The sequence below is a fragment of the Oryctolagus cuniculus genome, chromosome 14, assembly GCF_051225735.1.
Source record: "Oryctolagus cuniculus isolate XC-2025 breed Fujian yellow rabbit chromosome 14, ASM5122573v1, whole genome shotgun sequence".
Taxonomy (NCBI): Eukaryota; Metazoa; Chordata; class Mammalia; order Lagomorpha; family Leporidae; genus Oryctolagus; species Oryctolagus cuniculus.
In genome coordinates this window covers 42,435,375-42,922,225 of record NC_142880.1, presented here as the reverse complement: position 1 = coordinate 42,922,225, position 486,851 = coordinate 42,435,375, and the positions used below count along the sequence as shown (strand labels likewise).

Sequence of the window (486,851 nt, the reverse complement as noted above, 5' to 3'; positions counted from 1 at the left end):
GGATACAGCAAAACCAGTGTTAAGAGGAAAGTTTATATCAATAGGTGCCTATATCAAGAAATTGGAAAGACACCAAATAGATGAGCTTTCGATTCACCTAAAGGATCTAGAAAATCTACAGCAAACCAGACCCAAATCTAGTAGGAGAAGAGAAATAATTAAAATCAGAGAAGAAATCAACAGGATTGAATAAAAAAAATTACAAAAATCAGCCAAACGAGGAGCTGGTTTTTTGAAAAAATAAACAAAATTGACACCCCATTGGCCCAACTAACTTAAAAAAGAAGAGACCCAAATCAATAAAATCAGAGATGAAAAAGAAACATAACAACAAACACCACAGAAATAAAAAGAATTATCAGAAACTACTACTAGGACTTGTATTCCAGCAAACAGGGAAATCTATCAGAAATGGATAGATTCCTGGACACATGCAACCTACCTAAATTGAACCATGAAGACATAGAAAACCTAAACAGACCCATAACTGAGACAGAAATTGAAACAGTAATAAAGGCCCTCCCAACAAAGAAAAGCCTAGGACCAGATGGATTCACTGCTGAATTCTACCAGACATTTAAGAAGAACTAATTCCATTTCTTCTCAAACTATTCAGAACAGTCAAAAAAGAGGGAAACCTCCCAAATTCTTTCTATGAAGCCAGCATCAGATTAATCCCTAAGCTGGAAAAAGAAGCCGCATTGAAAGAGAATTACAGACCAATATCCCTGATAAACATAGATGCAAAAATTCTCAATAAATTCTCACCAATAGAATGCAACAACACATCAGAAAAATCATCCATCCAGACCAAATGGGATTTATCCCTGGTTTGCAGGGATGGTTCAATATTCGCAAAACAATCAATGTGATACACCACATTAACAGACTGCAGAAGAAAAACCATATGATTATCTCAATAGACACAGAGAAAGCATTTGATAAAATACAACACCCTTTCATGATGAAAACTCTAAACAAACTGGGTATATAAGGAACATTCCTCAATACAATCAAAGCAATTTATGAAAAACTCACAGCCAGCATCCTATTGAATGGGGAAAAGTTGGAAGCATTTCCACTGAGATCTGGTACCAGACAGGGATGTCCACTCTCACCACTGCTATTTAACATAGTTCTGGAAGTTTTAGCCAGAGCCATCAGACAAGAAAAAGAAATTAAAGAAATACAAATTGAGAAGGAAAAATCAAACTATCCCTCTTTGCAGATGATATGATTCTTTACTTAGGGGATCCAAAGAACTCTACTAAGAGACTATTGGAACTCATAGAGGAGTTTGGCAAAGTGGCAGGATATGAAATCAATGCACAAAAATCAACAGCCTTTGTATACACAGGGAATGCTGTGGCTGAGAAATAACTTCTAAGCTCAATCCCATTCACAATAGCTACAAAAGCAATCAAATACCTTGGAATAAACTTAACCAAGGATGTTAAAGATCTCTACGATGAGAATTACAAAACCTTAAAGAAAGAAATAGAAGAGGATACCAAAAAATGGAAAAATCTTCCATGCTCATGGATTGGAAAAATCAACATCATCAAAATGTCCATTCTCTCAAAAGCAAATTACAGATTCAATGCAATACCAATCAAAATACCAAAGACATTATTCTCAGATCTGGACAAAATGATGCTGAAATTCATATGGAGAAACAGGAGACCTCGAATAGCTACAGCAATCTTGTACAACAAAAACAAAGCTGGAGGCATCACAATACCAGATTTCAAGACATACTACAGGGCAGTTGTAATCAAAACAGCATGGTACTGGTACAGAAACAGATGGATAGACCAATGGAACAGAAAAGAAACACCAGAAGTCAACCCAAACATCTACGGCCAACTTATATTTGATCAAGGATCCAAAACCAATCCCTGGAGTGAGGACAGTCTATTCAACAAATGGTGCTGGAAAAATTGGATTTCCACGTGCAGAATCATGAAGCAAGACCCCTACCTTTCACCTTACACAAAAATTCACTCAACATAGATTAAAGACTTAAATCTACGACCCGACAACATCAAATTATTAGAGAACATTGGAGAAACCCTGCAAGATACAGACTTCTTGGAAAAGACCCCAGAAGCACAGGCAGTCAAAGCCAAAATCAACTATTGGGATTGCATCAAATTGAGAAGTTTCTGTACTGCAAAAGAAACAGTCAGGAAAGTGAAGAGGCAACTTACAGAATGGGAAAAAATATTCGCAAACTATGCAGAAGATAAAGGGTTGATAACCAGAATCTACAAAGAAATCAAGAAACTCCACAAAAACCAAACAAACAGCCCACTTAAGAGATGGGCCAAGGACCTCAATAGACATTTTTCAAAAGAGGAAATCCAATGGACCAACAGACACATGAAAAAATGTTCAAGGTCGCTAGCAATCAGGGAAATGCAAATCAAAACCACAATGAGGTTTCACCTCACCCCGGTTAGAATGGCTCACATTCAGAAATCTACCAACAATAGATGCTGGAGAGGATGTGGGGAAAAAGGGACACTAACCCACTGTTGGTGGGAATGCAAATTGGTTAAGCCACTATGGAAGTCAGTCTGGAGATTCCTCAGAAACCTGAATATAACCCTACCATACAACGCAGACATCCCACTCCTTGGAATTTACCCAAAGGAAATTAAATTGGCAAACAAAAAAGCTGTCTGCACCTTAATGTTTATTGCAACTCAGTTCACAAAAGCTAAGACTTGGAACCAACCCAAATGCCCATCAACAGTAGACTGGATAAAGAAATTATGGGACATGTACTCTATACAATACTATACAGCAGTCAAAAACAATGAAATCCGGTCATTTGCAATAAAATGGAGGAATCTGGAAAAGATCATGCTGAGTGAATTAAGCCAGTTCCAAAGGGACAAATATCATTTTCTCCCTGATCAGCAACATCTAACCAAGCACCAAAATAGAAACCTGTTGAAGTGAAATGGACACTATGAGAAACAGTGACTTAGTCAACCCTTGTCCTGACTGTTGATGTACAATGTAATACTTTTTCCCTTTTAGTATTTTTTTTGTTCCAGTACTATTGATCGAACTATATAATTAACACACCATTATTCCCAGGTGTTTAAATTTTAACTGAAAAGTGATCCCTGTTAAATATAAGAGTGGGAATAAGAGAGGGAGGAGATGTACAATTTGGGACATGCTCAAGCTGACTTGCCCCAAATGGTAGAGTTAGAATTATTCCAGGGGATTCCAATTCAATCCCATCAAGGTGGCATGTACCAATGCCATCTCACGAGTCCAAGTGATCAATTTCAATTCACAATTGATCACACTGATAGGTCTAAGAGTCAAAGGGATCACACAAACAAGATTAGTGTCTGCTAATACTAACTGACAGAATCAAAAAGGGAGAGAACGATCCAACATGGGAATCAGGATAGACAGCAGACTCATAGAATGGCAGATGTCCTAAATAGCACTCTGGCCTCAGAATCAGCCCTTAAGGCATTTGGATATGGCTGAAGAGCCCATGAGAGTATTTTAGGCATGGAAAGCCATGACACCCTGGAAAAAAAAAAAGAAGACCTAAATAAAAGATCTCTGTGAGTGAGATCCCAGTAGAAAGAACGGGGCCATCAAAGAAGGAGGTACCTTTCTCTGAAGGGAGGAGAGAACTTCTACTTTGACTGTGACCCTGTTGGAATAAGATCAAAGTTGGTGAACTCAAAAGGCTTCCATAGCCTTGGCAACTCATGACTAGAGCCTAGGGAGATTACTGACGTCATAAACAATTGTGTCAAATTGGTAAGTCAACAACAGGAGTCACTGTGCACTTACTCCTCATGTAGGATCTTTGTCCTTAATGTGTTGTCCAATGTGAATTAATGCTATAACTAGTACTCAAACAGTATTTTACACTTTGTGTTTCTGTGTGGGTGCAAACTGATGAAATCTTTACTTAATATATTCTAAATCGATCTTCTGAATATAAAGAGAATTGAAAATGAATCTTGATGTGAATGGAATGCGAGAGGGAGCGGAAGATGTGAGGGGTGTGAGTGGGAGGGAAATTAAGGGGGGAGGATAGCCATTGTAATCCATAAGCTGTAATGTGGAAATTTATATTTACTAAATAAAAGTTTAAAAAAATATATTGGTAACAAGACCTCACCACAGTGCAATTAAATTAAAATATCTTGGAAGAAATGCCAGGGCATCCTGCAATCAGGTTTGGTGTTAGTAAATGCACAATCAATAAAACAATTGAATGACAAGTTTATGGTTCAAAAACACCCAAGAACAGTTACATAACTAAAGAGAACTGAGGTGATAGAAAGTACTTTTTAGGAAAGGATATTTGAATGCTTCTCATATAAACAGTCTCTTATGTATTCCCAGATTTTCAAATCTTTATTATGCAGTGTTGCTGCTGAATCCTGTTGCTGTATGAAACCATGAGACAGACAGATTTCTTTTAAACACATGCCACCCATGTGCATATTCTTCATTAGAAATGTGGCAGAATGTACTTTATTCTTATATTTTAGTATGCATTTCAGTCTTGTGTGTATTTTGTTGCAAATGTAGATTCTTTAAGTTTTATGGATGTATTTATTTGAATGGGGGTGGGAGGAGAAGGAGATCTTCCATCCACTGGATTAACTAGTCATCTCCTCCTACTCCTCCTCCCTGAGGCCAGTTTTCCTAGAGAATTTGCTTTAGAAAAGTTACAATTGTAAATTGCTTTTCTACCCCTTTAAGATATCAATTATTTGAAAGTGCTTGGAAGCCATCTCCTTGAAAATCAGGAAAGATAGTATCCCTATCTCCCAGTCTCTGTGGGAGGGTAGGAAGCTGACTTTGAAAACAGATGGCCTCCTCTGGGACCCACCTCCTGCAGTGTCCTCTAGGGTTTCTCCATGAGCTCACCCCAATGTTTAACAATCCTCCTGCCTGTTGTTTCAGGGCAGTTAAGTCTGAGCACTGGCTCATTGCAGTAGTGTTGAATGAATTCTCCCTTGCCATTTTAAATAACTCTTTGGTGGAACTTTCCCTTTGTCCAAGGATACAATGTTCATCTTTTCACGTCTATTGGCCTTCCAGTCATGTCGCTTGTAAAGCTGCCACAAAACACACCAAACACTGGAGTAAGGGAAAGGGTTTATTGTTGGGGAAATCCCACAGACCTGAGGGAAGGGGTGAAGAAGGAAAAAGGGGAGGGAGGGAGAGAGATAGAGAGAGAGAGAGATAGAGAGAGAGAGAGATAAAGAGAGAGAGAGAGAGAAATGAGAAACACAGAGAGAAAGAGATCCAGAGAGCCACGAGTTCAGGAACAGGTTCTCTTAAAACTTTGCCAGGTGGGTGGGTAAGGAAGTAGAAGCAGCGAATCCCATTAGGGTGAGGGTAGAGCTGACACCAATGGTTGGGCCATGTGGTCACTTGGCTTCCAGCAATGGTGGTCCAGCTAGAGCCTAGGATGGTTTCCGGGACATAGATCATGCCATAGGTAAGACTGTGGCATTTTACTAACATCACTAACAGTTCCTCCCTCTCATTCTTCTACTGTTTTCCTACATTTCACTTTCTCATGTGTCATAAACCCTAGGTTACAGTATAACTTTTTTTTAAAAAATATTTATCTATTTATTTGAAAGGCAGAGTTTGAGAGAGAGAGAGAGAGAGATCTTCCTTCTACTGATTCACTTCCTAAATGGCTGCAAAGGCCCAGGGCTGGGCTATGCTGAAGCCAGGAACCCAGATTTCACTGTGGTCTGTCCTGTGAGTGCAGGGACCCAACAACTTGAGTCTATTCCTGCTGCTTTCTTAGGTGCATTAGCAGGAAGCTGGATCAGAAGTGGAGCAGCTAGGAATAGGAACTCATAAAGGATGGTATGGGTATGTGGTGGCTTAACTTACTGAGGCACAACACCGGCCCCCATTATAACTACTTTTGTAAGTTATCTGTTACAGTGATTAAGAACAAGAAATGTCTTTTATATTTACCTTACTTTTTACATTTTCTTCACTCTCATTTTTCTTTGTGGAGATCGACATTTGCATTTGCTATCATTCTGCTTTTGCTTTAAGAATTTCTTTGAATATTTCTTGAAGATTATTTCTGCTGGCATTTGTCAGCCTTTGTAGTCTGGAATAGTCTTCATTCCACCTTAATTTTTGGAGGGTATATTTGATGGAGATAAGACTGATTTTCCAGGTTTTCTCTTTACAACTCCTTTTTTAAAGATTTATTTATTTATTTGAAAGGCAGAGCTGCAGAGAGGCAGAGAGAGAGAGAGAGAGGTCTTCTATCCACTGGTTCACTCCCCAAATGGCCACAATGGCCACAGCTGAGCCAATCTGAAACCAGGAGCCAGGAGTTTCTACCAGGTCTCCCATGTGGGTGCAGGGGTGCAAGGATTTAGGCCATCTTATACTGCTTTCCCAGACCACAGCTGAGAGCTGGATCAGAAGTTGAGTAGCCGGGTCTCAAACTGGTGCCGTTATGGGATGCTGGCACTGCACGTGGCAGCTTTACCTGCTATGCCACAGTGCTGGCCCCTACAACTTTTTGGCATGGAGTACCATTTGAAGGACAAATTGTGAAAACTCAGTAATTCATTTCCCCCTAGTTCTTCCAGAGACAGCTGGCAAAGGTGCTGGTGATGAATCCAGGTACCTTCAAAGAGGCTGGAGATGGTGGAATTCTGGCCTGAACCTGGGCCTGGAATCCCCAACATTATAAAGTTGCTTTGGTGAGAATTCTAGGAGTGCTTCCTGAAGCGGGAATGAATAGTATAGGTCAATGAATCCTAGAAAACTCCTCATTAGTTCCAGATCTCTATTTAGCTATAGTTTATCTGGCTTTTTCTCACTGCTAATACAGGGGCTTTTATTTTTTTTTTTTTGGAAACTTTATACATTTTACATGGAAGCATAATGTGTAATTTTCCTAATTTCCTAAAGTAAAATCTTGTTTTTAATATACTCTCTGTTTATGGTTTCATGAAAATCAGAACCTTTAAGCAAAGAGAAAATAATTTACTCTGTAAAATGCTTAACTTCTAGGATAATATCTAGGACATATTAGTTTGTGTACATGCAAGCATTTTAATTGATCTGGTTGTATTCCTTTCCCATGAGTGCTGTATCAAGTTATCACCAGTTTGGTGGCTTAAAGTGATAGAAGTCTGCTCTCTCATAGTTCCAGAGGCTGGAGTTTCCAAATCAAGGTGTCAGCAGAGCTAGGCTCCTTTGGGAAGGTCTTGGGGGATCCTCCCTTGCTCTTCCAGCTTCTGACAGCTGCTGGCATTCCTTGGCTTGTGTTGCCCAACTCCAGTCTCCTTCTCCTTCTTTGTCATCTTGTCTTTTGTATGTTCTTGCAGTCTTCGTCTTTCTCTTATAAGGATACTTATGATGGCATTTAGGGCCCATTCTGCTACACCAGTTAATCTAATCTCAGAAGTCTAAACCTCAGCATATCTGCAAAGACCCCTTTTCCTTATAAGGTGGTATTTACAGGTTCCAGAGATTAGGACTTGATGCCTTTGGGTGGTCATTATTTGGTTACCCAATGTTATTATATTCTTACTGTATACAAATATTCTCAGCACAGCTCCTGTGGGCTAATAGAGATATTGAAGCATTCCAGAGCTAAAGGGAAGGCTTGCAGATAGAGTTATTTGATTCTAAGTCTTTAGTCAGCCAACATCTTTGTCATCATCATCAAGCTGATATTTGCTAACTATGTACAATGTAGCAGGACAGAAGTGACTTCTTGAAGGTTTTGTTATTAGAAAGGTGGTTTGAGGAACAACAGCACTAAAGCTTTCTGGAGCTTCCAGAAATGCATAACCTTGTGCCCACGCTGCACCTGCTCAGTCAGAATGCGTTGCAGCAGGACTCGTATTGCCTTCTCTGAACAGTGCAGTTTGGAGAAGCTCTTCTGCAATATTAAATAACAACGCTCACATATATTCCGTAATTGTAGGTATCACTGTTTTTTCCTATTTTATAGATGAGTACCATGAGGTTTAGAGAATGGGCAGCGAGCTGAAAACCACTTAATTAGCAGAGGCTGGATCTCTAATACAGTATAGATTCACCATTTTCCAGAACGTGCTATTAACCATGCATGACATTCTGCCTCTTCTTGGAGCACACATTGGGTGTTCACTCATTGGGAAGCACAGGAAGTCAGCTTCCTAACAGCTATTGTACGTCCTAGGAATATCTAGCTTAAGTTTCTCTCAGCTACTCAGTGGTTCCATGTCAGCCCTCAGGGGCTGCCTAAAAACAGCATTTCTATATAATATCCATCCTAGGTAAATTCTGTGGGCTTAGTAAAAGGGTCAGGTAGTCAATTGCTTTAAGTATGGGTTAATGAAATGACTTTTATTTGCAGGAAATGAAAACAAAGTGCCAATTGGAACCAAAACACAAGTGTAACCCTGGCCATTTGCCTCCTGTTCTGCATAGATGAAAAGCTGACAAGCAGGCACTGTATTGCAAGAGGGTAGAGGGCTACTTACTGCTTATACAAGGGACTGCAAGGGCTCTGTGAATTTTCTGTCACTTAATAAACTGTGTTTACCCATTTAAATTAATACTTTCTCAGGCAGTAATGTTAGGTGTGAATTCTGTATGTGAAGTGAGCGTCTGATCACTCTCTTTTATCTGTACATCGACATTGTTTTCCACTCCGACCCTCTTCCAGTCTAAATTGTTGTCATGAATTCTCCACACTGTTATTTATAAAGGAAAACACCGTTCTTTTTAAAATGTTCATTAAAAGTTCTCAACTCTTTATTTGTAAAGATTTTATTTTTGACCTATTATATAACTTGGGGATGATAGTAGGAAGAGAAGCCACTATTCACCAAATTAGGTAATATACCTTTATTTATGCTCAGAAACAACCTTATGTGGTAAAAATTAACTTCATTTTACATATGAGAGAACAAAGTTTAAAAAGTTAACTCGGTCAGAGGCCAAGGCTACAGAGCTAGTAAGTGGTGCAGTGTCCCTGGCTGCAGTGTTTCTGCCCCATAAGCACGGAGATCCAGTTCAGTATCCCCTCCATCTATCTTAACCAGCCTTCACCAGCTGTCCCCTAGGACTCAGCTTAGAGACACCTTCTCTATGATACCTTTTGACCTTCACATTAACTCAAGGCCAGGGAGCCTGTGCTGCTTGTTCCTCAACTGTGCTTTGACTTTGCTGAGTCCGAGGCACAGGTTATTCCAAGGACAGGATGATATTGTAGTTAGTGTTTCTCTTTCCAGAAAAGGCTGCTCTTGCAGCATGCTAGAGGACAGCAGGCAGCTGCATTCCCCTCAATCAAAGGCAGGCAGACTTTTCCATTGTCCATGAACTCTTCCCTTGATTTGCATGCATTTATTTATTGCTCACAGGTGCCTCAGATGGAAGAATTGCAGAATCTTTATTAAAGATTTCTTTTACCAAAGAAAGAGAGTTCCTATCGAACAAAATGGATGTACTGTTTTTGCAGAGCTTTCCAGTGGTAAGAATGGAAGTCCCTTTAGGAATGGCTCAGTGCCTGGGTATCTCTGAGGTTTTGATGTATTGCAAATTCAGCCCTCAAGCAGGCAGGTGGGAATTCTTTCTCACTAGTCAGGAGGTGATCTAACAGCTGAAGTCAGAGTTGTAAGTTTGACTTACTCCTGTTTCCCTAGGTATGCCAAAATGTGATGTGAGTTAAATAACCTGTAAAGAGAAAACAACACACACATTTATCTGAGGCAAGAAAGAAACAATATGAATTAATGTGCTCTGCAACTCATTGTTTAAACACATTTTTGAAGTTATGTATGTGTTAATTTTTGTTTTTGTTTTTGTTTTTTTTGGAACTTTTATTTAATAAATATAAATTTCCAAAGTACAGCTTTTGGATTACAGTGGCTTTTCCCCCCCCCATAACTTCCCACCCACCCGCAACCCTCCCATCTCCCACTCCCTCTCCCATTCCATTCACATCAAGATTCATTTTCAATTATCTTTATATACAGAAGATCAATTTAATATATATTAAGTAAAGATTTCAACAGTTTGCACCCACACAGAAACACAAAGTGTAAAGTACTGTTTGAGTACTAGTTATAGCATTACTTCACATTGTACAACACAGTAAGGAGAGATCCTACATGAGGAGTAAGTGCACAGTGACTCCTGTTGTTGACTTATGTGTTAATTTTTTTTTTAAAAAAGCTTTTTTTCCCCATAAAACTGTAGTACCATTTGGATCATTAGTGTTTTTTCCATTTTTAAACTTACCAAATTTTCAGACAGGTTGGTTTTTCTTTGTCCCTGAAAATCCAGTTAAAACTGACTCAGATCTGATCTGTGAAGCCCAACATTTCTTGAACTTATCAGAAGACTCCTGGCTGCATTGAACTTAATCAGCTTTGGCTTTGGTTTAGGAACCTCCTATTTTACTATGTGCACCCATTGCTTTCCTCTCTGTTCCAGTTGTTTCTTTCCTCGGTTTTCCCCAATGCTCATCACATGTGGTTGGGCATTTTTAGACTTTTGTTGGAGCATTGGGTAATATGATGATGATATAACAAAGCACAGCATATAGCCAAAATTAAAATTGATGAGCTATTGTTATTATAAAACCTTTGAAAGCCATTTTACAACCCATCTATTTTTCCTCCTCCATTTTCTTATGAATCCTCCCACTTTCCCATTCTACTTAGGTTTTAGCTATTATATTTCTGAAGATATTTTCTCTTTTTGGTCCTCTGATATTTGTACTATGCATATGTTGGTGCGCTTCCTTATGTTCAACATTTTTCTGAGGCTGTGTTCATTTTTCTTACTGCTTTTCTCTCTCTATTCTTTAGATTTCATTATCTCTTCTGATTTAACTCCAACTTTATCCTTTTTCTTCTTGATATATCCTCTATAATGATCTACCTTGTATTGCATTTATTGCTTCAGATTTAATTTCTGTCAACTCAGATCTGTTTTGTGCTCTTTTATAGGTTGAATTGTGTTTCTCCAAAATTTGTGTCTTGAAGTTTTACAGAATGTGACCTTATTTGGAAACAGGGTTGCTAAAGGTGTCATTAGTTGAGATGAGGTCATAATGCAGTAGGGTTGGACTTCAGGCTAACATCACTGGTGTCCTTATAAAACATACATACACAAGCACAAGGAGAATACCACATGAAGATTAAGACAGACAAGGAGATAAGTCAAGGAACACCAAGGAGAATCTAGGTGAGAGACATGAAACATTCATGTTTTGTGTTCCTCAAGAAGAACCAACCCTGCCAACACCCTCATCTAGGACTTCCAGCATCCAGAACTGTGAGACAAAAAGTCCTGCTGTTTATGCTGCCCAGGTTGTGGTATCATTATAGAAGTCCTTGGAAACTCCTATTCACTTTTTTAGTGATTTTTATAACTTTCAGTACATCTTATCAATACCAGAACTTTTATCTGATTTTATTTATAATTACTATTTATTTGTTAATATTCTCTATTTGGTGGGTCATTATTTCCATAATTTCTTTTAATTCTTTTTTTTTTTTTTGACAGGTAGAGTTAGTGAGAGAGACAGAGAGAAAGGTCTTCCTTTTTCGTTGGTTCACCCCCCAAATGGGCGCTATGGCCAGTGCGCTGCACCGATCTGAAGCCAGGAGCCAAGTGCTTCCTCCTGGTCTCCCACATGAGTGCAGGGCCCAAGCACTTGGGCCATCCTCCACTGCCTTTCTGGGCCACAGCAGAGAGCTGGACTGGAAGAGGAGTAACCGGCACAGAATCTGGTGCCCCAACCGAAACTAGAACCCAGGGTGCTTGCGCCGCAGATGGAGGATTAGCCAAGTGCGCCGTGGTGCCGGCCCTTTTAATTCTTTAAATGGGATTTCCTTTAGTTATTTGAATGCATTTATAATGACTATTTTGAAGTCTTTGCTTGTTAAGTCCAGTATCTGAATCCCCTCAAAAGCATTTTTTTCTCTTTTGTTTTCTACTTTTTATTTATTATGCACATGCACACACAGATTGGCAGAGAGAGAAAGCTTCCATCCTCTGGTTCACAGCTGAAATCAGGAGCTGGAACTAGGAATCAAACCCAGGGCCTTCAATGCTGGACACAGGTGTCTTGTGTGGTGGCCTAACCACGAGGCCAAATGTCCACTCCAAGGCAGTTTCTTTTACTTGCTTTTTTTTTCACTCCTGGGTATAGGTCACATATAGGCCTGATAAATTTCTGTTGAAAAGTATATAAACTGTATAATTTTAGTCAATATTTTGTAGCAAATATGGATGCTGATGCTACTTCTCCCTCAGGGGGTTTGTTTTGTTGTTTGCTTGTTTTATTTGTTTGTTTAGAGACTTGAGTGAATTAGTTTCATGAAATCTACTTTCCTGATAGGTGTTGACTACCACAGTCCATTCTTCTTGCTTTTGTCTCCAAGGCTAGGGGAAGGGGTAGTTCCTGGGTCAGCATAAGCCAGTATTGGTCAAAGGTTGTGCTTTAGCTCCTTAGTCAGAATTCCATGCATTGTGATTGGACATCTGTGTGGCTTAGAGGTTACTTTCATAGTTAATGATCTCCTGATTTTGCCCAACATTCAGTTGATACAAGTAGCTTGAAGCTTCTGTCTAGTCATGATGAGATGGTGCAGTTTTGAACCTGTGCACAGTCTTCCATATCGCTGTAGAGGACCATGATTTTATTTTTAAGCCTGACTTTTTAGGAGGCACTGTTGGTTCCACTATCTTATATTTCACTCAGTGTTTAATTCTATTTGCCTACTAAGTCTCTTGAACCAAGAAGGCTTGTGTCAGTTGTTGTGCCTGTGTAGAGCTTGGGTCATGCCTTCAAGTTCTCCCTACATCCTGCTCTGGTTGCTGCTCAGTGGGTGCAGTCTGCTGCTTGCACGCAGGCTTCCCAACCCCCAGGGTTGGCTGAGACCTCTGGAAAGTTTGTCCCGCCTGTTTCTTTCCCTGCCTTTCTCTGTGACACTTCATTTGCTGCTGCTAGTGTGGGGCTGCTAGCCCCAGAATTGGTCACTCCCACAGCTCCTTTGTGTTTGGCAGTTAGGTGTGGAATTCTTGAAGCTTTGTCTCTAATGAAGTCAGTTCTTTCAGGCAGAGCTGCAGAGTTCTTCCTCCTTAAGGTCAACCTCTCTGACCTGCCTCTGTCTGGCCAGAACTGACGTGACAGTTCCCGTTCTGCAAGAGAGCAGAGGGAGATTTTGATAATCTCTGGTCTTCTTGTCTTACTTCTCCAAGCATAGACTGTCCTGTGAATCTGGGGCTGGGTGTTTGGGGCCTCAGTATCCTTAACCTGCTTTTCCTGAGATAGACTCTGTGTCCAAAAGTAGGGCTGGGTGAGGGAAGAAGACCTCAGTCCTCTCTGCCTTTAATACTGTTGGGGGTTGAGATACTAGCAGCCTGATTCTTCCAGCATGAAAGGGTGGCCCTAGACTGGGGGCAGGGGGTGAGGATGAGAGAACCCCATCTTGTTGCTGTACATGTCAGATGTAGAGATTCGAATACATACACCTGGGAGCTTGAGTAGGAGTAGTTCATGGTTCAAATGCCACAGATTCTCTATGTAAAGATTTCATAGATTTTCTTGAACTTGATTTTCTCCATTTTGCTGTATATCCTTATGACATTTCTGAAGACTTTACATGACTTTTTAGAAATAATTGTTGCCAGTTGAATGGTGGTTGTGCTGAGAACACTAGTAGATCATAAAGCCATTCCAGAAATCCTGCCTGCCCATTTAATTTTTGCTGGTTGGCTCCAGCTATTCATCCTTTTTTGCCTTTTTTGTCTGATATCTTCTTTTCTTCTTCCTTGTTGTTTACCCCATCCCAAATAACTTGAATGTGGAGTAATTTAGTTAATCCTCTCCAAACAAACATGGCCTATTGAGATATTTACTAAGCAAAATTGGTTCTTCTCTCCCAGGACTAATTCTGAAATAATGATGTCAATTTAACAACATTTCCTCCCATGATATATTCTTTTGTACAGCTTATCGACTCTAACCCTACATGTGAGTGCAGAGCCAGGCATTGTGCTGGGACCCTGCTGGGGGCAGGATTCCTGCCTCAGAGAGGCTCTCAGTCTTCTACAGGAATCAGATGTGGAAGAGCCTGATGAAGCCTGTGTGTATAGGGTAAAATGGAGTGCATGAAAGGGTTGGGGCTGTTTGCTCCCAAGATTTCACATACGATTCCAGCAAAGGAAACAAAGGACATTTCATAGAGGGGAATAGCAGGGACACATAGATATGTGAATAGTGAACTTTAAGCAATTACAAGTACTTCAGTTTGGAAAGAGGGAATGAGTTTGGTGATGCTGTTAAGAAAGTCTAAAAAAGTGGACAGAGACTTGCTATCTGTGTTTATTAAGTGTTTCAGATCCTGCTTCTATAATTACACATGATTCACCATAGATGACTCATATTAGTTGAGGCCTCCTGTTATCTGATCACTGTGCTGGACTCTGTGGGACACAGGGAAGGCTTCCCATTAAGAACTGCTTAACCCTTGACTGGAATGTTAACCATGTGCCTCAGTATCTCACATCGTAAAGGGAGTACCCAGACATCCCCATCCTAGGACTTGTCAAGAGGTAGTTAAGCTTGTCCTCTGAAGCTTACACTATTTTCCTCCTAGCTTGTATAAGTGGAAGAGAAGATCCTCAGGGGGGAATTCATGGGAAAGCTGCCGATACAGGGGAGATGGTAGTAACGATCTTCTGATCTCAGGAGAGTGAGGGGCACCAAGAGAACCACTCAGAAATACTGGGAGTACCTACAAAAGGGGGACTTTGGTGTCTTAATCCTTGTTCAATGTACAACACATACATGTACAAAGACAATATAGTAAATAGATTATACACATATTCACCCACTTATTCCTCATGGATATCATATAATATCAATATTTGAAATCTTCCCTTTTATATATGGGGCACTGGGAATTGGTCAGTGTCATGTGTGTGGTAAAATAATCAGGTTAAATAATGTGAGCCTGGCTACCCTATTGCCTCTCTTGGTGGGTGGAGGGCTCCTGCCATTTTGTAGGAATCAGCCAAAGGGTATGTGTGGCTTGTTGGAATGAGGAAATCCTAGGCTGAGAGGAAGGAAGCTGAGCAGAGTCATCAGGACAGTTTAGGAAGCAGGGGTCATTACCCAGTGAACAGGGGAGAGAAGAGTGGAGGAGTGAAAGAATGGACCACACTTCTTACCTATGTGTGGAATGCCCCAAGGCAGAAGAATAGTTTTGCATTAAATATAGCACTAAACCACAATTTTAATGATTGAAAGTGCATCCCAGTTATTGGAATTTAAGGAATCAACACTTATGTCCTGTTCCTTCACTGATTTTTGTCTGAGTCAACAGATACAGAAGTTTGAGGGGGCTGTAAAATCCAACATTGTTTCAACTTTTCACAGATAGAACTGGTTGAGGAATAAGGTTTCTGTTGTACTGCACATGGCTTTCCTAAAATCTTATCTCAGAACTCACATTCTTATCCACTAACAGGCAGTGCTGAAATTGAAAAAGTGCTGTTCACAAAGTGAGGGAGGAGGAAGAAATAAGAGGCAAGGGATTCCTCCAAAGTATACTCTTCCCTGTTGAAATACGAGGAGTGGAGAATTAGTGACTTGACAGTGGCAAAAGCTGCAATAACTAGAATCTGAAAGTGACTGAAAAAATGGGCTCTTTCACAAAACTGGCATGAGGCAGGAAGAGTGTGGACAGAGCATGTTTGAAGGCAGTGGTTGGTTGGTGTAAAATAAAATTGTCCCCTGAGACACAGAAGTTCCACCCATTCCACAATTCAGTGATATGTGCACATGAAATCATTTGTACTCATCTTCCATTGGGTGAGAGAACATGCAGCCATAACTTGTTTCTAAATGTGAACTATGGTCCCTCTTCATTTATTTATTTCACTTCATTACTTATTTATACTATTTATGCTTCCCCCATCACAGTTCTCCCACTGATTGCAATGTTATTCAAGTTAATTTTCATAAATAAATTATTCCAACAATGGATTAAGTATAAATTAGTTGACATAATTGTGCATCCATTTTGGTAAATACAGTATGTGATGTTAAGTATTTTATGCTAATATAAGCTCTTGGTTTCTCTGATCGTTAAAATTTTCTGAATAATAATAAATCACATCCTCCTTATTCTTTAGGTTTCTTTAAACCCCATGGATTTCAATAGGAATAGGAATGAAGGAAAATAAAAAGTGTTCTTAGCTAGAATCCTTTATAAAGTACAGCAAAATAGAAAACACATACACTCTTAATGAAAGTATTTTTCATTCCCATCAGTAGATCATTTTTTCTGCCTTAATTTTGAGGGACTTCCCCAAACAGCAAGATTGAGTATAGTCATTTAAAGAAATTCAACCCTTGAAAATTGGTAACTCCTGTTCCATAATTCAAAGTAATTTTGGGGCTCAAAGACCATCCTAAGGCTAAAACAATTTATTTTGAAGATGTGTTGCACGGAGAGTTCTTCATCATTGTCTTCTTTTCCTTGTATCCCTCATCTTTCACTTCCTTTCTCTTTGTCCCTGTCCCCCTTCCCCTCTGCAACTCAGCCTTCCCTCTCCTCCTCCTTCCACTCTTCAGCAGATTCAGACTTGATTTTCAGGATCATTGGTTCCCTGAAGACCCTGAAGAGAGAATGTCTTTCTCCTGAGAATTCCAGCAAAGCCTTTGGAAGGCTGGGTCTGGCCTGGCTCAGGCCACATCCCCATGTATGTGAAGTGGCCTGAAGGATATGACTCTGGTGGACATGGACTTGGTTATATTCTAGGGCAAGATGGGAATGTGGGATGGTGAGTCACCAAGATGCAATGATAGGAATGGGTGACTGTGGGGAGCAACTCGGACTAGACTAAGTTACTTGAATTAAGACTTATTCTATGCATCTGCTCTCCCACAATATGGCGCTGAGAAGGGAGAAACAGCTTCTACACAGCTGCCTCCAGTTCAACCAATAAACTGTAGGACCTGCTCCTGATTGGAGGAGAGCAGCGTACTCGGCGTGTGGGTAGCAGAGTTGGGATTGGTGGAAGAGGACTATAAAGGAGGAGAGAGACAACATGCACCGGGAACATCTAAGGGGAACATCTAAGAAGAACACCTGTGCAGCCCCCGAGAGAGCCGGCCGGCGGTGTGCCGCTCCCCCGCGGAAGTGGGGAAGGTGGCAGGGGGAACCGCCCTTCCACGGAGGTGGAAGGGACGGTAGCCAACCCGGGAAGAACCAGCAGCAAACCCAGGAAGGGCCGAGCAGACGAAAGAACAGCGCAGGGTCCTGTGTCGTTCCTCCACCAAGAGGGGGAGCGACATAATGGTGCCGTGACTCGGATATGAAGCCTAGGCAGGGTTTAGTGTCGTTCCTCCATGAAGAGGGGGAGCGACAGGTGACTCCTGAGAGCATTAGAAATACTCCCTTGCCAAAAAGTGAGGAAAGCATCCACAATGAGGCCACTCACAGCTGATCTGCAGGGATTCCAATAGCCGTGAGTCAAGAAATCTGAGGCCCCGGTAAGCATGAGCTCAGCTTGAGTTCTTCCTTCTCTGCAGACCACTGTCATGGCAACATTAGGATTATCACAGACATTTTGATTTTTATCCATCAATTTCTTTAACCACTTCAAATAAACTTAGGGTAAACATACAAACAGTCTTTACAGGCTGACGCCACGGCTCACTTGGTTAATCCTCTGCCTGTGGCACTGGCACAATGGGTTCTAGTCCCGGTTGGGGTGCCGGATTCTGTCCTGGTTGCTCCTCTTCCAGTCCAGCTCTCTGCTGTGGCCTAGGAGGGCAGTGGAGGATGGCCCAAGTGCTTGGGCCCTGCACACGCATGGGAGACCAGGAGGAAGCACCTGGCTCCTGGTTTCCGATTGGTGTAGCGTGCTGGCCATGGAGGCCATTTGTGGGGTGGACCAACGGAAGGAAGACCTTTCTCCCTGTCTCTCTCTCACTGACTAACTCTGCCTGTCAAAAAAAAAAAAAAAGTCTTTAGAAACATTTATGGAAAAATGCACATGATGAAAAAACTATGAATATATTTCAAAACTTTTTTGAATTTCATTTTCCCATAAACTTCTTGAAATATCATTATAAGTATGTTTTTTTTTTTTGCTAACCCTATCAAATAATATAAATTGGGAAAAAAGACTTCTTAAAGGTACTTTTTAGACATTAGAAATTAAAGGAATTTAAAATAAAAACATTGTGTGTTTACTCCACAATGGAAATAGCACTATACAGGAAGTCAGAATACTCCCATTTAGTATCGCTTGATTTGGGACTAGTTGCGTCACTTCTATGCATTGGTTTTCTCATCTGTAAAGTCAGGGTAATCCTATGACTTGCAAGGTTATTTTGAAGATTAAATGAAAGTTATTGCGTATCAATTATCAATCTGGCAAAATGCTAACATTGATGAATAAGTGTTCAGTTAGTTCTAACTCATCTTTAAATCTACAAAATTACCTTGAAATATCACTGTAGTCAAACTCTTTAAAGATAGGAAACTATCCAGGAAACTATTTAGGATTACTCAAATCCATGTCCATGACTTTCAAGAATTAATGAAATTGACAATACTGTAATTGCCTATTTCATTTTAGAAACTTATCAGATGGATTCTATTTTATTTTTTTATGGTTTATTTTTATTTTTTGTTTGAGAGGGAGAGGGGGAGGGGGAGGGGGAGGGAGAAAGATTGATTGATTCCCAAGTGTTCCTGAAATACCTGCAATGACCAGAGCTGGGCCAGGTCTAGAGCCGTGAACTGGGAACTCAATAAAGGTCTAATTGGTGGGTGGCAGGGACCCAATTACTTGAGCCATCATCTATGTCCTTATGGGGTCTTTATTTTATTTTATTTTTTTATTTTTTGACAGGCAGAGTGGACAGTGAGAGAGAGACAGAGACAGAGAGAAAGGTCTTCCTTTGCCGTTGGTTCACCTTCCAATGGCCACTGCAGCCGGCACATCGTGCTGATCCGAAGCCAGGAGCCAGGTGCTTCTCCTGGTCTCCCATGGGGTGCAGGGCCCAAGCACTTGGGCCATCCTCCACTGCACTCCCTGGCCATAGCAGAGAGCTGGCCTGGAAGAGGGGCAACCGGGACAGAATCCGGCGCCCCGACTGGGACTAGAACCCAGTGTGCTGGCGCCACAGGTGGAGGATTAGCCTATTGAGCCGCGGCGCCGGCCTATGGGGCCTTCATTGGTAGGAAACTAGACTCACAGTGGCTTAAAAGTTTCACAAAGGAGGCTGAAATGACAGATTTCAAAGAGGCAGCCCCAGTCCAAATAGAGAGCACTCTAGAGGGTTGCTATTGCAAGCCTGAAGAACCTGGAGTCTGATGACCACGTACATCAGCAACATAAATTGTGCCCACTTTGGAAGGAAGAGCCAGATGCAGAGAGCATGAGCACCCCCCTTCTGCTTTTTTTGTTCCATCTGTGTCTCCAGTCTTTTTGGTGACACCCACCGCAATGAAGGTGTTTCTTTTCTACTCAGTTTGCTATCCCACCTGCCCAAATTGTGTGAAAACACCCTTACAGACACACAGAAAAATAAGATTACTTTTCCAATTCTTAAGGCATTCCTCTATCTGGTAAAGTTGACAACCAAAATTAACCACCATAGTCTGTAAGGCTCATACAAATTGGATTATTTCATTCTTCTTGTCTATTTTGCAGCTGTCTTTAAACTAGATTTTCTCTATCACGTCTATCTCCTCTCCCTGAAGGGCATGAATATTTGATGGTGACTAGTTGAAGGTTGCCTCAGTTACAAGCATTTCACTAGAACTGCTTCATTTGTTGAAGAACAATGATAGCACTATTAAGTTCATATTAAATTAGGTTGTCATAAATCAAATATACACAAAGCATTTTTAAGGCAAAATTAGATATGTATTCACTTTTATTTTGGAAGTGGAAGTCAGATATGAATGTATTTTGTATTTTTGGGTCTATTTTGTGGAGAACAGACACCAGGTTGAACCCCAAGATCTCTGACACCTGGTGTTCAAATTCTTGTGTGACCGCTTTCCCTTGTGATCTGTACCTAGCTTTTAGCCAGATGACCATGGCAAAGGTGATAGGATCCTTATGATCACATGGATGTGATTCTGAGGTCATGTTACATGAAACTGTAGCACTTTCTGGCTGGAGCCTCTCCCTTCCTTGCTAGCTTTGAAGCAGCAACCTGACAAAAAATGGAGCCATTGTGTTGGGAGAAGCCACATGGCAGGAACTCCAGGCAGTCATTGAGAGCTGAGGATGGGCTCTGTACTATAATGAGCAAAAAATGAGGCTGTCATTTCTGTGCAGCAATAAAACAACCTGAGAGAGCTTCAAAGCAGATCCTTCTGCAGCTGAGTCTCTGATGAGACCAAAGCTTCACTCAACAGGACTTTGTTTTTTAACCTTGTGAGACCCTGAGGTAGAGGACTCAGTTAAGCCACACTTGCACTGCTGACCCACAGGAACCACAGACAAAAGCTATAGATACAGGCTGGCACTGTGGCATTGTAATTTAAGCCTCTGCCTGTGGTGCTGGCATCCCGTAAAGGCACTGGTTTGAGTCCCGGCTGCTCCACTTTTGATCCAACTCCTTACTAATGGCCTGGGAAGGCAATGGAAGATGCCCCCAGTGCTGGGGTCTCTGCGCCCACATGGGAGACCCAGAAGAAGCTCCTGGCTTTGGATGGGCCCAGCTCCAGCCATTGTAGTCATTTGGTGAGTGATCCAGTGGATGGAAGACCTCTCCCTCTCTCCCTCTGTAACTCTATCTTTCAAATAAATAAATCTTCTCCTTTTTTTTTGACAGGCAGAGTGGATACTGAGAGAGAGAGACAGAGAGAAAGGTCTTCCTTTGCCGTTGGTTCACCCTCCAATGGCCTCCGCGGCCGGCGCACCGCGCTGATCTGATGGCAGGAGCCAGGTACTTATTCTGGTCTCCCATGGGGTGCAGGGCCCAAGCACCTGGGCCATCCTCCACTGCCTTCCCTGGCCACAGCAGAGAGCTGGCCTGGAAGAGGGGCAACTGGGACAGAATCTGGCGCCCCAATTGGGACTAGAACCCGGTGTGCTGGCGCCGCAAGGCGGAGGATTAGCCTAGTGAGCCGCGGCACCGGCCTCAAATAAATAAATCTTAAAATAAAAAGCTATAGATGATTAAGAGTTATTTTTTTAAAAAAAGTACTACTTTTATGGTTATTGGTTATTCATCAATACATAACTAATATGTGTTTTTCCAAAATTTGTCACCAGACCATATGCCCCATCATTAGCATCTGATAAACTGATGAATAGAAACAAGGAATGATTTTGGAGTGAGTATTTAGCCTAGTAGTCAAAATGCCCGCATCTCACTTCAGAGGACCTGGGTTTTATTTCTGACTCCAGCTTGCTGCCAATGCAGACTCTGGGAGATAGCAGTGCTGGCTCAGGTGATTAGATTCCTGCCACCCATGTTAGAGACCCGGGTTGCATTCCTGGCTCATAGGATTGATTTAGAAATGAACCAGAGGATGGGTGCTCTTTGATCTCTCACTCCTTCCCTTTTGGTATGTTAAATAAGTAATTAAGAAATGATTTGTATCCATAGCATGACACAGATAATTATTATCAATGTATATTGGTCTATTTGGCATGCTGCTTTATAAAGAGAAAAGGTTTACTTTGGCTCATGGGTCTGGAGGTGCAAGGTCCAGGGGCATTGTCTGGTGATGGTCTTTCTGCTGGCAGAATCCTGTGAGGTGGTTAAGAGCTTCACATGTCAAGAGACAGGGAGTACACCTGTTTCTATCTGCCTGTCTGCTCTCTCTCTCTTTTCTCATAAAGCCACCAGGGTTAAACTATGGGGGCTCTACCCTAACAGCTTTATCTAAACTTAATCATTTTCCAAAGGGCCTATCTCTAAACTCTGTAGTCAGATTAAGTTCCCACCCTCTCACCCTCTTCATACTTCAAAATGGGGATAAAACTTCAACACCTGGAGTCTTGGGAGGGATTCAAACCATATCCACATCATAGCACAAGGAGTAGATGATATATCTACAGTTAAGTAGGAACTGGTCAAAGCACTAGCCTGGCTAGCATTCAGATTCTGGATTCCAGGCCCAGTTCCAGGCCCAGTTTTAACATTTCCTTTCTTTCTTTTTTTTTTTTTTTTTTTTTTTTTTGATAGGCAGAGTGGACAGTGAGAGAGAGAGACAGAGAGAAAGGTCTTCCTTTGCCGTTGGTTCACCCTCCAATGGCCACCTTGGGCCACAGCAGAGAGCTGGCCTGGAATAGGGGCAACCGGGACAGAATCCGGCGCCCCGACTGGGACTAGAACCAGGTGTGCCGGCGCCGCTAGGTGGAGGATTAGCCTAGTGAGCCTCGGTGCCAGCTCTAACATTTTTTATCACTATTATTCTTGACTCTTTCCCTGTTCATATTACAAGTGAAGGCCGGCGCCGCGGCTCACTAGGCTAATCCTCCGCCTAGCGGTGCCGGCACACAGGGTTCTAGTCCCGGTCGGGGCGCCGGATTCTTTCCCGGTTGCCCCCTTCCAGGCCAGCTCTCTGCTGTGGCCAGGGAGTGCAGTGGAGGATGGCCCAGGTGCTTGGGCCCTGCACCCCATGGGAGACCAGGAGAAGCACCTGGCTCCTGCCATCGGATCAGCGCGGTGCACCGGCAGCAGCGCACCAGCCGCGGTGGCCATTGGAGGGTGAACCAACGGCAAAAGGAAGACCTTTCTCTCTTTTCTCTCTGTCTCTCTCTCTCAGTATCCACTCTGCCTGTCAAAAAAAAAAAAAAAGAAAAAAAAAGTGAAGTCTCATGTTTTATTAAACTAGGAGATCTATCAGCATGCATATTAAAATTTAGACAAAGACTGTTAAATGTAGATTATTTCATTTGTTACTATAGTAAAGAGAAATGATACTTTTCATTTCCAAGTAAAAAAAAATTGAAATGTTTGAATGTTTGGACTTTCTACATCCCCTGCCCACAAAAAAAAAGGAGGTAAAGAAAAAAATGAAGATTAATATTTTTGGATCACAAAAGGAAATTAAAAATAAACCTAGTTAACACTACCCATTTTATTCTTTAAAAATTTTAGGGTACGAAATATATTAATTTTCTTTTGTTACATATTTTTAAAAAAATCCTATCCAGTAGGGGTCAGCAAAGTAATCTTCAAAATAATCACAGGTGCTTTCTCTCAGTTTCACAGAAACACAGCTAGGTAAATTATAAGAATTTTTTTCTTACATTTTTCTACAGAGCGATATGTTACCTCAGTGTATTTACAATTAAGAAATAATTTACAATTAAGAAAAAATAACTTCCTGACCAGAAAAAAGTGTTTTCTCCTTTTTTCTCCACCCATATAATAAAAAAAGTTAATTCTAAAATAGGAAAACAATACAACCTCTTGGTTTTGGTTCATATTACAGTAAAATAGGGATCTCGTGTGCTTGGATGGTTCAAAGAAGATATCATGATGTTGTGGGTAGGTTTTCAGGAATGTGTGGCCTATTGTAGTCTATCATTGTCTAAGAAGACCAAATAGATTCTTAGCAGGAAAGTTTCTAGAATAAAAAGCACAGACACATAACAACATTGTTCTGAAATATAAGTATTTAAGAGGAGAATAGAATCAATATATATTTAGAAAAGTATTCTAAGGTGAAACTTGTGTTCCTTTTCTCCCACCCCAGGAGACCATGGTAAGAGTTTGTGGGAAATCCCAGTACAACAGTAGGAGGATGGGAGGGCAGGCCTTGGAGAGGAAAGGGAGCTGGTTTTCCAGGGAAGGTGTGGCGTCTCAAAGGCAGCCACATTCTGAAGGAGGGCTTGTGAGAAGACTGGATAACCAGCCAGCTCACAGCACTAGACAAGGGAAGCAGCATAGAGGGGAGCGTGGCCAGGCAACAGGGAAGATGAGGAGAGAAGCAGAGTAGAAATGAGAAGATTCCATTCGTTTTGGTTATGTTGACCTTTTCTTCAAATATAATATAGGTCAAGAATGTGCATGTACTATAAGAATAAAACTCAATAAAATATATAAATATTAATACATAGTATGGAAATAAGTAGTTACAAAGATATAATGTGCTCCACTGGCAGCTAGACTATGAAGGGAGAATAGAAAATTGAAAAAGAAAAATCAACATTGCAAAGAATTACACTAAAATTTGTAAAAATATATCAAAGAGCCAACCCAACCAAACCATGAGGTCCACTCTAGACTAAATTCCAACTCCTTTAACTTAACTTGTTCAAGCTCATGAGTTCCAAAACAATACTGCTGGATAAACTCATCCAACCAATAACTCTTTAGGGACCACAGAGATCTATAGATGAGATGCCTGACTGGTCCAGAAACTCCCCAGTTAACTAAATTTTGACCATTCCCTGGCTGCTCCATTTTATGACTGATTTCACCCTCCAAGTTCTTATAAACACCTCCTGCATGATTCCTACCTTTTGAGACATCTTACGATTTCCCTTCCTATTTGATCTTTCTTGCTGCATCAGGTAAAATGAGTCAAAGCCACTGCTCAGTACACGTGTGTTCCTGGTGGACTTTGACTTACGAGCGACAACTCATGAACACTGCAGTTTAACATAGTACTCAGATCAAGAAATGTCACTTCCAGCATCCCCGAAGTTTCCTTACCCCTCCCCTCCCATTTGTGACCATTCTATGAAAACTGCTAATTGGATTTCTATTATCAAGTATGGCTTTTACTTGTTTTAAACTTTTTATGAAATCAAAACCAAACACACTTTCTTGTGTCTCTTGTTCAGTATTGTTTTTTGTAATTCCTTCATTTGTGTGCATATCAGTAGTCTGTGCATGACTTTGTTTTGACATTTACTGTTAGCCATTTGAGTTGTTTCCACTGTTGTGTAGTTACAAATAATGCTGCTCTGAATGGTCTTAAACATGTTTTTTATTATTATTATTTTTTTTACTTGAGAGTCAGAGTTACACAGAGAGAGGAGAGGCAGATAGAGAAAGAGAGAGGTCTTCCATCCGATGGTTCACTCCCCAATTGGCCGCAATGGCTGGAACTGCGCCAATCCGAAGCCAGGAGCCAGGAACTTCTTCCGGGTCTCCCACATGGGTGCAGGGGCCCAAGGATTTGGGCCATCTTCCACTGCTATCCCAGGCCATAGCAGAGAGCTGGATGGGAAGTGGAGTAGCCGGGATTAGAACTAGTGTCCATATGGGATGCCGGCGCTTCAGGCCAGGGAGTTAACCCACTGCACCAGAGCGCCAGCCCCTTTTACATGTTTTCTTGCATGTGCTACTTTAGTTAGCTGCCTAGGAGTGAAATCATAGTATCTGCATTTGTTCAGCTTTAGTGGCCACTGGAAAGTGGTTTTCCAAGGTATTTATGCTGTACTTCCATGAGCACTGTATGATGCAGTAGTTCTGATTTTTATTTGCACATTAACTTAAAATTCTGGAAGTTTCAGACCCCCCAGAACAATTAAATTAGAGCCTCTGTGAGTGGGGCTAGGGATTCCCAGTTCTTGAGCGCTTCCTAGATGGTTGTAATGGATAGATAGGTTTGAAGCCATTAATCCATAGAGCTTCCAGGACCAGCAGCATTGGACAACAATGGAACACTGCGTGTTATGGAGAAGAGGAATTTAGATACTTGGAAGGGCCACAACTCAGAGCTTCTTAATGAATCAGAAATACCCAACATGCACCGAGTTGAGTAGATTTATGTGCTCATTTTGGGGCCACACTTTAAAAACCACTTATCTCCTTTATGGGTTCCATAAATTTAGCATATTAACTCCAAATGGAAATATTTTTCACTTAGTGAAATCTTATGAAATTAAATAGTGTTTCAGAACTAGAAATTTTGAATCAGGAATAAAGATTGGCAACTATATTCATAAATTAAGAATTCATTTGAATAAAGAGATGGCATACTATAGATTAAATTAAAATATAAATCTACAAAATATTCTTTTAGACATACTTTACAATTTCAATGAATTCCTATATTCTTCAAATCTTTCAGTTATTTTAGTCACTCTGTCATGATGTGCTGGCATCTCCTATAGATTCACTTTGCCCATCTCTGATGATCAATGATATTGATCATCATTTCATGTGCTTATTGTATATTGAATATCTTTTTTTGTGAAGTGTTTCCTCTGTCTCTTGCCCTAAGGTGTGGGGAGCAACTCGGACTAGACTAAGTTACTTGAATTAAGACTTATTCTATGCATCTGCTCTCCCACAATATGGCGCTGAGAAGGGAGAAACAGCTTCTACACAGCTGCCTCCAGTTCAACCAATAAACTGTAGGACCTGCTCCTGATTGGAGGAGAGCAGCGTACTCAGCGTGTGGGTAGCAGAGTTGGGACTGGTGGAAGAGGACTATAAAGGAGGAGAAAGACAACATGCACCAGGAACATCTAAGGGGAACATCTATCTGAAGGAACACCTGTGCAGCCCCCGAGAGAGCCGGCCGGCGGTGTGCCACTCTCCTGCGGAAGTGGGGAAAGTGGCTAGGGAGAACCGCCCTTCCACGGAGGTGGAAGGGATGGTAGCCAACCCGGGAAGAACCAGCAGCAAACCCGGGGAGGGCCGAGCAGACGAAAGAACAGCGCAGGGTCCTGTGTCGTTCCTCCACCAAGAGGGGGAGCGACACTAAGGGTTATCTTTCTTTTCCTAATTAATTCATAAGAAAACATTGAATTTTTTTTTTTTTGGAAGGCAGAGTTAGTGAGAGAGAGAGACAAAAGTCTTGAGAAAGGTCTTCCTTCCGTTGGTTCACCCCCCAAATGGCCGCTACGGCCAGTGCCCTGCAGCCGGCACGCTGCGCTGATCCGAAACCAGGAGCCAGGTGCTTCCTCCTGGTCTCCCATGCAGGTGCAGGGCCCAAGCACTTGGGCCATCCTCCACTGCACTCCCAGGCCACAGCAGAGAGCTGGACTGGAAGAGGAGCAACCAGGACAGAACCGGTGCCCCAACTGGGACTAGAACCTGGAGTGCCGGCGCCGCAGGCACCCAGGCGGAGGATTAGCTTAGTGAGCTGCGGCGCTGGCCGAAAGCATTTAAATTTAACTTTTATATTCTTTCTGGATTTAAACCAAAGTTTTGTTACTTATTAGTTCAATAAGTTTAGGTTGGGCAGGGAGAGGTGTTTGAAGGACAAATGTTGTACAACAGTTTTAGGTACAATTTCAATGTAAATAAAAATAATTCTTAGTTACAAGTAAGAAGCTCCTAGAGCTCTCTATTTTTCATGGCTCTGTTAGATTTTTTTTTCTGAATCCTGAAGATCTTTGAGTACTGATATACAGCCCTTGGTTTTTTATTTTTGTTTCCTGAAATCCCCGGAGGATTCTTTCATTCCATGAGGCTGTCCTGTGGGGAGCAAGCCGGACTGGACTGGGTTACTGGAATTAGGACTTATTCTATGCGTCTGCTCTCCCACAGTATGGCGCTGGGAGAGAGGAGGGCAGCTTCTGCGCAGCTGCCTCCAGTTCAGCCAGTGGACTGTGGGACTTGCTCCTGATTGGGGGAGAGCAGCGTACTCGGCGTGTGGGTAGCAGAGTTGGGATTGGTGGAAGAGGACTATAAAGGAGGAGAGAGACGGCATGCACCAGGAACATCTAAGGGGAACATCTAAGGGGAACACCTGTGCAGCCCCCGAGAGAGCCGGCCGGCGGTGTGCCGCTCCCCTGCGGAAGTGGGGAGGGTGGCCAGGGGGAGCCGCCCTTCCACGGGGGTGGGGGGGGCAGTGGCCGGCCCGGGAAGAACCAGCAGCAAACCCGGGGAGGGCCGAGCAGACAAAAGAACAGCGCAGGGTCCTGTGTCGTTCCTCCACGAAGACGGGGAGCGACATAATGGTGCTGTGACTCGGATATGAAGCCTAGGCAGGGTTTAGTGTCGTTCCTCCACGAAGAGCGGGAGCGACACTGTCCCTTTTATATTCTGATCAGAAAATTGAGGGTTAGAGACACTGAACGATCTGAGAGATAAAGCATGGGATTAAACACAAGCCTGCTGGATTCAAGGGCAGCAGAGTGAGCATGCACTAAACCCTGCTGATTCTTGATAGAGTCCCAACATTTGAGTTAGAGAAGGACATTATTGAGCTATTGCTAGATTTTAGGCATATTTAGGCCTTGGAATTCCAAGCCGCAACCTCTAATCCTTATACCAACTTCTTCCTGTGACTGGCTACAAAAACAGTTAAAAATCATCTGCTGTATCTAACTACATGTTTGTTGAGGATGTGATCAGTGTGATGAATAAGATAGACACAGTTCCTGTGCACATGGTGGTCGCTAGAGACAAGCCTTACAAAAAAGGTTTAAAAGGTCTCTGTCTCTCTCACTGCCCACTCTGCCTGTCTAAAAAAAAAAAGGTCTTTTAGAAAGGATATACACCTGTGATTTTTTTGTCTTGACTACAAAATCAAGGGCAATGGAGCTCAGGGTCCTACACCTTTTTCAGGGCCCTTACTTGATTTACAGTTTCTTTTTTTTTCTATCAACAGACTATTTCTCAACATACTTAAGCATCTAAATCTCTCCCCTCTTTAAATCACAACACAAGAAAACAAAACCAAAGAGATATTGACCTTGCTGCCTCCCACTGCTTCCCATTACTCCAATGCCCACTCTCACCGGGTGGGTGTAGAGTCATGGAAGGAGATTTTCTCTTGGCTACTGTTTTGATTGAAACAGAGAGGATACATGGATGCTTAGACAATTCACAGCCATATATTTGGGGAGTGCATCATGGTCCTGTAACAGCGCCTGCCCTCAGTCTTCAGGGCAATCCAGCTGCCTACTGTTGGCAATGGCTTACGGGATCCATGGGTGTGTTGCTGCTTTTCAAGTGTACTCAGGTGTAGCCTTTCTCATGCCTTAGCATCACGTGATGTGATTGATCGTGCTTTTAATTCTTGCTGCTTTTCCCTCTCCAGTTCTTCCCCTGCTGTTTCCATGCCCTGTGGGCTCTCTGTGTTTGCCTTATCCTTCAGGGCACTGCCCTAGAACTTCTGTGCCCTGTACACCCTCTCCTTGGGCATCACAGCACTCCCTGATGACATTCCCCTCTCACTCCATCCAGTCTACAGCGTGGCTGACCCAAACCGAGACTGGGATCCCAGCGTCCAGCTGCCCATCTGCTGCATATCTCCATGAAGATGTCCGGCATACAATCTGACTCCACACATTCCAGGCAAGGTCATTGTCTTCGTCCTGTATTCTGCTTTCTATGCCATGTCTCAGTGAATGGCGCCCATGTAAGAAGTTGGAAGCTGTCCTTTAACTCTTCTTTCCCTTGATCCTCCTCATCAAGTCAATCACAGATTTTATTTCCTGAGTTTCTTACCTACACTTCCGACATCATCTCTCGCCTCCTTTACTGACACAGCCTCCTAAATGGTCTTCTGGTCACCAATATTTTTCCCAATCAAAATGAATTTTCTTGCTGAAGCTGGAGTTGCCTTTCCAAAGGGCAAATTGATGGCATCCCTCTCTGTTAGAACACTTCAACAGCTCCCCATAGTCCCCAGGAAAAGCTGAAGTCCTTTGTCCTGCCCTGGCTTCCCCTCCATCTCGCCTCTGCTCATCTTGCTCCTTAGCACTCTGCACTGCAATCATGATAAACCTGTTTCTAATTGTCAGACCTGCTGTTGCTCTTGCTCTTGGGCTTGGCTAATTTATAACCTTAGCCTCTTCCTTGCAGACTCTTGCTCATTCCAATTCACTCCTCAGTTCTTTGTTTAGCTCCCACACAGGATTCGTCTCTTTTCTTGCCCAGCCAGCCTGAGTTAAGCAGCGCATCCATGTGTTCTCGCAGCTGCTAATCTATTCTGCTCAGCACTGTGAGTAGAAATTCACGGAGTAATCAGGTGTGGGGCTGTTTTTTATCAGGCTCACCATTTTCCTCCTAGTATCTGTCATTGTAGGAGAACTATTTAAGACTTTACATTAAAACATAAAAAGTATATATAAACTTTTAAAAAAGAAAGCCAGATGGAAAAGTCTTAGCTCAGAGATAGTGATTCTATACAATGAGGCCTACCAGACACTACTACTCTGTGGCTAGTGTTCCTTCATTCTTCCAGGACACGTCTTTACCATGTCTTTCTTTCATGACTCTTCTGTAATTAGAGAGGCATGTGTTAAGTTGTAGGCCAAACAATCACACCAATATATTTTTGTATTTTCCACAAGGAACAAAATTGGAGACAAAATTCTGTACCTTCGTGATTCCATGGAAGCAGCTCAGCATTACCTGCGGGCTGCAGAATTCCTGCTGGGTTTTATGTCTTGTTCATTGTGGGAATTGGGAGATCTTGGGATTCTCTAAGAAATGTTATTCCACCAAAGGATAAGACACCACAAAGATCACAGGTTCTGATCTCTAATGGTGCTAATGGTGGCACTTGCTCTGTGGATCAGTGTTCTCTCTCTCCCCCATTCTCTCTCTTTCTCTCCCTCTGTGGTATCACACAGTTGTATATTGCAATCTCACATTAATTTCCAAGAATTCAGTCTTAAACATTTAGAACATAGATAATATCCTGAATTTTAACTCTAACCTAATTTCTAATTGTGATTGTTTACAACTTTTACCCATATCAGGGCTTCCCAAAAGATCATCCAGGGGAAGATACTCATCCCAAAGAAGTTACATAAGCTCAGAAGTCACATGTTTCATCTCGGTGAGTCAAATTGCACTGAACCTGATACAGGCTCTTTAATGTGTACTGTCATCTGTTTAACTTAGCATTTCTCAAACTAATAAAGACCTTTCTTTATTAGTTTGTTGCAGAATACAGTTTGAACAATATTGATTAGACATCATTGGGCTTTTTCTTAATGATTTACAGCCCTCCTTGTGCTAAGTAGATCCTCACATTTATTAACAGTGACATGAAGTAATGATGGTGATAGTAGCCCACACTTATTGAGTGTTACTCTGTTGATTATTTTAAGTACTCCATAGGTATTATCTTCCCACCAATACTGTGAAATAGATATCATTATTATCCACATTGTATAGACAAGAAAACTGAAGCACTGAGATGAATCCCATCCAAGGTCACAGAGTTGGTGAGTAGTGGATTGGGATTTGAACCCATGCAGTTACGTTTAAGAGTCTGCGCTCATGACCATTCTTGGTGGGTTCCTTATTTTATATTCTTTTCCTACATCTTCTGAACCTGGGCCATGTGCATTGCCTGGAAAGTGGTAGGAAGGTATGAATGTTTGATGCTACATAAATCATCTGTAAATCAACCTTCATCCCATCTGTATGATCACTAACAGTGTGGTTGTCTAGAATGGGCTAAAACAATGATTTTCCCCTTTGCTTATCTTCTCCCAAGGCCAACTGTGCTGGCTAGTGAGGGAAACAGCAGGGATGATATTTCAGTACAAAGTCTGCACATGGTGGGCATCTTCAAATAATCTGCCAGAACACAGCTTGAAAAACATGCTATAGTCATGGGTCACAAAACAAACACAGACATCACAAAACAGACTGCCGGAGGATGACAAACATTTGAATATAAATTGAAAGAAGCTTTGCAGACACAGCATAACAAAAAGCCCAATTAACAAAACTAACCATATGCTACCACCAGAATGGTTGGACATGGTGTAAAATAGACACACATGCACACACACACACACACTCAACACACACACATTAAATACAAAGATCTCAGATGAAAACAGCTTTACCAGAGAAACTGGAACCAGTTTCAAACCTCAATGCTGTGGTGATAAAAGAGCCTCTCCAGAGAGTCACTTAAACTGACCCCCAATAAAAAAGCTGTTAAATGTATACACACCCTGCAGCACTGAACAAATAGCTGCAGAAACTGAAGCAAAACAATAAGATTTTGGGTCTGTTTTATTATTTTCCTCCACATTGAATTACCACAGAGCCTGATTTATTTAGTAACATTCTTAAAGGTATTATGGACAGGAGGGAAAGAACATGAACTTTAGAATCAGACAAGTTTAGGTTTAAACCCTAGCTGTAGAATGTACTATGGTATGTGTTTTTTTTTTTTTTTCCAGGATACCACCTACAGAAGTGAGATTAACACTACTCACTTCTTCACCCTTTTATTAGGATTATAGCTGATGATGATGTACTTAAAGGGCCCAATAGTGTTTGACACAGAGTGAACAGTTATTTCATGAATAATAGCCTTCTGAATTTTTTCAAAGTTGCACTTATTATAGGATATAAATTGGATTTACATTTTGAGCTATTGACTGGTTTAGCTGAATAGAAGAGAATTACATCTTGAAAAAATCTGTCCCTGCTTAGTATTTTTGTATTAGTGACAGATATGGATCATAAAACATTCATCCATTTACCTGTTTGTTCATTTGTTTATCCACCTATCCACACATCCATAAATCCATAAATCCATCCATCCATCCATCCATCCATCAGTTCTTGAGCATCCTTTGTGTGCAAAGGGCACTGTCCTAAATGCTGAATATACAAAGCTGATTGAGATATTAAGTCTACCCTCAGAATGCTCTTAGCTCAATGAAGGAGAGGTCCAGAAAGCAAAATGGTTGTAATAATTGTGACTAGCTTATTTCACTAAGCAAAATGGTCTCCAGTTGCATCCATTTTGTTGTAAAAGATAGGATATCATTCTATTTTATGACTGAGTAGTAGTCTATCATGTATATGTGCCAGATTTTATTTATTCAGTCACCAGTTGATGGGAATCTGTGTTGATTCCATATCATAGTCATGGTGAATTTTTTTAAAAAAGATTTAATTATTTGAGAGGCAGAGTTACAGAGGGAGGAACAGAGAGAGAGGTCTTCCATCTGGTTCACACCCCAAATGGCTGCAATGGTCAGAGTGGGGTTAATCTGAAGCCAGGAGCCAGAAGCCAGGAACATCTTCTTGGGCCTCCCATGTGGGTTTAGGGGGCCAAGAACTTGAGCTATCTTCCTTGCTTTCCCAGGCCATCAGCAGGGAGCTGAATTGGAAGTAGAGCAGCTGAGACTTGAACTGGTGCCCATAGCAGGTGCTGGCACCACAGACAGAGGCTTAACTTACTATGCCACAGCACCAGCAGCCCCCAACTATTGTGAGTTGAGCTGCAATAAATGTGAGGGTACAGACAACTGTTAAATACGATGATTCCAATTCCCTTGGGCAGATTTCCACTAGTGAGATGAGTGGGTCATATTGTAGATATTCCCACAGTCAATGAGCATACCTTTTTCTCTAAATCCTCACCAATATTTATTATGTTTTGATTTTTGGGTTATAGCCATTCTAACAGGGGTAAGGTGAAACCCCATTGTCATTTTGATTTGCATTTCCCTAATGGCTAGTGATCCTGGGCATTTTTTTACATGTCTATTGGCTATTTGAATTTCCTCTTTCGAAATATCCTTCTTTAAATCCATTGCCCATTTCTGACTGAATTGTTTGTTTTGTTGTTGAGTTTCTTGAGCTCTCTATAGATTCTGGATGTTAATCCTTTATCAGTTGCATAGTTTGCAAATATTTTCTCCTATTCTGTTGGTTGTCTCTTCACTTTATTGAGTGTTTCTTTTGCAGTGTGGAAACTTCTCAATTTGATATATCCCATTTGTAAATTTGGGTTTTTATTGCCATGCTCCCAGGGTCTTTTCCAAGAATTCTTTGCATATGCCAATGTTTTGCAGAGTTTACCCAATTTTCTCAAGGAATTTGATGGTATCAGTTCATAGATTTAGGTGTTTGATCCATTTTGAGTGGATTTTAGTGTAAGGTATAAGGTAGGGGGTTAGCTTCATACTTCTGCATGTGGAGATCCAGTTTTCCCTGCACCATTTGCTTTTCACACAGAGACACAGTTTTCCCAGGACCATTTGTTGAAGAGACTATCTTTTCTCCTCTCCAGGGACTGATCTTAGCTCCCTTGTCTAAGATTAGTTGATTGTAGCTGCGTGGATTAGTTTCTGAGTTTCTATTCTGCTCCATTGGTCCATATGTCTATTTTTGTGCCAGTACCATGCTGTTTTGATTATAACTGCCCTGCAGTGTGTCTTGAAATCTGGTATTGTGATGTCTACAGCTTTGTTTTTGTTGGTTAAGATTGCCTTAGCTATTTAGGGTCTTTTGTGTTTCCATATTAATTTTAGCATGATTTTTTCTAGATCTGAGAAGAATGTCCTTGGTATTTTGATTGGAATTAAATTGAATCTATAAATGTCTTTGGGTAGTATGGACATTTTGATTATGTTAATTCTTCCAACCCATGAACATAGAAGATTTTCCCATTATTTGTGTGTCTTATTTCTTAACATTTTGTAGTTTTTATTGTAGAGCTCTTTCACATCATTTGTTAAGCTTATTCCAAGTTATTTAATTATTTTTGTAGTTATTGTGAATGGATCTGGTCTGACAAATTCTTTCTAAGCCATAGTATTGTTTGCATATATAAATGCTATTGATTTTTGTGTGTTGGTTTTATAACCTAAAATGTTGCCAAACTTTCTTGTAAGATCCAGTAATTTCCAAGTAGAGTATTTTGGTTCCCTTATATATGGGAATCATGTCATCTTCAAATTAATAAAAGAATGTACTGAATGGAAATTAAATACAATTAATGGAAAATATTGTGATTACTAAAATAGATGCATTTTTTAGAAATGAAAGAGCCATTTTCTGTACCTGGAGTGACCAGTTAAGAATTACTTCTAGTAGACATTTCCAAGAATCATAGTAATTTCAAGAAGAAATATGATTTTGAAGATGTATCATTCTGCTTACTCTACCTGCTGAATCTTGTATTGTTAAAATGATAGAACAGTGTTCTCTGAGACTATTCCAGTAACTACTACATGTGGAAAGGAAGAATTTTCCAAGTTTCTTTAACTCATTCTTCCCTCTCATCCCCAATGTCTTCAAAGAGCTCCACACATCACAGTTCTTAAAATTTCGATATTTACAGAAGAATGTGGACTTTGGGGTTTTCTAACCTTGGGCATTAACTTACCTGATTCTTTCTAGATGTGAGATTTGGAGTCATTTAATTTTGTTGCACTTCAATTTTCGGCTGTAAACTGAGAAGTAAGGTATGGGGAGTTTGATTTTAATAAGAGTAAGTCTCAAGAAATTGGGAAATAGGGCAATAAAATTATTCTGAGAGTTATGAAATTAATATAATATTTTAGAGGAGCATTTTATTAAAGATATAAAGCAATGATTCTCAAGAGGGAGTATTTCTACTTGGGATATATTTCAGAGTTATATAGTGGTAGTGGTAAAGCCTTTTCAAGCTTTCCATAATTTTCATATTTCTGCTAGAAAAACTTCCATTTCTTTTAAAAATTATTTCTAAAATGAGTCACTATTTCTGATGGCATTGTGCTATGTCTCAAGTCTTAGGGCAGAAACAACAAGAGGGTAAAAATTCTGATTTCCGGAAAGAACATATCCTTTAATTGATGATGTGGTCAATCATAGAGTCATCGAGAAATGAGAGTCTTTAGGGAATGGTCTGTGTTGCCCACCCTAACCTCAACCAAAGGAATTGCTTAACATATTTATACAAATATACATTCTGTATTTAAGTGACATTTAGCACTTTTATCTCTTTTGAGTCAGCCACCTTGGGGCTGACCAACAGTGGAATATTAACCCAATAACATTTCAGGACTGTTAAGATGGGAGGCAAGGAATTTGTAATTGGTTAATTCACTCAGACAGGTGCTACATGCCGGTTTCTGATTGCATAGGTATGCAGCTTTCCCAAAGAACTGGGGATTTTCATGTTCTACTGTGACCTCTCTACTGGACTGTTAAATAGACATCTCTGATAGAACATGTCTGACATAAAAATCTTGATTCTTCATTGCTCTGCCAAACTTTCTACCAGTAGTCTCTGTTTGAGTAAATGGAAGCTCAATTCTTCCAGTTGCTTGGGCAAAAATTCTGGATAAGCTAGTCTTCCTTTTTTTTTTTTCTCTTACAATTTCTAGAGGCACATCTTAGGGCTTGGAATGATTCAAATAATCCCTAGTGCCAGCCCTCATGATACCTGTCCTCTAGTACCCATACCTTTATGTAATCCACCACCTTGACAGTGAGTGGGACATATGACCTGCTTTTCAGCTACAGCATGTGGCGTAGTAGGTGGGCCAACATTCTTGTGACTATATTATATGGTAAAAGCAAGGGATAAGATCCATAATTATGACTTTGAGTTAGTTACAGAGGAACCTGAGTGGACCTTTCCTAGTCAACTCATTATTAGAAGACCTCACACTCCCTGAATTCAGTTATCATACTGACCTATTTATTACTCTTCCCTTATTCTCGGTGATGCCACACTGCCCCCTGGTTTACTTATTTAAGATTTATTTTTATTTATTTGAAAAGTAGAGTTACAGAGAGAGAGAAACAGAGATAAAGAGATCTTACATCCACTGGTTCACTCCCTAAATGGCTGCAACAGCCAGAGCTGGTCATGCTGAAACCAGGAGCCAGGATATTAATCTGGGTCATGTGGGTTCAGTGGCCCAAGTACTTAAGCGATCTGCTGCTTTTCCAGGCACATTAGCTGAGAGCTGGATTGGAGGTGGAGCATCCAGGACTTTTACTGGTGCCTGTGAGGGATGCCAGAATTATAGATGGCAACTTACACCATTATGCTACAACACCAAGCCCTGTGGTAAACTATACTAAGTTTATCCATATTGGATGCAAACTTGATTCTTCATGAACCTGCAACAGTCAATAATCTCTTTTTGTTGAATCCAGCTTCCAAAGGGATTTTTGGAATATATTCCACATAAGAAAATGTTGCATTTTGAGGTGATGAGTATATCAATTATCCTGATCTCATCTTCACACATTGTATACATATAATGGAATATCACATTTCACTCGTGGAATTAAAAGATACATTCATTTTGGTGCAACGGTTTTCTGAAATACCTAATTTTACATTACACACATTTTCCACAAACTTTTTGATTACCCCTAATATGCAAATCTTTCAGTTGTTCTCACCAAAATTTATTTTTTTAATTCCATTTTCTTAAGAACTTCGAAGTACTCTCATACAATGTGTTCTATAAATATGCCAAGTTCCAGTATAATGGTAAAATTCATGTGTTCACTTGACTGGGCTGAGGGATGTCCAGGTAGCTGGTGAAATGTTATCTCTTGGTTTTTCTATGAGGATGTTTATGGAAAAGATTAGTATTTGAATTGGTAGAGTGGGTGTGCATCTATACTCAAGTCTGTTGAGGGCTCAAATGGATCAGAAAGGCAGAGGAAGGGCAAGCTTGCCCTCTTCATCAGCTGGGATGTGCTCAGTTATCAAAGATTCTGGTTCCTGGGGCCTTAGAATGGACATCATTGGCTCAACTGTTTCTCAGCCTCTGGGCTTGGATTGAAGCTGTATTCTAACTTTCCTGGCCCTCCAGCTTGCAAATAGCAGATTATAGAACTTCTCAGCCTCCATTATCATGTAAGTCATTAATAATAAATCTTTATGTATCATGTGTCTTTCCATCATCTATCATCAGCCTATCCGTCATCTGTCTGTCTATCTATGTATGCATGTATCTGTCTATTTGTGTATCTATTCATCCATCCATCAGTTCATTATACTAGTTCTGTGTCTCTGGAGTACCCTGGCTAATACAATCAGGTACAGAACACTTTACATTTATTGTTATATTTTTAAAATATTTTTTGAGAGGTAGAACTACAGATAGAGAGAGGGAGAGACAAAGAGAGAGATCTTCCATCTGCTGGTTCACTCCCCAGTATGGCCACAATGGCTGGAACTGGGCCAATCTGAAGCCAAGAGTTCTTCTGGGTCTCTCCTGTGAGTGTAGGGGCCCAAGCACTTGGACCATCTTCCACTGTTTTCCCAAGCCATTAATAGAGAGCTGCATTGGAAGAGGAGCAGCCGAAACATGAACTGGCACCCACGTGGGATGCTGGCATCACAGGTGGAGGCTTAGCCAACTACACCACAGTGCTGGCCCTATGTTTATTATTTAGTGTGATACTCAAAATAATTTTGTATAGTCTGTTAAAATATTCAACTTCCTTCTTGGGAGAATTGGGGCTTGTGGAGAATAAACAGCTTATACAGGAACATATGCCTGGAACATGATAGAGCTTGGATTTGAAGGCTAGCAATCAGCCTGCACAGTGTACTTTGATACTCTGAACATGCTTATTAGATCCATAATTTTAATTGTCTTTAAAATCTGATGTTATCCTGTATTTGAGATGATTATGTTGTGTTAGAGTAACTGAAAACAGATAAGGAAAATTATACCAACTGATTGACTAGTGCAAATAAAGCATTTGCAGCTATTAATAAATCATTCTAGCATGCAATCCATGGACTCAGATAGATGCACTACAGTTGAACTACAACCCTTCCCTTCTGTCCTACTTAAGTATCTTCAATTATTATTCTGAATTTTGTTTAAAAGTTTAATAAAAATTTAACAAGACCCTCAGAAATCACTTGCTTTAATTAAAAATATCTGAATTCTCTTTCTTGAAATAACTATCATACTGTCAATTTGAAAATACTGAATTGAAATATTTGCCGGTTCGAATGCAAATCCCAGTATCTACCTTCAGAGTGCAGCACAGCAACTTTGATAGGTGCTGGGAGGTGCTGGAGGTTTAATGATGGTCAATAATACTGTGCTAGTTAACATATATATAAACCCCATTTTTTCCTTTTCCTAAAACATAAATGCTGCTTTGATTTTCTTCTGTAGCCCACAGTCTTCCAGGCTGTCACTTGTCGTTCACACCTTGATTTATCCTGATGATTGATTGTTTAAAAATCATTTTAAAAGATCTAAATGTTAGAAAAGACCTTTTATTGCTGCCTGTATGTATTTATCATTCAATAAGTAGTCACCCTTCTAGACAAAACGCTAGAAATGGGAGTTATGATTTGTCTGGGCATCTCATACTTCCAACCATTAGTATTCACCCAACCGTATCTACAAGAATAATTAACACTCAACACTATATTTTGAGTCAGTTCTGAACAGATAGTAAAGTGTTGTTCATTCATCATCAATTAATATTTACTTAAAACCCACAGAGAATGACATTGGGTTACTGCTTTCTGAAGATTGAGACACTATTGCTTTGGAAGGCTGTATGGTCTTGTTATGTAAAATCCCACTTAACAGGTTTGGAGATGGACTTTGTAGAATAAATATCTCTGCAAATGGGATACCAAGGGCCTCAATGGATTATCTGGCCTCAACAGAAGCTTCCAGGAATGCAGTACCTAGAATCAATGAGTTTTCTGGTTGAAGAACAATTTGAAGTCACGGATCTATTACTCTCCTTTCCAACATGCCAGCAGAGATTTAATAATTTTCCCTTTTTTAAAATTTTTAAATTTAGTTTAATTTAATTTTTTTGACAGGCAGAGTGGATAGTGAGAGAGAGATAGAAAGGTCTTCCTTTACCATTGGTTCACCCTCCAATGGCCGCTGCGGCCAACGCACTGCAGCTGGCGCACAGTGCTGATCCGAAGCCAGGAGCCAGGTGTCTCTCCTGGTCTCCCATGAGGGTGCAGGGCCCAAGGACTTGGGCCATCCTCCACTGTACTTCTGGACCATAGCAGAGAGCTGGCCTGGAAGAGGGGCAACCCGGACAGAATCTGGCGCCCTGACCAGGACTAGAACCTGGGGTGCTGGCGCTGGAGGTGGAGGATTAGTCTATTGAGCCGCACTGCCAGCCCATAATTTTCCCTTTTTAAGATAAGGGTTTTATATTTTTATATTGTGAATACTTAGTTTATATTTTGTGTCTGTTTTCCTGGTTGAACTCTGCAGAATTCTACTTTTAAAATAATCTACATTCCTCATTTTCTGGCTAAAAGTTATCAAGTTTTTAAGCACCAATGGCAGCTAGTTTCCCATCCAATCCTTGCCCTCCCCACTTTCCATCTGAGCTTCCCATTTGGGAGAATGTCAATGTAGTAATCTAAAATTTAAGAAGAGGAATGGCCAATGATATGTAAGAACACCTAATTGACAGGTAGCTCTATGAGTACCCCTTGAAAGGGGGCACTTGGTTGACTGTTGCCTGGAATGTGTGCATATAGGTGAAGTTCCACCATTCATTTGTGACCATGAAGTAATCTTGAGGGTGGAAGCTGCAAGCTAACAAAAGCAGAACAGAAACACAAATGGAGTTTGGTGCATCAAGAGCATACCAGTCCTAGATTATTTATACTGTACTGCATGCTATATGTGACAAAAGGATGCCCTGTTTTGCTGAAGGCATTCTTACCTTGGGTCAATTTTTATCCTAACTTAAACGTACTTTCATAGCAGAAATGTGTCCATCTAGTAACCCACAGAGGCCCTTTCAGATGCAGTTCTCTAATGTTATTCTGTCGTCACCTCCTACCAGTCTCTTTTGCATTGTCTATTACATCCATGTAGCCTCTCTCATCATCATCATATACCCAGGTCTCCCCAGTTCTGTGCTTGCCATTCACTCTGCCTGCAGAACTACTGCACAAATGCTTGCCTGGCAACTTCTTTCATGTCTCCCAGGGACTTACATGTGAATCCTCACAGTATTTTGATCTCTGATCATCCTCTCTAACACTTAAGTTTTCTATCTCCTACAACTTTGTATTTTCCTTTCTCAATTTAATTTTTGCCTTTGCATGATCTAACATATAGTATATTTTACCTTTTAATTCATTTTATTGCCTGTTTCCCTCCTAGACAGTAAGCTCCCAAAGATGGATATTTTTGTTATATTTTATTCACTATAATTCAGCCAGATAATAGGTACGAACTTTTGTATTTGTTGAATGAATACTTGTGATAAGGAAGTGGATGACCAAGAATGTTTGGGAGGAAGCTATTAGGGTCAGGTTTGGAAAGCTGGTATTTGTTATTCAGCTTAAATAGCAGGAAATCATGTCCAAATTTAAAAGCATAAATGAAGAGGAACATAACTTGAAAAGTTAGTGGAAACTATGTATTTGAAGAAAACCATACATGGGCTTCAAATGTTTTACATGAAAATATGCATCTTCTCATACCATTTTACCATGAACTTTTTGCATATTTCTAATCATGAAAGGAAAAAAGAATGAAATGAGGAAATTTAGAAAAATGAATGGCAAAGAGCTTAATCCATGAGAATTTTTTTAGTTAAGGGGAGAACTATGTTTCCTAAAGGGCAGGAATGAAAATACCTGAAGGTAGAAGAGCACAGAAATTCTGTGTGGTGAGGGTAGGGGTGAAGGAAAAGCAAATCTACTACCTCAGTCGTCTAAGAAGAGGATGAGCTGATCTGCTGAGTGTGAGGGAGGGCACAGTGATAGAAAATGGAGGGGGAAAATGTTGTGCTCTCAGCCTCTGTGGGAAACAAAAATAATGCAGAACTGCATGAAAATTTGTGCATAGCAACATGATAGCTGGAATTGAAGTAGATAATGAGAATTGATGGTCAAACTAACTGCCACAGCTTTTATTTCTTTTCTTATAATTCTTAGCAGCCCAGAGGTGGGAGTGGGAATAAACAAGAACAGATGGTCAGCTGCTCCTAGGGTTGGTGAACAGTAAGATGGGCTGGCAGGATGACAAGGTGGGCATGGTCCAGTAGGTTGTAGAAATGATTGAAAATAGCATCCCTGTGAGAGAAAGAGGAAAGAACTTGGCTATGCAGTAGCGGGTACCCTAAAAATCCAAGGGAGTCCTCTTACCATGGACTCCACCTCCAACTTCATTTGTACTTTTCATTCCATTTCCTCCTAACCCACATGTAAAGTTGATGTTCAAGAATTCATAGCATTCTTTAGTGCATGTGCTATTTGGCCTGTTGTGTGAACAAGACCCAGCAGAAACTTTCCAGGAAGGTTTATGGTACACACTCGTAGGCACTCATGAATCAAAAGACACAAGAAGGACTGGTGTTGTGGCGGGCGTAGTAGCAGGTTAAGCCACCCCCTGCTGGGCCGGCATTCCATATGAGCACTGCACAAGTCCCAGGTTCTTCACTTCCAATCCAGCTTCCTGCTAATGCTCTTGGGAAAACAGCAGCAGATGGTCCAAGTCCTTGGGCCCCTGCACCCATATGGGAAACTTGGATGAAGCTCCTGGCTCCTGACTTTAGGCTGGCCCTGCCCTGGCTGTTTCATCCATTTGGGGAATGAAGTATCATATGGAAGATATCTCTCTTTCTGTCTCTCTCCCTTCCTCCTCCCATCTCTCTCTCTCTGTAACTCTGCCTTTCAAATAAATAAAATCTAAAACAAAAGACATAGGAGCTTAGCTCATTAGTATGCTGTTCATTTCTATTGGCTCTGGGTACCTGCATTTCACATTAGCTCTCACTGTTCCCAGTTCTTTTTTACCTGTGTCCATCAGAGAGGCAGACAGAGAGAATGGGGGTTGGGAAATTTGGCTCTAGAGTCTGTTATTTGGGAGTAATCACTGATTACAGAATTTTCTAGCTATGTGATCAGGAAGATCTAAGTTCTTAACTTCTCTCCAATTCAATTTTCTTGTTTTTGCAATAGGGTTGATGCTTGTGTCTACCACATAAGGTTGTTATAAGGATTGGTAAAATGTGTAAAATACTTACAGTGGAGTCCAGCACATAAGCATGCTTATTACCTGTGATGAAGTTGATGGTGGTAATTCATGCAATAACTACAACAGTTTGATGGAACCTGAATAAGGAACCTGCTTATCATTTCCTTACAGTGGAGCAGGGGGACTAGTGGTCTATAAATATAAGCAGGGGATGATGATAACAGTTTTTTCATGAGTGTTGTACTAATTGAATGTCTGTCTCAGGGATTTCCATATAGTATAGTCAGAAAAGGCGGAAAAACTCCCAAGATACATTGAAATAGTTCATATCATTTAAAATAAAAATTTGGATAAAAGTGTTGATTCTCAGTGCAAATCAGTAAAATATTATTGTAGAAAAATTAAGAAATAATCAAAAAAGAAAAACATACTTAAAAAACCCCACCATCTACATACAATTATGAATAGCTGCAAAGAAGCTTTATATTTTGAATAGTGCGATTTTTAATTTGACTGTGTCTCATGCATTTCTCTTCTCATGAATACTGTCCTATGGAGTTTTGTGTGAGAATGGCTGGTATTCTGTGGTGTCCATTCCTTTGTTGTGTTCTGGCTTGCCTAGATAGAATCAGCGAGACTCTCCGAAATGCAAAGAACAAAGGGACTTCTTTTGTAGGTCCAGCATGCTGGGCCCTGGCCTCCCGTGCAACGCAGTGGTGGGAGACCAAGACCCCCTTCTCTTTGTTTTCAGGGTTTTTATAGTCCCTGGGCAAACAAGTATTACATCCGCATTCCTTCTTTCCCCTGGCCCTGCAGGACCAAGGATGCCCTACCTTATTGGTTGCCCCCACCTGTCCTGCAGGACCAAGGACTGCCCAGTGTCAGCCTTCATCTTCTCCTCCCAGGTGCATCCTGGGCCTAGCCAGTTCCTTTGTCTTGTGAGAAGCCTGTCATGGTGTGGCTCTGGCCTCTCACACCTTCTCTCCCACCTATGCTTCTCTGCACCCATCATTATAGCAATCCAAAAACTGAGGGGGAAGTTGAAACTCTGTTAGCCTTCTAGAATGAGCTGTGGGCTCCTGTTCAGCTTCACTAGGAATTGTCTTTTGGGAGTGTGTTAAGCAGTGGTCCACTCCTAATGAAGCGCCTTTCATTTACATCCTATTAGTCATCATTAGCCTAGGGGGGAAAAGCCAAATAGGAGCATTCTTAGCTTTCTAGAATAAAATATCATGAAATATTGTAAAATTTAACTCAGGTTCCTAATAGCCCATCTAATCCCCTGGCTCCACATAACAGCTTAGCTAAATACATTCCCTTTCCTTCTAACTATAATGCACATAAAAGCCTTAGTATAGTACCTGACACATTGTTTTTACTTAATTGTAATCATTTTTACTTCATCTTTAGACATAGCAAATATTAGACTATCATTTAGGTCATGACACAATTATATGCCATATCCTTTTAAACAGTGTTTTAGAAATGTGGGCTATTCAGTTTCTTTTTAAAATTTATTTTCGCTTTTGATTGATGTTAATTACATACCTATGAAGTAGCATTTAATGTTTTGATACATGTATACATTGCATAATATTAGAATCCAGGTAGTCCATATATGCATGACTTAAAACTTTTATCTTTTCCTTTTGGTAAAAACATTCAAGATCTTCTCCTAGCTATTTGGGAGTATAAGATGCATTATCAGTCCCTGTAGCCACCCTACTGTGCGAGAGAACACCTGACTCATTCTACTTAACTGTAACTGAGTACTCACCAATTTCTCCACCGCCCCCACCCTACCCATTTTTTCCCTGCTTCTGGTAACCAATATTTTACCATTGATGTCTATGAGACCAATGCTTTTTTCTATGCATGAATGAGGTTTATCTTTCTGTGTCTGCCTAATGTTACTTAACAGAATGTTCCCCAGGTTCATCCATGTTGCAAATGATAGAATTTCATCTTTTCAGATGCTATACAATGGTATTCCATGTTCTTTACCCTTCATTTGGGATGTTTCTGATTACCAAAGCATCACCTGCTGATGGAGAGAAAGCACCTGGCAAGAGCCTCCCTGGAAGGGACTTGGGGTTATGTACCTTCACAGTTCTTTTTATTGCCACATTGCGTGGGGTGGCCTTTTGATTGTATTTCAGTTAGCATTGCACAAAGTTCTTGCTTTATAACTACTGTTTAACAAAGCTCAAGGTACTTTGGTGAATGTAATTAAGTTTCAGCAAGGAAACCAAAATACTTCTTTCAAACATCCTACTAGGGAAAAGAAATAAAGTTCTAAAGTTCATGAATAACTGTTTCATAGATATCAAACTGTACAAGTTTGACAGTAATTAGAACAAAAATTATGCTATTTTATGTTGATACAGAGCGATTTCTAACATTTATTTTATGTGATTTGCATAATCTTGATTTATAAGTTAATGAGAAAAAATAATGGGAAATTCATTTCCAGGTATTGGAATTAAAAGTAATAGGAATAAAGGTATGTATTTCAGGTGACTGTTTCTCATCTGATGAAATAAACCTAGATTGAAGATTAAACAAAGTTTCCATCCTTACAATGCTAATTTTTCAAATGAAATAGTAAATTCAGAATTTTTAAGGAAATAGCAGATAATGCACTAAATACAACTTGCACCTAAACTAAAGTATAAAATGAGTTTAAATATTTTGTATCCTGAGCTTACATGATAACACGATGGAGTCATGGTTTTCATGTATAATTTAATCAAAGGACCAAAGCTATGAAGTGTAACATATTATTAAGACTATTTAACTCATGGTGAGACATAATATCAGCAATAATATTTCATGGAACTGGAAAACATGCAAAACCCTTGATTTTCTTCCCATCCAGTTATATGACATGCCAAATCAGGCAGCTCTTTTAGCAAAGGTCTTGAGATAATAAGTCATCAGTAATATTAGCTTAGGATGTTTCATTTCATCCTGGGACCCGCAAATAGCATTTTAACTTACTTTGGCCTATCTCCTTATAATATATTAAATGCTCCATATAATTTGTATTGTCTGTATGTAGAATAATCTTAGGTGGTGGTCTTGGCATGTTTATATGGTACTGTGAAATGTGGTTAATGGCATATGTTCTGCTACCCAAGTGTCTGAATTTGAACCTTTGCTTTCTCCTCACGAGCTGAGTGATTGTGTGTTGGTAGATTGCTATGTCAACCTCCCTCTCTTCACCTGCAAGAGGAGGTAGGCCATCTCATGGTGGTGAGAGTGGAGTGCTTTGCTCCATGTGAGATGGTTGAAGCCCGCCCAGCCTCGGCAGGTGCTGTTCCAGGCCAGTGGCCCTTGTTCAGCAGCAAGAAGTCATGCTCAGTCATGCTGATTGGTCAAAGTGTTTCTTTTTAGAAGGTTGTCTTCATAGTGAAACCAAGGGAAAGGGACTGATAGATACAACAAAGAACAGAGGAAAATTAAGGAATTGTGTTTAAATTTATGTCTATTTTTTAAGACTTATTTATTTGAAAGACAGAGTTATAGAGAGGCAGAGGGAGAGAGACGTCTTCCATCCGCTGGTTCACTCCCCAGATGGCAACGACAGTCAGAGCTGCACCGACCTGAAGCCAGGAGCCAGGAGCTTCTTCCAGGTCTCCCACACAGGTGCAGGGGCCCAAGGAATTGGGCCATCTTCCACTGCTTTCCCAGACCATACAGAGAGCTGGATAGGAAGTGCAGCAGCTGGGACTTGAACATGCACCCAAATGGAATGCTGACACTGCAGGCGGCAGCTTTACCCGCTACACTACTGCGCCGGCCCCCATAAGTCTATTTTCAAGAATCATTTGTTTAAGAAACACTATCTACCTTGTTTACTTTTGTAAAAATTTAGCCTTGAGGCAGAAGTACAACAAAAGAGCTAATATTTAAATATACTGACAAAGAAGCAAGTGCACTTTCACTTTCTACCTATGATGTCAAAAAGACCTCCCAAGGATGGGTTATTTCTATGAAGATGGGTGCTTTTAATATGAATGGATATATATCTTTTAACATTTTCATTCTTTATTTGATGGATTCTAAGTAATGCTGATCATATAAACTACTCATGCACAATTCTTTTTCATCATTTCAATTCAGATATATACAGAATAATAGGATTCTGACTTATTAGGGTTAATTTAAAATTAAAACTCAGATATTATTAGGAAATTTTAACTACTAGCCAACTTTCTTCTGTAAGCTGTTGAGCTGACTTGGGTAACAGGCTGGGCACAGTTTATGATAATACACATGATTTACTTCTTTACAAATATAATAAATAACATGTTGGGGAAGAAGGCAGAGAGCATCATGACAGAGAGAGGAGTATCTGTTTGGGAGTTGAATTATCCTGTTTTATTTAAATTCTCAATTTCTATACTCCCAAACTCTACTTTTTACCTGCTCTCAACCTATAATCCTGCCTTGATTAAGACTTTGAGTATTTTTGTCTTATATACTAATTAACAAACAATATGTACACACACATAGACACACACATATATCCTTATGTCCATATACCTAGATGCCTATATACATACACAAACCATGTCGTCTGATCCTGGCTCCAATCAGTATCTCCACCAGCTCTCTAACCTGAATAACTTAGATGCTATATACATAAGTACCCCTCTACATGCCAGGATCTTTCTTCTTTCTATTCTGTTATTACTTTGATATAGTTTTTCCCTCATGGGAAATGTTTATCTCTTCCCTTTCTCCCTTCTCCTTTCCTAACCATATTCAGGAAGCTCTTGATCTTCTTTAGATTTCTACATCAGTCCTTGCCTCAGTTCTGATTTTGACTTTGAATTATATGGGGCTTTTTATTTACCCATTCCAAGCTTACCCATGTTGTTTCTTCAATTAGACTAACTCCCACGTCAGCAGAGCCCATATGCATACCTACCATACTGTAACATGCTTAGTGATTATTACTTAAAAATCATCCAGGCCCTCTCAGGTCATTGGACAAAGGAAAGAACTGTCATAATAATGATTTTAGGCTGTAATCAGTTAACCACAAAATACGTACAACCCGTGTATTTTTAAAATTAGTTATTTAAGTTGACAAATAAAAATCATAATGACTTACTGTTATTGCATGATAACATATTGTATGATATCATATTTTGAAATATGTATACATTGTGGGATAGCTAAATAAAGCAAATTAGCATATCATTACATCACATACTTATGTTATTGTACTGAGAACACTTAAAATTTACTGTCAGTGATTTTTTTTTAAGATTTTTAAAAACTTTTCTTTACTTGTGAATTAGAGTTACAGACAGAGAGAGGGAGAGACAGAGAAAGGTCTTTCACCCACTGGTTCACTCCCTAAATGGCTACAATGGCTGGAGCTGGGCTGATCTGAAGCCAGGAACCAGGAGCTTCTTCCAGGTCTCCCATGTGGATGCAGGGGCCCAGGCTAATGGGCCATCTTCCACTGCTTTCCCAGGCCATAGCAGAGAGCTGGATCAGAAGAGGAGCAGCCAGGACAAGAACCAGTGCCCATATGGGATGCCAGTGCTGCAGGTGGAGGCTTAGCCCACTACACCGCAGCACTGGCCCCAACTGTCAGTGATTTTCAAGATTATAATGCATCATTATGAGTATTAACCACACCATTTTCACCGTGTTGTACCATAGATCTTTTGAACATACCTCTCCTCACTGAAATTTTGCATCCTTTGACCAGCATTACCCCAATATCCTGTCCCTCTCAAGCTATAACCACTTTTCTGCTCTCTTGTGACTTCTAGCTTTTTAGATTACGCATGTAAGTGTGATTATGCAGTAGTTGTCTTTCTGTTTTCAGCTTATTTCATGTAGCATAATGTCCTCCAGATTCATTGGTGTTATTGCAAATGAGAGGATTTCCTTTGTTTTTATGGATGAATAGTTTCCACTGTGTATTCTATACCACATTCTCTATTCATTGTTGATGGACACCTAGGTTGGTTGTATATCTTCTCTATTGTGAATGGTGCTTCAATGAACACAGGAGTGTAGGTATCTCTTTGACATCCTGACTTCTTTCCTTTGAGTATATACCATGTAATGGGATTGTTGGATCTTATGGTAGTTCTATTTTTAAGATTTTGAGGAAATTCCCTACTGTAAGTACCAATATATATGCCCATTAACAGTGTGTGAACAACCCATCTTTTGAATATAAACCAACCACTTACCTAATCTCTCTCTTGGAGTGTTTGTACAGGCTTTGAAATCTGTCACTTGACACCTGATGTCAGATACCTTGTTTGATATTCTCATGTTTTTATTTTTATAATTTTATAATTATTTATGTAATTATTTGCTTAGTATCTGATTGTATCAATGGCCTGCACCTTCATGAGAGAGAGACTATTACTGCTGTGCTTAAGTGTGTTCTGCATATATTTTGGAAGACAGGAAGGAAGGAGAAAGGGATGGATGAACAAAAGGGATGAAGAAAGAGAGGCAAGTAAGCAAAAAGAGAAAGAAATCTTCCTCGTACTTTGCTTAAGCTTCAAAGCCTGTTACCCCCTCGGCTGTTTGATTTGATGTTTCTTTGCAGATTGCACTAATATTTCCAAACAAAATTGCTTTTAAAATTTAACACCAAGAGCAATTTCCATTTCAAAATTGTGCCAGTTATTGAAAATGTCTTCAGTGGTGTTACAAATGGTCTTGAGGCTTCCTCCTCAAATATGCTAGGCATTTAGTAATGGGTGTCTGTGACTGTCTCCTAAAAATTGCTTATCTAGTTATCGCTAAACAAAAAAGAAAAAAGCCTGGAGAAGTAATCATCATGCTGTGTGTAAAATAAGTGCAGCAAATAGCTCTATAAAATAATATTTTTAAAAGAGAGTTGTTTTGTTTTGTTTAATGTCCCAGAACCTTCCAACTGAGAATTAAAAGAAACTGCTGTAGTGAGTGAAGCTGGTTAAAATTACTTCAGGACAAAACTCACAAATGCAGAAAAAAGGAAATAGGTGATGTGGTGGTGGTGGGGGGGCATCCTGATACACATTTCCATCCTGAACACTAAGGCATGCACAGAAATAAAAATCTCATTCTGCTCTGGGATGAAATAGGATCTTTCCAACAAGGTCTTCAGAGGTCTTGCTCAGGTCTGCTGAAGCAGCCTTCCACTGTCATCTTCCAGAGTATTCAAATTCATCAGTGGTGAAATGTTTCTTCTAAATCCTGGCAATTTTGACATGAGGCAAAATTTCCCATTTTCTTACTAGTGGGCGAGTCTCAGGAAGTCATTCAGCTATTCTAGTAATTGTCCTATCTATGAGGTCTTGCACATACCTCCTTCGGTTGAGGTTCCTGAACTCTGAGTGGGGAAATCCTTAAAAGTCACATTTGAGGGGCTGGTGTTGTGTTGAGGTGGGTTAAGACACTGCTTGTTATGCCAGAATCCCATATGGGAACACCAGTTCAAGTCCTGGATGCTCTGATTCCAATTCAACTCCCTGCTAGTGCAGTTGAAAAAGAAACGAAATATGGCCCAAGTGCTTGGACTCCTGCCAGCCATGTGGGAGATCAGGAAGGAGTTCCAGGGATCTAGCTTCATTGGGACCATGTGGGGCGTTCTCTGGCACTTTGCCTCTCAAACAAACCAACAAATCTTAATAAAAAAAAATCACACTTTAAGCCTCATCCACTGAAGAGTCTGTTTCAATACATCTATAGTTGTGGAGGGCCCAGCAATTGCAGATGAACCATAAACAGAAGACACAGCACTGTTGTTGTCAGTTCTTGAGAGAAGTCATATACATATAAGCTTTATTTGCGCAATTATGTCAGCAGAAAATGAAAATGTTTAGATTTCTCATTTCTCTTTAAACAGAATTTTCTTCTCCTTGAAACCCATTTTCTGGTAAAGTTCTTTATATCTCTGTCTTTCCTGGAGTCCTACCTCCCCTTACCTAACAGAGCTCAGAAACTTACCAAATTCAACCACCCCAGTTCTTCTGATTTTCACAGCGTATTTTTCAGTGTGAATGAATACACATGAGGTGGCTTCAAAAAATTTTTGAAATTGATTCATCTGAGGGTCTTCCAAAAGTTCATGGAAATATGTATTTTGAAAAGCTATGAATAGATTTCAAAATGTTTTGCACCAAAATGAATACTTCTTTTTAAAAAGATTTATTTATTTACTTGAAAGGCAGGGTTACAGAAGCAGAGAGAGAGAGAGACAGACAGACAGACAGACAGAGAGACATATCTTCCATCTTTGGGTTTACTCCTCAAATAGCTGCAATGGTCTGAGCTGGGCTGATCCGAAGCCAGGAGCCAGGAACTTCTTCCAGGTCTCCCACATGGATGTAGGGGCCCAAGGACTTAGGCCATCTTCTGCTGCTTTCCCAGGCCATAGCAGAGAGCTGCATCAGAAGTGGAACAGCCTGGACTTGAACCAGTGCCCATATAGGATGTCAACACTACAGGCAATGGCTTTACCTGCTATGCCACAGCACTGGCTTCCAAAATAAATACCTTTTAATTCCATTTTTTCATGAACTTTGTAATTAACCACATATGTGTGTTTATATTTCCATGTCTTTTATAATAATTCTAACACTGTACTTCTAGATCTGATTATGATGGTTTCTCTGTTATGTTCCACTCAGAAGATAGAAATCAGTCTAAGTTTTTCACTAGAAGGAATTCACTCGTTTGGTTCAGGGCCTCTTTTCTTGGAGAATGGAAGATATTAGCAGCCAAATAGGTGCATCTTGTTGATGTATCCAAGGAATTAACAACAGTGGGAAAAGCTGGGCTCACCCACAAGATTGGAGAGGCAATAGGAAGCAGTGATATTGGTGGTGTTATCGTAACACAGGGGTCATTCTCAGGGAGTGACAGTCATGGCACGGAAACGGTGGCATTGCAGCTCCAGGGCAGATGCAGCCAGTGTTGGTTTTATTGTGTGAAGTAGAGCAAGAGAACTAGCCCGACCACTCCCTGTCCCCCAGCTTCTTCCCACGTGCCTCCATTTTCTTTGCCAGGGCCTCCCTCAGGGTGAAACCATATTTAATCCAGGTGACAAAGGAGCCTTGAAGATGTTCCTTAGAGGGATAATGGAAAATGGATTTGAAAGAAAGACACCCGTGACTGGCTCAGTTCCTGTACAAGGAACAGCTCATCCATGGTGTGACGTCTTTCTGTTCTATCCATGCAATGGTTACTTTCCATATAAGGTGCCTGACTACATGCCAATATATGGGAAGTGAGAGACTAGAGAATAATAAAACTGAGATGAAGCCAAAGAGTAAACATCTGCATTTGCGTCCCTACACCCTCCTTTGTTCTGCTCAGCCAGCTCTCCATCCTTCCCCTCTCCCAGGAGCTACTAGTTCTTTTCTGTGAGACTCTCAGCATCCTGCAATAAGATTCAAGGTGGGGACCAATCAGGGAGCGTGATGGTGGTGAGAGCTCCTAATTTCTGGAGGGGAATTGGAGGGAAAGTGGGAAATAGCAGACGACTCTTGGGAAACTGGAGGAAGAAGGTGACTCCCTTGCCATATTCAGCTCCATTTCTCTGAGCTTAGGCAAAGGCAGCTACTTAAGTATGTAAAATCCCAGCCAGCCACAGAACCCATTATGGTTCTCTGAAGATACTGCAGCTGGAGCCAACAAACAGCACCAAAGATTTCAAACTGCAGATGGGACCAGATGTATTAGGATGGCACAGATCCCAGAAAGATTTGCAACAGGCTGTCCCCAGCAATCGGGTTTCAGGCAATTTACATTTTTTGACCTAACGGAAGGATACAATGTCAGTTTTGCACCCGGTGTCTCTTCCCCCTTTGCACTTCCCTGCCAGCCATTCTGTCAGCCTGTTTTAGTTTGGCATCGGTCAGTCCTTCCTCTGAAAATATCCTCTCTACACGACCTGCTCTGTGATTGCAGTTGGCTGCTTAGCAGCACTGAAAACTGGTGAGCAGCTTCTTCCCTTTTCAGTTTTTCCAGCCATCATTTTTTGTTGTTTATCCTCTTACATTTTTATTGTTCTTTCTTGGTTTCTTTTTCTAGTTCCCCTTCATCCTAAATGTTTATACTATCCAGAATCCCCAAATTGAGCTTCTTGACTCCTCTCAACCCAACCTCTTGTTTTATGGACATGTGCTCCCTGGACTTCTCATGCATGAACTTAATTATAACGTGTATCTGCCCAAGTCTCAAGACTGGTTTAGACTGAGAGCGTCTAAACTTCAGGTCTAAATTTCCAGTTGTCTGCAGACCATCTGCAGCTGGATGTTTTACCTCAAACTGAGCATGTCCCAAACTAAAGCTATTATTTTGCTCCTTAAACTGATTGATTTCTCAGTTAACAGTAGTATTTTAACTAAAAATCTGCTGGTATCTCTTACCTTCTCCAAGGTGAAATCTCAAATATCATCTGTACTTCCATGGCATGGAAGATATTGTTCTCTGCTAAAGCCTGAATGTTTGTGTCCCCTCATAATTCGTAGGTTAAATCCAGCCACAAATGTGACAAAAGTAACATCACATTGTATGATGAAGGTGGGGGATTTGGGAGGTGATTAGGTCATGAGGGTAGATCCCTAAGGAATGGGATTAGTGCCCTTTTGAAAGAGGCACCAGAGAACTCCTTGCCTCTTCTTACCTGTGAGGTGAGAACAACAAGGTACCACCCAGTGAACCAGGAAACAGAACTTATTCAGACACCAATCTGCTTTTGCCTTGATCTTGGATGTGGCTGTCTCCAGAATTGTGAGAAGTAAATTTCTGAGTTTATAAGGTATCCGGTTATGGAATTTTATTATAGGAGCCCGAAAAGACTAAGACTTTCTCAAAATATGTATATATATTTTACACTTAATTACTGTGTGTCTGTTGTTGGATCACACTGTGATTTCATCAAGGGCAGGGACTAAATCTAATTCCTCACTGAATTTCTGGGGCCCAGTTCTACGAGCACCTTACTCTCATCACCAGTTCCTTCTCAAATGTGCTGCTCTCTCATTACACACATAAAAGGATACAACGCATACATGGATTTACACATTTGGAGAATTCATTACATCTTTCATTTTCTTAACTATGTTTAGAGCAGATGTTTATATTTTCTAATTCATTTTAGACAGTTTAGACATAGCTATTTCATTTCCAGCTGCCTTGGGACATGAATTCTAGCCATTTGAGTAATGTACGAGTCTTCAGCTTCAGGAAATCAATTTGTCTAGACCACTATGTTCATGATAAAGGAATTTTATCTGTCTCCTATTCCATATTTATTTTTCTAATGTTGACAGAGGATGAATCAGAATCTTCAGCAACTTTTTTAGGGTTGTTCACCTCAGAGTTTCATCAGTCTTTGATTGTGACCCTATGTGTTTTTTTAGTGTAACTTTTTTTTTAAAGATTTTATTTATTTGAGAGGTAGAGTTACAGAGAGAGGGTAAGACAGAAAGGTTTTCCTTCTGTTGGTTCACTCGCTTAATGGTTGCAACAGCTGGAGCTGTGCCAATCCAAAGGCAGGAGCCAGGAGCTTTTCCCAGGTCTCCCATGTGGGTGCAGCAGCCCGAGGACTTGGGGCATCTTCCATTGCTTTCCCAGGCCATAACAGAGAGCTGAATTAAAAGAGGAGCAGTTGGGGCCTGAACCAGTGCTTACATGGAATGCCAGCATCGCAGGCATAATTTTAGCCCACTACGCCATTGCAATTGCCCTTAGCATAACATATTGTTTTAAAAGATATATTTTATTTATGTGAGAGAGTTTCAGAGAGAGGTCTACTGAGACAGAGAGAAAGATCCGCCATCTGCTGGTTCACTCCCCACATGGCTGCAATGGCTGTTGCTGAGTTGATCTGAAGCCAGGAGCCAGGAGCTTCTTCTGAGTCTCCCACGTGGGCGCAGAGGCACAAAGATTTGGGCCATCTTCTGCTGCTTTCCAAGTTGCATTAGCAGAGAGCTGAATTGGAAGTGGAGCAGCCAAGACTTGATGTTCCTATATAGGATGCCAATACTGCAGGCCAGGGCTTTAACCTGCTGTGCCACAGTGCTGACACCTAGAGTAACATTTTTATTAACATTATTTGGAGTACTTTTAGGAGGATACTTTTTTATAAAATTTATCATTTATTTCCTTGTATTAAATAGATGAGTTTGCGTATATCTCATTATTTTCCTAAGGATATAGTACATTCAACTTGAACTTACTCTGAAGTCTAGCATTTGGATGAATGAAATAACTCGGTGATCAAGTTTAGGGAAACCTCATTAAATTCAGTCTTAGCCTTGGTTTCTTAGAAATTGGAATCTGAGGCACAGATTTAAAGGATTGCTGCTGTATTTGAGAAATGCAGGTGCAGGACAGGGGAGAAGGCTGAGGAAAAGGGTGAGCAAGAAAGGGAAGAGCTGAAGAGATCATCAACAATCCAGCCACTGTGTCACAATGAGCAGTACAAAGACATATCTGGGCCCCAGGTGCATCTTAGTGAGAAAGAAACTTACATGAAAAACCTGTGTCTCAGAGCAGTCTGCTGTGGTGCTGGGGCTTGCCTCCTTCCTGTTTTCTGATGGTCACTGAAGTTCACTCTGCACAGTGAGTTAAGTGCCCTGCTCTTTAGGGTTGCATGCTGCAGCTCAGTGTGTGGCCATTGAAGATGCCAGATTCCATCCTGTGGAGGGGTGGTCGTTTTATCTCCCTGTTTCATGCCAGTTAAAGACTTAACAGTACAGGCTTAAGCCATGATGGCTGAATTCTGAAAGCAGAGGCAGGGTCTATACACTTCAAGCACATGGCTGATGGACTATGTTGCTTGTTGGTAATGAAGATCAAGGGATTTGTCAGTCCCAAGCAGGATTCAGGAGACAACAGAGTCACATATAACCCAAATAAGTGCAGAAAATTAGTGTCTAATGGCCACTTTTCTGACTGGTTTACAAAGGTGGGAGGCAGAAGATGCTTTGGCCTAGAACTTTCATCAGTTAGAGCCAAGTTTCTGTAAGTAAGTCATCACAGGTGATTTTGACATGGCAAGGAAAAGCACTGAGAGTTAATACGCTCCCTCAATTCTACTCTGAGTCTGAGTATCACATTCTCAGTCTGGCTGTCCTTGTCTGGTTCCTGGAAACGCCCTTTCTGACTCTCCTGAAGAAGCTGTGTGCTCTGCTTTCCTGTTTCTGAAGTATTATAAAAGATTCTAGCTGTTACCCCAACCCCAGATTCCATTACAATAAATATAGAAATCTGAAAATGCTGGAGACATATTTTCCAGTGATAAGAGGCACCATTGGAGCAGCGTTATTCTGACGGCTTCTGACTCAGCTCCTTTGCAGAAATTGATGTCTTATTTTCAGAGAAATGTATGTCCTGGCCCCAACTGCATTTCAGTTTTGCTCATTTTTGTTTCTTGGGAAACAGAGCTGAAGGGTGCTTTTATCTTCACCAAATTTTGAAGGACCAACCATACCATGTATGGCTTTTCTTATGACCACACCGTCAGCACCAGAGTCAGCTAGTTAATGCTATGCCTTAAGAACTGAGCATTCAAAGGTTTGGAGGTGTTGAGATTTGGAAAAAGCAGGCTAGAAAAATCCAGAGTATGGGGCTTTGACTTGCTAATGACTTTGAACTAGAGAATTGAAAGGCCATAGAAGCAGCCTCAGAAGCAAGGGCTTTCAGACCTTCTCAGGTTTCTCCCAAGAGCAGGTGAAATCTTGTCTTTGAAGTACTATTACTGGAAGCTCCTCTGAAGGGGACACAATTGCCCTCAAATTCATTCCAGAAATTTCATTTACCATGGGGCCCGACTATTGTGGAATATTGGATTCCCCTGCCGCCTGCAGTGCTGGCATTTCATATGAACACCAGTTCCTGTCCCATCAGCTCCACTTTTGATCCAGCTCCCTGCTAATGTGCCTGGGAATGCAGTAGAAAATGGCCAAAGTACTTGGGCCTCTGACACCCATGTGGGAGAACTGGATGGAATTCAAGGCTCCTGGCTTCAGCCTGTCCTAGCCCTGGATATTGTAGCTATTTGTGGAGTGAACCAGTAGACAGAATCTCTCTCTCTGTGTCTGTCCCGCTCTTTTTGTGACTGCTTTTCAAATATAAAAAATAATAAAAATAAATCTTACCAGAAAAAGAAAGTTCATTCACCAGAAAAATTAAACTCATATCTAAGGAAGAAAGACCAAGGGGTATCACCTCCTAAGCAGACTTTGTCATAGCTCTTGTCTGGTTTTGATCCCATTCAGTTTCCAGAGAGATTAATTGACACACTGTTGGGTTCTTTTGGATTATTAAGCTTTCTTAAAAATCATTTACTACCCCTCAAAATTGCCCACTTTCCTCTATGAACACGGGTATGGATGTGTAAGTTTGTATATCAGTGAGTGAATGGGTAACAACTCTCCCATGATTCTCCTGTGCATGTAGTAAATATGTATGCCTTTTTTTCCTATTCATATTTCATCAGTTTATGTCAACAGTCTCAGAACTTCAAAGGGGGAGGGAACACATGTCTTCACCCTTACACATGGACACATGTCCAGGTCAGTTCTCCATGCATGGGTTTAGGGCTTATTCCAACCCTTACTGAATTCAATCAGGGCTCTGCACTGCTCCTAACACTATTCTTCTGATGTCAGTTGTAGATGACCTGAATAATTTATGAGAATTTTTACATGATACCTAGGAGGGATATCTCCTTGAACTTCACTTGTTCAGTCCCCAAAGCATGCTAATAGTGATGTTTAGGGAGAGTGTTAGCTGTGTGTTGTCCTCTGAATTGTGCTTTTTCATTCTTTGAAGGGGGTGGGACAGTGGGCACCAAGTCTTTCACTGGAGTCTGTATAATCGGGCTGGGTAACTTATGTCCTTCAGTTATCTCTCCGTGTCATTACCTGTCCTGCTGCTGTTCTGCAGTGATGGCTGTTGGGTATCTCCCACCTGAATGCCAGTGATCAGCTCTGAACCTGAATGCTCCCCTGGGGGTGGTAAATGGATGGCTGATGGCATTCCAGACCTCTAGCAGCCTAAACAACCAGGAAGTTTCCAATAAATGAGAATTCTTTTCATTTAACTGCTTTGTTTAAGCTATGTTGCAAGTATCTTGGGCCATGTGGTTTGAATTCTTAGGGGTACATCTTATCATTTTTAGAAGTCAATGCAGAGTAGTTTTTCTCCAGTATCTTGCTGACAAAAGGGAAGGTTTGATATAGCAGCTTTCTTCCTTTTCTTTCTGAAAGGGAAAGACTAACTCTACAAATTATTGTCCAGCTTGACAGAAATCAATGAAATCTACCACTAGAAATTCACATTTCAACCAACAATGTGCAAAGGCAAATAAATAAAACTCTATTCAATTCTGCAGGTGACTTGCAAGCTCTGTCTTAGAAGAAAAGTAAAAATAGAATGGCGTTGCTGATTTAAAATTCATTAGGGAGTTTCAATCCAGGCTAGTTCACAGATATTTTAGTCACCTCTGCAGTGAATAGCTAGAAATTGTGCCACACTCTTAACTTTTGTAACAGAACAAGGAGTTAGTTTTACTGGGCATTGCTCTTGTGTTAGTTCACTTTTTGACAGTTACTTTGTTAAAGATTGTGTGGGATACAAAGACTTGTTATCTGCCCTAAAATTAGATTCCACTGTGGGAGACAAATTGTGTGTAATCTAAAGACAATCTTTACTGTTAGAGCTGAGCAGGCTTGTACACTATCACAATTACTAATGAACATTGCCTTGTCCTGATTTAATGCTGGAGGATTCCCCACTGACTTTGGTTGATGCTGCCAACGTCAAACCGTAAAAGGATAAACCACTGTCCTTAGTGAAAGATAAATACTGTTAGAGTTTTAACACAGGATATAAATATACTTGAAAACTATATAGAAATTGTATTGAATGAATAAGTCTAAAAAGTAAAGAATTCATATTTGTCTATTAAAATCAAGAGTGCTAAAGCTTATCAAGATTCTTGGATGTTAGAGATTCAGTTTCTTTTGCTTAGACCTGCAAAATACACCAGTGTTCTTACAAGTGATGTTGAGTGATAATTTTTTGCTGATCATCCAATTTTCATTTTTTTTCTCTTATGGGGAATTTAGGGTATGTGGGGGATGATTTAGGGTCTTTCCTCAGCATATGCTTTTGAAATTACAATTAGGCATTCATTGGGAGCTTTCTAGTTTAACTTTCCTATTTTTACACTAATTCTAGATACATGCTAGAATGCTTTCTGTTTATCTCATACACACACAAAACAAAACCACAAAAGGCTAAGAGATATTTTGTTCCTCAGAGTCATTGCTACTAGAATCCACATTGAAATATAAAAAGGGCAAAAATAACCAATTAATGAAAGTTTAAACTTTCCCAGAGGTAAAGTGGAAAGAACCTAGAGCTATGGTCTCTGAGCTGGCACACCTTGCCCACAGCTGGGTAATTCAACTGCTGGTTGCACATACTAGGAAACCAGGCTCTTTGGAGAGCACACATAGTCACAGGGTGCTTCCAGAAATAACATGAATTTGTGAATTGGAGAAGGAATCCAGGAGATAATTTAACAGCTCAGTTGACCAAATTGTGGCCAAACTTTGTTAAAAATAAATGCCTAGGGCTTCAGGTGATCTGGTAAATGTATTTTGTAGAAACAATTGTTGGTAAATTGGGACACTATTGGGTACTAATAGTGGATGCCTCTGGGATTGTGGGTATTCTTCATTTTGTCTTTGTTAATGTTTATATTCTCTAATGAGCATGCACTGTTATAATGAGAAATACTTTAAAATATATAATAAAAGCAACTGGGATGTTTAATTAAAATAATATATTGTCAATTATGCCTGCTATATTTGGCAAACTTAGTAAAATTCTTTTACTTATACAAATTGGAGGAAAATTAAATGTTAGCAATTGCTAGTTTCATTTTATTTTCTAAAACTTTGTTTATACTGGATGTTCCTATTGTGGCTTTTAATTTTTTAAAATTAACTTGTCTATAAAACAAATATCACAGAAAAATAATAAAATAGTGATTAGATGTTAAAACAAATAAGTTTCAAAAGAAATGGGAAGTAATGTTCTTAAATGTCAGAGAGAATTGCAGAATTTCCCCATGACACACCCCCAATTTATCAATGTATGAAAAACAAATTGTTAGAGAGCATGTGTTCTATAAAGCCATGATTTTCAATGTAATCTTGATTTATTTAATTATACTCAACCTCTTTTTGCCAAATAAAATACTACCAGTCAAGCTAGTTCTAGTTTCTGTTTACTCTATGTCCTGCCAATTCAAAATGTTTAATTCTTATATTAAGAGAAAAACCAAGCCTTTTAATCCTTGTGCATCTCTTTTGTTGGAGGGTCTAGTGCCTTTGTGTTCTTTATTTTGTGAGGAAATCTCCATTCCAGGTTCCACTTCCCCTCCCTCCTTCCCTTCTTCCTTTTGGCTTTCCAGGCTTTCTTGCCATCTCCCCCTCATTTTCTTTAATTTTTTTGAAAGATTCATATATTTGAAAGGCAGAGCTGGGTGGAGGTGAGGTCAAGAATGAATATGAATCTGTTGACTCATTCCCCAAATGGCCACAACAGCCAGAACTGGGTCAGGCTGAAATCAAGAACCAGGAACTCCATTCTATCTCCCACATGGGTGTCAGGGGCCTAACCTAAGCACTTGGGCCATCTTGTTTTGCCTTCCCAAGCACATTAACTGGAAACTGGATCAAAAGCAGAGGAGCTGTGGCTGAAACTGATACTCCAACATGAGATGTAGGTATCCTGTACCACAACACGGCCCCCTCCTCTCTCTTTCACTTTCTGCCTCTTTTTCTTCTCTCCTCTCTTCCTTTCTTCTTCCCTTTCTCTGCCTTCCACTCTTCCTTTGTTTTTAATTCATAGAACTAAAATTTAAGGAAAACAAAGCAAATGCAAAGAAGCACAGTTGCTAATTACATAGGTATCTTTTAGTCTCTAGGAATTAGAGGATTCAGTTACATCTTCGTAGGCAGCCTAACCATTTAATTGAATTCTGAATTCAGCTGTCAAAGGAGACCAAGTCTTCCCCAATAGGCTCATTGTCATGTTTTACTTTATTTGACCAGGTCATAAGTTAATTGAATATTATGTTTAAAAGCTGATATATGGATTTAATTATCCTTAATTGTGTATTAATGATGAATGAACTTTTATATCATAAGTTAAACTCCATAGCTTCCATAGTTTATAGTTCACATAACATAATGAGATAAATAGTACAGTGATAAGGTTAATATTAGTTAATTAATATAGGTCAGACTTGTTCTGGCTTGTTTTGTTTAATCCAGAAATAACCCTGAAACAATTTAATTGGTGTTATAGAACCTATTTATTATATCAGAGTGATTTCAACAAAACAAAACATTGCTAATGCAGTTAAAGGCTTCTTGTTACCTTTCTGCCATCTCATTCTCCTCTCTATCCTCAAAAGGAGCAGCTCCCTTAAGTTGTGTTTTTCCTTTCTATTCTTTGAATTTCTATTATATACACTTTCATGAACAATGTTTGTGATTATTTTGTGTGGTTTTCAGTTTAATATAAATGTCTTCACATTGTCCACTACTGACGTTTTTATACTGTATTTTTGAAATGTTTCCCTCTTCTGACATAGGTGCAATGTTTTGAATGGTTGTGTGCCTCCAAAGTATATGCTGAAACTTAATCCCCAGTGCAATAGTGTTAAGAGGTGGGTTTTAGGGAGTGATTAGGTCATGGGAACTCTACTGTTAGTCATAGAATTACTCACTTATCAAAGGGCTCAGGGAGTCTCCTAGTGCCTTTTGCCCTTCTGGACTTCAGCTATGTGAGGGCATCATGGGTGCCATCTTGAAATGGGAAACCTCACCAGATACTGACCTTCCCAGCCTTATTCTGGGACTTGCTTGCCTCCAGGACGGTGAGCCAATAAATTTCTGTTGTTTATGAGTCACCTAGTAAAAGATGTTTTGTTATAGCGGCCAAACAGACTAAGACAATTGGGATCTACTTCTTTCATTGTAAATGATCTACTTTGGGATTTAATGAGTGATTTAAAAGATTTACATTTACTTTGGTTATTAATATATTTAGATTTTTCTAAATTTCTCAGTTGATCCTTTTGTTCTGATTTCGTTACCCTGTCTTGTCATACATTGATGATTGAAAAAGTTCTTTTTTCTATTTTCTTTTTTTTAACTTTTATTTAATGAATATAAATTTCCAAAGTACAGCTTATGGATTACAATGGCTTCCCCCCCATAACTTCCCTCCCACCCACAACCCTCCCCTACCCTCTCCCTCCCCCCTTCCATTCACATCAAGATTCATTTTCAATTATCTTTATATACAGAAGATCAATTTAGCATATATTAAGTAAAGATTTCCACAGTTTGCACCCACATGGAAACACAAAGTGAAAAATACTGTTTGAGTACTTGTTATAGCATTAAATCTCAATGTACAGCACATTAAGGACAGAGATCCTACATGAGGAGTAAGTGCACAGTGACTCCTGTTGTTGACTTAACAAATTGACACTCTTGTTTATGGCATCAGTAATCACCCTAGGCTCTTGTCATGAGTTGCCAAGGTTATGGAAGCCTTTTGAGTTCACCAACTCTGATCATATTTAGACAAGGTCGTAGTCAAAGTGGAATTTCTCTCCTCCCTTCAGAGAAAGGCACCTCCTTCTTTGATGACCCATTCTTTCTTTCTTTCTTTTGTTTTTTTTTTTTTTTTTTTTTTTTGACAGGTAGAGTGGACAGTGAGAGAGAGAGAGACAGAGAGAAAGGTCTTCCTTTTGCCGTTGGTTCACCCTCCAATGGCTGCCGCGGCCGGCGCGCTGCGGCTGGCACACCGCGCTGATCCGATGGCAGGAGCCAGGAGTCAGGTGCTTTTCCTGGTCTCCCATGGGGTACAGGGCCCAAGCACCTGGGCCATCCTCCACTGCACTCCCTGGCCACAGCAGAGGGCTGGCCTGGAAGAGGGGCAACCGGGACAGATTCCGGCGCCCCAACCGGGACTAGAACCTGGTGTGCCGGCGCCGCTAGGTGGAGGATTAGCCTAGTGAGCCACAGCGCCGGCGATGACCCATTCTTTCCACTAGGAACTCACTCGCAGAGATCTTTCATTTAGGTTTTTTTTTTTTTTTTGCTAGAGTGTTTTGGCTATCCATGCCTGTAATACTCTCATGGGCTTTTCAGCCAGATCCGCGTGCCTTAAGGGCTGATTCTGAGGCCAGAGTGCCATTCAGGACATCTGCCATGCTATGGGTCTGCTGTGTATCTCACTTCCCATGTTGGATCATTCTCTCCCTTTTTGATTCTATCAGCTAGTATTTGCAGACACCAGTCTTGTTTATGTGCTCCCTTTGGTTCTTAGTCCTATCATTATGATCAATTGTGAACAGAAACTGATTACTGGGACTAGTGAGATGGTATTGGTACATGCCACCTTGATGGGATTAAATTGGAATCCCCTGGTATGTTTCTAACTGTACCGTTTGAGGTAAGTCAGCTTGAGCATGTCCCGAATTGCACATCTCTCCCCTCTCTTATTCCCACTCTTATATTTAACAGCAATCACTTTTCAGTTAAGTTTCAACACTTGAGAATAACTGTGTATTGATTACAGTATTCAACCAAAAATATTAAGTAGAACAAATAAAAAAATACTAAGAGGGATAACGTGTTAAGTTGTTCATCAACAGTCAGGGCAAGGGCTGATCAAGTCACCGTTTCTCATAGTGTTCATTTCACTTTAACAGGTTTCCTTTTTGGTGCTCAGTTAGTTGTCACCAATCAGGGAGAACATATGGTATTTGTCTCTTTGGGACTGGCTTATTTCACTCAGCATAATGCTTTCCAGATTCCTAACAGGGATCACTTTTCAGTTAAAAGTTAAACACCTAAGAATAATTGTGTTCTTCCCTAGAGAGTTATAAACTCCTAAATTAAAAAAGTAGATAGATTTTATTTCATAAACAATTTTAGGCTATTAGAAAAATTACAGATAATACAGAGAATTTCTATATATTCTATACTTCATTTCCTCTATCAGTGTTTAACATTAATATGCTGCATTTGTTATAATTAATAACCACATATTGATATATGAGTATTAATTAATATCAGCCTTTATTCATAATGTTCCAGGATTCTATTCAGGATCTCACATTACGTTTAGACATCAGGTCTTTTCAGTCTCCTCTTAGTTGTGGCAGTTTCTCAGCCTTTACTTATTTTTGATGACCTTGACCCTTTTGAGACATATTGGTCAGACTTGTAGAATATCCCATTATGTGGATTTTTCTGATGTCTTTATCATGGTTAAACTGGAGTTCTATATTTTTGGGAGGAGGACTAGAGTTAAAGTGCCACTCATCATGTCAAAGGTGTGTACTGTCAATTGACCTGTTGCTATTGATATGGACCTTGATGCCTGGAGCTGAGGTTGTGTTTGTTATGTGTTTCCACAGTAAAGTTTCTCTTTTTTCTTTCTCTTTCTAACTATACTCTTGGAAGAATGTCCTATACTAAGCCTATACTTCAGCAGTGAGGAGTTAGGGTTTTCTGGAGTGTGTGTGTGTGTGTGTGTATGTGTGTGTATACTTGGAATTCTTCTAGGCAGATTTGTTTCTTTTCCCATTTTTTTATATATTTGATAATTTATTTGTATTAGTGTGTCCTCTTGGATAGGTAATTTAGTGTTATAATCCAGTACTCATCTTGTTCCAGTTTTGGCCATTGGAAATTTAAATTTAAATAGACATGCAAACTTTTCTAATGATTCTGAAGTTAACAACAGATTTCCTAGCCTGCTTTAATTCTACTGTAATTATTTTTCCAGTTACTATTGACTAGAATTTTGCTTCACCCTTGAAAATGCAAATTTTATTAAAACAATTGATATTAAATATTTAGCAATTATTATGAACTCTTGTGATGGTTAGTTCTATATGTCAACAATGGCCCAATAGGCCCCTAGTTGCCTTGATAACTAAACAACATTTCTGGGTGTGTCTGTTAGGATGTTTCTGGAAAAGAATAGTATTTGAATTAGTGGACTGAACAAATCAGAGGGCTGTCTCCAGTGTGAATGAGCATTGTGCAATACATTGAGACCCAGACTCCCTGTGGAAGGAAGGTTGGATTAATTCTGCCTCACTGGTTGAGCTAGACATGGGTCTTCTCTTGCCCTTGGCACTCCTGGTTCAGATTGGAATCTTGAAGGTTCAGATTGGAATCTGCACCACAGGCTGACTCTCAAGTCTTTGAACAATGCTACTAGCTTTCCTGGGTCTCCAGTTTACAGATGGTACCTTGTGGGACTTCAGAGCCTCCATACTTCTGTAAGCAACTAACTTATAATGAATATCTAGTGACCAATAGATATAGCTATTTACATCTCTTACTGGTCCCATTTTCTGGAAACCTTTTCTAATACAACTTTCTAAGTTTGCTCTTATTTTTTGAGAAGTAAATAATCTTGAAATTTTTGTGGAAGTCTGTGAGTATTAGGTTTTTATACTCATATTGCTAGAGGACCCAAGATGTGTGTCAGGCTTCCTGTTTTCATGAAATAGTTAATTAGTTTAGGTTTTTCTCATCCTTTGAGCAGTGACTTCCCAGTACAAACTCTGTAAGTGGAAATTAAAGTAATTGGGTTAAATGCTCCTTAGAAACAACAGAAAAATAAAGGGTAATATTCCCAATGAGAGCTTGGTACTTACCTATTATAAATGATATAAACCGTGCCTTGAACCAAATTATGTGTTTTTGTATCACAGATGAATTTCTGTCTCACTTTTCTTTCAGTTTGCTATTGCAGTGTCCCTCTGATTATTTCAATTTCATTCTATCTGCCTGTTTCAATCTGTTCCATCTCCTTGCTATGTCATGTTTTTTCAAGGTGGAAATATTGTCATACAACCTGCTTGATCTTTAGATGTGGATTCTAAGAAATCTCAGGATAGACTCAGTGTCTTGGTTCCATTATTATCTGGTTGCTGGATACCTTTTATATCTAACATCTTCTACATTTATCCATTGCCCTGTCTATGCCAACCACACCATGAGATAAACCAGACTTCTATCTTTCAGATTTCCTATCATTTTTCACACTCACATCTTTCTAATTGCTCCCGGTGACTCTGCTTAGAAAATACTTCCTTTCATTTTTCTTTTGGAAAACTGACCCCAAAGCTGATCAGATACCATCATCTGAGGGTAGTTGGCTTTGATGCTCAGCTACTGCTCTCTATGGGCATTTACCTGCAAGGCATTATCTTTGTTTATGTTTTACCTCTCCTCCATCCTGAAAATATTTTTAAGTCAGTTCTGGACTTTGTATTTTAGATAGCTAACAGCATGAATAATGAATGACAGGGACAACTGATGAATAAACACACCTCCAAGTGCTTATTGAATAGAGAAACATTCTGCTAATAGAAATCAATATTCCTATTAGATTATAAAACACCACATGTAGTCCGGTTGATAGTCTAAAATGATCCTTTACTTTGTTCCTTGAGTACCTATTGGTTCATGTTTGGGAATCCCTACTCCATATTCCTTTTTCATGCCTCTTTCTTCCTCCCACCCCTCCTGCCCCTTGATCTCCAGAGCTTTATCAGTCCTATTTCATTATTTACACTTTTTTTTAAACTCCTTGTTTTTACATTTTTCTTAGGCTCTGCCTCTCCGTATATCAATTTCTATCTGATCTTAGCTTCTGGAGAGTAGTGAAGAAGCTTTGGTGTTCTCAGTTCCTGTGCACAGGGAGAGAAGATGAAGAAATTGACATCATTTCACCTAGCCTTAGGTAGATTGTCTACGAACACTTCCTTTACATATTTTACCAATGCTTAGTGCAGAAACTAGAGGGTAATTGCACCAAAGAACAGCTATCTGAGATCATTTATCTCCCTCGACAGGACCACCTTCAGTTATGATAGCCTAAAGTAGCTCAGGTCCTCAGGAGAAGGGAACTAAGTGTGCCAGGAAGTAGATGGGCATATGGAAAACTCTATCACGCCTCCATTAATTTGCATGGAGCTATACTGAGTGTCTACAAATTGCTAAGGAAGGAAAGATTTCATATTTTGCACATCATACCTCAAATCCCTAGGCAGTTTAGTCTCCCCTGCAATTTTACCTCTTCCACACTATCCATTATTCCAAGAATATTGTTCCCTAACTACTCTGCAAACCACTTAATCTGCCCCTAGACATATGCAACCCGAATTTGCCCAACTCATCCATAGTGCTGTCTTGCGCAACTTCATACTGAAGGTTTTCTTAATCAATTTTCCTCCTAGCTGAAAGCTGACTCCTCTACAAGAGCCTTTGCTGTCTTTATTATAGGTTCTTCATGACTTGGTGGTAAGATTCCTGTCCTTTGCTCCTTGTTGTGTCTTCCAAACTATTTTTCTTTCTGTTCTTTAGAAAGCCTCAATTCCAGTAGAGTGTCACTTAAAGGACTTTCCCACTCTATGCATTTTTACTTGTGTCTTCTATTGGCCTCATCCATAGATGACTTCAGAGTTTGTGTTTTTGTTTTCTGGGAACCAGTCTGTCATCTTTCCTTAGGACTTCAACAGCCATGTCAATGACCCATCGCAGTTTCATCAGTTCCACAAGGCTCGTATCCATCCCTCTCTCACCATCAAAAGTGGTACTTGTGGTGGCTCATGCACCTGAGGGCTGAACAATATTCAGGATAATCTCATAACTACACATTCCAACTTCACTGTCACTGAGATGATTGTCTCATATCTTCTTTCTTTTCAATTCCAATATTCCTCCCCCTACATTTAGCAGGTCCATTCCCCTCATTTTTCATAGAGGAAAGAGATTTGGTCAGATAAGAATAAGATTAGCAGCCAGTGCAGTGGCTTACTGAGTTAAGCCCCTGCCTGCAGCACCAGTATCCTCTATGGGTGCCAGTTTGAGTCCTGGATGCTCCACTTCCAATCCAGCTCCCTAGCAATGCACCTGAGAAAGCAGTAGAAGATGGCCCATGTTCTTGGGCACCTGCATCGATGTGGGAGATCTGGATAAAGCTCCTGGCTCCTGGCTTCGGTTTGGCCCAGCCTTGGCCATTGCGGCCATATTGGAAGTAATCAGCAGATGAAAGACTTCTTTCTCTGCCTCTCCCTCTCAGTAACTCTACCTTTCAAATAAATAAATAAATATTTTAAAAAATGAAGAAAAATAACAAGATTAACTCTTCATCCTTGATGCACTGACACACCTGATTTGTCATGATCAGATTTTCTTCTCTTTCTTTTGTAATGATGAGATATCCTGTAGATTTCCCAAGATCAAACTTGCCTTCTCAAGAACTTTGTCTCCTTCCTACTCCAGCTCTCTCCAGTCCAACCTATTTTCTTGCCATATGATTTTTCCCTTCTCAATTTCTGCCTTTCTACTGACTTACTGATATTGATTTACAAAGATGTCCATCTTCATTAAAATCTATCCTGACACATCACATTTTCTTCTACTTTTTTAATATTTATGTTTTCTTCACAATGAGAGATCTTTCTCTGTATGTTCTAATCTCTTATTTTTCTTCAACTCACCCTAGTCGGGCTTTCAATCTTGGCATTCCACTGAAATCATTCCTACAAGATACTCTTCATCTTCCCAAATTCCCAGTTCTTTGCATCTGACAAGGTTGGCCACTTTGTCTAGAAAATTCTTTCTTACATAAACAACCATACCAAAATGCTATTGGTTCATCCTAGACTCTTATATTCCCCTTTTATCTCACAATCTATCAAGAAGCTTGGTTATCTCTAAAAATATGTATCCCTTCTTATCCTGTTCTATCCTATCCCATTCTGTCCTATTGATTCTATCCTAGACTATCTTCGCCTAGCCCATCTCCCACACCATATTGCTTCTTACCAGTTCTTCTTGTACTTCTCTAGCACAATTCTTGTGCATTTCACAGAAGATGAAGCCTCTATTGAGTTTTTCTCCTTAGATTCCATTTCCTACATAACAACCAAGACCATCTATTAAAATGCAGATCATGTCACATCATACCCCAGCTGAACTCCCCACCCAAGTTCTCCATGGTTTCTTCTCTCCATGCAAAGGGTGGTAGTGATATAAGCAATAGGTGGGATTTGAAAAGTGAGTCTAAACCCTTGTTCCCAGCAAAAGCCGGGGACTTGGCAAGATCTCAGAATCTTAGGAATCTCCTGAGTGCTAGAACAGTAGCCTAGAAATGGTTTTATGGCACTGGGACAGAAGGATCTTAGAAACTTGAATCAAGCATCCCTCAGACTTGAAAGGTACAGGCTTGGAAAAAGGTACAGGACCCCTCAGTGACAAGTATTCATGGTGGGCATCATGTAAGCAGTCCTGGGACACAGGTGCAACTTGAGAGATGTAGTAAAATGGGAAAAACCCTGAATTGTCTAGAAGTTGGTTTCTACCAGTGGAAGAGTAGGGGCTTAAAATAGAGATTTAATTCAGTCATAGAATTAAAAAGTATATTCTATGGGCACATGGATTTGTGGGCTAGTAGCTGTACTTGGTATTTTATAAGGTTGAGTGATAATATGTATGAGTGCAGGTGGAAGGAAAAGATTCTAGTTTTGGCTATAGCTGTGTGGGCTTGGGCCAGTTCCCTTAACATCTTTGAGTCGTGTTACTTATCTATTAAATAAAGGGATTGTATTAAATAAATGTATCCCTAGTCTAATCTATCTAATGAATTATCATAAGTATTTTATCTTAATCTCAGGTATACCAAAAAGAGTGCATGTGTCTAGAACTTGTTCATTTTATTTTTAATGCAAAGTAACTCTCCCCTAATTATAAAGTTTTGTTTCTCACTTTATTATTGATATGTATGTGTTATTATATATAATTATTGCTGTAATCCACTTTTTATGTGTGGCCTTTTTAACCTTAAAGGAAATGAGGCAATCAAATGAGTCTAGAGTAGTTTGGTAACAGGTAGTAAAGATTTTAGCATATGCAGTATTAATGATATCTATATCTAAATAATCTTTTGAAAACATATTTCAACTCATCTGAATGTTTGAGTAAAGCATCAGAATAAGTTGTCTAGTCAGAAAATGTCAATATTAACTAGATAAATATTTCAAGTAAATACAAAAACAAGGGCCCCAAACTAAAACCTACAATATTGAGTTATTACCTAACTAAACTACAATATTGATGTTTATGATGGGCATAAATGAGACTTTGATTTTTCAGCTCTATTTTTCAGTACCACTAGGGAAATTACCTTTACAGTAAAATGCATATTTGGGATGCTTTTGAATAAAAATGCAGTGATGACATATATATGAAATCTAACAGATATTGCTTCAGGTCTTCATTTATTTTTATTTTTTGGTATTCTGGTATTAAGAAAGCAGCAGAAAATTAATAATGCAAAAACTCAGTGGAAATATAGATAATATTATATGATTTATTTTTTATTTATATAAAGGGAACAGATTTCATGTATTACACATATACAGTTTTGAGAACATTATGATACTTCCTACCCTCCCTCCCTCCCTTGCTCTCGCCCTCCCTCCTATTCCTTTCTTATTTTTATTTTAATTTTTGTGATGCTTTACTTTCCATTTATGTTAAAATCACAAGGTTAATCTTCTGGGGACTTATCCAAGAAGTCTTTGACTAGGCCAGTTTGTTGTAGTGTTTTTCCTATATTTTCCTCCAGTAATTTGATATTTTCAGGCCTTAGGTTTAGATCCTTGACCCACTGTGAGTTGATCCTGTATATGGTGTAAGTAAGGTAGGGTCTTGTTTCATACTTCTTGTCTGGGGATGCAATTTTGCCAACATTATTTGTTGGAGAGACTATTCTTTCTCCAAGGAGTGATTTTAGCTTGTTTATCAAAGGTTAGTTGGTTGTAGATGTGTAGATTTATTTCTGTGGTTTTAATTTGTTCCATTGGTCCACATATCTGTTCTTGTGCCAGTACCAAGCTGTTTTGATTATAACTGCCCTGTAATATGTCTTGAAATCTGACATTGTGGTCCTTATGGCTTTGTTTTTATTGTTTAAGATTGTGTTAGCTATTTGGAATCTCTGTGTTTCCCTGTGAATTTTACTGTCATTTTTTTTCTAGATCTCAGAAGGATGTCCTTGGTATTTTGATTGGGATTGTATTGAATTTGTTAATTGCTCTGGGTAGTATGGACATCTTGATGAGATGAATTCTTTCAATCCACCAACATGGAAGATATTTCCATTTTTGGTTTCTTCTACTTTTTTCCTTAATATTGTATAATTTTCATGGTAGCAGTCTTTCAGATTTTTGGTTATATTTATCCCAAGTTATTTAAGTTTTTTTGGAGTTATTTTGAATGGGACTTCCCAATTTCTTGATATAAGCACTAATTGTTGTAAACTCTCCTGTTAATGCTTTTGTTGCATCCCATAAGTTTTGATGTGTTGTCATCATCATTAATTTATAGGTATTATTTTTTAAACTTTTATTTAATGAATATAAATTTCCAAAGTACAGCTTATGGATTACAATGGCTCCCCCCTCCCATAACTTCCCTCCCACCCGCAACCCTCCCCTTTCCCTCTCCCTCCCCCCTTCCATTCACATCAAGATTCATTTTCAATTCTCTTTATATACAGAAGATCAGTTTAGCATATATTAAGTAAAGATTCAACAGTTTGTATCCACATAGAAACACAAAGTGAAAAATACTGTTTGAGTACTAGTTATAGCATTAAATCACAATGTACAGCACACTAAGGACAGAGATCCTACATGAGGAGTAAGTGCACAGTGACTCCTGTTGTTGACTTAACAAATTGACACTCTTGTTTATGGCATCAGTAATCACCCTAGGTATTATTTGATTTATCGTATGACCTACTGTTCATTAAAGAACATGTTGTTCAGTCTCCATATGTTCCCACATTTCTACAGTTTCTTTTGTTGTTAATTTCCAGCTTCATTGCATTGTTATTAGAAAAGATACATGGTATGATTTCTTTTTTTTTTAGCTTGTTGAGACTATTCTTGTTGTGCATATGGACTATTCTAGGATACATTCCTTGCACTGATGTAAAGAATGTGTGGGATGAAATGTTCGATAGATATCAGTTTGATCCATTTGATCAATAGTATAGATTAGCTCCTTTGTTTCTTGTCAATTTTTTTGTCTAGTTGATTTGTCCACTGATGAAAGTGGGGTGTTGAAGTCCCCCATTATTATTGTACTGGAGCGTATGTGTCCCTTAGATCCATTAACATTTACCTGAAATAGCTAGGTGTCCTAGCATTGGGTTCACGTACAATTACTATAGCCACATCTTCCTGTTGAATTGATCCCTTAATCGTTATATAATGCTCTTCTTTTTCTTTTTTTAAACAGTTTTTCTCTTAAAGTCTATTTGTGTGATATTAGAATGGCTACTCCTGCTTGCTTCTTATTTCTGTTTGCATGGAATATCTTTTTCCATACTTTCACTTTTAGTCTGTATATATCTTTGTTTGTGAGGTGTGTTTCTTATAGGCAACATATAGATGGATTTTTTTTTTAAATCTATTCAGGGAATCTGAATCTTCTAATTGGAGAATTTAGTTACATTCAAAATTATTATTAAGTAATGACTCGGTATTGCCATTTCTCTGTAACTATTCCTATTGTTTGATTTTTATTTCCTTTGTGCTTTTCCTAGGAGGTTTTCTCCCTTTACATTCTTTCATAATGCTGATTATCTTTGTTCTGTGTATAGCACATCTTTAAATATCATTTGTAAAGCTAGCTGGCTGGTGACAAGTTCCAACAATTTGTTTGTTTTGGAAGGTCTTTATTTCATCTTCATTTATAAATGAGAGCTTTCCTGGTCTTTTAGGACTTGGACTATATCTCTCTATTCTTTCCTAGCCTATAGGGATTCTTATGAGAGATCTGCTGTCAATCTAATTGGAGTTCCGTTAAAGATAATCTGGTATTTCTCTTTGACATTTTAGAACTTTTTCTTTATGTTTATTTTTTTAACTTTTATTTAGTAAATATAAATTTCCAAAGTACAGTTTATGGATTAAAATGGCTTCCTCCCCGCCATAACTTCCCTCCCACCCACAACCTTCCCCTCTCCCACTCCCTCTCCCATTCCATTCACATCAAGGTTCATTTTCAATTTTATATACAGAAGATCAATTTAGTATATATTAAGTAAAGCTTTCAACAGTTTGCACCCACACAGAACACAAAGTGCAAAATACTGTTTGAGCACTAGTCATATCATTAATTCACATTGAAGCCAGCTCCGTGGCTCAATAGGCTAATCCTCCACCTAGCGGTGCCGACACACAGGGTTCTAGTCCCGGTAGGGGCGCTGGATTCTTTCCCGGTTGTCCCTCTTCGAGGCCAGCTCTCTGCTGTGGCCAGGGAAGGCAGTGGAGGATGGCCCAAGTGCTTGGGCCCTGTACCCATGGGAGACCAGGAGAGGCACCTGGCTCCTGCCTTCGGATCAGCGCGGTGTGCCGGCCACAGCACACTAGCCGTGGTGGCCATTGGAGGGTGAACCAACGGCAAAAGGAAGACCTTTCTCTCTGTCTCTTTCTCTCACTGTCCACTCTGCCTGTCAAAAAAAAAAAAATTCACCTTGAACTACACATTAAGGACAGAGATCCTACGCGAGGAGTAAGTGCACAGTGACTCCTGTTGTTGACTTAACAAATGGACACTCTTGTTTAAGGCATCGGCAATCCCCCAGACTCTAGTCATGAGTGGCCAAGGCCATGGAAGCCCCCTGAGCGCGCCGACTTTGATCTTATTTCGGAAAGGCCACAGTCAAAGTGGAAGTTCTCTCCTCCCTTCAGAGAAAGGAACCTCCTCCTTTGATGGCTCGTTCTTTCCCCTGGGATCTCACTCGCAGAGATCTTTCATTTAGGTCCTTTTTTTTTGCCAGAGTGTCTTGGCTTTCGATGCCTAAAATACTCTCATGGGCTCTTCAGCCAGATCTGAATGCCTTAAGGGCTGATTCTGAGGCCAGAGTGCTGTTTAGGACATCTGCCATTCTATGAGTCTGCTGTGTATCCCACTTCCCATGTTGTATCGTTTTCTCCCTTTTTGATTCCATCAGTTAGTATTCACAGACACTAGTCTTGTTTATGTGATCCCTTTGACTCTTAGACCTATCAATGTGATCAGTTGTGAACAGAAATTGATCACTTGGACTAGTGAGATGGCATTGGTTCATGCAATCTTGATGGGATTGAATTGGAGTCCCCTGTTGTGTTTCTAACTCTACCATTTGGGACAAGTCAGCTTGAGCATGTCCCAAATTGTACATCTCCTCCCTCTCTTATTCCCACTCTTATATTTAACAGAGATCATTTTTCAGTTAAATTTCAACACCTAAGAATAACTTTGTGTTAATTATAGAGTTCAACTAATAGTATTAAGTAGAACAAAAAACTACTAAAAGGGATAAAATATTAAATTGTACATCAACAGTCAGGACAAGGGCTGATCAAGTCATTGTTTCTCATATGTTTAGTTTTTGAAAGTTTTTCTATAATGTGTCTCAGTATTCCCACAGTCACAAGGTCTAGGTTTTTCACAGTCACAGTGTGCAAGGGATTGACTCACTGCCCCATGAGCCTCTCTACCTATGGAGAGAGCTGATCCCTCCCTGGAGGCATCTGCCTTGGTGACAGAGGTTGATTGAGTGATAGGAGGGGAGAAATATGCCCTCCCTTAGTGGAGTTAGGTGGGCACCCTTACCCCCACCAGCTCTTCAGACTAGACTCAGTTGGTGGGAACCACAAAGTTCTCCCTCACACGGGATCACCAGTGGAGTGCTACAGATTCCTTTGACCTCAGTGTGAGAAGATAGCATCCCTGCTTGTCTTGGAAGTCACTGATGGAAGCCTGCTAGCTACTGCATGATTCTACTGTCTTCACTCCTCTACAGAGTCTCTCAGCCATCTGTAGACTTTCCACTGTAAACTTCTGTTCAACTGTTCCTTGGGAATGCAGTCCCTCTCCTGCTCTGGCATATTCTTGTGGTTAAAATTAGCTCTTCTCTTCCCTTTTCAGCCATTTTGGATCCTTGAATACCATTTTAGAACTCATCTGAGCATCATTACTGAGAATATAACTTCAAATATATATCTACAACCTCTTGATTTTTGTCCCCTCTTCCTTTTACTTTCTGGGAAATCACTCTAAATGTTTAGTGAAAGAGACATAGATATGTTGGAAGCATCCTGAGTCCTGAATTCTAGTTCTGGTTCTAGCTTTAGCTTATTTCATCATCATTCCTTTGGGCTTTGGATACACAGTTTTAGATGGATCTAATTCATATTCTGATAATTCATGAAGTGTCATGATCAGAATTGCAAAAACCCTATTTGTAAATGGATCGTCACACTGGACATTATGGTGTTTTGTTTATTCACTACCCATAAGGTTTGGTATCTTGATGTTTTACAGTCATTAAATGTCTCCCAGCAGATTGTTAACCTTCTTTGTCTATAAACAACTCACATTTCTTAAAATTTCAACCTCATTTTGGTCTTTTTATTTAAAATACTTTGAATATTTGTCCCCATCTATATAGACTGTGCTGACAAATCTTACACCAGGTACAAAGTACTTCTGGTCCCATCTGTGACAGCAGTGTTTGTGGAATCAGTATGGTACTGAAGGAAAGAAGGTGCATTCAAAGACACCAAGCCCAGATTTGAATTCTGGCTTCAATTTTTTACCTGCACAACAGTCGATTCATTGTAGCCATTGAATGAGGCATGAATATACAAGGGAATTTCCAGGTGGAAATGCAGAATTTTTAAGGAACTAGGTGGGAATCCTGATCACAAATTCACAATCTGTTTCAAAAGAATGGAGAGATTTGAGAAATGGGTGTCTTATGAGAGGGCACACAGAGTTACATGAGTCTCATTCTTCTTCCCCATGCTATTAGTTAGATCACTTGGGACTTTGACAAAAAGACTACTGGGATAGCATAGAATTCTGAGATTAGGGCACAATAGCCTTGAGAAATCTCTTGTGAATGACAGAGTGCTTTGAGGGCTGCAGTGCTGGAGAAAGGTTGCCCTGGGCCCTGCACAGGTCTGTCTTATGAATCAAATGTGCAAGAACTGATCTGGAGTTATTTGAGGTTACAGTGGAAAGAGTGTTCTATGCAGTGGACCACCAGGCAGACGGGGAGGAGGGCCAAGGGCCACCCAGAGCAAACCTGTGTCTCTCCTGAGTCTTGGGAGTTATTTTTAGGGATTCCTGATAGCCACTCCTAGAGATGGAGTTGCCTTTCACCTCCACCAGGTTCTTAGCAGGCAATCATTTGTGTCTGTCCCGCCTTTTCATCAGAAGGTGTCCTAGAGATGGCCATGATGTGGGCAGTGAAAGAGTAGCCAGGAAAGGAGATGGCTGTACTTCCACTTCTGTGCTTCTTGCTAAGGGAAGCAACCAGATGTTATTTCCAAATTCTGGCTAAAATCTGACCATGAGCCTTTGATTTCCTGTGAGTGACCAAAAAGATCTTGAGATTGCCTGCTTTTTCATCCAATGAACACATTTGAAAGGTTGAGAGGGAGGCAAAAATAAAGTTTCATTTTGAACATGTCATAGGTAAGATTGTCTTATGCTCCAGTGACCCTTGGAGGGTGCCATCTAGGGCAATTAAGTTGCCCACATGATCCTCTGTTTCCTTATCTCTGAATTGTTATAATGACACAGTCTTTGCGCAGGAAAAGAGCAGTAATGATGGTACAGTGTTTCTTTCTTGATAAGGGTTTGATCAGTGAGATCTTTCAAACTGTCTTACTTAATTTTAAATTATTTCATAAAATAATAGTTTTGATTTGATTACAGCCTTCTGGAAAGAGAAAGATATTTAGAGAATAAAGCACGTTAAAATGCCTCAATTTTATTCTGATGAAGGGTTTCTTTCCTATCTCCACAGTGCCTTTTCAACCTTCCACAATGCTGGCAGGTAGTTAGCCACTTGTGCCTTTTGTTCTGAAAGCCAGAAATAGAAGCAGTGGGATTTCCATCTCCTCCTCAAAAGAGATGGAAAGGCAGGACAAAGCTTATCTCCTCTGAGAACACCTGACAAATCCTTGCCTAGTTTTTACTATCCATGGAAGCTGTGTTTTCTGAGTATTTTAGGAGCAAGGGAAAGAGAACATGGGCTCCAACAGAGCCTTAGAAATTGTCGCCTCTTCCTTTGCTGACTATTGGGGTGACAGTAAACAGATGATAGGACTTCAACAAAAGCCATAACTGAGTTTCAAAGAGACTCCAGTACCCCAACACTTCTCCCCTTACTCCCTTGCTTGGTACAGAACCAGAGACTCAAGCGTTCAGCTTGAATTAGAGCTCCTGTTGCCTTTTCACCACTTGTTAACTAATGTGCACTATTTGAGAGCAAGGGGTATGTAGTTCTTTATTGAGATACTGTTGGGTGTAGAAATAGGAGTAGCCTCCACGTTGGAGTTTTCACAGGGGCTATGAAACTCTGGTGGAATTCAATGGGTAAAAGAGGACTCTACTGAGAACTCAGGAGGTGTAAGTGGAAGTGCAGCTGAGCATGATTTCAGAAATTATAGTTGGTATGTCTGCTGTTGTCATGCTGGATTGGGAGAGTGCGTCACTAATAAGATGACACAGAGGCTCATCAATATCAACATCTGGAATGACTGCCTGGGGGGACGGGCATTGAAAGTGTCAGGAAAGGTCCTGTTTTAACTCTCAGCAGAGATTAATTTCTGTAGTACGAATACTCAGGAACTCTGAAAGAGCAGGTAATGTTCTGTGTGGGAAGTGTTTGTGGATGAATTTGGTTTAATTTCAAAAAGTTTCGTTAGCAATTCGGGTGAATTTGCATTGTTGAAAAAGGACATTTTTGGTGTAACAAATATAGCAAATTTGTCTGTATTTCTCTCTTTTTTATTAAAATGATTGTTGATGTAAGATGAGCAGTCAAGCAGAGGTCCTTTAATGATAAATAGCCATCTTCTACCCCAGTGTTTCTCACCCATGGGTTACACTCCAAAGAGCCAACTCTTTTAAAATCAATAGTGTTTATTCTCCCTGGTGTTTATTTCTGGTTTCTAAAGAATTGGTATGTCTGTTATACCTTTATCTATCTATTTTAGATCACCTATTGTCTCCCTAAATAGAAGACAAAAATATAGAAATTTGAAACTATATAATTTTAAACAATATTTTTACTTCTTAATTTAGAAATTTTCTATATATGAAATTTTGTGTTGGAAATTTTTCATCTTTTGTTCCAGGGTTCCAATTTCCTCTAGTTTTTATTCTGGTTCTTAACAGATAAGGAATTGATGTGGTCTTTTTTATTGGGGGGCACATGCCATGCTATTTAGTTGGGAAGTTCTATGGTTTATTCTATTACACATTTCATAATTTCTTCACTCCTATTTCCTCTTTTCTCTCAAACAGGCATTATAACACTGGTAAATAACTCAGTCAGATGTTGATTCTGTGATTCAATTTTCTAAATTTCTTTTTTTTAAAACTTTTATTTAATGAATATAAATTTCCAAAGTACAGCTTATAGATTACAATGGCTTTTCCCCCCATAACTTCCCTCCCACACACAACCCTCCCCTACCCTCTCCCACCCCCTTCCATTCACATCAAGATTCATTTTCAATTATCTTTATATACAGAAGATCAATTTAGCATATATTAAGTAAAGATTTCCACAGTTTGCACCCACATGGAAACACAAAGTGAAAAATATTGTTTGAGTGCTAGTTATAGCATTAAATCACATTAAGGACAGAGATCCTACATGAGGAGTAAGTGCACAGTGACTCCTGTTGTTGACTTAACAAATTGACACTCTTGTTTATGGCATCAGTAATCACCCTAGGCTCTTGTCATGAGCTGCCAAGGCTATGGAAGCCTTTTGAGTTCGCCGAATCTGATCATATTTAGACAAGGTCATAGTCAAAGTGGAAGTTCTCTCCTCCCTTCAGAGAAAGATACCTCCTTCTTTGATGACCTGTTCTTTCCACTGGGATCTTACTCACAGAGATTTTTCATTTAGGTCATTTCCTTTTTTTTTCCCCACAGTGTCTTGGCTTTCCATGCCTGAAATACTCTCATGGGCTTTTCAGCCAGATCTGAATGCCTTAAGGGCTGATTCTGAGGCCAGAGTGCTATTTAGGACATCTGCCATTCTATAAGTCTGCTGTGTATCCCTCTTCCCAAGTTGGATAGTTCTCTCCCTTTTTTACTCTATCAGTTAGTATTCACAGACACTAGTCTTGTTTATGTGATCCCTTTGACTCTTAGTCCTATCATTATGATCAATTGTGAACAGAAATTGATCACTGAGACTCGTGAGATGGCGTTGGTACATGCCACCTTGATGGGATTGAATTGGAACCCCTGGAACGTTTCTAACTCTACCATTTGGGGCAAGTCTGATTGAGCATGTCCCAAATTGTACCTCACTTCCCTCTCTTATTCCCACTCTTATATTTAACAGGGATCACTTTTTGGTTAAATATAAAAGTACTTAAGAAAAATTGTGTATTGATTACAGAGTTCAACCTATAGTATTTAGTAGAACAAACAAAAACTACTAAAAGCGATAAAGTATTAAGTTCTTCATCAACAGTGAGGGCAAGGGTTGATCAAGTCACTGTTTCTCATAGTGTCCATTTCACTTCAACAGGTTTCTATTTCGGTGCTTGGTTAGTTGTCACCGATCATGGAGAACATATGATATTTGTCCCTTTGGGACTGGTTTATTTCACTCAGCATGATCTTTTCCAGATTCTTCCATTTTGTTGTAAATGACCAGATTTCATTATTTTTGACTGCTGTATAGTATTCTATAGAGTACATGTCCCATAATTTCTTTTTCCAGTCTACTGTTGATGGAAATTTGGATTGGTTCCAGGTCTTAGCTTTTGTGAATTGAGCTGCAATAAACATTAAGGTGCAGAGAGCATTTTTGTTTGCCAATTTTATTTGCTTGTGGGATGTCTGGGTTGTATGGTAGGGTTATATTCAGGTTTCTGAGGAATCTCCAGATTGACTTCCATAGTGGCTTAACCAGTTTGCATTCCCACCAACAGTGGCTTAGTGTCCCATTTTCCCCACATCCTCGCCAGCATCTGTTGTTGGTAGATTTCCAACAGTTGTCTCAGCACCATTTATTTTTATTTTTTTTAACTTTTATATAATGAATATAAATTTCCAAAAGTACAGCTTATGGATTACAATGGCTTCCCCCCCATAACGTCCCTCCCACCCGCAACCCTCCCCTTTCCTACTCCCTCTCCCCTTCCATTCACATCAAGATTCATTTTCCATTTTCTTTATGTACAGAAGATCAGTTTAGCATACATTAAGTAAAGATTTCAACAGTTTGCTCCCACACAGAAGCATAAAGTGAAAAATAATAGATGATTTTTTAAATGATGATGATCAGATCAGACCTATTGTCATGTTTAATCCCAGTGAGAGTCAAGTTGGGATATTAATTTCCTTTTTTTTTTTTTTTTACAGAAGATCAGTTTAGTATACATTAAGTAAAGCTTTCAACAGTTTGCACCCGTATAGAAACACAAAGTGAAATATACTGTTTGAGTACTCGTTATAGCATTAAATCTCAATGAACAGCACATTAAGGACAGAGATCCTACATGAGGAGTAGTGCACAGTGACTCTTGTTGTTGACTTTACAAATTGACACTCCTGTTTATGGCATCAGTAATCTCCCTATGCTCCAGTCATGAGTTTTCAAGGCTATGGAAGCCTTTTAAGTTCTCCAACTCTTATCTTGTTTAGACAAGGTCATAGTCAAAGTGGAGGTTCTCTCCTCCCTTCAGAGAAAGGTACCTCCTTCTTTGAAGACCTGTTCTTTCCACTGGGATCTCACTCACAGTAATCTTTCATTTAGGTCTTTTTTTTTCCCCCGAGTGTCTTGGCTTTCCATGCTTGAAATACTCTCATGGGCTTTTCAGCCAGCTCGGAATGCCTTTAGGGCTGATTCTGAGGCCAGAGTGCTGTTTAGGACATCTGCCATTCTATGAGTCTGCTGAGTATCTCGCTTCCCATGTTGAATCACTCTCCCCTTTATTTATTCTATCGGTTAGTATTAGCAGGCACTAGACTTGTTTATGTGTTCCCTTTGACTCTTAGTCCTTTCATTATGATCAATTGTGAACTGAAATTGATCACTTGGACTGGTGAGATGGCATTGGTACATGCCACCATGATGGGATTGAATTGGAGTCCCCTGTTGTGTTTCTAACTCTACCATTTGGGGCAAGTCCGATTGAGCATGTCCCAAATTGTACATCTCTTCCCTCTCTTATTCCCACTGTTATGTTTACCAGGGATCACATTTCAGTTAAATTTCAACACTTAAGAATAACTGTGTATTAACTACACAATTAAACCAGTTATATTAAGTAGAACAGACAAAAAAAACTAAGAGGGATAATGTATTAAGTTTTTCATTAACAGTCAGGGCTATGCTGATCAAGTCACCATTTCTCATAGTGTCCATTTCACTTCAACAGGTTTCCTTTTTGGTGTTCAGTCAGTTGTCACCGATCAGGGAGAACATATGGTATTTGTCCCTTTGGGACTGGCTTACTTCACTCAGCATGATGTGTTCCAGATTCCTCCATTTTGTTGCAAATGACTGGATTTCGTTGTTTCTTACTGCAGTATAGTATTCTAAAGAGTACATATCCCATAATTTCTTTATCCAGTCTACCGTTGATGGGCATTTAGGTTGGTTCCAGGTCTTGGCTATTGTGAATTGTGCTGCAATAAACATTAGGGTGCAGACAGCTTTTTTGTTTGCCAATTTAAATTCCTTTGGGTAAATTCCAAGGAGTGGGATGGCTGGGTCGAACGGTAGGGTTATCTTCAGGTTTCTGAGGAATCTCCAGACTGACTTCCATAGTGGCTTGACTAGTTTGCATTCCCACCAACAGTGGGTTAGTGTCCCTTTTTCCCCACATCCTCACCAGCATTTGATGTTGGTAGATTTCTGTATGTGAGCCATTCTAACCGGGGTGAGGTGAAACCTCATTGTGGTTTTAATTTGCATTTCCCTGATTGCTAATGATCTTGAACATTTTTTCATGTGCCTGTTGGCCATTTGGATTTCCTCTTTTGAAAAATGTCTATTGAGGTCCTTGGCCCATCTCTTAAGTGGGTTGTTTGTTTTGTTTTTGTGGAGTTTCTTGATCTCTTTGTAGATTCTGGTTATTAACCCTTTATCTGTTGCATAGTTTGCAAATATTTTTCCCATTCTGTCGGTTGTCTCTTCACTCTCCTGACTGTTTCTTTTGCAGTACAGAAACTTCTCAATTTGATTCAATCCCAATAGTTGATTTTGGCTTTGACTGCCTGTGCCTCCGGGGTCTTTTCCAGAAATTCTTTGCCTGTGCCAATATCTTGAAGGGTTTCTCCAATGTTCTCTAATAACTTGATGGTGTCAGGTCATAGATTTAGGTCTTTAATCCATGTTGAGTGGATTTTTGTGTAAGGTGTAAGGTAGGGGTCTTGCTTCATGCTTCTGCACGTGGAAATCCAGTTTTCCCAGCACCATTTATTGAATAGACTGTTCTTGCTCCAGGAATTGGTTTTAGATCCTTGATCAAATATAAGTTGGCTGTAGATGTTTGGGTTGATTTCTGGTGTTACTATTTTGTTCCATTGGTGTATCCATCTCTTTCTGTACCAGTACCATGCTGTTTCTGTACCAGTACCATGCCATTTTGATTACAACTGCCCTGTAGTATGTCATGAAATTTGGTATTGTGCTGCCTCTGGCTTTCTTTTTGTTACACAATATTGCTTTATCTATTCGAGGTCTCCTGTGTCTCCATATGAATTTCAGCATCATTTTGTCCTGATCTGGGAATAATGTCTTTGGTATTTTGATTGGTTCGCATTAATCTATAAAGTGCTTTTGGGAGAATGGACATTTTGATGATGTTGATTCTTCCAATCCATGAGCATGGAAGATTTTTCCATTTTTTGGTATCCTCTTCTATTTCTTTCTTTAAGATTTTGTAATTCTCATCGTAGAGATCTTGAACGTCCTTGGTTAAGTTTATTCCAAGGTATTTGATTGTTTTTGTAGCTATTGTGAATGGGATTGATCTTAGAAGTTCTTTATCAACTGTGGCATTGCCTGTGTATACAAAGGGTGTTGATTTTTGTGCATTGATTTTATATCCTGCTACTTTGCCAAACTCTTCTATGAATTCCAATAGTCTCTTAGTAGAGTTCTTTGGATCCCCTAAGTAAAGAATCATATCATCTGCAAAGAGGGATAGTTTGAGTTCTTCCTTCCCAATTTGTATCACTTTAATTTCTTTTTCTTGCCTAATAGCTCTGGCTAAATATTCCAGAACTATATTGAATAGCAGTGGTGAGAGTGGACATCCCTGTCTGGTACCAGATCTCAGTGGAAATGCTTCCAACTTTTCTCCATTCAATAGGATGCTGGCCGTGAGTTTTTCATAAATTGCTTTGATTGTATTGAGGAATGTTCCTTCTATACCTAATTTGCTTAGAGTTTTCATCATGAAACAGTGTTGAATTTTATCGAATGCTTTCTCTGCATCTATTGAGATAATCATATGGTTTTTCTTTTGGAGTTTGTTAATGTGGTGTATCACATTGATTGATTTGCAAACATTGAACCATCCCTGCATACCAGGGATAAATCCCACTTGGTCTGGGTGGATGATCTTTCTGATGTGTTGTTGTATTCTATTGGCGAGAATTTTATTGAGAAATTTTTGTGTGTATATTCATAGAGACATTGGTCTCTATTTTTCTTTCAATGCTGCATCCTTCTCCAGCTTAGGGATTAAGGTGATGCTGGCTTCATAGAAAGAATTTTGGAGGATTCCATCTTTTTCGACCGTTCTGAATAGTTTGAGAAGAAATGGAGTTAGTTGTTCTTTAAATGTCTGGTAGAATTCAGCAGTGAATCCATCTGGTCCTGGGCTTTTCTTTGTTAGGAGGGCCTCTATTACTGTTTCAATTTCTGTCTCAGTTATGGGTCTGTTTAGGTTTTCGATGTCTTCCTGGTTCAATTTAGGTAGGTTGCATGTGTCCAGGAATCTATCCATTTCTGATAGGTTTCCCTTTTTGCTGGCATACAAGTCCTTGTAGTAATTTCTGATGATTCTTTTTATTTCTGTGGTGTCTGTTGTTACATTTCCTTTTTCATCTCTGATTTTATTGATTTGGGTCTTTTCTTTTCTTTTTTTAGTTAGTTGGGCCAATGGGGTGTCAATTTTGTTTATTTTTTCAAAAAACCAGCTCTTCGTTTGGCTGATTTTTTGTAATGTTTTCTGGATTCAATCCTGTTGATTTCTTCTCTGATTTTAATTATTTCTCTTCTCCTACTAGATTTGGGTCTGGTTTGCTGCAGTTTTTCTAGATCCTTGAGATGCATTGAAAGTTCATTTATTTGGTGCCTTTCCAATTTCTTGATGTAGCACCTATTGCTATAAACTTTCCTCTAAACACTGCTATTGCTGTATCCCATAAGTTTTGATATATTGTGTTGTTATCCTCATTTACTTCCAGAAAGTTTTTGATTTCTCTTTTGATTTCTTGAATGACCCAGTGTTCATTCAGGAGCATGTTGTTCAGTCTCCATGTGTTTGCATACGCTCTAGGGATTCCTGAGTTGCTAATTTCCACCTTCATTCCATTGTGGTCTGAGAAGCTGCATGGTATGATTCTAATTCTTTTGAATTTTCTGAGACTTGCTTTATGGCCTAGTATGTGGTCCATCCTAGAGAAGGTTCCATGCACTGCTGAGAAAAATGTAAAATCTTTAAATGTAAGATTGAAAGTTCTGTAGATATCTGTTAGATCCATTTGGGCTATAGTGTCAATTAAGTCTGCTGTCTCCTTGTTGATCTTCTGTCCTATTGATCTGTCTATTTCTGAGAGTGGAGTATTGAAGTCCCCCAGTACTGTTGTATTGGGATCTAAGTCTCCTTTAAGTCCCTGAACATATCTTTTAAATAAACCAGTGCCCTGTAATTAGGGCATATACATTTATAATAGTTACATCTTCCTGTTGAATTGAACCCTTAATCATATAGTGTCCCTCTTTGTCCCTCTTATCAGTTTTTGTGTTAAAGTTTATTTGGTCTGATATTAATAGGGCTACACCTGCTTTTTTTTTTTTTTGGTTTCTGTTGGTATGGAATATCTTTTTCCAACCTTTCACTTTCAGTCTGCATGCATCTTTGTTAGAGAGATGTGTTTCTTGTAGGCAGCAAATAGATGGGTTTTGTTCCTTATCCCATTCAGTCAGTCTGTGCCTTTTAACTGGAGAGTTGAGGCCATTAACGTTCAATGTGACTATTGATAAGTAGTGACTTTGCCCTGCCATTTTCCCAAAGATATTTTATAGTATATGCTTTGAGCTTCCTGTGATCTTTTGCTGGTATGTTTTCTTCCTTTACCTTTTTTCATATTGATGCCCTTTTTCTGTGTTTCTGTGTGTAGCACATCTTTCTTTAAGCATTTTTTGCAGGGCTGGACGAGTTGCAACAAATTCTTTCAATTTATGTTTGCTATGAAAGGTCTTTATTTCACCTTCATTCACAAATGAGAGCTTTGCAGGATATAATATTCTGGGCTGGCAGTTTTTCTCTCTTAGTACCTGGGCTATATCTCGCCATTCCCTCCTAGCCTGTATGGTTTTCTAGATTTCTTTTATTTTCAATTTATTTTTTTCTTCTCCATCTAGTGTTATTTTCCTCTCCCCTTTACAGGATGTCTTTTAGTTGTATTATCATCAACTTCTAAGACTATTTTAAAATATATTTTTTACAGATGACGTTTTTCATATTTCAGGGGTGAGATGTCTCATCTTTCTGCATATATTCACTACAGATTTAAAAAAATATTTCTTCAGTATCTCATCATTTCAATTTTGTTTTACTGTTGCTCTGTTTTGGTCTGCATTTCGTGTTGTCAGAATTCCTCACTTGTCTTGTGGCCCAAGCTGTTTATTTATCTGTGAGACTGAGGTACTTAAAGCCTGATCTGAAGCCCTATGGATACAGCTGAGTTCTGTGGATGAGTGGCTTCTCTGACAGTTTTTTAGTATCTGAAGAGATTTTCACTGGAAAATCCTCAATTAGCTGCTGTCTCTGGAAACCAGTGAGAAATGGCATAGGCACCTCCCTTTTTAGTACTCCCTAGAATTGAATCAGATCTGGGTTCTTTCCCCACATCTCAGCTGTTATTAATAGTATTTCCAAGAATATAGGAGAGCTAATGGCTCTGAGATCTTGACTTCAACTGTTGGGAAAAATGCCCAGAAGTGGGATTTCTAGATAGATGTTCTATTTTAATTTTTTTCATGAGCCTCCATGCTGTTTGCCCTAGTGATGACACCATTTTACATTGCTTCACACAGTGAGCAAACATTTCAGTTTCTTCACATCCTTGCTGACTCTTATTTTCTTAATTTTTAAAAACCATTTTAATACTTACTATCAGTTGCCTTGATTACTATAATAGTAATGCTTGTCTCTCCCCAAGACCTTTGTTGTCTTTCTACACTGCATTTTCCACATAACATCAGAATAACCTTTTACAATTTAGTTCAGATTATTTCCTTTCTTATTCTGCTGTCTATACTGGACTGCAAGGCCACACAGGGACCTGGCTAGAGTGTGCCATGTTTCTCTGCACACTGGGCTCCTTATCATCTTGGGCCTTTGCATCCCTTCTCCACTCTGCTTGCTGTGCTTTCCCTCAACATTTTCCCACCTGGGCTTCTCTGTGTTGTTCAGATCTCAGCTTGGAAGTACCTCGGCCTCACTGGCTATACTTTCACCCATGGGGCCCTTCCCTGAATGAGTTGTGCTTAGAGGGATTTGGACATGTAGATTACAGCCTTTTCTGTGAGTATTAGATGTTCCTCATTGTCCTGGGATGGGAGAGTTTGCAGCAGGGAGTTTCCACACCATTGGTTCTGTTATTTGTTCTTGGTTTGTCTGGCTTCAGGCTTCTGAATCTGTGCACTATGTCACATTTTGGGACAATAGTTCTTTGTGGAGAGGTGTTCTTGTGAGCATTGTAAGATGCCGAGGGCATTCCTGGGTTTAACTCACCAGATGGAATTAGCATTTTTTAGCTCCACCTATGAAGACACCCAAACTCGAATGTCTGCACTCATTGTAAAATATGTGATGGGGGCCAAAATTCTACCTCCTTCCCGGTTGAGAACCACCTGCCTAATCGATGAACAGAGTAAATACACAGTAAAAGCCATTCTTTCCCAAGTTCCTGGGCAAGGTCCTAGGGGCCCTACAGTGTTTTTCCAGGGTCTTTGTGTTTATCTGTTTGTGGTGTGTGTGTGTGTGTGTAATATTTTCAAAAGTAAATACTGTTAACTCTAATTTTCACTTCATTGTATTTCCTTCAAAATCCTGGTTTGTGTGTTGTGTTGGAGTGGCCATGGGCATGTTTGAGACTCAACTAAGTTTGTTCAAATTGTGTTTAGAGGGAGTTGAACATGTAGATTGCAGTGTTTTCTGTGAGTATTAGATGTTCCTCATTGTCCTGGGATGGGAGTTTGCAGCAAGGAGTTTCCACACCTTGTGCTTGCTCACTTGGTGCAGGAACATGAAGATTCAGGGCCATAGGTAATACACTGATTTGAACATGTCTTATAGCACCTAGTGTGTGGGTAAGAGATGTACAGAGACATAGGCTGGTTTGTGGAAAATGTGGTTATTGAAAAGTCAAGATTGTGAAAGGAAGATTTCCTTCTCCTCACCCAACAGAATGAAAATTATCTCCTGTCAAAAATACTAAGTTGTGTACCATATACTGTATTTGTTCTCCTTTTTGTGAGGGTCATGCAAAGTGGAATTTTTCAGATTATTTTTGTGATCAAAAACATTTATATAAAAAACATCTCACTTTAACAGGTTTTATGAGAAACGGTGACTTGATCAGCCCTTGCCATCACTGTTGATGAAGAACTTAATACTTTATCCCTATTAGTATTATTTTTGTTTGTTCTACTTAATACTTTTGGTTGAATACTGTAATCAATACACAGTTATTCTCAAGTGTTGAAACTTAACTGAAAAGTGATTGCTGTTAAATATAAGAGTGGGAATAAGAGAGGGAAGAGATGTGCAATTTGGGACATGCTCAAGCTGACTTACCTCAAACGGCAGAGTTAGAAACATACCAGGGGATTCCAATTCAATCCCATCAAGGTGGCATGTACCAATGCCATCTCACTAGTCCCAGTGATCAATTTCTGTTCACAATTGATCATAATGATAGGACTAAGAGCCAAAGGGAGCACATAAACAAGACTGGTGTCTGCAAATACTAGCTGATAGAATAAAAAAAGGGAGGAGAGAACTTCCATTTTGACCATGGCCTTGTCTAAATATGATCAGAGTCGGTGAACTCAGGGGGCTTCCATAGCCTTGGCAACTCATGACAGGAGCCTAGGGTGATTACTGATGCCATAAACAAAAGTGTCAATTTGTTAAGTCAACAACAGGAGTCACTGTGGACTTACTCCTCATGTAGGATCTCTGTCCTTAGTGTGCTGTACATTGTGATTTAATGCTATAACTAGTACTCAAACAGCATTTTTCACTTTATGTTTCTGTGTGGGAGCAAACTGTTGAAATCTTTACTTAACGTATGCTAAACTGATCTTCTGTATATAAAGAGAATCGAAAATGAATCTTGATGTGAATGGCAGGGGAGAGGGAGTGGATAAGGGGAGGGTTGTGGGTGGGAGGGACGTTATGGGGGGGAAGCCATTGTGATCCATAAGCTGTACTTTGGAAATTTATATTCATTAAATAAAAGTAAAAAAAAAAAATCTCTAGTAGTTCATGTATGTAAGAAATTTGGTGAAAATCTTCCCCAAACTGACAAAAATGCTAAAAGTGTCACTCCTAATGTCAAATTGTAAAGTTGAAATATACCCTGATTGAAGTACCAAAATATATAGTCAAAATGCATGAAAAATGCTCTGGGTATGTATTAAACAGGTGATCAGTTAATATGCTGTTTTTTTTTTCTGTTGTAGTATTTAGTTGTACTGTAGTTTTAAAATTATTTCTAACACATTTTTATTCTAAATTTATATTCATTTCTGTATCTGATTTTAAATTAACATTTTCTATGTCATTTCTTTCTTAGTGAAGCCCCCTCCCATCCCCCTACACTCTAACTTATTAAGCTAGAGGACACACAACTTGGACCAATTCTGGCTTAACACTTCTAGGGGCAGGAGAATTGAGAGTAGAGAAATTTCTTTTATGTTCCCTACTTATAGCTTACTAGAGTGCATTTCTCATAGTGGATTCTCCATAAACAAATTCACAATTGTTTGGCTTGTCTTGCAGACAACATTGAGCCTCTTCTAGGCTATCTTGCCTGCTGGCTGTGTACACTTTCAGCTTTCAGGAGTGGGTTAGAGAAAAACCCAGGAAGACCAATTATGCATTTGTTTTATTTTGTTTCTTGATTATTACTTTCTCAAATATGTAGCTTTTTAAAATGTAAGATTTCCTAGTTTATATTTTTACCTTATTTTCCTCATTAGTAAGGCATGTATTTTGTATCACTAAAATATCCATACTATCTGAAGCAATTTACAGATTCAATGTAATCCCTATCAAAATAAAAATAGCAATGCCATTCTTTATAGAAATAGAATAAACAATACTAAAATTTGTATGGATCTGCAAAACACCCAGAATGGCCAAAGAAATGCTGGGGAAAATTATTTAAGCTGGAGGCATCAAAATTCCTGATTTCAAAGTACTACAAAACTATAGTAATTAAAACAGCATGCTGCTGGCATAACAACCAGCATAGATCAGTGGAACAAAATAGAGATCCCAGAAATTAATTGACGTATACACAGCCAACTGATTGACAAAGTTGCTAAGAACACATACTGGAGAAAGTATAATCCTTTCAATAAATTATGCTGACAAAACTAGACATATATATGAAATTAGATTCCTCCCTCTTACCAAATACAAAAATCAACCCACAATGAATCAAAGACCTACATGTGAAATTGCTAGAAGAAAGCATAGGGGAAACACTTTAAGGCATTGGTGTAGGCAATTATTTCTCAGATCAGACCTCAAAAGTGCAGGAAATTAGCAAAATCAGACAAATAGAATTTTAAAAAACTCAGAAGCTGTTGCACAGCAGATGAAAAAATCAATAGAGTGAAAAGATCAAACAGAGTGGGAGAAAATATTTGAAAGCTACTTATCTGACAAAGGATTATCCAGAATATATCAAGAACTCAAAAAACTCAACAACAAAAAACACAACCAACGCCATTAAGAAATGGGCAAAGGACCTAAATAGATGGTTCTTAAAAGAAGACAAATGGGCTGATGCCACGGCTCACTTGACTAATCCTCTGCCTATAGCACCGGCACCCCAGGTTCTAGTCCCGGTTGGGGCGCCGGTTCTGTCCTGGTTGCTCCTCTTCCAGTCCAGCTCTCTGCTGTGGCCCCGGAAGGCAGTGGAGGATGGCCCAAGTGCTTGGGCCCTGCACCCGCATGGGAGACCAGGAGGAAGCACCTGGCTTCAGATAACAACAACAACAACAAAAAAAAAACAAGAAATGACCAGCACATATATATAATATATATATGAAAAATCGTTACTAGCTCTAGTCCACAGGAAAATGCAAATGACAATGACAATGAGATATCACCTGACTCCTGTTACAATGGCTGTTATCAAAAAGACAAAGTAATAAATGCTGGCAAAGATATGGAGAAAGGGTAATTCGTACAATATTGATGGGGGAATGTAAGTTAGTACAGTGACTATGGAAAATAGTACAGATTTCTCTTTAAAAACTAGAAGTAAAACTGCCTTATGATTCAGCAATCAAGCTACTACCTATATATGCAAAAGACATGAAATCATTGTATCAAAGAGATATCTGTAGCACTATTCACAATAGCCAAGATATGGAATCAAGCAAGGTGTCTGTGCATTCTGAAATAAAAATCTAACAATAATAGGATTTTTGAGGGGATTAGATGAAATTAAGTACATGAAGCCTTCAGTGCAGTAGCTGGTACACAGTAAGTGGTGACTGAATATTAGCTACTACTTCTCTGATCTTATTCCTAGAGCACTTGTCTCATTTGTCTCCATGAAATCATAGCTATTGATAGCACCATTGCAAAGTAGGTTTTGTATTTCCTCAAGCTCATCAGAGCCCTGGGATGAGGCTGGTCACGGGTGGGAAAAGATTGAAGAGCATCACAACTTCACACTTTCCCACAAGCTTTCCAGCTGTGGCAGAACCTCTCGGGGTCATGACCCTGTGGAAGCGAGCATACCAGTATGGGACTCAGTAGTGTCTTCCAAAGCAATGCTTACAACTTCCAGAGGTGGCTAAAATTTTCTGATAATGTATTGAAATGATTCACAGTACTTGAACAATAGATTTAATATATCATCCAGATTTCTTTTTGCTTGGACATCATTTTTGTTAGAATATATTATATAGAGGCAATTACAGGCTACAATAACAATTATTTATATAGTGCAAGATCACAGGACTAAATCTAGCCCAAATCCCTACCCTAAATATGACAGAACCAAAAATGGGCTAGAAATACTCACTAACATCAAACCCTGGACTTTCCAGATTCTTTTTAGGTTGAAGTAGTTGAGGATTGACCTTTAAAACCACAGTATACAAATTATGTTAGATCAACACTGCCATAAGGACAAGGTAGTAGAAGCATGGTTATTTGCTAGGAATTAAGGCATATAAAGTTTACTGTAGCTCTGATACCCCCACCCCCAGAAGGATTTTAAATATTAAACAGTGTCATTCTAGAATGTCATGTTTGCACTTTTTATTTTTTTGTGTGTGTGTGCAAATTTATGTCTTCTGACTCCAACTTGTAAAGGTTATATTGAAGAAATTTGGTCTTTCTGAAGTTTGCTCTTAAGTCAATTAAGTAAAATTTAATTCTGTATTGCTGGTGACCTTCTGAAGCATCCAGATATTTTGCAAATTTAATGTGAAACTCATTAATTAACTCCACAAAATTTGCTGTATGTGTAGCTAATGCCAGCTGCTGTGATAGGTAATGGGATCCAATTTCAGAAACCAATGCAGTGTTCATGGAGCTGTGGCCAGAAAGGCTGCTGTGCAGGAGAGGTGCTGGGTGTGGTGTCAGTTTGTGTAACAGTACCGCATGTTCCAAACAGAGGGTAGTTGAGAAAGGTGCACAAAGGAGATGTTTAAGATGAGGCTTGGTGGGGGGATTTGTGGTTTTCAGTGTCTGGGGTATTAGTTGGGGAAAAGGAGGGATCTGCTGAAGAAGTGTGAAGAGGGGAAGCAAACAACGAAGTTGTCTGTCTGCTCTGCATCACAGTTTCATGAGCAACACTGAGCTACTGCAAGGTTTCTAAGTATCAGACATACCTCGTGATGTTTGTACTGAAGAAAGATATTTTGACCCTAAGGTGAAAGCAAGAAAGTGTAGTGAGCACAAACCAAGTTGGAATGTGTTAGCTTCGACTATCTATTAAGGAATCAGTATACAGGCTAGTGTTTATCATCCATGGAAAGAAAACAAACACTAATGTTTGGAAAATAAACACCAATAAGTTAAAATTGTGTCATTATTTGCAAAATTCAAAGATCTCATATTCTTGGTTTATTTAAATGAGTAGTGGATTTCAGGTAATTACAGGAGAATTTCATCATTTTACTCCCCGTTTTAGAAAATTCTTTCTTTCTTTCTTGCTCTCCCCCTATACATCTAGGTTAATAAACTGTAAGAAAGCATTTTTTCAAAGAACCCTGAGGGAAAATCTAAGAAAGTTTTTGCTGTGGTGACCACACCTAAATTATTTCCATTATTCTACTTCAAAAATAAATAACCTTTAGGGCAGTCACTTCTTTTTCCCTTTATTATGCTAACACTCTGGAGGGAACATGTCTAGCTGAGAAACCCCATGAGTCACCTGGCTCTAGTAATACACTGCATTTTGCTCTGGTTTTACTCAAGTTTTCCATTTCCCTTGCCCATTGGCTTTCATAGCACACTCTTAACAAGGCAAAGGTGGAGCAGGCCTTTAGCCAATGATTAAGATGCTTACTCCCACATCAGCGTGTCATGGTTTGATTCCCTGCTCCAGCTCTTGACTCCAGCTCCCTGCTAATGCAGAGCCTGGCAGGCTGTGGTGATGGCCTCAGTACGTGGGTTCCTGCCACCCATGTGTGAGAGCTAGGTTGCATTCCCAGCTCTGAGATTTGGTTTCAGTCTAGCCCTAGATGTTGCAGAAATCTGAAGGGTGAACCAGTAGGTGGGAGCACTCTATATCACTCTTGAACAAATAAATAAAAACAAAAAATAGACCCTGTTCTTTAAAAGAAAAATACAGAAGCAAGAGACAGATAAACCAAAAGCCACCAGATATGTTATTCATCTGCATCATGGGCATGGCCTCCAGCTGGTTCATTTCTCTAGGGAGTTACAGCAAGGACAGGAGATTCAGGCTTATGAGCAGTACAGATCTGAAAGGCAAGCGAAACAAATCTCTCTGCACAGTGACTATGCTCCCTGAGGGGCCCATCCATAAAAATAGAGTTTGTTAGGGAGGTGAAGGCCACTAAGCAATTTTCCTGGGAGACAGAATTATGAGTCTGGGGAGAGAGCCTTGGAATACAATAGAAGGGAATGTACCGGCTTGGTATGAGATGACAAAGACATTTATTCAGTGTGGCTTGTTCTGTGCATCACTGGCTTGCTTCATCGAGATGTGTGCAGAGACTGTCACCTTGTATGGCTTCACGCCTTCTCTGCTGTTGATGCCATTTTGTGCTGTGTGGCTCTTCTCAGAGATCCTTGTGTGCTGCCTCAGGAGAGTGAGGGAGGCAGCATTTTCTCCTTTGCTGCTCTTCTGGAGCACCATCCAGGGTCTCCTCTCTCAAGGATCTTGAGAGCTCCTTAACTGAGACCAGCCACCAAACCTTGCTGTGGCCATGCCTCTCCATTCTCCTTCCTTCGAAACTTAACCCTGTCTCTGAAAGCAGAGCTGGGGATTAATACTCATGCAAGGTATTCAGGGAAGGAACTCTGGAGAAGGGGAGTGACATGGAATGTTCTGGAGCATGACCTGCACTCCAGGGTCAGCTCACCTGGAGATAGGGAGCCAGCTGTTTGTACCACATGTCAGCTGGGGATTGGCTGCCCTAAGTGAAGGTGAATGCTGTTTAACCTCACAGGCTAGACTGATACTTAGGCTGAGAACAATCATCTGTAGATGGAGCAGATTTGAGCCATCCACAACCAATGCTCAAAGCAGCTGGGAGGTCAGTCACCTTGATAACAAGTCAGTCTGGGTGCCCTGACTACAAACTACAGGGATTTACAATAATCTTTAAAGGATAATTTGGGATGCCTTGCTATCTTTCCTAAGAGTGTTTGCACTGTGTCCTAGACTAAAAGACAGAATCTGCATTCAGGAAGCTACAGGTATTGTGTTTGACTGATGTGGAGAATACTTGCAGGCATGAGTGGTGTCATTCTAGCATCTTCTTGTTGCTCATATTCACGAAAACCAGAGTTCAGGAGGCAAGTCTGGTGTGTCTGCCAGCTACAAATGTTTCCTGGTAAGCATCAGGGCTGTGTGACTTGATTTGTGCTTTGTATACATCCTCTAAGGCGCTGTGATCGCAGCCTTCCAGCACACACACATCCATCTCAGACATGCAGCCCTGGGAAGCTGAGTTAGAACAGACATGGGTTCCCTGCAGCTAGGCGCTGTGATCCTGCAGCAGAGTTGCCTGCCAGACTCATGCAACTCCTTCCTCAGTTCCAGTTCCTGAGCTGCTGATAATTCCATTTGCATTCAGGTCTCAGTCAGCTCTCACCAATGGAGTGAGGGCAGACACGTTTGTCACTTTGAGGCCTGTTCTTCCCTTCCCTGGGAGGATGGCAGTGCCCAGCTGGTAGACAGAGTGGAGGAGCTGAGGCACCGAGTGCATATGTGGAATTCCACCTGCAAACACTTGCACTGAATGGTTATGGGAACAGCAAATGTATTTCTGTTTTATTAATATTAGAACCCCGAAGCCACTCAGAATAGCTGATGTTAACTTAATTAACACAGATCTGGAACACTTGGTTGTTTGCAGTGAATACTGATTCACAGTAAACACTGGGAGTACGTATAGGGCAAGTGCACACTTAGCGAAGTGAAAATTTTCCAGTAACAAATCAAATGAATGTGTTTACATAATATAAAGGCCATACCAGAAGCACTGATGTGAGTTTATACTCCCATCATTGGAGCAAACACTAACAAGACCAAGAAAGACTTAGATTCAGTGAGGTCTTTCACCAAGTTTTTTGAAGTTCAAAAGTGTTGGTGTTGTACAAGTTGACACATGAACAGGACAAGGTCATTTTTGTTAATGAAGTGCTAAGATAATCTGGTCCTACAAAGTGACTTGGAAAATACATAAAAGTTATTGATGGGCTGAAAAACAAATGCTGTAGTATTTGACAAGTCATTTGTATAGATATGATGCCTCAAGTTGCATATTTGTTGTCCTCTTGTATTTTTGAGCATTTGAAGTTCTCTTTAGAATTCTTAAGTGATTACATTGTATGATGCAATTTCCATTTATTATGTCTCCATGGAGAGACACCGAATGAAGTCTTAGAATACTAACATTAGTTTTCTACAAACGTAGATCAGAATTTCTGATCACTTGGATTGAGTTGTTTGGCTTGGCTTTATACCAAGGTAAAAGGGGAATTCTTCAACTACATATTTGAGAAAATACATCATAATTGCCTATTATACCTAGAACAATTATGTGGCCCCACTCTGCCTTATGAAACCAAACAAGTAGGGAGAAAATGAGTTTCCTGTATTAAAATCTATCTAAACTCACTGCTGAAGGTAACTATGAGAAATGATATGCAGAAAGAAAGTGGTGCTAAAAATCTTCTGCAGCAGCAGGAACATGTATAATGGGCCAGGAAAGCAATTAATGTCATTTTTGTTTCTTCAGGCAGATGAATCAAAGTCAAGAGGAAAGCTCTATGCTCCTAAAATTCTTTCATAATTTCTTTGTCTTGGATTGTGGAAGAGTTCACTTGCAGAGTCCTTTCTTTAGCCACATAAACAGACTAACTATTCAAAGTATTTTAGAAAAATTCAGAAACTAAAAGTGATTTCTCCTGTATTTATTTATTTATTTTGCTTAAAAACTATAAAAGAAGAGGCTATTTGTTTACTGGAAAATTTGAATTAAAGCAGAGAAAATATAGCAAATAGTGGAAGCTTCCTCTAAACTACTCTTCCCATTAACCATGATAATCACTAATACCAATTCTGTGTATAATAGGATACTTAAAAATTTGTGGAAAAGTGAAATTAAAAAATAAATTTATTCATGTGCAAAGAAACCTGTGCATGTTTTTCCATAATACAGATTTTCATGAAATTTTTAGAGACCTTATATATGCATGGATTTCAAAATTTATTGCAGCAACATAAGCTTATGTTTTATTTACATTTAAAAATTTTGTGTATTTTTCTAAATTTTTTTAAATTTATATAAGCTGAAAAAATTTTATGTATTTCATATAGACAGATTTAAGATCATAATGCTACTTCCTACTCTTCCTCATCCTTCCCTTCTTATTTCTTCTTTTAATTTTTATAATTGCATACTGCATTTGAAAGGCAAAGATATTGAGAGAGAGAGAGAGAGAGAAAGAGAGAGAGAGAGATTGTCCATTAGCTGATTCACTTTACAAATGCTCACAATAGCCAGGATTAGGCCAGGCTGAAACCAGGAGCCCAGAACTTCCATACTGCTCACATGGGTGGCTGGGACCCAAGTACGCAACTATCACCTTCTGCCTCCCAGGGTACACATAAGCTTGAAGCTGGATTGGAAGTATAGCAGCCACGACTTGAACCTGCAACTCTGATGTGTGATATGAGTATTCCAAGTGGTAACTATCTACTGCTCTAAATGCCCATCCCAAGCTTACAGTTTAATTCCATTTTCTATGAAATTTTTGAAGTCCCTTCATATATGTGTATTTTTTATTTTGCTTTTCTATGTTTTGAACCTTTTTTTTTTTTTGGAGTAGAATACAAGTACACTATTTCCACGAGGGTAGTAGTAGTAGCTAGTTAAATGAAAAATCTAACCCCAGCCTGATCTATGGATCTCAGATTGAATGTAAATTGCACCACAGCTGTCTTCACTTGAGGCAAGAAGCAGGACTTTTGGTTCCTACATTAGTCAGCCACTGGAGCCCATGTACTAGGCCATGACTGCCAGGTACCTCGAGGTGAGTCACTGTATCTTCCAAGTGCTGGTACCTGGTGTTAGCTACTAGCACCAGCTCACCTCTCAGTCCCTGGGATCTGAGCAGAGATTCTGTGGAATCTGCTACAGTGTATTTGATGCATGTAAGTCTTTCTTTGTTATTTGAAAACAAAAGAGAGAGAAAAAGAGAAGGAGGGACAGGGAGGGGAAGAGATAGATAGACACCTCCCGTGCTGGTATGCTCCCCAGATGCTCACAACAGTAAGGGCTGGGGAACTCAGTCCAGCCCTCCCAAGCAAGTGAGGGAGACTCAAGTATTTGAGCCTTTACTTGTTGCCTCTCAGGGTCTGCAATAGCAGGAAGCTGGATTGGAGAGAGGAACTGGAACTAGAAACCCAGTACCAGATGCACGCATCCTAAGTGGTAGCTTAATCTTTGATCCAAATGCTTGCCCTGGTTTTTGCTCTTGAGTAATAAAGGCATTTAAAAACAATGACGTTTTTATTTTTAGCTGCCTCCCTTGGGTTTTGATATTTTGCATTCTCATCTTTACTGATGTTGAAATGCCTAAGCATATCCTATGTGCCAGACATTCTTCTAAGCACTTTTAAACCATTTTCTCATGTTATCCTCACAATAGTTTGTGAGATCAGTACTGTTATAATTCTCATTCTCCTGATGAAGATACCAAGGCAAGCCAGAGGTGGTGGAAGCTGACTTTGAATTCTGAGGTTCTAACTCTGGGGTCCTTTTATGCTCCTAGCCCTGACCATGGATTTTCCCTCTGGTTTTCTGTGGAAATGTCTTTTGCCTTAGTCCAATTTAAAGCTTGTATTTTGGGTTCCCTTTGTTGGACTTTATCACCAACTTGATTCTTTCAGCTTTATATTCTTGAGAAATCTTTCCTTGGTTTGATTTTCTGGTAAATCTTTTCTTATTCTTTTTAATTTGTCTTTTGTTGTATTTTGCTTAAATCACATCAATAAGACTTTGGTTTTGAAGAGAGATGAAAGCATGTGGTGCCTCACCTGTGTTGAATTAAAGCTCCTCTCTTTTACCCTCAACATATCTGAATCAAATACTTCCTTTAGTTTTTTTTTTTTTTTTTTTTTTTTTTTTTTTTTTTTTTTTTTGACAGGCAGAGTTAGACAGTGAGAGAGAGAGAGAAAGGTCTTCCTTTTTCCATTGGTTCACCCCCCAAGTGGCCGCTATGGCCGGCGCTCTGCACCAATCCAAAGCCAGGAGCCAGGTGCTTCCTCCTGGTCTCCCATGCGGGTGCAGGGCCCAAGCACTTGGGCCATTCTCCACTGCACTCTGGGCCACAGCAGAGAGCTGGACTGGAAGAGAAGCAACTGGGACAGAATCCGGCACTCTGACCAGGACTAGAACCTGGGGTGCCGGCGCTGCAAGCAGAGGATTAGCCTAGTGAGCTGCGGCGCTGGCCTTCCTTTAGTTTTAATCTAGTGGCACCAAACATCATATAGAAGATTTTTCCTATTTTCATGAATATTTTAATTAAATTCCAAAAAGGCTTACATTTGTTTCTAATTCCTTGTTATTGGTTGTAACTCTCAAAAGGCTGCTTTTCAGTTTCCTTTTTGTCAACATTCACCTTGAGACAAAAACTCATCTTCCAGTTGCTGATGATGAAGAAAGTGTTTTTGTGTCCTAGTAGGATGTATATGGAGAGCAACAGATCATGGAATTAGAAAACTCCTTCTGTGGCATAGAGAGCACATCATTAATGTAATCTTTATACATTTTTATCAATCTAGATTATCATTTTTTAGAATATGCTTCTGTTAAACAAAAAAACTTGTTTGATGCTGAGATAATATCTCCTATTCACAAGATACAAACTAGACAACATGGAAAATAATTTTCTACTTGCTCTATCTCTATATTTTCCAATGTTGATAAATTTACCTAATGATTATCTAGCTGCTTATGTCCTTTAAAATCCAATATCATTAAATTTTTAATAACCCTGTTTTCTATTTTTTTAATGAGACAGATTTCATAGAGAAGATGAAGGCCTTAGACTTCTTCCTTTCTTTTTTAGTGGGACTACTTGAGTTTATAAAATGCTCTATTACATTAAGATTTTTGTTAAAAATATTTTGGTGAATAAAAAGAATCTCTCTTGAATTTGTAAACTCTTAAATAATTTAGGGATTTTTTTTGCCTTCTTCCCTATATAAATACTTATCTTTGGTATAAGAACCTGGTGACTAGATTTAAATCTAGATTATGTCCCCAAGGTACTAGCACAGTCTGGGTATTCCATTCTAGAGAAAGAATTCTTAACTTTTTTGTTCTGACTGCAGGGTGTTTGACTCTGCTGATTTCTTCTACTGTAGGTTTTCCTCTGTGCTATTAATGGCTTCAACAGATTGCTGTCTTCCCACAGCAGGGACTTTGGCACCAAAAAGAGCTGTGATGGCAGATGTACTCTCACCTCTCCCACATGTAGAATCGTTCCACAAATTCCATGAGAAAAGTTCTACGATTTAAAATTAAAGAAGCAATGGGTTTTGAAGAATCAACCTCACACAGTTGCTTAGCAACAGCTAAGCATCATTCTGTATAATATGAATGAAAAAGGATTGATACCCATTTAATACTGCACTAATAAATGAAACCATTGCTCTCAATGTGGACAGCACATTTGTAGAATGCTGGCAAGGGAAGAATGTCAGTCTCACATCAGTCTTCGGTGTTTCAGTCTTCTGTTTAAGATTGTTGTCATTGACTGCGTATAAACTAAGTATATCAGATGAAGTTCTGTGAGAAAATAGAATTCTACTCAAACTGATCAACTAAAGAGGCTTGAATGAGAAGCTGTAGAGTTGTGGCAAGGTTGAGGGCATCACAAAAGGTGCTGAGGCAACCAGGACTAGCAGAGTGGGAAATCTAGAGAGTAAAAGGAGAGAATATTCTCGGAGCACCAGCACTGTGGATAAGCTTTGCATTACAGGATGCAGCAACCAGAATCACAGGACTAAAGTAGGGAGCATGAAGGGAGCAAATTTCCCAGCCCCTGTCTCTTTCTGCCCTTCCGTCTCCTGCCGGGGCCTGCCACTGGTGAAGAGGCTGAGAGAAAGGAGTCAGAAAAATCCAGTCTTTAAGGATCAGACTTCTAGGGAAAGACAGAGCTGTCAGAAAAAGGTAGAAATAGTTGATAGGTGGGATAGGAGAGGTCAACACATGAGTAACTTACACATAGGTTAGTATATTAGATATTTTGAATAGATTTTCTGTCATCTGTTCTCACAACCACCTGGCAGGCTTTATTGCTACCGATAAATGGAAAAGGTAGACCATAAAAGACTTAAGGCTGTATGCATGCCTCAGAGAACATTTCCATACTCTTTTTTTTTTTTTTTTTTTTTTTTGACAGGCAGAGTAGACAGTGAGAGAGAGGGAGAAAGGTCTTCCTTTACAGTTGGTTCACCCTCCAATGGCTGCTGCGGCCAGCACACTGCGGCCGGCGCACCGTGCTGATCCGATGGCAGGAGCCAGGTGCTTCTCCTGGTCTCCCATGTGGGTGCAGGGCCCAAGCACTTGGGCCATCCTCCACTGCACTCCTGGGCCACAGCAGAGAGTTGGCCTGGAAGAGGGGCAACCAGGACAGAATCCAGCACCCCGACTGGGACTAGAACCCGGTGTGCTGGCGCTGCTAGGCGGAGGATTAGCCTGTTGAGCTGCGGCGCCGGCTTCAAACTCTTAACACAGTCCGATGTGAAGGGATTGTAAGCCAGAAACATTCCTTCTTTTCTGTCTGCTCATCCCATTTTGCCCTTGAAGGTGCCCTCGAAGCTCTTCTTCCTTCTTAGCAATGCACACCCATGCTGATGCTCTAGAACTTCTACAGATACGAATGGTTCTAGCTTCCCAAGTGGCTCCTTCTAATCTAGAACCCGGGGTGCCGGTGCCACAGGCGGAGGATTAGCCTAGTGAGCCACGGCGCTGGCCTCCATACTCTTTATAATATCAACCTTAATACAATTTTTGCAGGGTTAGCTCATGCTGTTTTAGTGGTGTGAAATATTTTGTAATTCCTTGTTGTCCTCAAGATAAAACCTTAACTTTGTACAGATGGCCCATTGTTATCTGGCTTGTTTCTCTTTTCTCAGCTTCATCTTTTTCCTGTCTTAACGCATGCACCCAATAATACCATTATCCGAACTTCTTTCCCTATAACTTACCCACTCATTGTTCACATTTAGGGATGTTTGTAAATGTCACACATTTATCTGGTGCATCTTCTTTCAAATTATATTTTTGCATCTGGTCATCCCATTTTGATCTTTCAAACTTAGGCCAGCCTCATTATCACTTCTATCTGGAAATGTCCCAGGACCGCCTCTGTTCATTCTAGGTTAGGTGATTTTTTTCTGAATCCTTATGACATAATTTGAAAGTCACAATCACAGCCTCACCCACAAGATGCTGGGTGTGTCCTGTGCATGCTGTGTGTTCATGTTATTCCCTATGTCCATTTCCACAGCTGACACATGGAAAGATCCATACATGAGTTTAATTCTGAACAAGGGTTGTGAATTATTGAGTCTTTGCATACAATAATTACATTTGGATTTGGATGGGTAAGGGGCATCAGATTCTTCTCAATGCTCTTGATGTGGTTGATATGTACAAATTCCTGTCTGGTAATAGTTTAGAGGTTGAGCACATGCTGCAAGGTCAAAGAATTTCAGGTCATTCAATTTCCCAAAATAAAATAACTCCCTTGATACAGAATAAAGGCAAGGGGTAAACTATATTTAAGGTAAAGTGTACTTAAAGTTGATGGATGGCTAACTATCTTCTGAAACACATCAGATTTGCCAGAGTAGATTAATCAACTAGACAAAGAATAAGAGTGACACTTAGGTGATGGGAAGAGATAAGATAGGTTTTAGTTATGTGGATAACAGGGGTGGGCAATAAATCTGGAGATATTTGAGGAATCATAAATAATAAAATGTGTGTTTGCGAAGTCAGTGAAACTTAAGGACACAAGGCAGGTATTTGGTTTTTCTCCCCTTTAGCTCTTTTTTTAAGGTTTTATTTGAAAGTCAGAGTTACACACAGAGAGAAGGAGAGGCAGAGAGAGAGAGAGAGAGAGAGAGAGAGAGAGAGAGAGGTCAGTCTTCCATCCACTGGTTCACTCCCCAGTTGGCTATAATGGCTGGAGCTATGCCAATCTGAAGCCAGGATCCAGGAGCTTCCCCTGGGTCTTCCAGATGGGTGCAGGGGCCCAAAGACTTGGGCCATCCTCCACTGCTTTCCCAGGCCTTAGCAGAGAGCTGTATCAGAAGTGGAGCAGCGGGACTTGAACTAGCGCCCATATGGGATGCCAGCACTGCAGGCGGTGGCTTTACCTGCTACTCCACAGTGCTGGCTCCTCCTTTTTAGCTTTTGCCTTTTTTCCCCCCTTTTAGTTTCATTTCAAAAGAGAAAATATATGCCAGTGTTGTGGTGTAGTGGATAAAGCTGCCACCTTTAATACCGGCATCCCATATGGGTGCTGGTTTGTGTCATGGCTGCTCCACTTCTAATCTGGCTCTCTGCTAATGGTTTGGAAAAAGCCACAGAGATGCCCAAGTATTTGGACCCCTGCCATCCATGTGGGAGCCTAGACCCAGCTATTGCAGCCATTTGGGGAGTAAACCAGCTGATGGAAGCTCTCTCTCTCTCTCTCCCTCCCTCTCTCTCTCTCCCCCTCTCTCTGTAACTCTGACTTTCAAATAAATAAACCTTTAAAAAAGAGAAAAGAAAAAAAGAGGGTATTTGAAGCAAATAAGTGAGTGATGAAATAGGACACTGAGTTAGGAAAGAGAAATGGAAAAAAAGATTGAGATCCAGAAAGAAGCAATGTTTTTACAGAAGGTCATTCAAAAAATGTGAAGAAGAATGGTAACGCTGGTGGCACAGTAGGAAACTGAAGAGAAGGAACAAGAGGGCATTCAAATTTGGTTCTGATTTCTCTGTCTTAGCTTAGCCATGATTCCTCTAAGGCTTCAATTGAATATTAGAGGTTAAACAGATTGGAATAAAAGCTATTGAATGGGCTGGCTGTCAATAAGCCCCAATGAGAAGAAGGCAAAAACATTCTTTGGAATAAAAGTTGAATCTAGTGGTGAGCCATAATATAAAGCAGCCAATCTGAGCTATCATTCAAACACCTAATATATATTATGAAACTTTGCTACTTAAATCTCCTCTGGGTTTCATGGTTTTCTAAGGAAATTAAAAATTAATCTTGTGAGGCTCAGGGTGAAACAGAATTTAAAGAATATGAAATTTGGCATATCTCTTCTAGTGTTGGGAACATTTTGTTCTGTAGAATTAGTGAGAAACTATTTGATAATATGAGAATCATCACAGCATATTTAGCATATGTGGGTTTAAAAATATTACTTAAAGGTAGCATATGTCATAGGAGACTTTAGAATATGAGATAAAGAAACAGATTTTAGAAACTGTTGTAGAATTAGAGGGAATTAAGAATCAAATTTAAACATGGAAATACCCTCCCTCCCCCAGTTACACCATAAGGAGATTTGGTTTAATTATTGTCTGCTGCTGTTGTGGTAGAAAAGAAAAATTAAACAGACCATTTTTTCATATGAAATGAGGGAAACATCTAGATGATTTTGAGCTATTTTATGTGCCAGTGAATAATAACATGTAAGTTTAAATAAAGTATTGAAAACAACTCTTGCCCTCTGGTGATAAAGAGTTCTGCTAAGCATTTTAACAGGTAAGGTGTTTACCTTACCTGTTTGTGATGTGTATGTATGTTTTGAGTTTATTTTACAAACATGCATCCTCTTTAATAGGCCATGAACGTTTGGAAGTCAGAACTTCTAGCATTCATTTGTACATCTGCAGTTCTTAGTATAATCCCTGGCACATGTGTATACTTAGGACAATTATTATGTGAAACTCATGCCTAACTCCCAGAAAGGAGAAGCATAGAGACAGAACTGATTTATAAAATGTTCTTACCATACATAAGATTTCAGCCCCAGAAATGATAATGTCATCCATACCCCACCCTGGAGCGGTATGACAGTCTCCCCAGTTAGTCTCAGGAATGAGCCCATGCTTTCCAGAGACTCAGGACCACCTAGGGCAGTTCTGGAAGGAGACGCTGCCATAGAGGAGGATGACAGAGACTTTGGTCATGCTAACTGAGTGGACTTACACACATTTACATGTGTGAGACACAAAATTTCAGAAGCTCTTGAATTCTTACCTGGTTGATGTTTTATAAAAGACAATAATATGGGACATTGCTCTATAATTATTAACATAATTCTTTTCTACTTGTGGCTTGTGAGGTCTAGGGAACCTTCGGATTCTTCATAATAGATTTATTATTTTAACTTCTTAGGTGCTAGACATCCTTATGGTATCAATTCAGAAAAACTTTCAAAGATCATGTAGAATTTTTCTTTGAAACAACAGGGTAACCCTGGGTTATAAAGAGATTACTATTGCTACCACATATTGATTTTGACTGGATTATCTGCTCCTAATTATAGAAACTTGGGTTCTGATTTACTTGGTCACATTGACCTAGGACATACAGCCTTATTTACGAGGGTTATTCTAGTCATTAAATCCTTGATGCTAAGTTTTCCTCTTAGCATCCTTAAAAAGTTCTTGTTTGCTAACACACTAATACCAGTAGTTTCAATATCAAAGGTTAATAACACCCAAATGAGTCAATCGATTTACCAAATTTATTTGTGTGCAAACCATTGGTAGAAACCAGTATCAGGAGAGTAGAGAATTTTATACAAGAAAATCTGATCTATGCATATCCATTTCATAAAACAGATGATTTCAAGATAATTGCTTAATTATAAGAAAATTCATGGTATTTTAAGTATTGATGAACAAATATATTAAAAATTTATCCAAACAGTTCTTTTATAGATTTATATATAATAAAATAACCTCTAAGACTAGTCAGAGATAAATATAGTTTACAGACATACATTAAAAATCTACTTACATTTATAAGTTACTTTATTTATTTATTTATTATTTTTGACAGGCAGAGTGGACAATGAGAGAGAGAGAGAGAGAGAAAGGTCTTCCTTTTGCCGTTGGTTCACCCTCCAATGGCCGCTGCGGCCGGCACACCGCGCTGATCCGATGGCAGGAGCCAGGTACTTCTCCTGGTCTCCCATGGGGTGCAGGGCCCAAGCACTTGGGCCATCCTCCACTGCACTCCCTGGCCACAGCAGAGAGCTGGCCTGGAAGAGGGGCAACCGGGACAGAATCCGGCGCCCCTACTGGGACTAGAACCCAGAGTGCCGGTGCCGCAAGGTGGAGGATTAGCCTAGTGAGCCGCGGCGCCGGCCACATTTATGTTACTTTAAGAAGTGCTATTTTTCCTGTTATGAAAACATTTTATTGACTAAATACTGTCTATAGGGACACATTGTCAATTTAATCATGGCATTGTAAATAGGAGGAAATAGTATCAAACATATACATTGTGGGCCAGCGCCGAGGCTCAATAGGCTAATCCTCTGCCTTGCGGCGCTGGCACACCGGGATCTAGTTCCGGTCGGGGTGCCGGATTCTGTCCCAGTTGCTCCTCTTCCAGTCCAGCTCTCTGCTGTGGCCCGGGAGTGCAGTGGAGGATGGCCCAAGTGCTTGGGCCCTGCACCCGCATGGGAGACCAGGAGAAGCATGTGGCTCCTGGCTTCGGATCAGCAGGGTGCGCTGGCCGCAGCGCACTGGCCGAGCGCGGCCATTGAGGGTGAACCAACTGTAAAGGAAGACCTTTCTCTCTGTCTCTCTCACTGTCTAACTCTGCCTGTCAATAAATAAAAAAATAAATAAACAAACATATACATTGTGGTAGATATTTGGCAAGTACCCTGAATTGACCATTATCCCATATATAAATGAATGAAAATATCACATTATGCCCATAAATATGTATAATTATGTTTTCATCAAAAATAAAGCAGTGTACATTAGAAATAAAGCATTGAAATATGTGCTCATTAAAACCCAGTACTTATAAATTAGTTGCAGAAATTGTAGAAAACCTAGATAAATGGAGATATATACTATCTCTTGGAAGGAAAAGAAGCAGGCATCATACTAGACGTAATGACCACTAGGCTAAACCCTTTTTGTGGTTGCAGGTGATGGGTTAGTAGTCAGGTTCCTGCCTTCCTCATGGGAGACCAGCATTGAGTTTCTGGCTCCTGGCTTCAGCCCTGGCCCCTCCACCCCATCCCCAGTATTTGAGGGCACAGAAGGAGTGAATCAGTGGTTGGGCATTTTCTCTCTGTCAGTCTCTCTCTTTCTCTTTGTCTCTCTAAGTCTCTATAAATAAATAAAAATAAAAATAATGTATATCTTTACTGAAGTTTTTGGGGGAAATTAAACAAAGCTGGTGAAGAATAAGGTGATGTGGAAAGTGGAATCCAGTCACAGCATTCAGTAAGCAACACAGCAAAACAGAAAAGAAAGCAAATACTCGAAATATAAAAATAGATTTGGGTAGCTGAACTTCAAAGGGTTTGAGGAAATCCTAAAAGGATAGAAAAAAGAAAAACAATATAATGTCACTTGAATGTCAGGAAAAAAGTGGAATTCATAAAAGATCAGAGGGATTTACTTCTCTTCCTATATAAAAGCTTCTCTGACATTTCTATCATTGGTGACTCTTACCATCCATACATAACTGCCATGAATTTTTAGTATTTTTTATATAAACATTTTAAATGCACTTAACAGACTAAATACATATTTGTAAGTTTGGCATCTGTTTTACATTTTGCTCTTTTTTGAGTTAATATTCTAACTAGTCTTTCCCTAAAACATTAAATAATCTGCCATGCATGCAAATGTTGTAGTATTATCTTATCGTAATCCTATTACAATCATAATCAGATAAGACTTTAGACAGGTAGAAAATAAGTAACTTGACCGAAGTCAAGAAGTCACTCAGTGGAGGATCAATGGCAGGCTGACTCCAAGCAGTCTGGTTCCAGGGCAAGCTTGGAGCCCTGTGTTCTGCTCTTCCCTGGGGGCAAGTAACTCTTGAGAAAATACCTCCATTGGTGTTTTGGAATAAGTTTAGGAAATTTTAGAGATTTCAGTGAGATGTTTCTATCACCTCAAGGAAATCCTCTGTTAAAATTGTACCCCTGGCAACGGCCTCCGATTGACACCATTCTTTGGCCAACCTGCTTTGGCTGTTATAGCCTAGCATTCCATTTCATGGAAGACTCTGGAGTTGGTATACGGGCAGTTCTTCTTGAACTGTATGCAAGAAGTCTAAATTTAAGTTGCCAGTGTAACGTGTGAGTAGTCATTCCACATATGTGCCCTTCTAAGGGAGAATTTGATTTTGTTGTTGTTGTTGTGTTGTTTCTCTTTTTATACATGACTAATGGTCTTGCCTTTATTTTGCCTGACTCACTAGCAGCAGGTCATTACATTGAAAACATAATATGTTATAAAATGATTCTTTTCCCAATTTGGTATGTATTTGAGTTACACTCTTAGAGAATGGCGATTATACATACACATTTAGGAGGACCAAAGAAGCTCTTTTAAAGACTGATTATTTGCATATGTAGTTAGGCTTTGTGCCTCAAGTTAACAGAAAAATGCATGTGTAGTTTTTTCATTCCTTTTCTTATAATTGTTTATTCTACATAGTACAGTTATAGCTAACACTTCATAAAATTCTCCATTACAGCATTGTTTTTCTAAGTGTATAACTCAAATTGTCAAGTTTCCTCCAAGGCTGAAATGTAACTTATTGCACAAGTTGTTAAACCCAGGAGCAATTTTTTGGTGAAAAAATTAGCTTGAAATATTTTTTTAAATTCCAAGAGAGAAAAATAAATAAGAAGGACTTTTTTCTTATGGCTATTCTTTTGCACCATTAAAGAATGGGTTTGTTATATTGTATGATTTATATACCCTTGTAGAAAACAAAAACAGGAAGCTCTTTTAACAAACAACTTTGTGTTTTCTGAAATAAAATACTAAAGAAGAAATTCATCCACAATTGATTGCTAAAATCCTTCATTTGTGTGTAGTGTGTTGATTTAATCATAGGATAAACAATTAGAGTAAATCTCAGTTTGAGGGGTAGCTAATAATTATTTATAACCTGCTATGAATAACCATGTTAAACACCAACAGGGAGATCTTTAATATCTAGAATTGAATGCAGCTAGAAAATTACTACATTCCAATAAACTGTATTAACTTTACCAACATGTGTTTTATTCCTATTATTTTCTAGCTGAAATTGCTTAGGTAAAATGGACTCAAAGCAATATTCCATTCTTTTCTCTATTTAATTTAAACATGAGGATCACAGTACAGCTGTTTTGTGTAGTAGTTAAAACTGCTTGGGACATCCACATTCTATATAGGAAGGCCTGATTTTGAGTCCTGGCTCTGCTTCCAATTCCAATTCCTGTTAATGTGCACTCAGGCAGGCAGCAGATGACTGCCCATGTACTTGGGTCCCTGTCACCCATGTGGGGCATCTGGATTGAGTTCCAGGCTCTTGGTTTCTGCCTGACACAGCATCAGCTTGGTGTGGGCATTTGGTGAGCGAACCAGTGGAGGGAGAATCTTGGTCTCTCTCTTTCTCTCTCTCTGCCTTTCAAATAAATGAAAATTGAAAAAAACAACATTGGGATCACACAGGGTCTTCTTTTTTTTTTTTTTTGACAGGCAGAGTGGACAGTGAGAGAGACAGAGAGAAAGGTCTTCCTTTGCCGTTGGTTCACCCTCCAATGGCCACCGCGGCTGGCGCACCGCGCTGATCCGATGGCAGGAGCCAGGAGCCAGGTGCTTTTCCTGGTCTCCCATGGGGTGCAGGGCCCAAGCACCTGGGCCATCCTCCACTGCACTCCCTGGCCACAGCAGAGGGCTGGCCTGGAAGAGGGGCAACCGGGACAGAATCCTGCACCCCAACTGGGACTAGAACCTGGTGTGCTGGCGCCGCTAGGCGGAGGATTAGCCTAGTGAGCCGCGGCGCCGGCCACACAGGGTCTTCTTAATACCTGATGGGTTGTATTTAATTCATCCATCAAACAGTGCCTTTAAACAGAACTAATAAGTTGCCAAGGCTATGGAAGCCTTTTGAGTTCGCCGACTTCGATCTTATTCAGACAAGGTCATAGTCAAAGTGGAAGTTCTCTCCTCCCTTCAGAGAAAGGAACCTCCTCCTTTGATGGCCCTGTTCTTTCTACTGGGATCTCACTCGCAGAGATCTTTCATTTAGGTGTTTTTTTTTTTTTTTTTTCCAGAGTGTCTTGGCTTTCCATGCCTAAAATACTCTCATGGGCTCTTCAGCCAGAACTGAATGCCTTAAGGGCTGATTCTGAGGCCAGAGTGCTATTTAGGACATCTGCCATTCTGTGAGTCTGCTGTGTATCCCGCTTCCCATGTTGGATCATTCTCTCCCTTTTTGATTCTATCAGTTAGTATTCGCAGACACTAGTCTTGTTTGTGTGATCCCTTTGACTCTTAGACCTATCAGTGTGATCAACTGTGAACAGAAATTGATCACTTGGACTAGTGAGATGGCATTGGTACATGCCACCTTGATGGGATTGTATTGGAATCCCCTGGAACATTTCTAACTCCACCACTTGTGGCAAGTCCGATTGAGCATGTCCCAAATTGTACATCTCCTCCCTCTCTATTCCCACTCTTATATTTAACAGAGATCATTTTTCAGTTAAATTTAAACACCTAAGAATAAATGTGTGTTAATTATAGAGTTCAACCAATAGTATTAACTAGAACAAAAACTACTAAAAGGGATAAAGTATTAAATTGTACATCAAAAGTCAGGACAAGGGTTGATCAAGTCACTGTTTCTCATAGTGTCCATTTCACTTCAACAGGTTTCTTTTTTGTGCTTGGTTAGTTGTCACCGATCAGGGAGAATATATGATATTTGTCCCTTTGGGACTGGCCTAATTCACTCAGCATGATGTTTTCCAGATTCCTCCATTTTGTTGCAAATGACCGGATTTCCTTGTTTTTGACTGCTGTATAGTATTCTATAGAGTACATGTCCCATAATTTTTTTATCCAGTCTACTGTTGATGGGCATTTGTGTTGATTCCAGGTCTTAGCATTTGTGAATTGAGCTGCAATAAACATTAATGTGCAGACAGCTTTTTTGTTTGCCAATTTAATTTCCTTTGGGTAAATTTCCTTTGGCAACTCATGACTAGAGCCTAGGGAGATTACTGACACCATAAACTGGAGTATCAAATTGTTAAGTCAACAACAGGAGTCACTGTGTACTTACTCCTCATGTGGGATCTCTGTCCTTAATGTGTTGTCCAAAGTGAATTAATGCTGTAACTAGTACTGAAACAGTATTTTACACTTTATGTTCTGTGTCGGTGCAAACTGTTGAAATCTTTACTTAATATATACTAAATCGATCTTCTGTATATAAAGATAATTGAAAATGAATCTTGATGTGAATGGAATGGGAGAGGGATCAGAGGATGGGAGGTGTGCGAGTGGGAGGGAAGTTATGGGGAGGGAAGCCATTGTAATCCCTAAACTGTACTTTGGAAATTTATATTTACTAAATAAAAGTTTAAAAAAAACAGAACTAATGAAAAACATTTTTTCCAGAATGGAACTCATAAAAATCTAAGCTTGAATATTTGTTTTCCTAGCTTAACCAGCTCTACAAATAGGTAGTTCTGAACTCATGATTGTTTCAGTCTAAAGCTGGCTAGTTTTCTTTCTCATTATATCCAATTTGGACAAAGAAATATTATTCAGAAAGCAAAGAAATACAAGTCCATTCCATTCTAAATACCTTACATTCAAGATTTCCATTTAGGGAATGAGCCAGTGGATGGGCGCTCTCTCGCTCTCGCTCCCCCCCCATACATAAACAATAAAAAGATTTATAATTTGTTTCTCATTTACACTTGACCTGGTTGTCAGAGTCCATGGGGAAACAAAGTGAGACAGTCTGGGAGGAGAAGGGGAAGGGGACGGGGGCCATATTCCTGCCTTCAGTGCCAATTTGCTGATCTCTGTCCTATGCAACCAAACTCTCTGAGAGGAGAGAGGTGAAGCAGAAAGATGAGTGGTGAGTGCCTTGCAATGAGATAAACATGGACTGTGCACAGCGGCGGGACTCAGGATCCTCCCGCTCTTCCTTCCTCTTTCTCTTCTCCTCCTCCTTTCCCTCTATACTTTTTTCTTTTGTTTTCCAAAAATAGCCTTCTTATTAGAGGAAAAAAACAGAAGACCCATTCTGATGTAACTTATACGAATGGAGTAGATTACATTACTGTGGGCCTAATTTTTTTTCTGTTTATATCTCTGCCTATCTAAAAATATTAAATTGATTTCTTCATGTTTCTCTATCTTGTGATATACTTTATTATTAGAACTGGTAATATAAAATGATATTTCTATGATTTTAAGTTTCATATTTTTAGAGATAGAGTTGAGAAAAGAGAGAGGGAGGAACACTGTCAATAATGAATCATTCCACTGGAATTCATTATTTCTTTCATCCAGTTGTTAACTTAGGAAACAAACATGTCCCTAGTGCTTGTTATGTCCAAAGCACTGCCTCAGGTTCCAGAGAAAGAACAGTTATATTCTGTGTGGAATATTCTCATCACCTCATTGTTTTTCAGGGGAAATGATTGACGTAGTCGGGTGTATTTATGTTATGCCTTCTTTGTACCAATGGATGATCTTAGTTTTTCCTGATCAAGTTATTGGCAAGGACAAGGCATTGTGTGCTGTGAGGACACCTGAGGCAATGAGGGAAGCTGGCATGTTCCTGAAACCCAAGTACAGAAATTGTGTCTTAGCCTCACAGAAGCTGGAAGTGCCTCCAAGGCAGCTCTAAGAAGCTTGACTTCATGCACTTCTGTATCTCTGTTCTGCCATTAAGGTGCTCTTCTGGTCTTTGCTGCTTTTGTACATTCATCTTCCTACTGATGCTCTGTGGCATCAGCGTCTTCTCTAACTTTCCCCTCTAGTACTGTAGATTTGCAATCTCTGTAATTTTGTGTTTGTCCAAATATGTTCAACCGGAGTCCCAGCTGCTATTTAATTCTTTCTTTATCTGCCAGTTTAAATTTCCAAGAGAAAATCTAACTGGCACAATCAATGACAATTCACTTCTGCTTTCAAAGGGCTAAATGAAGAAGATGCCCTTAAAAAGTTGACTGATCAACTACCACCTTTGTGTTTCTCCAACCTGTGGTCCAGTCATTTTTCTGTGGTGCAAAAGTGAGGGACCACTCTCTGATACAGAATATAAGTGTGTTGAGGTCATTCTTCTTTAAGTCTCCCTTGGGATCCTATGACTGTGGAGCACAAAGTGTAAAAAAGATTTTTTTTTCTAAATTTGAGTGGGTAGGAAAGGTTTAACATTGTAATTGCAACATCAGTCCCTTCAGTGAAAAAACTGTCAAATTAACTTGGACATTAGTGTAGAGATCATTGAGATTTGTAGTTTTGTTTTCCATGGTAAACCATAGTCTATTGAGGCATCTAGTCTCCTGTATGCATTCATAAGCAGATGACTAAAATAAGTTTGTGAATCTGACTTGAGGTGTCATTTGAATGATGCCTGGAAGGTAACAGAATATTGAAGCAGAGGACAGTCCAACTCTTGAAATTCTGTCATTAGAGATGGTGTGGGGAAATCATCCTGATTTCCTTTATTTTTATTTTTTTTAAGATTTATATTTGAAAGGCAGCATTACAGAGAAAAGGAGAGAGAGAGAAAGAGAGAATGAATCTTTCATCTGTTGGTTTTCTTCCCCATATGGGCACAACAGCCATGGCTGGGCCAGGCCAAAGCCAAGAGCCAGTAATGTGAGTGCAGGGGCTCAAGCATTTGGGTCATCTTCTACTTCTTACCCAGGCAACAAAGCGTGTGGCAACAAAGCTTTTGTGGGGAGTGTGTATATAATTGAATGCATATGTCTGTGCACACAACATACATGCACACACACATACTTTTGCCTATATGAATATTTTGACAATAATACAATTAGAAAAAAATAGCGAATAATTTGTATAAAGAATTTAAAGTGTTTAATGTCTTTGAAGTTTTTAACCACAAAATATCTTTTGATATTTTCATTTATATGCCCTATAAAAACGATCTGTTTTCCTTGGTAATTCCCTGACCTATTTGCTTATCAGCTTGACATGAAATAGATGGATTTCTTTATAATAACAAACAAATTTGAAACCCTGTATAAACAATGATAAGTTATCAACAATCACTGCTGTTCATTCTTCCTTCTCAAGATGGAATTAAATCAATAAATTCTACACTATTGATTTAAGTGGGATGGTATTTTGAAGCTGCATGTGTGATGATGTGCATGACCAAGTGTATATATTTGCCATCAGGTTATTGAACAACTAAAGTGAAAGTTTAATGTTTCTGCTTGAAAAGCAGAGGTATAAAATATTGTAGTAATTCATAAAGAATAACTGTTTTGTTACTGAGTCTATAAAAGAGCATATGCTATAAAAAGAACTTTTTAAAATGACTAAACATTTTGTTGACTAAGTAAATTAAATTAAATCATTTAAAAGAATTTACATCTAGTATTGCCATATAAAATAATACTTAAACACTGGATTGTTTGTAAGTTGACTATTAACTAACTGGATAACAGTGTCTGGCATTTAATTTGCTTCAATGACCAATCTGAATCCATCATTTGGTGCAATTTGATCAAATTCATTGCTAAAAAATATGATCAGAAAATATCTAGTCTGTCATGAGACCTATTTTATGTAATACCCAGTTTCTTTTCATGTGTATCTCTTTATAAATTTGAGTGGCTTTCTTACTTGCAACTCTTTAGTTATTTTGTAAATCATTTGAATATTGGTTAGTAAAACTGGATGTGGTCTACCCATGACACATTCAATTTGTAAAGAAAATACATCTGTCAAATTGCTGCTTTAATGACAAATATGGGTGATTTTATGAATTCTATTCACTATTCCAAATTTAGCCAAACTAATTTGTATCTGGATGAAGTCTAAATCTAAATTCACTGTGTCATTTCTGATTTTCGTTTTTTGGAATGTTGAGGCTCTCTGGCTAGAACAGAATCCATGCATTTTTACATAAAGATGGAAGTTTTATTTGCCTTTGCTGATGCTAATAGGTAAAGATGTTCTGATTTTTTCACATGTCAGAAATTAATCAAACATGTTTTTGAAAAAGCATTTAAAATATGGATGTGGAAAGAAATTTTAGGAATTGATTTCCTTTTAGTAACACTATAGTGTTAATACCATCAAATGACATAGTCAATTATTAATAATGAAGATACTATATTTCTATGAATAATTTTCAGGTGATGGTGGGGGCACTAAGAGACTTGTTTTATGCTGATTGATGAATTAACCTTGGCATGAATCAGGTTGTGCATCATTTCTTCATACCTGCAGCTCTTTCCCTTTGAACCTGCCATGATTTGTGAAAGTCCAACTTGACATGAGAGAGGATGCACTCACCATCACTTTAGTTGATAACTCTAGTTTTAAGCATGGGATCAGTCATCATCTGACACTTAGTTAAGCTTTTCCATTTAAAAATTAGTGCTCTGGCCAGTGTGGTTCTTTGCCTCAGAATATCTTCCCTTTGTCAGAGTGGGTATTTCAAGACCTCTACTGGTACTTCTAGCATACTTATTCCCAACCCTTGCTATAACAATCTTGGCAAAAATCTTATGATTAGTCATAGGTGATTTTCAGGACTCTGTGTCAGTGGCTTAGATGGCTCTGCTACACTTTTCCATAGTGTTTTCATTTTATTTGAGTGCCTCTCTTGTTTCTATGACCATATCCACTCATTGGACCAGCCTGTTCCAGTTGTGAGGTCTTATCACCGTTCATGAAGTTCTACTTTAGAAAGATCCATGACTGTCCCTACCATTCACTTGTCAGCACATAGCTCTCCAGATAATCAGTGTCTAGACCATGTACTCTTCACCTCTTACTATTTTCTAGAACATTCCTGAGCATCAGTTGTTCACCCAATGAGTCACTTATTACTCTCAACATTCTCTGCTAGAGCAAGCCTAGATTAGACGGCAGCAACAAATCAGTTTCAGTATCTCAGTGGCAATGCGTGCAAACTTTTTCCTGCTTATACTGCATCCACATCATGTTGGTGGTGGTCAGAGACCTAGGCTCACAGAAGTATTAGCCTTTCATGACACTAGGAACTCAAAAATGCATCACTGTAGCAGGGAGAAAAATAATTGACAACACACACCCACTGTTACTTGCCTCAGACTAGAAGAGGAACAATTCATCCCGATACATAGCTATTTGTCCAGAATGATGTCATAGCTCCTGCTAACAACAAAGAGATTAGCCATCTTCAGAACCACATGGATGTTTGTGACCTGTACATGTCTTTCTCCATATGTCCTGGAGACCATGTTCTACATGGGTGGGTGATCTCCTTTTATCAAGAAGCCATCCTCACTTAAGAATAACTGTGTGATAATTACAGAATTAAACCAGTCATATTAAGTAGAACAGACAAAAAAAAATACTATGAGGGATAATGTATTAAGTTGTCCATTAGCAGTCAGGTCTATGCTGATCAAGTCACCATTTCTCATAGTGTCCATTTCACTTCAGGAGGTTTCCTTTTTGGTGTTCAGTCAGTTGTCACCGATCAGGGAGAACATATGGTATTTGTCCCTTTGGGACTGGCTTACTTCACTCAGCATGATGTGTTCCAGATTCCTCCATTTTGTTGCAAATGACTGGATTTCGTTGTTTCTTATTGCGGTATAGTACTCTAAAGAATACATATCCCATAATTTCTTTATCCAGTCTACCATTGATGGGCATTTAGGTTGGTTCCAGGTCTTGGCTACTGTGAATTGTGCTGCAATAAACATTAGGGTGCAGACCGCTTTTTTGTTTATCAATTTAAACTCCTTTGGGTAAATTCCAAGGAGTGGGATGGCTGGGTCGAACGGTAGGGTTATATTCAGGTTTCTGAGGAATCTCCAGACTGATTTCCATAGTGGCTTGACCAGTTTGCATTCCCACCAACAGTGGGTTAGTGTCCCTTTTTCCCCACATCCTCGCCAGCATCTGTTGTTGGTAGATCCCTGTTAAACATAAGAGTGGGAATAAGAGAGGGAAGAGATGTATAATTTGGGGCATGCTCGGGCTGACTTGCCCCAATTGGTAGAGTTGGAAACATACCAGGGGATTCCAATTCAATCCCATCAAGGTGGCATGTGCCAATGCCATCTCACTATTCCAAGTGATCAATTTCAGTTCATAATTGATCATAATGAAAGGACTAAGAGTCAAAGGGAGCACATAAACAAGTCTAGTATCTGCTAACACCAACCGATAGAATAAATAAAGGGGAGAGTGATCCAACATGGGAAGTGAGATACTCAGCAGACTCATAGAATGGTGGATGTCCTAAATAGCACTCTGGCCTCAGAATCAGCCCTAAAGGCACTCGGATCTGGCTGAAAAGCCCATGAGAGTATTTCAGGCATGGAAAGCCAAGACACTCTGGCAAAAAGATCTCTGTGAGTGAGATCCCAGTGGAAAGAACAGGTCTTCAAAGAGGGAGGTGCCTTTCTCTGAAGGGAGGAGAGAACCTCCACTTTGACTATGACCTTGTCTAAACAAGATAAGAGTCGGAGAACTCAAGGGGCTTCCATAGCCTTGGAAACTCATAACTGGTGCATAGGGAGATTACTGATGCCATAAACAGGAGTGTCAATTTGTAAAGTGAACAACAGGAGTCACTGTGCACTTACTCCTCATGTAGGATCTCTGTCCTTAACGTGCTGTACACTGAGGCTTAATGCTATAACGAGCACTCAAACAGTATATTTCACTTTGTGTTTCTATGGGGGTGCAAACGATTGAAATCTTTACTTAATGTACACTAAACTGATCTTCTGTAAAAAAAAAAAAAAAAAGAAAAAAAAAGAAATTATCAATTCCCAACTTGACTCTCACTGGGATTAAACATGACAATAGGTCTGATCTGATTTCATCATCATTTAAAAAAAATCATCTATTATTTTTCACTTTATGTTTCTGTGTGGGAGCAAACTGTTGAAATACTTACTTAAGGTATACTAAGCTGATCTTCTGTGTATTAAGATAATCGAAAATGAATCTTGATGTGAATGGAAGGGGAGAGGGAGTGGGAAAGGGGAGGGTTGTGGGTGGGAGGGACGGTATGGGGGGGGAAGCCATTGTAACACATGAGTCGTACTTTGGAAATTTATATTCATTAAATAAAAGATAAAAAAAAAAGAATTTACCTATAAAAAAAAATCACATTTAAAAGTAAGACAATAGTAAGCAATTAAAATGATTATCTCCCAGGAAGCAAAAGCAATTATAGAATTCAAGAAATGAAATCAAAAGATCAAAGAGTAAATTACTCTGATAAATATTTATCACAACCTCTAATGTGCCAAGCTTTGTCCTAGGTGTATGGGTGACACAAGAAGTATAGGGCACACTGACTGCCCATCTACCCAGCATGCATTCTGTCACTGATTCTATTCAAGTAAGCACCTCTCCACCAACACACACACACACACACACACACAAAAAAAAAAAAAAAAAAAAAAAAAAAAAAAAAAAAGAAGCCATCCTCAGTGATCATTTCTACTGTAAAGGGCTGACTTTGTTTTAGGTTGCAGAATATTCTGGATCAGTCAGTGCTAAGTATGAATACACCTGCATTCGTTTCTATAAACACTGAAAGTCACACAAAAATTCTGCATTTATAGTATTGTATTATTTTTTCTGTACCCCATATTTAGATCCTGGTAGCCATAAAACACAATTTTGATAATATTTTTACTTGTAAAAGTGCAGAAAAGTTGACATTTAATACTTTAATTTGCAAGATCCTTATTTATGAGACAGATGTATTCCTTGGTTTTGTGGCTTAGTTAAGCAAGTTTTCATTATTACACACTTCTGAGCTGGCAGCTCTTCAACCCACACATCATGCAGACTTACAGGTTAAATAATTTCTAATGGGGGGTGCCAAGTATTGATGTTTATCAATCTGGCAGTGATGGATTCAAGACCAAGGAGACTCATTAAAATGGAGCCATGCTATTCAATCAGCTGTCAGTTCTCCAGCATGCATGGAAAAACCCAAAATGTCTTCTGGGCTTGGCTGGATTTCTGATGGATTGGGTTGCCCCAAAGTAGAGCCAAGGTACATGGTTTTCACAGAGAACTGGAAACCATAGATCATTCCAAATGATTGTTGTATATGGCAGTCAACAACACTTGGGGATAGAATCATCCCTAGGAGAACAGTGGCCAGTTGTGATCAGTTAGGTACATAATTTGATAATGACAGCATTGATCATGCAGTCTAATGTGTTTATCATTATCAACCACGAACAACTGCTTCTCAGTCTTTTGGATACGATGAGCTTTATAACTATACACATTTTAAATCAAACACTCAATTCAGTGCACTTCCCTCTGGCTAATAGGCACATGCAGGAAAGAAGTAGTAATATTTATGCACTCTAGATTTTAAGTACAGTTCTTGCAAAAAATAGAGAGTAACTACTTAAATTTTTCCAAAGACTGCTCAAGCATTACTGTCGCAGCAGCTGCTGTAGGAACATATGTGTATCATCCATCTGTTTAGTGTCTAAATCTCATTTATCTTTGTGTTATATTATTTTGTCATTGCTTCAGAGTCTGAAGTTACCTATAATATTTGGTTTAAAGGACTCTGTCTCTTATTCTAGAGTTGTTAATAAAAAAGGGCAGTTTTCACACCCTTCCATATGCAATTTTCCATTTTTGTTTATTTTACATTGTTTATATGTCTGCTATGAGCTCCAAAGTAGTGATTACTAGAAAGTATATATAGCTTTCTTTCACGTATTTCAAAGTTGGTAGCTTACAGAATATATAATGCATAATTCTTGTAGTATTTATTCAAGATGTTACTTCTAAATGTCAAAAAAGAACACCAGATAGAGAAGAGTGAAGAGATCAGATGAAGGGCTTAGTGTTGAACTTCAGAAAGACTTCATATTTTTATTAAAACTTGGGATTAGTGCCCAATTTATTTGTTTATTGTAGTCTATTAGAGGGATGCATTCAGTTAAACAAAATCTAAATTCTGTTTCCCTCTCTTGTTTTGTAACATCAGTCAGTCAACTTTAAAAATATAAAATTTATTAAGAGGGAATTTATTCATAAATTTGCTTTTACCTCTCATACCTTTTTGATTGAACATAACAAAGGAAAATAAATTGGTTTAATAGACTTGATTAAGTAAATATTTGATCAAAACTTTTTTACATCAAAAATAGCAAAAAAAAATCAACTACAAAGGAATCAATTTATGGATGTTCACTGGTATATGCTAAATGTAATTGTGTTCGTGGTCCAGGACTTTTGGTTCCTTGAAATTTAGAACTGAAATTGAATTTAATATAATGTTAGTAGCTAAACATAATTCTGTGTGTTTCCCTTATACATAAGGTAAAAACTATTATTATTGAATTAGTTACCTTACGGAACAAGACCATTGAAAAAGTGCATATAATACAATCTTCTGCTTCATTTTTGTTACTTACTGAGTTCTTCATGATATCTGCCAAGGGGGAGCAGGTATCTTAATGTGAGAGGCAAATAGACTGACCCCCAGAACTAGTTTACAGTTTACTTGCTTGTCACAGAGAATGCTTGTCCGCAGCCATCCCTGTCCATAGAATAGCAACAGAGATAAGCTGTTTCCTGTAGGGAGTCAGAATCTGAGTGGAAAGGGGTAGATGCTGATCTGAGCATGCTCAGTTCCTTCCTCCTAGTTCGGGAATCAGGAAAGTCACTCCAATTCAGTGGGGCGGGGGAGGGGTGCAGAGTGAATGAATACATGGAGAGACCATCTGGAGGGATCTAAAAGAGCTGTGTTCAACAGCAGCTACACATGTCTCCTCTGACCTCTGTGATGGCTGGATAACTCTGCATGCTCCACAGCTTGCAATCCTTCCTTCACTTCCACCACTTCCTGGTTCTTAACTCTCACGCTTCCAGCTCCACCTGACATCCCTGAGGACTGAGCTGGTCCCTCACCCCATACTGCTTGTGGAGGGCTTGCAACACCAGTGTTTGGACAGGCACTTAGAGGTTGGTCTGTCTTTTCCCTGAACTCTCTCCCTAACCTGACCTTCACCTGTGAAGATGTTGTCAAGTGCCTGCCCAGGGTTATGCTCTGTCTGGATTCTCTGCTCTTCTTTTGAAGTTGTCAGCACTTCTGGAGAAAGCCACCATCTACTGCTGGTTGGTTAACCCAGAAACAGAAATCGACATTAATAAAGGAATTTGCGGTGAGGATGGAGGTTAGTTTCTATTGAGCCTTCAGTATTTTTTTTAAAGATTTATGCAGGTGTAGGGGCCCAAGGACTTGGGCCATCTTCCACTGCTTTCCCAGGCCATAGCAGAGAGCTGGACAGAAGAGGGGCAGTTGGAACTATAACCAGCACCCATATGGGATGCTGGCTCTTCAGGCCAGAGCTTTAACCCGCTGCACCACAGGGCCAGCCCTGAGCCTTCAGTATTTATCAGAAATCCTTTATTAGTATTTGATTGATTCAAAAACTTTCACTCTTTATAAGATTCTCATTCTCCCAAATGACTTCATCACTCTCTTTATAGAGTTTTAAACTCTCTAATTTGAATTTTCTCAAATTTGCTCTCTGCCTCTCAAGCTCCCCTCCTGCCATTATTTTTTTTTCTGCCTTTATTTTGGCAGATATGCCCATCAGTTTCAGGCCTGGCCATTTACTGGACTTGTCTTTCTGTCTTGCTGCATCTCTTTGGAGGCTCTGTACTCTGGATAACTCCCTCCTCCTTTCTCCTTTCTCTGAATTAAATTGCATTCACTGACTTTCCTCTCTCTGCCTGCAAACATGTTCAACTATATTTATTTTGAAATGTCCTCCCAGATCTTCTTGCCTTCTTAAGACATCTATCCTACTTCACTGGAAAATTCTCTTTACTTATCTCTACTTTTTAAGAGTTCTCTCAAAATCCTACCCTTGGAAATTGGACTTGCTTTTAGCAACTCCAGGTAGCATTTCTGGGGATGATGTCCTCCTAAGGGCTTTTTCTTCCATAGTTCCCTTTTTAACCCATCTCAGTCTTTATCCTCTTGACTAACCCCATCATTAAAGCCTTGCCTTTTCCTGGACTTCTAATTTTCTGAGTGCTCTTTCCACTTCTCAGAGCAAATTTCTTTTCCCCAAGTCATTTTCTACACAAGTTAATCTCTGACTACTGTGGGTTCAATAACCAAATCTATGCAGGTGATGCTGATGCTTCCTTTCTGAATTCAGAGTTCTGTTTCAAATTCCCTGATGCTTATCTATTGTAACTGTTTCTAAAGACCCATAGACTTGATCATACCATTTTCCCTTCACATGCATTCCTTATGATTCCCCATTTCTATTATTGACAAGACTTTTCTTCTCATTATAAAGTTCCTATTTCTAGTCACATTTATTCAGTTCCTATTGATCTACCTCTACTAAAGAATCTGAGACAATCCTGCTGTATTTATTTCCACTACTCTTTTGATAGTTCAGATCTCACTTGTCCATAGCTTAGCTTAGTCGATAACTGCTTATTATATCTCGCCCCTTCACTGCCTGCAAACTTCAATATCGCCTATACACACTAGATGAATCCCCCTAAAGCAAAAACTCTGCTTGTGCTATAACTTGATGTTAAAACTGAGGTTTCAGCAAGATGCTACTCCATAAATAGATTTTTGAAAGAAATATTATTTAATCCATTTCACAACTCTTAAACTCCCCATGCAGAAGAAAGGTTTTGATGAGTTGAGAGATCAAGTTTGGGGTTGATTTTGATGATGAAATTGTTGGAGCTGTGTTGTGCGTCTACTTTCCTGCAAAGAGTACACTAGTAGAATCTTCAAGACTAAGGAGTACTGCTTCAATATGGGCCACTCATAGCCTTAGTACACTGCTGATGGTCCCTGGCACCTACAGGAAGAGGCAGCCTGTCTCAGCAGAAAGGAGCTCTGCAGTCAGGATACTAACACATGATGCTCTTGGTGGGAATAGCAGTATGCCATGATTGGGCAGGGGATTCTGCTACAAAGAGCAGATGTCAAAATGAGACAGCCATGTAAAATGGTGTGATGAATATTGGCAAGAATAGAGCTGACATGTGGTGAGAAGAGTCTAGTTGATGGCAAGGTCTAGCTCCTGTCAAAGTTGATGTAGGCCCATAGGACATTCTGGAGAAAGTTCCGTGAGTAAAAAGTCAACTATAAGAAGTTGCTAGTTTCTAGAAACTACAAAGCCATATCACAACAGGGTTAAGGTGGATTCAACTAGCCACCAAGTACTGAATTCTTTCAATGACCAAGTTCTTTTTTTTCCTTCAACTCTGGCAGGATCAGAAATATGTCAGCAAGTAGGGCAGAAGTCCGTGACATGGGAAGACATATCAGTCCCATACAGGCTGCAGCCCCCAGGTAGTCCCCTGCATCTGGAGGGGCTAGTGAGACATAAATAACCTGAGGATGAAAGTTGAAGGACTGATCAAAATATTAAGTTGAATACTTTAAATTGATGATTTAAGATGACAGGGACAACAAACCATGTCTATTGTCAAAGTGTGACCAATAAGCTTATGAGACTTGGCAGAGTTTTCTTTGCAGGACATAAGATTAGCCCCATGGAGCAGATTTAAAGAGAAAGGGAGAGACCCCTTCAAATAATAAATACATTGCTTTTATGCTGACATTGCATGACTTCTGCATGTGTGGTGACCAGCCCAAGTCACTGAAGTTTTCCCACAGTTCGCTGAAACAGATTAGATCTTGAGTGGTAGCTTCCAAAGGAATCTCTTTAGCCTGAGCTTTAGTTCATGCTTTTTCCTGCTGTGTAATGACCAAAAAGCCAGAGATTCAGATGTCAATCTTGCTGATCACTAACTGCATTTTTTGAGCAACTGCATAATCTCTTGTCTTTTTCTGTCAGTAGAGTTGATTAAAATGTGTACTTTATATGTATATTGGGAGGATTAAATGAGAAAATGCTTTAGAAACATGACATATTGGTTATCTATTGCTAAGAAACAAATTAGTTTAAAATGAAGCCACTTAAAACAACATACATATATCCTCTCATAGTTTCTGTGAGTCTGAAATCTAGCTATAACTTAGCTGGGTTTCTTTGGCTTGAGTCACTCAGAAGGCTGGACTCCAGTATCAGCCACAGCTGGACTCAGGGAAGAACCACTTCCAAGCTTTCTCCTGTGCCTGTTTTGAGGCCTCCTTCCTTGCTGTGTGTTGGCTGGAGACATGGATAATTTGATATGAGGCTTTTCCATAGGGTAACTCATGATTTATTAACTGGCTACTCTCAGAGTGATAAATATGATAGAAACCACAGGGTTTTTGTCACCCAATCTTGGAAGAGACCTCTCATCACTTTTGTACTGTTTTATTCACTACACTTGAGCCATTATGTCCAGGCAACAAGAACAAGGAGGTGACTACAGAGGGCACAAATATCCAGGGCTGAGGATCGTGGAGGCCATGCTAGGGGCTGCCTACTATGCACAGGGTGTGGAACAAATGTTTCTACCTCTTCTATACACCCCACATCAAGATACACTCCTAGAAACCTTTCTCTCATCCCTCCAGCTGAATTCGCTTTCTACATCCTCTGAATTCACACAGCATTTCCTTGACTTACATGTGCTTTTATCATTGCTTTTCCTTAAATTTATTTTTCCTATGTTCATTAAATAACGGCACTCTGGTGTGTGTGAAGAGACAGAAATTGGGTATATCTGCTGTTGCCAAGAAAGGCTGCCATGTTGCTCACCACAAAGAGAACTGGCCACATTGTGTGGACAGTGTACCTTAAGTTGGGTGATGGAGGTGGCCCTATCCCAAATGGCCCCTTGTTTATAACGGTAGATTTGAAAATTAACAGTCACAGTAGAACACTGCAAAAAAGAGACAAATAATTATATGTGAAGAGGCTGATAATGACTTCATGAAAGAAAGGTCCTATGAACGGATGTGGAAAAGAAAGAAGAGGTTTTCCAAGCACAGCAAAGAACAGAACATTCTAGTCCTCAAAAAAAATGAACAATTTTAGACATCTCAATTCTGTCTAACTCTCCCTGTGCTGTAATAGCAGTTGGCAAACTATAACTTACGGGCTGATATCTCTTTTTGTAAATAAAGATTTATTGGAACACAACCTCATCTATTTGTTTTATACTTCCTCCTATTTGCTTCCAAGATACAAAAACAGAATTTTGTAATTATGACAGATTCTTTATGGCTCACAGAATCTAAAATATTTGTTCTCTAGCCTTTTATCCAAGAAGTTTTCTGACCCCTGCTCTTGGACATAAATCATGCATATGATACAGTAGGAAGTACTCAAGTGTTTGCCAAAGTAAATTGCTGAATAATCACCAGTAGGAGGGATGCCTTTGTGTACTGCTACACAAAGTAGATGTGCATTCAGTCAATGTCTTACATGATTCCTTATCAGTGATTCTTGACAAATGTTTCAAGTGACACACGACTATGCATAATAATGACATATTTTTGCAGCAAGAAATAAAGTGCAAGTGTGCTATTCTCTAGATCTGAGTAAAAAGGAAGTAGTTTTCTACTTCAGAATATGTCATGTAAATCTGTTTTTAATGAATTTTCTTTTCTCCAAAAAGTTGGCCAAACAAATCAAAGAAAGTTTGTAACAGATATAACAATACAACTCTTGTAATGAAAGAATGTTTTAAATCTAATATCATAAAAATATCCAAGAGAATTTTTCAGTACTTTTTTCTCCACTGAAGTTGAGTAATATTTTTATTGACAATTTAAAAAATCCCAAATCATCAACCACAAGTTCAGCACCAAGTGATTTATATAACCTTTGAAGCTGAATGTTATTATTATTCATAAATATGTAGTACCATAGACCTATCAACTTAGGCTTTAATAAAGTGCAAGATATTTCAGATTTTGAAATGAACTAGATAATAGAAATGTGTTGAAACATTATTCTTTGAAACCTGGAATAGCCGTTAAATAAGTCACAGAATCATAAATATTTGTATCAAACCTAGTGATTAAAATTTTAGATTATTTCCAGTCCTTTAAAATGAAGTACTGGTTTTAAAAAAAGGAACACCAAATTTCTGTATTCTCTATAAATTTTGTGGATTTCAGTTTAATTTATAGCATTTGTTGATCAGAAGCTATTGATACACAGCTCATGGTCCAACTGATTAAGAAAGCAATGGGGTTGTATATTCCACCATTAAAACATGGTTACTTTCTTGAGTTCTAGCAAACATCACTAAAATCAAAGTACCTCAGAAACTCATACTAAGAAACTGTAATCTCTTGTCAATCATGAGGTGCTGAAGGCAAAAGTAGACTCCACTGTAGATGTGACTGTTGGGGTTTGGTTTGTGGAGTGCTAGGTAAAATACTTGGGTTTGAGCCAGTTGAAAATAATTATAATAATATTGAGGACAAAAATATTTTTATGAATTTGCTTTTTAAATATAAACTTCAAATCTTAGACTAATTTTGATTTTACACATAATTCAAAGAGCATACAGAAAATTCCCCCATGTCCTATAGTCAGTTTCTTCTATAATTAACATCTATATTAAAATGGTAAATTTCTTTTAATTAGTTAACCAATATTGATAAGTTGTTAACTATTAAAGTCCTTATTTCTTTCAGATTTCTTTAGCTTTTACTGTATTAATTTTCCATTCCAGAATCCCATGCAAGATAAATTGCATTTAGTTGTTATGTCTCCTTCAGATTTCTTTGGCTGTGATAGTTTCTTAGACTTTAACTGGTTTTGATGATCTTTGCAGTTTTGGGAAGCATGGACAAGGTATTTTGTAAAATGTTCTATTCTACATTAATAAGAATATAATTAAAAATCCTGTTATTAATTATTGGGATTTGCCTGATGATTTCCTTATAAATAGTCCTGGACCATATGATTTCTGGAGGAAGATGATGGAGGCAAAGTGCTGTTTTCTTCAAATCACTTACTGCTGTTGATGTTCAGGTTTCTTCACTCTAAAGTGACATTCTCCCCCCCCCCCCCTTAGTGTTTTCTTTAGAATGATGTCACCATGTGCAATGACATTTAAGGAGGAGGAATTATGCTATACTTCTTTGAAGGTGGCTAACTACATAAATTACTTAAAACTTTTCTGTGGGGAGGATTTGTTTATTCTCCCAGTTTTATTTGTTCATATAAGAATTTATTTAAATCAGTATTTGTGGTATTTATTTTATTCCTTTGTAAATAAATGTATGCTATTTTATTTCTTCTGTTGCTCAAGTTGTTCCAGCACTGGCCATTGTGTGTTTGTGTGTGTGTGCGTGTGTGTATGAGCACCTGGATTTAGCACTACCCTACTGTATGGCACTGTGATTTGCTTCAGGTTCATCTGTGATGTCATTGTTTCTAGGTTCTCTCAGAGAACAGAACAAGGATGTCCCTTTGTATACATTAACTCATGCATACATGTATCTCTACAAATCTCTAAGTGTAAAAATACATATATCATTATTAAATTAAACATGAGATTTGTATTAATGTCTCTGATTACCATTCATTGCCACATAGATCCCTGTAACCTCTTTTCTTTGTCTTCTCACTCAAATGTGAAAAGCCTGGTTCCCATCATCTGCCATCTGCATACTCAATTTTTCAGTTCAAGTATTATACATGGATAACCTTATCAGAATTATTTATTGGTGTCCTTTGTGGGAAAACAGCTTAATCAGTTAGAGTGTTTATATGCAGTTTCTTTTGGGTTTAGTTTTACAAATGTAATTATTTTTTGACCTTGCTTATGTTTCACATTGTTCCTTCCTTAATCAGCAAGGCCATTTTGAATACTTCTAATACAGTTATATTGCTTTGTTCTGATTCTGGAAACACTGGGGCAGGGCTGTTCGATGCTGGATGACCAAGATGAGAATTGATGCAAACAAACAGGTTTGTTCAGGAGGCTAGCAATCCTGGAGAAATACAGCCATCTTGAGTCTCAAAAATGCTTTTTCCAGTCTTGGTAGTAAATAAGAGCACTTTTAAAGGATGAGTTGAGGTTGGGGGAAGATAGGTAAGATAATGGGCTCAGTTGATTGTCAAACAGATTTTCAAGGTAGGTTTGAAACTAGTTTGGTTGTGGCCTCTTTGAGCCGAGACTTGAATGTTGCAGTGGGCAGTTGTGTTCCTGTCAGGTCGGGATTTCAGTCATTTCCCTGGGGTCAGTCCCTGGAATTTTTAATCAAGTATTATTTGTCTGTTGCAATACAATTCTGATTGGTCAAAAGACCAGCAGTGAGCTTTTGTTAATCAAAAAGTAAAAAGAGGAAGAATAATGTATTCATTACACTTACAGTGCCATACATCCATCATGACAATATCATACCAATAATTCTTAAAAAAATCATCAGTACTTACCCCATTCATCTCACCTCACCTCATCTCTCTGACTCCCTGGAAACCCTATAGTTTCGTCATTTTCAGAATGTCATGTAATTGGAATAATACAGTAGTATATACACTTTCTATACTGAATTATTTCACTTAACAATATACATTTAAATTCATCTGTGTTTCTTTAATGCCTTCATAGCTCATTTCTTTTTATCATTGAATAATACACAGAGGCACCAGAGTTTATCTTTTCACCTATTAAAGGACATTTTGTTTGGTTTTACTTTTTGTTGATTATGAGTAAGACTGCTGTAAACATTCATATGCAGGTTTTTGTGTGGAAATATGTTTTTGACTCATTTGGGTAAAATCCTAGGAGTGTGATGACATGGTCATGTGGTAAAGATTGTTTAGCTTTATAAGAACTTATCGAATTTTTTCCCACAGTGGCTGCATTATTTTGCGTTCTCAGAAGTAATGAATATTTCTAATATCCTACATTCTTGTGAGCAATTGATATTGTTATTTAAAAATTAGCCATAATGATAAGTGGTTAATGGTATCATATTTTAGTTTCAATTTTCTCATTATAAATAAAGTTGATTGTCTTTTAAAATTTTTATTAATATAAACAGAAATTTCCATGCATTTCTTTTTTTGTTAATATAAAGAAAGCAGACTTCTTGTATTCATAAGTACAATTCTGATAACCATACTTCCTTCCCTCCCCCACCCCCTTTTTTCTTCCCTTATTTTCATTAATTTTTACAAAGATATAATTTTAATTTACTCTATAATCACAGGCTTAATTCACAACTAACCATAACATTCAACAAGTAAAATGTAGGAAGACCACAGGTCCAAAGGAATATAAAAAAGGGCTAAAAATGACAATCATATCACAGGATTTCCATTTCATTCCTTATTTTTGTATTCAATATTAACTGCCAGAAATAAGAGAAAACATGCTATTTGTCTTTTTGAGACTGGCTTATTTCACTAGGCGTATTGATTTCACGTTGCATCCATTTTGTTGTAGCAGACAGGATTTCATTCTTTTTTAAATTGGTTGTGTAGGATTCCATAGTGTATATATACCATATTTTCTTTATCTAGTTATGGGTTGATGAACATCTGGGTTGATTCCATATCCTAGCTGTTGTGAATTGAGCTGCAATAGACATGAGGATAGAGATAACTCTTTCATATGCTGATTTAATTTGTTTGGGTAAATTCCCAAGAGTGGGGTGATTGAGTTGCATGGTAGATCTATTTTCAAATTTCTGAGGAATCTCCATATTGTCTTCCAGATTATACTAGTTTACATTCCAATCAGCAATTTTAAGGTACCTTTTTCCCTGCATCCTCATCGGCATTTATTTTTTGATTTTTGGATAATAGCCATTCTAACTAGGGTGAGTTGAAACCTCATTGTCGTTTTTATTTGCATTTCCTTGATGACTACTTGATGACTAGTGATTCTGAGCATCTTTTCATGTTTCTGTTGCCCATTTGTATTTCATCCTTTGAAAAATGCCTATTCATGTCCTTTGCCCTTTTCTTAAATGGATTGTTTGTTTTGTTGTTGAATTTCTTGAGCTCTTTATAGACCTGGATAGTAATTTTTTTTTTTTTTTTTTTTTAAACAGGCGGAGTTAGACAGTTAGATAGAGAGCAGAGAGAAAGGTCTTCTTTCCATTGGTTCACCCCACAAATGGCTGCTGTGGCTGGCGCGCTATGCCAATCCAAAGCCAGGGACCAGCTGTTTCCTCCTGGTCTCCCATGCAGGTGCAGGGCCCAAGGACTTGGGCCATCCTCCACTGCACGCCCGGGACACAGCAGAGAGCTGGCCTGGAAGAGGGGCAACCGGGACAGAATCCAGTGCCCCGACCAGGACTAGAACCCAGTATGCCGGCACCGCAGGTGGAGGATTAGCCTGTTGAGCCGTGGTGCCCGCCTAGTTACTTAGGTTTTAAGAATTCTTTTTATATTTTGGCTAAAAGTCCTACTACAGTTATGTTTGCAAATACTGTTTCCAAGTTGATAGCTTTTCTTTTCAATCATTTAGAACTGTCTTCTGCATGGTAGGTTTTTGAAATTTTTTTGTTCTTTTTTTAACTTTTATTTAATAAATATAAATTTCCAAAGTACAACTTTTGGATCATAGCAGCCTTTTCCCCCCATAACCTCCCTCCCACCCACAACCATCCCATCTCCCACTCCCCCTCCCATCCCATTCACATCAAGATTTTGAAATTTTAACACATTCAGTGTTCTTTCTTTCATGGGTGTATGTTTTTGCATCTATAAACTCATCATCAAACCTATATCACATATTTTCTCCAAAAAATTTATACTTTTCATTTTACAACTAGATCTATGATGGATTTTAAGGTATTTTAACTGACACACTGTGGGGAGCAATTCGGACTAGACTAAGTTACTGGAATTAAGACTTATTCTATGCATCTGCTCTCCCACAATATGGCGCTGGGAGAGGAGAAAACAGCTTCTACGCAGCTGCCTCCAGTTCAGCCAATAAACTGTAGGACTTGCTCCTGATTGGAGAGCAGCATACTTGGCGTGTGGGCAGCCGAGTTAGGATTGGCGGAGGAGGACTATAAAGGAGGAGAGAGACGGCATGCATCAGGAACATCTATGGGGAACATCTAAGGGGAACATCTAGCTGAAGGAACACCTGTGCAGCCCCCCAGAGAGAACCAGCCGGCGGTGTGCCGCTCCCCTGCGGAAGTGGGGAATGCGGCCAGGGGGAACTGCCCTTCCACGGAGGTGGAAGGGATAGTAGCCAACCCGGGAAGAACCAGCAGCAAACCCGGGGAGGGCCGAGCAGACGAAAGAACAGCGCAGGGTCCTGTGTCGTTCCTCCACGAAGAGGGGGAGCGACAACACACAAAATTATACATATTTGTGGGGATATTATATGATGTTTCAGTACATGTATATGTTTTATAATGTTCAATAAGGGTAACAAATCTATTTCCTCAAACACTGAACATTTCTTTACTATCAAAGCATTTTCAAAATCTTTTATTCTCAGTTTTTAAGAGAAGTGTCATTTACATTATTATTTTCAGCGATTCATTTTGAATTATTTTTTGTGAAAGTTAGTATTTGCAGAAGGATTTCCACTTAATACAAAACATTTGCTGAAAAGACTATCATTTCTCCATTGAATTGCCTTTGCTCATTCGTCAGTTAATTATATTAGTGCAGATTTTTTATTTGAGTTCTTTGTTATTTTGCATTGATATATGTGTCTATTCTTTAGCCAATACCATGCTGCCTTGATTACTGAAGCTTTATAATTGGTTTGGCAATTGAGTAATATGAGTCTAAATTTTGTTCTTCAGTACTATATTGGCTATTCTAGCTGTTTTGCCTGTCCACATATACTTAGGATTGGTTTATCAACAATAATTAAATAGCTTTTTGATGAAGATTATGTCAAACTTATACCTCGACTTTGAGGTAATTGATTTCTTAACTATATTGGATTTTCCATTTCATGTACATTGGTTCTCTTTACCTTTGTTTAAATGCCTGATTCACTTTATCAGAGTTCTGTATTTTTCTATACTATGGACTCTGGATATATTTTGTTAAATTTGTATCTAGGTGGTTTTTTTTTTTAAGATTTTATTTATTTTTTTCGAGAGGTAGAGTTATAGACAGTGAGAGGAAGAGACAGAGAGAAAGGTCTTCCATCTGCTGGTTCACTCTCAAATGGCTGCAATGGCTGGAACTGTGCCCATCTGAAGCCAGGAGCCAAGAGCTTCTTCTGGGTCTCCCAGGCAGTGCGGGGGCCCAAGCACTTGGGCCATCTTCCACTGCCTTTCTAAGCCATAGCAGAGAGCTGAATTGGAAGAGGGGCAGCTGAGACTAGAACTGGCACCCATAGGGCATGCTGGCACTGCAGGCGGTGGCTTTACTCTCTATGCCATAGCGCTGGCCCCAAGTGAATTTTAATGTGGGATGAAGGCATCTTAACAATTATACTAATGCCCACCCTGATTATTTTGGTAGATACTATTTGGTCTTCAGAAGTTAAATCAGCCTTGTATGCCCAGAATAAATTCAACATTATGGAGACTAAGGAAAGTTTTCAAACTTTATATGCTAAATAATTAAAAACTAAACACTTCTACATTTTTTTTTTAGTAATACCAATGACCCTCCAAATGAAATCAAACCAACCAACTAAAAAACTCAAACAAAATCAATACGTCTCAGTGATAATCTAACTTGGTATTCATGGATAAGAAAACCACAATCCTATGAGTGTTTCTCTTTTTTTCAGGTGACTGAAATTGCCAGGATCTCAAACTGTCTTCTCTACAAGCACCAGATATTTTCAAAGTGAGGAAATGTCATATGACAGGTAAGCAATGAACAGTCAGTGATCTTTTTTTGTTTGTTTGTTTTTTGACAGGCAGAGTGGACAGTGAGAGAGACAGAGACAGAGAGAAAGGTGTTCCTTTACTGTTGTTTCACCCTCCTATGGCCGCTGTGGCCGGCGCGCTGTAGCCGGTGCACAGCACTGATCTGAAGGCAGGAGCCAGGTGCTTCTCCTGGTTTCCCATGCGGGTGCAGGGCCCAAGCACTTGGGCCATCCTCCTCTGCACTCCTGGGCCACAGCAGAGAGCTGGCCTGGAAGAGGGGCAACTGGTATAGAATCTGGCACTCCAACCAGGACTAGAACCGGTGTGCCGGCGCCGCAAGACAGAGGAGGATTAGCCTATTGAGCCGCGGTGCTGGCCCAGTCAGTGATCTTAAAGAGAAAAATTTAGAGGGGGCTAGTATTACTTGAAACTGTGTGGTGTGGTTTTATACTGAATACTATTTATATATACTAAATAATTTATAAAATGATAGCTTTTTCAGGAGAATCCTTTTTTTTTTTTTTTTACTCTGTTGAATCAAAGTTGGGGGTTTAAAAAGACTATCTATGGTTCAGAACTCTAATAAAAAAGTTTTTGCTTTATTGTCAAGAAACTGAAACCAGAGCATTACATAAAACACTCTCCCATCACTATATATATATATATATATATATATACACACACACACACCTGATTCATATGATGAGTGGATAAAATTAAGCTAGACCAGGACATCTACTACTTGTTTAATATGAAGCAGACATCAAGCAGCATAAAGAAATAGTTGGCTGGCGCCGCGGCTCACTAGGCTAATCCTCTGCCTGCGGCGCTGGCACCCCGGGTTCTAGTCCTTGGTGGGGTGCCGGATTCTGTCCCGGTTGCTCCTCTTCCAGTCCAGCTCTCTGCTGTGGCTCAGGAAGGCAGTGGAGGATGGCCCAAGTGCTTGGGCCCTGCACCCGCATGGGAGACCAGGAGGAAGCACCTGGTTCCTGGCTTTGGATTGGTGCAGCATGCTGGCCTCAGCGGCAATTTTGGGAGTGAACCACCAACGGAAGGAAGACCTTTCTCTCTGTCTCTCTCTCTCACTGTCTAACTCTGCCTGTCCAAAAAAAAAAAAAAAAAAAGGCGCTGACAACCATATGTCATGGCCCGTATTCACTTTGTAACCAAGAGTTTCAGGTGCTTGCTTATTTTGACAATGAGAAAGTCCAAGAAGGTTTATCAGAAAACATTTATTTATCTACATCTGGACCAGTTCATTTTTGTGGACTCTAGATCTTAGCGACAGTGAGAAATTTGTTCAGCATCATCATCACAGTTAGACAGAGTTAAGGCTTTCACAGTAGTGAAACATATTGTTTCCACTGAAATAGATGGCCATCTATGCAACTTTGTTTTCTATTTTATTTATTTGAAAGAGTGATGGGAAGAGAGGGAGGGAGGGAGGGAGGGAGGGAGGAAGATTTTTTATTTATGCCTGAATTTTTATAAATTATCTTAGCAAATCTCTCGCCAACAACCTCTCCATTACTTAAGACCACCTGTGAATAATTCCTCTGGGTCATTTTTCCTATTATTTGACAATCAATTCAATAAGTTTAAGGTATTATTCTGTGAATTATGAACATGGTTCACATCATGAAATTGATTGCACCAGAGCTGCTAATGAAAGGTGTATGCTTATAGGCTAATGAAACATGTGTGTTAATACAGGTGTGCTTAGAGAGTTGAGTAGCCATTCTGTAATACAGAAAATCAGGGCTCTAAGGCTGGATGAAGAGTATGCATTTAGGTAAAAGTGGCAGAGTATTGATGTTAAGTCACCTCCTTGTCAGTGCCTGTATTCTTGATTAGGATTGGCTGTGCATTTTCCACAGTTTCTTTAATCATTTTTTTCCTAGAACTTATGTACCAGGAAGCACTTGAAACTTTGCCATAATGGTTGAAGCCAATAAGTAACTTACAGATTTTTTTAAGAATTCCGTATTTCTGTTTGTTAGTTGACCAGGAGCCGTGAAACATCATTACATAAAATACTAAAATTCAGAGATATAATTGGTCCATTAGGAACAGAAAAATATAATTAAATTTGGCTAGATTTCATTCAAATGCAAGATACTTTCATTGTGAATTACCCTGCCCACGTTAAAATTAGGCTGGTATTCAAGGATCAGTTAAAAGAATGTGCCTTTAGGATGGTCAGAGGAGTCAACAGTTATAATACATTTATTTATTTTCTTGTTTGTACTAGGCAGAGAACAGTGTGTTATCACCAATAAATGAATAAATTAAAGTTGCGTTGCCTTGAGAAATTACAGATCACAATGTGCCACAGATTGGGTGTTGAGTAGTAGAGGGAAGAAATACAGAGTGTGATAAGCAAGCAAGAGCAGAGAGAGCACTCAGAATAGACAGGAGCCCAGGACACATTTGTAAAAGCAGTTCACACTGAGGCTGGGTCTTGAAGGGTATTTGGATGTGGTGGGAGAAATAACATCCACTCAAAAATGTCCTATATTAATCCCTGAAACCTATGAATATGTTGTCTTATATGGCTAAAGGTTTTTGTAGAAATGATTGAGTTAAAGGCAATGACATTGGGAAATTATCTGAGTTGGTCCAATTCAGTAGTAAGTGAAAGAGGGAGATATCAAGTCACAAAGGAGAGGTGATGATGAAAGCAAAGGCAGAGTGAAGTTTACAGATGAAAACAGCTGGTAAGAAGGAATGCTGGTAAACTCCAGAAGCAGTAAAGGCAAGAATTGGAGTCTGCCCTGGAGCATTCAGAAAGAATGCAGCTCTACAGACATTTTTCTTTCACCCCTCCTAATGCCCACAACAGCCAGGGCTGGGTCAAGCTAAAATCAGGAGCCAACAACTGAAAAAGAGTCTTCCACGTAGGTGACAGAGACCCGAGTACTTTATCCATCATCTGCTGACTCCCCAGGTATGTATTAGCAGGAAGCTGGAAGTGGGAGCTGAGCTGCAGTTTAAGCCCACGTACTCCAATATGTGTTGCAAGTATCCCAAGTGGTTTCTTAACCGCTGTGCCAAACACCCACTCTAACATCTTGACTTTAGCCCTGTAAGCATCATTTGAAACCTCCTTTCTCCAAAATTGTTACTTTTTACCACAAAATTTGTGGTATGTTGTTTTCTTTACAAGAGTCTTGGCAAGTGAATAACATTAGCTAGTCTCAGTTGGTGGTTAGAAATGAAGGAGGTAAGAGAAATGCCTTAGGAGAGGAAATGGAAACTGGGGTGGACTGAGGTATGTAAGAACATGTCTTGTTTCAAGAACTCAAGGTTTGTAAATGTGTGTACAGTCTCTCTGTGGGAGTATGTTAAAAGCAGTGTTGCATAGCTAGACAAGGTCGCAGCCAGAGAGATGTGCTGAGGTGCTGCACTTGTCCACAAGGCACTGGGAGCCTTTAAGTGGTGAAGTGGCAGAATCATTATATATCTTAGGTGCTTCAATCTGGTGACTGAGGGAGACATAAGACTAGCAGTGGAAGAATCATTTGTGAGCATCTATGAAAGCCAGTTGTGAGTCCGTAGTGATGCATTTTAAAGAATGACTTTAAATGATGTGTAGAAATAGAAGAGCAAGTGTTGGTGGCCACTTGGCTACCGTGAGGACAGAGGTATGATTTTAAATTTTAGAATTTGATGAATGAGCACCATTAGCTAAAGAAGTTGTGAAGTGTTACTGCCCAACATCCACTTACTTGATTTCTGTCTGAAATTTTCTCCCACTCTCAGCTCATGAGGATAACCCTAGGAAGAGTGAGGCCAGGCTACAGCAGAGTAACCCTTGGTTTTCTCTGGTGAATGTGAGTGTTCTGGTTATGGATATGTAGCCTAAACCAGTGTGACTGAGTGTGCCACAGGATTTTGGTAGGGCTTCTCCATCTTTTTTCTGCTTAGATTAGGGCCTGAACTCAAGGGGTATGAGGTATGAGGTACTCAAGGTGTCAGCCAGATGCAGCATAGTGCCTACTATCTGAAGACAAAGTTTTTAAAAAATACAAAGGCACTATCAAAACTGTGACAAAGAGCAAGATCATTCAGACTTGGTATCAGAACTGAAGTTTCTGAGTCCAACAAATCCAATCCTGGACCAATGAATTGCCTTTATTTATTTAAATTTGATTGTAATAGTCTTTCTTACAACCAAAAATAAAAATGTTAGGAAAGTGCATAATTTGCATGAGACATGTGAATTTGTGACTGTATCAAGTTTGTCCTGGGTGCATTCGAGTTGTTTAAAGACAAATTAACCTAAAATGTACATTTCATGAGGTATTCTTTCATAGACAAGAGAGAACTGAAGACTTTTCGAAATGACTGGGAGAAGGGGCATGGGTGTAGAACTGAGAACAGGACACATTCTGAAAAACTTGAACTGTGACACTGTGGAGAAACAATAAAGGAAAGTTTCTCTAATGCTTTAAGTTACTTCATAATCAACTTTGGTGTTATATTTTCATTTGTTAACAGCTGATTTTAAACACACATGCAATAAAACGTTATGTACAATTCTAGTATTTAAATACAGTAGCCTCCCTGTGTGAGTTTCTCAGGCAGTTCAAGCAGTCATTATTTGGTGAAAAATGTTTACTCTTTGGGGAATTCCTAGGCTTTTCTATAGAGCATCACTTTAAAAACTGCCGACCTGTTTCAAATAATTTTAATCTTTTAAAAATTCCATTGCACTTCATAACTATATATAGTACTTCTACGTATTGTAAAGGGAATTCTATGAAAATATTTTGCACAAGAGAACAAAGAGGCAATGATATACAGAAATCAAAAGGGGCCTGTATCTTGTAATATATTTTAGAATGAACTGCTTTCTTGAACTGATAGAACTTGACTTTAATGTATCTCAGGAGATCAACTCTTCCATCCTTCTGCCTCTAGACGGTTGTATTTGCTGTCATTTTTGAAAACTTTAGACAGAGTGACTAAGTTCTTTTCCATTAAAAGGATCAGTAATTAGCATGTTGAAGTCTCCAGCCCCTGAGCCGTTTGGTAATGATGTTCTTTAGCACTGCACTAATTGAAACACCTGGGAAGGAACTCAGGAAGAAGTTGGAATTGTCTGTTCTGTAGTAGAGGATTCATGATTAATTTTCTGGAGTTTTTCGCATAGGTGGGGTTGGTACACTTTGCACTGAATTAAATTAATACAATGATATCCCAAGAATGTTCATTAGCGTATGTCTGGGCCTTGGGATTGTCAATGCAGACTTTATCTTTGTAGGATCCAGGGAAAATGACAACATGACCAGCATGTGGGCAAGGTTCTGGCTCTGCCAACCAGAACACACTTAGTGTATTGTCCAGGAGCTGTTCATAGCACTGGCCCTGGTGTTGGCCATAGCATTGGTATGGGTGTTGGCTCAGATGTTGGCCTGAAGTTTGCTGGGTTCTGGCCATGGTACTTGCACTGGAGCTGATGTTGCTGGCCCTAGTGCTGATCCTGGTGCTGGTTCTGGAGCTGGTCTCAGTACTGGTCACAGAGTTGTCTGCCAAGTAGGGCAGTAACTGAGAGAGAAAAAGGTCAGCACATACATACCCTAATGGAGAGTGTGGTGTTTGCTGTACTTCTGGAAAGAATTAGGACCTTTGAATGCCTTGACAATCTTGTGGATCCCACCCAGAACACTCTAGGTTTCTAGGGTCAATGAGCTAGAGTTCCTAGGATGTTGTATTACCAACATTTACCAAAATGTAAAAGTCAAATATCTTGTTCTTAGTTACACAGCTATAGGAATTCCTGTGAAGAGAGTAACTCAAATCTGGACCTGAAGCCTGTGTCAAAGTCTATTTCTGTCAGATGAGATCTGATATTCCAATAGCAGGGACAGGTTCTTTCTTGGGAGGATAGGCAGCAAGATACTAAAGTTCTATGTGTTGTTTTGAAAAATATGGTTGTGGGAACCTTTGAACCACCTATATTTTTATAAAATGACAATATACCTGAAAAGGGAGACAATCAAATATCATTTTTTTAGAAAACTTTTATTTCATAAATATAAATTTCCTAAGTACAACTTTTGAATTTTAACAGTTTTTTCCCCCATAACCACCCTCCCATCCACAAACCATCCCTTCTCCTTCTTCTTCCATCCCATTCTTCATCTAGATTTATTTTTTTTTACTGACAGAGTGGACAGTAAGAGAGAGAGAGACAGGGAAAGGTCTTCCTTTACCATTGGTTCACCCTCCAATGGCCACTGCTGCCAGCGCGCTGCGGCCGGCACACCACGCTGATCTGAAGGCAGGAGCCAGGTGCTTCTCCTGGTCTCCCATGTGGGTGCAGGGCCCAAGGACTTGGGCCATCCTCCTCTGCACTCCCAGGCCACAGCAGAGAGCTGGCCCGGAAGAGGGGCAACCGGGACAGAATCCGGCGCCCTGACCAGGACTAGAACCCGGTGTGCCAGCGCCACAGGTGGAGGATTAGCCTATTGAGCCACGGTGGCGGCCAAGATTCATTTTCAATTATCTTTATATAGAGAAGATCTACTTAGTATATACTAAGTAAAGATTTCAACAGTTTGCACCCACATAGACACACAAAGTATAAAGTACTGTTTGAAGACTAGTTTTACCATTAATTCTCATAGAACAAACATTAAGGACAAAGATCCTACATGGGGAGTAAGTGCACAGTGACTCCTGTTGTTGATGTAACAATTGACACTCATAATTATAATGTCAGTAATCACCCAAGGCTTCTGTCATGAGCAGCCAAGGCTATGGAAGCCTCTCAAGTTCACAAACTCTGGCCTTGTTTAGAAAAGGCCATAATCAAAGTGGAAGTTCTCTCCTCCCTTCAGAGAAAGGTACCTCTTTCTTCGATGGTCAATTTTTTCCACCCAGATCTCACTCACAGAGATCTTTCATGTAGGACATTTTTTGCCATAGTGTCTGGTTTTCCATGCCTGAAATGCTCTTATGGGCTTTTTAGCCAGATTCAAATGCTTTAAGGGCTGATTCTGAGGCCAGAGTGCTGTTTAGGGCATTTGTCATTCTATGATTCTGCTGTGTGTTCTAGTAGTTTCCCAGATTATACTGGTAGCACTGTTATTATAGTTGCTACAGGCCTGAACACTCTAATCTGAGAATCATTACAACCATTTCTCTACCAAGTGAGTGATCTATTTAAATGGAGGCCTGGAAACTGTGTCTAACAAACCTTCGAAGAAATGCTGATAGAGATAAAGATTGAGGAACGCTGTCTTAGAATGACTAGCTCAGCCTCTGGGACTGAGGACATATCCAACTTTCCCACAAGAGCGGAGTGGTAAGAAACAAACATCTCAGAGGCATTGATACTTAGTTTGAAATTTGGAATGCAACACAGTATGTGTTTATAGAAAGGCGCTTATAATTTTTATACCTTTTTACTTTCTCCAGTCTAATAAAAATCAACTGTTTATTAAATTGTGATCAAAATGACACGTCATTTATTAGAGAATGCTGTAGAACTTCCTGAAACCTTTAGATGTGGTCAAGATTTATTATCGTTACTTAAAATAAGTCTCCTAATAAAAGTGATCATGGAAGCAATTGACTAAGGCCAAATAACTGAATGCCTTTTACTTGTTGCTGTACTGATAGTTAACTAAAGAGAATTAACAACTTTTCTTGGGTGTTTAACTTTAACATAGTTAAATGAAGAATCATGTCAGTGATTGCAGTGAGTTTTTGTATTATGGACAGTTCTGTTTCTCCTATGGGAGGATTTGGTTTTTATATATGTAAAAAATTATTTCACCTATGTTGCAGTTTGTGTTGGCAAGTTTTCAGGTGTCAGGTGGAGAAATAGTAACAGATTTTCACAGCCAGTGACTGGGGCTCTCACTGAAGCTAAGCGTTGCTCACTGTATGCATTATTTGACTTCTTCAATTAATTAGAGAAAATCACTTTGAATTCTAAGATCTTGCCACAGCAACATTCACCTTTTTTTTTTTTTAAAGAATGCCATGGGGATAAAGAGGTGAGGTGCAAACACATTTGCAGACACCCAGATCTGCTCCTCCCACCTTAGGCTGTATTAAGGTTGATACATAATGGGGAATGTTAGAGCAGAGTGAGGACAAGGTGAATCTCCTCTGTTGATTGCATCTTCCCCTATTTCTGCTCTAGGATCTTTCCTGGGTGTTACTTCTTTTATGTGTTGTCTCTTCCTAGATAGCAGATACCATAAACTGAGGGGATGAAAATGACATATATTTATTATTTCAGCTTCAAGGAGAGAGGGGGCCATTGCCACTAATTATCTGGATTCCAGCTCAAGATTTATCTGATTGGAATTAAGGTGTTGGCATAGGGTTCACTGTGAGCCAAGGCTTCATTCCTTCTCCTAGCTCTAAGGTTGTTAAAAAATTGATCTACTTGCAGCTATAGTACTGATGCCACCCACTTTCTTTCTGGGAGTCATTTTCAGTTCCTAAGTTTGCTCCACATTTCCTGACACATAGTCCTCTCAGAGGAACAGTAGGGCAGTTGCAACTTCAAGGTCTGCAGGAAACTGTCTCCCATGCCTCAAAGAGCTGACCTAGGAAGGGCCTCTTGTCTTGTCTTATCTTTCTCTTTTATTTTCTACCTAGAAACCATTTATTTAAGGAACACAAACTTCATGCATTTCATATATACAAATTCAAGAATGTAGTGATGCTTCCCACCCTACCCTCCCTCACATTCACACTCCCACTCTTTTTCCTCTTCCCTCTCCTATTCCCATTCTTATTTTTTACTAATATCTATTTTGAGTTAACTTTATAGACATAAAATTAACCCTATACTAAGTAAAGAGTTCAACAAGTACCAATGCCATCTCACTAGTCCAAGCGATCAGTTTCTGTTCATAATTAATCATAATGATAGGACTAAGAGTCAAAGGGATCACATAAACAAGACTAGTGCCTGCAAATACTAACTGATAGAATAAAAAAGGGAGAGAATGATCCAACATGGGAAGCGGGATACACAGCAGACTCATAGAATGGCAGATGTCCTAAACAGCACTCTGGCCTCAGAATAAGCCCTTAAGGCATTTGGATCCGGCTGAAAAGCCCGTGAGAGTATTTCAGGCATGGAAAGCCAAGACACTCTGGCAAAAAAAAAAAAAAAAAAAAAAAAAAAAAACCAGAAAACAACAACAACAACAAAAAAACCAAAAAACAAAAAACCTGTTTTTCAACAGTCGAGACAAGAGCTGTTCAAAATTATCACATCTCAAAGTGTCAATTTCAATTCTATAGTTTACTTTCCTTCTTTTGACAGGCAGAGTTAGACCCCCCAAGTGGCCATTACAGCCAGGGCACCGCTCCGATCTGAAGCCAGGAGCCAGGTGCTTCCTCCTGGTCTTTCATGCGGGTGCAGGGCTCAAGCACTTGGGCCATCCTCCACTGCACTCCCGGGCCACAGCAGAGAGCTGGACTGGAAGAGGAGCAACTGGGAAAGAATCCAGCACCCTGATTGGGACTAGAACCTGGTGTGCCAGTGTTGCAGGCAGAGGATTAGCCTAGTGAGCCGTGGCACCAGCCTATAGATTACCTTTTAAGTAGTCTATTAGTTAACAAAGATCAGGGAGAACATATGGTATTTGTCTCTTTGGGATTGGTTTATTTCACTAAGTATAATGTTTTCCAGTTGCATCCATATTGTTGCAAATGACAAGATTTCATTTTTGAAATGCTGTGTAGTATTTCATGGTGTACGTATGCCATAATTTCTTTATCCAGTCTTTAGTTGATGGACATCTGAGTTGATTTGATTTCTTAGCTATTGTGAATTGGGCTGCAATAAACATAGGGGTGCAGGATCACTGTTTCATATACTGATTTCATTTCCTTTGGGTAAATTTCCAGGAGTAGGATGGCTGCATCATATAGTATATCTATATTCAGATATTGGAGGTATCTCCATATTGTCTTCCACAGTGGCTGGATCAGTTTACATTTCCACCAACAGTGGATTAGGGTACATTTTTTCCCACATCCTCAATATCATTTGTTATTTGTTGATTTCTGTATGAAAGCCATTCTAATGGGGTGAGGTGAAACCTCATTGTGATTTTGATTTGCATTGCCCTGATGGATAGTGATCCTAAGCATTTTTTCATGTGTCTGTTGGCTATTTGGATTTCTTCTTGAAAAATGTATGTTTATGTCTGTTGTCCACTTCTTAACTGAACTTTTTTGTTGCTGTTGAATTTATTGAGCTCTTTATAGGTTCTTGATATTAATCCTTTATCTGTTGCATAGTTTGCAAATAATTTCTCCCATTCTCTTGGTTGCCTCTTCACTTTGCTAAGTGTTTCTTTTAGAGTGAAGAAGCTTCTCAATTTGATATAATGCTATTTATCAATTTTGGCTTTGATTACCTCTGCTTCTGGGGTCTTTTTCAAGTCTTGGCCTATGTCCATGTCTTTCCCCAACATTTTCTAATAATCTGATGGTATTGGGTCATAGATTTAGGTCTTTAAGATACAAGATAAGGGTCTAGTTTTATACTCTTGCACATGGAGATCCAGTTTCCTCAGCCCCATTTGTTGAAAAGACTGCCCTTGCTCCATGGATTGATTTTAGCTCCTTTTTCAAAGATAACTTGTTTTTAGCCACTTGGATTGATTTCTGGTGTTTCTATTCTGTCCCATTGGTCTATTCATCTGTTTTTATACCAGTACCAGGCTGTTTTGAAAATAACTTCCCTGTAGTATGTATTGAAATTTGGTATTCTGATGCCTCCAACTTTGTTTTTATTTAGTATTTGCATTTTTAGGTCATGGCACCAGAAAAATCTTCCCTGTGATTAGCTGAAGTCAACTAAGTATGGGCTTTAATTTTACCTGAAAAACACCTATAAGCTTTTTCTTTTAATGTAATTTATTGACAGAAGTGATTTTTTTTTTTTTTTTGTAGTCATGGCACCTACTCATAATCAGACAGGGTGTTATAAAGGGTGTGTATAAGTCCGGGCATCTTGAATGCCTTCTCAGAATTTTGCTTTCCATACATCTCCTCCCTTTCCCATTATTTTTACTTCTTCCTTGGTGTGTATATGCACACAGGTATACATGCACACATGTGTGAGATACCTATATAATAATAGTAATAGCATACCCTCAAAAAGCAATAGCAAAACATACCAAGATGTAATGATGTGTGATTTTTCTCTGACAGTTTACAGCTTTTGAAAATGTTGAAATTACTAGTTTTGAAGGATGAAAATTCAGTCTGGTTGTTTAAAGAAAATAAAAACTTTGCAATAGCAGATCATATAGTACTGATTTGTCTTGGGTTTGATGGGCTACTCCAACACAAACTAAGAAAGCTGTATTAAGTTCTAGATTTTAGGCAAAATATGCAATATAAACAAACTGTAGTCCATTGCTGCCAATATGTTTCATGGAAAGAATGAGTTCACAGTAGCCAAGCCTATAGTCCTTTTAGGAAACTTAGGCTACAGTGGGATTCACAGATTTTCTCTGAGGTCTCTCGAGGACTAATGAAGCTTACCATTTCATTCTAATATGGTGTGTTCCAAACCAAAATAAAAACACCTTTTTTTTGTGCTTAATATTCAAGAGTAGAGTTAAAATTGCTTGGAACTTCACCTATTTGTGTTAGCAGCAGAATTGCTAAGATAAAGACAACAAAAGATCTTGAATTTAAAAAAATTATATACAGGAATGGTAACTAATTTTGTCCATGAAAACAATTCAGAATAATTAAAAGATGCCGGCGCTGTGGCTCACTAGGCTAATCCTCCACCTTGCGGCGCCGGCACACCGGGTTCTAGTCCCGGTCGGGGCATGGGATTCTGTCCTGGTTGCTCCTCTTCCAGGCCAGCTCTCTGCTGTGGCCAGGGAGTGCAGTGGAGGATGGCCCAACTGCTTGGGCCCTGCACCCGTATGGGAGACCAGGAGAAGCACCTGGTTCCTGCCATCGGATCAGCGCAGTGCAACGGCCGCGATGGCCATTGGAGGGTGACCCAACGGCAAAGGAAGACTTTTCTCTCTGTCTGTCTCTCTCACTGTCCACTCTGCCTGTCAAAAAAAAAAAAAAAATTAAAAGTACATTTTTCTAAGTAAAAGACAAATAAGACTTTTGTGATAGATCATCCATATTCTTTTTTTTATTTTCTTTAAATTTATTTTTTTTAACTTTTATTTAATGAATATACGTTTCCAAAGTACGAATAATGGATTACTATGGCTTCCCCCCCATACCGTCCCTCCCACCCACAACCCTCCCCTTTCCCACTCCCTCTCCCCTTCCATTCACATCAAGATTCATTTTCGATTATCTTAATATACAGAAGATCAGCTTAGTATACATTAAGTAAGGATTTCAACAGTTTGCTCCCACACAGAAACATAAAGTGAAAAATAATAGATGATTTTTTTTAATGATGATGAAATCAGATCAGACCTATTGTCATGTTTAATCCCAGTGAGAGTCAAGTTGGGAGTTGATAGTTTCTTTTCTTTTCTTTTCTTTTCTTTTCTTTTTTTTTTTTTTACAGAGGATCAGTTTAGTATGCATTAAGTAAAGATTTCAACAGTTTGCACCCCCATAGAAACACAAAGTGAAATATATTATTTGAGTACTCGTTATAGCATTAAATCTCAATGCACAACACATTAAGGACAGAGATCCTACATGAGGAGTAAGTGCACAGTGACTCCTGTTGTTGACTTTACCAATTGACACTCCTGTCTATGGCATCAGTAATCTCCCTATGCTCCAGTCATGAGTTTCCAAGGCTATGGAAGCCCCTTGAGTTCTCCGACTCTTATCTTGTTTAGACAAGGTCATAGTCAAAGTGGAGGTTCTCTCCTCCCTTCAGAGAAAGGTACCTCCTTCTTTGAAGACCTGTTCTTTCCACTGAGATCTCACTCACAGAGATCTTTTGCCAGAGTGTCTTGGCTTTCCATGCCTGAAATACTCTCATGGGCTTTTCAGCCAGATCTGAATGCCTTTAGGGCTGATTCTGAGGCCAGAGTGCTATTTAGGGCATCTGCCATTCTATGAGTCTGCTGAGTATCTCACTTCCCATGTTGGATCACTCTCCCCTTTATTTATTCTATCGGTTAGTGTTAGCAGGTACTAGACTTGCTTATGTGCTCCCTTTGACTCTTAGTCCTTTCATTATGATCAATTGCGAACTGAAATTGATCACTTGGACTAGTGAGATGGCTTTGGTACATGCCACCTTGATGGGATTAAATTGGAGTCCCCTGGTATGCTTCTAACTCTACCATTTGGGGCAAGTCAGCTTGAGCATGTCCCAAATTATATATCTCTTCCCTCTCTTATTCCTACTCTTATGTTTAACAGGGATCACATTTCAGTTAAATTTCAACACTTAAGAATAACTGTGTATTAATTACAGAATTAAATCAGTCATATTAAGTAGAACAGACAAAAAAACTACTAAGAGGGATAATGTATTAAGTTGTTCATTAACAGTCAGGGCTATGCTGATCAAGTCACCGTTTCCCATAGTGTCCCTTTCACTTCAACAAGTTTCCTTTTTGGTGTTCAGTCAGTTGTCACCGATCAGGGAGAACATATGGTATTTGTCCCTTTGGGACTGGCTTATTTCACTCAGCATGATGTGTTCCAGATTCCTCCATTTTGTTGCAAATGACTGGATTTCGTTGTTTCTTACTGCAGTATAGTATTCTAAAGAGTACATATCCCATAATTTCTTTATCCAGTCTACCGTTGATGGGCATTTAGGTTGGTTCCAGGTCTTAGCTATTGTGAATTGTGCTGCAATAAACATTAGGCTGCAGACCGCTTTTTTGTTTGCCAATTTAAATTCCTTTGGGTAAATTCCAAGGAGTGGGATGGCTGGGTCGAACGGTAGGGTTATATTCAGGTTTCTGAGGAATCTCCAGACTGATTTCCATAGTGGCTTGACCAGTTTGCATTCCCACCAACAGTGGGTTAGTGTCCCTTTTTCCCCACATCCTCGCCAGCATCTGTTGTTGGTAGATTTCTGTATGTGAGCCATTCTAACCGGGGTGAGGTGGAACCTCATTGTGGTTTTGATTTGCATTTCTCTGATTGCTAATGACCTTGAACATTTTTTCATGTGCCTGTTGGCCATTTGGATTTCCTCTTTTGAAAAATGTCTATTGAGGTCCTTGGCCCATCTCTTAATTGGGTTGTTGGTTTTGTTTTTGTGGAGTTTCTTGATCTCTTTGTAGATTCTGGTTATTAACCCTTTATCTGTTGCATAGTTTGCAAATATTTTTTCCCATTCTGACGGTTGTCTCTTCACTCTCCTGACTGTTTCTTTTGCAGTACAGAAACTTCTCAATTTGATGCAATCCCAATAGTTAATTTTGGCTTTGACTGCCTGTGCCTCCCGGGTCTTTTCCAGAAACTCTTTGCCTGTGCCAATATCTTGAAGGGTTTCTCCAATGTTCTCTAGTAACTTGATGGTGTCAGGTCGTAGACTTAGGTCTTTAATCCATGTTGAGTGGATTTTTGTGTAAGGTGTAAGGTAGGGGTCTTGCTTCATGATTCTGCACGTGGAAATCCAATTTTCCCAGCACCATTTATTGAATAGACTGTCCTTGCTCAAGGAATTAGTTTTAGATCCTTGATCAAATATAAGTTGGCTGTAGATGTTTGGGTTGATTTCTGGTATTTCAATTCTGTTCCATTGGTCTATCCTTCTGTTTCTGTACCAGTACCATGCTGTTTTGATTACAACTGCCCTGTAGTATGTCCTGAAATCTGGTATTGTGATGCCTCCAGCTTTGTTTTTGTTGTACAAGATTGCTTTATCTATTCGAGGTCTCTTGTGCCTCCATATAAATTTCAGCACCAATTTTTCCAGATCTGAGAAGAAGGTCTTCGGTATCTTGATTGGTATTGCATTGAATCTATAAATTGCTTTTGGGAGAATGGACATTTTGATGATATTGATTCTTCCAATCCATGAGCATGGAAGATTTTTCCATTTCTTGGTATCCTCTTCTATTTCTTTCTTTAAGGTTTTGTAATTTTCATCGTAGAGATCTTTAACGTCCTTGGTTAAGTTTATTCCAAGGTATTTGATTGTTTTTGTAGCTATTGTGAATGGGATTGATCTTAGAAGTTCTTCCTCAGCCATGGCATTGCCTGTGTATACAAAGGCTGTTGATTTTTGTGCATTGATTTTATACCCTGCTACTTTGCCAAACTCTTCTATGAGTTCCAATAGTCTCTTGGTAGAGTTCTTTGGGTCCCCTAAATAAAGAATCATGTCATCTGCAAAGAGGGATAGTTTGAGTTCTTCCTTCCCAATTTGTATCCCTTTAATTTCTTTTTCTTGCCTAATAGCTCTGGCTAGAACCTCCAGAACTATATTGAATAGCAGTGGTGAGAGTGGACATCCCTGTCTGGTCCCAGATCTCAGTGGAAATGCTTCCAACTTTTCCCCATTCAATAGGATGTTGGCTGTGGGTTTTTCATAGATTGCTTTGATTGTATTGAGGAATGTTCCTTCCAAACCCAGTTTGCTTAGAGTTTTCATCATGAACGGGTGTTGTATTTTATCAAATGCTTTCTCGGCATCTATTGAGAGAATCATATGGTTTTTCTTCTGCAGTCTGTTAATGTGGTGTATCACATTGATTGTCTTGCGCACATTAAACCATCCCTGCATACCAGGGATAAATCCCACTTGGTCTGGGTGGATGATCTTTCTGATGTGTTGTTGAATTCTATTGGCGAGAATTTTATTGAGGATTTTTGCATCTATGTTCATCAGGGATATTGGTCTGTAATTCTCTTTCAGTGCTGCATCTTTTCCCGGCTTAGGAATTAAGGTGATGCTGGCTTCATAGAAAGAATTTGGGAGGATTCCCTCTTCTTCAATTGTTCTGAATAGTTTGAGAAGAATTGGAGTTAGTTCTTCTTTAAATGTCTGGTAGAATTCAGCAGTGAATCCATCTGGTCCTGGGCTTTTCTTTGTTGGGAGGGCCTTTATTACTGTTTCAATTTCTGTCTCAGTTATGGGTCTGTTTAGGTTTTCGATGTCTTCCTGGTTCAATTTAGGTAGGTTGCATGTGTCCAGGAATCTATCCATTTCTGATAGGTTTCCCTGTTTGCTGGCATACAAGTCCTTGTAGTAATTTCTGATGATTCTTTTTATTTCTGTGGTGTCTGTTGTTACATTTCCTTTTTCATCTCTGATGTTATTGATTTGGGTCTTTTCTCTTCTTTTTTTAGTTAGTTGGGCCAATGGGGTGTCAATTTTGTTTATTTTTTCAAAAAACCAGCTCCTTGTTTGGCTGATTTTTTGGAATGTTTGTCTTGATTCAATCCTGTTGATTTCTTCTCTGATTTTAATTATTTCTCTTCTCCTACTAGATTTGGGTCTGGTTTGCTGTAGGTTTTCTAGATCCTTGAGGTGAATAGAAAGCTCATCTATTTGGTGCCTTTCCAATTTCTTGATGTAGGCACCTATTGATATAAACTTTCCTCTTAACACTGCTTTTGCTGCGTCCCATAAGTTTTGGTATGTTGTGCTGTTATCCTCATTTACTTCCAGAAAGTTTTTGATTTCTCTTTTGATTTCTTCTATGACCCATTGTTCATTCAGGAGCATGTTGTTCAATCTCCATGTGTTTGCGTATGCTCTAGGGATTCCTGAGTTGTTCATTTCCAACTTCATTCCTTTATGGTCTGAGAAGCTGCATGGTATGATTCTAATTCTTTTGAATTTGCTGAGACTTGCTTTATGGCCTAGTATGTGGTCAATCCTAGAGAAGGTTCCATGTACTGCTGAGAAGAATGTATAATCTTTAGCTGTAGGATTGAAAGTTCTGTATATATCTGTTAGATCCATTTGGGCTATAGTGTCATTTAAATCTACTGTATCCTTGTTGATCTTCTGTCCTATTGATCTGTCTATTTCTGAGAGTGGAGTATTGAAGTCCCCCAGTACTATTGTATTGGGGTCTAAGTCTCCCTTTAAGTCCGTTAACAAATCTTTTAGATAAACCGGTGCCCTGTAGTTAGGTGCATATACATTGATAATTGTTATATCTTCCTGTTGAATTGATCCCTTAATCATTATGTAGTGTCCCTCTTTGTCTCTCTTAATGGTTTTTGTGGTAAAGTTATGGTGTCTGATATTAAGATGGCTACGCCTGCTCTTTTTTCATTTCTGTTGGCATGGTATATCTTTTTCCAGCCTTTCACTTTCAGTCTGTATGGATCTTTGTTGGAAAGATGTGTTTCTTGTAAGCAGCAAATAGATGGGTTTTGTTTTTTAACCCAATCAGCCAAACGGTGTCTTTTAACTGGACAGTTCAGGCCATTCACGTTCAATGTGACTAATGATAAGTGGTAACTTTGCCCTGCCATTTGCCAAAGATAAGTTCTAATATATGCTTTGAATTCCCTGTGATCTTTTGCTGTGAGCTTTCCTTCCTTGGTTTCCTTCCTTTACCTTCTTTCATATTGATGACCGTGTTTCTTTGTTTCTGTGTGTAACACATCTTTAAGCATCTTTTGCAGGGCTGGACGAGTGGCAACAAATTCTTTCAATTTCTGTTTGTTATGAAAAGTCTTTATTTCACCTTCATTCACAAATGATAGCTTTGCAGGATATAATATTCTGGGCTGGCAGTTGTTCTCTCTTAGTATCTGGGCTATATCTTGCCATTCCCTCCTAGCTTGTAGAGTTTCTGATGAGAAGTCAGCTGTGAGTCTGATTGGAGATCCTCTGAGAGTAATCTGACGTTTCTCTCTTGCACATTTGAGGATCTTTTCTTTATGTTTCACTGTGGAGAGTTTAATTACAACGTGCCGTGGTGAGGGTCTCTTTTGGTCGTGTTTATTAGGGGTTCTGTGAGCTTCCTGTACTAGGATTTCTCTGTCCTTCTCCAAACCTGGGAAATTTTCTGCTAATATCTCACTAAAAAGGCCTTCTAATCCTTTCTCCCTCTCCATGCCTTCAGGAACTCCTAGAACCCGAATGTTGGGTTTTTTAATAGTATCCTGAAGATTCCCGACAATATGTTTTAGATTCCTAATTTCCTCTTCTTTTCTTTGGTCTGACTGTATCCTTTCCTGTTCTCTGTCTTCTAAGTCCGATATTCTCTCTTCTGCTTCTCCCATTCTGTTTGTAAGGCTCTCTATTGTGTTTTTCATTTGATCTATTGAATTCTTCACTTCAGTCACTATCCCAGTTTCCTGTTGTACTAGTTGTTTCGTTTCATTTTGATTCCTCCTTAATATTTCATTTTCACGAGAGAGATTTTCTATCTTGTCCATTAAGGATTTCTGTAGTTCAAGAATTTGTTTTTGAGAACTTCTTAATGTTCTTATCAATTTTTTGAGATCTGCTTCTTGCATTTCTTCTATGTCATCATCCTCATAATCTTGAATTGGGGTGTCTTTTTCATTTGAGGGCTTCATGGTGACTTCCTTGATTTTATTACCTTGGTTTTTGCGTTTGTTATTTGTCATATTGGAGATATTTGGTTTCTTCACTGTGGTGCTTTTTCTTGTTATACTATGACTCTAGATTAAGTGGACTATCTGTTTTTGATGGAGCCTTAGGGCTTGAGATGGGTGTGGCCTGAGAGCTCTGTTTGGTGTGCCAAAGGTGACACTCCCAGGTTAGGCGTGGTAAACCTCTCTCTCTCTCTCTCTCTCTCTCTCTCTTTTTTTTTTTTGATTCAACAGGGAAGTTATTCTGCACAGCTGAACAAAGTTGGAGGTAGTTAGCAGGCAAATGATATACCCACAGGAGCCAGAGATCAGAAGCTCTTTCCCAAGGACCACACAGGGAATCTGTTCGGCCCTTAGAGTGGGCTCAAATTCTCCTTCAGTCTCCCACTGGGTTGCCAAAGTTACGGAATTGTAGCATCTCTGGAGAGTGCTCACGTGAATTCCGTGAGTTCTCTCCCCCACCGTCTCTTTTTTCACAGTCTCAGTTCAGTAGCACCATAAATTTACTAAGTCCTAATCTCCTGTTAATTCGCCCCACCCAGAGTCAGGTTTTACTGCTAGGCTCAGGGCCGGTGCAGACCTGAGGTCGCTCTGCTTATGACGTATGTCCAAGATGGTGCCTGCTCTTTGTCTTGCTCGCCCTTGAGAGGTGAGCGGAGAGAGAGAAACCCGTGTCCGTACCAGTCACCTTTTTTTTTTTCCCTCTCTCTCTCTTCCAGTTAGCTTGGTGAAGTCCCCCCCGCCCCGGGGGTCGTTCCCTCTAGTCTTCTCTCTCCGCTTGCCTGCCGGTGTCTCGGGCTATTGAGGTTCGGCTCACCTCGCGTTCCAGCGCTGGTGTGTTGAGTCTGCCGCTGATGTCCCGAACTGTGGGCTCCCACGCTCTCCACGCAGGTCTGCTCCCCTTCCAGCACCGATGTGTGGACTCGGAGCCCTGGACTTCCCAAGTCTCCCCGCTGTTGCACTCCCCTTAGAGCACTTGCGCGCAGACCCTGCAGCTTGCGCAGCTCAGTCCTGCGGCTCGGCTTCCGCGGCTCCGTCCCGCGGCTCGGTCCTGCGGTTCGGCTTTCGCGCGTGGTGGGCGACCTTGTTCTCCCAGTAGGTCCTCCGATTCACGCCCACTGGATCCAGAAGAGTTTTGTCTGCAATATTTTCCTGGTTCTTTTTTCTGAGGCTACCGTAACTCCCCTTTTATTAAACTAAATTTTCCCGGACTATCGGTGCGCGCCCTCACTATTCCGCCATCTTGGCTCCGCCCCCGATCATCCATATTCTTTTTTGAATTAATAACTGTCAAAAAACATGTCCTGTATTTGTTACAACTAATAATTCCAAAAATCTGGATATGCTTAGATTATTTTCCTCAAGACTCCTTTGTGGGCTTTATGTTGGTTATTATTGTGATATAATCCCTTATTATGTATTATAAACCCTGTGGAGTGGGATTTTAGCTTAGTGGGTGTTATATGTGGATCCCATAATAGAGTGCCTGGATTTGACCCCTAACTCCAGTTTCCTGCCAGTACAGACCTTGCAGACAGCAGGTGATGATTCAGGAAGTTCTTGGCTTCCTTTCAACCCATGTGGGAGACCTGAATTGAGTTTCTTTTTAAAAACCATTATTTAAGGTATATAAGTTTCAAGTATTTCATGTATACAGATTTAGGAACATAGTGATATTCCTAACCTATCCTCCCTCCTGCCCACACTCTCACCCTTCCTCCTCCTTCCTTCTTCTATTCTCTCTCTTAATTTTTACACTGATCTAATTGCAGTTTACTTTATGCTCAAAATATTAGCCCTATACTAGGTGAAGAGTTCAACAAATTAGTATGAAGAAAAAAAAATACTGTTCCTCAACAGTAGAGAAAAAGTCTATAAACAGACATCAAGACTCAAAATGTCAATTTTACCCCAATACATCACATTTTTGGTCCTTAGTTACCACTGATCAGGGGAAACATGATATTTGTCTTTTAGGGACAGGCTTATTTCACTCAGTATAATGGTTTCCAGTTGCATTCATTTTGTTCCAAAACATAGCATGTCCTTCTTTTTTATGGCTGAGTTGTATTCCATGGTGTATATATACCATAATTTCTTTTTAGCTCCTAGCTTCAGCCCTGTTCCTACCTAGGCCATTGAGGGCATTTTGAGAGTGAACCAGCAGATAAGAGGAGGCTTCCCCTCTCTCTTTCCCCTGCCCTTTGAGTTTCTTTGCCTCTCAAATGAACAAATAAAATTTTAAGAAATTCTATAGGTATATACTTCATTCTACACTTTACTGGTTTTCAAGGGATAAAAATGCTCCTAATTCCCCGTATCCATGAATATAACCCTGTTTAGAAAGGGTCCTTGGAGAACATGATATTAAGATAAAGTCATTAGAATGAGCCCTAGTACAATATGACTACCTCTTTATAAAAATAGGGGGATCTAAATACAGAGGCAGACACTCAAAAAGGATGAGTACAAGAAACAGGGACAATGTCACCAACAATCTCAGAAATGCTAGAAGTTTTCAGAAGTTAGGAGGGGCATAAAACAGATTTTTTTTCTCATAACTCTCAGAAGGAGCCAACCTGCTAGCATGTTAACTTTAGACTCCAAGCTTTCTGAACTGTTAGGTGAAAATTCTGTTGTTTAATCCACTCAGGTGTGATACTTGGTTAAGTCACCCTCATGGAGCTAATATATGGACATGTTAAAATTTTCAAAATTCTATGTGCTTAAATGATGCCCCACACTATTTCATTAACCTTTTGCAATGAAATTGCTTAAAATTTGATTATAACATCATTTGCTTTAGAAGATTTTCAGTGGTTTTCAGTCAGTCCTCCTAGGCTTACTATGTGATCCAGAATGTGCTGAAGTTCCTACTCCTGAGAATTATTTTTAGATACGGCCTCCCAGTTTGACACTTCTGAACAGAGAGGATTTTCTCATTCTTTGGGCATTTGTTGTTGTTAGAAGGCATCATTTTCTTCTGTTTGTCAGTGAAGAACCTGAAAACAGACTTGTGCTGGAAAGCTTTCTTTCAGCTACAATTATTTTGAAGATGTCTGGGGTAAGAATATAAGCACGTATTTTTAGGTGAAACCATAGGGGATGGTATCTGTTAGTTTTCCATGGGGAGAAAGGTCTGAGAAATTGACCTCACACAACATGACATCACCCTGAAGATATAACATTTTTGTTGCAAGGTTTTTCAAGAAAAGGAAAACCTTCACCCACACAGCATGAGCTGTAGAATACTCATTCTGCTGGTGACACACAGGGAGTCTCTGGAAAGTAAATTTTTTCAGTTTTAAAATAATTGGAAGCCATCTGCTGATGATTTCTTGAGACCACTTAGTTTTGTCTTTAAAGTATATGTCACAGTGTAAAAAGCTGCATATCTGCTACAATTACAAATATGAATACACATGCTCAGTGAGTATATTAGTCAGCTTTCTGTTGCTACAGTGAAATATCGAAGATAATCTATTTATAAAGGAAGTAGGTTCAGTTTTGCTCATGTTTTGAAGGTTCACAGCCTAAGATCAGACATTCCTACTGGTTCAGCTAACTAGAGAGGAGAAGAATGGCAATGGTGAGGAGTGTGCAGATTAACAATCAGATGGTGGGTAAGGAAGCAGAGGAGAGAGACAATGTGTGGCTGGGTCTGACTCAGATTTTATAACCAAACTTTTTATTAGAAGTACCTCTGAGTGCATGCCTCCAGTGTCATAAAGACCTCACATTATAACACTTTTAATTTAAGAGTATCAGTGTTTTTTTGTAGATTTATTTGAAAGTTAGAGAGGGAGAGGGAGAGAGAGAGAATCTTCCATCTACTGGTTCACTCCCCAAATTGATTCAATGGCCAGGGCTGTGCCAGGCTGAAGCCAGGAGTTAGGAGCTTCTTCTGGGTCTCCCATGAGGGTGCAGGAGTCCAAGTACTTGGTCCATCTTCCACTGATTTCCTCAGTGCATTAGGAGGGAGCTGGATTGGAACTGGAGCAGTTGGGACTCCAGTCAGCATCCATATGGGATACAGGCACTGCAATTGGCAGCTTTACCCGCTATGCCAAAGCACCGGCCCCCAGAGTATCACTTTTTAGAAATTTTTGTTTTTAAATTTGTATTTATTTGAAAGGCAACAAGGAAAAGTCACACCAAAGCCAGGAGTCTAGAATTTCATTCAATGCCACTTTCTAAACATCATAATTAAGTTTCCATCCTCTTAGTTCAACGAAATCATGACTTTCAGGATTAAATATCTTCATGAGTTTAGGAGCCATATCTCATTGAACCCATAGCAATTAGGAAAAATTTCAAAGTACTAAGAGTAGTGATGCACACAATACCAGATTTCAGGACATACTACAGGGCAGTTGTAATCAAAACAGCATGGTACTGGTACAGAAACAGATGGATAGACCAATGGAACAGAATTGAAACACCAGAAATCAACCCAAACATCTACAGCCAACTTATATTTGATCAAGGATCTAAAACCAATTCCTGGAGCAAGGACAGTCTATTCAACAAATGGTGCTGGGAAAACTGGATTTCCACGTGCAGAAGCATGAAGCAAGACCCCTACCTTACACCTTACACAAAAATCCACTCAACACGGATTAAAGACCTAAATCTACGACCTGACAACATCAAGTTATTAGAGAACATTGGAGAAACCCTTCAAGATATTGGCACAGGCAAAGAGTTTCTGGAAAAGACCCGGGAGGAACAGGCAGTCAAGGCCAAAATCAACTATTGGGATTGCATCAAATTGAGAAGTTTCTGTACTGCAAAAGAAACAGTCAGGAGAGTGAAGAGACAACCGACAGAATGGGAAAAATATTTGCAAACTATGCAACAGATAAAGGGTTAATAACCAGAATCTACAAAGAGATCAAGAAACTCCACAACAACAATACAAACAACCCATTTAAGAGATGGGCCAAGGACCTCAATAGACATTTTTCAAAAGAGGAAATCCAAATGGCCAACAGGCACATGAAAAAATGTTCAAGGTCGCTAGCAATCAGGGAAATGCAAATCAAAACCACAATGAGGTTTCACCTCACCCCGGTTAGAATGGCTCACATACAGAAATCTACCAACAACAGATGCTAGCAAGGATGTGGGGAAAAAGGGACACTAACCCACTGTTGGTGGGAATGCAAACTGGTTAAGCCACTATGGAAGTCAGTCTGGAGATCCCTCAGAAACCTGAATATAACCCTACCGTTAGACCCAGCCATCCCACTCCTTGGAATTTACCCAAAGGAATTTAAATTGGCAAACAAAAAAGCAGTCTGCACCCTAATGTTTATCGCAGCACAATTCACAATAGCCAAGACCTGGAACCAACCTAAATGCCCATCAACGGTAGACTGGATAAAGAAATTATGGGATATGTACTCTTTAGAATACTATACCGCAGTAAAAAAACAATGAAATCCAGTCATTTGCAACAAAATGGAGGAATCTGGAACACATCATGCTGAGTGAAGTAAGCCAGTCCCAAAGTGACAAATATCATATGTTCTCCCTGATCGGTGACAACTAACTGAGCACCAAAAAGGAAACCTGTTGAAGTGAAATGGACACTATGAGAAATGGTGACTTGATCAGCATAGACCTGACTGTTTTTTTTTTTTTTTTTTTTTTTTAATCTTTTATTTAATGAATATAAATTTCCAAAGTACGACTCATGGGTTACAATGGCTTTCCCCCCCATACCGTCCCTCCCACCCACAACCCTCCCCTTTCCCACTCCCTCTCCCCTTCCATTCACATCAAGATTCATTTTCGATTATCTTAATATACAGAAGATCAGCTTAGTATACCTTAAGTAAGGATTTCAACAGTTTTCTCCCACACAGAAACATAAAGTGAAAAATAATAGATGATTTTTTTTAAATGATGATGAAATCAGATCAGACCTATTGTCATGTTTAATCCCAGTGAGAGTCAAGTTGGGAATTGATAATTTCTTTTTTTTTTTTTTTTTACAGAAGATCAGTTTAGTGTACATTAAGTAAAGATTTCAATCGTTTGCACCCCCATAGAAACACAAAGTGAAATATACTGTTTGAGTACTCGTTATAGCATTAAGCCTCAGTGTACAACACATTAAGGACAGAGATCCTACATGAGGAGTAAGTGCACAGTGACTCCTGTTGTTGACTTTACAAATTGACACTCCTGTTTATGGCATCAATAATCTCCCTATGCACCAGTCATGAGTTTCCAAGGCTATGGAAGCCCCTTGAGTTCTCCGACTCTTATCTTGTTTAGACAAGGTCATAGTCAAAGTGGAGGTTCTCTCCTCCCTTCAGAGAAAGGCACCTCCCTCTTTGAAGACCTGTTCTTTCCACTGGGATCTCACTCACAGAGATCTTTTTGCCAGAGTGCCTTGGCTTTCCATGCCTGAAATACTCTCATGGGCTTTTCAGCCAGATCCGAGTGCCTTTAGGGCTGATTCTGAGGCCAGAGTGCTATTTAGGACATCCGCCATTCTATGAGTTTGCTGAGTATCTCACTTCCCATGTTGGATCACTCTCCCCTTTATTTATTCTATCGGTTAGTGTTAGCAGATACTAGACTTGTTTATGTGCTCCCTTTGACTCTTAGTCCTTTCATTATGATCAATTGTGAACTGAAATTGATCACTTGGAATAGTGAGATGGCATTGGCACATGCCACCTTGATGGGATTGAATTGGAATCCCCTGGTATGTTTCCAACTCTACCAATTGGGGCAAGTCAGCTTGAGCATGCCCCAAATTATACATCTCTTCCCTCTCTTATTCCCACTTCAGCATAGCCCTGACTGTTAATGAACAACCTAATACATTATCCCTCTTAGTATTTTTTTGTCTGTTCTACTTAATACTACGGGTTTAATTCAGTAATTAATACACAGTTATTCTTAAGTGTTAAAATTTAACTGAAATGTGATCCATGTTAAATATAAGAGTGGGAATAAGAGAGGGAAGAGATGTACAATTTGGAACATGCTCAAGCTGACTTGCCCCAAATGGTAGAGTTAGAAACATACCAGGGGATTCCAATTCAATCCCATCAAGGTGGCATGTACCAATGCCATCTCACTAGTCCAAGTGATCAATTTCAGTTCACAACTGATCATAATGAAAGGACTAAGAGTCAAAGGGATCACATAAACAAGTCTAGTGCCTGCTAATACTAACCGATAGAATAAATAAAGGGGAGAGCGATCCAACATGCGAAGCAAGATACACAACAGACTCATAAAATGCCAGATGTCCTAAACAGCACTTTGGCCTCAGAATCAGCCCTAAAGGCATTTGGATCCAGCTGAAAAGCCCATTAGAGTATCTCAGGCATGGAAAGCCAAGACACTCTGGGAAAAAAAAAAAAAAACCTAAATGAAAGATCTCTGTGAGTGAGATCCCAGTGGAAAGAACAGGTCTTCAAAGAGGTACCTTTCTCTGAAGGGAGGAGAGAACTATGATCTTGTCTAAATGAGATAAGAGTCAGCGAACTCAAAAGGCTTCCATAGCCTTGGAAACTCATGACTGGAGCATAGGGAGATTACTGATGCCATAAACAGGAGTGTCAATTTGTAAAGTCAACAACAGGAGTCGCTGTGCACTTACTCCTCATGTAGGATCTCTGTCCTTAATGTGCTGTACATTGAGATTTAATGCTATAACGAGTACTCAAACAGTATTTTTCATTTTGTGTTTCTATGTGGTTGCAAACTGTTGAAATCTTTACTTAATGTATACTAAACTGATCTTCTGTTTATATAGAAAATTGAAAATGAATCTTGATATGAATAGAAGGGGAGAGAGAGCAGGAAAGGGGAGGGTTGCGGGTGGGAGGGACGTCATGGGGCGGGGGGGGAGCCAATGTAGTCCATAAGCTGTACTTTGGAAATCTATGTTCATTAAATAAAAGCTAAAAAAAAAAGCAAGAGTAGTGATGTTGAGGTGAGAAATTCAAATATTTTATAATCATCAGCACTGGTCACAATTTATAGACTGTATTCCCTTTTCAGCTTTATTGAATAGCTATATTTTTGCCTTGATCTATCACACATCTGTTATTACTATGAAGATGACGAGCATTTCAAGAGCAATTGTTGTGCAATTGTGGTAGAAACTGAGGGAAGAATGGGCAAGGCAATGCCCAGCCTTGCTACCAGTCCCTGAGGATGCCTTCTCTGGATTCAAAATGTTCTTCCTAAAAATGATTAAAATTGAATTCAGTATATCCTAATGCTCATTTGTTGCAAGAGAATCTCATGATTAGCAAAAGTTTTAAAATTCATAACTACTCTTTTTGGGCATCAATTTCCTCAAAATAACTTAAGAATTTATATTTTACCAACTTTCTCCCAGAATCAGTTATCTTGATTGAAGTTGCTGAGACAGATGCATGCAGTTATGGTAATCAAGACCAAGGGGAAAGAAACAATCTTTAGTGGTGATGGTGTTGTGCGATGTTTTTTTTCATGTGTGTGTTTCTTTTGTGTGTGTCTTTGTGTGTGCTTTAGTATTAAGCCCTAGACACAAATATCTTGGAGTGGCAACAATGAAAGGAAAGTTAATGATAAGAGGGGCATTAGGATTGAGTATTGCATTATTTGCTTTTCCAACCTTTCCACTCTTGCTTTCAAACCAGATCTATGGCAATTATAAATACCACTGATGCGAAAAGGCAGGATTTGTGCATCTGTGTGTGTATGTGTGGGGGGGATGAGTGGATGATTGTCTGCTATATTAACATTTTCTTTTAATGTCCAGTGAGAGATTGATTACAGCAATAAAACACTATTACTAATTTACAAATTGAATTGCATTCAATTTGAAGGATTACTGTTAAAACTAGATGAGAGGAATAGTGGAAAGTTCAGGACACAGGTGGCATTGTAATTGCTCTTTACCAAATACCTATTCTCTGCCAGAAACTGGCTGCCTGCTTAGTTATGTTATTTCCTTACCTCTCACAGCAAAGCTCTGGGGTGGATTTCATTGTCTTTACATCACTGGTGAGGAAATTGAGACTAGGCAATTCTGTTCATTTTAAAATCTATTAGTTGGGGTAACACCAGCTGCTGTAACAGATAAACCATAGGACTTCAGGGACCAAGCGTGATGGAAGTTAATTTCTCACTGTGGATCAGATCCATGCAGGTGTTCCTGGTGGGCTGTTCTACTCGCCATTATTCAGCGATTGTGGGGATTCTTAGAGTCCTGTGTTTGCATTTGTCCAGACGGCAAAGAAGCCAAACCTGCTTCTTAAAAACTCTGACCCAAAAGTAATGCTCAGCACTTGAGCTCATGTTGCATAGATGAGAGCAACTCACTTGGACACCTGGGTGCATGGGAGATTGGGAAATTAGCTCCCACTGGGCATACGAATTCACAATATTTGAAGGGAAGCCATACATTTTGATAGAAAATTGGCTCTGCCTTTCTTATTCATTGATATTTCATACACAATCAGTATGCATCTGTGATTCTGAACAGTATAATTTTATTTGAAAAATCATATAGGAAATTCTTATGAGAAAAACAGATCGGATATTGATATCATGATTCTGGATCATGATAACCGAATGCCTTCAAAGGATTATAATATTCTCTAACACTGATGTTGAGGTGAAAGCATAGTGAAAGATCAATGGTAAGCAAAGAACTATTTCACAGGGGAGGCTTGAAAAATCAGGGCAAAATATGTTTGCCTGGAATAACTTTTTTTGCTGGCTGGTTAGATTATTTCTTTTAGGAATTCTTAAGGTGTTGGCAAAATTACAAAAGTAGGAGTTTCAAGACAATCAGAAATTTAGCCCCAACCCCAGTGGACGTTGATATCTACTTCTCTAAAGAGGGGGCCGGTGGGTTTACTGTGTGTGTGTTGGGGCTTGAGATGAGGTGACACAGTGCTCCTGGTAGTAATTCCTGCCCCAAGCCTATGAGATTAGGCTTTCTAACATTTTGTGAAATCTGAGTGCTTGGAGTGAGAATTATTAACAATGCTTTGGTTTTACTTAAGTCTTTTAAAAAATATTTATTTTTGAAAGAGTTACAAGTGGAAGGAACAGGAGAAGCGGAGGGAGGGAGAGAGGGAGGGAGGGAGGGGGGGAGGGAGGGAGGAAGAGAGGGAAAGAGAGGGAGAGAGGGAGAGAGAGCAGAACGGAAGAGAACAGAAGAGAAGAGACAATGAAATAATGAAAGAGAATGAAAATCTTCCTGCTGATCTACCACTCCCCAGAGGACTGCACTGGTCGAGGCTGAAGCCAGGAGGCAGGAGCTTCATCTGGGTCTCCCACATGAGTTGTAGGGGCCTAAACACTTGGGTCATCTTCTGCTCCTTTTCCCAGGTTATTAATATGGAGCTGACTCAGAAATGAAGCATCCAGGCCATGGATGAGCAACCCTGGGATGCTGTCATTGCAGAGTCTTTTCCTGCGACATCAGAATGCAGGCCCCTTTATTCAAGTTTTAACCAAACTTCCAGCATATAACAATCACAGAGTCAGATGAATTAAAACTGAAAGAGATTAGGAAGTCTGGCTCCAAGTTTATGATTTTATAGAGAAACACAGAAATCCTCAAAATCTTCAGCAACATTCTAGTTTGAAGTCGGGTCTCCTGTGTCCCTGAGCCCTACACCTTTAATTAATTTCTTTCCTTTCAAAATCCAACCAATTCAAATGTTTGAGCACCATTAGATACCATGCACTGTGCTATATTCTAGGGATGTGGTAGGATCTGAGGTAGGCAGTGCCCCACACAGCTTTCTGAGGAAGACACTTTAGACTGATGGCCAGGGTGCACTTGTGTCTGATTATGAATGGAATTGTGAATGCCTCTTGCTTGGATCCTTGCTCTGAAGTTATCACATTTCCTGTGATCTTTGAGGAACTCAAGATAATTTAATTTTTTTAAATGTTAAATTATCAACTTTTTTTTTTTAACTTTTATTTAATGAATATAAATTTCCAAAGTACGGCTTACGGATTACAATGGCTTCCCCCCCATAACGTCCCTCCCACCCGCAACCCTCCCCTCTCCCACTCCCTCTCCCCTTCCATTCACATCAAGATTCATTTTCGATTCTCTTTATATACAGAAGATCAGTTTAGCATACATTAAGTAAAGATTTCGACAGTTTTCTCCCACACAGAAGCATAAAGTGAAAAATAATAGATGATTTTTTAAATGATGATGAAATCAGATCAGACCTATTGTCATGTTTAATCCCAGTGAGAGTCAAGTTGAGAATTGATAATTTCTTTTTTTTTTTTTTTTTTTACAGAAGATCAGTTTAGTATACATTAAGTAAAGCTTTCAACAGTTTGCACCCCCATAGAAACACAAAGTGAAATATACTGTTTGAGTACTCGTTATAGCATTAAGTCTCAATGCACAGCACATTAAGGACAGAGATCCTACATGAGGAATAAGTGCACAGTGACTCCTGTTGTTGACTTTACAAATTGACACTCTTGTTTATGGCCTCAGTAATCGCCCCATGCTCCAGTCATGAGTTTCCCAGGCTATGGAAGCCCCTTGAGTTCTCCGACTCTTATCTTGTTTAGACAAGGTCATAGTCAAAGTGGAGGTTCTCTCCTCCCTTCAGAGAAGATAATTTAATTTTTTCAATCTGGCACCATATAGCATTCCTGTCTATGATTACAAGGGCAATAGAACACAGTAATGGATTTATTTAATATAAATGTACCATCTCCCACCACCACCTCTTTCCTAGGGACTCAAATTTCAACATAGAATTGTGATTTCTACCTGGTATTTAAGACTGTAAAGAGAGATACCAGCAGCTGGACTGCTTTCGTTAGATGCAGTGAAGAACATTCCTTTGGTCAGTAGCTGTGTGGAGTGTCATGGGTATCAGGACAGTTCTTTCTCTCAAAATGCATACATGCTCACCAACTTGCCTGTAAGTAGCAACAGAGCCAGGAGCTGGGAGGTAATTACTGGAGAATAAAAACTCTCCTTCTCTGGATTAGGTTCCCAGGAATGCTTCATGGGGATTTTCCTTTTGGCTGGTGAGCAAGCAACCTGCTGTTTGTTTCAAGAGAAAAATGCAAATTTTACTTGATTTCTGATCTTGCTGCAAATATGGCTGGGATTGGGCAGTGGGATATGTTTGATACATCCGAAGCTTTATATCACAATGCATTTATTTGAAGACTCATTTTGTGAGTACATTCCCAATTCAGTATACCAACTTAGCCCCTAACTTTCCTAAGGGAAAAATATAAACAAAACATGATGTTTATTACATGGTAGAAATACAATACCATACAACTGGCTAAATGGAAGCTACCTTTGCTACTACTATTTCTGTTTGTGAGCCCATTTCAAAATATAGCTTAGATTTACTAGCTTTCCATATGTACTGTTATATAACAATAGCAGTAGCAATGAAAACACAAGAAAATAGGGATAAAAGATCTGTTTAATTTATTTTACTTAAATGCTAGGTTGACAGAGCTAGAGCAAGAGTGAGAGTACGAGAAAGAGAGAGAGAGAGAGAGAAAATCTTCCATCCAGTCTTTTACTTCCCAGATGGCTGCAACAGATAGGACTTGGTTAGTCCAAATTTAGGAGTCAGGAGTTCCATCCTGGTCTCCCACATGGATGGAAAGGACCCAAGTCCTTGGGCCATCCTCTACTGCCCTCCTAGGTGTATTAACAGGAAGGTGGATCTGAAGTACAGCACTCAGGATTTGAACTGCTGCTCTGATATAGGATGCCTGCATGGCAAGTGATGGCTTGTGCCATAGGCTGGCTCTGAAAAGAGACCAAACCAAACCAAACCAAACCTTTAATAAAACCATTGCTTATATTACTGCTGAACTAGGGTCTTTTTACTTGTCTGTCGCTTTATTTAACTGAGCATTAAGCCCTTGACTGAAGTGCTAATTAAAATATGTTATCTTAAATTAAGAAAGAGGGAAAAAAGATAGCAAATGGGAAAGGAGGGAAGGTGTGAGGAGGGGAAAGATGGAAAGGAAGAAGGGAATATCATTATGTTCTTAAAATTGTTCCTATAAACTACACTAAATCTGTGCTCTTTCAACTAATATTACATTAACATGAAAAAATAATGTATCGGGAAAAAATCTTTCTGTATTAGAAGGGAATTCATAAGTTATTTAGGTCAGCTGCTTTATTTCACAGGCAAACAATGGAAGTCCATACAGATAACTCACATGGCCATGGTTACTAGGAAATAGAAGGTGAGGATCTATATCTGAGGATAAATCTACTCTACTTATTGGGTCCATGGCCATGCAAATGATTTAGAAATATAGAGCTTGAAAGCTGAAGGCAAGGAGAATTTGTGGTTTCTGATACAGGGTCACCGTGGAAAAAATGTAATTGAGACAATATTGACTTACAAATCCTCTGTCAATAAATTCTTATCAAATGGCTATTGCTTTATCTCCCTTCCTTCCTTCCTTCCTTCCTTCCTTCCTTCCTTCCTTCCTTCCTTCCTTCCTTCGCTTAGTAGCTGCCTTTAATCCTACTCACTATATGCTAGCACAATTTCATCTGTTACACATACTGACAGGATTATTATTATGATGTTAGTTTAAAAAAATAGTATAATTAAATGTTTTCAACTAATGTGATCACTTAGGCAAAGCAATCAAGTGAATCATGTGGATTCAGGATCTACTTAGGAACCTGGCAACTTCCAAACAGTATTTATGTTTGCTGTACTATTAATAAATAGAGAGCTCTGTTAGTTTTGGGTACTAATTTTTACAATGGCAATGGAAAATTAATTGTGAAATGATAGTGATGGACAGTGTGTTGATTTTATAATGTAACAAAAATTTGACATTCCTCCCACTGAAAGATGGGGGGTTTATGCTTTGGATTATGGTGATCTTGCCAGTACTTTAACTGGTAAAATATAGAGGACATGATGCTGTTTCTGAAGTGAGGTCCTAGAAGATTATGCAGCTTTTCCTTGTTTGAGGTAGTACCCTCTTCAAATCAGAGCTGCCCCATCAGAAAACAGCAACTCTGAGGGTGCCCCACCATGAGGAACACTAAGCCACATAGTGAGGCTGCATGTCCCAGATGACCTCAGCCTGTAAGTCATCCCAGCTCTGACGCCAACTTTGTGAGTGTGGAAACTTCCAGGTGATTCCTTCACTCAGGGCTATGATTCAGCCCCTGTTGCTTGAGTATCTTCAGTTGAGTCCCTAGATACAATGGAGCTGAATTTCTGATGCACAGTATACATGAGAAAATAAAATGGTTAATTTCTCATGTGACTAAATTTCAGGATGGCTTTTTATGCAGAAGAGAACTGAAGCCAATTGGTAGCTGGAGAGCTGGCAGCCAGTTGATGGAGACAGATTTTATTCCTGGAGAAGAAGAAAAATCACCCCAGTTGATTTAGAGACATCTAAAAATGTTTTTTTCTCATTGCAGAAAAGTTAATTTTTTAGGCTTTTGTTATATTAGCAGAGAACATGCTAATCAGAAGAACAAAATATTGCAAACGAATGTGAGCATGGAAAAGCAGACTTTCCATGGCAACGGAGATGAAGTCTTGTTTTTAAAGTTCACACTGAAAGCAAAACAAACTCACAGCCAGTCCTCATCATCTTGAGTTGATTTATATATAGTTCCCTTGCTTTTAATAATCTTTCATGCTATAAATATACTATTTCTGAATTTAGTGTTCATATATGCTGATTCCTTGATTGTACTGAAGAGAATTTGAGTATCCATAGTAGATATTCCATAAAGTGTTTGAAATACAGAAGCATTTTCATAAATTTTGTTACTAAAGCAGTATGTATATATATATGTATACACACACACACACACACACACACACATAAGGACATTATATTTCCCATTATAATATCTTAAGTTTTCTTACTGGTCTTATAACAGGTTGCCATTTTTTTTTTTTTTTTTGAAAAGGCAGAGTTAGACAGTGAAAGAGAGAGACAGAGAGAAAGGTCTTCCCTTTCCATGGGTTCACCCACAAAGTGGCCACTGCAGCTGGCGCATTGTGGCCTGCGCACTGTGCAGATCCGAAGCCGGGAGCCAGGTGCTGCCTCCTGGTCTCCCATGCAGGTGCAGGGAGGGCCCAAGGACCTGCGCCATCCTCCACTGCACTCCTGGGCCACAGCAGAGAGCTGGACTGGAAGAGGAGCCACCGGGACAGAATCCGGCGCCCCAGCCCCAGCCGGGACTAGAACCCCGGGGTGCCGGCGCTGCAGGCAGAGAATTAGTCTAGTGAGCCGCGGCGCCGGCCAACAGGTTGCCATTTAAAAAGAACAAAACACTGTACACTCTTCAATTCAGATGTAAGACTATCTTAAAAACATTTCAAGTATGAAGAAGGTAAATCTTGAAATAGCAAAATAATAAGTTATGTTTGATACCAGACCAAACATATGTTAGATTATAACTCAAAAAACTGCATTTTCTATAATTAACGGACATATATATTTTGGGAGAGAAATGCAAGGGTTTTAGTGGTACTGGGTTAAGAAGATCCTTAATATGTCAGCTGACCATTGAATTTTTTAGAAAACTTTTATTTAATAAATATAAATCTCCAAAGTACAACTTTTGGATTATAGTGGCTTTTTCTCCCATAACCTACCTCCCACCCACAACCATCCCATCTCCCACTCCCTCTCCCATCGCATTCTTCATCATGATTCATTTTCAATTATCTTTATATACAGAAGATCAACTTAATATATACTAAGTAAAGATTTCAACAGTTTGTACCCACACAAACACACAAAGTATAAAGTACTGCTTGAAGACTAGTTTTACTGTTAATTCTCATAGTACAACACATTAAGGACAGAGATCCTACAAGGGGTGGAAGTGCACAGTGACTCATGTTGTTGATTTAACAATCGACACTTTTATTTATGATGTCAGTAATCACCTGAGGCTCTTGTCATGAGCTTCCAAGGCTATGGAAACCTTATTTAGATAAGGCCATAATCAAAGTGGAAGTTCTCTCCTCCCTTCAGAGAAAGGTACCTCCTTCTTTGATGGCCAACAATTAATTTCTATCAAAATTTGCCAATAACACCTGTAATTTTAAAAACACTCAACTGTCCTCTCTGTTAAAAGTTTGTATTTTTATAGGAATTAATGGGATCTCTTAACAAAAGACATAGCATAATAGAACTCTTTTAACAACTCCAAAAATATTTATGTTTCTGGAAATAAAGATTAGATTTCTGTTTGTGAATATTTGAATATTCTTATTCACAAATATTCACTCCTGCATATATCTAGCTGAGTATTTGTAAGCATCATAATACTTGTAAGGAAACTGTTCAGGTAGGAAGGAAATTTTTGCTTGAAAGAAGAGTGATGTTAGCCTCAGAAATGAAATTATTATTTGAGACCCCATGTCCATGAAACTTATCAGCCACCTGATATTTTATCATTTTTATTTATGGAATCATTATCGTACTCAGCTACAAATCTTCTGCTACAAAACTGTTTCTAGTTTGAAGATTACTTTTTGAGATTCGGAAAGGAAATATTAAAAAGTCAAAAGGGAATAGGAATCACATCCTGATGCATGTGTCCATACATGATATATGTATGTGTACACATGTTTGTCTATACAGACATACATGGTTGTCTGAACTTGTATTTTTTATTGGAGATTCAGGAAATGTTGTGGTAGGCAGAAATCAAAGATGACCCTTTGTGGGGAGCAACTGGGAGCAACTCGGACTAGACTAAGTTACTGGAATTAAGACTTACTCTATGCATCTGCTCTCCCACAATATGGTGCTGGGAGAGGAGGAAACAGCTTCTACACAGCTGCCTCCAGTTCAACCAATAAACTGTAGGACCTGCTCCTGATTGGAGGAGAGCAGCGTACTCAGCGTGTGGGTAGCAGAGCATGGATTGGTGGAGAGGACTATATAGGAGGAGAGAGACGGCATGGTGGTGTGGGTTGGTTGGAGAGTGCGTTGGAGAGTTCGCGGGGAAGTTCGTTGCTTCGTTCTTTCTCATTTCTCTCTACTCATTCTTGCTTTGGGAGTTCACTGTTTACATATTCTTACTTTACTATAGAAAGGACTTGTAAAAAAGGGGAACAACAAGCGTCCGGTCCGGTGCGGCTCCTGCGCGTGCGGAGGAGCAGCAACCCTTCAAATCCCTTTCCCTATGGGAATCTGATGGATTTTTCTCCCTTGTTTGGGGTGTTGTTTGGCACAGCTGACTCTGAGAAAGGGAGACTTAATGTATGGGCTTGACTGCAGGGAGTGACACTCCAAGGAATGAAGCATCCTCTAGACTCTACAGCCTCCAGGCTAACAGTTGGCCAGGAAAAGGGGAACTCTGTCCCTCAACCCAGAGAGCTTGGATTCTGCAAATGAATGAGCTTGCAAGCAGATTTTCCCTGAGGTTCCTGATAAACATTCAATCCTGAGAATTTTTAGCCCTGGGCAGAGAACCCAGCCCAAACTATGTTGGGCTTTCTTCAGAACTCTGAGCTAGTAAATGGGTGTTGGTTAAATCTCTAAATTTATAGCAATTTGTTGTGCAGTGCTAGAAAATTAAAACAAATGTGCATTTACCAAGGGTCACTTTTGAAAGTCAGCATTCAGGTTGGAAATCTATTGACCAAAGTGGTTTCATTTCTCTGCTCTTTTGCCTGCCTTGGAAGGGATCAGAATGTGGAACAAAGAGAAGCAGAATCACAGTAAACCCTTCTCTTCTGACATGTTAGTGTGTGTGATGTCTTCTCAGTAAAGACTGAAAACAATCTTTAAATTTCCTTCTTCATTATGGTCCTTTGGATTGAATTCTGTGAAGTTGTCACAATGAACACTCTTTGCTGTCTTTGTTGCCATCAAGGGCTTTAGGATAATTTGGTGGCACTCCTCTGAGATTCCTGAAATAAAATAGAATTTTGAATAAAAGAAAATCTTGTTTAAGAACATACCTGTAGTGAGAGATATTGTGAGAAGAGCTAGGAAAGAAATGAACCTAGGAAGTTACTATATTTTTTCTTCAGATATTCTCATAGTTGAATTGTTTGTCCTATGTGTTTACTGTTCAGTTTATCTGAAGGATTGATTTATATTTAAAAAAAAGTAACCCAAACAGAAATTATATATATATATGTTTATATATATATAATTTTTGCTGCTTAAATTGTATTATGGAAAATTGAAACTCTGATTTTTGTTAAATGAATTAGGCAAACTTTTTAAAAATAGACAGAATCATATATCATTTAACACAACAAACTTCTACTTAATTATGGCCTAAAAGTCTGCTTAGGTTTTTTACCCCTATAGAACTTTAGAAGAAATATTGTTCAGAATCATATAGTAAAACAATCTTTCCACAGACTCCATTTGTAATTCTCTCAGTACTTCTTAGACATCAACTGAAGTGTAAAGGGAGTTTTCATAATTCAAAATCTACTTAACTGTGCAAAGGAAGAACTCCCACCTTTTATTTAGAATTGATTAATCTGAAGCATAATGACATCCTAAAATGAAAATATTATGAAAAAGCATAATAGAACTCTGTAAATGCCTGGTTCAAGTAATGGACACACTCAAGTAAAAATCATGTGTTCATGGATTTTTAACAGTATTTAGTGGTGTCTATTTGTGAAAAAAATACTTTGATGTTGAATTATATAAAATCTAATGGATTTGGTTATAGGAAATAACAAATTTTATTTATTTGAACAACAGAGCTTAAAGATAGAAGTCTAGAGAGAGAGAGGTCTTCTGTCCTCTGGTTAACTCCCCTAACAGCCACATTGGCCAGAGCTGAGCTGATCTGAAGTCAGGAGCTTCCTCTAGGTCTTCAACATGGGTGCAGGGGCCCAAGCACTTGGGCCATCCTCCCCTGCTTTCCCAGGAACACTAGTAGGGAGCTGGATCAGAGCTGGAGCAGCCTGGACTCCAACTGGAGCTCATATGAGATGCCAGCACTGCAGGCTTGGGCCTTAACCCACTGTGCCACAGTGCCAGCCCCAGAAATAACAACTCTGAAGCCACTAATAACAAATGTTATTCCCCCAACACCCAAAGAATTGCAATCTTCTCATTAGTAAAACTGTACTACAAAATCATACTCAATTATTACACCTTAATTTGTGTCAGTTAAAATTTATTAATTTGTTTTTTTTTTTCAATATATAAGTATTTGTATAATATCCGTGATTTTGCCACATGGTCCACAGTACCTAATTTACTATATGACCAATTACAGAATAAGTGTTCCAACTCCATGTACAGGATTGTCTTTGATCTGGCCCCTGCATCCCTCTTCAGTCTTCTCTGACATCACTTCCTCCTCACTCATTCATCCCCAGCCACACTTGTGCTTCTTCCATTTGCCATGGCAGATGCTTTGTCTTCACTCTGCTAAAATCTGTGCCTTCTAGTAGTCTTTGTTTAAATGCTATTTCCACAAAGAAGTCATTTGTGGCCTACTCTTGACCCTTTGTTGATGGACACCAAGGTGGATTCCATATCTTAGCTACTGTGAATTGAGCTGCAATAAAGATGGGGTACAGATAACTCTTTCATAATCTGTTTTCATTTCGTTTGGGTAAACTTCAAGGATTGGGATGGCTGGGTTATATGTAGACCTATTTTCATATTTCTGAGGAATCTCCATACTGTCCTCCACAATGGTTGTACTAGCTTACATTCCCACCAACAGTGTATTATCTTTTTTCCCCACATCCTCATCAGCATTAATTTTTTATGATACCCATTCTAACTGGGGTGAGATAAAATCTCATTCTGAGTTTTTATTTGCATTTCCTTGATGGATAGTGATCATCAACATTTTTTCATGTGTCTGTTGGCCATTTGAATTTCATCCTTTGAAAAATGCCTGTTCATATAATTTGCCCATTTCTTAACTGGATTGTTTCTTTTGTTATTGTACATCACCTGAGATATTTTTTAAAAATGTGTTCTTTCCTCTGACCTTGACAAATACACCCTTGTAACAATCAAGAGGACTAGTTTCACATTCAGAATTTTTGCACTCTGTGGATTTTCCCCCTGGAACATGGGAACACATAACAACCATATTTATTTCCCAATGGGGTAATTTATGCCTTGTGTGTAGACACCAGTTTTCCTGTCCAAGTGTGATGTGCACCACTACAAATAACCAGTCCTTGACTACACTTCCCAAGGATGATGCACCTGTACATACCTGAGACACAATTTGTCCCTGAGACTATAATTTGAAGAATCTCATGGAACCCCTAACAGCTGTTGGAACACAGGATTTCAGGACCCCAGAAAGTCTAGAGTGAACATTTTCTGTGAAGGAGGAATAAAAATTTTCTGTAAAATTCAAGATAATAAATAGTTTAGGCTTTGCAGGCCATTCAGTCTCTGTCACAAGTACTTAGCTCTGCTGTTAAAGTGTGAAAGTGGTCACAGATAATATATAAATTAATGGACATGGCTATATTCCAGTATAACTTTATTTATGACCACATATGGCTTAGAAACACAACAAGCTCCAGCTTATAGAATTAACATCCCATAAACTCTTGGGATCCTTGACACTGAGTGAAGCATAGCAGATAAAATCCATGCAGACCTGGGAATTCCTCTGGAAAATATCAGTTGTCACTTCGGGGTGGTATGAGGCCCAGCCCATATGCACTGGTTTGCTAACACTTGGTTGAGAAGAATGAAATGCCAGTGCCAATGACAGGAAAACATCTTTAGTTATTTGTAACAAGTAAGGAAGAAAATGAAGGGCGGGCGTGGGGGGGGGAGGAGAACATGACATCTATCAGTGTCAACCAGAGATTCCCCAAGGAATAATGATACTTTTTTGGGAATAGTAGAGCCCTGTCATGGGAGTAAATGTGACATAGTAAACTAGAAGCTTATTTAAAGAGGTTGAAGTAAAGGGAAGTTTAAAAAAAAAATGAGGAGGCCGGCGCTGCAGCTCAATAGGCTAATCCTCCGCCTATGGCGCTGGCACACCAGGTTCTGGTCCCGGTCGGGGCACCGAATTCTGTCCCAGTTGCTCCTCTTCCAGTCCAGCTCTCCGCTGTGGCCCGGGAGTGCAGTGGAGGATGGCCCATGTCCTTGGGCCTTGCACCCACATGGGAGAGCAGGAGAAGCACCTGGCTCCTGGCTTCGGATCAGCACGGTGTGCCGACTGCAGCGCACTGCTGGAGTAGCCATTGCGGGGTGAACCAACAGAAGGGGAAGACCTTTCTCTCTGTCTCTCTCTCACTGTCCACTCTGCCTGTCAAAAAAAAATTTTTAAAAAATGAGGAGAATTAGGAAACAGTAATCTGTGACCATAAGGGTTAATAACAAGGCTGATATGTGAGGTTGAAACTGCAGTTTCTGAGCAGATGTCCTTGCAGGAGTATTTTTTGTGTAAGGTTGTGGTGACCTTTGTTCAAGTCTGTGGTCTGGGCAGAGTCTTTTATGATAATTACTTTCATGTATGAGATAATGATAATTTCATGTATGAAATGTATGAGAATCTTTCCTTCATAGTTTCCTGGCTTTATGCATTTATTCTTTTGTTAGAGTTGACACAAGTGACTGTTACGATTCTGACAAATTTTATATTAGCAATAGACAATGCTATAGTTCAGAATTTACAAAAAATGTATTATTGTATGTAGAGATGATTGATGGTGGCTTGGACCAGGTAACTAGAGTGGGAGTTAGTGAAAATGGTCAGACTTGATATAATTTGCAGGTAAATGGTATTTATCTTTATTTTTTAAAGATTTATTTTTATTTATTTGAAAGGCAGAATTACAAAAAGCTAGCGAGATCTTCCATCTGTTGGTTCACTTCCCAAATGGCCACAATAGCCAGGGCTGGGCTGGGCCTTGCTGAAGCCAGGAGCCTGGAGTTTCTTCTGGGTCTCCCACACGGATATAGGGCCCCAAAGACTTGGGCCATCTTCTACTGCTTTCCCAGTCACATTAGCAGGGGACTGGATTGGAAGCAGAACAGCCGGATCTTGAACCGGTCCCTTATGGGATGACAGTGTTGCAAGCACAGGCATAACCTACTACACCATAATGTAGGCCCCCAATTCTGGGAGACCTTACAGTCACTTTATGATTTCTTGCCATGGAGTTTGTATTAGCTTCTGGACTACATAATAAAGTAGCACACACTGTCTGGCTTAAAACCAAAGAAACATCATATACAATGCTGGAGGCTAGAAATATCATAAAAGTATTGCCCAGGTCATGCTTTCTTGGTAGTTTTCAGAAGGTCTTTCCTTGACTATTTTTCCATCTGGTAGTGTCTAGTAGTATTAGGCATTTCTTGACTTGTAGGTGTCAATCAGTCCAGTCTCTGCCTCCATCATCACATGGTGTTCTACCTGTGTCTGTGTTATGTATTCTCTTCTTAAATGGACACTGTCATATTGAATTTAGGATGTTCTTCCACTCCACTTTTTGTATGATTTTAACTTGGTTCCATCTACAAAGATCCTATTTTCAAATAAGGTTATAATTCTTGGTACTCAGGGTTAGGACTTGAATGTATTTTGGGGGGGACATAATCCAGTTAATAATAGGATCCATATCTGGACTGTGACTTATGAAGCTTTTGAAATCTGTTTCCATACACGACTTCCTGTTTCAGAGGTGGAGCCCAACACTTTAATTAGACTTGAATGTGTCTGGACTACAGCAAATCAAATAGGTAATTTAATTGCCCCCTTTCAGAATGTCTGAGCTTGAAAGAGGTCAAGTGACTTGAAGATGCTCTTGACTGTGTTGTGGTAGACCTAGGGACAAGTATCACCTGACTCTTTTCCAGAGTCATCCCGTAAGTCTTTTGCTTGGTGGTCACATGAAATGACTAATAATACAAAGAGATGCTCTATTATCTCACAGCAAAACAGGCATGAATTTCATGTGTCTGGCCTGCCTTTTAGTGTCCTGGATGTGACTTTTTTCATGGGTGGGGTTTTACATAATCCATGGTAACAAACAGTGGAATTGTAAAGAGCTTCGCATCAAGCCTGGCACATCTTAGAATGACTGATATACTTTGTCATGCTGGTGTAGAAAGAATCTTGAAACGTTCATGGCAAATGTGTATTATGAAAAAAACCTGTGTATAGATTTCAAATTATTTTGTACCAAAGTAGATTTATCCTTCACTTCATTTTTCCATGAACTTTCGACGGTCTCCCTGTATACAGTTTGGAAATGCACATGGAGCTCTTCTGAATCTTATTCGGTTCATGGGGCGATAGGAGAAGACATAGCTGTGCTCTAAGGTGATATGAACATTAGAATATTATGGGAGAGAGACAAGATCCAGGAAACAAGAGATAGTTTAATGAGGTTGATTGTTTAAAAAAATCCTTTTTGTCCCTTTTTAGTTAAAGGACCTTCTACTTCCATTGCAACCACATTATTGCTTCATTCAGTTCTCTCCCTGGCTTACTGACAGCATGTGCTGCTGTGATGGTGACGGCCCCTTCCTGCTTCATGGTCTCCACACTCCTGCATGCTGGTGTGTCTCTCACACACTTGCACAAAAGGCTGTGTCTTGGGCTCCTCAGAATAAAGTTGCCTTCTCTTCTCGTGGCCAAAAAGCCACACCTGCACTTGATTTGTAACAAATAAAGAAGAAAATGAAAAGAAGAGCAAAAGCAGGAACATGACATTTATTGCAAGTAAGCAATGTTGCAGGCTAGCACTGATTGAGGTAGAAAAATGTTATTATTCAGTGGTTTTGCTTTTCTGATTTTGTAGTTGAAAATACAGCCTTTTTCTTCTTCTTTTTTTGTTTTTCTCTTCCCAGGTAAATTGTATAAATTGGCTGAAAATACCTAGTAGATGGCAGAACTATAATTCACTTTTTAAAACTTCTAGCAAAGAATTGTAATTTTACTAATGTCTTTCTTTTTTACAAAGAAAGAGAAGAAATGATTTTTCAAAATAATAAGAGTGCTCCATAGAAACAACTCTTTAAGACCTTGTTATTTCAATTTATTATAATTACTGATCAAAGAATCACTCCTTAGTTATATTTGTCCAATGTAACTGTCTTAGACCACCCTAAAATCACTTCAATTTCTTTTTCTTTACTATTAGAAAATTACGGGGCCTTTAACCTACTGAGAAAATCCCAAAACCATCACAGGAGCACTCTCTTGATTAGACTCCCTGCCACTAAAACAGACTTCTGTGCTCAGCCTTCCTCCCGTCTTTGTGATCTTGTCTTCAGAGAAGCCTTTACCCAGCAAATCTAATCCCTGGTAATTGGCATCCCCTGGTCTCCTGGAGAACTGCTACAATCAGTCCTTCCTTCCCTGAAGCCTCATTTCCTTTGCTCTGAGGACTCTTTCCCTTCATTGTATAAACATACTTAAGTCTTTTTTCTTCTTATTTAATATAAATTCTTCTGTTTACTTCTTGCTGTCTTAATATGTGTGTATTTCATAGGTACATTTCATAAAAAAAGACGATAAATCACTTTGTGCTCTTTATTTACATTTGTGTAGCATTCATTATCCACATCATGTACTACACTCTATCCATCCACTACAAATCACTTTCTGTATAGTCATTAGCAGTCTCCAAATAACACAGCCCATGCTTTTTATTTCTGTACTTTTTTTTAATTTTCATTTTAATTGAAAGGGAGAGAGAGAGAGAGAGAATGATTGAATGTTTGTTCATTGCTTGTTCACTATCCATCTCTCCTTATGGTGGGGTGAGATTAGGAGTCCCGGCTCCCATGTGGCCCCTGTAAAACCACGTGGGCCTCCTCTTTGCTGTGTGGTGGTAAAGCCTGACTCCTCACTGGGTCACCTCTGACATAACCCTTTTCATGCCTCTGATTCTCCATGTGGCCTCCGTCAATGGCAGATTGGGTCTTTTGACATCTCCTTAGCTTCCCCTTCTGCTTCATTTCTCAGAGGTTTGCTTTTTTTTTTTTTTTTGCCTTCTGCTGCTTCTTGTGTGACTGTATTGGGCAAGCCTGGACTGGCCAGGATCATTTCTCCATGTTATGGTCAGCAGATTCAGAACCTCAATTATCAACCCCTATAGCTAAGACAGATATGAAATACACATGTATTTGAAGAATAAAATTTGTTGTAGTATCCAGCTGGAGGCAGGGTGATGAATGATCTTTGTTAGTTCCAGACTCATAGAGCAAACCTGCTAGGAGTTCCGGTTGTACTAATTAACATTTAGCCCAAGTTTAGGGATAAGGGCAAGACATGAGTGCTTTATACTCTAGAAGCCATCTGAGAAATATGGCTAATATGTATACAGGAAATATAGATTCTTCCAGAACTAGGGAACCCTTCTTCCATCAGTGTGTGTCATCATACTGAGATGGACAGATACAGAGGTTAATGATGTTTTCTGTGCAGGGATTTAGAGACTTACATATCGAAGTAACTTCCTTATTTCTGTCATGAAACAAACTCTATAAAAAGTAAGGGAGGAAATCCTGTTAAGGTGGGTGGTAAAAATACCATTTGAAATGCTAAAGTGATCAGGTCAAGTGTTAAAGTGATCATATAGATAGGATTAAGTGTTAAAGTGATCATATAAATAGGATCACGTTTCTGGTAATAATAGAATTAAAAAGCGAGAATGTTCCAACATGGGAAGCAGCCCACACAGCAGACTTGGTAGAATGACAGTTGCTTTAAGTAGCACTCTGATCTCAGAATCAGCTGTTAAGGCATTCTGGACTGGCTGAAAAGTACATGAGAGCATTTCAGGCATGGAAAACCAAGATATCATGGCAAAAAAGTTCTACATAAAGGATCTCTGTGGGTGAGACCCTAGTGGAAAGAAGTGGCCATCAAAGAAGGATGTACTTTTCTTTGAAGGGAGGAGAGAACTTTCACTTTGCTTATGGCCTTTCTAAATAATGACAGAGATTGTGGATTCAGAAGGCTTTCATAGCCTAGGCAACTTATGTCAAGAGTCTTGGGTGGTCCCTGAAATCATATATAAGTGTTAATTGTTAAATTAACAACAGGATTTGCTGTACATTAACTTCTCATGCAGGACCTCTGTCTCAATGAGTTATATTAGAGTTAACTGTAAAACTTGTTCTCAATTTTTGTGTGTGTGTGTGTGCAAATTATTGAAATATTTATTCAATAAAGAGTTGGTCTTCTGTGTATAAAGTAATTGAAAATGAATCTTAGTAAAGAATGGGGCTGGGAACGGGAAAGAGAGAAGAAGAGGCAGGATGGGAGTGTTGGTGGGAGGGTGGGTATGGTGGAAAGAATCCCTATGTTCCTGGAGTTGTACTTATGAAATGCATGCAGTTTATAATACTTAAATGGTTTCTTTTGGAATAAAAATGAAATAAAATAAAAATAAATTAATAAATTAATAAGTGAGGGTGGAACTATACCTGATGGGGCTAAGGACTTGTGGTCTTTCCCCAGTATATACAACTCCTCTCACTCAAAATGTGGTACCCTTGGGGCCAGTGCTATGGCTCAGCAGGTTAAAGAGCCAGTCTGCAGTGCCAGCATTCCATATGGGCACCGGTTGAAGTCCCAGCTGGTCCTCTTCTGATCCAACTCTCTGTTGTTGCCTGGGAAAGCAGTAGAAGATGGCCCAAGTGTTAGGCCCCTGCCCCCATGTTGGGGACCCAGAAGAAGCTCCTTGCTCCTGGCTTCAGATCAGCTCAGCTCTGGCTGTTGCGGTCATTTAGGGAGTGAACCAGTGGAATGGAAGGCCTCTCTCTCTCTCTCTCTCTGGTTCTACCTATCTCTGTAATTCTGTCTTTTAAGTAAATAAAAATAATTCTTTAAAAAAAATATGGTACCCAGATCAGCAGCAGCAACATCACCTAGGAGCTTATCATAAATGCTGAATATCAGGATATATATATTAGGTGATTCAGATTACAATTTGCAATGCAATAAGTTTCCCTGGTTGTCGCTCCCCGTCTTCGTGGAGGAACGACACAGGACCCTGCGCTGTTCTTTCGTCTGCTCGGCCCTCCCCGGGTTTGCTGCTGGTTCTTCCCGGGTTGGCTACTATCCCTTCCACCTCCGTGGAAGGGCGGTTCCCCCTGGCCACATTCCCCACTTCCGCAGGGGAGCGGCACACCGCCGGCCGGCTCTTCTCGGGGGCTGCACAGGTGTTCCTTCAGCTAGATGTTCCCCCTAGATGTTCCTGGTGCATGCCGTCTCTCTCCTCCTTTATAGTCCTCCTCCGCCAATCCTAACTCGGCTGCCCACACGCCGAGTACACTGCTCTCCAATCAGGAGCAAGTCCTACAGTTTATTAGTTGAACTGGAGGCAGCTGTGTAGAAGCTGTTTTCTTCTCTCCCAGCGCCATATTGTGGGGGAGCAGATGCATAGAATAAGTCTTAATTCCAGTAACTTAGTCCAGTCCGGATTGCTCCCCACACCTGGTGATAGAATTACATGGGAAGTATGAGAATTCAATAGAGGTACATGTGCACACACATATACATGAGTTTTGGAAGTCTGATTCCTGAGCAATGCCCTCTACAGTTTACAGTTTACAGCTAAGAGACCTACGTGTTCCTTATCTTGCAAATATAATCTGCCACCCATGTTCGATGCCAAAATGTTGAGGAGCTCCTCATGCTAGCACTGAGTGTTGCCTGCAGGTCACCCATACCTCTGGGGAATAAAAAGCAGAGTGGCCAGAGGAAGAGTTTCTGAGAACTGTAGGCTCAGTGCTCAGGCTGAGGGTGTGCTAGAGGTTGCAGACACTCTCGGTCTCATTGCTTTCTCTTTGCTTTTCTCTGGATAAACAGAGTATTTTGGTCTGCGATGTCAATCCAACTTCTTCAACAGGCACCAAATTAAAAAAAAAAAATAGAAAGGAGAGGGAAGGAATGAAGTGGATAATGGTCAAAAGTAAATATCAGACAAAGCAAACTCAGTGGTATAAATACTGAAATAAAAGGAAAGAACATTGAAGGGGGAATGGGTTTTGCAGGCCTAAAACGTGGAGTGGAGTCACTGAACTAGCAAGTCCAGTGACCTCGACTCTCAAAAGAAGAAAAAAAATTCAGCCTGTGATTTCTAATAATTAACCCTTCAGATGATTCTTTTATTTTGAATTTTATGTTACTATAGATCAGATACAATTTTTTTCTTACATGTTAATGTTAAGTTTTATGAACCAGTTTATGTCAAGTTGAATAGTGGGTTTTTAAAATTTGTGCACCAAATGAATTATGGCTGCTTCAGTACATAAAATAATATAAATCTTTTGTCATGGATACAAGTAGCAATAGATTGCATCCAAGAACTCAGTAATTGATTTCACATCCTGTACTCCCACCAGCTACTTCATCATCACTTCTCTTGTCTTCACCTATGCATTCAACTCTTTTATTTCATTTATTTGAAGGGGGAGGGAGAGAGCTCTCCTATCTGTCTGCAGATTCATTCTTCAAATGTCCACAATATCAAGGCCAGGCCAAAGCCTAGAACTGGAAATTAATCCAGGTCTCCTATGTGGGTAGCAGAGACCCAACTATTTGAGCCATCAGCTGCTGCATTAGCAGGAATCTGGTATCAGGAGTGGAGGCAGGACTCGGACCCAAGCATTCTGCTATGGGATGCAGGTGTCTCAAGTGGTGAAATGCCTGCCCCTGTCAATGATTTACATGATATTGCCTTGGTTAGTCCTCTCAACAGGTGGAAGAATTAGTATAATATTACATCTCACTGTTCACATAGTACTTTTCTCAAGAAAATCCAGTTATTGGATCCTTATAATCACAAACCAGAATTTTCTTTCAGAAGACTCTTGGATTATATGAGGATAGTTCACAAAGTTCATAGAAAATGTGTATCGTTCAAAAACTATACATGATTCTCAAAATAACATCTTCTAAGTCCATGTTTCCATTAATTTTTTGAAGTCTCCTCATAAATTATCATTGGAAAATTGCTATGTAAACATTTTTCAACATTAAAATTCTGTAATTGCATGATTTTTAATTTGCTTATTCTGTTGAACTCCCCACAGGTAAAATGGAGCAAATCCATTTTTATTTTAAACTTTTCTATTAAGACTTTTTCCCTGGAGCAAATGGGAGTTACTGGGTTTCTGTCCAGTAGGGACCAGTGGTGTGTTGTCTATGAGATTGGCCGATTTTATGTTTCAGAGGAAACCCTCCTCTCTGTTTCTGAGGTGAGGATTACTTCCCTCTACTGTCACCTTTATCCCTCTGCTCCTCTTCCAAATAGTCCTGGCTCATGATATTGCAGAAATTTATGACCCAAGGGACCAGTGTTTCAAGGTTAATGCAGTCAATTCTGACATTCTTGAAGAATTACCCATCTCTACACCAGAACAGTTGGTGCTGGTCAAACGTCAAACGTTCCTATGGCCATAAGCCTGCTTATTTTTTATTTCTTCTCTGCCTTTCGCACAAGAATAGGATTCTTTCTAGAGGCTGTTCATCATTGCTGTCTCAGAAATACAATAAGGAATATAAATAATATAAGAATGTTGCAGGAAGCCGGCGCCGTGGCTCAATAGGCTAATCCTCCACCTTGCGGCGCCGGCACACCGGGTTCTAGTCCCGGTCGGGGCGCCGGATTCTGTCCCGGTTGCCCCTCTTCCAGGCCAGCTCTCTGCTATGGCCAGGGAGTGCAGTGGAGGATGGCCCAGGTGCTTGGGCCCTGCACCCCATGGGAGACCAGGAAAAAGCACCTGGCTCCTGGCTCCTGCCAGGATCAGCGCGGTGCGCCGGCTGCAGCGGCGGCCATTGGAGGGTGAACCAACGGCAAAGGAAGACCTTTCTCTCTCTGTCTCTCTCTCTCACTGTCCACTCTGCCTGTCAAAAAAAAAAAAAAAAAAAAAAAAAAAAAAAAAAAAAAAAAAAAAAAAAAAAAGAATGTTGCAGGAAATACGTGTTTACTTTCTTTTTTACTTAATACATACAGAAACTGCCCAAATATAGAGGCTCAGTACTACTGAGGAAGGATACACAAGGACAAAGAAATAAGAGCTCACAGTTCTGTGGATGATGAAAGAGATTAGAAATTCATAAAGCCATGCTTCTCAGGTTTTATTACTCCTCCAATTATTCATGGATCATGTCAAAATACAGGCCTTGATTTAGAAGTTCTATGGTGAGACTGGAGATTCTGCGCTTCTACAAAGCCTGGCTTAGATGGTGTCAATGTCACTGGTGACCACACATTGAGCAGTCACACTTCAGATGCAGCTGAGAGGGAGGAAAAAGATGAGAAGAAAGCTGTATACTCAGATGGGCAAGGCAGCCTTGCTGCTCCCTGTGTGATCTGAAGACCAGCAGCAGTGCCCTGCAAGCTACGCTGGAGCCTGAGACCAAAGGAACAATGTGCCCTGTGTATACTTATTACCCTCCATGAGGGTCCTCCAAAAAGTTCATGGACAATGCAGTTCATAGGTGCTTAGTTTGGTGCAATTTTTTTGATATCCATGCTCAATTCTTTCATGGTGCACATTTTTCACGAACTATTTGCAGACCATCCATATTTTAAACTAAGCAGAAAGTGGAAAATAAATCTTTACAATTGAAAAGCATTATGATAAAAAATAGGCGAGAATGTATGCTGTGGATTAATTGTGACAAATATATCATACTAATAATAGGGGAAGTTGAGGATACATAGGAACTCTTTGTACTATACAATTTTTGTTTTGTAAATTTAAAGCTGTTTCTAAACAAAAAGTAAAACAAAAATGCACTGTGGCATATAAAGGCTTGGCATGCTGGCTCTGTTCCCATGGCAATGGGGTCTTCAGAGTAGCACCTTCTGGAATCACCAATAAATAGGGATGATGATTCCTGTTACCAATTAATGCAGAATGTTAATAAACAAATTAAATTTTTTGATATTTTAAAATTCTGTCTTTTAAGGAATCACTTTTGTTTTTAAAAATATTGCATTAAATTTTATGTTTTTGGTTACTAAGTTATTTTTATTTTATTTGAAAGGAAGACAGACAAAGAGAGGGACAAAGATCAACCATATATTGGTTCACTCTAAATGCTCACAACAGCCAGGGCTGGGCCAGGCTGCAGCCAAGAACTCAATCTGGTTCTCTCATGTGGGTGGCAGAGACCAATACCCATGCACCATATTCTGCTTTCTCCCAATGCATTATCAGGAAGCTGGATCAGAAACAGAGAAGCCAGGACTTGAACCAGGCAGTCACATATAGGGTGCTGGCATCCCAAATGGGGATTTAACCCCTGTGCCAAACACACAGAGTTGATTACTGAGATTTTTATTGTCTCTTCAAATCTTTTGTTTGAGGAAAGAGCCTCTTACCAGATAGGAATATAAGCATCACCGGGGACCTTGTTAGAACCTCGGAATCTCAAACCCCATCCAGATTTATGGAGTCAGAATCTATATATCAACAAGATCTCAGAGTGATTTTTGAGCATGTTCAAAGTGGAGATGTATCTTTCAAAGTTCAGGCTTTCCATCTATAGTTCTCTCAATCTTTGTGTCTCACCTTATCTTGGAAGAAGACTTTGGTTTAACATTGAATTACCATGCCTGAGTTTCTCTGTTTCTCAAATGCAGATGGTCCTAAATTTCCTCTAAATTTACAATGTTTGTAGGAAGTATGTTTATGTAACAACTGTCTTTTACAAATAGATATGGGTTTTGCCTCCAATGCCGTGATGCCTTCCACCTCTGCTCTCAATCCAATTTTTAGTGTATGTGTTGCCAAAGCGAGCGCACACCTCTGCTCTCAATGTTGTGATGGACCTGTCACCTTCTGCCCTCCGTGCTGTGATTCTGCTTCTGCTGACTGTGTCTTTGAGGCGGTCTCCTAAAGGCATCAAATTAATCCAATTCCAGTGCAATCTGGGAATGTAATGATAATGGAAAATGACACAAGTATCTTTTCTCATGTCAATGATTTTGAGAATAGTTTGTAAAGGTGCTAAATTAAGTCTGTCTTTTGGGGAGTTTAAAAACCCCACCAACTGTGCTTCTAGGCTGTGAGTTTCAAAAGAATTCATAAGAGTTTATAGGGCATTTTGATCAGCAAAAATGATGGATACATGTTTGTGGCTGTTTTATGAATTGAAATTTCTTTGACTCTACTATCTTTTATGTTTCACTTACATGAAAAAATCTTTTGTTTGTTATGAAAAAGCAGTACACATTTTAGGTTGATTTTTTTTAATGGTCTCCCTCACTGTTAAGCTTTGCTTAACATAACGTACAGCTGGGTGGTGTGGTGTTTGGGAAATAAGATGATGAGGATCTTTTTTTTCTGGTTAGTTATCGATCACTTTCTCGGCACTAAAAGCAGAAATTTTGTGATGAATTTAATAACTGGAGGCTGCAGTAGTTCTCAGTCAGAAGCAATACTGCCAGGTAACATACACCTGGGAATGTGTGGGAACCATATTTTTTTGTCACAGTAGGAAGCACTCTGGCATTTAGTGTGCAGGGGTCAGGGCTGCGAAACATCCTGTGTGTAGGGGACAGTGACCCTCAAGATAGAATTACCCCACCCAGTTGCAGACAGAGTCTAAGGTAGCCCCTGTTCCTTAGTGTTCATGCTCCAAAGTAATCCTGGCCTTGTGGGTGTGGGCGGGATATGTGCAGTGCCTCTTACCAGTAGAATACAGCAAGGTGGATAGGATGCATGCAGTTGCGTATTTGTGATTGTTATTAAACCTTGTAAAATTGGTTTTGCTTTGAACTCTCTTCCTGGCTGGCTTTGATGAAACCTGTGACCTTTTTGTTGGCTGCCTATCGAGAGGACCATGTGCATAGTAAATGAAAACAGCCAGTGAGAAACTGAGACTCTCAGTCTGAAAACCCACAAGGAACTGCCTGCTGCTAACAACTTCATCAGCCTGAAAGGTCCTCCTTCCCTAGGTCAGCCTTAGAATGGAACACAGTCCTGGCTGGCACCATGGTTATTGTAGCTTTTGAGAGAAACAAGCTAAGTTATGCTGAAGCTCTTGACCCCACAATATTATGACAAGTAAATGTTTTGCTGTATTTTATTGGGTTGGTAGTAAATTTGTTACTAGGAAATACATAACTCACTCTCAGTTTTTCTATCCCTGGCTCTCTTTGCCTCTCAAATAAATAAATAAAAATTTATAAGAAATAGATGAGAAGTACACATCAAGTATCCCCAAACCCTTTAACTTATGTTGACTAAATTGATGAACTTTTTACTGACCTTTCTTGGCCCTGGCAGATTTGATGAATTTAAGCTCACTGGATCACTGCATACTTAACCATCATCTGACATCATGCGTGCCTGATTGATGGTCTTCTCTTCATCACTGTGGCCTGGTGTATAGAGAAGAGTCCATCATGTAAGAGGTGCTAGAAAACTTTGCTAACTGAGTGGTAGGTAAGCTCAAGCTGTAAGTGAGACTGGAACCCTGCAGGAGCACCCACTTGGCAGCCTGTGTTGAAGAGAAGCCTGAAAGGGAGAAAAAGGGAAGAGCCCCTAAACTGGGAAACGTTCAGATTGTAAATTCATGTGGCAAACAGTTTTGCAGCAGTATTTGTTTGCACTTTTTGTAGTTCTCAGCTGCTTATTTTTCATTATAGAATTAGTCAACTTTCCCCCATTCGATGACTTTCAGGAAAGTTCCCTGCGTTTAAATGGGTGTTTGGTAGAGGGACTTGATGCTTCTGCCTCTTTTGTCTCATCTGGGCCTGACTCCAGAGGTGTAGAAGTGTAGCCAGTGTGGTGCCTCTGATCACGTGGTAGATACTCACACAGAATTTTATTTACTATAGGAAAGGGATAGTGTGGGGAGGAACTGACTATTTTGGGGTGTATAGGGTTAAAGTCAAAGAGACCCATATATATCCTCTTTTTCTTCAGGGCTCAACTGTGCACACACAGCAGCTCTCCCTTGGAAAGACTACTCTTCTAAGCCTTTTCTTTAGCTCAGTCTGGCTATGTGGTCCTGTTTGGCAGGTGGGATATGAACACATGTTGGACATCAGCATTTTTTAAAAATATTTATTTGAAAGGCAGAGTTACAGAGAGGCAGAGGCAGAGAGAGAGAGAGAAAGTCTTCCATCTGCTGGTTCATTCCCCAGTTGGCTGCAATGGCTGCAGCTGCATCGATCTGAAGCCAGGATCCAGGAGCCTCTTCCAGGTCTCCCATGAGAGTGCAGGGGCCCAGACACCTGGGCCATCTTCTACTGTTTTCCCAAGCCATGGCAGAGAGCTGGATTGGAAGTGGAGCAGCTGGGACTTGAACTGGCACCCATATGGGATGCTGGTACCGCAGGTAGTGGCTTTACCAGCTATACCACAGCACGGGCCCTGGTCATCAGTATCATGAGGAAGACGCTGCTGTGTTCTGAATGCTTGTGCACCTCCAAATTCCTACACCATCACCTACAATGTGATGGAGTTATGTGGAGCTCTGAGGAGGTAGTCAGTCATGAAAGTGGAGTCCATATAAATAGGATTAGTGTATTTATAATGGAGACTCAAGGCGGCTTGTTTGACCTGCCACATAGGGAAACAGTGAGAAGAGGTCATCTATTAACTGGAAGATGACATCTTCTAGCTCCTTACTCTTAAATTCCCAGCCTCCGAAACTGTCAGAAAAAAATTTATTTTGTTTACTGGCAATTTGGTAGATGGTATAGCAGCTCAAACATACTAAGACACTCCCTTGCTGCTTTTTCACTCAGTAAACAATGGAGCAGCTGCCTCAATGCAGAGATGGAGGCAGGAGTGCAGGAGAGCTGATCATGCGTATCTCTTCCTTGCTTTGCATTCATTCTGTGGCATCTTCCTGGTACCATGGATTCAGCCATACTGGCAATATTTATATCATAGAAAATGGTAAATCTACAAATAAAGAGTTTTGGTTTGCTTGTTTTAAACTTTTTTTTTTAACTTTTATTTAATAAATATAAATTTCCAAATGATAACTTTTGGATTATAGCAGCTTTTCCGCCCATAACCTCCCTCCCACTTGCAACCATCCCATTTCCCACTCCTTCTCCCATTCCATTCACATCAAGGTTCATTTTCAATTATCTTTATATACAGAAGATTTACTTAGTATTTACTACGTGAAGATTTCAACAGTTTGCACCCACATAGACACACAAAGTACAGAGTATTATTTTAGTAGTAGTTTTACCATTAATTCACATAGTACAACACATTAAGGACAGAGATCCTACATGGGGAGTGAGTAAGTGCACAGTGACTCCTATTGTTGATTTAACAATTTACATTCTTATTTATGACATCAGTAATCACCCTAGGCTCTTGTCATGAGCTGCCAAGGCTATGGAAGCCTCTTGAGTTCGCCAACTCCAATCTTATTTAGACATAGCCATAGTCAAAGTGGAAGTTCTCTCCTCCCTTCAGAGAAAAGTACCTCCTTCTTTGATGGCCTGTTCTTTCCACTGGGATCTCACTCATAGAGATCTTTCATTTAGGTCATTTTTTTTTTTTTTTTTTTTTTTTTTTTTTTTTTTTTTTTTTTTTTACCACAGTGTCTTGGCTTTCTATGCCTGCGAAACTCTCATGGACTTTTTAGCCGGATCCAAATGCCTAAAGGGCTAATTCTGAGGCCAGAGTGCTGTTTAGGACATCTACCATTCTATGAGTCTCCTGTGTATCCTGCTTCCCATGTTGGATAGTTCTCTGCTTTTTAATTCTATCAGTTAGTATTAGCAGACACTAGTCTTGTTTATGTGATCCCTTTGACACTTAATCCTATCTTTATGATCAATTGTGATCAAACTGATCACTTTGATTAGTGAGATGGCTTTGGTACATGTCACCTTGATGGGATTGAATTGAAATCCCCTGGCATGTTTCTAACTCTTTCATTAGGGGTAAGTCCGAGTGAGCATGTGCCAAATTGTACATCTCCTTCTCTTATACCCACTCTTCTATTTAACAGGGATAATTTTTCAGTTAAATTTAAACACCTAAAAATAATTGTGTGTTAATTACAGAGTTCAACCAATAGGATTAACTAGAACAAAAAAAAATATACTAAAAGGGATAAAGTATTAAATTGTACATCAAAAGTCAGGACAAGAGCTGATCAAGTCACTGTTTCTCATAGTGTCCATTTCACTTCAACAGATTTCCTTTTAGGTGCTCAATTAGTTGTCACCAATCAGGGAGAACCTATATTTGTCCCTTTGGGACTGACTTATTTCACTCAGCCTGGTGTTTTCCAGCTTCCTCCATTTTGTTGCAAATGACCGGATTTCATTTTTTTTTAACTGCTGTTCCCACCACTCAATGAAGGTGATGTGTTAGAGATCCACTTTCTAGTCCAGAGTATCTCCCTGATTTGGACTGTTTGCCTCTGAACTATCACATGGATAAGGAATACCTTCTGTTTAGCCAGTGGGTGCTGGGTTCTATTTATTATAACTATTCAGCTTATACATTAGAGCAGGCCACATAATTCTGAGTGGAGGGCGTAATTGTCGGAGTTCCACCTTACTCACTCTGTCTCCATGTGAGCTTCTCACTCCTGTGAAAGGTGCTGCTCTGGTATTTTTGGGCATCTTACCTTTTTCCTCTTTCCTTTATAAAAGGGAACCATTTGACAAGTCCTGTAGAGTCAGCAGCCTGGTCTTCAGAGACAGGCAGGTCTTTCATGTGAAGGGCTGTGCCGGATCCTCTGGAAGCTGCTCCCGTTCCAGCCCACGGAGCTGACATGCCCTGATTCTAAGGGGGCTAAAAAGTAAAGGGAGAGCCTTTCCTGAAAATTCTTTTCTCTGCTGTTTTCTTAGTGTGTTAATAAATTTCCCACTTAGCAGACTTCTCTCATTTGTTATCCCTCACTGTTCAGCATAAATAGCAAAGCTTTCACCTCTACAGGGCTTTAAACTTTTCCAAGCAGTTTCCTAGATGCTGTTTTGTTGAACTTCTGAGGCAGCAGGGTGTGCGTTAGTCTGTCTCCTTTCAGGTGAATATATTGAAAACCTGATATAGCTCTCAAGTTCACACTGAGCAGGAGAGAAACTCACATCTCTAAATCTCAGTACTGTACAACAGAGATAACTGTATGCACTTTGAAACCACGAGGTTTGAGAGTAGACTTTTCATTGTCACTAATTGTGAGACTCAGAGCAAGTTGCTTACAGGGTCTAAGTTTCATTTTTCTCATTTGTAAAATGGGGTTAATAACAGTTATGTCTTCAGGCTTATTGTGACAATCGAGTGACATCTGGCATAGTATATTTATTTCATTGAGGTAGCACTCAGTGGATGTTTTTCATTGTTCTACCATGGACCTAGCGCTGAACAGGGATAGGCCACCTACATATTCTTCTTTTTCCAAATTTTGAGTCTCCATTGTATCCTAGTGTTACCTCTGGATTCATATTGTAGTTCCTGTATCTGCCTACACTTTTGAAATGAGTTTCCACCCACCCAACAATACTTCCAAAAAGTATACTCCCACCTTCCCAGAAAAGGAGGCTAGAGAAGGGGCAAGGTCAAGGAGAAGGTTCTTTGAGATGCTTAGAAGTGATCAAACAGAATTAAAATACTGCAGGATTTTACTCAATACCCAATTCGCCTCCTCACATGTGATTTTAGCTTATTGTAGCATGCTTTTGATTCACTGCTCTGATTAATTTCCCCTCAGCCATTTTTCTGTCATCAGCTCAGAAGAGAGGCTGCACATGCACCCCCTAACTCTTGGTAATGGCTCAAGGCTGATGCCTTCTCTGGAAAATTTCCCTCAGGTGACAGGAGTTACCTTGATCCCAGTGAAGCAATGATTGAGGTGGGGAATACAAAAGACAGGTCACTTTCCTTCAAGGTGGAATCATGAGTATGTGTGTTCCAGATCCTTTTTGTGGAATCAAACATATCTCTAGCCAAGACCACTTTCCACCTCTTCTCCCTTTTCTTTGCCTCACTCTCCTTCTGTAGCATCCTGTGCGTAAGTACTCCTGTACATGTGAGTCTGCCTTAGGCCTCTACCCAGCGACAGCTTTGTTCACTTTTGATACAAAGGTGTAGGAATTCATCTCTATAATTTTCTTTGTAGGCATTGGAAACTTGATTTTCACTCTTGGTTTGGTCTTTTGTTTAATATTCCTGCTGAGAATGTGTTCTTTTAGCCTCCCGTCCTGAAGAACCCTATTCCTCCCAGTCCAGTGCCTTTATTAGGGCACTGTACTGTGGATATTCAGAGAGTTCATGGAAAATGTATACTAGATCCAATTATGCATGAAAACATGTGCATGGATTTCAAAACTATTTTGTACCAAAATAAACTCATATTAACTAGCCAATACATGTATGAACAGGATCTAGTTTGAGGCAGTAAGAAATATAAAACATCAGTTTGGAAAGGTACCTCTATCAAAACAACCTGGATTTTTCTAAAATTGAAGTAATAGTAAAGCATCTAATATATAGTTTGGGTGAAAGAATGGTGAAATTATTGATGCTTTATGAAAAGTTTATGGAGGCAGTGCCCCCAGAGCAATCCATAGCTTATAAATGGATAATTCAAATAATCAAACTCATGAAGCATTTTGACAAAGATTGTATCAGCTGATGAAATGGCTTTGCCAGGACTGGCTTTCGAAGATGAAGAATATCATTTTAAGAAAGGATGAGACGATGTTGAAGATGAAGCTAAGGCACAATGGCAGACCATCCACACCAATTTGCAAAGAAAAATTAATCTTGTTCTTTTCCTAATTGAAGAAGATTATGATTAATAGAAGAAACAATAGGCAATACCTAAACATCTTAATTGTTTCAGCTTACACAATTCTGATAGAAAAATTAAAGTGGTTTCATCTTGGTGGGTACCCAGAACAGCTGCAGACAAGAGCAGCGCTTTTTACTAGGGATTTTATAAAAGATCAAACTCATGAAGCATTTTGACAAAGATTGTATAAGTGGATGAAATGGCTTTGCCAGGACTAGCTTTTGAAGATGAAGAATATCAGAGCCATGACTACCGAGAGGTAGAAGTGGTCCAGTCCAAGCAAAAGCAGACTGGTCAAGAGCAGAGGTCAAGACAACAGTTTTGTGGGAATGTTCAAGACAATTTAGTTGTTGAGTTTCTAGGGTGCCAAAGAATAATAGTGTTTGCAATATTAGAGAGTAACTTGAGAATGGTAGCCACAGCTTCTGCAGAAAAATACCTAGGAGTTTCACCTGACAATCTTCCTTTACCATGACAATGCTTTTGCTCCTTCTGGACATAAAACAAGGGCAGTCTTGTGACATTTTTGGTGGGAAATCTTTAGACACTCACCTTGAAGTCTTGATTTGGTGCTTTTTGATTTTTTTGTTTTCTAATTTTAAAATATCTTCAAAGAGCACTCATATTTCTTTCCTTAAAAAACTGCTTTGTGGGTAAAATATCAGGAATTAATTTTTTATAGATGGACAAAATGACTGGTATGTGAAAAAAGTGTCTTGAACTTAATGTTGTATTGAAGTATGCAATTTATATTTTCAAGGTAAATATTGACTAAACTCTTAAAGGAGGACTTGAGAGCATTGTTTGTCACCCATAATTTGTCCTAAATTCATGTTGTAAGTGGAGCAACTATCTTTGTGGGTTAATCGCCTATATCCACAGGAGAGATGAAAGTTTTATAAGTTTATGTAAGGGAGAGTTTTCTAAAGTGATTCCTCTAAGTAAAGAAAATTGACCAGATTTTTTTTTTAATTTTCAGTGGAAGAATGAAACACTATTTTAAAAATATACACATTTTATTTATTGCAAGGCAGACAGATAAAGATACACATGCATAAAGTGAAAAAGGAAGAGAGAGAGAGAGAAGAGGGGAGGAGGATGTGGGGAGCAACTCGGACTAGACTAAGTTACTGGAATTAAGACTTATTCTATGCATCTGCTCTCCTACAATATGGCGCTGGGAGAGGAGTAAACAGCTTCTACACAGCTGCCTCCAGTTCGACCAATAAACCGCAGGACCTGCTCCTGATTGGAGGAGAGCAGCGTGCTCGGCGTGTGGGTAGCAGAGTTGGGATTGGTGGAAGAGGACTATAAAGGAGGAGAGAGACAACATGCACCAGGAACATCCGGATAACATCTGAGCAGCCCCCGAGAGAGCCGGCCGGCGGTGTGCCACTCCCCCGCGGAAGTGGGGAAAGTGGCAGGGGGAACCACCCTTTCACAGAGGTGGAGGGGTTGCCAGCCAACCCGGGAAGGACCAGCAGCAAACGCGGGAAGGGCCGAGCAGATGAAAGAACAGCGCAGGGTCCTGTGTCGTTCCTCCACGAATGGGGGAGTGACAGGAGGAGGAAAAAGGAAAGGGGGAGGGGGATATGGGGAAAGATATTTTCATCTTCTGGTTCACTTCTCATTTGCCCATAACAGCAAGGACTGGATCAGGCTGAAGTCAGGATTTGGGAACTCAATCCTATGCACTTATATCCTAGTGTCCCGTGTGGATGGCAGGTATGCAGCTATTTGAGCCATCACTTGTTGCCACCCAGAATCTGCATTAATAGGAAGCTTGAATCAATAGCAGAGCTAGGACTCAAAACTGGGCACTCTGCTATGGGATATAAACATTCCAAGCATTGTTGTGTTTGCTGTATCAACCGCCAGTCCCAAGTCTCTTAGTTTTAATTTGTATAAGTGCTTATATCTGTCATATTCCATAGGGCAGCAACCATCCTAATCCTCATAGAAAACTTCAATTAATGCTGACAGATCAGCCTTCTAGCCCTGGTTGAACCAGCCTGGTCCCTTACTAAAAAACACTCATGGAGGGTAAGAGAACAAAGAGATGGATAAGTGATGGGCATAAGTAGTGGGAACATGTGAGAAAGGGGCTAAGATAGAGTGAAGAATTCAGAGAGATGCCAGAAAAAAATAGAAAGACATTTGAAAGGGAGTCTTGTATATTTTGGTCTAAATATATTTTGTAATGTTTGACACACAAGTGAATGATAAGTTAATAATACTGTTACTGCAATCTGATGGCAACTTCTGCATGGCTACACAAGGTTTCTCTACTGTGATATTGGCCTTCCCAAGAGAATATGCCTCCAACCTAGATAAGAAGAATTTTTTCCTTGAGTTTATTATATTAGTAACACCATATATTTTGCAAAATCATAAAGACATAGTTAACTGCATTATCTAATGTATTTCTGACAGAATGTCTTATATAGATGGAAACACTGAGGCTCAGAAAGTTGAGATGCTTCTTCAAGATTGTGCAGGTAGTGCAGTTAGCACATAATTAAGCACAACTAAGCAGACTCATAGGATGTAGCTTAGGGCTCTGACAATAAGCAGCATTTAAAAAATCTGGATTTTATCAAGCATCATCCAACCACAGCATTTTTAGACCATGAGTTGTTACTTGTTTGGATAACAAATAATATGGAGGTACCAAACTACCTGCATAAAAACAGAATGATTTGGACTAAAACATATTACCTTATCAAAATGAAAATAATAAGTATGTGAGGTAATGAAGGCATTGATTAACCTAATTTAATATTATGCAAAATCCATATCTATATCAGAAAGCCATGATGTATACCCTAGGGATGTACAGTTTTTATTTATCAGTTAAATAATTACATTAAAAGGCCTAAAAATGAAATATCAGAGCAAACACATGTAGAAATGTTAAGTATTGGTTCATAAACTTCTATTCCAATGATGTGTGTATAAACGGAAGTTGTGCCTGTGAAGAAATTCATTTTTGAAGCTTGGAAGGGCTTGATCTCTACTACTTTTGGGCCTCACAAGCAGAGACTGAGGCCCAAAGGAGTGAGAGAGTGGCCTACAGTAGGAGTTAATTGTGGGTGAAACCCTGACCGAGCCTGAGGCATTTTTTCTTCTACCCAATGTGTGTGTGTTCCTCCTTTACCATCCTCTTTTTTCAGTCTTGCATAAGCAGTGCAGGAAGCTCAAAATCTCATCTCCTGTCAGTGTTGGATAATGGCTTAGCGGGGCTTAACTTTTCAAAACAGAAATGAATCCTGTCTGTTATCAAAGGAAGGAGAAAAATAACAGGCAGCTGGATGTTGAAGAAAGGTCTTGTAGACTTAGGGCAAAAGCAAGGACCTAGAGCTTCTTGGGGGAAGCTGGGAGTTCAGACTGCAGGTGGTCCAGAGAAGCAGCTGAAACTTTCTCTTCTGCTAGGCTGCAAATGCAGGAGGAGGTACAGTAGTCCTGACAAAATGCAAACCACTAGCTCTCCTTTGCTGGAGAACTTGGAATTTGCCAAGAACGCCATACTGCTGCTTTGACCACAAGGCCCACTATAATCACAGAATGGAAAGCAGTGGTGACCGAAGCTCAGCAGAAGGGCTGGGCATGATGGACCACAGGATTGATTTCCCCAGTGGGGCAGGCACAGCCATGGACTATGTCATTTAGTGGTTCTGTGTTTTAGTTTCTCATCTGCAAAATAGAGATAAAATTCCTTTATCATATTGCCAACCTTGATACGGGGATTAATTTGGTATGATATGAAGATGTGTAAGGGAAATATATTTTTACAGCTGTTAAAATAAATAAGGGAGAAACATAAAAAGGAACAGAAAGCTAAATGTTATTGTTCATTAAATATGGTTCAAGACTCTAAATTATATTGCATATGTTATTTTCTCAAATTGCAAAAGCCAATGTTGTATCTATAAATTATATTTTTATAGTTCTCACTAAAAGACTCCTTCTAACTGAAAGAGTTCCCAGTGGCCAAAGCTGTAATAGTTTGAACAATAAAATAAATAAGTATTAGACTATAACCAAAGGTGTAAAATAAGTATTCATGAGTCTGTATTAACTTAAATAAATGATTGAATAAATGATTGGATAAACAAATGAGAGGAAAGAGAAAAAATATTCTGTGCAGAATTCCAAGTCATTTATGTATTATCCTTAGCCTGCAAGGAGGTATAACATACTCCTCATGCTTTCAAAAAATGTATCTATCTATCTATCTATCATTTATTTTTGGTTTATCAAAAAGGGAGAGAGAGAGAGAGACAGACAAACAGACAGATAGAAAGTGATCTTCCATCTGCTAATTTACTTCTCAAATGCCTACAACAGCTAGAGCTGGGCCAAGCAAAAATCAGTAGCTTGCAGTTTAGTCTGGGTCTCCCATGGGAGTGGTAGGGACCTAAGTACTTGAACTACCATCTGTTAACTCTGAGAGTATGCACTGTCAGGAAGCTGGATTGGATTACGGCCTAAAAAGATAGGACATTAGAGTACCTGTGCCAGTACTCAGCTCTAGCTCCTCACTCCTCCTTCTTGTTACTGCGGACCCTGGGAAATGGAGATGGGCTCCTACCACACAATTTTGAGACTGAGATGAGGTTCCCAGCTTCCCACTGTGATGTAGTCCAATTTGGGCCATTGTGAGGATCTAGGGAGTGAATCTGTTGAATGGAAGCACACTTGCTCTTTCTCTCTCTTTTCAATGAATGAATAAATAAATGACAAATGGGGCCAATGCTGTGGCGTAGTAGGTAAATCTGCTGCCTACAGCGCTGGCATCCTATATCGCCAGTTTGAGTCCCAGCTGCTGTGCTTCTGTTCCAGCTCCCTGCTAATATGCCTGGGAAAGTAGTGGAAGAAGGCCCACGTGCTTGGGCCCCTGTAGCCATGTGGGAGACCTGGAAGAAGCTCTAGGCACCTGGCTTCAGATTGGCCCAGCTCTGGCTGTTGCAGCTATTTGGGAGAGTGAACCAGCAGATGGAAGATATCTCTCTCTCTCTCTCTCTCTGCCTCTCTCTAACTCTGCCTTTCAAATAAATAAATAAAAATTAAAAAGTACAAATTTATGAAATATGAAATATTAGAAAATGATATTAAATGAAAATTAAAATGAAGTATGGACTTTAATAATCAATGTTTATTAATTGTGAGAAGTATATCATAATAATGTAACACATGAATAATAGGGGAAATTGTGTATGATATACTGGGGCCTTCTTTATTCCTTGTTCTTTTTATGTATATCTAAACTATTCTGGAATTTCAGATCAATTTCTGCAAACATATACCAAACTGTTAAGTGACAGATACATAGTCCCTGCCCTTCACAACTTTAAAATACTGAGGAGATACAGTGTGCAAACACATCCTAGGGTGTAAGGAGATACAGAATGGCACAGATTTTACAATTTGTAAACGGCGAGACTGTAGAGAAAGGCTAATGGGATAGATGATGGTGTTTGGTGATGTCGGAAAGTTTCCTCCAGCAATTCTATTGAAATGTGTTTCTTCATTAACAAGATGGTACCAGGACAGGTAATCTGATAGGACTGTGTTTGATTCTGAGGATACTGAACTCCAAGTGCTTGTGGGATATCTTCTATGGTTTTGATGTGGTTTATCCCCAGATTGTTTGTGTGTTGGGAGCTGGGCCCCTACTGTAGCAGGGCTAGGATGTATTGGGATCCTTAAGAGATGGTCCCTGAGTGTGTAAAGGAGGTATAGGTCACTGTGAGTGCTGCTCTGAGAAGGGATTAAGGTACCTCTCCTGGAACTACTGAGTTCTTGGGAGAGCCAATTGTTACAAGTTGACTCCAACTCCTGAATTGCTCTCTGGCTTCTTGTCTGAAGAGAGGATCTCTTCTTCCCACATACTCCTGCTGTTGTGATTCCAGGCATTTTTAGGACATTTACCTGACACTGAATCAATGGGACCCCTGATCTTGGAATTTTAGCTACAAGACTGTTAGCAAAATAAAACTCTTCATAATGTTAGCTTGCCTAGGCAGTTTTTTTAAACAGTAATTTAAAATATCCTAATATAATAACTGAATCTATGAAATCTCATCTGTAGGTCTGTGTAACTTGAACATCATCAGATTTAATATAACTGAAGTGCCTATGATGAGGATCCACAGTTCTTTCACAAACAGAACGATTTTACTCAGTGAGTAGTAATGTAGCCCACACCTAGAACCAGAGTCCCAGTGTGGCAATTACTAACTGAAATGAAAGCAAATTGTGTTCATTTTCTGAGCCTAGTTTTCTAATCAATACATCGGGGATTGCAATGCCCCTGATTCTTTCTACCTTTCAGGTTGGATGGGGGATCAGATGCTATCCTAATGTGTCCTTTGTACTCTGTACAGTGGGAGATGGAAGAAAGTCATTGCTTGGTGTGGCTGTAGAAAGTGACTTCAAAACAGGCACTCTAGGAGTTTAGTTCTCTGAAGCCTTTGGTTTATTTGGATGTCAGTGTTCTTTTGGAGATTCAAGGGCTAAATATCATGGTGGTTTGCACACTGTTTTGGGAAATCATTCAAAGTCATGGTTGTTGGCTCAAGATCAACTTTCCATTATAAGATGTTGACAAATTTGCATTTCCCATCATCTAACTCATTAGTACCATTTCAAGGGAAACCTGTAATGCATTTATATTGTTTTTTCTTTTTAAAAAATTTTTCTATTTATAAAAGGTGAACAAATTTCATGTATTTCATATGTACAGATTTAGAATTATAGTGACATACTGTCCTTGAACAGTGGACAAAGGGCTATAAACAAATAATCAGATCTCAAAATGTCCATGTTTCTCATATGCATTACATGTTTTACTCTATTAGTTACCACAGATCAGGGAGAACATATGATATTTGACTTTCTGGGACTGGCTTATTCCACTAAGTATAATAGTTTCCAGTTGCATTAATTTTGTTGCAAAAGAAAATATTTTCTTCTTTTTTATGACTGAGTAGTTTTCCATAGTGTGTGTGTGTGTGTGTGTGTGTGTGTATATATATATATATATATATATATATATATATATAACATTTTCTTTATCCAGTCATTGGTTGATGGACATTTGGGTTGAATCTCTATTTTAGCTATTGTGAATTAAGTTTCAATAAAGAGGGGGAATACAGATAACTCTATCATATGCTGATTTCATTTGTTTGGATAAATTCCCAGGAGTGGGAGGACTGGGTCATATGGTAGATCTATTTTCAGATTTCTGAAGAATCTCCATACTGTCTTCCACAATGGCTGTACTGGCTTACATTCACACCAACAGTGGGTTAGGGTAACTTTTTCCCCACATCCTCACCAGAATTTATTGTTTGTTGATTTCTGTATTAGAGCAATTCTAACTGTGGCAAGGTGAAACTTTGTTATGGCTTTTATTTGCATTTTCCTGATGGCTAGTGATCCTGAGCATTTTTTCACTTGTCTGTTGGCCATTTGAATTTCCCTATTGAAAACTGCCTATTCAAGTCCTTTGCCCATTTCTTAAAGGGGTTGTTTGTTTTATTGCTGTTAAGTTTCTTGAGCTCTTTATAGATCTTAGGAATTAATCCTTTATCAGTTGCATAATTTGTAAATATTTTTCTCCCATTCTGTTGGTTGCCTCTTAACTTTGTTGAGTGCTTCCTTTACAGTGAAGAAGCTTCTTAGCGTAATGTAATTTTATTTATCAATTTTTGTTTTGATTGCCTCTGCTTCTGGGCAGAAGTCTTTGCCTATGCTAATGTCATGCAGTGTTTCCCAAGTGTCCTGCTCTAGAAATTTGATGGTATCAGGTTGTAGATTTAGAACCTTGATTTATTTTTATTTAATTATTATATAAGGTATAAGGTAGGGGCCTTGTTTCATACTTCTGTATGTGGAGATCCAATTTTTCCAGCACAATTTGTTGACGAGACTGTCCTTTCTCCAAGGATTGATTTTAATTTCTTTGTCAAAGATGTTTTAGATGTATGGATTAATTTCAGGCATTTCTATTCTGTTCCATGGGTCTACATGTCTATTTTTGTGCCAGTAGCAGGCTGCTTTGATTATAACTGCCTTGTAGTATGACTCAAAATCTGGTAGTGTGATGCTTCCAGCTTTGTTTTTGTTGTTTAAGATTGCTTTAGCTATTTGGGGTCTTTTGTGTTTCCTTATGAGTTTTAGGATCATTTTTTCTAGATCTGAGAAGAATATCATTGAGTTTCCTTATGAGTTTTAGGATCATTTTTTTCTAGATCTGAGAAGAATATCATTGATTTTTTTTTTTATTGGAATTGCATTGAACCTATAAATGGATTGGGGTAGTATGGACATTTTGATGATATTAATCTTCCAATCCAGGGACATTGAGGTTTTTCCCATTTTTGTGTCTTAAATTTCTTAATGTTTTATAATTTTCATTCTAGAGATATTTCACCTCCTTCATTAAATTTATTCCAAGTTATTTAAGTTTTGTAGCTATTGTGAATGGAATTGACATTAGAAGTTCTTTCTCTGGCGCCGCGGCTCAATAGGCTAATCCTCCACCTGCAGCGCCGGCACACCGGGTTCTAGTCCTGGTTGGGGCACCGGATTCTGTCCGCATTGCCCCTCTTCCAGGCCAGCTCTCTGCTATGGCCTGGGAGTGCAGTGGAGGATGGCCCAAGTCCTTGGGCCCTGCACCCACATGGGAGACCAGGAGAAGCACCTGGCTCCTGGCTCCGGCGATGCGCCGGCTGCAGTGTGCCGGCCACGGTGGCTATTGGAGGGTGAACCAACGGCAGACCTTTCTCTCTGTCTCTCTCTCTCACTGTCCACTCTGCCTGTCAAAAAAAAAAATTAGAAGTTCTTTCTCAGTCATGGCATTGATTTTTGTTTGTTGCTTTTCCATTTTTGAAAATTTTCTAGTGGAGTTTTGTTTCACATGACAAGTAGACTTACTGTTGTTAAAACCTTCTAAGAAGCCTGTTGTGAGAAGTTCTTATCTTTTTTATTAGTGTGTGATATGGCAGGACATGGGAAAAAGTGATGGAGAAAACCATGTAATTCTCACTGCAGAAGTTATGTAATTTCATAAAAATGAGAGCTCAGAAACCAACTAATCCCAAAAATATTTCCAACTTTGATGATAATAAAGGAAATAAAGATGCATAGGTCAGGCCAGGGATTTAATTCCTCACTTTCCCACTGTGGCTCCATCGACAGAGCTTTCTTCTAGGTTAACATAAGCAAATGTGCTATTCAGGTGTGAACTTGTCAGGTTCCTGGCCGTGAATTTCTCCCTGTTAGTAACCTTTTCAAAGCTCCCAGTAATGGAATTTAAGTGCAGTGCTGCTCTCTGAGATTTTGTTATGAGGCAGTGTAGTCTGTGACCCATTCATGTGAAGTAGTCTCTTCTTTTTTTCCTGAAGTCCCTGGACTGCCCTCTCACCTTGCCAGTTCTGAAAAAGGTCAAAGGAAAACCAGAGTGTGGAGCTGTAATAAAATGTGAGGTTTTTCCTACTCCATTAGAACACATTGATGATGTCTGTTCTCAATGAATAGCCACACATGGACTAGTTATTCTTTTGGTTAACTGGCCACATCAAGCTCTTTGTGAAGCATATTTTTAGCAGTTCCCATGTGACAATCATCATTTGCTGTTTGAAAACTCCTTTTGATATGCATTTTAAAAATCTGAGTAAGAAGAATGAAAATGAACAAAGTAGAATTAAGTTTGAAACTAGATGATTTGTGATAAAACATGGTTGTTTCCTGTAGAAAAACATTGAAAATGACTTCTCTTTCTGACATAGGAAAGACATATCAGCTGAGATTCTGAAGAGACTATTTCTAAATAACCTAAAGGGAATGTGATGCATAGGATGGGATACTTTGGGTGAAATGTTATGTAGGGTGTAGTGGGATCACATTCTATTATCTTTTTACTCTTCATCATTATTATCTTTTACTCGAACAGTACTCTATATCTTGTGTGGCTGTATGGGTGTAGTCTGTTGAAATCTTTATTTAGTATATACTAAGTTGATCTTCTGTATATAAAGATAATTGAAAATGAATCTTGATGAAGAATGGGATGGGAGAGGGAGTGGGAAATGGGATGGTTGTGGGTGGGAGGGAGGTTATGGGGGAAAGAGCTGCAACAAAGCAAAAGTTGTACTTTGGAAATTTATATTTATTAAATAAAAAAAGACAGCTGATCTCAATCCATGATCATAAGCAAACCAGTACCAAATTTGTGTTTGAGTCTCAGATCTACTATTAAGGAGCATTGTGATCTCAGGGATAAGTGGCAATGGCTTTCAGTCTATGGCCTTCATTAAATGAGGATATGAGTTCACATCTGATAGAATTGTCAAGAAGATGAAATGTGAAATGTCCACACAGAAGCTCCCTGTGTAGCAGAACACAAATGCATTCATTGTTACTAAGTTGCCCTCTCACTTTTGGACATGGTCAGACAGTATTTTTTTAAATGCCTGATGAAGACTTCATTTAAGTCAGGTTTAGATAAGTTGTGATCTGAGTGACCTGTGGGCATGGCTGATATTTGGTTTAAATGTTATTACATAGTTCCTGGGTGATGGTGAAGACAAGGGGATAGTAAGCATTGCTCAAAGTCCTAGGAGGAGAGATTTTAAATACTTGACAGAGCTTAACATCAGAGAGAGCATGAATAAGTGAAAGAATAACCTCTGAAAAAGAATTGGAGCTTCTATTTAGCCATAGCTCTCTAAGCATCATGCCGGGAAGGGCTGGCAGGAGAAACCTGAAAGGACTCCACTGGTACCCCCCTATGTCCAGGTGGGTAGATTTCAAAGCCTTCCTGCCTACTGGTGTGAAATTTACTGTGTTCCCTCCTCTGCAGGGGTGTTGAAGTCCTAATCCCCAGTTCTTATGAATGTGACTGTATTTTGAGACAGGATCTTTGCAGATGACCAAAGAAAGATTAGGTCATCAAAGTGGGCCCTAATGCAGTGATTGGTGTCTTTGTGGAAAGGGGGAATTCTGAAACACAGACAGACAGGTGCAGGGGAAGACCATGTGAAGATATAATGAGAATGCCATCTACAGACTAAGGAACAGAAGATGTAAATCTAGCCAAAAACTTGATTTCAAACTTCTAGTTTCCAGAACTGTGAGACAGTAACCAACTAGTTTGTGGAGCTTTGTTACAGCAATCCCGGGGAGTAACCACCCTCTGCCTGGCACATAAATGTTATTTAGTGATTCTTTTATTTGCTATGTACTTCAACTGGGTCATAGTATTCATGGTAGTAGAGTATGTCTCCATCATGAAGCCTAGACCATTGTCTGGAAGGTAATGGGTACAACACAATTGTTAGGCAGCTAAACATGAACAGAACTTATATGTTCTGAAGAGCCTCAAGAAGTTTCTGTATCACAATAACAGAAAAACTACAGGGATGGCACAATGTCCTAAAAAAGACAGTCATGTGTCCGTCATATCATTATGTCAGTTGACCCTGGGCTGATTAGGATGTCATTAACATTGTGGTTGTAGTTATGACTACTTCCAGAATCACCATTACAGATCCAAAAGGACTCATTATCAAAGAAAATAGACGGTACCCCTGTTGCAGGAGAACCCTGCCTTGATCTGAGGACTCTCCTTCCCATCTCATGGACAATCCCACTCCATCATTACAAGAAAACATGAAGAATTCTCCTCAGACTCTGCGCAGAAGCTCTCTTCCCAGAGCCTGTTCCCTCTCCATATCTGGAGAGTGCATTTTCACTCACTGTAAATGCTATTTCCTTGCTCAATTCTACCCTGATGTACCCTAAGACTCTTTCTTGCAATGGCATCATTAATCTGGGTACACTTTCTGTTAACATAATTGGTATTTGTTGAATAAATTTTTATTGATGGGCCCAGCATGTTGAGCCAAGGGTACAAGAGTAATTGAGCCCTACTTTAACTGAATCAAATGAAGCACACATCATTGATGTGTGATCTGTCAGTTTATTCTTTCTCTTTTCTTTTCTCTCCTTTTCTTTTCTTTTCTTTTCTTTTCTTTTTATTTTATTTATATATTTGACAGATAGAGTTAGACAGTGAGGGAGAGAGACAGAGAGAAAGGTCCTCTTTTTGTTGGTTCACCCCCGAAATGGCCACTACGGCCGGAGCTATGCCGATCTGAAGCCAGGAGCCAGGTATCTCTTCCCGGTCTCCCACATGGGTGCTGGCGCCCAAGCACTTGGGCCATCCTCCACTGCCTTCCTGGGCCACAGCAGAAGCTGGACTGGAAGAGGAGCAACCGAGACCAGGACCCAGTGCCCACATGTCAGTTTATTCTTGATTACAGATTGGCTCTGGAAAATTACCTCCAATTAGCAAACACAGACCTTTGAAGTAATAGAAATACTATACTCTGAAAAGAAAAGTATAGCTGATAATTAGAATGGCCAATCAAAATTAGATTATAAATATTTAAAATGTAGCTAACAGGAAAAATTGCTAAGAATTTAGATTTGGCTTTTATGCTACTTCTCTAGCAAGCATGTACCTCATCCTTCAAAATCAACTATTGTAAGACTCATCTAAATGATCGTGGTTAGTTCTATATTGATTTTTGATGCCTCTGTAACAAATTAAAAAAAAAAAAACTTAGTATAACAGGAATTGATTGTCTCACAGTTCTGGATGTCAGAAGTTGGAAGTATTCTCTTAGGGCTAACACAAAGTGTTGGAAAGGCTGTATTCCTTCTGGAAGCTAGAGGGAGAAACTACCTTTCTCCCTTTCCTAGCTTATGGAGGTGATCTGTGCTTCAATGACAGTTAAATCTTCACAGCCAGCAGTGGTCAGTACCGCAGTGTGACTGATTCTGTTATCGAAGGAAGAGAATGAGCTTGTGTTACAATCCAGAGTTCCAGGGCCTGGACTGGGTCCCTGAAAATGCTTTTTTGGATGATCCTCAAATGGCCATATCTGTAGTCATGATGGCATCTCCGAAAATTCTAGCCCAAATGTAGAAAGATGACCCCTCACATTAAGCTCTTATATAGTTCTTGTTTAATGCCCTACATAATACTTGAGAAGGTTCTTTTTTTTTTTTCTAGTTTGCTGATAAGCAAGACACAAAGGTAGATGCATGCATAAAATACATTTAGTACCTCAGGATTTTGTAATGCCTACGCCGGCATTGGAGCCTGGGAAAACACATACTTCCAAGATCCTTCTTCTACTGGCTTCTGACCTAATTCTCCAGTAGAAATCTTGCTCTGATCTCTACCTCTCTAGACAGTGACCTCTGAGTCCTGCTCAAGTGTGAAGTGCTGACATCCTTTTCCTGCTCCTCACAACTCTGTTGGCCTGCCTCTCTTCACATGGCTGAGACTGGGAGTAATCTCTCCTTTCAGGCAATCCACTCATTCCTTCCTGGGCATGTCATTTGTGATTGCACAAGCTCCAGTGCTAAGGAAATTTCTCTCATTGGGCTGTTGTCATTTCATTCACTGTCAGAGTTGATTTGATAGATGTATTAGTCTTCTATTTCTGCTATCACAGGTTACCACAAACTTAGTCACTTAAAATAATACAATTCTTTATTATTGTTCTGGAGGTCAGAATTCTAAGAAGGTTTTGCAGATCTATCAGTGTTCCTGCTGAGGGATCAGGGGGGAGAATCTAATCCTTGCCTTTTCCAGTATTAAGAGGCTGCCATCATTCCTTGATTTGTGGCCCGTCCTCCAACTTTGAAGTCAGTTAGCAGAGCATCTTCTAATCTCTCTCTGGCTTAGCATCTTGTAAATCTCTTTCTGCATCTGTTGGTACAGTAAATTTTCTCCTCTCTGCTCTCAAGAGTTCTTACAAGGATTCTTATGATGACATCGGACCCACCCAGATAATTTAAGATCATCTCCCTGTCTCAGCTTCTTCATTTAATTAAAGCTGCATTCACTGATGGAGACCGAGACATGTGCAGGATTCCATTAATTTGTCTACCAGAGTGAGCATGGACAGACAGGTATGAAGGTGGTCTCATTTATCTTTAGCTCTTGGCTAAGAACTTCAAAGAAGATGACTTTCCAGAAAAGTGAACAGTTACTATCATTTTTAAATGAATGTAGTTGAGTATCAACAAGAGTCTGAAATAGAAATCTGTTAGCTGGCACCACGGCTCACTAGGCTAATCCTCCGCCTTGCGGCGCTGGCACACCAGGTTCTAGTCCCGGTCGGGGTGCTGGATTCTGTCCCAGTTGCCCCTCTTCCAGGCCAGCTCTCTGCTGTGGCCAGGGAGTGCAGTGGAGGATGGCCCAAGTGCTTGGGCCCTGCACCCCATGGGAGACCAGGAGAAGTACCTGGCTCCTGCCATCAGATCAGCATGGTGTGCCGGCTGCAGCACGCCAGCCGCGGCGGCCATTGGAGAGTGAACCAACGGCAAAAGGAAGACCTTTCTCTCTGTCTCTCTCTCTCACTGTCCACTCTGCCTGTCAAAAAAAAAAAAAAAAGAAATCTGTTGTTATGTCTGCATATATACATGTGTATATGTGTACATGTGTATGAGTATATTAATATTTATACATCATGCATACATATATATAAGAAATGCATATTTTTATTCATCTAACCATCTATACCTGTACAACTCATACATCCTGGTAAAGTCTTTGAAAGTTATAATGAATTTAACGGCAGTCCAGGGGAATATAAAAGGGAAGATTCCATATTCTATTTCTTTTAAATGCTATTGACAGGAAAGTAATGGGCAAATGAGGAATAAAGAAGAAAATCTATTGTGTTAAAGGACAGATCTACCAAATGGTGTTTTTTCTGGGGCTTAGGAGCAAGTGGGTAACTTGGAATAGTTTCAGTGTTCGAAGTACACAAGAAGATAGTTTTTCCTACCTTTTTAAGGGAACATATTTACGTTAGGGAACATTATTTGTAAGCTCTCACAGCTTCACTCTGAATTGCAAGATAAAGAAAACAGTAAGAACAGAAGTTAAATGATGATTAAAAACAGCATGGCAGGATTTAAACCTTCAGATTAAAGATGAAAAGTTTTGCCAAAAACTATCAAGTGAGACATCTGCTACCATAGATGAAAGATGTTGCACAGTACAATTTTTTTTAACTGCTTGTTCTGGATAAAATATTTGATATTCGCTTAGTAAACAGAATAATTAGTAAAGATTAAGGAAATGAATCCTAAAGTTTCTTGATTGATAAAATTTACTTGGTATGAAGTTTAGTAGAAATAAAAGCTTATCAATGTAACCATGCATGATTTTTAAATTAGGCACTGGAATTTGATCTAATCAAGTCCAACTGAATTAACAGCTTGTCTGGGTTTCCAAAACTACCTAAAATGTTTACAGTAAAGTTTACTGAGAGAAGATCTTGTAGCTTAGTGGTGGCTTTATCTTTACCCAAGCACATGAAGAGAAATGGATCCATGCTTTCAGTGAATACTGAAATGGTTTAGGTTGGTCTGTACCTTGTCTGTGTTATTTTTAATCCATTTATAGTTTAGTGGTATGCCTTGCAGAAGCCAAAGGTGATATGAAAAAAAAAAAATACAAAACTCCAGTATCACAAAAATTTGTGTTAAAAGTCTGACTCTTCACATTACCAGTTGTGTAAAAATGAGAAAGTTTACCATCCCAATCCAATTTCCCAATACCTTCTTTATAGGAAAAAAAATAATCCTTGCAAAGGCTGTTGTGAGAATTTCCTAATACAATTCATCAAGATGAATTTTCAGTGTAGGCTGGTAATAGTTGCTATTGACAGTGGATGTATTTCCTTACTGTCTCAGAGGAAGTTTGGTGTTTCTGGATAGGATACTGTATATGTTGTCTACGGCCATACCACCCTGAACGGGTTTATCTGATCTCGGAAGGATACTGTATATAACGGTATCATACAAAATGTTGAAGAATTCCATTTTATATTCATCATCTCCATCATAAAGAAACGCATGCAGGGAAAGGGGTTAACCACCTACACAGACTGTTTGCCTGTAAGCCTGGTCCTGGAAAGTAGAGTGTGGAACCTTGCTGGGCAGCAGGTTTTTTTCTTAGATTCCCAAAAGCAGCTGAAAGATGTGAGAAATGCTAGTCTAGCTAAAAAAAAATTTAAAAAAGGAAAAATAACAACAAAAAACTAGGAAAATAAGAGGGCTCAAGGATATTACTTATTTCCATTGGGTAGCTGGGCTAAATTGCACTACACAAATTGACTTTTGAGTTCCCTATTTCCCAGTGATAGCACGTGAAGAGCGTTGCATCTGAAACCCTTTCATTTTGGTCAATCTCTCCTCTGTTTTGGATCCTACAATAAAAATATGCAGAACCTATTTTTAGGATCAAGATAGAAGTCTAGGGGATCAAAAGTTGAGTCTGGAGCTTGCTGTTTTCATTTTGTGCACATATGAGTTTAAAAGTATTATTTTTTCCCACTTACCCTAAAACCGTTTTTGTGGCTTCAGAATCTTTTGTCACGGAAAAATATTGACATGCTGGCAGACTGGAATTCAAAATGTTTTCAGCTGTTTTAATGAGTAGTATTACTTCATTAATTTATTTGACATTCCAGCGATATCCATTAAGCATCTTCCCCATGCGGGCTTTTTCCTAGGTGAGAGGGACAGAGAGTGAAAAAAAATTATTTTCATCTTCTCTCATTACTCTCCTTCTGTATCACTTTTTCTGTGTCTTCCTACACTCCCTGACTTCTTAGATGTTGGAAGATTTCACTCTACAGACCTCTCTTAAACTCTATTCCTCTCTAGTTTAGGAGATGTCACCTTTTATTATTTTTGCCAATCAGAAAATATGTTAGGCTTATGTGGGCCACACAGTTTCTACAGCAGTACCTCAATTATGCCATCGTAGCATAAAAGTGTGCATACCCAATAAGTAAATAAATGATGTGACTGGGTTCTAATAAAGTAGTTTTATAAAATTATTATTTGAGAACTATGGTTTGTGGCTGCTGATCTAGGTAATCTAAATCTTGAGACTTTCAATGCCTTCTAAATTCTAGTGATCTACAAGTGTATATCCCTTGCTCCTGGTATATAGGCTGAATTGTCTGCTTGATACTTCTGCTTGGATATTAACAGGACTCTTAAACCTAACGTGTCCAACTTTGACACCCTCATCGCAATTGAAAACGGATCCCTTCCCAGTGTTCCTCACCTCACTAAATAGCATCTTTGTCCCATTCTGTTGATCAAGCCAGACACCTAGAAAGCATCTTCAATTCTTGCTTCTGCTAATGGTCATTCATGAATCTGTCAGTAATTCCACTGGCTATTCTTTTCAAACAGATTCCCAACCTGACTGCTTCTCACAGTCAGTGACCCTACCACACTACTCTAGGACATAATCTCCTCTTATCTCAACCTCTCCAGTAGCTCCCAAAGGAATCTCCTTTCTTTCATTCCTAGCCTAATTTCCAGTCAGTAAAAATCTTAAAAGCATTTCTCATCACCCCTGGAGTAAACCCCAATATCTTAATGATCTTCAGAACCCAACATGGTCTGTTTCCTGAACTCCTCCTCCTCTTATTTTCCACTATTTGTCTTGCTTCTTGCCTTTGATCACATGGTCTTCCTTAATTTGTCTTCAACCCATGGATCCTAGTCCTATGTTAGCACTATCAAACTTGGTTTTCCCTCTCTTTGGAAAAACCCTTCCTTATCACATGTATATCACACTTCCTCAACAGTCTTCCCTGACAAGCTGTGCTGGGTACAATAACACCCTCTTCATTCTCTCTCTTTCACCTTACTCTAATGTAGATTTCTAAGAACCAGCATGTCAGTACCTGACATTGGATTGTGCACATATTTATGAGTTTTTATTATTTGCCTGCCCTACTGGAATGCAAACTGCAAGTCAAAGACAGTGCTGTCTTGTCACCATTATGTCCCCTTCCTGGAATAGGATGTGGCACAGAGTAGACAATCAATATCTGTTGATGGTCTGGAAGAGGATAGAGACATATTCTTTTTCCTTGTAAGGCTATAGTCCAGTAGGGTGATTCAGCAAAGTAAATATTCAAATAGCATGGGGAGAACTTTGGTAAGAATGGGGAAGAGGAATTTGAAGTTCCATTCTTGCTCTAGATTTTGGTTGCTGGACCTATCTTCTCAGAGCAAGTTAAAATCTTGAGTCTCTAATGGTGTAGTATAGTTAAGAATCTTACGCTAAGTGTAGATTTCTGAAGGTGTTAAGCCTGGGAGAAACCAGGGAGGCTGAACTTCTTAAAAGATTAAAGATGCATTTTAAAATTTGATAGAGAGGACATTTTAATAATTTTAGCATTCCACATTAACTGTCACCTGAATTCATATTTAGTATACACAGTTTTATTGTTTTTAAGCTAAGTACACTGTTTGATGCATAATGTTGCAAGTTTAATCATAGAAATGTAATTGTCTCCGCCAAGACAGTAGCAATGGAAGCAGTGACCTTTCTAGTGGTCAGAACCTCCTGCTGGCAGCATAGTAGGCTGTCTCCAAATGCTCTGAGCTGTGATTCAAATGTGAACACTAGCTGCACTTTTTGCCCTCACTTTAATGAGTCATTTTGTCCTGGGGAGATTCTATTGTCTTGGATTGTCATGGCAACATTTCAATGATGGGGGAAAAAAGCCTAAACTTTAAGAGAAACAAATTAGTAATATTATGCCATTATTCTCTCCTCTGCTTTTCCAGATGCAATTTCATCACACTTTTTACTTGCAAAATGTACACCCCAAAATTTTCCTTCAATTTCAGTGTGCCAATGCTTTTAGTGTGTCCACATTTTCATTTCAAGTTTTGTGAAACCAGCAGGGACAGAATTATTCCTATTTACATATGATAAATTGTTTTTTTTTTTTTTCTCCTGCTATTGGTATCCCTTGGCACCTGTTTGAAAACTTAAAAGGAATTAATTAATGAGATACCTCATGTTGGCAAAATACCACATAATGGCACCTGAAGTAGGATTGTAATAACAAAAATGTGTTTCCCACAATAGACAGTGGTACTTTTCTGTAATTTCAGGAACTGTTATGAACAGGGATTTACAGCTGGAGTAGGTTAGCCTATGAGATTCGCTTCGAGCACAGGGTATGAAGATTGTAAATTACTTCTGACCTGTTGGAAGGCTGTGGAAAACACTTCATATATACCATCTTTGGAAACTGTGTCATTTTCCAGACATCAATGTCAGCTCATTTGTCAGTGATCTGTAAACAAAAGAACTTCTCTGTTAATGGAATTGCAGGGGTGGGATTATAGGTCTAATATGCTGAAACTAATAAAAATAATATTTTAACAATAGGATTTTTTTCAAAGAATTTCATACACACACACACACATACTGAAATACTATTAAACCTCAAAAAATAAGGGAATTTAGGGAGGGCATTGTGACACAGTAGGCTAAGCCATTGCTTGGTTGATATCAGAGTGCCTGGAATCCATTCCTACTCCTTCCTTCCAATCCAGCTTCCTACCCATGTGTCTTGGAGGCAGCAGATGATGGCCTGAGTGCTTGAGTTCTTGCTACCCATGTGGCAGACCTGTGTTGAATGCCAGGCTGCTGACTTCAGTCTGTTCTAGTCCCAGTCACATGGGCTTTTGGAGAGTGAAGCAGAGGATGAATGATTCTCATTCTCTCTCTCTCTCTCTCTCTCTCTCTCTCTCTCTCTCTCTCTCTCTCTCTCTCTCTCTCCCCTCCACTGCCTTTTAAATAAATAAAAATCAATAAATAAGCATTCAAAAATAAGAAAATCATTGTCATTTGTGACAACATGGATGGACCTGGAGAGCATTATATTAAGTGACCTATCCAAGCACAGAAAGCGAATACCACAAGACTCACTTCTATGTGAAATGTAGAAATGTAACCCACAGAAATGGAGAATAAGATGGCAGTTACCAGAGTCTGGGGGAAGGGAGATTATTCAGGAGATTTTAGTCAAAGTACACAAAATTTCAGTGAGAAAGAATAAGTTCAAGAAATCTATTGTGCCTCATGGTAACAATGCATTGTATAGTCTCATGCTGCATGTTTCAGTCAGTGATGGAGGGCTCATGTGATGGTGGCCCTATAGACGTGTGTCACTTAGTAGAGTCAGAACCATCTTCGGTTGTATAAGCATACTTCATGATGTTTGCACACTGGCAAAATCACCTAACAGATTATTTCTCAAAATGTATCCCTATTGGTAAGCAATGTATCATAGTATTTAAAAATTGCTGTGTTTGAAAATTCAAGTGTTCTCACTGAAAAAAGCCTACTAGGTGAGGTGATGTATATGTTAAATAATTTGACTTTCTATTCTACAGTGTACACATGTATCAAAATATGCTCTTAGCATATATATATATGCACACACGACATATACATATATATGTATAAAACATATACATTTAACTATGTGAATTAATGGTATAACTAGTACTCAAACAGTACTTTACACTTTGTGTTTCTGGTAGGTGCAAACTGTTGAAATCTTTACTTAGTACGCACTAAATTGATCTTCTGTATATAAAGATAATTGAAAATGAATCTTGATGTGAATGGGATGGGAGAGGTTGCAGGTGGGAGGGAGGTTATGGGGGGAAAAAGCCACAGTAATCCAAAAGCTGTACTTTGGAAATTTATATTTATTAAATAAAATTTAAAAAACATACACATTTAAGATAAAAATTAGGATGATGGCTAAACTAAATAAGAATTTATAAATGTGAAATATTTGAATTAACAACTGTGTCCCACTACTGAATAAAGATATCCGTTTTGATTGACAGATGCCACTTTAGTCCATGTTACATTGATTTCTGTGGTAATATCTTTGTTTGTCTTTATTTGCTCTCTCTTCTTCTCTCAAATATACCTGATAGTTTAATAAAAGGAAGAAATTATATGAGGGTATTCAAATGTTCATGGAAAATGGAATCAAAAGATTATTTTGGTGCAATATGCATAGTTTTTTCATAATACATTTTCCATGAATTTTAGAAGACCCTCATGTGTATGGATCTCATACATATTCCACTTGTGTTTTTATTACTCCTTTCTGGGCCATCAGAATCATCTTTTGTCTTTCTGTAACAAAGGATCTTAGACTGAATGACTTATAAAGAAGATATGTTTGTTTCTCACAGGCCTGGGGGCTGGACACATGTGAGTAGAATGCCAGCACTGTCAAATCCTGGCAAGGGCTCCCTCTGGGTCGCAGATGACTTCTAACTGTATCCTCACATGACAGAAACAGAGCAAACCAGCTCTCTGGTCTCTTCTCTTAAGAATACTTATTCCCAAGGCCTCTACCCAAGGACCTCCCAAATACTCCTCCTCCTAAAACCACTACATTGTGGGCTTGATTTCCATGTCTGAATCTTGAGGGGACCCAGACATTCAGTCCTTGAAAATGTTCTTCCGTATTTGCCTCCTTGAGTTAGCTGGGCAGGGACAGTGTCCCTGCGGCTCAAGCCTGCACTGCCCAGGAGTCCTGCAATGGCTCCAGATACTAAGCCAGTCCAATATGAGGACACAGCATCAGAAAATAGCTTCCCTTGATGTATACTGTGTTATCCCCATCCTCTTTACTAGAAATATTGGTAATAGTTTGATTCTCTATCTGATTCACTGTTTTGTTGTAGTTTTAAATTGGTTTATTGCTTGCTGAAAAAGAAAGGCAGAATTTATCAAATACCTTGAATAAGAATTGTACTAAGAGTTCATGAACTTTTGTTTCCAGTCTTTAAGATTATTTTCCATAAACTTATACCAGAGATATTAAAAAGACAAAAATGATGATATCTTCTTTGTCTTTCCTGAGCAATCTCTGTAGTTCTTTTTTTAGGGTTTTGTCTTTATTTTATTTTTTTTTGAATAGCATCATGTACATCATGTAATATCCTCAAAGGGACTTGTTTATTGTTCGCTTATTCAGTTGCCCATGGCTACAGGAAAGATTTTTGCAAAATTCAATACAAATTGTGTTAAATTTAGGGAATTTCTATAGTTTTTAAAATCTCTGCCTACCCTCCATATTTTTACCTTTTTGTTTGATATTTGAAATTCTTTATGTGCATGTGTAGGAACTAGTTCATAACCCAGTTTTAATACTGTATTGTTCCTAGAAAACAAAATTGTTCAAATTATTATTTAACTGAGTCTTAGATCTATAAAGCTTTCCAGACAAATAACCATTTTTGTTTTTTTTTTTTTTCAGTGAATACATTTAATGTTTAGCAACAATTTAAAGGGCCTATGATCCAGAGTAGATCAGGTAAAGTTAGATTTATTTATTCAGTTTTTAAAATTTAGTACACTACACATTCCATGTATCTGGGAAGAGTATGTTAAAAACAAGAGACCTGTGATCTCTTTGTTCAGAGGTGATCACTGCTAACATTTTGGCGTGTATCATTTTAGGCTGTATTCCACATATTGAACACAAAACTCACATATGCAATCCACACATCATCTATTATTTTTCAGTAAAAAAAAGAGGTCTCAAAGTTTTTGATTAAATTGAACATTTTACTACCAATGAGAAAAAATTTAACATGAGAGACCAAAAAAAAAAAAATAAAAAATCAGAGCTCTTGACATCTGTTTTAGACATGGCCTATGGAATTCTTCCTAGAAAAATATCTTTAAATGTGGAAGGACCCATGAACTGAAGTTAGCTTTATCAGAATGCTCCCCATTAGAGTGGTCAACACCAGAAGTACGAGGACTTAGTGGAGGCTGTAGAGTAGGAAGATAAATCTCAGCAGGATCAACACGTCTTGGGGAGCCATGCACCGCTGCACTTTGGTAAAGATGCAGCTGACCATGAAAGACAAACTGCAGAGTCCTTGCCATTTCTCAAAAGAACATAAGGTAAGACCCAGACCAAATCGGATCAACTGGGAGATTTACTCTTAAACCACAGCTAATGGAGAATTCCATGTGTACAATGTACTATCACCAGAGGTAGAATTATCTTTCTATTTTGTTTCCAATTGGATCTGGACATAGAGAAATGCCATTTTTGAGCCTGGGCAGACACCACTTACAGCTGCCATGTGAATACAACAGATCCTTCTAGTCTATATCCCCGTCTCACAGAGCCTTAAATCTCCAACTCTCACTGAGTTTGACAGTTCTGGTTGTGGAGTTCTAGAGGAAGGTAAAAAAACCTAAATGTGTCTGTGTACTTGTTGATGTACCCAAATAAATTTTTTTTCTTGTAAATTCAATGTGCTTTCTGAATCTCATATTTTTTTATTTTTTGCCATATATTAAAAACTTTGTGGCTTAATTTGAAATAATCAATATTCATGCATCTTGTTATGGACTAAGTATTTGTGACATCCCCAGTGAAATCCTAACTCCTGGTGTTTTACTGTTGGGAGGTGGGGCCTCTCATAGGTGCCTAGGTCATGAATGCAGAGGCCTCATAATGGCATTAGTGCTGCTGTAAGAGGATTTGCCAGAATTTGCCCTCACTGTCCACTCTGGGCCATCTCAGGATACAGTGAGAAGTTGGCCACCTGAAAACAGAATCTCCTCACTCTGGTCTTGGACTCCCAAATCTGCAGAACTGTGAGAATAAGTGTGTGTGAGTTAAGCTACCCAGTCTCTAGTGCTTTACTGTAGCAGCCTGGATTGACTAAGACAGACCTGAAGTGAAGAAGCCTACATCCATTCTCTGTAGGCTGGTAACTGCGCCAAGCATGATAAAATGATCTGTGCTTCTGGTGTGACCACATGCAGTGAACACAGCATTTTCTGGGTTTATCATGGAGAATGATTCCCTTCCTCCAGGGCCATACTCTCTTTGTTGAGCATTTTGATATGAATGCAGTAAAAAGTAGATGTTTTGATCAACTAAAATGTTGCATTGTACCCCTTAAAATGTACAAGCATTACATGTTAAGCCAAAATTTTAAAATGAAGAAATGTGTAACTTATAAAATTTTTATTTAAAAGTAATATTTATGGAAGACATGCATGCTCGTTATAGATGGGAGGAATGCAGGAAAATAAAGCTCCTCCAAGAAACTTTATTCTTGAGTGGTCACACACTCATGGATCATCACTGCATCAGCATGTGTCATACTTCCTAGGAATACAAATACACACACACATATTCAAAATAAATCTACAAAAATGGGTTTACAGTCTATATGTTACTGTTTTTCAACTCATCCTTTATACTGAGAATTTTTATCCATGTCATCAAATATTACTTAAAAATATGTATTTTTGTGAATTATACATATCCCCTGATATGGATATTACATCATATTTATGTTTGAGATTTATAGACAACATAAATGTTGTTTCTTTTAATCTCCTTTACAGATAACCCTGTGGCTAACATCTTTATTAATAAATAATTACTTATATCTTTGTTTATTTTCTCATGATAAAGCCCTAGAAAGAGAATTAGCAGAGTTTTAAGGATTTTAATGCATATTCATAAATTACTCGATAAAAACCACTTAGCAGGTAACATTCTCACCAGTGGCTTATAAATATATGCTTTCTGATATGTCACCAGTACAGGATATTAGCATAAAATAATTGTTTCCATGATGAACTAAGGTGGGGCGGGCATCAAAAGTCCTTTTGTTTGATTTGTATACAAGTTGGACTCTAAGAAATATTTTATACCCCATATGTATTGTTTCTTTGGTGCATCAGCTTTTCACATTTTGCCAGTTTCTCAAACTGGCATATCCATCTTTTTCTCCTATGTAAGAGCATTTTATGTATGAGGAATAATGACCCATTGTCTGTTATTTATGGCGTACTAATTTTCTTCCAGTTTGTGCTTTTCAGATTTTACTTTTGGAAGCTTTTGTTGCATAAATATTTGAATTTTTCATGTGACCAAGCCCATCCATCTTTTACTTTATATTCTCTTCTCTTTATTTCTGTGCTTGGATATGCTTTCCCTACTCTACTCTGAGACAGATATTTATCAGAAGCAACACATAAAACATTATTTTAGGACCACTGTTATTTTTGGTGATTTGTTCTGGATGGGTGCACGCTATGAACAAGGTGGAAGCAGAGGAGGGAAAGGAGATAGGGGAGCTGTGGTTAGGAGCGGATGCTGTTCACATTCCTTCTCATCAGGCTCTGAGGGATTTTCCTCTCTGGAAACAAGAAGACTGATGGGAAGATGTATGAATGAGTCATTCCACTGAATGGCCTTTGTGAGGGCTGGAAGGGTCTGTGGCATCTATCTTAATTTTGGCCTCTCCTGGGAAGCCTCTTGCCTGCTGTCACCTTGTGTAACTGGGGATTGCTCCTGGACCCTGTAGTTGCTACTTAGCTGGAAAGATGTAGTACGGGGAACACCAGGGAACACAGGAAGACCAGGGAAGAGCTTGAGCTAGGTTGTTTGTGGAAGAGGGAAGTCATTCTTCACCTGCTCACCTTCTCCAAACTTTTCCTGAGCTTAAAATCAGAGCCCATGCTCATGGTTAATTCACCATCAACTGCACCATAGGTCTGAGCCTTCCTGTGATTGAGGGATAATCACTAAAGAATGAAATTTATGGGCTCAAGCAGAAGAATCTGGGTGGTCTGGGTGTTATAGAATCTGAACCCCAAGTAGATACTCTGTGCTCCCCACAAAGCTTATCTTGTCACCCTGGCCAGTCCTCGCAGACATAACAGTGACAGATAAACCCTGATATTGGTGTTCAGAATGAGAGCTCATGGTGCTATGGGGGACACTCTCAGAGTTTTCCACAGTCAGAAAAAAATGAGAATTGGAGAGAAGAAAGTTAAATAGTATGTTAACTTTAATTTCCTTTATGTATCTGAGGTCTTCACAAATTATTTAGCTAAATTCTCAGAGCTAGTGAGGGTCTTTGATGTTGGAAAAGGGACTGTTCTTATTCAGCTGTCTTATTTTGCTTAAGGATAAGTCATAAGCTTAAGACTGATTAGAGTCCTATGAAAGGGATAAGGAAGGAAGTTGGGTGGGCATCAGAATATCAGAATCTGATATTGCATATAAAAATGTTCTCCACATATTCATATTAGTCCATTTATCTATTTCAGCAGTGGTTAGAGCTTTATTGAAACTGAAGAATGTGTTTGGGATGGTGTGGTTCAAAATACAGACTCCTTAAAGAATGATGAAATTGTCTTGGAATCTTGTGACATTTGGAATCTGCAGTGACATCTGAAAATAAAACCAATCATGTTTTGTGGATGCTGCTGGTGGTAAAACTTCCCACATCCACTGGGCCCTTGCACAACTAATAGCAATTCCATAGGGCATGGCAAAGGGGACTCTTCACTGCATTTCATGATGGTTTTTTGTTTTAAAAATTTTATTAATTCTTAATTAATCTAATATACATCACAGAAAAATTCAATTGAGTTAATTAACATATCTCATCAATTTATCATTTTTTGTACGTGTTGAGAATGGTAAACATCTGTTCGTTTAGCACTTTGGAAATGCAAAGCACAGTATTATTACTGTGGTCATCATGTAGTGTGATAAATTACTAAAATATATTCCCCCATTTAAACTGGAGCTTTCTAATAGTCTTAGTGAAACTTAGATCAACCCTGTAATGGTTCTCTTGACTTCTGATTCTAATTTGTACTCCAGTCAAATCTAATGCCCTGAGTGTTGATAAAGAAGTTAAGGAGCAGACCTGTGCTGGACACTGAAGAGTAGGTGCCTGAGTTTTGCTTTCAAGGATTGATAAATGGAGAGTAGAAAGATGAGACTTGTAACTACATAATTTATTACATATACTGACTTGACCCACGATGGTAGGAGAAGCTATAGGTCAGCAGAACCAAAAGTTCTTGAACAACACAGGATCCTTGGCTCTTTATGAATAATTTATGTTCTTCCTCTTTTTGTTTTCATCCTTTTCTGTGGCTGAAAACTTCCATTGTCCTCCCTGACCTTTCTTTAAGCAACTGACTAGACTCCTGGAAATTTGTCTCTAATTGCTGTTTATTTAATTCACAGGTAGGTTGCTTATTATATTACCATTACCATAATTTAAGAACCATATTACCAGGGCAATCCAGAATGGAGTATTCACTCTAAATTGGCCCTAGACCTTTAGCCTTACTTATTGTCCCATGATTTCTGGGTCACCCTACTTGATTTTGTGATCCCAGGGAAGCAAACTCTTGCCAGATCTGCATACTTTCTTACTCTCCCTTGTATGCCTTGACTAATTTGCAGTTTCCCTTCCAACCACTACTTCACACCTCAAAGCCTTCTATTTTGTACCATAGGATAGTAGATAGTATTTCTCAGACTTTGTTGCATATGGGACTGATCTGCCTTCATGATGTTTTCCAAGAGATTTGAACAGGAAGCTGTTTGAGACCATGAAACAAGACCCTTACTACTCAAAGTGTGTGCATTGGGGTGGTAGAATGATTATCAGCTGAGCTTGTTCCAATTGTAGAATCTTGGAATCCACTCTCATCATTCCTGAATACAAATTTGCTTTATCATGGCACTCATTTCATTCAGATGCATGTTGAAGTTGAGAAGATTAAAGAGCTCCTCCAATCTACATATCCCAGTCAACAGCATCTTTTTTCTACAGTCATTAACTAAAGATCACCAAGAACAAACTCAAGTCAACAAAGTTAGGTTTATTTGGCTTGGTACAGTGTGGGAAATTGTGTGTTAGAGAAACCGTGGGACCTCTAGGCAAGAAGTAGTTGGGAGAGACATATTTTAGGGTTTAGGCTTGGGTTGTATGACTTGAGGACAGAGCACTAGAGCCTTTTTAATTCTCTCCACTCCTAGAAGGAAATAAATGAGATCAAGGCATTGAATTTCCTTCCCTTCCCTTTGTGACAGCCCACAAACCCAGAGCTAGTGCCTGTTTTCTTAGCTCTTCCTAATAGGAATAGCATTTTGGCACACACTATAGTGTTGTAGGTACATCAAGGAGCAGAGGAACTGGGTTAATTGTGAGCAGTTCAGGATTTTACAATATGCAACTAATGGGTAGCCTATCAGGCCACTGACATACTAAGTATGTGTAACACTGGATTATAAAGGACTTTTTATAGTAACAGATTCAGGCATTAAGCAGTATTTTCTAGACTTGCTCTGGCTGTGAGTGTCTGGGTTCAGAGGAGACCTTGCCAATCCAAGACATCACCACTGACTGAGATGCCAGCCTCACTATGTCTCCCAGACAGAAGAAGACTGAGTAGAGCTTTGGAAAGAAGACATGGTGTCTTTGGGGAGAGAGCATTCTGGAAGGTGTTCAGAGAACATCTGAGTTGGAGTCATTCCATTGCTCTTGCTCCTGAGGGAAGTGCCATTGGACATTTTTCCTTAAAGACTGGTTTTTGTGAACATGGGGCCTATGGCACAGTTTCCTCTGGAGACTTCAGTGGCAGGTCTTGTAGACAGTCTCCAGCTGCTCAAGGGAAGTCTTGGAGGAGATGGTAGAGTGGCAGAGCAAGTTAGAGCAGGTCATGGTCATTTCTAGGCCCCTAAATCCCAAGCTTCCCTATGGGGACTGTATTCATGGGACAGAAAATCCTATGTCTAAGGCAGCAGATGTAGCAAGGGCAGGTCTGGATCTCTAAAGAGAGAGATTGCATGCAATGATTTTGGTGTGGACACCATGTTAGGGATAGGAGTTGAACACATCTCACCACCCCTGAAGACTCTCAAGGGCAGAAAATTTCACAGGGAATTCTTACAGCCAGAAAAGTGTGCCTCAGCATATGACTTTTTGGCATACTCAGTACTTTGAATTGGAGGGTTCTAGAGGGACTTCAGAAGCCGAGCCTGTTTCTGAAATTCTGTCCTCCTTTCTTCTGATCCCCTTTCTCCTCCATAAGAGGCCATGGATATTAGAGTTCCCTTTTGTTCAAGGTAGAACATAGAAATTAGTACCTTTCTCTCCCAAAGTTAGCCATAAAACTCAGAAATATAATTCTGGCCTTCATTGCTTTTCTGTATTGCAGTGGGAGTTGACCATAAAGAAATTCTCTGATCTACCTTTACTGGAAGTAAGTCATAAGCCCTATATCTGGAAGCATGAAATGCTACATAGAGAGGCTGAGAAGCATCTAAATACACACCTTGTTGGGTTTACCTTCTCAGGCTATTACCACTGGCCATACCCTTTTTATTCTGTAGAATGGATGTCCATTCATCATTTACTGTAAGCATAAAAATGGAAACTTTTCCATGAATCTTTGTGTCTTCACTTCTGTAAAACTGATTAAATAAATGTTACATTTTTTTCTTTTTATTTAGCCTGTTTTTGTTGTTGTTAAAGTGGTGATTTTATAAGGTATCTCACTTTTCCAACTCTAAAGAGGTCTGGGGCTAAGTTGCTACCAGCAAATGCGTCATTATGCTGGTCAAGTGAGCAAGGCCATGGTGTTTTATACATGTAATTCACCTCTGTCACAGAGACTGGCCCCCCTCCCCTTTCTCCTAGTAATAAAAGATTTTTAGATATAAGCAGGGAGCACGAGTGAGTGCATTCAGTGTAAGAAGTCATTAGTGGCAAAGAAACAGAGCTGCTTCCCATTCAGGTGGAGGCAAACCTATGGCACCCTCACGTTGCCTGTGGCTTTCTGCTCTAGGCCCATTGAGAATCAGATGGCCTCATGTACATTTCACAAGGTTTGTGAATTCACATTGCTTAATGAGTTGTTCAGCTGATGAACCACACAATGAATATTGTATATATAAATATATATGCTTATGTATCTCTTAATGCCCACCAAACTATCCAGGTGATTCTTGTCAAAAATGTTTTTGAAGTCAAGATGTAGTCTTCCTATTGGCAACTTTGTAATTGACATGTTCCCACTGGCTTCTAGGCATCCTGCTTCCTTTGTTAACTGCTACACAACACTTACAAGCTGCTTTCTCAGTGGTGATTATAACTGCATTCATTGAGTCTTGCCATAATCTGGGCACGATTATTTCATTTTACTTGGTCAGGTCTCTAGGGGTGGACAGAGTCTCAGAAACTCTGGGTATGATTTTAGCTAGATTGGGTGACTTGGAACCAGAAGTGGGGCTCTAGGACTTGGTGGGAGGTGTGGCTGGGAGAAGATATTACAATTGTCTTCAGTATTTCCATCAGGCTTTGTTTTCTGAGGCTCACTAGAGTCACCTTGTGTCTCCGCTGCCTCCCTTCTCTGTTCCTCATTAGTTTAATGTGTGATGGCAGGAGTGTGGCTACATTTCCAAATGTCTCCTCAGCTGTGCTTCTTCTCCAAGTCTTAGAAGTGGACCAATTTGATCTTTTTAAATTTTTGAGATCTCTTTTAACTAATAGTCTATGGAACATCTGATGACGTTCACTGTTCCTTTATCTTTCTTTTCCTATTTTCTTCCTTAAGCTAAAAGTCCCTTGTTTCTAGATTGAGTGCCTTTAAATCACATGACCATAGACTTATAGAGTATTTTAACCTCATTAGTAAATATGATTGGCAGTGCCAGCATTGAAAAAAAAGATTGTCTTTTGGGCATGGCACTATGGCTTAGAGGGTAAAGCTGCCTCCTCCAGTGCTGCCATCCCATACGGGTGCTGGTTTGAGACCAGGCTGCTCTACTTCCAACCCAGCTCTCTGCTATGACCTGGGAAAGCAGTACAAGATAGCCCAAGTCCTTGGGCCCCTATACCCCTGTGTGAAACCTAGGAGATGCTCCTGGCTTACAGATTGGCACAGCTCTAGTCATTGTAGCCATCTAGGGAGTGAATCAACAGATGGAGTCTCTCTCTCTCTCTCTCTCTCTCTCTCTCTCTGCCTTTGCGTCTGCTTCTCTGTAACTCTGCCTTTCAAATAAATAAATAATCTTAAAAAAAAGCATTTAATCTCCAAATGATATCTGTTAATGCTGAAAAGTCCCACAAGGGCTTTAACCTGCAGGATTTGAGAGCCTGAGGTCATGGCCCAGCTGTGTGAATGCAGAGGCCAGCTTCACCCACACCAAGTGAGTAACTTCTGATGAGTCTCTGATCCTCTCTATGCCCAAGTTTCAGAACCTGAGAAATGGGGGGACAAAACATAGAATCATCTTTACAGGCTAGCTGGAGGAGTGAATTCAATCACTCATGTAAAGCATTTAAACTCATGGTTGGTGAAATCGGCATGTCACCCAGAATTCTTAGAATTGTGTATGTGGGAAGAGCAGTTCCTTTACTGTTCTTGATCCTATTTAATATAAACAAAAACCTATGTACTACAGCCAGTGCAGATAGTCATTATGAAGAATGATGAAGTTGGGAAAATAGAGTAGGAAAGAAGATGTATCAGTCAAGATTCTCCAGAGACAGAATCAATAGAATATATGTAAATGTGCATACACACACACGCACACACACACACACACAGATGGGATACTTTAATGAATTGGCTCTCAAGTTGTGGAATTATGGGGCTGGCAGTTCTTAAATTTGTGGGATAGACTGTAAGACTAGAAACTCAGCCAGGAGTTGGTCTTGCAGTCTTGAATTCAAATTTTTAGGGCAGATCAGCATGTAGAAACCAAAAAGAAAGTTATTTTGTTTAAAATGTATGTATTTTGTGTAAAATATGTTTTCCATACTGCAAATATGTGATAACTAGGTAGCAACAAAGGTGTTTTAAATAGTTTGTGTATCTCTACTTGCTGAAGTTGATGCATATTTCTCAAAAGCATCTAACCATCATCCACTGGTCATATTGGATTAAGTCAGATCAAAATAATGATCTTGTCTGACAGGTCCAGAGGCAGGTGGAAAAGTTGTAAACTAGCAGATTGTGGCAGTGTTTTCTAGAAAAATAGAACACTTTATCTGTTGTCTATCTTTCATTTATCTATGTATCAGCTGTCTTTTATCATCTACTTATCTAGATAAATATGGAGAGAGAAGTTAAGGATTTGACTCTCATGGTTATACTCATGGGGGCTGGCAAGTCCTTCATTTGTGGTACAGATAATTTGGGCTGAAAGGTTAGGCTTGGCTTCTGCATTGCAGCCTTGATGCAGATTTCTTTTTGTTTTTGAAAACTTCAGTTTTAGAGCCCTGAACTGATAGAATGATGCCCAACCTCATTATTACAAGTAATCTTTACTTTGAGGCAACTAAGGTGTTAATCACATCTTCAAGATACCTTTCCAGCTCCATCTAGACTAGTGTTTGACCAAACAGCTGGGCAACATAGCCTCGACAGGTGGACACACAAAATTAACCATGCCAGGCAAGGTGTGTGCTCTCTTATTAGCGAGAACCACAGGTGAGCCTCTGAGGAGGTGGCAGGTGAGTGGAGATCCAAATAAAGTTGAAAAGGAGAAAATGCAAAGGATTGATAATTAGAGAGATGAGCACCCTGTGCAAAGACCTTGGGATGGGAGCATCTAAAAACATATAATCACTGTCATTTGGAAGAGCCTTGTATCTTTCTGTGCTTTGACAACATATTTTTTAAGATTTATTTTTATTTTATTTGAAAGACAGAGTTACAGAGAGAGGTAGAGACAGAGAGAGAGGTCTTCCATCCGCTGGTTCACTCCCCAGATGGCTGCGATGGCCTGAGCTGCGCCGATCTGAAGCCAGGAGCCAGGAGCTTCTTCTGGGTCTCCTATGCAGGTGCAGGGGCCCAAGGAACCTGGGCCATCTTCTACTGCTTTCCCAGGCCACAGCAGAGAGCTGGATTGGAAGAGGAGCAGCTGGGATTAGAACTGGTGTCCACATGGCGCCATATGGGATTCTAGTGGTTCAGGCTGAGACTTTAACCTGCTGCGCCACACCACCGGCCCCTTGACAACATTTTTACACTTCATTGTAAGTTATACTATTTCCCTTCTTTATACTTTATACTTGAAATCATTGTTCAAATCTAGTCATTATTCAAGTCATTTCCAATCTATTTGAAACATCCTATTATAGAAACTACATATAAATGACAAAATGATTAAGTACAATTATTTACAAAGTCCAACTTCTTAGTATCATGATGATGTTCCCAAGCACCATCCTCTTCTTTTGGGTTTGCAATGAAAAATTATGTTTTGCTTTGGATCCTGGTTCAGTCATCTCTTCTTCTAAGGAAACAAACTTATGTGACATTCTTGAATTGGTAAACTTAATTAGGAATTCACATCTGTGTACTGCACACACAGCTGATGGTGCACACATTCACACACACACATAGGCAACACTTCCTTTTCCTTCTTGAGATGGTCTTTGCTATGGTCTTAATGTGAAGTGTTGGGAAAGAGAACTCTTGCTGTTCTTTTATGATTGGATTGCAAAAATACTACAGATTTAGAAGTATATTCTGGGGATAGTGCTGAGGATTGGGCAGCTTCTTGTTTAAATTAGAAAATATTTAACTTCTGTAGGATTTCAGATGCCAACACGATGCAGTCTTCCCAGGAAAGCATGCTTTTATGGGTATTCAGTCTGTTTTGTCTGTGAGGCTTTGTGGCTTTAGGATCTGAGGGACAGCTTGCACACTGGGAAATTAAAGAGCTGAAATGACAGTTGAGGCTTGTCTTCCTCTGTGTGGTATGTAACCTTTCACATCATTCTAATGAAAATGACATTTATGGTTGCAGGCTTCTGTGAACTTTCAAAAGTTAGCTATAATAAAATTGCTGCCTGGATTTTAGATGGCGTCTTTAACTTTGAATTGTGTAACAATATTCCATGGCCAAAGAGAACAAAGCAAAGCTGGCTTTCCTCTCTAAGGACTCAACTTTTGATATTAAGTTTTGTGTCCACACAGAGATAAAAATCTCTAAAATTCTAGGAAACGAACAAGGCTGGAGAAATTAAAAGACATGTCATCTCATGGGAATTTTGTCTTCGCTGAGGTTTGTAGCCTAACTTTGTTCCTCCTAAGGGATGGAGGTGGTGCCCACTAGAGCCTATCTGAGCAAACTCTGAGCCTTTTGAAATGACTTCTTCAAAAGGTTCAACATCTTCTGCCTCAATTATCTGGAGACTGACATTTCCCTTAAGCTTTGAGATTTTAATGCAGGTGCTCTTCTGATATTTTTGAATTGGGATGACCTGCTGCTTTCATGTTTGTGAACATTGCTCCCATGTGTCTGCAGTGCCATTTGTGCTTCAGATCCGAAGTACTTGTTGATGTTGACCATCACCTGAGTAGCTGCTTTCTGAAGAATAGATCCCAATTCACCTTTGTCCTCCCTGTTTTGTCAGCTTGATAGTGGCTGTCAGAGAATCCCTTCATTTTTCAAGGAGATCAATTGGCCTGCCTTCAAGACTTGCTGTTAGATTTGATCCCATCAATTATTCTCTCCATGAAGGCCCTTTTGCTCTGTGATTGGCCAAACAGGTCAAATTCACATAGCACCCTTAAAGAGGCATCCAATTAATATTATCAAAGGCTGTGGCACTCAATATACTTGGCATTCTGTAAAATAAAATCTGCTCATATGCTGTTTCTCATCATTCTCATGGGAGCACCCAAATTATTTTCCCTGAATGTTGTTGGTAAATATTGGGATCATGATTTTCTTCCAAGAGTTGCCTTTAAGTGAAAGCTGAGTAACTAGAGTGAGACACACAGCCTGAATCATGGCCTCTAATTTAATATTTCCAGGGAAAGCCCTACCTCTTCATTTAAACTGGACTCACAAATCCATATTTCTTGTCTCTCTTTTCTGTGAAGTTTGACAATAATGGCTGTCTCGGAACTCAGGCAATAGCAAGGCAAACCTTCTGAAGGAAATTATAGTGTGCTCAGGAGGGGACCTGTGACAGTTATCTGTACTCGATATGACAAGGGCATTCATCATGTCTGCATTGGGCCCAGGGTCTAGGGAGCGGGAAAAAGCAATAAAGCAAATAAAAACATGAAGCTTGCTTGATGTCTCAGTAAACACAGTGGTTGTTAACCTCTTGCTGGAACCCTGGATTCCAGACACTGCTTTCTCACACCAGAAGTTGTCATCAGAGGTCTTGCTAGGCCCAGGAGAGGCACAAAGCCCTGGTTCATCAATAGCATCTCTGGGTTCTCTTTGTTACTTCATTTTTTCCTACTTGGGATGGTGTTTAATTTATCAAATATCTTCTTCAAGGATTTACTATTGTGATTAAGTACTTTTTTCTACTTTAATCTTTCTCATTTTAAATTGAAATAAAAACACTTAACCTAAAATTTACTGTCTTAACTATTCAGATTGGTATGGTTTATAGTGTTAAGTACATACACACCTGTGGTCCAATAGATCTGTAAAACTTTTATATCTTACAAAACTGGCCCAGGGGCCAGTGCTGTGGCCAAGCAGGTTAAAGCCCTGGTCTGGAGCGCAGCAACCCATATGGGTGCCAGTTTGAGTCCCGGCTGCTGAACTTCTGATCCAGTTCTCTGTTGTGGCCTGGGAAAGCAGTAGAGGATGGCCCAAGTGCTTGGTCCCCTGCACCTGCATGGGAGACCTAGAAGAAGCTCCTGCCTCCTGGCTCCGGATAGGCACAGTTCTGGCCGTTGCAGCTATCTGGGGAGTAAACCAGTAGATGGAAAACCTTACTCTCTCTCTGCCAATGCCTCTTTCTCTCTCTCTCTCTCTCTGTAAGTCTGCCTTTCAAATCAATCAATAGATATATATAAATCAATAGATATATATAAAAAATATATATATATATAAAAAAAGAAAACAAACAACTCCTGATTTGCCTTCCTTTCACCCCTGCAACCAGCATTGTGCTTTCAACTTCTGTGAGTTTGATTGCTTCAGGAACATCATGTAAATCGAATTGTATAGTGTGTCTTTTTTGTACCTATTTCGCTTAGCATAATGTTCTCAAATTCAATGTGTGTTGCAGCATGCAGCAGAACTTCCTTCTAAGGCTGAATTTTATTAGTTGTACATGTATCACCTTTTCTTTATCGAGTCATCTGTCAGTGGGCATGTGGGCTGCGTCTGCCTCATGGCTGTTATGAACAAAGCCGGAATAAGTGTGGTTTGTCCTTTGGGTTCTGTTTTGCATTATTTTTTTTTCAAGGGTTCAGTGACTATATGACATAAGTCTTTAAAGTTGCTAGCCTGTAATATCATATTTAGAAATTTATGCAAAATATCTGACATTGAAAAGACACCAGAAGTGAATGGAGTGGGGAGAAGAGGCAATATGTGCAGTTCTAAGGCAGAAAATTAGAGAAATTGGAGAGAAATGAAATGCACCTGTGGCTACATCTTCTGGAATGATTCAGATGCTTCCTTTGGACTCCTTGGGAAAGAGGAGAAGGGAAAGGCAAGGATGCACATGGAAGACACTGTAGTTCAAACAAGGACATCCTAACCAAGGACCATAATTCCCAATTGATCACCCTGCTCTCCATCAGAAACATACACCACTTTAAAAGCCACTCTTTTTTTTTGAGATTTGAAAAGATTTGAGTCAAAGACCTCCAGCCAGAGTGGCATGGAAGGGCAAGAGAGGGCAAATCCAAAGAGGCTGGTGGTAGTGGGGTTTTTAAGTACAATCTTGGGGACTAAACTGTCAGTCAGTCAGTAAGGTGGGACAAACCCAACAAAAGACCTGATTTACAATTCTTTATCCTGTCTGGCTTGCTCTAGATAAAACAACAACAAACAAACAAACATCCAGAAGGGTGGGATAGGTAACTTTTTTTCTTGATAAACTGTGAGCTCCCGAGGAATCTCAGCTCCCTTTCTATTCTCATGGTAAATTTGGAGATTCCTTAGGGAGGAGTGCATTTTGTTCCTGCTAAAGATAACCTTTCGGGGAGCATTCTATACTCCAAATTCTACTGGTAGTGATATCAGAAATGACCCCCTAAAATATATATTAAAATGTGGTCCCTTAAAGTCCCCAGAAGTCTCATCTGGGGTGCCACATATGCTATTGAAATTCAGGGTTCCAGAAGATATTACCATATTGCTATTAATAAATCCCCAATATTAATAAGCCCGAGATGGTTCTTGCCTAATATTTAGAGAAGAATTCTAAATACAGGCATAAATAAATGAGGCAGCATGGTACATTTTAAGCTTTCATTTAGTGAGAAAGATGCATAGGAGAGTAAGAGCTTTATCTAGGAGAGAGGTAAATCTGGGTTTATACCTAGCATCTAGGCCAGGAAGCCTAGGGTGGCCTGAAGAAGGCCACACGCCCTGGGGGCGCAGGGCTACAGCAAGCCCTCTCCTGGCAAGAGGTGGGGGGGGGGGCGGGACACCGTGCCCCAGGCTTTTAACCCACTTTGAAAGGGCAGTGGTTAATTAACCTGATTGGCCAGTGGGCACTCAAGTGTGGCCAGGTAGGGGCATGAGGTCACACAGGGGCGTGGCGAAGGCATGGTCTTCCAGCTCACAAACCCAATGGATTTTTTTTTTTAAAAACCCAATGGATTTTAACCTGTATGCCTGCTTACTTCAGCACCACCCTGAATACCTTAAAAGCCACTCTTATCATGCAAGAGCTTTGTGAATCCTATGTCCACAGAATTAAATGTATCAGCATTATTCAAGGATTATAAGAGCATGGCTCAGAAATTGCTTTTTGGTTTTATTCTCCACCCTTCTTTTCGTGGAGCTGAGTGAGGTATGTGTAGCTCTTTGATGACATGAGTTTTCATCTTTACCCTGTCCATTCATTTGTAAGATAGAGATAGAAGGCTTCCATCCTTTGGTTAACTTCCAAATGCCCACAACAGCCAGAATGGCACCAATCTAAAATCAGAAACCTAGAACTCAATTTGGGTCTCCCACATGGTGACAGGGACAGCAGTGCTTGAGCCATTGTCTCTGCTGCTTCCCCGAGTGCTTATTGGCAGGTAGCTCGATTAGAAGTGGAAAAGCTGGGACTTTAACCGGAAACAACCCTTCCAACCCATTTATATTGGTGTCCCTCAACAAGACCTTCCTTTTTTTGAAATCCATGGTCAGGTAATCTCATGCCTTCGATGACTATATTTATGCAGGTAATTTTTGTATTTATATATCTGGATCAGACATAGCTTCTGAACTGGAGCCCCACATATTCAACTGTGTACTAAATATCCTCCACTGGACTTCCCAAATGCACTGTGAATTTATCATATCCCCCCAAATCTATGACCTTGTTCATCTGTTTTCCTTCCAGTTTTCACATCTAAGTGAAATTTTTCACCATCTCTTTTTTATTTTATTTATTTATTTTGACAGGCAGAGTTAGACAAAGAGAGACAGAGAGAAAGGTCTTCTTTTTTCTGTTGGTTCACCCCCGAAGTGGTCACCATGGCTGGTGTGCTGTGGCCGGCACACTGCACCAATCCAAAGCTAGCAGCCAGGTGCTTCCTCCTGGTCTCCCAGGCAGGTGCAGGGCCCCAGGACTGGGCCATCCCCCACTGCCTTCCCGGGCCACAGCAGAGAGCTGGATTGGAAGAGGAACAACCAGGACAGAATCCGGTGCCCCAACTGGGACTAGAACCTGCAGGCAGAGGATTAGCCTAGTGAGCCGTGGTGCTGGCCTTCACCATCTCTTTAAACATCTGAGAGTGTGGAGTCGACTTTGTTCTAGCAGTTAAGACATTGCTCAGGATGCCCAAATCCTGTATCTGAGTGCCTTGGGTTCAAGTTCTGACTCCATTTCCACTTACAGCTTGCTGCTTATGTACACCATGGGAGGCAGCAGGTGATGCATCATGCAGTTTTTTCCCTACCATACATGTTGGAGACTGGGATTGAGTTCCTGGGTCCTGGCTTTGCTGTGGCCAATTCTCTGGCTATTTTTTGGTATTTGGAGTTTCCAGTTTATGAGAGCTCTCTGTGTCTTCTTTTAGTTTCTCTACCTCCAAAACAAGTTAAAAAATTATCTAAGTGAGAGAGCTGGAGTTATCTTTAATGCTCCCACTCACTTCCATATCCAGTATCCCAATATACCTGTTGGATCTATCTCTTAAATATCTCTTTCTTCTCCCTGCCCACAACCATTCTAGTTCAAACTATCACCTTTTTCTTTAAACCGCTCTTCTGAATTCCTAATTTGTCTACAGTATCCATTGTTGCCCATTTTCAATCCATTTGCTACAGCACAAAGCAGAGTGATGTTTATAATTATCTAATCTGATCTGCTGGATTAAGGTCTCCTATTGGATGTTCTTATAACAATAGATAATTCTCCTTCTGACAATCAACATGTTTGTACATACACATTCTATATGTCCTTTCTACTAGATGTGATGATATCTATTGGGACAGGACCCACCTGTGGTTTACAAATGTCTATCCATTGCCACATTTAGGCAATGCATTTGGAAATTAGAAAGCCTTTGCTAGTTTTTGGAAGAGCAAATGTGTTAATGAATGCTTAATTACATCTGCAACTAAAGCTAATATTTAAACTGTAACCTGGTTTCTACATGTAATTCTTTGCATTTTTCTATTGCTACATGGTCAAAGTAGGACAAAGTTTTGATAAATATACTACCCTTTGAGACTGTGTTTTCTTTTTCCTTACTACTGTGGTATATTGGAACTAGTGCCCCAACTTCTTCACTAACTTGTAAAATACATACCATTGCCATGAAATATCCATTGATATTAAGGTTGGCCATGTGACTTGTATCGACAATAATGTGACACAAACTGTAAACTTAAATATATTGATGCTATTTTGCCTTACTTTATTGTGCTTTGCCACTCATCAAGGAAAAAACATATCCTGGGGTTCCACTTAATGAAGGACGAGGACCAGATGGATGATACAGACTTGAATTCAACCTGCATCTTAGAAACAATTTCAGTTGACCATCAGCCTAAACATTGTAATCAAGTTGCAAAAATATAAGGGGGAAAAGTAAATGCTAGGTGTTACAAACCACTGAATTTTGACGTGGTTTGTTGCTATACAAGGATATTACAGCAATAGCTGTCCAATGCAATCCCTCATTGAAAAAACAATAGTGTTCTTATGATATATTTTAATTTTGACAGGTTGTAAGTATTTGGTACTAATTTTAGTTTTTCACACATTTCTTTAGATTGTAACTTTTTGGTAGTCAGAGACAGTATTATTTGAAGGGTGATGCTAAAACAAGTAACTGACATCATAGTTAAGGCCTGATACAAATGTATGTAGTGAATTTGAAATTCTCCTTTCTTTTTTATGACAATTCTGATAATCACCAGTAACTCCTTTACTTCCCCTGCAGTGGCAATCTTATTTCCTAATATAACTGAGAAATTTAGAACTCTATTTTGACATAAATTCTCAGAAGTCCTTTTATGTCCGATAAGGTCTCATCTAATTAATTAGCATCCCTGTGAAACACCAAAACTAGATTAGAGAATTACATTGTAAATTTATTTTCTGTTTATGCTTGTTAACTAGAAAATAAATCACCTTTCAGGTCTGTTTCACAATTGTTTCCCAAACTCCATTTTACCTGTCAGAGACAAATGGGCATGTTTCTTGATTGAAACTGTAGCTAAAAATTTAATATTAGGAAATTAGGCTAATGAAGGTTCAGCTGTCTTAAGCAAAAATCATCTAGAAAAGTGAGTCTATTTTAGTAAAAATGTGCTTTATTTTAGTAAAAAATGTGCATTATCATCAATTAGTTTTGTTTTACTTAAAATATTGCTTTATTCTGTTTCATAACAGATATTTATGCAGAGAATCATTTATTGAATTAAAAACCAATACAGATTTTGCATAAAGAACTTTGGTATGATATACAAGAGATTGCAAGTAACAATCATCTGTTTTGATGAGAGATGGTGGTAGAAATTCTGTGAATTTGGAATAGCAGTCGGAGGGTCACTTAATATATATATTTCTTTTTTTAAGATCTATTTATTTATTTGAAAGGCAGAGTTATAAAGAGGCAGAGGTAGAGAGAGAGGTCTTCTATCCAAGGGTTTACTCCCCAGATGGCCCCAATGGCTGGAGCTATGCTGATCCGAAGCCAGGGGCTTCTTCTGGGTCTCCCACATGGATGCAGGAGCCCAAGGACTTGGGCCATCTTCCACTGCTTTCCTAGGCCATAGCAGAGAGCTGGATTGGAAGTGAAGCAGCCAGGACTCAAACTGGTGCTCATATAGGATGCTGGCACTACAGGCAGCACCTCTACCCATATGCCACAGCGTTGGCCTCTAAATATATATATTTCAAAGTTTCCATTTTTGAATATTGTGAATATATTGCTTTAAAATTATATATACTTTAGCATAAGGTTTATTATTTAGGATGAAATATAGCTCAGAGAGAGTTTGATGTATTTTTAGACTGTACTTGTTTTGGTGTTTGACAAAATAGCCAACGCCTGATGATAGTAAATGTTATCTGAAGAAATAATTTTTGGGTGAAGTGAGATCTTGACCCTTCAGACTACACCTGATTTGTGTCTGTTCTGGCTTTGCTACTTAAAGCTATTGCTTCATTTACAATGATGACACAATTGATGTTTCAGTGCTTTGCTCTTATTGGGGAAGAGAAGTAGCAAGAAAATAGAGGATCTATATACTCAATTTCATTGACAAGCAACTGGCTTGTACCTAGTTTCATAAAGAGGAGGAGTACAGATATAAATCCCTTTGAACTCTATATTCCATGGAACTTTTCACATCATTGTTAAATAACTTATTTGCTGTTGGCTGGAGGTCATCTCACTTTATGTCCATTTTTATCACTTTTTAAAACCTGGCTTTGCAGAAGCTCAATTTATGAAAGCATTCTAAACTGGAAATATGAATTTTTAAAGCACAGGCAGAAACATAAGATGCTAACATGTTTAGTTCAGTTTCTAGTTCTTAGCATTTTAAATCAGTGTTTTGAACATCTATATTTATACATTGGCAAGACGAGAGAGTTGGAAGGTGATCATCTCTGGGAAAGGTAGAGTGAGAATTAGTTGATTAATGTGCATAAGTTGCTCTCATTATGTGTTAACTGCCAGTGATCTGGGGTTATTAGAAAAAAATATAAGTGTGTGTGTGCATGTGTGTGTGTGTGTGTGTGTGTGTGGGTGTGTGGGTGTGCAGATTTGCCCCCAGCTTATTGACTTTCATTTATTATGATCTTAAGGACCTCTCTCCCTCATCCTTATCCAATTAATTTTGTCATTTCATTGGAGATCTGCTTGCATGAGATTTATTTTTTTAATGACTTAGAAGATTAATTTGGAAGAACAGTATATTACTTTACTGTTGAGTAGCTAGAAAATGAGGTCAGATGTGGAAGTCTTAACTGGCTTAGTTCTGTGCCCTGTGAACCCAAGAGGCTCCATTCTGAACTGATGCTCACAGTCATTCTCACTGTACCGAGCTAGAGAAGCATGGCCGCACACATCACCACATCTGGGACATTAGCTCAGCCACAGACAGAGGCTTGAAGGCTGAATATCCTTTCCATTGCAGTGGCCTTTCTTTCCTCAGGCACTCAATTACTTAAATTATAGAATTGGCAGTCACTTTTCCATTTTAGGAAGCTAATTGAATGTAATATTACGAAATGCAAGACCTGTGATGGCTTCAGGGGAAGTCCTCTGAATTCCACCGAGATTTTACAACTCAGATGCTGAGACATAGCCTCAGTGCATTACCCAGGGAGGCATAGAGGAGAGGGCATTTAGGAAGAGTTTGTTGCTATCCTCAAAATTTCTTCTTTTTTAAGATTTATTTATTTTACATGAAATTCAGAGTTATACAGAGAGAGGAGAGGCAGAGAAAGAGGGGGGGGGGGGTTCTTCCATCCAATGGTTCACTTCCCAATTGGCCACAACTGCCGGAACTGTGCTGATCTGAAGCCAGCATCTAGGAGTTTCTTCCGGGTCTCCCATGCGGGTACAGGGGCCCAAAGACTTGGGCCATCTTCTACTATTATCCCAAGCCATAGCAGAGAACTGTATGGGAAGTGGAGCAACTGGGACTTGAACCAGTGCCCATATGGGATGCCAGTGCTTCAGGCCAGGCTGTTAACCCACTGCACCACAGCGCCGGCCTCCAAAGTTTCTGCTTTTATCATTGCTAAACCAGATATGGAAGTCCACAATGGACGAAATTGCTGATGGTATCTGTGATCATATTGAAAATAATATTGCCTGTGAATAGAGCAGAATTGGAACCTATGGCACTGTGTTAATCAGCTTAAGTTTATATTACAAAATATAACCTAGATAGCATAAACAACAAACCTTTATTTTTCACAGTTCTGGAGGGTGAAAAGTCTGAGATAAGGGTCCTAGCGTTCACTGACAGTTTAGAATTTGGTGGTTTTTCACCAAGCAAGAGATTAGGAATAAGTAGTGCTGCATGATGAAAATTCCACCTGGTGGATTTATGTCCAGCATCCCACATCCCTTCTTTCTTTGACTTCTGTTACAAACATGAGTGAGATGTCAGTGAAGCATGAAGCAAAATGACATACATTGGAAGGGGTCATTTAGTATTCAATCGCTTGACCAAACCTAAACATATCAGTTGTGGTTTAGAATCTCAAAATGTTTTGTTACAAATCCTGACCAACACAAATATGCTTTTCTTATAGCTTTTGATACTATGATGCACTTATGAAGCAGCATATTTAATATTTTCTCACTTGAATTTGCATGTGCTGTTTTTACACCCTCCTAGCTGATTGCCAGGAGTAATAATATGCTGAATAAGAATATTTAAATTTTATTGAATAGTTAATATCTGTCACATGTATTATATATGTTAATTACCACAACATTCTGAAATACTTTTCATTAATAACTCATATTTAGGTGAGGCCATTCAAACTCAGAAGGGACAGGTCACTTTTCAAGGTCACATGGAAGGTGAATAGCATATCAAATTGTTGTCAAAAGAATCCAAAACACCAGCTCTTAACAACCTTGTTTCTCTGACCTTTATGTCAACTGCACATTTTGCTCTCCCAGAAATGACTCTCTGAAAAGGAATGGAAACAAGAAGAGACTTCCACTGGAGGTGAGAGATTTGTAAGGAAGAGATGTGATTCAGCAATGTCAGAGGTCACATTTCTTAACTGGATCAAAGCTGAAACCTCTCACTGTGTAGACAGAACAGGTGAATAGTTGAGTATTTGTATTTATGCAACAGAAGTTCATTTTTAAAATATTTATTTATTTGAAAGAGTTACAGAGAGGGGAGTGGAGAAATTCAGAGAGAGAGAGAGATCTTCCATCCGATGTCCACTCTGCAGATTACTGCAATGGTCAGCACTGGGCCAGGCTGAAGCCAGGAGCTTCTTTCAGGTCTCCCATGTGGGTGGCAGTGGCCCAACAAGTGGGCTATGTATGCCAGTTTTTTCCAAAGCCATTAGCAGGAGTCTGGATCTGAAGTGAAATATCTGGGATATGAACTGGTGCCCATATGGGATACTGGCATTGCAGGTGGGGATCTTACCTGCTATGCCATAATGCTGGCTTTGAAATAGGTCCTTATTGAATTTATTGAGTGTTTAAATGGCACAGCTTGTATAGCCTTTCTGTGTATATTTAACATTTTAAACCTTATTTTAAGAAATACAGTTAAAAACTTTTTAGGGAATTATATTCCTCCAGTATAGTGTTTGATTTCTATGGCAATGGCATTTTTCAAGAAGTTATGTTTTTGACCTATGCTCATCCAAACTCAAATTATTCCATAATAGTTTCATGTTCTTGCTAAGGTGTCCATATTTCTCCCCAGAGCACTAGATACTTACGATCTTTCTTGATTGATGTCTTGCCTTTTATCAACCAGACTAAGTGAAGACAAGATGGATTGGAGCAGAGTTCTTTTTCTAACTAGCTGAGTCTCTGTGAGATCTAAGCAGTTGGTGCTGAATATCATCCCAAATTCTGCAAGTTTACTCACTTTGGTGAAACATTTATTATGACTTGCATGAAATGCCTTTGGGCATACATCAAAATATTTTAGTGAATTTAAAATAAAACCCCAACGTCTATGTATGCAAAGCCCTTCCTATAATAGTTTTGAATGAGGTCAAGCATGCAAAGTGGTTTTGCTGAACCATTTAACTTTACTCAGGTCTTTTCACACACAATCTCCCCTGCCACCACCCCATTCAACATATATACACACACTCCAGTCTTGAATACTCTCTGCCTTGTGAGTGAGTTATTCTTCCACTCTAGAAACAGATCTTTGTGCCATTTTATTTCTCCTGCTGTCCATCAGATTATAGCTTATTCATTTATGATCTGAAGGTATTCTGCATACAGCTCTCATAGTCTTCTTCCCGTGGGTTTATAATCTTTTTTGTCACTGTGATATATTCTCACCTTTAACTCTTTCATTCAACTGTGAAACATCAAGGGTGGGTATGTGCCTTAACTTTCCACATGTAGGACCTCACACACTTATTACATTTAAATCAGCCATCTGATAAATTGTTTGTGTCAGGATCTCCCCCTTTGGGAACTGGCTGGGTTACCATGAAGGAAGAGTCGAGAAGACTGAGGAAGGTCAAGCTAAACACACTTTATTGATACTCTAGGCGACTAGGAGGAGAGATCGCTCAAGCTTACTCCTGCGGGCACTAGACACTACAGACCAGGGAGAGAGGCTGAGCAACCTCTGGTTTACAGCGTCTGAGGGTCCTCTTATATACAGTTTCTAGAGGCTAGCCCCACCCACATTCCGACCTCCCAGGGTCCCATAGTCATGGCAACCACAGTTTGTGGTTAGGCCTTCTAGTTAGGCTGTCCTTTTTCAAATCTTACCAGCTAGGGTGGTTACCTTTCTACTTTTCTTTCAAGCTGTGCTACTGCGCAGTTACTTTGTTTCAAAGGGTGCTACAGTTACTTTGTTTCAAATGGCGCTACAATTACTTTCTCCATGAATGGTTCCCTAACAGTTTGCTATTTGTGTGTCTGTCCTTTAGGCCCTGAAATTGGGTACTTAAAAATTAAGAGCAGCTTCAGCATATTGCATGTCTTTCTTCTGTCTGCTGGACTTTCATCATTACTCTCAGGTCAGCTCCATTAACAGGATTTAGATCCCAGCTTCCCTTAGCCACCATCTTCTGTCATCTTTGTCCGTGATAACTGTATTTACAATTGAAAGTGGTAACTGCTAGGGATTGTCCTGTGTGACATTTGAACCTTGTAATGTTAAACACAGAAGGTTTAATTATTGATAGAACAATGCTGGAGAAAGCCAACCAGGGTATGACTAGGTGTACTTCTGCATGCTACAATGACAGATGCAGATATGGGAAAATGCCACTGAAGCCCCAGGTCCTGAAACTTGCTGATGTTAGATCAAAGTCACCTGGCACTTCTTCAGAAGGGTCAGCCTTCAGCAGTATTAATGTTTTCCAGAATATGCTGCTCTATTCTTCCTCTTTTAATTACCACACAGTGCAAATATATTGGGATCCTTGGAATATTCATAAGTCAATCTAGTAATTATTTTCAAAGTATTTAATGTTATGAAAATAAGCAAATCAAAGTTCCAGTGGCCGCTGTGGCACCTTGTCCTCTGTCCTAGAAGCCCAATGAAGGGAAGTAGAGACACACTTTAACATCTACTTTGTAAGAACAAACAGGGGAACCCATCAACTGGTAGACTCCAGTTCTGGATTTTGCAGTTAGAATTATCTCCCCTTTTTGATTGTTTGTCCTGACAATTTCTTTTTCATGCCTCCATTTATAAAATTGTATGTCTGGGTTCAAATACTCACCTCTCTTTTAGTTATTCATTTCCCCTTGATGATTAGTTCATTCCTAGATGTTCCCTGGGTTGCCCTCCTCAAGGTATTTACAGGGACCACACAATTGATATTTGCAACCACCCTCCACCCATCAGTGAGTGGGCACTTCAGTTTTTTTTTTTTTTTTTTTAATATTTGTTTTATTTTATTTGAAAGTAAGTTACAGAGAGACAGAGGGAGGGAGGGAGGGAAGGGGGGAGGGAGGGAGAGAGAGAAAGTCTTCTATCACTAGTTCATTTCCCAAATGGCTGCAATGGCCAGAGCTGACCAGATCCCGAAGCCAGGAGCCAGGAGCTTCCTCTGGATCTTCCCACATGGATGCAGGGGCCAAGGACTTGGGCCATCTTCTACTACTTTCCCAGGCCATAGCAGATAGCTGGATCAGAAGAGGAGCAACCACTTGAATTGGCACCCACATGGGATGATGGCACTGCAGGTGGCAGCTGTACCTCTAAGCCAAAACACCAGCCCCCAGGCACTTCAGTTTCATAGCTATTCACCTAAATGCTGCTTATACCTTAGTCCCATTGGGTTTCTTTTCTGCCATTGAGTGGGAGATCTGTGGTGTTGTCTGTCCTCTCCAGGGCTGTCCGATCTGGAGTTCAGTTCACTGGCCAAGAGTTTTAGTGTATGGCTTCTGTCTCTTTGTTTCCTCAAGAATTAGTCTACAATATCTCCGGAGTGCAAACCACTATGTTTTCTGCATTCTAGTTTTCATTGAATTAAAACTGTTATATTAGAAGGATGCTTATGTTGTATTCAGGAATTGTTTGTTAATCTACATCCCTTTTAAGTCTTTATTCTTTTAAAAAGTAGTGGAATTCTTTCCTATTTGATGTGGGCAGCTTCCTGAATGTTTGACTCTCTTCCATGAAGATATTTGCAGAATTTGAATCTATTACTCACAAAGGTAACCTTGGCAACCTTTACAGGCCAATGGAAAAAATGTATGGATCACCTACTATATATAAGCATTGTACCAAATTTTGATATTTTAAGATAAATAGGACATAAATTGTGTGTAGTATCAGTCAATGACTGGGCAAATCTTAAGTAAAAATGTATTGACACCTGTGTGTAAATATAATTAGATATGCATATATATATTTGTACATAAATATGACAAAACTTCAAGAAGTTTGTGGAAAGTAAAATAAGTTTATTTTGGTATAAAAATTTTGAAATCTATGCATAGTTTTTAATATAGGCATTTTAAAGTTATCTCGGCATAAATTTCAAACTTCTTTTAAAAATTTATTTATTTATTTGAAAGGCAGAGGGAGGAAGGGAGAGAGGGAGAGAGGGAGGAAGGGAGAGAGAGAGATCTTTTATCCTGTGCTTCACTCATGAAATGGCTACAACCAGAGGTGGGCTGCACACGGGTGCAGGGACCCAGGGACTTGGGCCATCTTCTACTGCTTTCCCAGGCTATAGCAGAGAGCTGGATCAGAAGTAGAGCAGCTAGGACTCGAACCAGCGCCTGTATGGGGTGCCAGCACTGCAGGCCAGGAAGCAGCTTTACCCGCTAAGCCACAGTGCCAGCCCCTCAAACATTTTTTTCACCAAAAATAAACTTATCTTTTAATCCCATTTCCACAAATTTCTTGAAATACTCTTGAAAGTGTGTTTAATTGTGATACAATAAAAATACTTGTTTAGGTTACCTATCTACTTGAACATTATTCTTGGCAATAACTTCAGTGTTTTTTTTTTTTTTTTTTGAATACAGAAAACATAATTTCATAGACGAGACATTTTTCTTACAAATTAATTTGGGAAATATGTTGCTAATTGCTTCAACTGAAAGCATTCTTTTGGGAAGTAGATTTTGGAATTAGCTTAATTAGTTTAACACAGTATTCTCTTCACTTAAAATTATATCTTTGAAGTTTAGTCACAAAGTGTTTTTTTATTTAAAACAAAATGACAAGATCCCTTTACCATGACATTAGCAGTTCATGTCATCAGGGGGCTGCGTTCCCAAGTCTGTGTGCAGGCAGCAAATCAGCCGCTGCCTGGTCTGCAGTGCTGACATTCCATACAGGCGCTGGTTCGAGTCCCTTCTGCTTCACTTCTGATCAAGCTCTCTGCTATAGCCTGGGAAAGCAGTGGAAGATGGCCCAAGTCCCTGGGTCCCTGCACCTGTGTGCAGCCCACCTCTGGCTGTTGTAGCCATTTTGTGAGTGAAGCAGAGGATAGAAGACCGATCTCTCCCCCTCACCAACCCCGCCTTTCAAATAAATAAATAATTTTTAAAAGAAGTTTGAAATTTATGCCTGCATTTCTCAGTGGATTTCATTGATTACTAACACGTTGTATCTGAGTTTACAGCTCTTCTGGGTTGTTGGTGAAGTCTACCTTCATTCTTTCCTACTCTGAGCCATGTAATTTCATGTAATTACCAACATCACCTATACCTCTATTACCATGACATGAAATCTCAAGTTTGAAGACAGGATGCATTTACACTGGCATGTTAACACTACTATCGAAAGCAAAAACAGCTCAGTGTGGTTCATCTTCCAGTCAAAAATGACTCCTTCCCCTTTCCATCCTCTCTCAGGCTCTAAGCTGAGATTATTCAGTGGGTTCTGCACAATTCTGTAAGATTATTTAGCCATTTTGAGGAGAACAAATCCAGAGAAAGCTATGAACCCCTTTAAGGTTTACTTTTTTGTGCTTCATGCTAAGTTGGTTGCCTTTGAAAGCACATGCTCTCCTTCTGAATCCAAGTCTCTCAGGGCATAACATTTTGATCTGACATAGGACTCAGTCAGGACAGGTAGGTGCAGATGAAGGGCTTCTTGCACCCAGGTCACCCTCTGTGGTAGCTAGCAAGTCCTGTGCAATGCATGTGATGTGGAGAGGAGATGCTGTGGCCTCACCCGGGTGGGGTGCACTCCATATCCAACAGAGGATCTGGCACCTTTGGGGTTTGGAATGTAGAATCAGGATATGAGGTTTTAAGTCTTGGGCCAGGCACTTTAAATGTTAGACAATCTTAAAGTAATAAATTTTGGTAGATACTATCATCTATGTGGGTACATGTGTACTATATATAGCAGGGAGAAACAGACTCAGGAAAAATTACAAAGAAAAATTTTTTTATACTATTCTATATAGCTGTTAAATGGTAGAGGCAGAAGTCAATCAATAATGTTATGTACATCTCTGCTTCTTAGTAGCATTCCTGGTCCTTACATACTATGGAATACCCTAGCTCCTCTGGCTAGTGCCAGATGCTTGAATAGACTTGGTATTTTTTTTTTCCTCAAAGATAGATAGATAGTCTACATATTGATTTATTTATTTGAAAGTCAGAGAGAGAGAGCAGAGAAATTGAAAGACATTGATAAAAGCACAGAGATCTTTTATCTGCTGGTTCACTCCTTGAGTGCTTACAAAAATTAAGACTGAGCCGTTAAGACCTGGACTCCATCCAGGTCTCCTATATGGGTGGCAGGGACCCAAATACTTGAGCCATTAACTACTGGCTCCCAGGATTTGCATCAGCAGGAAATTGAATGGGATGTGGAGGAGCCAAGACTCAATCCAAGGATTGATTTAACTGATGTGCCGAATGCCTGCCCTACTGTGGGGAGCAACCGAGGCTAGACTAAATTACTGGAACTGCTATGACTAATTCTATGCATCTGATCTCCCACCATATGGCACTGAGAGAGAATAAACAGCTTCCATACAGCTGCCTCACCAATTTGACTAACAAGCTGCAGGAGCTGATCCTGATCCTGATTGGAGGAGAGCAGCGTGCTCGGGGTGTGGGCAGCAGAGCACGGATTGGTAGAAGAGGACTATAAAGGAGGAGAGAGACAATATGCATGAGGAACATCTGAGCAACCCCTGAGAGAGACGACAATATGCACGAGGAACATCTGAGCAACCCCTGAGAGAGACGGCCCGGCCAGCGGTGTGCCGCTCCTCCGCGGAAGTGGGGAAGCAGCGGGGGTGCCGTCCCTCCGTGGAGGCGGGGGGGGGGGGGGGGGCGGGCAGGGCTGGCAGCAAACCCGGAAAGGTCCGGGGAAAAAGAACAGAGCAGGGTCCGGTGTCATTCCTCCGTGAGTGGGGGAGCGACACCCTACATCCTAAGCTTTATCAAATATTAATTAAGTGCATTAAAAGAGCCAATATTGTGGTTGATATGGGTGAATTCAAAGAATTAATGAGAAAGGATACCACCAGCTTCCATTGGGATCTTTCTCAATAATCTTATATTTTTCACATAGGCATTGGGGAAAGAGGTGGTCACACAATGTATATCTCAAGGTATGAGAGGAGAAGGGAAAGTAAATTTTATGCACAAGAAGTGTAGTGAAAAAGCTTGAGGTTTTTGTAGCCAAGGAATAAGATTATTTAGTCATTTTTAAGAAAATGAACCAGAGAAAACTATGAAGACTTTTGAGGTTTGTTTGTTTATTTATTTACACTCCATGCTAAATTGATTGCCTTAAAAGGCCCATGCTTTCTTTCTGACTCCAAGTCTCTCGGGGCATAACATTTCAACCTAGGACTTGAGGACAGGTGAGCACAGGTAAGGAGGACTTCTCACACCTAAGTCATCCTCTCCTGTAGTTGGCAAGTCCCTTGCATAAGGCTCTTGTGGTGTGGAGAGGGGACACAGCCTGTAGCTGTGAGACTTACAATGCCCTCAATCCCTCCTCCACCTTTCTGCCACACTCCCAGGTATGTGTATTTACTTTTTTTGTTTGCTTTTACTCAACAAAGCAAAGTGAAGCACAGCAGCATTAGATGAAAGAGCTCCAAACTCCATCAGTCTGAGCTCTGGAAGGAGGGAGAGAGACACAAATGAGTACAGGCAAATTTTGGCAGGTGCATGGTCTCTCTACTTCTTAACACCTCATGACAACTCATTAAAACGAATGTCTCTTGCTGTTTGAAATTTTTCCAGAGGAATAAGAAGTTTTCTTCCCTTCATATATTATCTTAGAAGACAGAAGGCTCCCTGCAATTTTTTTTTATCATTTTAGCTCTCTTTGCAATGAATTTCTAACAGCACAGCATCTGCTAACAGAACATTTCTCTTGATGCTTTGCTGAGAGATGGTTTCTGTCCTCTGCCAAGAGCAGTGGTTTTGAAAGAGTTTGCGAAAGGCTTGGGAAATAAGTAGCTCAGTCTGCACTTTGCCATCCTCACTCTCAATGAACTCTTTTTCAAAGTGATCCAGAGAGGTTAATTAACCTCATTGTCACAGTCTATTGTAGATTCCACTCATTTGAGAAATGTACTAAGATGGGAGGTTTGGCCTTCATAGGCTGGAGGCCCTGAAAGATGTGGTGGTGTGGACAGATGCTGGCCTTTGAGTGGAAGGGGAGAGACCAGTCTGAAGTAGAATTTGTCACAAGGCAGAACCTGTAATTCCAGTCCTTTGGTTTATTCCTTGATTTTCCTTTTATTTTAAACCCTCAGAGGGTGCTATTTCCTCTCATCTTTGTGTGAGTCACTCCGGGGAAAAAAGTAGAAAAGATGAGGTGGTGATAAACCCAGGGAAATGACAATCATAATGCTGATTTCTGTGTCATACTTTATGACATCTTTCTTTTTAAAATTATTTTTAAAGATTATTTATTTGAAAGACAGAGTCACAGAGAGAGGTGGAGACAGAGAGAGAGGTCTTCCATCTACTGGTTCACTCCCAAGATGGCCACAACAGCTGGAGCTGCGCCGATTCAAAGCCAGGAGCCAGGAGCTTCTTCTGGGTCTCCTACGCAGGTGCACAGGCCCAAGGACCTGGGCCATCTTCTACTGCTTTCCCAGGCCACAGCAGAGAGCTGGATTGGAAAAGGAGCAGCCAGGACTAAAACTGGTACCCATGTGGGATGCCGGTGCTTCAGACCAGGGCTTTAACCCGCGGCACCACAGCGCCGGCCCCTGTGACTTCTTTTCTTTTTAAAGAAGCAAGAAGTATGTTGAAAGATGATTTTGTGTTTATTTTTTTTTATTTTTATAAAGGGAACAAATTTCATGTATAGAGTTTTAAGAGCACAAGGATACTTCCCTCCATTCTCCTTCTCTTGTAATTTTTCTTTTTCTTTTCACTATGACATACCTTCTATATGCATCACAATCACAAACCTAACCTTCCACCAAGCAAAGAACCTAACAAATATGGAAAGATGATTTTAAATGCGTCATAACTGTGTCATACATGAAATGAAATGTATTGAATCCACAAGTTTAGAAAGGATAGTTTGTGGCAGACTAAATTGGTCAAAAAATAAAATACTTAAAACATTCTGTAAGACAGCTAATAAAATTAAAACAATTTTATGTTTATGTTTTTCATGTAAAAATTTGTAATTTTTGATAGTTTTTACATAACTTTCCTTGAAAGAAATGTGTGAAAATTAGGCTAGTGATGTTTGCTGTGAAGTAACTTATTGGAATTGGAGTACTTATTTAAGTACTAACAAGTATAGACAGAGTTGCTATTGTTTTCCTACATCTGTTTATTATATGTACTATTATACTCATCCTTAAGATAATTAATTTCCTTTAAATCACACACAATTGATTCTCTTCACAGACACACACTCAAACACATATTTAGGTTTTTTTTTTTTTTTTTTTTTTTTGGACAGGCAGAGTGGACAGAGAGAGAGACAGAGAAAAAGGTCTTCCTTTGCCGTTGGTTCACCCTCCAATGACCACCGCGGTCGGCGCGCTGCGGCCAGCACACCGCGCTGATCCGATGGCAGGAGCCAGGTACTTATCCTGGTCTCCCATGGGATGCAGGGCCCTAGCACTTGGGCTGTCCTCCACTGCACTCCCTGGCCACAGCAGAGAGCTGGCCTGGGAGAGGGGCAACCGGGACAGACTCCGGCGCCCTGACCAGGACTAGAACCTGGTGTGCTGGCGCCGCAAGGCCGAGGATTAGCCTAGTGAGCCACAGCGCCGGCCCTAGGTTTTAAAAAGTTCAAAGATTCAAAGATAATGAGAATTTTCCATGAACTTTTTCAAGCCTACTGTAAATATGTGGACTCTTAGAAAATTTGTGGGGTATGTGAATTATGAAAAAAGATACATAATTTTTGCTCCAAAATGAACTTATCTTTCAATTACATTTTCCAGGAATTTCTGAAGCGCCTCAATATATATGTATGTGCAAGTATATAACGTGTTTGTTTATACATATAAATGTTTGTGTATGTATATCTGGGAGAACACATTGTGTGTATTTTATGTATATATGTGTACATGTATAAATGTGAGTATATGCATGTCTGTATATATATATTTTGGTATATGTATATGTACTAATACACATAAGTTTTTATATATATGTGTGAATATAGAAATATGTGTATGTGCTTGCATGAGTATATGTGTATATATATGTACACATGTGTGAATGAATAAATATATGAGCATGTATGCATATGTATATATAGACTGTAATATACATTTATCTGAGGATTTTAAAATCTTGCCATTGATTTTCTAGTATTAATGTTGTCATTGATTTTCTAGTATTAATCTACTTATTAATTGCTTATGCTTGAAATTATGAAGAGAATTTGACTTAGAAAGCTGAAACCTTTCATGTTCTTGTCTCAACTGGTCAGTGACCTTGGAAAAGTGAAGCAACATCATTGTGCCTCAAATTCATTTCCTTAAAAATATTGTGCCATAAATATTCTCTCTTAGAATCTGATATTGATGGCTTTAATGGGGATTCTTGAGGAAGATGTGTGTAAGAATGAAGGGGATTTCTGAGATGTGTGATGCATATAATCATAAATGGTATTTGCACTGGGGATTGCACTGGGCTGGTGTATAAAGAACTTGAAATTTAGGCCAGGAATGCCTTCAACACAACTGTTCAGCTTTGGAAGACCTTCCCACTCCTGATTTCACTTGACTGTGCCTCCAGGATCTTAAAATGTTCGCCTGGCCTTTTGGACACTACAACTCTAAGCTTCCCACAACATACATCATGACCCTGTAAATTATTGGAATAATTTCCCAGAAACTCATTGAAGGTGTGTAGAAAAAGGAATGTGGCATATGAGACCTATTAAGGCAGACTCTGAGTTGCTGTAATGTTTTTTGTTCAAAATTTCCAATTGTTGGGAGTTTGTCTATGATAGATCTAGTAGTATCCTAGGTTCTATGGGATATGAAAAGAATGTTAAGATGTGAGTTGCTCTCTATAAACTTTTCATATATTTAAAATAATAAAATTAGTCAATAAGACATCATCCACCATTAATTATTCAATATGCATGTATATATAAAAAGGGTTTAAGGGTCCCTGTGCTGGATGCTTTCATACATCATGCAGGGGAGGGGAATGTCCAGCCCATGGGCCATACAAGCCTGTAAAATCATTTGTTCTGGTCCTACCAAGGCAACTACAGATGGGATTCAAAATTCAATAAATTCTATAAATTCTGCATCAGGATAATTTTTAAGTTGATAACTTTATATGATCTATGAATGATATTATAAATATCCAAATGCCCTTGACAGAAAAAACATTTCCCCACCCTGAAAGCTCACCAAAACTTGTAGATATTAGGTAAACAATTATTACTTTAGAAATATTAGGTAACCCTCTTAACTTCAGTGAGATAGTAAATGGAAAAGCAAAGGTACACACCAGTCTGTATGACTCTAGAATCATTCTCTTCCCTTTAGTAACAATATTACTAGTAAAGTTCCAGAACCAAAATGGTATTTCTTTTTCAGTAATGATGAATTCTGGAGGACAAGGTTTCCTAGACCCTCATCAAGAGATAGTATGTTGAGGCATGTGATTTTCAAAAGGATGGGAAAATTAATATACTTTTGGGAGTTTCCAACATTAACAGTCAGTTCTTTGGTTTTTCCAGTGACCATACCACAAATTAGTTTAACTGAATCCTAAAACACTTTCTTCAGACAGAGAGTTATAAGCACCACACAGCCAGCTCTGAGTACTTCCAAGGATGATAGTAGAGACGATGTTAAAAACATTGGAGTTTCTAGTCTAGAGAAGTTGAATGAGCTCCTGTAACTGAGAACTTTCAAGACTCAGGATGCAAACTTCAAGATACAGAAATGGAACAAGAGATCAGGGGTAGAGTAAAGTGCTGGATAGATGAATGAGAGATCCTTGGAAATATGAATCCTTCTGATTTACATTGGAAGGTGATACCATAAGACAAAATTATAGTCAATGATCTTCCTGGTGTGGAGCCTCTCTCCAGGAATAGGCTGCCTTCCTAGATACCTGAAACCTAGATGGTTTCTACATCTGTAAGCTAAGGATATTTATTCTGGGTTTTTGGCTACTGTTAATTATAATTTATGTGTAAAGTATTTCATAGCCCATAATAAATAGTGACTCATTTGAAAACATTTCCTATAAGTTATTCAAAATTAAAAGAACACCTACCAGGGGTTAATGGCTGTAGAAATTCATCTCTTATAAGTTGACCTACAGACTCTTGAACTCTGACAGGTCACCTGCAAGAAGAAGAAGACAGGTCTTCTGGGGCTAGGAATGCAATGTAAATCCGGTTGCCCTGAGGGATTGCACACAGATTGTTCAGTTTCAGAACAGGAAATGGTTTGTGAAATATTTGTTCTTTATTTATAGTCTGAGGCAGTTTAATGTCACTGATCATTTCATAATTAGGGTTTGCTATCAAGGATTGGATAGTTCATTTTTCACTGTAACATTCTGGTAAAGCAACTATACTCCCATAGTAACTCTAACTGAAACAAAATAATTAACTACTTAATTATAGTTTGTAAAACATGTCATACTTCTCTATTTCATAAGCAGTTGTAGGCTCAAAATATTGCAATTGTAAGAAAGAAGAAACAGTTATGAAAAATTATACAGGAAGGCCAACATGCTTAAATGAATTACTATTATAAATTGTATACAATTTATACAATCTTTATACAATCTAATTTTCTCATTTTTATCCTGGGTTTGAAAGTTTTAGCTCATCTTGAAATTTTATATTTATGATAAAATCCTTCTTAATGCCCCAGTATTGTTTCACTGCTCCAGATCTTTCCATTCTTGATTATTCATAAAATAATTTTATATATATTTTTTAAATATCTTGTGCTTAACTCCTTTTTTGGTTCTTGCCAAGTCACAGAACAAAAAGAGAAAAAGTTTTCCTATCTCGTAGGGTCATTTTTTTTCCCTGTATGAATGATTCATAGCTAGTTTTCTTCTCTATTATTTGCCTTTTTATATTTTCATTTTTTGTTACTCTTCTCAGAGACAGATTGTTCATCTAAAATAATCAAGCTCATTTGAACTAATTTTTTCCTATACTTTGGGTGATCCTGCACTTGTCTGGGAGACGGCTTGCCTAGCCCATGCAGGAGGTTAAGAGGGTATGGTATGCCAAGCCTACTGGGAAAACACCCTGGATGAGGGCTCAGCACACTGGGACACACACATGACCTGGCTGCTGGCAGTGGCAGGGACCCCAGATACATTTCCCACACCCCCACTTCCTGTTGAAAGGCCTTATGATTGTCAACAAGGTAAACAGCTCCTGGGTGTGGCCCATTCTCATAAGGGCCACCTGGAAGGCTATGTAGGCTACATGACCTTCAAGCTGATTGGAAAAGCATACAGGTGCCACTATCATCTTCCTTAGAATTAGTGTTATCCTGAACTAGCTATGCCCCCTCTGCCTGCCCCGTAAAAGCCTGTGCCTGATTGTTAATAAACGGACATGTTCACTGAAACTTGTCTCTGGTGCTTCTTGTCAAAGAATGCCATCACCCCACCATCCTGACAGTGTGGGCCTTGCAGGATGAGCCCACACTATACTAATTATGCATTATTCAAACAGATCCAAATATCTCTGTTTAAAATGAACCAGTACTCTTCTCTGTCAAATCAAGTGTACAACTTCATTTGAATAGTATCATGAAAGTACAATTCTCAAGTCATCAAGATTTTTTTTTTCTTTTTTTTTTGACAGGCAGAGTGGACAGTGAGAGAGAGAGACAGAGAGAAAGGTCTTCCTTTGCCGTTGGTTCACCCTCCAATGGCCGCCGCAGCTGGCGCATCGCGCTGATCCAAAGCCAGGAATTTATCCTGGTCTCCTATGCGGGTGCAGGGCCCAAGCACTTGGGCCATCCTCCACTGCACTCCCGGGCCATAGCAGAGAGCTGGCCTGGAAGAGGGGCAACTGGGACAGAATCCAGTGCCCCGACTGGGACTAGAACCCGGTGTGCTGGCGCCGCAAGGCGGAAGATTAGCCTACTGAGCCACGGCGCTGGCCGATTTTTCTTTCTAAAACTTAAACACTTATCTCAAGTGAAGAAAGATGAAATCACTTTTGTCTTGGGTAGCAACATATCATGGATCAGGCAGAAGAGGCATCATCCTGAGAATGAATAATCTTAAGGCCAGTGGAGAAAGACCCCTAGGAAGAAATTATTTAGTGCTGGAAACCTCTGAAAATAGGTCTAGGTAATGGGAAACTGTGATTTCCTTTAATAGGTAGAATTTGGAAAAATAATAATGTAACAAACAATGATAAATGGGAGATATGTATTCAAACTAAATAAGATGGATTGAGCATAATGAATAGGATGTGTGGAAAGAGACTTGTAGGAGGAAGGCATTCACAGATTCAAGCTACATCCAATCTTTTTTTTTTTTTTTTTTTTTTGATAGGCAGAGTGGACAGTGAGAGAGAGAGAGAGAGAGAGACAGAGAGAAAGGTCTTCCTTTTGCCGTTAGTTCACCCCGCAATGGCTGCTGCGGCCAGTGCACCACGCTGATCTGAAGCCAGGAGCCAGGTACTTCTCCTGGTCTCCTATGCTGGTGCAGGGCCCAAGCACTTGGGCCATCCTCCACTGCACTCCTGGGCCACAGCAGAGAGCTGGACAGGAAGAGGTGTGACTGGGACAGAATCTGGCACCCCGTCCGGAGCTAGAACCCGGTGTGCCGGCGCTGCAGGTGGAGGATTAGCCTATTGAGCTGCAGCGCTGGCCTATACCCAATCTTGAATGGAGAAGACTGATGATATGATCCAACCATTAGATTGAAATTGTCAGAAAGAACAAGTCTGAAATACTCTACAAATATATTAAATGTTACTATAATATCTTTTACTGGTGATTTTCTTTTTCAGTGTAATTTCTGTTATATGCTTTCAAAAGTCACACAGTCTAGTTAGAAAAATATCTAATATATACAAAATGATTAAGGGACCCTTGACTAAGTAACTTAATCCTATCTGTTTCTTTGCATGTACAACAAGCGTGGCAAGATCTCATTGTGCTTTAGTGATGATGCTTCTAATGATTTTCTGCAGCCCTGTATTCTTCCATGTTATATTTCACTTGATAGTAGGTAGCTAGTCTAGGAAGATCTCTGCAAAATGCAGTATTAACCACAGATATCACAATTTTGTCCCTACAACTACATATCTTAGTTGAAAAAACGTTTGCAGCATAAAAATGACATCTAATAAGCTTTGATATTTTTGCTCTGCCCACTCATATCTCACACTAGCTAGTGTAATCTCTGCCAACTAATATTACCTATTGTGTCTACTTATATAATCTTTATTTATGAATAACTGTGAGACAATCCAATCAGTGTGCTGACTGATTGTAAATGTTTGCAGTTACTAAGTACAGCTTTTCAATGCTCATTTAATATATACATGCTTGTATGTTGTATAATGTAAACTTTTACATTTCCCTGAGTGTCACAAGGCCAAGCTCTTCTTGCCAAGGAGAAAGCCCTTCAAACACAGCATGCAAAGATCTGGTTTCCCTGGCAACTAGAAACTCTCCACCCCAGTATTCAATTCAGCATACACGTCTGCACCATTTTCTTCTTTATTTTTTAAGTGAGAATGCAGTTTTAGAACAATGGCTGCCAAAAATGGATAATAGCACGAATCAGAAGGCTATTTATATAGGAAATTGGGACATTAGCAGATTTTTCTATTCCATGTTCTTAAATAGTTGACTTGAATACTTAATGGTTAAATAGTGCTAAGTTTTATTTTTAGTAACAGTGAATTTTGAAAAGAAACCTATGTACATCTGCAATTTTGTTAAATGGCAAGATAGTATAATTTTTTCTGATTAAAAATATCTTCTGTCACAGTTTAAAAATACACAATTATCTATCTACAAATAGATATGTGTACATTATTTAGATAGCATATGAAATATTTGATAACATTTTTGTTAGCATTTTAAAATGTGTTATGTTTGCACAATATAATTATAGACAAACCTAGCTGTTGGTGGGATGCTAAGTTAATGCAAAAGATATTTGGAATACTTTTGTTTCTGGAAGGCACACAGTTTTATAGCCAAAGTTAAAAATATCAGTCTAATATACTAAGTTGTGATGCTTGGATACAGCCTTGCCTTTGGGCAAGATAATCAAGCTCTAAAGTTTAGGTATAAACTCAGATGTTTAGCAAGGCATGTAGGAAATGACGAGAGATCTTAACAATGGTTTTCACCAACCGCCCTCCTTTGCCTCTCATTGCTGCAGATCTCTCTTGCTCTTATCTTTCCCGGTCAGCTTTAGGAGAGCCAGATCTGGTGGTCTAGGTGAGAGAGCACCACGGATTCATACCGTCATGTGTGTTTAGTTTGCAGAGGTTGTTAAATGAGAGCAAATCATCTTTAAGAAGTCAGTTTATAAGCATCCAATATTCAGATGTCTATATTTTGAGCAAGGGTCTTTTCTGGAGTGCAATAAGTATTCCTGCATCTAACATTGGCCCAGAAAAGAAGTTTGCACCTCTTGTGGGTAGCCCAAGACTAGGTAAATTGAAGATATCAATTGTCAAGGCTTTTATTGACCACAAAAATTTTTTAAGAAGAAATCCCAGAAACTAACATCAGTAGCTATTATATATCCTTAACAATTCATTGTACTTGGATCTTTGTGGATAAAGTGGTTTCAGTTATTTCCAACCTATTATTTATTACTTTACAGAGACCTGATTTAAGAACCTTTCTAATTATTATTTTTTATAAATTAAATGGACACAGAAGTCACATACTAAGAAATTCACACCACAGGATAGAAAAAAAAAATTAGGTAGCTCATTGTCAAGAATTAGTGATAAAACAACTTTCTTCTTCTACAAGTTTTGACACAAGGCACTCCGCTAATAAATATCTTGGTATTCAAGAGATTGAGCTAGTTGTGAATTAACATGAAATGCAAAGGAAGGAATCAGATGACAGTCACCAACATGAAGCACTCTTCCTTTTTGTTTCTCTGAATTCTGTTTACACTACAGAATAGCATTTCAAGGGCTGTGTTATTGGCCTTGACCATGGAAATAAACTGAGTTGGAATAGATAAACCTAAAGAGATGAACAAGTCTACAGGTTCCCTTCAGATGCTCATCTTCACTATCATTACTAAAAGAATTATCTTTCTGATATTTTATCTTAGAGAGCGAAAAGATAAAAAGTCTTCCTCAGCAGTATCTAAATATGGTAAGAGTTCCTCATAGATAAGTTCTTATGGATGCAAACCACTTCCATATACTGGTGCAGTTGTGTTAACCTGATCCTTATTTTACTTAACTGCTTCTCTGTTCTGAATCCCTGCACTGTCAGGAATTTCTGGTGTGTATCTTTATTACAGTTTTTGGACTCAAAAGTTAAAAGCAATAATTTGGCATAGGAACCCATGCAGACTCAACCTTCAAGTTTAATTGTATATAAAATTTAAGTTTTCCCTCAACTGTCTAGAACATGAAGATACTTCAAAAAGTTTGTGGGGAAATGGAATTAGAAGATATCTCTACTTTGGCGAATAATGCTTTCTGGAATGTATGCCTAGTTTTTTCATATTATATAATTTTATGTGTTTTTTTGAACTCTTCTCATTTTTACAGCTTTTAGGGGAAGGATTTTAATGACTTCTGTTCTGATTCCTTTACCTGTGCCTTACTGGTTTCTTGGGGGTGGCCTAAGCCTTGACAAAAATCTCTAAAATATCATGGCCTTTACAGTCTAGTGAGTTTTTGTTAATTTTTCCAGTCACAGTTCTACTGTCACATGCTCTGTGTTTTCCTTGATATTCCATTAACACTTAGGTTGTATGAACTGTGTTGTTCTGTGAATAGTGTTGTAAATGCCTTCTATGGATCTGTATATAATCTCCATAACATTTTTTGGTAAGCTCATGGAAGGCAAGTATCAGAGATTTGACACTTAGTTCAATTCTAGTTACTGAACAAAGGCTCAATGTAGAGTCTGTTCATTAATTTCATGTTTTGGGACCAAGTTGTGTTTTCTCCTCATCCAAAATTCATATGTTGGAGTCCCAATTCCCAGTACTTCAGTATATAACTTTTTTTGGAGACAGGAATGAGATAATTAAGTTTAAATGAGCCCTGATCTGATCAGTGTCTTCATTAGAAACAGAGATGAAGACTCAAATATGTGTAGAGGAAGACTACACAAAACATGAAGGAGATGGCCATCTGCACTCCAAGGAGGGAGGTCTTGGAATCCAACTGTGTCAAAATCTTGACCTTGTCTTCTGACCTTCAGAGAAGGAAGAGAATACATTCCTGGTGTTTAAGGCACCTGGTCTATCATGCTTCATATGGCAAGCCTAGCAAATTAATACTGTTGTACCTGAGTGAGTGCAAACAGAGGAGAACTATACATGGATAAAATTTGATGGTCCTTTATTGCCAGAGGTGGAGAGTGAGCTCATGCCCTAAAGAACTCATGACTCTTTAGCTGAAAGCAACAAGGTTTATAAAGGCAGAAACCACAGGAAGGAAGGAGGAATACATGGTTGCTAGGATCAGGGGGAATATGTGGTTACTATGGTCAAGCTGATCTAAGGCCTTTGTGAAATTAATATCAATTATAAACTCAACAAGAGACAAATTATAAGCTTAACATTAATGCAGCTGCAGCCTATCTGTTTTAAACTTGAGTAACCATGCTAGGAAGTTTCTGTGTTCAGTTAGGTGGGATGCAAAGGACTGTTGTTGTCTGTGTTTTAGATCATAGTTTCAGACCAGAGTCTCAGAGTGGGGGGTGCTTTCACAAGATGGAGTCTCGGGTGCTCTAAAATGGAGTCTCTGCTTCCAAGGTGTTACTTCAATAGAGTACATATTTACAGCATTTCTACATATTTGGAATGCCATTGGTTCTTTTTCAAAAGCAATCAAGGGTCTTTGTTCCACAATCATCTCTAATTTCACTATTTTCTGTTCCCCATGTGATACACAAAACCTGTAATCTGACCCTGTATCACCTCTTTGCTCATCCCTCAGCAGCTCCCCAGTTAAATGTGGTTAAGCTGGCAGAGCCTCCTATAAGAGATGGTATTTCCATTAATGGGCTGTTTTTCACCACAGAAGTTATTGGCTAGGAAGACAATGTGTTTGAGTGCGAGTGTTTGTAAGTATCTAACCCTTGTGATGTCATTACCACCTTGTTTCAGAGGCCATTTTGTTGCTAATTGTTTGTTGTTTATTTTGATAATTTTTTTCTCTGTTTTTTTTCTTCCATTCTCTGAGCATTTCATTGCTCTGTTTATCCTCTTTTTAATATAACATTGTTCTTAATGGTTAATAGACTTGCAAATGCAACCTTTGTGTCTCATCATGTGGACCCTATGCCAGATTTTTCCTTCTGCTCTCTCTGAATGCTTAATAGCACTGGCGTTTTCAGGAACTGTGTTGCAGTTCATTTCCAACTGTCTTCCTGCTATTAAATGTACAGTACACAACAAGGAACACATTCCACCAATGTGTTCTCCAGAAAGTAGCTATGAGCATAGAACATCAAAAGCAAAATGAGTTTGGCAATCTTAACATAACATCTGTTCAGGGATTTCTCCTCATACCATGAGGGAGGAAAGAGAAAGTGAGATAACTGTATACTACATGGCACATTTTAAAAGAGTCAAAGAAAGCTGCTATGTGAAAAAGGAATAAAAAGATACCCAATGTAGAAAAAAATACATAAAATTATATACCACCCCAAAGACAAATTCATATTCTATTATGTGCTGCTTGTTGAGTGGTTATACAGGTGGCAACAGAATACAGGGTGATTCACAATATTTTTCTTGTGTTCCCCAGTTCTCAATAACCATCAATTACCATAGGGCAAATGACTTTTCTCCAAATGTATCTGAGCAGTCATATATTTTCATTATCCTGCACTTTGTTTCAATGACCTGACTGTAGATAAAACGCCATGTGTGTGCCTGCTGTGACATTCATTGCAGCAACTGCACCTGTTAGGAGAACATTTCTGCTTATTACAAGCATTTGGTGAACATTGAGGCCTCGTCTACAGAAGGCAATTGTTTTAAAATTAATACTGGATCATTTGTCTTCAAATACTATTCTCCTTGTTTTTTTGTAGTCCTCACATATATACAAATTTAAAAAAAAGGTGGAGATAAATGTGTTTTTCAAGCACTACAGGCCCATGAGAAGATTTTTTTTTTAATAAAATACTTTTATTTGGGAGGCAGAGAGAGAGAGAGAGAGAATGAGAATGCAGAACTATCCCATTGGCTTATTCACTCACCATATACCCACAACAATTGGGGCTGGGCCATGGTGGAGACAGGAGTTCATTCTATTTCTCCCATGTAGGGGGTCAATAATCTAATATGTTGAGCTATCACTGCTGCCTTCTAGGGTCTGTATTAGCAGGAAGCTGGAGTCAGGCTCTAGAGCCAGAACTCAAACCCAGGTACTTGATTATGAGATGTGGTGTCTCAACTAGTGCCTTAATTGCTATACCAAATGCCTGTTCTAAAAAGGCTGATTTTGAATTGGAGCTGCATTACCACATTGAGGCACTGGCAAGATTATTCCTAATACTTTAGTTATTTCATGTTACTCAAGCTAACATATTCCTGAATTTTATTGCCTTCTACCTTTGCCTTCTCATTCTGTACCCTCCCTCAAATCTACTCCTCATGCTGAAGTTCGGGGAAGAGATGAGAAGAAAAGGGAGAAACACTGCTGACTTCTTTTAGAGCCACTCATAGTGTAGTTGCAGTAATTGGATATGGCAGAAATGGAATGATCAGGTAGATGATAGCTCTATCAGATGTCTGCCTCTCCACCATTGTCCTACTGTAGCAAGGACCCAGCCAACTGCAGCATGTTCAAACAGATTGCTGCTTCTTGTCTGCTGCGGCTGGCGCATCGCGCTGATCTGAAGCCAGGAGCCAGGTGCTTCTCCTGGTCTCCCATGCAGGTGCAGGGCCCAGGGACTTGGGCCATCCTCCACTGCACTCCCGGGCCACAGCAGAGAGCTGGCCTGGAAGAGGGGCAACCCAGACAGAATCCGGTGCCCTGACAAGGACTAGAACCTGGGGTGCCGGCGCTACAGGTGGAGGATTAGCCTATTGAGCCGCAGCGCCGGCCCACATCTTTTCCTTGAATTAACATCTCTGAAGTCTTCCCATTGGTAAAAGAAGAGCATGAGCTTTTGGGTCAGACTTGATCTTGAATCTCAGCTCTGCTATTCACTGACTGTGCCTTAAAGTAAGCTACTTCACATCACTGAGTCTTGATTTTTCTCAGTTATAGAATGGGAAAAATAAAGCCTTCTTAATGATTTGTGAGAATTAAAATAATACACATTAAGCAATTAACCTAATATAGTGATCACAACATATATATCAAATTCTTCTGCTAACTAATCCACAGTTTGAACTATACTTTTTATGTACTTTTTGGTCACATCCTTCTTAGAATTGTGTTTCATTTTTCAAGAGTAAAAGAAAATCATAACTGTTTGAGAGGATTGTGCTGCTGGTTTATTGATTATTTTCCTTTCTCTTCTGTATCCTTCTAACTTGTCCCATTCCTCCCACGCCCATGGAGTCAATTTTTGACTCCCGGTTTTCACTATGAAAATAAGAAACTTTATTAATAAAGATGTAATGAAAATTTCACCAGAGTAGTCCTCTTGATATAAACACTGTAACTTCGCCTATGTACATATTTTACATTGAACCTCCTATTTTGAAAAATTTCCTGTGACTCTTGGGAATATACATTTCTCCACTTTTCCTTTTCTTAGACTAAATTAATCTTGTCCCAGCACCGCTGTGTTTTCTGTATCTGCCCCAATAATAAGAAAATAAACTGTACCACCTCCTATTAAAAGCAAATTATTTGACTCCATGCACTCCTTTCGTACCATTGCTCTGAGGCAGAGTAGAATCACAGAATGAAGTTATAAATCTCAATATTTTTCACTGTTTATTGAGTAGATGAAGATTGTTATTTTCTCCTCAATCCACTCTTCATTTGGCTTTTGTTTATAGTAAAGCTCTCCTTGCCTGGATCTTCAAAAATATTTCATGTTGCTAAGTTCAGTAGAAACTTCTCTTTCTTTGTTTTCGCTGGCTTCTCAAAATCCTTTGACTCAGTTCTTTGAAATACTCTTATGCATTTCTGTGAACTGAAGAATTTCCTTTTTAAAATTCTGCTTATCTACATTTTTATTTTTAATTGACAAATTATTTGTATTTATGGAGTAAAATGTGAACCTGGTGTTCCAGCGACGCAAGGCGGAGGATTAGCCTATTGAGCCACAGTGCCGACCTGCTATATTGAATTTCTATCAACCTAATTAGTGATATTCCTTTTGCTTCTTTGTGTTGAGTTCTATCTATTCTACTCAATCTGTTCATGTTGGATCCCGTATGCCACAGGATCTATTCCTGATTCTTTTCTGTGTTTTCATTTATTCCTATGACTTTGCCTATCATATTACCTATGACTTACAAATGTATATGTATGTGTGTAGGAATAAGAGTATGTATTTTGAGATATGCATAGTATATATCTTATCCAAATATATTTGTCATTTTGTCTTTTCTATCTAAATACCCATGTTATAATCATTTCTTAATAGAATTCCAGGAATTCCAAAGTTAACATTTCAAAACTGGAGCCATTAATCCAATCATATTCAAGATGGCAGTTTATGCTCTATTAAAGTCAAAATCATCATCATCTAAAATGTCTAAGCAAGGAAAAAAACAGGCATCATTTATATTTACTCCTTCTCAGTCCATATTCCACAGTAAATTCAATCAAACTCTATCACTTCCAGGTTTGTTTGATACTTACTTCATACACTTGTTTCTGTCTCAGTCAGAGCCATGTTTGTCCTCATCTCAATCATTACTTGCTTTCATCTTTGACCTTCTCTCTGCTTTGCTTTTTCCTCTTGCCCCTCCTGTCTAATTCATTCCCACCATAGCAACCTATAGACTATTTCTTAAAAATAAATTACAGTTCAGATTGTGTGCTATTTATTTGAATATGTCTTGTACCCTTGGACTCGCACAAGAATTTAATTCCCCCAGATCATATGTTAATGGTATTAAGAAGTTGGAAACTTAATTTGACTGTGGTGTTTAGAGTTGAGGCTATTGAAAGTGACTAGGTTTAGGTAAGGTCATTAGGAGGGAGCACTCATGTTTGAGTTCTGTGACTTTAAAAGACAGAGGCAGAGACTAAAGACAGACATACTCTCTCTCATTGTCATGTTTTTCCATGTTTGATCTTGGAACTCTGCCATCAAGAAAGTCATCTACCATGAAATCATGCATCTAGGTGGGACCCTCACCAAAACATGTATTATGCTCTTTGGTCATTCAGCATCCAAATCGTTGAACTAAATAAATTTGTTTCTTTATAAACAGTCTGCCTAAGATGTTTCATGATAGAAAGGAAAAGCTATTACATCATGATTCTCTCTTGCTTAAAAACGTCCAATGATTCCATTTTATTTTCAAAATAAAATCTTTCTTTGCATTACTTAAGAGGTTCACTATGAGCCACCTCTTTCTTATCTCTCTTTAACCTCATCACATTCCACACTCTCTTCCTCTTTGACTTACTCTAGCCTCCTTTCTGCTCCTTATTCTTGCCAGTCTCATCCCTCTCCCAGAGACTTGGCTTTTGTATGTTACTCCTGTGGGGGATGTACTTCCCTGTACTTCTCCATGAGCTTTTCCCTCACCTTTCATAATTTATTTCCAATATCATTTTTCAGAGAGGCCTTTCCTAACCACTTTACCTGAAGTTGTTTCTTTCCTAGTAATCATTATAGCACTCTACTTATGTCCTTCATGCTTTATAATATGTCTCTTCCTAATAAAGTATGACCTCTTCAAGAATAGCAACCATGCTGATTCCACTTCTTCCAGTGCTTAAGTTCCAGGCATCTGTGGTATTCAGATAACTGTCTCTAATTATGTCCGTAGAATCTGTGAGTATGTAACCTTCTAAGGCAGAGGTGGCTTTGCAGATGTGGTTAAGGTCAAGGGCATTGATTATCCTGGATGATCTGAATTGGCCTGGTATAAACTCTAGGTCCCTTTGATGAGGGAGTCAGGTCAGAGGAAGAGAAGATGATGTGAAAGTAGGGAGAGTAAGGGACGGTGGGGTTGTCTGATGATGGAAGCAGAGGTGGGGATGATTTAGGGCCATGAACCATTCTGCAGATGAACTTTTGAAGCTGCAAGGGCAATGAAACAGATTTTCTTGTAGAACCAGCAGGGAGACTGCATCCCTGTCAAAGCCTTAATTGCGGGTCACAGAACTGATTTTGGATTGCTGAGTAATGTGTTTGTGTTGTTTAAGCCACTGAATTAAATTTGTTATAGAAGCAGTGAGAAACTAATAGAGCTACATTTATGATGTCATCTTTTAGCCAGTCCAATAAATATTTGGTGAATCAATGTATTGAGTGCTGTTACATATATAAGGAATATTTGTTTGCCTTCAAGGGGCTTACATTTTTGTCTTCATATTTTTTATATGTCTGAGCAGAGAATTATGGCTGTCTTAAAAGCATTTCTAAACTGTATCAATTAGAGTATGGGTTTTAGTAAAATTTTCTACTCAAATACTCATTTAATTCATTTTAAAGTGCCATTAATTATGGATATCTGTGGCGGATGTATAAGTGACAAAATAACAATCAAGAGAAGAAAATCTGTATGTATAATGCTGCCCAATATAGTGGGGACTAGCTACTTGCAGCTATTTAAATTTATATTATCAAAATTAAATTCAGTTCATTATGACAGTCATCACGTTTTAAGTGCTTAGTATCCACATGTAGCCAGGGTTCACCAAGTTGATGATATAGACATGAAACATTTTCATCTTTACAGACATTTGTTTTAACCCAGTATATTTAAAGGCAATAGATGACTGCACAGACAGTTCTCCATAGGGTCTTCATATCTGCATATCTTGTGATCAGAAGCACTGCCTACCTTCTGAAAGATGTTTGTATAGCAAAAGCTTCAGAGGTCAGAGGTAATATTTCCCTCCACACAAAAACAGACATGTTCACTCTCTGTTACAGTAAAGATTACATGTTCTTCTTTGAAAAAAGTCAGGAGGGACCGGCTCCGTGGTGCCTGCAGTGCTGGCATCCCATATGGGCACTGGTTCTAGTCTCAGTTCCTCCTCTAGTCCAGCTCTCTGTTGTGGCTTGGGAAAGCAGTAGAAGATGACCCAAGTGCTTGGGCCTCTGCACCCTCATGGCTCCTGGCTTCAGTTTGGCACAGCTCTGGCCGTTGTGGCCATTTGGAGAGTGAACCAACGGAAGGAAGATCTTTCTCTCTGTTTCTGTCTCTCACTGTCTGTAACTCTACCTGTCAAATAAATAAACACAATCTTAAAAAAGTGAAAAAAAGAAAAAAGTCATAAAAGTTTGCCTGTAGCCCATTATGAAAGATTTGAATTCAGTGTCAGCAGCCCACTGTATGTATAGTTTCCACCCATGCCCTAATTCATTTCCTCAATGGAATTTGGGAAATAAGAGAAACATATATGAACCTGAGACTCCGGCTTCTTGCACTGCCCTGAGCAATAAAATACTTTGTTTCTGACCCAAGAATCTTGTATCTTTTGCCAGTATCAGTTAATCCATGGCAAACTTGCCTGTTAGCGTACAAATAGGGTAAATCTTAGGCTCTTCAAAGTTTGTCAAATGGGTTTTGACAAGCAATTTCAGAAAATTACTGAAACATTATTTGCTCTGCCAAAATATTCATTTCAAAGTTCTTTCCAGTAACACATTTAGGTTAGTTATAATATTATGTGATCTAAAAATTCTCCCCAATATTCTCTCTTCCTCCAAACCTCACATTCAGTCTTTCTAGAAATTCATGTCAACCTGTATATTCATATACGTAGGAATATATGTCAAAGAAGATAAAACTCTACTTTGTAAAAATTGAAGCAGTCTACAATAGCCAAGTGTCAATAGTGCGAAAAGGCTTCCTATATACTTTTCTATTGATTTTGCATTGGTATCTCAGAGGTCCCTGTTTCACATCTTATTATATACATAGTATTAGGTGGAAGTCATCTACCATATAATTAACTATAGTAGTTTCATTTATTCATGAGAATAAAGTATATAAAAATTAGCTGTTTTGAAAACATAAATGGCATTTAGTTATTTTTCATAAATGTTCTTTTAAAATTATAACTGATAAATGAGAACACTGTCTTCACTCAGGTAACTAAATTGTGATCCTTATTTGGAGAATTAACATAAAATATTAAATATAGCCACAGCTAAATAGGAAGCCTGGAAAATTGAACCTCAACAAATATAAGTATTTTAGGATGCATCTTATTTTCTTTCCAGATTAATGACAATAAAAGTTGAGCTTCAGCGTTTCCCTAGTTTCTCAGGTAAAGTTCAAAAGACTCCTCTTGCACAGAGCTCTCAGTCCTTCCTAAAGCATACGTGATTGCTTTTCTCTCCTATCATGTCCACTTGATTTAGTGCTACCTTAGTTTAATCAAAGTAAACAGGGCACAGTGATTTAAGCAGGATGGAAATTTCTTTCTATTGATGGTGTGGTTTTCCCTAAAGCTGTAGATTCCCAGTCAGTTTGCCATTTGCTGTTCTCAGCATATAATTTTTTCCTCAGATTGACCCTCTGATCCTGGAAGGCTTCTGGAAACTTGATCACTAGGTTCCCCTTCAGCAGTAGGAGAGGAGTCGGCTCCTTTAGAGGCTTTCCTGGAATTCCTTTGGGACATTTACATGGCATCTGCCAGAGAGTGTCACATGTCTATGACACCTACAAGACGGCTAGAGAACAATCATTCTGGGAGTTATGCATTCTGTTAAAAGTTGGATTCTGATACATAGAGATAGAAATATAGTCGATTATAAAATTACCAATCTCAACCACATTTTTCTACATAATTCTTACATTGTCATGCCTGATGATAATTGATTTTCACTTGACTGCTATCATCAGGGAATTCTAAAAAATATATTTGTTTTGTGTAGGAAAGAATGAGTACTAGTACTTGTATTGTTTATCTTACTTTTCAGGACCTAACAGCACCTGCCATGCAATCCATCCCTAATCAACATATACTGTTTCAATAGTATTTATTGACTTTGATCAATCAATCAAAGCGAACTCAAAAGGCTTCCATAGCCTTGGCCACTCATGGCAAGAGCCTAGGGAGATTACTGATGCCATAAACAAGAGTGTCAAAGTGTTAAGTCAACAACAGGAGTCACTGTGCATTTACTCCTCATGTAGGATCTCTGTCCTTAATGTGTTGTCCAATGTGAATTAATGCTATAACAAGCACTCAAACAGTATTTTACACTTTATGTTCTGTGTGGGTGCAAACTGATGAAATCTTTACTTAATACATACTAAATTGATCTTCTGTATATAAAGATAATTGAAAATGAATCTTGATGTGAATGGAATGGAAGAGGGAGCTGGAGATGGGAGGGTTGTGGGTGGGAGGGAAGTTATGGGGTGGAAAAAACAATTGTAATCCATAAACTGTACTTTGAAAATTTATATTTACTAAATAAAAGTTAAAAAATAGTATTTATTGAATAACACAGGCCATAACATATCTTTATTTTTCAAAAATAACTTTATAGTTGCTTTTAGTAAACTATGTGATTCTCATGACAAAAGTTTATGAAGATGGTTTATTTTAAAGATTTATTTATTTGAAAGGCAGAGTTACAGAGAGGCAGAGAGAGAGAGAAAGGTCTTCCATCTGCTGATTCACTTCCCAAATGGCCACTATGGGTTGGAGCTGAGCTGATCCAAAGCTAGGAGCCAGGATCTTCTTCTGGGTCTCCCACACAGGTGCAGGGGCCCAGTGCCTTGGGCCATCTTCTACTGATTTCCCAGGCCATAGCAGAGAGCTGGATTGGAAGAGGAGCAGCCAGGGCTTGAACCAGCACCCATATGGGATGCCGGCACTGCAGGCTGTGGCTTTTTACTCACTATGCCGCAGCGCCAACCCCTGAAGATGATTTTTAAATTTATTTATGTAACTTTAAAATTTTATTTGAAGAGCAGGGAGTGAGAGAGCGAGAGATCTTCTATCTGCTGGTTCACTCACCAAATGCCCACAGTAGTGAGAACTGGGTCAAGCCAGAGCCAATAGCATGGAGGGACCCAACTACGTGAGCCATCACCTGTTGTGTTGTTGGGTGTGTATTTCCAGGAAGCTGGAGTCAGGAGCTCAGCCAGAACACAAATCCTGGCACTGCAGTGTGAGATGCAGGCATTCCATGTGGGGTCTTAGCCACTGCGCCAACACATGCACCATCATGGTGCTTTTCCAAAATTTTTATTAATATAAAGAGAACAGATTTCATAGGTACAGTTCTAAGAAGATAACCATACTAATCTTCTTGCCCTCTCAGTCTTCCTCCTTCTCTCCTTTTTTGTTTCTTTCAATTTTTGCAAAAACATATTCTCAGTCTATCTGTCATCACAGGCTTAGTGCATCACTAACCATAATATTCAATAAATAAAAAATAGAAAGACCACAGTTCTACAAGAAGGGAGGAAAACAACAACCAAATCACAAGATGTCCATTTCATCCCTATATATTTTTTGTATTCTATACTAACTATTGCATATCAGAGAAAACATATGATACTTCTTCTTTTGTGACTGGCTTATTTCGTAAGAATAATAGTTTTCAGTTGCATCTTCTTTTTTTTTTTTTATTTCAGAAGACAGGGTTTCATTTTTTATGGCTGAGTAGTATTCCATAGTGTATATATACCACATTTTCTTTATCCATTCATCAGCTGATGGACATCTGGATTGATTCCATAACATAGATATTGTGAATTGAGTTGCAATAATCAGTTGTTAAAAATAACTGTTTCACGGGGCCAGTGCTGTGGCGTAGTGGGTAAAGCTGCAGCCTGCAGTGTCGGTATCCCATGTGGGCACCAGTTCGAGACCCAGCTGCTCCACTTCCGATCCAGTGCTCTGCTATGGCCTGGGAAAGCAGTGGAAGATGGCCCAAGTCCTTGGGTCCCTGCACCCGCATGGAAGACTCAGAAGAAGCTCCTGGCTTCTGGCTTTGGATTGGCCTTGCTCTGGCTGTTGTGGCCATCTGGAGAGTGAACCAACAGATGAAAGACCTCTGTCTCTGCTTCTCCTTCTCTCTCTGTGTAACTCTGACTTTCAACTAAATAAACAAATCTTAAAAAAATAACTGTTTCATATCGTTGGGGTAAATTCTCAATAGGGGGATGGTTGGGTCATGTGGTGGAACTATTTTGAGGTTTTTGAAGAACCTCCATATTGTTTTACATAATGGTTATACTAGTTTAAATTTCCATCAACAGTATATTAAGTAACTTTATTCCTACATCCTCATCAGCATTTATTATTTTTTTGATTTCTGTATGAAATCCATTCTAACTGGGGTGAAGTGAAACCTCATTGTGGTTTTGATTTGCATTTCCCTGACGGCTAGTGATCCTGAGCATTTTTTCATGTGTCTATAGGCTATTTTGTATTTCATCCTTTGAAAAATGCCTGTTCATGTCCTTTGTTCACTTCTTAAATGGATTTTTGTTGTTGTTGTTGAGTTTTTTGAGCTCTTTATAGATCCTGGGTATTAATCCTTTATCAGTTGCATGGTTTCAAAACATGTTTTATTTTGGCACACACTATTTACTAGACAAGTATAGAATTTATATTAATCTATTCCTTCATTAATAGCTACCCTCACTCATAAAGTATTTACTAAACACTTTACCTGCAAGGCATTGTGGCAAGTTTATAAAAGTGAATATGATGTAGTGCCTGATTTCAGAAAACTCACAATCTAGCACTCTTCCATTGCAAGTGTTGATAATGAATGTCGTTGCCTATTAAATACTTATATATATGGCACAGGTTTCCAATACTTTTACATTTAAGAGCAAATTTCTTTTTCTTTTTTAAAAAGATTTATTTATTTATTTGAAAAGTAGAGCAGAGAGGAAGACACACACACACACACACACACACACTCACTGTGCTTCCATCTCTTGCTTCACTCCCCAAATGGCCACAATTTTCTGGGCTGGGCCAGTCCAAAGCCGGAGTCAGGAGTTTCTTTCGGGTCTCCCACATGAGTGTGCAGGCACCCAAGTACTTGGACCATCCTCCAATGCTTTTGCCAGGCCCATTAGCAAAGAGCTGGATCAGAAGTGGAGCAGCCAGGACTTGAACTGACACCCCTATGGGATGTCAGTGTCCCAGGTGGAAGCTTTACCTACTATGCCATGGTGCCTGCCCTGAGGGAATTTCATTAGTAATATTTTCCTTTAACTGCTACCACAGAAATATTAGTGACCTGTTGGGCAGAGAGAAAGAGAGGATTTATCTACCCTTTTTGAAAAAGTCCTTTCAAAGTATAACTAAGGTAAGTAGAACTTGATTATAAAATAAGGATTTTTAAAAGAGTTCCTTACCCTGTAATTTCTTTTGTGAAGTTGTGGAATTTCCTTTTACCACCACGTAAGATTTCTGTCCACAGAATGTTCCTTAAAATCTAATATAGTCTATTTCAACTTGTAAGACTTTATAGAAACCTATTATCTACTTTCTTCAGGTTAGAATTAACATTGCCACTGTTCCAAACTGCTTTTATTACTTTGTTTTCTATTGAAAACAAATTTGCTCATTCTGCTGTAGTGCTAAATTAATTTAATCTTGTTGTAGATTAGTCCCATGCATATTCACTAACAACCCTGTGTACTGAATGCTATGGTGTGCCACCCAGATTCTAAGGCATTCATTCCTCTAGCTGCTAATAGTGTTGCCAGCTGATGGCTCACAGCTCAGTCCTCCCTAATTAAGATTGCTTACATCTGAAGGGGGGAGACTCATAGAGACAATAAGCATTCTCAAATGAAAGTTCTCATGGAATGAATCAATGATATGAAGGTTTCAAAGGATTGGCCCGCTGTCTTTAAATTAGGACATCTCCCAAGAACCATTCCAATTCCAGAGCTTTCTACCAAATTAGCTGAAATTTCTCTTGTAATAACCATGTAATACTGATGTAATGATAAAACTTTGAGCATTATTGAATTGAGGTGAGTTGCAGTTCAAAATGTAATGGTAGGGCTATATCTTAAACATTTGTGAAATTTAGAATAATTATTAATTATAGGTAAGAGGAATAGAATGGCTTATACCAGTGTTATTGATGTTTTAGACAAAGAAAATGAAACATTCAGAGTCTCCCTGACAACAAAAAAATCTTGCCTTCTGGAATTAGAGGGCATAAAAGCTAAATATCAGGCTCAAAATTGAATTTTTAGAGTGCCAGGGATCCAGAGAAGATTAAATTCTTAGCCACATAAAATATGCTATGCTGTGGATGGCAGATTGTATATGTATGGGATCCTGAGACTTGAGGTGATGGACATCTGGGTTGATGCATTTGACATTCTTGAATTACTAGTTTTTCCTAAATTTCCTGGATCTGCAAAAGTACCACACTTCTACCTGTTAAAGGTTAGCACTTTTGCATTGATTGAAGATGAAGCAAATACCTGTTCCTCCGAAGACAATATACATCCCTCCCATCTTCTGTCTGTATCTACCTCCACATCCATTCTAGCCATCAGATAAATAACAAATGATTAGTCACAGTGTAAGCCAGCAGGGCAGGTGTTGGAAATGCTGAAGGTAAATATAGACCACTCTGAATGGATCTGTAGGACTAGCTGATATGTATTAGCTTGAGTATTGTGTGTGGGATTGGATACTGAGATGCTGAATCAGCAGTGAGGGAGGAGCAGAACATAAAGTTGGATACAGGAGGGGTTTACTGCTAGCCAAGGACCTTCCCACCACATGCACTCCTTCCAGAAGACTTGCCCTCAGCCCAAGGGAGCAGGGTCTTCTAAGGTTATGCCCCTACCCAGGGAATGCCTATGCTGAATGACTGGTTTATGATAGGAGCACATTTGCCTTAATTTCTCAGTTGTAGGCAACCATAAAGGACCTTTCTACTTCCATACTTCCTCAGAGCTTTGATAGCTTTGTTGTAAATTCAGCTTCTTTTTGGCTACTCCTATTCCCTTCACTGCCTCACAGATGTTGCTCCCAAGAGTATTTCCTGAGTGAAATTCCTCATTAAAGGTCTGCAATTCAGTATATTCCTGGGAAATCACCTTATAGCCTTTGTCCTCTGTGTGTATGTGTGTGTGTGTGTTTAGTTTTTAAAAAACATGTTATCATCCTCTATTTAATCTTGTAGCTAATAATAGCCAATTATTCTACTTTAAAATATGTGTCTATGTAAATTAAACTTGGAGAATGAATATTCTTCTATAATTTATATCCTTTACTCTGTTGTATATTTTTTATTCAATACTTCCCCCTAGCTCACTGACTAATCTTATGAGGAACATTTCATCTGATTTGTGTTTTTCTGAAGATCGCTAATTTATTACAGTGCCATTATATTATCTATTAGGATTATCTATCATTTTCTAATAAATGTGGGATTTAAGTTCCTTCATTTTTATCCTGTGAAGCAAATTTTAAAAATCCATGCAGAGATCGTACTCTTCTGCTTCAGTGCAAGTTTCATTAAAAACATAAATCAAAAATGTATTTTTGTAGGATATAACGTATCAAGATTCAAGTGAGTAACTCAAATATTGCTTTTGGCAGGGCTGACAGGTTTTCTGTCTACAGTCTCCCACAATTCAGAATGGCCCCATCCATTTTCCATTTTTATAGACTCCCTTTGTGTGTATGTGTGTATGTCTATCCAATTAAGATCTATTGACATCTTGTTGTAGGAGATGCAAGATTACCCATGGCGCCTAAACACATGATGCTGGTATTAAATAACTTTCTTACTTATGGAAACTTATGAGTGAAGAAAGTTTAGGATCTTTCATTGTTGTTACCCAGGGACATGTTTGTGCCAGTGGCCAGACGTGAGACAAAGAGAACTGGAAGACAGAGGACATCCCTGCCATTTGCCTTCATATCTGTGTGTTGGCTTCAAAGGGAGGTATTAGTGTGTCAGGGCTTCCTGTATCACAGGCTGTGTAGCTTAAACAATAGCGTTTTATTTTCTCATAGCCCTGAGTGAGATGGTATGGCCAGGGCTGGTTTCTGATGAAGCCTGTCCTTTGGTTTGCAGATGGCCTTGTTCTTACTGTGTCTTCATAAAATCTTCCATCTGTATTTGTCTGTCCTAATCTCCTTGCCTAAGGACATCAGTTGTGTGACCTTATTTTAATATGACATTTTGAAAGATTCTGTTACTTGAGGGGCTGGGGGTTAGGACTTCAAGTTATGAATATACAATTCCACTCATAACTAGGAGACAGGGAACACCTATTCTCTTAAAGTAATGAGAAACAGAGTAAAATCCAGGCACTCTAGCACCATGCTAGAAAATGTGCATACCAGGCCGGCATCGAGGCTCAATAGGCTAATCCTCTGCCTGCGGCGCCGGTACTCTGGGTTCTAGTGCCGGTCGGGGCGCCAGTTCTGTCCCGGTTGCTCCTCTTCCAGTCCAGCTCTCTGCTGTGGCCCGGGAAGGCAGTGGAGGATGGCCCAAGTGCTTGGGCCCTGCACCCACATGGGAGACCAGGAGGAAGCACCTGGCTCCTGGCTTCTGATCGGCGCAGCACACTGGCCATAGTGGCCATTTAGGGGATGAACCAATGGAAGGAAGACCTCTCTCTCTCTCTCTCTCTCTCTCTCTCTCTCTCTCCCTCTCTCCCTCTCTCTCAGTCTCACTAACTCTGCCTGTCAAAAAAAATAAAAATTAAAAAAAAAGAAAATATGCATACCAAGGGCAAAGATCTGCATTCTAAGAGGCTGAAAAATAGTGGAGACATTGCCCTATAACCTTAGTATCTCTCTGCAAAATGTTTTGGTCCAGGTGGGCTTGTTTGTTGCCTCAGGTAAGGGGAGGGAGAGAAATCCACATAGACAGCTAAAACTGCATATGAATTTGTAGTTCTTCACATCTGCTATGTGTGTGTCAGATAACATGCATATATAATTCCGATCAGCCAGTGACAGTATGGCAGTCCCAGTCCCCTCAGATGCATGCGAAAGCTTATTAAGTTCACACAATTATGTCCTAGACCAGCCAGTGATCTATAGACTATTGAGAAATACTGAAAACTTATCATTTTCAACCTCTGAATTTTTGAGATGGCTTGTGATGAACTCACAGATAATTGATATAATAAAATTATTTTAACAGATATAACATTTACATTTATTTGTGGGGTACTATGTGATATTTCTATATGTGCATATACTGTGTGATATCTACTCAGGGTAAAATATATCCATCTACTTAAACATTTAACATGCTGTTGCAGTGAAAACATCCATAAGTGTATTTTCTAGGTTTTTTTAAAAAGTGAAACATATAATATATTATTGATAGTTACCCTACTGTGCAATCAAAACTTAGAACTTCATAATTTGATTTAATTATAAAGTAGTGCCCATTAATCAAACTTTTATGATTCTTCTCTCCTTCTTCCCCTCCCTAGCCTCTGGTAACCAATATTATGCTTTTAATTTCTATGAGATAGCCATGTTTTTAGACTCTACTTAAGAGTGGGATTGTGTGATGCTTGTCTTCCTGTGCTGAATTTATGAAAATAGATGTAGAAAAAATGAGGCAATTACAGAGGAAAAGTTAAAACATAAAATGCATACCATACAAAATGTGTGTTTCTTATCTCTAGGTCAACTAGTGGGAAAAGGATTAGACCCCCTATTATATGATACCTAATATTTACAAGATAGTTGTATGCCTAGTCTAACTGTGCCTTTGATTTCCCTAATAAATGTCTGCATGGAATTTTGCCACATTGGAAATCAGGCAACAATAAAGTAAATAACAGCTTTTTTGGGTTTTAACAATCCCCCCCCCCTTTTTTTTGTTTATCCAGAGAGGTTCTGATTATTCCAGAGCATCTTTCTACTCCTTTATGTGTTATTCTTTTATTCATCTTTTGTCATCTTTACTTCACATTCTGTATTTTTCCCTATAAAATTTGTTTCCATTTCTAACTACTGATAAAGGACCAAAGAGGTTGGTGAGGCAAGGTCCAACTGGGACATATTTGGGCAAGATTAATTAGGATACTAATTGTAATGTTCACTTTTTCAAAATATCTTTAGATACAGGTGTTTCACCCCATGCATCTTCAAACATATATCAGCAGTTAATGAGCTTTCCTATTTCACAAGTTTATATGATATCACATTGATTAGAATAAACAAACTACATATTCATCAGATATCTTGTATCATAAATAGCAATTATTTACCAGAAAGTTTAGAAATATATCATTAGTGTGGGTTTAAAAAATCTTTAAATTTTATTTATATGTACTATTCAGCTTCATTGGCTTTACAAAAACTTATTCTAAAATTTTGACTTCTAAAAATGATTGGTTTCAGCTTTGCCAGTCAGCTTTTCATAATAAATCATCTTTTTAAAAATGTATGCTCACCAAATGCCAATATTGGCCATAATTATACATAGTAATGGCCAGAGTGTTAGTTACTAGAACATGAAGACAAATTAGCTGTTGTGCTGCCAATAATAGAAATTGCTGTTGGCTATGTTGAGGTCTCTATTCCAATCCATCAGTGTTTGGAGAAGTAATGTGCTAATGGCACCCGAGGACCTGTGAGGAGGCCTCTAAATGAACATGTACTAATTTTACATAAAGTTTTGTGATGTGGTAGATTTTCAGATATCCACTGTGGAGTGATAACTTGAGTAGAAAAATTTGATATTAAGTACCCCAGTTAAACAGTACAAAAAAAGCCCCTTCCCTTTTTGGAACATGTTTTAAAGCAGGTAATTGCTTTTAATGGTCTATAAAACAAAAACAAAAACAAAAACAAACAGGAAACAGTGCATAATTGAGCAGCTGAAAGGAGCTGCTTACCTCAATAATCATTCCTTTCTCTATTGAGATCAGTCTCTCTCCTCTTTCTGTATATTTGTGCTTTTTAGAATTGTAGTTGTGAAGTAGCCTCACAGAGGGGATGCTATGTTAAATGGTAGTTGATAAATGGGCTCAGGAAGGGTTCCTCATATGTCACAATGGATGCTGAAAATAGTTGCGGCATTAGACTTAAAAGCCCAGGTGGTCTCATGAGAATGAGCAGTAAGGAAATGAATCCTATTCAGTCAAATCTTGTACCCTGTTATTCAGCTGTAGATATGGGTAAGTGGGGGTGATTCCTGAATTTCTTATGGGGAAGGAACAAAAGGAGGTGGAAAGAAGAGAGCAGAAACAAAAGGAGAGTGTGGTAAGTAGACTTGAAGTCCCAGGTAATCCCCAATTCCTGGTATTCACAATTTAATGCCATATTCTCCTTTGGATGGTGGTCTGTGCTTTTTGGCGTGCTTCTAATGAAGAGACCACAACTATATGATGCAAAGTACTGCTGAGGTTAGTTCACAAAAAATTAAAAAGATACCTTTTGTCTTTGACTAGGTAGGTTTACATATGGTTTACATATGTAAGTTTACATATGGTTTGAGGGCAACTTCAAGGGTTTTTTGTGCTATAAACCTGGTTTCAAGTGTGTTGATGTTGGGAGGTATGGAATCTTTACAGAGATATGGCCATGATGGGAGGTGGCTAAGGCTGGGAGCATCCAGCCTTTCAAGGCATTGATACTAGTCTTGGCAGGGAATTAGTCCCCATGAGAGCAAGTTGTTACCCTTCGCCTCTTCTGTGTGTGACCACATCCCTTCCTGTTTCTCCACCATGTTGTCATGAAGACTATAGTGGTTGGACAGATCTGGCTACTAGCCCAGTCATGCACTTTCAGTAGTGTAAGCTAAATGAACTTCTTTTTTTTTTTTTAATGAAAGAACTTATTTTCTGTTACAGAAAAATACCCAATCTCAGGTATTTTGCTGTAACAATGGGAAATGGATTAATATAGGCACCTTTTCTTCTTTCCCAGAACCCTTATTCTGGGAGAAACAAATTTATTTGTGCTGGGAGTACTGTGGATAATACCATGTGATAAGACACTTACGTTTTTGCAAGACCCAGTGAGAGGCTGAGGTCTGCCTACAACCACAAGGGAGAGGTTGGATGATCATTCTTCTGCAGAGAAACCTGCAGGTGACTCCAGTTTTCACAGACACTTTCCTTGATTGCAGATAGATAAAGTCCTTGAACTACAAGCATTGCCAAGTCTTACCTGGGTTCCTGACTCACAGAAACTATGAAACAATAAATGTTTGTTGCTTGGAGCTGTTTTTTGGGGGGATAGATAATAATAGAAATTTGATAAAGAAAGAGACAGAGATAAGGGGGAGAAGGAGATAGAGAAGTTCTGTCAATGTTTTCATCTTGTATCTTAGTTTTTACTTTCTATATCTATTTTCTGTTTTCCTATCTTTGTCCTGCTATGAGTTTAAGATTCTTAGGACTAGCTTTTCTTGTTGCTTGTGTTCTAGAGTCACAAGTGGATATCTCAGGCAATAGGAGATCAGAATAACATCACTGGTCTTACATGTACATTGCTCTTAAAGCAACACAAAGTTTAGATGAGGTCTGTTGTTGAGACAGAAGCATCACACCTCCTCTTACATGTTGGATTTAGCAAAGAAAGTTTTAAATTTAGTTCTCAAAATTTCTCATATCTTCCCCAATCATTCAAATATCATGTGGAATGTTGGTGTGACTATAAATCTTCCTACAATCTTAGAAATTCATTTTGCTTTTGGAAATTGTATTTTTTGTTGGAGTGTTATTCTCAATTAATTTTATTTGCAAGCAGTATACTTATAATCAAGAGTAAATTTTTATTTTGGGAAAGTATCTACATTTTATCCACAAAGCTGTGTTACACTTTCAGGTTTTTAAGAGCTAATATCTGTGTAGTTGCAGACATGTTTGTGTGCTACTCAAAGGTGTGCCTTTTTGCCATACTGCTGTCTCCCTACATCTTTGTCATATATAGATTAATCCCCTCAACAAAGTACATTGTCCAATAGAGACTTTGAACTCAAGGCCATCATCCTTGGTTCTTTGAAGCCATATGGATGGCTACCCACTGACTCAGCCTTTTTGTTTATTGACTTCTTTGATTCTCCTTTTATTTCCTACCCTTTCATGTTATAACCTGGACCTAGAAACTACTACACCTTTGAAATTGGCAAAGTATCCAATTCTTTCATCATAACTGCCCACCTCTTCCACTTTTTGTTTAACTACTCTAATTTTGGCCACTTATGAACTTCAGCAACAACAATCCATTGTATCTTTGGCTGTTGTCCAACCCATTACTTTCCTGTGATCATTATGTTTTAGATATTATTGACCAGTATTTCAACAACATTCTTGCCAATGCTGTTAACACTCTTCTTCCTTCTGGTTTTAAAAATTATTTGAGAGAGAGTGAGAGAAGGCTCCCATTCAATGATTGGCTTCCCATATGTCTACAAATTTGGGAGCTGGGAATTCAATCCACGCCTCCCAAAGGTGTGGCAGGGTCCAAATTACTTTAGCCATTACTTTTACCTCTTAGGATTTGCTTTAGCAAGGAGCTATAGCTGATTATTGAACCCAGTCACTCCAATGTGGGGTGTAGGCAACTTAACAGCTAGGATAAGTCTGAATCTTCTTTCCTATGATTTTTAATTCATTCATCTATACAAAATTTAAACCTAACAAAAAGTTCATATTTTCATATTTGTACCCATGTAGCTGAGTACTTCTGGAGAAAGTCCTAGAGTTGAAAACCATGATTTACTCTGAATTCACTAGTCCCCACCTCCACTATATGTCAACACTAATCATCACATATGAAATTTTTTAAAAATAGACTGTTATTTTGTAAAAAAAATTCTTTGAAAGGCAAAGTTACAAAGAAGGAGAGACAGAGAGAAAAAAAATCCTCCATCCACCAATTCATTCCCCAAAAAAGGCCACAAAATAGCTAGGGCTGGGCTAGGCTGAAACCAGGAGCCAGGAACTCCAACTGGGTCTCACGTGTTAGTGACAGAGTCTTATGTACTTATGTACATCCTCCACTGCTTTTCCAGGTATATTAATAGAGACCTGCATCATTAGTTGAGCAGATAGTAAACAAAATGACACTCATAGAAGATGCCAGTGTCAGGTTATAACTTCCTCACCATAATGCCAGCCCTCATATGATATTTTTAAGTGCTTTCCTCTTCAGTTACTCTATGCTACCCCTCACAGTCACTCATATTTGGTTCATGTATTTTTCTTGTGCTCTTTTCAAAATATAAAATGTGTAACTGCTTAGTCTGTCAACAACCACACCAATCTGAATTCATAGTCTTTACTGCCTCTATACAGTAGAGGGATTACCCTAGGATAATCTTTCTACCACAGTTTTGGATCACTACCCTCCACAATTTTGCAGAAATCTTTGTTACTAAAATTTTTCTCTTGTATATTCAAATTTTTATTTTAATAAAGTATTTCCTAAACTTGCTTGTATACTCTGTGAAAAAATTTTGCTTATATGACTGTGATGTAAGACAAGGAAATACAACTCTTTTGGTTCCATTCTCTTTCTGCTTGCTATCTGTAGCAGGTTGTATTTTCTAAGAATGGCTGCAGTGGCATATCCTATCATTCATTTCTTACAATGTGACTTTAATTATTTAATTAAGTAGAGGAGATTCTGTTCCCTCTCTTTGGACCTGAGCAAAATTTCTGACTTCTAGACTAATAGAGAGGAAGTGATATACATGTGGTCTCTCCATGTAGTTTCTCCTTATGGTCTTTTTTGCACTTCCTCACAGCATTGGTGGTTCAAGCCTAAGAGTAGTAGAACCATGCACCATTATTATGATCAAATTTGGTAGTCCCATATGCTTATTTCCCACATGGTTTAGCAAGAATGCATATTGTCAGATGGTGTATCACTGATGGTGACAACCTAGATCACCTAGCTAGGGAAGAGTTTGTCAGGGTTTCAACTATAAAGTTAGTATTTGGATCCAGTACTCTTGGACAGGAAATAACTATGTATTGCTCATGCTTAAGGAGTGGGGATTTATATGCCCCATTTCCTTAAGTATCTATATAAATTGTTTGGAGTTCTTCTTCATGGAGTACCTATTCTCCTTTATTATTCAATCACTTATTTTTATCAGTATGGACTTACAGATATTTACTTTATATTTTGGGTTATAATACAACAGTGTATTATTTACATTTTACTCAAATTTTCATCCTGCTCATCCTCTTTCTCATTTACTATTCCTTCAATCCAGCTTTGGCATTTGGAGTTCTTCCTGTTAACTCCTGTGTGTTAACTCCTTTGACACAACCACCAATGTAACATTATTTTTAGAACTTCCTTACTTTTCATCACTACATGAAGTGCCAGCCTCATCATGTTTATTTACTTCCCTACTCCTAGTTTTAACCATTTCTCTAAGGAATTTACTTCTGTTATTAGAACAGGGCATTAGAAATTATGATTCAGGCACTAGTGTGATCTTTGCTACTGAGATGTCATTGTTTTTAGACCCTATCAGATGACTGAGTGAGGAAATACATGAGTATGTTTGTATCTGTGTATGCATTTTTACATGTATATGTATTGTTTATAGTTTAGCTTATTATAATTTTTAATAGTTTCAGCAACCTTAATATTCTTATCAAATATCATGGGATATCATCAGTTTTCCCCCTTAAATGCCTCTCAAATTAATTGTGAAATTAGGGGCAAACCACTTAACCTGTGGAAACCTCAGTAGTTTCATGTATAAAGTTAGAACAGAGTCACTGCATGATTGAAGAGTTATCCAGGTTCCAAGTCTCTGTGTATCTATAAGCAATGTATTTGTGCTTTTGTTGGGGGGCCTTGATCTTGACTTATAGAATTTATAATAAATTTCACTGTCACGATCCCTGAGTGGATGTGTCTGTGTGGGTTGAATATCTTCGCACACATTGGCCACTGGCTTACTCAGTATATTCCTTTTAGATATTCTCTTCTATGTGTTCTTTATTAGGTTAATAATGCACTAGTGAATATATGTACAACACTCACAATTAACATTGCTTTATGAGAATGACTCCATTTTTTATGAAGTCACATCTTCCACCTTTTCTTATGATATTAGGAAAAGATCTAGAATGTTTTACTTTTTCTGTCAATGCAAACCTAGCTCTCCTTTGCAGAAAAGTTCTCTTAGGAAGCAAACAAGGATACCAGTATGTTCTGGACATCCATGTGGATAATATATACAATCATTATATCTCAAAAGCAGGTGTACACTACTTATAGTATGCTGGATCAAGAATAGATTTCTACATATTTTAAGTGAAATAACAGTCATGTAATTATATGGTTCACTGCTTTATGTTACTTCCACAGAAGAAAGAAAGCTTTATGTGACAAACAGTATCCATCCCACCTTCCATGTGAGATCATTTTTTATGTGGAATGAAGGATTGTAAAGTGTTGTGAGATTTTCTGGACCTGACAACTTCTCAATCTGTTTTTTTTTTATTATTATTATTAAAGATTCAATTTAGTTATTTGAGAGGTGGAGTTACAGACAGAGAGGGAGGGAGAAAGAGAGACAAACATCTTCCATCCACTGGTTCACCCCCCAAATGGCTGCTGTGGCTGTGGCTGGGCCAATCTGGAGCCAGGAGCCAGGAGCTTCTTCCAGGTCTCCCACGTGGGTCCAGGAACCCAACTACTTGGGCCACCTTCCACTACTTTCCCAGTCCATAAGCAGAGAGCTGTATTGGAAGAGGAACAGCCTGGACATGAACTGGTGCCCCACGTGGAAAGCTGGCACCAGAGGCAGAGGCTTAACCTACCATGCCACAGCACTGGCCCATCTTCTCAATCTTTTCTGCACACACTCAGTTTAAGCAATCTATTCTGTTCTGAACACTGTAAGAATATATATGCTAAAAAATTAAGTAAAAATAGTTATACTTGACCATGTCATGGCATCTGGGCATTAGGAATAGAATTCTCACTAGTAGCTTTACATTACATAGTACTAATGCTAATTTTAATTTCAGCCTTTGATGACAAAAGGATTTCTAGGTTTAAATATTTTATATCAGGATTTTGATGTAGTTATGGAGTTTGTGTGATATTGGCTCTGGAAGACAAGGTATGTCAATTAAAGGGAAGTTAGCTTGTCTCTTCTGAAACAAAGTTTTTGACAGCATTAAATGCGACATCTTCAAGGAAGCATCTGGACTATGGTTATAGATGAACATTTCTCATTTCATTGTCTGAGTACAAAGCCATTTATAGGGCAACTTATCATATAAACACCTCTTGGCATCTTATAATCGAAATCAATAACAGAGCCAAAAAGAAGACAGACACAATTCAACCATATGCTATGTAAAAATATCCTGTAAACTTATTAAAAACTTAGTGCATACTATATTTACCTTGCATTGATGCCTGATGTATATGGTTAATTTTCACAAGTATTTGCTACAAAGAGATTGAGATATTTACTTGAATAGGGATATTAGAAAATACATTTTAAGAATCATGAAACATTTTGAGATTTGTTATCAAATGTGCTATCATCTATCTATATCAGAAGACATGCTTTAGAGACCTAAATGGAAGTGAGGAGGAATCCATTTATCAATAAAGAGAAATTTAGGAAGAAGCAGGAAATTATTCTCTAGCCTGAAATGTGACAGATAGAAATGGATGTTAACTGGCAGGGGGAGCTGATGGTTCTGGAAATGGAAGGTAGGTTGGGGCAGAGGCCATGAGGAGCTGATCACATGTGGATAATCAGAGTGGCTCAGATGGTGGCTGAGGCAAAGACAGTGGCAATGACCTGGCAGCATCAATTGTGACCCCAAGAAACTGCTACTGCTTAGAAACAAGGTGTCCAAATGGCAAGGCAAGTATTATATTTGACCTTGAAGGAAGACATTTAAAGCAGTCATACTTGCAGAAGACACACTAGGAGATCGACATGACCTTCTTACCCAGGGCAGCCGTGGTGGAAGAGGGAGTTTGAAGGGAACAGGGTCCCCAGGATTGATTTGCGATAGTGATAATACCACACAGACTGATTACTGGTGGCTTCTGTGCAATTATCCCTCTCAGGTTGAGGACTGTGAACTGTGACTCAGGATCCACAAGGAGTCCACAACTCTTTATTTTGTCTGGAAACCTGAAGGACAGACAAGGTGGTGATGTCAAATAGCTATGCCAAATTCTCATAAATAACTTTAATGTCACAGCTTTTGCTGTTTTCAGTTTAGAGAAGATCAGCACCTGAATTGTGTTTTAATGTTAAGGGCAAGTCTGTCTAGTACCCCATCATTTCTTGTAAAAAATGATTGATATTCTGTTAGCTTTTACAGATTTTTTTACTCTAAATATGCATTCCCTTACTTCTTTCAATTCTGTGGGCAGCCACAGGTAGTCGCTCCCTTTGTTTACACTTAAACATATGAATGGAGACTTCCCTGCACAGACAATTAGGCTAGGGGAGATTCTGGGAAGAGGCAGGAAGAACCTAAACCTTTCACAAGAGATGATACAGATAATCAGTCACACCTGTAACCTGCATTTATCACCTAAGTGTTTTATTGTAACCTTAAGAGCCTTTTTGATATGTAAATCTTTTGTGCTCCTTCTTGTAAACAACTGGTCCTGTTTAAATACTACTGGATTTGTTCAATAAAGGAGCCTTGATCAGGACTTGTCTTGGCTCCATTCTTTGCATCCTTGTCCCTGCATTCCCACTCTGTTTCAGGAAAACCCAGTTCATTGTGCCGCAGGCCGGCACAAATTCCTTTTATTTAGTATCAGAATCTCACATTCTTAGGTGGTGTTTATTTTTGTTTTCTTCTGGTACTGTAGGACCCCAAAAGCGGTGTCCTTTTGTGACGACCCCAGAAACACAGACTCCAGACCAGACGATGCAAAAGGCAGGAGGCAGTTTTATTTCATTTGCGCAAACGGGCCCTCTTCTTGCTGCTGCAAGCAGCGCAAGCAGCGGGGGCAGAGAGGAGCCCCGAACAATCATTTTACACAGTTTTTAAAGGGCAAAACCACAAAATTAACATACTATAGGGTGGCGTAAGTTTATTGGGCAACTACAAGGGGAGGAGGTCCTCGAGGAGGAGGAGAAACAGGGGGCTACGTGCCCTACGTGCCTCGCGGTTTCTTTGTTAAGCTTGAACAAGCACAGGGGAGGGGGCTTAGGTGCGTACCAGGATGTTCTGTCGCCCTTATCTCTGGGTAGTAGCCCTTATCTCTGGGTAGTAGCTATCTGCCTTCTCTGTGAACTTAGTTTACTCCCCATTTCCCAGGACTGTTTTATTAAGGCCATTCTTATGGCAGCTCTTGGCTCTTGGCCATTCCTTTCAGTACACAAATCATTTGTTCTTGTAATTTGCATTTGATTTTTTAAATATGAAGAGAATTTTAAATTTTTTTAAATTTATAAAATTCCATAATGTCATAGTTTAATATAACTTTGTATTTCATTCTCAAATGTTAGGGTAGACTATTTATTCCTTTTGTGTAGTCCACTCTTTGATGATAGTAATCCTCTTTATGGATCAAACACAGAAGCCAGGGCTATTCCTCTTTTATTCTCTTTTGTGCCTTAGTTTTATTGAGATGTAACTCATGTTCTATAATGTTTGTCCTTTGAAGTATATATGTTATTTCAATGATTTTAGTGTATCGTAAAGTGTTCAGTTATCATCCCTAACTCTAGAACTTTTATGAAGTTTCCAAAATCAATCCCCATATTCATTCATCTCTTTTATTTAATGCTAACCCACTTTCTGTTTCTATAGATTTGTCTATTTCAGATACTTTGTATAAATACTATCATGTAATTTGTGTTCTTTGTGTCTAGCTTCTGTATTCAACACACTCCTTCAAAAGCTCACTCATGTTCTTGCATTTTCAGTACTTCACTGATTTTTAAAGCTAAGACCACATTGGATGAATGTACCACACTTTCTTACCTATTTATAAGTTGATAGATAATTGAGTTGTTTCCATGTTTTGGTTTTTATGAATAGTTCTGCTATGAACATTCGTGTACAACTTTCTGTGTAGACATCTGTTTGCATTTGTCTTGGTTATATGCTGTAGTAGCTTGCTAGGCCAACACAGCAAAATACCACAGATAGGAGTTTCAAGGACCACAGAGGTTTTTTTCTCACAGTTCTAGAGGCTGAAAACATAAGACCACTGTGTCAGTGTGGTCAACTTCCTCTAAGGCCTTTGTCCTTAACCTACAGATGGCCACACAGTTCCTCACCTGGCCTTGATGCATGCACATCCCTGGTATCTCTCTCTGTGTTTCATCTTCCTTCTCTTGTTAATTTAGGACCCACTCTTCAGATCTCATTTTTAACTGAACTGCCTGTTTAATGATTTTATCTCCAAATAAAATTACATTCTGAGGTACTGAGGGGTAGAAACTTCAACATATACACTTGAGAGGAAGCAAAAATTAATTCTATAATTGATACTTAGGGAGGGTGTTGCTTGTTCAGATGAGAATTCTATTATTAGCCTTTTGTGGAGCTGCTCAACATTTTTTGATGAAGCTGCAGCACTTTGCATTTCCACTAATAGTGTATGTGGGTTCGCTTTCTTCTCATCATCACCAACCTTGTTAATACCTCACTTTTTTTATAATATCCATTCACAAAAGTTAAAGTTTCAAGTGTATATTTTTGTGAGTTTCCTATTTCCACACATTTCTGTTTCTTGTCTCTCACATTGTCCCTCTCAATTGTAATCCTTGCATGTCTGTGTTGCTCTTGGAATGCTCTAAGAGTTTAAATATTTATTATAAGACTGATGATACTGGGAGAGTGCTGCAAAGCCTAGTGAATTGTGTAATTTGTTATCAATAAATCAAACTGCCTAGTATTGTGCAAAAACATAATTATTGAGAAAAACATAATTATTGAGAAAATAGACAATCTAGATGAGCGAAATTTAAAATTTTGTTTATATACAACTCAACTTTGAAAACAGACTACATTGTAGATTTACATAAAAGAATAAAGAATCTACCACACTTTGTCCTTTCAATATTATGCCTTTGCTTGTTAAAACCATTGCAAGGAGTGTAAAGGTACTTCCCTAGATGCAATTCAAGTTGGAAAGTGAGTACTCCATTGTAATCATTAATTTTACAGAATAAAACTCATTCGTGATTGAATTGTTTATATAACTTGGAAGTTCCCTACATCTGCCTATGTACATTCAAATGAGGAATTTCTGAATTTAGTTTTTATGTTAATATAAAGTTTTTCTGGAAGATTATAATTCCTTCCCATAACTGCATTGAAGAATATTCACCTCTCTGAACAGTCAGCAAAAAAATCATTAAAACTCCAACAAAGTTATTCTGTGAAGAGGTATAAGTGAGAAATGATCCTTCTTTTTGCCAGGTATCTGGGAAAAAGAGTTTGCATTTTACCTGAGGCCAATGCATTTCTAATATGTTAATATCTCTGAAGCTTGTATCAATGCAAAACAAACTGATGATGTTATTTTAAACACGGGGGTCTCATTTCCACCTAGGCTGGTATTTTTTTTCCTGGCAAATATAGTTAGTCTGAGCTTCTTTCCTGAATGCTTATATGGATCATTCTGGATTAGTCTCACCTGGAAATCAGCTGTAGTGTCATTTTTGCATCGCTGTGGAGGATTCTCTCAATACGTATTCTCTGTCCCCTTGCACTCACCCTAATGCTCTTTTGGCACTTAATTGCAGCAGCATCTGCATCAGCTATGGTCATTTTACACATGTCCACCTCTGTCCAGGTCAATGATTCTCAAGGTGACAATGCATGAATCTTGCCTGAAAGAGCTTTGCAAATATCTTCTCCCCTCTGGGATCAAGACACAGGATAAGCTAGCTCATGTTCCAAATCTAAAAGACTTCTTCAGTTCTAGGTATTGCCAGACCGAGTCCCTTGGGCAATTTATCAGATTGAAAGAAGGGGGATGGGCCATTCTTCCCATGATTTTGAGATGAGCCATCCTTTTTCTTTTGTCTGTTTTGTGGTCTCACTCTGCCATTTGGCCATAGTGAATATTTGTAAATAAAGAACTTCCCAATTATGCATTTTTATAGACTCAGTTAAGGAGTTGGGTCTAGAGTAAGCTATTTTATAAATCTTGGCTGGAAAGTCATGCTAAAAAGAAAAATGAATAAAGAATGGGGCTTTTTTTTGAACATATGTATGATATGCTAGACAATGAATTAAGCACTTTAGAATAATTTAATTCACCCCACAACCTCATGAAGCATGTATTGTCATCTACACTTGACAGATGAAAAAAAAAATCAGAGAAATTGGACAGATTACTAGAGTAATGGGACTTAGATGAGCTGGAGGATCTTACACATCCCACATTGCTTGTTGGTTAAAAATGGATATGTTTGCATCAAGTTAGATCAATACTTTATTACACATTCTATCTCAGAACAACAAAGACTAAATGGAAGTTTGAAGTTTAGTACCCAGACCAAAGCCGAGCCTACTGTTTGTCTGTTTGTCCTCATATATTGCTCTTCAGATAAAATACAATTGTTTTAGTCTCAACATGGCAGCCTGAGTGTATGTGCTTGTTTGTGTGTCTGTATGTGTACATTGGGTCTCGTGCATTGACAATGCTCTTTGACAATGCTCTTTGGTAGAGGATATGGTCTCTGGTTCAGAGTCTGATCTTTGTAGCAGGCTGTGTCCATCAGAGATTAATCTCAGTTACCCTCTAAAGAAGAATCCTTATAGTTTTAAGAAGTAATGCTAAAATTGTGGTCTGTTTACCAGATTATGAGTGCTAGTGGAGGCGGAGAAGCTTCTATTTATCCATGAAACATCTATCAGAATTTTGTGAAAATAAACACGGCTAAATCATGAAGGGTTTAGGTGAAAACTATAGATATATATATTTACATTTCTTTAATAATTTTTAAGGTGAATAAGTTTCATGTATTTCAAATATACAGATTTAGGAATCTAGTGATAATGTTAGGTAGGAAGTCAGTTATGAGCTTATGTGTGTGTGACCTGAAGGCCTAGAGAGAAGACATCTATGTCCAGCATATGCTGCATCTCAAAGTCATCCTGATGGTGTTTCAGGGGCAGCCCGGTATTCGCATCCTGTCCTGCCCTGCCCCCTTCTACCTGATAACCTGCCAGTTGGGGGTCCCCACCCTTTCTGCCTGACAAATCTTCCACAATCTCCCAGATGCAGCCCAGTATCTGCATCTCAAACACCCTGCTCCCTTCCTCCTGTCTGATAACATTTGCATCCATAAAGTCCTTTGTTTCAGACCGTCAAGAGAGAAGTTTTTATATTTACATCCAAAAAGCCCTTTGTTTCAAGAGGAGCAGAGGTGGGGAAGCAAGACCCATCTCCTTGAAAACCCCCAGCCTTAACCCGACTGCGCTCAGCCCTCTGCCTCTCTGCTGAGCCACCCGCCTGGTCTGGCCAGGTGTATTCTCTCCACTCAACCGTGTAACCTCCACCCCACCCCCCCAAGTCTCTCCCCATCTATCCTTACGGATGTCCCTTCCCTAATAAACCTTGCTATTTTACCTCCCACTACTCTCTGTCTCATGCCTGAATTCTTTCTTGTGCGAAGACAAGAACCCTGCAATTTCTCCAGTAACAATACTTCCCACCATAATCTCCCTCCTGCCCATGCACCCACTCTTCCTCCTCCTTCCTGTCTTATCCCCTCTCTAAATTTTTACAGTGATTTTATTCAGCTAATTTTATACTAATAAGATTAACCCTATACTAAGTAAAGTGTTCAACAAATAGTAGGAAGGAAAAAACACTATTCCTCAACAGTAGAGACAAGGGCTGTAAACAATCATAGAATCTCAAAATGAGTAGTATTCCATTCTCTCTCTATCTCTCTGTCTCTCCCTCTCTCTCTCCATATATATATCAGTTGATGGACATGTGGGCTGATTCCATATCTTAGCTATTGTTAATTGAACTACAGTAAACATGGGGTACAAATAACTTTCATATGCTCATTTCATTTGGGTAAATTCCCAGGAGTGAGATTGTTAGGTCATATGGTATATCTATTTTCACCTTTCTGAGGTATTTCTATACTGTCTTCCACAGTGACTGTACTAGTTTACATTCCCACTAACAGAGGATTAGGGTACCCTTTCCCTACATCCTCACATTTATTATTCTGATTTCTGTCTGAGAGCCATTCTAACTGAGGTGAGGTAAAACTTCATTGTGGGTTTGATTTGCATTTCCCAGGTGGCTAGTGATCCTGCACATTTTTTTTTTTCATGTGTCTGTTGGCCATTTTTGGCTTAAATACATTAATGCAGTATTGTGTAATGTGTATACTGGAGTTAGAAGATCATTGATCAGAAATAATACATCATTGAAACTTGTATCCAGTGCTTTTTTCCTCATAACAGATTCTTATAATAAAGATTTACATTCAGAGATATTCAGCTTCTCTGTAGAATATATAGATTCTGCAAGGATAAGAAGCTTGGGGAAACATGTAAGGTTAAAGAGCCTTGAAAAGGAGATAGAAGCGACCTCTGGATGATAGCTGCAAACTCTATGTGGTGAAGGACCAATTTTTTTTTTTCTTTTAACATTTAAACAACATCAGTACTAGCTCATACCAAAATATGTGTAACATTTGAGTTTGATAATCTCAACCTGTTTTACAACCTATTTAGTGAAATGTGTTCGTTAATCATGTATCTGGATGTCAGGCAATCCCACTTGCTATAAAAGTATGAAAGTGCTCACTTTCAGATTCTGTATTTACCAAGTAATAGAAAACAGTTAGCAGATTGATGCTGATCAGTTTAAGGGATGTACCTTAAACTGTATTGCTGTAGACAAAGTTTATCTACTGAACACTTCTACCAAAGGGCAAAACTGCCAGTAGATTTTAGGAATATGTGCCCAGTCTTGATGCAATGCCTATCATGATGTGTATTTACATATAAAGATACACTACTAACTCCTTATACAACATTGTATTATTTGGTCCCTAATAGCTACTTTAAAATTTTACCTCTCATCAGTACTTATGACAAAGGGAATAACTTTTCTTGTCTGAAATGTGACTCCCTTGTATAGAAATTAAAGAGAATCCAAGATTATAGCCGTAAAGGCAACTGTGCATTTACTGTATTTGTATAGTACTACAATCAGTACTCAATGACTTAGAAAAAGGAAAAGAGCGATGGATTGCTTCTGGGGGAGAAAAGCCATAGCTAACAAGAATACAAACAAGAGGGTGCTGCTTAGGTAGAAAATTTATAGAAAGCCTAGAAATACTTATAAAGGACTCCAGGTATAGATATTTGGCCAGAGGTTAGGATGCTGCTTGGGATGTCCATATCCCTTACTTGACTGCTTGATTTGGAGTCCCAGTTCTGTTCTGGATTCCAGTATCCTGCTAATATGAACCTTGGGTGGTAGCAGGTGATAGATGAAGTAATAGATCTGAATTCAGTTCAATCTGAATTGAATCCTGGATTCATCCTAGTCCAGCCCTTCCTGTTGCAGGAATTTGGGGAGTGAACCAGTGAGTGGGAGTTTGCTGTCTGTCTCTCTGCCTCTGTCTATCTCTGTGTCTCCTTATGTTTTAAATAAATAATTGATAATAAATAAAAAGTAGTCAATCAACTTTTAGGTTTTCCTACCATTTTTGTTCAACTTAAAGGTTTTGATAAAGAAAGGGTTTCATTCATTTTTATGGCTGAATACTATGCCATATTGCATATGTACCACATTTTATTTATCCAGTCATCAGCTGATGGGTATCTGCATTGATTTCATATCTTTGCTATCGAGAATTGAGCTGTAATAAACAGGGATACAGATAACCCTTTCATATGCTCATTTCAATTCCTTTGTGTAAATTTCAAGTAGTGGAATATCTGGGTCATATGGTATATCTATTTTTAGCTTTCTAAAGAATCTCCATACTGTCTTCCACAATAGCTGAGTTAGTTTGCATCCCTACCAACAGTGGTTAGGGAAAGATTTTTCCCACATCCTCTACAGCATTTATTGTTTTTTGAGGGCCATTCTAATTGTGATGAAGTGAAACCTCATTGTGGTTTTTATTTGTATTTCCCTGATGGCTAGTGATCCTAAGCATTTTTGCATGTGTTTATTGGCAATTTGAATTTCTTCTCTTGAAAACTCCATGTCTAAGTCCTTTACTCATTTCTTAACTGCACTGTTTGTTTTATTATTGTTTATTTTCTTGAACTCTTTATAGGTTCTGGATATTAGTCCTTTATGAGTGCATAATTTGCAAATATTTTCTCCCATTCTGTTGTTGACTCTTCACTGTTTTGAATTTTTCCTTTGTAGCCTGGAAGCTTCTCAGTTTGATGTTATCCTATTTGTCTATTTTTACTTGATTGCCTTTGCTCCTAGGGTCCTTTCCAAGAAGTCTTTGCTTATGCTAATGTTTTGCAGAGTTTTCCCAATGTTCTCTAGTAATATGATGGTATCAGGTTGTAATCTAGACCCTTGATCCATTTTGAGTGGATTTTTATATAAAGTATAAGGTAGGGATCTTGTTTCATACTTCAGCATGTGGAGATCCAATTCCAATTTTCCAAGAACAGAAGACAGTGTCCTTTTTTGAGGGATTAATTTTAGCTCCTTTGAAAATTAGTTGGTTGTATATCTGTGGATTGATTTCTTGGAATTCTATTCTGTTCCATTGGTCTACATGTTGTTTTTTTGCTAGTACCAGGATGTTTTGATTATATCTGCCCTATTTTAAGTCTTGAAATCTAGCATTGTGATGTCTCAGGCTTTTTTTAATTTATTTATTTTTGCATAAGATTGCTTTAGCTATTCAGGGTCTCTTATGTTTCCATATTACTTTTAGTATTATTTTTGTAGATATCAGAAAAATGTCATTGGTATTTTAACTGGGATCATCTTTAATCTGTAAATTGCTTTGAGTAGTTATAAACACTTTGATCATATTCTTTGAATCTGTGAACATTGGAAATTTTTCCATTTTTTGTGTCTTCTATTTACTCCTTTAATGTTTTGTGATTTTCATCATAGAGATCTTTCACCTTACTGGTTACATTTATTCTAAGGTCTTTACAATTTTGTAGCTAATATGAAGGGAACTGATCTTACAAGCTCTTTCTCAACTGTAGCGTTGTATACAAAGGATATGGACAATTGTGTGTTGATTTTATATCCTGTCACTTTACCAAATGCTTTTATGAGTTCCAGTAGTCTCTTAGAGGCTAACTGTAGATTATAGAATACAGGCTCCACAAATATAGAATCATGTGACCTGCAAAGAGGTAATTTGACTTCTTCCTTTCCAGTTTGTATCCCTTTGCTTTCTTTGGCTTGCCTAATGACTCTGGCTAAAAATTCCAGGACTTTACTGAATAGGCAAGTGGGCATCCTTGTCTGATTTCAGATCTTAGAGGAGATGCTTCCAACTTTTCTCCATTCAGTGTCATATATTGCCTTGATTGTGTTAAGGAATGTTCCTTCTATGCCCAATTTGCTCAAGGTTTTTTAAGCTCAAGGAATTTGAGTTCTATCGAAGCTTCCTTTGCATCTATTGAGATAATCATATGATTTCTATTCTTCAATTTTTAATGCTATGTATCACATTATTGATTTGCTAATATTGAATCACCCCTGCCTATCAGGGATAAATCCCACTTGGTCCAGGTGCATGATCATTCTGATGCAGTGTTGGATTTGATTAGCTAATATTTTTTTGAGGAATTTTGCATCTATGTTCATCAGGGATATTGGTCTGTAATTTTCCTTCTTGTTATCCTTTTCTGGTTTTGGAATTAAAGTGACGCTAACCTTATAAAGGAGTTTGGGAGTATCCCCTCCCTTTCAGTTATTTTGAATAGCTTGAGAAGAATTGAAATTAGTTCTTTAAAGTTCTGGTAAAATTCATCAGTGAAGACTCTTGTCCTGGGCTTTTCTTTGTTGGGAGGGTCTTTATTTCTAGTTCAATTTTCCTTGATCTGTGGTAACTAATAGAGTACAGAAAATGTAATGCATATTAACAAAATTGACATTTTAAGAACTATTATTTACAGCCCTTGTCTCTACTGTTGTATAACACTGTTTTTTCCCCTACTTTTTGTTGAATTCTTTATTTAGTGGAGGGTTAATCTTGCAATTTTAAAATAAACTGAATGTACGTCATTGTAAAATAAAGAAAGAATAAGTAAGGAAGAAGGAGGGAGAGTAGTAATATGGGTGGGAGGGAGGATAGTGGAAGGGGGAATTATCACTGCGCTTTTAAATCTGTATATATACGAAATACATGAAATTTATTGAACTTATATAAATAAGCAAAATTATTTAAAATATTTTGAGAGTTTAATTTTATAATAAATATTTCAAGCACCCCATCTGGAGGAAGCTTTGAAGTAAGGAGTGAGAGATGTTGACAAAGAGGCTATCAAACACTGTGAGGGATGGAGCAAAATGTGTATTCCATTTGCTGGTTCACTCCCTAAATATGCAAAATTGCTGAGGCTGTGGCTGAAGGTGGGAACTGGGAACTCAGTTGAGGTCGCCCATTTTTATTTCAGGAACCCAGTTACTGCAGCCATCACCACTACCTCCCACATTAGCAGAAAGTTGGAGCCAATACCTCCTGAGTATTGAACCCAGGCATTCCAATATGGGATGCAAGTGTCATAACCACTAAGTCAAATGTATTCCTTTAGAATACATTTTAAATGGATATGAAACTCTTTCAGATATTATCAAAAATAAACATTACCTAATTAAACTGATAATTAAACCATAATGACCAAGTTCTAGCAATCAAACACAATGTCAGGCAACTACCTCATGACCAATAGTAACTGGGAGAACTGAATGAAAGGCATACATATTTATTAAAGCATTAAAAATAGCAAATTATATACTTGAGTGAAGTGAATACAGTAGCTTACCCCCACACTGCCAATCCATGGGAGATACATTCCAAGACTCCCAATGGATGCCTGAAACTATGGCTAGTACTGAATCCTATATACACCATTTATTTTCTTATACATTTTTAAGTGTTGGCCATAACAACAGTGCTAACCTACCCTTCCATATTTTATGCCCTGGTGCCTTCTTTGCATCACTACTCTTGCACTTGGGAGGCAGTAGTAAAATAAGCATTATTTTAACTCAAGTTATGTATTACTGTGACAGCTGATTTGATAACTGAAACAACTACTAGTAACTAACAGGTGGGTAGCATATACACTGTGGATAGGCTGGACAAAGGAATGATTCCATCTCATGTGGGATGGATTTCATCATGCTACTCAGCAAGTGAGTTAAAAGTTGTGAATTGTTTGTTTATGGATTTTCCATTCAAGCTTTTTTAACTGCTGTTGATCAAGGGCAACTGAAAGCATGGAAAGTGAAACCTCAGATAAGAGGGGGAATATTGTATATCAGTTGCATATGTTCAGTATAGATATAATCAGCTTATAAAATAAATATATATAATAAATATATATAATCAGCTTATAATATAAAATGACTACATTTTAAGTCATTTTTCAAATAATACAGTATGTAATATGTTGTGAATCCAATGTTTGTGTTCTCCCCAAATGCATATGCTAGAATCCTAGCCCCACTGTGATGGTGTTGAGAGATGAAACCTTTGGGAGATAATTAGGTTATAAGGATAAAGTGTATAAGCTCATGGAAGAGGTTAGTGACTCTATGAGAAGAGACTCCAGAATTTTTTATCTGATCTCCATCATGTGAGGGCACAAGCAGACTAGAGGCCAGTGTTGTGCTACAGTCAGTTTAAAGCTGCCACCTGTGATGCAATTGACCTGTATCAGGATGCTGGTCCAAGATGCAGCTGCTCTGCTTCTGCACTAGGTCCTTACTAATGTGCCTAGGAAAGCAGCAGACGATGGCCCGAGTGCGTGTGTCCCTGCCACCTACAAGGAATGTTCAAATGGAGTTCCAGGCTCATAGCTTTGGCCTGTCTCTGCCCTGGGCAAGTCCCGCCCATAGTGATGATGTGGGGAAAGGATTAGCAAGTAGAAAATTTCTCTGTTTCTTCCTTCTGTCACTCTGCCTTTCAAATAAATAAAACAAATCATTAAAAAAAGGAAGAAGACGACTACTATTAGTAGACCGGGAAGCCAGCCTTTACTAGACACTAAATCTTGGACTTCCCAACTTCCAAATCTTGAGAAATAAATGTTTGTGATTGAAACCATCCAGTATATGGTAATTCATTATAGCAGGATGATCTAGGATATACTTTCAAGGTGTGAGCATCAAAACAAAGTGAGTGCATGATGATGGACAGCACAATTCGCTGCGATCTCTCAGACTGTTTAGTCCCTCTTAAACAAAGAAGCTTCTTTCAAAAGGACATTTTTGCTTTGTTTCTGCTTACATGTATTTGGTGATCTTTGTCCATATTAAAATAAGTTGCAAAACTGAACAATTTTTGAATTACTGTATTTTTACAATATGAAAAGTTTATACAAAAATTAAGAAACAGCAAATCTCAAAAAATTAAATAAGTTATTTAATATTAATGATAAAGTCTATCTATCACCAATGATAAAAGTCATTTTGCATAAGACCCTTGTTTTCTGTACCATGAATTTTCCAATGAATTAAACCTCATTCCTGCTTCTAATGCAAATCATTTTGTAGGGAAAACAATTATTATCCAAATAACTACAGCATAGGATAACTGGTGCTGAATGTAATGAGAGGCATTGAGTACTACAAAGTTTAGGGAAGAGAAGTTTGCATAAGATGGGAGGCAATCCAATTATAAAACTCAGTGGAGGAGATATATTTAGTATGATTCTTCATAGATTCAGATTTGTATGGATAAAAAAGGCATTTTAGTAATAGGAAAATATTTAATTGATATTCAAGCAAGACATTCAATTAGGCTTATGGAGGGGATTATTAATTTTGATTATAATCATCCAAGTTTTTCTGGGATTGTTTGAGGATTCCATATTCTCTAGAAGTGGGTTGTGGCAATGAGGTAGATTTAAATAAATGAACTTTAAGGAAAATTATATAATTTTCTATGTTCTTCCTAATAATGTTTAGCATTGTTACTGCTGTGTTGGCCTTGGACCCTAAGTGGTTATGATAAACAGAGTACCGTGGCCAGTCCATAAGGATATAAAGAAGGAGAATAATAAATCTTATTTGATTTAATCCACTTAGGGTTTTGGGAGATTGCTTGTTAGTGCAACATCAGCTAATTTATGCTATTCTGACCATTATAGCTTGAGATAGAACATGTAAAGGCAAAGAATAAGAGAGAAGATTGGCCAGTACTGTGGCTCACTAGGCTAATCCTCCGCCTGCGGCGCTGGTATCCCAGGTTCTAGTTCTGGTTAGAGCGCCGGATTCTGTCTGGGTTGCTCCTCTTCCAGTCCAGCTCTCTGCTGTGGCCCAAGAAGGCAGTGGAGGATGGCCCAAGTGCTTGGGCCCTGCACCCGCATGGGACACCAGGAGGAAGCACCTGGCTCCTGACTTCGGATCTGCACAGTGCGCCGGCCACAGCGGCCATTGGAGGGTGAACCAACGGAAGAAGGAAGACCTTTCTCTTTCTCTCTTTCTCTCTCTCTCACTGTCTAACTCTGCCTGTCCAAAAAAGAAAAAAAAAAAAGAGATAAGATCAAGAAGTTGCAGAGGGCAAAGTCATTCTTGTATATTATAAATAATTGTTTTATGTCATAACCAATACAGAACCATTAACCATTTTTTTTATTTTGTTTTACTTTTAATTTGAAAATGACATTATTAGGTGAACATATTAGGATGAGTTGATTTGCAGTGTACAGTAGAGCAAGTTGGAGGAAGTAAAATATAATCAAGTAGTGACATTTAATAGACAGCTATAGCACTTCCCACGGTGAGATCATGAACTTAAAGTTGCAGCTGTAGGAAGAGAGGACAGAAGTCTTGCAAAAACACCATAGAGGTGCATTTGAGGAGATATGCAAGCTAAATGATTGGCACATCACACTATCATTGAGTTGGAACCTGTCCCCTGAATAGATAGGTTGTTCCAACCTCCATTCCCTCAGAATGTGACCTTATTTGGAGATAAATTCTTTACAGAGATAATCAAATGAAAATAAGGCCAGAAGGCCATTAGGGTGAGTTGTCATCTAATATACCTGGTGCTCTTATAAGTGTAAGAAATTTAGGCTATGAGATACATGCCCAGAGTGCAGATTATATGAAGACCACAGAGAAAAGTCTACAAGCCAAGAGTAGGAACTCCGAACAGGTCCTCAGAAGGAATCAGGGCCTCCATCTCAGAATTTTGCCCTCCAGAACTGAGACAATAATTTCTGTTGTGTAAGTACCCAGTTTATAGCAGTTTGTTATGACAGCCTAGCAAGCTAATAGTTCTCTTAAATTTTATTTTACATGCCCTTTGATCTTTGGAGATTTCCAGCCCCATTCCCTGTCTACAAGCTACTCTCATTGTCTAAATGTAATCAGAGGCACAGGAGTAACCTTCTGCTCCTAGATTGAGCCTATTCTTCCGGCTGAGTGACTTCTATTGAAATTTGCATTTTCTTCTTTTCATCTTGCCTCCCTTCTTGTATTAGGAAGGTAGTAGAGCTTAGCATGTTTGTGCAGACACAAGCCCTACCTTGAAAGATGGAATAAGGACATTCCATTTTAAAAGATTCAGACAGTTTTGAATCCTGCTTAATTTTAAAAAGCCCTTTAAGGTGATGAATGTTGTCGTTAAATTAATACCTACCTCTATTGAAAACCTATTGCAGCCAGGTCTTGATTTACGGGAGTCAAGGTAAAAGGCTTCCCACATTTCCCATCTAATGGAAATGAGCTGTGTACTGGGGACTTTCCTTTGTTCCCCTCTAAGATCTACATGAATGCAGCAGGTGAATATGAGATGTACTTTAGAGGAATTAATGATTTTTATAAACTCATATTCATCATATTTTAATGCCAACAATTGATAGATTATGGTAATATGAAATAATATTTATTTTTAACCACATTTTGAAAGCTTCCATCAGGAACATGTTAGTCATTTTAATGTTAAAGTTAGCTTGGCCCTGGGAAATTTAATATGTTCTATTATGGAATATGACTATTGCAGTAAACTAGAAAGGAAAAGTTGACTCAATAAATTGTCCAATTAAAATGATATCCAAGGGGCTGACACTGTGGCACAGCAGGTTAATGCCCTGATCTGAAGAACCAGCATACCATATGGGTGCCAGTTCAAGACCTGGGTGCCCTACTTCTGATCTGCTATGGCCTGGGGAAGCAGTAGAAGATGGCCCAAGTCCTTGGGCCCAGGCACTCACATGGGAGACCTGGAAGAATCTCCTGACTCCTGTCTTTGGATCATCCATCTTCAGCCATTGCGGCCAATTGGGGAGTGAACCAACGGATGGACAATTCTCTCTCTCTCTGTGTAACTCTGACTTTCAAAAAAATAAAGAAATATTTTTTAAAAAAGATGATATCTGAACCTGTCTTTACCAATGGATTATTTTCCCTCCTCCACAATATGGATGCCAAATGTCATTTTAAAAATGCCTTGCCCTGACTGTTGATGAACAACTTAATACATTATCCCTCTTAGTATTCTTTTTTGTTTGTTCTACTTAATACTTTTGGTTGAATACTGTAATCAATACACAGTTATTCTTAAGTGTTGAAACTTAACTGAAAAGTGATCGCTGTTAAATATAAGAGTGGGAATAAGAGAGGGAAGAGATGTGCAAATTGGGACATGCTCAAGCTGACTTACCCCAAATGGTAGAGTTAGAAACATACCAGGGGATTAGAATTCAATCCCATCAAGGTGGCATGTACCAATGCCATCTCACTAGTCCCAGTGATCAATTTCTGTTCACAATTGATCATAATGATAGGACTAAGAGCCAAAGGGAGCACATAAACAAGACTAGTGTCTGCAAATACTAGCTGATAGAATAAAAAAGGGAGAGAACAATCCAACATGGGAAGTGAGATACACAGCAGACCTATAGAATGGCAGATGTCCTAAACAGCACTCTGGCCTCAGAATCAGCCCTTAAGGCGTGTGGATCTGGCTGAAAAGCCCATGAGATTATTTCAGGCATGGAAAGCCAAGACACTCTGGCAAAAAAAAACAAAAAACAAAAAACAAAAAAAAACAAAAAAAAAAACCAAACCCACAAAAAAACTAAATGAAAGATCTCCGCGAGTGAGATCCCAGTGGAAAGAACAGGTCATCAAAGAAGGAGGTACCTTTCTCTGAAGGGAGGAGAGAACTTCCACTTTGACTACGAACTTGTCTAAATATGATCAGAGTCGGTGAACTCAAAAGGCTTCCATAGCCTTGGCCACTCATGACAAGAGCCTAGGGTGATTACTGATGCCATAAACAAGAGTGTCAATTTGTTAAGTCAACAACAGGAGTCACTCATGTAGGATCTCTGTCCTTAATGTGCTGTAAATTGTGATTTAATGCTATAACTAGTACTCAAACAGTATTTTTCACTTTATGTTTCTGTGTGGGTGCAAACTGTTGAAATCTTTACTTAATATATGCTAAACTGATCTTCTGTATATAAAGAGAATTGAAAATGAATCTTGATGTGAATGGAACGGGAGAGGGAGAGGGAAAGGGGAGGGTTGCGGGTGGGAGGGAAGTTATGGGGGTGGGGGAAGCCATTGTAATCCAAAAGCTGTACTTTGGACATTTATATTCATTAAATAAAAGTTAAAAAAAATGCATGTTTGATTCCCACCAAAATGATTTGAATATATATATATATATATATATATATACTAGTTGTATTAAAAAATAAACTGGAAGACAACTTTGAGAGAACTCAAGTTACATAAATTATGTTTTAATTTCTCAACCAATGCTATTGGCAGTTTTAAGATAGTCCCAATAATTAGGTTTACTGAAAGCTTTTTAAAATTCTTCTGGAAATATGTTTTTGAAAATTTATTTATTTGAAAGAATTACATGGGGTCAGAGGCAAGAGAGAGAGAGATTATCCATTTGGTGGTTTACTTCCCACATGGCCACAGTAGCCATGGTTGGGGCAGTAAAAAGCTAGGAGCTAGGAATTCCATCTTATGCAGGGCAGGGGCCCAAGGACTTGGATCATCATCTGCTGCCTCTCAGGTGCATTAGCAGAAAGCTGAATCAGAAGTGGAACATCTGGCATGACTATATGGGATGCTACAATGATAAGCCCTGAGCCAGATCTCTAGACCCCATTCTTGAAATGTTTTGATAAGAGCCAGTAATGAGATGATGTTTCCAAGATTACACTCACAAAATACTTAATATATTTAATGTTGGTGTGTTTCAACACCTAGAATCTTGCTATGAAGATGTTTCCTATACAAAATAGACTTAAAGATCATATCAGCCACTCATCAGACCTTTATTCTTCCTTATGGATAAAGTGATATTCCAGGGAATAGGATTTCAAAGATCTATTAGGCAAGGTCACTTACATATTGTCAAATGATGCATATGTGTAAATGAATAATAGTGTTACAGTATAATGCACACATGTATTGTTACTAAGCTAGGTCTAGTATGTTTGACCATACATGAGGTTACTTGACTTGCTTTCCAAGAAGTAGTATACTATTTTTTTTTTTACAAGCAAAGTGGATAGTGAGAGAGAGAGACAGAGAGAAAGGTCTTCCTTTTGCCATTGGTTCACCCTCCAATGGCTGCCACAGCTGGCGCACTGCGGCCGGCGCACCACACCGATCCGAAGGCAGGAGCCAGGTGCTTATCCTGGTCTCCCATGGGGTGCAGGGCCCAAGCACTTGGGCCATCCTCCACTGCACTCCTGGGCCACAGCAGAGAGCTGGCCTGGAAGAGGGGCAACCAGGAAAGAATCCGGCGCCCCGACCGGGACTAGAACCCGGTGTGCTGGAGCCACTAGGTGGAGGATTAGCCTATTTAGCCGCGGCGCCGGCCGTAGTATACTATTTTCAACCAGAAAATGTGATGAATACTCTAGGCCGAGGAAGAAACACAAGCTGAGGTTTAAAAGCTGAGCAATATGTGCACAATTTGGAACCAAGCACAGAGCAGACTTGCTTAGAGAAAGAACAGTTCACATAAGGAGAAAACTCTAAAAATAGGGGGGAGGATGATAGTTATATAAATAATAGGAAATGTTAGAAGTATAGAGCTGACAAAAGTGAAAATAAAATCTAATGTTGAGACTGATCCAGTCAGCACATGCATCCTGGGGAAAAGCAAGTGTGAAGGTCATGTGGAGCGTGCAGTTACATTATTCCAGCTCTGGCACTGTCACTGATTATTTTGGAAATCTTTGCCAAGGCATCCAGTGTCCATGCACTTATCAAATGATGTAGCTGAATGCATGGGCTCTCTAAGCCTGGTTAGTTACAGCTTTGAAAGGAGTTGGGGTTCTGAGAAGGTCAGTTCAGATGTTACTGAGTCCCAGAATCAGTGCACGCATCATCAAGGGTATGCTGATGGTCTTCTCAGAGAAGCCAATTGGCAAGTGATAATAAGTAGACATTCAGCACACAATTTAATAGTTTTCCTTAACATTTAAAGACCTTCTGTTTACTGAAAGCTCCCTTACTGTGGTAGGCATTTAGCATAGATTTTAGGCACTTCTTGGATGTCTCACCTCTTGTGTGTGACAATCATTCACCTTAGGAATCTCGTGTCCTCGAAGTATGAAGTATGATTCTCACTTTTTCTAAGATTTATTTTTATTTATTTGAAGAAGTGCAGAGAGAGAGAGAAAGGGCACTTTTATCTACTGGTTCACTCCCCAAATAAGTGCAATGGTTGGATCTGGGACAGTCTGAAGCCAGGAGCTTGTTCTGGGCCTCCCACAAGCACTTGGTCTATTTTCTACTGACTTTCCAGGCACATTAGCAGGGAGCTGTATTGGAAGTAGAGCAGGCAAGACTTGAACCAGCACCCATATGTTATGCCCACTCTGCAGACAGCAGCTTAAACCACTATGGCACAGTGCCGGCCCTGAGAATCTCACTTTCTTGCTTCCTTTGCAACTGGGGTTTAGAATATTACCTTGATCCAATCATACATACATCTTGCCATAATATCATTGTTGAAAAGTGTGAGCTGAAGGAGGAATCCATGTGATGGAGATATTTCTTTTTAACGTAGCAATTGCAGAAGTTCCAGTGGAGTAAACTCCTACCCAAGGTCATGCAAACCCCAGTGTCCACGACATTGACAGTGGCTATAAAGCTCCCCTGTAGTCCTTGGCAGTGGGACACAAGCATTTAACTTAGTTGTATGACTGCAGCATCCAAATATGTTCTTGACCCTGCTGGCAAGTCTCTATTATCAGTATTTTTAAATAGTTTCTTTCTGCTTGATCTAGTAAGGGGGTGTGCTGGTATTTACATCTAAGAACTCTTTATGATACGACAATCTGATCCTCTCCGCTAATCCCTCTGTTTTGCCAAAATCCCTGTTTGCTAGACAGGGAGAGAATTCCATCATTATCCAGTGCCAGCATGCTTTTCCTCACAGAATAAACCAAAATGTTTTTTATTTCTGGTGAGCTTGCAATAATGATAGAAGTGGACATATTTCAGGCAAACCATTTCAGGACTCAGTAGTGAGTCAGTCTGGAGTTTTTGGGATTCTCTTCTGTTTGCTCTGCCACTCCAAAAACCTGATACAGTAAATAGGTCTAAGGAAATGGCTGCTACAAATTAAGATAGCTTTAAAAATTGAGGGAGAAATGGTAAAAAAGAGAGAGGTCAGAAAACTGAGAACAAAACATAAAAATCAGTTGGAGGAGAAGGTAAAACAAAGTATAATGGGGGTTAGTAGTTGCTAACTAGACGAATACTGTACAGTTAAACACATCTCAAGTGTTACCGTATTTCCATTTGTACCACTCAAGTATAATTTATTTTGATTAATTACTGTTCTCTCCAGTTGCCTGCTTTACAATGGATATGTCAAGCACAGGTAACCACCAAGTCATTAACATCTCCATGGGACAATGAGCCAGAGAATCTTAAAATTCTCTTTGCCTGGTTTAACATTTATTCCCCATAATCCCCACCTGTTAAATTACACTTTTTTCTGAGCCCTGTCTTTTGCCTTTTTATGGTGTCACCTGTTATCTCTAATAATGTTTTCCTGTGTTCACAGGTTTCTATAATTCACTTTTTCCATTTAATTGCAATGTTTCTGCTTCCTCAAAGATGTGAAATCTTTTGATGGGACAACTCTTTTAGGCCTTTCTTTTCCGATCTTCTGTGTCTGCTCCAACTCTGAAGGTTCCAGAGAGAGACATCTTCACATCTATGTTAACTAATTTTTCTTGTAGTTCATGGTCTTTGCTCATCACTTTGAGATAAGTGAGCCTAACTTTGAAAAAACTTTAGGCCCTCATATTTTACTCTTTCCACACATCTTATACACCCTCATCCTGTCTTCTTCCAGCCCTGTTTGTCACCCAGAATTGACGTATAAAGTGCACTTTGGTGAATTATTTAGGCATGTTATAATTTCCTGGATGTAGTGTTTGTTTTTACTGACCAGTTACTGTAGTGTTCTACATGAGTTCAGTTCTACGGGGTTATATGATAGAAAAATTGAGCAGTCTCTGTGGGCCTCAGCTAGGGCAAATGTCCTCCAAAATAGCATTACTCAGTGTTTTTCCCAAGGAATGCCCATGACAGGTGCACTTCCAAGGGACAATCCCCTGTTGGAAATTCTCTGATTTGTTTTTCTTCTCTTCTAGGCATTGTAACAAAATATACTTTCTATTACAGAGATTGTGGGGATCACTGGAATCTTCTCTGGATTTGAACATGTCGTTAGTTCACAAAGGTTAACTAGTTGGTGACACATGCCTACAACATGCCTCACTGCTGATCAGAACACATTGGAGTGAAGTAGCCCCTCAGCTGTAGGGTTTGATGTCTGGATTTCTTTTTTTTAACTTTTATTTAGTAAATATAAATTTCCAAAGTACAGTTTATGGATTACAATGGCTTCCCCCCACATAGCTTCCCTCCCACTCGCACACCTCCCATCTCCTGCTCCCTCTCCCATCCCATTCACATCAAGATTCATTTTCAATTACCTTTATATACAGAAGATTGATTTAGTATATATTAAGTAAAGATTTCATCAGCTTGCACCCACATAGAGCATAAAGTGTAAAATCCTGTTTCAGTACTAGTTATAGCATTACTTCACATTGGACAACACATTAAGGACAGAGATTCCACATGAGAAGTAGGTACACAGTGACTCCTGTTGTTGACTTAACAATTTGACACTCTTGTTTATGGCGTCAGTAATCTCCCTAGGCTCTAGTCATGAGTTTCCAAGGCTGATTTCTTGCCCATATGTATATGGTCTCCAATGCTTGCTGTTCTGATTGGGCCTTGGTTACCCCCTTTTCTTCTTATCTCACCCTTTGTCATTGCTTCCTCCTTTTATATATTTCACAGCAATATAAGTTACTCACTCTCAGTAATGGTGCCTTTTCAAAATTATAAAACACAGCCAGCTCTTCGCTTCTCTGCTAAGGAATAAGGTAACTGAACTTGATTCAAATATCCATACCAGACTCCTCCAGCCAACACTTACTCATGTATATTCTTGAGAGAGAGCTGAAACACTGGCCAGGATCTTTACCTGACTCCTTACTTTCAGCAAAGCTGGGCTTATGATCTTGAACAAAGACAAACACTGACCTCTAGCAGGTGGCAAACAACTTCAGTTTGTAAGGATGAACAAAAAGACACAACTAAGAATGTTTCACTGTAGTAGCACAGGTGAGCTAGAAAGCTCATCCACCCACCCTCAAATGAATGCAGATACATTTTCTGCCTCTATCCTTTGATTTTCCTGGGGCACTCACCTTGAAAGCTGCTGAAGTAATTAGATGCTTAGCTATGTGAATTCTTTCTGATGTTTCTTCACCAAATCAGTGAAAATCTGACTTACATGGTGAGGAGGACGTTACTGTTTTTATCTTCAAAATATTTTAGAACAACACTCAACCTCAGTGGTTATGTAAAACATACTTAATGAGATCTACCTTTATAAACTAAGAGTAAGTAAGAGAATTCAGAGAATGTGATATGAATTTTTATTTCATTTTTTTTGTAATTTGAGGAAACATGTGTTTTAAAACAAAGGCATGATTTAACCCAAATGAAGTATTCTATGGTCTCTCAAATTTACACAATATACTTATAGCCTAAGGCATATTTCAATATGCTATATATGTATATATCTATATAAAATTACCTCCCTGTAATTTTAATATTAATAGTGAGAAACAAAAATAAATATATTGCTTTTATTTTAATTAGTTGTTATAGTATTTTTTAGAAAAAAAGTTTGAAAATATTGATATTCTAATTCACTTGGGAAATATTCTAGTGAGTTTGGCTTCAAATAGAATTTATGTCCTTGTGCATATAACTCTAAAATTGCAGTTTTTCTTAAACTGTAATAAATAAGAATATTCTTTGTTTTTTTATTGGCGTATTTTTATATGACTGAAAGAGATAAGTTATTGCAGAGTCTAAGTAGAGGATCTTCATAAGTTGACACTCATCAGAAAAGCCCATTTATTATTCCTGTCTAATTAAATACAATAAATCCACCTTGTTTATGCGACATGTGATGCCTTTACTGCTCACGTTTACTCACAATGGAACACAAAAGCTGTGCACTCAGTTCTAATGACATTGTCGGGGAGATCTGGTGATGAGCCTTGGTGTGTGTGGCCAAAAGGATAATGATGTGTCAAGAATGTGCTTTTCCATTTTGTCTGGCCTCTAGACTCTGGGACTTACCCCAGCTGCTGCTCTGGTTCTCAGGCCTTTGGATTCACAGTGAATTATACCACAGACTTCCCTAGTTCTCCGGGGAATCATCTCCAGCTTCTAAATGGCATATTGTGGAGCATCTCAGCCTGGACAATCATATGAGTCAATTCTCAGTATAAATAGCCTCTCTATCATCTTTCTGTCAATCAATCATCTTTATTTTTTTAAGATCTATTTATTTGAGTGGCAGACTGAAAGAGGGAGAGAAAGAGAGAGAAGCCTTCCATCTGCTTGTTCATTCCCCAAATGGCCGCAATGGTCGGAACTGGGACAATCAGAAAGCAAGAGCCAGGAGCTTCTTCCAGGTCCCTCAGGTGGGTGCAGGGCCCAAGTATTTGAGTCACCTTCCATTTCTCTCCCAGACACAGTAACAGAGAACTGGATGGGAAGAAGAGCAGCTGGGACTGGAACCGGCGCCCGTGTGTGATGCTGACACTGCAGGTAGAGGCTTAACCTAGTAGGCCACAACACTGGTCCTGTCATCTTTCTATTTATCTTATAGTTTTGTTTCTCTAATATAGTCCTCCTTTTCATTTTTAATGTTAGTGATTTCTAATATTTTTCTTTTGAGAAATATCAATATATAGGTTTATTAAATTTATTACTCCTTTATATAATTTTCTTTTAGCCTTGTTATATTACTATCTTTTGGATTATGCTTTTAAGTTCCTAACTTTATGAATTAACTTTGATTGATTCTATTGTTACATTTCTAACTTCTTAAATTTATATGTGTCGGGGCTAGAGCTGTGGCATAGCAGGTAAAGCCACTATCTGTAACACCAGCATCCCCTATGGACACTGGTTTGAGATTCAGCTGCTCTACTTCCAATCCAGCTCCCTGCTGATGCATTTGGAAAGTCAGCAGATGATGGACCAAATATTTGGGCCCCCACAGCCATGTGGGAGATCTGTAGGAAGCTCTGGGCAGCTGGCTTCACCATGGCACAGCTCCAGCCATTGAGGGCATTTGGAGAGTGAACCAACAGATGGAAAATCTCTCTGTGTCTTGCTCTCTCTCTCTCTGTAAATCTGACTTTCAAATAAGTAAAATAAATCTTTAAAAATCATATTAATCTTAATCTGCACCTTAATTTATCTGCATCCAATAAGTTTGAGATGTAGTATTTTCTGTATTTTATGTTTTAAATGTATTTTTTATATTTTCTGTAATTACAAATATTTTCCTTCTTATTAGTAATGTATTCAATGTTGAAAATGTTCCAATATAATGATTTACTTGTCAGTTTCTCATTGTAGTCCTTTCAAGTTTTGATTTAAAAAATGTAACTCTATGTTACAGAGTAAACATCTGGAGAGTGGGATTTTTCAATTGATAAACCACAATTTTATATCCAATGATATTCTATTTTTCTTCAGGTCTGGATTATCTGAAAGATCTATTTTTTTTTACTTCCTCCTCTGCTACCTCACTGAAGTTTTTGTTTTGTTTTCATACCACGTTTGTTAACTGGAGGCCACTGTTTAGGAATTCTCATGAAAGAGTGTTCTTCTCCCCATCCCACTTTGACCAACCAAAGCAGAAGTTTCTCCTGTGTTTGGAGGATGAGTTTTGTGCTTCTGCCGGACAGTGGGTTCTGTAGGACACTATCCTCTGAGTGTGTGACCCTTTAGTGGTTCTGGTTGCTCCCATCTGAGAGGCTTTCCTTTCAGTCTTTGACCTTACATGGATCTGAGATTTTGCTTTCTATTCTGGGTCCCTTCTCAAAAAATCCTTATATCAGTAGGGATAACCAGAACCCCTGTGACCAACTCTGGCTCCTGATAATTAGTTACCTGTGGAACTCATGTACTATTGCTTCCAATCTGCTCAACAATATATGAAAAAAAAAAAAGATTTCAAAAGATTTTATTCTGTTTTCAGTTATTCTCTCCTGAGAGTGGTTTCTATGAGCATTGCTCTCATATTCAAACTATTCTGACTGGTTTGATGTCTGTTGCTTGCAACAAAGAACTTTAATGAGACCTGTCTCAAAGGCTTGTGGGGAAGATCCATTAACAATGTACCAATTAGTAAGATTTTAATTATCATTATTGTTTTATTATCATAATCAGTCTTATGATTATATTATATAATCCAGGGAATATTTGAATTTTTAAGTAAAGATTCTTACTAGAGAATAATACTTTGATCAAAGACATTGATTTCTTTTAGGAAAATATGAAAAATGGATAAAGTAGATTTTTTGAAGAGGTATGGAAAAATACGAATAATTTTTTTCTAGTTATGTTCCGTATTCATCTGAAGGTTTTACTTCCAAATAGATAATGATTCAGTATTTGTTTCAAACTACAAAACAATATTATCTTAAGAGAAAAATATTCTTTATTTTGGAGAATTGATGAGGTCAAACTACTAGTAGAAATTCATTAGCCAGATTGCATTCTTTCAAGTTATTGAATAAGCAAGGATATGTTTAATTTTGAATCTTCTGAATTTCCCTTCAAACTCTGAAGCTCCTCTGAAAACACTTTTTGCATATGCACAGACAGTAATTAGTAGGGTCACATTTGAATTTCATGGGCTTCTGGTTTGACTTAGACTTACAATCCCTAGTATTTTAATGTAATTTGCAACTTCCTTTTTATTTTCAAAATTAAAGTTTCCAGAAACCATAGATTTTTAATTTTTTTCTTTAATTTTTGCTCAGGCATAATTTCAGTCCCCTCTGGAATCATAGGCTGAATCAGGAAGACTTTCAAAAGGGGAAGAGGGAGGCAGAGGAGAACTAGAGACAGCACTTGGCCTGTTTTTGCTGGTTTTGAAGACGAAAGAAGGGGTAACATGTCCAGAATTGTGGATGGTGGTCAGGAGATGGAAAAGGAAAGGACTTGGAGTCTCTCTTGAGTTTTCAGAAGGGAATTCACTGGGGCAACACTTCGCAACCTAGGGAGATCCATTTCAGACTTCAGACTCTCTGAACTCTTAAGCTAATACATTTGTGTTGTTTTAAGCCAAGGTTTGTGGTAATTTGTTCTAGCAGCAATGGGAAACAAATATTAGAGACAAAACCAATATAATAATATATGAACTTGCATATACTCTTTTGAGTAGAGAAAAAAAAAAAAAAGCAGGATACCATCCTATCTGGCTTTTAGGTTTCTTATTCTAAAGTTTCTACCTCTTTATTCGCCCTATTCCAGAGACATTGCAAGTGTCTGGTACAGCTCAGTGTAGCATGATCCAGGTGGGTGGATTGAAGGGAACCAGTTGGTGAAATCTAGTGTAACTCAGGCAAGATCACATATTGTTGCAGATCATGATGTTCAGGTTGGGTTAGAATAAAAGGAAATGGTTGGATTGTTATTGTCACGTATTTTCATCTCAGAACATGAATGTTCCCCTATCTCTTGCTTAATTCTTTTAAATCACTGCGTGGAAAATAATGCCTAGGTCCTTATTCACATTTTAAATAAAATTTTTCCATTGGTAAAAAACGAACCTAGACAGAAATCTACACAAAGGAGTACAGAATAACTGATGTGTAAATGGGCGTAGAAAGGGTAAAGGGTATAACGCCTGCTCTAGTAGTTAACAGATAATCTCTAGACTGCATTCCCGAAGGTTGGGAGACAGTCTGCTCAGGGTGCTCTTGAAAGAGATGGCCCACTGTAGAAAACAACTATGAGTAATGTGACTGGCTTCAAAGTCATTGTTTTTGCTGTCTGAGTCAACATCAAACATGACAGAAATTTTAACCTAGGTGTTTACGTAATGGGTTTTGTTAACAAAAAGTATTCACATCATGCATATTCATGTCACACCCCCAGCTGAGGGCCAACTTAAGAAAGGGTAAATAGTGAGTTATTTAGAGCCAGAGAATTGAATCTGATGAAGTGTGTGCATTGTCAGTCCAGGCGATAATGGGTTACCTGCAGTTAGTGTGCGATTTCTGATTTTTGGAGTGTTTAAGTGTACATTTAGTCTGGTAACTCACATGGGTATTTCAGTGTTGGATGTAATAATGAATAAGGAAAGTGCAGAAACCAACAACAAAGGGACAGAGTTTCTATTCTCTTCTCCATGAATGAGAACTCTTAAACAGGGTAATTAACAAGAATATATTTGGGCTTATTCATGAAAAGATCTGAACTGGGTGAAATCATTGGATTTTGGACCAGTAAACTGAAACTAAACAAAACCTAATCCTTTTTGTATATGTTATATATCATATAAATACTGTTATAAGGAGGTATATAAAGTAATTTTACACAATCATGTTCATTACACACTTACTATACTTATACATTGTTTAATTTTATTCTCAAAAAGAACCAAGATGAAGCATGAGCTACTATCTCATTTTATACATGAGGAAATTGGGTCTGAGGGATACTGGTAACTTGTCCAAAATCAAACAGTTAACAACAGAGTAGCAGTACGAGGGTGTGTGAACATGTTTGTCCAGCTGCAAATGGCATGAATTTCCTAAGTGTGTGATGATAGAAAGTCCAGATATTCCTGAAAAGACTGCAGGGATCACACCAAGGAGAAGTCTTCCAGGTACTCATGTTGAGGCTTTACTTTTTCTTAAGTGTTGAGATTCTGAACATAAGCCTGCATGAAATACCAGCCTAATAGTTCTACATCTCTAATTTTGTAGACAGGGAACTTGAAGCTGAGAAGCAAAGCAATGGGTGTGTTTTCATCAACCATGTTTTGTTCTCTTATATTGGATTTCACTGGGCCCATGGTTACCTGGCTTCAGCTTCCTTCCCTTTCCATCTATGTCATGTTATTGAGTGTCTTGGAGAAGTTTGCCGTCAATGGAGAACACATGGGTTCTTATTAATAAATCCACTGACTTCTAGCATCAAAGATTATGATTTGAAAAGATGGTCCTAAAATTGTATATTTCCATGTACCAAATTCAGCAAAACACTTCAAATCTAGAAAAATGTGACCCCAAATAATGATTTATTCACTGGCATTCAAAGTAGAATATTTGTATTGTCAATGTTTCAAAGTGATGGCGAGACTAAAGCACAATGCAATCTGGCTGAAAAGGATTGATAATTTTGTTAGTGAGCCAGCAGATGGCAAATGTAGCTCAGGAGCAGAATGCACAATGACCTGATCACAAATGTGATGTGTTAATCATATATCAAACAGATGAGAAAACAGAGTATTTTGTGGCTATTATATGAAAATGATGGAAACTATTAGTTTAATGTATAACTAGTAAACTTCATCTTTAATACATGTGTGCACATATTTCAATGAATAAGGCAGTGTTAGTATATGTGATATGGTTTGAGAAATCTTATGCTGAGCCATATATAGCATGGTATTGTTATATGGGTTTAAAAATACAGATCTAAAGTCTCTATGAGAAGAATTGCATTATTCAGGCATATGCAAGCTGAAATATAGGAGTCCCTGATATAATGAAGTAATCTTCTTGGGCAGGATCAACATGGCATTCTTATTTGAATAGAGATTGTTTCCAATTTTTGGTTAAAATTGTGCCAATAAGAATAATATAATCTCTGACTTAATTTGTATTGGTATTAACATTAGATTTATGTGGTTGAAAAAAAAAACCTAGCAGTTCTGGAGGGTGAAATTCTAGATCCAGGTGTTGGCCTTCTGAGTCCTCTCTCCTTGACTTGCAGATGGCCATATTCTCCCTGTTTTCACAGACACTTTCTCCTGTGTGTGTCTCTGGCCTAGTATCCTGTTTTAAAATCACCAGATTTACTAGATTAGCGCCAACCCTAAAAATTTTCTTTTAACCTAGGAATCTTTTAAAAGGTTGCATCTCTAAATGCAGTCACATTTCGAGGGTGAGAGCTTCAACTTATGAATATTGGGGAGAAATAATTCAGTCCACTGTCTTATAAAAATAATCGTGGAAATAAATTTTCCCATTGTAATCCTGTAGTCTGTTCCTAAGGAATAACCATTAATTAAAATATCTTATATGATAGAAACATTTGCGTCAAAGTTTGTAATTTGCCCAGGGTATGGAAGCTAACCATATAATATGGCCATTCTACTTAATTGCAGCCTAGTTTCTAGGGACTTCATTCTCCCCACCCCAACTGAGGCAGAAGTTATTACCGTTCATAGACTCAGACATGCATTCCAGATGGAGTTATTTATTTATTAAATATTTATTGGAATACTCACTCCAGAGCGTATCATTGCATCATTGGCTCTTTGCCTCACCATTGATGGTTGAGTTGGATTACAGGCTACTAATGGTGCCATTAAAAATAATATGTGTTTGATACCATGACATAATCACTTTCATTATTTCCTTAATCTTCACAATACTCCTATGAGGCAGAATTTTACCCACATGGTGCAGATGATGAAAATGGGGTACAAGGAAGTTTGATCAGTGTGTTCATTCTCAGTTGCTTCATAACAAACTACCACTATGTCAGTAGTATCAAACAATATCTTTTCATCAGGTCATCTTGAGGAAGTTGGAAGTCTTCCATGGGTAGCTGGGCTTTCTGCTCAGGACATCATAGAGGGAAAAGGTACTGGCATAGCTGAATCCTCATTGTGATGGTCTGGGGAAAATTCTTCTCTTCTCATTCAAGTGGTGGCAGAATTGTCTTCCATGTGGTTCTAATAATGAGGTCTCTGCTTCTTTATTGACTATAGTGGATTGGATCACTCCCAGCTTCCAGAGTCTACCTGCATTCCTTGCCCTCTGGATGCCCCCATCTTCAGGCAAGCAACAACCTTCAAATCCTTATCATGGTCCAAATTTCTGACCTCTCCCATTTCTTGACCTCTACATCCAGATTTAAATGTATGATATGACTCAGTACCATCTAGATAATGTCCCTTTTGTAGAGTTAACTATGCCATATAATGTATGTAATTTTGGAAGTGATATTCATCAAAGCCACCTATAGAATCACAGAGGATAAATATACCAAGGGGTAAGAAATCTTGGACTCACTTAACATTCTACCTATATAACCAGTTAATTGCGGGCCCAATGACACTGTGTAGCACAAATCCACAAGAAACTTTCTACATGCACTTGCCTCACACATCTGTGATTCATTGGAAGTGGTGATAGGATATCAGTTGGTCTGGTTCAGGCTTAGAATCAGTTCCTTAACTGGAGAGGTTTTATCACATATGCCTCTTTGCCTGTGCCCTTGTTTGGCAAGTTATCTGTCAGTGATGATGTTTGAGTGAGAGGGCAGGAATAAATATGCAAGGCTCTTGTGATCCAGGCTCACAACAGGTACTTCTGGTGCTGATCACATGCTCTTTATTTTATTGACAAAAACAAGTCACATATCAAAGTCAAGGGGCAAAGAAATATCCCCTGAGCCTTTAGTGGGAAGAACTGCAAAGTCTGAAGGCAAAGAAGGCAGATCCAGAAGGAGTGAAAAACTGGGGCCAAAGGTCTATCTATTAGAATTATGCTTTGCCATTGTGACTTCCCTTCGGCCCCATTGGAGATTCTGATTGTGCAGTTATGCTGTATGAATACATGAGCTTGGATTTAATGACTCCTGTATAAATCATTCTTCTGTATTTGGTTGATCAATGCTTTCTATAAAGAGTGAGACAGTATTTTAAGGGCTGGTGAACAACACTGCAGTAGGAAAGAAGCCACGGACAATATATAATAAAACTTTATTTATATTTATAAAAACTGACTTCAGGCTAGATTTGACATGTAGGTCATAATGTTTTGACCTTTGGTCTATATCCAATTAACTGTTATTTAACTTCATTGGTTATTTTGATAACATTAAGTTGTTTGATATTTAATAACAATCAAGTAACTGTAGAAACATTAAGAGGATTCCCAAAGCAAACATTTGTTGATATGCTCAAAGGTCTGTGCAAAAACTATAGTGTATCTTATGTAGGATGAGCCTGACTTGGTGGTCTGTCTTCATGCTGTGAACTGGCTGGGCATTGCTCCAGGTAGCAAGTGGAGTCAGGGCTCCTACACAGGAATTTCCTCTCCAGATTAAAGGGTAAATTATTACTGGTGCAAGCTCTGCTTGTGATGGTTAAGCAAAATGAAAGATCTGAGAAAATTCTGGAAGATTTTACGTTATGTCTAGTACCATTCTATTGGTCAACATTTACAAGACCAAACTCAACTGCATGATAAATTTTATTCTGTCCATGGTGAAAAAGGGAAGCAAGTGAATATTTGGAAGAGAAAAATCCAAATGATCATGCCTGGATGAATTGCAAGGCATGACAATTTCTTCTAATTATCATTGATGGTCAATTTTGTATAATCAGAAGTATTCTTCACAAATAAGCTCATTCACTAGGATAAATGGTAGAACAACTTTAAAAAGACAGGAAGCACTCCACTCTGAATATGTACAAGAGAGAGTGTACATACTATCATTTATGGATTTTCCCCCATTAATTCACTTGGGATACCAATCAGCAACAACACAACAGGAGGAAAACTGACTAGAAGAGGCTAATCACAGCTCACAGAAATTATGCCAAGTACCAATCAAATTCTCAGCAGGTTAATTTGCAGAGGTACAGCATGGAGATTTGTTAAAATGTACTCTAATGTGGATCAGTTCAATTTCACCCACTTCATGGTGCATCTGGGTGAAATTGGGCCATAGATATCAACAGGAAAGTCCCAATATAAACTTGAGAAGAACTGAAATGCCTTGGGGCCTATTTATGTAAGCAAGTGATTCTCAAATCTGGCTGGGATTTGGGATCACCTGAGCAAATAAGAAAAAAAAATCCCTGTGGACGATTCTGAGAAGATAGTGGCAGTAGTAGCATGAGTCTTCCAAATCTCCATCTAAAATCACCTAGAAAAAAACAAAGCCCTTCATCCCATATTTGCAATGGAACTCATGGATTGATGGAGGATTTTGGTTTTCTATTGCTGCATAAAAACCCCAAAATTTAGTGGCTTAAGGTAACAATGGCATTTTAATATCTTTCATGGAATCTGTAGACTTAGGGAAATGGCAAAAGCATAGCTGAGTGGTTCTAGCTCTAGATCTCTCCTAAAATTATAGTTGGATTAAGGCTGGAATGGGGAGAGTAGGTGCTAATGCCCCTGAGAACTGGCTAGGAAATGCCTTCATGTGGATTCAAGACCTCTCCATGTGGAATCTCCAAGTCAGATTATTTGGGCATCTTCAGAATATGGTCACTGTAGGAAAGTCAGGCACTTGAGTTAGGGCTGAACTCTCAGAAGCATTCCATCAAGTAAAGAGGAACCTGTTTTGCTCAAATCCAGTTTCTGAAAATACTAGTGCCATTTCTGGTGTACTCTGTGTTCACCTTTGTTAGCACAAGCAAGCCAAGTTTCAGACAGAGGACACAAACATCATGTTTCTGTGGGAAAATTGTCAAGACAGCATTACCATGTGACCAGGTACAATGGGCGATAGTGTTGGAGCCATCCATCAATGAAAGGTATTACTCTCAATGCTTCACATTTTCTTGAGTTCCAAGTCCAAGTGAGTGGGAACAGATAACCTAAGCTCCCAGGCATACTTGATGTTGGTGTGGAGCAGGGGAGGAAGGTGAAGCATCATGGACTTAAGGGCAGAGAAATCATAACATCGTCAACATCTCTTCACTGTAAGTAAAGCAGGTAGATTTAAGAAGTGCAGCTGAAATAGTTAAGGATTTTGCCTTTTCCCCAAAGTGGAGGAAATGTAAGGATTTCATTCTAACTTTTATGACCTTTCACAAGTTACTTGCCAAAACTTTCTCATTAAACAATCCCAATGGGTAGAAATTGTAGAATATGAATAAATATGGCATAGGATGTGGCATTAAATGTTCCCATCAAAGTTGAGGGAGGAATACAGTCAGTATATCTTAGAGAGCAAATTGTTGTTTTGGTTCTTTACAAATGCTAGAAGACATTGGCCATCAAAGGCACAAACCATTGTAGAACATGCTAGATAGTGTAATGTTGTAGTTCAGACCACTAAAGTAGTTGATGAGGCCTGGAAGAGCATCTAAAATCAGGTAAAGGCCAAATAGACAAAGGATGAAAAATAGGGACAAATATCAAGAATAATCCCAGAGGCCATGAGTGATACCTGTGTTTTTATGGCTTTTTCTTCCCAATCTTTTGTCTCTTCCAGTTTCATATTTCTATGATATAACTAAATGAATAATGCATTGGCTAGACTCCAGCTGGTTGAATTTCCACTAATTCATTAATGAATTCATTCCTTCACTCATATATTTATGAGTCCTTATTGTGTTCCATGGACTGTGATAAGGAATGGGATTATACCCTGTTTGTTTCTTTGCACAACTATGTCCTTATTGTTTTACTCTCAGATTGATCTTGTTTGGATCCTAACTCAGTTTGTCTTTTTCTCTGATCTTCATGACATCTCAGAGTTTGTTTGGATTGCCTGATTTTGCCTTTCTATTCCCACTAATGTGCTGCGGGTTGGTCGTCCTCTTGCTCTGCACTGCAGAGAAAAAAAAACTGTCCACTCAGACATGAAATACAGGTTTCTGGAAAAGTTACTGTTGTTCTCCTTTCAGTAGGTTAGTAGGCAGTGTTGCATAGACAATATCGGGAGGATATTGTAACACAGAGTGTCTATTTACTAATGCATTGGACACAAAGGAGCCACATGAGACCAAGAGAAGAAATAGAAAATAATGTGTGTCTCATATTTTAATAGAGTTGTATAACTTAGAGACTATGATGGGATAGTTACTATTTCTCTTACTGTATGTCTTAATATAATATGCTTTAAGAAAGCTTGTGTTAGTGCAGGAATATGGTACAGCAGTTAAGACACCATTTAAGTCACCTGCATCTCATCCTGGAGTTCTTGGGATAAAGTTCCTGTTCTTCTGATTCTGGCTTCTTCCTTATGAGCAACTTAGGGAAAAGCAGGTGATGTACAAGTACTTGGCTCCCTGTCAGCTACATGGGAGACTTAAATTGAGTTATAGGCTCTTGGCTTCCATCTGGCTCAGCCTTGAACATTGCAGGCATCCGGGAGTGAACAATGCATGGGAAATTCCAGCTCTCTCTCTCCCTCTTTTTCTCACTCTATTATTGAAATAAACAATTAAATAAAAATTGTATTAAATGGAAGATAACACATTTATTTTCATGAAGAGTTAAACTGTTCTCATGATTTTTATTAAAGAGAAAAATTATCATATACTATATTTAACAGATGTGTGAGTAGCAGAGCTAGTAATTTTTAAGGAGCCTAATTAATATTACTTCCTGAGAGTAACACTATGTTACTTTTATGTTAAGGTGGCTCCAAAGATTATCAGCAAATACTTCTGATAGATATATTTCAATTTGTTTTTAAAGCATGGGATGGGTACATTTGAGGTTCTTCAAAAAGTTAATGGAAATGTGCATTTTGATAAAACTGTGAACACATTTTTTACACAAAATAAACATCATTTTAATTTCATATTCCATGGACTTTTTGAAGTTCTTTCATATTTCTGTGTCATGTTGCATTTGAATCTTGGTTTTAGGATTACAATTCCAAAAAAAATTCCCAATCAAGAACTTCATGACAAGAAACAAAACAAAAACAAAATCTAGTGTCCCTCAAAGATTTTTAGCTTTGCATGAAACAGTGAGTTGATCACAATAAATGACTTGGTATAGAACCACTTAACAGAACCCTTTTAAAACTGAATAATGAACACGTAATTTAAGTAATTGATCCTATGTTTTTCTTTCTGACAATATTTAGTTAAAAGGTTTAATTGCTTCTTAAGGCAGCATCTTTTTCGTGATACTTAAACAGTAACATCAGCACAGTCTTGTCTACTTGTAAGTAATGGCAACTAATCACCCATTCAGCTTACTAAGTGCACCATCTGTTATTTAAAGTTTATGTGGGAGAAGAGGAGGCAAGCTATGACATAGCCCTGTTCTACACCATTTCAAATGGGGATTCTATTTGTCAAAACACTGTTCTTACTCATCCAAAGTTTGACTGAAGAATGGTGTCACTGCATAGAATTTGAAAGAGTATGAAAAGTTTTGAATATATAATGAAATTGTAAAAATTGTCAAATAAAACTATTGCTGAATACAAAATGTTATCTCTTTTTTCATGAGTTAAAGAGGAGTAGTGCCTTGCACAGTAGTTGCATGATACCCTGTAACACCACTTGATCCACACAGTGACACTGCAAATTAGTTTATCCAGAGCCATGTCTAGAGCTTCAAATTCAATCCATGTAATTTTTAATTTAGGTATATTACCTTAGTGTTTGATGGTCAAGTATTTAATACTGGTCTTCTAGTCCATTTTATAGGTAAGGTGATAAAATAACTCACTGGTGTTAGGAGCTGAGTGAGAACCTCTTTATTGGAAATTGACTAATCTTGATGGATTGATGAGAAAAGATCCTCAAATCTCCACATACTTTCTTCAGAGAACCACAGGTGATTGTGTCGGCTTCCTCCTCAAGAGGTTTGCAAAGATGTCTGTTGAGAGAGGCAGCATTGCCACCATCATCACATTCTCATATTCTTCCCCTCCATGCCTCCACCTCCCATTTTATGGAGGAGTACAATGTCTATTTATAGTTATATCTATCCATGTGGCAGGCACTGTCCTAAGAGTGTGAGAAGAAAATGTTCTACTCCCTTTGATCTTCCCATGGGTAGGAAGATACCAAGATGATGATTTGTGATATTTGTGACATTTGTTAATAACTGTGAAAAAGGAAAGAATCATGATGTTTTCTGGCCTGACCTTTAATATCTCGTTTGTTGGATCACCTAGCCTCCCTATAACAGAAACTGTGCTAGAGATGTTTCAAAAAGAATTGCTAGCCAAAGCACTGCCAGGAAAAGTAGGGACGCGGCGGGGTGGGGTGAGGCGAGGAGAGACAAGGTGATATTGTGCCTTTGACTCACATGATTACATAATTGTGGGAGCTGGTGAGGACATAATCTGAAGAGTAGGACAGCAGACTGTCACAGAGAAGAGTTTTGTTTCCATCTTGAGTTCACATTTCTCACATCAGAAATCTGTACAGTCAAGATTTCTGTGTTGCAGTCTTAAAGAAAATTCCCTTCTTTTGTGGAAACCTCATTCTTTCTCTTGTAGCCTTCAACTAATTAGACAAAGCCCACCTACATTACATAATGTTCTCTTTTTTACTCAAAGTATTTTGTTTGCTTTATATAAAATTTAAAAATTAATCTCATAAAAATAACACATTGACAGCAACGTCTAGAAAATTGTTTGGCATAACTGCTAGCACTACAGCCTAGGCAAGTTGACATATAAACTTAAGCATAAACAATGGGACTGTGGATTTAGTTGGATGGTACCAACCCAGTGTAAGGAAAAGTGACAAGTACATTAGCAAATGTAAAGTGATATATCCAGCCAACGGACCAGATAGAGAACATGAACAAAATCTAATAGGATGAGCAATGTCGTGGTGATCTGTCTAGATGAGTTTAGCACTGACTGAATGTGTCTTCCACCTTGAATTTCTCTCTCACCCAGTTGTCTCCACAAATACAACAACAAAGTGGATTCCCATAGATAGTAAGTTCACATCTGCTCTAGGATCAAATGTGAGAAATGGACAGCTTCTCTGAGCTATATGTTCTGAAGATAGATGGATGGGAGGTTGTGGTGTGATAAGGAGAAAGAAATTTAGCATTATGGAAGACTGAAGATCCAGAGTGATGGCTACTATTTTAGTAGCAAAAGGTATTGAGAAAATTTCTAAAAGTAGCATGAAATTGCATTAGCAGAGCTTGCTACGGAGAAGTGGTTAGAGAGTGATAAGGCACATGTGTGATTTATTAGGAAATATAATATATATCATAACTAATAAATCTGCTAACAAACTCAATTTAATAAAGTAAGAAGTCCTGCAGAATATTTCTTAATCTAATAATCAAACACCTTTGTAATGTGAGGTTACTTTCTCCATTAAAATGATGAAGAAACAGAGAATTTAAAAAACATAAATACAATTCCATCGGTGAAACACTTGGGACTTTTAGTTTAGAACATTTGAGATTTAAGTCCATTTCCTTTTCTTGTCTTTTTAATTTTTCCATCTTTTGTTACCTATATTAATGTAGATGTATCAAACTGATAGATTCCTGATAAAAATATTTTGAGTGAGTCTCAGTATGTGAATCAGTTAGGTGGATTCGTTCTGAGAGGAGTGTGGTGGGGGCAAGAGGCGCAGAGTCACCACACAGACTCCATTTCCATGTGGTCTCTGTACATGGCTGTGCCTGTCTTAGGTTGTCCCCCAGGGGATCTTACCATCATTGACTAACCAGCACTCAAAACGGGGTCAACAATGGTATGGCCAATAATCATGACTCCCGTTGCTCAAAAATAAATGAAAAGAGGGAAATGTATTGGAATGAGAAGGCCATGCCAAGATGTCCACTGGCAACAGAAACTGCCTAGCAACAGGCTGTGATTGGATGGCTTTGGAAACTGCCTGGCAACAGGGTGTGATTGGTTAGGGCATAGACCGCCCCTTGACTGGATTGGCTGCCTTGGCTATATAAGCTGCTGTAGCAACTGAAATAAAGGAGTCTGTAGGCTGCTTGCCTCAGGCCTGCTTTCACCTGACTTCTGGGGTCTGTGTGGTGACTCCGTGCCTCTTGCCCCCACCACGCTCTTCCTCTCAGGAATGAATCAACAGCAACAAGTATGTGAATCAGTTACTACAGCCACATACATTATGTCAGCATATCATAACTACAAATTTGACTTATTCTTTCTTTAAAATTTAATAAATAATTTGATTTGGTGATTATCCAATGGAGCAGGTAAGATTTTCTGTTTTCTGGGGAGATGTAAGAGCCATATTTTGATCCTGGGTAGAGTTGATAGTTTTATTCTATTTTGTTCTCCAAGAAATCCTTTCATCTTTTGAAGGGAGCTTCTGTAGAGGAAAGATTTTCATGCCAAAACATTCCAGTCCCATCCAATTTTTTTGCTAAAAATATGGTGGCCTCTTACGTTAAAATTTTATCTTTCTGTCTTCCACCTTTAGTATTGGATTATCCTTGATTAACACTGTACCTCTGTCTTCCTTCTCATTCATTATGTTGTTGAAAGACATTTTCACCTTAATTTCGCTGAACAGCTAAGGAGAATTTGTATCTCACATCTGTAATTGCTGTATCTCACAGCCAGCTGTAAGCCTTGTAAGAAGTATGTGTTTTTTGGGGGTCAGCTCTATGGTGCAGCAGTGCCACCATCCCACATGGGCTTCGGTTCTAGTCCCGGATACTCCTCTTCCAATCCAGTTCTCTGCTATCACCTGGGAAAGCAGTAGAAAATGGCCCAAATTCTTGGGTCTCTGCACCCGCATGGGAGACACAGAAGAGGCTCCTGGCTTCAGATCAGCTCAGCTCTGGCTGTTGCGGCCCTCTGGGGAGCCAACCAGTGGATGGAAGACCTTTCTCTCTGTCTCTCCTTCTCACTGTCTGTAAATCTAACTCTCAAATAAATAAATAAAAATCTTTTTAAAATGTGACTTTTCCATTTTATTTTTTTTCTTCTAGCAACTCCTTGACATTTTCCTCAGTTGTTAATTTTATTCTAAACAAGCTTATTAATGAAATTTTGAATTCTGTTGGCTTATTCCTTAGTATAATTGTATAATAATAATATACATTCATTATTAGTGCATTTTTCCTTATGCTTACCCTAGACATCTATTAATTTCCTTGAAACATAATCAATATGTTTATTAATATTTTTTGGTTTTAATGAATATCCCACATATACTTAACTTTACGAAGGGATTTCAAAAATTTCATACGTAAATGAATTAATAGATAAGTGCACTATAGCTGCAAAAAGTTTGAAATCCATGCAGTTTATTCATAATATGCATTTCCATGAACTTTTTGAAAACACATCTGTGTGTGTATGTATGTAAATGACTATGTAAGTATGTGTGTGTACATGTCTAAGAATGTGTAATAGATGATTTTTATTTTTTTCTAAATTGACAGGATACATTTAGTATCCTTCATCTGGTGGTATTTATTAGCAGAAGTATATCTTTCTTTTAAACTATGTCATTTATTTTATAGGGCAAAAAATGTTTTAGGAATTTTAACATGGGAGGATTGCTGATATCGTTGCTCACCAGAAGGCATCTAAAGTTTCAAAACAAATATCCAAAATTCAGCATATGAAAATGTGTCTGAAGGTCATGGTTGGTTGCCTGCCCAGCAACTAGTTCCTCCACACCCATCCTTGTGCACAGTGATGAGCCAGCCCCATCTCCAAGAAGGGACTCCAAGCTGTCAATCTCCCTGGCCACAGGAACTGTATCCAAAGTTGGTTTCAGATTTTCTGCAGATTTGTTTTTTTCTGGGAATATCAATGCTCAGATACTAATCTCATCATATCTGGCTCTACTTAAATTCCTTCTTGTTTTTTTCATAACTTTTAGAGACAGTTCAAACACCTCTATTCAGTATTCAAGGCCTTTTGTAAGCCAACCTCTGACTTATTTTTTTTGTGTAAATTTTTTTCAACTTCTGTTTAATAAATATAAATATCCAAAGTACAACTTTTGAATTATAGCTGCTTTTCTCCCCATAACCTCCCTCCCACCCACAGCCATCCCATCTCCCACTCCCTCTCCCTTCCCATTCTTCATCAAGATTCATTTTCAATTATCTTTATATACAGAAGATCAACTTAGTATATAGTAAGTAAAGATTTCAACAGACTGCACCCACACAGACACACCAAGTATAGAGTACTGTTTGAGTAGTAGTTTTACTGTTAATTTGCGTAGTACAACACATTAAGGACAGAGGTCCTACATGGGGAGTAGGTACACAGTGATGATTTCTTTATATTCATTGGTTGCTGCCTCCTCTCACCCAATCTGCCAGCCCTGCCTACTCCTTCATGTGTGTGCACTTGCAGACATACACATATGCACACACACACATGTCCTCTTTTCCTTACCTCTCTTTTTTCAACATCAGCTTAGGAGCTCTTTTTTTCAAACAGCTTTCCTACATCACATTTTTTAAGGCATTGACGGCTTTGCACACTGAAGTTCATTATCTGGAACCCCTGTGCCCTGCCTGCCTTTCTTCCCTCCTGTCCTGCAGCTAGTTTTCTTTGTCTTTCTAGATGTGGTCAAGCGTCACCACCACTGAGACTATTTCCATGGAGACAGAGTGATGCTCTGGTGTTATACTCCATACTCCCGCAGCTTAAGCTGCCCTGTCCTCCTTAGCATTGATTAAACTGCACTGAACTCGTTGGTGTTATGACCACAGGACAAGGGCTGTGTCTGTCACCAGAACAGAGGAATAGGAAGACAATGTACACAGGATTCTGATAGACCTTTCATGTAATCCCTCTGTGGGTATTTCAGAGTTGTAAAACCATTTCCCAGCCAAGCAAATTCCTTTAGTTTTCTGAGCCTTAGCTTATTGGCTTTATTTTAAATAGAAATAATAGTGTCTACTCTCAAACAACATGTGTGTATAGGAAATGTCATAAAAAACATTTAATAGGGTACCTGGCACATATTTCCTGTTAATATAAAACATTTAATATAAATATATACTAAATAACCAAATACCTGTTTATGATCAAAGTCCGAGAATCAGCTTGCAGGGAACTCATTGAGATGTAGCTTCTGCAGCACCATTCTTACACTTCTGAGAAATCATTTTCTGAAAGTCAGAAGCACCCATTAGTGCCTTTTGTTCCTTATTACTTTCCTTCTTTAAATATTTTATTACATTTGTTCCATCAGTTTATTCCATGAGGTTTGTTCTATCTGTAAGTTTTATGGTACATTAACTCTGTTTAGCTTTAGGTCATTAGAAAATGTAGTGGTATGCTACCTTTATTCTCATCAAAGCTATTAATTTTTAGGAAGATGAACAATTTATGTCTTGGCAGGAAAATTGAGGCAGCATGATGTTTAAAAATTTTATAATATTTTAATAAACACTCTAGAGGTTACAACACAATCATAACATATTAATTAATCTCACCAAATTTCCTAAGCATTATGTATATGTGCACATGTGTATTTTATTATTTAATTCTTATGACAATTCTGTAAGTTTTGGTAATTATCATACTTTTATAGATGAATAAATACAGCATAAAAATTATGTAATTAGTGAGCCTGGGATACCAGATTCAAAGCTGACAACTTTTGCTATTATAAGAGATGAGCACATGATGGTCCCACCACTTCCCTGATGTGAGGACACAGCAAGAGGGCAGCCATCTGCAGCAAGAAGACCCTAATCAGAGCCCAGCCATGCTGATGCCCTAATCTTGGGTTCCCCAACCTCCATAGCTTTGAGAAATCTTTTCAGTGTAAGCCATGCAGCCCGTAAAATTTTGGTATAGCAGCCCACTTCCTTTTGACCCATTCTTCACTTTATAACCAGTGATCATTCCAATTCAAAATCTAATGTTACTCCCTTACTCAAAAATGTTCAGTAACCTCTAATTGTGACATATTATACTTGTAAATTTCTGGCCTGGTTACTATGATTTCTCAGCCTTCATATTCTTAGTTCCCTAATCATAGGGGATTGATTGCTATTTCTTGAAAATTCCTAAGACTTTCTTACTTCCCTGGAATATATGTAGTAATTCCCTGGTCTCAATAATTCTTCTGTACTATTTTCAAAGTAGAGCACTTTTCCTTGGTACAAAAGCCTACTTATTAAATCTTTAAGAAAAATAGAAGAAATTTAATGTATCATGAAAGATGGAAACTTTATAATTTTACCTAGTACATAGGGCATCTTGGCTTTGAGCTAACATTAAGTGGGTAAACAGCTTCTTAGACAGCTGTGAGATAGAAGGGATTTAAATGAATTTGACATGGGTGGACTAGACAGGAAGATTAGGTAGGAGTAGGTGAGCTAGAATTTCTGTCAGCCTTGCATTGTAACTCCACCCCCTTACCTGTCGATCCAGTATGCCCACTTTTCCAAGATGCACCTGGTCTCATCTAGGACCAGGAAGAAGGAGATGTCATGATGAGGCACAATGGCGCTCCCAACAAACCTCATGCACACTGAACTGTACCCTGTTCGTATATTCAGTTCAGAAACCACCCCCATCTCATAAGAGAGACTGGAATGGGAAGGACCATCTTTTGCTCTTGGCTTCTGGACTATGCTTATTGATCCTTCTCTGTCCTCCTCCCCCTCTCTCTCTCCTCAAAGGCAGCTCTCTGGCCCACTCATGACAATATCTTTCCATGTGGGGTGGCCCATACTCATGTGTGAATCTATATTCATTTTCTTTTAAATAAACCCTGCTGTCACCTGAAAAGAGGCATGATTTTTTGCATTTTCTCCAAACTTGTTTTTGAAAATCAAGCAGAAAATCAATGGACTATATATACCCAAATTTAAAATCCTACAACAAATTTCTACAGTACAAATAGTTGACAGAACTCCAAGCATTCTGATTATTTATAACTGCTAAACAAACTACCTCAAAACTTACTGGCACAAGATATCAACGACATAATTACCCATCATCAGTTAGTGAGCCACAAATTTATATAAGTGCTGGTTTTTCCACAGCACGTGGCATCAGCAAACCTCACTCTGTGATAGTCAAGTAATCTAGTGTTTGGCCTGACACATCTGAGGTGGTTTTTCTCTTGGCATGGATGGCTGAAGGTTTGGCTTAGCGATGCTCTTGATGGAGGCCGCACGTATGACCTGTTGGCATGGCCGCCTTAGCACGCCAGCATCTTGCCCGGTGGCTCAGGGCTCTGAGAAAGTGTACCCGAGAATAACATCGAGTCTTTCTGGGCATTTATGACTCAGCCTCAGATGTTACATGGCGACTCTATTGACTGAAGTTGTCACAAGCCCTCCTATATTAAAAAAGAGGTGGGGGGTGGGCCTTGGTATAGTGGTTATGTTGCTGCTTGCGGCACTCTCATCCCATGCCTGAGTGCCTGGTTGAAGACCTGGCTGCTTGGCCTCTAATCCAATTCCTAGATTAAGTTCTGTTCTCTTGGATCCAGCTTCCTCTTAATTTGCTTCCTGGAAAGCAGCATGTGATGGCTTAAGTACCTGTGTGTTTACAACCCACAGGGGTGATCTGGATGGAGTTCCTGGTTCTTGGCTTCAGTTTGGCCCAGCCCCAGTTGTTGCAGACATTTGGGGAGTGAACCAACAGATGGAAGACACCTCCCTACCTCTCTCCCTCTCCCATCCACACAAAATGAAAATAAATAAATTTAAAGAGGAGGAGACACAAGCCCTACTTCATCACAGGAGCAGTTTCAAGATATCAGCAGCCTGGTTTTAAAACTACCATAATCTATTTGTGGCCACAGATTGTTACCTTCTTTCCAAATACAAAATATGCTCACTCTTTCCCAAGATCTCCTCAAAGACTCACCTTTTTATGGCATAAAGGAGATCCCCTTATACCTTTATTCCTCAGACTTGAGTTCAAGGATATCATCATATAAGCCAAGTCCAGGTGCAAATAGGTCCAGGTGCAAGACACACAGAAATCACTGATCCACACTAATTAAAAGCCAGCTGGACCATGTTAGTAATTACAATTCTGTCATGCTCCCCCTGCCATGGTTCTTTTCTCTGTTTTCTGGACTCTTAATTCTCACATCTCACCCTGTGACTATTGTTTACTTATCCTTACCATTTCCATGTTTGTAACTGAGTAACTTTCTCAGTTTTCTTGCTGCATGTAGAATTTTTCAAGTCTTGTATTCATTTTGTAATTTCAATTCAAGTTCGTACAATCACTTTAATGTGGGGAGCAACTCGGACTATACTGTTACTGGAATTAAGACTTATTCTATGCATCTGCTCTCCCACAATATGGCGCTGGGAGAGAAGAAAACAGCTTCTACACAGCTGCCTCCAGTTCAGCCAATAAACTGTAGAACTTGCTCCTGATTGGAGGAGAGCAGCGTACTCGGCGTGTGGGCAGCCGAGTTGGGATTGGCGGAGGAGGACTATAAAGGAGGAGAGAGACGGCATGCACCAGGAACATCTAAGAGGAACATCTAAGGGGAACACCTGTGCAGCCCCCGGGAGAGCCGGCCGGCGGTGTGCCGCTCCCCTGCGGAAGTGGGGAATGTGGCCAGGGGGAACTGCCCTTCCACGGAGGTGGAAGGGACAGTAGCCAACCCGGGAAGAACCAGCAGCAAACCCGGGGAGGGCCGAGCAGACAAAAGAACGGTGCAGGGTCCTGTGTCGTTCCCCCACGAAGAGGGGGAGCGACACTTTAAGTACTTTATTTTTTGAAATGCCTCAATTTATAATTAATACAATTTTGTTAAAAAATCCACATCCAGAGCTGTCTATGAAATCAGTCTCTTGCTAATCCATGTGCATGATGAGTTTGCAAAATGTTCATGTATTATGTGTATTATCGAGAACAACTGACCCGATTCCTTGAACAAGTCAGGAGTCTACATAAGAAAAACAGGAAGTGAGCACTGTTTTGTATTAAAAGAGACTGAACAACAATAAGCCGTATACAGAATGTTTTTAGTTCCTAATTTAAACAAATTTAAAGAAAACAATGTAGTGAAGATATTTGACTATGAAGTGTGCATTTGTTTTATCCCCTGCGGGAGGAGCACTTAAAAGATGTTGCCTGTGACCATGGCCACTGGCCTCTTCTGTCCTTAAGTTAGGAAGAGGTTATCTGAGTGGGCCTCCCCTAGCTTTTGAAAGCAGACTATTTTCTTCTGACTGGGAGCAGAGAAGAAAGTTAGAGTTAGAGTTAGAGAGTGATCCATGACAGGGACCTGGGTGTTTGCTATGATGAGAAAGCCCACAGGACGACCCAGGCAGCCCTGGGAAGAAGCTCACTGCAAGGAACTATTGATGTCACTGAGGACAAAAGCAGCCCTTGTTTGACAGCCAGAGAATGAAACCTCAGTTCAATGGCTGCCATGGACTCAAGTTTTCCAGTTACTAAATAAATGAAGGTCAGCCAGCCCACAGCCCAGGTGGTAGGCCCTGGACAGAGACCTCAGTTGAGCCATGTCAGATTCTCAATCTTCAGAAACTGTGAAACAAAGGAATTTTTTAAGCCTTTATATTTATGGGTCAGTTGTTACAAAGTAATAGATAACTAATATACCAAATAATTATTAATTTCACTATTACAATGGTAGCGTTTTATTACATAAGAAAATGCCCTTATTTTTACAGATTCATATGGAACTAATTTAGGAAGGAAATGACGTATTGAGAGGTTGCTTACAAATATTTCAACATAAGGAAGAAATCATTATAATTATGTATCATATATTAACTATGTTGATTGGAAACAAGCCAGACTTTCAAGTCTAAGTATTCACAATCTATTCTTTTTATTTTTCATTCTGTACATTTGCCTGATATAGAAATCAAGCCCTCTAATCATTGAAATTTGTAATCCCCTCTCCCTAGCTATTGTTTCCCAGCTAGTCTTCTAGTTTTATATTTCCTTGACATTCTCATATACAAAGTTCTTAGTAAACAAGAATGTAACTCATTTCAGACAAGAGATCTAAACTCATTTAAAGTCACGGCAACAAGCTCTATTATAATTCCTTCAGCTATCTAGGTTTTAATTTCCTTTTTCAAATATTTGTTTTACTTTTTCAGTTCTAATTGTGGGACATTATTTATCAGAGGAACTAGAAACAAAATAGGGATCTAGCCATTCTTTTTCTCTGTCTTAAACAATCCTACAACCATCTCCCAGAGTGCTTTATTTGAACAAAACTGTAATGTCCTTTGGGGTTTGGAAGTGTTATTTGTTGCAATTCCATGTTGTTTCTTACATAGTTATCTTCCTTCTTGTGTAATTTGCATTTTTAAATGATTGTGTTGGTACCAAGTTCCTTTAAGTGCACAGTAGAGAATTCACCTTATCTGAATATATTGGTAGTCTCCTCATTCTTTAGATTTTTATTGAGGAACTATTGTTCCAGACATGGGACTGAGAACTAGATACACAGTGGTTAAATAAGAGAAATACAATGCTGCCCTCATAGAGTTTAGGAAACTCACAGGTTTCATGCCTGTGGTGAAGTAATCAAGGAGCAGGTTAGAAAATATTAATATAATGACGTTGAAAGTTCAAAGAAGACCTCTCCAAGAAATACATGTCTCATCAGTACAAACTACATCCTGTTTTGTACACAAAAGAAACAGTTGAGAATAAGAGAGACAAAAAGAAACCATGTGTTTCATTCATAATCAGATAACTACAAACTGAAATTTTAGAATTTTGTGTAATGTCTCCCTTGTATTCTAAAGATCTTAGTATCCGCAGGGGAAGCTGAGTGGTCAGCACACAGGTGAGGATGAAGCTGCGTTTCTAACCTTGCCTTGTTCTTTCTGACAACTAAAATATTCAGATTTAATTGTTATTATGTTAAAAATGGAACCTTTGATGTTTATCAAAAGTGGCATATGACATTTTAATAACAAGTTCAATGAAGGAGCAAAGGCTGTATTTTTGCCTTGTAAAGGGACTGCTAGCATCATTTTTATGTTCTCCAGCCCAGTTTTGTAAACATAACTTTGACAGCAAAGAAAAATATCTTCAAGATATATCTCAAGGCCAGCACCACGGCTCACTAGGCTAATTCTCCACCTTGCGGCCCCGGCACACCAGGTTCTAGTCCCGGTTGGTGCGTCGGATTCTGTCCCGGTTGCCCCTCTTCCAGGCCAGCTCTCTGCTATGGCCAGGGAGTGCAGTGGAGGATGGCCCAAGTGCTTGGGCCCTGCACCCCATGGGAGACCAGGATAAGTACCTGGCTCCTGCCTTCGGATCAGCGCGGTGCTGACCCACAAATATAAAGGCTTAAAAAATTCATATTCGCATACAGCAATTTGTATTGCTACATATTTGTTAAGATCTTTGAAGAGGAGAGTTGACTCTCCTCTCTGAATTTATGTGGCTCTCGCCAGTCAGTGCTGACTAACTATTAAAGTGAAGGTAATTCTAATTTATTGTTCCAACTTTCTTGTCAATACCAATACCCTTCCCCCCACAAACATAAACATATTTGTAGACACACAAACACAAAACTAATATGCTGTGACCTTTGACATCTGAGATATATCTTTTTTTTTTTTTTTTTTTTTTTTTGACAGGCAGAGTGGACAGTGAGAGAAAGAGACAGAGAGAAAGGTCTTCCTTTGCCATTGGTTCACCCTCCAATGGCTGCCGCGGCCGGCACACTGCACTGATCTGAAGCCAGGAGCCAGGTGCTTCTCCTGGTCTCCCATGGGGTGCAGGGTCCAAGCACTTGGGCCATCCTCCATTGCACTGGCCTGCTTCCCATTTAAGTTTTTATTTCTTAACTATGGTGAAAATCTTTGCAAGCAGATCTTGGCTAAAGCTGACTGGTCTCTGCTGTAACCAGGGCTGTAGAAGGAACATTTGTGGTTAGGCCAAGTAAATGTGGGCTCCACAAGGCTGATCAAAATATCCTGTGTATGCAGTCTGAATGTTGTGAGATGATGAATCCGTTATCTGAAATTGAACCATTAAGTATTTTTCCATATTTTAAATGTTTTTAGATTTACATAATTCAAAACTTAGACATTGGTTAAATATAACATTTATAGTTTTTAAATTTTTTATTAATATAAAACAGATACAATGTATTTTATAGGTACAGTTATAAGATGATAACCATACTTCCCTCCCTTCTCCTCTCCCTCTCTCAATTCCCCCTCCTTTCTTCACTTATTTTTTTTCATTAATTTTTGCAAAGATATAAACTTAATCCACTCTATATCTTAATTCATCAATAACCATAATATTCAATAAAGGAAAAGTGGGAAGACCACAGCTCCACTGGAGCAAAAGCAAGAGCTAAGAATGACATTTATAGTTTTAGAAAAGATTATTTATTTGGAGGGAAGAGTTACAGAGACAGAGGGACACACACACACACACACACGCACATGCACACAGGTCATCCATCCACTACTCTACTCCCTCAGTGGCTACAACTGTCAAGGCTGGGCAGGTCAAGCCAGGAGTCTGAAATTCCATCCGTGCTACCCATATGGGTGGCAGAGACTGAAGTACTTGGGCCATTTTCTGTTGCTTTCCCAGGTGCATTGACAGGGAGCTGGATCAGAAGTGGGGCAGCTGGGACTAAAACTGGCACTCATATATTGGCATCACAGACTGATAACAGACTGTGGGCCCCAGATATTTATAGATTTTATATCAGTTGTAACATATATTAAAATATATAATATATAATAGTACATATTAATATAATAATATACAATATATTAATGTGATAATATTATATATATCTTCCTGTATAGAAAATAAACCTCCTTGTTCCTACTATTGCCTATTGTCTTGTAGTTTATTTGTCTTCTATTAATGTAGTAACTGCTGTTTCCCAGTGACTACTGTTTCTGCCTCCTTCCCTTTTATTTTTCATCACTTTTTGTTTGTAGACTGTAAATTGTAATAATTTTTTATTCAATTTGAAAATCTGTATCATTTGATTAATGTGGTTAAGTTCTTTATATTTAATATTTCTGATAAATGATTTGATTTTGGTCTCAATAATATTGCTATTTGCCTTTTTCTCATATCCCTTTATTAACTACCTTTTTATGAAACAAAAATTTTTAAATGAATTATTTCTTCTTACAATTGGCTTTATAGTTATATTTCTTTGTATTGGTGGCTACTGTAAAGATTATAATATAAATTATTTATTTTTAAAATTATTTTAAAGTTAAATATCACCAGTAAGTTACTCCTATTGGCTGAAGAACATATTTATATCACCCTTTCCATGTATTTATGCCAAATATATTTATGAAATCTACATATGTTATAAACCTATTTATAACATTGAAAAATTTGCTTTGATCAGTCATATGTATTTTCTGAAGTAATTAAGAGTAAAAGCAATACACACAATGTGTATATGAAAGTATTTCAAAACTTTTATGGAAAATGTGTATCATGAAGTAATTTGCAGGAATTTCACTTTTTGCACCAAAATGAATTTATCTTCAAATTCATCTTCCTCAGCGAGATACACAGCAGACTCATAGAATGGCAGATGTCCTAAGTAGCACTCTGGCCTCAGCATCAGCCCTTAAGGCATTCGGATCTGGCTGAAGAGTCCATGAGAATATTTTAGGCATGGAAAGCCAAGACACTCTGGCAAAAAAAAAAAAAAAAAAAAAAAAAAAAATTAAAAAAAAGGACCTAAATGAAAGATCTCTATGAGTGAGATTCCAGTGGAAAGAACAGGTCTTCAAAGAAGAAGGTACCTTTCTCTGAAGGGAGGAGAGAACTTCCACTTTGACTATGACCTTGTCTAAATAAGATCAGAGTTGGTGAACTCAAAAGGCTTCCATAGCCTTGGAAACTCATGACTGGAGCATAAGGAGATTACTGATGCCATAAACAGGAGTGTCAATTTGTAAAATCAACAACAGGAGTCACTGTGCACTTACTCCTCATGTAGGATCTCTGTCCTTAATGTGCTGTACATTGAGATTTAATGCTATAACGAGTACTCAAACAGTATTTTTCACTTTGTGTTTCTATGTGGGTGCAAACTGTTGAAATCTTTACTTAATGTATACTAAACTGATCTTCTGTATATACAGAAAATTGAAAATGAATCTTGATATGAATGGAAGGGGAGAGAGAGCGGGAAAGGGGAGGGTTGCGGGTGGGAGGGAAGTCATCGGGGGGGTGGGGGGAAGCCTATGTAGTCTATAAGCTGTACTTTGGAAATCTATATTCATTAAATAAAAGTTAAAAAAAAATCCATCTTCCTCAATGTTTTTAAGCTTCTTTGTATCTTTATTTTGTACCTGCATAGTTACTATTTCTGGTATTTTTTATTGCTTCATATATATCAGAGTGATCATGTGGTGCCATTTCTCTTTAACCATTTGAACTTCTCTTGGCATTATTTTTTACAGTGTGGATCTATAGAAGCCCATTTCTCAGTTTTTATTCATATACAAATGCTTCATGACATCCTGATTTCCCTGGATGTCAAACTCTGGATTGAATCTTCATTTAGAAACATACCCGAACTTTGAGTTCTCCAATTTCTAGCCTATATTCAGTTTTATTATTATTGCCCGATGAGTGAATTCTCTGAACGTTTTATGCCATCATTATTGCACATGCTGCCCTTTCAAAACTCTGAGCGACTCCTTTAAAAGAAGTGATAATAATGTATTTTCTGGGAGCTCCTATTTTACTGTGAAGAATGACTAGCCTACTAAGAGATTTCCAAAATGTATTTGCATCTGGATTTACAGATTCAAGTGCACAAGCCCAACTGTATGATTACCATCACATAGATTTCAGATATGTTTCTAATACTAAAAACTTATCAAATCGTATTGTTGTTTCACATTACATAATAATTACATGTGTATTTTCAATGACCAGATTGCAAAACCTTCTGGAGAGAAGAAATATTTTCCTAGCATTAAAATGTTGAGTTACATGCATAAAAGGCTTTCTATAAATAACTAAAACAACTGTAAATACCACAGCAGAATAAAAACTTCCAAAGTAAAATGTATAATAACATCTTGATTATGTAAAATTATAAATGTGGTCATATATCACTCTAAGATTCATTATCTAAAATCATTTGTTGACATATCTTTAAAAATTCTTTAGGTTTTAGATTTTAGAAAGTAAAACCATATGCTATATAGCACTACAGAAGTGCTTGGAGCAACCATGAAACATTTGAGTGTTTCTTCTTGGAAATGTATACATTTTTCATATTAATTAAATAAATGATACTTATATATAATTTCATGTCAAGAATGAGTATTTGTCACAAATATGTTATATAAAAATTTTGTTTTTAAGTTTTTAATTTTTAAATTTTATTTTTTTAAACTTTTATTTAATAAATAAAAATTTCCAAAGTACAGCTTTTGGATTACAGTGGCATTTCCCCCCAAAAAGCTTCCCTCCCACCCACAACTCTCTCATCTCCCGCTCCCTCTCCCATTCCATTCACATCAAGATTCATTTTCAATTATCTTTATATACAGAAGATAAATTTAGTAAATATTAAGTAAAGATTTCAACAGTTTGCACTCACACAGAAACACAAAGTATAAAGTACTGTTTGAGTGCTAGTTATAGCATTAATTCACAAAGTACAACACATTAAGGACAGAGATCCTACATGAGGAGTAAGTGCACAGCACTCCTGTTGTTGACTTAACAAATTGACACTCTTATTTATGGCATCAGTACTCCGCCTAGGCTCTTGTCATGAGTTACCAAGTCTATGGAAGCATTTTGAGTTCACCAACTCTGATCTTATTTAGACAAGGTCATAGTCAAAGTGGAAGTTCTCTCCTCCCTTCAGAGAACTATCCTTCTTTGATGGCCCGTTCTTTCTACTGGGATCTCACTCACAGAGATCTTTCATTTCATTCATTAGATCTTTCATTTGTTGTTGCTGTTGTTGTTGTTATTGTTGCCACAGCGTCTTGGCTTTCCATGCCCAAAATATTCTCATGGGCTCTTCAGCCATATCCGAATGCCTTTAGGGCTGATTCTGAGGCCAGACTGCTGTTTTAGGACATCTGTCATTCTGTGAGTCTGCTGTGTATCCCACTTCCCATGTTGGATCGTTCTCTCCTTTTTAATTCTTTCAGTTAGTATTAGCAGGTACTAGACTTGTTTATGTGCTCCCTTTGACTCTTAGTCCTATTATTATGATCAATTGTGAACTGAAATTGATCACTTGGACTGGTGAGATGGCATTGGTACATGCCACCTTGATGGGATTGAATTGAAATCCCCTGGCATGTTTCTAATTTTACCATTTGTGGCAAGTCAGCTTGAGCATGTCCCAAACTGTACATCTCCTCCCTCTCTTATTCCCACTCTTATATTTAACAGGGATCACTTTTCAGTTAAATTTCAACACCTAAGAATAATTGTGTGTTAATTACAGAGTTCAACCAATAGCATTAACTAGAACAAAAAAATACTAAGAGGGATAACGTATTAAGTTGTTCATCAACAGGACAAGGGCTGATCAAGTCACTGTTTCTCATGGTGTCCATTTCACTTGAACAGGTTTCCTTTTTTGGTACTTGGTTAGTTGTCACCGATCAGGGAGAACATATGATATTCGTCCCTTTGGGACTGGCTTAATTCACTCAGCATGATGTATTGCAGATTCCTTCATTTTGTCGCAAATGACTGGATTTCATTGTCTTTTTTTACTGCTGTATAGTATTTTACTGCTGTATGTGTATAGAGTACATATCCCATAATTTCTTTCTCCAGTCTACTGTTGATGGGCATTTAGGTTGATTCTAGGTCTTAGCTATTGTGAATTGAGCTGCAATAAACATTAAGGTGCAGACAGCTTGTTTGTTTGCCAATTTCATTTCCTTTGAGTAAATTCCAAGGAGTGGGATGGCTGGGTTGTATGGTAGGGCTATATTCAGGTTTCTGAGGAATCTCCTGATTGACTTCCATAGTGGCTTTAACAGTTTGCATTCCCATCAACAGTGGGTTAGTGTCCCTTTTTCCCCACATCCTCGCCAGCATTTGTTGTTGGTAGATTTCTGAATGTGAGCCATTCTAACCTGGGTGAGGTGAAACCTCATTGTGGTTTTGATTTGCATTTCCCTGATTGCTAGTGACCTTGAACATTTTTTCATGTGTCTGTTGGCCATTTGGGTTTCCTCTTTTGAAAAATGCCTATTGAGGTCCTTGGCCCACCTCTTAAGTAGGTTGTTTGTTTTGTTGTTGTGGAGTTTCTTGATCTCTTTGTAGATTCTGGTTATTAACTCTTTATCTGTTGCATAGTTTGAAAATATTTTTCCCATTCTGTTGGTTGCCTCTTCACTTTCCTGACTGTTTTTTTTTTCTTTTTTTTTGCAGTACTGAATCTTCGCAATTTGATGTAATCCCAGTTGTCAATGTTGGCTTTGACTGCCTGTTCTACAGGGGTCTTTTTAAGAAGTCTTTGTGCCTATATCTTGCAGGGTTTCTCCAATGTTCTCTAATAATTTGATGGTATCGGGTCGTTAAGTTTTTTTATTTTTAAAATGGAAGATTATTCACCTGGAGCAGATGTTTGAGTGGTTCAAAGGCCTATTAGGATGTTCTCATGCCACATCAGAATGCCTGGGTTCTTTTCCTGGATCTGGCTCAGGATTCCATCTTCCTGCTAATGGGAACTCAGGGAGGCAATGGTGATGACTCTAGTGGTTGGATTCCTACCACCCATGTTGGAGACCTGGTTTGAGTTACCAGGCTGTGGCTTCAATCTGTCTCAATCTCAGCCATTGTGGGCATTTGGGGAATGAACTAGTGGATGGGAACGCTATATATATCTGCCACTTTCTGCTGCTCTCTCTACCTCCCAAATAAATAAATAAATTTAAAAAATTAGTCACCCATACATGAAGATATTATTATGACAGTATAATCAGTAAAAACTCAGTGTCATATAACTCTAATGAGTTTTAAACTTTAATGTTATAGTTTTAGTTATCTTTGAATGCTTTTATAATCTGATTTGTTATTTAGCTCTTTGTCAAAAGCATTATTTAAAGCATCTTGTAAAATTTTACATTGTCGGCCGGTGCCACGGCTCAGTAGGCTAATCCTCTGCCTTGCTGTGCCAGCACACCAGGTTCTAGTCCCGGTCGGGGCACTGGATTCTGTCCCGGTTGCCCCTCTTCCAGGCCAGCTCTCTGCTGTGGCCAGGGAGTGTAGTGGAGGATGGCCCAAGTGCTTGGGCCCTGCACCCGCATGGGAGACCAGGAGAAGCACCTGGCTCCTGCCTTCGGATCAGCGTGGTGTGGTGGCCATTGGAGGGTGAACCAATGGCAAAAGGAAGACCTTTCTCTCTGTCTCTCACTGTCCACTCTGCCTGTCAAAAAAAATTTTTACATTGTCACTAGAACTTCTATTAAACATTTTTATTTAGATTTCATCATGTAACTTGCATACTATATAGATGAGTGGCCACTATTTTGAAACAAGTATAACTGTCTTGATGAGGTACTTCTTTCATGAACCTAAAATGGTCATTTATGCAAGTCTCACAGATTAAAACAGCAGGTAAGCAAGGCTGGTCCCTGTCATATTACACATGCATGGAACATTCATTGCTTGAAAAGGTCACTGTTGCTGATGTGCTTGAGAAGTTTGCATCTTGAATGTCTTCTGGTCTTCCCCATTCTATCATTTGTAAGGTGAGGTCATTTTCTATGCACTGTGCAAAGCTATGTTTTTCATTAGTCTTAACTGTACATAATAAGTTAATTAAGTGTGCTTTAATGAGATTTGACATTGTCTACTAGCACACTTCCTTATTTACAAGTGCTAATGTTATGAGGTGATATTTAGGGGTGGGTATTCGGCCTGGTGGTTAGGATACTAGTTAGGACACTTGTGTCCTATATTGAAGTGCTTGTGCTGCATACTTGTTACCAATTCCTGATGGAAGCTTCCTGCTAATGCAGACCCTGGGCGGAGTGATGATGGCTGAAACAGTTAGCTTCCTGTCACCCATGTGGAAAGCTTAAATTGTATTCTCAGCTCCTAGCTTCAGTCCAGCCCAATCCCAACCATTGAGGACTGTGGGGAGCAATTCGGACTAGACTAAGTTACTGGAATTAAGACTTATTCTATGCATCTGCTCTCCCACAATATGGCGCTGGGAGAGGAGTAAACAACTTTTGCACAGCTGCCTCTAGTTCGACCAATAACCTGCAGGAGCTGATCCTGCTCCTGATTGGAGGAGAGCAGCGTACTCGGCATGTGGGTAGCAGAGTTGGGATTGGTGGAAGAGGACTATAAAGGAGGAGAGAGACAACATGCACCAGGAACATCTAAGGGGAACATCCGGATAACATCTGAGCAGCCCCCGAGGGAGCCGGCCGGTGGTGTGCCGCTCCCCTGCGGAAGTGGGGAAAGTGGCAGGGGGAGCCGCCCTTCCACAGAGGTGGAAGGATCAGCAGCCAACCCGGGAAGAACCAGCAGCAAACCTGGGAAGGGCCAAGCAGACAAAAGAACAGCGCAGGGTCCTGTGTCGTTCCTCCACAAAGAGGGGGAGCGACAGAGGACATTTGGGGAGTGAACCAGAGGATGGGAGCACTCTGTCTCTCTCAAATAAATCAGTAAGATAAAAAAAAGTTAGATATGTTTCTACTCTCTTTTTCATGCTCAACTTTTGATTCCAGTAAATTTCTCAGTGCCCTTGGATTTGATTACCATTCTTCTCTGTCTCTCTGAACGATTCATCTATACTATTTTGAAGTCCTTTTTGGCCTTATGAATGAAAGAAATAGGGTTAGGAGACAGAGGATTAGAGCACATATTTTTAGTTTGGAAATCTCTGCTGAAAAAGTGGAGATATGAATGTCTTTCCATGAGTTGTCTGCAAGTTATAGTCATCTTAGTCTTGTGAAAAGAGTAAACTTACATGGAGGCTTGCTATTCTGTTTGTTTTTGTCATATGGATGATATCATGGAAACCAAAAGTTTCAAATATCAAAGAAAGTATACTATTTCCTGCTTTGTTTGCAAAATATCACTTCTAGGGAAGCACAAGAACATAAGCTTTCATTCAGAAGCTTAGTAGTAGTGTTAGAAGCTAAATGTAATATGTTTTATCATTAAATCAATATGGTTTATCTATTATTGTGTCCCTTGCACTGCATTACTAACAGTAATGTCTTAAAACATACAGTTTTAAGGCTGGTGCCATGGCTCACTAGGCTAATCCTCCACCTGTGATGCCAGCATCCCGGGTTCTAGTCCCGGTCAGGGCACCGGATTCTGTCCCAGTTGCCCCTCTTCCAGGCCAGCTCTCTGCTGTGGTCAGGGAGTGCAGTGGAGGATGGCCCAAGTGCTTGGTCCCTGCACCCCATGGGAGACCAGGAGAAGCACCTGGCTCCTGCCTTCGGATCAGCACGGTGCACCGGCCGCAGCGAGCCGGCAGAGGCCACTGAATGGTGAACCAACAGCAAAAGGAAGACCTTTCTCTCTCTCTCACTGTCCACTCTACCTGTCAAAAAAAAAAAAAAAAAAGACATACAGTTTTATGTGTCCATGCTTGCTATTTTCTATCAAATAGAATTTTTAATAATGAGCTGTATATTTAAAAAATTATGTGCCTAGCTTGATAAATTTACTTTGAATAGAAAATTCAGAGGTTACTATTTTCTATGAGCCTAACGATTATTAATAAATCCTAAAGAAATGAGAAACAATTGACACATTCTGTGAAAAATCAAGCCATTAATAGTTTTATAGACTTAATACTTACTAAGTAATTTATATCTTATCATTATCCAGTTTAAATTAAATGTACATGTCTATTTGCTGCATGCCTTATCATCATGGAGTTGTTTCTTAGTCTGTTCACCAGTTGAGACAAAGAAGTTTCTTTGTAACAGCAAATGATCTGTTTTGATGGTTATTAAGACTGTTAATTCATAAACTGGGACATGAAATAAATCTGTTACAAAAATGTTTTCCAATTTATAAACTTTTCCAATAAGTTTTCTTTTCTTAACTAAATGTGCTTCATAATTAATTCTTAATGGAATCACTAATATTGTTTTAATGATCGGAACAGGCTAAAAGAGCCAATGCATAGCTTCATAAAATTAAAATGTCTCTTTAACTTATTAATTTTCATAAACAGCACAGAATCTCAAGTCTGCCTCTGCAGAGCTTAAATATCCATCTTAGAGGATTCCACATTGGGAATTGAAAATGGGTTTGGCTCATCACAATTACTATATTCCAGCACAGTCCATTTTCTTAGCATCTAATGCCAATACATCTGTAGGATGGAATATTCTTGTTTCTACACACTTCATATAAAAGTCACTGATTGTTGTACTAACTTGAGAATTTAAGGGAGGAAAAGAACCTATATGCAGACACTAAGTTCTATTTTCATAAAGGTTTTCATAGCTGAGAGGAATCTTTCTGGAGTTCTGGAAATTTCTCTGGAAGGTAACATGCAGGAGTGTGTGCAGGGATAGTGAAGTAGATTCAGCCTTCTGATGTAAAATTGTTTAACTAAAATCTAGGCCAATTTCTGTGATTGTATTATTGTACACATTTGTGAAAAGAGTTTCAGATTGTTATTTAACTTATGAATGAAGAAATCTATAGGATAGGGAACCTGATTCAGAACAATCTAATAGATCATTGTAAAGGCTCTTCAAAAAAAGTGTGGGAAATGGAACTAAAACATAGTTTATTTTGGTGCAAATTTTTTTTTAAATCCAGGCATAACTTCTTTGTAATAAGTGTTTTTCTATGAACTTTTTAAAGAACACTAGGATAGTGATAGTTGTATAGTAACTATTATAAATAATGCTGGAATAAGATGGCTAGGTAACATACAGAAATATTATGTCCTATAAAGCAATAAAATTATATCCTGCATTGTTATCTTTTATGTCACATTGAAATTATTGTATTTCTATCATCTGAACTCATTAGAAATTACTAATTTTCTGTAAGTGTAACTTTAATTAGTCTGGTTCTGATCAATAGTAATCAGTAAGTCTAACAATGCTATCTTTTCTAGAGAATGAGATAATGGTTGTAACTGTTACAGGATGTATCCGAGTAATATTGAAAGCACAACTGAGTCTTCTTTTCAAGTGCTGGATGATATTTTTCTTTGACAGGCAGAGAGAGAGAGACAGAGAGAAAGGTCTTCCTTTTGCCATTGGTTCACCCTCCAATGGCTGTCGTGGCCGGCGCACCGCGCTGAACGATGGCAGGAGCCAGGTACTTATCCTGGTCTCCCATGGGTTGCAGGGCCCAAGTACTTGGGCCATCCTCCACTGCACTCCCTGGCCACAGCAGAGAGCTGGCCTGGAAGAGGGGCAACCGGGACAGAATCCGGCGCCCCGCAGGTGTGCCGGCGCCGCAAGGCGGAGGATTATCCTAGTGAGCCGTGGGACCGGCTGATATTTTGTTATGAACTATCTTTTCTTGTAAACTGTGGTTCTATTTTTTTCCTATTATAATTTTCTAGAAGAAGAACCACATTCTCAGAGAATTATCAAATCCTAAGATTTTTTGTGTACAGTAATGGTTTGACATTTGTAATTGTCAACAGAGCCCCTGAAAATAACCTCAAAAAAGATTGGCATGTTTTTCAACTTTGGACTTATTGATTCTACTTTATCAACAAGTGCAGTTACAGATAGTTGTTTAAAATCTAGTTTAGTCAAGACCAGTGTCTGCTAATAATAAGTGATAGAATTAAAAAGGAGAGAATGAGCCAACATGGGCAGCAGGGTACACAACAGACTCAGAATGGCAAATGCCCTAAACAGCACTCTGGCATTAGAATCAGCCCTTAAGGCATTCAGATCTGGTTAAAAAGCCCATGAGAGTTTCTCTGGCATGGAAAGCCAAGGCACTGTGGCAAAAAATGACCTAAATGAAAGATCTCTGTGAGTGAGATCCCAGTGGAAATAACGAGCCATCAAAGAAGGAGGGCCCTTTCTCTGAAGGGAGGAGAGAACTTCCACTTTGATTATGGCCTTGTCTAAATAAAGTTGGAGTTTGTGAACTCAAGAGGCTTCCATAGCTTTGGCAACTCATGACAAGAGCCTTGGGTGATCACTAATGTCATAAATAAGAGTGTCAATTGTTAAATCAACAACGGGAGTCACTGTACACTTACTCCCCTTATAGGATCTCTGTATTTAATGTGTTGTACTATGCGAATTAATGGTAAAACTAGTCTTTAAGCAGTACTCTATACTTCGTGTGTCTGTGTGGGTGCAAACTCTTGAAATCTTTACTTAGTATACACTAAGTTGATCTTCTGTATATAAAGATAATTGAATATGAATCTCAATGAAGAATGGGATGGGAGAGGGATTAAGGTATGGGATGGTTTGTGGGTTGGAGGGTGGTTTTGGGGGGGAAAAACCACTATAATCCAAAAGGTGTACTTTCAGAATTTATTTTTATTAAATAAAAGTTTAAAAAAATCTAGTTTAGTTTGAGTTGTCATAGGATGTTGGAATGAACACGACATTCTGCTGGACAGAAATACAATGCCTGCAATGGTAAAGTTCAAGGAAATCTCTTTCCATATAGGAATGGATCAAATTCTGGGAGTCACACCAGGAATAATGTGTAGATTGAAAATCATAGGAAAAAGAAAGATGATGATTTACCTCTATCAAAGGTATCTATGCTTTTATATATCATCAGTGTGTAAGTTTGGGATGGATTTTAAATTTTTATGAGTCTACAATGTGCTCATTAGTATTAAATTCAGGGTATTTTAGAATTTTTACAAGTGTGTATAATATTATAATTATGATTTTATTTTGTTATTTAATTTTATGATGAGTTCATTGTGATTGTAGTTTAAAGGCAGCTTTAGGGATCAATATCTGTCCTTCCTGGTGTAGAGTAGGGTATATATCTTTGTAGGTTCATGGCTTTGTTTTAGGCAAGCAGGACAAGGGCACTGGGATATTCTTGTATCTGTTTCTTCTTAATGGTCTTTAGCTAAAAATTGTATTTGTGTCAAAGTGGCATATTTTGGGTTAGGAGATTCTGCTATCCTTTACTTTCATTATGTTGAAATCTAAGAAAAGGCTGCTTTCTGTTATTCATTAATTCATTCAGTTTTTTTCCCATTTCAAAAGTATTTGTTCAATTCTAAAAATGTGCCCAGCCTTTAGTAGGTATTTAAGATGTGATAATAAGTAAGCGAAAGGAAATATGTATTTATGCTCAGAAAATGGTCCCTGCAAATGTGGCATTTATTTTTTAACCAACTGAGCAATTTGATCAAAAGGAACATGAAAAAGCCTTAGAAAGCAAGCTCAGTGTCATAGCTACTCTGCCTTTCCCTTGTTCCTTCCCTTCCCAGTGCCTGGAGAGGCTTCTGCAAACTTGCTTTATCTACCGGGCTGTATCTTTCAAGAGAGGATCATACTTGCCTTCAGTCTTCTCAATGCAATGTATATGAGTGAAATTGATGTCTTGAGATTTGATTATTGTTTATAGACCTTGTCTATACTCCTGAGGAACAGTTGTGAAAGGCCACCACAAAACACACCAAACACTAGAGAAAGGGAAAATGTTTATTGTTGGGGGGGTGGTGCTGACAGGCTAGAGGGAAAGAGTGAAAAATAAAAGGAGGGTGGCCTCTGTGGGACAGCAGACTTTATTATAGCATTGCAGGGATGAGGGAGTGGGAGCAGTGAATCCTGTTACATTGAAGGTGGAGTTTATGCTTGTGGTTGGGCCATTTGGTCACCTGACTCCTAGTAAGCCAACCTGGATTCTGGAGAGGCTGAACTTACAAGTACAAGGTGGCGACTGGGCCAGAGCCCAAGGTGGTGCATAGAGCTTAAGATGGCACCTGAGATAAGACAGTGCTGATTTCACTACCATTCCTCCCATTTGTTTTTTATAAAACAAGTGTTGTATGGGATTACATTGGCCCCAAAAGCAAGACCAGGAAGAGTGGAGGGATGATGATCTATCTTTTAGAGCTTCTTCCACTGGTGGAATGATGACTCAAGTCATGATTTCCTGGGTGGGGAGCCAAATATATCCCTGTGGTAGCATTTGGTTGTTGAAGGCTCTGGTTTGTTCCATTATCACCTTCTGTAAACTCTTAAACAGACAAAGTAGTATAAATGCAAGGGTGAGAATAGCAGCCAATGGTCCTAGGAGTGGCAATTACCAAGTGATAAAAGGGCTCCATAGGGAAGAAGAGAGGAGAGATTCTCTGGACCCTAAGGAAGACTGTTTAATAGTTGTGGCAATTGGTTGGAGCTTTTTAACATTTTGCCCCACCTGGCCAGATTGATTAACATGATAGCAACATTGTTCTCCCAGAAAGATACAAGTTCTCCCTTTTTTAGCTGTTACAAGTTTTTTTAAAGAGATTTATTTATTTTATTTGACATTCAGAGTTACAGAGAGAGAGGAGAGGCAGAGAGAGATGATAAGTCTTCCATCTGCAGGTTCACTACCCAGATGGCCTCAATGGCCAGAGCTGTGCTGATCCAAAGCCAGAAGTCAGGAGCTTCTTCTGGGTCTCCCACGTGGGTGTAGGGTCCCAAGTTCTTGGGCCATCTTCCACTGCTATCCCAGGCCATAGCAGAGAGCTGGATGGGAAGTGGAGCAGACCTTATAAGTTTTAAGGTCTATCTGTTCTGTAGCACCTCCCCTATTAGTGAGATGATTTGACTTTGGAGACCTTGGATGGTGTCAGCTGAGGTCTCAATAGACCTATTGACCTCCTCTTAGAACTGTTGGAGTTGTTTTTGGAGTCAATGGTTGAGATAACATTGTGGCTCAAAGCTGTTCCTGAGATTACTACTAATGAGAGGGAGGCTGAAAAGCTATTCCAACCAAAACTGGGAGAAAGGACACTCATGTCTTGTGGGTAGAGGAGTTTGTAGAAAAATTTCTGAATAATCATACAACATTAAGTGAGGGGAGAGGACCATCAATCAATACACACAGGCCGGGAGTAGAGCCAATGATGTAAGAGTAGAAGGTCTGATTACAAAGGAATGAGGCCCCAAGTAGGCTAGACAGGGTCTTAAACAAAGGACAGAGTCATTATTAAAGGACCTAAGAAAGATGCTGTCTAAACCGGAAGCAAGTTTTCCCATGAGAGACAAATATAAACTGACAGAAGGGGCTTGATAATAATCAGGTGGGCTTTAAGGCCTTGCCAGTTATGAGATCCAGACCTATCTATCTATGGATGATGTGAACCTCCATGTGGAAGGCACCCTGTTGACTTCTATTACCTAGCTTGCCTGGGAGGAGAGCTGGCTTGAAGAGAAAGTAGTTGGCATCTCTAAAAGGAAAACATTTTTAGTTAATATACCATCCTACCTGCAGAGTTGCTGATCCTACTTGGCCATCCCCTTGATAGCAGTGGTTACTTTGGAAGCTAGGCCAGGTGAAGGGATTTTCAGCTTCGAGCCAACAAGGTCTGCAGCTCTGACCTGGATGTCCTTCAACTTCAGGGCAGTTACATTTCCAGTGACCCAACTCTTGGCTGGCCAAGCTGCCAGGGCTCTTCATAAGCTGACTTTTGCTGAACCCCTGACTTTCTACCTCGATAAGCAATGCAGTGGACTAGCCTGTTGGGTCTCTTTGATGGCAGATCATGTGTAAAGCAGCCATTACTTGGCCTGCCACCTATCTTTCATTGCTTCTGCTGCCTAACTTCTTTTTCCTCCTGGTTTTTTGTTAAATTGGACCAGAGGAAATCTTTAAGAGAATGCAAATCAAGGGGGTTCTCAAATTCCATATCTAATCTTTGGTGTCCTAAATTAGAAGTCTATAGTCATAGGCATGTTCTAATAGTGTTTTTTCTTTGAGGTAGGGTAGACAATGCCCATGAGGAAAGCTGTGTTCTCACTTTAACATCAAACATGATGACCATCTTATATATAAAATTTGAAGTCCTTAGTTTTAATTTTTTTTTTTGACAGGCAGAGTGGACAGTGAGAGAAACAGAGAGAAAGGTCTTCCTTTGCCATTGGTTCACCCTCTAATGGTGATCCGAAGGCAGGAGCCAGGTGCTTCTCCTTGTCTCCCATGGGGTGCAGGGCCCAAGCACTTGGGCCATCCTCCACTGCACTCCCTGGCCACAGCAGAGAGCTGGCTTGGAAGAGGGGCAACCGGGACAGAATCCAGCGCCCCGACCGGGACTAGATTCTGGAGTGCCGGCACCACAAGGTGGAGGATTAGCCTATTGAGCCGTGGTGCCGGCCATAAAATTTGAAGTCCTTAGTAAAACTTTCTCTCCCTTCATTAAATCTGAGAGGGAGGATTTGCTAGTTTACTGTGCCCATGGCAAAGTACATATAGCTGTGAAATTATAATTTAAACTCTCATTTTGGCTATGCTATTATTACAGAAAAGTGTTAGCCATTCCTTTTATAAGGTCTGAAGATCAAACTGTACAATCTCGAGAATCCTTCCATATAGAGTCAGTTTCCATCTTGAAGAGAATAGAGAAATGAGGGAACAAGTCAAGTTTCCCAGATGACTTACTATCAATAACTTAATATCAAATGAAAACACAGCAAGCAATTATAGCTGTTAAGTAACAACTATTAAAAAATTTAACAAAAGGTCCAATGCCTTCTATAAATTTTGAGACAAGAGTATGTGTATCAGAAACATTGCTTAAATATCTAACACAAGTGTAGCTTTTTTGACCAGCAAACCCAAGTACAAATATTTCAGCAAATTCATCTGGTACAGAGATTTAGGTCCCATGAACCAAAAAGGATATCTTCCATTAACTTAACAGTTTAATTTATGAGCAATATTTATCTGTAAGCAAATTAAAACAGAGCCCTTAATAAATTTTCCCACAAACAATATGTACACACGCATAACAACATATAAGATAGAACACAAAAGAAGTTTCATTAATAGTTTCTTAGAATATAACTGTTTTTTAATTGCCATCAATTGATTAGAATTTCTTTTTTCTCTTAGTAATCTGAATTAACCATACTTTTTCTAAGTTGGAACCTATAGTACATTATTGACTTTATCTGCTTACCAAACTGTCCCAAGGTATTGGATAACATGGAGGTCAGGGAAAAAGAAGTCCTTTGGAACCTAAGAGGGAACATTTAAACACAGAACCAACAATGTTTTAGTTCTCATGAGCAATAAATATGGTATGCAAAACTGTGGATGATAAAAGACTTTAAATAGCCATGTTTACAATTATAAACTCATTAAAAAAACAAGAAGAGACACTTGTTTGCTCCACATAATATTTTAGAAAGCACCTGTAGGATTTTATAAGACATCCCTTTTAGGCCTCTTGGCCTTTCTAATTAAGATAACCATCATGTCCGATAACACAAGATCATTAGACTTTTGTAACTTTGGACATTTGTATCGGTAGCATATTACATTACAGAAACAGGATCCCTTAACATCATGACATAATATAGAACAGATTTGATCACTGTTACAAGGTGATTACTCAAATGATTCAGTGAGTGTATATTCAAACCATCAAAATTTAGCTGCTTTTAAACAATCAGAACTAATAAGCAGGTAATGAAATGATTTCTGGACATTATGCCATTGGGAGAGTTATAATCCCAGGTGGGGTCCTGTTTAGGCACCGAATCTGCTCCTATGGCATTGGCAGGGTCAGTCTGATGAGTCTAATTGGCATGGAGACAGGCCTGTTTCCAAACTAGCCTTTGGCCCTCTGGAAGGAGGGTATTGGAGAAGATCATAAAAACTCATGAAAAATCAGGTCATAGGACTGGATTAAATATTGAAACTCTTTAATGTATGACATTGGGTTAGAGGTGAAGGAACACAGTTTTTGTTTGATTTATGAGAGATCAGCAAGTGAGAAAGGATTGTGTACCCTGACTATGCCCTCCGCCCCTCCTCTCCCCCCCCGCCTTCCTGTCAAGGTAACAGGGAGGCAGGCTCCCTGGCTGTCATTTGGAAGCAAGTGACTCAGGGACGGGGCATAGGGGAGGAGAGTCAAGTGCTTGAAATGATGATGACAAGGCAGGGACAGAATGTTGGCTCAGAGGTATGGGGGAGGATGAAGGTCAAAACGAGGACTGGGTTTGAGATAAGGCAAAAGGATCAGGAGGAGTAGAAATGGACAAGGGCTGGTTATGAGATAAGAGTGAGCAGGAGACTTGAGATAAGTCAAGGGAAGGAACAGGGAGAAGTGGAGTAGAAACAGATGCTGCCTCCTGGAATGTGTGGGCAGGAAGCGGAGGTGTCGATGAGATAGGGAGAGTCGAGGCGGATGGTGCTGGAGTGGAAGGTGGGTTTTGAGGTTGTTGAGTGGAAGGTAGCTGTGCCAGGGGCTGAGCCGGTGCCCATGGGTGGGAATGGTGAGGTTGAGGATGACCAGATGGTATCTCATCTGCAGTATGGAAAGTAAAAGACAAGGGTTTCTGCTCAGGCTCTGGATCTTTGTTGGGAACCTTGGAGGCTGAGAGGACCTGAGCCAGAGAATATGAGGTGCAGAGAGAAGGTTTAGGGTGGAGACAGGAGAAAGCCTGAACATAGGGAATTTCCTTCCACTTTCCTAAATGCTCACAGAAAGTGGTAAAAATCCTGAATCATGTTAGGCTCAAATGTGCCATTAAGCAGCCATTTGACTGGTTGTCAAGATAATACATGGGCCATGCCTGATTACAAAAAAGGATGAGGTAATTGTGTTTGAGATCTGGGGCGAATTTGAGAGGAGCAAGATTATTTAGGAGACAACCGAGGGGAGAGTCAGATGGAACATGGGATGAAGAAGCTCCCATAGTGACCTGTGGTGTCAGACTGGTGGATAGCAGGCGCCCCCGAGATAATGGTAGTCCAACATGGAAAGTAAGGGAGCAGAGGGTGGGGGTTGTCACCTGCACCCATTGGAGCCTGAGGTGTAAAGCCCCTGGAAGGGAAGCAGAGGGTGGGGTCATCACCCTTGCCTATAGATGCAAAGGAATAAAGCCTGTGGAGAGGTATAAACCCTGTGGAGGTTTTCAAGCCTAGTACCAGGACTTAGAGATGAAGCAGAGTGGAACTACAACCCATGGTAGAGGTCACTGTGAGAGAATTCCCCATTCTCCTTCTTACCTCAGGGTTTTGGAGGGCCGGTGTGTGGCTGGAAATCACACAGTGTTTGGTAGCAAACAAGGAGGTCGGGGAGTGAGTTTTGTGGTTGGTAGGAATCAAGGATCCTGAAGCATCTGAGATCCCCAAGGGCACGGTTGATGGTAGTGCCTGGATTTGAGTCCCAGCACCAATAAAAGGCCACCACAAAACACACCACACTGGAGTCAGGGAAAAGGTTTATTTTTGGGTGGAAACCCGACAGGCTGGAGGGAAAGAGTGAAAGGGCCTGTGTGGAATAGCAGACCTTGTTATAGCTTTATAGGGATGACAGAGTGGGAGCAGCAAATCCCGTTAGAGTGAGGGTAGCAGGTAGAGTTGACACTTGTGGTTGGGTCATTTGGTCGCCTTACTCCTATAAGCTACACTGGATTCTGGAGAGGCCGAATTGTACCAGATGGTGACTGGGCCAGAGCCCAAGATGGCATCTATGGCTTAAGATGGTGCCTCAGATAAGATGGCACTGGTTTTGCTAACAGGTTGTCTTTCTGCTTTCTACTTGTTGAATTGTTTATTTAGTGGAAGATTAAGCATGTGATTATAAGTAATTTGAAACATAGCAAAAATTAGAATAAAAGTAAGAAATGCAAAAATCTGTTCTCTTTATATTAATAAAAATTTAAAAATAAGTATGGGAGACCAGGAAAAGCACCTGGCTCCTGGCTTCAGATCAGTGCGGTGAGCCGGCTGCAGCGGCCACTGGGGGGTGAACCAACTGAAAAAGGAAGACCTTTCTCTCTGTCTCTCTCTCTGTCACTGTCCACTCTGCCTGTACAAAAAATAAAAAAAAAAATAATATAAAGAAAAGGGAGGGTGAGGGGAAGAGAGGGAGGGTTGGAAGTACTGCTGTGTTCTAAAGCTGAATATATGAAATGAATGGAAACTGTTTCCTTTATATAAATACATAAAAAGGAAACTTCATGATTATAGCTTTAATCATTATAGCTTTTAACTACAAATAAATGTGTAGTTTAGGGAGAAAGATAGATGTTCTTTTCAACGCAGATTTTGGCCACACACCATTGTCCTTTATTTTGATCCATTGGAGAACTATTTTCATTTGGCTGTTTGTTCTTGAGGCCCAATGGACTTTGTCACAGGCCATTATAAGTTCTCCCAGCCCATTGAATTTCCCTAAAAATCATTTATTAGTCCTGTAAATATTGTCTCCACTCACCATTTCCCCTTCTCATACATAAAAAGGCATCTATATGTTCTAAATCATGTTGGGCTAATGGCTAATAACATGCCTGTTATTTTTCCCGTGTTGTTATTTTTTTTTCCTCTTTTGTACATTAATACTTTGCATGCCTTTTCTTTTGTTTCTTCTAAATATGGTCAGTTCATTTCAGGGAACCTTAATAGGGCAGAAGGGAAATTTCACTTTTCCCCTATTTATATATTCCTTTCTTTTCACTAAATGGAGTATAATCCTGTTGATGGGGGAAATGTATTTATCAAATAAACATTCACAACATTACTTTGATATAAAATTTAATATGTTCTATGAAGAAATGATACAGGGTATTAGGGGGAGTAGATGTAGCCTTGTGAGGGGCTAGAGGAGGATGTGGATTCTGGGGATGTGTTCCTTTAGGTTGAGATCCTTTGGGGGCCCCATGATGAGTAGTTTAGAAGTAGAGATAATACAACTTTATAGAGAATATTTGCTACATATAAAATGTTGTTGTTTTTAAGTAATCAGTTTATTTTTAGCTTAGAATAATGATATATCTGGACTTTTGCTTCACTTGCAAGAGTCTTTGGGCTATCAAATTCTGCATCTCCCATGCTTGCCCACTATGAGCCCCTTCCTCACTCACCCATATTTACATTACTATCATATGGTGTGGCTTGAAACATGAGATATAACCTATTGCATAGTTGTAAAGGCCTAAGATCATATGGGCAGCAGCTAGTGGAGTAAGGCTTTGGACAATGACTTTCATTCTCCTAAGACTTTTACTTCTTCATGGGCCTAGAAGAGTCATCCTCTGATGATGTTCTTCACCCAAAAATCTACTGAACACTTCAGTTCTTGGTTGATCATTATTCTCCACATTAGCATGGTTCACAATATGTGGTTGATTTGGAATAGGAAAATAGAAAATCACTATGCTTTAGTAAATGTGCTTGCTCCCAGCCACTTTTAATGTGCACAATTCACCTGCATTGTTTTTGGCAATAACACATTTTCAATACCCTTCAGCCTCATTTAAAACTGTAATTGTCAGTGGATAATTATAAGGGCTCTGTAACAAAAAGCAGTTGACAAGCAACGAGTTGAAGCCTGCAGAGCACCGTGATGAAAAAGCACAGGGAGGGGGGCAAATCCTCCCCTTGGAGTTCCTAGGGCAAAGGCTCATTTTTCAGATATGACAGGATTGCTAAAATAGCTGGCATTTTTCTCTTGGATATTTGGGATGTCATACTATGAAAAAAAAAAAAAAACAATGTAAAACCATTTTATTTTTTGAAGACTCTTACCATAAAGGAAATGTGAATTTTAATTGGGAAGATGGAGGAATTTTCTCATTAATGAAAGGAGGCTAGTATAAATTTAAACATTTTTTAAGACAAAGATGGCTCTAAAGATATGTTCATGAGAAAATTTATTTCAAAGAGAACCCTTAAAAATGGTAAGAGAATGACATGAAAATCTCTTATGCTTTATGCAAGATTACTGCAAAGCTGAAAGTTCTTAAATGCACAAAGGGGACTAAAATGCTTATAGCAAATTATTTTTATTAAATTTTAAAAATTTAAATACAATGCTATCATATTTCTTTTAAATTGAATTACCATACATTGAATTTTTCATGAATGGATTGTGCACTCATGTTTCAAATTTGGGATTTTTACAGCTATTAAATAAAAGTCATTATTTTGTGAACTTTTTATTTTATTGAATCAACTGAGGAATTTATAATATAATTGTAATATATTTTATTTGATAATAATTCCCACTGTCGCTCCCCCTCTTCGCGGAGGAACGACACAGGACCCTGCGTTGTTCTTTCGTCTGCTCGGCCCTCCCCGGGTTTGCTGCTGGTTCTTCCCGGGTTGGCTACCGACCCTTCCACCTCCGTGGAAGGGCGGTTCCCCCTGCCACTTTTCCCACTTCCGCGGGGGAGCGGCACACCACCGGCCGGCTCCCTCGGGGGCTGCTCAGATGTTCCTCAGGTGTTCCTCTTAGATGTTCCTGGTGCATGTTGTCTCTCTCCTCCTTTATAGTCCTCTTCCACCAATCCCAACTCCCACACGCTGAGTATGCTGCTCTCCTCCAATCAGGAGCAGGTCCTACAGTTTATTGGTTGAACTGGAGGCAGCTGTGTAGAAGCTGTTTACTCCCTTCTCAGCACCATATTGTGGGAGAGCAGATGCATAGAATAAGTCTTAATTCCAGTAACTTAGCCTAGTCTGAGTTGCTCCCCACATCCCACAAAGAGGTGATTTAAAGATTCTACATTCACTGAGGAGTTTCATTTACTCTCACTCTGGATTCCTGATTCCTAAAATGGAAAGGGATGAAATCTGCCCAAATGGCACCAAGTTGAATAAAGCAAAAAAAAAAAAAAAAAGTGCATCTTAAAGCATATAAGAATGATAACGTGGGGCCTGCACTGTGGTATATTAGGCTAGGCCTCCATCTGTGGTGCCAGCTTTCCATATGAATGCTGGTTCAAGTCCCAGCTGCTCCTCTTCCAATCAAGTTGTCTGTTTATGGACTGGGAAAGCAGTGGAAGGTGGCCTAATGGGGGACTGGAAGAAAGTCCTGGCTCCTTGCTTTAGATCTGGCTGCTGCAGTCACTTGGGGAGTGAACCAGTAGATGGAAGAACTTTCTATCTCTCCCTCTCTCTGTCAGTAACTTTGCCTCTCAAATAGATAAAATCTTAAAAAAAAAAAAAGAATAACGAGGTCTTTTTTTTAACTCAGCAGTTTTAGATTAATTCATTATTACTTTTATATCTTACAAATTATTTGATTCATTCACATTTTAAAGACCAGAACTCATTTCTTCTTACTAGTATTGATTAGCATTTTTTTTTGTGGGGGAGGGGGGGTTAGGGGATAAAGAGAATTTCTCATGAAAATAATACATAAAATAGAAAATGAGCAAAAAACATTTATATTATATCTATCTCCCCCTATCTGATCACTGGTAAAGTAAAATGTTCAATATTGAATAACTTATGTACATAAAGCCACAAGGAGTAGTTTGAAAACTGGTGCAGGATTATTCAAAATAGCCAGAAATGGATTCAATCCAGATGGTTATCAATGGATGAATGAAAAAAGAAAATGTGATATAATTGCCCGACCTTAAAAAACAATGACATTTTGACATTCATAGCAAAATGGGTGGATCTGGAGGACATACATTATGGTAAGCAAAGTAAGTCAGATAGAGAAAGATAAATGCTATATGTTCTTTCTCATAAGTGAAAGCCCATTTGAATGTAGAGTAGTGACAACCATTGACCAGAAAAGTTGGGAAGAAGAGGGATAGAGGTTTGAATAATGCATACTAAAGCAAAGTTATATAGGGAGGAAAACAAGTCCTGGTGTTCCATAGCACAGTGGGATAACCATAGCTCACAATAAACTATTTCATATTTTATGGTAACTAGAGGAAAGGACCTTGAAGTCTCCAAACATAACATAAGGATAAGGGGATTGAAATGTTAATTGCCCTGATTTGATATTACATAATGGATAAATTAACTGAAATTTCACACTATATCCTGAAATATATACAATTTTACATTAATCTCAAACTTTGAAAAAAAAAGTTTATGGAGATGTTAATGTGTTGATTTGATCATTACACACTGTATTCATGCACACAAGCATGGGGCTGGACTCTACAGAAATGAACATGAAAAAATGCTGGTGCAAAGAGTAGGAGACAGAAAAGCATGGAAAGCCCCAAATTCCAGTATCCCCACCCTACTTCCTATGGACTCAAGATGTCCTCACAACCAAGTAATCATGAACAGGATTTATTTAAGAAGAAAATTAATTAGAGGAAGATTATAGGAAGTCTCAGTGGAAGGGAAAGCATACATTTTTTTTAGAAGTCTAGATTGAGGTAAGGATGGAAAGCAAATAGCAAAGTTCAGGGCTAAATGTGTGTGGAAACAGAGAGGGTGACTGCCTGCTAAGCCAAGCTTGAACTTCCAAAACATTTTCCAGGAATGACTGTCCTGGCCCCAGTTGCATTTAATGGGAAAATAAAGCATTTCATTTCAACAAGTTTTTAAAGTGCTTAGGAGTTCTGACAATGTGCTGATTTAAGTCCATACTAGACTCAAATGAGATCCTATTTGCTTTTGCAAAAATTGGTCTTGATGGACATTGGCTGAGGTTGTGTGTGTATGTGGGGTTTGCCCCATCCACAGGAAGTGTGATAATGTACAGAGCAGAGGGAACTCAGAAGTGAGACAATGTGCACTGTCTACCTGGTACTGCCTACTTCAGATGATTATTTTCTTCAGTTTGTTACCCACCACTGTATTCTGTCTGGCATGACTATGGCTGTGACTGATGTATGGGCTATATTTCCAAGATTAAAATTCTTTCAAAAAATTTGCTTAAAGGAAAAGACATATCAGATGGTTCTAATGTTATAAAATACTGACATTATGATTTGAAAGCCAGACCTCTGTAGCACTGGCAACTGAATGATATTATTTATCAAATGTTGAGAATGCACTGAAAAATGCATTTTTATGGTTCTATGAAACAGTTCAGCCCCTCACATTATATACTATGCAGCGATGGCCTATTGCATTTACATTCTATAACTTGTGGATGGCATTCCAAGATTTTATGACTATCTTTGAATCTTAAATAGATTCTAAATAAGTGAGTTTCAAATTCTCTCCTCTGACTAATGGCCAAGGTATTAATTTTCTTTTTTGATCCCACTAGAGCCATTTAATGTTATTGTGCTGGTATTCAAGTATAATTTTCAGATGTTAAGAAATAAAAACTACTGTCATTGAAACAGGATTACTGTGTATACAAAATTATTTTAATTTTAAATGAGAGTAGTAGAATTATAAAGCTTATTCAAAGAATATTTGAGGAACTGAGTGTTATATAGGCATTCAGAAAGAAAAATGTTAAAATAATATTGTTATTCGATATATCGGCCATTTTATATTCCTATATTTCAAGTTTATATCCTATAGGCAAAGTTTATATCCTACAGGCAATAAAATCATAACCTTGGGGATTTCCTTTCTATCAGAGACAATATTGGCATCTTTACTAATAAAAACCACAAATTTAACAATCAACATCATATCTCTAGAATTTTAGTCATTAGTAGAATACACATAATATAGAGTAATTTACTTTAGAAACTAAACCTTAGGTACCTTTTAAAATATGCCATTGATTAAGGTCTTTCCTTGGCTTTATAATTTTTGGGTAATTTAAAAATTTATGTTTGATGGAAACACATAAAAATCAACCAAAATGCTGTTTCTCTCAAGTATTTACTGGCCTGGGATATACTAGGGAACAAGTATGACCATGCTACCACTAGACTAATAATCTCTACTTCAGTGGAGGTTCCTAGGCTGGCAGTATCTGAGAGATAAGGGAAAACTCATTGACTATCGCATTTGTTTGGAGTACTCAAATTTAACTTGAATTAAAATCTGTGTAACATGGAATTAATGGAGTTGTTGAAAAATAGCTCCTATGCAAATTTGTTATCTTTTTTTATTTAGTAAATATAAATTTCCAAAGTACAGTTATGGATTACAATGGCTCCCCCCCACCATAATTTCCCTCCCACTCGCACCCCTCCCATTTCCCACTCCCTCTCCCATTCCATTCACATCAAGATTCATTTTCAATTCTCTTTATATACAGAAGATCAATTTAGTAGATATTAAGTAAAGATTTCATCAGTTTGCACCCACACAAAACATAAAGAGTAAAATACTATTTGAGTACTGGTTATAGCATTAATTCACATTGGACAACACATTAAGGACAGAGATCCCACATGAGGAGTAAGTACACAGTGACTCCTGTTGTTGACTTAACACTTTGAGACTCTTGTTTATGGCATCAGTAATCTCCCTAGGCTCTAGTCATGAGTTTCCAAGGCTATGGAAGCCTTTTGAGTTCGCCGACTTTGATCTTATTCTGACAGGGTCATAGTCAAAGTGGAAGTTCTCTCCTCCCTTCAGAGAAAGGTACCTCCTTCTTGGGTGGCCCATTCTTTCCACTGGGATCTTACTCACTGAGATCTTTCATTTAGGTCCTCTTTTTTTTAATTTTTTTTTTTTTTTTTTTTTTTGCCAGAGTGTCTTGGCTTTCCATGCCTAAAATACTCTCATGGGCTCTTCAGCCAGATCCGAATGCCTTAAAGGCTGATGCTCAGGCCAGAGTGCTATTTAGGACATCTGCCATTCTATGAGTTTGTGTGTATCCCACTTGCCATGATGGATCATTCTCTCTCTTTTTGATTGTATCAGTTAGTATTCGCAGACACTAGTCTTGTTTGTGTGATCCCTTTGGCACTTAGACCTATCAGTGTGATCAATTGTGAACTGAAATTGATCACTTGGACTAGTGAGATGGCATTGGTACATGCCACCTTGATGGGATTGTATTGGAATCCTCTGGCACGATTCTAACTCCATCATTTGGGGCAAGTCCGATTGAGCATGTCCCAAATTGTACATCTCCTCCCTCTCTTATTCCCACTGTTATATTTAACAGGGATAAATTTTCAGTTAAAATTTAAACACCTAAGAATAAATGTGTGTTAATTACAGAGTTCAACCAATAGTACTAGAACAAAACAAAGAAAAAATACTAAAATGGATAAAGTATACATTGTACATCAACAGTCAGCACAAGAGCTGATCAAGTCACTGTTTCTCGTAGTGTCCATTTCACTTCAACAGGTTTCCCCTTTGGGGCTCAGTTGGTTGTCACTGATCAGGGAGAACATATGATATTTGTCCCTTTTGGACTGGCTTAATTCACTCAGCATAATGTTTTCCAGATTCCTCCATCTTGTTGCAAATGACCAGATTTCATTATTTTTGACTGCTATATAGTATTCTAAAGAGTACATTTCCCATAATTTCTTTATGCAGTCCACTGTTGATGAGCATTTGTGTTGGTTCCAGGTCTTAGCTATTGTGAATTGATCTTCAATAAACATTAAGGTGCAGACAGCTTTTTTGTTTGCCAATTTCATTTCCTTTGGGTAAATTCCAAGGAGTGGTATGCCTGGGTTGTATGGCAAATTTGTTATCTTTAATAATAATACATTTTGATATACTGTTTTTTTCCCGAAGATTTAATCATTGTCAACTGATATCAAAGTTTATGATGAAGTGATTACTATTTTTTTTTTTTTACTTTAAAGGTTATATTAAGATATAACTTATTATCAGACATTTATTGCATTTGATTCATCCTTTCTATAAATATTTAATTGCTGTTAAGTACAGGATGCTTGTTATTCAGAAGAAATGAGTGCTCCTCTGGGAATTGCTCGTAACACAATATGGATCAAAGAGAAACATATCCTGGGCAAGTAAATTGAACTTAGGTTCTATATAGAATGAGGAAATGAATGATAAAATAAGATTGTTGGGTAAAGTAAACAGTGTGTCAGATGAGGATGAAGGGAGGGCTAAAGAAAGCAAGGAAAGGTAGATAATAAGTCTTTTGGTTCCTTTTTTGTCATTAGAATGTTGGCAGATTTCAAGCCCCTTCTCATCTATCATCCCTCTGCCCTACATCCCCAGCAAGCTGACAAGAACAGGCAGGTTCCCCGATTTGGCTCTAGCAGCAAGTTAAATCCATGCAAGCCCCAGCCTATGGCTGTCTGCACAAATGAGCCTCACTTCTCAGCCATCATAATAAAGCCCTCAACCAGTCCCCTTTCTCATTCTCCCATGCCATTTTGACTTGTTAAGCAAACCAGTCCTGTTCTCTCCAGAAAGCTTCATTATGGAAGGAATAACCCTTTTGATACCGTCTTGGCATGTATGTGGGTGGCATCATTAGTCTCAATATCAGAACCAGATTTTGGGTGCCGGAAGAGCTTGACTCTTATGGAGTGTGACCACAATATGGAGATAGGCAGTGTTGTTTTGGGGAGAGAGGTGGCAGAGGTCTCACTGAAAAAAGAAGCATTTTAGAGAAAATCTGAAGGAAATTGGGTGGATTTCCTTGCAGGAGAATATTCCAGGAAGAGAAACAGTTTGTGCAAAGACATAGAGGCAAGATTCTGCTATAAATTCAGGAAACAGCAGGAGAGGCAATGAAGCTGGAGTTGGGAAACCAAAGGTAGGGGGCATAGGAGTGAGTAGATGTGACTAGAGAACTTAAGGTGAGACAGCAGATCAGACAGTTCTACTGGGACATTTTCAGGACTTTTTGGCTTCTTTCTCTGATCAAGAGCAACCTAATATTACTTAGGATAAGGATAATCTAACTTTCAACATGGCAGAATAACTCTGTTGCTGTTTCCAGAATGGGCAAAGGTTGTGGTTATGGGTGTGTGTGAAATAGTTGGAAGGCAAGACAGGAGTAGAAGTTCAAATCTGGTTGTAAGGAGGGGAGGGAAGAAGAAGTAGTCAGATTCCCTTCTGAATGTGACCAAGGCAGCAGGATTTTCTTAGATTTTGTATGGAGTATGTGTGGGAAAAGTCAAGAATTACTACATGGTCTGTTTTCTACACAAGAGGAAAGTTGGTTTGGGCATCGTGCATCTTATCATAGAGATGAGTAGTAAGGTAATGTGCAATAGTAGATTTTAAAAATGGTACCTGTTAAATCATGGCAATGGATAAAGCATCAACTTTAGGCAAAATGAGCAATGAGACCGAAGAATAAGGAAAGATATTATATGATGTACATGAAGGAAAAAAAATGGATGTTGGATTTTTTGGGAGATAACAGAGAGGAAGTTGGAAAAGAGAGGGAAAATCTTCTAAGTTCAATGAAGGCATCCCTGCTGAGCTTCTCAGGTTAATTCCTTGTGGCCTCAATGGCTTTGCCCACTAATGATAATTCTCATTCCCATCACTCCTGACCTGAACAGAGGTTTATGTGCTAAACAAACCACTCAGTCCCATCAATGAATGCCAGGACCTACTCACAATGGAGATGCAGAAGTTTTTGGCAACTTGTTAGTCTTTAGTAAGCACTGTTCTCAGGTGAGTTACTGGTCAAAGCATCTCTTTATGTTTGTTGACCCGTGGCTTTTTAAAAAGGTTAAAGACAAATTTTAATAATAAATTTTTTAAAAAATTATTTATTTATTTTATTTGAGAGAGTTACAGACAGTGAGAGGGAGAGACAGAGAGAAAGGTCTCCCTCTGTTGGTTCACTCCCCAAATGGCCACAACGGCTGGAGTTTGCTGATCCGAAGCCAGGAGCCAGGTGCTTCCTCCTGGTGTCCCACATGGGTGCAGGGATCCAAGGACTTTGGCCATCTTCTGCTTTCCTGGGCCATAGCAGAGAGCTTGACTGCAAGTGGAGCAGCCAGGACTAATACCAGCGCTCATATGGGATACCAGTGCCATGGGTGGAGGATTAACCCACTGTGCCATGGTGCTGGCCTCTAATAATAAAATTTTAATTCAGTTTCCAGTTATACATTAGAAGTATACATTTTATAATGTAATTCAACATTTTTAAAAATATAGTAATTCTGGATATAAAATTTCTGAACTAAAATTTTATTTTTAAATGACTATGCTGCCATCTTATAGATGGTTTGAGTTTAATAGAGAATGAATCAGAGCCCAAGGATGTTGCCACCATAACCTTTAACTATTGAGCTAGAGGGCTTATGAATGTAAATGTGGTGTCTGGCATATAAATTTTCCTTGGTTGATCTGACCATTCATTAAGTCTACAAGTGATATTAAATATAAAGGCTATAACTCCCTAGAGTATGTAGGTACCTGAAAAATTTATAATCATTTCTTTGTATTTATATTGCAGATCTCTGTTACATTTAACTAGTCACCAGATTGATTTAGGTTCTAGATATTGATACCATGTAAATGTCCACATTATGTTCTTGATCATTGTCATCTGTGGTGCTGAAAGTGTTCTGGAAATAGTGGTGTTGATTGCACAGTTCTGTGAATATATTAAAAATCATGTAAATTGTGTATTCTAAAGAGATGAATTTTATGATATGTGAATTATATGTAAGAAAAGGGATTCCAATACAATCCCATCAAGGTGTCATGTACCAATGCCATCTCACTAGTCCAAGTGACAATTTCAGTTCACAATTGATCACACTGATAGGTCTAAGAGTCAAAGGGATCACACAAACAAGACTAGTGTCTGCGAATACTAACTGATAGAATCACAAAGGGAGAGAACAATCCAACATGGGAAGCGGGATACACAGCAGACTCATAGAATGGCAGATGTCCTAAATAGCACTCTGGCCTCAGAATCAGCCCTAAAGGCATTTGGATCTGGCTGAAGAGCCCATGGGAGTATTTTAGGCATGGAAAGCCAAGACACTCTGGCAAAAAAAGAGGACCTAAATGAAAGATCTCTGTGAGTGAGATCCCAGTAGAAAGAACAGGGCCTTCAAAGAAGGAAGTACCTTCCTCTGAAGGGAGGAGAGAACTTCCACTTTGATTATGACCTTGTCTGGATAAGATCAAAGTCAGTGAACTCAAAAGGCTTCCATAGCCTTGGAAACTCATGACTAGAGCCTAGGGAGATTACTGATGCCATAAACAAGAGTCTCAAAGTGTTAAGTCAACAACAGGAATCACTGTGTACTTACTCCTCATGTGGGATCTCTGTCCTTAATGTGTTGTCCAATGTGAATTAATGCTATAACCAGTACTCAAATAGTATTTTACTCTTTATGTTTTGTGTGGGTGCAAACTGATGAAATCTTTACTTAATATATACTAAATCGATCTTCTGTATATAAAGAGAATTGAAAATGAATCTTGATGTGAATGGAATGGGAGAGGGAGTGGGAGATGGGAGGGTTGCGAGTGGGAGGGAAGTTATGGGGGGGAAAAGCCATTTTAATTGATAAACTGTACTTTGGAAATTTATATTTACTAAATAAAAGTTTAAAAAATAAAAATTTTTTAAGACCTAATATCCTGATGATAGCTTCTTACAGAAATGTACTGGGCCGTGTGGGTGTTTCACAGGCATTCTCAGTCTGTGAGTGTGTGAGAATTGCCAGGACACTGATGAATGATGACTCTCATCATGTTAGGCATCAACGCTGGCTGCTCACTTTCTTCTTTACCCTTAGGGTCATAAATAGCTAATAGGCATTCTATGTAATCCTAAGAGTAGAATGGTAGTATGATTTACTAGTTTTGCTTTCATGGTAGAATAATAAGTACCCAACTTAAAGAGCTGTCCAAAAATGATATATGTCTATAACATATCCTCAAGAATGTGAGAACCTTACTTTGCCATTAGGCTGAAGGTAGAATAAAGAAGATTTTAATTATTTACTTTAGGTCACCAATCAGTTTGATGGTGTATGATTTGTAGTAATTTTTATGTATGTTGGTAATACACTTTGCCTGTTTTCTTAGAATTTTAAAAATCTATAATTATCAAGTTATTTCAAGGTAGTTATTGATATGCAATGGTTTGTAAACTGGTAGCCCATTGGCCAGTTTTTTTGCTGTTTGCTTATTTTCATTTGTGTCTTATAAGATAATAAAAATATATTGGATTTTTAATTTATGCTGTTCAGAACCCATTATCTATTTTCTGCCCATTTTGTTGAATTTGTTGATTTTTCACCTTTCCACCAGCTGCGAGGGTTCAGATTGAGAAAGTCCAGTTACTTCCTTATAACAGTAACTAAAATGACAATGGTAGCCCATTCCAGCATTTATCTGCCACTCCTTAAAATAATGGGACGGATTCATTACCAAGCTTGATTTTAGCTTCTTTTAAGAGTAGCTTTGCTTTATTCTAAGTTTGTTAAAATTTGGGGGGAATTCAACATTGTTTCCTAAGTATTCTGGTTTTCTCTCTGCATTGTCCTACCTTGCTTGATGATTTTTAAACCAATGCAATGTTGAAATCAGGAGTAGACATGTGAACTTTCTGACTAAAGACATTTGGACAAATGTGACTTGTGTTACATCAAGGTAGTAAATTTGTCATTCTGACATGATCTGCTATTTTGTTCTATTCTCTCTACTGTTACCCTAGGTTATTATCAAGACATTGAGAATTTTTGCTTGTAACTTTGAACCTCTTCCCCTACAGTCAAACCTCTGATTCTATTTAATTTCTGATTTAAAAAATATTTTTATGTACTTGAAAAGTAGGGGAGAGGAAGAGAGGGATGGAGGGATGGAGGGATGGAGGGATGGAAGGAGGGAGGTAGGGAGAGAGAGAGAGAGAAAGAGAGAGAGAGAGAAGGGAAGGGGAGGGGAGGGGAAGGAAGGGAAGGGAAGGGAAGGGGAGGGGACAGAAATATTATCCACCTGCTGATTTACTTCCCAAATGCTCCTAACAGTTGTGGCTGGGCCAGGCCAAGGCTAGGAGTTTGGAACTCAATCTTCATATTCTACAAAGGTGGCAGGTAACTAACTACCTGAGCCATCACTGCTGTGTTCCAGAATCAGAAGCAGAGCCAGGACCTCAACACAGACGCTCTGCTTATAGAATGCAAATGTTTCAAATAGCGTCTTGGCTGTTAAACCATACATCTACCTTAGTTTCTGCTGTTAAGAGGATACCTCTGAATTGCTTAGAATTGGCCCAGTGTTCATGCTCTCAGCTGTTGAAGCCCAACTTGCAAAATCTTGTAAGTTAGAGAAGTGTTTGCCGAAGCCTTTTTGATGAAAAGGAGAGGATATACGTGAGAGGTAGAAAGTAGGCAATGCCAAATGATGATTGGAATTTGAACCACATCTTCATCCTTTTTACTGTTTAATGGAGAGAGGAGTAGAAACTCTGAGGCATCTTAATAGACGCCCCCATCAGCCATATCTCTTGCTTGTGAAGGTGCAAAAAGAGCATGTGTGTGTGTTTGTGTGTGTGTGTATGTGTGTGTGTTTGTATGTATGTGTGTACTCATCCTGTTTCTTTTGTTTGTTGACTATCACTTGACTGTATAAGCTCATATTTTCCTTGCTGTTAAAGCAACCATTGTGCCAAGATCTTTGATATTAGCAATGGAGATAGCACTTCTCCCAGTCTACCCAGCTTCTTGGCCTACTCAAAGCTGAAAGAGGGAGCCAACATTCTATTCTCTTTTTCCACCCTTTCTGTAATCCTTTCATAAATCATTCAGCTCACTTCCCAGATTCTTATCCAGATACATCCTTTTACTTTTCTTGTGATTTGTCTTTGTATCTTTTCATTCAACAAAATCCTGAAGAGTTAATTTTCCTCTCTGCAGCATGATCTGCTACAGGAGCTAGCTAAGCAATCTGGTAATTTGCTGCTGGAGGTTGAAGTTTCTATGTTAGGCAGTTAGGAAGGGATGTTGGAAGTAAGGTAGGACAAAGCAGAACAAGCAGATGCTCATAGGCACAGACTGCAGCCCACAAAGGTGGGCTGAAACCTGTATCAGATCTCTGTGTCTCTGACAAGGGGTATTAGTAGATACTGGGGTTATTTGACAAAAAGCTAAACACACACACTTGGTCTAGGAGTAGGAGAAGTCGAAGTAGGATCTGTGGGAAGATAAGACACATCTCAGCCAAGGTGTGTCCCTCACCAGTATGGGAATCAACTGCCCAGCCATAACCTGTGTGAGTTAAAATGGCTGCTGACTTACTTCTACCCTCTAAATCTTGTCTAAGACTCTCTGTTACAACTTGCACAATAGAAACATGTGTACATCAGACGTCAAAAAGAAATGCTTAATTTCAAAACCTTGAGATCATTCTAAAGTTTTGAGTCTAGATTACTTGGAAAACAGTGAAAACTGTCCACAAAAATAGGGAAGGTGGAAAAATTGTGATTTTGAGAGTAGAAGTTGGCTAGAATCAAATATATTGTATTTAGATTGACATGATATATTAAAATATTATACCTATGAGAGACATTAGTAAATAACTGAGATCCAGACAGACTTCTTGAGGAACCCAGGAGGTTTACCATTAGACATCAGTGCCTCACATCTACTAACTGTAGTTGGACTTGGCACCACACCTGATTTGTTGTTGTAGAATAATAGTGTGCATTTTTTATACACTTCTCTAGCAAGTCTTACAGTGAAAGAATACCAAGGGCAAAAGTTAGGTGAATGCTGTGTGAGGAAACAGTGATATGCCTGGGAATTTTATCTTCATTATTCATTAAGGATTTTCTTCAGATGCTCACTAACACATAGTATTTTACTAAAAACAAAAAGGAAAGAAAAGAAAATTGACAATGCATTAGGTGGGAGGTTTGATGTGCTTAGAATCTCCCCAGTAGTTAAAAGGAGACTATGATTTAGGTTTTCTGTTCTATATTAACTGCTTATTGAGTAACAAATTTCCATAAACTTATCATCTTAAGAGGAATGCACTTATTATCTCAGTTCTGTAGACCAGAAGTCCAGCCTCTCTCAGATGCATTCTTGTTAAGATTATCATAAGCTCAAAATCAAGAAATTAGCAAGGCTGAATTCTTTTCTGGAGACTTCAGGGGTCACTTTCAACTTCTGGAGGCACTAATTGTTCCTTGCACATTGAAAGAACTAGAAACCAGCATTGGAAAGGCTAGGAAACACTGCCTGGAATTCATCATGTCCTTCCGATATACCTGAATTCCCCCTTTTTTCCCCAAACCAAAGAAATCTCTGCTGTTAAAGAGCTTGTGTGGTTGGGTCAGGCCTGCTTATCTAGTCTCTCTTTCCTGTGACATAAGAATATAATTGTCATTGTCATCAATGGAGTATCTCCCAGGGCAAAAGGCCATGGGAAACATCTGAAAAGTCTATCACAGGTTTTATCATCTATGACCAGATAGAAAAGCTCAAGATAAGTGGGTTGGAACAAATTAAGATTTGCACTTATTTCAAATTATTAAATGAAATGTAACAATGAATAAGATTGTACTTAAATGAAAATTTATCAACTCTCCCCAAGAGGCTTATCATAATTTATGAACTACTTTTTGTAATCTGGTCAGGCACAGAAATGAGTCATTCTTGATTCTGGGAAGTTAAAAGTATCTCAACATGAACTTTGTTAAAATTTCGCAGAATATACATCTACAAAACTTTTGTGTCTTTGTTTCTGTCTCATTGTGATGTATTTGGCATTCTGGACTTACATTAATTTGTGTCTCCTTAAATCCTACAACCAGAAAATACTTTTGGAAAGCCATAACTGAACAGTGAATATAGAATGTCACTATTTATGTTTCCCTTAAATTCAGAATTGAAGATGATCAGAATTGAGAGACCTTTTATCTTTTATTTATTTTTAATTTTAATTTTGGTTTTTAGCAAATTCTATGTGATTTGTAGAAACAGTTCTAAGAACATAATGATATTCTGGGAGGAGGCAAGATGGCGGAATAGGAAGGAAGCGCACTGATAGTCCAGGGAGAGATAGTTTAATAAAAGTGGAGATATTGCAGGTTCAAGGAAGAGTAAGGGGAGGAAACAGCAGAAGAAACTCTTCCGGAACACGTGATTCACAGCGGACCTGCGTGGAGAGCGTGGGAGCCCACAGTTCGGGACATCAGCGGCAGACTCAACACACCAGCGCTGGAACGCGAGGTGAGCCGAACCTCAATAGCCTGAGACACTGGCAGGCAAGCGGAGAGAGGAGACTAGAGGGAACGACCCCCGGGGGGGAAAAGTTCACCAGGCAAACTGGAAGAGAGAGAGAGAGAGAAAAAAAAAAAGGTGACTGGTATGGACACAGGTTTCTCTCTCTCCGCTCACCTCTCAAGGGTGAGCAAGACAAAGAGCAGGCGCCATCTTGGACATACGTCATAAGCAGAGTGACCTCAGGTCTGCACCGGCCCTGAGCCTGGCAGAAAAACCTGACTCTGGGCGGGGCGAATTAACAGGAGATTAGGACCTAGTAAATTTGTGGTGCTACTGAACTGAGACTGTGAAAAAAGAGACGGTGGGGGAGAGAACTCACGGAATTCACTTGAGCACTCTCCAGAGACGCTACAATTCCGTAACTTTGGCAACCCAGTGGGAGACTGAAGGAGAATTTGAGCCCACTCTGAGGGCCGAATTGATTCCCTGTGTGGTCCTTGGGAAAGAGCTTCTGATCTCTGGCTCCTGTGGGTATATCATTTGCCTGCTAACTACCTTCAACTTCATTCAGCTGTGCAGAATTACTTCCCTTTTGAATCAAAAAAAGAAAGAGAGAGAGAGAGAGAGAGAGAGAGAGAGATGATTTACCATGCCTAACCTGGGAGTGTCACTTTTGGCACACCAAACAGAGCTCTCAGGCCACACCCATCTCAAGCCCTAAGGCTCCATCAAAAACAGACAGTCCACTTAATCTAGAGTCATAGTATAACAAGAAAAAGCACCACAGTGAAGAAACCAAATATCTCCAATATGCCAAATAACAAACGCAAAAACCGAGGTAATAAAAACAAGGAAGTCACCATGACGCCCTCAAATGAAAAAGACACCCCAATTCAAGATTATGAAGATGATGACATAGAAGAAATGCAAGAAGCAGATCTCAAAAAATTGGTAAGAACATTAAGAAGTTCTCAAAAACAAATTCTGAACTACAGAAATCCTTAATGGACAAGATAGAAAATCTCTCTCGTGAAAATGAAATATTAAGGAGGAATCAAAATGAAACGAAACAACTAGTACAACAGGAAACTGGGATAGTGACTGAAGTGAAGAATTCAATAGATCAAATGAAAAACACAATAGAGAGCCTTACAAACAGAATGGGTGAAGCAGAAGAGAGAATATCGGACTTAGAAGACAGAGAACAGGAAAGGATACAGTCAGACCAAAGAAAAGAAGAGGAAATTAGAAATCTAAAACATATTGTCAGGAATCTTCAGGATACTATTAAAAAACCCAATATTCGGGTTCTAGGAGTTCCTGAAGGCATGGAGAGGGAGAAAGGATTAGAAGGCCTTTTTAGTGAGATAGTAGCAGAAAATTTCCCAGGTTTGGAGAAGGACAGAGACATCCTAGTACAGGAAGCTCACAGAACCCCTAATAAACACGACCAAAAGAGATCCTCACCACGACACGTTGTAATTAAACTCTCCACAGTGAAACATAAAGAAAAGATCCTAAAATGTGCAAGAGAGAAACGTCAGATTACTCTCAGAGGATCTCCAATCAGACTCACAGCTGACTTCTCATCAGAAACTCTACAAGCTAGGAGGGAATGGTGAGATATAGCCCAGGTACTAAGAGAGAACAACTGCCAGCCCAGAATATTATATCCTGCAAAGCTATCATTTGTGAATGAAGGTGAAATAAAGACTTTTCATAGCAAACAGAAATTGAAAGAATTTGTCGCCACTCGTCCAGCCCTGCAACAGATGCTTAAAGATGTGTTACACACAGAAACACAGAAACACGGTCATCAATATGAAAGAAGGTAAAGGAAGGAAACCTCACAGCAAAAGATCACAGGGAATTCAAAGCATATATTAGAACTTATCTTTGGCAAATGGCAGGGCAAAGTTACCACTTTTCATTAGTCACATTGAACGTGAATGGCCTGAACTGTCCAGTTAAAAGACACCGATTGGCTGATTGGGTTAAGGAACAAAACCCATCTATTTGCTGCTTACAAGAAACACATCTTTCCAACAAAGATCCATACAGACTGAAAGTGAAAGGCTGGAAAAAGATATACCATGCCAACAGAAATAAAAAAGAGCGGGCATAGCCATCTTAATATCGGACAACATAAACTTTACCACAAAAACTGTTAAGAGAGACAAAGAGGGGCACTATATAATGATTAAGGGATCAATACAACAAGAAGATATAACAATTATCAATGTATATGCACCTAACTACAGGGCACCAGTTTATCTAAAAGATTTGTTAACGGACTTAGAGGGAGACTTAGACCCCAATACAATAGTACTGGGGGACTTCAATACTCTACTCTCAGAAATAGACAGGTCAATAGGACAGAAGATCAACAAGGATACAGTAGATTTAAACGACACTATAGCCCAAATGGATCTAACAGATATATACAGAACTTTCAATCCTACAGCTAAAGATTTTACATTCTTCTCAGCAGTACATGGAACCTTCTCTAGGATTGACCACATACTAGGCCATAAAGCAAGCCTCAGCAAATTCAAAAGAATTAGAATCATACCATGCAGCTTCTCAGACCATAAAGGAATGAAGTTGGAAATTAGCAACTCAGGAATCCCTAGAGCATACGCAAACACATGGAGATTGAACAACATGCTCCTGAATGAACAATGGGTCATAGAAGAAATTAAAAGAGAAATCAAAAATTTTCTGGAAGTAAATGAGGATAACAGCACAACATACCAAAACTTATGGGACGCAGCAAAAGCAGTGTTAAGAGGAAAGTTTATATCAGTAGGTGCCTACATCAAAAAATTGGAAAGGCACCAAATAGATGAGCTTTCAATTCACCTCAAGGATCTAGAAAATCTACAGCAAACAAGACCCAAATCTAGTAGGAGAAGAGAAATAATTAAAATCAGAGAAGAAATCAACAGGATTGAATCAAGAAAAACATTACAAAAAATCAGCCAAACGAGGAGCTGGTTTTTTGAAAAAATAAACAAAATTGACACCCCATTGGCCCAACTAACTAAAAAAAGAAAAGACCCAAATCAATAAAATCAGAGATGAAAAAGGAAATGTAACAACAGACACCACAGAAATAAAAAGAATCATCAGAAATTACTACAAGGACTTGTATGCCAGCAAACAGGGAAACCTACCTAAATTGAACCAGGAAGACATCGAAAACCTAAACAGACCCATAACTGAGATAGAAATTGAAACAGTAATAAAGGCCCTCCCAACAAAGAAAAGCCCAGGACCAGATGGATTCACTGCTGAATTCTACCAGGCGTTTTAAGAAGAACTAACTCCAATTCTTCTCAAATTATTCAGAACAATCGAAGAAGAGGGAATCCTCCCAAATTCTTTCTATGAAGCCAGCATCACCTTAATCCTAAGCCGGAAAAAGATGCAGCATTGAAAGAGAATTACAGACCAATATCCCTGATGAACATAGATGCAAAAATCCTCAATAAAATTCTCGCCAATAGAATGCAACAACACATCAGAAAGATCATCCACCCAGACCAAGTGGGATTTATCCCTGGTATGCAGGGATGGTTTAATGTGCACAAGAAAATCAATGTGATACACCACATTAACAGACTGCAGAAGAAAAACCATATGATTATCTCAATAGATGCCAAGAAAGCATTTGATAAAATACAACACCCGTTTATGATGAAAACTCTAAGCAAACTGGGTTTGGAAGGAACATTCCTCAATACAATCAAAGCAATCTATGAAAAACCCACAGCCAACATCCTATTGAATGGGGAAAAGTTGGAAGCATTTTCACTGAGATCTGGTACCAGACAGGGATGCCCACTCTCACCACTGCTATTCAATATAGTTCTGGAGGTTCTAGCCAGAACTATTAGGCAAGAAAAAGAAATTAAAGGGATACAAATTGGGAAGGAAGAACTCAAACTATCCCTCTTTGCAGATGACATGATTCTTTATTTAGGGGACCCAAAGAACTCTACTAAGAGACTACTGGAACTCATAGAAGATTTTGGCAAAGTAGCAGGGTATAAAATCAATGCACAAAAATCAACAGCCTTTGTATACACAGACAATGCCATGGCTGAGGAAGAACTTCTAAGATCAATCCCATTCACAATAGCTACAAAAACAATCAAATACCTTGGAATAAACTTAACCAAGGACGTTAAAGATCACTATGATGAAAATTACAAAACCTTAAAGAAAAAAATAGAAGAGGATACCAAGAAATGGAAAAATCTTCCATGCTCATGGATTGGAAGAATCAATATCATCAAAATGTCCATTCTCCCAAAAGCAATTTATACATTCAATGCAATACCAATCAAGATACCGAAGACCTTCTTCTCAGATCTGGAAAAAATGGTGCTGAAATTTATATGGAGGCACAAGAGACCTCGAATAGCTAAAGCAATCTTGTACAACAAAAACAAAGCCGGAGGCATCACAATACCAGATTTCAGGACATACTACAGGGCAGTTGTAATCAAAACAGCATGGTACTGGTACAGAAACAGATGGATAGACCAATGGAACAGAATTGAAACACCAGAAATCAATCCAAACATCTACAGCCAACTTATATTTGATCAAGGATCTAAAACTAATTCCTGGAGCAAGGACAGTCTATTCAATAAATGGTGCTGGGAAAATTGGATTTCCACGTGCAGAAGCATGAAGCAATTCCCCTACCTTACACCTTACACAAAAATCCACTCAACATGGATTAAAGACCAAAATCTATGACCTGACACCATCAAGTTACTAGAGAACATTGGAGAAACCCTTCAAGATATTGGCACAGGCAAAGAATTTTTGGAAAAGACCCGGGAGGCACAGGCAGTCAAAGCCAAAATCAACTATTGGGATTGCATCAAATTGAGAAGTTTCTGTACTGCAAAAGAAACAGTCAGGAGAGTGAAGAGGCAACCGACAGAATGGGAAAAAATATTTGCAAACTATGCAACAGATAAAGGGTTAATAACCAGAATCTACAAAGAGATCAAGAAACTCCACAAAAACAAAACCAACAACCCACTTAAGAGATGGGCCAAGGACCTCAATAGACATTTTTCAAAAGAGTGTCGCTCCCCGTCTTCGTGGAGGAACGACACAGGAACCTGCGCTGTTCTTTCTTCTGCTCGGACCTCCCTGGGTTTGCTGCTGGTTCTTCCCGGGTTGGCTACCGCCCCTTCCACCTCCATGGAAGGGCGGTTCCCCCTGCCACATTCCCCACTTCCGCGGGGGAGCGGCACACCGCCGGCTGGCTCTTTCAGGGGCTGCACAGGTGTTCCTTCAGATAGATGTTCCTGGTGCATGTTGTCTCTCTCCTCCTTTATAGTCCTCTTCCACCAATCCCAACTCTGATACCCACACGCTGAGTATGCTGCTCTCCTCCAATCAGGAGTAGGTCCTACAGTTTCTTGGTTGAACTGGAGGCAGCTGTGTAGAAGCTGTTTCTCCCTTCTCAGCACCATATTGTGGGAGAGCAGATGCATAGAATAAGTCTTAATTCCAGTAACTTAGTCTAGTCCGAGTTGTCCCCACAAAGAGGAAATCCAAATGGCCAACAGACACATGAAAAAATGTTCAAGGTCACTAGCAATCAGGGAAATGCAAATCAAAACCACAATGAGGTTTCACCTCACCCTGGTTAGAATGGCTCACATGCAGAAATCTACCAACAATAGATGCTGGCGAGGATGTGGGGAAAAAGGGACACTAACCCACTGTTGGTGGGAATGCAAACTGGTCAAGCCACTATGGAAGTCAGTCTGGAGATTCCTCAGAAACCTGAAGATAACCCTACAATTCGACCCAGCCATCCCACTCCTTGGAATTTACCCAAAGGAGTTTAAATTGACAAACAAAAATGCGGTCTGCACCCTAATGTTTATTGCAGCTCAATTCACAATAGCTAAGACCTGGAACCAACCTAAATGCCCATCAACAGTAGACTGGACAAAGAAATTATGGGATATGTACTCTTTAGAATACTATACTGCAGTAAGAAACAACGAAATCCAGTCATTTGCAACAAAATGGAGGAATCTGGAACACATCATGCTGAGTGAAATAAGCCAGTCCCAAAGGGACAAATACCATATGTTCTCCCTGATTGGTGACAACTGACTGAACACCAAAAAGGAAACCTGTTGAAGTGAAATGGACACTATGGGAAACGGTGACTTGATCAGCATAGCCCTGACTGTTAATGAACAACTTAATACATTATCCCTCTTAGTAGTTTTTTTGTCTGTTCTACTTAATATGACTGGTTTAATTCTGTAATTAATACACAGTTATTCTTAAGTGTTGAAATTTAACTGAAATGTGATCCCTGTTAAACATAAGAGTAGGAATAAGAGAGGGAACAGATGTACAATTTGGGACATGCTCAAGCTGACTTGCCCCAAATGGTAGCGTTAGAAACATTCCAGGGGATTCCAATTCAAGCCCATCAAGGTGGCATGTACCAATGCCATCTCACTATTCCCAGTGATCAATTTCAGTTCACAATTGATCATAATGAAAGGACTAAGAGTCAAAGGAAGCACATAAACAAGTCTAGTACCTGCTAATACTAACTGATAGAATAAATAAAGGGGAGAGTGATCCAACATGGGAAGTGAGATACTCAGCAGACTCATAGAATGTTGGATGTCCTAAACAGCACTCTGGCCTCAGAATCAGCCCTAAAGGCATTCGGATCTGGCTGAAAAGCCCATGAGAGTATTTCAGGCATGGAAAGCCAAGACACTCTGGCAAAAAAACAAAACAAAACAAAACAAAAAACAAAAAAACAAAAACACAAAACCCTAAATGAAAGATCTCTGTGAGTGAGATCCCAGTGGAAAGAACAGGTCTTCAAAGGAGGAGGTACCTTTCTTTGAAGGGAGGAGAGAACCTCCACTTTGAATATGACCATGTCTAAACAAGATAAGAGTCGGTGAACTCAAAAGGCTTCCATAGCCTTGGAAACTCATGACTGTTGCATAGGGAGATTACTGATGCCATAAACAGGAGTGTCAATTTGTAAAGTCAACAACAGGAGTCACTGTGCACTTACTCCTCATGTAGGATCTCTGTCCTTAATGTTCTGTACATTGAGACTTAATGCTATAATGAGTACTCAAGCAGTATATTTCACTTTGTGTTTCTATGGGGGTACAAACTGTTGAAATCTTTACTTAATGTATAGTAAACTGATCTTCTGTAAAAAAAAAAAAAAGAAGAAATTATCAATTCCCAACTTGACTCTCACTGGGATTAAACATGACAATAGGTCTGATCTGATTTCATCATCATTAAAAAAATCATCTATTATTTTTCACTTTATGTTTGTGTGGGAGCAAACTGTTGAAATCTTTACTTAATGTATGCTAAACTGATCTTCTGTATATAAAGAGAATCGAAAATGAATCCTCATGTGAATGGAAGGGGAGAGGGAGTGGGAAAGGGGAGGGATGCGGGTGGGAGAGACGATATGGGGGGGAAGCCATTGTAATCCATAAGCCATACTTTGGACATTTATATTCATTAAATAAAAGTTAAAAAAAACATAATGATATTCCCTTCCTCCTCTTACCCCTCTCTCCCAACCACTCCCTTTCCTTTTCCCTTTATTTTTTTAATTTTTGAGATAACAATTTAAATTTATATAAAAGTACAAAGGCTTAATACAAAGAAAATAAGATGTTTAATGAATAATAAGCAAAACTACCTCAGTTTAGAGGGAATGTAGACAACGGGCCTAAACAATAATTGATGTAAAAATGACCATTTCACCCATAAACAGTAAATTTTAAAGTAATCACAGGTCATTAATACAATGACATTTTCTTATCCATTGGTTTTTCAAAGGTATAAACAAAGTTTTTCAAAACTATGCTTGAGATCTAGCAAGTTAGATCCGGAGGAGGACTTTGCAGGAGCTGCTTCATTACCGTTAGGGTGCCCACTGTGCCTGTCCCTTTTCCTTTTCATGTGCGTTTTCCTCACTGTGCAACTGTGATGAATACATGTCCCCTTCCCCTTGCACATTCTAACTTTGTGTCTAGCCATGCACCTGCAACTGTAAAGAAAACACATATTCTTTTTCCTTTTTACACTTTGGGCAGCAGAGTCTAATATTGTGACTCACCAGAATGTTTGTTCAACTGACATGTGCTAACAAATATAGGGGAAAGGCTAAAATGGAAGATTTCAAATAATTAAAGAAGTTATGACTACCAACCAAAAGAGCCAAGTTTTGAACCAAAGAATCTTCCACCTGATTGGCAGGATGACTATCAGAACTTGCCTGACAATCAACTAGACCCATTTTCTTATATAACCTTCCCTAAAACCCCTTTTTCCTATACATGTCCTGCTGCTAATACATACATATACATATGTGTGTGTGCATCAGCTATGCTTTCTTGTTTTTTAAAAATATTTTGTTAATATAAAGAAAACAGATTTCATGTATTTCAAAGGTACAATTTTAAGAACTTAAGGAATCCTCCCTCCCAATCCTTCCTTCTTTTTTTTCTTATAACTTCTGTGATAACATATTTTCTTTTTTTAAGATTTATTTATTTATTTGAAAGAGATACACACACAGAGGGAGAGACAGAGAGAGAGAGAGAGAGAGAGGGAGAGAGGTCTTCCATCTGCTGGTTCACTCCCCAGTTGTGCTGCAACAGCTGGAGCTGAGCTGATCTGAAGCCAGGAGCCAGGAGCTTCCTCCGGGTCTTCTTACACAGGTGCAGGGGCCTAAGCACTGGTCAGTCTTCTAGTGCTTTTCCAGGCCATAGCACAGAGCTGGATTGGAAATGGGGCAGCAGGGGCATGAACTGGCATCCATATGGGATGCCAGCACTGCAGGCAGCAGCTTTACCGGCTATGCCACAGTGCCAGCTCCAATGATAACATATTTTCAATTTACTTTATGGTCAATAAGACTACTCTTAATGGTATCATTTGATTCAGGTATTGTGGTAGCCCTAGCCGTTTCGAAACTGAAAAACACCACAAAGACACTGGCCATTTACTAGAGGGTAGGACCCTTAAACATTTCTCTGAAGAGTGGAATTACACCTTGCTCAATAGCAACTGAATTTAAAAAGTCTGCCTTACGCTAGTTTCTCCCTCTAATCTAGAATCTCTTCCTTGTACCTAATTAGCTAATTGCTCTCTCATAGCTATTGTACGGAATCTGTGATCACAAATACATACTTAATTTGAGTAGCAAGACATTCATTTTAAGCACCATTAAGTATCTCATGATTTCTCCCAAGAGCTCTTGAGAAGTTCCCTCAATTACCCTGGTAGGGTGGTGCCAATGCATAATTGACTAAAATTTACACTGGGCTCTGCTACACTACAACTGAACTTGGTTTAATTCTGTCTTTTTTTTTTTTTTTTTTTTTTTTGAGAGGTAGTGTTACAGATAGTGAGAGGGAGAGAGAGAGAGAGAGAGAGAGAGAGAGAGGTCTTACATCCGATGGTTCACTCCCCAAATGGCTGCAACGGCCAGAGCTGCACTGATCCGAAGCCAGGAGTCAGCAGCTTATGGGAGGAAGGAAAGAACCTACCAGAAAAATTCAGAAGCATGGAAAGAGTACCTCTTCCCTCCTTGATATTCTTTTGGTGATAAGTACCTGTGAAGGGTTTGATATTTTTACACTACTTGTAAGCTAACAAGTTAGCCCATGGTATTTCCATGAATGCTCTCAGAAGATATGAGCCTACCAGGGTCAAAGACTTAGGACAGTTTCCTACTCAAGGCAAGAGGTGCATTTGATATACAGCATTTGTACTGATTTCTTGAGTCTCAGTTTTCAGATAACATGATGGGGCCACATGTTGCATTATAAGAGAGTATCTCTGATCTTAGAGAACTCAAGTTATTAATGAGAAGTAAGTCTACCTGATCTTATTTAACCTTATATGGAATGGTAAACAAAGCATGCTTTTTTTTTTCCCTGAGGGGTAGGACTTCTAAATCCATTTGCCATACAGTTTTTTAGAATAAATAAAATCACTGTTCATTAGATATACAGAAATGTAAGAGATCAAGAAGAATTGCTCCCTGAAAACTTATTACTGAGATTGGATGAGACAACTAAGAACAACTAACCTAGGGACATTTATACAAAAGTAGTGTTGAAAGGTTTAAGCTAATCTTGCTATGCTGGCATCTCATATGGGTGCCAGTTCAAATGCCGGCTGCTCCGTTTCTGATCCAGCTCTCTGCTGTGGCCTGGGAAAACAGTAGAAGATGATCTAAGTCCTTGGGCCCCGGCACCCACGTGGGAGGCCCAGAAGAAGCTCCTGGCTCCTGGTTTTAGATCAGCGCAGCTCCGGCCATTGTGGCTAATTGGGGAGTGAACCAGTGGATGGAAGACCTCTCTCTCTCTCTCTCTCTCTCTCTCTGCCTCTCCTTCTCTCTGTGTAACTCTGACTTTCAAATAAATAAAAAAAATCTTAAAAAAAAACCTGCATCTTAAGTCAAGTCACTTCTCTCTATTGACTGCCTGATTCAAATTAGTGTTGGAAAGAAAAAAAAAATTGCCCAGGATGTACAGAAACTGGAATTATTGGCACTGTTGGTGGGATTGTAAAATGGTGCAATTGCCATGGAAAATAGTGCAGAGGCTCATCACTGTGTGATTCAGCAATCTTACTTCTGGGAATATACCAAAAGAATGAAAACAGATGTCAAGGAGATATATGCACATTTTGTTCATTGTATTATTCACAATAGCCAAGAGACTGAAGCAATGCAAATATCTATCAAGAGAAGAATGGCTAAAGAAAATGGGGATTATCCATACAGAAGAATATTATTCTTCTTTCAAAAAGATGTAGATTCTTTCATACGCTACAATAAGGTTGGACTTGAGGACTGAGTGAAATAAGCTAGATAAGCTAGATATTGCAGGACTTCATATATGAAATATCTAAAAAAAAAAACCACAGTGCTTAGAAACATAAAGTAGAATGGTAGTTGCCAGGGGCTGAGGAGCAAGGGAAAGGACTTGTTCAGTGGGTACTGGGATTGTTGCAAGGTGGAAATGTTTTAGAGCTCCATTGCATACCAATATAATTTAAAACCATTTAAAATTGGTTAAGTTGGTAAATTTCATGATATGTGCTCTTAACATAATCAAAGCAAAGCATAAAACTTGGCATAACATGGGCTTTCTAAGGAATATTTTATATTTGTTTGTTTTGCTTCTTTCTTGGGAAAATTATTCCTCTTGACTGAATGCATATGGCTTACAATTAGTTTATTCATTTGGATGAAAGGGCTTTAGACACTAAGTAGTCAATTATTGTAAGTTTGTTGAGTTGAATTAGATTGAATTGAACTGAGGTAACAAAAGTTTAGATTGTTCCATGATTATCTTAGTTTAATTGTCAGTAATTTTGAAATACAGCCTTTTTTTTTTGCTTATTTCTATTCCCTTTGCTATGTTTCTCACTCAAGTAAAATAGACCCTAGCAGGTGACTAAACCCTAAGCATATTATGATTTACAGGCAACGAGCATGTGCATACGTCTTTTTGGGAAAGGATATAATTTATACGCATGCAGATTTAGAGTTCTACCATTGAGTCAGCCTTGGGTGTCATTGTTGTTCTGGAGAAGCCCAAGTAATCGATTTTGCCTAAGTTTGCAGAAAATCTTTCATAAAGAACAGATTCCTTTCCAGCTTAATTTTAGATGCTCTTTAAAACTGCAAAGCCGAGACATACTGACTTCAAAATTAGTAATGCTATAATATGTTTATGAAAATTAATACTGTCTTAACAACTTGTAGTGGTAATATAAAACTATTTCCTATAAAAACGTGCTATCCTCTTGGTTATTTTAATGACATTAACTTGCAATGGATGTTTCCAATAATTATGAATCACTTATGACAAAAATTGCTTATCTCAAGCAACTTGGTGAATTGAATTCGGTAACAAAAAATAAAAGAAATGACTAAAATAAAGACTAACAAGCTAACAGAACATCCAGAGTGGAAGCTCCATGACTGCAAATGCCATTAACACAGAAATTTTTGTTAAGAATGAAACCTTCACTAACGAATGTGAGACAATATTTTAAATATTATTGCATTTTGTTAAATTATACTTTGGAATTTGCTTAAACATGTCTTACTATTATCATTTTAATGAACAATGCATAGTAATAGTTTTATTAAAAATACTATCCTAAGTCAGGTTGCTTTTCTATCAATTCCCAAATTTTGCAGTTTGTGGAAATATCAAGATTACTATCTGGCCAAATTCATTTGTGTTTTTTTTTTTTTTTTTTTTTTGTATCAAAGGTTTAAGTTGAGAACTCTAAAATGTCAGCTTTTCTATAAAAATTCTTATTTATAAATCGCACATTTATTTCAACATTTATAAGAGCCTGTCTGTACTTTCAGTCCCTATCACCACCAGTGATAATAAATGTAAAAAATCAGTGATTTTATCAGAAGAATTTGCTTGTGCTTGTTTTCATTTTTTAAGCAAAAATGCTGTTTTCCAGTTAAATATCCACTTCTTCCATTTTTGAACAATTTTTAGTTTTTAATTCTATCCTTGTCAGTCTTCATATTTTGTAAATAAAATATTAAAATATCTTATAAGAACACTAACAATATTTGAATTTTTAATCTCCTGAAAATGCAAGGATATTATTAGTCAATTATATTTGTTATTTATTGCCAAATTATTAATTTTCTCTCCTATGGACTAAAATTATAAGAGCATATAAACCATGCATAATGTCAGCCATTCAACCTATTTAAGGTATTGCTTTTCCCTGGAAGGGATAAGTTTCATACTTGAGCTACTGGCCTCTTGAAATAATTCAGTGACTTTCAAGATACAGAAATTGCTTTTAAATAGAATATTTAATAAACTATTTTAATTTGTTTAAAAGACTGAGTGACACAGAGGGAAAGATTGCTAGCTACAGAGAGAGAGAGAGAGAGAATACACATGAAAATGCTTTCATCCACTGGTTCAGTCTACACACTCCAAATTCCCGCAACAGCTGAAGTGAGGACAATACAAAACCAGTAGCCCAGGCCGGCGCCGTGGCTCACTAGGCTAATCCTCCGCCTAGCGGCGCCTGCACACCGGGTTCTAGTCCCGGTCGGGGCGCCGGATTCTGTCCCGGTTGCCCCTCTTCCAGGCCAGCTCTCTGCTGTGACCAGGGAGTGCAGTGGAGGATGGCCCAAGTGCTTGGGCCCTGCACCCCACGGGAGACCAGGATAAGTACCTGGCTCCTGCCATTGGATCAGCGTGGTGCACTGGCCGCAGCGGCCATTGGAGGGTAAACCAACGGCAAAGGAAGACCTTTCTCTCTGTCTCTCTCTCTCACTGTCCACTCTGCCTGTCAAAAAAAGAAAAAAAAAAAAGAAAAAAGAAAAAAAAAAAAGAAAAAAAAGAAAAAAAAAGAAAAAAACCAGCAGCCCAGAATTCCATCCAGGCCTCCCACCTGGGTGGCAGGGACCCAAGTACTTGAACCATGACTTGCGAATCCCAGCGGGTGAGTAAGCAAGAAACTGGATTAGAAGCTGAGTGGAGACTTGATCCCACACAGTCCTATATGGAGTGTGGGTGTCCCAAGTGATTTCTTAACGACTGAACCATATTCTTGTTCCAGGAGAATAAAGCTTTCATTGATTATAGTTGGTTATCCCAACACAGTTACTCTTTGGTCTGCTTAGCTTGAGTTAGAGAAAACAGGAGGGAAATAAACATGGATGACTTTCCAGTTGCCTTAAATATCATTCTGTTTTCCACTGTTTTAAGCACTTGATGAAAATCACTCTTAATATAATGATTTAACCCAACTAGGTTAAGGATGGGGTGCAATTTACAAAAATACCAGAAGTCTTTTATTGGATTGTTAGCATTAGAGACTCAGTTTAGACAACTATGGAAAAATAAAATGAATATGTAATGCTTTGCATAGTTTTCAATATATCGTGGGTTAGAGATTTTAGCAAATAATTCCTGTCTTTCCCCTAGCATGATATGCACACATTTAGACAGACACTTCTTGTCCCATAGACTGGGGACAAGAGATATAGTCAGGTTGCAGCATATCCTATCTCTACTTAATGACTAAGAATAATCTTTTTAAGTACCATGATGTAGTTTTTTAAATTTGAAATCAATTCAGAGCCTGATCCATGTATTAGCACTCTTTTTCAGTGGGAATTTGATTAATTTAGATATTAATAAGACCATACATTGAATCCCAGGTGCAACGTTACTACCCTATTGTCTTGTGCATTGCATTGTAATTTTACTGAATCTCATTTTCTCTAGTAATCAACAAAATCGGAGTATTCATGACTTAGAGATCAGTGTAATTATTATATGTGGAGGATGTGAAACAGTGCTTACTTAATACAAAGTCTGCAAGCAGTAAATACCTAATGGCCATCTATTTTTTTTCTCCTTTACTTTCTTGCATCTGAATCATGATTGAGAAGTAGAAATGACAACTAATAGTGAAGCTCACTAGTTGTACATCATTTAAATAATGTTGGAGAACAGAGAGTTGAATAATTGGCAAAATGCAGGGAAAAAGGACCAGGAAAGAATCATAAATGGGTGATTACTTTGGCCTCTGCTATAACTTTGAAATTTAGCCATGGTATGCCTTCAATGCCCTATTTACATAAAGACAGTACTTGAATCCATATTTGCAAAATATTAACATCCAAGCTGGGATTATTTTATTTCTTATTATGTTGCTCACAATATATAAGTATATTTAAGTCAACAGCATTTTTTATTTCTAGGTGACCAGTGGACCATTCAGCTGTTAATTGGCTAAGTAAGAGGCCAAGGATGGAATTAAAGATGTTTATTAAAAAACTGGAAAGCTGTTAGCAAATATAATTTATTACTTTATTATAGTTTGCTAATTCAGTTTGTTTTATTGCCTGGAAGCATTGATATCTGTCGTGAGAGCTTATGACATCTTCTCCTAGGGTGTTTCCCTTCCACTTCACCATGTTTTGTTAACGCTGCCACATCTTGGACTCTTTTAGTTACCTTGGCCACAATATCTTCTTGAGGTTGCAGATAAAAATTATCTGTTGTGAAGTTCTTTTTTTCTCTAACTAAATTTGATTTAAAATAGCCTATATAGGTGTAGAATGGTAAAAGGTAAGGAAGCAGAGAGGTAGACATTTTAACTGAAATGCTAAATTATACATTTGTAGCTTGGGAGACACTTAATATTGATCACTATTGAAATTTTTCTTTTGCTTTTTCTAACTTAAAGCGAAACAGTCTTCCTTTTTTAAATCATGTATTTCCACATACTGGAGATGTGTATTGCTGTTCTATATTGCTCAATATTTTAGATGTAGGAAATTCTGAAATAATATGGACATCAGTAGTTTGCTAATGCATAAAAGAGGAGATCCTGTCCTTTGAATGCATCTTTTGAGAACATCACATACTTTCATAAATGAGTGGTTACATACTCACCCTTTAGGTATCTGACATTGATAGCCTTTCATGAAACGTTCTTGTTGTGACAAAAAGAAAATAGTTTAAATAAAATGTAGAAATTTGTTCTTACTTAGTAGTAGTAACTGTGAAGACCAAAATTATATACTCAACACATATAAAAAACATTAAATTATGATACTTTTATAATATTTTCATTCAGTGTCCCATTTGAAATGATATGTAAAATAAGTATATTTTATTTGTTTTCAGAGAAGCTTGCTAAAAACACTTTGAAGCCAGGAGTCCCATCTGCACTTCATAGATATGCAATAATTTATTCCTGGATTGTGTTCGTGAAAATAAATGCAAATATCCATTTCACAGCGCATTTTAAACCTTGAAACAAAGGAAATAAAATAGTTTCATCATGAGCCAGAGAATCTGCTGGCTTTAGCAATATACATTTTGTCAAATAAGCAGACAGACTTTTAAATACTATGATAACAATTTTTATAACAGAAATAAGGATGAAAATGTGGACTTGTAGAGCTGATGCAGAGTATGAGGTACCCTGAGCAATTATGAGGGGTTGTAAACCGGGCCTGATTTCCTTTTCAAGGAGCTCAATTTCTGAAGCCAAGGCTAATTAGGATGAATCATACCATCTCCACAATAGCCCAGATCCTTCCAAAGAAAGCAAACGACAGAGAGAAGTTTACAAAGGCAGAAACACGAGTTAGTAAAAGTAAGGTCATGAAAACTCCAGTACCTTGCTAGATTTGGACTTTATTTTCTGAATGTTGTGCATGAAAAACTTGCTCTTTCCATCTGCCAAAATGCCCAGTATTGTACCTTGGTACTGCAGTGGATGAATCCTCACTTCAAAGAGCTCAACATTTGATGAAATAAAAAGTATACCCCTAACCATGGGGTGCTTGACTACTCACCTTGAGATAAGCCATTCAAGTAGCTCAGGGGTGTTTCTAGTAGTTAAAAAAGTAACATAGGCTAACAGGTGTTTTATATACCCTGCAGTGAGTGATAAGGGCAGTATTACTGTGGGGAGCAACTGGGAGCAACTCGGACTAGACTAAGTTACTGGAATTAAGACTTATTCTATGCATCTGCTCTCCCACAATATGGCGCTGGGAGAGGAGGAAACAGCTTCTACCCAGCTGCCTCTCACCAACTTGACAAGCTGCAGGAGCTGCTCCTGATTGGAGGAGAGCAGCATACTCGGTGTGTGGGTAGCAGAGTTGGGATTGGTGGAAGAGGACTATAAAGGAGGAGAGAGACAACATGCACCAGGAACATCTATCTGAAGGAACACCTGTGCAGCCCCCGAGAGAGCCGGCCGGCGGTGTGCCGCTCCCCCGCGGAAGTGGGGAAAGTGGCTAGGGGGAACCGCCCTTCCATGGAGGTGGAAGGGACAGTAGCCAGCCCGGGAAGAACCAGCAGCAAACCCGGGGAGGGCCGAGCAGACAAAAGAACAGCGCAGGGTCCTGTGTCGTTCCTCCACGAAGACGGGGAGCGACATATTACTCCATTCCTTGCAAGTTAAAGATATTTAAAAAATTGTCTACTTAGTTTGCTTAGTCAGTTTTGTGGAGTTCCCAACCAATTCAACTACCCAATTAATATTAAAGGTTATAGGATGTAAATGCCACAAATTTGCACTAGTTCCAAATCTCCCTTAGAGTGTTTAAAACAAAACTAATTGAAGTTAGAATAATAGACTATGAAGAAGAAGCATCAGTGGACAAGTAGTTTTCTTATCTTGTATTGAAAACATTAAATAATTTCCAGGGTGGTTGTGCAGGGACCTTTTTCTGATAGTACCTGTCAGGCCAAGATGACTTCACCCAATTAGAAAGAATGGTAGCCCAGATCACGTCCATCATATGGCAGCCACCTAGTGGTCCATAAATTAGTCATATACTAAGTTCAAATCTTTCAGAAATGCATGGTCTCTCATTAAATGTTAAGATACTAGTTCCAATGGGTGATTTTATGGTATTGGGTCAAAATCAAGCAAAGTTTAAGTGAAAAAGAATGGGAGAAACTCATTTTTATCAGAAGACTATTTAAATGGAACTAAAATTTTATGGAATAGATGCTTGGAACTGGCTTCTGGTGTCAGGGCAAAAATGAATTTTTAAAACACAGAGTGATTTGCTTTATTTTGGATGAAAGTCACCCATGAATATTAGCTTGCTGAAAATGCCTTAAAATCATATTTTTGCTTCTCTTCAATCTATCTAAATGTGACTGAATTCTCTAGGATCAACACTTTTGAAAGCAAAACCAAAAGCAAAAGAGTTTGGCACTCACTATGGAAAAACAGGATGAGTTGCAAAACAAACTGTTGTTGTTTTACCTAATAGCCCGCTTATTCTGTATTTCCTCAAATAGGGCTCTAAGCAGGCCCTGACATTCTCCAATAAAGTCTTCTGAGTGGAGTTTGGGAATTGATGATGGCTCACTGATAAGGTATAAGGATGCTTTGAAAGAAAGTGTTCAGAAACTTTTACAGTAATTTGAAACCACAGTGTGCAATCAGTGTGTGTATTTCCTTGAATAGATAGAGAAAAGTTCTGGTATCACTGATCTTAGGAGTTGCTTGTTGCCTAAATTCTTTTTTTTTTAACTTTTATTTAGTAAATTTAAATTTCCAAAGTACAGTTTATAGATTACAATGGCTCCCCCCCATAACTTTCCTCCCACTCGCAACCCTCCCATCTCCTGCTCCCTCTCCCATTCCATTCACATCAAGATTCATTTTCAATTATCTTTATATACAGAAGATAAATTTAGTATATATTAAGTAAAGATTTCATCAGTTTGCACCCACACAGAACATAAAGTGTAAAATACTGTTTGAGTACTAGTTATAGCATTAAATCTCAATGTACAGCACACTAAGGACAGAGATCCTACATGAGGAGTAAGTGCACAGTGACTCCTGTTGTTGACTTAACACTTTGACACTCTTGTTTATGGCGTCAGTAATCTCCCTAGGCTCTAGTCATGAGTCGCCAAGGCTATGGAAGCCTTTTGAGTTCACTGACTTCAATCTTATTCAGACAAGTTCATAGTCAAAGTGGAAGTTCTCTCCTCCCTTCAGAGAAAGGTACCTCCTTCTTTGATGGCCCGTTCTTTCGTTCTTTCTACTGGGATGTCACTCACAGAGGTCTTTCATTTAGGGTTTTTTTTTTTTTTTTTTTTTTTTTTTTTTTTTTTTTTTGCCAGAGTGTCTTGGCTTTCCATGCCTAAAATATTCTCATGGGCTCTTCAGCCAGATCCAAATGCCTTAAGGGCTGATACTGAGGCTAGAGTGCTGTTTAGGACATCTGCCATTCTATGAGTCTGCTGTGTATCCCCCTTCCCATGTTGGCTTGTTCTCTCCCTTTTTTATTCTATCAGTTAGTATTAGCAGACACTAGTCTTGTTTGTGTGATCCCTTTGACTCTTAGACCTTGTTGCCTAAATTCTTAAGGGGCCACACACAGCAGGAGCTCATTATTATGAGTTGAATTTTCAGGTGAGTTTGTTAACAGTGGCTAAGGAGTATACAGAACCAAGAATCTATTTGTTTTCATCAGGAGAATTTAAATGGAGCTAAAACATTTTGGAATAAATTCTAGGACCTGATCTGTGGTGTCTGGGTGAAGACACACTTTTTTTTTTAGATTTTTTTAAAATTATTTATTTGACAGGTAGTTTACAGACAGTGAGAGAGAGACAGAAAGGTCTTCCTTCCATTGGTTCACTCTCCAAATGGTTGCAACGGTCAGAGCTGTGCCAATCCAAAGCCAGGAGCCAAGAGTTTCTTCCTGGTCTCCCATGCGGGTATAGGGGCCCAAGAACTTGGGCTATCCTCCACTGCTATCCCAGGCAGAGAGCTGGGTTGGAAGAGGAGCAACTGGAACAGAATCCGGCACCCATATGGAATGCCAGCGCTGCAGGTGGAGGATTAGCCTAGTGTGCCATGGAGCCTGCCCGAAAACACACTTTTAAAATACAGAATCACTTGCTTTCTTTTTTTAGATGAAACTTAGATATGACTGTTTTGAGGTAGCTGAAAGTGCTCTAAAATTGCTTTTACTTCTCATCAGTATATCTCAGTGTGACTAAATTCTCTAGAATCAATGTTTTCATAAAATAAAACTAGAAAAGGAGTTTAGTACTTCATTCCTCAACTCTGGTTAGTCATTTTGTAGAATAGCAGAGTTTTGTGTAACAGCAGTTCTTTCTGTTGATTTCCCATATACAAACTTTAAATAAACACTGTTTATGGTTTTTAAATTATTTTCTTTTTTAATTTACATTTGTTCTATGTTTATGAGATTTGCTTACTGAAACTAATATTTAAAAACTGAAGCAGCTGTATGTATGCATATTTTTGCATTTTCATATTCATAGTAATTAGTATTATATTTGTATGTTGCAAAATTGTTGGTTCACATGGAAATTAAAACAAAACAAAACAAAACAAATAACCATCAAAGGTCCTTAGGCAAACTTTTTCATCTGAACATACCAGCGGGAACCTATGTGTACAATAGGCTGGATAACCAAGACAGCTATGAGCAAACCTCTCTAAATTCTCATTTCATTGCTTATATGTCCTCAATCATCATGCATTTTAGCAAACCAGAATATTTTCAGTGATACCTCATCTCTGGCTGTATTTGTTCAACCAGTGCGTACGTTAAGGGTATTAATCCTTGTTTCACTTACATTTTGTTGTATTGAGAAAAATTTGAAAGTCATGAGGCACTGGTCTGGTAGGATTTGTAAAGTTTTGCACAAGATATAGATTAGGTGTTTGTTATAATGAGATTTTGTCTGAAGGAAATTAAATTATTCAGAGAATAGTTAACTTTTTATTTACATTCCATTATGTACAGAAAACTACGATATTTCTAAGTGCAGGGTTTAAGAATAGCTACCTGAGCTCCAAGATGTTACTGTTACCTGGAGAATCTGTGTTACCAACAGTGTGGCATTCCAACCTCTTGAATCACTTCTCTGGGTCATGGCAGTGCCTCCAGATGATTGTAATTTTCTTTCTTTTTTTTTTTTTTTTTTGACAGGCAGAGTGGACAATGAGAGAGACAGACAGAGAGATTGGTCTTCCTTTGCCATTGGTTCACCCTCCAATGGCCGCTGCGGCCGGCGCACTGCAGCTGGCGCACCGCACTGATCTGATGGCAGGAGCCAGGTACTTATCCTGGTCTCCCGTGGGGTGCAGGGCCCAAGCACTTGGGCCATCCTCCACTGCACTCCCGGGCCACAGCAGAGAGCTGGCCTGGAAGAGGGGCAACCGGGACAGAATCCGGCGCCCCGACCGGGACTAGAACCCGGTGTGCGGGCGCCGCAAGGCGGAGGATTTGCCTATTGAGCCGCGGCGCTGGCCTGTAATTTTCACTATGGATTCTGGAGGGGGTACACATTCAAAGAGCTCAAGGAATAAGAGTAGCTGAATTTCTATTTCAAAAGAGAACAGAAGAGTGCATAGGTAATGCTATGGACCAAGGTGTTTTTAAATTGGATATGCCATGACACAGCTTGTAGCATGCATTATTTCTCAAGAAGGATTTATATCTTTTGTAAACTATGAAGGAAGCAGGAGATCCTGAACAAAGCAGAATGAGTAAAAACATGGACTTTACATGTTTATATGTTTTGCATTCTTCCAAGTCCTGTTACCTAATCTTGTTAAACATAGACTGCTTCATTTGTGAAATCAAGAAATACACTTGCATGTGAATAGAGATTGTGATGATTAAATTATTGGTTTCATAATAAATGTGCTATATTCATTCTTGTTATGTATTTGATCAGGGGTTTTCTCAGTGTAGATGAAGTACTTGTTCATGCATTCCCTCTAATGAGGCACCTGATTTGGGAGGGCTTGCAGTTGCAAGTAAAAGGAAATCCAAAATAAGATGTCTTAGCTGAATAAGAATCTATTTTACTTTTATAATACTAATCCATGAGCATATAATATCTTGCATTAATTCAAATGTTAGCAACACCAAGGAAATGGTAAAACTGTATGATCTTTATTTTCTTTTTAAAGATTTATTTATTTGAAAAGCCGAGAGTGGAGGGGGAGGGAGGGAGGAGGTGGGGGGGAGGGAGAAAGAAAGAGATCTTTTGGTTTGCTCCCTAAATGTACCCAACAGAGCCAGGTCTGGGATAGACTGAAGACATGAGCTTGGAACGCCATCCAGGTCTTCCACATGGGTGGCATGGGCTCAAGGACTTGGGTCATCCTCCGCTAATTTTCCAGGCACATTAGCAGGAAGCTAGATTAGAAGCAGAGCTGCTTGGACTTGAGCTGATGTTGCAAGCAGCTACTTAACCCACAATGCTGGCCTTTGTGACCTTTCCTTTCTACAATTTTTTTAAAATTTTTTTGACAGGCAGTGTTAGACAGTGAGAGAGAGAGAGAGAGAGAGAGAGAGAAAGGTCTTCCTTCTGTTGGTTCACCCCCCAAATGGCTGCTATGGCGGGCGCGCTGCGCTGATCCGAAGCCAGGAGCCAAGTGCTTCCTCCTGGTCTCCCATGCAGGTGCAGGGCCCAAGCACTTGGGCCATCCTCCACTGAACTCCTGGGCCACAACAGAGAGCTGGACTGGAAGAGGAGAAACCAGGATAGAATCCGGTGCCCCAACCAGGACTAGAACCTGGGGTACCAGCGCCGCAGGTGGAGGATTAGCCAAGTGAGCCATGGCGCCGGCCCTCATTTTTAACATCTTATTAACTTTTCCAAAATGATTATCTTCTCATGGTCCCTAATTGATATTTGCATCTCCAAATTTTATGTGCAATTGCCAGACAGAAAGATGGGGGGAACAGATAAAAGGCCTTTATCTTTGGATATTTTGCCTTTTATGTAGGATGGGAGGCTTTTGAGAGAATGTTCTCTTTGAATATTTCAGGTTTGCAGTGTTGGTTCTATTAAACAAAGGGCATATTTGAAGAGCAAAAGTTTTGAAAGCTAGAGACTCAGGCACCATCCTCCTTCACCCTCTCATATAGACACGTCTGCTAATAATCTGAAATATTGATCTGAAGAACTAACCCTTTCCTCCCCAGAGAGGGTATGTTTACATTCCATTGTAAAGAGAGATAAGATTTCTCTATCTCTCTCTCTTTATCTTCACCCCTCCCCACTACTCCTGGTTGGTGTTACATAGATTGAAAGCTGTCCAATGAGTTCCAAGTTTCAAAATGTTGGGGTTCGTTTTCTGTGATACAAACAACTGTGCATGAATGTAAACATCTGATTTTCATGGCATTGCCCTTTGAGGAGTGAGGTTTGGGAAACTGGTGCAAGGTGTTTTCTCTGCTGCATTTTGACATGAGTATTGAATAATCTATTTCCCTGACCTTCAGGTCATGTTTTTCTTTCAGAAAATACACATAAAAACAAGGAAGGATAACTTGTTAGTTTTAAAGAAGGCTAAATCTCAGGTCTTCATAGTTTCTGACTTAACAGGTGTTTCTCTACTATTTCATTAATCATAACAGAAACACATGCCTCATCTTAAACACATCAATGGCAACCAAAAATGAGAGTACACACCTCATTTAGGCCAATCGATTTATCCTCTGGTCTTAGAATAGCACTTCCTCTTCTGAACCAAAATGCATCGTCTCTCATTAAGTGTTTAGATGTTAAGAATTATATTTTATTTATTTATTTTTCTTTTTTTTTAAACTTTTATTTTATGAATATAAATTTCCAAAGTACAGCTTATGGATTACAATGGCTTCCCCCCCATAACGCCCCTCCCACCCGCTACCTTCCCCTTTCCCACTCCCTCTCCCCTTCCATTCACATCAAGATTATTTTTCGATTCTCTTTATATACAGAAGATCATGATTCAACAATTCTTAACAAAACCTTAACAAATCCCATCAGCAATATATAAAGTGGTTAATATACCACAATCACATAGGCTAATTTCAATGATTAAAAATTATTTAATATTAAAAAATTAATGTCATTCACAATAATAACAGACACAAAGAGAAAAAGAACTACATGATCATCTCAATAGATGCATAATACTATTTGAAAAAATTTAGAATCTCTTTACGATAAAATTTCAAGCACATACATAACATCTAAGATAATCTGTAGTCAGTAGCATACCATATTTAAAGGTGAAATATCTAATGCCCTTTTCTAAAGAGTAGAACTACTAAAGCAAGGATATCTGTTCTTTCCACTTTTATTCAACATTGTACTGGGAGTTCTAGACAATGCAGCAAGTAAAGATAACAGATAATATAATATAAAAAGGAAGAAATAAAATTACCCAAACTTTTAGAAGAGGTAATCTTATGTGCAGAAAATCTTGCAGAATATACCAAAATAGCTACTAGAATTACAAGAGTTTAGCAAGTTTGCAGAATATCTAGTTATTGTACAAAATCAATTATATGTCCACGTATTAGCAACAAATAACTGATAACCAAGACCAATATAATTTACCATAGTGTTAAAAACTGTGAAATTTTTAAAGATGAAGTTAGCCAAGGATATATAAGACCTGCACACTGAGAACAAGAAAACAATGGTAAAAAAAAGTACAAAAATTAAAAAAAAAGATATCTATGTGCATATATTCAAAGACCCAGTGTTATTGAGGGCACTTCATCCCAAATTAATATAGATTCAATGAAATCCCAATCAAAATACCTGGAGGGTGTTTTATAGAAATTGATAACCAAATTCTAAAACTTATATGAAATGTATTTATATATGATAACCAGTGATTGGACTACAGATAGTGTATTTGCCAAATACAATGAATAACAAAATCATTAATGGTATATCTGTTTGCCAGTATTGGGCACTAGATTCCTTCACATCAAGGAACTGTATCAAACTTATATTTGAAAATGCTTAAAAGCTTAGAAAAGAGACTTACGTACAGATGCTCAGAAAAGATAAATTTAGTGAATGGATTTATGTTACTCAGTAATCCTACTTCTAAAAAATAAACTTCATATTCAATTAATTGAAATATTTATATCATGTGACAGAACTGTGGCAAAAATATATATCTCAGTCATTGCATGAGAACAAGCTTTGTTTCTTTACATAGCTAATGATTCTGGAAAATTCTCATATCAGAAAAAATATGCTTAAATTATGATAATGCCACATCACATACAACTATCTTTATATTGTCTTTATAGTCAGAACAAAATAAATATGGGGGCATGTATTTATTACTGGTGACATTCTTGCCAAAATTTATTGGATTAATTTTACAGACAAGCAGTAAATATATTGCCCATGCTGTAAGTGAAGCTCATGTTGGAACACCACGCTGTGTTCTTCTATTACTTATGTCACAATTCATGGCATACAATTTTGAAATTGAAAGTTTTAAGTAAGTATTATTAATGAAAGCATTGAAGTAATATAAGACAACTGAACTACAGGTCTTGTGCATGACTAAAGTGCTGCCTGGATGAGGAGATAAATAAAATCAACCACAACAATCAGAATGTAATGGAACAAGAAGCAAAATTAAAATAAATTAACTCATTAATAATAGGGAATATTCAGATAGCTTTATAGAAATAAAGGATTCTGAATATTTTATATTTAATAAAATGAGTTAAATGGCTCTTTAAGGCAAAGTACCCCTGGTATTGATGGTACCAACACAGATGCGACAAGACACCTGCTACCCTGGGGTACTTCTTCCTGATAGTGTTTAAAGAAATTAACCAATCATGATTTAAACTGCTTCCTTTTATGCATTTGGTTTTGGATAAGTGACCGATCTGGCATCTGCATGCCATATGAAGTCTAAGGGTTTATTATGCACTTGTCAATGAGTCCCAAGAAATTGTTCTTGGCTAATTCAGAAAATAGCTTTTCATGTTTTCAAACTGGGCTTCAGTGAGCTTTTCTATCTGTAAACTCAAATGCGAAGATGTTTTCCTCCATTTGATGGGACCTTTTGAACTGTCCTGTATTTCCCATGAAGAGGCAAACTTCAAACTCACTGACTTAATGCCTGAAACATTTAAATGGCTCAATATATGATGAAACTGCAAATATGTTTCAATCACTTCTACATTTACTATTGGAAGAAAAGCAACTGACATTTATTGAATGACTTTTATTAAACATGGATTTTTTTAAAGCTTCATGTATACATATATATGATATGTAAGAAGTTTATAAAATGATATTATGGGGTCCATATAGATAGTAAAATGGTTAAAATAGGAAATTGACCTATCTTTCATGCCTCATAGCTACATTTTGTATATGTGTGTGACAAGAATAGCTGACATTGTCTTCTAAAAACACTTTACAGGCAGTACTTTATTAAATGCCTACAAGACTATTTAAGATAGATATTTTCATTATCATTTGAATAGTGAAGACAATTGAGATTTAGAAATATAATTTGATTTGAATAAAATTTTACACATATGAGATTGTGGCTATTGAGTTACTCTCTATCTCAACATTTTTTGACACAAAATAATGACCACCTTAACACCAAAATACTTCCAATTAGAGAACGTTATTTAATATGCAAGAGTTCAAAAGAAATGGAAGTAAAAGGTAAACAAAACACAGTTAGAAGGAAGCGATAGGTTCCTCATCACAGTAGGGCAACTAAAGATAACAATAATGTATTATGTGCTGTGTAAAGGACTGGAGGAGAGGAGCTGATGGCCTACTAACATGGAGGAAGGGTGAGGACCTGGGGACACTGCCTGACTTCATAATTTATACTGTGTATGTCTGTTGAAATATTCCAAGGTGCTCCATGAAGAAGAGCAAGTCATACATGTTAATCAAAATGTTTATAAAATACTGGTGGTTATTTGGCCTGAAAGTGAAGATGCCTGCATCCCACATCTCTATGCCTAGGATTGTGTTTTGACTCTGCTTCCAGATCTAGCTTTCTGCTAATGTGCATCTTGGATGACAGCATGATGGAGACTAAAATTGAGTTCTGGGCTCTTGGCTTCAATCTACCCCAATATTGGTCACTGTGGGCATTTAGATAGTGAACCAGTGGATGTGGAGGTCTCCCCACTAATTTTTAAAATAAGAAAAACTTAAAAAATAATAACATAATGTTGAAATCCATGCATATGAGGAGTCTTCAAAGAGCTAGAGGAAAATGCATATTATGAAACAAATTTTGCTTATATTTCAAAATTATTGCTGCAAAATAAAGTTTTCATTATGTTTTCTGTGAATTTTTAAAAAATCAATATTACAACTGAGTCTAGGAATACTAAAGTAACAAGAATACTAAAGTAACCAAAATCTTCCTAATTTATAGAGAGAACATTATCAAATGTTCTCATCAACCACCACTCCATAGAAATGAAATGGGAAGAAGAGTATAGAGGGAAGAATAAATTTTTATCTAAATTTCTTCAAAGTATGGGCAACTGCATGTTTGAGTAATTTAACATCAACTTAATTCTTGAATGTAGAAGGTGTAACTTACAAATTTTTGGTAATGATGTGCCATTATATAGAGAGACCTCACTGTCCATTTGCTGGCTCAAACACATTCAAATCCATTTACCTATAGCCACTTGGTCATTCTGTGGCAGGTGCCCTTGTCAGGCACAGGCATTTGTGTGGATTGTCTTCACTCTGTGCCTGGCAGCTTCTAATGATGCAAAGATGTCTTTTCTTCCATGTCAGTTTAATTGTGGCTTCTGCGCTGAGGCCGTCATTTGTGGAGATGCTTTTTGACATAAACCCTGTACCCAGCAGAAGACAGAAAAAGAACACATAATGACTTCACACTTCTGATCACTGCTGGCCTGGTATATATTAGAACTGGTCTATAAAGTATCACCTTAAAGAAATAAAGACAGAAAAATCTAATTTAAAAAAAAAAAAAAAAAAAAAAAGAACTGGTGACCTGGAGTTAAAAGGTTTGGTCTGTCCTCACTGATTATCCCCCAGAGCCATCCACTATTCTGGAGACCCATGATTACCAGCCTTCCTTCACTCGCCAGGGGTCTGGAACCAAAGGAAGGTTAAACAGTTTGTTTTCAACGATGCCCTGAAAGCAGAATATCACTCTATAAAACATGTCATCCGTGAAGGGCAATCACAGTTCCACTCATTGGAAAAAACAGAACATTGGTATTTCAGCCTATAAAGGATGCTTGTTGTATTCTCCTCTGGGGTTGGAGACCCCACCACATGACTGCATAGCATTTCGACACTAGTGTGTCTGGCTGCTAACTCACTGGACAGTCAACATTGCATGAAGGTGGGGAAAATGTCAACTTCAATCTTCCCAAAACTGCCTCAGAAGAGAATTAAGAAGGAAGCAATTTTTATTATAATGAGGCTGGAAGTGGTATCAGCTACAAGAAGAAATGATGAAGTGTTTAAATGAACTCAGTCTGCCATATTCTAGGCACTGTTTTGTTTCTATTACCAAAATATTTCTTTTAATTTTTATAGGAAATTTGTGAGATTTACTTGCCTTTCCAAGCCCCCCCCCCCTTTGTAATGGATTAAGTAGTCTTTTTTTTTTTTTTTTTTTTTTTTTGGACAGGTAGAGTTATAGACAGCGAGAAAGAGAGAGACAGAGAGAAAGGTCTTTCTTCCGTTGGTTCACTCCACAAATGGCCGCTATGGCCGGCGCTGCTCCTATCCGAAGCCAGGAATCAGGTGCTTCTTCCTGGTCTCCCATGCAGGTGCAGGGGCCCAAGGACTTGGGCCATCTTCTACTGCTTTCCCAGGCCACAGCAGCGAGCTGGATTGGAATAGGAGCAGCCAGGACTAGAACCGGCACCCATATGGGATGCCGGTGCTACAGGCGTAGGATTAACCAAGTGAGCCACAGCGCTGGCCCAATTAAGTAATCTTTTTTTTTTTTTTTTAATTTTTGACAGGCAGAGTGGACAGTGAGAGAGAGAGACAGAGAGAAAGGTCTTCCTTTTGCCGTTGGTTCACCCTCCAATGGCCGCTGCGGCCGGCGCGCCGCGGCCAGTGCATCGCGCTGATCCGAAGGCAGGAGCCAGGTGCTTCTCCTGGTCTCCCATGCGGGTGCAGGGCCCAAGGACTTGGGCCATCCTCCACTGCACTCCCGGGCCATAGCAGAGAGCTGGCCTGGAAGAGGGGCAACCGGGACAGAATCCGGTGCCCTGACCGGGACTAGAACCCATTGTGCCGGCGCCGCAAGGCGGAGGATTAGCCTGTTGAGCCACGGTGCCGGCCCGATTAAGTAATCTTACAAGGTGAAGTGACATCTCAGCTTCCACAGAATGTGGCTGAGCTGTGTTTTAAACACTAAGACTTTTTTTGGCATAAAAGTTTTTTCATGGTCTTTCTTGCATTGAGGCTATTTATCCTGTTTTGTGTATTAAAGGCCCTCCAGGATGCCAAAATAATGAAGGAGATACGTGACTTCATATAACGCTTTACCCAGCTCTGTGTCTTCCTCAGGTAACAGGAGAATCACCACAGTCACATCGCTTTCTTCATAACTGGGGTGTGGCTTTGACACAGAGAGTCTTGCACTGCTTACACCAGGATCTTCTGAGGAGAAAATAAAACAAATTTTCAGCTCACACCAGACCTCTGAATGAGACTCCTGGAAATTGGGCTTTGATTCTGCATGTTAACAAGGTTCCATGTAACACTTAATGAATACAAATTCAACATGAGACTGTGGTTGAGTGGATGAGACTCTCTTTGTTTGCAGAACAAATATCACTAACGCCAGTAAAAATGCTGAAACTCAGGGAACACACTCATACAGTTGATACAGCATCTCAGAAGGCAGGTGAGCAGCTGAAGGGAGTTTAATTAAAAGATCATAAGATGTCTAGAAAACACACATACACATAACTATTTTTAAAGCTTATTTATTTGAAGGAAGAGTCTCTCTCTCTCTCTCTCTCTCTCTCTCTCTCTCTCTCACTCTCTCTCTCACACACACACACACATGCACACACACATATACACACACACACAGGTGGAGGTGGGGTTCATTCCCCAAATGCCTTATGACAGCTGACACTTGGCTAAGGCTGAAGCCAGGAGTGTGGAATTCCGATCCTGGTCTCCTATGTGGGTGGTGGAAACTCAAGTGCTTGAGCCATCATCTGCTGCCTCTCAGGAGCTGGATCAGAAGCAGAGGCCAAGACTTGATTCCAGGAACTCAAGATGCAGGCATTCCAAGAGTCAGCTTAAACTACTGGGCTACAGTGGCTGTCATTTTTAAAAAAATATGTCCACTCCTATTATGTGTTGAACAATAAATAATTTTGGGAGCTACAGTAGATGCACCACAAAATAAATGGTATATTCAAAGTATACCACTCGTGCATAAAACTAGGGAAGGGAAAAGAAATGCATCACAGGGTAAGAACAATGACTGACAGAGGAAGCAAATAAAATCCAAGTCTTATGTTCTGCATTGGTATTGTATGGGGGGTACTGCTTGGATCCTGCTGCCCACAAGAGACCTACTCCCATCCATTCTCTGACATAGGTGATAAATTCTCCTTCTCAGAAAACACATGAACATCCTGTGGGACTTTTTTTCCCCAGAAGTTCTGTAAGAAGTGCTTGACTTGTTCTATGAAAGGAGAGGAATTTAAGCATGAGGAATAAAAATGGGCTCTGGTTTCATAACCCGCTATTCACAGGAAACTAAATGATCTGAACAAAGAATCATAGTTTTTAATTCCTTTATAATAAAGCATGACAAGAATATGTATTCTGTGCAATGTATAAGCAATGGTTACCAACAACTACATCTATATAATTCATATACTTTATATAATGTTACATGCATTTATATAATTTACCTAAATGCAGTTCTAGCTGAGTTCATGCAGCTAGAAATATTTGTGCAATTATTTGCTTAAGAATATTTTCTAATCAACTTAGGTATTTTCAACATTTGTGATTCACATCAACTAAGCTGTTGGATTAAATTTTTATTTCCCTATCATAATGCTCTTTACTGCACTGTGATATGGCAAAATATTATAAAATATTTAAGTATTTAAATAAAAATTACTAGATAGATTTAGAACACAGTAGGTTCTTTTGAGACTTGTTTGTTTCCTTTATTTCTGATGATTTAGTGTTGCCAAAGAAAATTAAATTTATGAAAATGTGAAGCATCATTTTCTTAACTGAATTATAAAGTTTATTGGGTTTGACAGACATTTCCAAAGTGAGTGTGCATTGGATAGATTTTAACTGGTGCTAATATGGATTATGTGTGCTTCATTATAAAATGTGTTTGGGAAAGAAATTTTCAGGTTGAAGAACATGTGGATAAAATTAAGCAACTCAAGATGTATCTTGAGTATTGCTATAGAGAGAGGCAGAACGGAAATGCAGGTGAAGGATCCTCTCTAATCTATGTTATAAGATCATAGTTATAAAGATTTTGTTGCTTTAAAAAAGTTAAGGTAAATAAATTTCATGTATTTCATACATACAGATTCAGGAACATACTGATACTTCCCACCTTACCCTCCCTCCCATCCATGCTTCCACCCTTTTCCTCCTCTCTCACCTATTCCCAATCTTAATTTTTACGAAGATTTACTTTCAATTTACTTTATACTCATAAGATTAACCCTACATATTTCAACAAATAGAAGAAAAAAATCACTGTTTCTCAATAGTAGAAATCAGGGCTTTATATAATCATCAAATCTCAAACTATCAATTTCACTTTTATACATTGCATTCTTTGATACTCTATTAGTTACCACAGATAGAGAAAAACATGGTATTTGTGTTTTGGGGACTGGCTTATTTCACTAAGTATAATGGTTTCCAGTTCCAAAAGACAGGATTTCATTTTTTATAGCTGAGTAATATTCCATAGTGTATAAATACCATAATTTCTTTATCTAGTCACCAGTTGATGAACATATGGATTGCCTCCATATCTTACTTATTGTGAATTGAGATGCAATAAACATGGGGATATAGATAACTCTTTCATATGCTGATTTCATTCCATTTGTATAAATTCCTAAGAGTAGGATTGCTGGGTCATATGGTATATGAGATATCTTTCTGAGATATCTCTATATGGTCTTTCACAATGACTACACCAGTTTACATTTTCAAAAACAGTGGATTAGGGTACCTTTTGCCCCATATCTTCCCCATCATTTATTGTTGATTTCAGTATGAGAGCCATTCTAACTGGAGGGAGGTGAAGCTTCATTGTCATTTTGATTTTCCCTAGTAGCTAGTGATCCTGAGTGTTTCTCTTGTGTCTATCGGCCATTTATTTTCTCTCTTTTGAAAATTCCTTTTCAAGTCATTTGCCCATTTCTTAACTGGATTGTTTGTTTCGTTGTTCAGTTTCTTGAGCTTTTTGTAGACTCTGGATATTAACCCTTTATCAGTTGAACAGTTTGCAAACATCTTCTCCCATTCTGTCGGTTGCCTCTTAACTTGGCCGAGTGTATCCTTTACATTGCAGAGGCTTCTCAACTTTATGTAACCACATTTCTCTATTTTTGCTTTGGTTTCCTGTACTTTAGGTTTTTTCCCCCAAGAATTCTATTGCCTATGCCAATGTCTTGCAGAGTTTCCCTAATGTTCTCTAATAATTCTAGCAATTTGATGGTATCAGGTAATAGATTTATATCCTTGATTCATTTTGAGTTGATTTTTGTATAATGCATAATGTAGATGACTTGTGTCATACTTTTTCATGCAGAGATCAGTTTTCCCAGCACCATTTGTTGAATAGACTAACCCTTTCCAGGGATTGATTTTATATCTTTGTCCAAGATTAGTTGGTTGTAGATGCATGAATTGATTTCTGGAGTTTCTATTCTGTTCCACTGGTCTACATATCTAATTTTGTGCCCATGTCAGGTTGTTTTGAATATAATTGCCCTGTAGTATGTCTTGTAATCTGGTATTGTGATTCCTACAGTTTTGCTTTTATTGCTTAAGACTGCTTTAACTATTTGGGGTTTCTTTGTATTTCCATATGAATTTTAGCATCATTTTTTCTAGATCTGAGAGGAATGTCTGTGGTATTTTGATAGGGATTGATTTGAATACTATTTTGGATAGTATGGACAGTTTGATGATACTAATTCTTCCAATCCATGAACAAGGAAGGTTTTTCCATTTTTGTGTGTTTTTTATTTCCTAATAGTTTGTAAATTTTATCATAAAGATTTTTTACCTCTGTAGTTAAATTTATTCAAAGGTATTTAATTTTTTATAGCTGTTGTGAATGAGTCTGATCTTACAAGTTCTTTCTCAGCCATGGCATTGTTTGTGAATATAAATAACATTACTGATTTTGTGAGTTGATTTTATAACCTAAAACTTTGCCAGACTTTCCAATAGTCTCTTAGTGGAGTCTTTTGGTTCCTGTATATATAGAATCATGTTATCTAAAAATAGGGATAATTTGAATTCCTCCTTTCCAATTGCTATTCTTTTGATTTCTTTTACTTGCCTAATGTCTCTGCTAAAACATCCAGGACTATATTGAATAGCAATTGTGAGAGTGGGCATCCTTTTCAGGTTCTGGATCCTGTGAAATGCTTCCAACTTTTCTTCTTTCAATAAGACGCTGGCTATGTTTGTCATAAGTTGCAGTGATTGTGATGAAGAATGCTCTTTTTTCTTTTCTTTCTTTTTTAAAGATTTATTTATTTGAAAGTGAGAGTTACACAGAGAGAGGAGAGGCAGAGAGAGAGAGAGAGAGAGAGGTCTTTTATCCACTGGTTCACTTCCCAGTTGGTCGCAACGGCTGGAGCTGAGCCAATCCAAAGCCAGGAGCCAGGAGCATCCTCCCGGTCTCCCATGTGGGTTCAAGGGCCCAAGGACTTGGGCCATCCTCTACTGCTATCCCAGGCCATAGCAGAGAGCTGGATCAGAAGAGGAGCAGCCGGGACTATAACCAGTGCCCATATGGGATGCTGGTACTTCAGCTAGGGCGTTAACCAGCTGCAGCACAGCACCGGCCCTGAATAATGTTCTTTCTATACCTAATTTGCTTAAGGTTTTATCATGAGTGAATGTTGTATTTTTTGAATTATTTCTCTGTATCTATTAAGATAATCGTATGTTTTTATTCTCCAGTTTGTTAATTTTATGTATCATATTTATTGATTTTCATATGTTGAACCATCCCTGCATACTAGGGGTAAATCCCTATAGTTCTGGGTGAATGATCTGTCTAATGTGTTGTTGGATTTGATTAGCTCTTTTTTTATTTGAGGATTTTTGCATCTAGGTTCATCATGGATATTGGACTATAGTTCTCTTTCTTTGTTGTGTCTTTTTCTGGTTTGGGAATTAAGGTGATACTTGCCTCATAGAAGGAGTTTGTGAGGATTCCCTCTCTTTCCATTGTTTTGAATAGCTTGAAAGGAATTGGAATTAGTTCTTTGAAAGTCTGGTAGAATTCAGCAGGGAAGCCATCCAGTCCTGGGCTTTTCTACTTGTTGGGAGGGACTTTACTGTTGATTCAATGTCCATCTTGGTTAATGGTCTGTTTAGGTTTTTATGTCTTCATGATTCAATTTTAGTATATTTTATGAATCCATGAGTCTATCCATTTCTTTAAGATTTTCCATATAGATATTTGTAGTAATTCCTGATGATCCTTTTTTATTTCTGTGGTATGTGATGTTAAATCTCCTTTTTAATCTATGATTTTATTAATTTGGGTCTTCTCCCTCTTTTTTTTTTGACTAATTGGGCCAATGGTGTATCAATTTTGTTTATTTTTTCAGAAAATGAGTTTTCATTTTATGGATCTCTTGTATGTTTTGTTTCAATTTTGTTTGTTCTCTAAATTCAATTATTTCTTTCCTTTTACTAATTTTGGGTTTGTTTTTGTTGTTTTTCTAGATCCTTAAGATGTGCTCATAGGTCATTTATTTGATGCCTTTCTAATTTCTTGATGTAAGCACCAACTGTTATAAATTTCCTTCAACCACTGCTTTTACTGGATCCTGTAAGTTTTGATATGTTGTACTGTCATTTTCATAAATTTCCAGAATTTTTTTTATTTCCTTTATGACCCAATTTTCATTCATTTGGTCAGTCTCCAAGTGTTTGCATATTTTCTATACATTCTTGAATTGTTAATCTACAGCTTCATTCCACTGTGGTCAAAAAAGATGTGTAATATGATTCCAGTTTTTTTAATTTGTTGAGACTTGCTTTATGGCCTAGCATATGGTCTATCCTAAAGAAAGTTCCATGCACTGATGAAAAGAATGTGTGTTCTGCAACTGTGGCATGAAAAGTTCTGTGGATACCAGTTAGGTCCATTTGGTCCATAGTGTCAATTAGCTCTGTTGTTTCTTTGTTGCTTTTCTATCTGGTTGATCTGTCCATTGCTGAATTTGGGGTGTTGAAGTCCCCCATTATTATTGTATTGGAATCTAGGTCTCTCTTTGAATCCATTAGCATATCTTTTTTTTTTTTTTTTTTTGACAGACAGAATTAGACAGTGAGAGAGAGAGAGAGAGAGAGAGACAGAGAGAAAGGTCTTCCTTCCGTTGGTTCACTCCCCAAATGGCCATTATGGCCAGTGCCCTGCAGCCAGTGCGCTGTGCCAATATGAAGCCAGGAACCAAGTGCTTCCTCCTGGTCTCCCATGCGGGTGCAGAGCCTAAGCACCTGAGCCATCCCATCCTCTACTGCCTTCCCGGGCCACAGCAGAGAGCTGGACTGGAAAAGGAGCAGCTGGAACAGAATCCGGTGCCCCAACCGGGACTAGAACCTGGGGTGCCGGCACCGCAGGTAGAGGACTAGCCAAGTGAGGCATGGCGTCAGCCCATTAGCATATCTTTTAAATAGCCAGGCACCATATCATTGGTTGCATAAACATTTATTATAGTCACATGTTCCTGTTGAAATGGTAAGCTAACATTACTTAGTGTCCTTCTTAGTTTCTTTTAACAGATTTTTTGAAGATTTATTTATTTATTTGAAAGTCAGAGTTACACAGAGAGAGAAAGAGAGGCATAGAGAGTTCTTCCATCTGCTGGTTCACTCTCCAATTGGTCACAATGGCCAGAGCTGCGCGTATCCAAAGCCAGGTGCCAGGAGCTTCCTCCGGGTCTCTCACATGGGTGCAGAGGCCCAAGGAGTTGGACCATCTTCTACTGCTTCCTCAGGTCATAGCAGGGAGCTGGATCAGAATCGGAGCATCCAGAACTCGAACTGGCCACATGCAGTGCTGACATCCCATATGGGCATCAGTTTCAGTCCCATATGCTACACTTGATAATCCATCTCCCTGCTATGGTCTGAGAAAGCAGAAGATGGCCCGAGTCCTTGGGCCTCTGCACCCACGTGGGAGACTCAGAAGAAGTTCCTGGTTCATGGTTTTGGATTGGCCCAGCTCTGGCCATTGTGGCCATTTGGGGAGTGAACCAGTGGATGAAAGATCCAGAGATTTGGATTGGAAGTGGAGCAGCTGGGACTCAAACTGGTAGCCATATGGGATGCTGACACTTCAGGCAGTGGCTTTACCTATTATGCCACAGTGCCAGCCCCCAGTCTGTATCTTTCAATTAGAGAATTTAGGGCATTGCATTCAAGTTTACTATTTATAAGTAATGACTTGGCCCTGCTATTTTCCTGTAAATATTGTGGTTATTTGATTTAGATGTTCTTTGTACTTTTACTATGAGATTTTTTCCCTTCATGTTCTTTCATAACAATCACTATCTTTTTATTTATTTATTTATTTATTTTTCTTTTCTTTTCTTTTCAACTTTTATTTATTTATTTTTTTTTAAAAGTTATTTTATTGCTTTTATCTGTTTTCTTTTTTTTTTTTTTATTTATTTTTTTGACAGGCAGAGTGGACAGTGAGAGAGAGAGACAGAGAGAAAGGTCTTCCTTTGCCGTTGGTTCACCCTCCAATGGCCGCCGCGGCCGGCGCGCTGCGGCCGGCGCACCGCGCTGATCCGATGGCAGGAGCCAGGAGCCAGGTGCTTTTCCTGGTCTCCCATGGGGTGCAGGGCCCAAGCACCTGGGCCATCCTCCACTGCACTCCCTGGCCACAGCAGAGGGCTGGCCTGGAAGAGGGGCAACCGGGACAGAATCCGGCGCCCCGACCGGGACTAGAACCCGGTGTGCCGGCGCCGCTAGGCGGAGGATTAGCCTAGTGAGCCGCGGCGCCGGCCTTCTTTTCAACTTTTATTTAATAAGTATAAATTTCCAAAGTACACCTCTTAAATTATAGCAGCTTTTCCCCCCATAACCTCCCTCCCACCTGCAACCATCCCATCTACCACTCCCTCTCCCATCCCATTCTTCATCATGATTCATTTTCAATTATTTATTTATTTATTTATTGACAGGCAGAGTGGAAAGTGAGAGGGAGAGACAGAGAGAAAGGTCTTCCTTTTCCATTGGTTCACCCTCCAATGGCCGCTGTGGCCGGCGTGCTGCGGCCGGCGCACCGTGCTGGTCAGAAGCCAAGAGCCAGGTGCTTTTCCTGGTCTTCCATATGGGTGCAGGGCCCAAGGACCTGAGCCATCCTCCACTGCACTCCTGGGCCACAGCAGAGAGCTGGACAGGAAGAGGAGCAACTGGGACAGAATCCAGCGCCCTGACTGGGACTAAGACCCGGTGTGCCGGTGCCGCAGGCGGAGGATTAGCCTATTGAGCCATGGCGCTGGCCTTTCAATTATCTTCAAATACAGAAGATCAACTTAGTATATACTGGGTAAAGATTTCAACAGACTGTACCCACAAAGACACACAAAGTATAAAGTACTGTTTGAGTAATAGTTTTACCATTAATTCACATAGTACAACACATTAAGGGCAGAGGTCCTACATGGGGAGCAGGTGCACAGTGACTCCCGTTGTTGATTTAACAATTGAAACTCTTATTAATGACATCAGTAATCACCCGAGACTCATCCTGAGCTGCCAAGGCTATGGAAGCCTCTTGAGTTCATCAACTCCGACCTTATTTAGACAAGGCCATATTCAAAGTGGACTATTTTTCTATGTTTCTTTGTGTAGCACATCTTTAAGCATCTTTTTAAAGGCTGGACTAATGGTGATAAACTCTCAATTTCTGTTTGTTATGGAAGATCTTTATTTCCCTTTCATTCATAACTGGGAGCTTTGGAGGGTACAGTTTTCTGAATTGATAGCTATTTTTTTCTGTAAGACTTGGACTATGTCTCTCCATTCTCTCCTAGTCTGTGGGGTTTCTGATGAGAAATCAGCTGTGACTCTAATTGGAGATCCTCTGAAAGTAATCTAGTAGTCCCTCATGCACATTTTAGTATCTTTTATTTATGTTTTACTGTTGGAAGTTTGACTACAATATTTTGTGGCAAAGATTTTTCTGATCATGTTTACAAGAGTTATATGTGCCTTGTGTACTTGGACACAGTTTTCCTTTTTCAAGTTAAGGAAGTTTTCTCCAATTATTTCACTGAAAAGCCTTCTAATCCAGTATCTTTCCACAACTTCAGGAACAAGACCCATATGTTGGGTTGTTTGATTGTATCTCATCAATTTCAAACATTGTTTTTAATTTTTAATTTCTTTTTTTTTAGCCTGAGATATTTCCCAAAGCTTTTCTTCTGTCTCAAATATTCTTTATTCTGCCTCACTAAGTCTGTGATTGTGACTTTCCACTGTATTTTTTTTTTGACATATTGAATTCTCCATTTCTACTATTGCAGTTCTTTTCAAAATCTCAATCTCATGGCAAAATTTTCCTCCATGTCATCTATGGAATTCTTTGAAGCCATGAATTTGCTCCTCATTGCTTCTAAGTAATCCTCTGATCATTCTTTTGAGATCCTTTTCAGGCATTTCATCCATCTCCTCGTCTTCATATTCTAATATTAAAGTATTGTTGTGTTCCTTTGGTGAGTCATGTTGTCTCCTTATTCTTGTTTCTTGAATTACTGTTTTCTTTTTAGGTATTTGTGGAAATACTTGTTGGATTTTTTTTTTCCTCTGATGGATTTTATCTTTGAACTATGCCTCTGCTTTAGTGGTTTCGTCTCTTTCTCTGAATACCCAGAGATGTGTTCTGGGTATGACCAGGGAGCTCTGGTCTGTGCTCCGGGTGTGTGTGTGTGTGTGTGTGTGTGAGTGTCCAGGGTGACACCCTGGTTGATTGCTGTAGATCTTTACTATTTTTAGTAGGGTGGAGTGTATTATCACCTCTGTTTGTGTAATCACACCCTCACCTCCTTGCTTCCAAGGTGATCCTTGGTTAGCCCACATTGGGGGCAACACTCACCATTCTGCCACATGCACCACACAAAGGATCTGTGCAGCCCTTAGTGTGAGTCTGGATTCTGCTGCAGTGACCTACTCCAGGCAGTCAGGGAGTTCTGAACCTCTGTGCCAGACACAGTGATTGCACAGAGACCCAGCTATGCCCTTTGCCCTTTCATGCAGTCAGCTAGTTCTCACATTCATAGTGCACAAGGCTCCCACAGTCACAGAATACAGAGGAACTGCTCCACCCTGCTAGCTTGTCCCATCCATGAAGAGAATGCAGACGTCACAGAGCCAGCTGCCTGTGGGTGCTGTGCCTTGGCACTTTGAGCCCTGGATTTGGAGCCCATGGTATGTTGAAAAGATGGGGACATCTCACAGTCCTAATTGTGTGCTCAGCCCCCTGTCAACCCTTCAAGCCAGACTCAAAATTAGCTGGGACCATGGATTTTTTTTCTGCCGCAGTCTGCTCTCACCTTGCTGTCTACAACTGGTGTCTCATCCAGTTCCTGGATGTGGTACTCATGTTTGATTTCTCTGCTCATTGCTGAGCATGCCTTTCATGCTGCTCCATGGCATCTATCTTCCTTCTGTGGAATTTCCTCTGTAAGCTTCTCGCTAACCCTCCCCTTGGAATGACCTTCCACTGCTTTGTGTATGCTATTTTCCTCTCATCTAAAACAGTACATCCTATCCCTATTCAGCCACCTTGGAATCTTGAATATTATTTTAATGAGATAATATATGTGTTGTGCATTTCTGCTGTGGAAGTTTTGCCATGTAGTCAACAAAACCATTATTTTTCATCCTTTATGGCATCTTTACTTTAGTTAGGCTGTGCTAAATTGTGCTGGGATAACAGATAACTTCCAAATTTCTGACCTAAAAGAACCACATTTGATTTCTCATTCACTCCATGTGTCCATCATGGGGTCACCCAGCAGCTCTGCCCATATCACCCGCACTCACACTTGTGGACCAGGGTGTAACATCTATACTTCAGATGATACAATACAGGCAGTCTGTGGACTGGACTCATGCATTGCGGAGAACATGCCTGATCCAAAAGCTATGTAAATTTTTTTTCTCTTCCAAGCTATTGGCCAGAATTTGTTGTGTATCTCTGTCCAACAGCAAACAGCCCAGAAATAGAAATATGTCCATGGGCCTGGAAGGTGGAGATGCAATGCTTTGCAACACTAGTAGCTATTAGTCTCTAGCACATTGTTACTAGTTTCTAGGAACCCAGGGCTATCGAATCATAATGAAACCAATAGGAGAGGGAAATATGCTCTGATTTAACTTTATTATTCAACCAAAGTTCCAGAATGCAAACTTCAAAATTCTTTTCCCATGCTGAAACCTTTGAAGATAACTATCGGAAAATAAATATATCAGGGTGGAGAGGAAGGTCAAACGTGTAAAGTTGAGTGGACTAACTTGGGAAACATTGAATCATGATTCAAACATTGAGAAACTTTGTAGAGATAATTGCACACTGATAGCCTCATGCACGGTAACGGTAACGTAGTTATGTGTCATCTTTTTCACAAGAGAGAAAACTACATAGTTTGGTTTTGATGCCCAAAAACTTATTAAAGAATTTTACATAGGATATATGACTAAATAAAAACCATAGGATTTAAGAGGTTGTTGAAGTTATTTATTCACAAAGAATGTTGTATACTTTATATAACAAATGCCATCTTAATAAGTATAAATGTAGAAATTATATACAACAGGTGATATTGATATGGCATCATAAAATAATTTTTTCATGGAACTTGTCTGATTAGTACTAACATTACTGCATTTTCTTTGTCTTCAAAGTTTTATTTATCCATTTTAAGTTACAAACACACTCACTTTTAACACAACAGTGTATCTATATCTTTAATATTTATCACTTTGTTTATCTGTGTATATAGTAAGAGAGGGAGAGAGGATAGAGGGGAGAAAGACAGGCTGAGAAATATAGATTGAAATATTAATGTGGTAGATATAATGATTTGTAATTCTTCACCAGTATACATTTGACCTTGCCCAAGTCATCTTTAATATTAGTTTTGTCTTCTACAAAATGGATAAAATTGTGAGACCCAAGCAAGATATGGTGTCTATACCTATATTTAATACTAAAGTTATATAAAAGTTAACTTGTAACAACCGTGTAATGTTTTAGGAATTAATGGAAAAGCTCCAGCTGGGTGACTGGAAAGAGTGGATTAGCTGTATTGGCCTTTGACACATACAGAAATGTCAAGTAGGAGTAGGAGATGTCAGAATTTATAGCCCTTCGACAAAACAATGTATTTGCTGAATATGCAAGGAGACAAGGCACCTTGGCATTCCTCCTATATTTTCCAGCTTGTTTGAACTTATTTTCTGGAAGATTATTCAGGTTTTGGTTTATTAACCAATAGTTTTTGATTTTCTTCTTTAGCTTTTATTATAGGTAGATAAATTTACTAAATTGATCTTTTAAAAATCACAACTTTCTGCTGTGAAAGTAGACAACTGAAACAGGTACTATTGGTTGTTCATCTTGTCAGTTTGATATAAAAATTGGATATTTAGAATTATGTTCTTAATTTTGTATGTAAATTCTAAATTATCATGAAATCCTAAATAACCTGTATCTATTTGGCATATAAGCTATCCAAGAGCCTGATTACAAATTATCATTAAATAAATAAGACATTACTTTCTAAGGTTGCATTTGATAGGAGCCTTGACAGAATATGAAGAAAATTTCAAAATGGAGGGCATATTAATGTTGATGGAGTTTGGAAAATTTGGGAAATTGCTTATGTTCCATTCTGGCTGGGAGCATGATACAAAAAAATTGAGACATTTCTGTACTGCAAAAGAAACAGTCAGGAAAGTGAAGAGGCAACCCACAGAATGGGAAAAAAAATTTGCAAACTATGCAATAGATAAAGGGTTAATAACCAGAATCTACAAAGAGATCAAGAAACTCCACAATATCAAAAAACAAAAACAAACAAACAAACAAACAAAAAAAACCTGCTTAAGAGATGGGCCAAGGACCTCATTTTTCTTTTTTTTTTATCTTTTATTTAATGAATATAAATTTCCAAAGTACCACTCATGGGTTACAATGGCTTCGCCCCCTATACCGTCCCTCCCACCCACAACCCTCCCCTTTCCCACTCCCTCTCCCCTTCCATTCACATCAAGATTCATTTTCGATTATCTTAATATACAGAAGATCAGCTTAGTATGCCTTAAGTAAGGATTTCAACAGGTTGCTCCCACACAGAAACATAAAGTGAAAAATAATAGATGATTTTTTTTTAAATGATGATGAAATCAGATCAGACCTATTGTCATGTTTAATCCCAGTGAGAGTCAAGTTGGGAATTGATAATTTCTTTTTTCTTTTTTTTACAGAAGATCAGTTTAGTGTACATTAAGTAAAGATTTCAATAGTTTGCACCCCCATAGAAACACAAAGTGAAATATACTGTTTGAGTACTCGTTATAGCATTAAGCCTCAATGTACAGCACATTAAGGACAGAGATCCTACATGAGCAGTAAGCGCACAGTGACTCCTGTTGTTGACTTTACAAATTGACACTCCTGTTTATGGCATCAGTAATCTCCCTATGCACCAGTCATGAGTTTCCAAGGCTATGGAAGCCCCTTGAGTTCTCCGACTCTTATCTTGTTTAGACACGGTCATAGTCAAAGTGGAGGTTCTCTCTTCCCTTCAGAGAAAGGCACCTCCCTCTTTGAAGACCTGTTCTTTCCACTGGGATCTCACTCACAGAGATCTTTTTGCCAGAGTGTCTTGGCTTTCCATGCCTGAAATACTCTCATGGGCTTTTCAGCCAGATCCGAGTGCCTTTAGGGCTGATTCTGAGGCCAGAGTGCTATTTAGGACATCCGCCATTCTATGAGTCTCCTGAGTATCTCACTTCCCATGTTGGATCACTCTCCCCTTTATTTATTCTATCGGTTAGTGTTAGCAGGTACTAGACTTGTTTATGTGCTCCCTTTGACTCTTAATCCTTTCATTATGATCATTTGTGAACTGAAATTGATCACTTGGAATAGTGAGATGGCATTGGCACATGCCACCTTGATGGGATTGAACTGGAATCCCCTGGTATGTTTCCAACTCTACCAATTGGGGCAAGTCAGCCCGAGCATGCCCCAAATTATACATCTCTTCCCTCTCTTATTCCCACTCTTATGTTTAACAGGGATCACATTTCAGTTAATTTTCAACACTTAAGAATAACTGTGTGATAATTACAGAATTAAACCAGTCATATTAAGTAGAACAGACAAAAAAAACTACTAAGAGGGATAATGTATTAAGTTGTCCATTAGCAGTCAGGGCTATGCTGATCAAGTCACCATTTCTTATAGTGTCCATTTCACTTCAGGAGGTTTCCTTTTTCCAAGGACCTCATTTTTCAAAAGAGGAAATCCAAATGGCCAACAGACACATAAAAAAAAATGTTCAAGATCACTAGCAATCAGGGAAATGCAAATCAAAACCACAATGAAGTTTCACCTCACCCAGGTTAGAATAGCTCACATTCAGAAATCTACCAACAACAGATGCTGGCGAGGATGTGGGGGAAAAGGGACACTAACCCACTGTTGGTGGGAATGCAAACTGGTAAAGCCACTGTGGAAATCAGTCTGGAGATTCCTCAGAAACCTGAATATAACCCTACCATTCAACCCAGCCATTCTACTCATTGGAATTTACCCAAAGGAAATGAAATTGGCAAACAAAAAAGCTGTCTGCACCTTTATGTTTATTGTAGCTCAATTCACAATAGCTAAGACCTAGAATCAACCTAAATGCCCATCAACAGTAGACTGGAGAAAGAAATTATGGGATATGTACTCTATACACATATAGCAGTAAAATACTATACAACAGTAAAAAAAAAAAAGACAATGAAATCTGGTCATTTGCAACAAAATGGAGGAATCTGGAAAACGTCATGCTGAGTGAAATAAGCCAGTCCCAAAGGGACAAATATCATATGTTCTCTCTGATCGGTGACAACTAATCAAGTACAAAAAAGGAAACCTGTTCAAGTGAAATGGACACCATGAGAAACAGTGACTTGATCAGCACTTGTCCTGACTGTTGATGAACAACTTAATACTTTATCCCTTTTATTATTTTTTGTTCTAGTTAATACTATTGGTTGAACTCTGTAATTAACACACAATTATTCTTAGGTGTTGAAATTTAACTGAAAAGTGATCCCTGTTAAATATAACAGTGGGAATAAGAGAGGGAGGAGATGTACAATTTGGGACATGCTCAATCGGACTTGCCCCAAATGATGGAGTTAGAAATGTGCCAGGGGATTCCAATTCAATCCCATCTCCCATCAAGGTGGCATGTACCAATGCCATCTCACTAGTCCAAGTGATCAATTTCAGTTCACAATTGATCATACTGATAGGTCTAAGAGTCAAAGGGATGACACAAACTAGACTAGTGTCTGCTAATAGTAACTGATAGAATAAAAAAGGGAGAGAATGATCCAACATGGGAAGGGGGATACACAGCAGACTCATAGAATGGCAGATGTCCTAAATAGCACTTTGGCCTCAGAATCAGCCCTTAAGTCATTTGGATCTGGCTGAAGAGCCCATGAGAGTATTTTAGGCATGGAAAGCCAAGACACTCTGGCAAAAAAAAGAGGACCTAAATGAAAGATCTCTGCGAGTGAGATCCCAGTAGAAAGAACGGGCCATCAAAGAATGAGGTACCTTTCTCTGAAGGGAGGAGAGAACTTCCACTTTGATTATGACCTTGTCTAAATAAAATTGAAGTCAGTGAACTCAAAAGGCTTCCATAGCTTTGGCAACTCATGACTAGTGCCTAGGGAGATTATTGACGCCATAAACAAGAGTGTCAAAGTGTTAAGTCAACAACAGGAATCACTGTGTACTTACTCCTCATGTGGGGTCTCTGTCCTTAATGTGTTGTTCAATGTGAATTAATACTATAACTAGTACTGAAACAGTATTTTACACCTTGTGTTCTTTGTAGGTGCAAACTGATGAAATATTTACTTAATATATACTAAATTGATCTTCTGTATATATAGATAATTGAAAATGAATGTTGATGTAAATGGAATGGGAGAGGGAGGAGGAGATGGGAGGGTTGCAGGTGGGAGGGAAGTTATGGAGTGGAAAGCCATTGTAATCCATAAACTGTACTTTGGAAATTTATATTTACTAAATAAAAGTTTATGAAAATAGAAAATTTTCATATCGATGAAATCAATATATTTCATATTTTAGAGTTTGATTTTCATGAGACTGGTAACAAGGACTGGCAATATTTTAGAGAGAGGAGTGATTTGATCAAAGCTATTTATAGTGGTTTATGTGTTCTTACACCAGCAACCTTTTAGCTGAATGAATTTAGGTATTTTACTACTTTCCTTTATAGGCTGATGTTTTCTGAATACCTCAAAATCTGTCACGCAATAGGCTCTCAATTAACATCTGTTGCATGTTGTATAAGGGAAGAATGTTCTAATGATTTTGTGGAAGATGGATCAGTGGGAGGGAGATAGGAATTAAGAACAATATTTATAATACACCAGACATACATAGTATGTAGGAAGGACATAGTGAAAGACACAAAATGAGAAGAAACTGTAAGGTTCTCTATGTTCAAGGAGTTGCCACTGATAATTGTTGTAGATCCCTACTTATTTCCTCCACACTGAAGAGTTAGTTATTTCTTGTTTCAAAAAAAAGGGGTGGGGGGTGGGGAAGAAGCCATCACCACTCTAGACAGCTAATATCAAATGCTATCCCACCTTTTGTATACATGAATGTTGGAATTAACTTTTGCTAGCTTATACCATTAGTGTTCTCAACGCGTTCTCAGAAGATGGGTATTTGAGAGAAATTCATAACACATTCACACATTCATCTCAGCTAAGTGCCTTGGTGAAATGTCAGATTTCCTTTAATGAATGAGTGAGCCACAAGAGCACCAAACTGACCAGAGTGAAACCCAAGAACTTAGAGCCTACCTTGGAATAGGTCAATATCAAGAATTCCAGTGCAGTGGGCTGATCCTAGTGGTAGCCTGCATTTTATCAGCTTTATGACTTTTAAGGCATTTTCCACAAAATTTCATTTTTTAATATCTTTATCTCTGTAATTCCACAATTATAAGCAGACATCTTGGAATTTGTTAATAACTTCACACAGTTTCTTATCAATTAATAGTCCCTGAATGTGAATTTATTGCTGAAGTAAGAACTCTAAAAAGTGTGACCATGGGTGGGGAAAAAATGGTAACTGAGTAAGATAGCCTTCATGGGAGACTGGAATAGAGTGTCTGCCATTCTTTAAAGCCTGAATTCTGTATGTGATATTTATAATAGGAGGGTCCACCTTTAGCCACAAGTCAATCCTTACTAGGTGTCAGAGAATTCACACAGGAGAGAAACCCTATGAATGTAATTAATGTGGAAAAGCAATTTGCCAGAAGTCATAGCTTACATGTCACAGAATTCACAATGTGACAAACCTGATGAATGCAATAAATGTGGAAACACCTATTGCCAGAAAGTATCAGAGAACTCACATATGGGAAAAACCTTATGAATTTAAAAAATGTGGAAAATCTTTCTACTGGCATTAGACATAATTTTACATCAGAGAACTCGTGTGAAAAACAAAATCTTTGAATTTAATCAAGTGAAAAACTCCATGAAAACCCTGTACCCCTATACATTAGTAAACTCATACAAAGGGAAAGCCCTATAAATATATTGAATGTGAAAAACTTTTTGCCAAAAGTCAGTTTTCACCACATGCCAAATAGTTCGCAGATGAAAAACCATGTGAAAGTAGAAAAACAATCTACCATAAGTCAACTCTTATGTCTTCAGAGAACTCACACAGAGGAAAAAGCCCTATGAATGTAATGGAAGTGGAAAAACATTTTACTATAGGGCAAACTTCAAAGTTCATCGACAAAATCTCACAGAAAAAGCACTGTGATCATGTAATGCAGGGTCAGAAACCCTTGCTGGAAGTCATACATCATCAAGTATTATGGTGCTCAGGCACGGGACTAACCCAGGCACAAAGTGGATATACGCCCTGAAAAATCAGTTCTCTCCTCTTGGATATGCCATTTGTATTTTTGGCCTTTCCTTATTATGAGAAGGACCCTGTAACCAAGCTCTTATTTCATATATAATTTTATTTAAAAATATTGAGTGCTTAATTGTTATTTGAAATATCTTCAAAAAAGAGGCTTCAGATAAAAGAAATAGAGCAGAATGATTGCATGCAGTAGTGGCTTTATTTCCTGAATATTCAATTTGTCTTCATACTAGGTCTGTACTTGTGATCACTATTCATGTGTACTGCTACATACAGATCCCTATTAAGTACTGAACGAATATGTCACATAGGAATTACCTACAGGATTGTGTATCTGAGGAAAAATTTAAAGCTGAGGATGTGAGTCTGAGTACCGTTACTTTTCAAAAATACCACTTCTACCTAGGAATTATTATTTTCATAATAAGAGAAAGATCCAGGAGGAAGACACTAACAGAGGAAAGTCCATGTGAGGAGCAAGAAGGCAGAAAACTGCAGGCCAGGGAGAGGCCTCCCGAGAAACCACACCTGCTGAATTCTTGGTCTTTCTGTCTCCTGTAACGTGAGGGAGAACTTTCCATCATTTGAGCCACCTATCTGTGTATTTTGTCCTGAAAATCCTAGCAAACTAACACACCCAGAGAGTTCACAGGACAGCAAAGTGATGCAGAATCAGCCTCCCATGTGGTGGAGGGAAAACAGGCCACGGGCGATGACCCTGGAGCCACGTGAGGTGATTTCAGGGAGAGAATGCTCAATTGCATCAAATGCTGCCAAGACGGACCAAGCAGGCCTTAGTCCTTGTACCTTGACCAAAGTTTAGGTCACCCAGTCTCCTAACTCCAGGGAGGTGTTTTTTTTTGTTTTTTTTTTTTTTTTATCTTTTATTTAATGAATATAAATTTCCAAAATACGACTCATGGGTTACAATGGCTTCCCCCCCTATACCGTCCCTCCCACCCACAACCCTCCCGTTTCCCACTCCCTCTCCCCTTCCATTCACATCAAGATTCATTTTCGATTATCTTAATATACAGAAGATCAGCTTAGTATACCTTAAGTAAGGATTTCAACAGTTTGCTCCCACACAGAAACATAAAGTGAAAAATAATAGATGATTTTTTTTAAATGATGATGAAATCAGATCAGACCTATTGTCATGTTTAATCCCAGTGAGAGTCAAGTTGGGAATTGATAATTTCTTTTTTCTTTTTTTTTTTTTTACAGAAGATCAGTTTAGTGTACATTAAGTAAAGATTTCAATAGTTTGCACCCCCATAGAAACACAAAGTGAAATATACTGTTTGAGTACTCGTTATAGCATTAAGCCTCAATGTACAGCACATTAAGGACAGAGATCCTACATGAGGAGTAAGTGCACAGTGACTCCTGTTGTTGACTTTACAAATTGACACTCCTGTTTATGGCATCAGTAATCTCCCTATGCACCAGTCATGAGTTTCCAAGGCTATGGAAGCCCCTTGAGTTCTCCGACTCTTATCTTGTTTAGACACGGTCATAGTCAAAGTGGAGGTTCTCTCCTCCCTTCAGAGAAAGGCACCTCCCTCTTTGAAGACCTGTTCTTTCCACTGGGATCTCACTCACAGAGATCTTTTTGCCAGAGTGTCTTGGCTTTCCATGCCTGAAATACTCTCATGGGCTTTTCAGCCAGATCCGAGTGCCTTTAGGGCTGATTCTGGAGTTTTTCATTTTGGAGCATTTACTTTGGAAAACTTGCAAATTTTAAAAATCCCTCTCCATTTTTATAACCTAAAACTGCCTTCAAGGAGGACCCTTGGCCCTCCCCTTTGATATGTAATCATTGAATGACAGAGGCCTTATCCTTCAGTTTCTGTGGGAGTAATGAGCCTAACTTTGGTGGGTGCCAGTAACAAAAGCAGCTTGTCTAATCACAGAGGGGAAAAGTGCAAAGTCAGCAATCACTCAATGGGCTCCACCCATCCCTTGCTCAACCATAATCTGAGTGTCCTTCCATACTTACCCATTGGCTTCCCCCAGCAATAAGAATACATCTACCTTAGTTGTTTTCATCAGTGTTGAGTTCAAACTTCAGTTTGGGCCTTTTTCCTTTAATGCAATATTCTTGATTATGGTCATCATGTCCATTTAATGTTTCTTGGTACAATTTTTGCTTTGACAGGACCAAAAATGTAAGGATGCAAGACTGGTTACTGGGCTTGCCAGCATGAAGGTCATTGGTGTCTATAGCTGTCGGACAATAAAATTAGGGCATAACCTATTATTAGAATATCAATAGATGATTGATACGAAGACATTAGCTCAGAAGTTTCCATACCAATGTCTTTTCCAGTTTGGGATTAGTTATTTGTACTACATATAATCCTTCCCTTTTTATCCCCATGTAGATTTCAACTATTCGCAATCACTAAGAACAGCAGTTTAAATATTTAAATACACAGTTTGTTGTATCTTGAATGATTATATTTTCTCTAAAATTTATGGTGAAATTTAATTCCCAGTGCAACAGTATTGGCAGGTGTGGTTTTTGGAAGGTGATTGAATTCTAAGACCTTCCCCCACATGGTTAGGTGTCCTCATCAAAGGACTTGTGGGAGGGGGTCCTCTCCTTTGCATGCTTCAGTAATCTCCAATTTGAGGAGACATTGTTCCTCTTCTCTAGAGGACATGATGCTCCAAGCATCCCATGGAAAGCAGAAAGCAGCCATCAGTCAAAAGTCATCAGGCAGTGAACCTGCCAGCATCTTGATCTTGAAATGGGAGAAATAAGTTTCTGTTCTTTACAAGTTACACAGTCTGTGGCCTTTATGATAGCAGCACAAAGCAGACTAAGACACCATTGATATTTAAACATGAATAACTAAAATTTATTTTGTAGTGTTAAGGATAGATCATTATTTGAGGTGAAATACATTTTCAAGATTTTTTTCTGTTTCAAACACTGTCTCATTGATAGATTTTTTAAACATTTTATTTCAGAATGATTTAAATTCATACAAACAATAATTTTGAAGTTGTACAATGAGTTCACATATACCCCACACTCAGATTCCCCTATTGTTGTCATCTTTTGTCAATATATGTTTCACGATCTATAAGCCACACCAAACTTCTCCTGTGACATTTCAGAAGTATTCTCCAAAAGTATATATTTCTTTAAATGTCTGAGGCAAAGACTATTTCTTCTTCCTTTTCTTGCTGTGTCCCCTTATATGATTATGTCTGGTTGACATTTTGATGACCAATTAAGGCCAGCTTGTACATTGGTGTCAAAGAAGTAGAGGTTTTTAAAACTCCATGCTCATCTTGGGAAATTTACAAACAAATCATCCAATGTTGTCTAAAATTACCTTTGTGATTTGGAAAATGACTGTTCACTTGTGCTATGCTCAGGAGCAACAATTGCTAATCACATGGAAAAATTTCAACTTAATGAAATGAGAAAATGTAGTTGGCTTGTCTATCTTTTTATTCTTTTCCACCTGCTGGTTTGATGTCCTAATCTACTTGAAATTTCTTCTTTCCCTTTACACAGAAATAGTCTAATGAATATTTATCAGAATAGGAGTGTATGAAGTAAACAATTACTAACTACTTTTATCTTTTGTTAAGATTTTAAATTCATCACTTATTTTCTCATGTCAAATGATGCATATGGTTATTGAAGAAAAGTCTGAAAATACATACAAAACAATAAAAAAGAAAGGAAGCAACACCACCAGGAATGTCCTGAGCTGCAGGTGACTTGCTGAGAGTATGCTTCTGCATTCAGTGGAGATGTGCTACTGCACTCAAGCCATGCTGTCCAAAATCTGGAAAACTTCCTGCTGCATATACATAATGATGTTTGCTAAAGTTTAAAAGAAAACATTAAAGACACGTATAAAACATTGAAATTAATTAGGAAATCATTTTTTAACAGAAATAAAAAAGACAAATGGAAAACAGTGTGTAACACTGATGCTCTGAGTCTACAGGGATTAGAATTACAGTAGCCGATGAGCAACTGTGTCAGTGTGACCCTGGATGGAAAATGGGAATCAAGGCCGGTGTCGCGGCTCACTAGGCTAATCCTCCGCCTAGCGGCGCCGGCACACCGGGTTCTAGTCCCGGTTGGGGTGCCGGATTCTGTCCCGGTTGCCCCTCTTCCAGGCCAGCTCTCTGCTGTGGCCAGGGAGTGCAGTGGAGGATGGCCCAGGTGCTTGGGCCCTGCACCCCATGGGAGACCAGGAAAAGCACCTGGCTCCTGGCTCCTGCCATCGGATCAGCGCGGTGTGCTGGCCGCAGCGCACCGGCCGCGGCGGCCATTGGAGGGTGAACCAACAGCAAAGGAAGACCTTTCTCTCTGTCTCTCTCTCTCACTGTCCACTCTGCCTGTCAAAAAATAAAAAAAATAAAAAAATAAAAATAAAAAAAATAAAAAAAAAAGAAAATGGGAATCAGAGCTCCCCACCAGAAGCAGAAGAGTGGCCAGCCATGTGGCATAGTGGGTTGAGCCTCTGCCTGCAGTGCTCGAATCCATGTGGGTTCCGTTTTGTGTCCTGGAAACTCCACTTCTGATCAGGCTTCCAACTGATTGCCTGAGAAAGCATTGGAGGATGGCCCAAGTGCTTGGGCCCCTGTGCCTATGTGGGAGACTGGGAAGAAGCTCCTGGCTCCTGGCTTCTGATCAGCTCAGCTCCACCCATTGTTGCCATTTGGGGTGTTGAACCACAGAATGGAACATCTCTCTGTTTCTCCCTCTGTGATTCTGCCTCTCAAATAAATAAATCAATCTTAAAAAGCGCGAGCCGGCGCCGCGGCTCACTAGGCTAATCCTCTGCCTAGCGGCGCCGGCACACCGGGTTCTAGTCCCGGTTGGGGCGCCGGATTCTGTCCCGGTTGCCCCTCTTCCAGGCCAGCTCTCTGCTGTGGCCAGGGAGTGCAGTGGAGGATGGCCCAGGTGCTTGGGCCCTGCACCCCATGGGAGACCAGGAAAAGCAACTGGCTCCTGGCTCCTGCCATCGGATCAGCACGGTGCGCCGGCTGCAGCACACTGGCTGCGGCGGCCATTGGAGAGTGAACCAACAGCAAAAGGAAGACCTTTCTCTCTGTCTCTCTCTCTCTCACTGTCCACTCTGCCTGTCAAAAAAAAAAAAAAAATGCAGAAGATCAGGGCATTCTTTGTCTTATAAAAAGGCATTCTAAATTTACAGTTTATAGCATTTGATTTAAAGGAAACAGAAAATAACAAATTAGATGTTCAAGCAAAGCTTCTCTCTGATTTTGGTGGTATCCAGAGTCTGATCCACTCACTCAATATCCATAGAACATATCAGTAGCAATTAAAACAAAAATACAGACAATAAGAGAGTAGGTAAACATAAAAATGACTAATAATATAATTTCACTTGGGAAGTATGTTTATTTAAATAAAACTTAGTAGTTTTATAACTAGAGCTGGATAAAATCAATGACAAAATGAGTAAAGTCATACTTAGGAATTAGCTTAGAATCCAATAACAAAACATGTGTGTGTTCATACACACGCACACACACGTACATACATACATACATGCATGCATATACATTTAGATAAGGTATTATTAAACAAGACAAAACAGAGGAATTATATAAAATGGCATGGTATTTGAATATAATCTATGAATATCATTTTACATACTTTAAATCATCTCTAGATAACTTGTAGTTATTAATACAAGGCAAATGCTAAGTAAATAGTTGTTATGTGGAATAATAGCCAGAAAAAGGCTCATATATATTCAGCAGAGATGAATACTTTTTTCCTTATGTGTTCAATTCATAGTTGATTGAACCCATGGATGTGAAATTCATGGAATGTGAGGAGCAACTCTACTTGCTAAAGTAGCATAATATGCAAGGGTACACTAGATAAATTTGAGGAAAAAAAAAGACTAAGTTTGTCATTTGAAACTCCGTGTATTACTTTTTTTCTAAAACAGAATCCTATTCTATTTCTTTACTTTCACATTGATTTATATTTCATTATATCACTTATCATTGTAATAAATTACTATGATCATCAAATTAATGTACTAAACATCTTGCATTTTCTTTTGGTTTTTCACTTGCCTTTTCCACTACAATATTATTGTTGTACTTCTAGTGCTTATAGTAATATGCTGTCAAAATATGGTTTAAATTGTTAAAATGGAATTATTGTATCGGATATTCCTGCTTATATCAAGAATGCAAAATATAAATGAATGGTGAAATGGAAACAGTGGAGTTTTTTTCTCTTCTGAAAAGAAATGAGATTACAACCCATGGAAATTCAGAGTAAACATATACATATCAGAAGGTGAGAGAAGCTAATCTGAAAAGGCTATATACTATATGATCCCAACCTTAGGACATTCTGGAGGAGCTACATCTATGGAGAGAGTAAATGAATCAGTGCTTGCAAAGGATATGGGGGAGGGTGATGAACAGGCAGGTCATACACCCCATGCTTCCCTTGGTAGTGTCTCCTGATTACTTGTAGTGATCTTGTGGCATTCTGTAAATCTGGTTTAATTATGCTCAGGCAGTCACATTCATGTATATTCATGGCAAAAAGGAACATGAGTGGGTGAAATGAGCAAGATTTAGTACACCTGATAACTGACGTATCTCTTTTTTTAAAATAACATCTTTATGGAAGTCCTTGGGCCTGCTGACTTATCCCCATTCTTTCTTTCTCCGTGTTTGTATCAGGAATGATCTTTCTATGTCCTTGTTTTCTGGGGGCTATGTAAGTAGTTCTGTCCAATGGCATGTGTCCTTCCAGAACTAGTATTTAATTTTTAATGCATGATCATTTAGAAAAAGAAAATTAATCTTGTTATGTAGTGGTAAATTATTTGGTGGAACTGTTGCCTGAACAAACTTGGAAATCGCATCCTGTACCTGATGAACAAGTAGCTTTAGTGGAAGAATTTAGAACACAAAATGTTATTAGTTGTGTTTGTCATTCCGTTTGAGAAGGCACTAAAAGCAAGACAACAGAACTGGCTGGTTTGCTATCAGAAATTAAGAAAATTGAGAATGCAGCTAGCTATTAAGCTTCTTATATGTTGGGAGAAGTAACTGCTTTTTAATTCCAAACAGTAAAAGACAAGAGAAATTCATTGAGCAACAAAATAAGATTAAATCTCTGACTGGAAGCAATACTCACATATAGGGTACAGCTTTTCAATCTACTGTTCATTCCTTGAATGTCTTAGGTGCCACTCTATTAATCCATGTAGTTGGCAGAAATGACTTGGGGGAAAGACACTAGAATGCATACCCTCTCGTGGAAATTTGGTAGGCTTCAGGTGCCTCCGATTATATCCAGAGAAGGAGCCTTATGGTTCCAGGAAGGACTGTGGGTGTGACTATTGGTGCATGCTGTTGATTAGAATAAAATAAATAAGATTAACCTTTTGAGAAAATTATCTTTGCAAAGAAAATAAGACCTTTGTTTAACTCTTATTGTTTCAATATTAAGCAGTCTTGAACTTCTCACATTTATTTGTTGGAAAAAAAAAAAAAAAACATTCTGAGGAGCCTGCTCAGTCCCAAGAGAGATGCCAAGGTCATGAGGGTGTGCTGCTGGGACTGTCAGCTGCAGAGAGCACATGACCAATGGCTCCAGTCACTTCCCTGTGAACTCATTGCCACATACCACAGGCTGCACTTGGTTAATGACTGAAGATGATGAGTGCTAAAGCACGACCATTCCTGGATGATGGGAACCTCTCTGGTGGGTGACTTTGACCTGAAGATGTTGCCAAAATTTCCTTGTTGCTCTGTATTTTAAAATGCCAAACCCTCCTTTCTTTCCATCTTTTCTCATTTTGTTGCCCTTCTCTTGCCCTTGAGTTCAGAGCTGCATCCTGGTCTGAGAGCTCTCCAGCCATGTCTTGTGACATCCTCACTTTTTTCTCATAGAAATTACTCCAAGTAATTGTTTTTTTCATGTTTAATACTCTATTGGCATCTGGTTCTGAGACAATCAGATAATCACAAACAGAATTTTTTCCAATATCTTTTTCAGAGGGAGCCTAAAACTGTAAGTGTAGGACTCTCAGAGGGTTGAACCAAAGGTAAAAGAAAGGAAGAAATCAAGATACAATCATGAATATACTCCTTCTCTTAGAAATTTCTGCTCATTCCCAGAAACTCAATTACTTGGTGTCTTACATTCTTTCTAGTTTCTAAATAGATTAAATTATTACAGATATTGGCCCTGACTTGCATTTTTGTATAGGATGAATTAGGAGCAAATACTTTGTCTTTTGAGTGGATATGTCCCTTTGTCCAGAAGTATAGACTAAACTTGTTAGTGTCTAGGCAGGAGATAATTTATACATTGTTAATTAGGTATAAGGGAAGTGAAAAGACAAAAAGCATACTAAAGCATAAAGTATGGGATATTGAAAGGAAGCAGATATCACCTCCAGGGTTTGGAAATGGAAGGGAAAGTTGGAATTATGTGGATCAGGGATTCAGCCCTCTGACTGGTGTATTTGAATGCAGAACTCTTTGGAGAGGAATGTGAAGGTCAGAGTAGATTCCAGGAAACAGGCACCGGTGACTCCAAAGAGGCAAGTGAGGCTCTTTAGGGAGTGTTGAAAAATTACAAACTGAAATCAGCTTCTTTTACTGGAGCAACTGCCACTGACGTCCTACAGAGTAACTACTGGAGTGGATTGGAATGCAAAATCATGCGTTACATGTTGGGTTCTTCTTCCAGTCTTCCAGTCCCTTCTAGAAACCACCAACAATGAAATTAACATGGAGTTATTGGGTAAAGGGAAAGCATGGCAATCAAATCTCTGTCATAAAGTAGAATACAGAATGATGGGATCCAAGCTGAGGGGTAATTTAAAAAAAATTGTTTGCATGCATTTCATAAATACATTAGGAACATAGTAATTCTTTCCACTGTACCCACCCTCCCAACCACTCTCCCACTTCTCTTCCTCTTTCCTCTCTTGTTCCTAGTCTTGTTTTTAACTAAGATCTATTTTCATTTAATTTTATACAGAACATTAACTCTACTTTAGGTAAAGAGTTCACACTTTGTATGAGAAAGAAAAAGAGAAATAAAAAAACAGATAAAACAAACAAAACTATTCCTCAACAGTACAGACACAGGCTGTTCAAGGTCATTGCATCTTGAAGGTAACTTTGCTAATTTTTTATAAACCTAATTATCTTTAAAGAAGAACCCAAGAATGATATATCTTTTGGGAGATCTTAGAAATAACTGTAACTTAGGAGATGTAGGAATATCCTCCACTTAATACACTAAAATAAAGTAATTCTTTGAGAACAAGTTTTACTATTAAGTCTCATAGTACAACTCTTGGAGGACAGAGATCCTGCATGGGAAGTTAGTACACAGTGACTCTTGTTTATTTCACAGTTAACACTCTTATGTATGACATCAGTGATCACCCAAGGATTGTTTTTTAAAAGATTTTATTTATTTATTTGAGAGAGTTACAGTGAGAGGGACAGAGAAAGGTCTTCCATCCAATGGTTCACAATTACAACTCTAGGTTCATGGTGTTTCTTCCCATCATGCTAGCCCTCCCACTCACACTTCCACCCACCTTCCCCTTCCCTCTCTTATTTTCACTCTTATTTTTAACTAAGGTCTATCTTCAATTAATCTTATACACATATGGTTAACTCTATGCTAAGCAAAGAGTTCAATGATTAGTATGAAAGGACATAGATAAGTAAAATAAGATAAAAGAAAAGAAAAGCAAAAATTAAAAAAAAAACTGTTCCTCAACAGTCAAGACAAGGGCTGTTCAAAGTCATTGCTTCTCAAAGTGTCAATTTCACTTCTAAAGATTGCCTTTTAGTTGCTCTATTAGTTATCATAGGTCAGGGAGAAAATTTAGTATTTGTCCCTTTGGGACTGGCTCATTTCACTAAGTATGATGTTTTGCAATTTCATTCATTTTGTTGCAAATGACCAGATTCCTTCCTTCCTTCCTTCTCTCCTTCCTTCCAACCTTCCTTCCTTCCTTCCTTCCTTCCTTCCTTCCTTCCTTCCTTCCTTCCTTCTTCTCTATCTCTCTCTCTTTCCTTCCTTCCTTCCTTCCTTCCTTCCTTCCTTCCTTCCTTCCTTCCTTCTTTCCTTCTTTCCTTCTTTCCTTCTTACAGATGTGTAGTATTCCATGGTGTGCATATCCCATAATTTCTTTATCCAGTCTTCATTTGATGGGCATTTATATTTTGGCTATTAATCCTTTATCAGTTATATAGCTTGCAAATATCTCTCCCATTCTGTCAGTTGCCTCTTCACTTTGCTGAAGATTTATTTTGCAGTGTAGAAGCTTCTCAATTTGTAATCCCATTTGTCGATTTTGACTTTGATTGCCTGTGCCTCTGGGGTCTTTTCTAAGAACTATGCCATTATCTTATAGGGTTTCCCCAATGTTCTATAATAATTTGATGGTATTGGGTCATATATTTACGTCTTTAGTCCATTTTGAGTGGATTTTAGTTAAAGGTGTAAAGTAGAAGTCCTGCTTCATGCTTCTGCATGTGGTGATCCTGTTTTTCCAGCACCATTTGTTGAAGAGACTGTCCTTGCTCCAGGGATTGGTTTTAGCTCCTTTGTTAAAGACAGGTAGTTGTAGATGCTCGGATTGATTTCTGGTGTATCTGTTCTGTCCCATTGGTCTATCAATCTGTTTTTGTACCAGTAGCAGGCTGTTTTGATTATTCATTCTCTGACATCTTGTAAATGAGTCACAAATCCATTTCTCACCAATGAGTTGGGACTGGGAAGGCCTTGTGTCATTTCTAGGCTGCATATTTAATTTGGATCTAAATCTTCAAGAGCAACTTCCCACCTCTGCAAGATAAACAGAATCTAAGGTGGATAACAACAGCCATGGAGCATGGGGAAGAAAGTGACCTTTGCTATTCTTGTGACATGAAATGTGGGGACTGGTTGTTATTGCAACCCACCTAGCCCATTCAGACTGATAAAATTTCATGTTTATTTCAAACTGAAACAGCATCATTCTAATGCATCTTCCTCTAGTGATTTAGCAGATTTACTAAATCTTTTAGCATTTATTGTGCAAACTGTTGACTGCTATCTCATTTGTTTTCTGAAGATTTTTGATAAGTGATAAGACACAACATAAAAAATTTTATAAAGACACAGTATAAAAAAAAGGCAAATGCTACTTTGTGACAAATAGAACTGGCTTGAATTGCAGAGCTGTGTGAAGGTTAGAAGACTTCTCCCACTTTGAATTCATAAGGAAATTCAAATAGTTTTTCACTTGGCCAAAAGACATACTTTAAGTAAAACCTTAAAGCAATAGGAATGCACTTAATATTTATATTCTGAGTTCAATGCTATGGAACTGTTAGCGGTTGATTGTTAATGTGGTCTTAAAAAGTTGTCAAAATCTGAAAGATTTAACAGTACTGAGGGACTAAGCACACACACTAAATAATTCATCATGGAAAAAAAAAGGTGAATCATTTTCTTAAAATTTAAAATGGACACATTTAAAAGAAATGATTATGGTTATAGTTTCAAAGCTGTGTCTTTAAAACAATGCAGAGTAGAACAAAGGCTTTATTGTGAGTAATCCCAGAAACTACCAAATGGTCCCCTGGGTCTTAATTTTCATAATGCAGTGCTGCACGTTCTTCACAGCAAATATCATTGTAACCTTTTAAAACGCCAGACTTTTAATCATTGGGATAAAATTGTAGACCTTACTTCATTACATTACTTTATATTTCTCAGGTCTCCTAATCCATGTGGATAGGTATAGAGCTGGCCTTTGTGAATGTATGCAGGGAAGGGAAGGCAAGGGCTTGTGGATAACAAGGAAAATTGGATTTATGTTTAATTTATGTGAGGCTGCAGTTCTAAGCATCCAGACTCTGTAATGGCAAAGTGGAATAAATACTAAATACCTTTATTCCATACCCTCCTCCTAAAATTCAGGCTGACTGATGCCCAAGTGTGAAGGCTCAAACGTGACTCTATTTGAATGTCACAGTTTACAGAATGCACACGGCATGCCAAGCACATGTCCCTTACTCTAGCCTGACATTCTCCAGTGCAGCTTGGATCATGTACAGCACAAACTGAGAAACAAACCTGGGTTGGCTGGGAGCCAGGATCTGACCCACTCTGGTTTTATACTTTGTAGAAATTGTGGTCTTTAGTTTGCCCAAGAACAGATTAGATAAGGGAGGCTCTCTAAGGAATTAAGTGAGAGGTCTCTTGTCTCTAAAATCTTGGCACTGTGAGGTCAGAAATAGGGGAACTCTTCCCAGAGAAACGCTCAGCAAAGAAGCAGCAGAGTCGCATATTACTTCCTAATGCTCTTCTTCCATAGCTGTGAGAGAACTGAATTTCATGTTTCCATTAAGAAAATATGGAGATGGAGTAATTTAAGATCAATTATGGGTGGCAATAAAGTAAAGGGCAGGTGATGGCAGGAGCCACTCTGTGGAAGGCTAGGACTAATTTGCTAAGGGATATTGCAATTGGAGAGGGCTGTTAGACTTTCCCATGCAGTTTAAATAGAAATTTTTCCTTTTAAGCACACAGCAAGAGATCACTATCACTGTTTCATAACACTGATTATTCATTTTTGAAAGTTTTCTAAGTGGAAGCCCTGAAATATACCACAGTTTTTCAACTTAGAGACCATTGTTTGTCCCACTACAACAATGAGCTTCAAAAAACCTCCGCTTTATCAGTGCCATCCTACATTGTAGACATGTAGACACAATCTATTGTAACAAGAGTATCCTTGTTAAGCATTCAAATCATTCATACAATGATAGAAGACACTTTTGCATGTTTCCATCAGTCACTTTCTAGTGGTGTGTGTGTGTGTGTGTGTGTGTGTATCTCATCAAATTGGATTAGGTAGGCATTTTTTCCTCCCATTATGTTTGATGTTCAGTTTCTGTAGGAAGCATGCATGTTCGGGCTCTCCTTGATGCCTTTCGAGTGGAAGTGACAAGGGGAAATCCCCTCCCCCATATATACATAGTTCCTCAGCACTGTACATTCCTCTCTATATACATATATACGTATATATACATATATGTATCTATATATATCTATATCTGTGTATCAATATTTATTTATTTATTTATTCTATTTGAAGAGCTGAGTGAGAAAGGAGAAAGAGGAGATAGACAGCGAGTGAGCAACATCTTCCATCTGCTAGTGCACTCCCCAAATGGCAGAAACACCTGGGGCTGGTACAGGACAAAGCCAGGAGCTTGGATCTCCATCTGGGTCTCCCACATGCATGGCAAGGGCCAAAATAATTGAACCATCAGGTTTTACTTTCCCAGGCACATTAACAAGGAGCTGGATTGGAAACGAGTAACTGAGACTAGAAAGGGCACTTCAATATGGGATGCTAGCATTCCAAGTGGTGGCTTAACCTGCAGCACCACAAGGCTAGCTCCAAACTTTCTTTTCTTAGAGCGTCTGGTCATTCTTCTGTTGTTGTTGTTCTTTTTACCATGGAGTATAGGCAATTGCGATGACATCCACTCCAGTAGCATGAAGCTAATTTGCTGTTCAGAAAGCTGACTTTTAGAATTGTGTTTCAACAATGTCTCTTTCCTATAAGGAATGAAAGGGAAAGAAAGCCTTGCCTGGTTGCAGCAACTTTCCAATATTTGGCTCATATCCTATCCCCACTCATCCACTCTCTCCATCCTATATTCTCTTTCTCTGTACCCCCACCCCAAGATTTTCAGGTTTTTGGGTCTTGCAGTGTCTGGGGCTGATAAAGGCAGGGTTGACAATGTGGCTTCATGCTGGCATGCCTCTAATGGCAAGGGGAAGATGGTCAAAGAGGAGATAACATAGGTAACCTGAAAAATCAAAACAAAATCCCATTCCATATCTAAAAGTCCCAGAAGTTAAGAGCCGTGTCATCTCCACAGAGAAGTAGAACATGTCCAATCTTACTACCAACAAGTTTATGCAGGAAGCAGCACTATGGGTAATCACTGCCTGCTGCATCGGGTAGTCAGTCAGTGAAAGGACCCTAAGGGAGGTGGAATGGCTGTAAAAGCAGAATGAAGGCCCACTGCTGTGTCCATACATGAGTGGTCTGAACAGTGGTCTGTGAATGACAGTGTGCATAAAGACTGGAGAATAGGAATAAAACTCAAGCACTAACTGTGTTAGCATTTTAGTAACAAATGAGATACAGAGAAGGCTGGTTTCCAAAGATACACTTCAGCACTTCTGAGAACTCCTGCTGTGAGCCTCATTGGTGTGATCTTCCTCTCAAATACCATGACAGCCTTTGATTGCCAACTTCACTCTGACTTGGAGCCATATCAGCCTGTAAAAGCATAAAGGTTAGCTCTCCGTTGCAGGAGTGTGGAACGGAAGTACAAGAACAAAAGGGGAAAGAACACCAATATTTCATGGGATTGCTGAAACTTGCAGGTACAAAATTAATCAGAGAGCTCCCTCCGCCCTCCGGAGAGCCAATAACAAATAAGAGACAGAAGCAGGCCTGCCCTTCATTTCCCCTACTGCTTGCCCTTTATGAGTACCACAGTCAAATGCCAGAGACAGAGGTTAAGGAGGCTTCTACTTAAAATGCAAAAGAGCTCCTACCCCAGAGATGTTCTGAGCAGAGAAGATTGAAATCAAAGTATGAAGAAGTTAATCTTAAAAATCTTTTCAGAAGGCAAGAAAGAATCAGTGATTTTTTTAAAAAAAATTCAATAGACGGTAATAGAACTCAACATAGATTTATAAATTGAACAATTCTTTTCAAGACTTAAGACTTGATCTCTGAAGAAGTCTATAGTGTGAGATGAGATCTGGCTATAGCAGCTTATTGGTGTCACCATTCCTTCCCCTGAGATAAGGCGTTGATGGATAATAGTCATAAAGCCTAACTTTTTAAAATACAATAATATTAATTTACTATATATTAATACTCCTCTTTTTCTCAGTCTCCAATAATAAGCCAAATAAAAGGTAAGTGTAATGTTACAAAACATAAAAATAGATCTTTGACTAAGAATGAGTTGTCAAGTGTAAAGTCTTAAAAATAATAATAGCTTATGTTCAGTTTGCATCTACTATGTGTTAGCTCTGTAGCTTTTTTTTATCTGAATTCCCTTCAGCTATCCATTCAAACCCATCCTTTGAAATCAGTTCCATTAAGTCCTTATTTATAGATATGAGATGGAGGCAGAGCAATTAAATAACAAAGTTATACATGTAGTGGGAGAGACAGGGTATAAATTCCAATGGCCAAAGAACCTGACATCCTGATCACCGTACACAGGCAGCTTTGATAATGTGAGCAGAGGCATGCCACAGTGCATTCCATAGATTAGATGCCCAATCTTTGTTCATTTCCTTTCATTTCTGAAGAAAGTCAGAGGTAAGCATTCCCATGAAATCTTGCAATTTATAGTCTTCCCCCAAAGTCTCTGAGTACAAAAATTGAGCTGAAAAGTTATATTCAAATTTAGAGTCTAATGCTGATACAATGACTTGTGTTTTAGTAAATGGTCTTATTTCATTTGTAAGAGTGGAAAAAAATGTGGGTTTTTAAAAATAAGGGAACTGGATGTTTTATATACTTGCTAATACGTCCACCATCAAACTTATAGTGGCCCGGAAATAAAAGACAACCATCACTAGCTATACCCAGATATTACTGACTAGTCAAGTAAGGAAAAAAAAGTCACCCAGATCACATGAGGCACACACTAAATTTCAGATTCCTTGGCTTACACTCTCAGGCTCTTGGAGCATGGTAGGATGAAAGAAGTAATTTTTTTTAAGATTTATTTATTTATTTGAAAGGTAGAGTTACAGAGAGGTAAAGGCAGAGGCTATGAGAGAGAGAGAATCTTTTTTTTTTTTTTCATTTTTCTTTTTTTTAAACTTTTATTTAATGAATATAAATTTCCAAAGTACAGCTTATGGATTACAATGGCTCCCCCCCCCATAACTTCCCTCCCACCCGCAACCCTCCCCTTTTCCAATCCCTCTCCCCTTCCATTCACATCGATTCATTTTTAATTTTCTTTATATACAGAAGATCAGTTTAGCATATATTAAGTAAAGATTTCAACAGTTTGCACCCACACAGAAACACAAAGTGAAAAATACTGTGTGAGTACTAGTTATAGCATTAAATTACAATGTACAGCACATTAAGGACAGAGATCCTACATGAGGATTAAGTGCACAGTGACTCCTGTTGTCCACTGGTTCACTCCCCAATTGGTCACAATAGCTGGAGCTGGGCCAATCTGAAGCCAGGAGCCAGGAGCTTATTCTGGGTCTCCCACATGGGTGCTGGGGCCCAAGGATTTGGACCATCTTCTATGGCTTTCCCAGGCCATAGCAGAGAGCTGGATCAGAAGTGGAGCAGCCAAGACTTGAACCAGCACCCATATGGGATGCTCGCAATGCAGATGGTGGTTTTACTCACTATGCCACAGCGCCGGCCCCCCAAAAAGTAATTTTTAATAAACACATGTAAATAACACAAATACATCTAATAACACATTTAAATAATACAAAATACAAAACAATGTGGTGACCAGAATCAAAATGGAGTTACTGGTGTCAATCAACAAAAATAAATAAAATAGAAGATTATGGAAGAATAGTTCTTACACAGGCTTGTATGATAGTAACTATCTTAAAACACTGCCAGAATCATAAGCTTGCAAACAGGTCACTGCAAACTCCATTGAAAAATATTCCCACAAGGAAATCTCAACAACTGTTCAACCTCAAACCAACAGCATCTCTGGTTATCTTTTTGTCCAGGGATTGTTGTTTCAAAATATCTGTATTGCCCCTCACTTAAGCTTCTCCTCTCCTCAGCCTTTTTGAATGCAAATGTAGTTTACTCTGGCAGGAAGTTCTCATTATAATGCTATGCTTTTTCCTTTGCAATATGATTCCCAAATAATACTAGATTGTGCTTTGATTTTAATCTCTTTGTGTTTTTCTTTGTTTGACTGCCCAAACCTTTCCCTGATCACCTCAGAACTTTAATCCTTTTTGTTTTTAAAAGATTTTATTTATTTATTTGAGAGTTAGAGTTACAAACAGTGAGAGGGAGAGACAGTGAGAAAGGTCTTCCTTATGCTGGTTCACTCCCCAAATGGCCACAATGGCCAGACCTGCACTGATCCGAAGCTAAGAGCCAGGTGCTTCTTCCTGGTCTCCCTTGTGGGTGTAGGAGCCCAAGCACTCAGGCCATCCTCCACTGCTTCTCCAGGCCATAGCAGAGACCTGGATTGGAAGAGGAGCAGCCAGGACTAGAACTGGGGCCCATATGGGATGCTGGCACCACAGGCGGAGGATTAACCTACTGTGCCACAGCGCTGGCCCCAGAACTTTAATCCTTTGAGAGGTTGAGATGGATTTGAATCTCGCTGGTGCTTTTCAGTCTACATGGCCATCGCTGGAAACTGGGTTAGGAGAAGTACTGAAACTTTCTCAAGTTTACATGTGCTGGCAGAAGAAGAGCTGAAACTAGGAATAGTGATGAGAAATAAAGTAAGTGTGTGCCAGCATCATAAAAATTGTAAATCACTGAGGATATGTAAATGTTATTATTATCATAGCTGCTATTGCTGAAGTAAGTAACAATTTCATAGAGGGATGACATTTCCCCTTTGTGTAAAGCCACATCAGAAATTTATATTTCCTTTTTTGTATGGCTCATTTCATGCAGCAATTTGAGTCATAAAAAGGGAAAACCAGTCTTCATGATGATAATAGTAATAATGGGAAAAGTGTCTATATATAACCAGAGGTGCTTTCAGTACTCTTGCCGTATCTGAGTGCTGTTAGCTTACAATGCCCTGTTCTTAGCCTGCTGCCCAGGAAAATGTCAAAAGCTGTACCATGCTCAGCCAATGCCACTGAGAGGGGCTGGGATGTGAATGAACAAAGTTTCAGCTTAGTAGAAGTGCATTCTCTGGTTTATCTTTGCATTAAAAAAGGAGCAAAGTAAAAGTTGAAGTTGGATAGTTGAACACAAAGCAGAGAAATGGTAAGTTATTCGGCACATAGCAACCAGAAGCCAAAGCTCAAAGTCTGGATATCTGTCATCAATACTTATTAGACACTATAGTTTATTTGCCTGAGCTCACTTGCTCACTTTTCCACATACGTTAGTATAAGCTCCCATTTCTGGATGTTCCTTTTCTCAGTCTCTTTCTTACAATCAGGAGAGACTACAGTTATGATCATCTGCAATGGCAATGCTTATTTTGAAGACATCAGCTTTGCATGCTGGGAAGAGAGGCAGAAACAGAGGATTAGTTGTGCAAGACAGCATGTGAAGTGGAATGAATGTGTTAAAGGTCCCAGTACTTAGTCTTCTCTGTGGTCATTTTCTTTGCCTTATGATTTTGCTTTCCATTTCACTGCAGGGCAGAGACCATTTCTCTCTCACCTCTTGAATCTGGGCAGGACCCATGAGGTACTTTGTTCAGTAAAATACGGTGGAGAAAGCTGTAAGTTCCAATAGAAAGCTTAAAGAATCATGTTGTTCTTGCACAGCTCCTCTTGCATTTCATCTATTTCCATGAGCTCTAGTCATGTCTAGCTTTCTGGAGAACAAGAAACCATGTGGAGCAGATGAGTCACCCAACATCCAACTAGTTTTCACCTAGGTAAACCCCGCCAAGATTAGCAGAGCTACTTAGTTTAATCTTAGACATGAACAATAAGCAATTACTGCTTTGTGTTGTTGGTTAAGTGTCATTGTAGCAGTGACTAAGTGACAGAATATGAGATATATGGAAGATTACAAACAGATCAGTAGTAAAAAGGTGTTCCTGTTTGATGTGGGGGTAGAGGAAAGTGTAGATTCATGTACTTGAAAAATTAAGTGGACCACTTCTGTGTTATCACAACACACAATTAGCTAGTTTAACAACATTAGTGAAAGCAGATTGCTCCTAACTTTGATTCAGTATTCTTGGAGCTTCAAATCTTGAGATTACATATTGTCAGTTAATGATATCTGCTGGGATTTATTGCTTACCCAGGTTATCACTTCAGTAACAACAAAACATTCTGCAAGAAATATTTATGCATTTTTTTAATAATTGAAAAGAACCTCTCATTTCCATGTTTCCACTTTCATTAAAACTTTCTACTCCTTAGTTTTCTTTCCATATACTATATCAGAGCCACTACTGGAAAGAGGCGAAATACCCAAAATAGAATATATTGAAGAGAGTTTAGTAAGTGAACCACCTACATAAACTCAGGTGAGGTAAATAACACAGTTTCACAACAAGACTTACTGTTACAAATGCTGGTACTGTTGCTACTCTAGTCTGAGGGAGCGAGATGGTTGGTTCCTACAACCTGAAAGGTGAAGTGTCCTTTGCAGAGATGTGGGGAAGAAACTGGAAGAAAAAAATGTCCTAACTTCACCCTCCTTACTCTGCAAACTCCAGCAAGCTGCTTGAACTCTCATTAGCCAAACTGCCACTGATCGAACACAATTTGTTGGCAAGGGAGTCCATTAAAGTAGTCCATACAGGGAACCTTCCAAAGCAAGGTGGAGAGGATGGAGGGTTAATTTGCAAGGCCTAATGTGAGCATCACAGCACAAACATCCTATGCTTACCAATAAACGTCACTTCTAAGTAGCGAAGTACTGGAAGCATGGACACCCATCTACAATATATAACCTCATTGTGTTGTGAAGTTGTCATTGTCTTGACATAAGACTATTAAGATAACAAGTGGAGAACCATATATTTTTTATCTCCCCAAGAGTCTCAGGAGCAACAATTTCTGCAAGGCCTAACCTGCCAGCATGAGAGAGCAGGGCTGAGATCCTGCTGTCACACAAGGACTCAAGGAGACCAGCCAATCACTTGTTAGTAAGTTGATCATCTTGGGCTTCCTTTGTCTGAGAAGCAGTATTCATTCATCTTTGCTAAAATCAACACATATCCAGCCACAGTTTGTCTTTTTATTTGTCTGCAGGGCCTCAACTAGCACCACTACCTAAACATTTACAAAGTGAGTGGGTTACTAGCACAGTATTTTTTTTTTTTTAACAGGCAGAGTTAGATAGTGAGAGAGAAAGAGAGACAGAGAGAAAGGTCTTCCTTTTTCCGTTGGTTCACCCCCCAAGTGGCCGCTACGGCCAGCATGTTGTGGCTGGCGCGCTGTGTTGATCCTAAGCCAGGAGCCAGGTGCTTCCTCCTGGTCTCCCATGTGGGTGCAGGGCCCAAAAACTGGGCAATCCTCCACTGCACTCCCGGGCCACAGCAGAAAGCTAGACTGGAAGAGGAGCAACCAGGACAGAATCCGGCACCCCAACTGGGACTAGAACCTGGGGTGCCAGCGCCGCAGGTGGAGGATTAGCCTAATGAGCTGCGGTGCTGGCCAACTAGCACAGTATTGCATAATATTACCCCAATGCAAGGAGGCCACTAAACTTCAAAGGACATATGGGAATGGACACAGGATTGTGGGATCTACTTGTCTTCCTACAGCTTGTAAAACCCCAGGAAATTTAGACAGGCTATCCTGCAAGGCTGGGTTACCACCCTCCGTGATAAGATATACATCCTACATCAAAAACTATTATCTCAAGCTGTGTGCATTAAAGGTAGAATTCAGGAGTCTGACCTGGGGAGATCTTTGGCACTGTTTTATTGATCATGTTGCCTCCAGGCCCAAAATAGACAGGTAGAATACCACATTCTTACTTGATCTGTGTAAGAAAAATGTAAGTAGCTCTAACTGTTGAGAATAGAACTTGGAATTAAATAAATGTAAGAGAGTTAAGGCCTCTCAGACAATTGCCAGATCTGAGCTGGCTCACAGGCACAGAGCCCCTGTGTATGAATGTGGGATGGGTGCAATTTTTTCCTTTCTTTAAAAACTTTTATTTACTTACGAAAATGTATGTTTAACAATGAAATGAATTGAAAAATGTATATTTGCATGTCGTACAACATTAGGTGCTGACAGGTGTACATGTTATAGAACCAGAGCTTCCTGAATTAAGGGCAAATTGGAATCCTGGAGGAGGACTGTCCAGCTGCCAAAATAAATATGCCAAAATAAATATTGAAACTGTTTTCCCTAACTTTTAGAAATGGACCTACAATCAGTCAGTTACAAAGATGACTCTGAGGTGTGGAAAGGGAAAGATGCCACAGATTATCCAGGATCTCTTGAGATTAACTCTATACTAACTTTACTTCCTAAAAAAATTAATTGATGAACCAATTAAGTTGGGAGTATATGAAGGCTAAGTAAATTACCAGTGAGGTAATTTTGCTCCTGAACATATCCAGTGTTTATTTTTCCAATTTCTGAATTTATAGTTTGGTATAAATATACTCAGTAAGAAGTAGGATTTACATATTGGTTCTCTGACAAGTGGAATGAGAGCTCTTGTAATAGAACCAATTAAACAGACGCCTATATATGTGCCTGTACTTACAAAGCTACATAACCAAAACAATGTAGCATTCTTAGAGTCTGTTGAAATTAGTGTCACCTTCAAGGACTTGAGTAATGCAGTGGTAGTGATTTCTGCCACATTCTGATTCCTTTTTTTATTTAAAGATTATTTATATAATTTAAAGAAGGCAGAGAGAGAGAGAGAGAGAGAGAGAGAGAAAGAGAGAGAACCTTTCATCCTTCCATTGATTCACACTTCAATTGGCTGCAAGAACCAGGACTGGATCTGGCTGAAGCCAGGAGCCAGGGACTTCACCCAGGTCTCCCACATGGGGAACAGGGGCCCAAGTATTTGTACCATCTTTCTGCCTCCCTGGGTGCATTAACAAGGAGCTGGATGCAAAGTGCAACATCTGGAGCTCAAACTGGCACTCCAATATGGGATGCTTGCCTCACAGTCCCTGGCATACATTGATTGCATTGCTGGCTTTTGCCACACTCTCATTCTTATCACTAATATGGTTTATGCAAAACAGAGATGGACTTTGGAGAATGACAATGGATCATCATCACCTTTATCATGTAGTGATTTCAATTGAAGATGTTGCTACAGCTGTACTTTCTTTGAGAAAATTGACATGGATTTTTGTACCTGGTGTGCAATGATTGATCTTGAGAAATTTATTTTCCCTCTCTATCCTTTAGTAAAGGTCACTTATAGCAGTGGGTTTTCAGTTTCCTTATCTTCCATGGCCTACCTCATAGCCTTTCCAACTCCTTAGCAATTTGTTATTGTGTAGTGTCAAAGGCCTTGGTTATTTCTCCATTCCATAAAATATCATGTTAGTCCTCCCTGTTGATAATATCACATAGCATTATGGACCTGGAGTTCAGGAAGTAGTTCTGCCAGCTGCTAAACAAAGCTATTCACATATACATATTTTAGTACTTTCATCTGATGCATATTTCTTGGTGGCAGGAAATAAACACTTTTATGGCCATTTTTACCTTACCTAGTGAGGAGCGAGAGCAGAAATGCAGAAGGAGCAGTAGGACACTTCATGGGTTTCTGGCTGTGATGCCTGCAGCATCACCATACTCCCTTTAGCAGCAAAGGTGGCAGCAGCAGTGGCTGTGGCTTCTCACACTGAAATATAGTTTGTTTTAAGACCCATTGTGGGGGCAAGCATTTAGCTTAGCAGTTAAGACACCTGTTACCTGGGATACCTGGATTCTTTTCAACTTTTATTTAATAAATATAAATTTCCAGATTACAACTTTTGAATTACAGCACCTTTCCCCCCCTCAACCTCCTTCCCACCTGCAACCATCCCATCTCTCACTCCCTCTCCCATCCCATTCTTCATGATTCATTTTCAATTATCTTTATATACAGAAGATCAACTTAGTATATATTAAGTAAAGATTTCAACAGACTGCACCCCCAAAGACACACAAACTACAGAGTACTGTTTTAGTAGTAGTTTTACCATTAATTCTCATAGTACAACACATTAAGGGCAGAGGTCCTACATGGGGAGGAGGTGCACAGTGACTCCCGTTGTTGATTTAACAATTAACCCTCTTATTTATGACATCAGTAATCACCCAAGGCTCTTGTCCTGAGCTGCAAAGGCTATGGAAGCCCCCTGAGTTCACCGACTCTGATCATATTTAGACAAGGCCATGGTCAAAATGGAAGTTCTCTCCTCCCTTCAGAGAACAGTACTGCCTTCTTTGATGGCCTGTTCTTTCTGCTGGGATCTCACTCACAGAGATCTTTCATTTAGGTCAATTTATTTATATATATATATTTTTTTTTTTTTTTTTTTTTTTTTTTTTTTTTTGCCGCAATGTCTTGGCTTTCCATGCCTGTGAAACTCTCATGGGCTTTTTAGCCAGATCCAAATGCCTAAAGGGCTGATTCTGAAGCCAGAGTGCTGTTTAGGACTTTGGCCATTCTATGAGTCTTCTGTGTATCCTCCTTCCCATATAGGATCATTCTCTCTTTTTTATTCTATCAATTATTATTTGTAGACACTGGTCTTATGTATGTGATCCCTTTGACACTTAATCCTTTCTTTTTATCAATTATGAGCTTAAACTGATCACTTTAACAAGTAAGATGGCATTGGTACATGGGATGAATTGGAATCCCCTGGCACGTTTCTAGCTCTACCATTGGGGGGATACCTGGTTTCAATACCCAGATCTGGCTCCTGACCCCGGATTCTTCCTAACACAGGACCTGGGAGACAGCAGTAATGGTTCAAGTAATTGGGTCTCTGCCTCCCTTGTGGGAGACCCATATTGAGTTATATGCTCCTGGTCCAGTTCCAGCCTTTGTATCTAGGAAGTAAGATAGCAGATGGGAATGTGTACTCTCATTGCCTCTCAACCTCTTTACCTTTCAAATAAATTAACATAGGGGAAACTGTTTAGCCCAGTAGTTAAGACAGAGTTGTGTGATATGCCTACATTGTGTATCAAGGTGTTTGAGTTTCAATCCTGGCTCTAATTCTGTTTCCAGCTTCCTGCTAATGTGCACCCTGAGAGGCATGACAATAGTTCAACTACTGGGACCCTGCCACCCACACTGTAGATCCAGATTGAGTTATGGGTTCCTGGCTTTGGTCTGGGCCAGCCCTAGCTATTATGGACATTTGAGGAATGAACCAGCAGATGGAAGATCCCTCTCTCTGACTGTCTCTGTCTTTCTGCTCCTCAAATACATTTTTAAAAAATTAAAATAAAGTAAAATAAAGAAGTAAATCAAAGCCCATTGCATCAAACCTCCAAATATAATGTTTTAAAAAGCAGATGGAGATATTTCAGCCTGATTTGATCAATACACATTTGTGAATGTTGAAATATCACATTATGCCTCAAAATATGCAGAAATATTAAATGTTAATAAATACATTTAAAACTACTAAAGTAAATGGGAAGCTAACCTGACTTAATCATCATACATTGAATACATATATTAAATTATCATGTGGTACCCCATAAATGTGTATAATTAAAATACCAAGAAAAATAATTTTTAAAAACACATTGTGTTCCAACAGCTGAAAAAATGGTTGAATATATCAATCTTGGTAGGGATTAGTATTTGTTTCTTTTCATGGGGCCCTATTTTCAAAGAGCAACCTTAAAAACGATAATCAAATGCCAAACAATAATATTCCTTCCTTTTATTGTACAAATTTCCTATAAACATGGGAGGAAATTTGTTTAAAATAAAGGATAATTGCCAGTGTCTGCTATATTGCATTACATTATCTTTATTTCCTCATGAAAAGGTAGCCTAGTATTTTTCTATCTAGCTCTGTTTTTTTCTTCTTTAAATGGCAAAATTAGAGGAAATTCATATATGTGGGGCATGGTGACAGGCATTTCCTGAGATCCGCAGAAATTCAGTGCTTTTCATACCATAACACATTCATGATTTCGGATACCCTAGAACTAATGTTTCCCTAATACTTTATGAGTTGTCAACTGAGAATTTTGGAGTGGAAGTTGCTAAAACACTTTAATTGCATGCAGTGAGTTTGGTAATTCTGTGTAACACCAAACCACCAAGAAGAAAAGGATGGAGAAAACCATAGATATTGTTTAGAATGAAAACAAAATAAATAATTATAATATCCAAATTAGGAAGCAATGTTAGTTCCCTACTTGTGCTCTAAGAAATCTCAGCAAATGTCAGACTTCAGAACAGCAAGTATTTATTATTTTATGGTTCTGGAGAGTACAAGTCCAAAACCAGCTTCACTGGGCTCGGCTCAAGGGCAGGCCAACCTGTATTCCTTCTGGCAGCTCCAGGGAAAGTTGGATAAAATGCTTTTTTGAAAAAAAAAAAAAAAAAGATTATTTGAAGGCAGATTTACAGAGAGGCAGAGGCAGAGATGGAGAGAAATAGAGGTCTTCCATCCACTGGTTCACACCCCAGATGGCTGCAACAGCTGGACCTGCACCAGGAGCCAGGAGCTTCTTCCAGGTCTCCCACCAGGGTGCAGGGGCCTAAGGACTTGGGCCATCTTCTACTGCTTTCCCAGGCCATGGCAGAGAGCTGGATGGGAAGAGGAGCAGCCAGGACTAGAACCGGCGTCCATATGGGATGCCGGCACTGCAGATGGCGGCTTTACCTGCTACACCGCAGAGCTGAATCCGAAAATGCTTTTTCTAGCTTCAAGGGCCATCTGCTTCCTATGGCTCATGGCCCCTGCTCCAACTTCAAAGCCAGAAATCTGGGGCCTTCTGACCTCCTGCCTCCCCTTGTAAGGATGCTTGTGATTCCATTGAATCCACCCGGATAACCCAGAGTCATCTCCCATCTCAGGAACCTTCATCACATCTGCAAAGTCCCTTTTATTTTTCATGTAAAATAACACAGGTCCAAAAGATTGGGTGTGCAAATGTTTTCCCTTCAGTTTTCTCCTAAAATATATTTATCAGAATTAAACTAATGCATCATCTAAACATTCAAAAATTAAATTTCAAGTCCAAGAGAGCATCTTGATTACTTGTTTTTAAATCTTATTTTGTTTTATTTTACTTTATTGCATTTAAATTGTATGCATTTAAAGCCAGGGAACAGCTTCTTATTACATTTTATGGACTTTGAGCCTGACATTGAATTGGAAGAGTGTTTGCATTCACATAAACATGTGTTTATGTTTGTTTTTGCAAAAGACTGCTCCTAATAAACAGTTGTTTGACTCATTCCTCATCTCCTTTTGTAAATGATACACTCTCCTGCTAGGCCTCAGTGCCCAGCTGGATCCACAGTCCCAGAAACAGTGTCAGATAGGGCATTCCTGAAGCATGCCTTGTGGGAGACTCGGTCCTTGTCTATACGTGTTACTGCCTTGGGGTGATTCAACACACTGTGTTGAAAAACATCAGCAAATCTGTATAATTCAACACATCATTTCTTATTGAGAATCTGGGCTTCAAAGATTTGGAAAGTTGTACAGAACAATCTTAGTGAATCTGTTTCCGAAAAGTGTCTTATGCTTCTTTATGTCAGAGATCATATATTAGTTATTATATGTGTTGCTTTAGGAGATTTATGTGTAAGTGGGCCAACCATGCAACAGTGCATGTTCATTCAACTGTGTAATACTTAGAGAGATTTTAGTCTGTGGGTTCCAGTAGAATTCCAAGGAATTAATATGGTGGCATCACATTTTAGCTGATAAGCAGAGTTCTTAATAAAAATAATTATCTCTTAACTCTACCTTTTCGTATTGTCTTAGTCACGTCTACTTAGGTTACATTCTGGTACCAAGAGTTGCAAAATCTGAAGAGTTTAACACAACAGAAATTTGTTCCTTGCTCCCACTCCACTCCCAGTCTGGGAGATGCTGGGAGCATTAACAACAGGAATGCGTGTTTCACTGTTCTGGAGGCTGGGAAGTCTGAGATCAGAAGTCCATTCAGAATGGAGGCCTCTGACTCATGGATGGTGCCTTGTTTGTGTCCTCATTGGTGGGAGAGGAGCTCCTCTTGTCTCTTTTACTAGGACTCTAACTTCACTCAGGAGGGCAGAGCCTTGGGACTGATCATGCTGGAAGGGCCCCACCACTTAACACTGTGCTTTGGCTCCTACATATGAACACTGGGGAGAAGCTGGCATTCATCTCATAGCTTCTCTTTCCCCAGTCAGGGAGCACCACAAGTATGTGTGTGTTTGTGTTTGTGTAGCCTCATTTAACCCAGTACAGTCACAAGACCGAGGTCTTTTTAGACACCACTGTCTTGACAAGCTTTGGCTAAGCATTTTCTGGTTTACCAAGCCCTGTCCTCTGTGAGAGTTTTGTAAGAAATCTCCCATTTCCTCAACAACATTTGTACAAATGATTGCTGACATTCCCAGAGCTGAAGGAGCCCTACCTGTGATCCCTTAGACATGAAGCTACCAGAGTCTGAGTTGAGAAAGTTAACAATGTTTTGATTGTTTTTTTGAGCTTCTATTGTTTACAAGGCAGTAGGTGATACAATCAGGACATAGAAAATTAGAACATGCTCTCATTCTAAATTAACCTATTTAAAATGATTTTTACAGAGGTTGCTTGTCAGGTAGCTATGTTTATAAAAAGTAACAGTGAAGTTCAAAAATAAGGTAGAGTTGATTATTTCACATTCTGACAAATGATCAAGTATAATTATCCTGAGAAGATTCTAGGAGAGCTTGGGAAATAAATTTGAAAATATTTACTCCTTCCAGAGTAAACAGGGAAATATTTTTACTAACAAGAGCAAAATTACCAAAGAATTTGGGCTTGTTACTCTTTAATGACTAAATTAACTTTACAATCTTGGAAAGTAAAGATGACATTTCTAATTACTGTTTTAGGTTTCTATTCCCAAACTAAGCTTACAAATTAAATAAATTTGAAATAAATATTTTCCTCTCACAACATAGTTCTGTCAACAGATTTATAGGAAATAGAAAGCAGACTTCTGATGGGATAACTGGAATATTTGACAATCATTCTCACGAGCCATGTTTTTAAGTTTTTGTTGATAATTCTTTCCTATCTCAAGTACTATTTGTGTCTACATTCCTGTTTAAAAAAGGCAGGAGCAAATGCTAAGCTGTATTCCTGTTGCAGATTATGGAAGGACTGTGAAAGGCTGGGGAACTGATTGTCCAACTCCAGTGTCTTCAAGTTGCAGCAGCCCTTTAGCAATTTTCTCAGGGCCTGGGGTTCTTAGGGGTCTGGTCCTTGAATCTGTTCTCACTGGCGGTGCCCAGCAGACGACGAGAGTGCCTTTTCTGTATTTCCTCACCTCTAGGATTCCGCTGCTTCCTGACTTTTATCCCCAGCTCTTGTTTCTTTTTTGTCTGAAGGCTTTCCATGGCTGAAGCATACTTTGAATTGCATGCAGTAGGATGGGTATGTCTTAGGTACAGAACTCAAGCAATGAGCAGGAAAGTAGTCTATGGCTATCCCGCTCTCTCACCCTTCTTATGGGGTAGCTATGCTTCCTTACATTTCCCCAGAAGGATTAATCTCCAGCCCTCAGTGGGAGCTAATTATAAAATATCTTTTTATTGACTCTCTTTACTTACTTGATTGCATATTCTTCTCCAGCACTGGTGTTTTCTTTACTTTCCAAATAACTAACATATGTTCAAAACCTTATCTCAGAGTCTGTTTTTTGTTTGTTTGTTTTGTTTTCAATCAAGTAAGGGTAAGGGAAAAGGGTGAAACATTTAGTGCTCAAAATTGGCAGTTGATTCATGTTGAGGTGCTAGGAAGTATCTAAAATATAAGATTTATTTTATGAAGTTTAAAAATTGGCCAGAGTCAGACACTGAATTTCAGAACTTGAAAATGGTGCAGCCTTATCTCTCTATATTCAGACCTTATTATTTTATACTTGAGGAAATTCTATTCTAGGGAAATCAGTAAGAGTTTAGAATTAAATTTAATTAAAAAAAAAAAAAACTCATTCTAAACACAGAAGGACCTGCATAGAAAAGAGAGCAATGAGAGATTTCCAGCGTAACTTCTTTTCCAATATGGCTTTCGGATCATGTTGTTGATACTCTGTCTCTGTTCCAAGCCAATCATATTATTGGAATTTTTGACTATAGGGGAATGGCCTTGGGGGACAGTGGGGGTTCCTCTTCAAATACACTGTTTAAAGCTTGATTATGCAAGGTAATTGTTCTCCAGAAATGCAGCTGAGCTAATTCAGCTGTCTCAACATGGTCTTTTGACCTCAGTCTCTCTGCAACTGTTTGGAGTGTGTGGATTTTTAATTACTAGGCGTTGAGATATATATTAGTTATTGATGAGATTTACCAAGAAATGCTGTAGATGACAGAAACCCAGGTCCTTCCCAGTGGTCAGGGCAACAGCCCTGAACTCAAACTTTCTATTTCCAGTTAGTGATGCCTGTGATTGCTCCATGAGTCTATGTGTGAGTTATAGCTTCCCTGTAGGATCTCCACATGTGATTCCCAGCAGAACTTTCAAGTTGTGAAACTTCTGTGGTTTGCTTTGCAATGGCAGGAATTATGAAAGCAATTCAAACTCCTGCTGGTGGTTTTTGCTTCCTAGACCCCAGGCTTCCTAACTTACACAATGGCTTAATGTGATTGTTCAAGCTGAAGGACCTCTGTCATGCTCCAATATTCTTGAAATGGATGGTAGCTATTATGAGAATCTCATAGAGCTTTCACATTTTACCCTATGTATTGAGTTGCCATTTATTACCTTTATTTATACCCCAAATGGCTTCATTTCCACCTAGAAAGCTGTCTGATTATTCTGAGAAAGGAAATATGAGCATTGCCCAATGTTTATCCATAAAAGCCAAGGATGGAAATGACCTTCTGGGTCACTCCATCCCCTTGGCAAGTTACAGTGCAGTCTCTAGAGAAATGATGCACTAAATGTGTCATTTTTTTTTTTTTTTTGCATGGTGATGAATTAGAATGTCCCAAACACTAGGCTAAAGAAACTTCCCAAAGGACTCTGAGAGACAGAAAACATTTTCTACATTGTAGGTTATAATATGTATGTTGGAAATATAAGGAAAGCAAAGCAGAAAAAGAAAATAAGAGTTTGATGGTATTTTAATAAAAACATCTACAGTGAATATTAGATTCTTAAGCTCAATGTTTTTCAGTGCAACAAAATTCCTTTGTTTTCTTTTGCTTAATCCATTTTTTTGCATAAAACTTATTTATACTGAGTTAGTGACAGAATTTAGTATGGCATAGTTCCTAGAAAAATAATTCTGACAGTGGCACAAAAGGACTATTGAATGATTTTTCTTATATTTCCTTGTAAATACTACAAATTCATTGCCTTGTGTGCCTTTGATGTTTGTTTCCATCCTTCTGATTGGAAAACAAAAAGGAAATAATCAGCAATTAAATTTTTAACAAAAATAAAGGATTGGAGATCTCATGTAGAAGTTTTTATAAAGCCAAATGAGCTATGTGAGATGAGGTTAATTCTTAAATATGAAAGATTAAAGTATGGGGAAAAGTGGTCAAATGTCTCTGAACAAGATTGTAGCAGAGGATGCGGGATACTTTAAAAAGTCACTATTGACTCAGACAGTTAAATATTTTAGAGAAAAATATTTTGAATATATTCATTACCCACTGATTTGAGTAATTAAAACAGTGCTCTGTTTCACTGTGCTAATGTATTGTTGGTCTTGATGCAATAGTTCAGCAGGTAGAAAGTTATCCTTTTGTGTCATTTATGTTTTAATGTATCATAGATTGCTGACAGCTGAGGGTGACTGAGGTGGAGAAAAAGGCAATTTTTGGGTGGAATTAGAGAGGAAAGGAGGAAATAAATAAACTGACCATCTGAATCTTTAGTTCTGACAAGACTGAAATATTCAGTCTGCTTAGATAGGTCAAGAACAAAATTCAGAAGTGAAGTGTAGTATATTCTTTGTTTTTTAATTGAGAGGATTTGTGTTATGCTGAGTTAAGATGATTTTGAATAAATTGAAATCTGAAGAATTTAAAGGACAGAGTAATAGAAATCTCTAATTATTAAGTGTAGGATTAGCTCAAAATAAATTTACATTTGAATAAATTTTCATAACTAGGAAAAATATGGTATTTTAATTAATATTCATTGGATAAGAATTGAGACAAGTTTTAGAAAAGCATTGAGGATGGCGCTGCGGCTCACTAGGCTAATCCTCTGCCTTGCGGCGCTGGCACACTGGGTTCTAGTCCCGGTCGGGGCACCGGATTCTGTCCCAGTAGCCCCTCCTCCAGTCCAGCTCTCTGATGTTGCCAGGGAGTGCAGTGGAGGATGGCCCAAGTGCTTGGGCCCTGCACCCGCATGGGAGACCAGGAGAAGCACCTGGCTCCAGGCTTCAGATCAGTGTGGTGTGCTGGCTGCTGCGCGCCGGCCTCAGCGGCCATTGGAGGGTGAACCAACGGTGAAAGGAAGACCTTTCTCTCTCTCTCTCTCTCATTGTCCACTCTGCCTGTCAAAAAAAAAAAAAAAAAAATGCATTGAACAGTATCTGCAATTTCATTTTCACTTTATTTTATAAAGTTTTCATTTGAAATTGCAAAATTAGGAAAGTGAGTATGAACATTTTTTTCTTCCTTTCTACTGCATTAATTTATTGCATATCTTTCAACATTGATTTCTGGCAAATAAATTGTATATATTCAATAGCATTTCTATAAGTATAAATGACTTATACAACCCATACTGTTTCATATTATGTTTATTTGTGTGTGTGTATGTGTATGTGTTTGGCTGTGGGTTACTTCAAAAAACTTCATGGAAAATTTATATTTTGAAAAAAAAAGTATGGATTTTTTTCCATCAAAACACAAGTATTTTAATTGCATTTCATTTGAACTTTTGTAGTACCTGTGTACTGATGTATGTTAATATTGTTTTGGGGGCCGGTGCCATGATGCAGTGGGTTAATCCTCTGTCTGTGGTGCTAGCATCCCATATGGGTGCCAGTTCTGGTCCCGGCTGTTCCTTTTCCAATCCAGCTCTCTGCTGTGGCCAGGGAAGGCAGTGGAAGATGGCCCAAGTTCTTGGGCCCCTGCACTCATGTGGGAGACCAGGAGGAAGTGCCTGGCTCTTGGCTTCGGATTGGTGCAGCTCTGCTGTTGCAGTCATTTGGGGAGTGAACCAGTGGAGGGAGGACCTTTCTCTCTGTCTCTTGCTCTCACTGTCTGTGGCTCTAACTCTCAAATAAAATAAATAAAATATTTAAAAAAAATTGTTTTGCAGTGTTAGAAAACTATCACAAAACATTTATATTAGTTATAAAAGAATGAATTATGCTTTTAATAACGCAACAATTATTTTTCTTTTATCTCCCTCTTTTACAAATCTATATATGATTTTATTATATATATGAACACATATATGCATGTATTTAGTTTTTGAATTATCACATATAAAAATATATACTTGATATCCATCCTAAAGGAAGAAAGCAATGTTGAATGTTTCCTTTTTTATTTCTTCTTTTACTTTCCTACATTATGCATTTATACAGTTTATAGACCATTCATAACATAATTTCCCTTGGTTATTAGATTATTTAAGAATTGGAAGCCATTTAACATTTGTTGAGTGATTTATAATTAGGAGGTATTTAATTAGACCCTCTGCCAATCCTCAGAAAAATATTGACAAATATCCAAAATCATTGCACTGTGGTATAATTTCAGTTACAGCATGTCCTATCAGTGTGCATAAAATTCAACCCTTATTCCTGTTTTAATCTACTGATGTCTAGGTAAACCCCCCTAAATGTAGGGTCTTTTTTTTAAAATAATTCATCCATAGATTTTGGGGAAAATTTTTTTTAAGATTGTATTTATTTGAGAGATAAAGTTACAGACTGTGAAAGGGAGAGACAGAAATGTCTTCCATCCATTGGTTCACTCCCAAATGGCCACAGTGGCCGGAGCTGTGCCAATCTGAAGCCAAGAGCCAGGAGCTTCTTCTTGGTTTTCCATTCAGGTGCAGGGACCCAAGGAATTGGGCCATCTTCTACTGGTTTCCCAGGCCATAGCAGAGTTGGATAGGAAGTGAAGCAGCCGGCACCCGTAAGGGATGCCAGTGCTGCAGGTGGAGGATTAACCTATGCGCCACGGTGTTGGCCCCAAATTTAGGGTCTTAAAAAATTCTTTTTTATTAAAGATCTTGTGGTTAAGGAATTGGTGAAGGCATTCTCCTGATAGTCCACCTTTGATCCCCATGACATTAGCTTGAGTGTCTGGTTCTACCATGTCAGTGGCTTCTCCTCTTACAACCATGTGGCTGGCACCTTGGCATGCACTTGTATACTCCCTCTGCCTGGCTGACTCTCTTTCTCTGTGTCTCTGACTCCATATTTGTCTCTGTGTTCATCTTCATCTTCATCTCTGACTCCATAATGCTCCATTCATTGTGTTTTCTCCACATGACTTGGGCTTCCTTATACACGGTAACAAAGGCTACTCACTCTTCTTATTCAGTGTCTTGGGATTCCAAGGTGAATACTCCAAGAAATAAAGAAGAAGTTGCCAGTCTCTCAGGGACAGGCGAGAAACTGGCAGAGCTACACAGTCACAGAGCCCATTCTGGTTTGAAAGAAAGGGTGCAGAATCATCCCTCAGAGACAGGAGTGTCAAGGAATTGCAGCCACCTTTAATTTGATCCTTTTTTTCCCTCCAGTCTTGCCTATCTCAGGAAATCATTCTTTTAGTCAGCTTTGTCCAATTCTCATTTTTTTTCTCCTAGCCCATCTCAAAAAAACCTGTCGTTATCCCTTCAAAATATGTTTTAAACATGGCCAATTACTGCTCCACTGCTAACAACCTGGTATAGTAAATCTATGTTTGTGTACTTTACAACTGAGGAAATCCCATGTTTCTTAAATTTGGGTATTGGTATTCATTTGACTAAAAAATATTGTAGCAACATTATTGATCAATGCATGCCACAAGAAGTGGTAGATTAGGGACAAAAATCTTAAGAATAGGTAACACATTTATTATTATTGTTTAAATTTAAAACATGTAATGTGCATGGCTAAAAATTTTAAGGCATGGAAGCCAGTTTGAGTTTCTTTATTTTTCACTTTTCTACTCTCTGCTTCATTCCTAGCCTGAATTATTTAAACCTAAAAGTTACTATTTTTGTTTGCTTATTCTGCTACTCATATTCACATTACTGTTTCATGTACCTATCAGGAAATTTCAATTCATCTTGTGAGAGATGTAGTCATTCTATATAGGTATGTTTTTAGTCAACTAAGTAATTGGAATTTTTAGAGCATTAAATTTTTATTTGTAGAACATTTTAAGTTTATAAACTCATGATGAAAATAACAAAACTCTTTATTTCTATTAAACCTCAAATTTATTAAATATAATTGCACAAAAATTACCAAACTACTTACAAAATATAATGGTTTCATTGCCTTTGTACTTTGACATGTATTATTTCATACTTAGGTAGTATGTTAATTAAAAAAAATTAGAGCTTGTGTTTTCCAGAGTTTCTAAGGAATACATTTGTTTTGTCTTTCTTTGCTAGAAAAACTGTCCATCATTGAATATAAAATGGATTTTCCACTTGGCTTCAAAAATCACAAATTTTACATGTCCTTGTAGGGTGAATTCTTATTTAATGTTAATTGCAGTAAGGATAATGAAAAGCATCACCATATTTTGTTTAGTCTTTAGAGAGTCAGTAATGAAAGAGCTGTAACTAGGTTCAGGTGTTCTTACTATTCAAGCATATCATCTGCGTGCTGCTGAAGATTGGCATAATGCCAGTTTTCAAAATAATTGTCATTAAATTATTGTTAGTTTTTCTAACAAATAATGCTGTCTTATAAACCCAGCCTAAGTGATGGTTTGATCAAATTGTTTTTATATTAAATTATGAAAATGTCAGGTAATTCCCTCAAGGTTTAAGGCAATTTGTTAGATATCATTTTCAGGTGTTAAAAATTTTAATGTATCTACCATATATTCAGCACTTGGTTAATGAATACTATAAACAGAGAATATCTTGGCAAATTCTTACATGTTTATCTAACATTGATAAGCATATTATGTGAAGTCTAATTAAAAATACTTTATTTGAAACTTCCATGCTGATTTGAAATTATCAGGGCAACTAAGTAAATTTGTGCCAAAGTATGACGGGGAAGTACAGCTCCTTTGTATCATATGGCTTTCTCTACGTAGAGAACTGACTCCCTTTGAGTGTCTGTAAGGCTAACCTAGACTCTTTGTTAGAGGAATTGCCTAGCAGCCCCACCCAATTTGTGGCTCAACTTGTACTTAGGTGCTTCCCTTACCCAAGAAACATTGCCTACACACCTACTCAGAAAGAAGTGATAACCCTGCCTCTGCTCAATTTTGGATGTTTTCCCCCTGTTTTGATGCAGTATCCAATTTCTCACTCTAAGATCTCCAGCCAGCCTGTCCCACAGTTCATGCAATTGTGCAATATATACTATTTACTATAAATCAGGCCCTATTGAAAGAATCATAAGAAAACACACACAGAGCACCTCCATATATTTGTATAGTGTTTTACATTTTTATCTTTAAGGTAAGCCATTGGGGCCGGCGCTGCGGCTCACTAGGCTAATCCTCCGCCTTGCGGCGCCGGCACACCGGGTTCTAGTCCCGGTTGGGGCGCCGGATTCTGTCCCGGTCGCTCCTCTTCCAGTCCAGCTCTCTGCTGTGGCCAGGGAGTGCAGTGGAGGATGGCCCAAGTGCTTGGGCTCTGCACCCACATGGGAGACCAGGATAAGTACCTGGCTCCTGCCATTGGATCAGCACAGTGCGCTGGCCGCAGCGCGCCGGCCGCAGTGGCCATTGGAAGGTGAACCAATGGCAAAGGAAGACCTTTCTCTCTCTCTCTCTCTCATTGTCCACTCTGCCTGCCAAAAAAAAAAAAGAAAGAAAAAAAGAAAAAAAAGAAAAAGATAAGCCATTGGGGCCGGCGCCGTGGCTCAATAGGTTAATCCTCCACCTTGCGGTGCCTGCACACCGGGTTCTAGTCCCGGTCAGGGTGCCGGATTCTGTCCCGGTTGCCCCTCTTCCAGGCCAGTTCTCTGCTGTGGCCTGGGAGTGCAGTGGAGGATGGCCAAGTGCTTGGGCCCTGCACCCCATGGGAGACCAGGAGAAGCAACTGGCTTCTGGCTTCAGATCAACGTGGTGTGCTGGCCTCAGCGCGCCAGCCGCAGCGGCCATTGGAGGGTGAACCAATGGAAAAAGGAAGACCTTTCTCTCTCTCTCTCTCTCTCTCTCTCTCACTCTCACTGTCCACTCTGCCTGTCAAAAATAAAAAAAAAAAGATAAGCCATTTGTAGTGAATGTGATGGTTCAGTTTTAACTCTTTCTTCTACTAACTTTATGTCACTTAAGGCAAGTTGTTCCATGTGACTAGAATTATTGCCAGTATCTCATGTCTTCCACATCTGCTTATTATTTTTTTTTACTGTGTATTTGTTAAGGATCTTTATGCATTTATTTTTTATACAGAAGAAATGTGGAACCATTTAAAGGATAAAATACTACTTACAGTGAGCATTTTTGCTCAGTGGATTACACTATAAATTGGGATGCCAGCATCCAATATCAAAGTGTTTGGTATCAGATTCTTCTTTCACTTCTGATGCATCTTCATGCCAAACTGTATGCTGGGAGGATGCATCGCTCAGTTACTTGGGTTCCTTTGTCCTATGTAAGAACCAAATGGACTTCCTGGCTCCTGGCTTTGGCCTTGCCCAGCCATGGCTGTTGGAGGCAACTGGGTAGTGAATAAACAGATGGAAGTTCTCAATGTCTCCCTTCCTCCCTCCCTCCCTCCCTTCCTTCCTTCCTTCCTTCCTTCCTTCCTTCCTTCCTTCCCTCCCTCCCTCCCTCCCTCCCTCCCTCCCTCCCTCCCTCCCTTCTCCCTTCCTCCCTCCCTCCCTCCCTTCCTTCTGTCCTTCCTTCCTTCCCTCCCTGCCTTCTCCCTCCCTCCTTTCCTTCCTTCCTTCCTTCCTTCCTTCCTTCCTTCCTTCCTTTATTTCTATGAAATCTTTACCATTATTCTACCATATTACTACACTTTTCTCTACACACCACAGAAAGACCCCTAAAATAACACAGAATTATGTAAAAAATGGTTCATCAAGCTTAGGGGTATATAGGAGATATTTTTTAAATCCAGCACTAAAATTAGTCTGTGTCCTGATATCTTTTTACACTTTTATTTATGCATATTTCATGTATTTTGTATATACAGATTCAGGAGCAAAGTGATACTTCCCTCTCGTTTGTGCTCCCACAATTCTGCCTCCTCCATATTCTATTTCCAAAGATCTATTTTCAGCTCACTTTATATTCATAAGATTAACTCTACACTAAATAAAGAGATCAACAAATAGTATGAAGAAAAAAACACAGTTCCTTAACAATTGAAACAAAGGCTTTAAACAATCATTGGAACTGAAAAGGTCCATTTCAGTCCACCAGTGCATTTTTAGGTACTCTATTAGTTACAACAAATCAGGGAACACATATGGTATTTGTCTTTTTCTGGCTTATTTTACTAAGTACAATAGTGTTCAGTTACATCCATTTTGTTTCAAACAATAGGATTTCATTGTTTTTAACTGCTGAGTAGTATTTCATAGTGTACATATACCATAATTCCCAGGAGTGGGATGGTTGGGTGATATGGTAAGTCTATATTCAGATTTATGAGGTATTTCCATACTGTCTTTCATAATGGCTACACCAGTTTACATTCCCACCAACAGTAAATACAGTACTCCCCCCCCTCATCCTAGCTAGCAATTTTTGTTTGTTGATTTCTGTCTGAGAGCCATTCTAATCGGGGTGAGATGAAACCTCATTGTGATTTTGATTTGCATTTCCCTGATGGCTAGCAATCCTGAACATTTTCTCATGTGTCTTTTAGCCATTTGAATTTCTTCTTAAAAAAAAAAAATGCTTGTTCAAGTCCTTTTCTCATTTTTTAACTGGATTTTTTGTTATTGTTGAGTTTCTTGAGCTCTTTATAGATTCTGGATGTTAACCCATTATCAGCTGGGTGGCTTGCAAATATTTTCTCCCATTCTTTCGGTTGCCTCTTCAGTTAGCTAGTGTTTCTTTTGCAGTACAGAAGCTTCTCAATTTGATGTAATCCCTTTTGTCAATTTTGGCTTTAATTGCCTGTGCTTCTGGAGTCTTTTCCAAGAAGTCTTTGCATATGCCAATGTCTTGCAATGTTTCATCAATATTCTCTGCTAGAAATTTGATGGCTTCAGTTCATAAATTTAGGTCTTCAATCCATTTTGAATGGACTTTTGCATAAGGTATTGGGTGGGGGTATACTTTCATACTTCTGCATGCAGAGATCCAGTTTTTCCAGTACCATTTGTTGAAGAGACTGTCCTTGCTCCAAGGATTGATTTTAGCACCTTTGTCAAAGATAAGTTGTTTGTAGATGCTTTGCCTTTCAAATAAAAATAAACAAACTCTAAAAAACATCACTACCTAAAATTGTTAATAATTTTTTCTTGACAGGCAGAGTGGACAGTGAGAGAGAGAGACAGAGAGAAAGGTCTTCCTTTTTCCATTGGTTCACCCTCCAATGGCCACTGCGGCTGCCGCGCTGTGGCCAGCACGCCGCATTGATCCAAAGCCAGGAGCCAGGTGCTTCTCCTGGTCTCCCATGTGGGTGCAGGGCCCAAGCACTTGGGCCATCCTCCACTGCACTCTCTGGCCACAGCATAGAGCTGGACTGGAAGAGGAGCGACCGGGACAGAATCTGGCACCCCGACTGGGACTGGAACCTGGTGTGCCAGTGGCAGGCAGAGGATTAACCTATTGAGCCATGGTGCCGGCCCTAAAGTTGTTAATAATTTTGAAGATGTCATTAGTTCATTCATTCATCAAAGATATGTAACAGTTATTTTTTCAAAACAACTTTTCTAAAGGCCGATGCCTTAATTGTGATGAATCTTTTCAAACAATTTGGGCATGTAAGATGATCTCTAGTTTTGAAAGGTTTGAATCGTATTGGGGAGTAAATATGTGTGACATATTATACAGCCATGGAAGTCAACAGTAAGAGAGATTGTAGGAAAGCAACAAAAAAATTATGATGGGGAGTGCACGCTTGGTCTAGTAGTTAAGGCACCAGTTGGGATGCTTGCTTTCCAAATCAGATTGCCTGGGTTCTGCCTTCTGACTCTTGTTCCTGATTCCAGGTTCCTGCATAGTTGTACACTGAAACCATGTGGGAGACCTAGCTTGAATTCCTGGCTCCCACTTTTGATTTGTGGGCCATAGTAAGCATTTGAGGAGTGAACCAGCAGATAGGGAACTCTGTCTCTTTTTCTCCCTTTGTATCATTCTGTCAAGTAAGTAAATAAAAAGAAGTGTAATTGTGTGAGGAAATATTTGAATTTACTTTTCATAAGTTTTTAGAGGACATGTCTCTTTATATGAATTAACACAATGTCTTTATTAATATATGCTATGAAAATTGCAACACACAAAGAGAAAAAACCTTTTTACATAAGGAGACAAACTAATAAATGAAAAGAAAAACTATAAAATATTGCAAACTACTATGATAATAACTGATTCCACCAAGAATTATCAATGGATGTTAAGAACTATTATAAAATTTTCAAAAGTTGATTCTCAGATAGTCTCTTTATCATTCAACATATTACATATATATATATATATACACACACACACACACAAGTGAAAAGGGTACAATTATAGGATACAAATACATTATAAATCATACAAAATAAGAGCTAAAATGCAGTATTACAAATGTAGACACAAAGTGCCATCACACGGCCTCTGGTATAATAAAAAGATTTAAAATCAACTCTAGTATTATTGTAAAAATGTTAATTTGTGTATAACATTGGGAAAACAATCAAATCAAATTGGGAGTCAGTATACAAATAGTTGACACATATTCTCAGCATCATGACAGATATAAAAAGAATGACTGGTGGGTTGCAGAGTAGTTGTTCTATACAAATGGAGACCAAGAAATCATAGAAAAAGTAACTAAGTGAAATGCATAATCATGAATTGGAAAATAATATAAATGTAGAGGATGCTAAGTGTCACTCAGGGGCACATCCCCCTGAAATTAAGAGGCGTGGCCACAGTACTCTCTCTGCCTATGCAAGCCAGGTGAGGTGCACCCTCCTGTTGGAATTGCTGTGGCAGAAACAGCAGGGACTAATGTACATTAATTGGTACCTTGGGTGTTTTAGAGAGTTCATAAACTTGCACATGCATTTCAATGGACCTGTCTTTGAAAATTTACCTTACCATTTTGTTCTCTGTCATGGATCACCAGATCGGATTCCTTTCCCACCTAAAGTTGTACATCAGCTGTGCCTACATGTTTGCTAGCTTGTAGACTTCCTGGTACCCTCTAATAAAAAGTGCTAGCCAGAGCAATCCTGGGAGCACTCTTCAGGTGAAGATGTCTGTGTTCTGTCTCATTCGTTTTTGAAACCCCACATATAAAAGATGCTGGATGAAGGAAAACATTAATGATGTCTGGAAAAATCTGAACATATACTATGTACCAGGAAACTGTTATATTATCATGAAATTTCCTAAAGAAAATATTGTATCTCCTTATGTGGGAGAATATCCTTATACTTCTAAGATATATGCGGAAGTATTTGGGGATGGGATGCCAAGAGAGGTGAAAGCAAACTTATCAAGATATAGGCAAATGCTATATCTAAATGGACTAAAGGTAGAAATTATATTATTCAGGTGTTCTTTCTGGAGGGTTAGATGCTGCAAAATGGAAAGATATTATTTTCCCTAAACATTTTCAGCTGTAGCTACTTGCAATGGCCATTAAGCAAAGAACCATGAATGGCAGGAGTCCATAAGTTACCCTACCTCAGGATATGTGCACCCCTCAAAAAGATTGCTAGAAATTAATATTTTTTTCTTTAATAATTCCTTTTTTCTTTTTCTCTGTTTTATTTCCCTCACATTCTTACTAGGCTTGTATTTGTCTTTCTAGATTATTCTACTCAAAATGTTATCTTTTATTTCTGATTTTCCAACATTGCTTTATGACACATTTTGAGATACTGAGATGTTTCCTTGACTTTATCTTACAATCTTTCTGTGGAGTTAATTTTTGTTACCATACTTTTACTTTCAAAAATCTTTTATCTTCTCGGATTTTTCATTAATTCTGAAAAAAATCTCAAAATTGACCTTGAAGAGAAAAAGGAACTGCAACTTGCAACTTAGCTTGCTACACCACAATGCCTTCCCCTCCATTACACTTTTTTCAAGAAGAGTTTAAAGACATGAGTAAGCATTTTGTGGTGAGTCCTGAGGCTAACAATACTAATATGGTTAGTAACTCCATAAACCTCCATTACTACAAAATAGTACCATTTTAATTATTTCCCTCAACATAAATTAATTTGTAATTAGGCTAAGATAAAAATGTAAATTCTACAAAATTATCAAAGCAAGCTAATTATAAAGTATTAAATGTTCATATGACTCCTTTGAAATTTGTTTGAGAATACATGAGTGTGGAATCCTAGCAACATGTGTATTTTTACAGAGAACCATAGGTTATATCCTCAGAATGACTGCACCAATCTGTAACTCTGCCACCAGCTTCAAAAGCCTCTTATGACCCATGTCCATCTAAAAACACTAATATTATCCAGCTTTGTTAATTTTTAATTCTCTTCTGGGGTAGAGTTATGTCTCATGATACTGTCTTATGTTTGTCTAATCACAAATGAATTTGATAAACTTGATATAATTCTTAGCCTTTTGTGGTTTCTTTTCTGACTTGCTTGCTATATATATATATATATTATATACATATATTACATATAATATATATATACACACAAATATATATATATATATAACCAAATTGCTTTCTGCTTAGGTTCCTGTCTGTTTCTTTTTAGTTAGAAGGAACTTCCCCCTCCCCCAGTATTGTTTCTTTTTGATTTTAGACATTGAGAACAACTTCTCTCAATTCATTATTTGTTTTTATTTTTTAACTTTGATTCTTGGGTCCATCATGTAACTGAGGCTGCTATTTGTCTAGTAGTCCAATTGAATATTTTTTAATTTCAGTGCTGTTTGTACAATTCCAAGAATATTTATGATTAATCATTCACTCTGCTGAAATATATGATATGTGAATTGTATCAATATTTTATTATGACTATATTGTCAAACTGGCCTCTAAAACTCAATGAATAAAAGACAATATTGAGGCCAGCACCGCGGCTCACTAGGCTAATCCTCCGCCTTGCGGCGCCGGCACACCGGGTTCTAGTCCCGGTCGGGGTGCTGGATTCTGTTCCGGTTGCCCCTCTTCCAGTCCAGCTCTCTGCTGTGGCCAGGGAGTGCAGTGGAGGATGGCCCAAGTTCTTGGGCCCTGCACCCCATGGGAGACCAGGAGAAGCACCTGGCTCCTGCCTTCGGATCAGCGTGGTACGCTGGCTGCAGCGCGCCGGCCGCGGCGTCCATTGGAGGGTGAACCAACAGCAAAGGAAGACCTTTCTCTCTGTCTCTCTCTCTCTCACTGTCCACTCTACCTGTCCAAAAAAAAAAAAAAAAAAAGACAATATTGAGAATCTTGGCAACACTAAAAAAAAGAAATCAAGGGTATATGAATTATACCTATATTTGAAATTATGCAAATATGGTATTAGTTAAGAAAATTAAACACTATATTTTAAAACTTAAAAATATTGTGTTGGATTTTGTTAGCTAATATTTTATTGAAAAATTACTAGCACCTTTGTTTCTTTTTTCTTTAAAGCACTTATTTACTTTATATTACTTATTTGAAAGGAAGAGGGAGACAGAGAGCGAGCAAGAGAGTGAGAGAGAGAATCGATCTTCCGTTCACTGATTCACTCCCCACATCCTCACATGCCTTGTAATAGTTGGGATTCAGCAAGGCTGAAGCCGAAATCTGGGAACTCATTTCAGGTCTCCCACTTGGATGTCAGGGACCCAAGTACTTGAGCCATCAAATGCTGCCTCCAGGATGTGATTAGCATGAAGTTAGAATTTGGAACAGAGCTGGGAATCAAATTTAGGGATTCTGATATGGGATACAGGAATCCTAACCAGCTGATTAACTACTATGTTGAGCACACATTCCATGTGTATATATAATAAAGGGAGACACCAATTAAATATATATAAAATCAACACAAGAACTATAATATTATATATTTCTAATATCATATTTTTCCAATTATATATTTGTAATATATATTATACTAATTATATTAACATATTATATATTTATAATTCTCATGTTGCCTTTATTCAGTTTGGAACGTAATGTTATATATTAGCCTAAAAATGATTTGGGTGGCAAATTTTATAAGAAAAACTGTAGAAGATTAACTTTTTCCTTAATTGATAAAACCTTTTCAAAATATTTGGAGTTTAATATCTTCTCATATTGAAATTCATTGTTTTCTTTTTAAACAAATGGAGTTGAGAGAGTTCTCTGTTCACTTTAAGTATTGAAATCATACTTTAATTCCAAAGGAATGTTCTCAAAAATTCTTATTGACATTTTAAATAATTTATTAAGTGAAGCCTATTTATTTCTTGTTCACAGTGTTCAATATCTCCTTAGCAACAGAATTATGCAAACTGAAAGGCTTGCAAATAGTGTTATTGAAGTATTGCATTACTGGGAGGAATTTGTTCAGTGTGTTAGAGAAATGACAAAAACTTCATTCCTCTAAGCATCAAGGCTGTTCTTGAAAGAAACATGAGCAACAAACGTTTGGGTTAAAGTAAGGTGATTATCAAGACTATCATTTGAAATGGATTTCATTCCTTGAAAAATTCAATTCTTTTATATCAGTGTTACTAAATACTTGCCCAACATGCATATCAGAGATGTAGTCATGTGTAACATCGAGGTAGAAGGGATTAAAAATCAGTAGTAATTCTGGTTTTTGTTGTTGTGAGAGGACATTTTACAAAGTATCTCATAAAGAGATTCTGAAGAACAAAATTTATGTCATGAAAAATGGTATTATAGGCCGGCGCCGCGGCTCACTAGGCTAATCCTCCGCCTAGTGGCGCCGGCACACCGGGTTCTAGTCCCGGTCGGGGCGCCGGATTCTGTCCCGGTTGCCCCTCTTCCAGGCCAGCCCTCTGCTGTGGCCAGGGAGTGCAGTGGAGGATGGCCCAGGTGCTTGGGCCCTGCACCCCATGGGAGACCAGGAAAAGCACCTGGCTCCTGGCTCCTGCCATCGGATCAGCGCGGTGCGCCGGCCGCATCGCGCCGGCCGCGGCGGCCATTGGAGGGTGAACCAACGGCAAAGGAAGACCTTTCTCTCTGTCTCTCTCTCTCACTGTCCACTCTGCCTATCAAAAAAAAAAAAATGGTATTATATATTTTAACAAATCAACTTTGAAAAGTGATTCTCAAAGTTATTAACTTTATGCCAGTGCAGGTTCAGTACACCATCTCATAATGCTGATATTTGGTGTGGGTTTCCATTAATGATTGCTCAATGGACAATAGAGTGAACTAAGTTGAGTGTGGCCCTTATACAATGTGTATGAAAAATAGAGTGCAACTAAGAGAATTTATAAGCAAATTCTGTAAAGCAAGGAACTGTTCAGGAGATATAGAATATGAAATATAAATAAAGGTATATATGATTTAGATAATTATATGATAGGCAGGACAGTAAGCTTTGGAATAGTATGGTTGACTTACTATTGATCCAATCCAGTAATATTGATCCAATCTCATGAACTTGTACTTCTGTGCTAGGAAGCAGGATATACAAATAAAAATTAGGAATGTGATTCCACTAAAAATAATGTGAAACCAGAGAATTGAAATAACTCTCTTTTTGTTTCCAACATAATATAAGAAGTGGGTCATGTGGCTTTTTCCTAAAAGGAATATCTTTTGATGCATAGTGGATTCACATGAAGTATTGTAAAATACTGAAATGGCAAAAAGAGAAAAAAAGTATCTTCTGAATATTAAATACCCTCTGTGTTATCTCGATCTTTCATAGGTTTGAGCTATTTTACAATTCTGTACGTTGTACAGAAACTGATAATAATCCAAATGATTCTTGTCTGTAGATATAAAAATTAATGTGTCCAGTAGAATCTAGTTGGTTATTGCCCTGTGGATAGACTCATTTCTCATCTGCCTATAATTTCATGGCAGTATTTCTTATCTATATATGAGTAGCACTCTAGATTCTCCTTTAAACCATTGAAATCTTTACTGATTCCCTGATTAGTTAATGAGCTAAGTAAACCTTTGACAGAATCCATTTTATATCTTATAAAAGTAATGATGGTGACCTCTTTCTTAAATAATCTTTTATTGCTTTTGGAGGTCATTCACTGAGGTGTGCAGTGGATTCGCCTGATTCACAGGTTAATGGTGTTGGCAGAGAAATGCACCTCAAGGGCAGCATAATCACAGGCATACCTGTTCTTGGTGTGAAGAGGTGAATGAGCAGGGCAAAAGACATTTGACTTAATTCAGCCCCTGTTTCTCTAGATTTTTTCCCTATCTACTAATTTTGCATTTTGTCTCTATCATCATTATGTTTATAGAGGAAACATTCTCAATTGGTGGCAGCAATGATGGGAAATTTAGCTTTATGTTTGAACATTTGGTATTCTCCATAAATGAGTTAATGAGTTACAGAATTCTATTCATTGTTGGATCAGAGATAACATAAAATCTGCATTATTAACCATTTGTCAGTTTGTCTATAATGAGTTAAATTTGAGAATGTTTTGGTCACTGAGAAGGACAACTCATTAAGATTTAGCAGAAAATTAGTAATCTCTGTTTGAAACAAGTATGAAATTAATTCCTATGACCACTACCTGTACTCTTCACTTGCTGTCCATGTGTCAGTGGAGTTGTCTTCCATACTGACCCCTAGTCCAAGGGTGTGACTCAGGCCCAACTGAAAAGCATCGCGTTGTCAGAGACTGGTTCAGGGATGGACACATGGTCCAATCAGAGCCAATAAGGAACAATGAAACTTTTGCAGGGATTCTTATGAGAGAACCAGTACAATTTTCACTGCACTTGTACCTGGAGGATTCCACTTTGAGATTGTTGGAAGGTTTGCTTCCACCAGATGAAGCATAAGAATGAAAACCCACAAAAGAACTGAGCCAAGAAACAGTATCCTGAGAGCATCAGTTGAGCTCCTGCAGCAACCTGCCTTCTTTGGTCTGTGAGTCAGTGCTTTCTTTTCTTGTTTTAAAGTTAACAGTGCTTTGTGCAACCTGATTTCAAATTATTCCTCACAATAAATGAGGATAAAGGAACAATAGTGGGATGTCTCTGTCCATTTTCAGCAATACTAACCAAAGAGGTGGGGAGCATATCCTATCTCTCCAGGTTTCATTAGGAGGAGATTAGAGTCTTGGGGCTGAAACCAGCTATACCCGACTGAATGATCCAGGGTCAGAAACCATACCTCAACATGTGAACTCAGTTTCTACTTTTGTGGTATGCAAAGTCCCTTGTCGGTTGCCCTTCCTGGAAAGTTAGTAGGGGATGTTCTGGCCCTTCTGTATCTCTAAAACCACATAAAACTTTATCAAAACTAAGATTGTGAGGAAACTATAGGTGCAGATTAGCTTAGTTGGGGCCTAGGTGAGTCTATACTTGGATTCTCTCATTTTGAAAGTCCCTGAATGATTTTACACTAATTTCCTTCCCCTCCCTTACACAATGACATTTATTATGAGATAAATATGTATTTAAAAGTTGCTTTATCTTAGCTGATTAGGAAGACTAGGGGTGTAGCTGGGTAAAGCAGCACTCTCCCTGCACCTGGTCCATACAGGTACTCTGCAAACCAAGGCTGACACCTTCCTGCTCAGACACTGAGCTCCTGAGAAGCACAAATATCAATCCAAACCATGGCACAGACTGCACACTTGACTCCCCTGTTTGAAGAAAGAAATATGTTAGTGAAGCATATACATCACTGTTTACAACAAGCAGAAGCCTTCTTCAGGGTATGTGTTCCTATGAGACCTGATGAAGTGGCTCACCAGACAGAGACAATTCTTTGAGTAAAAATTCATTTTCATAAAGGATTGGAGGATTCTGTTTGGAAGTTGAACACACATCTCCAAAAGTGATGACAGTGCTCTGAGGTTCTTGGGACCCTTGATGCATCCTGCTTGGTGCTGGTTGGGAACACAGGCTCTCGAAGGACCATGGACAGAGGATGGCTGGATGCTAGTTATTGTTCCTAGGATTTCAGAAGTTCCCTAGGTTGTATCTCTCTGTATCTCAAAAGATCAGGCCCTCAGAGGCTGCAGCGATGTTTACTTAAGAGATGTGCCTTCTTGATCTCTGCTGGCCTGCAGCCCAAGCATGAAGTCAATGGAGAAGAAGCCCTACTTTCTTCTCTAAGATTGGCCCAGTGGATTCTTGTTCATTCAGCTGAAGCATCTTTACCACCCATCAAGGCATTGGTTCTCACCTGCCTCAGGGATAACTCTTAAGCCTGAAATCATGTGTGTTGAAGAGAGTTTTTCAGATTTTTGACTTTTCTCTTGGATTCTAAGAAGCCAGTGCAACAAATGCAGAATCCTGCTGCCAAATTAACTCTTGGGAGGAGGTATATGCTAAGCTCTCATTCTCTTCCACTGAGCCTCCCTGCTGAGGGATCATTTTATTGATTGTGAGAAGAATTCTGCCAAATGGTGGCTGAAACTGGACATAGGAACTTATGATAGAACGATAAATTTCAGGTAGCCCCATGGAGAGCTAAGGAATTAACAGGCTAAAGCCAAACTCTCAATTTTCTATCTTTGTTGAACTTTATGTCACTGCATTGTTTCTGAAAGATAAGGAAAAATGAGGAGTTCATATTTAACTCTGCCTCATCTCCTTTGGGAAAGTACAGTCTTTCAGTATTCTTGACTTCTGACAGGGGATTAATGTAGCTATGCTTTCCTAACCTATTAGCCATTTATAAGGACACAACAGTATTTTCTTGTATTTCTTCATTGGAAAACTCAAACAATTTCTTTTCTTGATCCTCAATTGATGTTCCAGTCATATTCGGTTTAAGAAGGGCACAGCACTGTGATCCAGCAGGGCAAAGTTAGAACTTGTCTCTGGCCAGCGTCTCTCGGAAGCTCCACACTGTTCTCCATATTGGCCTCAACACAAAGGGTTGGCTGCGCCTCCTGGGACAGGAAGGGGGTCAATGATTAGAGGCTGGAACACTTTTTTTTTTTTTATAGGTCTCCAAATCGCACTAAATAATGAAATAGAGGATCCCTGAGTCATTGTGTTTGAAATTGCACTATAAAGCCAACTTCCACAGGCACAAAAATTTGGTTTTCCCCTCACCCAGGAATGAGCACCCCTGTTTTTTCATGATTTCCTGAGCACTCCTGTTTTTTTGTTTATCAGCATTACTGATTTAGGGAAAGGGGAAGAATGAGTGGACAAACAAGAACCCAAGTACTCAGTGGTGTGGGCCACGCATTCCTTCATCTGATTACTTTTTCTAATTTTCCAAAGGGTTAGTTAACACAGATTCCATGCTAGTATGTGAAAAAGTATGCCACACACAAAATTTTTAAAAAAAGATAATTCCAAAAGAAAGGATACTTCTCCAATAACTGAGTAGCCTGCTGCTTCAGGCAAGTGAGCTCTGAGAGAGACACGTCTGATCTTGGATTGTAGATGCAAATGATGAGAATGGAGTGAGGCACAGTCACAAAGTATTCCTGAGTTTGGGACATAAAGAAGGTGGGCACTCAGCCTGCAAGCCCTAACCCTAGTAGACATTTCTCCAACCATGAAACAAAGACATTCCTTTTTCTTTCCCTTTGCCTCCCTCCTTTCCAACTCCCCTTTTAATCTTATATTTTCACTTCGTACTCTTTTTCTTTATTCCATATATAACTCATGAATGTCATTGCTGTTGGAAACTTGGGCTTATGTAGAGCAAGCCTCAGAATTCTCCCTCCAGAGGGGTCAGAAATTATGCTGCTTGCCTGCCACCTCCTGTTTGCCATTGGCTGTAGGCTACTTCAAAGCTCCTAGCTCCCCTGAACTCCTGGCTTGTTCAAGGGAAAGTCTACTATGGGAGTGGGTCCAAAGAGTGGCCAGGGGATGTGGGCAAGTTTCTGGCTGCATTGGCTATTGTTATCTAGCACATTTCTCTTAAATCTGTCTCTAGATCCAGACAGATGAGAAGGGGACGTAGGAGTCAGTGGTCTAACTTTCTCAGATATTTTAGTAAATGAAATAGTCTATTCTTAGTTTCCCATTCAATATTAATCAATTCTGTCTTCCCCTGGGGAGGCAAGACTGAAGGATTCACCTGCTGCAAGGCTCTTTCCAGGAGCTCCATCCTGACCACATGACTGCTCCTCAAATATTCCTGAGCGTTGTAGCCACCATAGCGATGCTGGCAGGAACCTCACTACTCAGGCTCCTGGCATCCACTATTCATGTTTCATCAGTGTATCTTTTCATGGTAGGTTGTTGTGTGCAGGACACTATTTTGAGTAGAAAGGAATGATTTCAAGATAAATTGTTTCTAAGAAAGCTGTTTCCCAAGGAACAATAGACTTCTTTTTTCCAGCACTTGTCCTAAAAATTTGCATTAAAGTTTATTTTTTTCTCAGTCTTAAACCGGTGCCCAAATGGTTCTATTTAAGAAGCCAATATTTATATGTAACTCAAGCACAAATAGCACAGCAGATAATCTTATATATCATGACTTACCAGCCTCTAAATCCTTCCCCACAGTGTATGGGTGTAACAATCTGAGTGCCTATGGATGATCATGTGTGGGCCACCGATTAAATACTATTCACTAGCAAGACAATTTTTTCATGAATTTGTCCATTTTGAAGATTTCCTCTCAATAGTAATGCCCCCACTTGACTTGTTTTATCCTACTCATTTTCAAGATCTGGAGTTAATGTGGGCACACATTATTCCTGAAAGACCTGAGGCATTAAGGCAGGAAATTTGTTTGTTATGGCTTAGGAATCTGCAGTGTAAATACCAATTTGAATAATGCTTTCTTCCTGCTGCTTTCCCATGGAATTTTCATAGGTGTTTGCTAACTCGCTGGTCTCTCCATGTCAGCATAGTAGTGCACCAATAGTTGCATACACGTGTCTATAAGCTGATGAACCTGCTTTAAATGCAAGATAATCATGCAGAAGTCTGTCATTTCTGAACACGCAGCTATGTTCTGAGGGACCCAGGGAATTTTTGTAATCCAGACAGTACTATTCAGATTCCTTAAGTTCCCTTCTCCCCTCCAGAGACATGCCCTGCAGTTCTCACTATTTCAACCAAAGGCACACTTGTCAACAAAGAGTCACTCAGATATCACGTCTGCTGTTCCTTGGGAGCAAATGCTGGGTAAGCCCCTCTGAATAATGAGATGCCCTTCTCCCTGGAGTCAGCAGTGGAGTGTGCTCTTCATTTCCTCAAGCCCTATTGGTTGTGCGTAAGAGAACATTTGATGCAAAGTTTCTTCAGCTGTGCACTCGCAAGCCTGAGGCTATAGCGTTTTTGAATGCTACGATCCAGCTGCTTTTCAGTCTGCTCTTTCTAATAACTCTATTATAATATTTATAATACTGCATATTAAACTGAGGGCCTGGTTGGTCCCCACAGACACCATCAAATTACCCTCTCTCAGTAGCTTATGCTTAGGTTTTAGGTCTTTTCTGAGAGAGGGTGGACCTGTTGAGAGTGGGGATGGCTACTGCAGTTTTTTTGGCTAATATTATATGCTGATTGTACCTCAAAAAACAGTGTCCCACCTGCCTTGCCTTGGTTTAAAGCCACCAGTGCTATGGATTCCAAGGGCTGTCAGATGTGCATCTGGGCTCTTGTTCCACACATCAGGCTGGGTGGGTCTTGGGAATGTTTTCAGACTACAATATTTTCAGTAAGGTCTTTCTTTCTTTTATTTTTTCTTTTCTCTCTCTTTCTTTGTATTTCTTTCTGCTGAGATTATTCTGTTAATGAGGTGAGTAATTTATTGCTATAGTGCTTGCAAGTCCTCATATTGTGAAAATAATTACAATTCTTTCATCTAATAAAAATATCAGTTGTGTTTTAGAGGTTCCAGGTGACATTAACAGAATGACACAGGAATGAAATGTGTCCAAGGTGAATGAACATGAGAAATGGGTCCCTGAGACTTGTCCTTGCCAAGATACTAGCTTGAAGCATTTTTATAATTGAAATGGATGCTAAGGATGCAATGGCTACTGTGGAGACCACTTAAGGTCTTTTTAGAGTGAAGGTGAAAACAAGTTGGCAGGAATTCCTAGGAACCCAGCAAACTGATATCCTGTTTGACATCCTAGAGCACAAAGGAGTTTCCAGGAAGGGCAGCAACCAAATATACTTTTTTTGGACAGGCAGAGTGGACAGTGTGAGAGAGAGAGAGACAGAGAGAAAGGTCTTCCTTTTCTGTTGGTTCACCCTGCAATGGCCACTGTGGCCAGTGCACCGCGCTGAACCAAAGCCAGGAGTCAGGTGCTTCTCCTTTTCTCCCATGCGGTGCAGAGCCCAAGGATTTGGGCCATCCTCCACTGCACTCCCTGGCCACAGCAGAGAGCTGGACTGGAAGAGGGGCAAACAGGACAGAATCTGGTGCCCCGACCGGGACTAGATTCTGGTGTGCTGGTGCCACAGGCGGAGGATTAGCCTATTGAGCTGCGGCGCCAGCCACCAAATATACTTTGGACCAGAAAGATATGACAGGTATTTCTGTTCATAAAAGGAAGGCAGTAAATCTAAGAAATAAGCCATGGAAAATGGCTCTGAAAGATCACAGATGTCCAAGCATATGAGCTGAGCCTACACTCAACAGCATTACTAATAAAACTTGCAAAAATAGGCTACACCATGAATCAAATGATCCATCATTTAATTCATTCCATGGCAAAATGTGTGTATATGTGTGTGTGTGTGTGTGTGTGTGTGTGAGAGAGAGAGAGAGAAAGAGAGAGAGAGAGACTCCTATAATGGAAATAAGGAGTTGAATGTAAGGAAGTTTGTAAGTTTTAGAGCAAAATGACAATGAATATCTGGTCACAGAAATGTTGTTTTTTCTCAATTAAGCCAGAAAAATAAACATAGTCCACCAACTTTTATGGTCATAGCTGTTTCAGTTGGGGTATAGGTGAAACCTGATGAAGCAGCTAATGAAAATTATTGGAAGGAAAATTATTGGAATATGGGAAGGGCATTTGGTGCAATGGTTAGAATGTTGTCTGGGATATCCACAGCCCATGTTGGAGTGCCTTGATGATAGCTCCTGATTTTAGGTTTCTGGACAGGAGAATTCTGGGAGGCAGCGTGTGATGGCCCATAGCACAAGTAGTGGGGTTCATGCTACCCATGTGGGAGACCTGCATTGAATTCTGGGCTCCTTTTTTGAACTGGCCCAGACCTAGCTATTGAAGGTATTTGGAGATGGAACCAGTGGATGGAAAGTTTCTCTGCCTTTCTAAAGAAATGAAAAAAAAATTGTTGGAGCTATTTAATCAGGTTGAAGCAAATTATATTCCATGATGGACAGAATGATGGGAAATAAATTCACACAGAAATGAAAGTGCTCTAGAAGCCGGTGCCGTGGCTCAATAGGCTAATCCTCTGCCTGCGGCGCCGGCATACCGGGTTCTAGTCCCGGTCGGGGTGCCGGATTCTGTCCCGGTTGCCCCTCTTCCAGGCCAGCTCTCTGCTGTGGCCAGGGAGTGCAGTGGAGGATGGCCCAAGTGCTTGGGCCCTGCACCCCATGGGAAACCAGGAAAAGTACCTGGCTCCTGCCTTCAGATCAGTGCAGTGCGCTGGCCGCAGCGCACTGGCCTTGGCGGCCATTGGAGGGTGAGCCAATGGCAAAGGAGGACCTTTCTCTCTGTCTCTCTCTCTCACTGTCCACTCTGCCTGTCAAAAAAAAAAAAAAAAAAAAAGAAAGTGCTCTAGAAGTTTGAGAGATTATCATTACCAAATTGTTCCACTTATATTTTCCTTTGTTTTTGACTGAGATAAAGATGTGCAAGATAAAAATGCATGGGAAAATTAGTATGTTAGTTATAATTTCTTAAATATATAATAAAACTTTCCAAGTGATAAGAAAAACATTGTTGAAATAATTTTAGAGGGTAATAAAACAATAGTATCTTATGATAAATGGTATTCTCGATTTTCTGAAAAATATGTTTAATTTACCTGTTCATCTATTCAGCATAGAACTTGTTTCAGACTTCTTTGCAAGCTTAATTACCAAAAGAAATAAAAAATAATGGGAAGACAAAGAATAAAAACACTGATGTAGCAGATAATAATTACAGAAACAGTATCATAATACATGAACTTCACTTTTTATAAATGTCTTTTGCCCTAGCCTATTAACTCAACATGTATATAAATTTTTTAATCTAAATTTTGTATTTTATCAGTTATGTATCATAAGTAGTAATAAGTAAAAAATTAAGGAATATATTCTACAAGACAAGATTCTAAAACATAATTGATATTTCATAAATAAATGGAAACAATAGTAAAGTGAATTCATCAGAACACATGCATATTTGTGTGATTTTTAAAGAAAACATGAGACTGTTGTTATTTTGGAATTATTTCCTTCAAAATTGTTATTTTTCATGATCCTAAAGACAGTATAGCTCAAGTGCCCTGAAGCCTCCTCCAGATACCCCTTCCCCAGTGGTGACTAATTAGTTTTTATTATATTTTTTCTGTTTTAAACATATACTCAGTTTGGCTGCTTGTTGAGGGAAAAAAATCAAATTCCTAAGACAGAGCCAGCAGTAGGAAAAATTACTGTAGCTGTGGTGGGAGATTTAGTAAGATGTGAAATTTGACACTCTGAAAGGCACATACGTGGGACAGGCAAGCCAAGGATAGAATTAATAACAAAGTCAGGGAAAGCCAATGCAAAGAGCCAATGCCTATGCTAATTATAGTACCATCATCGCTTTCCAGACAACTGAAAGTCTATGCGAGACAACAGAAGATGGTCCAGTCTAGATTTCCTATTAATAGCAAAATTAACATCACAGCTTTAATATACTTACACTGAATAGTGTTTCTGTTCATTCTGCTGATAATGAACAGTGGTTTAAGCTTCATTTTTTACTTTATTTTATGCTTTTTTAAGAAAATGCATTAAGGGGCCAGCGTTGTGGCATAGTGGGCTAAGGTTTCAACTGTGGTGCTAGAATCCGATATGGGTTCATGTCCTGGCTGCTCTTCTTCCAATCCTGCTCTCTGCTATGGCATGGGAAAGCACCAGAAGATGCCCCAAGTGCTTGGGCTCCTGCACCTACAAGGGGAGACTCAGAAGAAGCTCCAGGTTCCTGGATTCAGACCTGCCCAGCTCCAGCCATTGTGGCTATTTGGAGAGTGAACCAGCAGATAGAAGACCTCTCTCTCTCTCTCTCTCTCTGTCTCTCTCATTCTCTGTCTGTAACTCTACCTCTCAAATAAATAAATAAATAGATACAAGAAAATGCATTAAAATAATCCTTCTAGCTTTGTAAAAGCAGGCTAAAATATATGTGTTGGCTTTGCTTTTAAGAAGAAAGTCTGTCTTAGCAGGTACACATTGCTTCCTCCTTGAATTTTAATTATATAGATCTATTTAAAACAAAAACACAGCAGGTGTTTATCACAGTGATTTAGAGTCCCACTTGGGATGCCTACATCCTGTATTGGAGTGCTTGGGTTTGAGTTCTGACTGCAGATCCATTTCTGATTCCAGCTTCCTACTAATGCACCACTTGGGAGATAACCATGATGGTCCAATTATTTGGGTCCGGACCACCCATGAAGGAGGTCTCATTAGGTAGCAAGCACCTAGCTTTGTTTGACCTAGCACAGCCTGGCTGTTCTGGACATTTAGGGAATGATCCAATAAATAAGATTTCTCTGTCTCTTTGCCTTTCAACTAAAAAAGTAAACCTTTTGAAAAAAGAATAAACATATTTACAGTGTGCTTTCAGACTTATATTTAGCAGAGCAAAAATATAAGTAGTTTTCCAGTGTTTCTTTATTTTATTTATTTATGTGAAAGGCAGAGTCAAAGAGAGAGAGAGTCAAAGAGAGAGAAAGAGAGAGTCTGAGAGAGAGAGAGATTTTCCATCATTAGTTCACTCCCTAAATAGCTGCAATAGCTAGGGCTGGGAACTCCTCTTAGTCTCTCACATAGATGGCAGGGGTCCACCTATTTAAATTATCTGCCACTGCCTTCTCAGGCATGTTAACAGGGAGCTGAACTGAAAGTGGAACAGCTGGCCGGCACTGTGGCTCACTAGGTTAATCTTCCACCTGCGGTGCCGGCACCCCGGAATCTAGTCCTGGTTGGGGCACTGGATTCTGTCCTGGTTGCTCTTCCAGTCCAGCTCTCTGCTGTGGCCCAGGAAGGCAGTGGAAGATGGCCCAAGTGCTTGAGCCCTGAACCAGCATGGGAGACCAGGAGGAAGCTCCTGGCTTCAGATTGGTGCAGCGCCTGCCGTAGCAGCCATTTAGGGGGTGGACCAACGGAAGGAAGACCTTTCTCTCTGTTTCTCTCTCTCTCACTGTCTAACTCTGCCTGTCAAAAAAAAAAAAAAAAAGTGGAAGAGCTGAGACTTGAATTGGTTCTCAAACATGGGATGGTGGCATCACAAGTGGCAACTTAACTCACTGTGCCACAGTGTGAAACCCTCCAGAATTTCCTTTTTAAAATTTTTATTAAGATAAAGAGAATGGATTTTATACATTCCATAGGTACAGTTCCAAGATGACAACCACACTTCCCTCACTCCCCTGTTGCCCCTCAACCCCTCTTTCTCCCTCTGCTTTCTTCATCAGTTTTTTCAAAGTCATAATTTTAATCCACTCTATATGCACAGGCTTAATTTGCCACTAATCATAATATTCAACAAGTAAAAAGTAGAAAGAATACAGCTCCACAAGAGTATAAACATGAGCTAAAATTCACAATCATATCCCAAAGAGACCATATCATTCCTATACATTTTTTATATTTCATATGAACTACCACATATCAGAGAAAACATATGATATTGATCTTTTTGAAACTGGCTTATTTCACTAGGCATAATGCTTTCTAGTTGCATCTATTTTGCTGCAAAAGAAAGGATTTTATTCTTTTTATGAATGGGTAATATTCCACAGTGTATAAATACCACAATTTTTTTATCCAATCATTAGTTGATGGACATCTGGGTTGATTCCATGTCTTAGCTATTGTGAACTGAGCAGCAATAAACATAGGGGTATAAGTAGCTCTTTAATATGCTGTTATGAATTTATTTGGGTAAATTCCTGGGAATGTGATGGCTAGGTCATAAAGTAGATCTATTTTTAGATCACTGAGGAATCCCCATACTGTCTTCCATAATGGTTGTACTAGAATTTCTTAAAGGGGAAATAGTGGTGATTCATATTCCCTTTACATAATAGACAATATTAGCAAAGACTGATTTGAAGATGCTGTTATAGATGAGGATATATTTACATGGTGGGAGAATATGTTGCTTATTCACTACAGCCATTTGTTTATCAGTCACTCTGCAAGACTTTCTGAATATATATTCACTTCAGGCCAAAATCCTTGCAGGCCAGTGTAGGGGTGTGTGTGATAGATATTTGAATAAAACACCTATTTTCCAAACTTTGTGATTATGTTCAGGGAATGTAACCATCAAAAATTTATTTTAGTGCAGCATTGTTATTGTATACCCATTTGTTCCATTTTTTCATTCATTTCTCCATTCACCCATCCAGTAATTTATTTATCAAATAGTTAATGAACCTGATTACATTTCAGACACTGTGGTAGGTAGCAGGGATACAAAGCTGAATAAATCACATTCCTTCATTCAAAGAGAGAAAAACTCTAGAGACATACTATTCAAGTAAATTTATTTTAACAGGGAAAAGGAGGCAGATTGCATTATTGTTTGCAAATATTCATTCAGCTTTTTAATAAAAAGATTGGTCTTCCTTACCTAGTGAGTGCTTCCTCCCACTGCTGTTGAATTGATCCAGTTGACTTGCTTTGTCAGATGCCATGTGACTATATGTCATGAGCACTAAATTCAAGAAGCAACCATAAATGGTATTTAATGTTTCTGCTGATTTTTTTCTTTTTCTCTTGCTATAGGGATGTTAAGGTCAAAAAGGGGCTTGTTTCAGTTCAATCTGAATCTCAGCATGGATAAGAAGGCAGGTAAGTAGAGTTTACCAGCGAAGCCTCAGTGGCTTGCATATTGAGAAATTAAGCTTTAAACCACTGAGTACTAGTGATTCTTATCAGAGTAAGAATCACTAGTACTGTGCTATTCAACTTTATGTGTCAAATTCTGAATGTTTTTTATTAAAAAGGCTGAGGATGTGCTAGATTTTAAAAATTTCTACTATCTCCTCCCCCAAAAAGGAAAGAAGATGGTTCTTATCAGTTTAAAAAACATAAACAAAAGTTCAAAGAAATATTGAGATTTTTGGAGAACAAAGATAGTTTGGTGAAATTGGGGTGAAGGGAGTAATTAATGAGAAATTAAGCTGTAAACAGGATTTACTTCTTGTTTGTTACTACAAAACCTGGATGCTTATCTTCAGGGAAATAAGAAACTAATGAAGGGATTTAAACAGAGTTTTGTAAACTGTGTATAGTGTTGCTTCTTAAAATCTTTTGAAGATACAGACACTGACTTGCATAGATTTGGGGAGAGAGGGTAGGTAACTCTGTTTAAAATTGTTCTAGGTGCTGGCATTTGCCCTAGTGATTGAGACTACAGTTAAGATGTCTGTGTCCCAACTCCAGCTTCCAAATACTGTTTCCTACTAGTTCAGACACTAGGAAAGAAGCAGACGATGGCTCAAGTAGTTGGGTTCCTGATACCTATTTGAGAGATCTAAATTTTCTAGATCTGAGTTTCCAGCTCCTGGCTTTGGTCTCAACACAGCCCTAACCTTTGCATGCTTTTAAGGAGTGAACTAGCAGATGGGAACTCTCTCTGTACCATACCCCGCTCCATTAGTAGATAAAATAGTATAACTCATAGTAAAAATGTTGTTTGAAGCCACATTAAGATATAAGGAAAATTTGAGCAAAGATTTATTTTTCAGAGCTAGAGATCAATGCTATTACATGGCAAGAGGGCAGCATTATAGACAACTATTTACAAATCAGGTAGATGGATAGATTGATTAGGGAGTTTTTCAGACTTCAAGGTAGGGTTCATTTGGGCTACACTGAAAAATGAGGCTAAAAAGCTCTTAGCTGTCTGGGTCGTTAGACGATATGTCATTCCAATACTTTTGAGTTTTAATATAGACAACTTAGGTGACAAGATAACTAAGGCAAGGTAATGGTGTGGTTTGATATTAGGAAGTGTTTCATCTGCAGAATAGATTAGAAATACACTTTTTTTTTTTTTTTTACTGGGAACATTAATTATGGTGCTCAAGTTGGGGTCACTTGTACAAAAGCACTGGAATTGCAAACGGATGGAGTTGCTTCTAAGGCATATTTAGTAAAGTGAATTGACAGAGTTTAATGTTTACTTGAGAATGGTTGGGGTTAAAGTTGACATCTGGATTTCACAGCGCATGTCTGGGTGTATACACTTGTCATAGATTTTATTTTGTGCTGCTAAACCAGAATATCTCACATTGGGTAACTTACATAGAAAAGAAATTTATTTCTAGCAGTTCTGAAACCTGGGAAGTCCAGGAGTAAGGGACAAGATACTGTTGTCTGGGGAGCACGCCTCTCCAGGATGATGCCTTGTTGTAGTGTCTTCCAGAGGGATGAACAAACACTGTGTCCTCACATGGCAAAAGGGGGAAGGGCACATTGCTGAACTCTGCATGAATCTCTTAATTCCACCCCTAAGGGAGGATCCTTCATTAACCTACTCAGTACTCAAAGACGCCACCTCTTAGAGCTATCACATCAACACCCGAGTTTTCCAGGGAACACATTCAAACCACAGTAGTCTCATTCAGCAAGATGAGTGAATAAGAATGAGACATAAGTGCTCTTTTAGGAAGAAGGTGATGTAATGTGGAGACAGGTGACCCAGAAATCAGAACTCTACTGGACATTTTCTTCCTCTCACACTTTGGATGAGCAGGTGTCCTGGGGAAAGGCACCTACAGGAGAGAGCCCAGGTTCAAATGCATTCCCTTTCAGCAGTCACTTTGGGGTCCTTGGGTGACAGCAATATCTTTTGCATCTTTAGAGTCTCAGCCACTGCACTTACAAGGTTGGGAAGGGATCAAAGAGACAATGTCTGCAAGAGCATTTAAGGGCCCACTCCCACTCCAAGATACAAGAGGTTACTTCTTATTTTACTTATTCTATTTAAAATTTTATTTTTCACTGGAATCTGGAAATTGGGTATTAGTAGGTATCAAGGGGGCACACAGAAACATCTGACCATGGGAATGCTGTTGTCTATTAGACAAGATATTTTGCCTGAAAGATACTTGAAAGATGTGAACTGTGGAAAGGAATATGCTGAGTTGTCTTGGTAAGATTTGAAGTTTTGTGTAAGCTAATTTTTTTGATCTTATTACAAATGCAAAGAGCAAGACCATTTTTGCATGCTTAAATAATTTTCTCAAACTGAAAAATTATAATGGAATGTTATGATCCTGAAAGTTAGGGTGAATCTAAAACATACCATTGCCAACATATATGGTAACTTTCCTTGAGGGAATATTAAGTATTAAAAAAAAAACCACTTAGCTCTTTTTGGGTATGATATAAATATATATAAATTGTGTACGTGTGTGTGTGTGTGTGTGTGTGTGTATTCTTGTTTTATCAGTGGCTCTTGACATAAATACATCAAACACAGAAGCCTAGTAATTTAAAATATTTACTACTATGCTTTATAAAGAACTACGTACATGTTGCTCTTTTTAGTTCCTTTATTTCTAGCAAATTATGGTAACATCTTTTATGGCCATAGCCTATTTATCTTAGCAGGAAGCATTAGGAAAATGCATCTGCATACCCTGGATGCTCATCTGATAAGTGCTTCTCTGTGCACTGAATGTTTTAACTTTCATAAATAGAGAGAACAATTTTTCCCCCTGGGTAAAATCTATTTCATAGATTAATATACACCCTTTCATCATTTAAATGGGCTGCAGTTAGAGATCTATGTTTACGATGCTGCTTTGGTGCAGTGATAGGTGGATAATACATATTTGGTTCTTTCAAAAGCAACACAGTTATATTATTCACACCATTGCCTTTAATGAGCTGGCTCTGAGCCATCATCATCAATCCTGACATTTATGCTCCCTTCATGTTGTACCCAAGCCTTGTGATGACATAATTGTTGCTTGTATAATAAGTGCCCATGTGAAGTACATTAGCCATGAAAAACCTAATTTATAATCCAAATGGCCAGTTTGACCATGATCTGGAAAAAAATTCAAAGATCTCACAGTTTCAAAATCAATGCTACTTTAAAGCAGATAAAATGTAAGTTTAATATCTCACAACTTGGTGAAGATTGCAAGTTTGATTGAAATGTCTCAAAAATAGGGATGAAAGCCATGCAACTGAGCAATCAAGGACTGGACTTATAATTTATTTCTTTAATATACCAGCAGTTTGTCAGAAGTGTCACAAAAATTTGGATTTGACATTATTATTATTTGCTTCCTGCTCATCATAAATGAATAATTCATCCCAAGGCAGAGAACACTGAAGAAATATTAACAATTATTTAACTTGACCACTGTTCTATTTCAAGGAACTGCATTGTTACCAGAATTTCCAGATAAAATACAGAATCTAAATTTGAATTGAATTTAAATCTGAATTTAAAGTTCAGATTAGTAATAATTTTTTAAGTACAGGCCCCAAACTAGGTGACCCTAGTGGTTATGTCACTCCCTTGTTGGGCCCCTGATGAAGGCTGCACCAGATGGGTGAAGATAGGCATATGGGAGACCAGATGCTTTGTAAGATCTGCTTTGGTTCTTTCAATACTTTGGAATAATTTATATGAAATTAATTCTTAAGTACTCTAAATGAATCTTTACTCAGGTCCCCAGAAACAACTGAAAGGACAACATATACACTGCTCTTAATCATCCTCTCAAGAAATTTTTCTCACTTTGATTGAAGAACAATGTTTATTTTGAATAGGTAAAGCCAGATTTTAGAAGGGATTTCCCATAAACATTCTAGAAAATGAACATGTCTCCAAAGTCATTACAAGTGTAAGAAAGGCCATAATAATATGATACACCTTGAATTAGTTTTGGAGATAGTTCAAACAAATTATGAAGTTTGAAACATTCCCTACCCCATCAATTAAAGGAGAAATGGTTGGATTGAAAATAATAAGGAAAGTTGGCTCATATATTACTAGCTAGTGAATATGTTTATCAACCTAATTATATGACAGCTACATGTTTAGTCAAATGACTCTTGTATTTTGTCAGAAGAGTTCATCTGATGATTTTAATGAACAGAATCTTTTTTTTTCCCCTCGAGAATTACTGTGTTGTGGCCTAGACACATTTGCTGAAGTTTCTATATGAAGAAACTAAGGTAAGGTCTCTGAAACCATTCCAGTTGGTACAATAGATGATTATTCCAGAAAGAACTGTAGTTTCACTGTTTATGCATGTTAGCAGAACAAGCAGGAATGGAAGATAATCCATATAGTGGTATTATTGGAATCACATGAATCTCTATAGTCTTTCATGCTATGCAGTTTCAAAGATGTATTATTATGATCATTTTTCTCAGTTTGGCTCTCTATGATATTTAGCATTGCTGTTATCACTAATATGTAGACTCACTACATTCTGCCTATGGAAGCATATTGTATTCCTGGCATTTGTCTTAAATAATCTCTAGGAGCTGGTTTTGTGGCATGGTGGGTAAAGCTTCTGGCTGCAGTGCTGGCAACCCATGTGGGCATAGGTTTGAGGCCTGGATGCTCCACTTCTGATCCTGCCACCTGCTAATGTGTCTGGGTGGCCAAAGAACTTGGGACCATTCCATGCACATGGAGATCTGGAAGAAGCTCTTGGCTCCTGCCTTCAGACTGGCCCAGATCTTACCACTGCAGCCATCTGGGGAGTGAACCAGTGGATGGGAAGATCTCTCTGTCTCTCCCTCTCTCTGTATGTAATGCTGCCTTTCTAATATAGAGATAAAAAATATATTGTTTAGAAAAAGAATTTCTAAGTGTTTTAAGTCACTAAGATTTAGAGGTTTTTTCCTAAACAAGGCCTAACCTAGTCTATCCACAGTGCTATTTACATGGGATGGCTAGATAATGTGGAGGGAAAGATGTGATATATACTGTGATGAGCATATATGTGCCAGTAATAGTTAATACAAACAAAAACAAAAGAAAAATAAAAACTTGAGTTACTCACCCAATTAAAGTATCTGTTTAAAAAGCTATCTCTGATTACTTGGCTTTTTAAAAAAGATTTTATTTATTTATTTGAGAGGTAGAGTTATAGATAGTGAGAGGGAGAGACAGAAGAAAGGTCTTCCATCTGCTGGTTCATTCCCCAGATAGCCACAATGGCTGGAGCTGGGCTGCAGCCTGGAGCCAAGAGCTTCTTTCAGGTCTCCCACGTGGGTACAGGGGACCAAGTACTTGGGCCATCTTCTACTGCTTTCCTAGGCCATAACAGAGAGCTGGATCTGAAGAGGAGCAGCTGGGACTAGAACCAGCTCCTAAATGGGATGCAGGTGCCACGGGCCGAGGATTAACCTACTGCACCACAGTGCCGGTTCCTCTTTGGCTCTATAACATTTTGGGATCTCAGATTTACTGTGAATAATAATATGTCTTATTGTTCTACATGGTGCCTTGGTAGAATATCTTTATTTAAAAAAATTGTCTATCTTGGTCTCATTTGTCTTCCAAAAATATATTATCCTTTGATTCATGCTGCATATAAAATGGTACTTCAGTGTTATATTCTATTGCACAATAAGGTGAGTTAGATAATAATGTATCGTATATTTCTCTAAAAATAGAAGAAATGATTTTGGCTGTTGTTACTATAAAGAAATGTGATATGTTGAGGAAATAAGTGTTTTGAATCTGATTGATTAGATATTAAATAACATATACATGTATTGAAATATTACATGGTACCCTATAAAGGTGTATGATTCTTATGTGTCAGTTCAAATAAAAATAAATATATGCATGTAAAGAGAAAAAACTCAAAATGTTCGGGGACTTGTATGATTAAACAAAAAGCTAGGGAAACATTAAAATGTGTAGACTGTCTACTTTCTGTCTAATTTCCATGTAAGATGATAATTAATTTGAACATTGGATAAATTATGTTAGGAAGAGTATAAAGGGCAAAATCTTACAGTGACTGAGTGAAAAAGCAGAATTTATATCTTTTACAGCATATTGACTTCTAATAAACCTCTAATGAGCTAGAACTAGGTCTTTAATATAGCTGCTGTACCCTGTCATCCCCCAGTGCTCCCATTCCATGTCCACCAAGCAGCGTACACAGGCAAGGCTTTTGTGAGCAACAAGCCCAGAATCTTGTGGATTAAAGCACAAAGATTATGCTTATGCTACTTGTCGATTTGGCTTCAACAGGGTAATCTTCTCCTCAGCTTTTCACGCTAAGCCTGAGCTCTCCCTGGAATTTCACTTGTCCCTGAAAAGACAAGACGACAAGGAAACAAAAGGGAAGGAAGGACAGGCAAAGAGCGCAGTCAGGCTCCAGGCCCTTCCATCTCTCTGGAGAAAGCCCACACAGAGAAGTGCCCTTTGTCACATGTCATCACCTGAGGTAGGTCCCGTGGATGCGTCCAAATGCATGTTGTTTTGGAATTGCAACTTTTCGTGTACTTGGATGAAGAGGGGGTCAGAGAATTTGTGTGAAAGACTGAGGTGGCAATCAGAGCCAAATTGGGCTCCATGTTTCTTCAGATAGACATTTTCCTGTTTGGGAATTGCATTTTTTCTTTGTTCTTTGAGAGTATTATATAGAACTTCCTTTTCTACTGATGTGTGAGGACAATATTGCATGCTCAAAATAGGGAACTGGAGTTGAATTAAAACAACTTTTGCTTATTTCTAATGTAAAAGTATTTTAAAAACCTACTCTCACCCATTTCCTACAGCTGAAATTTCTAAATTTTAAATTTATTTAATCTACAATGTGTATACCTCCCTTTCACTTTTCTCATACACCTACTTTTTTTTCTACCGTTATTTCCCTTAGCCTTTTTATTCAGACATGACAGCTAATATTGACCTTCACATCAGCCATGATGACTTTAAATTTTGATAGTATTATAGAAAGTGTGGGTAAAGGCACTTAAAAGACTTGTCTGAATATTATTTCTAATTTGAAACACACCTCTAAATTTCCCAACTCTAGTAACTAAATAAAGACCCAGAATTTGAAATGAAAATACTTATCTTGGCTTCATATAAAAAATAGTAGTGTAATTAATGTTGTCTTGTCCCAATTCAGGCTAGATGTTTGGGTACTACTTATGGGCATGGAACATAATGGATACTTGATTGGTTTCCCAGTAAATTAGACTTATTTTCTGAAATAGCTATTTTCTTTAACAAAAATATCTCATAGTTTGTCTGCTAAACTATCTCTCTGCATCTATCCCAGAATGATTGTCTAATTTTGTATGTTATGAACCCTAGACTATAAAGAACAGATCTTGTAGTTTGATGGTTTATAAATTAAGTCTTCTAAAGATTTCTGGAGCATAAAATAACCACAGAAAAAAGTAACAAACATTTTTCTGTATATTTATTAGTTACAAACATCATATATTATGATCGATTAAAAAGTTAATTGACATTCGCCAATGATGAGGCTTCTTAATTACAATGCATATTGGGGCTGACACTGTGGTGCAGAGGGTTAAAGCCCTGGCCTGAAGCACGGGCATCCCATATGGGTGCCGGTTCTACTCCCGGCTGCTCCACTTCTGATCCAGCTCTCTGCTATGGCCTGAAAAAGCAGTAAAAGATGGTCCAAGTGCTTGGGACTCTGCACCCATGTGGGAGACCCAGAAGAAGCTCCTGGCTCCTGGCTCCGGATCAGCACAGCTCCTGACGTTGCAGCCATCTGGGGAGTGAACCAGCAGGTGGAAGACCTCTCTCTCTGTCTCTACCTCTTTCTATAACTCTGCCTTTCAAATAAATAAAAAAAATGCATATTATGCTAGTATCATATAGAAAGCTACAAAGTAGTTAATATTACTCCTTATATGCATTTTTATATCACTGGGCTTTATATTAGGCCATGGCTTTTTGACAAGGGGGATACCTGGTGTCACCATTGAGGAACTCTGGTCATGTGAGTTCTCAAATTAGTGGTAGCTATGCTAGAGCAGGAAAGATTTCAAGCTGAAGAGGTTGTCATGGTGGATGTGCTCAGGTGAGGTGTGATCAGCAGGACTATTGATTTTATGGTAGGTGGAGGCGAGGGTAGTGGGGAAAAGTGGGCAGAATGCTGAATGCAATCTTCCTTTCTTTCAAAATTCCAAGTTTAGGGTGAACTTCTTTAGTACAGGTAATAGAAACCGATGTTTTACGGCCTTCTTTGATGTAATTATGGTGGCTTGTGGAGGTAGGGGGTTGTAATGGACCACAGAGAACTCATGTCCCCTTCATTGCCTTGTGCTGGTGGGGTTGGGGGCACATGTTCTTAACAGAGCCAAGTATTAACAGTGCCTAAGTGTTTGCAATGCAGGGCAGTTGCCACAGGGTGGCAGGTTGAGCTCATGAGCAATGACATCCTAGCAATCTGTTGCCTGTTAACGGACAGTGTACCAGTTCTTCCTTAAAATAAGTCACTGTAGCATGCCTTTAACTCCTTGTCTTCATAAGCACTAACAGTTTTGACAGAAAATAGTTCATACCGACTTGTTATTCAAGACGAGGGGAGCATTTGTATTTCTAGACCTGTTGTCTCTAATAAAATGCCCCTAATTTTGTCTCAATCTATTCTATGTATTTACACTGTTAGTTTTGTTCCCTAATCTTTATCCTCACTTTTAACACAGGCTGCCTCAGCTAAAACTCCAAAGGTCAGTGGGGGTGTATTCTTGTCAGACAGAAAGTGTTTCTGTTTTCAAGTCCAAACAGGAAGCTTGAATGAGTTCATTCACTCAGACAAGTGCTTCCGTAATGTCTACTGCTATCATGGAGGGCCACCAGCACGAAGCACATACAGAGGAATAAGGACTCGTACTGCTTCTTGGTTATGCCAGTCAGGCTCGCATTTGGAATGCTGAGGAAAAGGGAGGCAGTGAGGAAAGACTTCAGCAAGTTTACTCTGATAAGGGTAGTTTTTAAGTAACTGAGAAAATTATATTTTTGAACTTTTTTTTCACTGATTTGATTCTTTTTGCTCTGAAAAGATAACCCAAGGGTCAAAGAAAGACCCTTTCTTAAAGCTTTGTAAACTTCTGATGACCAAATTAAATTTGAGTTGAGTGATATGCAAAAGATTACTATCTTTAATTGGATGATTAAGGTGCTGTAAAAATACAGTTCTTGAATTAAAGTGATAGGAATGACTAACTTTACAATTCGTCTGGTATAATTATGTTGGATTTTCTCAAAATATTTGCTAAAATCCATACCTCCTTCAAATTATGCCACTTGGATGAATGTCAAAGTCCATACAGAATTTATGAGTTAATACTTACTTCGTTTCAATTTTAAATTCAGAACTCCAATGTTGAAAGTGAATAATTAAGTGAAGAACAAAGAAGACTGAATGAGTAATTCCATTCTTGTCAAATCCTATAGATCTGAGTTTGTGATAAATGATACATAGGAATATACAATTAAGTCTTTTTTATGTTACTTAAAATATATATCAAAATGTAATAGACCACATTTTAAAAATATTTATTTATTTGAAAGGTATGCAGAAGGACATATAGACAGAGTTCCCATCCACTGCTGATTCACTTTCCAAGTGCCCCAATCAGTGGGGGTTTGGCCAAAACTGAATTCAGAGGCAGAGAACTCGACATAGGTCTTCCATGTGAGTAATAGAAACCCAATTACTTGAGCCACTACTGCCTCCCAGGGCTGCCTTGGTGGGAAGCTGAGTCAGGAGCTGGAGCTTGAACATGAATTTTCCTCTCTTTTGTGGGATACAGGTATTTTAACAAGCATCTTTACCACTAGGCTAAATGCCTGCCCCTGGGAACACACTTTAGTGAATGATAGATGGCACTGAATGATTAAAAGAATTTCATGTTTATTTAGGGAAACTGTCACATAGTGTATTATTTATGTGCATTTCTGTGGTGATCCTGTAACAAGAAGAATTCTGACTCCTAGGAATTTTTTTGAAATGTGAAATTGATTTAGACCATGCCTCTATTTCTGCTACCATTAAGTAATGTCAAAACAGTGGCAGAAGGACCACTGGGACTTCATTGCCACTGAGGAGTTTATGCTTTTTCATAGATTAAAACAAATGTCAACCTCCTTGTGTGTGTGTGTAACAAAGGACACCAGGTGGCTTTGGCCTCAGGATAAAGCTTTGAGAAATAAAGCACAAACAATAAGAGCATTCCACTTACTCCTCTTAGATCTGTCAGTTCCCATCTATTGTGGAATGACAAAGATGTTTTTGTCCTAGGGCAGTTGATTTAATACATTCCTACTGAGCTCAAATTGTTGTCAAAAAAGAGGGCTTCTTTCTCCTCTTTCATCATTTGATGAGGTGAAGTGTGAAGTCTAATCCAAGGCAGAGTAAGATTCCAGAAGTGTATTTTATTTATCTGAATGTTAGAAATATTTTGGGACTCTTCAGCTCCTATTTTCTATGACTGGTGAAAAAAATAGACTGGATTCACAAGTATTAAAGACTTGACTGGCATGTCAGTAGTCTGGGTGTCTGAAACAGTTGCTTAGATGAAATAGGGGCATGAAGAACGCAACACTGTGTGTGCCTTCTGCTGGCTTGAGATAGTGCAGAAGGATGGGGAGGGGACTTCCTACTCTTTCTGGGATGAAGGTTCATCTGCAGCCCACTATTATAAATCTTTCTTATAAATGACCTGATTTTCCTCATTTGTTTCCTTGGTCATTCCTTTTCTTCCCCAGCCAAAGTAGACACACCGTGGTAGTTTTTGTGCCTCTCCATGATGCTTAATATGTAGAAGACACTGAATAAATAAAATAATCATAATCTGTTGTTTCATGAGTCCAACAGTTTTTAAAAGACTGAAAGTGATATATATATATATATATGTATATATATATAATGTGATGATTGATAGCTATTGTTTGTAATCTCTCACAGGTCAGAAATAAAACAGAAAAAGACATGTATAGGAATAGAAGTTGTTATAGCCATAAAGAAAATAGCATGGAGGTTCCTCAAAAAATTAAAAAAAATAGAACTTTAATATGGCCCAATAATCCTACCACTGGTATACATCCAATGGAAAACAAATCACTAATCTCAAATATAATCAGCATTCTAGGGTTCAGTGCAGTATTATTCCAATAGCCAAGATCCAAACACAACTTCAGTGCTCAACAAATAATGAATTGATAGTGAAAATGTGATGTATGTATAGACACACAGTTGATGATTATTCATTCTTCAAAAAATGCAGTTTGTAACAACAAAGATTCTTGACAATCTGTATAAGCTTACTTACAAATGTTGTGTGGAATCTAATAAAGGTAAACTCAGGAATAGATGGGTATCAAGGGTTGTGCATAGAAGGAATGAGGAGATGAAGGTGAAAAAATAAAATAAGAATAAAAAGTTTTGAGACCTAATATGTGCCATGGAGATAATGACTAATAATATTGCATACTTAAAATTTACTGGTAGTTGATCTAAAGTATTCTTGTAATAAAAACAGAGAATAACAGCTATGTGAAATGTTGGATACGTGAAGAGCTTGGTTGTGGTCAACATTTCACAATGTATACATATAGAAAATATAACTGTGTATGTCTTAAATATATACAATTTTATTGGTCAATTACACTTTAATTAACTGGGAAGAAAACATATAAAATGTATGCTCATATTTTTATCTCCTACTCACCAGCCATAAAATTAATCTCCAAAGTACCATAAATGGTTTAGAACACTCTAAATTTCTATGTTGAATTCATAGGACTCATGGTACAGCAGTTTGTGGATCAGCTACAGTCTATGGACTACACTTTGAGCACCAATAGATTAGATCACACATGGCTACTTTTTGTTCATTATCCATGGAATGAATTAGGATTTTAATCACCTAATTTTAAATGTGTAGTAATAGGGAAAGCATTCCATAAAAAATTTTAATTGTATGTGTGTATAGTCATGATGGTAGGTATTTGGGTTGTTTCATAACCAGATATTTTTATTTCTGAAGAGGAAAATATATATTAGAAAGTAGCCACGAATTAGATTAAGATGGTGGTGTAGGGAGGGAGCTTGCTGCTTGAGTCTAGGAGAAGGTAGTTTAAAAAATGTGGAAAGAGTTCAGTCTCAGGGAAGAGTTTGGGAGAATACAGCAGAGGAAACTCTAGGTAAATTGGAGTAACACAGTGGACCTATGTGGAGGGCAAAGAAGCATGCAGCTTAGGACCCCACAAGCTGAGATCTCCCACACCAGCACTGGGGAGCAAGGGGAGACCAGACTACAGTAGCCCAAGCCATTGGCGAAAAAGCAGCAGGAAGAGTCTAGAGGGAATCTGGCTTGGAGCCCCATGAGAGATAGTGTACCTGGCAAACTAGAGGAGAAAAAGAAACAAAAGGGGGCACATTTTCTCTCTCTCTCTCTCTCTCTCTCTCTCTCTGATCATCCTGAAAAGGCACTCTGTACCAAGCTGACAGAGAGCAGGTGCCATTTTAGACATACGTAAGAGTTGTACCAGCTCATGTCTGTGTCCAGCAATGAACTAAGTGGAGATTCCTGAGTCTGGTGGAGAGAACAGACTTGGGGCTGGGTGCTCCTGACTGTAAGAAGCTTATGTGCTTGGACTGTGAACATTGAGGCTACAAGGGAGGACTCAGGGTGTGGCTGGGACATTGGGCAGTCACTGTGGGAGGCTCTACACAATCAGGGCTCCCTGGTTACCTGGCAAGATACATTGCTGGGGAATCTGAGCTTATACTGAACACTGCACAAATGCTTTGTGTGGTCCATTTGCAGAGCAGATGAATAATATATTCAGGGGCTAATGCCCAGGACTGGCCTCTTTCAAGGAGAGGCTCTCAGCTGAGTCTACACTAACAGCCAAGATGAAACCTCCCCTCTGATAAAAATGAAAAAAGGTTTACCACACCAAATTTGAATGTGTCACCTCAGACATGCTATTCTGAGCATTCAAACCCCACAGCACTGAGCAGAGCTCCCTGGCCACTTCCATCACACACCTCTAGTTATTCCCTGAAAGCAGATAGCCCATTAATCCAACCAGACATAGCCCAAAGATAAAAGCTGCCACCGTGAAAAATAAAAGAAGAGATCAACGAGTATCTCCACAAATGCCAAATAACAAATGCACCAATCCAAGAAACAAGAACAAGGAAGACAACAGGACACCCCCAAAAGAACACAACACCTCAATACTAGATTGTGAAGATAATGAGACTGAAGAAATGCCAGAAATGGAATTCCAAAGACTGATCATAGGATTACTTGGAAGTAATCATAAGCAAGTGCATGAACTAATGAAATCCATACATGACATGAAAGAAAATTTCTCCCACGAAATTGAGATTTTAAAGAAAAATCAAAATGAAATCTTGGAAATGAAGAATTCAATATAACAAATAAAAACTACAGTGGATAGCCTTAACAACAGAATAGGTGAAACAGAAGAAAGAATATCCAACTTAGAAGAAAAAGCACAGGAAGTTATATAGTCAGATCAAACATAACAAGGAGAAATTATAAAACTGAAAAACATTGTTGGTAATCTACAGGATACTCTCAAATGACCCAACATATGGGTTCTAGGAGTTCCTGAAGGCATGGAAACAGAGAAAGGATTAGAAGGCCTTTTTGGTATAATAATAACAGAAAATTTCCCCAATTTGGAGAAAGAAAGGGGCATACAAGTATAGGAAGCACATAGAACTTCTAATAGACATGACCAAAAAAGATCTTCACCACAACACATTGTAATCAAATCCTCCACAGAAAAACATAAAGAAAATATTCTAGAATGTGCATGAGATAAATGCCAGATTTCTTTCAGAGGACCACCAATTAGACTCACAGCGGACTTCTCATTGGAAACCCTACAGGCTAGGAGAGAATGGCGAGATATAGTCCAAGTCTTACAAGAAAAAAACCTGTCTACCCAGAATACTATGCCCTGAAAAGTTGTCATTTATTAATGACAGTGAAATAAAAACTTTCCATGACCAACAGAAGATGAAAGAACTTGTCACGACCTTGCTTCCAACTTTTCCCCATTCAATAGGATGCTGGCTGTGGGTTTTTCATAAATTGCTTTGAATATATTGAGGAATGTTCCTTCTATACCCAGTTTGCTTAGAGTTTTCATCATGAAAGGGTGTTGAATTTTATCGAATGCTTTCTCTGCATCTATTGAGATAATCATATGGTTTTTCTTCTGCAGTCTGTTAATGTGGTGAATCACATTGACTGATTTGCTTGTTGAACCATCCCTGCATACCAGCGATAAATCTCACTTGTTCTGGGTGGATGGGTGGATGATTTTTCTGATGTGTTGTTGTATTCTATTGGTGAGAATTTTATTGAGGATTTTTGCGTCTATGTTCATCAGGGATATTGGTCTATAATTTTCTTTCAGTGCCAACAGACACATTATAAAGCCATTATAAAACCAAGTGGAGATCTTTCATTTAGTTTTTTTTTTTTTCCAGAGTGTCTTGGCTTTCCATGCCTGAAATACTCTCATGGGCTTTTCAGCCAGATCCGCATGCCTTTAGGGCTGATTATGAGGCCAGAGTGCTGTTTAGGACATCTGCCATTCTATGGATCTGCTGTGTATCTCACTTCCCATATTGGATCGTTCTCTCCCTTTTTGATTCTATCAGCTAGTATTTGCAGACACTATTCTTGTTTATGTGATCCCTTTGGTTCTTAGTCCTATCATTATGATCAATTGTGAACAGAAATTGATCACTGGGACTAGTGAGATGGCATTGGTACATGCCACCTTGATGGGATTGAATTGGAATCCCCTGGTATGTTTCTAACTCTACCGTTTGGGGTAAGTCAGCTTGCGCATGTCCTGAATTGCACATCTCTTCCCTCTCTTATTCCCACTCTTATATTTAACAGCGATCACTTTTCAGTTAAGTTTCAGCACTTAGGAATAATTGTGTATTGAAAAAAAAAAACCTAAATGAAAGATCTCTGCGAGTGAGATCCCAGTGGAAGAACGGGTCATCAAAGAAGGAGGTACCTTTCTCTGAAGGGAGGAGAGAACTTCCACTTTGACCATGGCCTTGTCTAAATATGATCAGAGTCGGTGAACTCAGGGGGCTTCCATAGCCTTGGCAGCTCATGACAAGAGCCTAGGGAGATTACTGATGCCATAAACGAGAGTGTCAAAGTGTTAAGTCAACAACAGGAATCACTGTGCATTTACTCCTCATGTAGGATCTCTGTCCTTAGTGTGCTGTGCATTGAGATTTAATGCTATAACTAGTACTCAAACAGTATTTTTCACTTTATGTTTCTGTGTGGGAGCAAACTGTTGAAATCTTTACTTAATATATGCTAAACTGATATTCTGTACATAAAGAGAATCAAAAATGAATCTTGATGTGAATGGAAGGGGAGAGGGAGTGGGAAAGGGGAGGGTTGCGGGTGGGAGGGACGCTATGGGGGGGAAGCCATTGTAATCCATAAGCTGTACTTTGGAAATTTATATTCATTAAATAAAAGTTAAAAATTAAAAAAAACAAGTGGAAAATTTAGGCATTTACGTTAATAAGTTAACCTAAATCAAAACAAGCAAATAATATTTGAAAAGATACAGATTAAAAATGTTTTCACTTGTATTGACAATGTTCAGATTTACCCAGAATGGTTTGAATTTCCCTTAAATTTTTTGATTTATGAAGATAGAACAAAGTAGTAATCATCCTCCATGAAAGACACAATTAATGCTGTGCCCTCCTGGGGAAGCTGAACGCTCCATTGACTATCATTATGGACAAAGCTGTGCTAATTGAGGTTCTGACAGGAGAGATGCAGCAACTTTTCATGTTCTAAAACATTATATTTGGCAATTAAGAAACTTTTATCTCAATATTTTTAGCAGTTAAGATATTATCAAGTTAGTAATACATTAATTATATATTTATAATATATATACCATGTTTGATCTTCATGTGTAAGCGAAGAGATGAATATGAGGACACATAAAATTATTGGAAAATAGAAATAAATAAGTGGGTTTTATTTTGGTGCAACAAATCCATGCATAGTTTTTTCATAATATGCATTTCCCATGAACTTTTCAAAGATCCTTCGTATATAAATGCACTGGCTGATTTTTTTCATCTTAAAAATTCATGAGTTGGGCATATTTCTTCAGTTTCATAACCTGTCACATCTCTTTTTTGTGCTTGCTAACAAGAAACATTGAATGGTCTCACTACTATTTATATCAATTTTATTTAAGTAAATTCCATGTTTAGATACATATCTAAACACATGTCAGCACAGTCATGGTGCTCAAATTACTTAATTGAGTTTATTTCCCTCAGAAAAGGTTAAATATGGTTAAAGTATTTGAATACTCTAATTTCACTTTATCAAATATTTAGATTAGGGATTGGTAAACTATATCCATGTGCCAAATCTGGCTTGCTGAATGTTGTTGATAATGTTCCTTGGGATCACAGCCATGTGGCTTTGTTTAAATTTTGTCTATGACTGCTATCCCACTACAACTGCTGTTTGTGTGCTTGCAACAGCTACTAGATAGTCTGCAGAGACTGACGATTTACCCAGATGGCCCTCTGCAGAGAAAGCTTGCCAGCATCCGATCTGGATTATTTACTCAATGTCAGTAAAGCTCTAGAAATTTTAAGTAGGATGAGTAAACTATTGAGATTTTTAATTGAACATAGACTGTTATCTCTGTCAGAAGCAGATAAGTTAAGTAGAAAAATCTGCAAATCGATTTATTTAATATAGACCATCGAAATGTTTCCAAAATGTGGACATTTCATTAGGATTCACCTGTATTGGGAACTCAAACATGACACCCATTGGTTTACTCCTTTACCTAAACTTCCTTAAACTTCATTTTAACATCACAACAATCCCATGAGGCAGGTACTAATATAACATTTATATGAGGAAACAGAAATCTGTGTTCAAGAAGTTGGTGTTGTTGATGTAGGTAGTATTGTAGAACTGGATTTGAGCTCAGAGGATCAGAGGATCTCACACCAAAACCAACATTCTTAATCATCACATCTATTTAGTAACACTGATAAAATGTTCCTAGTGGAATTTTAACACAATTATGGAGGTATAACTTCTAAACACACACACACACACACACACACACACACCTTATACATGTTTAATGCATGTGATTTGCTGAATTTGAACACATGCCCACACTTGTGATATCACCACAATTGAGGTGATACACATAAATCCATCACCTCTGAAAATTTCCTTGTGTCCTTTTTTGTGTTTGTTGTGAGAACACTTAATATGAGATCTTTTCTCTGAACACCTGTAAATGCACAATGCCATGGTGTTAATTATAAGCACTGCAGACTTCATGCTTTTCATAAGTAGCACTTTAGGAATACAGCATTATGTTTTATAGCTGATCTCCAGACTTGTTGATGTTGCACAGCTTACATTTCATATCTCCTGAACAACTCATTATTTCCAACCCCAGCCTGTGGTGATCACTATGCTGTTTACTGCTTAAGTAAATTTAATTACTTCTGGAAGCCTCACATAAGTGAAATCACAAAATATTTGTCTTTGTGATACTGCCTTATTTCATTTATTATCTAAAAACAAAAGATAGCAAGTGTGGTAAGTATATGGAGAAACTGGAAACCCTGTATACTATTGGTGGCAATGTAAACGGTGCAGCCACTTTAGAAAACAGTGTGGAAATTCTTCGAAAAATCAGAACTGGAGCTACTGTTTAATGTAGCTATTCCATTTCTGATTATGTATCCAAAAGAACTAAGCAGGATATTGAGATATTTGCACTTAAATGCAATGTATTCATGATAGTCAAAACTGGAAACAACAAAATATACAACCGATGAATGGATAAAGGAAATGTGGTATATAATGCTAGAAAATATTATTTAGCTTTAAAAATCAAGGGATTCCTACCATTTTATATATGGAATTTTAATATATTAAATGCATTATTATTGTGAATTATGTAGTTCATAGTGCTCTATGAGGTTGTATTTGCATTTGTTGCCTTATAGGCTATCATTATTATCTGCATATCCAAGCCAATTTTATTTTTTGTATAGTGCATGTATGCTGATTTTTTTTTTTTTACAGGCAGAGTGGACAGTGAGAGAGAGAGACAGAGAGAAAGGTCTTCCTTTTGCCATTGGTTCACCCTCCAATGGCCGCCGCGGCCGGCGCACTGCGGCCGGCGCATCGCGCTGATCCAAAGGCTGGAGCCAGGTGCTTCTCCTGGTCTCCCTTGCGGGTGCAGGGCCCAAGCACTTGGGCCATCCTCCACTGCACTCCTGGGCCATAGCAGAGAGCTGGCCTGGAAGGGGGGCAACTGGGACAGAATCCGGCACCCCGACTGGGACTAGAACCCTGTGTGCCTGCGCCGCAAGGCGGAGGATTAGCCTAGTGAGCCACGGCACCGGCCTTTGATATAGGAAATTATTACAGATGTTAAACTGAGAAAGATCTTTTATTTTAACGCCTTGGAATTTGAAGTTTGCCATTTGGGGCAGTTAGTTTCAGTCCTTTTGTTACGGAGTTCATAAAAAGAAAACATTTGTGATAGAGTAACAGGGAAGTGCTTTATCTAGAGTGTGATGCTGTTGTTAACATTATTGTCATTAAAATAAAAATGGACATGACATGACACTCAGTGAACAGAAAACTGTTTCTATGATGGAAACTAAAGAGAGTTGCCTACACGATTCCCAGATAGATCATGAAATCAAAGTTAATCACACCTGTCACACCTCAGCAACTGGCTTTGACCTTTTGTGAAGCCATTGTAGTTGCTTTGTATCCCTAATGTTATTTGAATAAAGATTCAGACTTACAAGGCCTAAAGTAAAATTTGAGAAATGTAGATGAAAATAGATATCTCCCAAACTCCAGTTTTGAAACCATGGTCTGAATCTAAGAATTATATATCGGGTTTCTCTCCTTTGTCCATTCTGATGGATTAACAGTAGCTGCCTGAAGGAGCTCATTTAAGAAAGTCTGCTTCAGATATGGGCAAGGGCAGAAATGGCTCTTCTATAGTGTGGTGATGTTCTGACCTTATGTAGTCTCAAAGTTCAGGCTGGCATGCTTTCTGAGCCTTGGGGGCAGAGTCCCCATTCCAACCAGAACCTGGTCCCCATCACTGCAATTGGGACTACTATTTTGATTTTGATATAGCATCTTATTAATCTTATGTGTATGTAGCCCTTGTCTGCTATATTTATAGTCCATGTTTGAGTGTGGTTCTCTATATGTGTGTACCTCTTGCAAAAATTTGCTAGAATGAGAACAATTAACCATATAAATATCCCTGAATTATTTTAATTTGAGGATAGTTTCAATGACTTCTGTTTGAGCAGAGCATAAAAAAAAAGAGCTAGGCTAAGAAAATGAAATAAAAAGCATAATGAAATAAAATTATGTGTAAGTCTTTATGTAATCATCTTGTTGAAAATTACAGGGTTTCTCTCTCTTGTGTAAAGAAATGTGTTACCAAAAGTATATTTCTAACTTCTTGGTAGTGTATTCATAGTTATACAGTGGCAATGAAACCCTGAATTGGGGTAATTATGTTGTAAATTTAGGCTAAAATATGCTTTCACCTTAGGTATTTGATAAGTGAGGCAAAAACAAAGGTTCATAAAATTTAAAGTCTTTATACCACTTTTTCGTGTGGTAGGTTGGTAGTGTTATAAACTAATTTAGAACGTTTTAAAATTTAAAGGGAAAGGGAGAGGGAAGGAAGGAGGGAGAGAAGGAATCTTCTATTCTTTGATTTACTTTACAAAAGCCCTCAACAGCTGGGGATGGGCAAGGCCAAAACCAGGAATTAGGAATTAAATTCAGATCTCCCATGTGTTTGGCAGGAATCCAATTAACTTGAACCATCACACTGCCTACCAGGGTCTGCTTTAGCAGGAAATTGGAATTGAGAGTGGAGCTGCCTCAGAACCCAGGCACTTAAATATAGGATGCTAATGTTCTTTTTAAACAGTGCCTTAACTGCTCAACCAAACACCTGTCCTTGAAACTGACTCTTTTTTGCAGGTTGGTGTTTTACTTTCTGGAGCTAAATGTTTCTGTGATATCAAGAATGTCAGCATATTTCAATCTAATATTTTAAACTATTGAGCTTAGGTATTCTGGCGAAGTAATCTTTTAAAAAATCTTCGTACATATTTTATGTGAGTAAAATGACAGAGTAATGCCTATACTGTTTCCTGTCCTTTTCCTGACTTCATCATCACAAATTCCTCATTACTGAACACAGCGTTTTTTTAAAAATAGTTATTTATTTATGTATGTATATGAAAGTCAGTGTTAGAAAGAGAGAGAGAGGAGAGATCTTTTATCTGCTAGTCTACAGTCCACTCCACAAAAGGCCTCAACAGTGGGAACTGGGTCAGGAAGAAACCCGGAGCTAGGAACTCCACCCAGGTCTCCTACATCGGTGGCAGGGATCCAAGCACATGGGCCATATTCTTCTTTCCCAGGCTCATTAGCAGGGAGCTGAATTGAAAGTGAACCACCCCATATGGGATGCCTGTGTCATAGGCAGCTTAACCTGCTGTACCATGATGCTGGCCCCCGAACACACTTTGGTATTTATTACTGTGTAAGTAATCATGCACTGTGATAAAAGCAAACTTATAGGTCAAGGTCTTTAAACATCTGATTAATTTTATTGGTTGTTTGATTTATTTATTTATTTGACAGGCAGAGTTACAGAGAGGCAGAGGCAGAGGCAGAGAGAGAGAGAGAGAGGGAGGGAGGGAGGTCATCCATCTGCTGGTCCACTCTCCAAATGGTCACAATGGCTGCACCTGGGCTGATCCGAAACCAGAAGCCAGAGGCTTCTGGATCTTCCATGCATGTGTAGGGACCCAAGGACTCGGGCCATCTTCTACTACCTTCCCAAGCCATAGCAGAGAGATGGATTGGAAGTGGAGCAGCTGGGACTCTAACTGGCGCCCATGTGGGATGCTGGCACTGCAGGCAGTAGCCTTACCTGTTACACCACTGTGTAGGTCCCTATTGGTTGTCTTTTAGCCTTGCATTATTTCATCCTTTTTTTTTAACTTTTATTTAATGAATATAAATTTCCAAAGTACAGCTTATGGATTACAATGGCTTTCTCCCCATAACTTCCCTCCCACCCACAACCCTCCCCTTTCCCACTCCCTCTCCCCTTCCATTCACATCAAGATTCATTTTTCAATTCTCTTTATAGACAGAAGATCAGTGTAGTATTTTAACACATGGGTAAAACTGATTACAGCACATGATTAACTCTTACATTTCCTTACCTTTCCTTTATGTTTGCAGTCTACTCACTCCTCTCTTCCAGTTCTTTATACAGGATATGATGCATTGTATGAATTATAGTCACTCCTCTGTGCTGGGGAACACCAGAACCCATTATTTCACTCTACTGCATTTTGGTACCCAGTATTCAACCCACACCTTCCCACTCCCCCTTTGTTGCAATGGTTTCCTTCATATCAGCATGATATTTTCATCTGAGGCCTGCTACGATTCTCCTTATTCTCTGAAGACTGATTGATATAGAACATCTGCACTCTGTTCATATAAAAATCTCTCAAGTGTTCATGAATTCACTCTTCATGGCATTAAAATCACAACTAAATTTTGCCCACAAAATTTACCATAAACTCCATGCAATGTTTGTTCTATATGTTTACTTGACTTTATAGCCATAGGCAACATGACTGTCTATTTTGACTTAGGTGTAATCTGGATCTTAAGAAAGATCTTTGATCTCTGTCATTTATTCTCATTTTCTGCCTGGCTGATCCTAGCCTGAATCCATTTTCACTTCCGTATTTTTTCTTCTAATACTAAGTTCTGTTTCTGTGATTGTAAGATTAATAATATATGCTCTCAATCCAACATTTATATCACCAGAACATTCATTTTCACTTTTCCAACTATCATTGTATCATGTATATATGCATGTCTTACAGGTTCTCAAAATCTCCTGTATGAGGAATATCTTTTAGGGACCAACTGGTTAATTGCTCACTAAGTGCATTTTCTTCTTAGAAGAAAGAGTAAACTATACTAAATATTCCTTGTGTCTATTTGCACCTCTCCATAGAATTTGAAGAGAATTGAGTAGTTTCCTATTCGAGGCAGGAGCAGCATACCTTCTTACTGATTTTTGGTGGTACCAGTTAAATGCATCTACATGTAGAAAACGGAAAGAGCTTGATTTCCCACACACTCCTGAGTAGGAACGCAGGTCCTGGATTTATTGACTGAGAAATCATTCCTCATGTTAAGCCATTGCATGCTTGAGTCCATCTGCTTTTACAGCATATTGTAGCCTACCTTGATTAATATGTCCCCCAGCCTTCTTTCAGTCCAAAATTTTCTATGCTAACCTCCTGACACATTGTTTGCCTTTTAGTTATTTAGGCTGGTAAAACTTTACTCTGCTGTGAAACCTGCTTCTCTGTGATAATTTTTTTGCTGTTTTTACTTGTCACATACTTATTTCCTTCACAACTTTTACATTTTTATTATCAATCCATCTTTGTTTAGTAATTTTGTTTCAATGAAACATTTGAGAATATAATGCCTACTCTTGAGAAACTCTTGATTCTTCAGAAACTCCCTGCATGTCTTATTTACAACAATTTAACAGTGAACATGTTTGGGTTCGTGTTTACCTATTTTTTGCCTCAAGGAAATACTTCGACACTAAGGTAAAAGAAAGCTTAATTTCATCATTACTGGCTATTCACAGAGCCTGAATGGGCACTTAGGAAATATTTTTTACACTGGTGAATGTCTGAATGAATGAAAGAGGACAAACTGATCCTTGTAATCCCTTAAATTATTTGTTGCATTTAATTGAGAATTTCCCTACCCTGATCCTGACTTTGAGGAAAACGCCATTAAACTTCTTCACCTTAAATTCTCCTACTTTTCAATGGGAACCAAGGATTTGTCCCTTTGTAACAGGCTAGAGGGACAGAAATATCAATTGAGAAAAGCAATAGAATTATAGAGAGGGTCATTACATGTGTCTGTCTTCTGCTTTCTTTTATTTTTCTTTTATTATTATTATTTTTTTTGACAGGCAGAGTGGACAGTGAGAGAGACAGAGAGAAAGGTCTTCCTTTGCCGTTGGTTCACCCTCCAATGGCTGCCACGGCCAGCGCACGGCGCTGATCTGATGGCAGGAGCCAGGTACTTATCCTGGTCTCCCATGGGGTGCAGGGCCCAAGCACTTGGGCCATCCTCCACTACAATCCCGGGCCACAGCAGAGAGCTGGCCTGGAAGAGGGGCGACCGGGACTAGAACCCAGTGTGCTGGTGCTGCAAGGCGGAGGATTAGCCTAGTGAGCCGCGGTGCCGGCTGCTTTCTTTTATTGAAACAAAAATATCTTATATGTCACATGACTGACATGCTTTGATTAAAAAAAAACTAGACTTATAAGTACCTTATTTCTATATGAAGAAAAATCTTCATGACAAGCCATTCTATGTAGTATAGAATATGCATGTAATGCATTATTTGCTTATTTTGATATACGTTATTTAATCACCAATATAATATGCATATGAGAAATCCTGCTACATCCTTTCTTGAAAAGCCATGGTGGTATGTTTAAGTATGAATTACATTTGGAAGCAATGTTTATATAAAAGAACTGTTAGTAAATGCCGCAAGTAGGTATATTGGTCCCATGTCATCTAGGCCATGGAGACAATATTGTTATTGTGCAAAAATAATTATCTC

The 486,851-nt window shown here is 38.9% G+C and overlaps 1 long non-coding RNA gene across 10 annotated transcripts; it reads left to right on the top strand.

Moving 5' to 3' along the window:
* The first annotated feature begins 28,906 nt into the window (after positions 1–28,906).
* Positions 28,907–319,919, top strand: LOC149122308 (uncharacterized). 10 transcript variants are annotated; one of them, XR_016220633.1, is made up of 4 exons: positions 28,907–29,265; positions 30,673–30,752; positions 131,962–132,042; positions 315,283–315,729. It is a non-coding gene; the product is annotated as an uncharacterized LOC149122308 (long non-coding RNA). The 10 variants fall into 10 exon arrangements; XR_016220635.1 differs by lacking the exon at positions 315,283–315,729 and adding an exon at positions 299,575–299,655; XR_016220636.1 differs by lacking the exon at positions 315,283–315,729 and adding an exon at positions 218,230–218,494 and having other exon boundaries at positions 28,907–29,260.
* The last annotated feature ends 166,932 nt before the right edge of the window (positions 319,920–486,851 follow it).